This window comes from Pyricularia oryzae, chromosome 3 (assembly GCF_000002495.2).
Source record: "Pyricularia oryzae 70-15 chromosome 3, whole genome shotgun sequence".
In the NCBI taxonomy this organism is placed as follows: domain Eukaryota; kingdom Fungi; phylum Ascomycota; class Sordariomycetes; order Magnaporthales; family Pyriculariaceae; genus Pyricularia; species Pyricularia oryzae.
Window position 1 is genome coordinate 5,689,227 of NC_017849.1, and position 518,363 is coordinate 6,207,589.

Genomic DNA, 518,363 nt, shown 5'->3' on the forward strand with positions numbered 1-518,363 from the left:
CAGGGGTCATGACTAAGCGACAGCCCAGTGGCTGTCCTTCAGGTCTGTGACAGTATTCCCCCCTTCCAGGCCGAGCTCCGTCACGGCCGGGGCCCGGGCTTATGGGGGTATCGACGGTGGAAATTCTTTACCAATTGAGCAGCGTTTTCCAGGTAATCGGCAGGTTCAGTCGTGGGTTCGCTATATCCAGCCCAACGGACGATATATTTCAGCCGGCGGCCTCCTCGGCCGCGGGTTTCCCAAAAGGAGTCGAGGATCTCTTCGACTTCGTATTCTCTCTCACCTTCCACTTCCAAATGGGGTGGCGGTGCAGGTTGTTGGCCCGGCAGGGGCTCAACGTCAGCAGGTTTTAGTCGGTTTATATTGAAAACAGGGTGTACTCTCATAGACGACGGCAGGTCCAAACGGTAGGCGTACGGGCTAATCACCTCAGAAATTCGGAAGGGTCCCAAGTTCTTCCAATCCAGTTTCTTCTGCGGGCGGGCGGTCTGGATGTTCCGTGCGTCTAACCATACATATTGGCCGACGGTAAGCCGGCGGGCCGGGGTACGGTGTCGGTTCGCCTGTTCTTCGTAACGGGCTTGGGCGGCGGTCATTTCGGCGCGGGCTTGTTCCAGAATGGCTTCCATTCGGGCGGCTAGCTTTTCGGCATCCCGCTGGGCGGGCAAAGGCTGGTTCAGGGGTACCGGCTCGAATCCCATGCGGGGATGGAATCCGTAAGTCGCGTAAAACGGGGAGGTTCCGGTGGTCTCGGACTTGTGGGAGTTGGCTGTGAATTCGGCGAGGGGAAGCCAACTTTCCCAATCATCTTGCAGGTAGGCCACATAAGCTCTCAAATATTGTTCCAGGGACGCGTTAAAACGCTCGGTCTGTCCGTCAGTCTCGGGGTGGTGAGCAGTGGATAGCAGGCTGTCGATTTTCAAACGGGTTGTCAGGTGTTTCCAAAACTTCGACACGAATTGGGTGCCTCTATCCGAAACTATCGTCAGGGGCAACCCGTGTAGTTTCCATACGTGGTGTAGGTACAGGTTGGCGGTGTCCTCGGCATTGCAGGTCCCTTTACAAGGGACGAAGTGTCTCATCTTAGTCAGGCGGTCTACGACCACTAGGATGGCGTCGTGGCCGTTGCTTTGCGGCAAATGTGTGATAAAATCCATCGACAGGTGTTGCCATGAGCGTTCAGGAGTGGGCAGGGGTCGCAGGAGGCCCTGGTGGCCTTCGCGGGACGGGCTGATTCGGCGGCAGGTCTGGCATTTCTTTACCCATAATAATACGTAATGTAGCATTCCGGGCCAGTAATATTCTCGGGACATCAGGTCGTAGGTTTTTGCTTTGCCGGGGTGACCGGCGACGGGGGAGTCGTGGCAGCGGCGCAGGATCTCGGCTTTCAGATTATTCGAATCGGGTACGTACAGTCTATTGCGGTAATACAAATAACCGGATCGTTCTTCGCATTCGGCCAATTGCAGCTTGGGGTGACGGTCGGCGCCTGTCCTCAACGCTTCTAGGGCAGATTGCGTTATCGGGTCGGATTCGTATCCGGCGTCTAGTAGCTCTATCAGGTGTTTTTGGCAATAGGGGTTTGTTTTGGCGGATTATGGGTTGTAACCGGGTGGGGCGGGCAGGTAAATTGTGTTCTTTCAGTACGACTTGTGTTTGGTGCTTAAGTCGTTCATCCCCCTCCTCAGGCATATCCTCTGACCTCCTGGTTAGTGCGTCGGGCTTCGCTCCTTGTTTCCCGGGTCGGTAGGTGATACGGAAATTAAATCTTGACAGGAATTCGGCCCATCGGGCTTGTCGGCGGTTGAGCATTTTCGTCGTCGTAAAATATTCCAGGTTGCGGTGGTCCGTAATTACTTGGACCGGGGACGACGTCCCTTCGAGTTCCGGGCGCCATTCTTCAAAACAGCGGATAATGGCTAGCAATTCTTTGTTGTAAATCTCGTAATTGCATTCGGTAGCTGTGTGTTTTTTCGAAAAGAACGCGACGGGGCGGAGTATTCCGTCGTCGCCGTATTGTGACAATATTCCCGCAGAAACATAATCGGAAGCGTCGGTCTCCAGGATCACATCCTTTTCCCAATCGAAGTGCGCCAGTACGGGGGCTTCGGTAAACTTTCTCTTCAGCAGTCGGAAGGCGGTTTCGCAGGCGCTATTCCATTCGAATGCGACGTCTTTCTTGGTCAATCTCGTCAAAGGGGCTACGATCTTTGAGAAATCTCGGATAAAGCGCCGGCAAAAGTTGCCAAACCCCAAAAATGCTTGTACGTCAGTAAGCTTTTTGGGTGTTTGCCAGTCCAGGACAGCGGTGATTTTTTCAGGGTCCATTTTTACGCCTTCGACGCCGACCAGCAGGCCCAGGAACTTGGTTTCCGTCACGAAGAATTCGCACTTCGCGGCGTTGGCGTATAGCCCGGCTTTCCTCAGGGCTTCCAGTACGAGTTTCAAATGTTCTTCGTGTTCTGTTCGGGTGCGGCTATAAATCAAAATGTCGTCCAGGTAGGCTGTACAAAATACGTCTAAGTATTCGCGCAGGGAGTCGTTTATATATCTCTGGAACGTCGCGGGGGCTCCCGTTAGCCCGAAAGGCATGACTAGGCTCTTGTATAAGCCGAATCTCGTGCGGAATGCCGTCAGGTATTCTTCCCCCTTTTTAATCCGAATATTGTTAAAAGCGGAAACGATATCGATTTTCGAGAAGAATTTCATGCCGGCCAGGTTGTTCAGGGTCTCTCGGACTAGCGGCAGCGGGTAACGGTCTTTTACGGTAATGTTATTCAGCGCGCGGTAATCCACGCAAAACCTCAACCCTCCTCCCTGCTTCTTCACGAACAAAACGGGCGAGGCGACGGATGACGAACTGGGTCTGATAAACCCTTTTCTCAACTCTGCGGTCAGCCATTCCTTAAGGGCTATCAGCTCTTCGCGGGACATGGCGTACAGGGGGCCGAACGGCGGCGTTTTTCCTTCTATAAGCGGGATATGGTGGTCGGACGGTCGGTGTGGGGGCAGTTTCTCGGCTTCTTGCGGGGAAAATACGTCCGCGAATTCCCGGATTGTTTCGGGCAGGGTCGGCCCGTTCCTATTTTGGGGGTCGGCGGCTAGGACCTCATCAATCTGTTTCAAGGTTACGGCGTACAGTCGGCAGGATCGGCGGCGGGCGTACATGCTCGCGGCTTGCAGGGAGATAGGGGCGATATCCATTTCGCGGAGGGACGGCGGTCGGTCAGCCTGGTACTGGGGGCGGCTTTTTTTTGGTACGGCGTGTAAAGCTTTAACCTTCTCCGGTTTGTCGGGCATATTGCAGTGTCGGCGGCAATAGTCGCTGTCAAACGTAATAACGTGTGACGCGAATCCAATCGTTGGATCGTGCTGCTTTAGCCAAGGCATTCCTAGCACAATGGGGTAGTGGGCTAGCTGTGTGACGAAGAACAGCGCGTTTTTCTGGATGTGGTCCTTGATTCTCAATTGTCCTCGGACATAATGGGTGCACTTCCCACTTTCGGCGGTCCTTCCGTCGAATACTTCGATGTCGAATGGGTTTCGCAGCGGATATATTTGTAGTTGGCGTTCTTCGGCCCATCCTTGGTCGAGGAAGCATTTTCCTTCCGCACCGCAATCGGTGAGGGCATAGGTTGGGAGGTTTTGGCCCCCCACTGTCAGTTCGGCAGGCAGGATCATCAGGTCGGATCGTTGGTTATATTCCTCTTCAACGGGGAACCCGTGAACGGCGGCGGCAGAGATGCGGATCGCCGGCGGTCTATGCGCGGCCTTGGCGGCCTGGGGGCGACTTATCCCAGGCGGGCTCCGTTTTTCGAACTTCGGCTGCTGGAGCGGCTGGCGTCCGAGCCGCGGCGGGGGTTTTTAGGGAGTTTGGTTTGTATTTGGCGCGGGGACCTGGACCTGGACCTGGATCGTTCGATTCCGGCCTGGTGCAGCCGCGTGCGGCGGGTATCCGGTTCCGGGCATTTGGCAACGAAATGTTCTTGGGATCCACAACGGTAATATAGCATGTTTTCCTTGCGGTTGTGGCGGCGTTGGCTGCTCAGGTCCATAGGGTCGTTAAGCGGGAGCTCCGCGTTTGGTTTGGGGGCGGCCCGCGGTATGTCGGGTTGGGTTCGGGGAGCCGCGCGCGCGGGGGGCGCTGCGGCCCGAGGGGTACGTGTCTGTCTATTTTTATACTGCTGGTGCTGGCGGTAGCGGTTATCCAAGCTTTGTAGGTGTCGGGTGAATTCGTGGTATTGGCGAGATGGGGCGGGGTTGTGGAGGAGCATGTCCTGGAGCTCTTCCGATATTCCCTGGAATAAAAGAGGGGGGAGGGCATCCTCCGGCATTTCTCCTTCCAAAGACAGGCGTTGGAACTCCGACAGATACTCGGCGAAATTTACGTTCCGCTGCTTCAGGGCATATAGTTTGTTTTGTGCGTTTTGGACGTGGTCGGGGTCCCCGAATGCCTCCTCTAGGTATTGGAGGAGATCCGTATAATCTCCGAATTGGGGTGTGCCTCCGACCATTTTGGGCAGGATCAGGTTGTACGCTTTACCGGACAGTCGACCGGCTACATAAATCAGGCGTAATTCGGGGTTGGGGAAGCGGTCTTTGTTTGAGGTCATCTTCCCCCGGATTTGGGTGGCGAAGCGGCGGAGGTCGGAGCGGGCGCCCGTAAATTTATCGGGGTCTGGAAGTCGTTCAGAAAGGCGGGCGGAGGCGGGATGTTCGGAAGCAGGCGGCGGAGTCGTTCCCATAGGAGTAACCATAAGGGGTTCAACAGGCGTGTTGGTAGTTGGGGCGGGGGTGGTTATGTGTACCGTGGGTAGCGTTACGGTCCGAACTTCCTTCAGTTCGGACCGTGTTTTCTCTAATTCGGCGAAAGCGGCATCCCGGGAGGTTATGGCGGAGGCCTTTTCCATGGCCATGGCCAGAATGTCGGCCTGCGCCTTGTCGCGGACACGGTCCGTTTCGGCGCGGGCGCCTTGGGTCTCGGCGCGGGCGCGTTGGGTCTCGGCTTCCTGCATTTCTAGGCAGGAGTTCAGGCGGACGTTGCTATCGTGCAATAGTTGCAGCTTTTGGTAGGAATCGGAGATGTAAGACACCCATTGTTCAGGGTGTCCTTGTAGGTGTTCGATCAGTTCCTCGGTCGAATCGGTTAAGATCGGGGGTTGCAGTGACGCAGGCATCGCGGGCACCTAATGAAGGAGCTACGTAATGTCACGGGCAGGCAGGGCGGACAGGTAGGTGCGGGCGATCAGGTAACAGGACAGAGTATATTGGCTATCTAGTCTTCCAGGTACAGGGTAGCAGGTGGTTGTTGACGAAGACGTAGCTCGAGGAGCTACATATCGGAGACTGCAGAGATTTCGCGTAGATATACGCGCGCGAGGCGCTCGGCCCTCGCGCCTTCACGTGACAGGGGTCATGACTAAGCGACAGCCCAGTGGCTGTCCTTCAGGTCTGTGACATTATTTCCCTTACATACTCTCCGACATCGAAGTGGGGGTCCGCACGCCAGAAAAGGTTCCGGTGCCGCGAATGAATTTCCGAAAAACTAATTTGTATGGGTTTTTGAAAAAACACCCTCATTTGCATACAAACCATCTCTGGGTTTGCATTTAAACGTTAACTTGGTGAAATTTTCAACCCGGTACAGGGTAGCTGACTCGCAGGTGCAGGGTGGGTATTAAACCCGGTACAGGGTAGCTAACCCCACTCGCTGACCTTTAAATTGCATTCCTGCATTAACAAAGTAACGGAATTCCACCATTCCCCACTCCACTTCGGCACTAAATAAAATTGGCTATATACAAATAAAAGTGGGCTTATTACATGCAAAATAATGCATATAATTAACAGGGGTGGTAATCGCGCCATATATTTTAATAAATCTTTTATAAAAATTTACAAATCCGAAGAATGCCCGAACGTTTTTTACATTTTGTGGTTAAGGCCATTCCTTTACCGTTTGGATTTTCGATTTTTCCATCCTAATTTTTCCAAAAACGATAATATATTTTAGGAAATTAATTTGTTTATTATAAAAAAGATATTTTTCGGGTTTAATTAAAAATTTAACGTTTTGCAACTTTTGTAAAATTATATGAACGTATTATTTATATTTTTCCAACGTTTTGGAAAAGATAAAAATATCGTCCAGGTAAATAACGACGAAAATATCTAAATATTCCCTAAAAACGTAATTAATTATAATTTGGAAAATTGCTGGGGCGTTGGTAAAACCGGAGGGCATTATTAGGTATTTATAATATCCTTGTCGGGTGCGAAACGCTGTTTTCCACTTTTCGCCTTCCTTTATACGGATTAAATTATATGCTCCTTTAAAATTTAATATTATAAACCACTATATTTAATAAAATATATTTCGGAATTTTCCTATTAATAAGAGTGGGTAGCAATTTTTTATCATAATATCGTTTAATTGTTTGTAATCCACGCATATGTCACAGACCTGAAGGACAGCCACTGGGCTGTCGCTTAGTCATGACCCCTGTCACGTGAAGGCGCGAGGGCCGAGCGCCTCGCGCGCGTATATCTACGCGAAATCTCTGCAGTCTCCGATATGTAGCTCCTCGAGCTACGTCTTCGTCAACAACCACCTGCTACCCTGTGCCTGGAAGACTAGATAGCCAATATACTCTGTCCTGTTACCTGATCGCCCGCACCTACCTGTCCGCCCTGCCTGCCCGTGACATTACGTAGCTCCTTCATTAGGTGCCCGCGATGCCTGCGTCACTGCAACCCCCGATCTTAACCGATTCGACCGAGGAACTGATCGAACACCTACAAGGACACCCTGAACAATGGGTGTCTTACATCTCCGATTCCTACCAAAAGCTGCAACTATTGCACGATAGCAACGTCCGCCTGAACTCCTGCCTAGAAATGCAGGAAGCCGAGACCCAACGCGCCCGCGCCGAAACGGACCGTGTCCGCGACAAGGCGCAGGCCGACATTCTGGCCATGGCCATGGAAAAGGCCTCCGCCATAACCTCCCGGGATGCCGCTTTCGCCGAATTAGAGAAAACACGGTCCGAACTGAAGGAAGTTCGGACCGTAACGCTACCCACGGTACACATAACCACCCCCGCCCCAACTACCAACACGCCTGTTGAACCCCTTATGGTTACTCCTATGGGAACGACTCCGCCGCCTGCTTCCGAACATCCCGCCTCCGCCCGCCTTTCTGAACGACTTCCAGACCCCGATAAATTTACGGGCGCCCGCTCCGACCTCCGCCGCTTCGCCACCCAAATCCGGGGGAAAATGACCTCAAACAAAGACCGCTTCCCCAACCCCGAATCACGCCTAATTTATGTAGCCGGTCGACTGTCCGGTAAAGCGTACAACCTGATCCTGCCCAAAATGGTCGGAGGCACACCCCAATTCGGAGATTATACGGATCTCCTCCAATACCTAGAGGAGGCATTCGGGGACCCCGACCACGTCCAAAACGCACAAAACAAATTATACGCCCTGAAGCAGCGGAACGTAGATTTCGCCGAGTATCTGTCGGAGTTCCAACGCCTGTCTCTGGAAGGAGAAATGCCGGAGGATGCCCTCCCCCCTCTTCTATTCCAGGGAATATCGGAAGAGCTCCAGGACATGCTCCTCCACAACCCCGCCCCATCCCGCCAGTACCACGAATTTACCCGACACCTGCAAAGCTTGGATAACCGCTACCGCCAGCACCAGCAGTATAAAAACAGACAGACACGTACCCCTCGGACCGCAGCGCCCCCCGCGCGCGCGGCCCCCCGGACCCAAACCGACATACCGCGGGCCGCCCCCAAGCCAAACGCGGAATTTCCGTTTAACGACCCCATGGACCTAAGCAGCCAACGCCGCCACAACCGCAAAGAAAATATGCTATGTTACCGCTGTGGATCCCAAGAACATTTTGTTGCCAAATGCCCAGAACCGGATACCCGCCGCACGCGGCTGCACCAGGCCGGGATCGAACAATCCAGGTCTAGGTCCAGGTCCCCGCGCCAGATGCAAACCAAACTCCCTGAAAACCCCCGCCGCGGTTCGGACGCCAGCCGCTCCAGCAGCCGAAGTTCGAAAAACGGAGCCCGCCTGGGATAAGTCGCCCCCAGGCCGCCAAGGCCGCGCATAGACCGCCGGCGATCCGCATCTCTGCCGCCGCCGTTCACGGGTTCCCCGTTGAAGAGGAATATAACCAACGATCCGACCTGATGATCCTGCCTGCCGAACTGACAGTGGGGGGCCAAAACCTCCCAACCTATGCCCTCACCGATTGCGGTGCGGAAGGAAAATGCTTCCTCGACCAAGGATGGGCCGAAGAACGCCAATTACAAATGTATCCGCTGCGAAACCCATTCGACATCGAAGTATTCGACGGAAGGACCGCCGAAAGTGGGAAGTGCACCCATTATGTCCGAGGACAATTGAGAATCAAGGACCACATCCAGAAAAACGCGCTGTTTTTCGTTACACAGCTAGCCCATTACCCCATTGTGTTAGGAATGCCTTGGCTAAAGCAGCACGACCCAACGATTGGATTCGCGTCACACGTTATTACGTTTGACAGCGACTATTGCCGCCGACACTGCAATATGCCCGACAAACCGGAGAAGGTTAAAGCTTTACACGCCGTACCAAAAAAAAGCCGCCCCCAGTACCAGGCTGACCGACCGCCGTCCCTCCGCGAAATGGATATCGCCCCTATCTCCCTGCAAGCCGCGAGCATGTACGCCCGCCGCCGATCCTGCCGACTGTACGCCGTAACCTTGAAACAGATTGATGAGGTCCTAGCCGCCGACCCCCAAAATAGGAACGGGCCGACCCTGCCCGAAACAATCCGGGAATTCGCGGACGTATTTTCCCCGCAAGAAGCCGAGAAACTGCCCCCACACCGACCGTCCGACCACCATATCCCGCTTATAGAAGGAAAAACGCCGCCGTTCGGCCCCCTGTACGCCATGTCCCGCGAAGAGCTGATAGCCCTTAAGGAATGGCTGACCGCAGAGTTGAAAAAAGGGTTTATCAGACCCAGTTCGTCATCCGTCGCCTCGCCCGTTTTGTTCGTGAAGAAGCAGGGAGGAGGGTTGAGGTTTTGCGTGGATTACCGCGCGCTGAATAACATTACCGTAAAAGACCGTTACCCGCTGCCGCTAGTCCGAGAGACCCTGAACAACCTGGCCGGCATGAAATTCTTCTCGAAAATCGATATCGTTTCCGCTTTTAACAATATTCGGATTAAAAAGGGGGAAGAATACCTGACGGCATTCCGCACGAGATTCGGCTTATACGAGAGCCTAGTCATGCCTTTCGGGCTAACGGGAGCCCCCGCGACGTTCCAGAGATATATAAACGACTCCCTGCGCGAATACTTAGACGTATTTTGTACAGCCTACCTGGACGACATTTTGATTTATAGCCGCACCCGAACAGAACACGAAGAACATTTGAAACTCGTACTGGAAGCCCTGAGGAAAGCCGGGCTATACGCCAACGCCGCGAAGTGCGAATTCTTCGTGACGGAAACCAAGTTCCTGGGCCTGCTGGTCGGCGTCGAAGGCGTAAAAATGGACCCTGAAAAAATCACCGCTGTCCTGGACTGGCAAACACCCAAAAAGCTTACTGACGTACAAGCATTTTTGGGGTTTGGCAACTTTTACCGGCGCTTTATCCGAGATTTCTCAAAGATCGTAGCCCCTTTGACGAGATTGACCAAGAAAGACGTCGCATTCGAATGGAATAGCGCCTGCGAAACCGCCTTCCGACTGCTGAAGAGAAAGTTTACCGAAGCCCCCGTACTGGCGCACTTCGATTGGGAAAAGGATGTGATCCTGGAGACCGACGCTTCCGATTATGTTTCTGCGGGAATATTGTCACAATACGGCGACGACGGAATACTCCGCCCCGTCGCGTTCTTTTCGAAAAAACACACAGCTACCGAATGCAATTACGAGATTTACGACAAAGAATTGCTAGCCATTATCCGCTGTTTTGAAGAATGGCGCCCGGAACTCGAAGGGACGTCGTCCCCGGTCCAAGTAATTACGGACCACCGCAACCTGGAATATTTCACGACGACGAAAATGCTCAACCGCCGACAAGCCCGATGGGCCGAATTCCTGTCAAGATTTAATTTCCGTATCACCTACCGACCCGGGAAACAAGGAGCGAAGCCCGACGCATTAACCAGGAGGTCAGAGGATATGCCTGAGGAGGGGGATGAACGACTTAAGCACCAAACACAAGTCGTACTGAAAGAACACAATTTACCTGCCCGCCCCACCCGGTTACAACCCATAATCCGCCAAAACAAACCCCTATTGCCAAAACACCTGATAGAGCTACTAGACGCCGGATACGAATCCGACCCGATAACGCAATCTGCCCTAGAAGCGTTGAGGACAGGCGCCGACCGCCACCCCAAGCTGCAATTGGCCGAATGCGAAGAACGATCCGGCTATTTGTATTACCGCAATAGACTGTACGTACCCGATTCGAATAATCTGAAAGCCGAGATCCTGCGCCGCTGCCACGACTCCCCCGTCGCCGGTCACCCCGGCAAAGCAAAAACCTACGACCTGCTGTCCCGAGAATATTACTGGCCCGGAATGCTACATTACGTATCATTATGGGTAAAGAAATGCCAGACCTGCCGCCGAATCAACCCGTCCCGCGAAGGCCACCAGGGCCTCCTGCGACCCCTGCCCACTCCTGAACGCTCATGGCAACACCTGTCGATGGATTTTATCACACATTTGCCGCAAAGCAACGGCCACGACGCCATCCTAGTGGTCGTAGACCGCCTGACTAAGATGAGACACTTCGTCCCTTGTAAAGGGACCTGCAATGCCGAGGACACCGCCAACCTGTACCTACACCACGTATGGAAACTACACGGGTTGCCCCTGACGATAGTTTCGGATAGAGGCACCCAATTCGTGTCGAAGTTTTGGAAACACCTGACAACCCGTTTGAAAATCGACAGCCTGCTATCCACTGCTCACCACCCCGAGACTGACGGACAGACCGAGCGTTTTAACGCGTCCCTGGAACAATATTTGAGAGCTTATGTGGCCTACCTGCAAGATGATTGGGAAAGTTGGCTTCCCCTCGCCGAATTCACAGCCAACTCCCACAAGTCCGAGACCACCGGAACCTCCCCGTTTTACGCGACTTACGGATTCCATCCCCGCATGGGATTCGAGCCGGTACCCCTGAACCAGCCTTTGCCCGCCCAGCGGGATGCCGAAAAGCTAGCCGCCCGAATGGAAGCCATTCTGGAACAAGCCCGCGCCGAAATGACCGCCGCCCAAGCCCGTTACGAAGAACAGGCGAACCGACACCGTACCCCGGCCCGCCGGCTTACCGTCGGCCAATATGTATGGTTAGACGCACGGAACATCCAGACCGCCCGCCCGCAGAAGAAACTGGATTGGAAGAACTTGGGACCCTTCCGAATTTCTGAGGTGATTAGCCCGTACGCCTACCGTTTGGACCTGCCGTCGTCTATGAGAGTACACCCTGTTTTCAATATAAACCGACTAAAACCTGCTGACGTTGAGCCCCTGCCGGGCCAACAACCTGCACCGCCACCCCATTTGGAAGTGGAAGGTGAGAGAGAATACGAAGTCGAAGAGATCCTCGACTCCTTTTGGGAAACCCGCGGCCGAGGAGGCCGCCGGCTGAAATATATCGTCCGTTGGGCTGGATATAGCGAACCCACGACTGAACCTGCCGATTACCTGGAAAACGCTGCTCAATTGGTAAAGAATTTCCACCGTCGATACCCCCATAAGCCCGGGCCCCGGCCGTGACGGAGCTCGGCCTGGAAGGGGGGAATACTGTCACAGACCTGAAGGACAGCCACTGGGCTGTCGCTTAGTCATGACCCCTGTCACGTGAAGGCGCGAGGGCCGAGCGCCTCGCGCGCGTATATCTACGCGAAATCTCTGCAGTCTCCGATATGTAGCTCCTCGAGCTACGTCTTCGTCAACAACCACCTGCTACCCTGTGCCTGGAAGACTAGATAGCCAATATACTCTGTCCTGTTACCTGATCGCCCGCACCTACCTGTCCGCCCTGCCTGCCCGTGACAGCATAATTGTAATTTTCCGTTTTTTTTTGGTACGAAAATGATTAGATATTCTACTGGTAATATTAATGGCTTAATTGTCACAGACCTGAAGGACAGCCACTGGGCTGTCGCTTAGTCATGACCCCTGTCACGTGAAGGCGCGAGGGCCGAGCGCCTCGCGCGCGTATATCTACGCGAAATCTCTGCAGTCTCCGATATGTAGCTCCTCGAGCTACGTCTTCGTCAACAACCACCTGCTACCCTGTGTCACGGCCAGGCATACATTGGAGAACCTCAGTGTATTAGGCGCTATCGACGAAAATTCTAAACTGAAGAGAAGAGAGAAATTACAATCAACGACGCGCTCAAGAGACGCGCTTAAATCCGGAGTAAGTGGACCCTTGTCCGATCCCTGGCTCAGCGTGGCTGGTAGAGCCGAGTCGTGATTCTGAGGGTAGGTCTGGGGGCCTGATCCTCACATTACCCCCCTTTAAGGCCTGATCGACGTAGGCGGTCAGAGTCTTGAGTCTGTTACGTGTGTCTCCTCGGGGCCTTCCGCCGCTCTCGTGTCTCTTTCGCATCGTGTTCGGCAACATTGTCCTCGGGTCCGTCTTCCGCAAAAATATCCTCTGCTGCGCTCCTGATCCACTGTTGCAAATTTACCGGAGGTCCTGCTGCGTCCGGGTACTCCCTGTGAAAGGTATCCAGCAGTACTGGTGAATTTTTCAAGTCGCGGGCCTCATACCATGTCTCATCAGGGTCGAGTCCGACCCACGATACCTGATATTGCAACGTCTTCTTTCGTCCGAATAGTCGCGAGGCCAACACTTGCTCCACCTCCCACTCCGGTTCTCCGTTAATCTCGACCGGTGGTTCCGGCTTTTGATACTGCTGAGGTAATGGATCCGTTGCTGCTTTGCGCAGTCGGCTGGCGTGGAACAGCTTACTACCTTTATACCAGGCAGGGGTGTCGAGAATGAAGCTGTGACCCTTTTCCCCGAGAATCGTCCATGGTCCTGCATTTTGCGAGTCCAACTTGGTCGTAGGAGCTTCGGTGGAAAAACCCTTTTTGCTAACGTAAACCGCATCTCCCACCGTAAAGTCGACCGGTCGCCGTTTCTTGTTAGCCTGCCTCTGTTGCTCTATCTGCGCTCCGAGTCCATTGTTGCGGGCCAGCTCCTGAGCTTGCCGAGCTTGGCGGACCATTTCCAGCGCCTTTTGTTGCTGACCGGTCTCCAGGTCTTCTTCGGGTAAAGGTAGAGAGAGCGGGTCTCTAGGGCGAGCTCCTGTTTCTGCTTCGATCGGTGCCATGCCGATAGAGGCGTGAACGGACGAATTGTGGCCGAAGTCGAAGGCGGGAATATGCCGTCGCCAATTCGTTTGGTATTTGTCTACATAGAAGCGCATTTTCTGATCCAATTCAGCGTTGGTAATTTCGACGCTGCCCTGACTTTGAGGGTGGCGGGCGCTTCCATGTTTATGCTTTGTTCCTGTCAACTCGTTTAAAGTGTTTAGGAACTCGGATATAAACGGTCCGGCGTTGTCGGAAAGCCATAAGTCGGGGACGCCTTTCCAACGGTACACAGTCTGATAATACCGCATGGCCAAGGTCTCCGCGGTGTCTGTCTTTTTTCCCGGTAGGGTGGCCAAAAGTTTGGTCAATCGGCAGATGAAGACCCAGACGTAATTATAGCCTTCTTTATCCTTGGGCATATCTTTGCCGTCTACCATTACGTGCTGCCAACACCGTCTAGGGATCTCCAGTGGGTGCAACAGCCCAGGCGTCTTATCATGTCGTACCTTGTTGCGTTGACATTCGCGACAATTCTTAATGTAGCGTTTGACGTCTCGATTTCGGTCGGGCCACCAATAGTCCTTTTTCAGGCGGCTGAGGGTTTTATTCTGGCCTCCATGGCCGAAGATCTTGGGCTCATGAGCTTCGCGGATGAGAGCCGTTCTTAAGAAGATCTTGCCATCCTGGGTAGTCTCGGGTACCGTTAACAGACTGTCATGGCGACCTAGGTTCTGTTTTAGGTTCTCTTCCAGGATAAGGGCCACTAGGTCAGCTCCTTGAGGTGCGGAGGGTTCCAAGTTGTTAATTGTTGGAGGGGGCTCGCCGGGTTGGAAGTTAATCTTTTCCGGAGGGATTAATGCCATGGTGCGGTCTAGCACAGCTCGGGCCTTGACCGTAGGGTTGTCGACGGTTTTGCGCGAAAGGGCATCGGCTGCCACATTATCCTTGCCGGGACGGTATTTAAAGGTGATGTCGAAGTTGGCCAAGTAGTCAGCCCATCGTATCTGGCGAGCGGACAAAAGTTTTTTGGTCGACCAATAAATCAAGGCCTGGTGATCGGTAAAAACACAGAACTTGGTACCCAATAGGGCTGGTTCGAAGTCCTTTAGCGTATTAATCACAGCTAATAGCTCCTGGTCCTGAATCGGATAGTTTTGTTCAGCAGGGGACATGGTTTTGGACGAATAGCCGATTGGCTTCCAGCTGCCATCGTCCTGTTGCTGCCACACGACCCCGGCGGTGGCCCTGCCACTGGCGTCGGTGTCCATCCTGACAGGCATACCGGGTTTGAAGAAACTCATTACGGGGGCGGTGACCACCAGTTGTTTCAGCGCTTCAAAAGCGGCCTTCTGCTCGGGGCCTTTTTCGAACGGGACTCCCTTTTTCAATAATCGGGTCAGAGGTTCTGCTTGTTCGCTGGCGTGATGGCAGAACGTCCGAACGAAATTACATAGGCCTAGGAAGGATCGTACTGCGGAAACGGAGGTGACGTCGTCCCATTGCCAGCTGGTGATGGCTTCGACCTTTTTGGGGTCGATGCGGATACCTTTACCGATTTCTAGAAGTAAACCCAGGTACTCGATTTCGAAAACGCCGAAACTTGACTTTTTGATATCGCCTTGGAGTCCGGCTTTGTGCAGCCTGTAAATAACCTCCTCGGTTTGCTCAAAATGGACTTGCTCTGATTTATCCTCGGTGTAAATCAACACGTCGTCTGCGTAGGCGCTCGCGAAAGCGTCCAGCAGTTCATTAAGCTGAGCGTTAATAAAAGCTTGGAACCAGGCGGGTCCGACCTTCAGTCCAAAGGGTAAGACCTTCCACTGAAACGTCCCTTGTCGCGTTTTGAACGCCGTTAAGTACCGTGAGTTCGGATCCATTAGCAATCTGTTAAAAGCTCGGATAATGTCGATCTTGGTCATCCTCCGGGCTTTTCCACATTTGCTCAACGTCCCGGCCACGTCGGGGGCAAGTACTTGTCGTCCTTTGATAAATTTGTTTACCCATCGGTAATCCACACAAAAACGTTGCTCCTTCGATTGCGGTTTAGGAACGAATAGAGTCGAAGCTGCGGTCTCCTCCATTGTCCGTTCAATGAAATCGATCCTCAGAAGTTCGTCGATGGTTTCTTTTTCCAACTCCATCATCGCGAAAGGGGTCGAATAGCGGGCTGGCCTCCCCTCCAAAGGTTTCTCGAGTTCCAAAACCACGTCGAAGCCGGGTCGGCTAGGCGGGAGAATCGTCGACGCCTTTTTGGAAAAGAAACCTTCAAGGTGGGCAAGTGCTTTGGGTAACTTGGCTCGTACTTGCGCGATGTGCTCCGGGTCTTCGCCTGCAGGAAATGGAATGGGATGTCCATCGTGAGTCTTGTTCCATTGCAGGGCTAATACCGCATTAAGGCTGGTTGTAGGCGTATCGTTTACTGGTACCAGCGGTATAGGCTCCGTGGGTAACGGGGATCGCTTCCATCGATCTTGACGTGGGTCGTTAAGAAGGGCACAAATATTTGCTGGCAGGGCTTTGTTGGAAACGGTCTTTGGGATAGTCGGGAAGGCGCTAATTTCTGTGATCTGAGCCTGGTTTCCGTGTTGGCGTTTAGGGCCTTGAAGTATCTTGCGGACCTGGATGCGACGGTCTTCTTGTTCCATCTTGCGGTCCCGGCGGACTGCGTCAGCTTGGGCCTCGAGGTCCAGAGGCGGATTTGAACGTTGTACGACGATTGCCGGTGAGTATTGGGCCATGGCGGGCAGGTCGTTGGGCCAAACGAAGCTGCGGGTAGCTGGGAATAAGCCTACTCGATGCTTCGTCCACCATTCTTGTCCGATAAACACATCGTGTGCCGTTTCGAGGAGGATGAATTTCTGCCGTGGGAATTGTCGTCCGTCGATTTGCAAGGTGAGCCGAAGGTATTCGGTGGCTCTTGCGGTGACCTTCCTGTTAAAATCTCCAAAGTCCAAAGGTTTGGGGAGCTTTTTGATGGGTAGCTCTAAACGTTGGGCGACCTTTTTCGCGAGGCTCGGTCGGATGGATAAGTACACATCTGCTCCGGTGTCACAGAGAGCTTGGGCGTTAAGACCACGACCTTTGTCTTGCAATCGAATGGGAGCAAGAAAGGTGTTTGATTTAGGTGATCTATCGATTTTAGCTATCTGAGGCACGCAGACTGCCGAGGAGACTTCCGGCAGCCTTAGCAGTTTTCCGAATCCGACGAAGATAAGCTGTGGCCGGATTGTTCACAAGCCTCTCGATCGCCTTCGTGTTGAAGGGCGAGAACGGCGGCGATGTGAGCGGCCTTTTGGGGGCAATTGCGTGCCAGGTGCCCGGCTTCTTTGCAAAGGAAGCATCTACCCTCAGTGACCAATTTGGCGTTTTCTCTGCTGGGCGACTTCGGGGCGTCAATGGTCTGTGTGCGGGTTTGGTTCTTGGCTTCCTGGCTGTGCCGGCGATTCTCGCGTCGACGTTGTTTGCGTTCGGCGCTGGCTGAACGCTCACGGCGCTCTTCCCTCTTTTTGCGGTTCTCGCGGAGCTCCTCCCAAGCGCGTTGTTGGGCCAGCGCCGAGTTCGCAACTTCTCCGGCAAAGGTCTCGTACGAGATATTTGGGTCTTTGGATAGGCTGAGAAGCTGGGGGTTCAGGTTGGCAGGAATGTGCTCATAGAGAACCAACTTGCGTTCCGTTTTGGCAATGTTGGCTTTATCGGCTAGGCTGTTAACCTTGCCAATAAACTGGTGGATGTCTGTTGACTTGTCCGACAGACTAAACTTCAGGTGACGAAGCTCCTCACGGGCTTTGGAGGCTTGATTATCATCGTGGTAAACAGCGGCTAGGGTCGCGACCATTTCGGCTGCGCTGCTGAAAGGCATAATGGTGGATTCATAACGGCCTTGGATAAGGTCGTTGGCAAGCCCTTCAGTCAGGGAATTGATCACTGCCATGCGGCTTCTTTCTGTTTTGTAAGTTTCGTCGTCCTCTACAAATTTATCTGCGATTTTAGTGATCCATTTATCAAAACGATCCTTATCACCATCAAACATGCCGGGGTCGATGCCGGCTTTACGTGCCGTCCTGTCGTAGGCAGGGTTTTTAGCATTTTGGTTACTTCCGTAAGGCTTAAATGCTGTCCGGGCAGCGATACCATGGGGCTTAAACTCAGCCCCTCCAAAGGCGCTGTTCAAAGGCGTAATACCGCGGGTTTGACGGGTGGCATTGTTACTCCGGGTGGCGAGCTGGTCTTTAAGTTGGGCAATGGTGGCCAAAAGATCTTGCAGCTGTGATTGAGTGATTGTAGCCTGGCCGGCAGTGTTTTCGCTTTCGTCTGCCATTTCGCTTCTCATTTGGACGACAGGCGAGGGCGCTCTGCTTGGAAATTTCGGAATTTCGTTCCTGCCGTCTAACGTTTTGGCAGAAGGTTGGTGGGGAGGGTTTCGCGCCTCTCCTGGGTGCTCAGAAACTGACTCGTACTCGTACGATCCGTCAACTTCGATGCTGTCGACTGGCTGATCTTGCTCTGTGTCGGATTGGGGCTCAACGGGCTCTTCAGGCTCTGTGTTGGCGCTGGTAGGAGCGGGCTCTACTGGCTCTGGGCTCACTGGGGCAACTGTAATCTCTCCGTTTTGATCCGAGTCTTCGGTGTTGGGAGTAGCAGTGCCGGAAGCCAAATTATCTGGCTTTGCTGAGTTTGCGTTTGTCACGCGTTGGGATTGGCGAATCGGTGGGCCGTAATTTTTACGCGGCGACATTGATTTCGCGAATGGTGTCTTCTGTGGCCTAGTTTACCGTCGTGCACAGCCGACGTGGTGAACGATTAAATAAAGGGATTGAACGATATATTTTAATTGCTTCACCAGCAAATTATAGTGAGTTTAGAATTATGTCACGGCCAGGCATACATTGGAGAACCTCAGTGTATTAGGCGCTATCGACGAAAATTCTAAACTGAAGAGAAGAGAGAAATTACAATCAACGACGCGCTCAAGAGACGCGCTTAAATCCGGAGTAAGTGGACCCTTGTCCGATCCCTGGCTCAGCGTGGCTGGTAGAGCCGAGTCGTGATTCTGAGGGTAGGTCTGGGGGCCTGATCCTCACACCCTGTACCTGGAAGACTAGATAGCCAATATACTCTGTCCTGTTACCTGATCGCCCGCACCTACCTGTCCGCCCTGCCTGCCCGTAACATTACGTAGCTCCTTCATTAGGTGCCCGCGATGCCTGTGTCACTGCAACCCCCGATCCTAACCGATTCGACCGAGGAACTGATCGAACACCTACAAGGACACCCTGAACAATGGGTGTCTTACATCTCCGATTCCTACCAAAAGCTGCAACTATTGCACGATAGCAACGTCCGCCTGAACTCCTGCCTAGAAATGCAGGAAGCCGAGACCCAACGCGCCCGCGCCGAGACCCAAGGCGCCCGCGCCGAAACGGACCGTGTCCGCGACAAGGCGCAGGCCGACATTCTGGCCATGGCCATGGAAAAGGCCTCCGCCATAACCTCCCGGGATGCCGCTTTCGCCGAATTAGAGAAAACACGGTCCGAACTGAAGGAAGTTCGGACCGTAACGCTACCCACGGTACATATAACCACCCCCGCCCCAACTACCAACACGCCTGTTGAACCCCTTATGGTTACTCCTATGGGAACGACTCCGCCGCCTGCTTCCGAACATCCCGCCTCCGCCCGCCTTTCTAAACGACTTCCAGACCCCGATAAATTTACGGGCGCCCGCTCCGACCTCCGCCGCTTCGCCACCCAAATCCGGGGGAAGATGACCTCAAACAAAGACCGCTTCCCCAACCCCGAATCACGCCTGATTTATATAGCCGGTCGACTGTCCGGTAAAGCGTACAACCTAATCCTGCCCAAAATGGTCGGAGGCACACCCCAATTCGGAGATTATACGGATCTCCTCCAATACCTAGAGGAGGCATTCGGGGACCCCGACCACGTCCAAAACGCACAAAACAAACTATATGCCCTGAAGCAGCGGAACGTAAATTTCGCCGAGTATCTGTCGGAGTTCCAACGCCTGTCTTTGGAAGGAGAAATGCCGGAGGATGCCCTCCCCCCTCTTTTATTCCAGGGAATATCGGAAGAGCTCCAGGACATGCTCCTCCACAACCCCGCCCCATCTCGCCAATACCACGAATTCACCCGACACCTACAAAGCTTGGATAACCGCTACCGCCAGCACCAGCAGTATAAAAATAGACAGACACGTACCCCTCGGGCCGCAGCGCCCCCCGCGCGCGCGGCTCCCCGAACCCAACCCGACATACCGCGGGCCGCCCCCAAACCAAACGCGGAGCTCCCGCTTAACGACCCTATGGACCTGAGCAGCCAACGCCGCCACAACCGCAAGGAAAACATGCTATATTACCGTTGTGGATCCCAAGAACATTTCGTTGCCAAATGCCCGGAACCGGATACCCGCCGCACGCGGCTGCACCAGGCCGGAATCGAACGATCCAGGTCCAGGTCCAGGTCCCCGCGCCAAATACAAACCAAACTCCCTAAAAACCCCCGCCGCGGCTCGGACGCCAGCCGCTCCAGCAGCCGAAGTTCGAAAAACGGAGCCCGCCTGGGATAAGTCGCCCCCAGGCCGCCAAGGCCGCGCATAGACCGCCGGCGATCCGCATCTCTGCCGCCGCCGTTCACGGGTTCCCCGTTGAAGAGGAATATAACCAACGATCCGACCTGATGATCCTGCCTGCCGAACTGACAGTGGGGGGCCAAAACCTCCCAACCTATGCCCTCACCGATTGCGGTGCGGAAGGAAAATGCTTCCTCGACCAAGGATGGGCCGAAGAACGCCAACTACAAATATATCCGCTGCGAAACCCATTCGACATCGAAGTATTCGACGGAAGGACCGCCGAAAGTGGGAAGTGCACCCATTATGTCCGAGGACAATTGAGAATCAAGGACCACATCCAGAAAAACGCGCTGTTCTTCGTCACACAGCTAGCCCACTACCCCATTGTGCTAGGAATGCCTTGGCTAAAGCAGCACGATCCAACGATTGGATTCGCGTCACACGTTATTACGTTTGACAGCGACTATTGCCGCCGACACTGCAATATGCCCGACAAACCGGAGAAGGTTAAAGCTTTACACGCCGTACCAAAAAAAAGCCGCCCCCAGTACCAGGCTGACCGACCGCCGTCCCTCCGCGAAATGGATATCGCCCCTATCTCCCTGCAAGCCGCGAGCATGTACGCCCGCCGCCGATCCTGCCGACTGTACGCCGTAACCTTGAAACAGATTGATGAGGTCCTAGCCGCCGACCCCCAAAATAGGAACGGGCCGACCCTGCCCGAAACAATCCGGGAATTCGCGGACGTATTTTCCCCGCAAGAAGCCGAGAAACTGCCCCCACACCGACCGTCCGACCACCATATCCCGCTTATAGAAGGAAAAACGCCGCCGTTCGGCCCCCTGTACGCCATGTCCCGCGAAGAGCTGATAGCCCTTAAGGAATGGCTGACCGCAGAGTTGAGAAAAGGGTTTATCAGACCCAGTTCGTCATCCGTCGCCTCGCCCGTTTTGTTCGTGAAGAAGCAGGGAGGAGGGTTGAGGTTTTGCGTGGATTACCGCGCGCTGAATAACATTACCGTAAAAGACCGTTACCCGCTGCCGCTAGTCCGAGAGACCCTGAACAACCTGGCCGGCATGAAATTCTTCTCGAAAATCGATATCGTTTCCGCTTTTAACAATATTCGGATTAAAAAGGGGGAAGAATACCTGACGGCATTCCGCACGAGATTCGGCTTATACAAGAGCCTAGTCATGCCTTTCGGGCTAACGGGAGCCCCCGCGACGTTCCAGAGATATATAAACGACTCCCTGCGCGAATACTTAGACGTATTTTGTACAGCCTACCTGGACGACATTTTGATTTATAGCCGCACCCGAACAGAACACGAAGAACATTTGAAACTCGTACTGGAAGCCCTGAGGAAAGCCGGGCTATACGCCAACGCCGCGAAGTGCGAATTCTTCGTGACGGAAACCAAGTTCCTGGGCCTGCTGGTCGGCGTCGAAGGCGTAAAAATGGACCCTGAAAAAATCACCGCTGTCCTGGACTGGCAAACACCCAAAAAGCTTACTGACGTACAAGCATTTTTGGGGTTTGGCAACTTTTGCCGGCGCTTTATCCGAGATTTCTCAAAGATCGTAGCCCCTTTGACGAGATTGACCAAGAAAGACGTCGCATTCGAATGGAATAGCGCCTGCGAAACCGCCTTCCGACTGCTGAAGAGAAAGTTTACCGAAGCCCCCGTACTGGCGCACTTCGATTGGGAAAAGGATGTGATCCTGGAGACCGACGCTTCCGATTATGTTTCTGCGGGAATATTGTCACAATACGGCGACGACGGAATACTCCGCCCCGTCGCGTTCTTTTCGAAAAAACACACAGCTACCGAATGCAATTACGAGATTTACAACAAAGAATTGCTAGCCATTATCCGCTGTTTTGAAGAATGGCGCCCGGAACTCGAAGGGACGTCGTCCCCGGTCCAAGTAATTACGGACCACCGCAACCTGGAATATTTTACGACGACGAAAATGCTCAACCGCCGACAAGCCCGATGGGCCGAATTCCTGTCAAGATTTAATTTCCGTATCACCTACCGACCCGGGAAACAAGGAGCGAAGCCCGACGCACTAACCAGGAGGTCAGAGGATATGCCTGAGGAGGGGGATGAACGACTTAAGCACCAAACACAAGTCGTACTGAAAGAACACAATTTACCTGCCCGCCCCACCCGGTTACAACCCATAATCCGCCAAAACAAACCCCTATTGCCAAAAACACCTGATAGAGCTACTAGACGCCGGATACGAATCCGACCCGATAACGCAATCTGCCCTAGAAGCGTTGAGGACAGGCGCCGACCGTCACCCCAAGCTGCAATTGGCCGAATGCGAAGAACGATCCGGTTATTTGTATTACCGCAATAGACTGTACGTACCCGATTCGAATAATCTGAAAGCCGAGATCCTGCGCCGCTGCCACGACTCCCCCGTCGCCGGTCACCCCGGCAAAGCAAAAACCTACGACCTGATGTCCCGAGAATATTACTGGCCCGGAATGCTACATTACGTATTATTATGGGTAAAGAAATGCCAGACCTGCCGCCGAATCAGCCCGTCCCGCGAAGGCCACCAGGGCCTCCTGCGACCCCTGCCCACTCCTGAACGCTCATGGCAACACCTGTCGATGGATTTTATCACACATTTGCCGCAAAGCAACGGCCACGACGCCATCCTAGTGGTCGTAGACCGCCTGACTAAGATGAGACACTTCGTCCCTTGTAAAGGGACCTGCAATGCCGAGGACACCGCCAACCTGTACCTACACCACGTATGGAAACTACACGGGTTGCCCCTGACGATAGTTTCGGATAGAGGCACCCAATTCGTGTCGAAGTTTTGGAAACACCTGACAACCCGTTTGAAAATCGACAGCCTGCTATCCACTGCTCACCACCCCGAGACTGACGGACAGACCGAGCGTTTTAACGCGTCCCTGGAACAATATTTGAGAGCTTATGTGGCCTACCTGCAAGATGATTGGGAAAGTTGGCTTCCCCTCGCCGAATTCACAGCCAACTCCCACAAGTCCGAGACCACCGGAACCTCCCCGTTTTACGCGACTTACGGATTCCATCCCCGCATGGGATTCGAGCCGGTACCCCTGAACCAGCCTTTGCCCGCCCAGCGGGATGCCGAAAAGCTAGCCGCCCGAATGGAAGCCATTCTGGAACAAGCCCGCGCCGAAATGACCGCCGCCCAAACCCGTTACGAAGAACAGGCGAACCGACACCGTACCCCGGCCCGCCGGCTTACCGTCGGCCAATATGTATGGTTAGACGCACGGAACATCCAGACCGCCCGCCCGCAGAAGAAACTGGATTGGAAGAACTTGGGACCCTTCCGAATTTCTGAAGTGATTAGCCCGTACGCCTACCGTTTGGACCTGCCGTCGTCTATGAGAGTACACCCTGTTTTCAATATAAACCGACTAAAACCTGCTGACGTTGAGCCCCTGCCGGGCCAACAACCTGCACCGCCACCCCATTTGGAAGTGGAAGGTGAGAGAGAATACGAAGTCGAAGAGATCCTCGACTCCTTTTGGGAAACCCGCGGCCGAGGAGGCCGCCGGCTGAAATATATCGTCCGTTGGGCTGGATATAGCGAACCCACGACTGAACCTGCCGATTACCTGGAAAACGCTGCTCAATTGGTAAAGAATTTCCACCGTCGATACCCCCATAAGCCCGGGCCCCGGCCGTGACGGAGCTCGGCCTGGAAGGGGGGAATACTGTCACAGACCTGAAGGACAGCCACTGGGCTGTCGCTTAGTCATGACCCCTGTCACGTGAAGGCGCGAGGGCCGAGCGCCTCGCGCGCGTATATCTACGCGAAATCTCTGCAGTCTCCGATATGTAGCTCCTCGAGCTACGTCTTCGTCAACAACCACCTGCTACCCTGTACCTGGAAGACTAGATAGCCAATATACTCTGTCCTGTTACCTGATCGCCCGCACCTACCTGTCCGCCCTGCCTGCCCGTGACACGAATGTAATTTTTCCTAATTTGTCACAAATCGCAAAAATTATTTCCTTTAATTTGTTATAATCCCTTAATAATTATTGAAATTATTTTTTTGGCAATTACGTAAGGTCACGTAATTCCTTTTTATATAATCCTTTTTCTGCCGGTCGGTGATTTTTCTGGGCGGGTGTCGCCAGGAGGGGTGTGACCCCACCTGGCCTCCCTGGTACCGGCCCAACTGTCTGGTCGTAACATTAGGGTCGGTAAGTAATCAATTCCAAGGTGTAACTGTCAGTAGTTGTCTTTAAACTCTTTTGTTTCTTTTCTTTTTTTAAAATCTACTAAACCCACGACTTAATTTCCTCTACTATAGTTAGCACTGGGAATGACACAGGGTCTTGTAGTTGACGGCACTGCCGATTCAATGGGATATAGACAGGACATGGTCTGTTGTTATCAAGGGTAGGTATTTTGACTCTTTTACTATGCGCTCTAGAGTCTCGACCCACAAGATAGACTCGGGTACCCTGCCGACAATCCATCTCGACTTGGAATACGCCTAGTCTAAAATTAGGCCTTTGAATCTGCACCGTTCAATGCGATGCTTTTGGCCTGGTTGTAAAGATGCCAGTAGCACAAAGATACTGTATAGAGTTTGGCTGTTTTTAGGGAGCTCTCTATGAGGGATTTGCCATGGCCAGGAGCAAGGTGAATTTGACGCTTTCTTGACTGTCACTATCTCGATAAAGTGGCCATTTGCCAAGACTGAATTGACAAATAGGAATATTAAAAGATGATCAAAAACTCAAAACTAAACTCAAAACTAAACTCAAAACTAAACTCAAAAACACACCTCTCCCCTCCTCAACGGCTGACACTCTTCTCCAACCCAAAAAGCCGCATGAGCAACCAACCATCCCACCCTGATCCGACCCCTCCAAAACTCATACCTCGACATGGTCCCGTCTTGCCATATTTTCTAGATTGTCATGCTTCATCAGAAACATCGAGTGGTTGAAGGACGGAGCCGGCACCTTGTCTCTGGCGACGATGCTGGCAGAACCCGACCGGACGGACAGAATGGCAGGCGTGAAAAGAGCAACCAGGGGGATGGCCCATTGTTGATTTGTTTTTGATTGCCCCCGTTGGTCGTCAAGGAAGTCGTAGTAACGGCGGTGGCCGAATTAGATGTAAAAGTAACCGTGACGTGGCCGTTATTTGATTGAAAGCTTGTCTCGTATGTTCTGCATAAGCAAACAGCTTTATAAAAGCGATTACAAAGCCTTTCCTCCATAAAAGGGGGAGCACAGCAGGGAAAATGGAGGCTGTGTGCAGCATGTGCATGTCTATGGGTTTGCACCGTCTCCAATCACATTTCGCGCTCTTTGAGTCCCCAATCAATCTTTGGCATTGCGGCAATGTATGCACCCTGGGTAGAACAGCATCCGCGCAATCGAGTGTAATTGGCCCCAACACGGCCAAGCACTCTCCGTGCAGGTTGTGACGGAAAATGGACTTGGTTTTCATTTTATTCTTTCTTTTTCTTCTTTTCTTTTGGTAGCAATGAATCTTAGACTCCACCTCAGACCGCACGCCATTATGCTGATAGAAACTACGTCGATTCTATTTCGGCTTCACTGTAAATATTGACACGTAGTGTTTACTTGGTATGTAGAATGAACCCCTCATTAAGAAGTGTAGCTGGGGATGTTAGTAAATCAAAAGGACTGAGCGCGCACCTGATGTATCACGAAGAATGAATTACTGTGAGTTTTGCGATGAGAAAAGTAAAAAGCCCGAGTGGTAGTTTGGTCTTTTGCTCGCTCTTCATACGCATTAAGCATGTGTTGATGCTGTATTCCGCCAGCTGCAATAACGGAGACTTGTGGTCCATTTCGGGCAGTCTTTATGCACTACGGTACTGGCCCTGCCTGTTCATCAAAAGGCTATGCTAATCCTTCTATTTGTTCCGCTTCTTTTCCCATTCGGCGCAGGATTGAAATTCTTTTGTCGAGGGAATAGAGGCTGAGAGCCTGAAAGAAGAAATCTGACAATAATGACACGAGTCGCATCCATCACCAAACCAAGCCCTTGAGGTTAATATGCGACATATAAGCGAACGGATATCGGTAATGAGTATCTTGTTTCGGATTATATAATCAAAGCTTCTGTCCCAGATCCATTCATTCATTTCACTTTTTCTTTTCCGATAGGAATAGGCCAAGCTAGCATGCCAAGTCTTCTTGGCATACTATATTTCAACTTCCTTTGAATCTCCCGCAGCCTCATCACTGATCAGATGGCTATGCAGGCCATTTCCCAGAGCGACCGCGATCGACAGCTGAGGTTTCCCTCCAACACAATACCAAGCCGCCAAGTGCGGAGAGATTCGCTGGCGTAGAGATTGCGCGCTTCGGTGCAATGGCAGTCCTTCGGGAAATAAACGGTCCCCGATTTGGGATTATCGAGGCGCGCATTCTTGATCAATTGCTGGTATATGAAAACGCCTTGGCGGCTGCATTTCTCAATTGGGACTAATGTGGAATTTGTTGATAGGAATCGTATGATCGCTGCGATCGGTAAAAACAATATAACAAATTGAACGTAATCTAGTCTCTATCTTCTAGCTATCTACATGCTCGTCAGAATCGGTTGAAGATTCTTTTACGTGTCATGAGATCACGTGGTTAAACACGAGATCTCCTTACACGCATGTCTGCCCATGAATCAACAGAATTAGTTAGTTTGAAACTCTACACAAAGAGCGTCGACGCTTACAGAAAATCCCACCGGCACTTAATAATATAGATAGACTTTCTGCTAGTTTACCTCAATTAAGGTTTAGGTTAGCGGATAGTTCGGATAGTGGGCATTTCGGGACTATATAATTTACAACTCCCCGGATATGCCATTCCTCCTCATTACGTTATATTGACGACCTTTCGAAAACGCCGTGCTCGCCTTTCCCACCTCAACAATGTCCCAACCAACCAACACAGCCCTCTACATGGACGATGACTGCCGTCTATCCGTAAAACGAGAATTCCCTATCCTTACCCCAGAAAATGACGAGGTCTTGGTCAAAGTCCTCTTCTCGGGCGTCAACCCAGCCGACGTCAAGCACGGCCAGCAGCTCGGCATCCGCCCCGTCGTTCTAGGCTACGACTTTAGCGGGCACATCGTCTCCGCCCCTCCGGGCTCCACCTTCAAGGCCGGAGACGCCGTAGCCGGCACGACTCCCACCGGACTCGGCCGCCCCGCCCGCTTCGGCACCCACCAGGACTACGTAGCCTGCCCCGCGGACCGGGTCTTTCACGTCCCGCAGAACCTACCCATGCCCGACGCAGCCTGCCTCGCCGTCGTGGCCAGCACCGCCGCCGACGTCATCTTCAACCTGTTCGGCCTGCCGGCCCTCCCCGCCGCCGCACCCCCACCCGACGGCACGCTGCTGGTCTGGGGAGGCTCGACCGCGGTCGGCAGCAGCGTGGTGCAGTACGCGCGGGCGAGCGGCGTGCGGACCATCATCGCCACGGCGTCCGCGTCGCGGCACGAGATGCTGCGCGGCCTGGGCGCCACGCACTGCTTCGATTACCGCGACGGCGACGTCGAGGCGCAGATCGCGACGCTGGTGCGGGAGCGAGGGCTGGACCCGATCCGGTACGCGCTGGACGCGGCGGGGAGTCCGGGCGAGAGCGGCGGCGGGCCGTCCTCGGCCGAGAGGATGAGCCGGTGCGCGGCCCCCGACGCCGTGCGGGTCTCGGTGGTGTTTGGGGACCCGCGCGTCGCCATGGCGTTTGCGGACCGCAGCCGCGACGTCTCGCTCAGGGTGGAGGGGGCGCCGCACCCAATCACCATCCCTCGCGACGAGGCCAAGGCGGCAAGGGTGAAAGAGGCTCTGGGCTGGGCGGTGCGGAACTACGGGGATGGGTTTGTCCTCCCTTGTGTGGACGCGTGGAGTGGGAAGAGCGAGAATGCGCTCCAACAGATACGGCTGGTTGCTGATTGGGGCAAGTTTGGGAAAGTGGCCATTCAGCATCCTCTGCTGTAGAATTGTTGCTGTGATTGCTCTGTTGGTCCCACTTTTCGTACGTCACAATCGAACGAGTTCTATCACTAAATTCTAATTAGGTAGGTACTTACCTACCTGGATAGGTAGCCAAACTTGGTCCAGGCAGTCATTGATGGTCTCCCGCCCTCCTTTTCTCACCACTACTTCTTGAGCCACCTTCCTAGGTTGCTGGTGCTCTCCGTAATCCGGTCAACAGGAAACTAGAAACTTGGCCACAAACTTTACATTTCGTGGCATCATGGTCAAGAAGAAGAAAGAACCCCAGGCAAAGTAGGCCGAAGCCCTTCACAACTTGGACATGCTTTTACCTACCACGGAGGTATCGACGCAGACTGGAAGGCCCTGGTTTAGGGACGTGAGAATCGGAAGAATGGTCGACAATCCTGAGCAAGCTGTCCATATCATTGGTGAGCGCAGTGCTCAGAAAGCGAACCTGAGGAATATACCGCTCTGGTATTGCACTAGAAAGAAGAGCCTCTAGAGTACAATTATCTGACCTGGCGGGAAAACTGCCTACCTACCCACCTACTTTTCCCAGACTGGAAAACAACGGACCACCTAAAGAGGTTCCAATCTACTCCCGCTTCCTGACTTCAAACACGCCACACCCATCACGACAACGACAGTGGTTGGTCGCCTAACTTTGGCCGCCTTTTTGCGGCCGTATACCCGCCGGTGAGGAGTGAGGCAGCCGAGATACTTTTTGAGCTGGCGTTGCTAGTGGATAATGATGCAGGATGCCCTGTCCCAAAGCCATGCTTTTTATTTTCCTCACTAAACCAGCACCAACTTGTCTCGTCGACATATCGATGCCGGGAGAGTGGTAAAAGCACCATGGCCGGGCCATTTCTCACTCTTTTCTTAGCTTTGCGAGCCGCAAAATGGAACCTTGTGTGTTCGGCCAGCAGACCTCGCACTGGGCGCCATATCCATCCGCCTTTCGGCATTAATATCACCGTTTCTCCAACAAACACGACCAAGATTGAGATCATCCCAAGGGTACGTCATACATCCACCTCGAATGCCCGAAAGCAACACTAACCTGCTTTCATCTTAGCCGCCGCCAGCATACATGGTTGACTATCAGAACAATTACTACAAGACGGCCCCCGACACAGACGAGCAGAACGGCCCAACGTGGACCTACTCTGGCAGCCTGAACGGCTAAAGTTCCAAATCTCCAGAGTGGCATTGTGCTCCGCGGCGGCTACGAAGACTCCAATATATTATACGGAAAAGCTTTACATCTTCCGGCAGCACGACCGTCAAGCGACAGCAACCCTCATTCTGGCTCTCGAGCTCGGTGTTGGACATGCCCACCACGGGCAGCACAACCGCCGTCGACATCTTTACCGCGATGTCGCGTGCCAGGCTGGGTTTCGACCCGAGTCCTGGCCGTTGAGCGAACATATATAAAACAAAAAAACCTGCAAAAAGTAAGCATTCATTGTAGAAACGGTGTCAACAACCCGAGGCTACCTGGCATGACTTGAGAAACACGGTGTCGAGCATTGCCTTGGTAGTCCTGTAAGGTTGTAAACGTGACGCAAGGCGGGGGACTATAGTTTTTGGCCAACCTTAAGACTGGAATGTCGTTGAAGTTGAGTAGGTGTGTAGTGCCACGTGACGTGAATCCATTACCAGTGCTGCATAGTAAGTATTTTTCTGGTTTACGGGCGGCAGGGGGAGGGGCTTGGAAGGGAGGGGTGGAGTTTACCCGCGCGCACTTGCTACCGGCTGACCGGTAGCCTTGGCTTGTATTGGATTGCGTGGATTTCGTCCGATGCAATTTAACCAAACTGATAACTGATCTAACCGCTACGTGTCGGACAAAGTTGCCAAATGAATTATGTCGTGTCATGATTTGCTAGATGCTGTTACGGTCCCTGGCCTGATCCGATGCTTAGGTATGCATCAATGTTTCCACGTGGAGATGGGACTATTACTCTTCTACACTGTCTGCTCATGGATACTTGAACTGTCATTGGCTTGGAGCTTACAGACTCCACTTATGTATGCATAAATCCGCGTTGTTCCATGAAAGGATTAGTTTGAGGGGGGATGGAATCATGTTTCCTGTCTTCCCTACTGTACAGCTTAGGCAAGACAAGTCTAAAAAGACGACTTTGAAACGTTGGAGTAGAATATATGACGGACGGCTGCAATGTAGTATACTTGTATTTACTCCATGGCACAAAATATAAGTTTGTCATCTAGGAGACTAGGACTGCGGAGGCAGACCTTGGTGTAGCGAGGTGGTAATGTTGCACATAGCGATGCCGTGTCTAGTGGGTGTTTGTGGTCAAGACTACATATCGGAAGAACAGTTATTTTGGGTATCTGCTTGCTTCTCAGCGTGTATTTCGCAATCAAAACTCAAAGATATTGGCGGCTGAATAACCAATTTACACGCATTTATTTGTCTGACCACACGGTCCACCCAGGTACCGAGGTGTGCAACGTTGGTTCTGCCCACTGGCCATAGTGGATTACAGTGCCCAAATCTTTATGCTGAAGCACCAAGTCTCCGGGCCAGGCTGAAAACCAGTCGCCGTGCGGGTGCGCCTTCAACTGAGGCGAGACTGAGAAAGCGGCATGTACTACGCAACAACACGCCCATCTCGCACCCAATCCTGATACACTGCTATCGAAAACCTTCTTCTTGCTCCGATCCGTTTCCTGAGGACTAGCATCTCTAGACATTTCATACTTTTACAGCCAGCACAGCTGATCCTCGAAGAATGGATGAATCAGCTTCCAGACAAGAAGCAGTCTGCAAAGACCTGGCACTACTGTCCCTCGAGGCGCCTTCCACCACAAGCCTAGATCAGCCACCATCCCCCAACCCTCCCCGCTGTGCCGACCCTCAAAACCGTTACAACAAAGACCAGCAAAATATCACCAATTGCAACGCCAACATGCCTCCATTGACCAACTTGACTTTACCTATTCGTCTGGCGCCCAAAAGGCCAGCTTCACCAGACCAGCAGAACCCTTCGCCACGACAGGTGCTCTTCACGCCGGCAGAGTCCGACAAGCTCCCACCGGGCTTCATGTATCCCATCACGCCTCCGATAGCCACCGGGCTGCCGCAAAACCACAGACCGCGCAGGTTTTCTTGGGCTGCCCCCACCACCCAGTCGCTAGTCCACCCACCCAGCAGCCAGGGCGCTTGTCCCCGCAAGCGCCGCCCACGTCGGAACCATCGCAAGCAAGACCTCGGTCCAAGTTCCGAGTAGGTAAAGTGCGCAAGTTTGTTTTTTTTATCAATCCTCTCACGAGGCCTGTGCTGGTCCTGTCGAGTCTGTTTATGCACACCGAGCTAATATGTGACTACGCTGCAGGCTCTAGCTACTCATCTAGTGGCTGCAAATAAAAGTCGCAGGGATAGGGACACAAGCTGGAGGCATTTTCGTCGGCGGGAAAACAAAAAAAAAAGTGTAAAAAGGGCAAGGGGACTTATTCAAGACCACTGGCTTGAGTCGAGAAAAACCAGGGCCTTGAAAGCTTCATCATGCGCTATAGATCCCCTGACCCGGATCCTGAACAACTGGAAATACTAGGTACGGCTATGTCTCGGGATCAACCGAGTTCTTGAAATAAGCTTGACGATCAGAAAGATAGCACGACAGGTGGCATTTGCATATAAAGGCACGGTAATATGCAAGAGCATCCAAAAAATGTTGACGTGGTTAGAAACTCCAAACGTAAGACGCGTGTTTCTCAAATCATTCGAGTGGCAGGATATGTACAAAGGGGTGCCCAGCACCAATGAATGGAACACAACAGCATCTCCGGGTATCTTCAAATTCAGAGCAAAAGAAACGGGAAAAGAAATATAGAAGTAAAGAAACAAACAAACATGGAGCCGTCCTTTGTCTAGAGAATTACACATTGTTTACGATTTACCCGGCTGCTTGCAGAATTTATGCCGAACATCGTCGGTCCCCTGCGCCCCCATCCCATCAATTAGTTTCTTTAGAGCGCTGACACGCTGGGCCGTCTGCATAAACATGCCACCTATACAAGAGAGATATAGTCAGCAATCAACATCACCACAAAGCTCTAGCCTCAAAACATGCAAGACAAAGAGAACATACCCTCGGCATGCCACTGGATATGGCAATGAAGCGCCCACACGCCCGGGTTGTCGGCTTTGTAGCGGATGACGACGTGCGAGTGGCCCGGGACCGTGACCGTGTCTCGCCTGGTCGGGTTCGCGAGGTTCCACGTCGTCTTTGACCGGCCAAACTCGCCCCTGCCCCAGCCGACGATCTGGAACTGCTGCCCGTGCAGGTGCCACGGGTGGCTCATCATGTTGCCGGCGCTGATGGCGATCTCGGCGCCCTTGGTCTCGTCGGCCGAGTAGAGGACGTGCTGGCTCGGCTGGAAGACGCCGCCCAGCGGTATCGTCGAGTTTGCCGAGGATGCCGCCGCCGAGGTCTCGTCAAAGTCGGGGACTTGCCAGATTGTTGCTTCGTTGTCGAGGCGGGTGAAGATGGTCTTGTTGAGTGTTAGCATTGGAGAGTGTCGAAGAGGGGATAGCAAAGGAATGGAGGTTAAGGAAGCTTACTTCGTTGATAGAGGTGTGCTGGACACCCTTGCCATCATCCACAAACCTAAACATAAAATAATGCCTGTTCTTGTCTCCAACCTCGTACGCATCGATAGGCCTCATGGGCTTGGTCAAATCGAACGGCAAGTCTGAGCATCGATTATGCCAAGGCTCTGTCCCGACATCCTTGCTAGCGACGAACGCCCCGAGATCCCACGGCTTGCCGATAAGGGCAGCAGCGGCGTCGACGTCGTCGTACGAGAGGATGGCCGTTCCCTGAGAGTTCACGCTGGCAAAGTTGGAGTGCGGGTTCGGGTCCAGCATGGCGCACGTCGCGATGGCGCGCATCAGGTAGTTACCGGCCGTCTGGTTGGCGCGCAGGATCGCCGAGTATCGCTGGCCTGGGTTGATGAAGATTTTGGTGGTGGCCACCGGCTCGACCTCGACGCCGTCCATCTCCACTATCTCGAGCGTGTGGTTGTCGACGGTGAACCACATCGGGGTGTTGGAGCTGTGGCTGATGATACGGAGGCGGGCTGCGGTGTTGCTCTTGATGCGCGAGTTGAAGCGGGTGCCACTGGCACATTTCATCTCCTCCCCTTCGTGCCGCTTACCGACGATCTCTTCGCCTTCTTCGGGCTGGCTGCAGTTGAAGACGTTGCGGCCGTTGATGATGATGTTGTCGGGGTAGGGTTCCATGCCCGACATTCCAGGGCTCCAGCTCGACGACGGGCTCAGGTATTCCTTGACTGCCTGTCTACCATCCATGTGGTGCATATCACCAATCATAATAATCCTGTCCTCCTCAACCCGGGGAACCTTTTCGGTAGGGTCGTGGATGATCATAGGGCCGTACAACCCATCGGTATATTGCACCGAGACATGCGCGTGGTACCAGAACGTGCCCCTTTGTTGTGGGACGCCAAAAACGTAGGTGTAGCTCTCGCCTGGTGGAATTCCACACTGGGTGACACCCCAAACGCCATCCATTTGAACGCTGTCCCGCTGGTCGATTCCATGCCAATGGATGGTAGTCCTCTCGTCGCCAGGCATGGAGTTGTGCACCACCACCTTGACCAGATCCCCCGAGTTGGCCTCAATCAACGGACCCGGACTCTGCCCGTTGACCAGCACCATGGACTTTTTAACCCCATCCGGACCCTCTACCTCGACGCGCGTGATGTTGAACTCGTACTCGCGCATCTGGGCATCCTGGTCCGTGACGAAGAAGTTCGTCTTTCTCAGATCAAAAGCGTCGGCCGCGGGTAGGATCCCAGACTTGCCGCTCTCCTCTGGCGTCTTGGCCTTGGCGGGATCGTCGGCAGCCGGCGGGGACGGCGGCGCAGCGGGCTCCGTCTGCATCACCACCATGCCCGACAAGGCGGCGCCGCCGAGCAGGACGAGCGAAAAAGCGACCAGCAAGAGCATCGCTATCGAGGACCCCAGCCGGCGCCCGGGCGGGGCGGGCCGGCGCGGGAGCAGGCCCTCTTCGTCCTCCTTGGACGGCACATCGTGGTCCGGATCGTCGGCCGCCAGCAGCTCCTCGCGCTCGTCTCGAGCGCGCGATTCCGGATCCATCGTTTCAGGTGGGTGCGTGTGTTTTGTTTATATTCTTTTTTTTTGTTCTATTTTGTCTCAAAACGACCAATCAACTAGAAACGTGGCAATTGTCGCGACACGCTACGGTTAGTGCAAAAAAAGAAGCAAGCGCTAAATGAAAATGATCAATCAGGGCATGTTGCAATTAGAAAGAAAAAAAAAAGGGTGAGACAAAGAACCGTGTCACCGGGTAGAACACGTCAATTTAGGTTGCAGTCTGTCAGGTCAGACACTGAAACGTCTGCCTCAGTTTGCCTTTGGTTTGTGTCGACAGAGCGTGCAGTTCAGTGCAGCAGTTTTGCAACGAATGCGCCTGTGGCGACCGAAGATCGAGCCGTTTTGCTCAATGTGGTTTGATCCAATTTTAAACACCAGAACCCCACTTTTACCCCTCGCAGGCAATTGCTTGCAGTGTTGGGCCCACAAACTGCGATTCGATAAGCGTCGCTCGCCCCGACACCTGCAAGCAAAAGTGTGCTGATATGCCTGTATGCGGGTTTTGGATTATTTAAACTGCCAAGATGTGGCCTGATCCGATCTAGGGCTTCCACCAGTGAAGATCTCGGGAATGCCGTGTAACATCCCAACGTCGTGCGGTCTTGCAATCATTCCAGCAATAATTATCTGTTCCTTTTTAAATCTCTGCTGTTGGGATCAAGCTGAATGGCTATCTCCAAATGTCAATGGGAAAAAGTCAGTGCGCCTACAGCATGTATTCACAAATCACATGAAACAAGGGAATTCGTGGTCAAGTAAACTTTGTAGACGCTGACTGAAAACAGATGCCCATCTGCCGAAAATAAGAAATTTTGCTGGCCTTTCCTCCCATAACGTCGAGACTAAGTTTCTGTCAATTCCTCAATCCCATATCAGATCAGCCGCATGTTTGGTCTAGATTGAGTACCGAAGACTCGCATCATTTAGTTTGGTCTTCTCGCATGCCATCTTGCCTCGAGTTGAGGCCCCCCTGCTGTTGCAATCTCTCTCTCACCGTGGCTTCCAAGGTGAGTAACCCAAATAGTTCCGATGTCCACCCATACTCCAACATGTCGTCGAATGTGTCGAAATCCTCATTTTGGATATACTCCATAAACTCCTGGCTTAAAAGCCATGCATTTTCCTGGAGGAAGTTAAGTGGCGTCTGGCCCTGCGCATCTTCTGCCATCGGGTTTGCCCCTGCCTCGAGCAACATGTCAACAGTTTCCTCGTAGACAATCTCTCCTTCGCAAGCAACATGCAGTGGTGTCCGTTTGAAATAGTTGGTACGTTCCAGATCAATACCGGGGAGCCCGATGAAGAACTTCAAGAGCGACGACCTCTGAGATGTGAAGCTGCGACAAAGATTCCATCCACAGATCCAATGCAGTGGTGAAAAACTGCTGAGGCTCAAGCAAGGCCCATTAGGGTCCACACCCTTTTGATCAACCAGAATCGAAATGTAAGCCTTGGCCTCATTGACCATCGTCGGTCTCATACGGACGGCTTCCACCCAAGCCCCTAGCAGTGTCAACGATCTGTGGTGGGTACGCTGTTGTGTCGCCGGCAATAGACTCAGCTGGTTCTCACGTTGGACATTGGCCATTTTTGCAACTTCACGGTCGATAATCCTGGTGAAGAGTGTTCGTTGCTCATGATCGGTTGTGCCAAACCGGTAGACTGACCGACGCACCAGTCCGGTTTGAGGGCTCTGTTTTATCCATCCGATCAATCGATTGAAATAAACCCACTTTGGTCCATGAGCCCTCGGACGAGGGTCCTCAAGTTTGAGCAAAGTTGTCGTCACTGGCTCCGTGAGTCTTTGGTTATGATCGATGCTATCCCAGATGCAGGCGTAGAAGAGAAGCACGTTTGTATCAAATATGCGTCGTGGGGGAGGATGTGGAATGGGACTGGCACTTAGGCTGAGGAGCAGTGAAATAACCTCTGCGGGCATGCCGCTCATTATTGCTACGCTCATCGGAGAGCAAGAACATAAAGCCGCCGGCAGACCGGTTGTCGCTGCGTTTATATCAGCTCCGTGATCGACCAGGATCTGCAGAATTTCGCACAAAACACTGGCCAGCTGACGTGCTTCACGGCACCATTTATCCACCCGGCCAATACCGCGAGCCGAGATGTCATAATTTCGGCGAGGTGATCCTAGGATCCCTGCTAGTGGGTGCGTCTTCAATCTCCATGTTCCATGATTGAACAAGAGAAGCTGCAACAGTGGCGGTAGCTCCTCGGATGGACCGTCAATGCGGTAGAACCCTTGTGATGGTTTGTCAACGCCGCAGCCCAAGTCGAGCAGCGTCCGGACCATCAAGGGATTAAAATGCTCAATGGCCACGCCCAATGCAGAAAGTTTGTGTAGTTCAAATTCTGGAAGATCAGGGACTGTGTGTAGCACACTGGGACCGGCGCCGTAATTCCGGACTGCCCGCACCACCCCTTCGATGTTATTGAGCTCGACGTTCCCTAGCAAGCACCGGCATTCGCCCGTGACCTTGACGTCGTGCTCCCAAGCTTTGTGGACTATGGTGCGGTAGCAGTGTCTGTTGACTTTGGCCAGGCGGAGCATGTCCCTCGAGTTGCCGGCGAGGCGCGCGATCATCAGTATAACCTCAGCTGGCAGCGTACCGAGGCCTGCAATTGCCATGGCATTGGGGCCGATGGCCCGAATATCCGGGTCTGAGGGATCCATGGTGGATGCAGAGGCTGGCTCTCTCGGCAAGTTGGTGATGAAGTTGGGTTGTCAATGTGATAGATGAGGCTGGCTGAGGAATATATGATAGGGTTGAGATACGTTGAGAAAAAGTGACCGGAACATGCAATGCTCAATCCGGGTGGTTGCTTGTTGGTTTTGCAGCTAGGAAATGTGGAGGTCGTCTGGACTTGTAGCTGGCCTTTGCATTGGAAATTTTGCAAATTCCAGAACAGCTCACTTTGATCTCAGTTGTTCTCGAGCTTCTTTAAGCTGTAATCCAGATAGGAACGGTAGAGCATGAGCCAGCACCTGAAAAAAAAACCAAAACCTTTTTGTGAATGCGATCTGCATGGCGGTTTCCAACTTATAACTTGGTCGAACAGCTGCGCAGGCTCATATAGAGACCGGTTAGTATTTGCGGACTACTAAAATTATAACAGCACACCACTCAACCAGAAATCTTGACAACAACCTTTCCAAAATGCCCTCCACTCATCAAATACTCCAACGCAGCCCTCCCCTCCTCGAACCCAAACACCCGATCCACGACTGGCTTGATGCCATGCTTGTCGTAGAACGCCACAACGTCCTCGAACCTATCCCTCGGCCCGTTGATGAGACCCTTGACCGTGACGTTCCGCGACAGCGCCAGCAGGTTAAAGTGCGGCCTGCCCTCGACCGACTTGTCCTGCTTGCCCGAGAGGTAGCCGATGCAGCTGACGAGGCCGCCAAAGGCCACGCACTGCAGCGACCGGTGCAGGGTGTCGGCGCCGCCGCACTCAAAGATGACGTCGGCGCCGCGGCCGGCCGTCAGCTTCATGACTTCGTCCTGCCACTCTGGGGTCGTGCGGTAGTTGATCAGGTGGTCTGCGCCGAGGGCTTTGGCCTTTTGGAGTTTGTCGTCGGAAGAGGATGTCACGATTGCTGCGTGGTCGAGTTGTGTTAGAGCGGTGTGGTGTTTTGTCAAATTCTTTTTGAAGGGGATATCACTTACTAGTAGCGCCAGCAGCCTTTGCAATCTGCATGCCGGAGATGCTAACCCCGCCCGTCCCCTGCACGACCACGACCTTGCCCGACAGATCCGGAAACTCACGCAGCGGCTCCTGCCAAAACAGCGCCATCCAGGCCGTGACGGCAGCGATGGGTAGGCAGGACGCCTCCTCGTCGCTCAGAGAATCCGGCGCCTTGACGAGGCCAGTGCTGGGAAAGACGCGCTGGGTCTGCAGCACGCCGTCGAGCGGGAAGCCCATGCCCGTGGCCATGTGCTCCTCCTTGATCTGGCCAGACAGGTGGGACTGGGTAAAGGTGGACAGGACCCGGTCGCCCACCTTCCAGGGGACGGTCAGGTCGGGGCCGACGGCCGTCACGACGCCGCACATGTCGGAGCAGGGGGTTAGGGGGTCTGGTTTCTTGTCCTGGAGGCTCTTGTGGTGCTTGTACAGACCGTTGACCACTGTGATTAGATGTCAGTTATTGGATGGGCAGTCAAGCTTGTATCGAGACCAGGTTTGGCGAGGGGCCATACCTTCGGTGTCACGGTAGTTGAGTGAGACGGCACGGATCTCGACGAGAACCTCGTCCTTGCCAGGAGTGGTCACAGGTGCCTGCTCCAACCAGAGCTTGTCGACACCATCCTGCACGGTCTGCCACCTCTGAACTTGTTTCTCTTCGGGAGCCATGATTGCCTTGTCTGAGACTAAATTCTGGGCAAAATATAAGATAAAGATAAGGTAGGTAGGTCAATTGATTGGCTGTAATCACTTGGCAGCAAATAAACAACGAGGACAGGCAGGGTCAGAATGAGCTTGTATAAAAGAGTATAAGTAAGTATACAGGGTATGAGCGTTGCGAAACAATTCAAGCTTCGAGAGATAGAACCAATGCTAGATTTGTAAGAACCAGATATGCCAGTGGGGTTGCGAGGGGGTACGTTTTCCCCCATCCTATGTCATAGACACTTTTCGAAAGGTTGAATCGAAACAATTTGCGGGTCCGCCCGCTATTTTTCAGAAGCCCCCAGATCTCGCCGATAACGTAGAAAGGTGGCGATGCGTATGCCTGCCTTTTTACCTAGTTGATGAGCTCAAAAAAAAGCCATTCACTTCCAATCCCAGGCTGCACACGGGGCAAACCTTTGATAGACCCAGTACCCATCCAACACCTCGAGAAAAATCCATCATTAACAGAGGCAAAACTTAGGCAGACGCCTTCTTGCCGTTGCCCGACTCGGCCGCCTTGCTAGACTTGGCCTTTGCCGACTTTGCGGCGGTGACGGGCGGCTCTTCGGGCTTGACATCCGGGATGGGCTGGGGCTCGTTCAGGATGTACTCGTAGAACTTGCCCAGCGGGATGGCCTGCGACTCTGACGGCTCAATTGGGGCCGGAGTGGTTCCGCTCTTGCTGCCGACGGAGAGCAGACGGGTTGACGTAAAACGCGGTGCGGCGCGCCATGTGGCGGACCGGAGCTGAATTGCGGATCGGGTGGCGAAAATCATTGTGAGGAAATGTGTGACCGAGTCAGAGTGGGAATAATTGATGATGATGAGTTTGTCTTGTCTGTTGGAGCGATGATGGATGGGACTTTTTAATGGATTTGTTGATGCGCCGCAAAATTTGTTCCAGCTTCCACTCGGAATTCCATCCGCCAACGGCACACGCTCGAGCCTTCCATTGGTTTGTGATGTCACCATAGGAACGAGCTGAATCACGTGACCGTTGCAATTCTTTGAGCATCGGCGATGTCAAACGTCTGGAATGACTAGGTCAGGACCAGACCAGGACCAGATCAAATCAGTCATTTATTTCATTAGTAAAGGGGCCTCACGCAGTCCAGGGAAGACCTCGATAACAAGTAATGATAAAAAAACGACAAGTCCGAGCGGGACGAGGGCATGATGGATGAGGCGACAAAAAAATGCAAAATGAATTGTTTTGATCTCGGATACGGGGAATCGAACCCCGGGCACGACGGTAACTCGTCATTGAGAGCGTCGTATGTTAGCCACTACACCATATCCGATTTGAATTGTTGTGAACTCTAATTACTACAAGGTCTATAGTCTTGCTTCTGCCCAACTATGGCTACGTGCAAATATCCAGTCTCCGTCCACAATGATATGCAAAGTGAAAGGAATCATGTGAATGTCATTCAGGGTAATGCGCCATACCAAATCGATCTTATTCCAATCATGGAAAGTCGGTGTATTGCAGAGTTGCCTGGGGTCGAATCACGATACCCACGCGAAAACATACGAAGCGGACCAGGTCAATGATTGGGCCTGCAGAGGTTTGTCGACCTCTGTTCTCCGGGCTCCCAGTCTGGTCGGAGATTCTTTGCTTGGAAAGGGACCAACATCCATCCCTTTGCTTTGTAGTTTTCTCAGAAAAGACAAAGGATCACAATACCCAATGGATTCTCTGTAAAAAATGCCTCTCGACCGTTCCCCGGCTTTAACAAGGGGTCGACCCCCGGGCAGGCTGCAGCTGCAATTTCGGCGCTTACGGTTAATGCTAAAATGATACCCTTTGAATCCTCCCGGCCCGCATATTGAAATTGAAGCCTTGACTGTAGCCCCGTAATTATAGCCTAGACCAGACAAGCATTTTCTAGGCACGTCGATTCTACTTAACTTGGACCAAGGCCAGTCCCCAAAGTGAAGATGACCCTCTTGCTCTCAGCCCTATCGATGCCATTTGAAGCGGGACCTCTCTTTTAGCCCGTTAGTCGCTCGTTTGACGTATCACAAGAAAATACGGCAAAGAACCACAAACTATCCCACAATGAAGACCTCCATCGCCACCACCACCCTCCCGCTCCTCGCAGCAGGAGCCAACCTCCAACCTCGCCAGACGGGCCAGGCCACGACCGCATGCCCCTCGCTGTGGTCCGCAGTGGTCACCGCGGGACCGCCGTCCCCGACCGCCGTGCTAGCGTGGCGCAGCTCGCTGTCGGCCCGCGCCACCGAGGCGTGCATGCGCTTTGGCGACCCGGACATGCCAGACTCGGCCATGACCGCGCTCGCCAGCTACCAGGACGCCTTCTCCGACTACCTCTCCAAGGACCCCACGGCGTCGAGCGCCTACAGGCTCTGCTCGGTGTGGCTCAATGAGCCCATATCGCTGACTGATGCGTCGCAGATCGCGTCGTCGGAGTCGCGCCGGTCGGTGTATGAGTCGTGCAGGGAGAATGGCAAGCTGAGCTCGTGGTGGACGAGCTCGCCGGCGACCGCATCCGCCACCGCGACGCAGACGCAGACCAGCGGCACGGCAAGTGCTGCGGCCACGGGAGGCAGCACTACCAACGCCGGTCAGACTGCTGCGACGTCCGCGCCTGCAGGTGGGGCTGCTGCTCGAGGCACTCCTGTTGCAACCGTGTCTGTGGTGGTTGCTGTTGCATTTGGCAGTGTCATGGGCTGGATGTAAATATGATGATTATTGTTGAGAAGCGATGGCGTTCTGGCTGCATATACGGTTGTGTTTTGAACCCAGCAAGTCTGACTTGTTTTATTGAGAGTCCAGTGACGTCAAAGACTGTTACCGACTGGTTCAGCTACAGCAAAAGGGCTCACAAAGGGGGTCTTTCAGTCTGTTGATATATCAGAAACTAGCCTTAATGATCAGCATTTATTTGTGGCATGGATCCTCCCATCCGAGGAGGTTGCAAATCCGTTAAAATCTGTGAAAAGTCATGTCATAAATATTAGCTGAAGAACGGGCTACTGCAGAGTCTGCCTAGAACACGCAGACTCACAAGGTCCTGGTATTGCCGACGGATCAGCATCTGGAAACAAAACAAGGTAGATCTGCCTCCACTTGTCTTCAACCTCGACACCGTGCTTCCTGTTGGTCTGGATCTCGTTCCACTGCGGGTGCGAAATGAAGCCTTGGTCCGGCCGAAGGTCCACGGCGAAGCAAGGCTCCAGCGCTCGCATGTGCTCATCAAGGCGCTTGCTATCTCCAAAGTCCATTCCGCATCTGCTGCACGCAAACTGTTTAAAATGTGTGCGGTACAAGTGTTCTCTGTGAATCTCAAGTCATTAGAATCTGTGCGTATCGCTTTGGAGGTGGGGTATTATCGCAAGCAAAATCGCATACTTTAACCGGTTCATGCCATCAAATCCTGGACCCAGGCAGGTTCTCCGTGAGCAAAATACCTCAGGAAACCTCTTGAAATACGGACAAGATATTCTTCCTCCGGATGACTGCTTTCCCATCTTGGTACGCTTCGCAGGGCCTGAGGCGTCCTCCACGAAGCCATGTTTCGCAGGTCGGTGAAATTGAGGTGATGGTAACTTATGTGGCTGGGGAATGTAGGTAGGCGTTGTGAGCAGACGGTTGTCAATACCGCTCGCGTCGCTCGATTGGACGATTGGATAGGTTGAAAGCAGCCTGTTTGTGCTATTGTCATATGTTTGAGTCGGGCAAGTAAACATCTCATAGTCCCAGTCATTCCAAGGTGATGCCAATGGAAACACTGCATTAGTGGAACTTGTTCCGCTCGTTCCCAAAAACTGCTCAAAATGCTGATCGAGATTGGCTGCACTTTCTAGGTGTCCCGGTGTGTTGCCAGAGTCGAAGTCCTTTGGAACACAAAGAACAGGGCCGACGGTCAGAGCTGGAATGCAGCTCAACTAGTTCTACTGGATGTTCTGGACTTACCTGGTCCACACTCCATGGTGCGTAAAATGAGTCGAATGACTTGGAACAGACCGACATTCCAGTATCGAGCAAAGCTACTTTCCAGATATTCTGAGGACGGGAGTTCGAAGTTGCGAAAAGCATGTCGCCTACCATCCTTGACCAATCCTGCAGAGTTCCTGGAACTGTAGTGCTGGCTTCGCCGCTCATGAAATCGGATGTTCCCCGAGGTTGAGATACAAGTTCGAGCGAATGATCGTGTCTTACACAGGCATATTTTGCCATCAGTGAAAATCCTACAACAAGCCCGTCGGATGTTTACTTACTGTCGATGCCTGGCGAGCAGATCAGCCCGATAGAAGCCTCTGTCGCATCCTGGGTTTTCACAAGCATATTGTGGAAATCCATGTCCTAGCGTATGGCGCCTGGAAGGGGTCACGATTAGAAAACCCTGACAAGGCGCGGCAAAGAGTAGTCTGCACTGAATGCATCAGAAACACCATAGAGCACTAACACCAACTCCTCTTTCTTGTAAAAAACCTGTTCGCACCAATTTCGTCGCGTTAGTAAGATTACAAAGAGGCCAGCTAAGTTGGTAGAAAGCATCTCACCCTGCCAGGTCTACATAAAACGCAGATGTATAGCTCGATTGACATATTCAAGTGACAGTTTGGGCATGATTCGGCAAGCGAAACTGTCCCAAAGCCCTCCTCGTGGAAGTCGGAATGTAATCTCAAGGGCATGTTGATATTCCTGTGCAGTGAGTGCACTTGCCTACGATTTTAGTTCTGAATTTCTCAAGGCCTTTTATCACTTTAAAGTCTAGAGAGGGCATCATCACAAAAAACGCAGCAGCGCATTTTTGTGTTTGTGCATTTTCCCCAATCTCATGCGTGCAAGGAACTCGAGCTTACTGGTCGGATGGACCATATCTGGGCAATGACGTGTCTGAAGAGCTGGAAAAGCAGTGCTGCATAAATGCAGGAAGGCTTCCAATCATAGGTAGAACTTACCCTCTGCTCTTTTCCCAGTCTACCATCTTGGGTCAACATCACTTGGCACCCGCTGGGACTTTGGTCAAAGCAAACCTTCACGTAAACAACTGCGCCAACAATAAAAATTGTATTTATAATGACGGCTCTATTTTATCAAAATGAGCCAAAACCCTTTCGAAGAAATTCGTCCAAGTCATATCCCGGGGCAAAGCCCAGGTTCGTCATAAACGCAGGATCAGTTTCCAAAGTATCGTTACAATCGGCAGCTGCGAGCTCGTCCAACATGGCATCGTAATCAAGCCCCTTGTTCGAGTCGTGCTGGCGGTTTTGCATGCCAAGCGTCGTCGCGTTGTGCATTCCGTGATCCATCATCCTCTGGCCGTTGGTACCAGGCACCATACTGAGACGTGTTAGTTTCTAATGTACGTAATAGGGCGACTGAAGGGAAGAGCGTCAAGGTCAAGATTGGAAGGTGGGAGAGTAAAGTTCCACTGATGAGAGACGCAGAGTGTGACGACAAATTGAGACATTGGCATCTGTAATGACTTACTTTCTGGGTATATTACCCGGATTGCCGAGATGCATGGGGCCATGGTATGGAAGCATTGATGATGGCTGAGATTCATGCCCAATATTTGAAGTCTGTGGCATGGGGTATGGCCCAAACCGAGGATTCGTCGGCGGTATAGGGCCAGGGTGATGTGTGTTTAAAAAGGGAATTCGTGTCCGGTCATCGATCAGAGGTGGCAGAGGTTGCTGTACAATTGCTTGCCCCTGAGCAGGGGTTGGTCTAGTTTGATGATTGCGCTCTTGTATGTGTTCTTGCTGTGCGGGTTGTGGCTGTGATTGCGGTTGGGGTTGTGTGCTGGGACGATCTCCTCCGCCCGCAGAGCTCCAGATAGATCCTAGAACTCGTGATAGGGACCCCCAACGTCTCTTGTCATTTTCCTGTAGACAGTCTAGGCGACCTTCATTGGCAGCCAGCCTCATAAAAGAAACCAATAGCGGAGGGGTTCCGCAGGCACCAAATCGAGATATGAACGTTTCAATGACTTCCATGAGACCCCAAAGTAGTGAAACCCTGGAGCTCGCACCATTGGGGGAGAGTACGAGAGACGCTGAGAGAAACGCTGCTTGCACAAAGTACGCAGAGGGGATCGAGGCCGTCACCTGGCTCCCTACCAATGAGTTACAGAATGAATATTCCGGGGCTAGGCAGCGGACAAGGTCACCCGTTCCGCCTTCGGAACCATCTTTTGGAAGACGTGAGTGTAGATCGGATTGCTGGCTAAGAACACGGAAGAACTGAAAGAGCTGATCAAAGCATTTGGTGGGTTGAACAGACTGCTTGGGACACAAGTTGGAATTACCAGGCTCTGAAAATCCAAACCCGGTACAAGGCAGCCAATGTGCCCACTCGGCAGAATTATCCTGGCTTGCGGCAATGTGAGGCATGACGGTGTGCCTCGTGAGATGTGATGGCTGGACCGAGAGTTGACCAAGAAGCGTATCCAGAGAGAAGCATACTGCTAGCAGCAGCTGGTCTTGAGATGTCTGTGAATTGACTTGCTCCGTATGAGCGCCAAGTCTCATCTGAAGCGCAAGCCTAACGGCCATGCCCACAAGATGCGAGGCGGCATGTGTGTTCTGCTTTCCGAATTGCACCAATGAGAGTAGCAACAGGGCCTTGAGATGGGACTTTGTTAAATTAGTATGCTCTGATGAAGGTATCAAAGCACGAGCCACTGCATAGACATCTGACGCTGGTATTTCCTCAGGGTGCTCGATAGATGAGTGTGCGTTTTGAAACGAAGCCAGCGCAAGGGCTGCCCACAGTTCGGCATGGGCGCCAATTGATGGCAGCTGAGACTCCAATATCAGCCCGTCTGATGGATATATAGAGGCAGTTTTAAGTAATATTGCTTGATCAAGTATAGGTAACCAGCAAGTTGTGTACGAATTGTACACATCGAGAAGGCGTTGGTAGTTCTTTGGTAAGCTTACTCGCGGTAGACACTGTGCATAAATGTCAGCGGCAAGGACAGGTGTACAGTTGCAAAAATCCAAGTCAAGGCGAAGGAGTCAGAAAAAGACATACCGATTTGCCATTTGAAGCCAATGTCGTCGGACCCGGTAGATTGACCACTGCTGCCGGCGTGATCGAACCAGCTGCTCTCGGCGGCCCCGCCGGCCCCGCCGGGTGTATGTCCCGATCTTCCGTGTTACGGTCGGGCACAGAAGTTTGCATGTCGCCGTCGGAATCAGCTGGAGACTCCGTCACCCTAGGCGGAGCGCCATCTTTCTCTGACAGTAACCTATCAATTCCTCTGTGTATCCTGCTTTTTCTCCATCTCTTGTGTAGCCTGATCCCTTCCTCGTTCCCCTTGTCGAGCAACAACCCAGAGGCGCGCCTCGACTCGTTGGACAACAGCGCGGCGAGCGCATCCTCGCTGCCTGCGACATTCTCAAAGACCCAGGCGAGTGTGAGCTCCAAGGTTCGTATCAGGCCGGTTTGGACGCCTCGCTTCTTGGGCGCTATCGTGTAGGTACACGGTCTAGATAGCGACGTGCAAGAGTAGCACTGGGGCTGAACGCCGTCGCACTTCTCTCGTGCGGCCCGGCATTGATCGCATGCCCTCGATACGCGCTGTCGTTTCGGAGGAGCGGGCGTTTGGGTTGGACTGGGTTCGACGGGGGCCGTTGCGGCTGGCGGTGGCGCGTTTCCGGTAGACAGTTCACTTCGCCTCCGCTTTAGACTTGGAGACATGCTGAGTCCAGACGGAGCTCGCCGCCAAGCTTTTTGGCGATGGGTGCGGACATGCGGGAGTGATTGAACGTTTTTCCAGTTATCATCAACGATGGAGCAATCGCGGCAGAAGATTGAGCCAGATATCCAAGGTGGCAGATTAGGGTAATCTTGGCTTCCTACGCGCGCCGGATCCTTGTGGTAAATGTTCAGCTATTGCTTTTCAGTTGCGGGGGTGGGATGCTCGGCATTTGGGGAAGGGCCCCCACAAAATCGTTGAAAAATCTTGGAGTCACAGGTCGTTGATTGGATGCAGGCACACCTGTCAAAAGAACGACTTGGAATCGTGGTACTACTTGGGGGCTGTTCGTTGTGGGCCCCCTCAAAGAGGGGGTTACAAAACCTTGATTTTCGAAAAAACCGTGGGCCACCCCGCATCAGTTTTTTACCTAGAAAATCGTTAACAATTTAACTTATGCCGAGTGTAATCCCGTTCCATAACAACACAATTGCACTTACCGCAAATATACCTATATCATGACGTCCCCAGAATCTCAAGCTATCTTAGGAGCCCGCATGTATGCCCAATATGTCGAAACTCACCGCAGTAGGGCGGATACCGCGCGGGAGGGCAGATCCAAGCCAGAATCGCTACGATCGTTCTGTAAAAGGAACGGTTACCCGTATTCGAGTACTCAGCGGCATGCTCGTAATCTCCTGATCAATGGCAGTCCTAAGATATCGATAAAGCGCAGCGGGCGGCCTTCATTGTTGACTGATGCTGAAGATCAAGCTCTCGTTGCGTATATCATGCAGCTTGATAAACTTGGTGCATATCCCGACTCACAACACGTAATATCTGCGGCCAATCTGATGCGTCAGTCACGTATACCGCCCTGTGGTCCAATTCAAATGAACTGGTACGGCCGTTGGCGTAAAAAACACCCGGAACTGCGACTTACCAAACAACAACCCGTCGAGATTACTCGCCTTAGTTGGGAGCAACAGATCGATCTTGTGGAGGCCTGGTATCGCCGCACGGCGGCTCATGCGGTAGAGCTTGGGATCACGGCTTCAGCGGCCTGGAACGCTGACGAATGTGGTACTAGAATCGGTGTGAGAGATGGCCGGATACCGGTATTGGTCGTGACGAAAAAGAGGCATGAAAAGCCACGCACCGCGGATCCGGCTAACCGTGAGAGTTGTACGTTGATAGGCGGTGGCAACGCTGTTGGGCAGTCGCTACCGCCCTTCTGTATCTTCACAAAGTGGCCAACGAGCGATTGGCTTGATCTGGATCTGCCTGAGGGTATCGTTTTTACGCGGTCAGAAACGGGGTTTTCCAACGGAGATATCCAGCTCACCTGGATACAGCATTTCAACCGGTATTCGTGGCCAGAAGTTGCTGCCGTGCAATCGATCGGATCTCCCACGTTGAAAGAGTGGTTTGGTCATGACTTTGACGTCAGATTCGACTTTGTGAACCGCACTGCGGCCAAAATCGATCCAAATTCACAGCGGGCCAAAACACGTATTTGGAGGTGGCTTTTTCTCGACGGCTTTACCGGCCACTTTGGCATGGAGATACTTGATTATTGCCTCAGATTTGATATCGAGATCGTTATTTTACCGCCTCATTCAACGCATTATATGCAGCCCATGGACGTATCCGTGTTCACTCACCTGAAAAACGAGTTGCAGGCGGTCCTGCATGAGCATATGAACACCGGTATTCCGGTGTTCACCCGCTCAGATTTCGTTGCTGCGATTCGAGTAAGTCGTTTTCGATCTACAGGTTAATTTAGCGGTAAACTGATATATCTTCCCTTAACTTAGCGCTGCTGGCAAACGGCTTTCACAACTGGCCACGTAATAAGCGGTTTCCAAGATACAGGCTTGTTTCCTGTCGACGGCACCAAAGTGCTCGCCAAACTGCGTGGCCACGCCACGGCAGCGAATACACCGCGATATCCGGACTCCCTTCCTACCGCTGAACGATTTTCACGGGCCAAATATGCGGCAAGCCGTATGGCGGCCAAGGCGCACCACTTTAGTTCAGATACCGTTGATGCTATCTCGGATTTACAAGCCGTTGCCAACGAGGCGATCATCCTACAGCAACGCGTTGCCCAAGAGCAGACGAATAAGCAAAAACGCCTTCAACGCGCTTCACGTTACAAAGTCAAAATGACGTTGAAGTCAAAAGACAAGCAGTTCCAGACCGCTAATACGTTAGAAGATATGCGGGTCGCTCACGAAGCCAAACAGGCGTTGATCGAGGAAACAGCCCTATACCAACAAGAAAAGTTCGTCAGAGATGCGTGGTATAGGGATAAGAATCAGGCTATTCAACGCTGGCGAGAAACAGAGGGCATGCCCAACGGGATTAAGATACAACAGAAGAGATATCTGGAGGACCTCGGCTTCACGCCGGAGAACGTTCCGGCGGTCAGGGAACGCCCTGGAAAAAGGAAGAAGACCGATTCACAGCCCTCACAGTCATGGTTCGTCGATAAAGGGCCAATTTCAGCTGGAAATACAAGTACCCAGATCAATATTACCGTGGATACCGACTTTGCCTGTTCTATCAGCATATGCGTATCACGATCCTCGCAATCAGCCTCACCTCCCGCCCCAAACAGGCCTTCCAAACCGTTCCCACGGTATATACCATTGGCTACACCCTCTCCCCGTCAACTTCAGGATACGAGACCGCTTGAAGACCGTTCCTCGCCGCCAATACCGGGTGGTAGAAAGGATGAGTTGGAAGTACCCGGGTCGCCTTGTGACCGCTTGAGCGACCGGAAAAGGGCGATTGAGCCAAAACTCCAGAAATAGATATCTACAGCGCAATTCACGGCTTCAATTTATCTGCAAATTCTAACCTTTTTCGTGGGTGTAGTGTTTACGAACGTGAATCGAACTTTCATGAGCTACTTTGTTAGCGATCTGCTAACAAATTTGCTGGCCCACGGTTTTTTCGAAAATCAAGGTTTTGTAACCCCCTCTTTGAGGGGGCCCACAACGAACAGCCCCCAAGTATCCACTAAAAAAAGCAACAGCAGCCAGGTGGACCCATTTCAACCAGCAGAAACCAGTGACTGCGGATCCACATGTTTTTGAAGCCACCTCAGCAGCGGATGAAGACTTGCCCGGAAGCCCCGCGTACAGTAAGCCAGAACTGCGAGTGCGTGCGTGATGCACTTCCGGGTTCAGGCTGGCAAGCGACACCGTCGCAATTGAAGTTTTCGAATGCCACCAAGCAATAATCGACGCCCCCCCAGCCTTCCTGCCGAGCTGTAGCACTCTAATCAAACCCAATGCGGCCAAATGGATATGAGCTGATCAAATTGCCCATGGCTAACAACATACCCAATTGGTCGTCCCTGTGAAGATCGATCTCTGCCCGGTAGGAGAAATGTCGCTGGCCAAGCGGCCCTTTGCCGAGGTGGACGACAATGGGGATCACCGGCAGGAGACTTTACGGCAGCGCCCAACCCCGCCTCAGCCATCTCCCGATCGCCGGGGCCGGTGGTCCGCCGATTCGGACGACTTCCCAGACACTCTATCGCCATGGCAGGTCGACGAGACGCCGCCGCAAGCCTTTGAGGCTGATGCCTCGATTGTGCTAGTCGGTATCCGAGGCGCCGGCAAGTCAACTCTTGCAATTATCGCCTCCACCGCCATGAACCGACGTGTTGTCGATTGCGAAAAGGCATTTCAACAAGCGACGAACTTTTCCAGTTCCGTCTTCAAAAGACTGTATGGGCCACTTGAGTGTCGGAGGCGACAAACAGATGTGTTGCGCGACACACTAGCGAACAGCTGCAAGGGATGCATCATTGTGTGCTCGTGGATGGAGAAGAATATCCGTCGTCTACTCCAGGATTTCTGCCGCACAAATCCCGTGGTGCACATCCTCCGTGAGAGCGATGTCGTCCAGAGACATCTGAAAATCGAGGACGAAGCCAAGGCCAGCAACCTCATAGCCTTGAGCACTTCTTTGTTTCGTGGGTCCAGCAACTTTGAGTTCTTCAATTTGTCCGAGAACCTCTCTCGACATGTTGATACCCAGACGGACACCACCATCAGCAAACCACGAAGTCCTGCGCCATACCTCGCGCTGAAGAGAGCAGAAAGGCACTTTCTCAAGTTCTTGACTCTGATAATGCCTGCTGGAAGCATACCATTTATCGAATCTGCCTTTCCTCTGGCTTCCGTTCCTACGCATGAAAGAAAGTTTACATATGCGTTGTCTGTCACACTGTCAAGCCTCTTGGCTCGTGAGATAGATACCGAGGAGATGGAAATAGGAGCAGATGCCATCGAGATTGTCGTCGACGACCTGGTCTGCGGCCCAGGCGAAGTGGGTTCATTGACTCCGGAGAGAGCAGCACTCATCACCAACGTCCTTGGATCTATCCGGCGTAACACCGTCATACCATTGATTTATCACGTGTTGAGGCCGGAGAATGGTCCATCACGGCCATTTTCGAGCAATCCACAGACCATATACGTGGACTATGTTCTACACGGTTTGAGACTTGCTCCCGAGTTTGTCACGGTCGACTTGCAGCTCAACGAAAGCGTCTTTAAGCAGGTGGCATCCTTGAGGCGGAATTCCAGGGTCATTGCTCATTGCGCCCCTATGCCGGCTTTCCCATGGGACAGTCCGGACTGGCTCCGGTATTATGAGAAAGCTAGGAAATTCGACTGCGACATGGTTCGACTCGTCAAGCCTGCGTATGATATGCAGGACAACTTTGACGTGCAGCGCTGCAGAGCATCTGCTGATCTCCTTGGAGAGCCACGTATACCGATTATTGCTTACAACACGGGCCGCCTGGGCCGACACTCGGCATGCTTCAATCCTATCTTGTCTCCAATCACCACTGCGGCCGGCTCCGGGGATTTTACGAGGTTGGAGTCTTCTTATCATCCTCAGCTGACAGCCATTGACGGGATCAAGGCCTTGTATTCATCTTTTGTCTACGATCCCATGAAGCTTTATGTTTTTGGCGCAAACGTATCGTACAGTTTATCGCCAACAATGCACAATGCCGCTCTAGCAGCCTATGGAATCCAGCATGTGTACAGACCATATTCGACTCCAACCCTCGGCGGTCTCAAAGGTCTTGTGGATGACCCTTTCTTTGCGGGAGCTTCCGTTGGTCTGCCGTTCAAGGTTGAAATAATCACCATCACCGACAGCCTGAGCAGACACGCTCGCGCAATAGGGGCATGCAACACCCTCATCCCTATTCGACACTTGAACTCTGACGGCAGCGTGCCAGATGATTCAACTCTTTTGTTCAACAGTCGGAACAGAGCCGGGCCCATAAAAGCCCTTTACGGCGAGAATACAGACTGGATCGGGATCAGGGCCTGTATTCGTCGAGGCCTATCTCCCGCCAATGCAGTCCGTCCTGCAAGCTGCGGTCTCGTCATCGGAGCCGGTGGCATGGCTCGGGCAGCAGTTTATGCCATGCTTCAGCTTGGAGTCAAGAACATCGTCATATATAATCGCACAGTCGCCAATGCCGAGAAACTTGCCCGCCATTTCCGCCACCTGCTATCCAAGGGCGACCTGCCCCAGCTCGATAACAACAGCACGGTGAACATTTCACACTCTAGTCGATCAAGCGGCACATCATCACCGGCGAGCACCCCGCGATGTTCAGATGCAAGATTTCACATTGTTCGTTCGCTAGATGATGCAGCTAGCCAAGAATGGCCACCAGGCTTCACCTTACCCACCATGATTGTATCATGTATCCCAACGCACGAGGTAAACAATACACCTCCTCCCAACTACACTCTCCCACCGGCGTGGCTAGCCAGCCCTACGGGAGGGGTTTTCTTTGAGCTCGAGTACAAGACGCTCGACTCGCCGCTTCATGCGCAGTTCCGACGCGAAGCACACAGGGGATGGGTAGTCATGGATGGATTGGATTTACTTCCAGAGCAGGGCTTTGCACAGTTTGAGCTATTTACAGGTCGGAGGGCCCCGAGAAGATTAATGAGGAGGGTTGCGCTGCGGGCATGGAGCGACGAGCTCGGGAGATCGGGGCCTCTACAGCTGGAGCCCAGGCTGAGGAACATTGTAGAGCAGGAGCCTTGACGGTCTGCTCTTGTCATTAGGGCTCATAGCGATAGTATACCCATTTACGAGTGTTTGAGGATTTGTTTGTTTTTAGGCTTAGGTTTACGGAGAATTTCAGCACGACTAAGCTTCGATTGACTCAATGAATTGAGTGTAATGCCATGCAACTGTGCGCAAACGCTGTAGGTACCGATTCAACAGCCTACATTAAGTTTATTGACTGACAAATGCATCACACATTGTAGGTCAGGTGCATTGCCACCCACTCGGCATTCTATTTCTGCCATCACATCATTATTCACTATTGCTCCGCAGTCCACTTTTCTTTTTATCTCTTTTTTTATTTTTATTGCCGTACTCCGTATTATCATTTTCATTATTATTATTTCACCTGGGCACGCTAACACTCCTTGCTGTTCGCGAAAGCATTCTTCCAGCTGTACTCCGTAATACAAATGTTGAAGAAGCAAGTCCACACGGGGTTTTTGAAAATCCCTTGCTCCTTGCTCCCACACCTGCCCCAGACTTGGAGCAAATGCGCCAAGGGCTTGCCCTCTCCGCGGAATGAGACAGATTTGCGCAGCAATCCTTGCCACGTCGGACGCTAGCCCGCGCCCATGTGGGGAAAGAACGCTGCTAAACATACTTCCGCCGGGATGCCAGCTAGAAGCTGAGGGATAACTTGAATGCAACCTTGGCAGAGCTGCCTCGGGAAAGCCAATAACTATGCAGGCAATTACAACCTCCCGGGTTGGTGTTTATCCTCCCCTCCTTTTTTTCCCCGCAAGATCAGACTTGCAACAACCCACATTATTTTCAATCACGTATACCCTCCCAAGGCCAAGCTCAGGTGTCTGCGTACCAGTTAGCAATTACGTATGTAGTCTTTTCCTAGCAAGTGGGCGGCCGCGAAGCCGGCATGGGAGGGGACGCTACGTCTACCTAGTCAACTAGTGTGGGCGAGTCAAGGGCAGGGGACTGCATCGAACCAGGGGGACCTCACTGGCGGTCGACCTGCAGGTTGGTGTGGGGAAAAACTGGCCGCTTTCATCTCATGGCCCACCGCCCAAGTGGAATCTGGGGAATGAGATGCGAAATTTGTGTGTCGGAGGGTTGCAAGGCTTTTATTTTTTTCTGGTGACTCCTCACAGGCCCGTTGAAAACAAAGAGAGCGAGCGAGCGACCAACGCCTCAATATTTTCCCTGACCGCAAGCTGCAAAGGGAAAAGGGTAAAGGTGCCTACCCACCCCCTTGTTTGGTCTTTCCCCGGCTTCGGCTCTCTGCCCCAGGTCTCCAGAATCTAGGGTCCATTTGCAGCGAAACAACGGTCCGCGATCAGGTTTACCCTTTTATATCAAGGACGCAACCCAGCCACACCTCGTGGTTTTTTGGCTCTCTTTCATCTCTTCTTTGGGTTTCTTAATCATTTCTTTCCTCGCCGTTCAGACGTTTGCTCATCTGGACGCATCCCAGTCTTTTTATACCCATCCTTTGTTGCCCAAGGCGTGGCCCCAAAAAGTCGTCCTATCAATAAAACAAAAGAAAGACAGGCAAACACACCACAAAAAAGTCAAGACAAACCCCAGAGAGGGCGGCATCATCATGACGCTCCTCGCACTCAAGGAGGACCGGCCGACGCCCAAGGCCGTCTACAACTGGCGCGTGTACCTCTGCGCGTCCATCGCGTCCTTTGCGTCGTGCACCATCGGCTACGACTCTGCCTTTATCGGCACGACGTTGGCGCTGCCGTCCTTTACCGATGAGTTCCAGTTCGCCTCGTACTCGGCGTCGGACCTGGCGCTGCTCAAGGCCAACATCGTGTCGCTGTACCAGGCCGGCGCGTTCTTTGGCAGCTTGTTCGCCTACGTCTCGAGTTATTTTCTCGGCAGGAAGAAGAGCTTGATGATGTTTTCTCTCATCTTCATGGTCGGTGCCAGTCTCATGCTTGGCGCGACCAGGGAGAGGGGTCTGGGGCTGATTTTGGGGGGAAGAGTCTTGGCTGGTCTTGTGAGTTTTTTTTTTTAGAGAGAACTTGTTGGGAGCTTTAGGCATTCTTTGGAGGGCTGGTTGCTAACTTAACATTTTGTCAAACAGGGTATCGGCGGCATGAGTAACATGACACCTGTGAGTCACGACGATCAAGACCGTTATCAAGCAAAAGAAAAAGAAAAAAAAGAACAAGAGCTGACACGCATCTAGATCTACATCTCAGAGCTCTCACCTCCGGCCGTCCGCGGTCGTCTCGTCGGAATATACGAGCTCGGCTGGCAGATCGGCGGCCTGGTCGGGTTCTGGATCAACTACGGCGTCAACAGCACCCTCCCGCCGTCGCACTCGCAGTGGCTGATCCCCTTTGCGGTGCAGCTCATCCCCGGCGGCATGCTCCTCCTCGGCGCCATCTACATCCCCGAGTCGCCGCGGTGGCTGTTTGAAAAGGGCCAGCGCGAAAAGGCCATCAAGGTCCTGTCCTGGATGCGCAACCTGGAGCCGGACCACCAGTACATCGTCGAGGAGATCTCGTACATTGACGAGGGCCTCGAGCAGCAGCGCCGCGAGATCGGCGCCGGTTTCTGGAAGCCCTTTGCCGCCCTCAAGGCCAGGCGCGTGCAGTGGCGCTTCATCCTCGGCGGCCTGCTCTTCATGTGGCAGAACGGGTCCGGCATCAACGCCATCAACTACTACAGCCCGACCGTGTTCCAGAGCCTGGGCATCACCGGTACCAACACTGGCTTCCTGACCACGGGTCTCTTTGGTGTGGTCAAGACGGTCCTGACTGTCATCTGGCTCATGTGGATGATTGACCACTGGGGTCGTCGCCCGCTTTTGATCATGGGTGGTATCGGTGGTGGTGCTTGCATGTGGTAAGTTGATGCCCTGGTATATCTGAGTTTTTGGGTGTGAATGTTCCTCGACTGACTCTCTGCGTCTAAGGTTCATTGGTGCCTACATCAAGATCGCCCAGCCGGAAAAGAACCCCAACTCGGGTGGTCTGCCGCCAGGTGGTATCGCCGCCATCTTTTTCTTTTACCTGTGGACTGCCTTTTACACTCCTTCGTGGAACGGCACTCCCTGGGTCATCAACTCGGAGATGTTTGACCAGAACACTCGGTAAGATTTTATTCCTGCCTCCCCAACCCGCTTCAGTCACTGTCCAAGATAAAAAAAAAACATAAAAAGTAAAAAAACTGACACATGACTTCCCACCCCCAGCTCCCTCGGCCAGGCCAACGCCGCCGCCAACAACTGGTTCTGGAACTTTATCATCTCGCGCTTCACCCCCACCATGTTTGAGGAGTGGGGCTACGGCGTCTACTTCTTCTTCGCGTCGCTCATGTTCGTCTCGGTCGTCTTCATCTTCTTCCTGGTGCCCGAGACCAAGTCGATCCCGCTCGAGAAGATGGACCGCCTGTTCGAGATCCGGCCCGTCCACCGCGCAAACGCCACCGTCATGTCGGAGCTGGGCCACCACTCGGACGGAAGCGCGCCCGTGCTCGGAGGCGAGCCCGAGAAGGGCGAGGCGGGCATCGTGGAGGACGGCCAGGTCACGCCGCCGCCTACGTACGCCCGCAAGGATGGTGTTGCGTAAGGTGGGGAGTGCAAGAGTGTTTGCTTTGAGTGGCGAATGCGAGGGTGGCATGTGTATTTTTTTTTCTTCTTCTTTTGGTTTCGTCACTGTAATCATCGCAAGTTGTTGCGTTGCTATAGCGTGAAAAGAATATTCCCTACGGTGGAGTAGCTGGGCTGGAAGCGCTAGTCATTTTATACCCTGAAATACTGAAATAACAATAATGGTGCCAGGTACTTGAGCGGGTGCAAGCAACAGTATGCGAATGTGCTTACAGTTGATATGTTGGTATTGTCCTAATTGTAGATGCTTGAATTATCAACTGCAATCATCAACTGCAATTCTCAACACCAAAACAGCCAACACACGACTCAAGAAGTAAGGTATCTTTTTTTATTATTCTCGTCATCGCTACTGCTATTACTCCCCCCAAAAGCATATCACCCACCCACCCCACCTACAAAGACGCAGTAGCCGCCCTGTCCGGAACCCTCTCGACGCTCATCTGCAAATCGGTCACCAGCTTCTGCCACGAAGCCGCGCCCCTCGCAGCCAGCTCCTCAGCCACGTCACTCCCCTCGTCGGCCATCCTCCTGTGGAACAGCTCCAGCGAGACCCAGCCCTCCCAGCCGGCGGCCTTGAAGATGGCGTGCGCGATGGGCTTGACGGGCAGGTAGGCGCCGCGGGCCTCCTCGCCGTAGAACAGCCTGCAGTTGCGGCTCCAGCTCATGCGCGGGGGCTGGCCCTCGGCGTAGAACTCGTGGCCCGGGAGGAGCGGGCTGGACAGGCGCTCGCCGTCGGCCACCTGCACCCAAAAGACGCGCTGGGGGTCGCGGCGGATGGCCTCGGCCAGGCGCGCCACCGACGCGTCGAACGCCGCCTGGCAGCCCGGCACGGTGCCGTCGGCGCGCGTGGGGTCCGCAAACAGCCGCGCGGCGATGTGGAAGGTGTCGAGGCACACGCCCAGGTTGGGCCGGTCCGCGCGCCGCACCGCCTCCCACGACTGCTCCCACAGGTCCGAGGTCGACGACCACGCGATGCTCTCGTAGGCGAAGCGCACGGGCGGCGACGCGGCCAGGCCGAGGTCCGCGGCCTCGCGCAGGTCCGCGACGATGGCGTCCATGTCGGTGGTGGTCTGCGACGCGGGGAGCATGCTGGAGGGGATCTGGATCAGGTCGGTGCCCAGGGCGTGGGCGAGGGAGATCCAGTGCCGCAGCTCGGGGATGCGGCGCGCGTGCTGTTCCCGGTCGAGCAGGCCGTCGTAGTTTAGAAAGGGCTGCAGGGAGATTATGGCGAGGTTGCGGGCGCGGCAGAGCTCGCCGATGTGGGTGGCGGCGGCGAGCTGGCTGGACTCGACCGTGTGTGGCGTGGAGGGGGAGGCTGGGTTGGGTTGTTGGCGCAGCTCGTCGGCCACGTGCGCGAGGTCTTCAAAGAACATCTCGATGCCCTCGTAGCCGTAATTTTGCGCCAGGTCGAGCCGGTGCTCTATGGAGTGGCCGGCATAGCACCGCCCGAGGGACATTGTGCTTATTGCGAGACGGTTGGGCATTGTGGGCGGTTGTGTGGCGTGTGGCTTCAGGTGTTGTGGTGGTGTGGTGGTTGCGATATTGTGATGTCGTGATGTTGTATGCCTACTATGCACGTACACCAAAACACAAGACAAAAAAAGACAGGGAAGTGAGTTGGAGTGTAGGTCTAGAGCTATATCGCACACGAATTGGAGGCAGGAAAAGAAAGACGAGGTATCAAATGAGTATCATCACTGACTGGCAGGTTGCCTGACTGGACTAACTGACTAGGGCAGCTAAAGATCAACTCGATTAAGCAAAGTACCTGATTTAGAAGGTGACCAGACCCATTCCTGGGAGAATGTTCATCAATCGATGCTGATAGCATTGGAAGAAACGCCCACTCTGGCAGGCTCTGTTTGAGAAGTGAATCCGATTCCGCATCGGATTCCAAGCCGAAACTAAGCGATTAACCAGGAGATGGGAGTGGTAATTGGTTGGGATTCTCCAAGCAAGAAGAGGGTGGATCTGCGTACTTTGTAAAACAGTTTTGGACATTACTAAGGAATTGCAGCAAGAGTAATAGTCCAATGAGGATAAACTTAATGAAGACGCCCAGTTTTTTTTTTCTCATGTGATTAGCCATAGCAGGTGCTGTTATTGCAGTTGCTGGATCAATATTTTCCGTGTCAGGGCTTCACTGCGGGACATTTACCCCATCAAATCCTGCAGAAAAGAAATCATTACAGCGCATTTCCCCGCAAGCACCTGCATCAATTCGCCGCAAACCAGGCAGGCCAGGGTCTATAACATTCGTGCCAAGGCTTGGGACTTTGTGGGTCTGAGTGCGCTACTCGATACTAATTTCTACGCAACGCAAAAGCCGGTTGGAGAGGATAAACGCTTAACCGTTCCTCGGTACCACAAAAAGCTTGGCATGAATTGTGTAGTGGGAAGGAAGAGTTTTTGATTTGCTTCCTGTCAAGTGACTACCTATTTTCGCAATTTTTAGCTGTGGATTCCACAGCCAGGCGGCGTCATCCCCGTCGAGTCAAGCCCCCTTTGCTATCTCCCACCTTGTCCAGCCCTTGCTGTCTCTCTCTTTTTTTTTTTTCGCCACGAACAAGACAATGCCTGACAATCATTTTTTTATTTCGTGCACAAACGGGTAGCTTGGGGGCAGAATGATTTGGAGACTCGGCCCACTTTCGTTGGCACGGGGAACGGGGGATTCGGGAAGTTGGAAACGAACTTTTTAAAGCAGGACTGAGTGAAAATTAGGAGCCAAAGGGTATCGGGGAATACGCCCGGATACTCCTTCAACCCACACTCACTCACTCACTCACTCACTTACTTGTCACTATTGTTTGCTTCTGGATCTGCATCTGCAAGTCCTCCACGCACTTTTAGGTGACTTTCCACATTCGTACAAAACAATACAAACTGCGGCATATAGACCAGACACTCTATAGGCATTACATCACCTTTTTTTTTTCAGCTTACATTTAAATACCCTTCCCTCGACTGGCGATACGACAACCCTCGCCTTGTCACACTCCCCGCTCTTTGATACTTTTTACCTCGTACGAAAGTAATCCTCAAACACACTGACACCCAATAGCTCTTTTTGCTTTGATCTCAAGATCAAGTCAACTCGGGTCTCATCCTGCCATTGGCATCTCATCCCATCCCCCCCTTCTTACCTCAAACCTCGCCAGCAACCCACCTCAAAAGATGGCATCCGCAACGGCAACAACCACAGAACAACCGCTCCTGGACGCCGACCTGGCAGCGTCCGTGGCCAGCGTCGACCGCCACGGCTACCTCTTTGGGCAAAAGATCACGCATTCCCTCTCGCCGCTGTTCCACTCCACAATCTACCAGGAGCTCGGCCTGCGCTGGGAGCAGTTCCGGCTCGACTCGTCCGACGTCTCGCGCTTCCTGCAGCTGATGCGCGACCCGCGCTTCTACGGCGCGTCGGTCACCATGCCCAACAAGGTCGCCATCATGCCGCACCTCGACCACCTGACCGACGAGTGCCGCGACGTGGGCGCCTGCAACACCGTCTTTCTCCGCCCGGACCCCTCCGTCCCGGGCGGGCGCATCTACTGCGGCGCCAACACCGACGTCATCGGCGTGCGCGAGAGCTTCCTCCGCAACGTCGCCGACCCGGACGCCGTGATCCGCAACCGGCCCGCGCTGGTGCTGGGCGGAGGCGGCGCCGCCCGCAGCGCCGTCTATGCGCTGCGCCGCTGGCTGGGCGTGCGCGACATCTACATGGTCAACCGCGACGCGCGCGAGGTCGCGGACGTCGTGGCCGACTGCACGGCGCGCGGCTACGGACAGGGGCTGGTGCACGTGGCGTCGGTCGAGCAGGCCGCGGCTCTCGAGGCGCCCGGCGCCATGGTGCTGTGCGTGCCCGACTTTGCGCCAAAGACGGCCGAGGAGGTGGTGGCGCGCGACGTCATGTCCGTCTTCTTCGCAAAGGAGCGCAAGGGCGCCATCCTCGAGATGTGCTACAACCCCACGCCCTACACGCAGCTCTGGGCGCTGGCCGAGGGTCAGGGCTGGCAGGTGATTCTGGGTACCGAGGCGCTCATCTACCAGGGTTTGGAGCAGGTGAGTTTGTTTATTTTGGGTTTTTCCCCTAGCGCGTCGGGAGACGTCAAAAAGTATTACGCGCTAACCACGTTCATCTCTCCTTGCAGGACAAGTACTGGACTGGCAAGGAGGTCGATGATCTGCCGGTTCAAAAGGTGACCGAGGTGATTGCGTCTAAACTTGGGCAGAAACCAAAGCTGTAGGTCGGCCTAGGTTAACCCTTGCGACTTCATCTCTTCTTTTGTTTTTTTCTTTCACTTTGACATGACAAAAGGAAGCCACTGTTCTTGACAAACTGATTGGGGGGTCTGGGAGCGGCATCTGCGGCATTTACATCATTTCTTTATTTCTGTTGATTGTCTTTTTTTTTCGTTTTTGAGCGTATAATGATATCTGCAAAGAAATGGCCTGCCTTGTTGGTCACATACATGAAGCATACAAGAATCAAATAAAATAATAGCATTGCATTATTTTGATCTTTTTGATCTTTTTGCGCTTTTTGGGCTGCTTTTTGCTTGCGTTCCCATCTACGTATAGGTACATTTTTCTCAAAAGCGGTTGGTAAATTGAGCACAAGATACAGCCCCAAGCACAACCATCCTCGCCAAAAAAAAAAAAAAAAAAAGAAAACACGTCACAACTTGGCCGCAGCCTGCGCCTTCAACCTCTTGGCCATAAACTCGACCGCGACCGCGTACCCGTCGACGCCCATGCCGCAAATGACCGCGACGGCCTTGTCGCTCAGGTAGCTGTGGTGCCGAAAGGCCTCGCGGGCGTGGACGTTGGAGACGTGCAGCTCGACGAACGGCGCGCCGACGCCCAGCAGCGCGTCGCGGATGGCGACGCTGGTGTGCGTAAAGGCGCCCGGGTTGATGACCACGCCGGCCAGCGGCAGGTCGCGCCGCAGCGCGTGGATGGCGTCGACGAGCGCGCCCTCGTGGTTCGACTGCACGTGGCGCAGCTCGACGTCGAGGGACGACGCCAGCGCGAGGCAGCGCTCTTGCACGTCGGAGAGCGTCGTCGAGCCGTAGATTTGCGGCTCGCGCGTGCCCAGCAGGTTGAGGTTTGGGCCGTTGAGGAGGAGGATTGTTGGTTTTTGGGAAGGCATTTTTGAAGTGTGGGCTTCTTTTTTTTTCTTTTTGTTTACTTTTTAGGTTTGATATATAATTATTTTATACTTGTAACTCGTGAAAGTTGTCACCCTTGAGCTGGTAGTCGTTTGGCCTGATATCGGTGAGAAAAAAACTACAAGGGCGACGGTTGGGCAGTCAGAGTGGGGATGCCGAAATTTTTGGTGTAGCCTCAAGGGATATTTTTCTACAAAGCTACGGAACCTCTAAACATGGGACGAAACTAAATCTATTAGCAGTTAGCATGCACATTAATAGTGACACTTTACTTAGAATTGTACAGATAAAGCTACTAAGGAAACTATCTTGAATCAATTGGCATATCAAAACACTCTGCCATAGACCCGTCTGTCGCAAAGCTACAAGTTCTTCACTGCGTTATCGGCCGGAAATGGAGCGACCGCATCTAGGACGGTATCCTCTCGGCACATGTCCGGGGTAGTCTGTGTGGAGTAGAAGCGCGGGGTTTTTGGGAGAGAGCTTTTCCCCTCCATATTTTTTGGGGGCCCGTTTGGCTAATGACTCTCCCACCCTGGATCATGAGGGGGGTTTGGGGTTTTTACTGGGTCCCTGTTTCTAAACAGACTGCGGAAAACACACCGGACACATGGCTCTCGGCTTGCTTCGGGGGCCAGGACAACAGATCGACAACCAAAATTCCACCTCTTGGTTCTCCGCATTCCGCCCAAAAGAACAAACCAAACACGCAGTATCCCAACACACCCCCTTTCCCCCACCTCACTCTAGCCTCCAAGAAGAAAAAGAAAAATCAAGGAAGCGAGATAGAGACGAGACAACCCTTCTGGATGAATGTTCTTTCATCTTTTATCCCCAGGTTTATCCAATCAATCAACTCATTTTAATCTTCCCCCCCACGGTAATGAACGACATTCCAGAATTTTTTTGAGACGACAAGACCAGAAGACCAAAAAAAATGGCGGATACTACCTTGAACGACAAGGAGCTCCAGGAGGCTTACGACTTTGCCGTGCAGCTCGGCAAGGATGCCGGGGCCATGCTGATGGACGCAGCGCGGGCCCGGTTTGGGACCAGTGCTGCGCAGAAGTCGGTCGAGAAGGAAAGGTGTGTGTGTGGTTTTTTTTTGTCCTTGTCCTTGTCCTTGTCAACTTGCCCTTGCCCGATCCAATCTGCGCCGTCATCCCTATTGGCTGGCTGTCTGTCCATGGCATAGCAAACAAATACCATGGATATGGACTTGCTGTTGACACGCCGGCTGGGCCCCCGGGGTCGCTTAGTGCAGTGGATATCGTAACCGAAACGGACTTCAAGGTCGAGGAATTTATACGGACGACCATTGCCAAGAAATACCCTAGTCACGGGTGAGTTTTGGTCCCAACCCGTATCTCCGGGCCCGGGCCCCGTCCCAGTCCCGGGTCCAGTCCCGGGTTCAGTCCCGGGCCAGTACCCCCCCCCGGATCTCATTGCCCGCATCAATCACACAAACGGGGAGGGACTGACAAATGTCCCCGTCCGCCCCCGCATCAAAGCTTCATCGGCGAAGAGACATACTCGGCCGGCGCGTCACGGGACTACCTGGTAACGTCGTCGCCGACGTGGATCGTGGACCCGCTCGACGGGACCGTCAACTTCACGCACCTGTTCCCGATGTTTTGCGTGTCCATCGGCCTGGTGGTGGACCACGACCCCGTGGTGGGCGTCATCAACGCGCCGTTCGCCAACCAGTTCTTCTCGGCCTGCCGCGGGCGCGGCGCCTGGCTCAACGAGACCGTCCCCCTGCCGCTGGTCAGGGACTCGCCGCTGCCGCCGCTGGCCCCCAAGGGCTGCATATTCTCGTGCGAGTGGGGCAAGGACAGGCGGGACCGGCCGGACGGGAACCTGCACAGAAAGGTGGAGACCTTTGTCAACATGGCCACCGAGCTCGGCGGTCGCGGCGGCAGGGGAGGCATGGTCCACGGCATAAGGAGCCTGGGCAGCGCCACGCTCGATCTGGCCTATACGGCCATGGGGTCGTTTGACATATGGTGGGAGGGTGGTTGTTGGGAGTGGTAAGCGTCATTGTCATTTCGACTCTTTTTCCTTTTTTGTCACTCTACATCCTAGTCGTCATGTACATCCCATTTCATCTGCAGGGAAACAGACCAAGAAAAAAAAAGGAAGGAAAAAAGAAAAGAAAACTGACATCGTGCAGGGACGTCGCGGCAGGAATAGCAATCCTCAAAGAAGCAGGCGGGCTCGTGACGACGGCGACCCCTCCTTCGGATCCAGAAACGGCCGATATTCAGGACGCACGGCTCGGCAGCAGACTCTATTTGGGTATCCGGTGAGTCAGGCCTGTACTTTTTTTCTTCTATTTGTCAATTGTCGTCATTCATTTCATCTCGCTTTTTTCATCTCGCCCTCAGCACTCTTTTGTACGCTTTTCTTGCACGCTTCTTTTGCAACGTTATTTTTCTTCATCCCTTCTTTTTCTCTCTCACCCTGGCTGTCTCCCCCCTCCTTGTGATTTTGTTGGGATGACGAACGCACTGACATGCATCTTTTCGCTGCCATGCGCAGACCTGCAGGTCCTTCCGAGGGCGAGACGGCTAGACAGGCGCAGGAGAGGGTGGTTAGGGAGGTTTGGAAAAGGGTAAAAGGCTTGGACTACTCCCGACCTGGGGCTTGATGTCTGCAGGGGGGGATGTGGGTTTTGAGCAAATGACGCCAATCGAAAACCTACCTGTGGATGTTGTTGTCGATATCCCTCTGTCTTGGATTCCGTCTAGTTCTAGACTAGAACTAGAACTAGTCCAGATGCCTACCCCTGACCAGAAGCAGAGCCGCAATCAACGTCGGACAAGACCGTTCGGCCCATTTCTACAACTCCTTTACCCCAAAAAAAGAGAACAATCGGCGCTCTGCTCGACAGGCATTCCATTCGCCGAATCGCTAGGGCTGAAAAAAAGGCCCACGGCCAAAAACGTTCCGAGGAGAAATGGTTCAACGGGATCCGAATGACAGTGCCAAGTCATCCCATCTTCTCCTTGTCCCCTTTTCCGTCAAGTCTCATGATCACTAAACTACAATCTGATCCCATCAACAAGGTTCCCACAGACCGAGACATTTCCCCTCAGAATGAGGTCATAGGTCTGTTCGGGTTTCTGTAATTGGCAATTGTCCTGAGTCGCAAATCTGCAAGTGCAGCTTCATCTGCCTTCATCCAGTCTATTCGTGGTCGATGAGGGGTATCTCGGCAGATCCGGGAATATCATGGCTTTTGAAGGATCGCTCTGCCTTGTGGATGCTTGCTTCTAAACTTCTAAACCTGTGCCTCTTGATATCTTGAACCTGGCGCAACCATCAAGCGTCGTTTTGCTAGTCTGCTCAACCTTGGCTCTGGCTTCTTCTGTATGCGTGCGTTGTTGCCGAAAACAAGATCCCTTTTGCTTCCTTCTTCTTGTCTAGAGAGTATAAAAACTAGAGAGTTAAAAATGGTGTCGACCGTGCAGTATCACAACACAACACAGGCACCACGCCCAGCGACCGTCATCCCCGCGCACGTACAACCACTGCAAAAGAGAGCCTACATACCATACCCGACGTTCCTCCTCCACGGCGGCAGCGACTCGAGCACCAGCCACGATGACGATTTGCCATGGATCCTGATATCGACGTCGGCATCGGAGGCGCCCCGTCCGTCGGCGCACCCCAGGTCGAGGCAGCACGCACGGCCGGGCCCCCCGCCACCACAAGCACAGCGGGGCCCCCCGCCACCACAAGCACAGCGGCCACCGCAGGCCACCGGTCCCATGCGCTACTCCTCGCAGACGTTCCACGAGCACAGGAGGCTTTCGAGGAAGCCAATGTCGGCCGACCTGCACTCCCTGTACAGCCTGCACAGTGACGAGGGCAGCACGAGCGGGGCCAGCGACGTGCAGCGCGCGGATAGCCTCAGCGGCGCGAGCAGAACCAGCAGCAGCAGCAGCGGCGGCTGCTCCAGGAGCGACAGCAACAGCAGCTCCAGGACCAACAGCAGCTGCTACAGCAACGAGAGCGTCGCCGGCAGCAGCCGCAGCGGGAGCTCCATCGACTCGCTGCCGTCGCAACAGGGGCGGAGGCGGGAGTGGCGCAACTCGCTACCGCTACAGCAGGACGGCAGGCGGGAATACTCGGAGTGGCACGGTTCGCTGCCGCCGCCACGCCAGGCGCAGGTGCGGCAACACCCGGACCCGCTGCGCGACACGCTGGCCAGGACGCATTCGCTCGAGATGCGAGGCAGCTTCTACGAGAGGCGCGCGGCGAGCAGGATGCTGGACGAGTCGCCGCCGCCCACGCCGCCCGAGAGGAGCGTCGCCAGAGGCGTCACGTACATGCACACGCCGCCCGAGATGTCGCCCAGGGGAATCCTGAGGTTCTCGTCGTCGCAGAGGCCCAGCAGGAAGAGGGTGTCGTTCAAGAGGGAGCCGGAACTGGAGGAGTCGATAGGGTTGCACGAGCGGAGCTCTTCCGAGTGGGAGGTGTTGGAAGAGCCCTTGTGGGCCATGTGACGGGTTTTTGGGAAGGGTTTTGGGCGTTTTTTTTTTCTTTTTCTTTTTCTGGCTTTGATCATGGATGGCGGGCGATTGCACTTTCAGTACCTTATGTATGTTGATTCCCAGCTAATGACAGGCACTAGATGCCACACGAATGATACGATTCCACAACTTCTCGTCTCTCTGCGAGGTCATACTTTGTAGAACCAACGATCTCTATCCGTGTTGAGGGGTTGTGTAGAGGTTCGACCGCGACTTGTTGCGGCGCAGTCGCCTTGTTCTAGTCTAGGCTCTAACAACTCTGGATGAAATGAGTATCGCGGTGCGGAAATCCAGCACTCAATTTCGGCAGAAACCCACTCTGCCAACAGGCTGCTTCCCACAGACAATACAAGCCGTTTGGTGGAGACGCAAGGCGTCGCACAGCCCAAATTTGGAAAATAAATCGAGTAAAGATGCTATGCTGACCCATCCAGCCAAAGATAGTTCTGGTCACCTACAAGGCCAAAGTATGAATCAGGAGCATACATCTGTGCATAAATCAACGCTAATTCAGACAGCAACGCGTTCAGGGGCCTGCGGAATGCTCGCTTCTTCCAATTCCCCGTGCGCCCTCGATTGCTGCAAAACTGTATTTGCAACGATATTCTGCACCTCCCTCTCGTGCTGCTCAGCAGGCACGTAAAGATATCTCTTTTCGTCGCCACTCCAGCATCGGTTCGGCAAATACGCCTAAAAAATCACCATCAGCGCCTGATCAACATTAACAACCCTGCAGAAAATCATTCAAAACTCACCTCGAGCATGTAGTAGGTGTCGCGATGATACGGCCAATCGATGGTAGGCGGACCGCTCCTCTCCAGAAATGCATCCGTCTCGGACCGCGCGTCCTCGTCCGTGAGCAGGTAGCGCCTTCTCTTGTTCCCCTTGTTCGCCGTGTGCCTCCGGATGGACCGAACCGTGGTGGCCAGGTGCAGCTCGAGGATGCGGGCATACCACAGCGGGTCCCGATCCACCACCGCCCTGTTGACGACGGCGGCGTGTCGCGCCACGAGCTCCGCGTTCCACCGCGGGGCCTGCCACGACTTGAACATGGGGATGGGCTCCCCGGAGTCCAGGTGGCCTTGCCAGTGCGCAAAGTCGACAATCACGTTGAGCCCGATCCAGCGTATGGTGCACGTCACGCAGTCGCAGAGCGAGTCTGCGTCCGGCCGCCCGACGTGCGGCAGGTGCGACGGGTGGTTGGACAGCCGCCACGTCCTGCCCCAGCCGCGACTGCGCTGCTGCTGCTGCTGCTGCTGCTGCTGATCATCCTGCGCGCCCCGCGCCTGGTCCCCGCGCCCCCACTGCTCTTCCTTGCGCGCCGCGGGCTGCGTTTGCCCGCCGCCCACGTTGGCCCTGACGGCGGCGCGCTGCGTCTCGTCCAGATCGGCCAGCCTGGCCGGCAGTCGAAAGCACTTTTGCAGACACGGGTACCGCAGGCTGATGATGCGCCGGGATATGGTCGCGCTCTCGGCGCGGATAAAGTCGTGCAGGGGTCTGTTGACTCGCATGAGCGCAAACATGTCGCTCGGTCGCACGAGGGAGAAGATGTCGATCAGGAGCTCGTGTGGCAGGTCCATGATGACCTTGGGGCGGGAGGCGAGCTTCTGGAGGCGTTTTTGGTTCTTTTTCTGCTTGCGGTCCGTCCTGCGCGAGTGCAGCTCGAGTCTGGCTGTCGTGTCGACGAGTTCGTCGTCGCTGGGAGAGTCTTCGGTCGGTGTTGGGGGGCGCTTGGGTTTTGGCATTTTATCTGCCGGGGAGGGGGTAGAGTCGAGAGAACAAATAAAGCGATCAACGGCGAAAGTGTATCCTAGCTGACAGTGGTATGTTGCGGGCAGTTTTTCCATCACTACAAGATGTGCATCTCTAAATTTTTACCGTTTGGAGCCGACGGCGGCGAGTTCTGACGTATCGCATCCACTTGGCGGCCGTTTGATCCCTAGAAGGACCCCGCGAGCTGCTAAAGCTGGGGTGCCCCACATTCAGAACAAGCTTGTATCGACGCCAGACTCCAGTCAATCCTGTCATGATTGTTCTTTAACAATTTCCCACCTTCCATGTGAAATTAGCCGAAACACCACGTTCAGACTGGAACCTAGTCTTAATTTCTCATCAGCGCACTTTGATTCTTTGGTTGTGATGACTTTTGCCGAGCTTAATACTCAAAACACGGCGGCGAGATGGTTGTGTCAGGAAAACATCTTTTTTTTTAGCCTGATAAACTTTTTACAGCTGTCGAGACAATCAATCCCTACAACTCGAAGCCAGAAACCCATCGCTCAGCACCTCCTCCACTTGAACACCAACTTCTCAGACTTGACATCAAAGCTGCTCGCGCCCTGATCCAACAGAGCGACCCTAAAGTTGACGTTGAGAACATCCCCGTCAGACCTGGTAGTGCACGAGCTCCACAGGGTGCTCGGCGCCGCGCGGATCTCCTCCGGGGCGCTGCTGTCGACGCTTTTGCTGTTGCGAAAGGTCCCCTGCGCCGAGACCGTGTCCGAAGCTTGCTGCGAGAAGAAGACGGTGGTGAAGTGGTCGAGCGAGTCGCCAGCGGCGATCCTGCCCCTGCCGGTCACCAGCACCTCGGACACGGCCACCTGCCACCCGGCTCCGACCCCGGCCGTGTTGATGTGGGCCTGGCAGTTGGCCGTGCGCGAAGTGGCCGGGTATGTGGACGCCCGGAAGTCGCCAAAGGTGAAGGAGAGGCCGTCGCCGTCTGACTCGGTGACGCGGGGCGAGTTGCTTTGCGGACAGCCGTTGCCCGAGAAGGTGATGGATTTGATGGCCGGCGTTGCCTCGGACGTGTCTGTCGGTGCCGCCGTGGCGAGTGCTGCGAGTCCGGCAAGGACCGTGATGAGGTGCGTGAGGGGTGCCATGGTGAGTTGACTGATGGTCAATTGAGAGATGTCTTTGAGTTGCCAAGTGGCTGTTTGACAAGATGGTGTGTTTTGTCGATGGCCTCTGCACTTCTATGCGCCAGTCACGCTGGGAGTTGACAGTCGTTTTATAGACGACCCCATTTTTGGTGTCTATTTGGTGTTCTGTCGGTGTGGTTGTTAATATCGCCAGTCGCTCCATGGCGTGAAAACTACTCCCGCTTTTCCGCAAGTACTGTCGCCGGGAAAGGAAATCAATCCATCTTTTGGGTTTACAATATGCACTCGGATTTTTCATCAATTTGGATCTAGCCCTGGGACCTCATCCAGGGTCTTCAGCCAAGAACCAATTTCACCTGGGGTAGCCTCCCTGCAGTCCGGGTATACTGGATAGTATTCGTGGCAAAGATTTTGGCCCGCCGAACGCACAGTTCATGTCCTTGCCGTCTGCATTTATCCAGATTGCGAACCATATCAACCCCTGCAACCAGCACCAGTTACTCCAGCTCTCCGGGTTTTTTTTAATCTTTCTCAAGGGAAAACCCGATTCAAAAATAGCAAATGGAAAATTAACTGCAGCCCGCACCAAATCTCCGCTCTCTTGGGTCTAGGCCTGGCCATAACACCCCCAGCTCACCGTCGCATCGTCCTCTGGAGTCAAGGCACGATCTCCGGCGGAGTTTTGCCACACTTTCCGAAACTGATGATTTACAAGAGAAAGTAACACCGCGGAGGCAGCTGAATGTATTCACTTGGGTTGTTTTCACAGTCGGCCTGGGATGCCTAGTGGCGACCTGTGGATATAGGCGATGCATGTTTCGGCCCTCTCAATCTCAAAATGCCGGCGGCAGCTGTTGGTGAGATCTTTTGGTTGTCAACTTCATTACGTATAGGTGTGAAGTTCTCAAAGGGATCGCAGCACAAAAATAACCTCAAGGGTGGCGAGTTGATACCAGACCATCTTTTGGGCGTGCTGTTATCATAGCCCATATAGCACGGGACCGTCTTTGCAGATGCTTGTTCGTCACGGTTGTGGCGATATTTTGGTTGAGCTATACCGACTTGATGTCTCCCGCTGTCTGGCCGTCCTCGCTACCTCTCGACCATATAGTGTCAGACACCCTGGTGCACAAAACCATACCGAAACCTGATTTTACTCGCCACGTACAAATTAACAGCGGTCCAAACATATAGGTGACTGCATCGTTAAGGGACCTACCGTGCCGTCACTGCAATTAATGGAAATTGCTGGGCTGACCCGTGTAGCTTTCAACAGAGGCTGGCTGCTGATCCATTGGGGATGCAATCGTTTCCACTTTCTATCGGGATCCTTGGATCTTTCGGCCCACTTCGTCCTCAATTCATGACGAACGACCAAAGACAACGCAGCGGATTGCGAATGGCTCTCGACTAGTTGTTCTAGGTGATAACGCGGGTAACAATACGGAAGCAGAAGCAGAAACACACATGCTATGCTAGGAGCACCACTTGTTACTACCTTTGAGCGACGAAGAAAAAGTTTAACATAGCCAAAAATAAGGCTGCCGCTCTACCGAAAAAAAGCTAATGTTATACAGAGATTATCAACCATCTACCCATTTTGGGACATGCCATGACACGTTTACACGGGGTAGCTCTTCCAAGAGCCATCAGTCCCCACGCATCGAGTTACCAGACTGCATGCACCGATGATTTGCCACCGCTGCACAGCAGTCCCAGCCGCTTGGATTTGACCCTGCAGACAGATGGGGACATTCTCTCGGATCCGGCTCCTTTTGAGCGGACGTGGTTTTAAGCTCATGGCTGTTGGATTTCCAAGCAGATCTTCCCAGCAGACATTCCAAGTAGACAATGGTACCAATTTTCCTTGAACAAGGGTTGAAGGTTATCTCCCAGCAAACAGGGTTATCAACTAGCCACGGAGCCGCGCCTTTACGGTGCTTGGTGATAGCATGGATTTGACCTGGAAGTATGCAAGAAAGGTAATTACCAACGAGCTCTGATGCAGATATCCTGTTCCTGAAGATTGTTGCATTGTGGCGATGCTGACGAGTCCTCCACGGCTCACGGCTGCAAACAACAATGCTTGGCACGCCAAGCACCCAGGTTGGCTCAGCGAGCAAGCCAAAGCATCATTTCGAAATCTTGGCACCTTCCCCCCAAACTTCTCCAACCCCGCAGCAAAGGATTTCCCCAAATGCCTCCTTCCTGTTCTTCAATGGCGTGCCAAGATGCCGGGTTCCACCCGGCTTGCTGATATCTAGAGATATCTACCAATTCCAATCGGTCTTTTTCCTACCCAACCTTGCGGTACCCGCAATAAACCGCGGGCCTGCCTCTTTTGGAAATTCGCCAGGCAATTTTCGCCAACGCCGAGACCAACGAACAAAAGCTGTGCGGAGACGTCAGGGTTCGCGTAGGTGGTTTGATTCGGCAGGCAAAGCCGAGATGATTGCAGGACGAAGATGGCGGTTTGCCATTGTGCACTCGCTGCAGACCCCTGGTTCACTGGTCTACCATAAAAGGGTTCTTTAGAGGGCGGTTCCCCTTTCGTGCCACCGTGTCGGTCTTTTTCTTCCCGTCCCACCTCGACATCCATCAGCCGCGGCCGTGCAGCTTCCAGAAGCAACCTCCGAGATTGTCAGGACAAGGATTGACGAAAAGTCGCCTTGTGATTTTGGACAAACAGTGCCCTCCCTTCATTGGTAGAGTCGACACTTTTTTTATATTTCGGACCCTCACGAACGCGATGCGTTACTCATTCGTTCTCGCCGCTGCGACGGCCGTCTTTGGCGCCGAGATGGCCAAGGATGAGGCCAGGGCTGCCGAGCTGTACGACTCGGGCAAGATTCACGAGCAGCTCATGATGAAGAAGATTGTAAGTTTGCCGTTGGCTGGGCAACAGAGACGGTTCAATAGCCCATGGTCTAGATGGTTCTAATGTCTAACACGTCAATCCGCCACCTAAAAGTCTCAATGGCAAGCCGACGAGCAGGCTGGTCTCATGGACTCGACCCAGTGGCCCCGTCTCAACTACACCAAGTGCGTTGACGGCTTCGCCCAGGCCATTCCCGACAGCCCTCTGCACAAGTTCAGGTGCAAGAACATCGACCTTTACGATTTTATCAACCATGCCACCCTTGGTTCGCCCAACACTGACTACCGCGGCAAGTCGGGTGCTTCGTCGTGGGGTTGGTGGGATGTTGAGACGGGTCGGGAGTTTATTGGTGAGTTTGCAAACGGTAATTCTGCAGTTGGAGAGTTCGTGTATACTAATTCTCGACAGCCACCGGCATGTACGATGGAGTCGGCTTTATCGAGGTTCTTCCCACCGGTCGCATGCGTCACGTTGGATTCCTGTGCGTATAGTTCTTCCTCTATCTGCATTGGCAGTAACACCGTGACTAACAGATTGCAGTCCCAAGTTTGCCCCTGTCGCAGACCGTGCCTACTGGACCGAGATCCGCTCGTACCAGCACTACATGGTCATTGGTAGCGAGCTTGAGGGCAACGGCGTCCAAATCTTTGACATGAAGAAGCTCCTCACCGTCACCGATGCTGAGGCTCCCGTTCTTTTCACCAACGCCAAGGACATGACTGGCCACTTCAACGCCACCCTTCCCCTTGGAAGCACACACAACATTGTGATCAACGAGGAGGCCAAGTACGGCGTTGCCGTCGGCGTCCGCCCTAGGGGCGAGTACTGCAACGGCGGTCTCCACTTTTTCAGTCTGGAGGACCCCTCGAACCCTGTCGAGCTTGGATGTGATGTAAGTCGCCTTTTCGGAGGGTAGATGGCAAAGCGGATGCAAGCGGATGCTAATTTGACACACGATCAGGGCCAAGACGGATACGTTCACGATGCTCAGTGCCTCATCTACCGCGGTCCCGATGAGCGGTACCAGGGCCGTGACATCTGCTACGGCTACAACGAGGACTCCCTGACAATGTAAGTTGCCTTGATGTTGCATACTGTGCCAATTTCAGCCAATTTCATTGCAGAATGGTTAGCTGACTGCTATTCGCCACAAAACAGCTACGACGTTACCGACAAGCGCAACTCCAAGATCATCTCCATCACCTCGTACACCGGCGCCAGCTACACCCACCAGGGTTGGGTCAACGACGTCAACTGGCAAGAGTGGCTGTTCATGGATGACGAGTACGACGAGGAGGATCTGGTCGGACCCGCTGCCGACGGGTACCCCGTGACCTACATCTGGGACATTCGCGACCTCGAGAACCCCAAGCAGACTGGTCTCTTCAAGGCCACCAACCGCGGCATCGACCACAACCTCTACGTCAAGAAGGACCTCATCTTCCAGAGCAACTACGGTGCCGGCATGCGCGTCTACGACATCTCCTCCGTTCCCGAGGACCCCACCGGCAACGGCGTGTGCGAGATTGCCTTCTTTGACATCTACCCCGAGGACGACCACCTCGAGGGCGGTGGCATCATTGCCTTTAGCGGATCGTGGTCCTCGTACGCCATGCTGCCGTCTGGCTTCATCTTTATCAACACCATTGAGCGTGGCGGGTAAGTCTTTTGGGGCCCCTTGGGTGTAGTTTTGTAATCTGCCAAAATACTAACAACACCCTGCAAACAGATACCTCGTCAAGATGACCAAGCAGGAGAGCTGCAAGCCCAAGTCCTGCAACGCCGACAACTGCCTCCGCGCCATGCGTGCCGAGAGCGTTTCGGGCCGCCTGGAGGAGAGCCAGGAGTTCTGCGGCGAGTTCACCAAGACCTTTGTCGCCGACGTCAGCGTCGTCCCCGAGTTTGCCCAGCAGGGTTGCGCCGGAAACGTCATCTCCAGGGTCAGCTCGGCTTGCTCGTGCCTGCCTACCCCGACTCCTGCTGCTTAATTTGGCGTTGGCGGATTACAAGGGCGGAAGAGGAGAAAAAAAATGCCAGTTAAAAGGTGGCAGTCAGTAATGATTGTAAATGAACGTAGATGCATCAAAAGTTAATTTCGAATGCGATCATAGACTTTGATTGTTCGTTTCCTGATGGATTTTGCTATTGTGCGTGCTGTTGTGGATGGTAGAGGCTATTGTTATGTCTCGGTGTCGCTATTGGTTTGATTGCCAACCAAAGGTTGCCAATTGCCTTCCAGTTTGTTGCTTGATTGTGCCTATTGTGCCTACAGGTAGGTACCATTGTACTGTGCCGATTGCGGGTCGAAGCAGTTTCATTCAGATTTCCATCAGAATGCACTCAATTACTCTGAATAGAACCAACTTTATGGACCCATTTCTGCTTTAGTGTCCATGGTGCCTTCCCAGCTTCACTTCCAAGACAGCTCAACGTTCTTCCATCCCAAGCTTTTCCAAATTTCAGCAATCTTTCCACCGCTACAGCTGCATTCTGTTGTCGCCATTCAGCTCTTCTTCTTCTTCACTTTCTCATCTACCTGCAAGCCTGAAATACATTTCTCCATGCGCTTTTTCAAGAACATCATGAAGACGGCTGTCGGCTGGCTCCAACAGCAAGTCGTTCTAGAAGAACCTCCAACCGTCATCCAGAGCATCACCCCACAAGTACACCCACAGGTCCTCTCGCAGCCCAGAAACCTTGTCGAAACCCATCTCTGTCCACGTCTCCAGCTCTGGCTTAAAGTCGTCTCGGTAGACCTCAGACAAGTCCGTTCCTGGGACCCGGACCACCCCGCCAACATGGCGCTCACGATGCTTTGGGGACGTCACGCGCCGTTGGAGGCCCTCCAGAAGGCGCTCGTTGTCGAGAGATTCTTTGCCGGGATCGGCAAAAATTCCAAATGGAGGCTGTACCTGGCAATGTCTCGCTTCGGCCTCCAGGCTCATGTACGTCATTCTAGACCACCCACGTGCATCCTGACATCAAAGCCACAGCTGACACTACGTCTCACAGAAGGAAAAGAGACGCCGCCGGTGGCTGGAGAGGAGGAAGATGATGGGATCCACGGCACCCCCGCCGAGGCGGCCGCGGACAAGGCTCTACAGAGGCTGGCCCAAACTTCCCCCGCAGTCGATCTTGTGCGGTGCACCACCTGTCCCTCGAGTCGTCGCATAGAATGCGCCCTCCGTGGTGACTATCGAGCCCCCGGCCGTTACACCGAAGTTTGAGAACTCGACATCTACAGCAATGACGTCTCGTAAAAGATATCGTGACCGTCTGGCTGCCCGAAGAGAGCGAACATCTTCAAGACTTCGATACGAGATGATTTAGAACTAGAACCTCCACACCGAGTGATGGGGGATTGATATGCGAATCATGTACCGAGTTTGGATGGATGTCATGACAGGACAATTTCAATAATCTACAACTCGCATCACGCCACATGAGATTACGTGAAAAGTCCGGCAGTTGACCAACACTAGCAAGTCTGGGCATCTTAGCATCGGACAAAGGGAGTGGTGTGGCACAGCCATCGGGCATTCCGATCAGGCCGGCCCGATCAACTGCTAAGCTTCCAATGATTGATCCAACAATAAACACAACCAGCCGCCAACATTATCGTCCCAAATCAACGGATGACAGACAATCATCTCATTTCAAGAACAAGAAACCTCAAACAAGAACAAAATGAAGGTCATCGTTACCGGGTGCACTGGGCTGGTTGGTGGTGCTCTGCTGCGCGAGTGCATTGGAAACCCCCGCATCACTCACGCATTTGCCCTCACCCGCAAGGCTCTACCAACCGACGTGACCAACAACGAGAAGATCACGGTCATTCAGCATGAAGACTTTGCCTCATACCCACCCGAACTTTTACAAAAGCTGGCAGGTGCAGAAGCCTGTTTGTGGTATGTTTCTTGCCTATCAGTCTCTTGTCATGCTCAAGCAATGAGTGACATCATTCCTGACTAAAATTTAGGGCGATTGGAGGAACGGTACGCCAGCTTGGAGGCGATGCTGAATATTGCCGCAAGGTCAATGTGGACTTCACCCTCGCTGCTGCAAAGGCCTTTGTCAATGGCAAACTCGCTGGCAGTCAGAACAAGTTCCGGTTTGTCTTTTGTAGTGGAAAGTTTGCAGAGTGGGATCAGGACAAATGGTTGCTGTTTTTGGGCGACACTCGACGCATCAAGGTAAGCTTGCCTCCCCTTGATTTTGCATCTCTCGGCTTTGGAGAACATTTCTAACATGGCATCTGGAACCAGGGACTGGTAGAGAAAGGGCTGGTAGATCTGGCCAAGGAACATCCGCAAGAGCTCGAGACTTGGTGTGTGCGCCCGGGAGATATCTTTCCGCCCGATGCAAACATTCTTCGTCGGAACGCGACTGCACTGACTAGTGGGATCGAGAATCTGAAGCTGGCCGCTGCCATGTCCAAGATCGCCTTGGACGGGCACCAGAATCAGATAGTTGGAATGGATGAGCTACCCAGTCTTGCAGAGCGCTGATCCTGGCCACTCATCTACATTGTCCACTGCAAAATTTCAGCGGACAGTAACCAGATAGAGAGACTGCCTCTATAGCTGCATTTGTTTCTTATCTCCTGCTATGTATTTAATTTACGCGCGGGGATCCCAGTTTGCGTCGACATGATCGAGCAAGTTGAGCTCCTTCAGAGGCCCTCCAAAGATCTTCTCCAAACTAATCATCTTGAAACTGGCTTCAGTGCTGGTACCTCCTTCAGGCAGCTGATTGGCATCATCGTGCACGACGACTAAACCATGAGGGAAGTTGGGCCCCAGTCCAGTTGCCACCGCAGTGATGCCATCAGTGTTTGAAACGGCATCGATCTTTCCATCTGCTGATGCTACAATGGAAAAAGTAGCCACGTATTCGTGCGGCTCGGCTCGGCGGTAGACGGCATACGAGCTGACGCCCTGGTTTGACACCAAGATGTAACCCTCTTGGGGAGTTTTGCCCTCGACCAGCGTCACGCCCTCCACCTCGGCGTTGAGCTTGCCATCACCGAAGACAGCAATCTCCAGCCCCTCGGTGCCATCGTCGGGCTCGGCGCCGTACCGCCACAGAGCGCGCGGCTCCTCACCCAGGAACAACCAACTGTTACGATCGTCGACAACGCAGCCCTCGACCTGTCCGCCCGAGCCGCCGGTGAAATCACGTACCAGCGTCGTCTGCAGCGTGCCGGACTCGGTGGAAGTAAGTTCGTACTGTAGGTACCGTGCCTTTTTGGAGTTGACAAACAGATACTGCCGGTTGGATTTGGGGGACCGGTAGACGCAAGACCCGTACACCTTGTAGCCCTTGGGGAGGGGCTGGATGCCGCCTGGAATGGTGGTTATGGTGCCGTTGGAGGTTATTTCAAAGAGACTGTTGCGTGTTAGAACTGGTCATTCGGAGCCGGGGATAGATCAAACGTATGGCTAGCAACACACTCACCACAAGGTCTCATCACTCCTGCACCCGGCAAAAGCCAGATCGACAACCCTGTCGCCAGCCTTGAACCCATATATGACGTCGACATTGTTGGGCTGCCCGGCTGTAAATTGCTGCACAAGTTTACCCTCTAGGTCAAACACGTTCAACCCGGCACCTGCCTCAGACTTGACAGTCGTGATGACGCGCGAGAGCTCCTTGCTGACCGGCGAGATCCAAACCGCCGGATCGTCACCGTCGCCGCCAGCTGCATCCGTCTCGCGATCAGCCTCGACCAGTACGAACGAGCAATGCAGGCCTCCCCAGCCAGCGTCGCACGCGCACTTGTTCGGGCCGACGCATGTCCCGCGTCCGGAGCAGTCGGCCTCGCAACGTGGGGTTGAGCAGGTCGGACCCGAGAAGCCGAGCAGGCAGGATGTGCAGGTTTTGGGACAGCCGACTGTCGGGCAGAAGCCGTTGTCGGAGCAACGAGCACAGGTGCGCGGGCCAGTGGGTTCGCTGCGCGGGGTGTAGGCGGTGTTTGGTGGGATGGACAGCGCGTCGAGGATGGGCTGCAGTGATGTGGTGCCGAAGCCTTCGGTGGCGTCGGCTTCAATGGCAAAGGTGATGGCGCCGGACGGGTACGTGGACGTCTGGGCTTGGTAGATGCTCAAGCCTTGGATTTCAATGTCGTCTAGGCCTGCCAGCTGGACAGTGCCGAGGAGGGTCCAATCGGGACCATACACGGAGAGTTGAGACTCTTGTGCCACAAAGACGTATTCCTGGTCGCCCGACGAGTACAAAGCAATACCAGTGGCGTCCTTGACACCCTTGACCTTTTTTAGCGTAGGCTGGCCGGCCATATCGCCGACGTCCATGACATAGACGTCCTGATCGACGTCTTCGGTCAGGTAGAGCTTCGCATCGCGAGGCGAGACTGCGCAGCCTACAAAGACGACCGGAGCGGGCAGGGCGCGGACCTCGAGGACCTCGAAGCTGCCGCCGTCCGCCGGGCGGACGAGGTATTGAAACGCACGACCGCCCTTGCCAAACAGGAAGAAATAACTACCCCACGAGCAAACCGCGTTCCAGTCGCCCAGGGTGACTAGAGGCTCAGCAATCGGGACCACGGCCAAGTCTGGGAGCGAATACAGGCGAACGACAGAGTCGGTTGTCGCTATCGTGACGAGGAAATCGTCCCCAGCCCCGCTGGCATTATACAAAGGGGCGACTAGCTTGGTCCTGCCGGCGATGACGTGTCCAGCCTGGCTTAACGTCGGGGCGCCATCAAGACCAAAAACGCGGAACCCACCCGTGGCGGTACCTGCGTCGTTGGCAAGCAGCAGTGGCGCGGCCCCGGATTTTGGGTAATAGGCGGCGGTCCAGTCCGAATCGATGATGCCTGGGGTCAGGGCCGTAACGTTGAGCTCGAGCTCGACCGGGGCAGCAGTGACGATGGTCGACGTGCCGCCCAGCAGGACGGCTGCGAGGAGAACGCCAATGGAGGAAGCGACCATGATGGAGACGATGATGCTGCTGCTGCTGCTGCTGCTGCTGCTGCTGCTGCCACTACTCCATCCAGCTCTGTTAGGGGCCGTCGGCAACGCAGCAGCAGCGCGACCATTTATGCGGTCGTCCCGCATGAACCTGAGGGGATACTCGAGGCCGGGTATAGACGACGGTGTGCGGGGATAGCTACTGCAGATGGGCTCCCGCGACAGGGCCAGACGCTTTGTCGCGTGCCCATGTTCTACAGACACGGAATGCCATTGGGTGTCGGGGTGGCATCTACAGTGTTGTTTCTAGGGGTTGCATGAGGGGGCAGGAAATTTTTACATGGGGGGCGGGAGGGACAGAGGGCGGCATGAAAAGAAAACAAGGCAAGGCGTGCCGCGATGGAGAGGTTTTATTGGCGACGGGTGGAGGAATGGTGTGCTGCAGGGTTAGGGCCTAGACTTTTTTTGCTTTTTGCGAGGTAGCAGCCGAATGCTTGGCATTTTGTCGCCGTGGTAGAATGAGGAAGGAGATGGGAAATTTGATGGAATCCACGTATGAGTGGAGGATAATCTCTATGAGTCGAGGGGTTTTGTCGGACATGACCGGCTAGGAGGAGTTGATATTGATAATATAGAAAAAAAAATGGATTTGTCGCATTGGCAGTTGTCGTAGGTTGACAGACAACCGACAGTCGGGCTGACCGTTGACGTTTGGTCGAGTGAGATACAGGGTAGGTGAGTAATCAATTAAAGGTTCTCATGAGATCTTTCTAAAATGCAGTCCTACACGTGTCCTGCGCCAGTCTTGCATGAATACACAAAGCATCCCAAAAAGACCACAAGTAGGTAGGTAGGTAGATATTTCATCTCAGCTTCTGCCGTACAGAAGACTGAAATCATGAGCTCCTTCTTGGGTTGTGTGCAACATGACGTCAGAACCAACCCTCGGTTCGAATTGCAACCTCGGATGAGAATACATACCGAAACTGGTAGGAAGTCTCGTGTACATCCTTGCAGCTGTCATCCCCTTTCAATCGGGACCATATATCAGTCGGCGACCGACGCAGTGATATCGATTGCTCGTATCACGAGGAAGGATATTTTTATCCTTTGGTTTTCTTCTTTTACTTTAAAAAGAGTCTAAAAAGGGGGTTCTAGGTCTAGTCTAGATGGGCTAAATTCTGCACTAGACCCTTGACCTTGAGCCATTTCTGCATAAAGCATGAGAAGAAACCGCGAGTTCGCAGTGTTTGTCTGAGGCTGAATAGGGTTGGGGAACGCCGAGCATGCAAAGGTTCTTTTTCTTCCATAACGGTCTTGATTGAGGCGTCGTACAAAAACACCTGGGGAGGCAGCCCACACACACACACATCCAATCGCGACCTTGCCCAGTAGGCTGTGGACTGCTTTTGGACATGAGTCTCGAAGTGTTTGTCAGACGACACAAAAAAGTGGCTGAGATGAAAATAACCGTAAAGGAACAATATTCGGATGGCAACTCGCCGCCGAGGGGGCTTTGCACCTGTTGCAAGCCTCAATCCCAACCCCTTTTGCCGTCGGGAATCATATCACCAGACCACCAGATAGTATGGGGGTTATGGGATTGTCTTCGTGTTTCCCGGGATGATCGACCGATGCGTTGCTGTGCACTCCTACCGGTGAAGAAATGTGGTCCGTCCGTTCAGCACGGCGCTATTTCAGGTGTTTTCTGCAGCTGCAGCCTGCAATGTACCAAAGAACCTCCAAGCTCCTGCTGTGCGCAAGTCGTGAAGATCTTTTTTTTTTGTTCGGCAATTGAAACAAAGACGACAGGAAGAAGAAAGAAAAAGAAAAGAAACGAAAAAAAGAACATGCAGATCAACTTTTCAGCTGCAGCATACCCTGCATTCCTGCGAGGCGAATTGGCAAAAAGATGCGGCGGCCTGTACTCTTTTGGGGGGGGGGCTTGGGAGAGTAACCAATATTAGCAGTGCGGCTGAGAAGTTTCCCCAAAAATTGCCGCTGAAAATTCCAAATGAAGCAGACAGTTTTGAACTGCAATTCCCCATTCCCAAAAATAACTGAGAAAAAAGAAAGCAACAAGCTAAACGTCGTTGCCTGAAAGGGCTGAAAAACTACCACCTCCGAAAAACGCACGGCAACGAGGTTGGGGAAGAAGGGCCAGAGAAACGAAGAATCGCGTGGTTCACGTTGTCCGTGCCCCGCGATTAAAGTCTGGCAGGTCAGGGCAAAAAAAAACGAGTCGAACGACCTTAAACGGGGGGCTGTAGATCTCTTCACTAGCGCAGGCCGTGGAACAAGCAACAGAAGTGTGCATGGACAAAAAAATGTTAAAATCGACCTGCTCCAACCGATCTTGTGACGTATCAAGATCTGACCTGAGAGGAAACCCATTACGGGGGAAAAGTGCCAGACCAAAGCGGCGCCCGAAACGATTTTTTTGGTTTCTTCTCTGTGCAGTAGACTGCAAACGAGCCAAACTTGTCAAGCGACTTAGCGCCATGTAGTTTTACGCTTACATCTCACATCCCCGACGGGGAGGCTTGTCAGGGACTTTTTTTTCTTGGCCACAGTCGGGAGGCAAGCCCGCCGTAACAAGACTTTCCAAGACTTTTTTTTTCTGCTCGGGGGGTCAAGAAAAAGAAAGTAAGCGACTACCGGGCTTGGCAATCTGCATATAATGCTGAGTAGAGATGAGTTGATACTTCTTGGCTATCGACTATTAGATTTGAAAGATGGAGATAAGAACAGAGTAAATTTAAAGAAAATCACGCGGACAAAGATCAAATCCTGACAAAAAAAAGAATCCCATTTAATGTTTTGCTTCGCAACATGCATCCGCTAGCGAGCGAGAGGTGCATCGGGTTTCTTTGTGTCCCCACGGCGGAATGCAGGGTACCCCTGGAAGGATCGGCTGCGCTTATGGCGGTTCGGCAGTTATTGCTGTACCTGGACCAATTCTTTACGTTGTACAGTACCTGGATTGCTGGATCCAGCTGCAAGGGCTCCATGTTGTGTTTGCCAGGCACCACCGTTCTCCGAAGACGATCTCCCGCTGTACCTTTTTTTTTTTCGTCCATCTCGCCTGTTTTCGCCCATTCAATCCATGGGGGTGTAGGGTATGGTACAAGTACGTCTGTAAAGTCATTCCAAAAATCCGGCTCCTGGTCCGTCCAATTAATCCCGGTATAAATCATCCGTCGTGCTGAAAGAAAGTAGGGATGCAAAAATAAACGGATTACAGCCCGACGGACCACAAGGGTCCAACCAGGACACGAGTCGGTACCTAGCTATATGAAGTCAAATATTACGATGACAATAAAAAAGTCCGCGATTGGCGATTGCTTTTGATGCTTCTGCTGACATTCTAGGCTTCCAAAGGGTCCTACGGCACAGTCAGAACCCAGATTAGGTGAGTAGACAGAGTTCCAGACTGGTTCTCTGCATAATCAATATCAATATTAGCATGCATCCTTCTTAGCAGCCCCTCTTGATGACTGTTGAGCCCTTTGACTCTTGGAGATTACGCTGGCCGGCAACGGAGCTTTCCGTACTCGCCAGCTGTGTAAATGAGCTAGCGGGCTATCTTCCTTTACCCTGAATGCATCACCATTACACAGCAAGGTTCTTGATCGCCGAACATTTTACGGCTGCTATACGAACCAAGGGTGTCAAATCATCAGCCTCCGTAGCTATGCGCACAAGTCATTCCTCAGTAGGAAAAAAAAAGTCAATTGTTCAAAGTTGTTCTCTAGCGCGCGCCGAAAACAGTCAATTACTACGACCCAACCCCACCCCGTTCACCACCCTGCCGTGCCCGTCCACCATCTCTGCGCACCGGCGCGCACCGCAGTATGTCCTACCTGTCGGGTACCTGGAGCTAGTCATTTAAGCAAGAGGAGAGCCTCCATTTTAGCCCCAGTGGCGGGGGGGGGGGGGGGGGGGAGAAACTCGATGTAGGATTCCACGGTTTGGTTTTGGCAATCCCGACGTTCCCATTGGGGGGCGGGGCGTGTGATGGGAAATCAATGGCAAGCATGGCTGGGCTGGTGATGGACCTTTTTTTTTACTGTCGAGCTCGGACCTTTTCTATATTGAGGCCCGTTCTATCGGATTTTGCGCCCTCCTTGGCATGGTTTAAGAAGCAAGAAAGAAGGACACGAGCACACACCATCCAACTCAAAGCCAGCTGTGCCCCCCTTGTTCTGGTCCGTGCATTGCAGAACACCGCTGCCAAGCGCATACTTTCTTTTTTCTTGCTCACCTGTCGTTGCCGTTTTAGGCTTTTTTGTTTTTTTTAATTCTTTTTTTTTCAGTTTTTACTATTTTTTTCACTTTGAGTCTTTTCTTTGCAAAATGCTCCAGACGGCAGGGGGTTCTCGAGCCGCGCTACTCGCGAACCGAGCCCATGAGTAAGTAATATCTGGGGGCTTAGCCTTAAGGGGGAGAACCTTTGTGGCGTGGAAGGATATAATGCACCCTGATGCCTCCTCTCCGTGTCTCATTCTGTCTGCTCTATCATCAGCGCCTACCTCCCAGTCGCCTGTCCCTATTCCTCTGTTGACTCTTTGAGTCTGCCGGTCGCTACCTACTCCGAGCCTCATAGGAGTCCACTTACACTTCTCACTTAATTTCTATTTAATTCTTCGTCTTTGTATATATAACTTACCTTGACGACACCCCCTTTTTCTTATCTTAAAACACCGACAACATGCGTCCCACACTTCTCACCGCCGCCCTCGCGGTGGCTCCAGCCCTCGCCTACCCGGGCATGGGCACACCAGAGCAGAACAAGCAGGTCCGCGCCGCCATGGCCGCGGGCGAAAACTTCCACGACAAGCTTGTCCGCGACATCACCAAGGCGTCCTCCAACATCAAGCAGCCCCGCCAGTGCAGCAAGAGGTGCGAGGGCACTGACAACGACGATGCCGAGGACGGAGACGAGGAGGTCGACGGCGCCGATGGCGGTCGCGACCCCGACGAGAACCACCACCTCGACTCGCTCGAGCTGATCGGCGACCTGATCGGCATGCCCAACAACAAGCTCTCCAGCACCGGCTTCGCCATCAAGGAGCTGCTGACCACGACCGGAGGCGCCCCCGAGAGCGGCGAGGCGTACCGTCCCGGCGAGCTGGCCCGCAAGGGCACGGCGGCCTGCGCCAAGGACACGTGCTGCATCTGGAAGTACGTCGCCGACGACATGGTGCCCATCTTCAGGGGCAACTCGGGCCGCTGCACGAACCTGGCCCGCGCGGCCATCCGCATGGGCTTCCACGACGCAGGTGGCTGGTCCCGGACCACGGGCCCGCTCGGAGGCGCCGACGGCTCGCTGATCCTGGCACCCGAGGAGATTCTGCGCTCCGACAACCGCGGTCTCGAGGAGATCGTCGCGCAGACCAAGCAGTGGTACGCGCAGTATTCCAGGTATGGCGTGGGCATGGCCGACCTGGTCCAGTTCGCCGCCAACGTCGCCACCGTCGTCTGCCCGCTCGGCCCGCGCGTGCGCACCTTTATCGGCCGCAAGGACTCGTCCGTCCCGTCGCCCAAGGGCCTGCTCCCCCCCGTCGACGGCAGCGCCGACTTTTTGATCGAGATGTTCCGCAACAAGACCATTGAGCCGCACGGCCTGACCGCGCTCCTCGGCGCCCACACCACCTCGCAGCAGCGATTCGTCGACCCGTCCCGCGCCGGCGACCCACAGGACAGCACCCCGGGCGTGTGGGATATCCTCTACTACCAGCAGACCCTGAACCAGGTGCCGACGCCGCAGCGGGTGTTCAAGTTCCAGTCGGACGTGGTGCTGTCGCAGCACCCGCTCATCAAGCAGGAGTTCAGCCTGTTCGCGGCCAAGGACAACGGCCAGTCGCACTGGAACTTTGACTACGCCCGCGAGTACATCCGCCTGTCGCTGCTGGGCGTCAACAACATCAACACCCTGACCGAGTGCACAAAGTCGCTGCCGCCTAGGATCAGGGCCTTCAGCGCTCCCGACGAAGACCTCGTCAGCAAGTGGCTGCAGGGCGGCATCGCCGGCGAGACGGCCAGGAAGATCATGAACGGCGACAGCCTCAATGGTGGCAAGGGAATTTTGAGTCTCGTCTCGGGGCTTCTTGGTAAGCTCAAGAGCCGATTCTGATTTTCTGATTGGTGAGGGCTTTCTTGTATAAATGGCGTTTTTTTTTTCTTTCTTATCTTGTCTTATATAGAATGGTACCTTTGGTATATAATCCTAGTTTTAGTGATATAGTCAACCCAGATCTGTTTGATCCTCTTTGAAAAAGACCACTTGCCTTGAAAGTCTATCCTGTCACCGAGAACAAAAGGGTGCACGCCACATGCATAAACCAACAACTCATCATGCAGCCAATATGCAAAGCACTAATAATAGTATTAACAATTAAAAATAAAGACTACCCAAATAGGCATCATATCATTCCAGCGTCAGATCCCTCATAACATCATGAAATAACCCCCTCACAGAGCCTGCACGGCAAAGCTCCTGTCGGGGCTGACGACCTTTCCGTTGGGGATGTCGCGGTCGGCGTAGCTGGGGAAGGCGATGAGCCTCTTGCTCCAGTCGGCGACGCTCCAGGTGGTGAAGCCGTTGCCGGGGCCGAACTGGCCGCTCCAGCCGCTCGTGACCTGGTAGGGGCCGCAGGTGACGCCGTTGACGCTGGCCTGCGAGGCCAAGGACGCCGCCTTGACCTCGTAGCTGCAGCCGGTGCCGTTGAGGCCGAACTCGACCTTGCAAACCGTGTCGGCGGCGTTGCAGGTGCGCTTGAAGCCGGTGACGGTCCAGGTGGCCGCGATGGTGGAGACGGGGGCGGCGGCGGCGACGGAGGCCAGGAGGGTGATGAGGGTGGTGGTTGAGAACTGCATCTTGGCGAGTTGTTTTGTGTTCAGGAGGTTGTTCTCCGAGAATTGTTTTTTTTTTTTTTTTTTTTTTTTTTTGCTTGAGGATCTTTGAGGCTTTGAGGAGTAGACTGTGTGCTGGATGAGGATGAGTGAAAGTTACTGATACTTGCTGGACATTAACGACATTTTATACTCGACAAACCCCCAGTCAACTTTACCAAAATACCTGGAATGCCATCTCGGACCGACTCCGCCACTGACTGGCAGCAATTCTGGCGATCATGACGACCAATTCCTCCCTGGATGTCTCCCCACTAGCAGCTCGCAATACGTAGACAGCATGCATTTAGACCATGCCACACAAAAAAACCCTCATCGGCCGCAAAAGACATGATCAGAATAGCAACGCCGACCAGAAAAGTCGTATGCCGTCAGCAGAGCCAGCCCACGCTATAGAACCGAATCGGGAAAACCGTGTAGCCCCCGCTGTCATTGATTGGGTCGGGACTAGCTGCAGTAGATTGAACGCCGCCGCCGGTCTTGATCGGCTGATTTGACACGAGGTATTACAACCTCGTATTCTGCGGGGTGCAGCGGGCTAGGCGGTGGTTGGCATTTCTGCATTCCGGGGACGTTCGATTGTTATGGTGGGTAAATTTACGGAGCATACGGTGAAGATCTTTTTGGTTGGGTAACACGAGATGATGGTGGTTGCTATTTTTGTTGTCTTGAGTTTGTCATGTCTCTTGTGCAACAGCGATGGCATGAACGCTTGCAAAGTGCGGGGTTGCCGGGATCCGAGGCAGGTGGGCTGGCTTGGTTCGCAGTGAAACTTCGCAGCTCCTCAGCGTTCAGGGTTAGGGTAGGATATCACGAACTCTAGCCTAAACCAGCAAACCTCCGCTGCCCCACCTCGTCAGCAAAACCTGGCAGCCCCACACGTTCATGTCCAATTATGCTGCCGATCGCGTACCAGATAAATCGCGTCAGATTGACGGTTGCCTGGCTGTCGCCAGTTTTCAGCCCCAGAACCGACAGGCTGGAAAGTTCATTCATGTAACCTTCGGATGAGATCAACTTCCATCGTCAAGTGTCTCCTAGCCTTTGTGCGCCTTGCCCGCGTTTAGTTACACAGCATAATGGGTCCAATCACTACCTCGCCAGTCGTCCCTCTGGCCGCAGCCATGGCTGCGGCCTACTGTATCATGGGCATCCCGAAACAGAATGGCCTGTTTGACATGCTGGATGCGCTTGCAGAAGACCACCCGACGCGTTTGCCGGGCTCCAATGTCGACGGGGAGCTCCTTGATGTAGGAGACTCGGGCGCAGGAAAAATGCTATCCATCCTCATTCGATTCTTCTACCCTGCCGTGACGGGCGAAAGCCCTCGCCTGTCTCTGTTCAGCTTTTGGTTTGCTGGTCAAGTCATTTCCATGCACACGCTGCTGTTGCTCGAGGGTCTGCGCGAGGGCAACCGTGGTAGGGCGATTGCCTACACCGTCATCTGGGGAGTTCTGTACCAGATCATCCCGTTCGGCATCACCATAAGCGTCTGGGTTGCCGTGTGGATGTGGACTTCCCCCATCGCCAACCTTTCCGCAGCAACGCCCAAGCCTGTGCTCCTCAAGGCCCTTGGCGTCGGCAACGCCGACTTGTCCGTCGTCATCCACTCGATCGTCTGGGGATTCGTCATCCCGACTGTATTGCTCGGCCTGCCTTCGTCGTCGCCCCAGATTACTCAGCGCTACATTGTCATTTGGCAATTTTTCCCCGTATACGTCAGCTTGGCCCGCTTCATCTTCTCCAACGCCCTCCAACTCTTTGGTGTTGACAACTCGGTCCCGGCCCCTCCCCCCGTCGACCCCAAGAAGCCGGGACCCAGCCTCACCAAACGCCTCCGCGCCGTCTACTTTCCCGCCCTGGTCATGACGGCCGCCGTGCACACCTTGACGCTCATGTGGGTATTTTTCCCGGACATGCGGCCGGCGATGCTCGAGGGTGCATCGATCGATTTCATGGACGTTTTCATGCCCGTCTCACGCCCGGGCAACGTCGTGCCCATCACTACGGCTGCTGACGGCGTGCTCAACCTCCTCCAATATGACGTGTACTTTGGCGGAGCCGCTGTCCTTTTCTGGGCCGCTCAGATGTACTGGGCTTCGACAGCCGCGCCTAGCATGGCTAGCGTCTTGACCGTGTTGGTGGGCCCTGGCGGTGCGGCTCTAGCTTTGGTCTGGAGGCGGGACGAGCAGTTGTTGGTGGATCTGCCTGAAGCGTCCAAGAAGGACGACTGACAGAGTTCAGCCCGCAAGTAGGGCTCTCTTTACAACCTTTTAGTTTGAAGGGTTCATGGTAGGAATTTTGTATATTTTTGATAAGGGCTGAACAAAGCACGTCCATATACTTTCCATGTACATATCCCCTACCCAACGTTTTGTCGACTCTATTCTCATCCTGTCTGGCAAGATCATCTGAGAAAACATTGCCGTCAATTCTTTCCTTCTTACAGTCAAGCCCAATGATTCTCGGCGGGAGCTGCACATGCGACCTACCGAAACCGTTTATTTCATCTAAATATTCCGCATCATCCAATTGTAGCCATCTGCAAGTCTTCTTTAGTTCCGTTCTTTTCTTCTTCCTCCACGAATGAGGCAGTCCAAACCGACTCGGTTCAATTGCATCGGCTGGGAAGCTTTCTTTGTTCACCACCTGCTTGCATCACCACCGCAAATCGCTGCCCGCTCCGGCGATGATGATTTTTCATGACAAAGAATCTGCTGGGAGATAACTACCGTCAGGTTCTACCACTTTCGCTATCCATTTCTCTAGCCTTTTGCAGCACCATGCCTTTAGCGAACTTAGCCCAGGACTGAAACCGAAACATTTCGCACTACTAGTCATGCCATCGATTCTCTACTCAATTTTCCTCATACTGTTTCCAACAATCTGGACGGTGATGGCGAGGCCCGTGAAAATCGGTCCGCCACAGCACCTTGTTGCACTACCCCTCACTCGCCCAACCCAGGTCATGGCTTCAAGAGGATGGGCATCAGGCGCACTCTAGACATTCCACACGCGACCGTCTCGTTCTGCCACTTCCTACGCAACCGAGATCGCGGAGGCAAAGCCCGTGCGCAATACCGATCAAGGACGGGATCTCAGGACTTATTTCGGGGACTTTTTGCCCAAAACGCCATAGAAATCATGATGGATCTCGGATGATTCCCATGCCACGAAGCCAATGTCGACCCCGACTAAAAGCCAATTGGCAGCTGGCCTATCATGTAAATCGATGGTGTTTTTCCAAAAATAACAAAACAACAAGAGTCGTACCTAGCACGTGGAGATTAGTTTGAGACCAGTTTTTAATTCGGATACTGGGGCTTATCTGGGACTATCTTTTCTTTCCCCCTTGTAATGGTTGCGACGGTGTCCTGATCTGTTTTTGTAGCGTTTGGGATGAACTAAGTAAGGGGAAGCCTAAAGCCGGGCAATACATTCAAAATGAGGGGATAATTTTACGTGGTCTGAGATACGGCTCCTCATAAGTGTCGCTTCCCCATTCGTATTCGTTCTCGGACCCTGACCAAAAAACAAGAGGGAAAGCCCGCTGCATGTCATTGAGCTTCGTCGCGTTCGAATCCGGAAAAGGGTCCGAGGGCAATTAAAAGCCGTGCGATGCATTTCAAATTTCCACAATGTCCGTAACATGCAGCTTTTTTTTTTTGCTTTCGAAAACTTCGGTTTGTCGAGGAAGAAGAATTGAGACATTGCGACGTTGCAACATTGCGACTCTTTCCTTTTACTTCCAATCAACTCTAGCATTTCCGGCCAAAGCTATTTTCAATTCAACTTAAAACCAATCGCTCAAGTTCAAATGGCAAAAACGGAAAAGGCCTTTACAAATGCCGAAAAGATCCTCATGGCCAAGGCCTGGATCTACGGGATCCGACCCTTTTTTAAACATGGCAAAAACTTCAACCCGACGCGCGATATACCCCCTCAGACGGGCAAGACCATGCTCGTGACGGGCGGCGCCTCAGGAATCGGAGCGGCATTCGTGGCCGAGATTGCGCGCCACTCGCCCGCGCAGGTCTGGATCGCCGACCTGCGCCCCGAGGCGGCCGAAAAGGCAATCTCGGCCATCTCGGCCGAGTGCCCCGACGTCAAGATAGATTTTCTCCAGATCGACCTGGGCGACGCCGAGTCGGTGAAGCGGGCCGCGAGCGAATTCCTGTCGCGCACCGAGCGCCTCGACGTGCTCCTCAACAACGCCGGCATCCTGCCCGCCAAGGGGTGGACGACCAAGGACGGCTACGAGTCCATGTTTGGCGTCAACTTTGTCGGCCACGCGCGCCTGACGGAGCTCCTGCTGCCGCGCCTGATGGAGACGGCCGCGATCCCGGGGGCGGACGTGCGCGTCGTCTCGGTCGCGAGCGGCGGCCACGGCGTGCACCCCAAACCGGACGGCGTGCGGCTGAGCAGCGGCGGCGCGCTGCTCAAGGAGCCGACCTGCGGCGGCATGACGGCCATGCAGCGCTACGCGCAGAGCAAGCTGGCCGTGATCCTGTGGGTGCGCCGCCTCGCGAGGGAGTTTCCCGCCATCACCATCGTGTCGGCCCACCCGGGGACCGTCGCCACCAGCATCGCCAACGACCTCTCTGGCAGCACCCGGCAACCGCCAGCGTTCTTCGTCAAGCTCACGGGCACAAAGACGCCCGAGATGGGGTGCTACAACCAGCTCTGGTGCGCCACCGCCCCCAGGGATCAGCTCGTCAGCGGAAAGTACTACTGCCCCGTCGGGCTGCCGGATCAGGAGTTTGGCATCGCCAGGGATAGGAAAAAGGCGGACGAGCTGGAGGAGAGGTTGTGGGTTTGGCTGCAGAAGGAGCTCAAGGGGGACAGCTTTGTAAAGGTGGATGCTTAGGGTGGAGGGGTTTTACTGGGAGCTGGCTCTGGTTTTTCTTTTTCTTCTTTTTTCTTCTTCTTTTTCTCTGTCTGTATTTTACTGTATGTTCCTATCTCATTTCTCTGGCACATTTTCTTGCGTTTGCTCAAGATACCTAGCTCGACGCTATACTAAATTGTAATCTGCTTTGCTTTCTGCATCTTTAGAAAGTCTACATAGGAATGCAAACCTGCTTGCCAAAGTGGGCGACTCCCTTAGCTACCTTTCCTTAAAGTACCTAGGTACCTCTCTAGGCATGCTCAGCATCGGGTGCTGGTGTTGGGTCAGGTGACTTGTGGCCCCGTTAGCCAGCACCCAGCCTGGGGGAAAGAGCTTCGTTTGTGTAGGCAGGCAAATCACCGATTGATCCTTCCTACCACGCCAAAATAGAAAATCCTGCTCGTCACCTTTTTCCACAACTAGGTAGTCATCAGCTCCAGTGTGACTCTATTGTAATTATTTTTGTCGACGTTTTGGATGAATTGTCGTGTTAAGCTGAATGTGGAAAGGTACCCGGCAAATCGTCCCAATCTACCCAAGACCAAGGCTGATCGATAATTTGCTTGCTTTCTCCAGTTGGGTTGACTTTCTGCTCAACTGGGAGTAAATCTTTCCAGAAAAGAGAATCGATGAAGAGGGCTTTGAGCAAGGCAACCGACTTGTAGGTCATGTGCTCCGGATACGGAAACGCGCCTTGCGATCTTTCGCGCGCACAGTTTCAACAGCAACAACAACAAACAGCAAAACACGAAGTAGAAAAAAGGCGCCATGCCCCTCCCAGCACGCAGGTCTCGGCACCGCAAAGCTGTAGGAATACTAAATAATAACCAATGGCCCGGCCAGCTCTGGATGCTCCGCCCTGGTTTGCAAATCGGGTTTTGAGGATTTGACCAATCTTCCGATTGCATTTGGCTGCGCCCCCGCAGCACCTGGCCAAAAAGCAACCAGCGTCGCTTTGTGCAACAAATGTTGAGTAATATATATATAGACAATTGTGCGGGTTATTACCCGCTTCAAACCTATCGCGAACTCAAGCTTTAGTCTTCTTCAGATTGACAGTAATATTTCTCGAAATATCCTACTTTTTAGCAGTTCTGCTGTGTCCATAGACTGACTGACTGTTCGACGACTTGATTGAGTCATCTTAAACTGACTATCTAGAACTGATCGGTGTATAGCATTTATCCACAACCTCCTGTCGCACCAAGCAATCACAAATGTCGAGCCTTTACGAGTAGGATCCTCTCGACCTAGGCAGAGATGCCATCAGACTTTGCCGCCTCTTCCGCAGGTCTCAGGACCCGCAGTGGCCACCCATTATACGATGCGAGCTCTTCCAATCGTACCTGCACGAGGCTGAAGGGGTGCCGTACGAGGCGCTGTCATATACATGGGCCTGCGAAGATGGAACCTCCGAGACCATAAAGCACACCATCATCATGAACGGCAAAGTTCACCACGTCACGACAAATCTCTTCCACGCTTTGTCTAGCATTCGCCTGGACCACGAGGACAGAATAGTCTGGATCGATGCGCTTTGTATCAACCAGGCCGACCACCGAGAGCGCGGTCACCAGGTCGGACAAATGGCGCAGACGTACAGTTGCGCCCAGAGAGTTCTGGTCTGGCTCGGGATGGGGAATGCCCTGAAACACTCCATTATAAGGTGGATGGATGCGCTAGACAGGAGAGTCAACGCCAGGCCGAACTTCTCTAGACAATCTTCCCCCGTCGGCCTGTGGGTGAACGAGGTGCGCAATCAGGGTTACTCGGCCGTCACGTACGGCAAGGACCCGAATGATCATAGTCAGGCCCGCTGGCCGCTGACCATGAAGAGAGAGAAACTGCCACAGCTGGACGTCGGAGTAGAGTACCGATACCCTCTCCCGTCCTTGACGGAAATAGAGCAGCAGGAGGTCCCAAGCCTGTACCGCGCAGCGTGGTTCACTAGGATCTGGGTTATACAGGAAGCGGCGAAGGCGCGATCGGCTTTGGTCATGTACGATCGCTACTCGGTGCAATCGTCGACGTTTGTGCTCGTCCCGCAGCTGTTCGACTTTGAAGTTCCTGAGGGGACGCAGGCTGTACTGGATCTTTTGCCTGGCCCACTGCGGATGACATCGTGGTGGAATAATGCGCGGGACTTGCGCACCCTGATGGACAAGTTTGGCTCGAGTTGCAAGGCGTCCGACGAAAGGGATAAGGTTTACGCGCTTTTGGGTTTAGCATCTGACGCGCCATCTCTGCAGCCGGACTACGATGTTGACACACGCGTAGTGATTGAGAGGACAATCGCATATCTCATGGCGAACAGAGGGGTGACGGGCAGGGCTGGCCTGTGGACGCGTCACCTGCCCCAGTGGACGATGGATCAGTTTTTAGAAGAGTTGCCAGAGGCAGATGATTCGTTTCTTAGTTGGACCTTGCGCTACAGCAGCCTAGAGGCGGTCGCCGTCGAGGTGGTAGTGTTGGGTTTGAGCTTGGATAGCATGAACGATCCGAAGTGGCCGTCGGATTCCTTGGATGAGAGGTGAGTGATAATGCCAAACCCTGACCGCATTCCTCCCTATTAAAGCTCCTCCAGGCCACAGCTAATATTTCCAAAACGACCCTTGTCCACTTGTTTGGATGCTGGCCGCAAGTAAACCACAACTTCCACGTCTCCTCCGGGCCATCCTGGGCAGACCAGACATCAACCCACAGGTTGAACACAATGGGAAGACACCGCTAGCCAAAGCCGCCCAATCAAGGCCCTGGGCCGTTGTACACCGCCTCCTTGGGGACCCTCGAGTCGACCGATGGGCCATGCGAGGCTACAGAAACTTCCTCTGGGAAACCCCCAACCCAATAACGCAGCTAGCCCCGGCGGCCATTGCTCCACTATTTGATACTATTCAGCTATTTCTCTCCAACTTACCTCATCTCGCGCGAGAGGGCCTGCTGGGCGAAACCAGCAATATTTCCGATCACCCGCTATCCTACGCCCATGGGAAGCTGCTGAGCCTCAAAGGCGACATAAAGAGACTTGTTGAGGACCTGATGAAAGAAGACCTCCAAGAAATCATGTATGTCCTCAAGTATCTGGATCGCCCCTCTGGCCTGGATGGCCCCGATGACCTGGCTCGCCGGTGGGGGTGGCTGGCCCAGCTAAAGAGCTGCGTAATCAGCGACTACATCGCAGCGCACCTGGAACTGGGGCTTGAGCTCAAGAACATGTGGGTATATGCCCGCCCAGACTGCCTCTTGTGGTTGGCAGTCGGGCTTGGTGATATACCGGCTGTGTCGAGGCTGTTGGTCCCCGAGCTCAAGGTGGGATCCTTTAACCCCATTACCTCACTTCTCTTAGTGGCTGTGATAGCCAGAGACGTGGCCATGGCCGAGACGTTGCTCGAAAAGGGCTGGGATTCATATGAAGCAAGGGAAGAAGTCAAAATTTCGCAAGCTCTGCAAATCGCAGTCATGAATAAACAAAAGGACATGGTCGAGCTTTTGCTTCACAACGGGGCTGACCCCAAAAACAAACGATATGGGTCAACGCCGTTTTATACCGCCATCGAATTGGGAAACACTGCTATGGTCGAAATGCTTCGGTGCGCGGGGTTTGTCGTTAGAACAGATTTGGGGAAGCATGGGGAACAGCAAACTGCATCGGCGAGATTGCCCGGTAGTCCACGTCTGTCTGATGCCAAAGAAACCTCCATCTCACCGGATCTGACAACTACTGGGGTTGTAGAAGGGTAACGGGCTATCCCTCAAGAACATGGACAAGGACATCGCGTGCTCAGAGTGTTATTCAGTCTTTCGCAGTGGAAATTCCTGTAAAGGAAACAATATTATATAAAACCTATTCACCGTGCAATCGCACCGCTCTTCTCATCCGGCTGCACCAGCTCTCTCGTCTTGAACTTGGCCCAAAAGTTGTTTTGCTTGACGAACCAAGCATTGACCAGCTCCCATTCTTGCTGTGGGTCTTTAAAATCGATCTGATGTATGGAAATCATATGTTAGCATGTGATCATCGCAATGTCAGTCCACTCGCAAACAAAGGGTACTCACGTCAAATCTCCTCAACAAACTGGGCACTAGCTTGTAAATCTCCAACAAGCTGATGTTCTTGCCGATGCAAGTCCTCGACCCCATTCCAAACTGCATCATCATGCCACCCATCTCCTTGATGCGTTGCTCCTCACGAGCCCGAACCTCATGCCCAGCCGGCCCGGCAGCCTTGACCAGCTCCTCATCGACCAGCCACCTCTCGGGCCGATACACATCCACATCCTCACCAAAGATGTCCTTGTTGTTATGGATAACCCAAGCCGAAACACCGACAATCGTGCCGCCGGGCACGAAATGCCCCGCAATCTCCATCCCGCCCTCGGGGACGATCCTCTCCAGCGGCAGACCGGCGGCCGGGTGCACCCGGAAGGCCTCCTTGACGCAGGCGTCCAGGTACGGCAGGCGCTGGCTCTCGTGCCACGTCACCAGGCCCGTCTCGCCGTCTTCAAACTCGCCCCTGCGCGCCGCGTCGTCGATCTCGCGCCTCAGCCTGGCCATGGCGGACGGGTTCCGGAGAAGGTAGTAGAAGACGGCGCTGAGGCTGATGGCCGTCGTCTCGGAGCCGGCAAACGCCATCGACACCGCCATGGTCTGCACCAGCGAGTCGTCCATAAAGTCGGGCCTCGCCTCCTGCGCCGCGAGGAACTTTGACAGCAGGTCGGGCGACTTGGTCGAGGGGTGGGGCTCCGCCGCGGGCTTCTCATCCGCGCCGGCGCCGAAGCCGCCGTTCATGCTGCCGCCGGCGGGGAGACGCTCTGCCATGCGGGCGCGGGCGAACTTGGCCACGGGAAAGGTCGAGTCGAACAGCCCCCACTGCGACAGCTTGAGGTAGACCGGGTTCTTGAGGAAGAGCAGGTCGAGGAGCGGCATCTGGCCGACGGGGGCGACGTAGAGGAACAGCTTGGAGAGGTACGAGACGATGCCGTCAATGTCCTCGTTCTTCTCGACGAAGCCGTGGCGCTTGCTGTAGGTGATCTCGCCAATGACGTCAAAGGCATAAAACTGCAGCCAGCGGCCAAAGTCGCAGCCGCTGTCGTCGCCGGCGGGCTTGTCGGCAAACAGCCGCTGCGTCTGGTCGAGGAAGAGCTTGGTGGTGTTGTCGACAAACGGCTCGTACTGGACCAGGGCCGACATGGCAAAGGCGGCGTTGACGCAGCGGCGGAACTTGGCGTGGAAGGACTCGTCCACGGTGCTGAAGAGGGACGGGAGGCGGCGGCCCTTGACGACGGATTGTTGGACGATGTAAAAGTCGGACTTGGTCGTTTGTTAGTATTTTGTGGGACCCTTGGTTGTATATGATGAGACAAAAAAAAAGGGACACACCTTGACCATGTTCTTGTTCAGTCCATAAATGGCCTTGAGGGCCTTTGGGTCGGAGAAGGACAGCGCATTGGGTCCCAGCCTGACCACGTCGCCGTACCTTTCATGCAACTTTCGATGCGTGACTTCGGGGCGCTGCTTGTACACATCCCACACTCGCCAAAAGTCCGTCAGGGACGCCAAGAACGGCCCCGGGTACTTGTGCAGCCCCTTTTGGAAGCGGTTCCTGGCCAGCCATGCTGCCGTGACGGCGACGAGGACCGGGAGCCAGTTGGCGGCCAGAAAGTGCAGTATCGGTGCTGTGAGGCCCTGCATGGCGCCGTGTTGAAAGTGATGCTGCGCTGTATGGGGATGAATATTATCCGTGTTGAACGGGGGGGGGGGGTGGGACTGTGGGTGTTTTTAGGCACTAATCGTTGGAGTAAGGGTGCACTTGAGGAAAAATAATGATGTGTATTTCCTTGCGAGTATTAAGGCTTTTCTAAAGGGACCACCATGTCACCCGTAAAGAAATGTCATCGAAAAAAAAGATGAACAAAACAAATCTAGGCCCACGACGGCACGAGGGACACAACCTCCTTATGATGTCGTCCAAGCTGCGGCTGACAGTAATCCCAACACGGCGGCCAAACAATTGCCGTGGGTTGGCAAAAAGTGGGGGTGTAATTGGAAAATCGCTTACAAAAATAGCGCTTGCTAGTGGATTCCTGTAGCTCATGGTACAAAGCAGAAAAAAAAAAAAGGACAAACAAAAAATGTCGGCATTCTCCCAAGCTCGAGGCAAAAAAACCCGGGACAGACGATGGCTGTCGTGGTAGGAACGGGATAAAGATTATGAGACGTGTGGGGCGGGCGCATGGACTGTGAGATAGGGAGTGACCTTGTTTGTTCGATCGGCAGATGACGACTGTACGGAAATGACTGCTGATAAGATTTTGTCGGTATTGGGTGTGTAGTCTGCAACCCGACCAACGTTTTGACGTTACCGAAAATCGTTCTTTTGGGTTCGTCGCAATGGCGGTGATGCACAATGATCTGTTGCTTTTGATGGGCTAGAGGCAAATCGGACAGATCTGGCAGCTGGATCGAGGGTTCGATAATACCAACTGTATTATAGCAAGAAATTATGACAGTATTTTGTGTCGCATCGACACCATCTTTGGACTGAACCACCTGGCCCGCTTCCCGCTGGTCGCACAAAAGATTCCCCTGAAATGCACCACGTAATCCCAACGGCTTCGGCAGTCTCCAGAGAACCACCACGCTGTATACGGATAAGAATGGACAACCTATGGAACATCGGAATCGCTCGAGATGATTAAAAACCCGGGCCAGATTTGGGCAAACAAATGCAAAGGTTCTGTGCTTCACCTGATAATCTAATCTAGACTTGCTCTGCTCCCGACAGTATTTTTTTTTTCTCTTCAAAAAAAGGCCTTTTATTTTATCGAACCTCGTGAATTTATACTTTTTTCGAAATAATCTTTTTCCGTATCCTGAAGGGTTCATTTGGGGAGCATTCCAATTTCCCGGGAAACTTGTCCTCGATTTTGCCGCCTGGCGCTCTTGTCACGGTGCAAAGCAACAGCACAGCCAAAAAAAAACTGCCGTTGGTTTCGAGTCGACTTGGTTTTCTCCAAGGACAGGGTGGATCCCCCCGTGAGCGGGGAAATCCTGGGGGGGTTTTGTTCTGGGGCCTATGTTTCGGCAGATGCCACAGCCAGTCGTTGGGGGAGGACGGTGGGGCTGTCTGGCTGACGGCGGCTTTGACAATGACCGTCCAAGCCGTCAAGTCGTCTGAACCTTTGGGCCCCATTCTGAGGGTCGGATGAAAGCTAGACTAGAACTAGAACTGGACTAGCTTAACACTGGGGCGAAATTTGCAAATCGTTTGACGATATAAAAAACCAAACCTTGGATATTTACTTTGTGATTTGGCTGGGTGATCGTCCTTGACTGTACGTGGTCACAAACGTGCAACTTCATGGCGGGATGCACTTTGGCAGCGCTTGCTACCATACGCGTCGGGTACAGGTCATGAACCTAGTTTGCTACCTGACCATTTCCGCGGCGGCTGCGGGAAATTCTTCCTTTGCCTGCTCGGAGCTTGATCAGGCTATCCAGTGGTCAAGCAAACAGTCGGACCGAGCTGCAGATATTTCCTGGATGTTCAAGGCATAATTTAAGGAATATGAACACAATGCAAAAGCCCGGACCAACACATACGGCCACACCCACTGGAATATACGGGATCCCGTGCGCTCTCCCCTAGTCAAACCAGGAGCGAAAGCGTCCGTTTGTGGACGCCTTGGATCCCAAATCAAACATTTTCTCCTCGTACCGATTGAGTGAGGGCAAAAGTAGTACGGGGAGGATTTGGTGCCATGGTTGCCTTCGGTTTTGCGCCGCTCTCCATTTGGATCCTTTACCTCGCCGCCACCAGTCTTGCAACGTCGTCAAAAACCGTCTCCTGTTTTCCGGATGCAATCCATATCGACGGCCATAGCCATAAAGGTCTCGACGCCCCCAGAGTAAGGGTGCCTGCGCGCCGCTCTCTTTTTGAAAAGAGGGCCCGCCACCCTTTTGTCTCCTGTTTCGCCCGTGACTTAACAGGGACCTGTTTAACGGCGTCGACAATTTTTGCAATGGGAACTCCACGCGCGGCAATTTTTGCTTTAACGATACGGCCAGTGCAGGCCTTTAGGTATTTAAAATTCGAAAAAAAAACAGCGCGCGTTGTTGGAAACGAAACGTGTTACGTCTAAACGACCCGTTGCTGGACAAACCACCTGGGGATAGCGACAATTACCGCGTCGCATAGGAGCGGGTAATGCAATAATAAAGGAAGTTAAAAGCACTATTTTCTTTTTTTATTCCTGGCATGGCGTTTTTATACGCGATATACCCCTCGGCAACTCATTTGCTAATTCGGTAATTCTGGGATAATTTAAACGTGCAAATATTTCAGCGATATCGTCCGTAACGTTAGTCCTAACCACATTTGGCTTAATCTTTGTGGTAAAGGCCCCAGAACATTTGAGGCAATGAACTACTGCAACTGGTTCCTCGAAAATTATGTCGAAAATTCCGAGCGACAAACTTTATCAATTAAATCGGAAAACCACTCCGAACGATCGGTAAAGCGGGATTTAACGGTCCTACATTTGTGGAGGACTTTTGTAACGGCGGCCGACAACACCATTCTTTATCCAAAAAGCCAGATCGTTACCGATTGTAATCCTAGTTTGTGGACCCTGGTGTATATAGACGGCAAAGCGCGGCGTGGATCGGGGCCAGTTAGCGATATTGTAGACGTGAGTTTTATACCTTTTATTCTCTGGTCTGACTGCGGCAAAAGTGGACACCCTTCTTAACAACGGACAGCTCGATTCTAGCGCGAGGCACAGAGACGCGTATCAGCGCATCTCGACTCTACTTTACCCTTCGCCGTCGTTGAACAGTCCCCGACCGAGAGAATCTGGCAACCGCCGCGCCTCATCCGCTCCCACGTCACAGATTGTATGTGCCGAAACGACGAGCAAGGAGCACCAGTTGGCGCATGGTTACTCGGACTTTTTTGATCCCAAAAGTTGATGCCTTGCTGCGGTAGACGAGACAAGCCCATTTTCACAGGGAAGTCCTGGGCCTGTGGTTGAGAATAAGAAGCCATGTGAGACTGGAGCGCGGCCGAAAGAGAGAAATAGCAGTCAAACCACGCTTCCACTTTGACTTTTTTCGATCAATATCACAAGCCGAACCGGCCCACCCTACCGCCCCAGCAAGCCAGGTTGTGACGGTTTGTCTACCGTGGAATGATGACGTTTCGATCTTGTTGAGGAAAAGCCATGAGACTTCGGAGCAATGACCGAACTTTCGATAGGAAAACATTGAACGTACCGGGCCATAATACAATAGGGATGCGCTTGACGGTCAAGAGACGATGCAAACCTGGCAAAAATGAACCCTTAGCTCAACCTCTGGATGTGTTGCAAACAGCGGTTATGGCATAGTGGGACAAGCTGCGCCGAGTCTTTTTTTGGCTCCAGAACATTGACAAGCAGCTGGGGACTCGGGGAGACTAGGATGTCGATATTGATCTATGTCGATGTCATGGTCGTCCGAAATGATGCGACGCTGGCTGGTAGTGAACCAACAATACCTACACAATGACGTCGGCCAAGTTCCATCCCCTCAGGCTGACTGGTTCAAAATAAATGCCCAGAGATTTAACCTTTGACATCTGAAATGGAAGCTAGATTTCACTCAAATTCGTAATGTGTTTGGGGCAACCTCGACTACGATGCTCCTACGAGCTATGCATTTGCTACCGAACCGCTTGCAGCTATATTCACCGCATCTTCATTCCGATTGCTGCACAGGATAATCTCCAAATAGCAGTACCCCACAGCAAAAAAGTCACGCTTATCCCGAGGCTGACGCGGCTCATATAACCTATAATGACTCTGCTATATTGTGGTGCACATATGCAGCCTTTGTACGGAACGCCAAGGCAGAGGGAATAGATACTATGGGGAGGAATTACTTCTGTGCCCAAGAGCCCCCCTCGTGTTCTTCACGATGTGAGCAACCGACGAAAATGGACCGACGCTATTGAAATGGTTCACATGGAGCTCGACGGGGTGGAGCCATGGAATCAGAAGTCGATGGACTTTGTAAGGTCTCATTTGGTTTGCGGTGAAGTTAGGCACGTCCGCCATTATCCCGAAACCTCGCCAGAGGAGGACGTATTTCTTCATGGCGTGGATGCCTGGGACCTCACTCTCGTTTTTTTGCCCGCTTTGATATGCCTAACCAATACAAGACCATCGGCGTCCTCTGGCGCGGGCCCCCTTTTCCCGCCCAAAGCAGCCATGAGTGGCTGGAAGAGCGTGGAGTCGGGGGCAGTTGCCCAAGGAGTACCTTTGTCGACGGCAAGTATTACACAAACGATTCGGCCACTTTCCAAAAGCCTGATGAACCACATTATTCTGGACCTTATCGATTGAGGTCTGTGGGTGGAAAGAGAGGAATACAGCCGTCGGTGACATGATATGACCAAAGCATAGGCAGCGGATGCGTTCCTGTCGGCGACGATGGCGCACATTTGGCGTGGCGCCAGCTGGAAAAAAGCTCTGCCAATGCTAACGTACTGCTTGCGATCATCCAAGCAAGGCCTCACTACCGAACTGACTGTGTTTCATCAGGTATCGCCAGTATCTAACCAGTTACTAGACCATGTGTTGGTGAAACGCCAATGATGCTTCGACCGTATTTTATCGATATTCTTGTCAAATGCGGCGACCGTCTATCCGGAAATATAACATTAATGGCCCAACCGCCGCTTGCTGTCTTCATCGGTGTTCAACTTTGGAGCCTTGCAGAAGAAGCAAGGGTTTACCTGCAAGATTTTACCCCTGAAGCATTCAAGAAGATGCAGGACAACCTGGACATCCTGCCGCGGCTGATCGCAAACTATTCCTTGACGGATTTGATGGCAGTCGACTTTCTCAAACAAACTGCCGATTGATAGCGTAGGCCGAGGCAAGTAAAGAGCCACCAAGTTTGGGTATGGTCAACGCTTTCCCTTGGATATATTGGCTCGACTGGTATGTGCGCATTACGGTCAGCGATAGTATACCGCTGCAAGTATTTCTTTACCTTTGCAAAATGCGCCGTACTCAGGATTCAGGTGTCTGAGATACGGCGTGGAAAAGCAGCGCTAAAGAATTGGAATATCGTCGAATTTTTAAGGTCGTCATGGAGGGTTGCCGAGTTGCGCAGGTTGTGCTGATGGATGGGCGAACAAATACGATCTTGAATTGTGTTCGATCGCTATAGCGGTGTTGTGTGCCGAACCCTAGCTCGTAATATTATTAGGCGCAAATAATTACTACAACCAGAATGGTTTTACACAATAGCCAAAGGCGGATTACTAATTTTAAAGTGGCGAAATGGGAGCAGTGCCCTTCTTGTTCTTGATACTTGGCAAATGCCTTTTTGCGCCCTGTATAGCAAGTCTCAAAGATAGCAAGGATCGAAGAAGTCCACCTCAAGGCAGGATATCCCGAGCCAAACATTATCCGGTCTGAGGCGAACGCAGCCAGCACCAAGATTCGTTCCAGTATCGGCACATTGCGCATATAAATCACTGTCAAAGGGCTCAAGGGCTTGGTAGCATGGTAAGAGGAAAAGCATATTCTTGATGTTGTGCTCATCTGCAAGAACGGCATGATCTCTTTTCTATTGCATCAAATAGCATGGACTAGAATGGTTCATACTGAACCGACCAAATATCCACCTGCCACACATAATGGATAGCGATAACGCAGAAAATAGAAAGGCGGCCTTGGGTCTGTGTTCCAACCAGCTTCGGCCTCTTGTTCTGTTTGTGATGGGCAATAGTGGCAGTGCTAAAACTGCCTCTTTCCAAACGCGTGACCTGACGCATACAAACCTCGATCTGCCAGTTGAACATTTTTGCTCACAATGGTGTTTAAAACGCGATGGTTCCCCGCCAACTTTACTCAAGCCTCATCAGCCTATCACTACTATTTCTGCCAAATCTACTGCACCCGATTTAAACACAGCGAGAGCAGAGGGGGTCTGAGTTGGCTGAACCAGCAACGGCATGAAAGGCGCTTCCTACATGCAGCAAAGGCAACATGTTGGGCCATACGGTGGCATCGAAAACTGCTGAGCAACCAGTATTAAAAACCACATGCACCGAAGCCTCGCAAACAATCATTGTTCTATCTAGCATAGATATACAGCTTTGCACGCCCAGCAACTTTCGATCCAGCAGGCTCACCATTGCGACACAGCGACCGACGAGCTGTTTGTTACCAAAGTTCGGAACAGAAATGGGAATTGAAATGGGATCTGACATAAACCTTGCCAGAATAATGATTATCATTCTCCAAAAAGATCGAACGTGCTTAATGTCGGTGCCAAACTTAGGTGAAAGGTTCCCGCCCTTTCGTCAAGCATCCTCCACCATTCATGGGTCAGACCCACCTTTGTTAGCGATTCACACCCAAACACACCAATAAGCTTAACAGCTGAAGAATTTTCGCCCTCCGGGCGCTGGTCGTCATGGCCTCACCAGAGGTCTCAAACCGCCGCGCGCGCCCGCAGAGCACGCCGCAGGCTTTGCCGCAGGGCCAGGCCGAGTCGGGACACGTATCTCTCGACACGCGCACCGCTAACGCGCCTCAGCCGGCTGGCCGCGGAAGGTACTCCAGCCTCCCGGCCCTGGCCATCAAAACACTGCAGCAGGAGTTGGAAAACGTGGAAACAGTCGGCAGCTGGCTCGAAGAGGTCTTTGCAGCCAAGCTCGAAAGTTTACAGGCCCCGGAGGACGCCGCGCTTAGGAGAATTGTTCTTGAACTTGACGACGTGATCAGCGGCTGGTTCCTCAGTCGCACCCTCCCTGAAAAAGAGCGTTCACGCTCCCCGTCGCGTTCGCCGACCAGTTCCAGCGAAAGGCGCAGCATTTTAATTACGAGGACGGGCACGGCGTCGTCGGCCTCTAAAGGCAGAGGCACGCCCATTAACAAATCGGTCACATGGGCCGAGCGAGCCGCCACGCCACCAGCGGCGGCCCCAACGCAAATTTTAACCCCGGCCACGCGCTCGTACCCGATACGTACGACGCCCGGCAATGCACCTGACAGCTCCGCAACTCCCTCCCAATCGGGCCGGGACCGCTCCCAAGCCCCGAAACGTTTGACAGAACAGCCGTCCAACCGCATCCTGATCCGCGTAAATGACAAATTGCGGATGGTGACGAGGGAGCCATACGCGGTAACGACCAAACTGGCCGAATTGGTCTCGGTGCCACACAGTGAAATCCCAAACGCCAAGCGTACCCCCACGGGCTGGGGTGTTACGGTGGCCTCTGAGGAAACACGGCAAAAACTCCTCAACCCCAGCGCGGTCAAGGCCATTATGGACGCATTGGACGCGCGGGAAGTCACTGTCCCGACAACCTGGCACACATACGCCGTCTCTGGAGTGCCCCGAACGCTCAATTGCCTGGACGGAAGAAAGGACGTACATGAGGTAATCCAGGAGGAGATTACCGTGGCAGCAGGCCAGCAGCCAGTCAACTGGCATATTTCCAAACATGGTTACGACCCACATACGGCTGAGGGCACGTGGATAGTGTCCTTCCTTCAACCCGTAAAGCCCTTTCAGCTTTTTGGAGTGTCGAGACGTGCGCGGAAGGTTGAAAAATCACGCAAAATTACACACCACCACGACGGTTGCCAGGGATATTGCGAAATACGTCGCTGCGTACGGCAAGCGCGTTGCGGCATATGTGGTGAAGCAAAACATGCGACAGAGGAAGAGCCGTGCAAGGCAGCCCCCAAATGCGTTAATTGCCACGGCCATTTCCCATCCGGACATGAGAATTGCCCTGCCCGACCTTTGGTGGTAAATGGGAAGCTTGAACGACCTTCACAGCGTAAACTTAAGGGGATTCGCAGAATCGGACGTGCCAACCGTGCCGCGATTATTAACGACCGGGCCGAAACGGCCCGCCGAGAGCCAGCACCTGCAATCCCGGTCCTAAGCACCTCATCGCAGCATTCGCAAACCTCGAGCTCCCGATCGAGCATTTCAAACAAAAGAGCGCGGCCATGCGAGGCGGCAGGGGCGGACATCCGTAACTTCCTGCAGGTTGAACAGGAACGCGTGCACGACGAAATCGTTTGGGCAGCCGAAATGGAGGAGGACGCAGCGGCTGCCGAACCTTGCCCCGCTAATGGGATAGACTTGGAAGCAACCCGTCGATTAATATAACGAAATACTCGCTCGGCAATATGCAGCGGGAATGCCTCGACGTAGTTTGGGCCAACGTAGGTAAAAGGATGGGTGTGCATCTGAGCCTATTGGAGTTGTGCCACCAGAGAAAGGTGGACCTGGTTAACGTTCAAGAGCCATGGTGCGGGCTAAATACGACTACACAAACGCACCCGGGCTATGATGTTTTTGCGCCAGTGGACGAATGGCACGCCAACATTTACGAAGCCATGACTGGGCTCCGGCCCCGGGTGCTCACCTACGTCAAGAAGGGGGCAGCCCTAAGGGCCGCACAACGACGGCTACCGCAGGGCCAAAATACGCGGGACATACTCTGGCTCGAAATTAACGGAATACTGTTTGTTAACGTATATAGGGCTCCGGGCACTGAAGCCGCGCTGGAAATGGTATGCAATACCGTGCCAAATGGACCCACGGTGCTAGGCGGCGATTTTAACGTAGCGGCTGCTGCATACCAGCCGGGCCGCGCAAACGCACGCGGAGGGGACCAACTGACGGCATGGGCGCAAGCCCAGGGGATGAGTTTTACAGGAAATATCGGCGTGCCCACCCACCGCGACGGGGGTTTACTGGATATGGTCTTTTCCAACCTCCCCAGCACAATAACTGTGGTTGACAGCAGTCTTTACACAGGCTCCGACCACGAATCCCTTTATACCACGCTGCGGACGCGCGGCGCCCCCCGCCCGGAGGCGATTAACGTTTCGGTTAGGGACGACCGGTTACCAAAGTTCGCGGAGCTACTTGCTTTTGGCATGCAAGACATGCCGGACCCGGGATCCGCGGCCGATGGCTACGCATTGGACGCGTGGGTAGCTGAATTTACAACTTTATGGGAGCAAGTGACGTGGGTCGTGGGTACGCCGGCGGGAAAAAGGGACAGCTCGGCTCCCTGGTGGACCGAAAACTGCCAGCGGCTCTGGTCCGAATTCCAGCGGGTTAAACGGAGCGCTGTAAATAGGGCAGACGCCTCTGCCGAGGAAAAAGCCTATACGAAAGGGGTGCGGGCCGCGAAGCGGGAGTACTGGAGGCACCGGATCGACCAACTGCGCGACGATAAGGATTTGTGGAACATGGTGGGCTGGCTGGGAGCCGGACCACGCCTCCGGTCCCCGCCGCTGGTTATTAACGGCGAGCAAGTGAGCGAGCCTTTAGCAAAAGCGGAAGCACTGCAACGGGAGGTGCTTGGCCGATTTTCGGCGGAGGATGACCTGCAGGGAGACCCCTTGGAGGCCTGGTCGCCGGACGAGGTTAAAATCCCTTGGGACACCCAGGTTAGTGCGGAAGAGGCGGAGCGCTCCTGCATTGGGGTTACGAGCACGTCCCCGGGCATCGACGGAATGACCGTCCGGCTACTAAAAGCCGGATGGGTTTCGTTGGCCGAGCCGGTGCGCAGGCTCTACCAACGTTGCCTGGAACTCGGACATTTCCCAGCGCCTTGGAAGAAGGCCGAAGTCGCGATGCTACCGAAAACGGGGAAGAAAGACCGGAGCAGCGTTCGATCCTGGCGGCCTATAGCCCTCCTCTCCTGCATCGGAAAAGGCCTCGAGAGGCTCGTTGCACGCCGGATAGCTTGGGCCATACACGACAACGGGCTCCTTAGCTGCACCCACGGCGGTGCCCTACCCAAACGATCGGCGACGGATCTGGTTTGTGCCCTCGCCCACGATATCGAGCAGGCTCTAGTTCGCGGGGAGGAAGTCACCCTTGTCGCATGCGACGTCCAAGGCGCCTTCGACGCCCTCCTCCATAGGCGATTAATACGGAAAATGCGGAGCCTCGGGTTTAGTAAAATGCTCCTCAGGTTCGTGATTAACTTTTTAAGCGGCCGCCAGGCCCGAGTCCGGCTGGAGGGTACGACCACGGGCTTTAGGCGGCTTGGGTGCGGCACCCCGCAAGGGTCTCCCCTTTCCCCGATCCTATATATGCTATATTTGGCGTATCTCGTCAAAAACGGTACGAAGTGGCGGTTGGCATACGCAGACGACGTGCTTACATGGAAATCGTCACCCTCGTTGGAGGAAAACGTACGTTGGCTGGAAGATAAATTCCGGGATATGCACGAAATTGCGGCGGAAGAGAAGATCCATTTTGCAGCGGAAAAGACAGAGGTGATCCATATTACTAAGAAAAGGCACGGTCGCAACCCGGAAATCCGGATTAATGGTAGAACGGTTACCCCGGTCCAACTACCGGGCGGTCGACGCGGACAAAGCGCCTCCGGGGCCGAGCGCTACCCGGGCATGCGTTGGCTTGGTTTTTGGTTCAGCCGACGGCTAGACGGGCGCCGCCACGTGGCCGAAAGGGCTGCCAAAGCAATGGCGGTCGCTGCCCACCTCAAGAGCTTTGGGGCAGTAAGATACGGACCGCCTGCGGCTGCACTTCGCAAGGCAGCGGTGGCATGCGTGGGTTCCTCGGCCACCTACGCAGCCGAGGCATAGTACAACCCAGCGCACAAGCAAAGAGGACTCCTCAAAGCATTGAACAAACCGCTGGTTTTAGCGGCACGGGCAATCCTCCCGGCGTATAAAACCACCCCCTCGTCCACTGTTCTCAGGGACGCAGGACTACCCTCGGCCCGCGTCGCGCTGGCCTACACCCGCCTGAAATACGGCGCCCGACTAAGGCTCGCGGACAAGGGGCACCCCCTTGTCAGCCGCCTGCGTGAAACACCTCGTGCCCGCAACTCGGGCCATTCGGCCACGACCCTGCAAACGGCTGCACAACTTCTCCCGCGGATCCGGAGACTAGTAGTAGTAGTAGTAGTAGTATTATTTAACGCCGGGCTCGGCCCGGCTCATTAGCCGGCCGTTAGCAACCTCCCGAGGGGTATCTCGGCGCGCTTTCTATTTTCTCTATTTACACAGCGGAAAACAAGGGCATAGAAGCGAATCGAGCCTGACCGGGTTCGTGCCCGGTCCTGCTTACAGGTTTGTTCACTGACGCGACCCCGTGCCTTCAGGCGCACGGAGGATTCGTCTGACGGCAGTTGACGGCTCTTCATCGAGAGGGGCCTGTGTCCAAACAGCGGAGCTGTCGGTCGTTTGTAGCCATGGAGACGAAGTTCCCAACAAGTGTGGGCTCGACGGCACAGGCGGGTGGTTGTTGTCGATAGCCAGCCGGGTTATCCTTGCCACGGGTAAGCGGGGGAGGAGGTGGAGGGAGCAGGATTCGAACCTACGTTACTCAAGTAACAGCCATGGCGCTTAACCACTGCGCCATTCCCCCCGGATCCGGAGACTAGAGTTGCGCGCACCTCGCAATGCCCCGGATTCTCGCACTGACCCCACCGGAGGAGTCCCGAAAGAGGAAGCAGCCCGCCGCTTTATCGAATGGCTGGACATGGTATCACCTGACGATATCGTGGTATATACGGATGGTTCGGAAAAACACGAAAACAACTGCGTCCAAATAGGGTACGGATGGGCCGCTTTTAGGGCGGGCCTGGAATTTGCCGCAGGCTCCGCATCTATTACGCCGGAAAGCCACGTTTTCGACGCCGAGGCGATTGGCGCCCTAAAAGGGCTACAGGCGGCAGCCAAGGCCCAGCCAGGCGCCCGGATCTGGATTTGTGTGGACAGCACCTCGGTTATTTGGGGTCTTAGAGGCGACGCGCCGCGTTCGTCCCAATGGGCCTTTCTGGAGTTCCATGACCTTGTCGATCTACTCCGAAAACAAGGTACCGAGGTTCGGGTCCGTTGGTGCCCTGGACACCAGGGAATCCCGGGAAACGACCGGGCTGACGAGCTGGCCAAGGCCGGCTCCGCCGGACCGCCGGACCCAGACCCGAGGGCTTAGCAAACCACGTATAGCGGTGCCGGCACGGTTCTCAGAACCATTCTTTCGAATATAGAGAAGGACTGGTGGCGTAAAGAACTTTGTAAACGGTCCCCCGCATATAGGGAATGGAAATTCCAATATATACCGAGAAAGGAGCCCGAGGAACTGCGTTTGCCAAGACCCCTACTGGGCCATTATTTGGCCATAAGGACCGGCCACGGCGATTTCAAAGCCTACCATGACCGTTTCAACCACCAGGATGCAAACATCTCGTGTGCCTGGTGCTGGAAGCGGACCTCCCCTGAACACCCGGTGCATTGCCGCTTTTCGCGGGCGGTGTGGAAAAACTGGCCGTGGCCTGACAACGACCGGCCGGTCGGGCCGCCAAACCGCGCCCAACGCCGCAAATTCTTCCAGACAAGCCTCGGGCAACCGACAAGCTTTCAGGCGTTTTCGATAGCCACCAACTACTTCAGCGCCCGCCCCAGAGCGGCCCGCCAGCGCCCCGCGCGCCACGAACGCACTTTACGCCTAGGGACACCGATCGTAAACGACTCGAACTCTGACGAGGAATAGACTTACTGCCTTTTCACCCACACTTCACGGCACAAGCCGTCAGACGAACCCTCCGTGCACCTTAGGCACGGGGTCGCGTCAGTGAACTAACCCCCTAAGCAGGACCGGGCCCGAACCCGGTCAGGCACGATCCGCCTCTGCCCTCCTTGTTTTCCCCCTGTGTAAATAAAGAAGATAGAACGCGCGCCGAGATACCCCTCGGGAGGTTGCTAACGGCCGGCTAATGAGCCGGGCCGAGCCCGGCGTTAACTAATACTACTACTACTACTACTACTCCCGCCCTTTCGTTTGTTCGCCCTCTGTGGCATTAGATAATATCTTGGGATCATATGACAGCGCGAGTTTATTTAGCTTGGGAATACGATAAAAGGCTCTGCACGCTATTTATCCTAACTAGCGCTACTTACTCCAATACATGGCTCCCTTACTCTATTAATTAAAACTGTACGTGAACTTAATGTACGTCACCCTATACTACTGTCGGGATAAAACGGGAGCCGGGTTGTTTGGAAATTATCAAGCCGCTTTATTGGTTTGTTTTTCTGTTTATTCAAGCGGATCTTCTATGTCTTCCCTAATTTTACCTACCATCGTCTTTTGATTAGTCCGTTGCAAGTCGTTCGTGCGATTAGATTTAGTTAGTTTTGCTGCACCCGCAACAAAGCTGACAAAGTCCGATGTATTTGTTTCGCATTGCCATTTTGTTTGATAACAAACAACTTATTAACTGAGTGGATGGCGATGCAGTTACTCTCGGGATTAGGTTCTAGTCCTATTGAGCCTTTGATATTATCATTAGATTATTTAGTTTGTCTGGACTATTGAGTGAGAAAAGCACTGGCAAGACTTATCCTTCACTCAAGTGCCACCAATTTGCAATCACCGTTGTGTTCGGTTTTGGAAAGCATATGGAACGGGGCGGCCAGGGAGCAGTTCTTCGCGTTTGGTCGCCAATTTGCCATCGCGAGGATCCGTAAATACAACTAACGAGGCCAACCCGGACAACCTTGAAGATTTGGACATCCTTAGATGAAGGGAGTGATGACGATTACGAAAAGATCCATGTTTAAAGAGGTAGTCTTTCTGGGCATAAATTCCTTGCCCTCTACCAACTCCAAAGTTCTGACAAAGGACGGGAGGGATTCGAGGAAGTAGTCAAATTCGACATGGCTTGGGGAAGCAACCAGGATTAAAACCCTGAAGAAAAATGGGAAACGAGGGTTTGAAGATATTAAAAAATGCGAGAACGGGATCGATCGACTGTCAAAGTTGTGTGGGGGTATCGCGCTGCTCATTATAATTAAAACCTGCCAAGACCCGAAAATAAAAGTAACCCGGCCCGGCCCGCGGGCCCGTGGGCCCTGGACGTACTACAGTGGTATAGTGGCAAGGGTAAAAATCAACGCCCCTGTACAATGTCCGCTGGTGTGGACTTTGTGGGCTTTGCCGACTTTGGTAATAGTTTTGAACAAAAAATAATTTGGGTATTTGATAGTTCCCACGAACAGTCAGGTTGATAAAGGCCCACGCATATATATACGGCGACGAGGTGTGGTTTTGTTCGCCTGATACCGTGGTAGTCGCAGTGCTCAAGCTAGACCACCCTTTCTTTGCAAGGTGGACCGAGCGCTTCATGTACCTTACCAGCCACATGGTTGAATCCTGAGATTTTAAAAACGGCGGAAATAAATATATTTTCCTCAGACCTAAGCTAAAGCATTTTTAATTCATATCCACAGGTATATGCAAACCCACGATTAAGTTATAGTGTAATTGTGGAGCGAGCGGAAAAAGGATAAGCCCTGAAACTATTTTAGATTTGAACTAGTCTAGACTCTAGAGAATTTTCGCTGGGCTGGACCCACAGGTACAACGCCAGCCATAATGGAGCCACGGGCTTAATTGTGGATCTCTCGGTATCAGGGATGAGCCCTGAGCTAGAGCGATTGAAGTTAGGCGAAGGAGTGGACCCGCTTTTGGCCGTGCGTCCCTCCCTTTTGTACCTTGTCAGTTTTAATATAATCAAGGTTGCTTTTCTCTCATTCGGACCCGAGCTCTTGAACCAGCATGAGGCAAAATTCGGATTATCCGTCGCTGGGGCCTTTTTTTTTTGCGGGAAAAATAAAACTATCCATCGCAACGGAGTCATTTTCGGCAATGAAACGTAGCAGGGCCGAGAGCGCCTCGGGGCCGCAGCAACCCTCCCGACGGCAGCCACAGACCTCGTGTGATTTATGCCGCTCCAGAAAGATCAAGTGCGACAGGGGAACCCCCTGCGGGAACTGCCGCACCCGCGGCCTGGCCTGCAGTATCATGTCGCCTTCGTCCGCCCCTTCTCCGGGCGCCTCGTCGGCCGAAAGCGCGGGACACGGCAGGCTGGATACCGCCATCTTGGCACGCCTCGCAGCGCTCGAGCAGGCCGTCTTCCGGAGCACTTCCGCGGTGGGGGGCAGCGGCAATGCCGAAAACGGGGCCCACGGTGACGCCACGCCCCGGGTGCCGCTGTCCGGGCTGGAGAGGGAAGGGCGCCAGACGGCCAACTTTCTCGACAAGGCGTATGACAGGTGCTCCAGCGCCAGCACCAGGTCCGGCTACCGGCCGTTGGATATACGCGTGGCCGAGAGCTGCCGGGATTCCTTCGCCACCGGGGCTCCCGATCCGGTGTGGTTGATGCCACAAAAAGACGCCGTAGCCATGGTGCATGACTTTGTCGAAAACATCTACCACCTGATGCCCATCGTGCACATCGGCTCGACCGTATCCGTCATCGATAACGTCTATCCCGCGCTACAGGCCGGGAATATCAACCACGTCGACCCGGCCCAGGTCGCCCTCATCCTCGGCATCTGCGCCGCCTGCGCCTTTTTCTGGGACGGAGGGGTGCCCTGCCAACACCGGTTCGAGACGGAGGGGGAAGCCACCAGCGCGTCGCTCATTTGGAAGACGTCTGCCTTGTACGCGTTTGAAGAGGCCCAGAGGCGAGGCTCGCGATCGCTCGAGGGCGCCCAGGCCTGCGCCATCCTTGCCTATCTGACGTACAACATGGACGGTCCCTCGACTCGGTTTTACCGTCTGCACACGTGCTCGGTCACGGCCTGCCGCGAACTGGGGATCCACCTGGTCGACAGCCGCGGCTGCGAATCGACCGACAGCACCGCCAGGCGAGAGCTGAAGAGGAGGCTCTGGTGGCACGTCGCAGCGACAGACTGGATGCTGGTAAATACAGCCGATGTGTTTTTTTTTTTGTTCCTTTTCTTAAAAAAAGAAAAACCGATTTTGGTTCTTTATTAACTTTTCGTAAAATTTAGGGCCTCAACGGCGGACCCCTTGATGGCACCTACACAGTCCATCCGCGACAGGCCAGGGTCGCGTTACCTCGCAACCTCAATGACAGCGATCTTGCCATCGACTCGGAGATCCTGACGATGCCGCCCCACGTCCCAACGCAGGCAAGCTGCTTCCTGCAAGTGATCCGCCTTGCCGAAATCTGTCGCATGGTTGTAGATTCCCAGAGCCCCGACGACAGCATTGCCGACACGGCCTACAACGAACGTGTCCTCGCGTCCGACGAGCTCTTCAAAAAGGCCATCGAGAGCATGCCGCCTCCGCTCGTGCTGACCTCGCCGATCCCCGAGGGCGCCCCGCGGTTCCTGTGCCTGCAGCGCGCTTCCCTCCACTTGGGCTTTCACTCGCGCAGGGCTCGCCTGCTGCGGCCGTTCCTGCTCTACAAGGACTCGGATGGCCGCCAAGGCACCACGTACCGACGGTCCAGAGAGCTCTGCGTGCGCTCCGCCCAGACGGTGCTGGAAATCTCCACCTCGCTGCTCGAGCATTCGCTGCGGATACGATCCCCGGAGCCCTTCCGCCGGCAGATCCTCCACCACCCCGGTCACCACAGCTGCCCGGCTTCGCCCATACATCGCCTGGGCGTCGTGGTCAACCACCTGTTTTGCGCCTGCGCCATCCTGGCATTCGAGTGCAGCTTGCGCAAGAACTCGAGCGTGCACCCAAGGCAGCAGCATCGCGGAGCGGGAGGAGAGGACGATCTGGACGGCATGCTGGTCCACGCATACCGCCTGCTGGCGGCCGCGGGCGAGGAGTGCACCGTCGCCGCCGACCTGGTGTGCGCGATGAGGGGTGTTTTCGCAAAGTACCGCGTGGATGGTGACTTGGCGACCGTGGATGGCCGAGGGGGCCAGAATCAGATTGTCGGCAGCAGCAGGTCAGCAATGGCCAGTGTCCAGACGTCTGCGGGGGGTGCATGCAACGAGCAACAACAAATCGGACCCGCCGCATGGCCCGGGATGCGTGGTGCCATACCGGATGAAAACCAACCGATGGGTGAGGGCAGTTTGGAGACGGGCAAGGCGTGGGATGGCTTCGACAAGGACTTGGACGACTTGTTCGTCGCCAACGATACGTATTGCAGCTGGGATCAGATATTTGCCCGGCTAGGGTCATACTGTGGCCCTTGACACAAACGTCAACTATCTTTAGCGTTGCGTACCCCCTGATGGCCACCCCTAAAAATCCAACAACGAATGCCGTTAATTGTAATTTCTCTCTTTCTCTAATTTAGAATTTCGTTGATGACGTTTAATGTATTAGAATTCTCCAATATATGCCTGGCCGCGACATGGACAACGTTTTCTTAAAAATAAAAAACCACAGTTTTTGGAAAACCAATAAAGCGTTTAGCAAACGACGAAAGGTTAAAAAAACACGTATCTGTGAAGGAGGGTTATGCACCGTACATAAGGTTTAAATTCTGCTGCAATTAACAAAGGAGAAAATGGGGAGGGAAACAATGCGCAACTGGCGATTAACCGGCGCTGTGGCAATTGTGGCAATATGCGATATAATGCACGCACCTGTTGACAAGATGCAAAAAATGTCTGATATACTTATTGCCGACTGCATCAAGGTAAAATCAACAATGCAAACGTTGCAATTGGAGATAGAAATGGTGTAGTACACACCAACCCCTGAATGAATATGGACAGGGTAAGCCTGGAAATGCCAAGGAGCTTTGTGCGCAGTACTCGGGCGGTACTTTGAACTCTTTGGGATTGCAGAAACGAGCCGCGTTTATAATAGCCGTCAAAATCGCCTCTAATCTGACATAAAGAGTTGGCGTGAGGGATTTTGGTGTTTTATATTGTAAAAAATGTAGCCGAAATTAGTACGAAAATTAGCATTAGATTTGAAATACCGCTTTTGTATCTTTTCTTTTCGTTGTTTTTCGATATATTAATCTACCTTGTTTTTGCACCTAAAACCCCATGCGCTCTGTGTACCGGATAACCCCATAACAGACTAATGAAAGACATTTTATTGGCTTTATTTAACTAGGGATACCCCTAGTCCATATTCATTCAGGGGTTGGTGTGTAGGAAAAGCGGCCAGGGTACTTATAAACCACGATTGTTTATTTTTATATTACTGACTACCGTTCATGCATTTGATTTATAAATCAGTGGAGACGGGGTGGGGCGCGTGCCACTTCACCTGAGGTGAGTTATATGAACCAACACTTTTTGGAATAACTGACGTGATTTACCAAAAAGAGGATTTAAAATAAAAGCACGATTTTTAATTGCAAATATAATTTTCAAGCATGTAAAAAAGGGACTGCAAGCATACGAGACCTAGGCTCTACAGATCGGTTAATTAATTACAAGTCCTATCAGCAAAAAGGTTAAATCATAGTAAAATAAAGTTTGGGTTCTTGGCCTTGTCAAGCAGCTTTTTGACCCATGTTAGTGCAGCTACCGCAGTTTTCGAGCCTGATTATTGCAAGTTTACCCAGCCACAGTATCGAAGAGCCACCTCGGCTCGCATCTTTCTCCAGTTAGTCCTGGCTATTATTAATACATATTTCCACACCCCTTCGATCCCCGTTGGAAGAGGCAATTGGGCCCACCTCGACTCGATTAGAAAGCAGTCATGAGCTTGGGATACTTCAACAACCTCGCGACACCAATCACTCCACCTCCCGCGACCAGGGTAGCACCGGTCCAGGCGGACAAAGCCACGTACCCCGAGCGGGTGAGGATCTGTCCGCTGATGGGCGTGCCGATAAGCGCACTATTTTGTAGTTTGGGGGGTGTTAGTCGGCTCCTGTCCCGATACGGTCTTCAGGGGCCGGGAACAAAAAAAAAAAAAGAAAAACTTACGAGATGGAGAGGACACCCATCAGCACGCCGACGGCGAGGCCCTGCGCCTGTGGGGGTGCCATCTTGCTGGCGCACGCGTTCTGCAGGCTCATGACGGCGCCCGAGGTGAAGCCGTAGGCCAAGGCCCACATGATCAGCCCCGGCAAGCTGCTGGCCTGAGTCCAGGTGAAGCCGACGACGCCCGACAAGAGGGTGGAGAGGACCAGCAGGTTGAAGTGGCCAAACTTGTCGGCTATGTAGCCCGGCAGCACCCGCCCCAAAAAGGAGGAGGCGTTGACGGCCGACAAGAGGTAAAAGGCCGTCGACGTCGACTGGCCCTGGGCGATGGCGTACTTTGACACGTAGAAGAGCGGGGTGAAGAGTCCCAGGTAGGCCAAGGCGAGCCCCGAGCAGAGGAGGATGTAGGTCAGCTGCCTGAGGAACGCCGTCCTGCTCGGGACCTCCTTCTCGGGGACGGGCTCTGCCGCGTCCGAGTTGTCGGAAACAGGGACTCGGCCGTCGGCCTCGACGGCCGCGCTGGCTGCGGGGGGCGCCGACGCAGGCTTCCTGGGCGGCTCCCTGACGGCGAGGCAGGCGAACGCCAGCAGGGGCATCATGGTGAAGGCGACGGCGCGCATGGTCCAGCCGAAGCCCAGGACGTTGTTGTTGAGCAGGCGCTGCAGCATGATGGGCCACACGATGCCGCCGATGGAGGAGCCGCCGATGGTCAGGCCCATGGCCAGGCCGCGGCGGTGCGGCATGTGGCGCAGCACCACGCCCAGCGGCGGGCAAAAGACCAGCGACGCGCTGGCGCCCAGGAGCAGCGACTGCGCCAGCATCAGCTGCCAGTACTGCGTGCACAGCGAGGTCATGAACAGGGCCAGCACCAGACCCGCGCTGCCCGCGCACAGGGGCAGCGTGGGCCCGACCCGATCGACGAGCAGGCCGCCAAAGGGCGAGATGGAGTAGAGCAAAAAGATGGACAGCGACCCTATCCATGATATGTCGGAAGGACTGCGGTCGAGAAACGTAGAGTAGTATTCCTGGAAGACGCCAAACGCATTGAGAAAGCCCACGGTGCAGAAGAGCGCCACCGCCGCGCCGGCCAGCGCCAGCCAGCCGCGAGCACTGGGTTGCATGTCAGCAAAGGTGCACGAGATTAAAAGAGAGCGAAAAAAGGTGCTTGACTAACGTGGTCTTGGCTGTGTCGGCCATTTTGATGGTGTCGTGTGGTACCACCCAGTCGAGTAGGTGTACTGTACAAACACTCTTAAATGGTGATGTGATATACCAGCTTGCACGCTTGGTGTAAGCGGCGTTTCTTTTCCGCCAGAGTTGGCTGAGTTGGAACACCACAGATTGGCTGTGAAGAATAAGTGCTATGCGGTATCATGCTAGTACTGAACACAGCTAGGCGCCAGGGTGGGATGAAAAGAGAGCAAGACAACATTTGTGAGCGACTGACATTGAATCCCTTTTTCCTCTAGCCATACCGCGGATAATCCGGGTCCACGTTACCATTTTCGGATTATCCGCGGCTTGGACTCCCCACCCCAGCCGCCACGTACCATAGTAGATTTGAACCAGGGTATTTTTGTGTCGATCCACAGTTTCATCGCAAAACCATAATTGAACTACGGTTCAATTGTGGAGCTCGCGGCTCAGGGATCAAGCGCTGAGATTAACGCCATCCTTTGCTTGTGGAGCGACCGGAAAAGGGATGAGCCCTGAGATTAACGCTCGGTTGCATTCTGCAAGGGGGTTTGTTTAGTCTGAGAATTGAAACCAATGTGGAAAGCGATTCGCAAAATACCATCCCAAGCAAAGCACGAAATAGTAATTGTGGTAGGTTTCTGCCGTCTTACAACTCGGAGAAAACATCCGAGCTGATAAGCAAACCTACCCTGGTAGCTGCCTTTCTATTCGTACCCCCTTGTCAGGTCCCTCGTTCTAGCACTTGCCACAAAACTATACTATTTTCGGTAGTAAATAAAAATTATTTAGCAAAGGTACTTCTGGCTTTCGGTTATAGATAACCTTTTATCCCAAACCGCCAAACGACTCGCTCGTGCACGTATGCATATGTATTGGACCTTGAGTTAATGAGCTTCCGTTCTTTGGTTTAACGAAACGTGGGTGTACTTGGAGCGTATATAAAACGTATATATGAGAAAAAAATGAAAAACAAGCTCAGTTATTTTGGGGAAAGACTTTGGGGCGAAACCGACAGTAATATATATGGTAGTCGAATAGCTACTATTTTTTGGAGATGTTTGCATAATGCAAAATTGCAATAAAACCGTTAATATTCATAATAGAATGACGTTCCAGGTTATAAATGCAGCAGTATTCAAAGAATATATGCATATATTGGGTATTATAAAACTAATACGGCCGCCTTTTTCTCCGGACCTAAATCCCATTGCAAATGCGTCGGACTGGATAAAGGATTATACCCAAAACTATCATGGACTTTAAAATGCATTTATCTAAAATTACGGAGGCGAATTCAGGAGATTTGGGAAATATTGCCGCTTGAATGGTTGCAGGAATGACTGGCTGCTATGCAGCAAAGGCCGTCGACTGTACTTTAGACTGACGGGATGCAAGTTCCGTTGTAGGGGTTGTTTGGTGTTATTGTTGTTGTAAATAGTCTCAAGTTCATAAGCGATTCTATATTTCTATCAAGTACCGTTGTTTTTCTTTATCCTGAAATCGCTGCCGAATCTGGTTTAGATGTAAACTTTAATACCCGCCATGAACACGTCAAGGGGCACTATCCTTACCCCTACCACCGAAAGCAGTTCACCATCGATCCACACGGTACAAACCTTAGTGCTGGCAAGACTCGGGCCGTGGGGCCTTTCGCCATCGTGGTGATGTCGCAATGTACAATCGATGCTGCAGGAAGGTGTGGATTCAGGGTCGAGTGGCGTATCGGCCGGCATATATGTAAGTAGACCCTGGAAGTTACTACGGTAGCAGGCGCAAAAAAACAAAAAAAAGCCACCCCTTGTCGCCGTGTACTATGTATGCATGCGTGGGCCTTTATCAACTTGACTGTCCGCGGGAACCATCAAGTACCTAAATTGTTTTTTTTTTTGTTAAAAAATATTACCAAAGTCGGCAAAGCCCACCCCAGCAGACATTGTACAGGGGCATTGATCTTTTACCCTTTACCACCATAGTAATGGACCACCAGAGTGGGTTCCAAAACCCTTCTCCTTCGGGAGGTGAGCTCCGGTGACTGCACAAGTTATCAAATCGTCCCTCACCGAGCCTTGCCAGATGCGGGTTTCGAGGAACGCCCATTCTCCGCTTCGCCCAAACGTGATGAAAGAGGCGCATTGGTCCGGGCGCCCATGGGCATCAAACTACAATACCTTTTTTTTCCCCGCAGCTTGAACCTGTATGGGCGGGTCCGTGATTCAAAAAAAGAGAGGCATAAACTTTTGGCAATGGATCACCGTGGCATCCTAACGGGGCAGGCCCTGACTAGAGCGTCTAGGCCTCATGTTTTCCGCCAGCGCCAAGCGCTTTATCTCCCGCATCGTGGGATTCGTGGGCCGCGGCGCCGAGGTGCAGCAGAAAGCCGTGGGACTTTGTCCTTTGAAGACAGAAAGACGTCGGGCAGCGGCAGGGGGGCTGCTGCTGCCGACGGGCCTTAGGATGGGGAGAAGGTATAAAGACTATGGAGAGGCTTGACGTTATCCACGGGGGTTTGCCATTTTTTTCCATTATTCATCTATACCATTACCCTGTGTACCAGTATCATCATGTCTGTCAGGCCACTACCTTTTCTCACGGGGCCAGCCCCAAGCCCTGATACGGCGGCTGGCTTCAAGCCCAGCCCACCCACAGGCAACCTCGTTTCTGTTTCCCCGCTATCCAAGGCGCAGATGGCCCTGTGGTTCGACTACCTGCAACACCCAACCTCTACACACTACTTCTTGACCCTCAAGGTTGAGCTGGACAAGCAGCCTCTCAGCCTGGACAAGATAATACAAGGTATGGCACACTCGTCTTGCCCAGAAAATCTGCGCATGCTGACCGGCTACAGTCATCCGGGGCTTGGGCAAGCAACATGCCATGCTGCGCACAACCTTCCACGTGGACACAGATACAGATGACATGTCAAAGTCGTACATGGCCGTCCACGATGATTCGTGGGACCAGGAGATCCACGTCCTGATGAACGACGCTCAGCTCTACGAAGCGCTGCGGAAGCCGTTCCAGCTGTCCTCGGAATCCCCCGTCCGCTGGGTTGTCCAGATGAAGCTCCAGCCCGGCAGCGCTCGGAGCACCTACACCGTCTACGCGGCGGGGCATCACATCGGCGTGGACGGGGCGTCCATGAGCGTGCTGTCGAACCAGCTCCTGGAGGCCGTGGCGTCCGAGGTTGAGGACCAGCCCGACCACAGCGGCCCCCACTACGGGGACTATATCCAAAGACAGGCAAGTTTCATGTGGGGCCTTTTTTCCAGACACCTTCCTTGTTAAGTTGTTTGCTAGTATGCTGACTTTGTTTTCCAGGAAGGATATCTGCGCAGTTCAGCAGGTGCGGCGGCTGGCAGGTTCTGGCTCTCGCAACTGCGACACACCCAGCCGTTCCGGTGGCGGATGGAGCCGCCAGAAGAGATCAACACCCCAAACTACCGTCAGCTGGACACGTGGAACTTTTTCCCGACCGCTGAAATCCAGGAATGGGGCAACCTATACAAGACGTCCTGGTTTCGCGTGGCCACGTCCATAGTGGGGCTCGTCACTGCGGCCATGGCTGAGCCCCAAGCCCACCACGACCATGCTCTGATGGTGGCGTTTGGAGCCAGGCCCAGGGGCTTTGAAAACAACGTTTCGCACATGGCCAACACCATGCCCGTCAAGTTTCCCCTGTCGTCGCTGCTGCGGGACGACGCCACCTTTTCGGACGCGGTCAAAGCCATGGGCCGCAACGTTTCCACGGCCAAAAAGCACGAAAACTTTCCATTCATGTCGCTCATGGAGCAGGCAAATCGGCACATGGACCCCACGCTGCTGGACTTCAAAGTGGCCATAACATACTCGCCCAAACTTGCCAACAAGAGCTGCGAGCTGTTTCCCGTGGAGGGCATATGGGACCTGTTCTTTTGCTTCCTCGAGCAGGAGGACGGCGTGGCCCTGGGAGTCATCAGCAACCCGCGTGTTTTCGGCGCGGAAGCTCTCGGCCAGCTGCAAAGCTTGTTCAACGAGGTTTTTGCGCTGTCAAAGGCCCGCCCGAGCTTTAAGCTGTCCGACTTGGCGTTTCTGCAAAACAGGACGCCCGCTCGGTTCATCTCGGGCCCGGCCCTGGACGACGTCGAGAGCATCAGCAAGTCGAGGGTTTACCGGCTGATCAAGGCCAGAGCGGCGAGCCAGCCCGACCTCGTCGCTCTCATGTCGGCAGAAAAAGGTGTGCAAATGACGTACCGCGAACTCGCAGCTCAGAGCAGCCAAGTAGCCCACTTTCTCCAAAAACAGCGTCTTTGCAAGGGCGATGCAGTCCTCGTCCACCTGGAACGCGGCTTCGCCCAGATCGTATGGATCCTCGGCGTCATGGAGGCGGGTGCCTGCTATGTAGCACTCGACAAGACCTGGCCCGCAGCCAGGAAGGAAGCCATCCTGAGGACGGCCAACGGAAAGCTGTTGGTCACGGACGACGAGCAAATGGACTTTGAGAAGCAAGACACGACCGTCGTGTTCCTTGCCCCGTCCGCGGCCGAGATAGCCAGCATGCCCCAGAGCACGTGCGAATGCGAGGTTGCGGATGACGATCTGGCCTATGTCGTCTTCACATCGGGGTCCACAGGCCAGCCCAAGGGCGTCATGGTCGAGCACTCCAACCTGAGCCACTACGTCAGCGCGACGCGCAGCCTTGTCAAGACCGGACCCCATTCCCGCATGCTGCAGCTCGCGTCCTTTGCCTTTGACGCCATAGTGCTCGAGTACGCCGTCACCCTCGCCCACGGCGGTACCTTGTGCTTTGCCAACCACCCAGAGGTGCTGGTGGGCGAGTACCTGGCCGACGTTATCGACAGCAACCAGGTCAACTTCTTCCACTGCACACCTTCGGTCTTGTCGACCCTTCCGGCAGGGAGGCGGCTGCCCTCGCTGCGAATCGTCTCCGTGGGAGGCGAGGCCTCGCCACCTGGCCTGCTCGACCACTGGAGGAAGAGGGTGGAACTGCTGCACGCGTACGGCCCGACCGAATGCACTGTCATCTGCACACTGGAAAGCCTGACCCAAGACGAATCGACCCAGACCGCCATCGACGCCACCGTCATCGGCAAGGCGCTGCCCAACTTGGACATTCGCATATGCGAGGAAGGCAAGCTGGAGCCTCTTGCACCCAACCAAGTCGGCGAGATTTGCGTCGTCGGACCGCAGGTCTCCCGCGGGTACATGGGCCAGGAAGAGCTCACGGCCAGCAAGTTCCACAACATCACTCTTGCCGACGGCCACCCGAGCCGGCTATATCGCACTGGCGACAAGGGTTTCATTGACGACGACGGCAAGCTGCACATTCAGGGCCGGATCGGAAACCGCGAGATCAAGGTCCGGGGATACCGACTGGACCTGTACGAGGTGGAGAAGAACGTCATGGCTTTCGACCCCGAAGTCACCCAAGTGTCGATCCAGCAAGTTGGAGAGTCCCTGGTGGCACTCGTGGTGCCGGCCTCGATCGACTGTGACCGCATCCGCAGCAAACTGCTCAAGGACATGCCCCGTTATGCAGTGCCCACTCGCTTCATCCGAGTCGCGAGCCTGCCGCTGAACACGAACGGAAAAATCGATCACACCCAGGCCAGCAGTCTTGCGGCAGAGCTGGTGATGCATGATACGGTCTTGCCCACGGTCGATGCCACTCCTACCCCTACTGCTGCTGTACGAGCTGTCGGCGTGACGGAAGAGAATCTGCGTCTCAAGACAAAAGAAAATGGCATGGAAAGACAGGAGATGCTTCGCAGGCACCTCACAGCCGAGGTCACAGCCTTGTGGGCCAAACTTCTGGGTTCTTCTCGGCAGTTCGACCCCGAAGTCGGATTCTTCGATGCTGGCGGCCACAGCCTCTTGTTGACCCAGCTCCACAAGCTGATCAAGGAGCGTTTCGGCACGGGGTCGCGACCCAGCCTCCTGGACATCTTTAGCATGAGCTCGATCCGGAAACAGGTCGACTGCCTCATGGGGATTGTGGACCAGGATGCCATGCTCGGATCCGAGCCCACTGGTGGCAGCAGCTCTCGGTCGCAATCCAGACGGTCGGCAGAAACCAGCTCTTCTTCCACCAGCGCTCCAAGCAGCGTTCCTGTCGACGCCGAAAGGAACCTGTACGCCATCGTGGGCATCTCGTGCCGGTTCCCCGGCGCCAATACCGCCGAGCAGCTGTGGAACGTGCTCATGGAGCAGCGCGATGCCATCACCACTTTTTGCCCCGCCGAAAACCTCGGCTTCGCCCTCGAGGAGAACAGCGTGTTCGTGCCGCGCTACGGCATGATCGACGCGCTCAAGGACTTCGAGCCGTCGGCGTACTCCATGTCCGACGCCGAGGCCCAGACCATCGACCCCCAGAAGCGCGTCTTCCTGGACGTGGCCGCCGACGCCCTGGCCGACGCGGGCACCTCGGCCAGCCCCGGAAACCCGCTGGACCCCGTGGGCGTGTTCGTCGGCGCGGCGACCAACACCTTCCTCTCCTCGCGGGACAACCCGGGGAGCAAGCCGCCCGGCGACGAGGAGCCGCAGTCCTTTGCCAACCACTACCAGCAGCTGCTCGACTGCCCCATCGGCACCTTTGCCTCGTTCAAGCTCAACCTGACCGGGCCGGTGGTGACGCTCAACACGGCGTGCTCCTCGGCGCTCGCCGCGCTGCACCTGGCCTGCGCCTCGCTCTCGCACGGCGACTGCAACGCCGCCGTGGTGGGCGGCGTGTCCATGGCCTACCCGCAGGAGGGCGGCTACGTGACCGCCCGGCCGGGCGGCGACTCGTCGGCCGTCTTTTCCCCCTCGGGCGTCTGCCACCCGCTCGACTCGCGCGCCGACGGCTGCGTGCCGGCCGACGGCGCGGCCGCGCTGGTGATCAAGCGGCTGGCCGACGCCCGCGCCGATGGCTGCCGGGTGTACGCGGTGATCGAGGGCGTGGCAGTCAGTGCCGACGGGTCCGACGACAAGGCCGGGCTGGGCGTGCCCAGCTCCTCGGGCCAGAGCCGCACCGTCGAGGCGGCGCTACGCAGGGCGGGGCCCCAGGCGCTCAGCCGCCTGCGCTACGTCGAGATGCACGGCTCCGGCACCCCCTGGGGCGACGCGCTCGAGGTGCAAGGGCTCAAGATGGCATTCGACCGCCTCAGCAAGACCGGTGCCGCAGAGCAGTCCGGCACGGGCCGGGCCCAGCCGGAAGCGGACAGGATCTACCTGGGCTCCAACAAGGGCAACTGCGGCAACACCGAGGCCGCCTCGGGACTGCTGAGCCTGATCAAGGCGTCCATGGCCCTCAACCTGGGCGTCGTGCCTCCGCTGCCGAACCTGGCCGAGCCCAACCCCAAGTGCGAGTTCGAAGAGACCAAGTTCGAGCCGCTCGGGAAGCAGCTGGCCCTCGCGCCGGGGGACCGAGTAGGTGTCACCAGTCTGGGTTATGGCGGCAGCAATGCGCACGTGGTCTTGGCCTCGGCGCAGCTTTTCGGGGTGGAACAGAAGGCTTTCTTTTGAGCAGGGCGGACTCGGAGCAATATTTTATTCTAGTCTTTTTTTTATTCTGTAGATTCCGTGTTGAGATAATTCATTGTTTAAACTTGGTTTAGCAGCACTGATATGGTATTACCGTAGGTGATGAACAAAAGGTGAATCAAAAGTTCAAAACATGATTTTTAAAAAAATCTACGTCCGCGAGTGGGCGGTGCCCCGCGCGATTTAACGTACAAATTGGACATGTTTCGCTTTGTCGCTAACAGACAAAGGATTGTTAGGTCGCCAAACTGGATAAGCGACGCTACTTGGTTTGTAATTAGCACTGTTGACAACTTATTGCCCAAGCTCACACCTGCAGCTGTGGCGTAGATGGAGTTCCTGCCATACTTGAAAATAGCAGGGTTCTAATGGGCAGATGCACCTTCCCGTCTTGTCGAGTGGCGACTTGGCTACCACCATAAATGCAAGACTTGGTGGCCCACAACTTCCTCGCCTTGTTGTTCCGTTAAGGGGGGACCTTTGATGTGCAGGCGACTGAGTGACAGGGAACTCCAGAGTTGTTGTTCCCCTCACGACTCCCTTCTCCAGCGCTTTAATGGGCCCTCTCGCTTCCGACTTGGGATTCATCATCCCTGCATCTCCCACGCATTAAAATAATCTCCATCAGCTGGAACCCGTCCCCTGGCCGAAAAAGAGCCCATCATTCGAGACGGCAAAGTTGAGCCCAATCTTTGCTGCAAGATTCTTTTTGGTGGTGTACGCAGCAGTGCAGGCAAAGGTCATATCGGAATCAGGTCAACGCGTAAATATATCTACAATAACGTTATCTTGAAGCCGTGAAAAAGGCGTAATGCTTCCAAAACTTGTAATATCGCTTATTAGAGGCCGTAGTTTTGCTACAAGGGGACTTCCCTAGGCACAGGCCGCCAAGATCTGGTCAGTACCGCGAACCACGTAAAATGACGTGTTCAAAGCAAGATAACCGGGCAACAAACCCATGAGCAATATTAGACTTTACTTCTAGAGCAAGAGTCGTTTCTCTATGGCTGGATCAAAATGAGGTACAAAAAGGTGCAACGCTTTAAAAGCAGTGGTTTCCGGTTTATTTTCCAACTCAAAAGTTCGATCCAACCCCAACAGGTTGGAACTTACCTGAAAGTGCCTTGAGACGGCCGAGCGAGGTTTTTCGCTAGTGTAGATAATATCGCACCAGTGCAAAAGACAAGGTTTATCCAGGCATACGAACAAGCTTCCATCGCAGGGGTATCTGACCGGAATGTAACAGCCGGCTTTAGAAAAGCCGGGATCTGGCCGCCCTCCTCAAAAGAGGAGCTACGCCCGAAAGAATGGTCGATGTCGATTGCTCACCTGTTTTCCCATCTGCGGGCTCCTCTACCTTGGAAAACGCCGGTTATTCCCTCCGTTTTCAACACCCCAGAAACGCCGCAAGGCGTTTGCATAAGGGCCAAAAGCATCCAGGAGCATTTCATAGAGGATATCTACAAGGCTTGGAACGAAGTAGAGAGCAGTCGGCCGTCTTTGGAGGTTACGGTACTGCGAGAACGCCCAAAATCAGGATCACAACGTAGATTTTCAGGCTTCATTTTCTGCTCAAAATCATCAGGAGCAGCACTGCAACTAATAGTTTCAATCTAATACATTTCTACTGCAAAATGGCTAGGGTTCTGGGTGAGTTCACTGAGTTGATTGTTTTGTTGCTCGATTCATAATGGGCCCACGCTGACCACTTCAGGGTCGCCCGCACTGGGGGGTGCGCTCCTGTTATACATAATGTGGCTATCACATGCGCGTGGCTAACCTTGGGACAGATCAAAGACAGATCAGGATGGCTGCACGCCCTGAGGACTAGATAGCAATATACCTTGTTCGTCACCCGATCGACCGCAACTACCTGCAGTGCTTGCCCGCTATTTTGGGCAAATATTTCACAGTTCCTACTATAGCAACAGCGCTGTAATCAAGAATAGAACATCCTGTTAGTATGCATAACGCAAATTAATATTTAATGGGGCCGTTGGTCGATCTTCTCGTCGTATTTAATTGCCCGGGGTTGGCCGTTTATGCCCTAACTTAGGCCAGATTTACTAGTTTTGACTAAAGACAAATCCCGTTTGGTATACTATTCCCATCGCATGGTTAAACTTGAACGATTACAAACTTATTATTACAGCCAAAATATATATATTGGAAAATGTTTACATATCAGGCAGTATTAACAAAATTTTAGATTGAAGACAAGGAGAGAAATTACGACAGTAAAACGCTGGAAACACGCGTTAGAATTTAATCTTGGTGGGTGATTCTATGAATTTCTATCTAATATTAGTTTTAGCGGGTCTGTGCCGCCGGCATGGCCGACGGGTTTACTGACTAATTTTAATATCAAATAAGCTTGGTTTCACATTAAAACTTCTAGTAATAATCATCTTAAAATATTAGCGAGGTAAGGAGATTATTGATGTCTTATATAAAGCTCAAAATGCTTCCCCAGAATGAGAATATCTTCCCTCTGGTTGCATTACCAACGGTCCAACCCATCTTAACACTTTCTATATCCTTTGAAACGTATCTAATTATATACTTTTTACAATGCTGCCTCAAACCTTTTTTCTATTCATTGCAGGCATTATGGCCGCACCTTTACCTGCCGGCGAGGAAGATAAACCAAAGAATCCTCAAGATAACGGGCTTTTCATCGGAAGACCCGCGGAGCTTTCCGGAAAAACTTGAGAGGAGGTTTTCGGAACCAAAGACCCCGAGCCCAAAACCAGAGCGGATCCGACTCCGTACCATACGATGGGAGCTTTATATATTCCCAATGATAAACAGGCGGAAGTCGCTTATCAGGCCGGAGTCCCTCGCAAGACGATGCAGGAGCGGGTTCCCAAGTCACATCGCGGATAAAAGCCTGCCCCTCGCCCCTCGAAATTCAAACTCTGCCAGACGGCAGGTTGCGATGCCGAGGGATGGATTGTCCCGGTCCCGGGATGATTTAGGTTGATCAACGGGTTGGAACATAGGTCGACTGTTACTGCACGTAATTGGTTTCGTGCCGCACTTTTATATAGGGAGCGTTTGCCCCACGGAGTTTTATCTCCTTGTCCAACTAGAAGCTAGTCAGATTTATCAAAATGCAGCCGAGGACAACGTGGTTTATCAGCACTGAGACCAACGTTTCCGGAGGCCTTTAAACTCCCAATTGCCGATCCCATGATTGAGATGAAGTCCCCTCGCAAAGCCGAGCGACACTCGTACCAGACACCGCCCACGGCAAAGAAGATGGTACGGGGAGCGAGTATAATCTCCGGGCGAACCCAGCCTCTCTTCTTGAGGTGTGATCCCGACGGCGCCAAGACTCCAGCTCTGACCAGTTTAACAATGCCGTGAAAGTCATTCCGTCAGCATTGATAACCGAGTGGCGGGCATCCAAGGGCGGCTGGCTAAAGTGACCAAGCAAAGTGTCCTTGCCCCAGGCTGCTGCCAAACAGAGATGGGAGCATCAGTAGACTGATGCCATCCGGCCCAGTTTGGTACCGAAACCGCCGTCTGGTCCTTGGATCATGCACAGCGCATCAATCCATAGATGCCGAATTGTCAGGGCATGGCAGACACGGACGGCATCTTGAAAGGTCATGGGTAGTTTCTTGGTAGCCACACCGGGTAGTATGGTTGAGTAGTTTGCAGTTGTCAACTGGAGAAATTCGGCGCGACCTCAACGGTAAGTAGCTCATGGCCGCCCAGTGGCCCTCGGTATTGGCAGCACCGACCAGATAGACGGTGCGCTCTTTTCGAATCCGACGTCAATAAGACAAGCTGGGCGCTTGATGAAGTTGGCAAAGTAGTTGCAGTCCGAGTGGTGTCTTGACTTGTAAGTAACTACTTTCGCCCGTGGAATATTGATCCCGAGATGTCGTGCACTCTGCAGTGCACAGATGCCCCTTTTACCACATGCATCTCGAACTGGTACTTTGCATGATCTGTCTGCCTTGAGACATGAAGGGGTGGGTCACCATATACCCCACATCATACAGGCAATAGGTCATACGAGATCGCCGCGCATGCAGGCTGCGGGATTTACAGCTCTTTTGACTAAATTGGCTCAGTGCCATTCGTGCGCAGTTTACGACAGACAGGCATGGTCTGCTGTAGACTCTCACGTCTTGTTTTGGAGCTCGACCTTGAACGTGATGCCGTCGACCGGTTGTGGTTCAACTAGGTGGATGAGCCGGATAGGAAACAAGCACAGGCACTACGTTGGTTCATCAAACTGCCTTTGACTGTGTGACTTGCAGGAGACAGCGCCGACTGGGTCGTAGCATCCCTTTCCTTCGAGCTGGCGCTGACACTTCCTGTCCGGATCCGGCTGCCCTGGCCGACCTTTGACACGCTCGAAATGCCGCACCACTAGGATGCTGGGTTGCCAATGTAAATAACTGGCGCTGTTTTCATTGCAGTTAAACCTATACTGCTCGCGAATATCAAAGTCCAGGTCTTTAGCTATGCTATAGCCTATAGTCGGAGGTGGGTTCCCGCCATGTTAAAGCATCATAGATAACTGCTGATTTTGTCTCTTTTTTATTTTCTTTTTTCGTTAATGGTAGTAAAAATCTGTTTATAGTATCAGATTTTCTAGCATTGAGCTATCAAAGAAACAAAAATGGAAGTTCACTGGAATAATGTACGGTGTTATTAGAATTGCGCGATAATACTAATACTAGTATACTACTAAACCTTGTTCGGAAGGCCCGCTGGGCGCATGATGCACGATTAATACCCCGAAATAGGCATTAGGTAAATGACGAGCCTGCTATATTTGGAGGGCACTTGTTTGTCTACTCTAGTTAAATGACCAATTTGCATTCGATATAAAAGGAGAATCATCATTCGACCTGGAATTCTTCCGCATATTTGCGCCACATCCCAAAGCCTAATACTAAAAGTTCGGACCGTCGGAGACACTCCCCCATCATCCCTTGGAAAACCCTACTTGAAAAAAAGATATAACCGCCATAATGCACTTCACCACCCTACTCGGCACGACGATTGCTCTCTTGGCGGGACAGTGCGCCGCCGCCTCCCCCTCCACACCAGCCTCCTACTCCGCCGAGGCCGCCGCCGCCGCCGCGCTTGGCCCCCTGACCAGGATCGACAAGCCGTTTACGCAGTGCCGAATCACATATACGGCGCCGAACAAGAAGCCGGTGGTCAACAAGCTCGGGCACGGAGGCACGGCTAAGCTGTCGGTGGACGGAGTGACGTACACGGCCGTCGCCGACGCAAAGTGCAAGCTCGTCGTCGTCGGCAGCCCGTGGCCCGCGGGACATTTTACGGTGGGTCAGGTCGTCAAGGGAAAGGTTGGCGTCCCGCCGCGTATGGAGATTTGGGTCGACGAGGAAGACATTGTGCCCAAGATGTCGAGGCTCGGATTGGGGCGACGCCCTGGCCGGGCGCGTCATGGTCAATAAAATACCATGGCAAGCCTTCATATGTGCCGGGTCCTTGGTCCTGGCGTAGTGGAAGCGGGAGAGTGGTGGGGGAAGTTGTGCTCTTTTTGCAATTTGGTGTCAGGCAAGTTGCTGGCCTTTTTTTAGGTGGCAATTATACTTTAATAGCAGCGTTTCATTTATTACCTTAAGAATTGCGTCGCATTTCTATATATATACAACTGGCATGTCTGGACACTTGGGGAAGTTGAGGGTGGAATAGCGAGGATCGCTTGGTCTCTGGGTCTCTGGGTCGTGGACGGCCTGGCTTATCTTGCCTTCTTGCAGCAAGCAGATTTGGGGGGGGGGGGGGGGGGTGGTCAAGGCTGGATTATTTCTTGGTCGCTGTTGTGCCGATTGGACTGTACTTGGGATGCAAGTACAAACTGTCATGAAATCTCAACACCCATTTCCACGTGCCCCTATCTCCACATGTTTTGCAGACTTGCCAATTGGACAGCTCCCCTCGGCTGCTTCGCGGTAGAGCTTTTGATTGGCCGAGTATCCGCTGTGACTGTTGATGTGATGAGCCAGGCTGGAGTGGCTACTATCTATGATTTACTATCAATGCATATTCATGATCAACTATTACATACAATCCGATAAGCTTATGGGGCTCGTCGACTTTGTAGATCTCGCAGTTATTCCGAGCCCATAACAAGAGCCCATCTGCCGATTTTGCCCTCAAAGCTGTGAGATGCCATAGAGTAGCCGCTGATCAAATACAACCTCATCAAGGTTAATAAAACCCTACTTGCCATTTACAGCAAGGCCAACGCGACTACCGAGCACGCAATGGATCTCCGATCTCCGGCTTCCCTGAGGCCGGCTAAGCTTCGGGGGAGGCCGGGGCTGCCAGACCCGTCAAATTTGGTCCTTGACTGTTGCCAAGCCTGGACGCTTGAGAAACTCCCTACCAGAATGGATGAGAGCAGCGCCCATTGCGTTTGTATTGACAGTTGCCAAGAGTCAAGTTCATGGACATCCTTCCCAGACTGGACCAGGTGGCCGCCACTCTAATTGATGACGGCCCCATGGAGAAGGTGACGGGTAAAAATGCATGTTGCATCCAGGGTCCGTGTGCTTGCAGCTCGCTGCTACGCTCGTCTGATTTCGGCCCTGCTCCATGCAGGATGGGGACCAAAAAAAAATCCAGCACCGTTCGGTCCCGTGGCCGGAACAGCTCCATCACGTAGGCCCTACGTGGTAGAGTCTACTATGTAGAGGGCTAAATCTAGTTCTAGACTCTAAGCATCCTCCACCATTCATGGGTCAGACCCACCTTTGTTAGCGATTCACACCCAAACACACCAATAAGCTTAACAGCTGAAGAATTTTCGCCCTCCGGGCGCCGGTCGTCATGGCCTCACCAGAGGTCTCAAACCGCCGCGCGCGCCCGCAGAGCACGCCGCAGGCTTTGCCGCAGGGCCAGGCCGAGTCAGGACACGTATCTCTCGACACGCGCACCGCTAACGCGCCTCAGCCGGCTGGCCGCGGAAGGTACTCCAGCCTCCCGGCCCTGGCCATCAAAACACTGCAGCAGGAGTTGGAAAACGTGGAAACAGTCGGCAGCTGGCTCGAAGAGGTCTTTGCAGCCAAGCTCGAAAGTTTACAGGCCCCGGAGGACGCCGCGCTTAGGAGAATTGTTCTTGAACTTGACGACGTGATCAGCGGCTGGTTCCTCAGTCGCACCCTCCCTGAAAAAGAGCGTTCGCGCTCCCCGTCGCGTTCGCCGACCAGTTCCAGCGAAAGGCGCAGCATTTTAATTACGAGGACGGGCACGGCGTCGTCGGCCTCTAAAGGCAGAGGCACGCCCACTAACAAATCGGTCACATGGGCCGAGCGAGCCGCCACGCCACCAGCGGCGGCCCCAACGCGAATTTTAACCCCGGCCACGCGCTCGTACCCGATACGTACGACGCCCGGCAATGCACCTGACAGCTCCGCAACTCCCTCCCAATCGGGCCGGGACCGCTCCCAAGCCCCGAAACGTTTGACAGAACAGCCGTCCAACCGCATCCTGATCCGCGTAAATGACAAATTGCGGATGGTGACGAGGGAGCCATACGCGGTAACGACCAAACTGGCCGAATTGGTCTCGGTGCCACACAGTGAAATCCCAAACGCCAAGCGTACCCCCACGGGCTGGGGTGTTACGGTGGCCTCTGAGGAAACACGGCAAAAACTCCTCAACCCCAGCGCGGTCAAGGCCATTATGGACGCATTGGACGCGCGGGAAGTCACTGTCCCGACAACCTGGCACACATACGCCGTCTCTGGAGTGCCCCGAACGCTCAATTGCCTGGACGGAAGAAAGGACGTACATGAGGTAATCCAGGAGGAGATTACCGTGGCAGCAGGCCAGCAGCCAGTCAACTGGCATATTTCCAAACATGGTTACGACCCACATACGGCTGAGGGCACGTGGATAGTGTCCTTCCTTCAACCCGTAAAGCCCTTTCAGCTTTTTGGAGTGTCGAGACGTGCGCGGAAGGTTGAAAAATCACGCAAAATTACACACCACCACGACGGTTGCCAGGGATATTGCGAAATACGTCGCTGCGTACGGCAAGCGCGTTGCGGCATATGTGGTGAAGCAAAACATGCGACAGAGGAAGAGCCGTGCAAGGCAGCCCCCAAATGCGTTAATTGCCACGGCCATTTCCCATCCGGACATGAGAATTGCCCTGCCCGACCTTTGGTGGTAAATGGGAAGCTTGAACGACCTTCACAGCGTAAACTTAAGGGGATTCGCAGAATCGGACGTGCCAACCGTGCCGCGATTATTAACGACCGGGCCGAAACGGCCCGCCGAGAGCCAGCACCTGCAATCCCGGTCCTAAGCACCTCATCGCAGCATTCGCAAACCTCGAGCTCCCGATCGAGCATTTCAAACAAAAGAGCGCGGCCATGCGAGGCGGCAGGGGCGGACATCCGTAACTTCCTGCAGGTTGAACAGGAACGCGTGCACGACGAAATCGTTTGGGCAGCCGAAATGGAGGAGGACGCAGCGGCTGCCGAACCTTGCCCCGCTAATGGGATAGACTTGGAAGCAACCCGTCGATTAATATAACGAAATACTCGCTCGGCAATATGCAGCGGGAATGCCTCGACGTAGTTTGGGCCAACGTAGGTAAAAGGATGGGTGTGCATCTGAGCCTATTGGAGTTGTGCCACCAGAGAAAGGTGGACCTGGTTAACGTTCAAGAGCCATGGTGCGGGCTAAATACGACTACACAAACGCACCCGGGCTATGATGTTTTTGCGCCAGTGGACGAATGGCACGCCAACATTTACGAAGCCATGACTGGGCTCCGGCCCCGGGTGCTCACCTACGTCAAGAAGGGGGCAGCCCTAAGGGCCGCACAACGACGGCTACCGCAGGGCCAAAATACGCGGGACATACTCTGGCTCGAAATTAACGGAATACTGTTTGTTAACGTATATAGGGCTCCGGGCACTGAAGCCGCGCTGGAAATGGTATGCAATACCGTGCCAAATGGACCCACGGTGCTAGGCGGCGATTTTAACGTAGCGGCTGCTGCATACCAGCCGGGCCGCGCAAACGCACGCGGAGGGGACCAACTGACGGCATGGGCGCAAGCCCAGGGGATGAGTTTTACAGGAAATATCGGCGTGCCCACCCACCGCGACGGGGGTTTACTGGATATGGTCTTTTCCAACCTCCCCAGCACAATAACTGTGGTTGACAGCAGTCTTTACACAGGCTCCGACCACGAATCCCTTTATACCACGCTGCGGACGCGCGGCGCCCCCCGCCCGGAGGCGATTAACGTTTCGGTTAGGGACGACCGGTTACCAAAGTTCGCGGAGCTACTTGCTTTTGGCATGCAAGACATGCCGGACCCGGGATCCGCGGCCGATGGCTACGCATTGGACGCGTGGGTAGCTGAATTTACAACTTTATGGGAGCAAGTGACGTGGGTCGTGGGTACGCCGGCGGGAAAAAGGGACAGCTCGGCTCCCTGGTGGACCGAAAACTGCCAGCGGCTCTGGTCCGAATTCCAGCGGGTTAAACGGAGCGCTGTAAATAGGGCAGACGCCTCTGCCGAGGAAAAAGCCTATACGAAAGGGGTGCGGGCCGCGAAGCGGGAGTACTGGAGGCACCGGATCGACCAACTGCGCGACGATAAGGATTTGTGGAACATGGTGGGCTGGCTGGGAGCCGGACCACGCCTCCGGTCCCCGCCGCTGGTTATTAACGGCGAGCAAGTGAGCGAGCCTTTAGCAAAAGCGGAAGCACTGCAACGGGAGGTGCTTGGCCGATTTTCGGCGGAGGATGACCTGCAGGGAGACCCCTTGGAGGCCTGGTCGCCGGACGAGGTTAAAATCCCTTGGGACACCCAGGTTAGTGCGGAAGAGGCGGAGCGCTCCTGCATTGGGGTTACGAGCACGTCCCCGGGCATCGACGGAATGACCGTCCGGCTACTAAAAGCCGGATGGGTTTCGTTGGCCGAGCCGGTGCGCAGGCTCTACCAACGTTGCCTGGAACTCGGACATTTCCCAGCGCCTTGGAAGAAGGCCGAAGTCGCGATGCTACCGAAAACGGGGAAGAAAGACCGGAGCAGCGTTCGATCCTGGCGGCCTATAGCCCTCCTCTCCTGCATCGGAAAAGGCCTCGAGAGGCTCGTTGCACGCCGGATAGCTTGGGCCATACACGACAACGGGCTCCTTAGCTGCACCCACGGCGGTGCCCTACCCAAACGATCGGCGACGGATCTGGTTTGTGCCCTCGCCCACGATATCGAGCAGGCTCTAGTTCGCGGGGAGGAAGTCACCCTTGTCGCATGCGACGTCCAAGGCGCCTTCGACGCCCTCCTCCATAGGCGATTAATACGGAAAATGCGGAGCCTCGGGTTTAGTAAAATGCTCCTCAGGTTCGTGATTAACTTTTTAAGCGGCCGCCAGGCCCGAGTCCGGCTGGAGGGTACGACCACGGGCTTTAGGCGGCTTGGGTGCGGCACCCCGCAAGGGTCTCCCCTTTCCCCGATCCTATATATGCTATATTTGGCGTATCTCGTCAAAAACGGTACGAAGTGGCGGTTGGCATACGCAGACGACGTGCTTACATGGAAATCGTCACCCTCGTTGGAGGAAAACGTACGTTGGCTGGAAGATAAACTCCGGGATATGCACGAAATTGCGGCGGAAGAGAAGATCCATTTTGCAGCGGAAAAGACAGAGGTGATCCATATTACTAAGAAAAGGCACGGTCGCAACCCGGAAATCCGGATTAATGGTAGAACGGTTACCCCGGTCCAACTACCGGGCGGTCGACGCGGACAAAGCGCCTCCGGGGCCGAGCGCTACCCGGGCATGCGTTGGCTTGGTTTTTGGTTCAGCCGACGGCTAGACGGGCGCCGCCACGTGGCCGAAAGGGCTGCCAAAGCAATGGCGGTCGCTGCCCACCTCAAGAGCTTTGGGGCAGTAAGATACGGACCGCCTGCGGCTGCACTTCGCAAGGCAGCGGTGGCATGCGTGGGTTCCTCGGCCACCTACGCAGCCGAGGCATGGTACAACCCAGCGCACAAGCAAAGAGGACTCCTCAAAGCATTGAACAAACCGCTGGTTTTAGCGGCACGGGCAATCCTCCCGGCGTATAAAACCACCCCCTCGTCCACTGTTCTCAGGGACGCAGGACTACCCTCGGCCCGCGTCGCGCTGGCCTACACCCGCCTGAAATACGGCGCCCGACTAAGGCTCGCGGACAAGGGGCACCCCCTTGTCAGCCGCCTGCGTGAAACACCTCGTGCCCGCAACTCGGGCCATTCGGCCACGACCCTGCAAACGGCTGCACAACTTCTCCCGCGGATCCGGAGACTAGTAGTAGTAGTAGTAGTAGTATTATTTAACGCCGGGCTCGGCCCGGCTCATTAGCCGGCCGTTAGCAACCTCCCGAGGGGTATCTCGGCGCGCTTTCTATTTTCTCTATTTACACAGCGGAAAACAAGGGCATAGAAGCGAATCGAGCCTGACCGGGTTCGTGCCCGGTCCTGCTTACAGGTTTGTTCACTGACGCGACCCCGTGCCTTCAGGCGCACGGAGGATTCGTCTGACGGCAGTTGACGGCTCTTCATCGAGAGGGGCCTGTGTCCAAACAGCGGAGCTGTCGGTCGTTTGTAGCCATGGAGACGAAGTTCCCAACAAGTGTGGGCTCGACGGCACAGGCGGGTGGTTGTTGTCGATAGCCAGCCGGGTTATCCTTGCCACGGGTAAGCGGGGGAGGAGGTGGAGGGAGCAGGATTCGAACCTACGTTACTCAAGTAACAGCCATGGCGCTTAACCACTGCGCCATTCCCCCCGGATCCGGAGACTAGAGTTGCGCGCACCTCGCAATGCCCCGGATTCTCGCACTGACCCCACCGGAGGAGTCCCGAAAGAGGAAGCAGCCCGCCGCTTTATCGAATGGCTGGACATGGTATCACCTGACGATATCGTGGTATATACGGATGGTTCGGAAAAACACGAAAACAACTGCGTCCAAATAGGGTACGGATGGGCCGCTTTTAGGGCGGGCCTGGAATTTGCCGCAGGCTCCGCATCTATTACGCCGGAAAGCCACGTTTTCGACGCCGAGGCGATTGGCGCCCTAAAAGGGCTACAGGCGGCAGCCAAGGCCCAGCCAGGCGCCCGGATCTGGATTTGTGTGGACAGCACCTCGGTTATTTGGGGTCTTAGAGGCGACGCGCCGCGTTCGTCCCAATGGGCCTTTCTGGAGTTCCATGACCTTGTCGATCTACTCCGAAAACAAGGTACCGAGGTTCGGGTCCGTTGGTGCCCTGGACACCAGGGAATCCCGGGAAACGACCGGGCTGACGAGCTGGCCAAGGCCGGCTCCGCCGGACCGCCGGACCCAGACCCGAGGGCTTAGCAAACCACGTATAGCGGTGCCGGCACGGTTCTCAGAACCATTCTTTCGAATATAGAGAAGGACTGGTGGCGTAAAGAACTTTGTAAACGGTCCCCCGCATATAGGGAATGGAAATTCCAATATATACCGAGAAAGGAGCCCGAGGAACTGCGTTTGCCAAGACCCCTACTGGGCCATTATTTGGCCATAAGGACCGGCCACGGCGATTTCAAAGCCTACCATGACCGTTTCAACCACCAGGATGCAAACATCTCGTGTGCCTGGTGCTGGAAGCGGACCTCCCCTGAACACCCGGTGCATTGCCGCTTTTCGCGGGCGGTGTGGAAAAACTGGCCGTGGCCTGACAACGACCGGCCGGTCGGGCCGCCAAACCGCGCCCAACGCCGCAAATTCTTCCAGACAAGCCTCGGGCAACCGACAAGCTTTCAGGCGTTTTCGATAGCCACCAACTACTTCAGCGCCCGCCCCAGAGCGGCCCGCCAGCGCCCCGCGCGCCACGAACGCACTTTACGCCTAGGGACACCGATCGTAAACGACTCGAACTCTGACGAGGAATAGACTTACTGCCTTTTCACCCACACTTCACGGCACAAGCCGTCAGACGAACCCTCCGTGCACCTTAGGCACGGGGTCGCGTCAGTGAACTAACCCCCTAAGCAGGACCGGGCCCGAACCCGGTCAGGCACGATCCGCCTCTGCCCTCCTTGTTTTCCCCCTGTGTAAATAAAGAAGATAGAACGCGCGCCGAGATACCCCTCGGGAGGTTGCTAACGGCCGGCTAACAAGCCGGGCCGAGCCCGGCGTTAACTAATACTACTACTACTACTACTACTAGTTCTAGACTCTCAATCATCTATTAAACTCGAGACCCTGAAGAAAAAAAAAAGCCTTTTGGAGCAGAGGCGCGAGGTGCAGGCCAAGCTCAATTTTAATTCTTGGCATTCCAGCCGGGTAGACCTGCCTCTTTTTTTTCATTCGGGAACCACGAGTGGTGAATATGCTGGTCGTGGAGGAGCGAGTCTTTTGCTCTGGCGTCGACTGCAACAGCAAAACAAGCCACACGGCAATTGATTTTGCTTGGCTACAACCAATATTTTGAGCCATAAGGCTTCAGATAGGCAGGTCAAAGGGGGGGCGCTTGACTTGGTAAACCAGGAAAACAGAGACCCGCCACCCGTGGCACAGAGACAAAACGGGTCAGTCGCCGAGGTTTGCCCGCCACTTTCAATTTGCTGTCTGCTATATCGACCTTTTGGGATCCGTGGAGACAAAAGACAGAGATTCCAACGGATCTTGCCGCAATGATGGGCTGACGCGCTGGTTGGGGTCGCCCGCTTCGGACGGCACTTTTCGCCCGGGGGGGAGGTTGCCAAGGGTGGGAAATCCTGCACAAGGGGAGAGTCGTGATACACTGTCCCCACGTCTCTCCCTTTTGATCCAATGCTTTTCCTGTTGCACTACGAGAGACACCTTTTTCATGTCCAAAATGGAAGCAGCCAGCCGATCATTTGTTCTGGAAATCGAGTCGTCTTCTCTTTTTTTGTATCGTAAATGTCGAAAACCACTGCCCATGACCAAAGCTTATCCCCTCAATGGCCTGGAGTGATTGACTTTGATTATAGTTTCAGATCTGACCACCGATCCTTTTTGTGTCTTTGTAGTCCCAGAGCTTGCTTCCTAGGTAGTGAGCAGTCAAGGACTTGGGTAGTGAAATCCATGCAATCGATTGGGTGACGAAAGGGGGCAGGGCTCACCCCTTGTCGAACCATCTCGTTGACAAACTCTATTTCCTGCCCACGTTGAGCCCGCATCTTTTTGTCCTTGTGGACTTGCCAGCCTTTTCTACGACGCACAACAAAGCCCGCAGAAGGTGTTTGTGGTCCTGTGGGAACGCATTGACTGTATTCCGAATTATTTGCCAAAAAAACAAACAACAACAATTCGTCGCTCCCATGGTAATTACCCAACATCCACTCCCCAGGTGAAATCTTGATGTTTCTTGCCCCCCGGGATTGCTCACCCTGTTTCCGTCACGTCCGAGCGGCGGCCGCGTGTCCACGAGGATCAAGGTGAAGGAACCCCAGCCGGAACTTATGCTTGCCCCCCACCCCGATGCTCCCGCCAGGGCTGAGCAGTTGCCGTTTGGATTGCGTGCAGGCCCGTTTTGGGTAGTAAAATGGTGCCGCAGGGCGTTTAATTTCGTCTGAACGTCGCGTCAGATATTTTTTTCTCTTTTTTTCTTTTTCGTTGCTTTTCTGTTACCCGTGATGAAAAAAAGCCGATCCCAGAGTCTGGTCGCAAAAGTGCAATATCCCAAGTTTGGTAGGTTTTGTTATCACGCAGGTAGATACAAAAAGGGCTCATTTCTGGTTCCCGTTGCGTTCAGGTTTCGTCGCTGCTGCAAACAGGAAGGTGACTTGTAGCAGAGCTTGGTAGCTTGCAACGCTGACCGGGGGGGCTTATATGGATTGCAGGGTCCGAATATACAGTGGTGCGTACTATATTAGAAAAAAACTCCCACCGAGGCATATCGCATGCAGGAACTGGAACACTGGTCATGACTCGCAAAAAAAAAAGAGATCGAACACCTGCGAACATGACATGCAACCAGAAAAGAACAAAGTGGTGTGGGTACCTACTGTGTTCACCTGGCTTTTAAAGTAGAGTGGGACACATACGAGATCTGGTCTGTCGGCTGCATAAAAACATTACTGGGTGCACGTTGATGCATGCAAACATTGTTCCGATTTTTGATTTACAGTAGTTTAAAAAACGGGATTGCAAATTTGCAAGATTCCTCGGGTCTGTCAATCGAGGAATGAGACGTGCAAACATGAGCAAAAGATCTGCAAACTTTTGGTTGCGTCGACGCTTTTCGCAAACTAGGTTACACCCTCAAAAGGGTTTATGCTCTGTTTATATTTACTACAAAAGTATGTGAACCCCAAATCCAACTCAATTATCGATCGCGCCGCCGCACGAGCTCTCATGCCAAGAACATCCACATCGGTACCGACATCCCCCGCGGACGCAAACCGTAATTAGTCCGGAGGTTCCGAGAGGGTGATCGGACCTCTTTGATCGATTTTCCCATCGGTTCCGTGGTTGAGTTTTTCGATATCGCGGCTCAAAGTCTCCGAACCCTTGCGCAATCCATTCCCTTCGACTGCGAGATTTTGATCAAAAAAAAGTCCATGCTTTTTTTTTCTCTCTTTTTTTGTTTCTTCTTTTTTCCTTTTTTGCAGTTTTCTCTACAACATACAGTGGTGCCACGTCCCTTTTACATGCGATTGGCTTAAGCTTAATTTTCTGACTTGGTGAGCGCATGAACAACGTCGAGCACAGTAAAGTCTCAAGGGATGAAGCCTATCCTCCTAGTGTTTGGCCAACCTAGTGTGTGTATACTAGTTGTTCAGACAAAGGCCCCGATAAAGAAAATCTACAGCATAACCAAAATTGACGTTTGTGTGGTTCCGGGGGGAGTTTGAACAAGAGAGGAATTCAACCGCATAGCCGTTTTCCCGCCTGGGTAGATCTGTCTGACAAGTTTCACAAATTGGGGTAAACTGCCTGCCCTTGGTCCTTTGTTTTCATGTACTGTATCTGGTTCAGGGATCAGGATGGTATGCATTTTCCAAGGAAAAAAGAAACGGCACGAGCACATCCCGGGGGTCCCAGGTACCGGGTTCATTACTCGCAACAAATCATGATCGGGATTGGAGGACGAGGACCCTTAACTAAAAGTAGAGCCGCGGACAGCAGTCTTGGGGGTGCGACATGGGCGACGGATGCGCGCTACAGAACCAAGCTTTGCCTGGGAAAGTTCATCTCATTAGCAGCAAGCTTCCTTTTTTTTCTTTTTTCTTTTTTTGTCTTTTTTTTTCTTCTGATCTATCTTCTATTCGCCGGGCTGGGATCCTGGGGAAGGAGATCAGAAACGACAAAAGGAAAAGATCATGTCGAGAGGGACGAGACCGGCGACGATGGATTTCGACCCCGTCACTCAACCCGAGCTCTTCGGCACGGACAACAAGAAGAGCACAATCTACACGGTCAACTTTGTGCTGCTGACCTTTGCCACCATCCTGGTCGCGCTGCGGTTCTACACGCGCTTCTACATCCTCAACCTCGTGGGCGCGGACGACTGGCTGGTTCTGTTGTCGCTGGTTTTCTTTGCGGCCCTGGTCGCCTGTGAGCTTTTGCGTACGTCGCGACGGTGGCTGCGAAGCCGTTCTGGAGACTGGAGGGCTGATGGACAAAGATTGCTGACTGGGTCGACTGTTGACGAATAGTGGAAAGTCGAGGCCTCGGGCATCACATCGGGACGCTACCAAAGCCAGATGGATTCAAGATATATTTGCAGGTACGTCCGTCTGGCCGATGAACAATTTGTTGCTTTTTTTTCCTCCCTCCGCTGACCACCTTCCAGACCTTTTGGGTCTCGATCCAAATCTACAACTTTGCCGTCGCCATCATCAAGATGGCCTTTTTAGCACAATACTACCGCATCATGACGCTCAAAAAGATGCGGCAGTGGGTTCTAATCGTCACCGGCATCGTGGGAGCCTGGAGCATGTAAGAACGGCGACTCCAGAAGCACGACGGTCGGGCTTTGCTGACCAAGACTTGACAAATTTCAGCTCACAGATCTTCATGGGCATATTCATCTGCGTGCCTGTTTCGGGATTCTGGGACCCGAGACCCGACATGAGATGCCTCCCCGAGCTGACGACCTGTACGTGCTGCGCCACCACAAAACGACTGACCATCGCCCGAAGCTAACACTCGTATGTCCAGGGTACGCAAACGCCATTGGCAACATAATCGCCGACCTCATGATCATCGTGCTACCACTGCCAATGATCAAGGGGCTGAACCTCCCAGGCACGCAAAAGCTGGTCCTGGTTGGAATCTTTTGCTTGGGTTTCTTGTAAGCCCCCCCAATGCCATCAACCCATCATCCTGCTCTCGCAAACTAACACCCATCCAAAGCACAACCTCCATCAGCGCCAGCCGGATCCGCTTCCTCGGCACGCCGGTCGACGTGACGTTCGAAAACCCCGAAGCCGAGTACTGGTCGCTCGCGGAGATCTGCAGCGGCATCGTGTGCGCGGTGCTGCCGACGCTGCGGCCGCTGGCGGGCAAGTACCTCCCGACGCTGTTTGGCAGCCGCTTCAGCAGCAGCGGGTCGTACTTCATCTCGGCGCGGCGGCAGACGTGGCAGCCCAAGGGCACGACGAGCGGGCTGCACACGTCGTCGCTGGCCCACTCGACGCAGCAGCGCCGCCACAAGGGCCACGGCGGCAACAGCGCCGCCGGCGCGACGACCACGACGAGCAGCCGCGCGCCGCCGGCCGAGGACGAGGAGCAGCTGACCCCCGGCGGCTACAGCGATATCGGCAAGCCGCTGTCCACCATCGACAGCAACGAGGAGGGCGCGGCGGAGGAGGGGCGCGCGGGCATCGCCAGGGGGGACGTGATGGAGATGCAGGGCATGGCGGGAGGGGGAGGAGGGGCGAGGAGGACGCCGGAGCCCGTGTATCCGGATAGAGTCTACGCGGGCAACACCGGGCAGCCGCCCACGTCGGTGTCGGCTAACAGGCGGTGGGATGGGGTTCATGCGCCGCCGAGGGGCCCTCCCATGGCGGGAATAATGGTGCAGCGGGAAGTTGTGATACAAGAAGAGCCCCGACCTATTTGAGCGTGGGAGGGTATTTTTTGGTTTTATTTTACTTTTTTCTCAAAAAAACTAGATGGTCTAGTTATTTATGCAATCATTAATCTTGTCTCTTTTGGGTTGAAGCCTGTCCACACACAATCACTGAATCTTTTCCGACGTGGCATGTTAGAGGCTTTTCCTCTTTGCGAGTCTGGACGGTTTGACTTGATTAAAGATCATCCTACTTGACTCCAAATAAGTATCGATAAAGATCAAACTTATATATATCATGTTCTCTATATGGCGTAGCGTCTCGACGGGTGATCCCGGTCTTCAAAGTTTCGCAGGTTGCCACATTATGCCCAAAAGGGAATATGGGTAGGATCGTCGGTACTAAGTTTAACTCGCACGTTTCAAGCTACACAAAACGTATTAGTCAATCTTTGGTTAGAGGAAATGACGCACATGTCAATGCAACAGAACTGCAAAAAGGGAAGGTTGTTTTGCCTTGAATTGTTCGAGTACAGACCACTGACTTTGAACCACAACTTATTTTTCAGAAAATCGCAACTGTTCTTTGTGGTGAGTGGCTTGCGACTTGGATGAAAGATTTCGAGTCTATTAGCTGCTTGCATACGGATAAATTGCCGTTGTTATAGGCTAGGCCAACGCCAGTGCACCTGTTAGGTACCCAAAAGATGCTATTACAGACGGTAAAAGAAAGGAAAAGGGAAACAGAGGAAAGAGATCTTGGCCCTCCCTCCTCTTATAGTCAAGGTACAGATCATTCCCGCTTATAGTAAGTATCTAGAGATACGTGCAACCAGACCATAGGACACGCCATGCGGCCCAGCAGAAAAAAGGCACCCGTTGGGAGTCGTGGTGGGCAAAACTTGCGGCAACGGTAGCTTTCCCTTTGCTGGAGCTCTCACAAAGCCATAGATACCAATATAGGTTTCAGTAGCAGAAGGATCCTGGATCATACGTCTATGTGCGCAGCTAAGCAATATATGAATTTTTCTGGCGCACGAGTTGATCTAGTTTGCTCGCGATCCAGGGACTAGCGCAAACAAAGTTACCAGACACAAAAAACAACGTACTCTTGAAGTAATGGTTGACAACACACAAGCGGCAAGCCGCAACTTGTAGGAATATTCCGAATTTGTGGTCAAGATAACAACAATATTCCCAAAGGAGATTGAGCGAGTAATGAGCTCCTATCAACCCGTCAAATTCTCGTCTGCCTCTTTTCGCTCACGCCGGGCAGGCTGGGGCTGCTTTTGGCAAGACCATACTGGTAAATAACGATACAGAAACATATAACCTGCCGCAAAACTACTTTGCAAGTGTCCAACATCACACAATTCTCAGTCCTTACGCCAAGACTTTGGCACAGGCAAACATGTTTGCGTGTTTTGCTCGGTTGTATAGCCGAAAGGTCGAGGTCTCTAATTCATAACGACCTCCACGCCGTGGTAAACAAGGCCCCGGTTCCCGCTTGGTCTCACTACTTATCGGGTGATAGCTCAGTTGTCCACTGCAACTTGGACGCATGCCTAATCCTCTGTGGGTGAACGTCTCGACTTTGAGAGCGGCATGGATCACATAATCGATTCCAGGATGCATGCACAATGATTCAAACCAAATACACCAAAAAATCACACAACACACCTACAGCAGCAACCCCGCAACCACCAAAGGCCCCACCCACCATCCCCCAGGCCCAACCGCCCCAGCCGCGTTCCCCATATCGACCCCCTCCCTCGGCCTCTGCACCATCTCCGTGAAGGAACCCACAATGTTGCCCCGGGGCCAGTACTGGCAGACGAGGAACCACCTCGCGCCGCCGTCGTCCCCGCCGCCGCACAGCTTCCTCCCGCAGCCCACGTCGCTCGTGTCCCTCCACACCATCTGCGTAAAGTGGCCGGTGCGGTCGTCGAACTCGCCGCTGCCAAAGTCGTAGCGGCGCCGCTCGTCGCCCCACGCCACCACGCCCACCGCCGCGTCGGCGTACCCCAGGGCCAGGTTCTCGCCGTAGGGCCCGCCCGAGTGCGCAAGCTCGCAGCGGGACGGGGTGGCGACCTCGTCGAGGTGCGAGGCGGACGAGTCGGCCAGCGTGTCGTTCCACTCGAGGTCCGGGGCGGAATGCTGCGATCGGAAGCGGTTGTGGGTCGTCAGCATGGCGGCTTGGAAGTCGTCGCTGCGCGTGTAGGATGGTTCGTCGGTTGGGCTGGCGGGGTTGGCGGTTATGGTGCGGGTTTCTTGCGGGATGGCGGATGTGGTGCCGATGGATGCGAGGAGGAGGATTGCGGGCAGCATTTTGGCTGTTGTCGCACAGGAATATTATACAGTATTAGAGTTTAATTTATTTATTACGTGGGTAAAGTTTGTAACTTTGATTGTTCTCATAGATCGCCAGATATGCACAGATCGTACCCAAAACGAGCACAAATGTGGTGCGAATGCAATCAAGGTTGAGTTGACATGTTGCATCCAAAGAGCGGGCCGCTACCCCAGGTTAAACCCCCAGGAAACCCCAGGAAACCCCCAGGAAACGGCATCTTTGCAAAGCTTGGCCAACGCAAACGGCCCAAAAACCGGGTATCTTGGGTTTTGTTGCCATGCTTCTTTTGCGAGGCGATTGGTTGTCAATAAAAGTCCGTGGGCTTATTGCCAGGATTTTGACATGACGTAGTGGCCGACTGGCAAGCCTTGCTTGGCTTCATCATCAGATGTGTCTAGGGTTAGGGTATAGATCGTTTCCGCTAAGCAAAGGTGCGATATCCGAACCACGGCTAGACGGCAAGACGGGTATCTCTGATAGAGAATCTCTGCGGGTTAGCGTCTACTAGATCTGGTATAGCGCCATGCGGCCAATCTCTTACTGCCCGGACCTTAGCCTCCGTCACTAGACTAGCCTCCCGACCCCCAGCCACCCCAGCTTCTAGCAGGTGTTGTAGATGCTTTACCCGGTGATAGCTACCGCGGGTGGATTGACGTGTGGGTCAACTGTCGACCTCGCATGTGATGAAGCCTTGGGACGACAACAAATAGATTCCTCCTCGTAGCAAACCCATGATACGCACGATAAATAATCTGAAAATATTCAATCCGCGCAGTCGGCGCTAGACATAAAGTTGCTTGCACATTAACAGCTCAATCTGTAGCACCAAAGATGCACAACCAAAATCGGAGACTCCCGCCATGATTAAATTGCTAGCGATTGGGTAAGCAAGTCCGCCACACCTTCCATGCCCCCCCAAGACCCCTTTTCGAAAAAGTGTGGTAGCTTATCTTTTTTCCCCTCCAAAAGTCATTGACGTAGTTGAGTGGTGCAAAGCAATCGGTTGGTCGGACCTTACCCTACCCACGTGGCCAGAAAATATTAGATTAGACTAGACGAACTTGACACAAAAGAAACGCGCCGCTAGAGAAGAAGAAGAAAGAGCGATTAAAGTTTTTTCCCGACCGTTCGGCATGGGATCTGGGACGCTGCTTCCTAGGTCTAGAGTCTAGGCAACCATTAGAACCCCGCGTTTTGTGCTACAAAAGAGGGTAGATGAACCTGGGCGTCTCTCCTTGCTCCCATCTACCTGGTACCAGTGCGCTCGATTCATTCCAGTAGTCAAACATTTCTTTGCTCATCCCTTTTGAACCATGGAGAGCAGCAAGGTTGCAGATGTCGGAGAGGCCGGGAGCAGCTCGTCCATCAATGAGGCCCCGGCCAGCCTTCATGACATCGCCGACGGATATGATTCCGAGATGGAAGGACTGACCATCTACGAGAAAAAGGCTCTGCTGGTCAATCGCGAGCTAGCAGCCCAGGGTATGGGACGATACCAGTGGATGGTCTTTTTGCTCTGTGGGTTCGGGTACTTTCTAGACCTGTTGTACGTTCAAGTCCACGCTCCCCTTGCCACAAAAGGTACCCTGTCCCTACACAGCCCGTTAATGGAAAAACCAAACACCACAGGTGGGCCCAAGCCTTTGGCCTCATCCTCCCGTCGATCAAGCAGGAATTCGGCTTCAGCGCCGTGGACTCGGGCAACCTCAGCACGGCCTTCAACGCAGGGCTGACGGCGGGGGCGCTCTTCTGGGGCGTGGTCACGGACATCATCGGGCGGTACTGGGCCTTCAACTTCACGGTGCTGATCGCCAGCGTCTTTGGCATCTGCCTGGGGGCGCCCGACTCGTACAACGGCGTGCTGGTGCTGGCCGCCTTTGTCGGCATCGGCGTCGGCGGCAACGTCCCCATCGACACCACCATCTGCCTCGAGCTGCTGCCGCGCGGCAAGCGTTGGCTCCTCCCCACGCTGTCCGTCTTTCAGCCCCTCGGCGTCATCGTCTGCTCCGCCATCGCCTACGGCTTCATCCCAAACTACTCGTGCGCCACCGACCTCGAGTCGTGCAGCAACGTCGCCGCCGGGCAGCCCTGCTGCGGCAAGCGCGACAATTGGGGCTGGCGCTACACCATGTTTACGATTGGGTCCATCACCATCGCGGCGTGGATCGCGCGCTTCTTCCTCTTCAAGTTCAAGGAGTCGCCCAAGTTTCTGCTGTTTCGCGGCCGGGACGCCGACGCCGTCGAGGTGCTGCAGTACATTGCAGACTTCAACAAGGTCCCCTGCACCATCTCGGTCGAGAGCTTTGAGAATCTCGGTGAGGATGAGGGCCCGACTTCGGCTGGTGTCGAGGGGAGGGAGGGTCGCATCGTGTTGGGCTCTGGCGAGAGGCAGAAGAATCTGTCCTTGTTTCAAAAGTTCAAGTTTGAAATGTCGCGACTCCAGGTGCTCTTTAGCAGTCCTGTTATGACCTGGCTGACTGTTTGCGTCTTTCTCGTCTACTGCTTCGACTACGTATGTTCTTGCAGCTCTTGCCATGTTTATTCCTCACCCTTCATCCCATCAACTTAACTTTATCAAGCTAACTTTTGTCTCTTCCAGTTCGCCTTCTCCATCTCGGGCGCGTTCCTCCCCACCATCCTCCGCAACCGCGGCACCGAGCTCGGCCTCGGCCTGCAGTGGACCTACCTATCCTACATCTACATCAAGCTCTTTGGCATCCCCGGCGTGCTGGCCGGCACGACCATCTACAAGTGGCGGCGGCTGTCAATGGTGGTGTCGTCTGCGCTCTTTGGCGGCATGCTCTTTGCCTTTACCGCCGTCCACGACGCAAACAGCTACATTGGCATCAGCGGGCTCGTCTACTGCTTCCAGAGCATGTTCAACGCCATCCTCTACGGCATGACGCCAGAGTTCTTCCCGGCTCCCGTCAGGGGCACGGCGTGCGGCGCCGCGTCGTTTTTCGGTCGCGTCTTTGGCATCATTGCGCCGCTGGTGGGCGCGAGGGTGTTGGCCGTCAGTCAGAATGGGGTTCTGTACCTGGCTGGGAGCAGTGCTTTCGTCAGTACGATATTTGTTTGCCTGATTCCTGGGAGGTTTATTGGTGGCCAGAGCTATTGATGGTGGTTTGATCGGGTGGTGAGAAGCTCGGGTATTATTTACAGTTATTATAGACAGTGCGCGCTTTATTAGTTCTAGAATTAGAAGGTATTATTTGTCGGGACCGAATCGATGATACATGACTGCGAAGCTAGGGCTTTTTTTCCCGATGTGCGTTGCCGGCCATGCAGCAGTGCGCAGCCTAGCCAGATTCGGCAGCGGGAACAGCAAATTCCAGCGTCAGCTCTAGCCGTAGTCTACAGATTTAGCAGCTTGTTGCATATAGCCAGAAAAATATTTTTCGGGTACCATGTATCTTTAAGAGACACTAGACTAGGCGAAGCTCTCAAGCCTGCAGAATACTATAGATTTGGGTCGTCTACCAAACAGGCGGACGCACGCGGCTAGCTCTGGTCTCGTCAATGTTGTGGCAGAAAAACACCACTCACTCTGGATTTTTTGACTGCTAGTGCATCAACCGAAAGCTAAATTTGGATGCCAGCATCGCCAACATGCCATGGGCAACTGCCAAGGGAAATTCTTGCTGCCCCCGCACGATGTAGGTTTCTTCCCTATCGTCTTATCCAATGACAGCGCATACCATTCCGGTATTTGCACCGGTCGAGTGAACCAATTCCACTCAATGCTTGTCACCTGCAGCAAAACATGTCGTACAACATCCAAATCGGGCGACAAGGTCCGGGGTACGGAACCTTTTGAAATAGGCTATTTCAGAAAGAGGTGCTCAACTGGCAATTTATATTGTAACTAGGCGGTTGTCGTGATTTATTTTCGACTGCCAAAAGAAATTGGAATATGGATCCGCCAAGCCTGGGGTGATGAGGCCGTTCCTACCCTTGATAGCTGACGATTGAGCCATTGACGGATACTGGGACGCGCCACCCGCATACTAATTGGGTTTTACAATAATATTAGGACTGCATGTGGGCTGAGGACTAGACGGACGAGGTTGGCTGTGAGGAGGCGAGAGTCAGACCTTGAAGCAGACGGTATACCGACAGATTCACAGAGTTATGCAAACAGAAATGAGCTACCATTCTCCAAATCTTTGATAGCTTCTTGTCAGAGTCAAGCAAGCAAGGCTTGGTGCACAAGGACAAGTGCAAACAAGCTTCCGCCCAGCATTGTGACAGCGAACAAGCAACGCTAAGCATTCCACACCTGCTCCCGCGAGCAGCAATGTCCCTACCCGCGTGTTTTTGTTTCCGGCAATGATTATCGCCCGAGCCCAAACATCGATGCGGTCCTTTGCCTCTTTCCCCCAGCCCGTCCCCGCGTTCTGTCAAATCTGGGGTGTAGCCGAGGTGGTGTGATTGGCTGGGGAAAACAGGACCAGAACCAAAAGTGTCCGACTGCAGCTGCAGCTCTACCGAGGATGGATGCACGGGGATCGTTTAGTACATGAAAAGTCGGCCTCTGTACATTGGTTTTGCAATGTAACTCCTTGGTTTGATTGGTCCTCGGGTTCTTTGCCACCTTGTCGCCCTCGCGCGTTTCGGCAGTCGACGTCGGACGGGGTTGGCATACAAGAGCGCAAACGCAGGGACTAGAAGCCGGATTAGGGGTTAGTAGCTACTGTAGATGGGTACAATCTTTTCCAAAGTGATGGCTGCTGTGGCTGTCCAATGATGACCCAAGAAAACGCACAGAGGTTGGATGATCGTAAATCAGGGCCGTTTATCCTGATGACGGACCTTTGAGATCCTTATTAACTTGGCTCCTTTGGGTCATGATGCCAATATGGAAGAAGGATCTGTTGCGTCGGGACTGCTCGTCGGTGGCTTGGTTGATGTCTCCTCAGAGCTGTGCTCAAATACATATACCCCACGCTCTCCAGCCCGGATAGACGCATCCCTACTCCCTCTCCCCCAGCCTCAAGGTCCCCAGCACCGGCCCACATACCCCCACCACACAGACTCGTCCATCTCACCAGTCTCAAAAGTCAAAAACATGCAGCTCACCAAAGCAGGCGTCTTCCTGGGGGCGCTGATGGGCGGGGCGGCGGCGCAGCAGGTGGGCACGCAGACGGCCGAGAACCACCCCAAGATGACGTGGAAAAAGTGCACGGGCAAGGCGTCGTGCACGACGGTCAACGGCGAGGTGGTCATCGACGCCAACTGGCGCTGGCTGCACGACGCCAGCAGCAAGAACTGCTACGACGGCAACAGGTGGACCGACTCGTGCCGGACGGCGTCCGACTGCGCCGCAAAGTGCTCGCTCGAGGGCGCGGACTACGCCAAGACGTACGGCGCCTCCACCAGCGGCGACGCGCTGTCGCTCAAGTTCGTCACCAGGCACGACTACGGCACAAACATTGGCAGTCGCTTCTACCTCATGAACGGAGCTTCCAAGTATCAAATGTTCAGCCTGCTCGGCAACGAGTTTGCCTTTGACGTGGATCTTTCCACCATCGAGTGCGGGCTCAACTCGGCGCTGTACTTTGTTGTAAGTGTTTGTGGCTGGTGCATTGCGTAGAAGATTGTAAGCTGACATTCTTTGTTATAGGCCATGGAGGAAGATGGTGGCATGAAGAGCTACTCGAGCAACAAGGCTGGTGCCAAGTACGGAACGGGCTACTGCGATGCTCAGTGTGCTCGTGATCTCAAGTTTGTTGGAGGCAAGGTGTGTGACGACTAACGACAGGCTCATATATTGTCACTTTTCTTCCATGACGCTGACCATTTCTTTCTTCATCTGTGACTTGTCTAGGCAAACATTGAAGGATGGAAGCCGTCGTCCAACGATGCCAACGCCGGAGTCGGTCCGTATGGTGCCTGCTGCGCCGAGATTGACGTTTGGTGAGTTTCTTTTCTGCTAGTCTGTAGAAACAATGTACACTAGTAACACCACAAACCCCTTTGCTGACATTCCTCTTCAGGGAGTCCAACGCCCACGCCTTTGCATTCACTCCTCACCCTTGCACCGACAACAAGTACCACGTCTGCCAGGACAGCAACTGCGGTGGCACATACTCTGACGACCGGTTCGCTGGCAAGTGCGATGTAAGTGTTTACTGTGAAGCCAGTCCACCCACTCACAATGACCACTGACCAGCAACGCTTACCATTGACCATGTCAGGCCAACGGATGCGACATCAACCCCTACCGTCTGGGCAACACCGACTTTTACGGCAAGGGCAAGACGGTCGACACCTCCAAAAAGTTCACGTAAGCACCCCCCCTTCCCCTCGTCGTCCTCCAGCCCCAAGCTAACAAACCCTCTGACCCAGCGTCGTGACCCGCTTCGAGCGCGACGCCCTGACGCAGTTCTTTGTGCAAAACAACAAGCGCATCGACATGCCCAGCCCGGCGCTCGAGGGCCTCCCCGCGACGGGCGCCATCACGGCCGAGTACTGCACCAACGTCTTCAACGTCTTTGGCGACCGCAACCGCTTCGACGAGGTCGGCGGCTGGTCGCAGCTGCAGCAGGCCCTGTCGCTGCCCATGGTCCTCGTCATGAGCATCTGGGACGACCACTACTCCAACATGCTCTGGCTCGACTCGGTCTACCCGCCCGACAAGGAGGGCTCCCCGGGCGCCGCCAGGGGTGACTGTCCCCAGGACAGCGGCGTGCCGTCCGAGGTGGAGTCGCAGATTCCTGGCGCGTAAGTTTTTTTTTTTTTTTTTTTTTTTTTTTGACGTTGAAGCGTCCTCTATATATACCAAGGTGCCTTGCGCCAACTGACAACATCTTTACAGTACCGTCGTATGGAGCAACATCCGCTTCGGACCCGTCGGCTCTACCGTTAGTAAGTAAAACCCCTGGTGGTCTAGGCGCTTAGCAAAGACTGGTATTGACTATAACATGACATCATCACAGACGTCTAAGCAACGATGTTTCTCGAAGGAAACCCCATCATTGCCAACAACCCATGACCATTTGATACTTCCATGGTCTCTCAGATTGTACATGTCCCCGGATTCGAGCTTGCAAAGTTACTTGAATGTCTTGCTCCACGCACTGAGCGTTGATCATTGATTCCAACAGTCAAGCACGAAACTGTCATTTTCAAAAATAAATAAAACAATCATTTTAAGCTATTATTGACAAGGGCGCGCGACTTGGAGCTGTCAGTTAACGTTGCGTACCCCCTGTTCGGCACCCCCCCTGTTCGGCACCCTGAAAATCTAACAACGAAATGCCTACTTTTATAAACTGATTTAAATATAAAATTATCAACGGACAAAAATACAATCGTTTTCACGCTTCTCCGGTTCATTAACCTCTTCTTCATCAGCTAAAGGTTCCAAATTTTCTATATCATTTTCCTGCAATCCAATAATGTTCTGTTTGTTAACCAAAAGCTCGTTTGGATCCGGAACCACCCTCCTCCTTTTAACCGGCCGTATTGCCTCCAGTTGTGCTTCCAATAAGCTGATTTTTTGCTGGGCGCTAGCCAAAAGGGTATCTTTGGCTTCGAAGCTTTTTTGGACTTTTGCAAATAAAAGACGTGAAGTAGCGTTGGTTTTGTTGGATTGGGAAAGTTTTTGCAGTTGAAGTCGGATATCTCGGGTCGTTTTAGGGGTTTTCCAAATAAGTAAAGACGGGTCGTTAATTTTTTGGGCTGGGCTTTCCGGTGTTTTATCCCTTTGCAAACCGTTGTTTTTATCTTTTATAACGTTGGCGTTGCTATTTTCTAACAAAAAAGGGCTTAAAAGTGGTTTAACCAAGTTTACCGGCCATAACCCCGTTGTACGCCAACCAGATTGAATGGTTTTTGCTATAAATGCTTTTAATCTGGCTTTTCGATAACAAAGTAGGAAATTTCGTTTTCCAATAACTGTTAAACAGCAAAATTGGCTAACAAATCCAAGTTGACGTCGATAAGCTTCTTTTAACGGCCCAAAAACCGATAGATCCAATGGTTGAAGAACGTGTGACGAATGAGGGGGTAAATATAGGAGTTGAATATTATTTTGCAAGCAAAGAAGCATAAATTCGTCCGTTATATGTGATCCATGGCCATCCAAAACTAATAACCGCTTTTCAGGGGTTAAAGGTTGGGTATACGGAATAAACACCTTTTTTAACCATTCGATAGCCGTTTGGTTATTTGTCCACCCGTTTTCGGTTGCATGAAATTGCCAATTATCGAAAGGGCTTAAATCCGTGGGAAACCATTGTTGTTGTACGTTTTTTCCCTTAAATATAACGAGGGGAGGGAGGGCAACGCCCGTAGCCGATATACATTCGATTATAGTCGTCCAACCACGCGTTCCGGGCTCTTTTCGTTGCAACGGCCGGATCCCGTTAAGCCCTAATACTAGGCCATTAGATCCTTTGCCTTCCATTATACCGGTTTCGTCCATATTCCAACGGTTTTCCGGTTTAATAGCGTTAATAACCGGGTTCGTAATATAAAGCCACCAAGATTTAATTACCTCCGTAGTAGCGCCATTAACCCGGGCGTTATCTATTCGACGGGGCCTTTGGGTTTTAAGGATTGGATAACGAGCCAAAAAACGAGTTATCCAACGTTTTCCAAGGCCTTTTGTCTCTCCGGCGGCTTGAAGAATTCGTTCGGCAAAAAAGCGTAATTCTTGATGCGTTGGCGGAAGCCCTAAAGCTGTTTGGGTAAGTACCCAATCAGCCAAATGCTTTTCCTGTTCCGTGGAAAGCCTTTGAAAAGGGCTTTGTGCTTTTTTATAAGGTTGAGAACCTTTAAGTCGACTTTGAAGTGTAGACCTAGGTATTCCCCATTTTCGGGAGGTTTTTGCAATTGGATTGCCATTATTGACGTCGTTAATTGCAGATATAAGCTGTTTTTCAGTATATTGCTTCATTGGAAAATGGAGAATTAAAATCAGAAAAAAGTAAATCCAAAAGTGACAGATTCATCGAGATATTTATAATAGAAGTTGGAGGATAAAAATAAAAGTGTTGTTATTTTTGGGTGCCGAACAGGGGGGGTGCCGAACAGGGGGTACGCAACGTTACTGTTCGTGACGGCGAGTGTAAGAGTCAGTTTGTGTTTCACATAACGTCTGGAAAGACTGCTTCCCCTCATCTTGACAGGGATAAGTGGGCGTTCAAACTAAACAAAGTTCCGGGGGTTTAGCAAGTTGATCAGGACCAAAATGTTAAATTGAGCTGAAACCAAGAAAACCCGTACACCGCTCTACCCAACTGCCCAAGTATCGCATAACCACAGGAATGCTTAGGATTTTGTGGACTTTTGGCATTGTCCTCCCTGAGCAGATTGAACACCGCCGGGCTTTGTTGTACGACAACAAGAGTCGAATCCTTCTATGGCAGTGACAATCTGGCAAATTAAAAGTTAGCTTGATTTTTTTTCTTTTTCTTTTTCTTTTTTTTGGCTTGGGGTTGAGCGCAGAACTTTGTCCACCCAGCCCGGTAGCTTGGCGTCCCTTCTTCTTCTGTGGAACATGCAACGTACATCGAAATTCTTAAAAGCGGCCACTCCGGTATAGTCGCATACATCGCCGGTGAACTTTCCCGCCGCCTTAACACCTCCGCCAAAGACTGCATTTGCGCAGCATTGCTCTGTGGTTGATTTGACTCCACTCGCTGCCTTGTCGTCACCCGTGCAGTGGCAAGTGTCCTGTGGTGCAGCCTAGAAAAAAGAAAAAAAGTTTTATCAGAAAATGTACTTTTTCTTCTTCTTCCTTTTTTGTTCATTGATAAAAGATTAACATACCGAGGCGGCGTAGATGGCTGGAATAAAGGCAGAAGCCGCCAAAAGAGTAAGGGTTGAGAACTGCATTTTCTTCTTTTTTTCTTTTTGTTCAAAGTAAAAAACTCAAAAGATGGATAAAAAGGCGTCACTGACTGAAGAAATAGGTTTATCAAAAACCTGGTACAAGAGGGGGAGGCGATAAAAAGATGTGTTGGTCAAAGTCAAGTAAAATTCCGCTCATAAGCTGCGATACTACCAACGTTTTATACAAAAGATCTCACTACTAGAAATAAAAATAGTAAAAGGACGGTGGGGCTGACGTCAGTTTCAGATGCAAAATATAAATTATTGGGGTTTTACTTCTGTTAATAATAACCTCAAACGTATCAGTACTGTTACGATCAAGGTATCGGGGTAACCTGTTCTTAGGGTAAAATACAGTGGGTTGAAGCAACTGAGCGTCTGACTGGGTAACTGGGGTTCTCAATGACTGGGGGTGAAGTTATGATCGTTCTCAAGTAAGTCTTGAGGTTAACTAGAGTTTGATTGCTGCTAAGCAATCCTAGAATCGAATCTATCTACATGGTAATAAGCGTGCCTTATATAAACTATGTTCCGAATATGATCTCTCTTGATCTGTTTGATCTGTGATTCTCAACTGAGATTTTACAGATTATAGAGATCCATTCCCTTGGACGTCACGTGAGGTCACGTGAGATCTCGTGGCCTTGCCCTTAGGTAATCGTTGTTCTGCCGGTCGGTATTCCTTCTGGGCGAGTGTCGTCGAGAGGGGTGTGACCCCACCTGGCCTCTCTGGTACCGGCCCAACTGCCTGGTCGTAACAAGTACGTTGCCTAACAAGAGATTCATTAGTATTTTCGTAGCAACGCCACCTCTGGACCCCTCAGTCTGTATCAGCAAAATCACAGGACTTAAGGCGGCTGTATTATTTGCTAAAAAAAGATTTCCTGATGTCCCGACCTGGCTGGTAGAATATTGAATGGCAAGGTGACAAAACGTGATCGGCCCCCAGCAGGCATCCTAAGGTAGCTCCACTGGGCACGGTATCCTCAAAGGGATCTGTTTCAAAGTCATGTCACGAATTAAATATTGACTTTACAGTATAAGAGGGCCAGCGCAAGGTTTTGGCATTGCTTTCCATATAGGGTTACGAGATGATACGGACCAGTTTTAGGACTTCTCATTTTTGGCAAAGACTTCTTGGCTTCGTAGCCCGTGACTCCACGGCTTCGGCAAACCTGCGCGGGTCCGAATCACTTCAACGAGAATCTGTGGTTCGATACCTTGTGGATTGACCTGGTCATCATTAGTCCACCGCCATTCACCCGCAGCTGTCCTCATTCGCCGCAACGATGACTTGCACCGAGGGCAGGAGATACGAGCGGCATATCACCCATATATTGCTCGGCCTATATACTGCTTAAATGGGCCTGACCACAGCGAAACAACACATCAGAGCGTGAGAGTCTTGATCCAAAGTTTTATCTTCCATGCATCAAGTAGCTATATATAAAGCAGGTAGACGAAAGTCTTGTATCCCCTTATTCGCTGACGTCGTCGATGTGGGATTATGCCGTCGTGGTTGGCTGCATCGTCGCAATCATAAGCCTCTATGGTCTCCTTGGTCCATGCTTGGTAGCCGCAGTCTCCGCGTTCGTATTTGGTTTCTTCGTCCGGATGTACTGCGCGGAACCAGATGCAGAATACCCACATCGAGAGAGCTTACAGAAGCAGAAACGCTCCCTGCCGCCAATATTCGGGGTGGGAGCGCTGTAGTGCAAATGGAAAAAGAGCAATGATTTGGACAAGGTTGAAAAGACGCATGTTGGGCGGTTGGTTGGCTGCCCAATAAAGCGAAAGAAAGGGGGGCTTTAGCTTGAGCATGGTTGAGAAAAGAGAGGAGATGGAGGAACGAAAGGGAAAAATCAAAAATTCTGTTGCTAAACCTGGAATTCCATATATTTTTTAAAGCAAATACTTTTTATTCTATGGCGCTGTCAATTCCCTGTACTGATAAATTACTTGTAAAAAAAATGTTAATTTATCTCAGCATCTGTCAACTTTAAATTAAGACAATTCAGCTCATCGATATATCCTTTGTCATTTCTTATTCTTTTGTTTGTATTATACAAGCAAAAGTACCAATATAAAATTTGGCTTCGGGATTCTAATCCAAATTACGTAGTTATAACTTATAATTAAATGCATTTCCATGCAATTTAGTGTAATTCAAATACAGTTTACTGCCGCTTTGGGTAGAAAAATAAACAGACTAGGACTCGTCCACAAACGGTAATTTGGCGTGCCTACATGGTAGGTTCGTCACAGAATTTGTCCTGCATTGGTTTGTTTACTACCCACATGTACTTGCGTTTACCAATCCCTTAAATAAACACTATCCCCAGTCTCACATGGCCCATCTCCAAGATGACAAACTGTAAGCTGCTTCTTCAGTGCTTGCAGGATATCGGACACAACTACGTCTTCCAAATTACGAAAATGGCGTAACTGGGCCAAGCCTTGGCGTCTTGCCCGCGTAGCTGCGCGCCCGACACAAGGGGACAGCTCATGCTCCTCGAGTGAACAGCTGTCACATACTCACATTCAACATCTCATTCCTCCCATGCACCTGCTGCGTCGTGAGCAAAGAGAAAACCCCGGTCGTCTGCTCAGCCATTGATTCTTCCAGCTGCAGCTAGAAACATGATATCTTTACCGTCTAACCCATCTTCAGCCTGAACTCACGCGCAACGCATAATGCAGCCTCAGCAGGGCAGCGACCCCGAAGACCCACGGGTTCAATATTCAGCCACGCGCATTTGGGCGTTATGCCAATTTATTCCAGAAATAGGTCCAAAGGCCACATCCAAAGTTAATTACAATATACAGGCGGAATATTTCTACCAACACGTCACACCCAAGCCTTGCTATGTGCCACGATTCTGCCCCTACGTGGTATGGATACATCTATATAAACTTTTGCGCAGTTTTTGCCAATATAAAGCACGGTGGAAAAGGCCTAGGCCACCTTATAATATTACGGTGATCTGCGTGTTTTATTTCCTAATTTATTTTATAGTGGAACAGCAAAAAGGTTTTTCGGCCGTAAGAAATTGACCCTTTTTTAATTTTTATTTCAATGGTTTAAGTTTACAAAAGAAAACCACAATTTATTAATATCCCGTTTATATAGAAGCTATAAAGTTTGTTTCAAAATAAAATAATTATTGAAGAAAATCCAAAATTCGAATATCTTAACAAAATTTGGAAAACTACCACTATACTTTTTTGGTCTTTATTCCAAAATCAGCCAATTTATATATAAGAAATAAGAATCAAATCGTTTTTAATAATTCAATTAAATTTTATATCGAATATATAAACCGTATATTTTTCCGATTTGTCTTTAATTTCTTATCGCGGAATAAATCTTTTATTTCGTAATAAAAAAAATACAGTTCCACAATTAACGGCGGAAAACGATAAGCTGGCCTTAGATCTGAACCGAAGCCACTCTTATATGGAGCTACGGGTTTCAGGGATAAGCCCTGACACTAGGTGATTCCTGCTCTCTCTGTATTGGCAGATGCGGCCCCATGCACTCGGCCCTTTTCGGCCTTAGCCGTCCACAGTAGGGCCATTGATCTGCGCTGGCGGTGGCATACGGGCAGAAGGACCCGCGGCTCCAAGATATATACGGAGTTGGAAAGTTCATTTTTATTGGATAAAATCGAAATAATTTATTCTATATTATATGAATCGCCGTTTATCGCCAGGGTGATATACAAGTTTACATGCAAAAAAAAAAAAAGAATCTTCAACCACCTCGAGGCCTCGAGGAGGTGCCTGACGCCTGGGCTGTTCGAGGTTAATATTGGGCCGTTCCAGGTGCAGACGTACAGGTTGGTATTGGCTTAGACGAATTCCCGCAAAGCAGCAAGCGGGCTTGGCTTTTGGACGGTGGTGCGTCATTGCGCAGAGCGGCTTGCAAAGTTGCAGGGTCTGGACATTAAAAAGGTGTCAAGAACAAGTAGGGACGCAACAGGTATGGTAGAAGGGTAGACCCGCAACCTGGGGTGTTTGCCGGTTCGCATATAAGTTTCCCTGTCCACCCTTTCCCCTCCGATAAGGAAGGAACGTATGAGGGGTGTAGGTGCTCGCGGCGATCGAAGATGATCGGAGGTGGAAGATGAGGAAACGGCGCCGACGTCGATGTACGTCTAGGGCCGCAGGGACGATCCCAACTTAATGGCTTTGCAAATAAGCATTGGCTTGGGAATCATAACTCGAGGGTATATGCAAGGCTGGCGTGAATCCGGTGACAATAAGCATCCGTATCTGTTATAACTCGGGTGCCGATTTGGTACGCGGTTCCGCCGAGAATAATAATAGCCAGGTGGAAGGGAGTAGTGTGGAGCTGATTGACTTTGGGGCGGCCGAATGATGCAAACATTTGTTGTCCCGCAATAAATTTGTAAACAATACGGCAGGGATAAAACTGGTAAAAAACTGGCAAACACATTCTTACAGTCGCTAAATTTAGGCAAGGCTAGCCCTACTAGGAATGCTGTTCGGTTTCCGATTAGTTTATAAGCATCTAATCTTAGCTAAAAAAAATAGGTCCCTCTTTTTATGCATTTACAAATTTGGCAACGATTTATCTAACCATCTTCACCATTTTACATGAGATTTGTTTAAATGCATCCTATCGGGCTGTTAATAACACAAATTTAAGGCTTACTCTCCTGCGCTAATTTTAGTTAATATTCTGGCCGTTATTAAACGGAGACGTATAATTTTACATTTAAAATGCGGTTGTTTACCCTTTTCAATTCCCTCACCTTGGTGACTCTAAGCGTCAGAGGAACGATCGCTATCCCAAGTAGTAGTAGTAGTAGTAGTAGTATTATTTAACGCCGGGCTCGGCCCGGCTTATTAGCCGGCCGTTAGCAACCTCCCGAGGGGTATCTCGGCGCGCTTTCTATTTTCTCTATTTACACAGCGGAAAACAAGGGCATAGAAGCGAATCGAGCCTGACCGGGTTCGTGCCCGGTCCTGCTTACAGGTTTGTTCACTGACGCGACCCCGTGCCTTCAGGCGCACGGAGGATTCGTCTGACGGCAGTTGACGGCTCTTCATCGAGAGGGGCCTGTGTCCAAACAGCGGAGCTGTCGGTCGTTTGTAGCCATGGAGACGAAGTTCCCAACAAGTGTGGGCTCGACGGCACAGGCGGGTGGTTGTTGTCGATAGCCAGCCGGGTTATCCTTGCCACGGGTAAGCGGGGAGGAGGTGGAGGGAGCAGGATTCGAACCTACGTTACTCAAGTAACAGCCATGGCGCTTAACCACTGCGCCATTCCCCCCGATCGCTATCCCAATTGGTCCCTCGAACGGCGATGTAGCCCACAATGCCGCCAATAAGGGGTCTGATATTGCTGCTCAGATCGCCAGAAGGGCAGAGATCAAGGTCGGCCGTCCAGGTCGCGTCGAGGCGCGGAGCAAAACAACGGCCAAGAAGCCACCCCGAGCCCAGAACTGGAGCAAGATAAACGCCAATTCAAATGTCCGAGGCACCCACCTGGGCTGTTCCGAATGCACCTCCACGGCCGACTGCGCCAGGTGCACAGAGACCCTCCAGGAAAAGTCGACAAACTACAGGGAGCTGTACAAACAACAGAGCGAGCTCCGCGCCCAGGCCGACGCGCTCAAGGCCCAGCACGACGCCGCACTGAAGGAAAGGTTCTCGGTTCTGTCGAGGCGCGATTGGCCCAAGCCAGCACGAGGCCCCGCTCAAGTGTTGGAAACGTTGTAGAGATTATAAAGTTCAGAGCCGCTGCGCTAACTTACCCAGCGGCCCTGCGCTGCGCCGTGGGGTTGGGCAAAGTCTCTAAATTTCATGCTTTTTAACAACGAACGCAAACGCTATAATAATCTGTATCTGTATGCGATGGGCTGCAAATACTCTTACCGTGGCGATTAAAGCGATTGCTGTTTTGTTGCAATAAAAGCTTTAATAGTTTTGGAAGGCGTTAGCGGATAAGGAATGGCGTGGCAAATACATTCGTATACGCAGGCGCGATTTGTACGCATTTCCGAATTAATTTCACTTTTCCACGATAAAATCGACGCCAAAACTCTCGACCAATTGCGCTTCGAATTTGCCGAATGTTCTAATGAAAAATAGCAAATTAAATTAATAAAAGCCCGGAAAACTATCTCTGCACAACGAGGCAAAGTAAAAGCTTTACGTCCGGAACACGTAGCTCGCTTTGCTCACCAAACATTCCTTATTCCGTTGAACGAGAGGACTGACACTGTACTGAATATTGCCGTCGGTACCGAACGGAAGTAACTAGGGTTGATAAATGTACTAAATATTGGACTTGGTGCTCGAGGGAGGAAGTATGCTCTGTGCACCAGAGTGCACAATGGGGTGTTATAAACTTCTGGCTCGAAGCACCCGTCAACCTTAATTAAAACGAATGACCACTCGCAGGAGACTGATGATTTGGATCCCTAACCTGGCAATATCGCAAGGTAGCACTATGCCACCTCCCTAAGAACAAATAAACGCAAAGTGTTACTTTATAAACTCCTTATATTAATTTTTACTTAGGTAATCTACTTGCAGGGCACTAGGTAAAATATAATGCCAAGGCATCGATACTTGGTAAGAGCACACTTTTTGCAAATCATTTTGTTATTATTGTCTCTTTGGCTCTAAAAGGAAATAAAAAGTGCTATTTTTAATTGTTTACTTTAATAAAATGTGTATAACCTGAATAGCGAAAAGCGAGCCGCGCTACGGATTATTTATTTCTACCCTGTAACCCGGCAACAATATCTGGGGGCTCCTATAATAAGAGCTATTTTCTCGGTGAGAAAAAAGTTAAATATGACTGTTGGTGCTATTAATATAAAGTCCCCTGCATCAGTACTAAATATATCTTTGAAAGTTTCCACTTTGACAAAAGAAGCCATTTAACCTTTTCACCCGTATATATATCTTGCGACATTCCTCTGCTCGTTTCAAGTAGCGAGTCCTTTTACAACCAAAAATTCCTCCTCGGCCAAATTTGCAAAATCATTTTCCTGTCCTGAAAATACAAAAAAGCTTATCTTTACTTGCCAATAAACGTTTTCCCTACTTATTTAAACATTATGTATATCAAGGACATTGTTGCTATTATGGCTGTTGCCACGGCTTTTTTCTCAACAGCGGCTGCCAAATCAGACTGCATTATAAGGCAGATTCTGGCTGACGGCACGCTCAAGTACCACGAGGTCAACGCAAATACCCGTATCGAAGCACTCAATGTTATGGTTGATAAACACTGCAGACCAGCTGTTCTGAGCCTTCAAGACGGTTCGGTGCTTGCTTATAAGCATTGGGGACGGAACACGTTCCAGACGCAGTAGACTGGCCAATTTATCGGCGGCAGCTGATTATTTTTGGGGTTTGGCGTGGGGAATTAGGGTTTGCTTTCTGAGTTCTCTCTCTCTCTCTCTCTCTCTCTCTCTCTCTCTCTCTCTCTCTCTCTCTCTCTCTCTCTGCCTTTTTTTTCTTTCTTTTGTCGCTGTTCTTTAGAAAATAGCCTTTTGACTCGTTAGATGGAAAACAAGTCCCTTTTCCCTCATTCCCCAAAAACCGACCCAGTATATATAAAATTTGTCGATGTCCCGCCTGCATGCGAAACATTTGTAAATGCGCAACGATACCAGGCATATCTGTGTTTCTTGGCTCCGTCCATGCCTCCGTCGGCACACAAAAGGGGAAAAAAAGAAGGAAAACCCTTTAATTGCGTTCTCCTGTGCAAAAAGAGCATCATCTCCCAACGGACTCGTGTCACATCCCTGCGCGGTAAGCACGTGGAGAGTCCCTAGAAATACCAGGGACTGGGCCCCATCAGCTTTTACAGCTCTTCTTGTACAATTAGGTGAGCCGGAGTTCGGCGCCCTCCGGTTAAGACTCTTTTTTTGGAAGGTGAGATGAGTAATGTGATGTTGCGAGGTGCTTGCCAGGGAGCAGCTGGCTGGTGGTAGAAGAAGAGAGTGAACAAGGTCCGGGGCCGCGTAGGGACGACCGTGTTGTACTATGCAAATGTGGTCCGGCAGTTTGCTCCGCCTCTATTCACCGATTGCTTTATTTTAATTGGCGTAGATATTATGCTACGAATGGTTCCTTGCAAGTCTGAGTCAGGTCTTGATAAAATCTTTATCAACTTATTTTCCGTTGACAGAGGGTTGCCACTACAGGCCGGAGGCTGGCACATCGGTAAAAACTCCCAATTTACACGAGTTATTCTCCCAATGGTCACCGAATCAGCGCTCAAAGGATCGGAATAAAATCCCAGAAGTTGCTGAGGCGGAGCAGGCACAAGGCAAGGGAATCCCTGGGGGCCGAAGCTAGGTTCCTAATGTATAATAATATTACCGGAGCTTTGTAGGCATGAAGCCATAACCCTGATATAATGCGATAGTTGCCTGGTTGACCTGGTTTGGCCTCCTCTTAACAACGAAGTTGCTTCTATTAATAGTTTCCAATTAAAGTTATGCAAGTACTTAATAGCTAGCTCGCATTCAATTAGTAAACGTACGGAAAGGCTGTTTGAAACACAGTAAACTACTTGTTTATCTAATAAAATTGCCATGTCTCTATTGCCATGTCTCTTCTCTAAACTCTCATCATTCTTCAGACTTTAATATTAAGGCTCCTAAAGTATTTTGTTAAAGGGTGCTCCTTCGCCATTTGCGTTATTAGGTCTCAAACAGCGACCAACAAACTTGGTACGAATCTTTTAGAAGCACCGCATGCCACTCCAGCCCTCTCTGCATTTCGCCCTAGCTGCTCTTTAAATGCTAGGCTCCGTGGCGGCGACCGTGGTAACAGATAATTCTATTGGAAAATATGAGGTGACGCCGCTGGTGATACTTGTGAAAATCCATCCGGGAATATATAACCGAACGCAAACAGGCTCCTGGAACAGCTTCCTCTCTTTAATTATAATGGGCACCACAAAGCGCAACTCGAGGCAAGAGGCCATAAAATTGAGGCTTGAGTGTTCAGACTGGTGACCAAGCCAGCGCCACAGTCCCCCGCAAATATACAAAACCTTGAGGATCACGATTGGAGATTTTATCCGCAGCCAGTCCTCCAAAACAAACAAGCCGGGCAGGTTTGCAAGCGAGATTGCCTTGTGGGTGGGAGTTTGGTACCAGTTCAATGGCTCCGGCGACCGAAGGAAGTTTTGACAGGTAAGAAAAAAGAAGAAAGAAATACTGTCAGCTTTCCCCGGAGCCTTACTCTTGCTGCTTCGTGAGGGTGGTGCATCCAACCCAAGCTTATGTTGTAAAAACGGAAAATTGTGGGTTCTGCGCACACTGTGCTTAGTGGGCGAGGGTGTCCACAATCAGCCGAGTTGAAACTTGACCATGTCCGGGCTGTGCAATCCGGGAGCTCAGCTTACATGTGTAGGGCAAAGTAACGAGCAAGGATTGTTATAAATAATAAAGTGCTGACAGTCAGCATGATAAGCAGTGGAGGGCATAGCACCCTCACAGTTGGGCCTTTTTCCCTGGGCCTTCGTGTAGCCTGTAGTAGAGTAAGGCAGTTTGGCAAGTGAGAATAAGGCGGTTCAATATTTGAAAAATAAATAAATGTAGCCATTATAAGCTCACGCCGAAGTCCTGAGGTAGGTTCGTATATTCCCAAACAAAGCTCTCCACAAAAACATCTTCTGCGTGCCTTGATTAGCCCGACGATAGCCATGCGACGCCAATACCTCGACCTGGGCATATTTGCCCTTCTTTGCATTCCATTCTCAGCAGCTCTCCCCGTCAATGACGACAAGGCCCTGGTAAGACGCCCGAAATTCGAAGTCGCCGCTGTTCCGGCTCGAGAATATGCTCCCCCGGCTCAGGAATATGCCGGCCCACCCCCGCCGCAGGTGCCGTCGCCACCCCCTGCGCCAGATCTGCGGGCGGCACAGGGCCGAAGTAGTAGAACATAGCGGAACGGCAGGCGGCCGTCTGTACCACAGCCTCAGCGGTACGATGACGACCCGGGATATGACGCTCCCAGACCCTCCAGGCGTACGGGTGAACGCATACACCTTCGTCCTTAACGGCCGGCAAACCCGCCTGGTGCGTTCGGTCCCGGCCCGTACGCAGACCCGTACGCAGACCCGTACGCCGCAAACAATGCATTCCATGCTCCCCCTATATTCTATCCAGGTGTCCCTCGCCAGCCTCCGCTCTATCCGCCCGGCCCGGGCCCGATGCCCTTTGCAGCTCCGGTCAACATGTACCCTCCTACTCCTTCCCGGCAGGGCAATACATATGCGAGCCGTCCGGCCGCTGCCAAAGCCCCAGAGAATATACAAACCATCCGACTCTTTTGGAAGACGGAAGAGGACAAGGTGCAGCAGAGCCTGAGGCCACAGGACAATATTGAGGATTTCCCAACCGGCAGCCTCTACGATTGGGTTAAGAAGTCGGCGAGGGCTGCCGAGATAATGTATACAAAGGACTTTGGGACGGATTTTGAACTCTGGACGCACGTCGGGATTAGAATGGATCCAGTAGATGGGACGACAGTAAAGCTGCTCAAAGACTATTATATTGCTTCTGGGCAAAAGGTTACCGCACTGCCGAAAGGAAGTACCTATGAGGATTGGAAACTGTACAAGAGTTATTAACGAGCCTAGATATAAACCGCTTGGACCACCACAATTAGTAAATTTATGGATTATATTACCTGATGGAATGGGGACCTATGCGAGACTTGGGCCTGCTAAAACCCGAAAATGAGCATAGCCCGGCCCAACCCGCGAGCCCGCAACAACCCATGGGCCACGGGTTGGTGGGCTCAACCCCAAACGGGCAGCCCGCGGATTTCCAGGTTTACGACCGAAGAACTTTTTAATCTTTTTTTGATAAAGATTAAAACGCTTAGAATAAATAGTCTGATAATACAGGTACTGCTTGCCATGCCGTAGACAGAGAACGTGTCTCAAGGGATGCCTGTCCTCGAACCACTTTACCCAGCCCTCTTTATCCGGGGCACTCTGCCGCGCCAGACTTGCTCTCGATCATGAAGCTCCAATCATTGAGCGACGGATCGTGACAGGCCAAAGCAGGCCATGTGAGCTCCATGCCCCAGTAGACGCCGAACTTGGTTCATATCCACTCGCGCGGCACATGACCCGACGTCACCCAGTCGATAAGACCGAGTCGTCTACTTGACCAGACCTTATGGACGCTCACATAGGACAGTAGCGACCGAGATTGGAGCCCTCCTAGGATTCAGACTGACTGGCGACACCGAGAAGGGACTGAGCTAAGACCGATACCAGCATAGCGGAAAGGCGAAAAGATGGTTAAATGTAAATCATGGGGGAGCACATGTTAATTCAGACAAGAGTGATGCGAATAAACTATCCAGGTAAAGCCGAGTATAATCGGACTGGTTCAGGGGATATAAACGAGAAGAGTAAAGGGAAAAGATAGGAAAACAGAAAGCCATTGCGACATCCAAAGAGCGTAGGTCGCACAGAGCTCGACTAATTGGTTGGATCTCGCCCTTTGGCATCAAGTGTATATATATCTACAAACAGAGCCGGTGTGGGCGGCTTTGGCTGGTTTAGTACTGGTGATATTCCCGGTTCCCAAGGTACCCGTAAATCCGTGATCATTGGACCACGCATGCCGCCACCCTCATTCACAAAAGAATCAACCACAGATAACCTCACACCTATATATGGCAGAAACAGCACGCGTCACAGGACTTACAGCGGGTAAGAAGAAAGCAGTGTGATAAGCAGACTGAATTGGCTGGGTACTGGCCCACCTGTCCTAATTGCCAGTCCACTAGGTACGGTACCTATACACGGCGCTGGCTACATATGGTGTGTAATTACTGTTGCCAGTCCATTTTGCTGATTAGCAATATTTGGTCCACGGAAACAGCAGTCTTCCTCACGCAAGTCTAGATACGTGCTGGTTCGAATCCCGTTTATTCGTCTTGCATATAAGGAATGCCTATATTTGAATCTTGAAAATGGGCGTGCCACATTGCGATGCCTGCCTAGAAATTACCACAGACATGAGATACTCATTCCCCGAGGAAAGGTAGAGGTGGTTTCAACATCAAAATGTAATTGGTACTTTTGCTCCCGTGACGTGCACTACTTTTGGGCGCGATTTGGTTGTTACACTGGCATGGTCGGTCATACACACCATTTACTGTTTTTTGTTTCATTTTATTTCTTTTTATATTCTTATGACGCTTCCTCGTCCTGCCGTGCGCCTTTGCCACTACCACTCAATTATTCTCCCTTTATGCATCCAGCCGACACGGAAACCTGTACGTTACTTAGCATAAGCTGTAGCTTGACCTCCAAATATAAATCAAGGGCTCGAGGCCCCCTAATGTTCTAAGAAACCCTTACAGCCCACCACCTTGTTCCAAACCCTTCTGCATACTACCAGCCAAAGCATACCGCGTGAGCTACTTTCAACATCAATCTGTGCCATCGCATTTTACCTCTTCGAAGTCAAACCGCAACCAGAACAAGTGGCTCATCGCGTTTCAAGCTTCGTCGCGGCTATTATGGCTGCCGGCAAAAAACAATCCCCCGTCAACTCCTGGACCTGCTCATGCGGGTACAATAACATTACAGGAACGCTGACTTGCGTCGGGACTACCAACTGTCAGCCATGCGGAAGGCCCAGAGACAGCGTCTAGGCTGGCAAACAGCTCCAGAAGATGTGAGATTGTCTGCTTGATTCGGGCACGCGCCCTTCTCGGGCACCAAGGCTAACTTTGCAGTCTCGGCACATCCAGTCCGCTCGCTCCACACGTGAACGTACAAGCAGCTGGCAATGGGGGGGAGATAATTAAGATCGGGCCAGGAGGAGGAACAAAAGAGAAGAATAAAGAAAGATGTAAAATATTGGAAATATAAAAATAAAAACCCCAGGGATGGAGTCAACTCCTGGACTTTGGAGTATAGATAATTAAACACTTCATTTCGGGGATTTTGTGGTTGTTAGAGGAGTTTTATTTTTTCCATGATATGTGCGACCTCGCGTGCCCCTTTGTAAACTTCCACCACGTAGACCTTCTAAGCCTCTTTAGCAGTCTAAACTGTCCACAACAACGAAAATTCCATTAGGATCGCGTGGTAAATGCCTAATCTAGCTACGCGTCCGCCAGGCCTATTTGCAAATCAACTGTCCACAGATACCCGCTGCGGGTTGCATCCAAGATCAGACAGCTGCCCGTTCCTGAGGATGGACTTTGCCACGCAAAACAAGACAAGTTACACAGAAAAGAGCAAAGACTAATCCCGTAGGTGGAGGCCGCCGATCCTGTCAATCGCCGTGTGTAATGCTTGAACCGGCATGTGGTTTTCCTTTTGGCCAAAACTGTACCGTAAAGCAACTTATTCTCGGGCTCTACTACGTGGCAAGAACTTATTTGCCGATATATAAGTGCGTTACAATTGTGTCCAATCGCCACCGCCACCATTGCTGCGTGTTTAGACGGTAGTGCACACCATTGGGCATTTTTCTCGCACCCAGAAACGGGTAAATCCAGCTATCGCCGGCGGCCTCATTTCGGTGGCGTTTCCCCTTTCTTTATCGCAGTTTCCTAGCAGACCTCTTCCCCCCTCCCAAGGTGAAGAAGAGAAACACTCGGCGATTGCACCGCAGATTTGGGCGGCGCGTAGCCTTCGTTGGGGGTCAAATCTTAACAATAGCGGACGAGGGTCGCAAGTGTAATCCATGCGTGTGTATGATCGAATTTACAAGCTGTTTCCTAGTTGGCTAGAAACGCCAAGTTCAAGTAGACCATTATCTCACATGGTCTGGCACTGGCTGTAGTGAACCGGACTTGATTTTCCTAGACAAAAGAACAAAGGTCATAACTAGATACAGAATAAAAACAACAAGCTCATCGAAACGACAATCGCTCGGTAAGTAACCTCGCAAATTTCCAAAAACTCACTGGCCAAACACCACTGGTCCAGCCATGGGTTCTTCATCTTGCATTTCCATCGACTATACGGTAAACCCCGCAGCCCACCGCTCACATCAGCTTGGCCTGCGTGCCGCCTCCAAACCTGTTCGTGGCGAGGTGTCGCCCGCACCGGAGGCAGTGGTGCTCGACATCCTTCATGGCAGGCGTGACATAGGGGACGAAGGTGAAGATGCCGGTCGTGAAAAAGAACATGGTAGCCATCCAGCTGCAGCAGAGTTAGTTTTCAACAAGCTCAACTGACACGGCACGAGCAAAAATCATCAAAACAAAAAGTCAAAAAAACAAAAAAGCCTACTGTGACCCCTTTCCAGCAACATGTTTTGTGCTCGTCGGCGCCACCCCCCTGCACCCGGGACACTTAACCAGCGCCGGCCACCTGCCGAGCAGCGCGAGCGGGACCACGTTGGCGTGGCTGTGCTGGCTGTGGACGGGGTGGCCGAAGACGTGCTGTGCGCCGGTCTGACAATTCGACTCTGCGACGTTTGCGCGGCGGGTGCTGCAGCACTCTGGGTGGTGGTGGCTGCTGTTGTTGCCAAACTGCTCCTGGCACCGCGGGAGGCCGACCATGTTGCAGTTGTGGTTGCCGCCGCCGGCGCTGCTCGGGGGTATGCTGGCGTCGGCGACGGGGAACGGTGGGCCGGCGTATTTGGTCGCGTAGGCGTAGTCGGGGGATGGGGTGTTAACGGCGGAGGAGTCGGGGGTCGCGTGGATGGTCGCGTTGGGGAGGGGGGTGCTCAAGGGGGCCATTTGGGAGGTTTGGTTTGGGTTTGGTTGTCGGGTATTGTGGGAGTGCGAGAATGGCAGACTTGTTTGGATATGGAACAATAGACTGGGCTTTATTTACTTTAAAGGACAATGTGTTTATAGCAAATATATATAAAGTAGAGCAATACCATGGTAGTTTTTGTTGTGCCCAAAGCCTCCACTCGCCCCAGCCCGCCAGGCACCAGTATTCTTGCAACTTGTTTGGCAACTCAAGCTTTTCTTCTTTGGGCCGAGCTGCGATCCGATCCCTCACCACCCCACACGATGTTCTCAAATAGGTATACGTAGCACCCCGATTCGACAAGTGATTGTTTTGTTGGCATTCGGATCCGGGTGGCAGCAGACGCGCGTCAATCGGCGAACTCTTAGTTGTTTTACTTGACCGCCCCGCGATCCTTCCAGCGGATTGTCCAATCAAACGCCCCGTAAATCTCACACTCGCTCCTCACGGGTGGAACGGTCTTAGTCAATTTATCTATCGCGAGAAATGCTGCTGCCTGTTGCTGCGACCCGAAAACACGAAACGCAACCCAAAATGGGTGCAAAGGTGCTTGGCTGCGATTCGTTCGCTTGGCTCTAGCGTCCGGCGTCTGGCTGCCACTGGAAGCGTTCCATTAGAAATATTCCCCGATGGGGGCCCCCGTTAGCGCACTGTTTAATCCACACTAAGCCTAGCTTTAAATTTAAAGCACGGGAACCTCCCCGCCATGCCTCCGAGACAATTTTTGAAAGTGTTTTTGTACTTTTGTTCAACCCTTGTCCGAATGTTTTGGTTCGTTGAGACAAATAAACATAAATTTCGTAGCTATGAGGCTGCTCCTAGGTATGTTTGTGCCCTATCCCGTCGCCCCAAACTCCTGCTATATACGTATATTATTAAATAAGGTTTCCAAGAAACGGCGCCGATCGTGAGAAAAAAAGAAAAAGAAAAAAGAAAAGAAAAGAGAAGTCCTAAATATGGGAATCGGTCGTTGACAATCAACCGACTTGCTCGGAGTGGATTGCATTATAAGAAATGAAGAAAAAACAAAAAAAGAGGACGAGAAAGTCCGCTGCATGCATTCCGTCTAGACAACGCGACAAACTTCTGCTAGGCTCGTGGGGTAGCCAGGCTGGCGCGTTTCCCTGGAACGATTGGATAGCTGGCAGTTCACAAACGCGACCAGTCCGGCCGGGCCTCCCAACCCAATAGACGACACGCACCCCCGCCCAGAAGCGAGACGTTCGCCCCCGGCATCCACGCTCAGTACCGACTGTGGCTCCGCCTTCGCTTCTCGTAATACACCCTCGTCGGCTCGGCCGGCTCGGCATGACCGCCGGGATGCGCGCTCGTGTGGCTGTGGACGACCCTGACGTCCGGCCCGCGGCTCCTGCTCCTGGAGTGGCGATGGTGGTGGTGGTGGCGGTGGCCGTGACTGCGGCTCCGGTGCCTCCCCGGCGACACCTCCTGGTGGTAGTAGCTCGGCTTCTCGTCCGGCACCCTCTGCTGCGTGCACGACCAGCGGATCAGCCAGATGATCAGCAGGAAGCCTGCGATGGACCCGATCACGATGCCCGCGATCTCCCCGCCCGACAGCTGCTGGTTCGCGTTCCCGCCCTGCGTGCTGATGACCGTGACCGTCGCGGGCGCCTGCCGCCGCACGACGGGCGAGGGGACGTCGTTGCCCATGGTGCGGGTCGCGAGGACCAGGGTGTCCAGGAGGTGGGTGAGTGGTTGTGAGGGTGCCATTTTTCTACGTGGTTGGTGTTGCTGAGCGTCGTTGAGGCTCTTGATAGTTGATGGTGACTTTTGTCTCTCGCCTCCTTGTCCCTGTTGTTGCAGTGCTTCGTATCTGCTGATCGGCGTGATACGGGTGGGTTGTGGGTTTCCTAACAGGCGTATTCTGGGTCGTTTCGGAGATTTATAACTACGCAATTCAGCTGAATTGGGTGGTGGGAGGTTGGGATAGGGTGCCTCGGCTGCCAAACTTGCAAACACTCAGCCCACAGAGAGAACGATTGTGCCAAAAAAAACCTTCCAGGAAATTGGGGACTTTCGACCAAGGCGAGTGCTTCCGTCGCATCCTTTTGTAGTTCCATTGTGTCTCTCTTTGGGACAGCCCAGCGAACCATGGAAAGAGAAAAGTGCCAAATTGATTTTTCTTGTATGACTCTGGGATGACGTTTTCGAACCGGTAGCTTTGGCTCGGGTCCATGACTCGCAAATGATGAATGTTGCGCCCTTGGTGCGGGGATCCACAGCAATGCGACTCCAGCCTCTCACAATGCGCCAATTAAGTGAGGAGGGGTTTTTTTTCGTGCAGGGGTGGTGGCTACTTGTAGGAGACAAGGAGAGTGTATTCAAGGATCGGTAGGTTTTTCTGTGCTATAGGTAAGGTTGGGTTTTGGCTTTGCATTCTTGGATTTTGTTTTGGACATGTTCACCTTTTTTCGTGCCGAGTTGTCTCGTCCCCGCATATCCAAGACATGCATGCCTTGGGGCCAAAGGAAATTTCAACACAGTCCCGGATTTACCTTAAGGGTTCCGCCTCCGGCACCTACGCACGGTGACGGTGTATGTCCCGTATGCAAACCGAAAAGCAAATGCGAACCGGCGCAATCCGCTAAAGCAAGGCCGGTTTGGCGAGAGAGGTGTACTTTATCGGGGTTAGGGTTACGAGAGGGGCTCGAGGGGCTCGAGGGGCTGGATTGCAGCTTGGCGGCCCTGTTAATATTGTCTTTTCTTGTCCAACAACAAGTTGGCAAGATATTACAATCGTGCATAAGTACTGTTCTAGGAGCATGTCTAACATGATTCATCTCTTTTGGCTTATGCCATTTGCGACGTTGAGTTTCATGCCACTTTTCCACAGTGACTGCTGACTGTTGAGCTCGTAAACCTAGACTAGGGGCAGCCCGGGACATAACAATGCACACAAATAATAATAAATCCAACCAAAAAATAAGAAGAGTTAGCCCGAGTCACATTGCCTGGGTGATTAATACTGTGCGCCTGTCTCGCCATGTTGTAGTTCTTTGGTGTAACAAGCTCAACGACAGACAGTGTCTTGTCCTCTAGAAGAGCATATGCCTAAATCATCGAAATGGTCTGTTAACAAACAGACTTAAAGATGTAAGCCATGAATCTGCGTAGAGGTTCCGAAAAAAGGGTTAAAAGCATATGCAAAGAAAACCAGGTCGATATTTGAGGCATTAATCGCGTCTGCATCGCTGTCTACCCTTAATTATAATCGAACCGACCGAATCCAAACTCGAGTTTGCACGTAATGAACTGCCTCAAAAAGGCACAAGCGATTTTCTACATGTTCTAGAACTATCTCCACGTTTTCGTAGTCCGGTTTGTTCAGCTGAACATGAACGACATTACTTACTCTTTCGAGACTTTTAATTCGAGACCGGAATGAGCTGGACAACCCTCGGATCAGTCCCCCTCCTCTGTTGGCTCAGTCAAGTGGGGCAAAGTTTCTGCAGCAATCTTTTTTTCCCATCCGCCATTTCCTTGACTTGCCTCAATCAGAGTTTTGAACTTGGCCAAATCCCAATCAACAACCAGCAAAAACTCATCACGTCTGCGAACAAATCAACTCTTGATGCGGACGAGAACAAAAAGCGACGTGTACTTGTTATTTTCATGCAAATCTTGTCCGAAACACGCCTCGTCTCCTGTCGCGTTTGAATCTTGAAGAAACAGCCGGTGGCTGATTGGCTCTCTGTCACATCCTACGGTCTACCATCAGCCACCAAGCGCACAAAATCGGTGTGGATAAAATCACTTTTTTTGACAAGGGAAAACTGAATTCTCTCTGAGCGGATGGTCAAACCGGCCATTTTTGTCGGTCAAAACCTCGATTTTGATCTCAACCTCGTCGATGTTTGAATTCCCAAGCATCCTGACGAGGATTTGTCAGATCTGAAGCAAAGATCACTTCCCGACCGGCCATATCCACATCAGATTGGCCGAGGCTGTTTTCCCTCAACAGTTAGCCACCCCACGTGGCGAAAGCAGTCGTTTCCATCAGACAGATATCGCCATCAGCCTTTTTCATCCCGAATCTCATTTAATCAGAACACTTCCATGGGTTAGAGCCCGCCATGGCGCCTCACGGGTACGCGTTGCGTAGCCGCGCGACACCACAAACTCAGGATCTGCAGAACGAAGCAACATGCAAAGATCACAAACCTGCAGCAGCAGCTCCCAAGCTGGTCGCGGGACCAAGCACCGCCAAGCTACCAAGCCCATCCGTAAGCCTGCCCGAGTCTTCTTGACCTTGGAAAAAAAAAATTCCCTCACAGAACAGCTGACCGATTTTTGTTCTCAAAATCACAACCCGCAGCCTGAAAACGACTGCAACTATGAGCCCAAGCGGGTGGTCCATCTGACCGACAAAGGAGCGGCCTACTTCATCGACAAGGCGTTCAAGCTCCTTCGTCCCAGGCTGGTGCCGTATGATTATAAGGACGGCCACGAGGAGGTGCTCATTCCCTTGCGTGAGGGGATAGGTGCACCCGTCGTCCCCATGCAAAGGAAGCTGGTACGGAGGGGCATGGACAGGAGTGGGCTGCCGCTGGATGGCGACCCGCCTGAGGTTTTGGATGAGATTGTCGTGGGCGGCACCAAGGTCAACCAGGGAGCTGATAGCAATGCCGACCGGGACAACCGTAGCAAGACCGGCCAAGAGGACGATGAGAACGACAACCAGGCGATGGTTCAGGCTGCGGAATCCGCTGCAAACACAGATGCGCCAGAGGTGGATAAGATTATGGTTGCAGGCAACAAGGCCGATGAGGGCGACGGCGACGACGATTCGCATACAGAGGTCGAGTCTCAGACATCTGCCGCAGAGGTACAGTCGCCATTTGAAGATGTAACAATGGCAAGCCTACCGGGCGCGGAGTCAGAATCACGTGTTCCGAATGAACCTTTGTCAGAGAAAGATGACACTATTGCAACTAGCATGGCGGACCAGAATATGAGCAGCGACGACGACCAACTAACGGAGGTTGAGCTTGGAACACCTGTCCAAAAGGTGCATGTTACACACGTCAAGTCGCATATCGAAAATGTAACTATGGCGGACGCACAGGAGATCGACGTTGAGGGCACGATGCTTGATCAGAAAACCGAGGCCAACTTGCAGACAGTGGCCGATGACGAGGACGAAGACTCCCTTGCTGATACCGTTATTGGAACGACATCTGTTGCGGAGGGACCTATCCCAGAAGCCACGGTTGCAACGACGCCTATTGTGGATAAAACTCTGGGACATACAGCTGCTGCAGACACAGATACTACAGAGGGATATGAAGTTGTTATGGAAGACAGCACAGTCGAGTCGGATATTGCAAGTTTGCATGCGATGGCCGACCTGGAAGGATTTATTACCAAGGCATTTATTTCAGAGATGCCTGCTGCAGGGACAGCCACGGAGAAGGCATATGTTGCAGAGACTCCCATGGCAGATTTACGGAATGATTTTGCTACCAGCCAGGCAGTTTCAGTGGTCGCCACACCTCCTTTTCCAGCTCCGGCTCTTCCGTCGGTTATAAACCCGGCCCCGCAACCAACCATGCCTGCAGCTTTCCCTCTCCGCAACTACCAATCACCATTGCCACAGTCCAGACATCCTCGATCTACTCTGCCTACTCGGCCTACTCGGTCTTTTCGACACTCTCTACCTTCTTTACCTTATCAGCTTCCTCGCCCTCCTCGACCACCCCCTCCTCTCTTTTATGAGACTGCTCCTCGTCTTCCTTTACCTCCTCCACCTCCGGCATCTCCACCACATCCAGCACCAACTGCCACTACTGAAGCCTCACTAACTCCGCCCCGAGAATATGACGATATAACCGGGTACGAGCACGGCGACACGCCCGAGACTTACTACCTCCCATTCGCCGGAGACCCTGACCGCACAAGGGTTTATCTTTTGAGACGAGCTGAGAACATTAAGAGGGCGAACCGAGAGGCACGGCCGGCGTGGAGGGATTAAGGACTTTTTAGTTTGTGGTTTTTTTTCCCTTTGTTTAGCATGATAATACCTAGACTAGGACCTACTTCCTATTATTCGAGATTACCTGCGGCCTTTTTCTCTATCAGGTCGTGTTTTAAATAAATACCCCTTAACTGTCGGTTTATGTTGGTAACCCCTATTATTCCTGGTGAACTTTTGGAGCTATTAACTGCGTCCAGCAACAGCCAGAATTGACCAAAAGCCGACGAAACAGCGCAAACTCGACGACGCCCGTCAACGGACAAATTACGGCGAACAGCCTAACCATGCAAGTGATCACACCGCTAGAATGACTTTTTAACAACAATACGAGAATAAAAAGGAGGTCGCTTCGGTATTATATTTATCGCCGACTGTCGATTGAGCGTATCAGCCCCCAACTGGTTGGGCAGGCTGCCAAGTTGCCCCGCCTCAATCTCACTTATTTTATTCAAACCCCATCTTTCTGCGTCTTTTTTAGCATTTCGTTTGTCCCCTGCAAAATCCGACAAAAGGGTGTTGCAACAAACTAGAATCCGTCGACAATGTCTGGGCTGGAGCCGATCGCAGCCTTGGGTCTCGCCTGTAACATTCTGCAGGTCGTCGGAATTGGGCGCGAGACGGTCCGGCTAGCCAGAAAGGTGTACCAGGACGGCGAACTCGACCCCGCACTTGGGGAGAACGCCGAGCTGCTGCGCAAAATCTCTGATGCGATCCGCACGACAGCGACTGCGACTGCCGCTCGCGACAAGCAGCTGCTGAACCTGGCCGACAAATGTCATGGCGCTGCGCGAAACCTGGACGAGGAGGTCAAGTTTCTCCATGGCGTACCAGGGGGCAAGGCCAAGCTCATGGTGGCGTTAAGGGTTGCGGCCAAAACTACCTGGAGAAAGAGGAGACTGGATAACCTGGATCGCAAACTTAAAGAGACAGAGGCTCACCTACAGACAGGCCTACTGGCTAGAATCTTGTACGTCTTCCGTGCTCTCTCTTCTCCTACTTCCACCAAATGGAGCGACTTTGTTCTGCCCGGTGCTTACATATTCTCAGCGAGAGAATTGAAAAAACAGGAATCGATCTCTCAACCCTTGACGCAGGCCTGCGGTCATTTGTTGAAGAGTATCGAAAGGGTTACACCGATATTGCCAAACTAGTGTCGACTGAGAGCACACGGACGAGGAAACATGTGTCGGTCGAGGTTAAGCAGACCGAGGTTGCAATCAGATCACATATCACCCAGCATGCCATTGCGTCCGAAAGATCGCTCCGTACGCAAATCGGGGCTATCTTGGTGGGGGCCACCCGGCGGAATAACGACATTCAGCTACAGGCGCGGAGGGAGAAACTTCTGCGGAGCTTGAAGTTCGAGCGCATTAACGAACGACGCAACAACGTTAAAACCTCTCATATCGGAACCTGCAACTGGGTGCTGAAGGATGGGAGCGATAAATCTGGGTCTCGAACAAACTCAAGCACGCCTGACAGCGATTCCTCCAGCAAAATGGAAGGTGGTGCAGACCCTGACACCGCGTACGAGGGAGACTCGGCCACAGGCCCCAGCTTTGAGTGGGACAGTTTCTCGGACTGGTTGAGATCGAATGAGACAGTATATTGGATCAGTGGGAAACCCGGGTCTGGCAAATTAACGCTGATGAAGTATATCCTTCGAGACGACAGGACCAGCGACTTTTTGCATCTCTGGAGGTCAAACCCGATCCTCATATTATATTTCTTCTGGAGGCCTGGCACTGAAATGCAACAGAGCATTAAAGGGTTTTTATGCTCTCTTTTGTATTAGCTGCTCAGCCAAAATACTCCGTCTCTCGACCATTTCCTGGGTACCGGCAGCGATATGGCTTCCAAGGATTCTAACACGGACTGGTTAGTTGAGGAACTGCAAGCAACTTTGCACAGCGTTATATGCACTTACCCTCAGCCCATTGCGATAATTTTGGACGGACTTGACGAAGTTCTCCCCAGCGACGGTACTATATTGTTATTAAACGTAATTAATCAGCTGCGAGAATTAAATGCGAAAGCTGGTATTAAATTATATCTTGGATCACGTCGTGAACCCATATTACGAACGCGGTTGGGCATTTACCCGCAGTTTCGACTCGAGAATCTTAACGCTGCGGACCTTGGAAAATATACTATGGAAAATATCACAATTCCATCAGATTACCACATTGACTTTTCTGAATGGTTTTGGATAAGACACAACGGCAAGAAGTACAGCCGAGATAACATGCCAAACAGAGCCGAAATCAAGGAATGGCTCGTTGCTCAGCTCACAAAGAAAGCCGAGGGCGTCTTTTTGTGGTTTTGCCTGACCACCACGACTGTCACCAAAGCCATTGCGTCTGGCGAGACAATCGAGGACCTCGAGCATCGACTGGATCGCCTCCCCGGAGACCTCTCGGAACTCTACGCGGAAATGTGGGCCAGGAACAACGCCGATAATACCGATCACCTGAAGAGTCGCGCGGCCGTTTACTTTCGCATGGCGCTCGCCGCTATCAATCTTCAGGGCCATGATTTTCTCAACGCCATCTGGCTGACCCCATTTACCATGGCGATAGCAACAAGACCAGAACTGGCAAGCTTGTGCTTCGACACAAGCAAATCCAAGGAGGGTCTGGCCGCACGCTTATTCGAGGCCTGTGTGGTAATAAAGCGAGACGTTGAGACCAGGTGCTTCGGACTCCTCGAGTGCCGCCAGTTCGGCGAACGTACTTCTGAGTTGATATTGCCATGGCAAGGGGGTGAGTTCGAAAAGCTCGCCCCCTACGTCTCGCCTGAAACCGGACAATTTCTTTTTGTTTATCGCACCGCGCGAGACTTTCTCGTCGACACCGAGACCGGACGTGCTCTCCTGGGGTTCACTTACGGGGACCTGTATACTAAGCCAGACCTTGGACTTTTAACCGGTCACTTGGCTTCTTGCACGCTTTTCAAAATACAGTCACCACCTCGGTTTGCCTCGAATTCCATGTGTAACGTTTTTTTCAACATGAGGAGCATTTTGGAAACTGCTTTGGAAGAAGAAGAAAAGACACGACTGAAAAGGGATTTTCAGGGAGTTTTACATCTCTGCGAACGGCTTTTTGGCCATGGTTATCTTTTTGACCATACAAGAGGCGTGGAGGCACACGGCCCGGACAATACCCGTATCCATCTATTTTATAAGACTGTTTTGCGCCAGCACGAGTTCTTTAAATACAGCGTGTTTTACGCCACAGGGACCCTGTGGTCTTTAAAGCCACTATCTGAATCGCTGTTCGCCATGGCCAGAACCCGGGACCTCGACAATAAAATGAAGGCGGAGTTTCTGTATTGCGCCTTGTATCATCGGCTCGAAGAATACGAGCAACTAGGGCCGGTCGAAAGCCTTCTGGAGTGGGGTTGCTCTCCAACACTCAAGAAAAGATACAGGCAATCGAGGGTGGTCACTAACGGAGAGGTGCTTGAAACACCGCTCAAGTTCTTTTTGGAGTCCAAATGCTGGACTTTGACCGGAATGCGGGATGCTGACCCAGTTGAATTACACACCTCGGCGGACATCTTGAAGCGGTTTCTCGGCTTCGGAGCCGACTTGGAAGAGGAAATACACATTGCATTCCAGTTCTCGGAAGGGCTGATAAAAGCAGCATCATGGCGGGATTGGCCTAGATATAAATTCCTAATTATAGGTTACCCAGCATTAGTCGTAATTGGCACTTTGATCCGGCAATGGGGATTCGAAAGCCACGCAGACTTTGTCTCACTCTGCGGAGGGCAGGATCTTTCCAAAGGGATGGTGGGACAAGGACGCCTTATTGCCATCCTGAATCCTCCGCTTAATCGGCCTGGGCCCTATTCGGATTTGAACTACTTTGATGCATACCCGCTGGAACCAAACACAAATCCGGATCAGGATCTCCTGCAACTGGTGCGACTTGCGGAGCTGGGCCTCGTCGAGGCAAATGGTTCTCCCGTTCCTACTGGTCCAGATATGCAGGCCTGTTTGGATCGAGGCCTTGAGCGCGTGAGTTGTGATTACGTTTCGTCGTTTGTAAGGCAGGCATTGTTGCATAGGAGGTTGAATGTTTTTCCAACCGAATACGGGTGGCTCTAGAAGCCATCTGCGGTCGTCCCTGGACTTTACGAGGGATCTGAGGCAGAAATTTCCAGAACCTGCTGCGACGGGCGAATTTGGGTGGTCGCCAACTGTGTTTGAGTTTGTGAATATATCGATCGTTATTTGTTTGCTCTGTACTGGTTCTTAATCTGGGCCATTTGTTCTATTTGCATACTTGCTGTGGCTGCTGTGTGTCGCCAACGATTATTTTTTTAGCGGGATTTGTATTGTGTTATAGTGTCATCTCTGCCCGGCGACGGATGAACGCATGAGGACTATTTGTTGGGGAACTGCAACAGAGTCTCCCAAATGGAACATTGTTGACATCCAATGAGAGAAAAACTGTGTTATAGTTAAAATGATGAGATTCCGAGAATTGTCGTAAAATCCAAACCCAGGTTTTGCTTCTTTCGCCGCTGAATATGCCCTCTCTGCTGTGCAACTGCAAAGTCAACGCCAAACGATTGCTACGCATTCCATGAAAATAATAGAACAGAAAAAAAAGCGCAGACAAAGAAAATATCCGACAACACCCATGAACCGTCTCTCATGCAACCCCAACCCCTAAACCGCCACACGAGCAGCCCTCGGCTCGGCCACAACCTCATCCCCATCCCCCCTCTCCCCCCACGTAAACTTTCTCCTCCAGTCCTTGGAAGCCACGTCGGGACCATTCTCGGGTCCGGACATGGGGCTGATCATGTCGTCTGTGGACACGGAGTCGCTCTCGTCGACCTGCTTGCGGCGGCGCTGTCGACACCACCAACCCCGCCTGGCGCCGATAACCGCCAGCGTGATGGCGGCGAGGGCCGTGATGCCGATGACGATGCCGACGATTGCGCCGGTCGAGACCTTGTTCCCGCCGCCGCGGTTGCCGCCGGCGACGCCTAGCCCCCAACCCCCGCCGGAACGGTACGAGGCGCGGTTGAGGAGGTGGGGGGTTGGTGGATCGGGGAGAAGCATTTGTTTTTGGATGGGGGCCTGCGATTGAGTGGTTTTGGTTTTTTGAGCAGTGTTCGATGGGAATGCAAATTTGGACTGTTTTGGCGACTTTGGGCAAATCTCAACTACGGGCAATAAAAGGAAAAAAAGCAGAAATAAAACACCAAAACAACCCTCACGTCCGCCATGTGCTCCCTCACCTTTTGACCTACTCGCTTCAATCAGCCTTACCGTTGCCCATCAAGCCATGACATTATTTGAGCCGCGATCGTCGTTGGATAAGGTCGGTGTTGGGGGCAAAAAAGTTGCAGTGGTTAGCTTCTATACCACCCTAACCCAACGTTCTATAGGCTAATGGCGACGCGGATGAAAATCCCCACCCAATTCGAGGTAGACACCAATTCTGGAGCAGACCGATCGCCGCACCCGACTCTTGGCTTTGTCTTTTAGCGTCGTACCACGATACGACAACCGGAATCTCGAACTATTTCTTTTCGCCCGTCGAATATTCCTCGCGGGATTTCACCGTCGTGGCATCATGTAGGAATTAGGTATCTCGGCGGTGCAGATATTTACCTGCATTGGTAGCCCGCCTTAGCTGCCTCATACAGCAACGACTCCCGAATTGATCACTGTCGGCGTACTAGAATCCCAGCCTGGTGGTGAATTTTAGGCGTACGAATAAGTAAATTATTCAATAGGTTTAATATTACTACCAACGCAAAGCCTTGGCTCACATTTTGGGAGTCGTTATCAGGAAAAGTCTAGACTTATACGCAAGGGCTAACATCGCTCTGCAAACTTCAGCTTTGGACTGGCTTTAACTCAATTCGAACATATTTCAAACCCGGTAAGGCGATTTACGAACATTTGAACCCTATTATTTTTCATATGTGTTATGAAGCGGCTACGTTTGTTATACATCTCCGCCGGGACGCTCCCGCAATAAAGCTAGCTTCCCGGCCCCGTCCCTGGCACTTTGACGGGTTGATTTTGCCGTAGTGAGCAGTGTCATGTAGGAATACAAGGCGAGAGTCTGGAATTGTTTTGCGCTAAAGCTGTGTGTGGGATAACAACAATACGTACAAATTAGTACAGCTTGGATCCCAAGGTACAAGCGTCGTTGATAACAGTTAAGGCTAGTTAAGACGTGCCAGTTTTAAGATTAACATGTACACTTTCGAGCTGCAATAACCCCTAAGCCCCCGACCTCCAGCATGGTTTTAACCTTGCGTATACCCTTTGAACCTAGCTGAAGTCCTAATTAGAATCGAATCTTTACGCGGCTAATAACAATTGGGTAGGCAAGGTTTTTTCCACGGATAAAAATGTAAACGCGCAGGAGCTAATATAGACGATCAAGCGCAAACTTTGATGGTTTGTAAAGAGGTTGAAAATTCATGGGAGATTTAGAATTAACCCCTGAATCTTCGACTTCCAGTATAATTTTAAACCTTATATTTTTCTAACCCTGTTGCTGGTATGGGAACCAACTTATAACGCGGTCAAATAAACTTTTGCCAGCTTTGTTAGATTCGGAAAATATATACGCTGTTGAATTACACAAAAATTGCCCTCTCTGGCCCCCAAGGGCCCACACTGCTATTGACCCACACATTCAGGCTGCGATCAGGTTGGGTTCAGTTGTGATCAGTCTCGTTCAGTTACAATTAGTCAATTGACCCAAAAGGGCCTGAAACTGTGGCGGTGCGATGAGGATTTCTTTAGTGATGCAACTTTTCGCGAAAGAACACTTTTGGTCCAACAGGGCCCGAAATGGGACTTTTAGGTCCACAAACTTACCCAACCAAGGCCCAAATCAATTCCCGCGCCATTTGAAATAAAACCCAGTTTCTGTCCTGAGCCCAGTTTTGTTCCTTCTCTTTTCCGAGTGTCTTCCCAGTTTTACATCTCTCACACAAAGAAACAACCAAATTTTTCGCCACTTGTATCTTACACCCGTCTCTTTTCTACATCCTGCCCAAGGCAGATGCCTCACTTTACGTGTATTTGAGATAACATCCATTAAAATGGGTAAAAAGAGGACGGCGGAGGACAGAAGAAAACAAGCTGAGGAAAGCGGCTTCAACTTCGACGACGAGGACGTTGACGATAAACCTGTCCCACGATTTGTTCTGGGATATACCGAAAGAGTGTGCAATGTACAGGTAGAGCTCTGGCAGGAGTAAGTCACATTTTCGTCGCCTATGAGCAGCAATCACTGACATCTTGAAGGTACCAACAAAAGTGCCCGGATGCCAATCATAGCGATTTGAGAACTCTGAAGAGATTCGCCGAATTTATAGCCAGCTGTACTTCGGGGATTCTTGACCCGGAAGGCAAAGCTACTGTTCAGACTGTGCGCAATCACTTCCGTCGCTTTGTGTCAGGCTGGAATCGCAACAACCCTAAATCATTGATCACGAGAGATTATACGGATTCCATCACCAATGTAAGTCTCCGAATCTTTTGTCACTGGGTAAAACACTTATACTTACTAAACACAGTATATTAAAGGGCCACTAAAGAAGAAGATCGGGTTGTCAGACCTTAAAAGACCGAAAACGTACATGACAATCGAAAATTTCATGTACATGGAAAGACAGCTTTGGCAGAGTGATGGGCATGAATACCTTCACGATGGATATCGTGTCTTGATTAGTGCCAAACTGAAATGTCATGTGTTCACCTCAGCTAGAGTGGGTGAGATAAGTGAGAGCTCTAGTCGAGCGGGCACTGGGAATGGGCTGCTTTACAAGGTGCGTAAATGCCATGCCCACCCGCTCCAAATGCAAGCTAACATTTATGCGCCCAACAGCATACGGAGATGTTAGTCGCATGGAAGAATGGAGAGCCAAAGCTGCGCTACAGTCTTAAACGGGAGTTTGCGAAAGGGATGCACGACAAGGAAGATCAGCGGTAAGTGAACTATACTCCATGAGAACAGTACGGCGATTTGTTTCTCCTTAAAATTACTGGGGTATACCACAGCTACTCTTCTAATTATGAAATTATTGAAAAACAAACCAACGCACATTTTATATAAGCATTTACCCGGCCAGCCTCTCATTCTGAGCCCGATCGTCTTTCTGCTGGCCATATTCCTCGCACGAGGAGCTTTCAAAAGCTACAGTGACATTCAGCAGATTTTGGACGTGAAACCACCATCTGATCAAGGATACTGGGTTTTGGACTGGGCAGATCATGTTAAGGATCTCCCAGTGTTTCCAACAATGACTGCAAAGGGTATGACCCAGAAGATTCAAACGGCTGGTGCGTTTGCCAATCAGATCAGGGGTCTATCAATACGTGCAGGAATGGAACGACCCGTGACACCATATGGAATCCGCCGAGAATGCCTGATCCAAGCTACAAGTAAGAATTTTGGCTTTTAGTTTCACAGTGCTTTGCTAACAAAACCCTAGGTAACGGTTACTCCAAGGATGAGTTGATGAAGTTTGCTGCTCATACAAACCAAATGACACTAACCAGGGACTATTTGAGCTCCATTACGCATGTGGATGGTCAAGGAAGTTTTCTCAAAATGCCCCTGCGGAGCGATCAAGCCGAGGACTTCCGTTCAATAACTGTCAAAAGAAATCCAGATCTTTTTCTCTCTTTGCCTGCAAAGGCACAGGATGAACTAAGACAGCAACCTGATTATGTTGTCATTTCCGAGCAGCTCAAGGATCTAGCTTCCAAGACGGATGCTCAAAGCAGAAAAGACAAAAGCCGACTTATCTCACGCAGACGCAAGCTTGAGAAAGCGGAGCTAGACAAAGCTCGCAGTTCCCAGTCCCGGGTGCACCCAAAAGATCGCGAAGAGCTAGAGAGGCATTATGTAGACCAGGACCGTTCCCGGTTTGGGCGCCTGAAACACATGATGCTGGAGCGCAGACGTCTCTCCAACGCACTATTTCAGGTGGCTGATCTAAGGAGCGAGATTGGAATTTCGGCCATAAAAGATCTTTATGGTCTTTTAAAGAACGATTGCCAAGTTGCGTATTAGCCATCTCTGCGGCCAATTGATGGCAGATGCCCCAGGAAGGAATGCAACGTCGAAATCGACTCGTAAGTAAAATTAAAATTCGATTCGATTGAAGTGCTACTTACGTATCTATTTATTAGGATTGATGCCGATGATAGATGGGATCATGTTTTCAAATGCGTCAAGGCACAGCAACAAGGAGAGCACAAGTTCGTTGAATTTTGCTTTATATGCAATCAAGCAGTCGGAGGATCCGAACGATGGGAAATTCATTGTCAGGAACACGTTAGGAAATGTGAAATCCGTACACGATGTGACTTCGTGAAGTTCCGCCGAGCCATCGCCTACGCTGGCAACTGCATAACATGCTTACATAACGAATAACTGCCTGCTGCAAGACGGCTTTACGGGTTCATGAAGCAGTCGAGCTGGAAGAAACACATTCACGAATGTTTCTTTTCTTACATAAACAAATCTGGTTCCCAAACGGAGCTCCATTGTCCAGATCCTCTTTGCTCAACAGAGTACGACTTAACAGAGGACTTATGGTACCACCTACAGGACGCCCACAGCTATCCCTCTCCAAAGGCTGGTTGCCGGTTGAAAACTGAAAAGGATCCATTTATGAGGGATTATGCGGCGCCAAATCCTCACCAGCCAAAGCGTCGTCGAATTCGTGAAATCAGCACCGATGTGATTAAGGAAGACCCTTTTGAAACTCAGTCTGAAACGATTTGCACCACGCCGTCTACTCTTAGCATTCTTTCAACAAGTTGCGATTCTTTTGATGCGAGCACCCCTGTGCCCCCAATTTCCGAAGATGGTTCACACTACGCGGTAAGTGTATCGAATTAAACCCCAATCACTCCCTCGATATAAACTAATTTGCATCCAACAAAAAGGCAAAACAAAAATTTCTGCAACTGGAAACAAGCGCCCTTACTGCTCTCGCAGAGTCTAACAGTATTTCTGGGAACTTCAAAGTTGTCAACACCGGATTGAACATTAACTCCATCACTTCTATGGAGGAAACAGGGTGCTCGTCAAGCAACAATAATACATCGCACCTCGATCCTTCTTCAAACTCTAAGATCTGCGAGCCTGTCAAGATTCTCGGATTCGCTGTAGAATTGGCGGATCCAGATCTTCTTGGGGTGACGACGAGCCATAACCTATTTCCAGATAAGGTACCTTTGCAAACAAAGAGCCAGCCAATTGCAATCGATGAAGAACAAGACATATGGGAGGCCGAGAAACTGCTTGCAAAACGTCGTCGTGGCCGGGAGATTTAATATCTTGTCAAGTGGAAAGGTTTCCCAGATGATGACAATACTTGGGAACCAACGAAGAACATTTTTGACAAGCATCTCATCAAGAGCTTCAATTCTAGCAGCAGATGACATTGGAGGCCGATAGCTTAAAATCAGACCACAGAAGTCGATCTTTGCATCAGATTAAGCAATAGCTTGATGCAAAAAAACGGCAATCCTTTGGGGGTACGGCATTTATGTAGCCGGCTAAACAGCACGGCTCTGCAGGATTAGGTCTCTTTCGATGGCTCTAGGACATGGGAAAACACCGTCTGCCTTGTTATATGCTCGGAGTGTATTAGGAATTTAAAGATCGTTTTACGTAGTATGACTGCTGTCGGATCTGCCATGGTGAATGTCGCTTTAATCGGTGCTAGGCTCTACGGACATTGCTAGTTGCTGCTGGTGACTTAGCGGTACACCGATTTTCTCTGTTACTGTCTCGACAGGCGCTGTTTGATATCAAAACACAAGTGTTACGGCCAGGGCAAGCACAAAACGGGAGCTAACTTTTAACATCCATCGACCTAGACGGCAGGCAGCTCGGGAGCTGCGTGACGCCTCATCTCAGCCACCAGCCAACACCTACATATACCTGGCTAATTCGGCCATGGTCTTGCCCGCTTACTGCAGCCCAGCTACGTTGCAATTTCAGAGTTGGCTTCGTCCGAGGCCAGGGGACTGTGCGGTGAATAATTCTACTTCTATTTGGAAATAAAAAGGTGTGAGAAGAGAAAGGTGGGAGAAGATAAAGTGGGGTATAGAAGGTCTCTTTTAAGACAGGGGGAATTTATCATCAGTTGGGGGCTAGTCCATGGGCTGGGCCAAGAGTGATCCTTCTACGCCTGCGATTCTTATTTGCTCGTTTGAAGAACCCTTGTGTACGTTATTAATAGCTTAAGCGGAGATTGGTCACTAATAATCCAGTTTTCGAACAAGTTATGCACGCAGCATACCATTTTATTTATGTTCAGCTCTTTTACTTGGTACCACAGGCTTAAACGGTGGGTCAGGGGCTGAAAATGCATTTTTGTGGTGGATGACTTTGATAAACAATTGAAAGGGGTTGCTTTTGGTGCCACTCAAAACATCCATCCCACCACTATTTTCCTTTTGCACTATTTTCCGTTCACACCTATTTGCTCAAAATTTTAATTTCCATTGGCATTCAAACTTCGTTATGGTAATTAAACCCCTTTTATCCATTATTATAACTGACGCCGAATACACTGCCGCGATTATATTGTCGGTTGGATATCCATTATCGCGACGGAGGTCGCCGTTTCGAAAAGTTTTTTTTTGACAAACAGCATCAGCAAATCACCACCGAGGAAAATGATAATAACGCATATGTGCTGGGCTCGATGGGCGCGCATAATGTGGTAATGGCGGCTCCGGGTGAAGGTCGCATGGACATTGCAACTGCAGCGAGTGTTATCGGCAATATGGTGCGCAGTTTTTCGAATTTGCGCTTTATTTTGCTTGTGGGTATCGCGGGTGGAGTTCCGACTGTGAGGGACGTCCGGTTAGGTGATGTTATGGTCGGCGTCCCCGCGGAGTCGGAGGGCGGTGTTAGTTAGTCAGTATGATTTTGGCGTATCGGCGCAAGACGCCAAGTTTAAACAGAAAGGTTATCTGAATGCACCGCATAAAAAAATACTCGCAGCTGTGAGGCGCCTCAAAGCAACGCATATCACGGCCGGGAACGGTCTCGAGGATCGCATTGCCACGGCCATTGCAGGATTTCGGCGAGGCAAGAAGATCTTCTCTCGCCCGACTACTGACATGCTGTACAAGGCGAGCTACACGCATCCTCGAGGACACGGAGCAGTAGGACCGATTGTATCTCTTGTTCGGAGGATCAAATTGTGCCAAGAAAGCCTCGTGACGAAGACGAAGAGGATCTGGTCACTAACGTTGGGCTCCACATCTCCGACCCCCCTAAAGTCCGGCCCCCTTGAAAAATGTAACGACGAAATACCCCTTTTATAAACCGATTTAAATGTAAACCTATCAACGCACAATAATACAATCATTGTCAGGCTCTCCCGGTTCGCTAACCTCTTCTCCATCGTTCAAAGCTTCTAAACAGTCCCTATTATTTTCCTGTGCTTCATAAACGTTTTTTTTGCTGACCAAAAGCTCGTTGGGATCCGGAATCACCCTTTTCCTTTTGACCGGCCGTACCGCCTCCAATTTTGCTTTTAACAAACTGATTTTTTGCTGAGCTTCAGCCAATAAGATATCCTTGGTTTCGAAGCTTTTTTGGACTTTTGCAAACAAAAGCCGTGAAGTGGCGTTACTTTTTTCGGACCGGGAAATTTCCTGTAGTTGAAGTCGAATATCTCGGGTCGTTTTAGGGGTTTTCCAAATAAGTAAAGACTGGTCGTTAATTTTTTGGGTTGGATTTTCCGGTGTTTTATCCCTTTGGAAGCCGTTATTTTTACCTTTTTCGACGTTGGCGTTGCTATTTTCTAATAAAAAAGGGTTTAAAAGTGGTTTTGCCAAGTTCACCGGCCATAACCCCGTCGTACGCCCACCAGATTGAATGGTTTTTGCTATAAATGCTTTTGATCTGGCTTTTCGATAGCAAAGTAGAAAGTTTCGTTTCCCAACAACCGTTGAACAGCAAAACTGGTTTACAAATCCCAGGTGACGTCGATAAGCTTCCTTTAACGGCCCAAAAACCGATAAATCCAACGGTTGAAGAACGTGTGACGAATGAGGGGGTAAATATAGTAGTAGTAGTAGTAGTAGTAGTAGTAGTAGTAGTAGTAGTAGTAGTATTAGTTAACGCCGGGCTCGGCCCGGCTTGTTAGCCGGCCGTTAGCAACCTCCCGAGGGGTATCTCGGCGCGCGTTCTATCTTCTTTATTTACACAGGGGGAAAACAAGGAGGGCAGAGGCGGATCGTGCCTGACCGGGTTCGGGCCCGGTCCTGCTTAGGGGGTTAGTTCACTGACGCGACCCCGTGCCTAAGGTGCACGGAGGGTTCGTCTGACGGCTTGTGCCGTGAAGTGTGGGTGAAAAGGCAGTAAGTCTATTCCTCGTCAGAGTTCGAGTCGTTTACGATCAGTGTCCCTAGGCGTAAAGTGCGTTCGTGGCGCGCGGGGCGCTGGCGGGCCGCTCTGGGGCGGGCGCTGAAGTAGTTGGTCCTTGCATTTCCTACAGTAAACTATAGTCACAGGGTTGGACCAGACCCTCTAACGGACAGGCCAGCTAGAGCCCTCCTAGTCGCTGGATACCCAGCCTGCCACGTAAATACAAGGTTTGCACCTTAAACCTACCGCATCCACAAAAAGGCCTCTTGGTAGACCGACGCGCGCATCCGTCCTCTCCGGCTAAAATAGCGTCTCTTCCGCCTAACATGCCGACGACATCATCTGCCCCGGTGTACGTCCCTAGTGCGAGTAGAAAGCTTCGAAAAGCCGGCGACATCCCGTACATGTCCATCCACAGCTTAGTCCCCCGTTGGTTCCTGGGCTAGCCCAGCGCCACAATGTGGACATGAATGCAATCGAGTTCTTCCCGTCCTCCAGACCCGGCGCAGATTCCCAGTGCGAGTGAGAAGCATGGGGCGCCTCAGTCACACTATTCCACCACGGCCCACCGTCCACGGGGTGTACCAAGGGTGCGAACCAAGGCCGTGCCCACGTTTCTTGCTTCCCGTTACCCAAAGCCGTCTCCAGCAATGGGCCGACCACGTCTTGCTGTCGGGACCCTTTGGAGACTGCCGCGCCGGCACAGTGCTTCCGGTCCACGTACAACTAACCAACCCCCGTAACGGCACTACCTCCTCGCTGCAGGCAATCCCAGAAGGTGTGAGGGGGTGAGAGGGTGCCCTGTCGATTCGAAGAACCGTCGGGTGGTTCTCAGCCTAATTTCCCTTTCTTTTAAACCGTATTGTCTAGCCTTCCGGGGAAGGACGCCTGCCTTTCCGGCTGGCAAAGTTTTTTGTGCCACGCTGGCTCGCATCGCGAGATTGGGCCTTGTCTTGTGCGCCTCTATGCGGGTGGCGCGCCGAACCGCCGATCGGACTCTTCCTTCACCGCGATCAGTGGAAAACTCGTCAAAGGGGAAATCTGTCGATTATACATGGGTGTTGCGAGGAAAGGCGTTCCGTGTAGTGACGGTGCTTAGGGCGACAGGTTGAAGAGTTTTTCGTGTGTGCGCGCCTGTTAGGGCTACAGGCGGAAGTCCCGCGCAAACGTTAACAGCATGGTCCGTGCGCCCATACTGAAAATTTTGTGTACGGGAGAGAGTTGAGGGGGTAAATATAGGAGTTGAATATTGTTTTGCAAGCAAAGAAGCATAAATTCGTCCGTTATATGTGATCCATGGCCATCCAGAACTAATAACCGCTTTTCAGGGGTTAAAGGTTGGGTATACGGAATAAACACCTTTTTTAACCATTCGATACCTGTTTCATTATTTGTCCACCCGTTTTCGGTTGCATGAAATTGCCAGGTATCGAAAGGACTTAAATCAGCTGGAAACCATTGTTGCTGTACGTTTTTCCCCTTAAATATAACGAGGGGAGGTATAACAGCCCCCGTAGCTGATACACATTCGATTATGCTCGTCCAACCCCGCGTTCCAGGCTCTTTTCGCTGTAATGGCCGGATTTTATTACGCCCTAACACCAGGCCATTAAATCCTTTGCCTTCCATTATACCTGTTTCGTCCATATTCCAACGGTTGGCCGGTTTTATAGTATCGACAACGGGATTTTTCAAATAGGACCACCAAGATTTAATTACCTCGGTTGTAGCCCCATTAACCCGGGCATTTTCTATTCGCCGGGGTCTTTGGGTTTTCAAAATTGGATATCGGGCTATAAAACGGCTAACCCAATGTTTCCCAAGGCTTTTTCTTTCTCCGGCGGCCTGAAGAATTCGTTCCGCAAAATAGCGTAGTTCTTGATGCGTTGGCGGAAGGCCTAACGCGGCCTGCGCAAGTACCCAATCTGCCAAATAGGTTTCCTGCTCCTGTGAAAGCCTTTGACAAAATCTTTTCGCTTGTTGAATTGACTGGGCCCCCTTTAAACGATCGTGAAGGGTACTCCGAGGAATACCCCATTTTTGCGAGGTTTTGTGAACTGATTTGCCATTTCTTATGTCAGAAATGGCAGCAAGAAGCTGATTTTCAGTGTACTGTTTCATTGGAAGGTTTGGAGCAAGAATCTTCAAAAATCAAGTTCTAAAGTGAAAAATTCGTCTAGATATTTATAAAATAAAACAAAGGGTTGACGTGGCTGAGTAGATATTTTTAGGGGCCGGACTTTAGGGGGGTCGGAGATGTGGAGCCCAACGTTATTTCCAGCGCAGCCTTTTTAGCTGCTTCTCCAATGACGACAACCAAGGACGGCTTCTGGACATCCGGACTGGGTATGGTCTCAAAAACCTCTTGCAGCTTATCTGACACCAGGAATTCAGCCTCGTCCTGCTGCGTGTCCAAGGCCAGCCAGAAATTATGATTGCACCGAGGCATGCTGTAGTTTAGACGGTAAATGGCAGACGGTGCCGGCTGCTTTCTTGTTACTTATGTATCTTGCAAATCCGAGCAAGGGACGAAATGCGGGCCTTGTCTGGTGCGCTCCTTAAAGTGGGATTGCCTGCTTTTGCTTAGGACAATTTCGGGACCTTAGGTGTGAGTGCGGAATTCTGCACTAAAAATATCAGAACCCAGTTGGTACAGTAAAGTCAGTGCGATAGAACGACCTATGCCGCTCACAGCGCCCATTATCATGGCTGCAAAGTCAAAGGCGGACAGATCTATGCGATTGGCCTCCATTTTTAACAAAGTTACACAAATCATTCAACATTAACTATTACACTATATGATACGTTCGGTGCAAACCCGTCGTTTGATTTAAATTTCTACTACGAATCACAAGGCCTAGATCTGTTCCTGGAATATTCCCAAAATGGGATTCCTTGCCCACCTTTTGGACAATTTTAGAAAGGTACAACAGTCGGCTAAGAAAAGCCTTTGCCTTTTCCCTTTTTTCCCTTTTTTCCCTTTTTTCCCTTTTTCCTTTTTTCGCTTTTCCCCCCTTTCTTTGCGCATTGTGGCACAACCATTCGAAATATCACACTTCCAAGATCTGGGAGTGGCAGCGAATAATACAGCGGCAGTTACGGCAGTGGTTTCAAACTAATTGGCCCAAAGTTGTGGTGGCGGCTATGTCTAACAAATCGCATCACACGCGCAAGACATGAAGAACATATGTAGGTAAGTGAATTGATGCTGTACATATCCAATCTAGTCTAGCTATTAAAAGGAACTTTTGCCGTTTTCGAGCAATTCGCTTCGGCTGCGGCAATACCGGTTTCTCGTTGCAAAAACACTTTGCCATGTTTTATATAAATTCATACCTACAGAGTAGCCCTTTGAGATGCCTCACATACCCACATCGAATCACATCGATTTCTTCTCAATACCGCACCTTTCCAGGCAGCTTTCGACCCCAAAAGCAATGCTACTGGGAATCGCCTTGCGCACAGCCTCGAGGTTTTCGCCAGAAATCGACTGCCCGAACGCGGCGGCGATCAGGTCGTCCGTGAACGCGATCGTCTGCTCGACCACCTGGCCGGCGCCGGGATCCTCGCTGGAAAAAGCAGCTACGAAGACGGCATCGGAACAATCAGGGTTGAACTGCGTGTGAACCGAACCTTGATAAAAGGGCGTCATTTGGTAAGTTCCAATCTCGTTCTTAATGACGCGGGGCTTTCCTTCGCCGTCCACGATTCCGTTTTCGGGCATCATTTCAGTAACCAGACGTCCTTGCACGACCAGTTGCAGCTCTGCCGATCGGGGGTGGGTGTGGAAGGTGTTAAGGCCACAAGCTGTTTCCGGGTTAGAAAGTGGGTCGGACCGGGTCGTTCCATTGGTGGGGGAACGAGGTTAGAGAACAGACTTACGTCCCACACGACCAACGGCCATCCCAGAACCCGTCCCGACCAAGGCGGGAAAGGTTTTGCGGTTTGCGACTACAAGCATGCCGCCATCGCCGGCGCCTTCCTGGGTTTGGTTGAAGTTGAACACAAACTGAGAATCGTCCGGGAGAAGAGTAAACCGGTCGGCGGCGCTTTGGAATTTGTTAGCAAACACGAGTAAATAAAGGCAAACGCGAGTCCCAAATCCCCTATAAGGCAAAACACTTGCCTTGATGCGAGAAAAAGTTGTTGCGTCAAGCTGAGGTCCTGCTTTGCTTTTTCTTCGCGATTGTCGGGGCTCTGGGAAGACGTGGCCAAAGGCGGAACCGACTGAGGCGTGCAGCGGGCTGCTAGAGTCGAGGTTGCGTCTCCGCTAAGCGCCGAACATTCCGTCGGTTTTGGGGACGCTTGAGCCGAAGCTAGTATCGCAAAGATAGAAAGAAAGCTGGGGACTGTAAAAGCCGAGATGTGACGCATAGCGAATGATGAACCAAGATAAATGAAGAAGCTAGAAAATTAGGAATAACAGATTAATGCAGAAGCCGGTAGTGAACAGCGCGTAAAAGAATGGAATGCGTTGGTGCATGAAAGAAAAGACGCATATCTCCTCTGCTGTTCCACCTGCCTGGAAATTGCTTCTTTTATATTCGAGTCTCACTGTGCAGCTTTTGGATCTCGACATGCGAGTTTATTGAAAGGTAATCGCGGTCCATTACCGGTCCGCGGGCCAATTTCGGGACCGGATCTCTTTCGGGGCTGGTCTTTCTTTTTGGGTTATCTTCAAGTCGACTTAGCCTTGAAATTGCGGTGCAAATCTTGCCCCGTTATACTTAACACGATCACTACGTGTCAACTCGTTTTGTTTATTTTTAAAGCGTGCCGTGGCTAGCTTTGGCCTTTTGTTCTAGAAATTCCAAAGCCCGAAATCACTTTAGGCTGTTTTATTAGATAAACGTTCGTAAATCTCTGATTATGTTGATCGGGCTGTCGTCCTTACAGTTGATACTTTACAAGCGGGGTTTGCATTGGCGCAGTTTCAGCTAACGTTGCGTACCCCCTGTTCGGCACCCCCCCTGTTCGGCACCCAAAAATAACAACACTTTTATTTTTATCCTCCAACTTCTATTATAAATATCTCGATGAATCTGTCACTTTTGGATTTACTTTTTTCTGATTTTAATTCTCCATTTTCCAATGAAGCAATATACTGAAAAACAGCTTATATCTGCAATTAACGACGTCAATAATGGCAATCCAATTGCAAAAACCTCCCGAAAATGGGGAATACCTAGGTCTACACTTCAAAGTCGACTTAAAGGTTCTCAACCTTATAAAAAAGCACAAAGCCCTTTTCAAAGGCTTTCCACGGAACAGGAAAAGCATTTGGCTGATTGGGTACTTACCCAAACAGCTTTAGGGCTTCCGCCAACGCATCAAGAATTACGCTTTTTTGCCGAACGAATTCTTCAAGCCGCCGGAGAGACAAAAGGCCTTGGAAAACGTTGGATAACTCGTTTTTTGGCTCGTTATCCAATCCTTAAAACCCAAAGGCCCCGTCGAATAGATAACGCCCGGGTTAATGGCGCTACTACGGAGGTAATTAAATCTTGGTGGCTTTATATTACGAACCCGGTTATTAACGCTATTAAACCGGAAAACCGTTGGAATATGGACGAAACCGGTATAATGGAAGGCAAAGGATCTAATGGCCTAGTATTAGGGCTTAACGGGATCCGGCCGTTGCAACGAAAAGAGCCCGGAACGCGTGGTTGGACGACTATAATCGAATGTATATCGGCTACGGGCGTTGCCCTCCCTCCCCTCGTTATATTTAAGGGAAAAAACGTACAACAACAATGGTTTCCCACGGATTTAAGCCCTTTCGATAATTGGCAATTTCATGCAACCGAAAACGGGTGGACAAATAACCAAACGGCTATCGAATGGTTAAAAAAGGTGTTTATTCCGTATACCCAACCTTTAACCCCTGAAAAGCGGTTATTAGTTTTGGATGGCCATGGATCACATATAACGGACGAATTTATGCTTCTTTGCTTGCAAAATAATATTCAACTCCTATATTTACCCCCTCATTCGTCACACGTTCTTCAACCATTGGATCTATCGGTTTTTGGGCCGTTAAAAGAAGCTTATCGACGTCAACTTGGATTTGTTAGCCAATTTTGCTGTTTAACAGTTATTGGAAAACGAAATTTCCTACTTTGTTATCGAAAAGCCAGATTAAAAGCATTTATAGCAAAAACCATTCAATCTGGTTGGCGTACAACGGGGTTATGGCCGGTAAACTTGGTTAAACCACTTTTAAGCCCTTTTTTGTTAGAAAATAGCAACGCCAACGTTATAAAAGATAAAAACAACGGTTTGCAAAGGGATAAAACACCGGAAAGCCCAGCCCAAAAAATTAACGACCCGTCTTTACTTATTTGGAAAACCCCTAAAACGACCCGAGATATCCGACTTCAACTGCAAAAACTTTCCCAATCCAACAAAACCAACGCTACTTCACGTCTTTTATTTGCAAAAGTCCAAAAAAGCTTCGAAGCCAAAGATACCCTTTTGGCTAGCGCCCAGCAAAAAATCAGCTTATTGGAAGCACAACTGGAGGCAATACGGCCGGTTAAAAGGAGGAGGGTGGTTCCGGATCCAAACGAGCTTTTGGTTAACAAACAGAACATTATTGGATTGCAGGAAAATGATATAGAAAATTTGGAACCTTTAGCTGATGAAGAAGAGGTTAATGAACCGGAGAAGCGTGAAAACGATTGTATTTTTGTCCGTTGATAATTTTATATTTAAATCAGTTTATAAAAGTAGGCATTTCGTTGTTAGATTTTCAGGGTGCCGAACAGGGGGGGGGGTGCCGAACAGGGGGTACGCAACGTTAAGTCAATGATCGGCTGAGCCTTGGTCTTGTGGTCCTGGATTGGCACGTTGGATGAGGCGCGGGCGGTCGTGAGCGAAGTCAGTGGTCAAAGCCTCGCATAAGCGTGGCCCTGAGAAACAATATGCGTGAAAAGTGTCTGAAATCTGTAGACTGGCCTGAAGGCGCCTTGCACAAGAACTTACGGGCCGGTCATGTGTGCGATGTTGGTCCCGACAGCGTAGTTTGAGGTGATTGTCGTTGTCTTGTTCGCACATTTTGAAAATTGGTGCCGGCACGTCCCCGAGCCGTCGCGCTTACACTTCGTATGGTGGGTTTGGTTTACCCACGGATTATTGCACTATGTGTAATATTGACGATGGCCTTCCCCAGTATGCCCTTTCCATTGTCCTCTAATTCTTTGCGGGCCTTTGCCGAACGGGCCATGTGGTACGGCTGGAGGAAGAGGGAAAAGGCGGCGGCCGTCTTACTGACAAAATACGTACTAAATACGTTTGATGCCTACCTTAGCCGGGCTAATAGCTTTCAAAGGTACAGACAGGATGGATTATGAGAGGCAATTCAAGCGATTCCACTAGAAAACGTGGCGGGCCACCATGGAGGGCAAGTAGGGAGCTGTAACAAAGGGTTGGAGCTTCTGACGATGCCGTCAGGCACCGGCTAATTGTGTATTGGTTTGCTGGAGGCATCCTGATCAGCGAGTTTGGCGGACGAAAAGTTCACCGTGTAACCGGCCCGGGCTAAACGTCCTATAACTCCGATGTTTAAACCGTTGAAAAAAATGCAACCATTGATTTGGAACACGTCTTCTCTACTCTTAAATCTTGCGGAAAATAAATGAACATTGTTCCGGAGCAAATCAACCAACCGGCTGCTCCTTTTCCCATTATGTCCATGGAGAAATCGGGCCTCGTCCTTTTGTTGCTGCTGCTGGTGACAACCTTGGGTCGTCTATAAATTGGATAAGCTTTCACCGAGCCGAACTGGCCGGATTTGGAAGGGAGTTAGAAGGAACAAAGAAAAAAAATAATAGGTCAAGCCTGCCTATCTGCCAGGCGTCTCATGCCCTTTTCGAAAGATAGACCCCCGCATGCTGCCAGGATCGGAGGTGATCACTACAAGTGGGTGGCTCGCATCTTGCCGTGTACATATAAATATCTGAAAAATAAGCCCCTCAGTAAGAAGCCAAGGAGGTAAAAAAGGGAGGCTTTCAAGTTTGAATGATTGCGTACTGGGGGGGGGGGGGGGCTGTGTTTGTGATTTTGGTAGTGGAAAACCTGCCTTGAAACCAGGCGGACCAACTTGTGGTAATGTTGACAAAACCGCAAAAAAAAAAGAAAATTGCCAAGATTACTCACGATCGCACACTACCAAGCCAAGAGTACCAATGTTGATGCAACAATGACGGCCGTCGTACTACTGCTGCAAATGCGATGGGCAATTAAGTACCTGTCAAATGCATGTTGTTACCCGGCAAGAGACAGGTAGCCGTCCCATGAGGTCATCGCCCACCATTTGGCCCTCAGCTGTATGACCAAAAATGAAGGGAACAACATTAAACATGATGAGTAAATAAACTCTTGAGGACGAGACGAGTTGCTGATGCTAACTTCCAGAAAGCGACCAACTCAAAATTCGGATGAAAGGCCCCTGCGACGCTCCATTGACCCGCTGTCATAGCCGTTCTTCTGGCTCCGGCGTATCCCAAGGACGAGACAGGCAACGGTAAAATATAGAATCTCAATACATAAAAGGTTTCTGATTACGCACGTAGGAGCAATCCTTCAAACCATTCCCTTAAATCTTCGTCTACCCAGCGCACAAGGAGACGTAACACCCCCAGCACTTTGTAGGCTCCCGTCAAAGTGGTGGTATCCCCCATCGGAATTTCACCTACACATGTGATAGAGTCGCCTCGGTGGCAAAAAAACAGCAGACGCCATTGGTGTCCATTCACCAAAATCGCCGGCACTGCTTCGAGCATTTGAAACTCGGTTTGTCGGTATGTTGATAGTTCTAATAATTGTTCCATCCGTCGAAACCATGCCGCCGTCCATAGAGCTAATTGAACGAGCCCATTATCTGCTGCACCGGGGCTTTTCGTTTCGATACTAACGCCCAAAGGTAGGGAACGGAGAGGGCTATAACTGCTGTGGTTGACGGAACGTTGTTCTGACTGTAGGACTAGAGCCGATATCGCTTTTTCGAGCGGTGTCGACTTGGTCTCCATAAACAAACCAAAGTCCACCATTCTCCCGGCCGCAACATGATTATCCTTCTTGCGGGACGCAGCAGTTGAGCTGGTGCTTCTAGACGATACCGAGGACGGAGGGGCAACGTAAGATTCTGGGAACTCGCAGGTGGCGCCGTCGCCGAATGGGGGCAAGCACAGATTTGACACGCGAGCAGAGATGATTTCGTATCGGCTCACACCAGGGGTCTTTCGAGTCGCGAGTTTGAGCAGAGGTGCATGTACTTCAATGTTCCAAGAAAACTCCGACAAACCCTCTGTAGAGCATTTGTTGGCATCCGCTACGATTTCGAGTAGAGATTCAAGCTCCCTTTCTGCTTCTGCCACTGCGTGTGCATCTTGACCATCCTTTTGGCCCTTGAAAATCGTGGGCGGGAGCTCCGCCATGCGTACATGTTCCCCGAACGCCCGTTCCGCCTCGATTGGCACGATTGCGATGGCGAAATCGACCATTCGAAGTACGCTACTGTATAGCTCCCGCGCTTTTGTCGGCAGCAACTCAAGGGAAGGCTTCTTGATTCGGATAGGTTTCTCTAGCATTGCGAGCTCGTCTGTAAACTTGATTGGGCTGACGGAGCGCTTGGAAGGCCTGGACCGCGACGGAGTTTGTTGGAGCGAAAGACCTATATCGAAAGCGAGGTGGCGCGAAGGTCGTGGGGTTATGTCGAAATCGAGATTTATCGGAACCTCATCGTCGGGACGCCGGCGCTTCGACGGGGAAGAAGCTCGTTCTGACGAAGCCGGAGGCGAGGGAGGCATTTCGAAGTCGTGGGGATTTGAGCAGCATTTGCTTTTGTCGGGGGTATTTGACGTTCTTCCAATCCAGTCCTCAACCCGGCAATGTAAACAATCATGGAAAGGAGTCCGGTGGCATTTTATAAAAGTCATGTTTGCGAGATGAGGAGCGAATAAGGGTACCTAGGCTTGCAAGGCTGGCTGTCTGTCGCAAATACTGCGTACGCCGCGCTGATGCAGCTTCAATTTGAACCAACCATCCTGGTCCGTGCTTGCGTTTGGGCTGGCCAGGCAACCAGCGGGCCCGCCGAGATCTCAGCAGTGCTCACACCCATACGCACTGTGGCTAATGCAGTTTTGCTCTAGACCTAGTCTAGTTAAAAAGTACCGTACGCTACCAGGTTCCTTCCCCTCATGCAACCTCCGCAACACGTGCATCTCCTCCATTGGGCAGCCGATTAATTAATAGTCGGGGAGAGGAAATCGCGACTCCGCTGTACCGCAGAGCTAGGTAGGTACCTAGGTAAGTACTTAGTTACCTACCTTACCAAGCTACCTACCTACCTAGGTAGGTACCTACGGAGTATCTTGGCAGTGGAGGACAGAAGAAAACCACGGGTTGAAGTATAACATTCGCGGTTTTGGGTGGTGCGTCCAATTTTGGTGTCCGGGTTATTTTTTCCACAACCTTGGCACCCACAGGTGATTGGTTAAGTTATCGCCAGCATCCTTCAGCCAGCTGCGCGCCCCCGCCGTCAAGATCCACGGGCACTGGCTTGACTGCTATGTGGAACATTACTAATAGCTGAATATTCCGATCAGCAATGGCGTCCGTAAAAATGTTCCTCGTTGGTCCCCAAAGCGAACTGGAGATTTGGTTAAAATATCCCTCGCATCCTTTTTTTTTTTTTTTTTTAACATCACCAATTCACTCTACGTAATGTAATGTGGGCAATCCAATTGTGCGGGAAAAAAAAAGCTCTAGCTCACTTGGACGGATGGCATAGTTTGCTTGATCGATGCAATGTCTTGCTTCACAATCGCCTGGTCTGCATTCGCGCGCTCCACTCAAAAATCAACAACTTCTTGCGACAGACGTGTTCTGAACATTTTTATAAACAGTTGGCTGATTTCTTCCAACTTCTTTTGCTGGGTCGCTTGGTTTGTCGATTGTTGATTAACAACACTGCTGGGATTGTCAAGCTTCGCCTCGAGTTCTTTGTAAAAAAAAAAAAAAAAACCAGAAAAAAAAAAAACCGAATGTTTCAAGTTCATCCCATGCTCTCACTAACACCGGCACAGCCGAATTGACCATCGGTCGCTTCACGGCCCTTTCGTCGACAAAGGAGCTGGATTCGCGCCTTTGCATTCCTCACACCTGTTCTGACTGTGATCTGACGCACACCTACGTACAAGTGCAGGCAGATTGATTGGGTAGGAGAGCCATGTATTGTTATAGGTGGTGCTATCTAGCCTAACGAGCATGACAGCGCTGTTATTGTGCTCCTAGCGCTGACTAAGCTCGTGTCGTCATGTGATACCAAGATTCTACTGATTATCTAATGCAACATGATCCACTCTAATATTACTGTGCATTAGCCACACCAGTCACTGTAATCCGCAACTAGCCACAGGTTCATCGCCAACACGTGGTAAAGGCCGCACGTCCACCCACATGTAATTGGCAACCCATTGCAATGACCAATGGTTTTCCGGTTGTCGCTGTTCCTCAGGCTGGAAAGCTTGATGGCTAGCGCCGTGGCCGGCGAATGTCGCCCCGGCGCTTTGAACCAACCCGTCTTTTGGAGGCAGGCTCTGTGCGCTTCGCGTGCCCCTTCCCGACTTTGACCAGCAGCGTTCCACCTCTTCAAATCCTTGAAAGCGTACCTGGAATACACGCCCATTTCGTAACGTGGAGATGCAGTTTGGTTGGGCTAACACATAAAACAGTTCAAAACATCGTGTCTTTAATATATTATTATATGCCCGTAGGTACTAGCAAAATCCTCCTTGAAATGATTAAATCGGGAGCAAAAAGGTTTGGTCATCTGACTGATTGGTGCTGAATCGTTTCCGCCGTCATTATATTCTCGGCGGCACATATTTGGTGGGGTTAGTGAACAGTCGAACTGCCAATGGCACCCGTTGAATCCATCTTCGTGTCTTGAGTTCAGAAGAGGTGTTTTTGCAAAGTGTAAACAGGATCACAAACGACATTGTATTTGACCAGGTTATGCATTCGTTAATGCTGCGTAATAGTTCTAGTGATTATAAATCTAGCGAGCTTTTCGTAGCTCTATATAAATATGAGAACGCAAATTACGGTATGCAGTTGAACTGCACACGTCGGAACTCACCGAGGCGATTAAGAAGCCAACAGACAGACCTTCACCTACTATAGTACTATCCGTTCCAGTTTGGCTCGTGCGCACGAGCAGCTTTGGATGGCGACTGCTTCACCTTGTTCCCAACTCTTAAATGCATTACGCATAAAGTATTATGGTCAAATCATACCCTTTATTTTGTATGCGACTTTGGGGAGGCTAACAAATCTTTCCATGCACCCTTGTTTGTCATCACAGTCTGACTTGGCTGAAAACTCCACCAAAAAAGGTGCCCGGTGCAGGCATTCGCTGTGTTGATATGCAAGTGGAGAGAGTTGCTGTTGGATAGCCGCTCGATAGTTCAGCCTTGACCATCGCGAAAGATCACTATTAGATCTATTTCCTACTTCCATGGACCAAAAAGCGTCGTATGACTAGGGTTGGTTGTAAAGACGGCCCTGCGCCCAATCGCGTTTGCTTGTGACGAGACTCTTCCATTTACGGAAAGCGCCTATAAAGCGACTGTTGCGACTGTTTGTGGAGCTGAGTCCTGGGTTGGTGTGTTAATGAGCAGAGGAGTACCAATGTGGTTGTTTCTCTCTGCCACATATGTGCCGTAGCAGATTTGAGCCGGTGGGCAACATCGCAAACCTTTGAACCGCTCTCGCTCCGCCTCGGCAAGCTAGTCGTCAGCACTCCTAGCTCCTCCACTGCTCCAGGCCCAGGCTTTACCATCCCGTGCTCTTACTGGAAAGCCCATGCTGCGTGATTCTACTGTCTTTAGGCGGCAATATTCCCCAAAAGTTTAGTAGGCAAATGCGCGCCCTGGAGTAGCACGACGCTTGAAATCTAGGATTTACCTTGTTTCCACCCTTTCACCAAATGCCTTAACACAGTCGACCGTGTCACTGCCCCAAGAGATAATTGTCGGCGAGGGGTGTTGGGTGACGCCAATGGCAGAATACACTAAGCGATAAGCAGCATAAACCCATTTCTTTTTTTTTTTTTTTTTTTTTTGGCGCGAATGGCGCTACTTTTCATCGAGATTCCCGCTGCTTGATTTTCGACGACGGCAATTGCCTGGCCCAGGGGTTTAACTCGTAAGATACCCCGGGACAGGCCGCAAAAACTCCTGCTTGCATGATGAGTTTTCGCGTAAAGGACAGAGAGAACGGTGTAGAAGGGGACAAATGCCATATTAAAGTTTCTTTCGAAGATTCAGTTGTTGACCAGATCATAAGGACACCGTTCCTCAAACGATCCAGCACAAGCAACGATAACCCAACACAAACCCACGATTTTGTAAACCATTTTCAAGATTCTCTCCTCATCGAGTGGGACAATACGCTCGTGTTTTCGGAAGAGCTCTCTTTCGAGGCTGCGCGAGCCTGTTTTCACCATCACGAATACGCCCAACAAGGCGGTAAAACGGGCACTGAAGCTCAACCCTCAGCCTGAGCTTGAACATGAATCTGGAGGCGAGACTACATCTCGGTAAATGATTGAATCACTGCGTCTACAACTTCCTAGACGTCGGGACCCGGGCTGACGATGGCAAATCCCCTGTTTAACAGGGACCACGCGATTTGCAAAAGCCCCGGCATCCGCGACTCCAATTACCACAGTTGTTGCACTAAAAACATCGCCAAAAACGGAGGCCTCCGTCAATGACTAATGCCAGTGACTTCGGTAAATATAGCCTGCAACAACAGTCCTCCCAGCTGAGCTCGTGCGATGGGGCTGTTGAGGTCTGGTTGCTAGTGGCAGACCCGACTTTGTCAAAATTATACCAAACCCTCCGTGCCCGCTGCCATGATCGACAAGAAGTTCGCCTGTCATCTAACAATTACAAGACACAGCTTGCTCCGGCTTACGGCACACCGCCATCGCAACCAGCCTGGGCGGCGGGCGGGACACAAAACCGTGCCCGCCGTCTTCATCAACAAAAAGCTCGTCTGTCAGTTATATAAATAACCCAAAAAATGGCCGACTTCAACAAGGAAAACGTCGATGCCACCAGCCCCTGACGTCGCTCACAACCCATCACAAGTCCTCTCTCCCACATCCTCCAACACGTGCATCGTGCCGCGGAAGCGCGTACCGCCAGGCTCATCAAAAACAACACAGCTTGCTCCGGCTCACGGCAATATCGCCAATGGAAGCAAAAGTCCTTGGCGGGGCCCAAAATTACATTTGCAGCTGCGGCTAAAGCTGTAAGGACGATAACGTCCTGGTGAAGAAGCTTCCACACCCGCAAAGGAGGCTGAGATAATACCGCATTGGAATCCTGAGGGAGGAAACCACTGCTGAAAGATGGATGTTGGCGTCTCATGATTTAAAGCGCAGAGTTAGCGATCAAGAGACAATAAGAACTCTGCAGCCTTTGACTCACTATAACAAAGATTCCTGTAGCGATATTCCTCAAAATTATTATAACCTATTTTTGCAAATAGGTAGGTATATAGATTTTAATTAGGGAGGTTCCTGCTGATAAGCCACGTGTGTTGAAACGAGTTAACTTTGTTTCCCTCCCAGGAAAGGCTCGCGAATACTCAACTGTGAAACTTCCAACTCGGCCAACCTTATATCCTTATTTGTAACTGTCACAACGTCAACCGGCATTTCAGACAACCGCAACCCTTCGCGGCCCCACGCAGGAAGCAAAGCTCAGCTAGCACCAACTGCTCCAAACTGCCATATTTGCACGCGTAATCATCCTTGACCCGCCTTTGCACGGTAGGAGGACTGTCATCATATGCCCAATAAGCTGTTCCCTCAGTTCAAATACAGTTAGAGGTTGCGGATTGGCATCCTGACTTCAAATACGTTTCACAAGTTGATATTACGTTGACTGGTAGAACAAGCGCATCTTCTTCGTCATACCCTCTCTCCTCCAGATAATGCAGCTCAAACACGTCCTGTGCTGTCCGGAAATATCGAAAAAGCAGAGGCAAAAATTGACTAATAAACAAACACTCTGATCCGGACTATAGGTAGTGTTTTTCACCCAAACGCAAGTGCTGCGGGACTAGTCGTAAATGCTGTGGGTGTTGGTCATTTTCGCAAATTCTTCCTCCAAATAGCCTGCTCAGGGGAAAACGTAACAAAAGTGTGCAAGCGATGGCTGCCCGTATAAGGTCACGCTGTTCCATGTATTTCTATCGCAGGCGAAGTGGATAGTGTGTAAAGTACTTAGGTACTTTGATAGGCAGGAACAATCCTAGCCGCTTTAAAACAGGGGAATCTTCTTGTTTGCATCCTTAATTATCCTAAGCAAAATGCCGCAGATGTAGCACTGATGGAAGACTTCTGGCTGGGCGTTTCCTATCTTGTCTGACGTGGTTGGCCCTTCAAAGATGCCCAGCGTTATCCTCCCATATCGCTGGTCTCTGGTGGGGCACAAGGCAGTTTTCGAATGCTTGGTAAATGAATGTAGCAGCCCGACGCAGCAACTAATCCCAAGCTTCGGCCTTCATAAATCCCTGTAACAAACTATAGGGATAAAGGTTGCAGATGTCGAGCTAAAAAGAACATGGCAGCAATAACGATCCAAAAGATGTCACCAACCCTGCGAGAGAGTTAAAACACAACAAAAACATTCAAGTCCGGTCTGGAGGATGCTTCGACTAAACAATGATACTATCTTGTTTCGGCTCGTGCTCAGTTCCAAAAAGTCCCCTGCAATGCTGCATGGTCTCATAACGGGGTACTGAGCGGCATGCGCTTTGGAGATAATTACTAATTTCCTTGTCATTGCGGACCTGGGTAACGTTGCGTACCCCCTGTTCGGCACCCCCCCTGTTCGGCACCCAAAAATAACAACACTTTTATTTTTATCCTCCAACTTCTATTATAAATATCTCGATGAATCTGTCACTTTTGGATTTACTTTTTTCTGATTTTAATTCTCCATTTTCCAATGAAGCAATATACTGAAAAACAGCTTATATCTGCAATTAACGACGTCAATAATGGCAATCCAATTGCAAAAACCTCCCGAAAATGGGGAATACCTAGGTCTACACTTCAAAGTCGACTTAAAGGTTCTCAACCTTATAAAAAAGCACAAAGCCCTTTTCAAAGGCTTTCCACGGAACAGGAAAAGCATTTGGCTGATTGGGTACTTACCCAAACAGCTTTAGGGCTTCCGCCAACGCATCAAGAATTACGCTTTTTTGCCGAACGAATTCTTCAAGCCGCCGGAGAGACAAAAGGCCTTGGAAAACGTTGGATAACTCGTTTTTTGGCTCGTTATCCAATCCTTAAAACCCAAAGGCCCCGTCGAATAGATAACGCCCGGGTTAATGGCGCTACTACGGAGGTAATTAAATCTTGGTGGCTTTATATTACGAACCCGGTTATTAACGCTATTAAACCGGAAAACCGTTGGAATATGGACGAAACCGGTATAATGGAAGGCAAAGGATCTAATGGCCTAGTATTAGGGCTTAACGGGATCCGGCCGTTGCAACGAAAAGAGCCCGGAACGCGTGGTTGGACGACTATAATCGAATGTATATCGGCTACGGGCGTTGCCCTCCCTCCCCTCGTTATATTTAAGGGAAAAAACGTACAACAACAATGGTTTCCCACGGATTTAAGCCCTTTCGATAATTGGCAATTTCATGCAACCGAAAACGGGTGGACAAATAACCAAACGGCTATCGAATGGTTAAAAAAGGTGTTTATTCCGTATACCCAACCTTTAACCCCTGAAAAGCGGTTATTAGTTTTGGATGGCCATGGATCACATATAACGGACGAATTTATGCTTCTTTGCTTGCAAAATAATATTCAACTCCTATATTTACCCCCTCATTCGTCACACGTTCTTCAACCATTGGATCTATCGGTTTTTGGGCCGTTAAAAGAAGCTTATCGACGTCAACTTGGATTTGTTAGCCAATTTTGCTGTTTAACAGTTATTGGAAAACGAAATTTCCTACTTTGTTATCGAAAAGCCAGATTAAAAGCATTTATAGCAAAAACCATTCAATCTGGTTGGCGTACAACGGGGTTATGGCCGGTAAACTTGGTTAAACCACTTTTAAGCCCTTTTTTGTTAGAAAATAGCAACGCCAACGTTATAAAAGATAAAAACAACGGTTTGCAAAGGGATAAAACACCGGAAAGCCCAGCCCAAAAAATTAACGACCCGTCTTTACTTATTTGGAAAACCCCTAAAACGACCCGAGATATCCGACTTCAACTGCAAAAACTTTCCCAATCCAACAAAACCAACGCTACTTCACGTCTTTTATTTGCAAAAGTCCAAAAAAGCTTCGAAGCCAAAGATACCCTTTTGGCTAGCGCCCAGCAAAAAATCAGCTTATTGGAAGCACAACTGGAGGCAATACGGCCGGTTAAAAGGAGGAGGGTGGTTCCGGATCCAAACGAGCTTTTGGTTAACAAACAGAACATTATTGGATTGCAGGAAAATGATATAGAAAATTTGGAACCTTTAGCTGATGAAGAAGAGGTTAATGAACCGGAGAAGCGTGAAAACGATTGTATTTTTGTCCGTTGATAATTTTATATTTAAATCAGTTTATAAAAGTAGGCATTTCGTTGTTAGATTTTCAGGGTGCCGAACAGGGGGGGTGCCGAACAGGGGGTACGCAACGTTAGTCTTGCTGCCCTTGAGGCGCCTTTTTGCTTGTATATCAGGTTTTTGGGCGGTCCTCCTGCGCGGTAATAGCCTATTCGCAGTTTATGCAAAAGCAGCTACTGTGTGTGAACAGCGGAGGAGCGCCACCAGTGCACCACCAGTTCACCACCAGTTCACCACCAACAACACCCCACCAGCAAGGAGGAACTCGGTGAGGAGCCGCAGGCCCAATGACCACGGTTAACCCACAGATCCAACCTCAATTGTCAAATAAGAAAAGAAAAGAAAAGAAAAGAAAAAAAGCACTTGTGTTGCGCCAATTGCATATTCTGGAAAGCGCGTGCCCGTTACGGCGACACGGCCTACTGCTTGTTGGCTGACAATACAAGCCGATAGCCAAAGCGCCCCTTTCCGCTACTTGTTTTTCGCGGTCGACATACACAAGCGAGTGGAGGCAGATGGCGGAATGTTATTGAGCGGTTGTAATGGCAAGCCAAGATGCATTATCGACTGGTTAGTGGTTACACGCGGCGTTCTGAAATTGCCAGCGTCAATCAGCAATAAAAGTCCCGTGTTACAAAGTGTGAATTTTTAAGCGTCCTTTGCAAGCTTAGAAGAAACGTCATTGCACACAGTGCATAGCAGAAACAAGAATACGAGTTAATATGCCACGTCTGGCTAGGTGGTACGTTATTTGGCAACGTTTCCCATCAAAAGCTCCATGGTAATCCCGATCAAGGTTCCCGCCTCGTGATATCGCAACTACACCCATGAAGTAACACTATCAATACAACCATTCCACTTTTGGGTTCATCCTCCCACTTCGTTCTCTCCTTTCCGCCATCGGGGGAATGGCGCAGTGGTTAAGCGCCATGGCTGTTACTTGAGTAACGTAGGTTCGAATCCTGCTCCCTCCACCTCCTCCCCGCTTACCCGTGGCAAGGATAACCCGGCTGGCTATCGACAACAACCACCCGCCTGTGCCGTCGAGCCCACACTTGTTGGGAACTTCGTCTCCATGGCTACAAACGACCGACAGCTCCGCTGTTTGGACACAGGCCCCTCTCGATGAAGAGCCGTCAACTGCCGTCAGACGAATCCTCCGTGCGCCTGAAGGCACGGGGTCGCGTCAGTGAACAAACCTGTAAGCAGGACCGGGCACGAACCCGGTCAGGCTCGATTCGCTTCTATGCCCTTGTTTTCCGCTGTGTAAATAGAGAAAATAGAAAGCGCGCCGAGATACCCCTCGGGAGGTTGCTAACGGCCGGCTAATGAGCCGGGCCGAGCCCGGCGTTAAATAATACTACTAACGTTGGGCTCCACATCTCCGACCCCCCTAAAGTCCGGCCCCCTTGAAAAATGTAACGACGAAATACCCCTTTTATAAACCGATTTAAATGTAAACCTATCAACGCACAATAATACAATCATTGTCAGGCTCTCCCGGTTCGCTAACCTCTTCTCCATCGTTCAAAGCTTCTAAACAGTCCCTATTATTTTCCTGTGCTTCATAAACGTTTTTTTTGCTGACCAAAAGCTCGTTGGGATCCGGAATCACCCTTTTCCTTTTGACCGGCCGTACCGCCTCCAATTTTGCTTTTAACAAACTGATTTTTTGCTGAGCTTCAGCCAATAAGATATCCTTGGTTTCGAAGCTTTTTTGGACTTTTGCAAACAAAAGCCGTGAAGTGGCGTTACTTTTTTCGGACCGGGAAATTTCCTGTAGTTGAAGTCGAATATCTCGGGTCGTTTTAGGGGTTTTCCAAATAAGTAAAGACTGGTCGTTAATTTTTTGGGTTGGATTTTCCGGTGTTTTATCCCTTTGGAAGCCGTTATTTTTACCTTTTTCGACGTTGGCGTTGCTATTTTCTAATAAAAAAGGGTTTAAAAGTGGTTTTGCCAAGTTCACCGGCCATAACCCCGTCGTACGCCCACCAGATTGAATGGTTTTTGCTATAAATGCTTTTGATCTGGCTTTTCGATAGCAAAGTAGAAAGTTTCGTTTCCCAACAACCGTTGAACAGCAAAACTGGTTTACAAATCCCAGGTGACGTCGATAAGCTTCCTTTAACGGCCCAAAAACCGATAAATCCAACGGTTGAAGAACGTGTGACGAATGAGGGGGTAAATATAGTAGTAGTAGTAGTAGTAGTAGTAGTAGTAGTAGTATTAGTTAACGCCGGGCTCGGCCCGGCTTGTTAGCCGGCCGTTAGCAACCTCCCGAGGGGTATCTCGGCGCGCGTTCTATCTTCTTTATTTACACAGGGGGAAAACAAGGAGGGCAGAGGCGGATCGTGCCTGACCGGGTTCGGGCCCGGTCCTGCTTAGGGGGTTAGTTCACTGACGCGACCCCGTGCCTAAGGTGCACGGAGGGTTCGTCTGACGGCTTGTGCCGTGAAGTGTGGGTGAAAAGGCAGTAAGTCTATTCCTCGTCAGAGTTCGAGTCGTTTACGATCAGTGTCCCTAGGCGTAAAGTGCGTTCGTGGCGCGCGGGGCGCTGGCGGGCCGCTCTGGGGCGGGCGCTGAAGTAGTTGGTCCTTGCATTTCCTACAGTAAACTATAGTCACAGGGTTGGACCAGACCCTCTAACGGACAGGCCAGCTAGAGCCCTCCTAGTCGCTGGATACCCAGCCTGCCACGTAAATACAAGGTTTGCACCTTAAACCTACCGCATCCACAAAAAGGCCTCTTGGTAGACCGACGCGCGCATCCGTCCTCTCCGGCTAAAATAGCGTCTCTTCCGCCTAACATGCCGACGACATCATCTGCCCCGGTGTACGTCCCTAGTGCGAGTAGAAAGCTTCGAAAAGCCGGCGACACCCCGTACATGTCCATCCACAGCTTAGTCCCCCGTTGGTTCCTGGGCTAGCCCAGCGCCACAATGTGGACATGAATGCAATCGAGTTCTTCCCGTCCTCCAGACCCGGCGCAGATTCCCAGTGCGAGTGAGAAGCATGGGGCGCCTCAGTCACACTATTCCACCACGGCCCACCGTCCACGGGGTGTACCAAGGGTGCGAACCAAGGCCGTGCCCACGTTTCTTGCTTCCCGTTACCCAAAGCCGTCTCCAGCAATGGGCCGACCACGTCTTGCTGTCGGGACCCTTTGGAGACTGCCGCGCCGGCACAGTGCTTCCGGTCCACGTACAACTAACCAACCCCCGTAACGGCACTACCTCCTCGCTGCAGGCAATCCCAGAAGGTGTGAGGGGGTGAGAGGGTGCCCTGTCGATTCGAAGAACCGTCGGGTGGTTCTCAGCCTAATTTCCCTTTCTTTTAAACCGTATTGTCTAGCCTTCCGGGGAAGGACGCCTGCCTTTCCGGCTGGCAAAGTTTTTTGTGCCACGCTGGCTCGCATCGCGAGATTGGGCCTTGTCTTGTGCGCCTCTATGCGGGTGGCGCGCCGAACCGCCGATCGGACTCTTCCTTCACCGCGATCAGTGGAAAACTCGTCAAAGGGGAAATCTGTCGATTATACATGGGTGTTGCGAGGAAAGGCGTTCCGTGTAGTGACGGTGCTTAGGGCGACAGGTTGAAGAGTTTTTCGTGTGTGCGCGCCTGTTAGGGCTACAGGCGGAAGTCCCGCGCAAACGTTAACAGCATGGTCCGTGCGCCCATACTGAAAATTTTGTGTACGGGAGAGAGTTGAGGGGGTAAATATAGGAGTTGAATATTGTTTTGCAAGCAAAGAAGCATAAATTCGTCCGTTATATGTGATCCATGGCCATCCATAACTAATAACCGCTTTTCAGGGGTTAAAAGTTGGGTATACGGAATAAACACCTTTTTTAACCATTCGATACCTGTTTCATTATTTGTCCACCCGTTTTCGGTTGCATGAAATTGCCAGGTATCGAAAGGACTTAAATCAGCTGGAAACCATTGTTGCTGTACGTTTTTCCCCTTAAATATAACGAGGGGAGGTATAACAGCCCCCGTAGCTGATACACATTCGATTATGCTCGTCCAACCCCGCGTTCCAGGCTCTTTTCGCTGTAATGGCCGGATTTTATTACGCCCTAACACCAGGCCATTAAATCCTTTGCCTTCCATTATACCTGTTTCGTCCATATTCCAACGGTTGGCCGGTTTTATAGTATCGACAACGGGATTTTTCAAATAGGACCACCAAGATTTAATTACCTCGGTTGTAGCCCCATTAACCCGGGCATTTTCTATTCGCCGGGGTCTTTGGGTTTTCAAAATTGGATATCGGGCTATAAAACGGCTAACCCAATGTTTCCCAAGGCTTTTTCTTTCTCCGGCGGCCTGAAGAATTCGTTCCGCAAAATAGCGTAGTTCTTGATGCGTTGGCGGAAGGCCTAACGCGGCCTGCGCAAGTACCCAATCTGCCAAATAGGTTTCCTGCTCCTGTGAAAGCCTTTGACAAAATCTTTTCGCTTGTTGAATTGACTGGGCCCCCTTTAAACGATCGTGAAGGGTACTCCGAGGAATACCCCATTTTTGCGAGGTTTTGTGAACTGATTTGCCATTTCTTATGTCAGAAATGGCAGCAAGAAGCTGATTTTCAGTGTACTGTTTCATTGGAAGGTTTGGAGCAAGAATCTTCAAAAATCAAGTTCTAAAGTGAAAAATTCGTCTAGATATTTATAAAATAAAACAAAGGGTTGACGTGGCTGAGTAGATATTTTTAGGGGCCGGACTTTAGGGGGGTCGGAGATGTGGAGCTCAACGTTACTACTACTACTACTACTCCTTTCCGCCATCTATAGCCTAAATGGCCCAAGACGGTGGCACTCCAGGCTCAAAGTGACAGCTGATCAGCAACTGGCCACGGGATATGGAAAAGGGGTCGTAGCCTTTTTGCCTCAGCAGGCAGCCTGCAAGCCTGCAACAGAGCCTTTTGTGCCACCGCCGATGATCACCTGGGGTTTATTTTAGGTAGCAAATATTGTTGCAGCCAAAGAAACCGATACCACAAGTTGCCGCTTTGGTACAGAAGGAGCGAAGCTTGCACCATAGTACATAATAGGAACACCGATGAACCACCTTCTGCCAGTTTTCCTGGGAAGGAGATGTATGCCCTAAGCACCTTTTGCTCGAGTGGGCAGACCGCGACTTTTGCTACTTTGCGAACATCTTTTGGCCCTGTAACGTTGGCCGGGAGGTTTGTTGCAACAGCAGAGTGTTGTGGGTAGTTGATGGGGTCCTGGATATGGGCAACAAGGTGTTACTAAGGATGAATTGTCGGGAGGAGGAGCGAGGAATGTATCAAATCGAATGGCGACGAGGCGTGAAACAACCGTCATGGCTGTTGAAATCTAAAAAAAAAGAACAGAAAAAAAAACTATACCAAGTTTTATAGCAGACGCATAGTTGCTCAATGGGCCTACCTCCAGGCGCTTGGTTTGTGCCGCATATCGAATCAAAAGAAGGAATAACAACGCTGCTTATTATGTGTACAGCCCAAGAAAATTTACGCGTGTGTGGGCAGATTCACAACTAAACGCCCCCCGAGGCCAATAACCCAAACCGCCTCGAGGACGACACGGGTGTGCAGAGCGCCTGTGCCACCGATCTGAGCGCAGAGGTCTGGTGGACCAATCCGTGTGTTAGGGTGTGGGCGTTTGGGCACACGCATTTCAACTGCGACTTTGTGCTCCAGTGTTGCGAGGGAAGAGAAAAGGGTGGTGGCTAATCAGACAGGGTACGGCAGGATGTTGTTATTGTTGAGGGCTCATATTTTTCATCGAGGATGCTCCCGAAGGACAAAAATTGTTTTCAACGGAGAGGCGGACTCTCCTAAGTCCTGAAACACGAGACCAGTATTTATAAACTCGCATTCGATCAGGAGAATATTTTCAGAAGAGCCCGCCTGAGATTCGATACCTTGACGTTTGACAGATTTGTTGTTTTAGAGGGTATGTTTTGAAAGGACAGAGGGCATTGATGCCGAAATTCTCCCTGTGAGCGCTGTCGGTGCAGCGGCGGAGTCACGGTGGCGCTGGACCTGGTCTACGTCGTCCACGCCCTCGCTCACCAACTTTATCTGCTCCTATGACGATTTTCTTTCAAGATTTACCAAAGTCTTCTTTTCTTTTAGAGCGAATTCGCCGCTCGCTATGGCAAGGCATTTCTCACTTCATTCCAGGCATCGCGATCCGCAGCTTATCGCGTTTAGGCTTTCGGGATCGGCCAAACGCCTTGGGGGCAGGGAAACATGCTGTACCGGAAAATTGTCACTGGAACTGTCGGTGGGAGTATCTAAAGACACGAGCCGTAACTCGACATCCGGCGAGGTTACGGAAGGCTTCGCCCACCCACTTGATGCCTGCCATGGTGTTGGCCACAAAGACGAGATCGAAGTGCTTGGGGTCCGCGCCCAGGAACCGCAGCTGCCCTCGTTGATGTCGCATCGTCTCCTTGGCTGACAGGAAGCGCGGCTCCAGCAATTCGGTCCAATTGTCGGCACCAACTAGATACAGTTTGTTGAATCCGAGGTTGAAAGTCGTAGAAAAGTAGGTTTCGGCCACGGACAGTATTAAAGTGCGCCAAACATATGTCCGAATACGACGATATTTGTTCCGGTGGGTATGAGGATTGGATTAAGCATTGTTTGGACCGCGATGGAAAACATTTGAAATCCTGTCGACCCCAGCGTCCTGGCCGCTCTCATGCCCTCAAACGGTCGATTCGAGGCCCGCCAGGACTGTAAAATCCTGGCAGCACTGCGTTGACACGCGACGAGCCGCCGACGCCCTCGGCAGCGAATCCCAGGGGTGGCCTGATCCCTTTCAGGGCGGCCCTGGCTTCTAGGGCAGCATTGAAGACCGCTAAATATACCGCCAAAGCTGTTTGGCTTGCTTGCTTACTTGCCTGCTTGCTGCAATGTAACCACCAAACTGGTAAATGCAGGCCAGCTTGGCCGAATATCGATATAGTACCAAGCTGTTTCTGAGAGGTTCTCCATTTTGTTATTTATTACGCGAACACATTCGGAGCGAGTCGTCGCCTCGGCGTGTTTTGCCACTCGCAAATGAATTCGAGGCTCCGGGCCGTCGGGAGGTTTTGACCTGTCAGTAAGATGATCGCATGGGAGCCTGATATTATTCAAACGTCCATGGAAAAGAAACATGCCAAAGGAATATAAACCGTTTATAAACGCACCAACGTAACGTTTATCACTTTTTTTACGACTGGCGTGGTGGCATCTGCATTCCGCGGATCTGGCATCATTCGGATACTTGAAAATGTGCCACACGTGAAGATGGTGCAGAAAAACTGGGAGGGTACTGGTAACGCTTGAAGAAGCGCAAAATCGCAAACACTCACCCACCCTATCCAACCGCTTGACATTGCATAGCCAGCAGCTCAGTATACGGCATGCCTTTGCTAGCTTTCATGAAGCTAGATATTTCTGGTAGCATACTGGTAGTCCATGGGCGGAAGGCCAGGAGAAAACGGTCCAATTCCACTTTGACTGTCACCTCGGCCTGCAGTCTTCCGACTTCTGCCTCCAGGTAAACACGGTCCTTGGGGTACTGATGGAAGGAGCCAGCCGCGACGCGGCTAGACCGTCAGCCTTTTGGGGAATTGCATAAGCCGCTCAGCCTACGCCTTCTGGCTGTTAACTGGACGACTTGGAGATCGACTCTGCGCTTGGGGCGGTAAAGGAGTTTGAATACGGTGCGGCACGGGCTGTCGGCGAGACACGAAATCAACTTCTTCGTCCTGGTCTGACTGGCCTCTTCCTTGTCTTTGGTGGATCTTCAAGGGGTTAGACGATTCTAGCTGTAGAAGCCACCCGAAGCCCACTGCTTGCCAGTCTTGTCTCACGGCACCCACCGTTACGATGTTGAGGTTTGACTGCCCACGGATCGACAGGACGTCGATCCTGTCGAGGCTTGACAAAAGTGCTTTGGGATTTTCGAGTGCACCCAGTGACGAGCGCCATTTCTCTCGCCCGGGCGAAAGCGACATTCGTCATCAAACTTCTGGCGAGGCAGTGGTGAGGAATCCCCTCCGTTGCGTGACTAGAGCTGGGCGACTTGGTCCGAACTCGAGTCGTTGGACACAGGGTCGCGCGACCAGGACGAGCTCTGGCATTATCGACCGCAAGGGAGGAGGAACTCGAGAATCGAGATTTGCGCCAAGGAAAAAGGTAACCTTTTGAGAATTTCGTTTAGCTACTTTGATATACGCAAATTTCTCGTCCTTTACAAACGACCATACCCCACTGGAATATGCCTAAATTGGAAGGATTGCAACGCCCTTTCTCGCCCATGAACAATCGCAGGGGGAATAACCTTTCGAATCAAAATCCAATTTGCCCCCGTCGCCGTTCTCACCTACCTGTACTCTCGATTTATCTTGATGCCTTCAAGAGCGTGTGTACAAATCCCATCCAACGAGTTTGCAAGGGTTATTGTCCTTGACCACTTCTTCCAAAATCAAGGCACTGCAGAGCTCCGGGACTTTACCTCTTTTGATGGAGTTAGCGGGCTTCTTTGAGGAGCCGACACAGGTGATGGGGACTTTCTGTTTGACGACATGTACGAGTGGTCCAAGGACGCGGCGGAGGCCACTGTCGATATTGACCTCGGGAGAAAATGGATCCCCAGGACAGTCACTGCCAGCTGTCTTGGATGAATTTGCCCACCCAAGTAATCCAGCCTTTCCCGCGCTTCCACTCGCCCCAGGCGGCCCAGCCGGCGTACGCAGACAGACTGACCACCTTGCTGGCCCGCACCAATGTCAAAGACCGGGCCACGCAATCCAGGAGCGAGAACAAGTGACGCTACGGTCTGGCGCGTCAGCTGGTTGCTGAGCGGCAACGTTTTCGCCGGTAGCAGGTTTTTAGGCTGGAAGATGGGGGGGGGAATATATTTCCCAATATGTTGCCATCATACTCGTGCGCCTGGGGGACCCGTTGGCGGTTGTTAATACATAGCTCGCCGAGCTGCGTTCCGGCGTCTTGGGGCTGCAAGGGCTGTACCGGGCAACGCGACGCGCGGTGACGGGGTCCGCACTTCTGGCTTGATAGTTGATAGTTAGAGCCGAGTGCAGCTGCTCAGTGCTTTCGAGGTTTACAGATAGAGGCCAGAGAATTGACATCCTCCCCCCCCCCCCCCCCCCCGCCCGACTTCTTTGCCCCTCTCTCTGAACAAGACGGACACCCCAGATCAGGCTATGATCATGACGCAAAACTTCTGAACGCCGGCCGAATGTCAAGAAGCAAGCGCGGCAAAAACAAAGCAACCACTGCACGCCATCAGACAAGCTCGTCGACGGCTTCGGAAACAAAAGGAACTTGGAGAATTTGGCCTCCTTTTGGGGGTTTTCATGCGGCTGCAGCGGCGACACACGCTCCGCCCAGCGCTGGTAAACCGACGCGCACATCCGTTTTTTTCCGGTCAAAATACCGTTCTTTTTTCGTCCAATATGCCAACGATTCTGTTTACCCCGGAATACATCCCTAGTGCAACTGGACAGGTTCGAAAAATATGCTTTTATCTAGCCAAGAACTTCAAGTCGAACTGATATAATAATTGTCATTCCTGCACTACCCAATATCCTAATTTCAACGTGTAAGAAAAGCTTAATAGTTTTTATTATAAGCGGCGAGGGCGAACCAGCCAAAGGTATCCGCGTAATAGAGGCTTAGTTCTTTAAAAAGGCTGAAATAGTAAAATGGTTAGCATTTGCAAATATAAAACAAGGTATTTGGAAATAATATTTACCCTAGTAAATTATATAATCCATACGTATCATAATCCATAATATTTCGAACTATAATACAAAAATCTCAGGTTAATAGAATTTTGGGTCCAAAAAAATGCCAATAAAATTAGTTTGTAAGATTTATTTACTGGATGGAATATGCGAGGTCTTATGAACGAGGATACGACCTCTGTCAAGATCGTGAAATTCGTATTTATTAAAGAATAACGGGTATAAAAATATTTGGTTGTTGGATGCGTCAGCGGGATACAAAGGGATATAACCAGCTGACGTATCACATTTGTGACTTGGAGGATCGCAGCGGAAAACAATATTGTCAGAGTCGAGGTCGCATGTTTTTTCAATCCTAAAATACGCTTTTTGAAGGGCGTCGATATCGTTTTGGGAATAAGTTTTGAAATATCTAAATCTGAGGTCAAACTGCTTTTTAACATCCCAGTATGCGGCGTCGGCCAATATTTGCACCTAAATTAATTAAATTAAAATAATATAATTTAAAATATTGACAATAGTTTGAATATTTTTCCATAGCAGTCTTTATCATATCTTGCTCGTATCTATTGCAGCCGTTGCTAATGTGACCTCGTTTAACTTTATCCAAATGGTTTATTTCAGGATGTCGAGTGGTGCCAGCCTTTTTTTTAATTATATTAAATATAATTTTGAAATTATATTGATAAATCTCAAACTTACGGCGGTTTTAATAGTGGAAGGGCTGGCGTCCACGTCAAATTTACGTTGGTGCAAAGCCGGTAAAATAGTAGCACTGGTGGAAATTGCGATTAAAAAGTTTATAATCGCGGAGGAAAATGTGTAATGCATCTTGCAAATTTTAATTTATATAAGCTTTGAGTGAAATCTTAATGTTAAACGAGTATATAAAATGGATAATTTGCACGAGATTTGAACGTGTAGTAATATGTTGACGCACCTTTTATACTAAAATATTTCCGCTTCAATTTTGTTCAAATATACGGGTGCAATTCAATAAGTTACTAAGTATTTCTCTAAAGAATTAAAGAATACTTTTAAAACTTTGCATGATTTTAAAAAAAGAACTTTGCATTAATAAATGCGGTAAAGCCAAACCAATCGCGGGTGTTTAATAAAGTTATAATGCGGGTATATACCTAATATTATTATTCAAAGGCATGTTCCTTATAGAATCTGCAGCGAGTAAATTAATACTGAATATATATCTTATCTAATGGGACACTAACCCTTAACACTGCGTAGTCGCCCATAAAGAGCCGCAGCAAAAGCATACAGGATGATATGACATGACAAGAGCTGAAGTTTGTAACTGTCGATTTTCAAGATACTAAGGATGGGTGTCGTCCGTCTCATGTGCGCTTTTTCTATAAATAAAAATCTTATGTTACTGGGGATGCTTAAGATCGAAGGGAAGTGCATGGGCTGGCTGGATTGCATAGTTCCTCATCTTTCCATGTGTCCAGGCTTTGACAAGTAAGTAAATGCCAGTATATGTTATAACACGATGCAGACGACGAAGGCCAGAAACAGACACATTGTAGTTCATGTTGCTGCTTTCATAAATCAACTGTCAATTACGGATTGATAGGACAGCTACGCATTGGATGCCATATGTTAACAGCTTCCATAAGCCGAGAGCTGCCCTGTTGTAGAATCTATCTGTCTCGCTACCTTAAATTCGCACCCTTGGCGTCTTGACCGCACTGCCTTAGCGGCGGCAGCCATGAGGAACTTGGCGAGATAATCGCCGTTACCGTTAAGGCCGACTTTTGTGTTGCATACCCGAAACCATTAAAAACATCAGAAGCGCAAAATGCGGTCGCCATTGGGTTTGCCTTGCTGTTCCCCGTGGTCGGATTAAGGATACACTCTCGAAAAAGACCTGGAGGAAGGCTCTGGCGAGATGATTATGCAGCACTCGCGAGCATGCTATTTCTTTTACTAATTGCGCAAAGTTACAAAACGAGGCTGATTGAACACCTAGGCTTTTTTGGTAGTATGAGCAGGTAGTGACCTTGATATCGCCCGATTAGGGTTTGGAATGCACTATTGGGCAATTCCAGTCGGGAACGGACATTCGATCCTCAAGGGAAATTTCCCTCTCGGCTTCTAAATCTCAATGCAGCTATTCCTCCCACATTCGTCTCAGGGCACGCTTCAGCCAATGCATCAGAGCTCACAGCAACAATAGAATTGGATTACGAAACCACCGATGATAGGCTTGATGAGGTTCGAAGTGTCTTCTGATCTCATCTATCCTAATGGCTACTTTAGTTACCAAAAGTCTTTGCAGAGCCTGAAATTTGCAGATGACGAAGCAAGATGCAGCACCTAAGCCACAAAAGCTTGTATTACGGGGTCTCAATATACGTCAAATCCCGACCTATTTCAACAAGCTGAGTTTTGATGCTCGTAATATCGTTATCAGACGGATAAGTAATAATTCAGTCATTCTTATATTCGATTCCGGGACAAGCGCACTCAGCGGGCTTCAAAGCCTGGCTGGGCGCGACATTTAGGAAGCAACCCAACAAGAACCCTAAGTGTTCTTCACAGCGGAACCTTGCTCCGAAGTGCAAGTGAGGTTTGCCGGTACGCAGGATCGAAGGTTTGAGGCCCATGGGCGATTTTGGGCTCCGCGGCAATATGCTCCTCATTTCGCTGAAAGCTGCAAGCAAAACTACGTCTGAAGGAACGTGATACAGTAATGAGCAAAACACAGGTTGCTGACCTGCCACTATAGTTTATCCTTGCTTGAGCAGCAAAGTGGAGCACTGGCAGCGGCTACTTTGAGGTACTTCAAAAAATGGTTGCGCAGAGCCAAAGTCGATGTTTGTAGCGACGAGACAGCCGAATCTGGATCTTTTTTCGTTATATTTGCCCCAACCGTTTTAAAGGATTGAAATAGGTTGTCTGCTTGCTCTTCATTCTACATATCTTGCATATCCATTGCGTAATGGGCCTTACTTTATGTCCTAACCTTCCTGATCAGTAGTTGCTTGAAGCATGGCTTAATACAGTGGCAGCCTCTCCAAACTCTAGCTTTGCTCCCGTAGTGCCCATGTGAGCTTTGTCGAGGGTAGACCCGTATCGCTTGCGCAGTATTTTGTGGAGCGCCTTGTCATGCCAGAGGTCGAATGTGACTTTGGCAGCGACCCGAGCTAGGATATTAAAGCCAACCAAATAAGACTTCGCGAACTTGATACATGACGCTGATCGAACAAAGCTTGTTAATAATACCATGTACGCCGTGGATAACATGTTCGTAACTAACCACAGTTACAATTCTCCAAATGTCGTTGAGCCAGCCAGCGGCCACATGGTTGACGATACTCTGTTGATGGCATAAAATGCCTCAGAAATCGCCATGGCGCTCTGGCTGTACAAAATGTTTCGGAAATCCATCCAGACTGTTCCTTGTCCTGCTCCAGTCAAGACGCTCCAGAAAGTCGATCTAGCTACCGCAGGTCGCGCCGACCGGCTCAAACTTTGGACTACAGAAGAATGATTCTGAGAAACATTAGCAAAGCCGTGCAGTGTTATCGATCCCCACATGTAAGCCTTAATATGAGCGTCCCACTCCTGTAATTTAGATTGGAAGGGATCCGCTTTAATTCTATTTCCTTCAAGGGTATACTTACATATTGTTTTACTATGTATGAAGATGAATTAATTTGACGATGCTGACGTTAAGAGGGAGCTGGCAAAACCTGGGAATAGGAAGTTTGCATTAGGAATAACAATTTTATACGCAATGAAAAAAAACAAGAAAAAAGAAGGGAAAGCATGGTCTGATTTATGCGACTTAAAGAGTCGCTGGGGTTGATGAAAATATACATTATAATAAAAAAATTGGATTTACAAGTATAAACAAAATTGCAAATTAAATTACGGCGACGCGGCTTTACTCTCAAGTTTCAAAATCTAAAAATAAGTCCTGAGATTAGTTGTTTCTCGAATATTCATCTAATCATTTAATTTTAAGTTGACCGGGTCGATGTGGGAAAAACAGAAATAATAAAAGGGAGGTTGTACTATTTAAAAACTTTTAATAAGACTAGCGTAATGCGAGTATTTTAAATTATGCCGATAATTATTTTTAGCTTTTATATGACTTGACGCCCTTTTGTACCTAAGTATTATCTTTTCCATAATTTATATTAGTAAGTAAGGTCGAAAATCTAACATAAATTATCAAATTACACTCTCAAAACTGCTTTTCTTCTTCCAGTTTAATATTTAAGTTTTCACTTCTTAACAACCTTTTTTCCACAAGGAAAACAATCCTCCCCCACTATATTAAGAATTTCCTTTGCTTTTTGCATATTATACCGAAGTTCAAATTGAAATATAGCACCATGTATTTCGCCACTGCCTTTGCTATCGCTGCTGTCTTAGCCTTCGGGCCGGACAATGTTATCGCTAGCAGGCGAATGTGTATACTCACACTTGCCGAAAAAACCCAAAATCCCGAGAAACCGAATTTTTTAGAGGACACCTATCAAGAGGTTGAAGCCCCAGCAGCAGCTATGTTATCATATGGTGGTCATGAAATTCATTTTGAACTTGACAAGAATTGCTGGCCAAGGTTGAGGCACGGCAGCGCTGTACCACCGGGGTATAGTGCGCATATTTACTCAGAGGGAAGCGATAAATACCCCCCTACATCGGCGGTTATCGAGGGTACTCATGTTCAGAAACTGCCGGGTTTTAACCCCAAAGGAAACGTTCGCTTTTATGAAAAACTCATAGGATTAAGTTGAAACTCGTTTAGAAGAAGAAACACCATTAAGCTATAGACCAAAAACTTTGCCTAATTACCTCTTTTTGCGTCGTTCAACACTAGCTCGATATTTTTTGGGTCTGTCGGAGCCGCTGGGACCTCCTCCTACTGGTTGGAGTGAGTGTTCAGCTTGAAATTCCTAATTAATCGCCCTCTGAAAGTTTATTCTTGCGATTGTAATGAGAAAACCCTCTGGTAGCGGCGAGGGGCCGAAAGTACATCTCGCCACGGACATGCTCTTCTTGCATTGTTTATATTCTTGCAATCCGGGGCTACGTAGTGCTGGGGAACCCGTCTCGAACGTCCTTTGAGGGTTCGATATCTTGGCGTCCTAGACTTGCGGGGAGAGTCCCCAGCTAAATTGTAATATTATACGCAATTTGATGATTTTATGCTGCTGTGAACCGTCGTCTGCGTTCCAGTTTGGACCCTCATTTGCTGCTTCAATTACAAACGCCGTATACGATCCCGCCCCCCGACCGACGGCTTTGCTTACTACGGCGCGTCTATTGGTCAAAGGCCGAATCCAGTTCGTTATATCTAGACACGCTGACATTCTCCAACATCGTATCTCTTTTTGGCTTCCGTGGAACTTGGGCTGATTTACATTCACAACCATATTCGGTAATTATTAATCTAATGTCTTTGGATGACAATGGGCGTTGCGCTTAAAATTATCACGGGGCTGGCTGAGCCATTCCGCAACCCGTAAGCGAGCTGAAACACCAAACTATACACACCTCCAAAGGGACAATAATTAAGACTAACGTTGAGTACCCCCTTCACCACGCCCTTTGTAACTTGGATTCAAAATTACGTCGAACAGATGCTGACAAAGTCCTTGTTTTGAGCTGGCACCTTTCAAATTAATTTGTAACAATCTGTGATGCAGCAATGGGTGTGGTTGCAGGTTATTCAGACTCATCAAGACGACTGGGAAAAGTCACACTGGGGTGAAGGGGGAAAGAGACTCATGTGGTGTATGTTATAACACATAGCCCCCGAATCGTTTTACTGAAGTTTGCTAACTAATGTTCTTTTTACTTCTCCAGTCATTCTTAATGGGTTTTTAATCTAGCAATCAAAAAATATTCGGATTATCTAGGGGAAGAAAACTTTAGCTCATGGAGTCCATACAATCTCAAACACGGCCAACATGGAGCCCGGAGACTGAGACACTTTTGTCAAGAGGAACCTGGGATCCGCTTCTTTGATCATGGCCTTCCACTCGTTGAGGGTCCTTTCCCGGCCATTCATGGTGGCTATGAGACCCATATCCATGGTTCTGGTTGGCAAGTTGGAATTATTAGTCCATGCAAAATCAAGTATCGCTGGGGTGTGTGCAATGCAAAATTATTTCAGAATGCTTGCCTTAGGTCTCTTTCCTTCCAAAGGGGCAGCGACGAGCCCGGCTTCTCGGGTAAAAGGCTCTCGTTTAGCAGGATCCTGGAGCCTGGCTTGAGCTTCGGAATCTGCGCCCTGAGGACTTTGATGTTGTACTTGTCGGGCCAGTCGTGGAGGACCTGGCGGATGAAGTACACGTCGGCGGCGACGGTCTGCTCGTCAAACATGTCGTGCGTCATGAACTTGACGCGACTCTTGAGCTCGGCGGGCACCGCCGCGTGCGCCTCCTCCTCGTTCATGCCCATGTCCTGGACGAGCATGCTCAGGTTGGGAAATCGTTGAGCGAGCGCCAGCGAGATGCGGCCCCTGAAGCCTCCCAGGTCGATTACCTGCACATGGCCGAGGCTGGACCAGTCGTAGTTCTCAAACAGGTAGTCGAGCTTGTAGCCGGGAAACTCCCATTTGATTTTCATGCCGGCGCTGAACCGAGCCGCTCTTTCCTGGTCCTTGGCTACGTTGCTGAAGTAGGAGCCCTCTGTCTTGTGGACTAAATTGAATGCCTAGTGTCGAGACATGTCAGCCCGATGATTCCATACCCATTTTTGACAATGGTTCGACTTGGGCCGGAAGTCTTACCGTCTGTTCCGGCTCTTGGCAGTCGGGCCACTTCTGCAAAGCATCTACAACCTTGACAGGCAGCAAACATCAGCATTGCCCCACGAATTCCTGAAGCTCGACCTCGTACTCAAGCGCCATCTCACCTTTGACATTGTTCCCCATCCCTCCTCGGCTCCAGCCTTCAAAAAGCCGAGAAACCACGGCTCGCGGAGGGCTTTCGAGGTCTTGGTGTGCCGAATGAAACCAGTCTCCGTTTCGCAGAATATGTGTCTGCACACAGCGTCCCGCATAAAGCGAGCAACGATACCTTCGGCAAAACCTGTCTTTTTGGCGATCTCGGCAAACGACATTTGGCCGCCCAGGGGCACCATCCCTGGAATATTGAAGCGGGCAATGAAGCCGAGGCTGCCAACGTTGTTGTTCTACAAGACGGCGGGAAATTGTTATTAGCCGTTTCGGAACTTGGTTGGAAGCCGTATTCCAGGCTTTCCAGACTTACCGCGCTATTTTTCAGAATCAGCGTCGTTGGTTCCAGCAAGAGGTCATAAAGCTCTGCGGCTGCGTCTAAAATGGCATCTTGGGCTTCGCTGGCCTCGTCGGGCAGCCGAGTAGGAGAATCTTCATCGAAAGAGGGCGTCGGGAACCCTTTCGCATCGAGGACTTTTTGCAGTTCCGCTGCTCGTTGGTGAATCTCAGCGGCAAGATGAATAATGCGAGGTGTAGATTCCATAGCGGGCATGGTAGTGTAAAAATGATAAGAGGGGGGGAGTTGGGTCAAAAATAAAACCAGCAGGTTAGAGAACGCGAACAGGTATTCGATCAATGTTTAGGAATATTTTATATTTAGGGGATTCTGTGTGCGAATGTCCGCTCTTGCGAAAAAAAAGGAATTCTGGTATCTTATATTTCGACGTCTGCCAATATGTGGATTCCCAAAAGATGTACTATCATCGGTCATCACATGAATCTTTTAGGACTTGATTTCCTGATCAATCCAGTTTCCTGAGCCTGATCAGACGCTTGAGTGGGAAGGAAGATGCTGTCGGCGCGAGAAATGCGGTATGATCGGTTGCAATTGCAGCATTATTTTGCAGCAGTAAAAATGAGGCTCAGCTAGTTTTCCGAGACTTGCTGTCAGAGTAACTCTAGTCAGTAAAGTTAGCCAGCGTATCGGCTCATCTTTTTTCTTCCGAAAATTAGCCCCTGAAGGAAAAAAAAGCATGTTTGAACGAGGAGCGAAGGGAAGAATCGAAAGAATGAGGTCATTATTAACCTCGAAATTTGTTCTTTGAGTTTGGTTCTGCGCACCGGCAAGGCAACTCAAACTCAGCCCAACCAAAACTTGTCAAGTTATGGTGCTTGACGGCGAGGCTGTAAATGCGCCGGCAGTTTGGTGTCAAGTCGCGACCGTTCTAACAGAGCTGACTCTGATTAACTTTAACCAAGGTTAAAAATTGCGGGCCAATTTAAATGTACGTGTTCACAACCCTGGATGTTGACGTGAGGACAGGGGCTAATTACCTAAATTATTTGCTTATTCTACTGGTATTATGTATTTAGCCTGGTGGTTGCCCTAATATTCGTTTCCCTGGTTAGGTACCCTGTTCTAGCACTTTCTATAAATTATACTGTTTTGAGGAATGAGAAATCATTCAAACAACAATACTTCCGTTCCATCCAACATGTTTACTGGAAAAATCATGAAAAACAAAACTGGCTGTTTTGGGGTTTATGGTTGATTTTCTTTTCTTTTTTTTTTCGGGTGTGGGGGGGGGGGGGGGATAAACGGGTAAAAGGCCGATGTTGGAACGGCATTTGTAGTCGCACTTGGGCCCGGATATTTGGTCAAATAAACCCGGCTCCCGGCGATTCTAATCGTCGGGACGGAGGCTCTGTAGTTTAATTAACTAAACTAATGGTGAAAGGGGTTAGCGCGATGCAGATGTCGAGTTAATCGAGCACCGGATCCATTTTCGATTCCAACAATAAGGGGATCGAATCGTCAACGCCAATCCCCTAACCGTTACTTGGAAAATATAAACAATTAAATATAGCGAATAACATTATTATCTTTCACCTTATTTGGTTAGTTCCTACTACCCTGTTCACACGGTAGACGCTAGGTCTACAAACAGCCGGGTGTATTTTGTGAAAGAACCTGGGGCAAAATCGATAGTAATACGTATTGCAATCGAATAGTCCCTATTATTTGGTACTATTTGCAAAATGCAAAATTGAAACAAATACCGTTAATTTTAATGCAGGATAGCGCCTCAGGTTATTAATACGTAAATATATAAGAACATATGGATTTACTATATAACGTTGGGCTCCACATCTCCGACCCCCCTAAAGTCCGGCCCCCTTGAAAAATGTAACGACGAAATACCCCTTTTATAAACCGATTTAAATGTAAACCTATCAACGCACAATAATACAATCATTGTCAGGCTCTCCCGGTTCGCTAACCTCTTCTCCATCGTTCAAAGCTTCTAAACAGTCCCTATTATTTTCCTGTGCTTCATAAACGTTTTTTTTGCTGACCAAAAGCTCGTTGGGATCCGGAATCACCCTTTTCCTTTTGACCGGCCGTACCGCCTCCAATTTTGCTTTTAACAAACTGATTTGTTGCTGAGCTTCAGCCAATAAGATATCCTTGGTTTCGAAGCTTTTTTGGACTTTTGCAAATAAAAGACGTGAAGTAGCGTTGGTTTTGTTGGATTGGGAAAGTTTTTGCAGTTGAAGTCGGATATCTCGGGTCGTTTTAGGGGTTTTCCAAATAAGTAAAGACGGGTCGTTAATTTTTTGGGCTGGGCTTTCCGGTGTTTTATCCCTTTGCAAACCGTTGTTTTTATCTTTTATAACGTTGGCGTTGCTATTTTCTAACAAAAAAGGGCTTAAAAGTGGTTTAACCAAGTTTATCGGCCATAACCCCGTTGTACGCCAACCAGATTGAATGGTTTTTGCTATAAATGCTTTTAATCTGGCCTTTCGATAACAAAGTAGGAAATTTCGTTTTCCAATAACTGTTGAACAGCAAAATTGGCTAACAAATCCAAGTTGGCGTCGATAAGCTTCTTTTAACGGCCCAAAAACCGATAGATCCAATGGTTGAAGAACGTGTGACGAATGAGGGGGTAAATATAGGAGTTGAATATTATTTTGCAAGCAAAGAAGCATAAATTCGTCCGTTATATGTGATCCATGGCCATCCAAAACTAATAACCGCTTTTCAGGGGTTAAAGGTTGGGTATACGGAATAAACACCTTTTTTAACCATTCGATAGCCGTTTGGTTATTTGTCCACCCGTTTTCGGCTGCATGAAATTGCCAATTATCGAAAGGGCTTAAATCCGTGGGAAACCATTGTTGTTGTACGTTTTTTCCCTTAAATATAACGAGGGGAGGGAGGGCAACGCCCGTAGCCGATATACATTCGATTATAGTCGTCCAACCACGCGTTCCGGGCTCTTTTCGTTGCAACGGCCGGATCCCGTTAAGCCCTAATACTAGGCCATTAGATCCTTTGCCTTCCATTATACCGGTTTCGTCCATATTCCAACGGTTTTCCGGTTTAATAGCGTTAATAACCGGGTTCGTAATATAAAGCCACCAAGATTTAATTACCTCCGTAGTAGCGCCATTAACCCGGGCGTTATCTATTCGACGGGGCCTTTGGGTTTTAAGGATTGGATAACGAGCCAAAAAACGAGTTATCCAACGTTTTCCAAGGCCTTTTGTCTCTCCGGCGGCTTGAAGAATTCGTTCGGCAAAAAAGCGTAATTCTTGATGCGTTGGCGGAAGCCCTAAAGCTGTTTGGGTAAGTACCCAATCAGCCAAATGCTTTTCCTGTTCCGTGGAAAGCCTTTGAAAAGGGCTTTGTGCTTTTTTATAAGGTTGAGAACCTTTAAGTCGACTTTGAAGTGTAGACCTAGGTATTCCCCATTTTCGGGAGGTTTTTGCAATTGGATTGCCATTATTGACGTCGTTAATTGCAGATATAAGCTGTTTTTCAGTATATTGCTTCATTGGAAAATGGAGAATTAAAATCAGAAAAAAGTAAATCCAAAAGTGACAGATTCATCGAGATATTTATAATAGAAGTTGGAGGATAAAAATAAAAGTGTTGTTATTTTTGGGTGCCGAACAGGGGGGGTGCCGAACAGGGGGGGTGCCGAACAGGGGGTACGCAACGTTAGTAAAGTTGATTATCCTCCGTTTCACTAATGCCGGCGGTCCCATTCGGCGTGGAGCAAAACGGAATTCTGGGTGGCTGAAAAAACCGCATTATCAATCGCTCACAATTCAGTCTACTGCACTCTTTCTCGGCCATGTAGTTATTAGTGTACAAGTGCACAGGCTACCATGCCCGCCGACGCCACTACCACCACTACCACGTCTTGGAGAATGTGCGCATGGCTTCTTGAGGGTGGCCTGGTCGATTGCATAATCTCTTGTCGTTCGATGATTAACCTCTAGTTAATTAATTTCGCCATGCATCACCATGTGACACTGAACCCCGCATTTTGCCGCCCCAAAGATAGTGTGCCACGGTAATGGAGGGCCTCCTGCATCGTGATGGACGCCCTGACGGACTATCAAATCATGGTGGCAGTTCTGCGAAAGTGCAAGGTTCTTTGGCAGGCAGTAACCACCGCCGTAGAACATTCCAAATGCAAGAGCCCTCCATCAGCGAGGCGGAGGGCAAGCGCGCAACCCGGTTGGCTGGCCTTGCAGAATCAAACGGAGTAGTTATATCACTCAGTCCTAACTGCCGTACGGCCATGACTTCCCAGTCACCATTAGCTAATTGCTCGCCATAATTTCTTTTAAAGGCGGGGAAGACGTCTGTGTGTTATTATCAGCGAGGAGAAAAGAAATTTAGGAAGAACGAAGAAAAGCTGGCAATGATTCAATTGTGCATTTCTCACAAAAGTCGTCAATCAAAGCCACTTCTTATCCTTCCTGCAGTTGTTTTCCAGTCAGTTAATTAGTGGAACGGGAAGGAATTCCAGTGAACCATCCTCTAGTTATATATTTTCGGGTTTAAGAGTCTGAACCAAAGCAACGTTGAGATATTGAAGACATTGGTTAATTGTAGCTGTAGTTGCACCATTTACACGTACTTGATCATGGGCTTAGCTTTTTGTAATTATAATACAGGGTTCCGGGCCAAAATCAATCAGTCCAATGTTCTCCAACAGTTGAAATATTTCCAGAAGCAAGCAGAATCCGGTTCCCGATTTCTCCAATCTCTTTATGAGTTGAGGGTAGCCCAATGTCTCTTGACGTAAACACCATTTAGATGGCATCGATTCTTGGGTTTGATTGAAGTTTTGGGGTAAAGCGTTATATTGGGAACTGGATGGGTGGATTTGGAGTTTTCTCCGAAATATAATGGTTAGGATATTTTTCTGTTGGGCGGCTGTTGCAATTGAGCCCTTGTCGAGGACGACCCGAACGGTTTGGAGTAAATTTGATTCCGAATATTGCTCCATCCTGTGAATGGTTTTAAAATAAGCCTAACGGCGACGTTGTAGGGTTAAAATTGATTGAAACATTTAGCAACGTGTTCGTAATTTCGAAACGAGGGTGTGGGTGGACAGGGTATCCGAGAAGGGGGGTGACCATTAAAGGGCGGGTCGACTTGATAATAAATGAAATTCTTATAACGTTATATAATTTAAGCCCCGTTTAAATCTCATTTGTATTTGTCCCTTGTCAAAACAAAAACAACAAATATCAGAATTCGCAACGGCAGCATTTCCACATATCAACTACATAAAAATCGGCAGTTATAATCAACCACCATGTTGAGCAGCATTAGCCATTCAAAATGCATTTGCTGTCATGGCCAGGCATACATTGGAGAACCTCTGTGCATTAGGCACTATTAACGAAGAGTTTAAAGTGAAGAGAAGAGAAGAATTGCAATCAACGACGTGCTGAAGAGACGCGTTTAAATCAGGGGTTAGTGGACCCCTGGCTCAGCGTGGTTGTGCTTACCAGCGGCGTGGCTGGTAGGTCGAGTGGTGATTCCGAGGTTAGATTCGGGGGCTTGATCCTCACAGTAAACTACCACTCCAAGGTAAATACAAGGTGAATCAATTTATTAATTGGATTTAAAAAGTTTTTGAGTAAGTTATTTATTATTTGTTATTTGCTTTATTTATTTTTTACTCTATCTGCTGTATGGTTTTCATTGCATTTCAAGACTGGTTTATTATTTTTCCTTTTCTCTCTTTAGAATTTTGGTCTTATGTTTTGTTTCGGTTATTTGTTTATTGGGTTTAACTGTTTCGTATATTACACCTCTCCACTCCGTTTCCAGTAAAACAACCGAGTAAAATAGCTTAAAGTAAGAATAAAGTGAAACAAAGCCCTGTCTTTATTCGGGTTGAAACAAAGAAGTAATGTGAGTCGCCATATTCAATTATTCCTGTCTACCTCCCAGAAATAACGAAGGAAACTATTTGCAGTCTGTTTTGGAACAAAAAGGGATTCGCGCGGCCCCTGAATGCCTTGCTTTTAAGGCATCCATGGGCACGCACGCGTTACTCCATGTCGGGATATCCCTTCAAGTGTAAAAGTCATTATTATTCCAACAATTTGCGAAAGTCCAAACAAGCTTCGAGGCCAGAGATATCCTTTTGGCTGAAACTCAGCAACAGTTTAGCTTATCAGAAGCCAAATTAGAAGCAATACGGCCAGCGAAAAGGAAAAGGTGGTTCCTGTCACGGCCAGGCATACGTTGGAGAACCTTCTAAGGGTGGGTCTGGGGGCGTGATCCCTCACACTTAAGTTAACACTAATTCGACTAACACTAATTCGACTAACAATAACTCGTTACATAATATTGCAGCCCTCTTCTCGCTGTTCACGGTGCTCATGTGTAAACTCGCCTGGCGGTCCATAATATCCGTCGCCCCATTGCCCGCCTCCGTGATTTCCGTATTCGGCGGGTCCATCACCAACATGATATCCGTGCCTGTTATAATATTGACGATCGCTTTTATCTTCCTGATGATCAGGGCCTAGAGAATATCCCGGGGGCATCCCGCGGATGTTGCCGTTGTTTTCATGAACCCGTACCATCCTATCGGGCCCTCCAGGATAACTGGGGCCATAGTTAAAATCGCCTTCCGAGCCCTTCCTAATTGAAATTGAGCCCTCTCTTTCGCCTTTGTCGTTGTAAAATTGTTTGTTAGTCCACCCGCCACCGGCGGTTACAGTGGTCGAAAAAAAGACCAAAGCAAAAGGGAGGATGATGTTGTTGCATTTCATTTTGAAAGTTTTTAATTTTAAAAAGAGATTTTCCGAGCTTAATTGTAATTCTGAACATAAAAAATGAAAGAACGAAACAAAAACCCTTAAAGTAATTGGGAGCTGTGAAGATTTTATCACCCGGGACCATAATAAGAACCTTTCCTATGTATGCTTATAAATTAGCCAACCCCTTATTGTATATGTTTTTTATTCGTCCCATCCGCGAGTAAGCTTGCATATATAAATATATTATGTTTTTTTATTCGTCCTGTCCACGAGTAAGCTTGCATAAATAAAAAGGTATGTTTTTTACTCGTCCCGTCCGCGAGTAAGCTTGCATAAATAAAAAAATATATAATTATATATATTAGTACGTAATTCATTCACTTACCTCGATTTTAAATTAGTAACGGAGTGCCCGAACTGGTTCAAAGTTTTTTATTATTATAATGCGATGAAGCAAATTATTTTAAACTATATCATTAACCACGCGGGAGTTGATCGTTAAGGGAATGAGAAAAGTGGCGGAGTAAGGGATGTAATTTAAGGATTTAAAATTAACACCCCCGCATTCTGGCTACCCGAATCTTTACACCGCGTTGTTAACGCGATAGACGTATTCGCATCTTTCAATCCCAATTTTGTACTTGAAGCCATGCTTTTTTCTTTAATTAATATATTTGCATCCATAGTAGTAGTAGTAGTAGTAGTAGTATTATTTAACGCCGGGCTCGGCCCGGCTCATTAGCCGGCCGTTAGCAACCTCCCGAGGGGTATCTCGGCGCGCTTTCTATTTTCTCTATTTACACAGCGGAAAACAAGGGCATAGAAGCGAATCGAGCCTGACCGGGTTCGTGCCCGGTCCTGCTTACAGGTTTGTTCACTGACGCGACCCCGTGCCTTCAGGCGCACGGAGGATTCGTCTGACGGCAGTTGACGGCTCTTCATCGAGAGGGGCCTGTGTCCAAACAGCGGAGCTGTCGGTCGTTTGTAACCATGGAGACGAAGTTCCCAACAAGTGTGGGCTCGACGGCACAGGCGGGTGGTTGTTGTCGATAGCCAGCCGGGTTATCCTTGCCACGGGTAAGCGGGGAGGAGGTGGAGGGAGCAGGATTCGAACCTACATTACTCAAGTAACAGCCATGGCGCTTAACCACTGCGCCATTCCCCCCAAGGCCCCGAACTTGACATCATGCGCGCGGCGGTTCACGCAGAGCTCTTCCCAACAATCATCGAGACACATATAATTTTTGCTATTACTGCATTATTAATAGTCCTAGCGGTTATATGCATATTGGTCTCGTGTATCGCACGTCTTTGTTCGTGATCTTTCGGGTTAAGCCCCGAGATGTCGTGAATTGTGGCCAATACATCTTTTGAGGCCACATTGAGGGACTCTTCAACTCGTGTATATACTTTCCTACAGCAATTGATGCAGAATCTAAAGCAGCATGTTGTAGAGCCGGTACGGGTAAGTAAGATGTTAATTGGGCTATGGACATATTATAGTTTATGAGATTTCTACCGCCCTTTACATATGAAACGGGCATATTTGCCCCAAGTCGTCCGCTTTGTCAAGGATCCTGTTGTCACTTTGTAAATCCATCCAAAAGCTGGGCTCTATTTCTGCCAAGTCCTACCGCTTCAAGGTGATGCCACTAGACAAGTACGTAGCCCGACGGCTGGACAACGGTTTCACTGCCACAGCCGAAAAACAGGCACTTGCCGAGGCAAATGAGGAAAAAGACAGGTACATCTTTTCGGACGCGCTGGCCGAAAACTTCCCCGACACTGTCGAGCTTCGGTACCAAATTCTGGGCGTGCTGTTCGCCGGCCGCGACACCACGGCCTCGCTTATTAGTTGGGTGTTTTACAACCTCGCGCGCGACCCGGCCCGGTACCTAAAGCTGAGGGCAAAAGGCACGGGTGGGAGTTTATACCGGTAGGTTTGCTTTTTATTCTTGTGTTTTTCTTTCGTCCTTGTTTCGCGTTTGTAAATGATGATTTAACACGTTTCTGCCTCGCTTGTTTAGTTTGGTGGAGGACCTCGAATTTGCCCCGGCCAACAGTCGGCACTGACCAAACCTGCGTACGTGGTCGTGAGGCTGTTGCAACGATTCGACCGGATAGAAAGCTGGGATTCAGAGCAGAATGCGAAGCACAATGTGACGGCCACAATGTGCTCTGGAACGGGAGTCAAGGTCAAATTGCACGCGAGGGGTGCCTGGGAATAGGTTTTTGAGGTTCAGCGCCACTACTCCGTTTGTCAATCTTGAAGCTTTATCTACAAACCAAAGAAAAAGGTTTTAATGCCACAAAGTCGGGTTTTGAGACTCTTGGAGTTAGTTATCCAAAAACCCTATTGCAGCGATACAGCTCCTGTTATTTGGGTGTGCCAGACCATGTTGCTTAAGCGTTTGAAGTTCAAAGGCTCCTGGCAGGTTGTAAACAATTGGAATTTTCGACTGCTCGACAGAGCTGACGGTCTTTTGAGGCGGACATGTCTGTCTGAGATCTAAGGCGTGGTACCAGCGGCTGATATGAAAAACCGTTTTACCAAAGCATCGTGCCGAGTTTGCTGGATCGCCTCAAGCTGCGAATCTCCTTACAACTGTTCTCTCTCTCAACGTCCACCTTTGAATTTAGCAGACGAGTGGCCATAGCGGTTGCTATTACTGCGGTTTGTCTGGGAGGACGAAAAGGACGAGGTGCCTTCCTTAGGCTGTCCAAAACAGTGTGTCAGACGGGTATCTGGACTGTGGTCATCTTGTGAGTTTGAAACTTGAAATATTGGGCAGCATAAAGCTCTTACCGGAGAGTTTTGATAGACTATGCCGATAGCGGAGGCCTGAGACAGGATTTGGTCCCATCCAGATAAGCTCCCGCCAGATCCGCCGTGGTCCCGGCCATTTGATCCGCTCGAAGACATCTTTTGTCGTGTGTGGTTTGTGGTAGCTATTTGGTATAATTTGAATGGTGAGTGAACTTGGGTTCGATGGTAATTAAAAGACTGGGCAGGACGTGGAATAATATAGGAAGCCTCGCGTGATGTAGCAGAAAATGTAGTTTCGGGGACCAGATATGCGAGCGGGCTCTTTGACTGCAATTGTCGCCTCGCTCATATTTATAGAAAACGGGTAGACTTTGGAGCTAAGCCGCAACACCCGTCACACGCCACATTCTGCAGAACTAGTAATAGAGGTAAACGTTATGACGTTATCCACCGTAGCTTGCTAAGGCACTAAAATGCGGCTACTGCCCTCTGTTCAAATGCCTGCAAATTGCAGTTAGGCGAGCTCCATTTAACCTCTTTCCGACTGGAGGTCATCCGCACGTTAGCCGGCGGGATGTTTCTTCATCTTCATTAACATCCATTATTACAGCGCAAATAACGTATTCCATATCAACAATGCCTATATAAAAATTAAAGCCCACAATTAGATTTGACCAAAAAAGTATCAGTCGTATGAAAACCAAGGTTGAGATACTAACAGAGCTTATCTGCCCTCCGTCCATGTTTCGGATACATCCTCCCAACTTATTTGAATGACATGTTATTAGGTTTGGTAGCTCATTTCCTATTTTCGTTCCTTTATAACCCGTACCAATAGCACTACGAAACACGAAAGACCTTATCACGAACGAGAACAATATCTTAACGGGGCTTCGGCGGCGGCGGTTTGGGCACCCCGGTCGTGTCGTACGCGTCGCGCATCAAACTCGGTTGGATGATTTGCATGATCATTTTGGAGAAATAGCACGTGTATGCTGGTGTGACTTATAAAAGAGTTAGGCTCTATCCTTAAATCCTAAAGGGAGGTCCAGGTTGAAACTTACCGTTTCTTTTGGCAGCTTTCCCTAATTCGAGGGGTTCAAGATGTCCGGCTTTCGTGTAAAGGTGTTGAGCGAAGGCAGAGGATAAAATGGGAGGGTAGAGGTTCAGGACGAGATTTTGGGACAGACAGTCCCGACAAGTGGGAGACGTATGAAATTTATACAATTAAGAAGTGCGATGTGTAGAAAAAAGGGGGACGATTCCGGATCTTACCGTAATGAGATCTCGCTGGGCATCTTGGCGTACTGCAAGGTTTGTTTTGAGGGTTTTGAGGGTCTAATACGCAACTGCTGTGCTTATTTCGTGACAAAGGGAAGTCTCAATTGGGAATCTAAAGTCAAGTCAAAATGGTAGCAAGGTCGTTTCTGGTTACATATTGTACCTACTAGCGAATAACATCTCTATTATAGACGCCTTCCGGGCCCAGGCTACGACTTCAAAAACCAAGCGAGAGAAATCACTCGGGAGCAGATGCTGCGCGACCCTGTTAGGTTAAAATATGCAGGGACTAGGGAGGATCTTGGCAATGTCGAACGATGTGGCAAAACCACTCCAACGCAGGCATTTAAATTTTTCAAGAATTTCTGTCATTCTCGAACCCTTTCTATGTATCCATGATCTAGGTTTGAAACCGGGTTGGTAAACCGTAAGCTTCTTAGGGAAAACTTCTTCAGCAGGCATTGTAGGTAGTACCTTCGTCTTTTTTATAATCGTTGTTAGTGTGCAAAAAGGTGGGAAAATGGGCATGTAGCTGGCTTGGCTATTTCTGTGTATTTTGCTCGAGCTTATTGTCGAGTCCTTTTCACTCGACGAGCAATTGTCTCACGAGATGGCACATCTGAAGAGGATCTGAGATGGACCGACGAAGGGTGACTATGGGTTTAAAATGAGTAGTTCGATTTGTCGTTAAAGGGTCGTTATTATACATCGCACCGGGCTGGACCATTTTCTACCTCAATGCTACAGTATCGGAAATGATTGCACACCACCATTGGATGAGATGAATTTCCCAGGATTTCGGTCAACAACAATATCATTATATTGTTAGTGTGTGTATGTTTAATCTCAGGGGAGCTGACATCCGGATCGTATTTTCTATTTTTATCTGATTAGTCAGGGCGTGCATTGATACTAGGCTCCAAAGCACATTTTCCATTGTCCACAGGTGGCAACATGTCAGTCTCAGCGAACGGGTACTCGCAGTTTTATCGCTCCGGCTGAATTTGATACGTATCGCGTTGCCATGCAAGTTGCCGTCGGCTCTGCCTAACCTGTGACGCCCGACAGACAAAAGCCTTTGGTAACTGCTGCTTTGTTTGCCGCTGACGTAGTTGATAATTCCGGTTGCACAATGAGATGACGGTGAGCTTTCTAGTACCGAAACGTACAAATTTCGGTCTTCCCGCAAAATCAGCAAGGTGGCTGGAAGGGGTCTTTGAGTTGGCCTAAACAGGTCTTAAAACCACAAGAACAAAAACGAAATGTTCAGTTCTATCGGGGATCTTCTGAGAGAGGATTTGCCCAGCGCTTCCTTTTTTAAAATGCCTGGAAAGGACCTGAAGATTTCCAAGAAAGACTGGGTACAAGAGTTCCCTGAAGTAAAAGCAGGACTTCGAGACGCAACCTTGAGCTGCATCGAAGAACGGCCCGGTCAAAAATATGGTCATTTTCAAAATCTAGCAGAAGATCGTATAAAGCGACTTACATTTAGCACGAACGTATTTCATAAACTCATCGAACAAAAAGCAGACGTTACCCGAGACTTTCAAAGACACTTGTCTCTTCCATGTCGTTAGGCTTGGAACGGGCTCAACGTATTCGAGCGCTCGCAATCAGGACCACCAGGGGCTACCACTGATTCCAAAACCATCGACCATTATTTTTCGTTGATGGTCGAGAGTCATGAGTACTGCTTGTGCGCTGGCGAGCTGAAGCCATGGGGTGTCATTCAGAAGGACGAATGGTCCGGGGCCAAGACTATGGGAACAGTCACCAAAAGGCTAGGGCAAGAGATGAGAGGGTTAGTAAACATACATCACGATTGCGGAGCGTTCTCGGTCACTAACAGATTTGGTACTCTTAAGATACGCCTACAAGTACGACTGCCCGCAGGTTTTTGTCTATAACTCCCGACACCTCTTGATTTTTCAGTTTCACGCGACCACTCGAGAAGACATTAGAAGTCAAGACTGTTTGATTGACACATGGGTTATTCCGCGCTCAAGTCAGTCTCACGGGGTCAACATTACGATGCGGGAAGCGCTGGATATATTAATTCGGTGTGGATGGATGCGTGTCGTTGGCCAATTAACTAAGTCGTCGTTCAAACATTCAAATCGGGGAATGGATGCAAGAGTTTGAGTATTGGTCTGGGAGGCCCCGATGGAGGTATTGCAGTTTAAACAATATCAGGCTGTCGCATCCAGACGGATACCGGCGTAAATATAATGCTGGGGCAGGGAGGTGGTATTGGCATGCCAATGGTCAATTTGTCAGCTGGTCCAGTCCTTAGCTTAGGAGCAGCACGTGATATGGAGCGCAAGAAACGTTTACCGACCTGATATTTAGAGTTTTAGAGCTGGAAACAACCATAGCTGGCGTCAATACAAACAACAGAGAAATAAAACTTCACACTGCCTCGGGTCCGAAAGCAGGAGAAAAAGTCTCAGGTTCCTGAGACTGAATTGAAAATGTGGGCCCGCGAAATCTCAAGTGCCAAATCTCAGCTGTGAAATTTGTATTGACTGTGAAAACTCGGTGCTGAGTTTGTCTTCAGCTAACTTACAAGCAAATAAGTGGAGGGTGACCATTGTCTCAGCCTATCGCGGAGTCGCCACGGCCTATCTTTGGGCCTTTGGTTAAAATTGCCCCAACCAAAATCGGCATGTCCAGAACTGGGCAAGCCCTGGCCTAATTTCAGTCTCTCCATATTCCAGGTTACTTTCGTCGGAATCCTAACTTCTTTTGGGCATCCCAGAACTTGACCACTTTATCAATGCAAGTCCAAATTAACGGTGAATTGTTTTTGGAATTACAGTATGGAGTTTAATAACGAGCTTTTCGTTTTAATTGCCTAGCCATCTTTTCGGCTTTGTACCGTTTTAAAATCTGTAGACTTTACCTGAAAGATGCGACAATTGTGTTCAATTTTTCCCGCACTCTCAAAATAGCTAAGCGACATTAGAGACTCAAAAGGCTGATTGAAAAGGCATGTTCTCTCACTAGATTTGGATTCTAAGACTTATCTCTTGAATGTGCCGGTGTACTGTAACGGATTGTTGGTATATATAGTCCTTTTCCTTACCTGGCTGCCGTCCTTGGAAGATCGGCTCATGGTGCTTTTCTGAGCTATCCTACACATTCCGAGATAGTCGTGCCCCTCCATAGTTCTTCAGGGTGTTTTATATTCTATTATTCATCTAGGGAAAAACACCTTTGAGCACAATCTCTTCATATACGCAATCACCCTCCACTGCAACAAAGATAGAAGCAATGTCTTCCACAACCCGATTCGGTACAGGAGCTCTACGGGCAACTAGCCCCATATTCGCACCTGCAGGCCCAGTCCCTTTGGTTAGAACAACCTGGTCTGTGTACAAATGGCCGGTGGTGCAGCTGCTCAGTTTCATCAGTGCCATGCTGCTCGGCTACAATGTCAGCAACGTTGCCAACATCCAGGTGCCCATCGTGACCGACTTTGGTAAAGTCGAACTGCTCACCTGGGTCGCCATCGGCTATACAGTCGTCAACTCCTGCGTCGTGCCGCTTTGCCGCAGGCTGTACATGTTTGGTGATGCGAGGTGGCATGTTTACATTTACGCTTGCATTTGGATGGCGGGTGCTGCCGTCGCGGGAGCTGCGACAAGTATGGATCTCGTCGTGCTCGGGAGGGCGATTATTGGAATTGGGGGTGCTGGGTTATACCAAGGGTATTTCTGTTCTCTACAGGCTATTTCATTTACAGAAAAGAACACTATTGCTAACCTCAATCCTGAACTCTAGCATTATGTTCTACAACTACACTTTCTCCACACCCGTCGAAGCCCCCCGTGGCCAGGCCCTAATCGGTGTCGGCTTTGCTATCGGTCTACTGCTTGGCCCCGTCGTCGGCGGCGTCTTTGCTGAGAATCACTCGACAACCTGGCGCTGGGCCATGTACATCAACATTCCCGTCCTGGTGTTCCTCGTCGTCGGCTGGATTGTCTCCTTACCCGCTCTGTATCTGGGTCAGACCACGGGCCACCCAGCCGCTCGGCTTCGTGACATCGACCTCCTGGGCTGGCTGCTACACAGCGCCTTTTTTATTATGCTGTGCTCCAGCCTTGTTTCCTCGGGCACGCGATGGGAATGGGGCTCGGAGTTGTGCACCGCCGCGTGGGTCTCTACGGGCATCCTGGGCACGGTGTACGTGGCGCAGCAAGCCTTTTGCATCTTCACCACGCCCGAAAACAGGATCTTTCCCGTCAGGGTATTACGCGAGCGCATCTCGGCGCTATTGGTGCTGTCGGTGGCCATGGCGGCGGCCGCGTACGGCATTTCGCTGTACTACACGCCGCTCTTCTTTGCGTTCACGCAGGACGCAACCCCGCTCGAGGCTGGGTTGGACCTCATGCCGTTTATCGGGAGCTTTGTCGGCACCACGATCGTCGCCAACATCTTGCTGTCGCGGCTTAGGCTATACGCGCCGCTGTACGTGCTGGGAGGTGGTATTATTGTCATCGGCTCGGCGCTGCAGAGCCTCGTGACGGTGGATGATCCAAAGTCGCTCATTCTGGGAAAGCTGGCGGTCGTCGGTGCTGGCTTGGGCCTGGTGTTCCAGACGGGAGGGAGCGTGCTTAAGGCGGTGGCCGCGGGGGATGCAGTCAGGGAAGGCGATTACATCACGGCGTTTGTGACGCTGCAAATTTCAGGCGTTGCGCTGTTCACTTCTGTGGGTGGCTGCATCTTCCAGAACCTTGGGGTGAAGTACGTGCGCGAGGCGATCGAGCAGTACACACATGGGATGTTGGTACCGAACGACGGGACTGTACGAAAGGTGCTGGCTGGTCTGGGGTCGGAGCTAATAGGCGGCCAGCAACTGACTGTGGAGCTGCGGAGGAAGGTGGCCGAGGGTGTCACGGAGGTTATTCGTAAACTGTACCTTATTGTGGTTGCTGCTGGTGCGACAATTTTACTGTGCGGGTGCTTCATGCCGTGGGGAAGGTTGAATTTCATGTCGGCCGATGAGGCCAAGATGGATAAAGCATGAGAAGTGCGTGGAAAATCAGCCTATTTCACACGTCTATTCAAAAATCCCATAATTAACCGAAGGGCAGTCCGCAAAGCCAGTTTGCACAAATAGTCCAATAAGATCGCTAACTAATCAGAGCTCTTCTTGAAATGATGTGGTATGGATTCGAGATAGGTGGTTTGTTGTCAAAGAGCGATTGTCTTCGATGCAGGCAAGGAATACATAATGGCCGAAATACTTCTTGTGTTTGGTTGCTTACGTGTAATCCCAAAAGCATTGTCATATCCTCATTTGGACTAGAACACTAACGATAGCACACAATGTTTGGACAGAGCATGGACTGGTGGCTTGTATTTACCGACACTGTATGGAGATAGTAGTCAAGGACTGTCAGTACAAACCGGCCTGGTAGAGTTTACCACTGCCTTCATCTCATGGTTCCCAACATGACCATTTGTCGACGCTGGCTTTTCTAGAGCGGCTTCGTGGCGGTACGGACAAGGATTTTCCACGGTGAGCGGTACAAGGCATCGTCTACAGCCAGTGCTGGATGAGGACAGGGCGTCTTCAGTAGGCGTAACGAACCCTCTTCATCTTTTTCCTGCATTTAGTCGGTACCTTCGCGCAGGGCTTTCCGCGATACCTCCGGCTCTTTTGCTTCATTGCCTCTACCCAGTCAGTTACGCCAGACAGGGCTTGGCGCGGCTGGTCTTTGTGCATTATGAGATAGTTTGGAACTTCAGCCGGTGAAAATATCTTTTCACTTATCTTGCAGCCGAATTCTGCGGCCAACTTAACCAGCTCATTAGTTTCGGCAGATGTATCAGGGGTGTACATGCGCCAAAACAGATCTCGGGCGTGATTTTTGGTTATGTTGTCGAAGCAGAGTTTCAAATCGACGCGGCCCGGGCGGATGAGGGCCTCATCGAGACTTGCGGGCTTGTTGGTAGCCAGGATAAGGACGCGACCCTCTTGGGATGCCGCTCCATCAAACGCGTTGAGTACACCACCGATTGTAACGCCATTCCTTTTGGCAAGCCTCCCGCTGCTTTCTCTAATTTGCTTCAATTTCTTGACCTCAAAGCGCTTTAAGCCGACTGTATTAATATTTTCCAGCAAAACAATGCACCTTTCAGGCACATCGTTGGCGAGCTCCAATAAACTGTTGTCGGTCAAAGCCGGCTCAGCGAGATTGATGACGTAGATATCAAGTCCAAAGAAGTCTGCCAGAGCCAACGATAGCGATGTTTTTCCGGTTCCTGGGGGTCCGTGAAACAGGTAGCCCCTGCGTAGGGGTATCCCGTGATTCGCGTACCATTCCTCGCTCTTCGGATCGAGATAAACTTTTAGCAACTGTCCACATTTTTCAATGGGTGTAAGGGACCTGTGGGTTATTACTTGTCGAAATAGCCGGAAAGTACTACAAATAGCAGCTCGTGATCTTCCGGCAACATGTCATAAGGCCTTCCTCGTTTTTGTTATAAATCTCTGTATGCATCGTTGTTGAAATTATACTACTCAGTCCCTGCAAACTAATTATGGGGCTTGGGGATTTTTGCCATGACTCGTAAATCTGGGAACAACTGGTTGTGGATTTTCAGAAGCTCATAACTCTTATAATCCCGCGCACGAATCTGGTATTTTTACTTTTATTTGGATCATGGACCTGAGCTGGCCCACATATATTCCATGCTACTAGTAACGTTGCGTACCCCCTGTTCGGCACCCCCCCTGTTCGGCACCCTGAAAATCTAACAACGAAATGCCTACTTTTATAAACTGATTTAAATATAAAATTATCAACGGACAAAAATACAATCGTTTTCACGCTTCTCCGGTTCATTAACCTCTTCTTCATCAGCTAAAGGTTCCAAATTTTCTATATCATTTTCCTGCAATCCAATAATGTTCTGTTTGTTAACCAAAAGCTCGTTTGGATCCGGAACCACCCTCCTCCTTTTAACCGGCCGTATTGCCTCCAGTTGTGCTTCCAATAAGCTGATTTTTTGCTGGGCGCTAGCCAAAAGGGTGTCACGGCCAGGTATACATTGGAGAACCTCAGTGTATTAGGCGCTATCGACGAAAATTCTAAACTGAAGAGAAGAGAGAAATTACAATCGTCGACGCGCTCAAGAGACGCGCTTAAATCCGGAGGTAGTGGATCCTTGTCCGATCCCTGGCTCGGTGTGGAGCCGAGTCGTGATTCTGAGGGTAGGTCTAGGGGCCTGATCCTCACAATAACCGGGTTCGTAATATAAAGCCACCAAGATTTAATTACCTCCGTAGTAGCGCCATTAACCCGGGCGTTATCTATTCGACGGGGCCTTTGGGTTTTAAGGATTGGATAACGAGCCAAAAAACGAGTTATCCAACGTTTTCCAAGGCCTTTTGTCTCTCCGGCGGCTTGAAGAATTCGTTCGGCAAAAAAGCGTAATTCTTGATGCGTTGGCGGAAGCCCTAAAGCTGTTTGGGTAAGTACCCAATCAGCCAAATGCTTTTCCTGTTCCGTGGAAAGCCTTTGAAAAGGGCTTTGTGCTTTTTTATAAGGTTGAGAACCTTTAAGTCGACTTTGAAGTGTAGACCTAGGTATTCCCCATTTTCGGGAGGTTTTTGCAATTGGATTGCCATTATTGACGTCGTTAATTGCAGATATAAGCTGTTTTTCAGTATATTGCTTCATTGGAAAATGGAGAATTAAAATCAGAAAAAAGTAAATCCAAAAGTGACAGATTCATCGAGATATTTATAATAGAAGTTGGAGGATAAAAATAAAAGTGTTGTTATTTTTGGGTGCCGAACAGGGGGGGTGCCGAACAGGGGGTACGCAACGTTACTGTTCGTGACGGCGAGTGTAAGAGTCAGTTTGTGTTTCACATAACGTCTGGAAAGACTGCTTCCCCTCATCTTGACAGGGATAAGTGGGCGTTCAAACTAAACAAAGTTCCGGGGGTTTAGCAAGTTGATCAGGACCAAAATGTTAAATTGAGCTGAAACCAAGAAAACCCGTACACCGCTCTACCCAACTGCCCAAGTATCGCATAACCACAGGAATGCTTAGGATTTTGTGGACTTTTGGCATTGTCCTCCCTGAGCAGATTGAACACCGCCGGGCTTTGTTGTACGACAACAAGAGTCGAATCCTTCTATGGCAGTGACAATCTGGCAAATTAAAAGTTAGCTTGATTTTTTTTCTTTTTCTTTTTCTTTTTTTTGGCTTGGGGTTGAGCGCAGAACTTTGTCCACCCAGCCCGGTAGCTTGGCGTCCCTTCTTCTTCTGTGGAACATGCAACGTACATCGAAATTCTTAAAAGCGGCCACTCCGGTATAGTCGCATATATCGCCGGTGAACTTTCCCGCCGCCTTAACACCTCCGCCAAAGACTGCATTTGCGCAGCATTGCTCTGTGGTTGATTTGACTCCACTCGCTGCCTTGTCGTCACCCGTGCAGTGGCAAGTGTCCTGTGGTGCAGCCTAGAAAAAAGAAAAAAAGTTTTATCAGAAAATGTACTTTTTCTTCTTCTTCCTTTTTTGTTCATTGATAAAAGATTGACATACCGAGGCGGCGTAAATGGCTGGAATAAAGGCAGAAGCCGCCAAAAGAGTAAGGGTTGAGAACTGCATTTTCTTCTTTTTTTCTTTTTGTTCAAAGTAAAAAACTCAAAAGATGGATAAAAAGGCGTCACTGACTGAAGAAATAGGTTTATCAAAAACCTGGTACAAGAGGGGGAGGCGATAAAAAGATGTGTTGGTCAAAGTCAAGTAAAATTCCGCTCATAAGCTGCGATGCTACCAACGTTTTATACAAAAGATCTCACTACTAGAAATAAAAATAGTAAAAGGACGGTGGGGCTGACGTCAGTTTCAGATGCAAAATATAAATTATTGGGGTTTTACTTCTGTTAATAATAACCTCAAACGTATTAGTACTGTTACGATCAAGGTATCGGGGTAACCTGTTCTTAGGGTAAAATACAGTGGGTTGAAGCAACTGAGCGTCTGACTGGGTAACTGGGGTTCTCAATGACTGGGGGTGAAGTTATGATCGTTCTCAAGTAAGTCTTGAGGTTAACTAGAGTTTGATTGCTGCTAAGCAATCCTAGAATCGAATCTATCTACATGGTAATAAGCGTGCCTTATATAAATTATGTTCCGAATATGATCTCTCTTAATCTGTTTGATCTGTGATTCTCAACTGAGATTTTACAGATTATAGAGATCCATTCCCTTGGACGTCACGTGAGGTCACGTGAGATCTCGTGGCCTTGCCCTTAGGTAATCGTTGTTCTGCCGGTCGGTATTCCTTCTGGGCGAGTGTCGTCGAGAGGGGTGTAACCCCACCTGGCCTCTCTGGTACCGGCCCAACTGCCTGGTCGTAACAAGTACGTTGCCTAACAAGAGATTCATTAGTATTTTCGTAGCAACGCCACCTCTGGACCCCTCAGTCTGTATCAGCAAAATCACAGGACTTAAGGCGGCTGTATTATTTGCTAAAAAAAGATTTCCTAATGTCCCGACCTGGCTGGTAGAATATTGAATGGCAAGGTGACAAAACGTGATCGGCCCCCAGCAGGCATCCTAAGGTAGCTCCACTGGGCACGGTATCCTCAAAGGGATCTGTTTCAAAGTTATGTCACGAATTAAATATTGACTTTACAGTACAAGAGGGCCAGCGCAAGGTTTTGGCATTGCTTTCCATATAGGGTTACGAGATAATACGGACCAGTTTTAGGACTTCTTATTTTTGGCAAAGACTTCTTGGCTTCGTAGCCCGTGACTCCACGGCTTCGGCAAACCTGCGCGGGTCCGAATCACTTCAACGAGAATCTGTGGTTCGATACCTTGTGGATTGACCTGGTCATCATTAGTCCACCGCCATTTACCCGCAGCTGTCCTCATTCGCCGCAACGATGACTTGCACCGAGGGCAGGAGATACGAGCGGCATATCACCCATATATTGCTCGGCCTATATACTGCTTAAATGGGCCTGACCACAGCGAAACAACACATTAGAGCGTGAGAGTCTTAATCCAAAGTTTTATTTTCCATGCATCAAGTAGCTATATATAAAGCAGGTAGACGAAAGTCTTGTATCCCCTTATTCGCTGACGTCGTCGGTGTGGGATTATGCCGTCGTGGTTGGCTGCATCGTCGCAATTATAAGCCTCTATGGTCTCCTTGGTCCATGCTTGGTAGCCGCAGTCTCCGCGTTCGTATTTGGTTTCTTCGTCCGGATGTACTGCGCGGAACCAGATGCAGAATACCCACATCGAGAGAGCTTACAGAAGCAGAAACGCTCCCTGCCGCCAATATTCGGGGTGGGAGCGCTGTAGTGCAAATGGAAAAAGAGCAATGATTTGGACAAGGTTGAAAAGACGCATGTTGGGCGGTTGGTTGGCTGCCCAATAAAGCGAAAGAAAGGGGGGCTTTAGCTTGAGCATGGTTGAGAAAAGAGAGGAGATGGAGGAACGAAAGGGAAAAATCAAAAATTCTGTTGCTAAACCTGGAATTCCATATATTTTTTAAAGCAAATACTTTTTATTCTATGGCGCTGTCAATTCCCTGTACTGATAAATTACTTGTAAAAAAAATGTTAATTTATCTCAGCATCTGTCAACTTTAAATTAAGACAATTCAGCTCATCGATATATCCTTTGTCATTTCTTATTCTTTTGTTTGTGTTATACAAGCAAAAGTACCAATATAAAATTTGGCTTCGGGATTCTAATCCAAATTACGTAGTTATAACTTATAATTAAATGCATTTCCATGCAATTTAGTGTAATTTAAATACAGTTTACTGCCGCTTTGGGTAGAAAAATAAACAGACTAGGACTCGTCCACAAACGGTAATTTGGCGTGCCTACATGGTAGGTTCGTCACAGAATTTGTCCTGCATTGGTTTGTTTACTACCCACATGTACTTGCGTTTACCAATCCTTTAAATAAACACTATCCCCAGTCTCACATGGCCCATCTCCAAGATGACAAACTGTAAGCTGCTTCTTCAGTGCTTGCAGGATATCGGACACAACTACGTCTTCCAAATTACGAAAATGGCGTAACTGGGCCAAGCCTTGGCGTCTTGCCCGCGTAGCTGCGCGCCCGACACAAGGGGACAGCTCATGCTCCTCGAGTGAACAGCTGTCACATACTCACATTCAACATCTCATTCCTCCCATGCACCTGCTGCGTCGTGAGCAAAGAGAAAACCCCGGTCGTCTGCTCAGCCATTGATTCTTCCAGCTGCAGCTAGAAACATGATATCTTTACCGTCTAACCCATCTTCAGCCTGAACTCACGCGCAACGCATAATGCAGCCTCAGCAGGGCAGCGACCCCGAAGACCCACGGGTTCAATATTCAGCCACGCGCATTTGGGCGTTATGCCAATTTATTCCAGAAATAGGTCCAAAGGCCACATCCAAAGTTAATTACAATATACAGGCGGAATATTTCTACCAACACGTCACACCCAAGCCTTGCTATGTGCCACGATTCTGCCCCTACGTGGTATGGATACATCTATATAAACTTTTGCGCAGTTTTTGCCAATATAAAGCACGGTGGAAAAGGCCTAGGCCACCTTATAATATTACGGTGATCTGCGTGTTTTATTTCCTAATTTATTTTATAGTGGAACAGCAAAAAGGTTTTTCGGCCGTAAGAAATTGACCCTTTTTTAATTTTTATTTCAATGGTTTAAATTTACAAAAGAAAACCACAATTTATTAATATCCCGTTTATATAGAAGCTATAAAGTTTGTTTCAAAATAAAATAATTATTGAAGAAAATCCAAAATTCGAATATCTTAACAAAATTTGGAAAACTACCACTATACTTTTTTGGTCTTTATTCCAAAATCAGCCAATTTATATATAAGAAATAAGAATCAAATCGTTTTTAATAATTTAATTAAATTTTATATCGAATATATAAACCGTATATTTTTCCGATTTGTCTTTAATTTCTTATCGCGGAATAAATCTTTTATTTCGTAATAAAAAAAATACAGTTCCACAATTAACGGCGGAAAACGATAAGCTGGCCTTAGATCTGAACCGAAGCCACTCTTATATGGAGCTACGGGTTTCAGGGATAAGCCCTGACACTAGGTGATTCCTGCTCTCTCTGTATTGGCAGATGCGGCCCCATGCACTCGGCCCTTTTCGGCCTTAGCCGTCCACAGTAGGGCCATTGATCTGCGCTGGCGGTGGCATACGGGCAGAAGGACCCGCGGCTCCAAGATACATACGGAGTTGGAAAGTTTATTTTTATTGGATAAAATCGAAATAATTTATTCTATATTATATGAATCGCCGTTTATCGCCAGGGTGATATACAAGTTTACATGCAAAAAAAAAAGAATCTTCAACCACCTCGAGGCCTCGAGGAGGTGCCTGACGCCTGGGCTGTTCGAGGTTGATATTGGGCCGTTCCAGGTGCAGACGTACAGGTTGGTATTGGCTTAGACGAATTCCCGCAAAGCAGCAAGCGGGCTTGGCTTTTGGACGGTGGTGCGTCATTGCGCAGAGCGGCTTGCAAAGTTGCAGGGTCTGGACATTAAAAAGGTGTCAAGAACAAGTAGGGACGCAACAGGTATGGTAGAAGGGTAGACCCGCAACCTGGGGTGTTTGCCGGTTCGCATATAAGTTTCCCTGTCCACCCTTTCCCCTCCGATAAGGAAGGAACGTATAAGGGGTGTAGGTGCTCGCGGCGATCGAAGATGATCGGAGGTGGAAGATGAGGAAACGGCGCCGACGTCGATGTACGTCTAGGGCCGCAGGGACGATCCCAACTTAATGGCTTTGCAAATAAGCATTGGCTTGGGAATTATAACTCGAGGGTATATGCAAGGCTGGCGTGAATCCGGTGACAATAAGCATCCGTATCTGTTATGACTCGGGTGCCGATTTGGTACGCGGTTCCGCCGAGAATAATAATAGCCAGGTGGAAGGGAGCAGTGTGGAGCTGATTGACTTTGGGGCGGCCGAATGATGCAAACATTTGTTGTCCCGCAATAAACTTGTAAATAATACGGCAGGGATAAAACTGGTAAAAAACTGGCAAACACATTCTTACAGTCGCTAAATTTAGGCAAGGCTAGCCCTACTAGGAATGCTGTTCGGTTTCCGATTAGTTTATAAGTATTTAATCTTAGCTAAAAAAAATAGGTCCCTCTTTTTATGCATTTACAAATTTGGCAACAATCTATCTAACCATCTTCACTATTTTACATGAGATTTGTTTAAATGCATCCTATCGGGCTGTTAATAACACAAATTTAAGGTTTACTCTCCTGCGCTAATTTTAGTCAATATTCTGGCCGTTATTAAACGGAGACGTATAATTTTACATTTAAAATGCGGTTGTTTACCCTTTTCAATTCCCTCACCTTGGTGACTCTAAGCGTCAGAGGAACGATCGCTATCCCAATTGGTCCCTCGAACGGCGATATAACCCACAATGCCGCCAATAAGGGGTCTGATATTGCTGCTCAAATCGCCAGAAGGGCAGAGATCAAGGTCGGCCGTCCAGGTCGCGTCGAGGCGCGGAGCAAAACAACGGCCAAGAAGCCACCCCGAGCCCAGAACTGGAGCAAGATGAACGCCAATTCAAATGTCCGAGGCACCCACCTGGGCTGTTCCGAATGCACCTCCACGGCCGACTGCGCCAGGTGCACAGAGACCCTCCAGGAAAAGTCGACAGACTACAGGGAGCTGTACAAACAACAGAGCGAGCTCCGCGCCCAGGCCGACGCGCTCAAGGCCCAGCACGACGCCGCACTGAAGGAAAGGTTCTCGGTTCTGTCGAGGCGCGATTGGCCCAAGCCAGCACGAGGCCCCGCTCAAGTGTTGGAAACGTTGTAGAGATTATAAAGTTCAGAGCCGCTGCGCTAACTTACCCAGCGGCCCTGCGCTGCGCCGTGGGGTTGGGCAAAGTCTCTAAATTTCATGCTTTTTAACAACGAACGCAAACGCTATAATAATTTGTATCTGTATACGATGGGCTGCAAATACTCTTACCGTGGCGATTAAAGCGATTGCTGTTTTGTTGCAATAAAAGCTTTAATAGTTTTGGAAGGCGTTAGCGGATAAGGAATGGCGTGGCAAATATATTCGTATACGCAGGCGCGATTTGTACGCATTTCCGAATTAACTTCACTTTTCCACGATAAAATCGACGCCAAAACTCTCGACCAATTGCGCTTCGAATTTGCCGAATGTTCTAATGAAAAATAGCAAATTAAATTAATAAAAGCCCGGAAAACTATCTCTGCACAACGAGGCAAAGTAAAAGCTTTACGTCCGGAACACGTAGCTCGCTTTGCTCACCAAACATTCCTTATTCCGTTAAACGAGAGGACTGACACTGTACTGAACATTGCCGTCGGTACCGAACGGAAGTAACTAGGGTTGATAAATGTACTAAACATTGGACTTGGTGCTCGAGGGAGGAAGTATGCTCTGTGCACCAGAGTGCACAATGGGGTGTTATAAACTTCTGGCTCGAAGCACCCGTCAACCTTAATTAAAACGAATGACCACTCGCAGGAGACTGATGATTTGGATCCCTAACCTGGCAATATCGCAAGGTAGCACTATGCCACCTCCCTAAGAACAAATAAACGCAAAGTGTTACTTTATAAACTCCTTACATTAACTTTTACTTAGGTAATCTACTTGCAGGGCACTAGGTAAAATATAATGCCAAGGCATCGATATTTGGTAAGAGTACACTTTTTGCAAATCATTTTGTTATTATTGTCTCTTTAGCTTTAAAAGGAAATAAAAAATGCTATTTTTAATTGTTTACTTTAATAAAATGTGTATAACCTGAATAGCGAAAAGCGAGCCGCGCTACGGATTATTTATTTCTACCCTGTAACCCGGCAACAATATCTGGGGGCTCCTATAATAAGAGCTATTTTCTCGGTGAGAAAAAAGTTAAATATAACTGTTGGTGCCATTAATATAAAGTCCCCTGCATCAGTACTAAATATATCTTTGAAAGTTTCCACTTTGACAAAAGAAGCCATTTAACCTTTTCACCCGTATGTATATCTTGCGACATTCCTCTGCTCGTTTCAAGTAGCGAGTCCTTTTACAACCAAAAATTCCTCCTCGGCCAAATTTGCAAAATCATTTTCCTGTCCTGAAAATACAAAAAAGCTTATCTTTACTTGCCAATAAACGTTTTCCCTACTTATTTAAACATTATGTATATCAAGGACATTGTTGCTATTATGGCTGTTGCCACGGCTTTTTTCTCAACAGCGGCTGCCAAATCAGACTGCATTATAAGGCAGATTCTGGCTGACGGCACGCTCAAGTACCACGAGGTCAACGCAAATACCCGTATCGAAGCACTCAATGTTATGGTTGATAAACACTGCAGACCAGCTGTTCTGAGCCTTCAAGACGGTTCGGTGCTTGCTTATAAGCATTGGGGACGGAACACGTTCCAGACGCAGTAGACTGGCCAATTTATCGGCGGCAGCTGATTATTTTTGGGGTTTGGCGTGGGGAATTAGGGTTTGCTTTCTGAGTTCTCTCTCTCTCTCTCTCTCTCTCTCTCTCTCTCTCTCTCTCTCTCTCTCTCTCTCTCTGCCTTTTTTTCTTTCTTTTGTCGCTGTTCTTTAGAAAATAGCCTTTTGACTCGTTAGATGGAAAACAAGTCCCTTTTCCCTCATTCCCCAAAAACCGACCCAGTATACATAAAATTTGTCGATGTCCCGCCTGCATGCGAAACATTTGTAAATGCGCAACGATACCAGGCATATCTGTGTTTCTTGGCTCCGTCCATGCCTCCGTCGGCACACAAAAGGGGAAAAAAAGAAGGAAAACCCTTTAATTGCGTTCTCCTGTGCAAAAAGAGCATCATCTCCCAACGGACTCGTGTCACATCCCTGCGCGGTAAGCACGTGGAGAGTCCCTAGAAATACCAGGGACTGGGCCCCATCAGCTTTTACAGCTCTTCTTGTACGATTAGGTGAGCCGGAGTTCGGCGCCCTCCGGTTAAGACTCTTTTTTTGGAAGGTGAGATGAGTAATGTGATGTTGCGAGGTGCTTGCCAGGGAGCAGCTGGCTGGTGGTAGAAGAAGAGAGTGAACAAGGTCCGGGGCCGCGTAGGGACGACCGTGTTGTACTATGCAAATGTGGTCCGGCAGTTTGCTCCGCCTCTATTCACCGATTGCTTTATTTTAATTGGCGTAGATATTATGCTACGAATGGTTCCTTGCAAGTCTGAGTCAGGTCTTGATAAAATCTTTATCAACTTATTTTCCGTTGACAGAGGGTTGCCACTACAGGCCGGAGGTTGGCACATCGGTAAAAACTCCCAATTTACACGAGTTATTCTCCCAATGGTCACCGAATCAGCGCTCAAAGGATCGGAATAAAATCCCAGAAGTTGCTGAGGCGGAGCAGGCACAAGGCAAGGGAATCCCTGGGGGCCGAAGCTAGGTTCCTAATGTATAATAATATTACCGGAGCTCTGTAGGCATGAAGCCATAACCCTGATATAATGCGATAGCTGCCTGGTTGACCTGGTTTGGCCTCCTCTTAACAACGAAGTTGCTTCTATTAATAGTTTCCAATTAAAGTTATGCAAGTACTTAATAGCTAGCTCGCATTCAATTAGTAAACGTACGGAAAGGCTGTTTGAAACACAGTAAACTACTTGTTTATCTAATAAAATTGCCATGTCTCTATTGCCATGTCTCTTCTCTAAACTCTCATCATTCTTCAGACTTTAATATTAAGGCTCCTAAAGTATTTTGTTAAAGGGTGCTCCTTCGCCATTTGCGTTATTAGGTCTCAAACAGCGACCAACAAACTTGGTACGAATCTTTTAGAAGCACCGCATGCCACTCCAGCCCTCTCTGCATTTCGCCCTAGCTGCTCTTTAAATGCTAGGCTCCGTGGCGGCGACCGTGGTAACAGATAACTCTATTGGAAAATATGAGGTGACGCCGCTGGTGATACTTGTGAAAATCCATCCGGGAATATATGACCGAACGCAAACAGGCTCCTGGAACAGCTTCCTCTCTTTGATTATAATGGGCACCACAAAGCGCAACTCGAGGCAAGAGGCCATAAAATTGAGGCTTGAGTGTTCAGATTGGTGACCAAGCCAGCGCCACAGTCCCCCGCAAATATACAAAACCTTGAGGATCACGATTGGAGATTTTATCCGCAGCCAGTCCTCCAAAACAAACAAGCCGGGCAGGTTTGCAAGCGAGATTGCCTTGTGGGTGGGAGTTTGGTACCAGTTTAATGGCTCCGGCGACCGAAGGAAGTTTTGACAGGTAAGAAAAAAGAAGAAAGAAATACTGTCAGCTTTCCCCGGAGCCTTACTCTTGCTGCTTCGTGAGGGTGGTGCATCCAACCCAAGCTTATATTGTAAAAACGGAAAATTGTGGGTTCTGCGCACACTGTGTTTAATGGGCGAGGGTGTCCACAATCAGCCGAGTTGAAACTTGACCATGTCCGGGCTGTGCAATCCGGGAGCTCAGCTTACATGTGTAGGGCAAAGTAACGAGCAAGGATTGTCATAAATAATAAAGTGCTGACAGTCAGCATGATAAGCAGTGGAGGGCATAGCACCCTCACAGTTGGGCCTTTTTCCCTGGGCCTTCGTGTAGCCTGTAGTAAAGTAAGGCAGCTTGGCAAGTGAGAATGAGGCGGTTCAATATCTGAAAAATAAATAAATGTAGCCATTATAAGCTCACGCCGAAGTCCTGAGGTAGGTTCGTATATTCCCAAACAAAGCTCTCCACAAAAACATCTTCTGCGTGCCTTAATTAGCCCGACGATAGCCATGCGACGCCAATACCTCGACCTGGGCATATTTGCCCTTCTTTGCATTCCATTCTCAGCAGCTCTCCCCGTCAATGACGACAAGGCCCTGGTAAGACGCCCGAAATTCGAAGTCGCCGCTGTTCCGGCTCGAGAATATGCTCCCCCGGCTCAGGAATATGCCGGCCCACCCCCGCCGCAGGTGCCGTCGCCACCCCCTGCGCCAGATCTGCGGGCGGCACAGGGCCGAAGTAGTAGAACACAGCGGAACGGCAGGCGGCCGTCTGTACCACAGCCTCAGCGGTACGATGACGACCCGGGATATGACGCTCCCAGACCCTCCAGGCGTACGGGTGAACGCATACACCTTCGTCCTTAACGGCCGGCAGACCCGCCTGGTGCGTTCGGTCCCGGCCCGTACGCAGACCCGTACGCAGACCCGTACGCCGCAAACAATGCATTCCATGCTCCCCCTGTATTCTATCCAGGTGTCCCTCGCCAGCCTCCGCTCTATCCGCCCGGCCCGGGCCCGATGCCCTTTGCAGCTCCGGTCAACATGTACCCTCCTACTCCTTCCCGGCAGGACAATACACATGCGAGCCGTCCGGCCGCTGCCAAAGCCCCAGAGAATATACAAACCATCCGACTCTTTTGGAAGACGGAAGAGGACAAGGTGCAGCAGAGCCTGAGGCCACAGGACAATATTGAGGATTTCCCAACCGGCAGCCTCTACGATTGGGTCAAGAAGTCGGCGAGGGCTGCCGAGATGATGTATACAAAGGACTTTGGGACGGATTTTGAACTCTGGACGCACGTCGGGATTAGAATGGATCCAGTAGATGGGACGACAGTAAAGCTGCTCAAAGACTATTATATTGTTTCTGGGCAAAAGGTTACCGCACTGCCGAAAGGAAGTACCTATGAGGATTGGAAACTGTACAAGAGTTATTAACGAGCCTAGATATAAACCGCTTGGACCACCACAATTAGTAAATTTATGGATTATATTACCTGATGGAATGGGGACCTATGCGAGACTTGGGCCTGCTAAAACCCGAAAATGAGCATAGCCCGGCCCAACCCGCGAGCCCGCAACAACCCATGGGCCACGGGTTGGTGGGCTCAACCCCAAACGGGCAGCCCGCGGATTTCCAGGTTTACGACCGAAGAACTTTTTAATCTTTTTTTAATAAAGATTAAAACGCTTAGAATAAATAGTCTGATAATACAGGTACTGCTTGCCATGCCGTAGACAGAGAACGTGTCTCAAGGGATGCCTGTCCTCGAACCACTTTACCCAGCCCTCTTCATCCGGGGCACTCTGCCGCGCCAGACTTGCTCTCGATTATGAAGCTCCAATCATTGAGCGACGGATCGTGACAGGCCAAAGCAGGCCATGTGAGCTCCATGCCCCAGTAGACGCCGAACTTGGTTCATATCCACTCGCGCGGCACATGACCCGACGTCACCCAGTCGATAAGACCGAGTCGTCTATTTGACCAGACCTTATGGACGCTTACATAGGACAGTAGCGACCGAGATTGGAGCCCTCCTAGGATTCAGACTGACTGGCGACACCGAGAAGGGACTGAGCTAAGACCGATACCAGCATAGCGGAAAGGCGAAAAGATGGTTAAATGTAGATCATGGGGGAGCACATGTCAATTTAGACAAGAGTGATGCGAATAAGTTATCCAGGTAAAGCCGAGTATAATCGGACTGGTTCAGGGGACATGAACGAGAAGAGTAAAGGGAAAAGATAGGAAAACAGAAAGCCATTGCGACATCCAAAGAGCGTAGGTCGCACAGAGCTCGACTAATTGGTTGGATCTCGCCCTTTGGCATCAAGTGTGTACATATCTACAAACAGAGCCGGTGTGGGCGGCTTTGGCTGGTTTAGTACTGGTAACATTCCCGGTTCCCAAGGTACCCGTGAATCCGTGATTATTGGACCACGCATGCCGCCACCCTCATTCACAAAAGAATCAACCACAGATAACCTCACACCTATGTATGGCAGAAACAGCACGCGTCACAGGACTTACAGCGGGTAAGAAGAAAGCAGTGTAATAAGCAGATTAAATTGGCTGGGTACTGGCCCACCTGTCCTAATTGCCAGTCCACTAGGTACGGTACCTATACACGGCGCTGGCTACATATGGTGTGTAATTACTGTTGCCAGTCCATTTTGCTGATTAGCAATATTTGGTCCACGGAAACAGCAGTCTTCCTCACGCAAGTTTAAATACGTGCTGGTTCGAATCCCGTTTATTCGTCTTGCATGTAAGGAATGCCTATATTTGAATCTTGAAAATGGGCGTGCCACATTGCGATGCCTGCCTAGAAATTACCACAGACATAAAATACTCATTCCCCGAGGAAAGGTAAAGGTGGTTTCAACATCAAGATGTAATTGGTACTTTTGCTCCCGTGACGTGCACTACTTTTGGGCGCGATTTGGTTATTACACTGGCATGGTCGGTTATACACACCATTTACTGTTTTTTGTTTCATTTTATTTCTTTTTATATTCTCATGACGCTTCCTCGTCCTGCCGTGCGCCTTTGCCACTACCACTCAGTTATTCTCCCTTTATGCATCCAGCCGACACGGAAGCCTGTACGTTACTCAGCATAAGTTGTAGCTTGACCTCCAAATATAAATCAAGGGCTCGAGGCCCCCTAATGTTTTAAGAAACCCTTACAGCCCACCACCTTGTTCCAAACCCTTCTGCATACTACCAGCCAAAGCATACCGCGTGAGCTACTTTCAACATCAATTTGTGCCATCGCATTTTACCTCTTCGAAGTCAAACCGCAACCAGAACAAGTGGCTTATCGCGTTTCAAACTTCGTCGCGGTTATTATGGCTGCCGGCAAAGAACAATCCCCCGTCAACTCCTGGACCTGCTCATGCGGGTATAACAACACTACAGGAACGCTAACTTGCGTCGGGACTACCAACTGTCAGCTATGCGGAAGGCCCAGAGACAGCGTCTAGGCTGGCAAACAGCTCCAGAAGATGTGAGATTGTCTGCTTGATTCGGGCACGCGCCCTTCTCGGGCACCAAGGCTAACTTTGCAGTCTCGGCACATCCAGTCCGCTCGCTCCACACGTGAACGTACAAGCAGCTGGCAATGGGGGGGAGACAATCAAGATCGGGCCAGGAGGAGGAACAAAAGAGAAGAATAAAGAAAAATGTAAAATATTGGAAATATAAAAATAAAAACCCCAGGGATGGAGTCAACTCCTGGACTTTGGAGTATAAATAATCAAACACTTCATTTCGGGGATCTTGTGGTTGTTAGAGGAGTTTCATTTTTTCCATAATATGTGCGGCCTCGCGTGCCCCTTTGTAAACTTCCACCACGTAGACCTTCTAAGCCTCTTTAGCAGTCTAAACTGTCCACAACAACGAAAATTCCATTAGGATCGCGTGGTAAATGCCTAACCTAGCTACGCGTCCGCCAGGCCTATTTGCAAATCAACTGTCCACAGATACCCGCTGCGGGTTGCATCCAAGATCAGACAGCTGCCCGTTCCTGAGGATGGACTTTGCCACGCAAAACAAGACAAGCTACACAGAAAAGAGCAAAGACTGATCCCGTAGGTGGAGGCCGCCGATCCTGTCAATCGCCGTGTGTGATGTTTGAACCGGCATGTGGTTTTCCTTTTGGCCAAAACTGTGCCGTAAAACAACTCATTCTCGGGCTTTACTACGTGGCAAGAATTTATTTACCGATATACAAGTGTGTTACAATTGTGTCCAATCGCCACCGCCACCATTGCTGCGTGCTTAGACGGTAGTGCACACCATTGGGCATTTTTCTCGCACCCAGAAACGGGTAAATCCAGCTATCGCCGGCGGCCTCATTTCGGTGGCGTTTCCCCTTTCTTTATCGCAGTTTCCTAGCAAACCTCTTCCCCCCTCCCAAGGTGAAGAAGAGAAACACTCGGCGATTGCACCGCAGATTTGGGCGGCGCGTAGCCTTCGTTGGGGGTCAAATCTTAACAATAGCGGACGAGGGTCGCAAGTGTAATCCATGCGTGTGTATAATCGAATTCACGAGCTGTTTCCTAATTGGTTAGAAACGCCAAATTTAAGTAGACCATTATCTCACATGGTCTGGCACTGGCTGTAGTGAACCGGACTTGATTTTCCTAGATAAAAGAACAAAGGTTATAACTAAATACAGAATAAAAACAACAAGCTCATCGAAACGACAATCGCTCGGTGAGTAACCTCGCAAATTTCCAAAAACTCACTGGCCAAACACCACTGGTCCAGCCATGGGTTCTTCATCTTGCATCTCCATCGACTATACGGTAAACCCCGCAGCCCACCGCTCACATCAGCTTGGCCTGCGTGCCGCCTCCAAACCTGTTCGTGGCGAGGTGTCGCCCGCACCGGAGGCAGTGGTGCTCGACATCCTTCATGGCAGGCGTGACATAGGGGACGAAGGTGAAGATGCCGGTCGTGAAGAAGAACATGGTAGCCATCCAGCTGCAGCAGAGTTAGTTTTCAACAAGTTTAACTGACACGGCACGAGCAAAAATCATCAAAACAAAAAGTCAAAAAAACAAAAAAGCCTACTGTGACCCCTTTCCAGCAATATGTTTTGTGCTCGTCGGCGCCACCCCCCTGCACCCGGGACACTTAACCAGCGCCGGCCACCTGCCGAGCAGCGCGAGCGGGACCACGTTGGCGTGGCTGTGCTGGCTGTGGACGGGGTGGCCGAAGACGTGCTGTGCGCCGGTTTAACAATTCGACTCTGCGACGTTTGCGCGGCGGGTGCTGCAGCACTCTGGGTGGTGGTGGCTGCTGTTGTTGCCAAACTGCTCCTGGCACCGCGGGAGGCCGACCATGTTGCAGTTGTGGTTGCCGCCGCCGGCGCTGCTCGGGGGTATGCTGGCGTCGGCGACGGGGAACGGTGGGCCGGCGTACTTGGTCGCGTAAGCGTAGTCGGGGGATGGGGTGTTAACGGCGGAGGAGTTGGGGGTCGCGTGGATGGTCGCGTTGGGGAGGGGGGTGCTTAAGGGGGCCATTTGGGAGGTTTGGTTTGGGTTTGGTTGTCGGGTATTGTGGGAGTGCGAGAATGGCAGACTTGTTTGGATATGGAACAATAGACTGGGCTTTATTTACTTCAAGGGATAATGTGCTTATAGCAGATATATATAAAGTAGAGCAACACTATGGTAGTTTTTGTTATGCCCAAAGCCTCCACTCGCCCCAGCCCGCCAGGCACCAGCATTCTTGCAACTTGTTTGGCAACTTAAACTTTTCTTCTTTGGGCCGAGCTGCGATCCGATCCCTTACCACCCCACACGATGTTCTCAGATAGGTATACGTAGCACCCCGATTCGACAAGTGATTGTTTTGTTGGCATTCGGATCCGGGTGGCAGTAGACGCGCGTCAATCGGCGAACTCTTAGTTGTTTTACTTGACCGCCCCGCGATCCTTCCAGCGGATTGTCCAATCAAACGCCCCGTAAATCTCACACTCGCTCCTCACGGGTGGAACGGTCTTGGTCAATTCATCTATCGCGAGAAATGCTGCTGCCTGTTGCTGCGACCCGAAAACACGAAACGCAACCCAAAATGGGTGCAAAGGTGCTTGGCTGCGATTCGTTCGCTTGGCTCTAGCGTCCGGCGTCTGGCTGCCACTGGAAGCGTTCCATTAGAAATATTCCCCGATGGGGGCCCCCGTTAGCGCACTGTTTAATCCACACTAAACCTAGCTTTAAATTTAAAGCACGGGAACCTCCCCGCCATGCCTCCGAGACAATTTTTGAAAGTGTTTTTATACTTTTGTTCAACCCTTGTCCGAATGTTTTGGTTCGTTGAGACAAATGAACATAAATTTCGTAGCTATAAGGCTGCTCCTAGGTATGTTTGTGCCCTATCCCGTCGCCCCAAACTCCTGCTATATACGTATATTATTAAACAAGGTTTCCAAGAAACGGCGCCGATCGTGAGAAAAAAAGAAAAAGAAAAAAAAAAGAAAAGAGAAGTCCTAAATATGGGAATCGGTCGTTGACAATCAACCGACTTGCTCGGAGTGGATTGCATTATAAGAAATAAAGAAAAAACAAAAAAAAAGGACGAGAAAGTCCGCTGCATGCATTCCGTCTAGACAACGCGACAAGCTTCTGCTAGGCTCGTGGGGTAGCCAGGCTGGCGCGTTTCCCTGGAACAATTGGATAGCTGGCAGTTTACAAACGCGACCAGTCCGGCCGGGCCTCCCAACCCAATAGACGACACGCACCCCCGCCCAGAAGCGAGACGTTCGCCCCCGGCATCCACGCTCAGTACCGACTGTGGCTCCGCCTTCGCTTCTCGTAATACACCCTCGTCGGCTCGGCCGGCTCGGCATGACCGCCGGGATGCGCGCTCGTGTGGCTGTGGACGACCCTGACGTCCGGCCCGCGGCTCCTGCTCCTGGAGTGGCGATGGTGGTGGTGGTGGCGGTGGCCGTAACTGCGGCTCCGGTGCCTCCCCGGCGACACCTCCTGGTGGTAGTAGCTCGGCTTCTCGTCCGGCACCCTCTGCTGCGTGCACGACCAGCGGATCAGCCAGATAATTAGCAGGAAGCCTGCGATGGACCCGATCACGATGCCCGCGATCTCCCCGCCCGACAGCTGCTGGTTCGCGTTCCCGCCCTGCGTGCTGATGACCGTGACCGTCGCGGGCGCCTGCCGCCGCACGACGGGCGAGGGGACGTCGTTGCCCATGGTGCGGGTCGCGAGGACCAGGGTGTCCAGGAGGTGGGTGAGTGGTTGTGAGGGTGCCATTTTTCTACGTGGTTGGTGTTGCTGAGCGTCGTTGAGGCTCTTGATAGTTGATGGTGACTTTTGTCTCTCGCCTCCTTATCCCTGTTATTGCAGTGCTTCGTATCTGCTAATCGGCGTAATACGGGTGGGTTGTGGGTTTCCTAACAGGCGTATTCTGGGTCGTTTCGGAGATTTATAATTAACGTTGAGCTCCACATCTCCGACCCCCCTAAAGTCCGGCCCCTAAAAATATCTACTCAGCCACGTCAACCCTTTGTTTTATTTTATAAATATCTAGACGAATTTTTCACTTTAGAACTTGATTTTTGAAGATTCTTGCTCCAAACCTTCCAATGAAACAGTACACTGAAAATCAGCTTCTTGCTGCCATTTCTGACATAAGAAATGGCAAATCAGTTCACAAAACCTCGCAAAAATGGGGTATTCCTCGGAGTACCCTTCACGATCGTTTAAAGGGGGCCCAGTCAATTCAACAAGCGAAAAGATTTTGTCAAAGGCTTTCACAGGAGCAGGAAACCTATTTGGCAGATTGGGTACTTGCGCAGGCCGCGTTAGGCCTTCCGCCAACGCATCAAGAACTACGCTATTTTGCGGAACGAATTCTTCAGGCCGCCGGAGAAAGAAAAAGCCTTGGGAAACATTGGGTTAGCCGTTTTATAGCCCGATATCCAATTTTGAAAACCCAAAGACCCCGGCGAATAGAAAATGCCCGGGTTAATGGGGCTACAACCGAGGTAATTAAATCTTGGTGGTCCTATTTGAAAAATCCCGTTGTCGATACTATAAAACCGGCCAACCGTTGGAATATGGACGAAACAGGTATAATGGAAGGCAAAGGATTTAATGGCCTGGTGTTAGGGCGTAATAAAATCCGGCCATTACAGCGAAAAGAGCCTGGAACGCGGGGTTGGACGAGCATAATCGAATGTGTATCAGCTACGGGGGCTGTTATACCTCCCCTCGTTATATTTAAGGGGAAAAACGTACAGCAACAATGGTTTCCAGCTGATTTAAGTCCTTTCGATACCTGGCAATTTCATGCAACCGAAAACGGGTGGACAAATAATGAAACAGGTATCGAATGGTTAAAAAAGGTGTTTATTCCGTATACCCAACTTTTAACCCCTGAAAAGCGGTTATTAGTTATGGATGGCCATGGATCACATATAACGGACGAATTTATGCTTCTTTGCTTGCAAAACAATATTCAACTCCTATATTTACCCCCTCAACTCTCTCCCGTACACAAAATTTTCAGTATGGGCGCACGGACCATGCTGTTAACGTTTGCGCGGGACTTCCGCCTGTAGCCCTAACAGGCGCGCACACACGAAAAACTCTTCAACCTGTCGCCCTAAGCACCGTCACTACACGGAACGCCTTTCCTCGCAACACCCATGTATAATCGACAGATTTCCCCTTTGACGAGTTTTCCACTGATCGCGGTGAAGGAAGAGTCCGATCGGCGGTTCGGCGCGCCACCCGCATAGAGGCGCACAAGACAAGGCCCAATCTCGCGATGCGAGCCAGCGTGGCACAAAAAACTTTGCCAGCCGGAAAGGCAGGCGTCCTTCCCCGGAAGGCTAGACAATACGGTTTAAAAGAAAGGGAAATTAGGCTGAGAACCACCCGACGGTTCTTCGAATCGACAGGGCACCCTCTCACCCCCTCACACCTTCTGGGATTGCCTGCAGCGAGGAGGTAGTGCCGTTACGGGGGTTGGTTAGTTGTACGTGGACCGGAAGCACTGTGCCGGCGCGGCAGTCTCCAAAGGGTCCCGACAGCAAGACGTGGTCGGCCCATTGCTGGAGACGGCTTTGGGTAACGGGAAGCAAGAAACGTGGGCACGGCCTTGGTTCGCACCCTTGGTACACCCCGTGGACGGTGGGCCGTGGTGGAATAGTGTGACTGAGGCGCCCCATGCTTCTCACTCGCACTGGGAATCTGCGCCGGGTCTGGAGGACGGGAAGAACTCGATTGCATTCATGTCCACATTGTGGCGCTGGGCTAGCCCAGGAACCAACGGGGGACTAAGCTGTGGATGGACATGTACGGGGTGTCGCCGGCTTTTCGAAGCTTTCTACTCGCACTAGGGACGTACACCGGGGCAGATGATGTCGTCGGCATGTTAGGCGGAAGAGACGCTATTTTAGCCGGAGAGGACGGATGCGCGCGTCGGTCTACCAAGAGGCCTTTTTGTGGATGCGGTAGGTTTAAGGTGCAAACTTTGTATTTACGTGGCAGGCTGGGTATCCAGCGACTAGGAGGGCTCTAGCTGGCCTGTCCGTTAGAGGGTCTGGTCCAACCCTGTGACTATAGTTTACTGTAGGAAATGCAAGGACCAACTACTTCAGCGCCCGCCCCAGAGCGGCCCGCCAGCGCCCCGCGCGCCACGAACGCACTTTACGCCTAGGGACACTGATCGTAAACGACTCGAACTCTGACGAGGAATAGACTTACTGCCTTTTCACCCACACTTCACGGCACAAGCCGTCAGACGAACCCTCCGTGCACCTTAGGCACGGGGTCGCGTCAGTGAACTAACCCCCTAAGCAGGACCGGGCCCGAACCCGGTCAGGCACGATCCGCCTCTGCCCTCCTTGTTTTCCCCCTGTGTAAATAAAGAAGATAGAACGCGCGCCGAGATACCCCTCGGGAGGTTGCTAACGGCCGGCTAACAAGCCGGGCCGAGCCCGGCGTTAACTAATACTACTACTACTACTACTACTACTACTACTACTACTATATTTACCCCCTCATTCGTCACACGTTCTTCAACCGTTGGATTTATCGGTTTTTGGGCCGTTAAAGGAAGCTTATCGACGTCACCTGGGATTTGTAAACCAGTTTTGCTGTTCAACGGTTGTTGGGAAACGAAACTTTCTACTTTGCTATCGAAAAGCCAGATCAAAAGCATTTATAGCAAAAACCATTCAATCTGGTGGGCGTACGACGGGGTTATGGCCGGTGAACTTGGCAAAACCACTTTTAAACCCTTTTTTATTAGAAAATAGCAACGCCAACGTCGAAAAAGGTAAAAATAACGGCTTCCAAAGGGATAAAACACCGGAAAATCCAACCCAAAAAATTAACGACCAGTCTTTACTTATTTGGAAAACCCCTAAAACGACCCGAGATATTCGACTTCAACTACAGGAAATTTCCCGGTCCGAAAAAAGTAACGCCACTTCACGGCTTTTGTTTGCAAAAGTCCAAAAAAGCTTCGAAACCAAGGATATCTTATTGGCTGAAGCTCAGCAAAAAATCAGTTTGTTAAAAGCAAAATTGGAGGCGGTACGGCCGGTCAAAAGGAAAAGGGTGATTCCGGATCCCAACGAGCTTTTGGTCAGCAAAAAAAACGTTTATGAAGCACAGGAAAATAATAGGGACTGTTTAGAAGCTTTGAACGATGGAGAAGAGGTTAGCGAACCGGGAGAGCCTGACAATGATTGTATTATTGTGCGTTGATAGGTTTACATTTAAATCGGTTTATAAAAGGGGTATTTCGTCGTTACATTTTTCAAGGGGGCCGGACTTTAGGGGGGTCGGAGATGTGGAGCCCAACGTTACGCAATTTAGCTGAATTGGGTGGTGGGAGGTTGGGATAGGGTGCCTCGGCTGCCAAACTTGCAAACATTCAGCCCACAGAGAGAACGATTGTGCTAAAAAAAACCTTCCAGGAAATTGGGGACTTTCGACCAAGGCGAGTGCTTCCGTCGCATCCTTTTGTAGTTCCATTGTATCTCTCTTTGGGACAGCCCAGCGAACCATGGAAAGAGAAAAGTGCCAAATTGATTTTTCTTGTATGACTCTGGGATGACGTTTTCGAACCGGTAGCTTTGGCTCGGGTCCATGACTCGCAAATGATGAATGTTGCGCCCTTGGTGCGGGGATCCACAGCAATGCGACTCCAGCCTCTCACAATGCGCCAATTGAGTGAGGAGGGGTTTTTTTTCGTGCAGGGGTGGTGGCTACTTGTAGGAGACAAGGAGAGTGTATTCAAGGATCGGCAGGTTTTTCTGTGCTATAAGTAAGGTTGGGTTTTGGCTTTACATTCTTGGATTTTGTTTTGGACATGTTCACCTTTTTTCGTGCCGAGTTGTCTCGTCCCCGCATATCCAAGACATGTATGCCTTGGGGCCAAAGGAAATTTCAACACAGTCCCGGATTTACCTTAAGGGTTCCGCCTCCGGCACCTACGCACGGTGACGGTGTATATCCCGTATGCAAACCGAAAAGCAAATGCGAACCGGCGCAATCCGCTAAAGCAAGGCCGGCTTGGCGAGAGAGGTGTACTTTATCGGGGTTAGGGTTACGAGAGGGGCTCGAGGGGCTCGAGGGGCTGGATTGCAGCTTGGCGGCCCTGTTAATATTGTCTTTTCTTGTCCAACAACAAGTTGGCAAGATATTACAATCGTGCATAAGTACTGTTCTAGGAGCATATCTAACATAATTCATCTCTTTTGGCTTATGCCATTTGCGACGTTGAGTTTCATGCCACTTTTCCACAGTGACTGCTGACTGTTGAGCTCGTAAACCTAGACTAGGGGCAGCCCGGGACATAACAATGCACACAAATGATAATAAATCCAACCAAAAAATAAGAAGAGTTAGCCCGAGTTACATTGCCTGGGTGATTAATACTGTGCGCCTGTCTCGCCATGTTGTAGTTCTTTGGTGTAACAAGCTCAACGACAGACAGTGTCTTGTCCTCTAGAAGAGCATATGCCTAAATCATCGAAATGGTCTGTTAACAAACAGACTTAAAGATGTAAGCTATGAATCTGCGTAGAGGTTCCGAAAAAAGGGTTAAAAGCATATGCAAAGAAAACCAGGTCGATATTTGAGGCATTAATCGCGTCTGCATCGCTGTCTACCCTCAATTATAATCGAACCGACCGAATCCAAACTCGAGTTTGCACGTAATGAACTGCCTCAAAAAGGCACAAGCGATTTTCTACATGTTCTAGAACTATCTCCACGTTTTCGTAGTCCGGTTTGTTCAGCTGAACATGAACGACATTACTTACTCTTTCGAGACTTTTAATTCGAGACCGGAATGAGCTGGACAACCCTCGGATCAGTCCCCCTCCTCTGTTGGCTCAGTCAAATGGGGCAAAGTTTCTGCAGCAATTTTTTTTTCCCATCCGCCATTTCCTTGACTTGCCTCAATCAGAGTTTTGAACTTGGCCAAATCCCAATTAACAACCAGCAAAAACTCATCACGTCTGCGAACAAATCAACTCTTGATGCGGACGAGAACAAAAAGCGACGTGTACTTGTTATTTTCATGCAAATCTTGTCCGAAACACGCCTCGTCTCCTGTCGCGTTTGAATCTTGAAGAAACAGCCGGTGGCTGATTGGCTCTCTGTCACATCCTACGGTCTACCATCAGCCACCAAGCGCACAAAATCGGTGTGGACAAAATCACTTTTTTTGACAAGGGAAAACTGAATTCTCTCTGAGCGGATGGTCAAACCGGCCATTTTTGTCGGTCAAAACCTCGATTTTGATCTCAACCTCGTCGATGTTTGAATTCCCAAGCATCCTGACGAGGATTTGTCAAATCTGAAGCAAAGATCACTTCCCGACCGGCCATATCCACATTAGATTGGCCGAGGCTGTTTTCCCTCAACAGTCAGCCACCCCACGTGGCGAAAGCAGTCGTTTCCATCAGACAGATATCGCCATCAGCCTTTTTCATCCCGAATTTCATTCAATCAGAACACTTCCATGGGTTAGAGCCCGCCATGGCGCCTTACGGGTACGCGTTGCGTAACCGCGCGACACCACAGACTTAGGATCTGCAGAACGAAGCAACATGCAAAGATCACAAACCTGCAGCAGCAGCTCCCAAGCTGGTCGCGGGACCAAGCACCGCCAAACTACCAAGCCCATCCGTAAGCCTGCCCGAGTCTTCTTGACCTTGGAAAAAAAAAATTCCCTCACAGAACAGCTGACCGATTTTTGTTTTCAAAATCACAACCCGCAGCCTGAAAACGACTGCAACTATAAGCCCAAGCGGGTGGTCCATCTGACCGACAAAGGAGCGGCCTACTTTATCGACAAGGCGTTCAAGCTCCTTCGTCCCAGGCTGGTGCCGTATAATTATAAGGACGGCCACGAGGAGGTGCTTATTCCCTTGCGTAAGGGGATAGGTGCACCCGTCGTCCCTATGCAAAGAAAGCTGGTACGGAGGGGTATGGACAGGAGTGGGCTGCCGCTGGATGGCGACCCGCCTGAGGTTTTGGATGAGATTGTCGTGGGCGGCACCAAGGTTAACCAGGGAGCTGATAGCAATGCCGACCGGGACAACCGTAGTAAGACCGGCCAAAAGGACGATGAGAACGACAACCAGGCGATGGTTCAGGCTGCGGAATCCGCTGCAAACACAGATGCGCCAGAGGTGGATAAGATTATGGTTGCAGGTAATAAGACCGATAAGGGCGACGGCGACGACGATTCGCATACAGAGGTCGAGTCTCAGACATCTGCCGCAGAGGTACAGTCGCCATTTGAAGATGTAACAATGGCAGGCCTACCGGGCGCGGAGTTAGAATCACGTGTTCCGAATGAACCTTTGTTAGAGAAAAATAACACTATTGCAACTAGCATGGCGGACCAGAATATGAGCAGCGACGACGACCAACTAACGGAGGTTAAGCCTGGAACACCTGTCCAAAAAGTGCATGTTACACACGTCAAGTCGCATATCGAAGATGTAATTATGGCGGACGCACAGGAGATCGACGTTGAGGGCACGATGCTTAATTAGAAAACCGAGGCCAACTTGCAGACAGTGGCCGATGACGAGGACGAAGACTCCCTTGCTGATACCGTTATTGGAACGACATTTGTTGCGGAGGGACCTATCCCAGAAGCCACGGTTGCAACGACGCCTATCGTAGATAAAACTCTGGGACATACAGCTGCTGCAGACACAGATATTACAAAGGGATATGAAGTTGTTATGGAAGACAGCACAGTCGAGTCGGATATTGCAAGTTTGCATGCGATGGCCGACCTGGAAGGATCTATTACCAAGGCATTTATTTTAGAGATGCCTGCTGCAGGGACAGCCACGGAGAAGGCATATGTTGCAGAGACTCCCATGGCAGATTTACGGAATGATTTTGCTACCAGCCAGGCAGCTTCAGTGGTCGCCACACCTCCTTTTCCAGCTCCGGCTCTTCCGTCGGTTATAAACCCGGCCCCGCAACCAACCATGCCTGCAGCTTTCCCTCTCCGCAACTACCAATCACCATTGCCACAGTCCAGACATCCTCGATCTACTCTGCCTACTCGGCCTACTCGGTCTTTTCGACACTCTCTACCTTCTTTACCTTATCAGCTTCCTCGCCCTCCTCGACCACCCCCTCCTCTCTTTTATGAGACTGCTCCTCGTCTTCCTTTACCTCCTCCACCTCCGGCATCTCCACCACATCCAGCACCAACTGCCACTACTGAAGCCTCACTAACTCCGCCCCGAGAATATGACGATATAACCGGGTACGAGCACGGCGACACGCCCGAGACTTACTACCTCCCATTCGCCGGAGACCCTGACCGCACAAGGGTTTATCTTTTGAGACGAGCTGAGAACATTAAGAGGGCGAACCGAGAGGCACGGCCGGCGTGGAGGGATTAAGGACTTTTTAGTTTGTGGTTTTTTTTTCCCTTTGTTTAGCATGATAATACCTAGACTAGGACCTACTTCCTATTATTCGAGATTACCTGCGGCCTTTTTCTCTATCAGGTCGTGTTTTAAATAAATACCCCTTAACTGTCGGTTTATGTTGGTAACCCCTATTATTCCTGGTGAACTTTTGGAGCTATTAACTGCGTCCAGCAACAGCCAGAATTGACCAAAAGCCGACGAAACAGCGCAAACTCGACGACGCCCGTCAACGGACAAATTACGGCGAACAGCCTAACCATGCAAGTGATCACACCGCTAGAATGACTTTTTAACAACAATACGAGAATAAAAAGGAGGTCGCTTCGGTATTATATTTATCGCCGACTGTCGATTAAGCGTATCAGCCCCCAACTGGTTGGGCAGGCTGCCAAGTTGCCCCGCCTCAATCTCACTTATTTTATTCAAACCCCATCTTTCTGCGTCTTTTTTAGCATTTCGTTTGTCCCCTGCAAAATCCGACAAAAGGGTGTTGCAACAAACTAGAATCCGTCGACAATGTCTGGGCTGGAGCCGATCGCAGCCTTGGGTCTCGCCTGTAACATTCTGCAGGTCGTCGGAATTGGGCGCGAGACGGTCCGGCTAGCCAGAAAGGTGTACCAGGACGGCGAACTCGACCCCGCACTTGGGGAGAACGCCGAGCTGCTGCGCAAAATCTCTGATGCGATCCGCACGACAGCGACTGCGACTGCCGCTCGCGACAAGCAGCTGCTGAACCTGGCCGACAAATGTCATGGCGCTGCGCGAAACCTGGACGAGGAGGTCAAGTTTCTCCATGGCGTACCAGGGGGCAAGGCCAAGCTCATGGTGGCGTTAAGGGTTGCGGCCAAAACTACCTGGAGAAAGAGGAGACTGGATAACCTGGATCGCAAACTTAAAGAGACAGAGGCTCACCTACAGACAGGCCTACTGGCTAGAATCTTGTACGTCTTCCGTGCTCTCTCTTCTCCTACTTCCACCAAATGGAGCGACTTTGTTCTGCCCGGTGCTTATATATTCTCAGCGAGAGAATTGAAAAAACAGGAATCGATCTCTCAACCCTTGACGCAGGCCTGCGGTCATTTGTTGAAGAGTATCGAAAGGGTTACACCGATATTGCCAAACTAGTGTCGACTGAGAGCACACGGACGAGGAAACATGTGTCGGTCGAGGTTAAGCAGACCGAGGTTGCAATCAGATCACATATCACCCAGCATGCCATTGCGTCCGAAAGATCGCTCCGTACGCAAATCGGGGCTATCTTGGTGGGGGCCACCCGGCGGAATAACGATATTCAGCTACAGGCGCGGAGGGAGAAACTTCTGCGGAGCTTGAAGTTCGAGCGCATTAACGAACGACGCAACAACGTTAAAACCTCTCATATCGGAACCTGCAACTGGGTGCTGAAGGATGGGAGCGATAAATCTGGGTCTCGAACAAACTCAAGCACGCCTGACAGCGATTCCTCCAGCAAAATGGAAGGTGGTGCAGACCCTGACACCGCGTACGAGGGAGACTCGGCCACAGGCCCCAGCTTTGAGTGGGACAGTTTCTCGGACTGGTTGAGATCGAATGAGACAGTATATTGGATCAGTGGGAAACCCGGGTCTGGCAAATTAACGCTGATGAAGTATATCCTTCGAGACGACAGGACCAGCGACTTTTTGCATCTCTGGAGGTCAAACCCGATCCTCATATTATATTTCTTCTGGAGGCCTGGCACTGAAATGCAACAGAGCATTAAAGGGTTTTTATGCTCTCTTTTGTATTAGCTGCTCAGCCAAAATACTCCGTCTCTCGACCATTTCCTGGGTACCGGCAGCGATATGGCTTCCAAGGATTCTAACACGGACTGGTTAGTTGAGGAACTGCAAGCAACTTTGCACAGCGTTATATGCACTTACCCTCAGCCCATTGCGATAATTTTGGACGGACTTGACGAAGTTCTCCCCAGCGACGGTACTATATTGTTATTAAACGTAATTAATCAGCTGCGAGAATTAAATGCGAAAGCTGGTATTAAATTATATCTTGGATCACGTCGTGAACCCATATTACGAACGCGGTTGGGCATTTACCCGCAGTTTCGACTCGAGAATCTTAACGCTGCGGACCTTGGAAAATATACTATGGAAAATATCACAATTCCATCAGATTACCACATTGACTTTTCTGAATGGTTTTGGATAAGACACAACGGCAAGAAGTACAGCCGAGATAACATGCCAAACAGAGCCGAAATCAAGGAATGGCTCGTTGCTCAGCTCACAAAGAAAGCCGAGGGCGTCTTTTTGTGGTTTTGCCTGACCACCACGACTGTCACCAAAGCCATTGCGTCTGGCGAGACAATCGAGGACCTCGAGCATCGACTGGATCGCCTCCCCGGAGACCTCTCGGAACTCTACGCGGAAATGTGGGCCAGGAACAACGCCGATAATACCGATCACCTGAAGAGTCGCGCGGCCGTTTACTTTCGCATGGCGCTCGCCGCTATCAATCTTCAGGGCCATGATTTTCTCAACGCCATCTGGCTGACCCCATTTACCATGGCGATAGCAACAAGACCAGAACTGGCAAGCTTGTGCTTCGACACAAGCAAATCCAAGGAGGGTCTGGCCGCACGCTTATTCGAGGCCTGTGTGGTAATAAAGCGAGACGTTGAGACCAGGTGCTTCGGACTCCTCGAGTGCCGCCAGTTCGGCGAACGTACTTCTGAGTTGATATTGCCATGGCAAGGGGGTGAGTTCGAAAAGCTCGCCCCCTACGTCTCGCCTGAAACCGGACAATTTCTTTTTGTTTATCGCACCGCGCGAGACTTTCTCGTCGACACCGAGACCGGACGTGCTCTCCTGGGGTTCACTTACGGGGACCTGTATACTAAGCCAGACCTTGGACTTTTAACCGGTCACTTGGCTTCTTGCACGCTTTTCAAAATACAGTCACCACCTCGGTTTGCCTCGAATTCCATGTGTAACGTTTTTTTCAACATGAGGAGCATTTTGGAAACTGCTTTGGAAGAAGAAGAAAAGACACGACTGAAAAGGGATTTTCAGGGAGTTTTACATCTCTGCGAACGGCTTTTTGGCCATGGTTATCTTTTTGACCATACAAGAGGCGTGGAGGCACACGGCCCGGACAATACCCGTATCCATCTATTTTATAAGACTGTTTTGCGCCAGCACGAGTTCTTTAAATACAGCGTGTTTTACGCCACAGGGACCCTGTGGTCTTTAAAGCCACTATCTGAATCGCTGTTCGCCATGGCCAGAACCCGGGACCTCGACAATAAAATGAAGGCGGAGTTTCTGTATTGCGCCTTGTATCATCGGCTCGAAGAATACGAGCAACTAGGGCCGGTCGAAAGCCTTCTGGAGTGGGGTTGCTCTCCAACACTCAAGAAAAGATACAGGCAATCGAGGGTGGTCACTAACGGAGAGGTGCTTGAAACACCGCTCAAGTTCTTTTTGGAGTCCAAATGCTGGACTTTGACCGGAATGCGGGATGCTGACCCAGTTGAATTACACACCTCGGCGGACATCTTGAAGCGGTTTCTCGGCTTCGGAGCCGACTTGGAAGAGGAAATACACATTGCATTCCAGTTCTCGGAAGGGCTGATAAAAGCAGCATCATGGCGGGATTGGCCTAGATATAAATTCCTAATTATAGGTTACCCAGCATCAGTCGTAATTGGCACTTTGATCCGGCAATGGGGATTCGAAAGCCACGCAGACTTTGTCTCACTCTGCGGAGGGCAGGATCTTTCCAAAGGGATGGTGGGACAAGGACGCCTTATTGCCATCCTGAATCCTCCGCTTAATCGGCCTGGGCCCTATTCGGATTTGAACTACTTTGATGCATACCCGCTGGAACCAAACACAAATCCGGATCAGGATCTCCTGCAACTGGTGCGACTTGCGGAGCTGGGCCTCGTCGAGGCAAATGGTTCTCCCGTTCCTACTGGTCCAGATATGCAGGCCTGTTTGGATCGAGGCCTTGAGCGCGTGAGTTGTGATTACGTTTCGTCGTTTGTAAGGCAGGCATTGTTGCATAGGAGGTTGAATGTTTTTCCAACCGAATACGGGTGGCTCTAGAAGCCATCTGCGGTCGTCCCTGGACTTTACGAGGGATCTGAGGCAGAAATTTCCAGAACCTGCTGCGACGGGCGAATTTGGGTGGTCGCCAACTGTGTTTGAGTTTGTGAATATATCGATCGTTATTTGTTTGCTCTGTACTGGTTCTTAATCTGGGCCATTTGTTCTATTTGCATACTTGCTGTGGCTGCTGTGTGTCGCCAACGATTATTTTTTTAGCGGGATTTGTATTGTGTTATAGTGTCATCTCTGCCCGGCGACGGATGAACGCATGAGGACTATTTGTTGGGGAACTGCAACAGAGTCTCCCAAATGGAACATTGTTGACATCCAATGAGAGAAAAACTGTGTTATAGTTAAAATGATGAGATTCCGAGAATTGTCGTAAAATCCAAACCCAGGTTTTGCTTCTTTCGCCGCTGAATATGCCCTCTCTGCTGTGCAACTGCAAAGTCAACGCCAAACGATTGCTACGCATTCCATGAAAATAATAGAACAGAAAAAAAAGCGCAGACAAAGAAAATATCCGACAACACCCATGAACCGTCTCTCATGCAACCCCAACCCCTAAACCGCCACACGAGCAGCCCTCGGCTCGGCCACAACCTCATCCCCATCCCCCCTCTCCCCCCACGTAAACTTTCTCCTCCAGTCCTTGGAAGCCACGTCGGGACCATTCTCGGGTCCGGACATGGGGCTGATCATGTCGTCTGTGGACACGGAGTCGCTCTCGTCGACCTGCTTGCGGCGGCGCTGTCGACACCACCAACCCCGCCTGGCGCCGATAACCGCCAGCGTGATGGCGGCGAGGGCCGTGATGCCGATGACGATGCCGACGATTGCGCCGGTCGAGACCTTGTTCCCGCCGCCGCGGTTGCCGCCGGCGACGCCTAGCCCCCAACCCCCGCCGGAACGGTACGAGGCGCGGTTGAGGAGGTGGGGGGTTGGTGGATCGGGGAGAAGCATTTGTTTTTGGATGGGGGCCTGCGATTGAGTGGTTTTGGTTTTTTGAGCAGTGTTCGATGGGAATGCAAATTTGGACTGTTTTGGCGACTTTGGGCAAATCTCAACTACGGGCAATAAAAGGAAAAAAAGCAGAAATAAAACACCAAAACAACCCTCACGTCCGCCATGTGCTCCCTCACCTTTTGACCTACTCGCTTCAATCAGCCTTACCGTTGCCCATCAAGCCATGACATCATTTGAGCCGCGATCGTCGTTGGATAAGGTCGGTGTTGGGGGCAAAAAAGTTGCAGTGGTTAGCTTCTATACCACCCTAACCCAACGTTCTATAGGCTAATGGCGACGCGGATGAAAATCCCCACCCAATTCGAGGTAGACACCAATTCTGGAGCAGACCGATCGCCGCACCCGACTCTTGGCTTTGTCTTTTAGCGTCGTACCACGATACGACAACCGGAATCTCGAACTATTTCTTTTCGCCCGTCGAATATTCCTCGCGGGATTTCACCGTCGTGGCATCATGTAGGAATTAGGTATCTCGGCGGTGCAGATATTTACCTGCATTGGTAGCCCGCCTTAGCTGCCTCATACAGCAACGACTCCCGAATTAATCACTGTCGGCGTACTAGAATCCCAGCCTGGTGGTGAATTTTAGGCGTACGAATAAGTAAATTATTCAATAGGTTTAATATTACTACCAACGCAAAGCCTTGGCTCACATTTTGGGAGTCGTTATCAGGAAAAGTCTAGACTTATACGCAAGGGCTAACATCGCTCTGCAAACTTCAGCTTTGGACTGGTTTTAACTCAATTCGAACATATTTCAAACCCGGTAAGGCGATTTACGAACATTTGAACCCTATTATTTTTCATATGTGTTATGAAGCGGCTACGTTTGTTATACATCTCCGCCGGGACGCTCCCGCAATAAAGCTAGCTTCCCGGCCCCGTCCCTGGCACTTTGACGGGTTGATTTTGCCGTAGTGAGCAGTGTCATGTAGGAATACAAGGCGAGAGTCTGGAATTGTTTTGCGCTAAAGCTGTGTGTGGGATAACAACAATACGTACAAATTAGTACAGCTTGGATCCCAAGGTACAAGCGTCGTTGATAACAGTCAAGGCTAGTTAAGACGTGCCAGTTTTAAGATTAACATGTACACTTTCGAGCTGCAATAACCCCTAAGCCCCCGACCTCCAGCATGGTTTTAACCTTGCGTATACCCTTTGAACCTAGCTGAAGTCCTAATTAGAATCGAATTTTTACGCGGCTAATAACAATTGGGTAGGCAAGGTTTTTTCCACGGATAAAAATGTAAACGCGCAGGAGCTAATATAGACGATCAAGCGCAAACTTTGATGGTTTGTAAAGAGGTTGAAAATTCATGGGAGATTTAGAATTAACCCCTGAATCTTCGACTTCCAGTATAATTTTAAACCTTATATTTTTCTAACCCTGTTGCTGGTATGGGAACCAACTTATAACGCGGTCAAATAAACTTTTGCCAGCTTTGTTAGATTCGGAAAATATATACGCTGTTGATTGAACTGATGAGGCCAGGGCCAAAGGGTGAAACAACGGGATGCGTAGGTACAGGAATAAGTGCGTTACATGTCCAAAATGTCTATATACACAGGCTTTTTACCCCATAATTGACTTAGTCAGAATTGCGTATAAATAATATTCCGACATACAGCGACAAATACGGTTTGGTATCTCTATCGCGTGCAATATGAATACCTGTGCCTGTACCGTAGCAAGCGTGACGCTTGAACCTCTTTCGGGGTTTAGAGTATCGACTCATCTAGCAACTCCGACTGCTCGGGTGACAAGAACAAAAAGCAAGCAGCATGCAAGATTCACCAATTCACAATGCGAGGTGCAGAAAAGGTGGTGGTAGCACGCCGGGTGGTGGTAACAGAAGGGGGGAAACTGAACAAGGGAAAGGAAGGATTGTGATTTGAAAAGGTTGTTACCAAAAGTTAAACTTTGCAAGGTGATTTTAGCTCTAGTGCGATTTTATATACTATGGTAGTGGTACCTTGGGTCCTTGGCGTCCAACGTATTTGACTTCCCAGTATCGGGCCGGAAGCGGGGTTTAACGGCAACGGACCCGGCAAGCCAGCCCAATCACCGTCTAGAGCGCATGTATTATAAAGTCAAAAAAGAGGATTCAGGGATGAAGCTTCGTTCAAAGTACAGGTGCAAATGGTGTGCATCACTTTGCTTCCCCCTCCCGTTGCCCAGCTTGGCGGATCGGAGTGTGTCAGCATCACTGTACCTTTTACCACGTGTTGTGCTGATGAAAAGCGCCCCTGTACGTGGTGAGAAAGCTACCAACCACTTCTCGGTAGTTTTTTTTTCTTCGGAAAACTTCTGAAAACGTTATTTGCCCTGCTTCAGTCCGAACTACTTGCTTGCGAGGTCGGGTGGAATGTGGAACCTCAGTAAACCCCACACGCTTCGGGCCAACCGCCCTTGCAGAACCAAGCCGCGCACCATTTCTTGAGCGGGTTTCCGGTTCTTTCGTCATCCCGTGTAGGTAGAAGAAGCTAGGCGCTCCCGGCGTTGGATTCGCTGGGATTTGCGCTCCAGCTTCGGATTTCTTTATTGTTGCTCACCCCTCACCTGCATTTGCCCTGTGAATAAGCGACGACCAAAATCACTTTTTGAGCCTCGAAAAAGCACATAGCAATTAATTCTCCCAAATCAAGCGGGATACATATTTGATTTCTTTTTTTTTCAGATCAAAACAGAAAGAAGAGTAAGAAACCGCAAACATGGAAACATTTACCAAGAAAACCCTCAAAACGGCGCGGGGGTTCGACTACGCCTACTACACGACGCCCAACATTAACCCTTCATCCCCGACCCTCCTCTTCGTCCACGGCTTCCCAGACCACGCCTTCATGTGGGACGAGGTGGTGGCGCACGTGCTCTCCAACCCCTCCCTGGCGTCGTACAACGTCGTGGTCCCCGACAAGCTCGGCTACGGCGGCAGCTCCAAGCCGACCGACCCGGCGGCCTACGCCTTCCCCGCCATGGCGGACGAGCTGGCCGAGATCCTCGACGCCGAGGGCGTGACGCAGCAGGTGGTGGTCGTCGGCCACGACTGGGGCTCGTTCCTGGCGCAAAACTTGTTCTGGTTCCACCGCGCCCGCGTCGTCGGCCTGGCCATGGTGTCGGTCGCCTACATGCCGCCCGACCCCACGGGCAAGCGCGACATGGCCGCCTCGGCCGCCCTCTTCGAACGGACCTTTGGCTACTCGCAGTTTGCCTACTGGGACCTGCTGACCGCCCCCGACGCCCCCGCGCTCATGCGCGCCAACCTCGAGCGCGTCTACGTCGCCCTCCACGGCGACCGGCCCGACTGGATGCGCGACATCTTTTGCACCCCGGGGGCGTTTCGCGCCTTTGTCGAGGGCACCCACCCCGAGAGCGGCAAGGTGGCGCTCAAGCCGTTTGCGCAGACCGAGAAGCGCCGGCGCCAGTTCATCGACCGCTTCCGCAGCGATGGGTTCGACGCCCCCGTGCAGTACTACGTCGCGGGCAAGATCGGCACGCTGGCGGAGAACGCGAGGCGCGTCGGCCCGGAGGCGCTGCGTGCGGACTTGCCGGTGCTGTTTGTCGGGTCGACGGGCGATGCGGTCTGCCGGCCTGAGCTGATTGAGGGTTCGGCCAAGGCGGGGTTGCTGCCGGATTTGGAAAAGCACGTCATACAGGATTGCGGGCACTGGATCCCCATGGAGAGGCCCACGGAGCTTGGGGGTTATTTGGCGGCGTGGTTGGAAAAGAAGTTTGCTGCGGCGGACAAGGCTTGAGTTTGCTGGGTCGGGTTGTCTTTTTGCGCAAGAAATTTGTATAGACTCGATGAATTCTAGAGCAAGCTTTTAGAGGTTATCTTTAGCATCGCAACGGCCAAAGAGAATATGTTAATCTTGTCAATTTCTTCTATGATCATTCTCACCCGCACAGGGGTAGTTCCAAAACCCCCCACTAACCCCCACCTTAAACGACCACCTCCCGTCCCGCGTCCCCCTTGACACCCCTCGCCAACTCGACCACGTCCTCCCAGATCGGCGGCCGAGCCTTCAACCCCTCGCCCACCTCCTCCGCATCGACCGCAAACCTCAGCAGCCCATCCTCGTTCGCCCACTCGCCCATGGCCATCAGCCCAACCGGCACTTTGCCCTCGACGTCCTCCCCGTCCGCGACGGGCCTGCCGGCCCCGACCGCCCCCTCGGGCACCACAAACCCAGCCGGCACGCTCACAGCCGGCAGGCCGCAGAAATTCGCCATCCAGACGTACTCCATGCTGGCGAGCGTCGTGTCCCCATCGTTGAGCCCGTAGCGCAGCTCGGCGGCCGGGTCCCTGACCGGCCAGCCGGCGCACGCCGTGGTGGGCGTCAGGATCAGCGCGTCGGGGCCCAGGGTGTCGCGCCACAGGCGCGCGAGGTGCGCCACCAGCATGCGGCGGAGCTTGTGCGCCAGCAGCACGTCGACGGCGGTGGTGGTGCGGCCGAGCGCGAGCAGGATGCGGTTCGCGGGCGTCAGGCCCTTGGTGTCGGGGAGGAGGGTCGACGCGTCCGTCAGCACCACGATGGCGTGCGCGATCTGCCCCTCGGTCAGCATGGGGAGGTCGACCGGCACGACGCGGTAGCCGCGCTGGTCGACGAGGCGCTGCATCAGGCTGCGGCAGAGCGTCTGGACCGACGGGCTGGCGCGCGAGAACCACGTCGTCGGCACGGCGAGCGTCTTGGCCGACGGGGAGGCCGGCGACGGAGAGCGCAGCAGGGTCGGGGCCGGCGGGAGCGGCGGGAAGAGCGAGGTGGGGTGGGGTTGGCCGACGACGGAATACGCCGTCGCCAGGGTGCGGACGTCGGCGGCCAGCGGGCCGAGCACGGCGCACGTGTTGCAGTGGTTCTGGGTCGGGAGGCATGACAGGCGGCCGTGCGTGGGCTTGAGGCCGACGATGCCGCACAGCGACGACGGGATGCGGATGCTGCCCCCGCCGTCGCTGCCCATGGCGAACGGCACCAGTCCGGCCGCCACAGCATAGCCACATCCAGACGAGCTGCCGCCCGTGTAGTACCCCTGGTTGTGTGGGTTCAGAGGCGTGCCAAAGACGGGGTTGTTGCCCGTGGTGTCGAGACCAAACTCGTGCATCGACAGCTTGCCCAGGACCACGCACCCCGCCTCCTCCAGCTTGCGCACGCACCAGTTGGTGTTGAGCCCCGTCTCTGGATCCACGTCCTTGCCCGTGTAGTCGTTGCGCGAGCCGTGCGTGGTCATGTAGCCATCCATCTCGTACTCGTCCTTGATGGCCGTGGGGACGCCGTCCAGCGGGCCGAGCGACTGCTTGTTTTGGTAGCGCCGCGTCGACTCCTCGGCGGCCCGCAGCACGAAATCCACCCTGACGTTGAACCAAGCCACCGAGTGCCGGCCCGGGGGCGTGGTATCGCGCCTAATCAGAGGCAGGATGGCGTTTGCGACATCGGTTGGTGTCAGCTCGCCCGACAGGAACAGGGCGCGGTAGTCTGCGGCGGAATAATATCGGCCGGCTTTTTGTTTTGGTGAAGTGGGTGGCTCCTGTGGTGCAAATTCGACTGGTACGTCGCTGCCATTGGTCATTTCCTCCTCCTCCTTGTCTGGCAGTGGCACGACCGTGGGTTCAAACAGCGGCTCGTAGTCCTCAAAGATGCGGCGCACATTGCGGAGTGAGCCGAAACCGGCGTTGTGCCAGGCCATCTCGCGCAGGAAGCGCAGGTTCTCCATGCTATAATTTTGTCAGCAAGGCAATTCTTGACTCTGGATCTTCGTCCGCAATCGTGGACTCTCATGCATGATGATTGGTCTCCAAACACCTACAAGAATGCGCAGACCGCTAGTATCCATCCCTTGAGGACTGGATTGTTCCCCTTGCGCACCCAGGCCTTTTTTGGAACAGCCTCCCATCGTGTCCTGTCCAAGGTGTGCTCGGTCAGCTACAGCGTTCAAAATGTCGGTCTGCACCCATTTCTGCGCATCGGTTTGTGCCTCTTTCCCTCACCTGTCAATTGCGTCGGGGTAGTTGAGATACCGGCGACGCCGGACATGCTTTGTTGCCTCCATCGGAAAAGAATGAAAATATCCCAGTTGGGTCCAGATAAGAAAGAACAGGGGGAAACAAGAAAAAAGTCAAAGATCGGATTGTTTCGCCCGTTGCAAAAAAAAAGATGTACAACACAAAATATAATAGTGTATCACCGCGATGCAGAAGAGCAAACAGAAGCAAAATGCCTAGGGTTTAATGGGAAACCCGATCGTCACAGAAAACCGAGATCAGAAAAAAGGTGTTGCTCGCAGACGGGCGAAGAGGCACTGCAAGAAACAAAAAAGAAAATACATGTCCACTGAGATGCTCCGTTTCAGAAGCTTGGCTCCACGCTGACGTGACGCGCGACCAGGGCTATTCCTATTCATTCACTCACTGATTGATTGAGTCGAGTCGGGGTTGGAATGCCCTGGGCAAAGGCCTCGGGACCTGACACGCGGCACCAGCTAAAAGGGCTGTTGGTTTGAATGCTGACATAATGTTTGGCTGATTTTTTCCCGCCCAAGTCGCTCCAAACTAACCGGATAGGAACAGGATTGCGTTCTGCACCTGGCAAATTGCAAAAAATGGAGACTTGCTGAGGAAATACGAGCTATAGACTTCGCCTCTATAGCAACAAAAAAAAAAAGGCCAACAATAACATCCGAGGTGATGCAAGTTGGCAACAGCAAGTCATGCTCGGTACACCTCGCAGCGTATCGCGTATTCTCCTCTCCTGCCCCTCCGCGGACACCAGAAGCCCCGGAGCAAACACGGCAGATTCGGATCTACGAAACTCGAGTAAACAAGTTTAACAAGCTAAGGTAGCTACAATATGCATGCCAGAAAAATACCACAAATCAAAGAAAAAAAACTCAAAACCCCCAATTATAGCGCTAGTCTAGTCAAACCCCCCCACACAAATCTACTCTTATCAATTCTCCGTTTGGTTACTGTACTGATTCGCGCAGCCCAAATGAGCCCATTCGCACGTGAACTGCAACCATGCCCTCCCCCTCCCGCCCTGCTCTCTCCCACCAACGCACAGGGGTTATCGGCGGAACCTCATATCAGCATCTACCGCGACCGGCTCGATCGGCGTCCGAGGGGCCTTTTCCAACGGATCCAGCCTCTCAATGGCGTCGCCCACCTCGTCCGGCACCGACGTCTTGAACACCGCCTGGACGTTGTCGTAGGGCGAAAAGCCGGTGAAATGCCAGTTCAGAAAGGGGTTCTTGCCGCGGCGACGGCGGCCCAGCACCCCTCCGCTCCATGAACGCCGGCGCTCGTACAGGCTGATGAGCAGCAGCGCGGGCGCGTTGAGGGCGCGGACGAGGGAGACGTTGACGGTGTGGAACGTGGCCGGGGACACGAGCAGCTTAAGCGGCAGCAGCAGCACGAGGGCAATGATGTTGGTCGGCGGCGGGTAGGCAAAGATGGCGTCGCTTTTGACGCCCTCGAACGTCAGCACCGTCCGGCGGAAGGCGACCTCGCCGGCCGCGTCGGCGATGATGCGCGAAAAGGTGTTGGTCAGCACTGCGATGGTGAGGGTCAGAAAGAGCGTGTTGCCCAAAAAGGCAAAGCCGACCATGAGCGCGGGGCCAAAGACCGAGTGGAAATTGCCGGCCTCGTCGAATCCGGTTCCGTCCAGACCGAACCAGATCCAGAGCATCCATTTGGCAATCGTGGACCAGCGCGGCGTCAGGATCGTCGTGTTGGAGTTGTCGTCGCTGTCAATCAGCCACTGCAGCGCCAACAAGAAGCCGACGAAGCACCACGTGGCCAGGAAGGTGAGCATCATAAAGTCGCTCATGGCGGCGCGTACGCTGATGAAGACGATGTTGTTTGGCAGCAGCGTAAAGGCCAGTCTGGTCAGGAGCACCGGCGCGGCGACGCAGAGGATATGCAGGCCCTGGCCAAGAGGAAAACGGCCCGCGAATATGTCAAAGATGCGGGCGACCACGTAGGCGCCATAGATGAAGATAAAGGTCAGATCCAGAAAAGACCACAGCGATTGTGAGTGGACCTCCCATCCGTGCTCAGCAATGGCCGCCAACTCGGACAACACCCAGCCGGCTGTATAAATGCTGAACATGAGCTCAAACAATTCAGTGCCCTCGTCGTTTCGATACACCATGGTGAGGACATATAGGCCCAGCAGTATCAGAAACTGACACATCTCGACAGCGTTGCGCCAGCGAGGGACGATGAGGCGGTAGTGGTTTAATATCGGAGCCTTGCGCGGGTCGTACAGCGAGATTGGGTGGTGACGGTAATGATCTGGCAAGATGTCCATGACCGACAGCGGCGTATATATGACCTGGCCCTCGTACACGGCATTAACGACACGCTGACAGGCGGGCGAGCTGATAAAAGTTTTGCTTTCCGAGATGATGGCCAACTCCAGGGCCGTCAGCTTCCGTTCGTGACCCTCACGCTCCTGCAGTCGCCACTGACGAGCAGCCGTGTCGTGCTGGATGGAGTCTGGGGCCCCTTGGAAGGGATCGAAGCCCTCGACGAGGACATGAGAGAGGAGTAGCAAGCCATCCTCGCTGGTGTGCTCCTCGTGCAGACGGCGGAGGATGAGGGTGGCGGCAAGCTCGCAGAGGGTGGCACGAGCTATGGTGACGGTCTGGTGAACTGTGCTGGACTGTTCACGAAGAAACTGGACACGGTTGGCCAGCAGGCAGTAGACTACGGAGATGTCGCTTGGTGTATAAAGACGATCGACAAGAGGGCGGACAATTTCCTTGTTTACCCTATGGTCTTTGAGTTGTTCAAGCGAATACGGTTCATCTGCAACGACATTAGCAACAAGATCTACATGACACCTAAACATGTCCAGAACCAATTGACACAGTGGTCCGTAGAATTCTTTTACAGTTACATACCAACAGCGGCGGCTACTAATCTCCTCACTCTAGCTTGGGGTCACGAGACAGCCGAAGCAAGCAAATGAATCAATCAGCCCTGGCCTGTTCTAGATTCGGCGAGGATGCGGCCGTCGACAAACGAGAGAGAGAAAAAAAAAACGGGTCCCCGACGTCGAGACAAGCAATGTACCTACCGGTGAATGGTCATGTACACGGGCAAGGATGAAGGTGCCAGGGCTGGAATCGGGTGCCGATTTCTCCGATCGATGCAAGCCTCCGTCTCGGACATGTCATCGTCGTCGTGCGCATGTGCGTCCGGCGCCAAAAGCCCTTTGCTGCTGGACTCCATCCTTTTCGAGCCAACGGCGACGGGCGCGACAGGGAACGCGATTCTCGCCGGGGTAGGGCTGTAGATTCCTGTCGTGCAGCTGTTGCGGGTTGGATGCTTTGGGAAGGTGTCTTGGTTGCGTTGGCGTCGGCGAATGACTGTCATTATGTGGAAAAGGGAAAGGGGGGGAATTAAAAAAAAAATGCAAGAACCCAGCACCTGCTTTAGCGCAACACAGAGCACGGGGTGGCGGACACGACACGATTGCCGCAATCTAAGGCGCGGGAAGCATAATGGCTGAGGGGCCTGGACCTAGCTAGTGCCGGGGAAAGGAGTGCCTGGTCTCAGGGGAAGCTCAAATTGCTCGCTGCGACAGGGCGCTCTTTTTACAGAATTACTGGACTACGCCGTTTCAGCTCTGCCTCAGTGTACAGACGGACAATGATTGGTCGGGTTCGGGCTTTGCGGGGCTCCCAGGGTTCCAACAGGACCGCTAGCGGAAACTTACGTAAAATAGGGGTCTGGGAAATTGGACAAAAAAAAGGTGTGCCGACTTGGCTTTGGCGGACTTTCCGTTTCTTTTTGCTCCCATGCTCAATGCCGTGCAGCGCATGGAGAAAACAGCCGACATCGGCACAAACCCGGAGGCATAAGATATTGGTCCAACGAAAGGCTTACGGACGCCAGACGCCCGCCCTCCGGCCGAACTGATCCAACAAGCCGGCCTCTCCGTGATGAATATGCCGCCTTGGTGCACATTGTTTGTCGCTTAATCGAACAGCATCGCTCTTAGACTTTAAACAGATGCCTCGCATCTTCAACCAAGCAGCATGGTGCGGTAATCTGACGTCATAGTTAATAACAAAATACTAATAACCGTCGCAGCAACACATGCCGTGTCCGCAAGATCAAATGTTTGTGAGCGTTTGTTGTTGTAGTTCTCCTTTAGCTGTCCAGAGATTGTCATCTCACATTTTTGTTCCCAGGTGATGAATCGCTCCCCATCTGCCAGCGCTGCTCCAAAGCAAGCCGCTATTGTGACCGCAGTGCGGCGCCTCCCCTCCCAGTCCTTGTGCAGCCAACAAACACACAAGACGTCTTTCCATCGCCGTCGGATCCCCGCCGGGCTCTCACCAACCCCGCGATAGCCCGCTACTTCCACCACTACATCACCTCCATCGCCCCCTGGTACGACCTCAGCGATGGGTCCCAGCACTTTGCCACCCGCCTGCCAGAACTGGCCCTCGCCAGCGCGCTCCCGTTCGCTGCTGTCGTCGCCTTGGCCGCCATCCAGATCAGCCAGACGACGGCGCCGTCGGCCCGGGCGGCGGCCGAGTACTACCATGACCACTGCGTCCGGCTGTTGTTGGCTAGGCTAAAGGACGACAATGCGGCCCGTGGCGACGGCGACGGCGACGGCGATGGCAATGGCAATGGCAATAGCAATAGCAATGGAATAACGTTGGCTTCCATCTGTCTCCTGCGCTCATACGAGATCCTAAGCGAGGAGGTCGATCCAAACCGGCATCTCCGGGGCGCGTACTCGCTTGCCGTCTCCCGCCGCCCGCTCCTCCGGGAGGGTGACCTCGGCGGACGTGGAGGGCTGCGCGGTGCCGGGTTCTGGAACTATCTGAGGGAAGACATCACCTTTAGTCTGTTCCAGCGATGCCCACTCAAAATGGGACTGGATCAGGTCGAGCTGTTTGTCTGGCGTGGCGACGATGCAGACGGCGACCACGCCTACTTGAATGCGGTGTCGCTGATCCTGGGAAGGATCATCAATGAATGCTTTGGGCGCGAGACGCTGTCACCTGAAGCCTGGGACTTTTTGTTCAGGTTGCTTCGCGATTGGTGCTCGGCTCTTCTCGGCCGGTTTGCGCCGTTTGCACGTGAAGAGCGCCGTCTGGGGCTAGCTCTGCCTTCTGTTTGGATGTTGCACGATTGCCATGGTAGGAACATTTTCCCTTGTTTTTCTTTCCCCAAGCATCGCAGCTGGACAAAGCTCGACGGATACCAGCAGTGACAGAGTGTACATGCTGATGATTCCGTGATGCCGCCAGCGTCGGCACGCCACTACCGGCTTGTGTGCATTGCCATCCTCTGCAACCACGCATCCACCTCGGAACAAATTTCGGACCTTATTTCGCTCCTAGAGGACCTTATTTCGCTCCTAGAGGCTTCTCAAGACGTTGATCAGTGCACCACAAGGGAAGAAATTTTAGAAAGATGTGCAGTTGAAATCTGCGGGATCGCATTCACTGCCAACTCGCCTCCTGTAGTGGTGAATTGTTTTGGTCCTATTGCATTTTGTCAGTCTTGCCCTGTTTGTCTGTCCTTGTGCTTGTCCTTGTGCATTTCGATCACAAGCATTCCTAACGCGCCAAATCGTATAGGTGGGCCATTTATCCGCGACGAAGCTGCCCAGCAGGAGCTTGTCCGTCGGCTGATGGCCTGCAAACGAACCATCGGATGGCCTGTCCAGCGGCTCGTGGCGGACTTGCAGCTTGCATGGGGAGAGGCTGCTGGACAACAGATTGCTGTGTGATGCAGCTAGACTTGGTCGGGCCCGGTGGTGCAGTTGCAGTTGAGTGCTGCGAGTCAAGGATTTCCGAGCTCGGGTTTGGCTTTGCCTAATGCGGTATCCCCGCTCCCGCCTCCTTCACGTTCAAAGCCGAGCTCGGGTTTGGAGATGAGGTCACCACGCGATGCCTCATACTCGCAAAAAAAACTATTTAGATTGCCTCGCAACGACACTTGAGATTGTGGTCCTCGTTTGACCGGCGGACACCTCGTCAAGATTTTCTACAACCAAAAAACACCTGTCATGGCATTCGCACACCAACTTGGAGCTGCGCGACTTCTGCTCCGCCAACACCGCTTCGGCCTCGCCCAATCCAGCTGCCGCCGCACCATGGCGACACTTTCTCAGAAACTCAGCAACGAGCCCGCCGTGATCAAGCCATCGGCGGCAGAGATCAAGAACAAGACCCTCTCATCACGCAACCTCGAAATGGCCGTCCGTCACCTGCACGCCGACGGCCTCGTCGTGGTCGAGGACGCCGTGCCGCATGCAGACCTCGATGCTCTGAACGCAAAGATGGTCCCCGACGCCCGGTATCTGCAGTCGCTCGGCGAAGACGGGCCCTTCAACTACAACCAAGGCAATCTGCAACAGGACCCGCCGCCGGTGGCCGAGTATTTTTTTCCCAGCATCTTTACCAGTACGTTGTGACACTGTTGCCATGGCATCACCACTCCAGACAGGACAGCATTTCAAAGGTAGAGTTGAAATTACTAGCACGAACAACAGACAAGATCGCGACGCAGATAACCTCGTCCATCCTCGGCCCCCGCCCGAAATGGACCTTTTGCTCCGCCAACTCCGCCATGCCGCCTTCGTCCCCCGACTCTCCCCCGCAGCGCCAGCCCGTGCACTCGGACGCCGACTTTGACCACCCGCACCACCCCTTTGCGCTGGTCGTCAACGTGCCGCTCGTCACCATGACGCCGCACAACGGCTCGACGGAGCTGTGGCTCGGCACGCACCACCTCTCGGACCTGTCGGCGCAGGAGGGCGCGCACGGCGAGCGGGCCAGCGGCCGCATCAGGCAGCGCCTCCTGGACGCACGCCGGAGCACAAGAGGCCCCTGCCAGCCCGTCGTCAAGAAGGGCAGCGTCGTGGTCAGGGACCTGAGGCTCTGGCACGCGGGCATGCCGAACCTGAGCCGGGACGAGGTCCGGGTCATGCTGGCGTTTATACACTTTGCGCCGTGGTATCGCAACCCCATGAGGTTGAGGCTCGGGGAGGACGTCAAGGCCAGGATCGAGGACGTCGCGGCCGAGCTGGATGTTCCGGTGGACTGGGTGGGGAGGGAGGAGGTGCTGGGTGAGTATCTGCGGCGCGGGTTTGGGAATAGCTATGATTTTGGGCAGGAGGCGTGATCTGATGGGTTGAACTTTGTGGTGGCGTGAGGGCGCAAATTTGGTGACCTTTTTGGTCGGCAGAATTCCAGGCTTGATGTTTTTCTTTTGCCGATTGTGTATCCAAAATCTCGCTTTCTTCCCATGGCGCCGCTGACCCTGTACGTTCAATAGTTGGCCAACGCCAATCTTTGCCTCCTCTTGACTCTCCGCATGCGCCTGCGCCGTCTTAGCCTCAATTACCACCCTCAGAAAATAGACCCAGGAGCCAAGTCGTTTGCCAAACCCCTGTCGCAAAGTGCCGTTCTCCAAACTCGTCCGGCGGCCCGTCGTCCGTCTTGACTACTTTAATCCAGATGAAATGTCTCGTCGTTCCACCCAGGTTGCGACAGCGCGGAGAACGGCACTCCGACTTTCTCGACTTGGCGCAGGGCGCCGAGCACAACAGTGGACCTGTGGTTAGATTGATCAAGCGGGGGAGAAGAAGAAAACAGAGCCGGACAAAGCAAGGAATAAGATATTATTATTTACTACCCCAAACACCCAAGTACTCTCGCTCAAAACAAACAAACCAATCCCCCGATCAAACATCACCCGCAGCAGACGCTCGGCTCTTCAACGCCCTTGACGTTGGCGCCTTCCTTGGCGGCGCCAGGCGCACTGGTCTCGACGCCCGGGACGCCATCGACGAGGAGGGTCCTGGTCATCCAGTCGCAAAAGAACTTGCCGATGCCGGCGCCGAGGACGATCATGACCAGCAGGATGACGTTGTAGTACATGGCGATCAGCATGACGATGTAGGCGAGGCCAAAGGTCAGGGCGTGCAGCACGGCGCGGACGAGCTGCTGCAGCGCCGTGGCGCGGAACGTCACGTACTCGCTCGGGATCGGCGGCGGCGGCGGCGCGCAGGGGTTCGGCACGCGGCCCTCGGGGTCCCGGTCGCGGGCCATCTGGCGCGCCGAGCCCACGGCCGCCGCTTGCCGCTGGAACTGCCGCGCCAGGAACTCGTCGTACTCCTTGCCCAGCCGCCGCGTGAACTCGAGCAGCACCACCAGCAGCATGACCCCGATGCACGTCGCCGCGAACATGCCGTTGTTGGTGATGTGCCACTCCGGGGTGAGGAAGCAGGCGTCGATGGTGTGGGTGTTGAACATCATCTAGGCGTCGGCGTTAGTTGAGAGGGGCACTGGGGTGAGTTTTGGCTTTTTTTTTTTTTTTTTTTTTTTTGATCAGAGGAACAAAAAACCTTACCGTGATCTTGCATGTCGACATGTCACCCCCGCCGCCGCTGCTATGGTGCGACATTTTGACTGTTTGTTTTTGGGTTGACTTTGTTGGTGTGCCAGAACAGACGAACTGAAAACTTCAAAGTTGGCGCAATAAGCCTGGCTGCGTTTGATCCCGTCGGGTGTAGCTAGGGAAGCAATTCTGCAAAAACTTTGGCCTTTTTGAAGAATCGGCGATGAGTCGACGATTTCGTCTCCGGCCTCTTTTCTGTCTCCCGACTGTTTCAACCTGGGGTTTGTTGCCAAAGAAAAAAATGACGAAACAGATAACAGTTCAGATCGCCAGATTGGAAAAACTGAACCGCAAAAAGGTAAGCAGCAGATATTCCGACCCTAAAGGCTTTTCAATAATTGACTTTGCGCAAGGCGACCAAACGAAACATTCGCATTAGTCCGTCATCCCAGCGGCGGTGGCCGGGGTGCTCCATTTCTGCTCCATTATGAGGGGCTTCCGGGGGTTGTCGGTGGGACCCATCATTCATTCGCATGCAATCGCACCAAGAAAATTGAGCAAGTTTATCAGCAATTATAGAGTCGTAAGGGTGCTGCCAAGCCTTATAGCTCGCCCCAGATGGCCTGTCTGACCTCAAATTCGCTCACCTTGTGGGTTTGACGGAAGGCACCGTGGCAATTGAACTAAAGATAAGAAACGCTGAATACAGTATAATGTTTAGAACAGTAGCAGATGAAGGATTAAGCGCTTTGGTAGTAGGAGATAATTACCACGTAGACGAAAATCTTGGGTGTGTATTGGCCAACACAAGAACAATTTCCCACGAAAAAAAACTTTGTTCATCCCACTTGTCTTTTACATGACACGGTCCCTCCAACTGGATCCGCGACGAATTTGGCGATTTCTTGTTTTCTTTGAGGCTGCAGCAGTACAGTTGTTCTCAATTCAGCCTCCGAAACAAAACCAGACTAGGACAAACCCGGCCGGTAAGCTCCTTCACCTCATAGGGATTTCTGCGCGAGCGGCGGGCCGAGATCATCGCCACACCCATCCGCGAACCGTCGGAGGTATACATGGCACGGGTAAGCTAAGCCGCTAAACACAGATACTCCCCGCCAAACCCTTGGGATCTCGGGTACCACGTTGCACGCTCCCCGCCCCGCTCCCCACCCATGCCACCCTCCTAAAAATTCAAAAATGGAGAGAAAAAAACATGCTCATATGTGCTCAACCTGTCAATGGTGGATCGATCTTACGCTTTTAGTCTCTTGCCCAGACAAAAAAGAGGCAATTTAGGTGATTCTGGACCCTTTTTCCTTGTAGGGACAAAAGTCCAACTTCCATAGTTGGGAAAGTACAATATCGATTCCTCTTATCTTAAACGCATGTCCCCGAGTCCCAAGCTCTTGGTAAATCACCAACTGCATCCGCTATACTGCTCATTCGCGAGCAAATTCCCTTTTTCTCCAGCTGGACGTGGGGAACGGTGAGCATATTAGCAATTATACCCAGTCCCAAGGTCTCGGCGCCTCTTGATTCCTGTCCACGCTGCAACCAAGAAAACGAAAAAAGGCAAGAAACAGGCAACTTTAAAGAGAAGAAAAAGACCACGACCCGACTCGAGAGCCCCCTTTTCGCCAGAACCCAAAGAAAGGACGACCAAGAAATTGCATCCCATTTGTGGTGACGTTTATGTTTTCCGAGCTTCCAGATTTGGGCCAAACTGGTCAACGGAAGCAAACCTTAATCGACAAGACATTTCATTTCCCCAAGACTTTTTGATCGATTTATCCAAAAAGGCCATCAAATCAACCGCACCCCATCTCTCCGTCTCGAAAGGAACGGCAGTCACCGGTATTTGCAACCCGACCCGATCGGAAGCAAGGCATCCTACCTAATCCGCCACGTGCGTGCGCCGCGCATTGAACCTCCTGCAGGTTGTCATATAAGAGGGGGGGACTGGCCACAGGCCGTCCGATCAACGTCGACCCTTGCGCGCGTCACTTGCCGCGGGAGGATTTAGTCTTTTTTTTTTGTCCTTTTCGTCTTTCTTCCCATCCCCTCCCTCACACACCACGCACAGCAACCATGACTTCCCAAAAGTCGTCGGCGCTGTCGGCGCGACACATTCAGGATTTCACCAACGCCACCAATGTCGTCAGCTACTGGGGCTACGCAGACCGCATCGTGCCCTGCGCCAACGACCCGGGCAGCTGCGCGTACCTCGACCTCGTCTACGAGAGCCACTCCACCGGCATGCTGTACACGGGCATCATGTGGGCTCTGATCCTCGGCATCCTGTTGGTATGGGCCTTTATGCGCAAGGTGTTTCCCTCGGCGCCGGCCCCGGTCGACGTTGCTTCTTCGAGGGTCGAGGACGGGCAAGCGCCGGCGAAATCTGCCGTCACCAGGCTGCGCAACGCGATCGCTTCTTCGTCGAGGCGCTGGCTCCTGCCAGAGTCGATGAGGTGGTTGTTTGGCCACGTCACCCGCCTGCAGCTGGCCGTCCTGGGCATTGTCATCATCTACCTGACCATCTTCAGCTTTGCCGGCATCTACTACGCCTCGTGGGTCACGCCCGTCAAGAACATGCCGGGCGTCTACAACTTCCGATCCAGTCTCGGCCCCTGGTCCAACCGCGTGGGTGTCTTCGCCTATGCCCTGACGCCCATGTCCGTCATGCTGGCCAGCCGCGAATCTATCCTCTCCATCTTGACCGGCGTGCCGTACCAATCCTTCATGTTTATGCACCGCTGGCTGGGCTACATCATGTTTGCCCAGTCCGTCCTGCACACCATCGGCTGGTGTATCATCGAGATCCGCCTCTACCAGCCCCAACCCAAGGTCGGCATCGAGTGGATCACCCAGACCTACATGATCTGGGGCCTGGTCGCCATGATCCTCCTGACCATCCTGGTCCTCCTGAGCACCAAGTGGGCCATCCGCGCCTTTGGCTACGAGTTCTTCCGCAAGGCCCACTACGTCCTCGCCATGGTCTACATCGGCGGCGCCATCGCCCACTGGGAGGGGCTCATGTGCTTCCTGGTCCCCGGCATCCTGCTCTGGTTCGTCGACCGGGCCGCGCGTCTCGTGCGCACCGGCCTGCTGCACTACAACTACCTCGAGGACGGCACGCTCGGCTTCGGTTCCGCCAAGGCCTCTGTGCAAATGTTTGAGGACGCCGAGGGCGACGGCGACGTCGTCCGCCTCGACTTTGACCACCCGCACCAGGCCTGGGCCATCGGCCAGCACTTCTTCCTCACCTTCCCCGAGCTCAGCATCTGGCAGAGCCACCCCATGACCCCGCTCGCACCCCCCGTCATGCCGGGCGCCGCCGGCGGCAAGACCGGATCCAGGCACTCGTACGTCATGCGCGCCAAGGCCGGCGAGACCAAGAAGCTGGCCCTCCTAGCGGCACAGAAGCTCGCCGCCGGTGGTGCAGGAGCAGAGTCGACAACCGCCGAAAAGACTGCCGCCAGCAGCGGCAGCAGCCAAAACAACAACGAGAGCAGTAAAACCCCAACGCCGACCGTCTCGGTCATCCTGACCGGCCCCTACGGCCAATCCATCATGCACAGCCTGCGGTCCGACGCCAACGTCCTCTGCGTGGCCGGCGGCACGGGCATCACGTTTGTGCTGCCGCCGCTGCTGGAGATTGTGCGCAGCGCCCCCGTCCCCGGGCGCAAGATGGAGCTGGTCTGGGCGGTCCGGCACGCGCGCGACATGGCGTGGGTGGCGCCCGAGCTGGCCGAGCTGCGCGCCGCCAGCGCGACGCACAACCTGCACATCGACGTCTACGTGACGCGCGACGCCAAGACGCGGTCCGGCAAGGTCGCGGGCGGCAAGGACGAGTCGGCGGCGAGGAACGACGTCGCGACCGTGTCGGGCTCGTCGGCGGGCTCCATCTCCTCGGGCGAGGAGGTCGAGGAGGAGGCCAACGTGGCGGTGCACCGGTCCGGCCACGTCGAGAACCCCCAGGTGCGTAGGCCAAAGATGGACGCCATCGTCGCTGGGTTCGTCGGCGGCGTCGCGGCCGGCTCGACGACCGTGTACGCCAGCGGACCGCTCGAGATGGTGGGTGATTTGCGCGTTGCGGTCGCCAGGCAAAACGACAGCGGCAAGGTGTGGCGGGGCGAGGAGAGGTTTGACGTGCGGCTGGTGAGCGATGACCGTATTGAATGGTAAACGTTTGCGTGTTTACGTGTTTGCGCTTTTTCCTAGCTGTTTTCAAATCTAGAGATACCATATAAATCATAATATCAAGCTTCGACTTAGACTCTACCTGCGGTTTGCAATTTCTCGTTTGATGTGATGCATTTCTACTGTCATCTATCTATACCGAGAGTTGAGCTCTGAGCCAGACCATTGGTCAACTGAAACAAAATTAAATAGCATAGATACCCTCGCCCTCCTTTATCAGTTGCACTTATCTTGACCTGAACTAGCGCAGTGGACCAATACCATAATTTGACAACCACGCTCCATTCCATCGCTTGCTGGCCATGATTAACAACCCTTTCTCTGAGCAGCACGTATAATCATGGCTCCTAGAATGGAGGAGATCCCGCCCGCTCTCCCTCTGTCAAACAAACGAGGCACGCCAGTTCGTACGGACCGATAATGTGGGGCCTGGGGAGAGAATCAGTTGACTCGACACACCGAGAAACGGAATACACAATTTGCACTTCCAGCCTCAAAAGGACCGTGATACAACGATATTATTATCCTCAGCATGTACCATTATTGGATTTCTCTTTGTGGGTCCGCCGAATGTTCTCACCGTCGGCCATGCCCGAATTTATATCCTGGTGAACAAGGATAGGATTACAAGCTATTTATAACCGTTTTCAATAAAACCAGACCACTAGTAGTAAAGTCTGTAATGCCCCTTGCTATTTATGTGCACTTTCTTTAAGTAGGGATGGTTAGTTAAAATTCAATTTCGTTTTTACTTTTTTTTCTTGGCCCGTTGGACATGTTGTACTAATACACATGTTAAATCCTAAAATGTTTCCGTGGATGAATTTTATCCTCTCTCTCTCTCTCTCTCTCTTTAGGCCTTGGTTTAAGCATTTATCTCTCCTCTTCTCATAGGAGACATCTTGAACCAGTATCGCTTCTTTTTTATCTATTTATATATTTACTATTTTACTTTTTGCAAGATAAAAACATCAATCCCAACTCCATCGCCACAATGCAGCTCCACAACGTCTGTTCAATCCTCGCATTGCTCGCCGCTGGTGTTTTCGCCCTACCAGCACCAGTAAATCCCTCGGAAATTCAAGCTCGCAGTGCTGCCGACAAGGCAAAACCCAAGCCGCAGACTGAAAGGGTGTGGATGGACGAGCCGGAGGCGGCGCAGTATCTTAGCGATCCGAGGTGGAAGCTGGTGAAGAAGAAATACTCGTGCGGCTACTGTGACTCCTCAAGCAGTAAGGTGGATAAAATAAACAAGCATAGGGATGAGGTTCATGGAACCCGTCAAGCACAGGTGGATCACACCATTTATCCCGGTGAAACTAGATTGACCTTCGAAAGGGTATCAGGATATCCATAGATCTGTCACGAATGCGTGCTGTTGAGCATGTTTCTCTGCGGCCTTTGGATTTACGATTTAGTTATTAAAGCAAATAAGAAAAAAAGTACGCTGCTTTATATAAAGTATCTAAATGAAGGAACAATTTATTTGGCCTCCACGGTCTGTTAGATAGCTTCCAAAGTGACCCTCTAAAATACTTTTCGTTTAATAATAAAAAAACGCCTACTCAAGTGAAAATCAAGCCATGACAACTTATAGGAGTAACGGTTAGGGTAATTGCGTGCTTTCGGGTGCACACAGTAACTTTTTATTCCCAAAGATTAGAAAAACACCAAATTCATTTACAGTTGAATTTCAGTTATAATTTTATTAAGTATATACAACATATACGGTTTTGCCGATTAACCGCCAAATTGGCAATAATATCAGTTCATTGGATACATACGTAATTAATTTAACCGTTACCCCTATAAACCCTTGTGGTTTGATTTTTATTTTGGTGTGCGCTTTTTATTGTTAAACGAAACTTATCGTAGAAGGTCCATTCTGGAGGTTATTTGGTAGACCTTGGAGGTTAAGTAAAACGCTCCTAAATAAACCGATAAAGGTTATTTGGCGAAACGAATACGAAGAAAGGTTGCCCATACTTGGTTCGAACAAGTTTGAGATAGTAAAATAAATTATTTTTTGTGGGTTATATATATAGTAAAGAATAGGCAAACAATTCAATAAAGTATTTGATTGTTAATATACTGTTCCGTGAATTGAAATGATTGTTTACTAAAACGTCCAACTTATAATATGAAGAAGCACTTATTGTAAGATAAACATTAGCTTTGACCCTTAAACTATTTATTGAATCATATTTATTTATATATTTTCCACGCAGAATACGAACATTTATTCATATACCGTAATTCACAGTATTGCAGCTTAGTGTGTTATTCTTTATTGTCAAAGTCTCTATATATATATATATATATATATAACGTGGTTCATCAGGACCCCGGACATATCAGGACCCCGGACATTTTTCAACCCAGTTTCATCCTTTATTTTCCACACGTGTTCTTTCCCCCAACAGTAATGGAATCATCAAATTGCGAAGCGCGAATCATTCTTGCTCTAAATGAGCTCCGATCAAGCAAAAAGAAAAGCATACGAAAGGTTGCATTAATATATAATGTCCCAAAATCGACACTACACGACAGAATAAACGGCATCGCTTCTTTGGCCAATCGTCGGCCAGGCAACCAAAAGCTAACGGAAAGGGAAGAGGAAGTAATTGTCCAGTATATACTGGACCTGGATTCCCGAGGGTTTCCAGCCCAGATCGCTGATGTGGCCGCAATGGCCGATCATCTTCTCGCTGCGCGGGACGCGCGACCGGTCGGCAAGCAATGGGCTTATCGCTTCGTACAACGACGCACAGAATTAAAAACGCGTTTTTCTCGCGCTTACGATTTCCAAAGAGCTCTTTGCGAAGATCCTGACGCGTTAAACGCGTGGTTTCAATTGGTGGCCAATATGAGGGCCAAATATGGCATCCAAGACTGCGACATGTACAACTTCGACGAAACCGGCTTTATGATGGGCCAGATTTGCGCTGGAATGGTCGTAACTGGGTCCGAAAGACGCGGAAGAAGGAAAAAAGTACAGCCTGGCAATCGAGAATGGGCGACTGCAATTTGTTGCATCAGTGGCGACGGTTACGATATACCCCCGTATATCATCGTCAAAGGCTTTTACCATTTGTCCAATTGGTATACAGAAGGCGGTCTTCCGGACACGTGGCGCCTCAAACCCACCGTTAATGGATGGACCGACAACGAGACTGGCCTCGACTGGGTTCAGCATTTCGACAACCATACAAAATCGCGGACAAAAGGCGTATATCGGATGTTAGTGCTCGATGGGCACGGCAGTCATCGATCCCCTGAATTCGAGGGCTATTGCAAAGATCACAATATTATTCCACTTTACCTGCCTGCTCATTCATCTCATTTAACCCAGCCACTTGATGTCGGAGTGTTTAACGTCCTTAAGCGGGCGTACGGTCAAAAAATTAACGACTTTATCCGGGCCCACATCACTAACATCAGCAAAGTCGACTTCTTTTTGGCTTTTGCAGCGGCTTACAAAAAGTCAATGACAAAAGAAAATATGGCCGGGGGTTTTCGAGGGGCGGGAATTATCCCCCATAGCCCGGAAATGGTCATATCTAAGCTGGATGTTAGGCTACGGACGCCGTCACCTAAAGAGCTTGATTTTTCCAGCACCGAAACCTGGGTCTCTCAAACACCGCACAACCCGACAGAAGCCGTTAATCAATCTACCCTTGTTAAAAGTCGAATCAACTGTCATCAGGGAAGCTCGCCAACGCCTATTTTTAATGCTGTAAAGCAGCTAGCAAAAGGGTTGGAGTCGATTGCTCATCGAACCACACTTTTGGAAGCGGAGAACCACAGCCTTCGGAAGGCCAACGAAGCGCTTAGCAAGCGGCGCAGGGCTCAAAAAACACGTATCCGCGAAGGAGGGTCATTTACCATACAAGAGGGTCAGAATTTGCTTCAATCAAATGGTGCCGATGGTCTAATATACGAAAAGAAAGATGAAAATGGGGAGGGGAGTAGTGCGCAGCCGGCGACTAAACGACGTTGCGGCAACTGCGGTAAACCTGGACATAATGCACGCACCTGTCAGGAGGATGCAGAAATGTCTGATGTACATATATCCGATTGCATTGAGGTAAATTGAACAACGCTGGCGTTGCAATTGAAATTGGAAGTAGTATTGTGCAGGAAAAGTGTCCGGGGTCCTGATATGTCCGGGGTCCTGATGAACCACGTTATATATATATATTCAAACTTTCTGACATTACTTGAGACGGCAGGGATATCGCGGCAGGATTAGACTTTTCTTATATTATATGCTTCCCGACTTTTGTAAGTTTGTCGCTCTACTCCACATACGTCATTCCATATTTTCACTGCTTCTTCGCTTATGCTACTTTGATAAATCAAAGGGACCAAGACCTTCAAGCAATATTTTTTCTTATCGCAGTTACTGTCTATTCCATTTTTACAAGTACATATTAATCTTGCCACAGGCGTCGCTGCTACCGGCACTGCGACTGGCACCAACGAGCCCGCCCCAAAGGAGGACTTTGACTTTGGGCTAACAAAATGCTTAGTTGAAATCTTCGCACCAGGCCACTATTTCTACATTACCCGTTCCGCGCCTAAGGCATTGGTCGGCTCTTATACTTGTCGCTACGATAGGGGCTGCACAGAGGTTAGTTGCGATGGTTTGCCTGAAGGTTGGAAGGTTACGATTGGCACTGTGGCAAGAACTATATCTTACGCTTGAGAAAATGCCGCTTCTTTACGCACCAGACTATTGGCAACAGCAGATCTCCAGGATTTAAAAACTCACATTTATAAGGACCAGGCCCTCACACTCACCTTTGAAAGGGATGGAGTATCGAGCGGCCGTTTTTCACTATTCAGCGGCCACTTTTCGTCACTTGACATTTCAAACAGCTAGTGTTTGCACTGTGCTGCTTCTACTGATGCAAATTCGGCCAAGTTAAACACAAAATGTGGTCGTAAATGATGATGTCATGCCAAACGGTCATCTGGCGGTAAAGAAAGTAATATAATCTGATTCGATCGAAAAAGTTCACACTTCCGGCCCCACGATCGCCTGCGTTGCGTGCTATATATTATGCCTTATTCGTCGTGCCTCGTGCCTTGTGCTTTTGGGAATTGGAAACACATCTGATCATATGACACATATTTGGATGTGGTTTAGCTGGGGATAACTCCCGGAAAGCATTTGCGCGATTTTGTCACCCACAAGTGGCATGGGCGCCATCGCCCTACGAATGCCGATAGAGCATTCTGCAGTGCGAGCCCACGGCAAGGGAGAAGAAGATGCCCTTCCCACCGGCCCTAAAGGTGCGTCTGGATAAAGCTACAGTGAGGAGGGTTTCTCGATAATTCTGCTTTGAAGTTTGTAGACGAGAAAACTAGATACCTCTGCTTCGAATGTACATACCGGGAGCCTGCCAAGGAGGGAATGAAGGCCTATAGGAGTAGAGCGTATGAAGGGTTCAAAAAGCAGCGGACATGCCCATAGACGGTGATGAGGTCGAGGTGGCCTATAACGGGGTGTAATCGAATCAATAGATCTGTTGCGAACCCTTGCTTTCAGCTCATAATCTTCAGCAGTTTTTGAAATTATCCATCCTTGAGAGACAGTTCTTGTACTCGCCTGGCTTATATTTAGTTTTATGGGAGTGGAAGCGACCTCTAAAGTCTCCCAAAGAAGCATTGATTGTTTATAGTAAGGGTTTTAAAAATAGCGAAGCCAGTGTTTGGCGACAGAAATTAACGCGCTGCGCAAGTTTGGCTTGATTCCTTTCGACATGATGCATGTTTACTTGCCTTACTGGTTCTGCGCTTCGCTCTACGTGGAACTTGCCTGACATATTGGACTACCCCCTAGACGCTGTTGACCAGCATGCAACTGGTTGTATCATATATCTGCCAACGAAAACTTCTCTTGGCTTTTGGTCACTACCTACAAGTAATCGAGGTTGTAGCCTGCCTGTGAGCGAATTTCCACAACTGCGTGAGGCTTCTCAACTTCATCAAAGAGTGCGACCGTCCCCCGGTGCTATTGACCAGTGAACAGGCTTTTTACACATCCTGCGCCCCAATGCTATGCTGTGTTAGCGTGGATGCAGCCTAACCAGACTGGGATGAGCGACGCACATACCGTCAGCAGGTATGCAACCTGCATTGAGGTCTGATTACTCCTTCCGATCCAATCACTCTTCCTGCCACCTCATTTTGTATGGCTGTGCGTTTATTGGTACTTGGGTATTCCGGTTCCGTCGTCATTCTTCTGCTTCTTTCCCTCCTTTCATCATCCTCGCATTTTCCATGCACCTACGTTGCCTACCGAGTTCGCGGTTCTTTTCTCTTCGTCTGAAAACGGCAGCGACGATATGGACCCGATAACCATCTCCACGGCCGTAATCACCTTTGCAGGGGCTGTTGTGTCAATTGGCAAGGGCATACGGAAGCTCAAGTCGCTGGCGCGAACCGATGCCGACTTCTGCGACCTGCTCAACGAGCTCGAAATGCTCCACGTCTTTGCGCAGCAGGCGTCCCATACGGTCGATGGCCTCGGCCGGTCCAGCGACGTGCTCGCTTCTTCGGCGCAGGCTTTGGAGCGCATCCGGTGGGACCTCTGCAAGACTGCAGCCGAGCTGGACGTCTTGGCCACCGACTTGGCCCTCGCGAGCAGTGGGCGCGTCGACAAGCAGGGGCAAGCCAGGATACCCAAGCTGAAGTGGCAGCAGAACAAGAAAACTGTCGCGGAGCTGCGGGTACAGTGCCGCCGGTCTCGCGATAACATGGCGTTGCTCCTCAACATGCTGCAGCCGTCACTCCTCACGTAAAGTACCCCACTGTCGCTTTGTTTGGTTTTCGCATTTGCAGTCTAGGCAGGGCTGACACACATGAAGCGCAAACAACTCCCGAATGATGTTTGTGATTGAGGCTGTCAGCGCTTCGAGCGATGAGGTTGCCAGCAAAGCCGCAAACCAAGCAGTCGAGCATGTATCCGGGCAAATAAAAACCCTCGAAGCAGCTATGATGAGATTGACGGCCGGCTCAACAGCCACCGGCAGCCCACCCAAGATCCAGAAAAAGAGCAGCCGCGACAAGGGCGGAAAACGCAATGGCCCTACCCCCAAAAACTACGCAGAGGCGCTGGAAGCAGTGTTCCTACGCGCATCTGTCTGGCAATCCTGCGAGGGCCATTGCGGATGCCAGTGCCACACCGTTTCGCCAAGGCAAACGCCGGCCTGGCTCCGCTCTGCTTTGGGCAGCTGCATGGTCCGGTACAATAGCATCCCGCTTTTTGACAAACGACCTTGCAACTTTGCCGGGTGTCGCGCAAGCTCCAGAAAATCCTTCTCTCTTCGCCTGGAGTGTCCTTGTTGGCTGCTGAAACGCACAATCCAAGTGGCAACGTCGTGGAACGCCTGCAGTGGTACCGATGTGGCCTTGTTTGTTGGGGTGCCTAGAGCGGCCGATTTTTGTTTCTTTGTAACCGCTCTTCATAACAGGACAATATCTGCGCCGAATCTCAACATGCAAAATTTCCTTTTCTGGATGCGCCCCTAAATCTGCCCTGAACTGCACTGAACTGTAGTCTCAGGGCTCATCTCTGAAGCCCGTAGCTCCGCAATTGAGCGTGGCTCAATTGCGGCTGTGGATTGTACCTGTGGGTCCAAACCCAGATCGCTTCGGTTCTTTTCCGCCAATGTAATTGGTGGAAAAGCCATGTGGCTGGTAAGGTACATGGAGCGCTCGGTCCACCTTGCGCAGCAAGGGGGTCTAGTCTGAGCACTGAGACTACCTTAAATCAGAACGCGCGCGATCTTTTTAACCAATTAATTGGTCGAAAAACCATGTGGTTAAAGGCACCTGGAGCGCTCGGTGCACCCTGCAACGCAGGGGGATTTAGTTGAAGCACTGAAACTGTTAATAATTTAAGGTAATGACTGTAACTATGTATAAACTCGCATGAATTTTGTTGAAAAACTCTGCATCGTGTCCTTAGATCACATCGTTGAACACGTGATCTACTTACTCGCATGTCTGCCTATGAACTAACAAGTTCTATTATTCCTTTTCAACGCTCAATACCCAAATCCACTTTCGAGGTATATCCCACTCAGGGAAACAATATCCCTACCAACCGGCCCACCAGGTATAATTTCCCGTTTGCTCGGCAGTATCCCAACGCAACTTTGAGCTCGAGTCTTCCGGCCTCTTTGGCCAGGCCTTGTCCAAACCCTTCCAAACTTTCACATCCTTCCATTCGACTGCGCTTGGGTTGACGGCTTTGGACATCCCGTTTTTCATTGTTGGATTAGGTTCCCCAGCAAAAAAACTCAGTCCCGTACTGTCCTTGCGCATCGGGTAAACGCGGCTGGTTAGTGCAAAGCGGTCGTTTACGAACACCTCTAAGAGAGATTTGTCATAAACAATGGTAAATGTAATCTTTTCTGCTTTGCCGTCGGTTGCGGTTATGTAAGGGCAAAATGGCCTTCGTGCGTTGTGGTTGCAAAGATGCCCTTTACCGAACTGCTATGGTCACGCCGAACTCCGATTGTCTTGGCTTGCGTATCGAAGACAATACTGGTATATTCGGAGTTATCCGGGCTTTGAGCGATGATGATTCCACCAGTGCCTTTGATGGATGAGATTGTCGCCGTTAAAATAAACGAATCGCCTACGTCGCTAGAAACCTTTTGGGGACCCCCTTTTGTCGACACAAGGCCAACGTTTAGGGCTTGTTGGGTTGCCCCCTTCTTAATCGTTTCCACAACCTCTGTCAAAGGTCGAATTCCCAACGTTTGAGCAGTGTAGGCGCCGCCCTTGCCCGCGATCCATTCGTTCCCGTCCACGTAATGGTTTTTGCGCACCCCTTGCGTCTCTTTAACAAAAAGCTCTGTCGGTAGTGTCATAGACCCAGCGTAACCAAAAGCTTTAAGGACGTGATATCTCATGTCAAGTTCGGGGTCTTCGTTTGCCCACCCCCACATCACCCTCCTATTGTTTCCTTTGCGAGTGTCTGCCCAGGTTGAGTGTGCATATGCCAAACCCCAGTCGACGGCACCACCTGAAGTGGGCTTGAATTGGACGCCACCATTAGTGCCGCTGGAAACGGCGCCACGGTTCCAAAGTGCCCACTGCTCGCGGGTATGACGAAGGGTATTCCCACCTTCGGAACCCATAACGGTAAACCAAGCACCGTCGTTGGTTTTGGCACCGATAGGAATGTTGAAAAGGCCGCTCGCTTCAAAGTTATATCCGTAGGAGCCAGTAACATCTGGGGCACCAAGGCTAGAGTTGGCAGTCGGTTCCCACAGGGCACCGAGGAAGGACCAATCCGTCAAGTTCGAAGCTGGTGCGGCGTAAAGAGGCATGCGCGGACCGAGAAACCCAGGGCGGGCAGTTCCATGGAGCTTCGCAGGAACATTAGGACCTTTTAAACCAGACCCGAAGGTGGCGTAATAATGAGGCTCTTTAACGTTTCAACGACGTCAAGTGCCGGGCTGGGAAACAGAAATGGGTCCCGGAACCCGGTAACATTCCAGCCAGTCGGCGGGCTGTTAATAACAGGTCCGATTTCCTTCCATGTACTGCCGCCGTCACTGCTGGTGAAAAGCGCCTGGATTTCGGTGCCTGGTGTATAAGGAAGCTTCCAATTGGTTGGCAAATGATGGACACCTGTTACAAAACTTAACAAAATTTTGTTTGGTTTTCCCTGTAGCTTGACAGGCTGCGTAGTCCCTGTAAAGAACGAAAGTGGGGCTGTTTTATAACGTCCAGCAGCCAAAGAGACAGATGAATCATCTTTCCAATCTTTCGCATCGGTCCAATGGACTAGATTTTTAGAAATAGCATGGCCCCAGGAAATATTGCCCCAGTTGACGTAATTTGGATGAAATTGATAACTCAAATGGTATAAGTCGGTGGCCGGGTCGTAGACGGCGCCGCATGGATCATTCATCCAGCCGTGAGGTGCAATAAAATGGGAGCGTGGCCTCCATCGCGTGAAAAGGCTGTTGTTACCAGCTTGAGTGCGCAGCCAATCCTGAGTTATCAACCCGGTATTCGGAGCCTCGGAACTCCCACCTCCAATCTTGGGCTTTGGAGCAGGGACCGGTGCGGGCCTGGGGGCAGAATTTTGTCTAAGCCTCGGCTCGTTTCCGCTATAGGTGGAAGCAGCCGGAACGCCGGCAATAGAAAAGGCGACGGCCAAAATGAAATTGAGTTGCATCGTGATAATGTGTGTGGTTCGCAATTGTTCAGACTCAAAAGGATTTTATTGGCTGAAATGAGGCTTGAAACCTGGAAAATGAAAACAAGAAGAACAAAGGAAAATAGACAAAAGAACAAAGGGAAAAAAAGAGAGACAAAAGGAAAGAAGTCTTAAAGAAAGTGACAGTGCTGGTGACTTGGACGGCGAAAACAACATGTTCGAGAGAACGATCCGTCGTTCCTTTTATACAACCTCATATTCTACAAGCTCTTGATCAAAAGCAAGACTGAGTGACTAGAAATGAAGAGCATCCCTGAGTACTATCCTCTTTCACCGTTTCAATGTTCCCCTTTCAAAGAAACCTGAATATTACGCTGTCACGATAGCACCTAACGTGGGCATTGATTCGGTTGACCCCTGAAAAAAGTAAAAGACTGCCCGGAGATTCTGCCCTCCTATCACATCAAACTCACTGATCAGGAAATGAACGCAAGCCTAGATAGCGAGCATGGTCTGTCGCATGGAGTCTGTCCCATATCAAAACGCGCTAGCTTACCACCTTTGTAGCATAGCCTTGCCTTTGTAACATAGCCTTGCTAGGCTAATAATGTGCGACGGGTTTCGGGGTTAAATCAAAGCTTGATGTGTATTTGGCACCGGGATTAGGAGCTTTATTTACTGATTTGCCACAGTAATTAACTACTAAAACTACAAGAATAAGTTCCAGGAGGCCTACAAGGTACACCTTTAGCGCTGCAATTATGGAGAGAGGCAAATACAGTAGTATTTGAGCAACCCCTAGCTAAATGTTACAGGCCAGGTCACCGACCCAGTTAAACGGGAGCTGCTGAGGCTTTACTTATTTATACGAGTAAACTTACTTTGTGGATGCGAAAATGCGAAAATGCGAGATGCGGGTTGTGTGGTGTGCAAACTTGATTCGGTTAGCGGGCAACAAAATAAACAATGAGCCAAAAAAGGGGTAGGGAAGTTGACGAACAGGTTTATTAGTTGCATTGAGGGTTGAAAGTGGATTTGTTTCTGATTGGAATATGATTTTAGGCACGGTAAATACTTGGTAATAGCTGCCAAGACTAAAAATACAAAAATAAGTTCCAGGAGGCCTACAAGGTACACCTTTAGCGCTGCAACTATGGAGAGAGGCAAATACAGTAATATTTGAGCAACCCCTAGCTAAATGCTACAGGCCAGATTACCGACCCAGTTAAACGGGAGCTGCTGAGGGTTTATTTATTTATACGAGTAACCTTCGCATATATATGTAATGTAAACCGCAAGACTATAGTTCGTTTTATGGAATTGAGTAGGTTTATTAATATCACCTCCTCTCGGGTTACGTGCCTTAATATCCCGTTTCGGCATGGCGATCGTGAGAAAGTAGAAGTGTGACTTGTGAATAGGGATAACGGATAAAACGGAGGGAATACTCCCCATAAGGCTAGCCTCCTCTGCAACAGTAGGTCCACATGTAGCCTGGAATTAATCAGGATCTCCACCAGACAAGGCTGGTAATCGAATTTACCCTGCACTTACACTTTTTTTTGAAACCCCATAAGGTACCTCCCTTGTTTTTTACTCCATTTATCTTCAAAATCCTGAGTACTTATTGGCCCTTGCTTTCTCAGGGACACCCCAGGAACTGATTCATTCCGGGCTACATGTGTACCTCCAAACTGGGGGCTCCCCCCTTTCAGCGCGTCACCCAGGCCATGACCACAGCCACAGCCACAGCCTAGCGGGTTGGCCATACCGCTCTTGGGCATACTTTTACACCGAAAAAAACTCCGAATCGAGCGGTCCCACAGCCAAATCTCGGTAGACTACTGGTGGTGGATCGGACAGGGTTATGGCAAGATTGGGCACCGATCGTTGGGATCCTCAAACTCCGGGTGATCCGGAGGGTGGTACTGTAGCTAAGACGCGCGTTTCTCTGCGCGCAACTTGCTTTGTTTATGGTGCCAAGGTATAGCGAGAGAGATGACGTAGGTGCCAAATGCCCGGCAAATCTACTACAAAGATGATCAACACACACGCAGAGGCCTCTGACCTTCACTCACAATCGCATCCGGCGTGAGCAGAGTAGTTGGCGTTGCACGGGGTGGATGGATCATGGAGATCTGCGGCAGAACATTTTCCCCGCAACAACCTCGATCACTTTTAATTTTCCTATTTTGGTGATTTCAACTCGTGGCAACAATGCGTGGTCCGACAGGGTAAATATGTCCTGGATGACTGCCTTGCAAACCGAAAGTTGCAACCACTGGTTGAAGTCATTGACCATGCCTCGTCCAGCAGCCTGGCCGGCAATACCACACAAAGGATCGATTGGAGACTCGAGCTTCCAGGATCTGGAACAGGTGGGTTCAAGTCAGCGTTGGCACCCCGAGCAGCTCTACAGACAGGCGGGATTACCATCTCTTGTTGGCAATCCAATGACAACTGAGGCACAAGAAGTGCCAACTGCGAACCCGGGGAAATTCTCTTTAGGGGATTCTTACAACTCTCTCCCGTACACAAAATTTTCAGTATGGGCGCACGGACCATGCTGTTAACGTTTGCGCGGGACTTCCGCCTGTAGCCCTAACAGGCGCGCACACACGAAAAACTCTTCAACCTGTCGCCCTAAGCACCGTCACTACACGGAACGCCTTTCCTCGCAACACCCATGTATAATCGACAGACCTCCCCTTTGACGAGTTTTCCACTGATCGCGGTGAAGGAAGAGTCCGATCGGCGGTTCGGCGCGCCACCCGCATAGAGGCGCACAAGACAAGGCCCAATCTCGCGATGCGAGCCAGCGTGGCACAAAAAAACTTTGCCAGCCGGAAAGGCAGGCGTCCTTCCCCGGAAGGCTAGACAATACGGTTTAAAAGAAAGGGAAATTAGGCTGAGAACCACCCGACGGTTCTTCGAATCGACAGGGCACCCTCTCACCCCCTCACACCTTCTGGGATTGCCTGCAGCGAGGAGGTAGTGCCGTTACGGGGGTTGGTTAGTTGTACGTGGACCGGAAGCACTGTGCCGGCGCGGCAGTCTCCAAAGGGTCCCGACAGCAAGACGTGGTCGGCCCATTGCTGGAGACGGCTTTGGGTAACGGGAAGCAAGAAACGTGGGCACGGCCTTGGTTCGCACCCTTGGTACACCCCGTGGACGGTGGGCCGTGGTGGAATAGTGTGACTGAGGCGCCCCATGCTTCTCACTCGCACTGGGAATCTGCGCCGGGTCTGGAGGACGGGAAGAACTCGATTGCATTCATGTCCACATTGTGGCGCTGGGCTAGCCCAGGAACCAACGGGGGACTAAGCTGTGGATGGACATGTACGGGGTGTCGCCGGCTTTTCGAAGCTTTCTACTCGCACTAGGGACGTACACCGGGGCAGATGATGTCGTCGGCATGTTAGGCGGAAGAGACGCTATTTTAGCCGGAGAGGACGGATGCGCGCGTCGGTCTACCAAGAGGCCTTTTTGTGGATGCGGTAGGTTTAAGGTGCAAACCTTGTATTTACGTGGCAGGCTGGGTATCCAGCGACTAGGAGGGCTCTAGCTGGCCTGTCCGTTAGAGGGTCTGGTCCAACCCTGTGACTATAGTTTACTGTAGGAAATGCAAGGAGCAGCCAGTCAACTGGCATATTTCCAAACATGGTTACGACCCACATACGGCTGAGGGCACGTGGATAGTGTCCTTCCTTCAACCCGTAAAGCCCTTTCAGCTTTTTGGAGTGTCGAGACGTGCGCGGAAGGTTGAAAAATCACGCAAAATTACACACCACCACGACGGTTGCCAGGGATATTGCGAAATACGTCGCTGCGTACGGCAAGCGCGTTGCGGCATATGTGGTGAAGCAAAACATGCGACAGAGGAAGAGCCGTGCAAGGCAGCCCCCAAATGCGTTAATTGCCACGGCCATTTCCCATCCGGACATGAGAATTGCCCTGCCCGACCTTTGGTGGTAAATGGGAAGTTTGAACGACCTTCACAGCGTAAACTTAAGGGGATTCGCAGAATCGGACGTGCCAACCGTGCCGCGATTATCAACGACCGGGCCGAAACGGCCCGCCGAGAGCCAGCACCTGCAATCCCGGTCCTAAGCACCTTATCGCAGCATTCGCAAACCTCGAGCTCCCGATCGAGCATTTCAAACAAAAGAGCGCGGCCATGCGAGGCGGCAGGGGCGGACATCCGTAACTTCCTGCAGGTTGAACAGGAACGCGTGCACGACGAAATCGTTTGGGCAGCCGAAATGGAGGAGGACGCAGCGGCTGCCGAACCTTGCCCCGCTGATGGGATAGACTTGGAAGCAACCCGTCGATTAATATGACGAAATACTCGCTCGGCAATATGCAGCGGGAATGCCTCGACGTAGTTTGGGCCAACGTAGGTAAAAGGATGGGTGTGCATCTGAGCCTATTGGAGTTGTGCCACCAGAGAAAGGTGGACCTGGTTAACGTTTAAGAGCCATGGTGCGGGCTAAATACGACTACACAAACGCACCCGGGCTATGATGTTTTTGCGCCAGTGGACGAATGGCACGCCAACACTTACGAAGCCATGACTGGGCTCCGGCCCCGGGTGCTCACCTACGTCAAAAAGGGGGCAGCCCTAAGGGCCGCACAACGACGGCTACCGCAGGGCCAAAATACGCGGGACATACTCTGGCTCGAAATTAACGGAATACTGTTTGTTAACGTATATAGGGCTCCGGGCACTGAAGCCGCGCTGGAAATGGTATGCAATACCGTGCCAAATGGACCCACGGTGCTAGGCGGCGATTTTAACGTAGCGGCTGCTGCATACCAGCCGGGCCGCGCAAACGCACGCGGAGGGGACCAACTGACGGCATGGGCGCAAACCCAGGGGATGAGTTTTACAGGAAATATCGGCGTGCCCACCCACCGCGACGGGGGTTTACTGGATATGGTCTTTTCCAACCTCCCCAGCACAATAACTGTGGTTGACAGCAGTCTTTACACAGGCTCCGACCACGAATCCCTTTATACCACGCTGCGGACGCGCGGCGCCCCCCGCCCGGAGGCGATCAACGTTTCGGTTAGGGACGACCGGTTACCAAAGTTCGCGGAGCTACTTGCTTTTGGCATGCAAGACATGCCGGACCCGGGATCCGCGGCCGATGGCTACGCATTGGACGCGTGGGTAGCTGAATTTACAACTTTATGGGAGCAAGTGACGTGGGTCGTGGGTACGCCGGCGGGAAAAAGGGACAGCTCGGCTCCCTGGTGGACCGAAAACTGCCAGCGGCTCTGGTCCGAATTCCAGCGGGTTAAACGGAGCGCTGTAAATAGGGCAGACGCCTCTGCCGAGGAAAAAGCCTATACGAAAGGGGTGCGGGCCGCGAAGCGGGAGTACTGGAGGCACCGGATCGACCAACTGCGCGACGATAAGGATTTGTGGAACATGGTGGGCTGGCTGGGAGCCGGACCACGCCTCCGGTCCCCGCCGCTGGTTATTAACGGCGAGCAAGTGAGCGAGCCTTTAGCAAAAGCGGAAGCACTGCAACGGGAGGTGCTTGGCCGATTTTCGGCGGAGGATGACCTGCAGGGAGACCCCTTGGAGGCCTGGTCGCCGGACGAGGCTAAAATCCCTTGGGACACCCAGGTTAGTGCGGAAGAGGCGGAGCGCTCCTGCATTGGGGTTACGAGCACGTCCCCGGGCATCGACGGAATGACCGTCCGGCTACTAAAAGCCGGATGGGCTTCGTTGGCCGAGCCGGTGCGCAGGCTCTACCAACGTTGCCTGGAACTCGGACATTTCCCAGCGCCTTGGAAGAAGGCCGAAGTCGCGATGCTACCGAAAACGGGGAAGAAAGACCGGAGCAGCGTTCGATCCTGGCGGCCTATAGCCCTCCTCTCCTGCATCGGAAAAGGCCTCGAGAGGCTCGTTGCACGCCGGATAGCTTGGGCCATACACGACAACGGGCTCCTTAGCTGCACCCACGGCGGTGCCCTACCCAAACGATCGGCGACGGATCTGGTTTGTGCCCTCGCCCACGATATCGAGCAGGCTCTAGCTCGCGGGGAGGAAGTCACCCTTGTCGCATGCGACGTCCAAGGCGCCTTCGACGCCCTCCTCCATAGGCGATTAATACGGAAAATGCGGAGCCTCGGGTTTAGTAAAATGCTCCTCAGGCTCGTGATTAACTTTTTAAGCGGCCGCCAGGCCCGAGTCCGGCTGGAGGGTACGACCACGGGCTTTAGGCGGCTTGGGTGCGGCACCCCGCAAGGGTCTCCCCTTTCCCCGATCCTATATATGCTATATTTGGCGTATCTCGTCAAAAACGGTACGAAGTGGCGGTTGGCATACGCAGACGACGTGCTTACATGGAAATCGTCACCCTCGTTGGAGGAAAACGTACGTTGGCTGGAAGATAAACTCCGGGATATGCACGAAATTGCGGCGGAAGAGAAGATCCATTTTGCAGCGGAAAAGACAGAGGTGATCCATATCACTAAGAAAAGGCACGGTCGCAACCCGGAAATCCGGATTAATGGTAGAACGGTTACCCCGGTCCAACTACCGGGCGGTCGACGCGGACAAAGCGCCTCCGGGGCCGAGCGCTACCCGGGCATGCGTTGGCTTGGTTTTTGGTTCAGCCGACGGCTAGACGGGCGCCGCCACGTGGCCGAAAGGGCTGCCAAAGCAATGGCGGTCGCTGCCCACCTCAAGAGCTTTGGGGCAGTAAGATACGGACCGCCTGCGGCTGCACTTCGCAAGGCAGCGGTGGCATGCGTGGGTTCCTCGGCCACCTACGCAGCCGAGGCATGGTACAACCCAGCGCACAAGCAAAGAGGACTCCTCAAAGCATTGAACAAACCGCTGGTTTTAGCGGCACGGGCAATCCTCCCGGCGTATAAAACCACCCCCTCGTCCACTGTTCTCAGGGACGCAGGACTACCCTCGGCCCGCGTCGCGCTGGCCTACACCCGCCTGAAATACGGCGCCCGACTAAGGCTCGCGGACAAGGGGCACCCCCTTGTCAGCCGCCTGCGTGAAACACCTCGTGCCCGCAACTCGGGCCATTCGGCCACGACCCTGCAAACGGCTGCACAACTTCTCCCGCGGATCCGGAGACTAGAGTTGCGCGCACCTCGCAATGCCCCGGATTCTCGCACTGACCCCACCGGAGGAGTCCCGAAAGAGGAAGCGGCCCGCCGCTTTATCGAATGGCTGGACATGGTATCACCTGACGATATCGTGGTATATACGGATGGTTCGGAAAAACACGAAAACAACTGCGTCCAAATAGGGTACGGATGGGCCGCTTTTAGGGCGGGCCTGGAATTTGCCGCAGGCTCCGCATCTATTACGCCGGAAAGCCACGTTTTCGACGCCGAGGCGATTGGCGCCCTAAAAGGGCTACAGGCGGCAGCCAAGGCCCAGCCAGGCGCCCGGATCTGGATTTGTGTGGACAGCACCTCGGTTATTTGGGGTCTTAGAGGCGACGCGCCGCGTTCGTCCCAATGGGCCTTTCTGGAGTTCCATGACCTTGTCGATCTACTCCGAAAACAAGGTACCGAGGTTCGGGTCCGTTGGTGCCCTGGGCACCAGGGAATCCCGGGAAACGACCGGGCTGACGAGCTGGCCAAGGCCGGCTCCGCCGGACCGCCGGACCCAGACCCGAGGGCTCAGCAAACCACGTATAGCGGTGCCGGCACGGTCCTCAGAGCCATTCTTTCGAATATAGAGAAGGACTGGTGGCGTAAAGAACTCTGTGAACGGTCCCCCGCATATAGGGAATGGAAATTCCAATACACACCGAGAAAGGAGCCCGAGGAACTGCGTTTGCCAAGACCCCTACTGGGCCATTATTTGGCCATGAGGACCGGCCACGGCGATTTCAAGGCCTACCATGACCGTTTCAACCACCAGGATGCAAACACCTCGTGTGCCTGGTGCTGGAAGCGGACCTCCCCTGAGCACCCGGTGCACTGCCGCTATTCGCGGGCGGTGTGGAGAAACTGGCCGTGGCCTAATAACGACCGGCCGGCCGGGCCGCCAAATCGCGCCCAACGCTGGAAATTCTTCCAGACAAGCTTCGGGCAACCGAAAAGCTTTGAGGCGTTTTCGATAGCCACCAACTACTTCAGCGCCCGCCCCAGAGCGGCCCGCCAGCGCCCCGCGCGCCACGAACGCACTTTACGCCTAGGGACACCGATCGTAAACGACTCGAACTCTGACGAGGAATAGACTTACTGCCTTTTCACCCACACTTCACGGCACAAGCCGTCAGACGAACCCTCCGTGCACCTTAGGCACGGGGTCGCGTCAGTGAACTAACCCCCTAAGCAGGACCGGGCCCGAACCCGGTCAGGCACGATCCGCCTCTGCCCTCCTTGTTTTCCCCCTGTGTAAATAAAGAAGATAGAACGCGCGCCGAGATACCCCTCGGGAGGTTGCTAACGGCCGGCTAACAAGCCGGGCCGAGCCCGGCGTTAACTAATACTACTACTACTACTAATTAGGGGATTCTTAAGGGGCATTGACAATCTTTGTATCCGGAGAGGCCAAGGAAAAGAGTATACATGATCGAGGCTTTCAGGTCTCTTGTTAAATCGGAACTCTGCCGGCAAAGCTTCAAATGATTTTCATAGGGGCTACACTAACGAGCACTCACCTCCCACTATTTAACACTTGCACTTACGAGTATCCATTCTATACAACTTCATTTATCCCAGACGATACGATTTGATACGCACCGCACTTTTGGAGCGAAAATACCTCCCTACGGACATTTGCGACAAGTATGGCACCCCGTTTTTGATAGTAAGTGATGTTTTGATTCTCGAGGAAGCGTTTACCACATGTCGTATTGCTTTGATTACGGCAACCCTTTCACCAAGAACACTGATTTGACGTGCAATCAAAGATATGCATTTCAGAGGATCCAAGTAGATATTTTTTTCTATTAGATCTGGTCATGCAACTAAGCGAAGAATCCGGGAAAAGCATCTTGGATGCAAATGGCCTGTAGGTGTTATTAATCAGCAACGAAAAGTCTACTTGACAAACTCGGCACACGAACTAACCTCTACATCCAAACTAAGATCGCTCGCCGACTATGGTCAATCGTGCATTTGGAAATCAGCTAGAATGCAACTAGATTCTACCTGCGTCAATCGGCTTCAACGAATTGTGGAGCAAGGGTCTGACTTTCTGTCACACTCGCCATCACTCATACACGACGCAATCCGCAGCATCAACACAGTGTCATTGGAAGACGCCATCATTAGCGAGCACGGCAAAAATAAACGACCTGAACATTTATGGGAATTCACCACTCCACTGGGCTGCTGTTCTAGGCGATACAGCTGCAGCCAGGACGCTACTTAGGCACGGCTCCAAGCAAGATATCCGATCCAGGAATGGAAACTCTCCGCTACTCGAGGCTTGCTCTTGGTGTGATCTGAAAATGGCTACTGTGCTGATCGACGCAGGTGCCGACGTCAAAATAACGAACTCAATTGGCCAGACTGCTCTGCACCATGCTGCGCGCTCAGAAAATCCACATCTGGTGCGCCTTCTCCTCGGAAAAGGGGCACTCCCGAATGCGGCCGACAAATGGGGCCAAATGCCGTTGCATTACGTAAGTATGAACGCAGAAACAACAGAAGCACAGGCTTACCAGATAGTGACTGCGATCGTGGAAGCGGGCGGGAATGTCCACCTCGTCAATGACTATGGCGAAACACCTCTGCTAAGAGCGTCTTTGCATAATAGACGGCCTGCAATGCGGGCCCTTGTCCGACACGGCGCGCGCATGGACCACCTTGATAACTATGGAAGGGGAATTATCCATTACACACTCACGAGAGGGAGTCAGAAATATCTTGACCTGTTGAGGTGGGAGTCAGACCTTGAGGGCTTGGATCCCGATATCAAGAATATGCACGGAGGATCTCCTATTCAAAGTCTGTGTTATATATTGACACATGCGGCCAACTGTCCCGTTGCACAATGGCCAAGAACGCACTCGCTCGTTTCCTCCGCCAGTGCGTTGGTTGTAGAGCTGAGGGAGCAGAACTGGGCGGCTGGCAGGTTTCTCGAATCAAGAGGAGAGCTGCAGGACAGCGGGTGGCACAACGCCCTGAAGCGGTGGCTTGGGGCGGAGTTTCTGGCTATGCAATATGACCCCGATCTGCAGCACGAGGTATGGGATCCGACGATTGATTGGTATTTTCTCGAGGAGCATGTCGATGAGAGGCAAGATCCATGGGACAGAGAGCCTTGGGTCGAGGATGATGGCGGTGGAGGCTGTTTTCTAGGGCTTCTAGCCCTGTTTGGAGAAGACTGTGATGACATGGAGGATCTTGAAGCTGCAACAAGTCACGCTTCGGACGAGGACGATGAGGCGTTCTTTGACGCTGTGAATTTCTAAAGAGGCGAGGTTACCAGCAGTTTCACCATGGATCCCTCCGAGAAATTCGTCGTGGTCTTCAGCGATCAACCAGCGCCGGGACCTATCCAGTACTTGGTCAGTCCACCTGGATTGGTGGCGGATCAAGCCGTGCGTGCTGCGCAGGTTGGCCTCAATTGGGCTATGGAACTGGCCAGGACGGACCCAGCACGCGACTCGATCTCTACTTGCGGGTAAACCAAAGCAAACCAAACCCACATCGGGCACAGAGCGGCGGGCCGAAGTCACGAGGGCGAACATTCTCTCCCGGGTTGAGAGGAGGAATCAGAAGCTGGCGACCCGGGTCCAGGCCCTAGACAAGCCGAGAGCACTGGGCCCGCAGGGCCAGTGGGAGAAGGACTCGGAGACGGAGACGCGGACCAAACTCGTGCAGATGTGTGAGTTTGGGATTCATTCACTCCTTGTCAAAGCGGTCAAGTTGCTCTCCAGCAGCAAGTTGACGAGCCGATGCGGACATGAGGTGCGACTTGACCAGAGTGCCCGTTTGGACTGGGCTGAATCATGGCTCATCCTACTTTGTCGAGCAACGTGTTGTCAAGAACTCGGAGTGGAACCATCACATAACCCAAAAAGACAAAAACAAAGAAGAGTCATCGCGAACTATTCAAAGTCAATTAAGGCGTGGCATCCCTATTTTAACGGTCCCAATATGCTCAACTTGCTCAGTTTCGCAAATCTTTTACCAAATTCAGTCGAATTCCCCGCGCGGGTGAGCGTCCCCTACCGTGCAAATCGCCGACCCACCACGGATCAATCGGCTAGGCCGTTCACGTTCCATCGGGGCCACATGATGGAGTGTGGTCAGGGGTAACCCGGTGGGCGTGAGCAGGTAAAAGCATCTAATGCGACAGCGCAGTGTCCATTATTGAAAGCAAAATACACATCATCGGAGAATATACGGGAGTTGATCTACAGAGCGCGCGCATCATGCCGGGGGTATATTGCAAATTAAATTAAACAAAAGAGCTAGGACGGGTTACATGTATATGTTAAAGGTGGTAGTGTGCACGAGCATTTTACTGCTTGTTGAAGTTGTAGCACTGGTTGACGATGGGGACCTGGACCCCATACAGATCATGCGACCAGTACTTGGTGATGAAACCCTTGAGCTTGAACAAAAAGTCAGACTTGATGCCGACTCCCTGCTCGCAGGCGGCCTGGCCGGTGACAGGCTGCAGGACGCTGCCGACGGGCTTGGTGGTGGCGGATCCACCAACGCTCAGCTGTTGGTTCCCATCGAGGGTGAAACGGTTGTTCACGCGCGGCTGGGCCGTCAATCCCGAGGAGAGATCCACCAGTCCACCGAGGACCTTGATGGCCAGCTGAACCGTCACAGAGGCGTAGACGTCAGCGCCGACCTCGGCCTTTTGGGAGATGTTGGCGGCCGCGGTGTACTTGGGATCCCAGCCGGTAGCGGAGGTCCCCCGGTCCTTGTTGACCAGGTCAAGGTGGACGTTTCCGTTGGGCATGGCTACACCGAGCGCCGTGTGGACATCGACGGCTCCAGATGCGGAAAGATCGACACCGATCCCAAAGGCGACGCCGGGGCCGAGCGCGACGACGCCAGGGACGGTGATCAGCGTGTACTCCAGCTCGTCTGTAGAGTACTCAAAGTTTTGCGCGTAGGCGGCCTGGATGCTAGCCGACAGTGCGACGTCGGCCTTGAAGCTGGCGTCGAGATCAAAGTAGAGCTCCTTGAGCTTGAACGCCCAAAAGTCGTAGTTGAGCTTCCCCGAGAAGGTGACGGTCGACTCGAAGGAGGCGTGGTCAGCAGTGATCTCGAGGTATGGCTCGAGGTCCAGCAGGGTCTTCTTATCGGCAAGGGCGGCGCCGAACGAGAGCGATGTGCTGGGGTTGAGGTTGATGCGCTTGCGGAGGGTGGCGGCGGGCAGCGACGAGAAGGTCATCTCGCAGGTCTCGGCGACCTGCTCGATCTTCTTGGACGATGCCGTGCAGGCGATGGACAGGTCATCCTTGTTGGGCTTGACATCCTTGACCTTGAAGAAACCACGCTCGAACTCGTCGTTGCAGTTGCCCTGGCCGTTGGTGACAATGATCAAGCCGTCCTCGAGCGACTCCCAGTTCTTGGCGGCGATATCAAAGGCCTCCGTGTCGGAGAAATTGACCGTCAGGAGGTTCTTGGAGCACTTGACATTGGTGATGGAGTCAATGTACTCGAGGGCAACAAAGGAGTGGTCGGTGGTCAGGGTCATGTTGATCGACCCCTGAGGCGCAGGCACCGTGGTGTTGTGGCCGGCGGTGCTGTTGGCAAAGGGGGGAGGGGTGGGCGTGCTGCCGTCATCGCCGTAAAAGAGGGAGACATGGGGCGCCGGGATGATGTTCTTCTTGTCCGAGGTGTCGACGTCGGGCGCCTTGCAAGGCTGGAGGGTCGTGGTGGTGTTGACGGGAGTGTCGACGCCGCCGCGAACAACCTCTTCGGGCAGCTCCTCCACGGGGGCGTCCTGGTCGGGCATGTCGACGACAATGTAGCGCACCACCTGTTTCTCAGGTGGGCACTCACACTGCTCCTCGCCGCCGATGGCACGTCCAAGGGCGGCCGAGGCGAGGAGGGATAGAGAGAATAGCGAGCGTGTGTTCACCATTGTGTCGGCGATGACTTGAAGAGCAGGGCAACAGACGAGTAAGGGGGGCGGGCGTGTGACTGGAGCTGAAGGCGAGGACCGGCGCTGAGGGAGAGGACAAACCCCGACAATGAACGCCGGGAGACAATCCATTTTGTACGCCTCTCCCGCGCCGCCCGGATGCTCACCTCACATCGCTTGCACAACTCAACTTCGCTTTGGCAAAGAGATTAAAGGGCATGGGATTCAGCGCGACCGCAACCAATCTACCACCCAAGCAGATACCAAGACCCCCGTCCCAATTCGGCAGCTACCGAGAGCGACAACGGTGGTGGGGCGGGCCTGCCCAATGCAGCGATTCGACCATCCCATTGGTCCTTGGACGCCAAATTCGTCCACGTTGGCCATCGAATGACTCGCCCTTATTGAATTTCAGGCGGGGACCAATTAATAGCTTAGGCAGGTACGCTACGCTAGAACTGGCGAGCTGGAAATCCGGCACACTCGTCTGACTGTGGTCGGCTCCTATCGCCCACCTGTCTCGCACAGACACCCAAAGGGTCGAGTGCCACATTCGCCGGGGCTTTTTTTTCGCCAACCGGGGTGACATCGCGCCTGCTTCAAGGTTAATACCACACAGTTGTTGCGTGTGGTACGGCTTGCCGGGTACACAACTCGGTGCTTGCTTGTACCCACGCGCACTCGCCGTCACATGGTCGGCACTGACCGTTGCAACATCAAGCAATGGTTGACGCGTCGCCAAGTCGGTTGCGTGCCCTCGCGTGGGCTTGCCGAAATGTGAGCCAGCAACCAGAAATCATGGGCGGGGTTGGTCACTTTGGCGGCTTGGCGAGGATGGTGCACACAGTTGAGCTTATCGACAGCCTTGTCTTATCTGCAACTAATCGTACGTATGGGACCAGGCCAACATGAATGCCGAAATGCGGAAATCGTACCATATACAAAAGAACCATTCGATATCCAACAACTGTGGTACCCAACCAAGAGATATATAACCCCGCCGAAAACTTCCTCAAGGACGCCACCTAAAGCTGGGGTGCTTCCAGTCGAGATCCTCAATCTCCTGCTGGCTCAGTCCCGACAGCTCCTTGTCAACGTCGAGTTTTTCGCGTCGCTTGTTGTCCCAGTTCATCCAGAACAAGGCACCCGTGGAGACAATCAGGATCATTGACGAAGTGGCCAGGTTCAACCCGTTGCCAATCTTGTAGTCGGGCCCGTCCCAAGGGAGGAAGCTCCAGGTGGAGATGAGGCCGCCGACGTTGCCAAACATGACCTACGGTGGGATTAGCCATTTGTCAAGGGGTTACAAGGTATGTGACGAATGCATTTTGGTAGACTTACGTTGAGACCGATGGCACTGCTCCTTGCAGTATCACTGACGACGTTGGCACTGATGTGTGCATTCGACATGGGACCCAAAACCATGGCCGAGCTGGCGATCAAGAAGGTCGCCGCATACCGGACCGTCGCAACCTTGCTCGCCAGGAACATGATGTAGCCAGTCATGACCATGGGGGCGCTCAGGGCAATCAGGAACTGCCGGCGATCGAGATACCAACTCAAGCTGGGGAATGCCACAGTGAAGAATGCACCGACGACATAGGGCGGCACGCTGTAGAGCTGCTTCTGCACGGTCGAAAAGGTCGGGTAGATTGTCGACACGATGGTGGGCAAGAAGAAGGCGAGACCCTGGACGGTGACATTGTTGCACAGGAAGACAAAGGCAATCTGGAGCGTCACCGGGTTGGTCATGCCGCGCTTCAACTTCTTCATGTCCATCTTGTCGAGAACTTCAGTCTGGCCGACGCGCTCCGACTTGACTCGTGCCTCGCACAAAATCTTCTCTTCTTCGGTCATCCAGCGCGCCGTCTCGGGCCGGTCGGTGAGGGTGAAGAAAGCAATGATGGAGATGATGATGGTGACGATGCCCTCGATGGCAAAGATCATGCGCCAGCTGTGGATGCTGCCGAAGTGGTCGAGGGTCAGGATGGCGCTGGCCAAAAGCCCACCGAATGCGCCCGCCAGAGGGGCCATGACCATGTATAGCGACAATCGGAACGCGAGCTCCGCGCGCTGGTACCAACGCGACAGGTAGTACGCGATGCCGGGAAGCATGCCAGCCTCAAAGATGCCGAGAAGGAAGCGAACGCCGCAGATGGCCGCTCTGTCGTGCACAAAAGCAGTGGCGATGGAAACGATTCCGAAGAGGAGCGATGTAGCGGGCAGGAACCAGCCTGGTCCCATCCACTTGCACAGCACCGTGGCTGGAATCTCAAAGATGATGTACGAGATGTAAAAGACGGAGAGGATGATGTTGTAGTCGTTTCCGGTGAGGCCTAGGTCTTTCTCCAAGCCCGCAATGCGCGCGTTACCTGAGCAGGTTAGCATCTCCTTCCTTGTCAGGTCTGACACCGGCGGGGGGCCCGCACTTACCAATGTTTGCCCGATCAATGAAGCAAAACAGGTACAGCAGCGCAACAGTCGGCACCAGGTAGAGATCCATCTTCATCCGCAGCTTCCTGACGGCTTTGGGGTCAAACTGCAGGACCGGGTTGCCGTACGCGTCGGTCGCAAGCTGCCCCCGGGCGGCGGCCTGGCGCAGCGTGTCGTCGTTCATGATTGCCGCCGTCTGGATGCGGTCCTCGGAGCTGCTGCCGTGCTCGACCCCGACATCTTTGCTAACCTTTTCGTCCATGTTGGAAGCCATTGTGAAAGGCAGAATGTCGCAAGGGGGATGGCAAAGGAACGATTTACCCCAGATGTGCGAAAAGCAAGCGACCTTTATTTCTCTGCCCTGGCAGCTCGGCCCGACAATGGATCCCACCGGCTCCAGTCCATGACTCCTCCTCCACCTGGCAGTTCTGAAGAGAAAAAAAAAAAAAAAACACACTGAGTTTGATTGCTTGGCCGGGGATCTAGCGGGGCTTTCCCCAGCGCTTCCCCACAAACGGGATTGCAGTCTCTGGGCATACTCGCGGCCCTGATTGCCTCGTCAATGCCGCGGCAAATCTTTGAGCCAGGTCGGGAGTTGCATTTTGGCCGCATTTGGCCAGGTGATCAACTGAATTCAGCATAGCCGTTGGGGAACGGTTTTGTTTCGTGCTGTCGGAGCAGGAGTCGGGGTGCTGCTTCGCTGCGCTAAGCTAACCCTATTTGTTAGGTTCGAGGCCTGTCCCCAGTTGTTCTGCGGAAAATAGGATCCTCCCCCTCCCCCGCAGCATTCACTGTCCAATGAGCTTGCCGCTCTAAATGTCCCTCCTTAATATGGACCTGCGGCTCCGACTCTCGGCATTTACCATGGCACCTAGTTGCTGTGGTGCCAGGCACGTGATTTTTTTTCCCACACGATACTTGTTTTGGCTTGAGTATGAGAGCAGTGCCTTGGCTATTTGCCGATTTCCTGATGTGTGTCGTAGTCATATTAACCGTGTCATCTAGTCAAAGTTTATTAGAGCTAGGCACAGCCAGGAGTCGTTTATATTGCCGTTATTTTTGGTAATGCGTTTCTGATCAACGTGTCTTACTAATCTCACTGTCTGATTCTCAGGGTCCCCTCTCCTCGTTCCTTTTCTCTACTTGATCCCTTCCCACTCGGCACTCATTCACTTGTATAATACAACATCTATATACTTCTGCTGTAAGCCGGATTGGTTTGTATTTATGGCAACCTCCAGCGCGAATATCCAGCCACTATTTGGTGAATAAAACGAGATTGATGAACTACACGAGTTTGAGAATAATCAACGCATCTACTTCTTTGGTGTACAAGAATGATTTTCTGAGTATTATTGGTATACTTACTTCAAAAAAAAAAATGTAAAGGCTGACCCGGGCAGACACGGTCGCGTCAACCTAAACACCCGGACAATTTACTAGCTCTGGCAAGTGTTTGTCCCAAATCCTAACTTGGGTGCCAATGCTCCACGTGTAGCATTCATTACCTGCTGCGCGACTCCCACCTTTCGGGTCATTCTTTGTGGGTACCTATCTCGGGTACCTATTTATAGTCCCTACAGCAATGAGACTCTACACGGGACGTTAATGAATAATTAACTGTGAAGGGAGCTCCCTACCCTTGTCGAACCCTCTCGTAAGGGAAGTTGGAAAAGCCGTGAACGAGGCACTTGACAGCCAATTCAATGCGTCCAGTTCATCGAAAAGGTACACTGAATTCGCTAGTAGTATTTTTGAGGATACATTTGGCTTGAAATGTGGTAAGAGGGAGCGTAGGAAAATTGGATCTCACAGCCTGGTGGATATCCACGTAATGGGAACCCTTATCTAGCACTCAGCTCTGTTACTCACCAGTCATACTTTGCCCAGACTTTTGTACCTTACAGTCTCAAGGCATGGATTTGTAATATTCAATATAAAAGGTAGGTGCCAAAAGTTGTAGGTCCCTATCTACCGAGGCAAGTGATAAATTTCTGCCGGCGTGATGATGGGTTTTCTTTCCGAGAGTGGCTGGTTGCCACTTGAGCTCACTGTCTAATGAGTATCAAATACATAATCAATCACTCAACCTGTGGCGTACGCTTGTCTGCTATGGATGATCAGCGAAAGGCGCCCAAGGCCACTTGCTTCCGAATACTTCTTGTGGCTGACTGGGCTGTTGAAAAATCCTTATTCTCATCCGCTGTCGGAGCCCAATGACTTCTTTTATTTCCAGTTGAAAGGCTATAGAGCCTACAGAAAGCACCCGTTTGCTTACTTGAAAGCGTGCAAAGTAGCTACTGGCCCCACTGGTATCTCCTGCAATCGGAGGAAAAAAGCCACCATACACCGTACCATAATCATTTCCTTTGAAAAGATTTTCCACCTCGCTTCACTTTTCTCGCTTGAAACGACCGGTTTTCGGGGTAAAAAATCAAGAACCGAGCCAAACAACCCTCCCAGAAAGCCTATGAGTAATGGGATGGCGTTCAACAACAACAGCACCAACGCTGTGGCCGGTAACGGTCAGATCAGCAGGCAGCCAATTTTAGGCCTTCACCAGACCAGACTGGCGCAATACCGGTTGATTATACAGATGCAACAGGACCTACATGATATCCACCGCTTGCAGAGGAGTACTTGGCTACATCCGTGAGGTACATTGTTCAACAGATGGAGAATGAGGAATAACCTTGTCCCGACTAAAGAGGAGCAAGAGACACGAGAGTCAAGGTCAAGGAGGGGGTTAGTCACGCTGGGACGAGGGACACCATGAAGGACACTGGAATAGAAGGGAAAAATCGATGAGATATACCCAAGGACTACGTCAATAACAACTGGGAAAACAGAAAATTCACCCAACAATATCATGTTCCAACGTGCATTAGTAACCATCCCCAATCGTACCACTAACATCACCAGCATACGCCTACAACGACTTGCCCATCTTCCTAGGAGGCACCTTGGCGGCAAACAACCTATCAATCTCATCAAAAGTCTTGCCCTTGAGCTCAGGAACCCACACCCAACTTCCAACTGTGCCAATCAAAGCCAGACCACCAAAGACGAAACCCACCTTGCCCTTCATGTTGCCCTGATCCGGGTTTACCATGTAGGGGATGGCAAAATTGAACACGATGCCACAGATGGCCTGGGTAGCCGTGGCCAGCGAGATGGTCTTGGCTCGGAGGCTGGTGCTGGAAGCCTCGCCCAGGATGGCAAAGGCCATGGCGCCAATGGTCATGAAATACACAAACGCGTAGACCACCGTCGAAGAGGCCATGACCCAGCCTGCGGCGGCGGTGGGCACCACGTCCATGATTCCGATGAGGAAGAGCAGCCCGGTGAGGCTGGCCATGCCGCCGACGAAGACGGGGCGGCGACCGAAGCGCTCGACCACGAACCAGGAGCAGATGTTGCCCAAGACGCCGCAGGCTGTGACGCCAACACCCAGATCAAAGGACTGCTGGACGCCGACCAGCCTGAAGAAGTAGGTGGAGTATCCGAGGACGAAAATGATGCCGACGAGGTGTTGGCAAAGAAACACGCCGGTGGAGATGCCAGTCCGCAGCAGGTTGGTGCCGCGGAAGCAGTCGACCAGACGTTGTTCGCTGAGTATGGCAGATTCCTCGGCGATGGTCGCCTCCATGGCGAGTATCTGCGTCTCGGCATCGTAGTCCTTTCCGTAGAGCTTCTTGATGGTCTTGATGGCCTGCTCCTTCTTGCCAGCCCGGACGAGATACCATGGGGACTCGGGCAGGAAATGCAGGAAGACGACCAGAAACAAGACAAAGAAGAGCTGCGTAGAGAAGCCGCCTTTGTATGCCCAGGCGTCAGTCCTCTCCCCAAAAGCCTTGACGACGGCGTTGGAGAGCAGCTGGCCGACGGCGATGCCCAGGTTGACTCCGGCCGTGGCGAAGCCTCTAAAGGCAACTGGCGCGATCTCGCTGCACGCCAGCGGGGCCAGCGTGAGGTAGAAGCCGAGGCCGAAGCCCAGTACGAGCTTCGAGGCGAGGAAGGCGGGTCGGTTGTCCGAGGCGATCTCGCCGGCGATTCCGCCGGTGCAGATGATCAGGCCGCAGATGAGAGAGTAGCGGCGGCCGATGCGGTCGGCGGCCCAGCTGCAGAGGAAGCCACCAAAGATCTGACCGACGGAGGCGATGGTGTTGAAGGCGGCCTGCCATTCGGCGGGGAGGATGGCTTCACCCTGGAGGTCGAGGTAGCCAAAGTCTCGGCGGAAGGAGTCGACGGCGATCATGGCGCCGTTTATCTGTGCATCGAAGCCCCTGGGATGGGGTTAGTGTTTTGGACGAAACAAGCGCACTCGATCGACAAGGCAGACAGACGTACCAACCGACGGCACACATGGCCCAGTAGAAGCACCACCACACGATGATCTTGTGGTTTTTAAAGACCTCCCGCAGGGTGAGCTCCTGCTCCCGACTGACAGGCGCCTTGTCATGGTGGCTGATGGTGCCCTCGATGGGGTGAGTTTCGATGTCTTTGGACTTTTCCATGATGGGCTGCACGGGATTACTGCAATAGACACCGGTGTCAACTCATCAAATCGGCGAGAGGCTGATATTTAACTTTTCGGTATCCGCCTCCGCATCACCCCCGGCTGTAAACGGGCATGACATTGTGGAGTTGAAGCTGGGGTTGATCTTGTGGGGAGCTGGGAGTTTGTGGTTAGGTCTAGTCTAGTTCTAGGTCTAGAGGTAGGGTAACGGGGTCGCTCATTGGTCGAGTCATTCTGGCCCACAGCGTATTTGACAAAGAGCGACATTCCGCGAACGCAGTTTTTCGGTTTTCTTTCCTTTCTCTCGCCCAACAATGGAACCCACCGAAAGAGCCAGACCTGCCCCACGGGGAACTGCAGCCTACCAACGGAGACGCGCCGTCAAAGCCTGTCAGGTCTGTCGGGCTCGCCGTACCAAGTGCGACAATCTCAAGCCGTCGTGCTCTTTTTGCCTCAAGACGGGCGCCAAGTGCATCCAGTCGCCTGTCGACTTTTCCAGTTTCGACCCCGCCAGTCTCAAGATCTTGGAGAGACTGGATGACCTCGAGCAGCTGGTCCGCGGTCAAAACGCCCAAGATGCCATAGCCGAAGACTTCAACTCTCTCGACCCGCTTCAGGTCGGCATGGTCTTGCCAATGTCAGTCGACGAGCTGCTCGCCAAACTAGTGTCACAAGGAAGATTACCCCCAGCAGAGATGGCCTCTCCCCGATTGACCGCCTATGCATCTCCCGGGTCCTTTGATCTGGAAGAGCCCAGCCGGGTCCGGCCCCTGCTCGACAGGTTTTTCGAATACGTGCACGTCAAAAACCCAATCCTCGACGAGACGCACACACGCCATGTCGTTCAGACGACCGTGGTGAACGGAATCGATTGGTCGGCAGAGTCGTGCCTGTCGCTTCTCATCTTGGCGCTGGGCTCCATCGCCACCCCTTTTGGAGCCAGCCTCGACGCAAGGCCCGGATCCACGGAATACGCACAGGCAAGGTCGTACTTCTGCGCTGCCGAGAAGAGGCTTGGCATGCTCCTGACGAATGATCAAGTCATTGCTCCCCAGTGCCTGTTCCTTGCCGGCGTCTTCCTCATGTGCACGTTTCAACCCCACAAGGCGTGGCGCTGTTTTGTGCAATCTCTGGCCTGTTGCCAACAGTTTCCCTTCCTGACGCCTGAATCTCAGAGGCAATACCGCGATGAGGTAACACGCGACCACGATCCTGCTGTCGACCTGCAGCAAGCCATTTACTGGTCTGCTTGGAAGTCGGAACGGGAAGTCCGGGGTTATCTCCACCTGCAAGACTTTTCAGAGCACCACAGCATGACGAACCTATACCCATCATTCTTTCCCACGCCACCCTCGGCCCGGGCGATATCGGCAGACACTACACATCAGCGAGAAGAGATGTCTTGGTATTTCTACCTGTCGGAAATTTCTCTAAGACGTCTCAGCTCCCGAATCGCCGCCGAGATGATTGAACTGCAACAAAAACACAAGTCTCGGGGGTCATTTCTCACGGCCATGGCAGATCTAGTCCCGTCGTTTGAGGAGCAGACGATTGACTGGATACGATCTCTGCCTGCCAGCCTTTCGTTCGACGCACCCATCGGCCAAGACGACGTCTGTAGGTTCGTGTTGCGCGGACACGTAGTCAACGTATACGAGATGATTTACTGGCCATTTGTCACTGCGCTGCTGGACTCTAGCTCGCACGAGAGCCCGCGCAACGAGAGCTTTGCGCTGTTGGCGAACAAGGGAATTGAAAATCACGCGTTCCGCCTGCGGGTCAACAAGCAGGGATTCTACCACCGGCACCATGGCACCTATTACATGATGGCTTCATGTGCCAGAAGTGCGCTGGTGCTGGCTGCATACAGGTCCACCCCCGGGTCGAGTCCGCTCGGGTCAGGCGTGGAGGAGGCGGTTGGTTTGTTGGAGTACTGGAGCGACGAGACGCATGACTTTGAACGAGTGCGTGTGCATCTGCAGCAGCATCTGGAATACCTGCAAGAATGATTGTACATGCCAAGATTCTGCACTAGAAAAAAAAGTAACAAGCAACAAGCTGGATCGTCTTTGCAAAATGTGAACTACCGGTGACAATAATATCAGCATGTGGGTCCTCTTGACCCTGGTGTCCCCTGCTTCCCCGCGCGGGGGTCGCGGAATATCGCAGTTGAGGAATGTGTGGAGACAAGTTGCAGTGGTATTTCTCGGGTATATTTCAGACACCATACTGACATTTGCATATCACGAGCAGTTCACACGTATTGACATTCGATATTCGACATTTGACCTTTTCATTGCTCTCAGTTGCTCTTAGCTGCTCTCAGTAACTGCTCCCTTGCCACACACTCTCTCACAGGCACATACGCAATGTCTTGCAAAATGCTGCGCGTCAGCGGCACGCAGATTGTCGACCCTGACGGGAAGCAGGTCCTTCTCAAAGGCGCCGGCCTGGGTGGCATGCTCAACATGGAAAACTTCATCACCGGCTACTCGGGGCACGAATTCGAACACCGAGCCGCCCTGGCCGAGGTGCTTGGCCAGGAAAAGGCCGACTATTTCTTCTCTCGTCTCATCCACCACTTCTTCACAGAGGCAGACGCCGCTCTGTTTGCGTCGCTAGGACTGAACTGCCTGCGGGTGCCGTTCAACTACCGCCACTTCATGGACGACGACAACCCGTCCGTCATCAAGAAGCAAGGGTTCGAGCTGCTGGACAGGATCGTCGACATCTGCGCCAAATACAACATCTACGTCGTCCTGGACCTGCATGCCGTTCAAGGAGGGCAGAACCAGGACTGGCACAGCGACAGTGGCCTGAACCGCGCCATATTCTGGGAGTTCAAGGACTTTCAAGACCGCGCCGTCCAGCTCTGGGAGGCGCTGGCCGCTCACTACAGGGGCAACCCGGTCATTGCAGGCTACAACCCGCTCAACGAGCCGGCAGACCCCAAACACACCCGCCTGCTGGCGTGGTACGAGCGCTGCGAAAAGGCCATCCGGGCCGTCGACCCCGACCACATGCTCTTTGTGGACGGCAACACGTACGCCATGGACTTTTCCGCGTTCCCCGTCGACCGGCCGCTGCCCAACACGGTGTACAGCTGCCACGACTACAGCTTCCTCGGCTTCCCGGTGGCGGAGCAGTACGAGGGCAGCGAGGAGCAAAAGAAGAAGCTGAGGGAGAGCTTCAGGCGCAAGGTCGGCTTCATGCAGCAGGCCAGGGTGCCGATATGGAACGGCGAGTTCGGCCCGGTGTACCAAGACCCGCGCAAGGACGGCGACGCCGAGGCCACGAACCGCAAGCGGTTTGCGCTGCTCAAGGAGCAGCTGCAGATCTACCGGGAGTTTGACCAGGACGTCTCGTGGAGCATCTGGCTGTACAAGGACATTGGGTACCAGGGGATGGTGTACGTGTCTCCCGACAGCGCCTACATGCGGCTGATTCGGGGGTTCGTGGAGAAGAAGCAGCGGCTGGGGCTGGACTTTTGGGGCGTGGCCAACAAGGACGCCATCAACGGCGACGTGTACGCGCCGTTTCTGGAAAAGGTCAAGAAGGAGATCCCAGACCACCTCTTGAAGAAAAAGTACCCCAACGTTTGGACCTTTGACAGGCAGGTCGAGAGGTCCGTCAGAGAGATGCTGCTGAGCGAGTATCACGGATGGGAAATGGCAGAACTCTTCAGGGGCAAGACGGAGGCTGAGCTGGAGGAGCTGGCAAGCAGTTTCAGCTTGGAAAAGTGCGTCTTGAGAGACGAGCTGAACCAGATTCTAAAGGAGGACGTCTAGCTGTTTTTTCTTGTTACATGGAGACATTGAGTACCAGTCTCGTCTTGTCTAGCCCATCTATCCACTGTCTCAATCCTGACCCAGGTAGCAACCGTAGAGGTTGACGCTGTCAATCCCCACAGAACCCGTATAGTCGTCATTGTCGCACGAAAATGTGATGGTGAGATCCGCGCCGCTGACATACGAGAAGGTGGTCGTCACTGAACCTCGACCGCCAGCTCCACCTCGTCTCCAAGACCACACCGGAACGCCGCCAAACGAGGTGGTCAGGGTGCAGTCCAGATCGGACACACCTTCGCTGCCGCCGATGACCTCGTAGGACCAGTCATAGGTGAGGGTCACAGAGGGTTCGTTGAATCCTCGGATCGACTGGGAGATGCTGCTCTCCGAGTGAGACGAGGTCATGAATCTAGAAAATGTCAGTGGTGCTTATATATAGCTAGATGGGAGGTTGACCTACAGATAGCGCTCTCCATCCTCAAGTCTGAAGCGAAGAGAGGAGGTGTTCCACTCGTCATACTCCCGGACCCTGACGTCGTCGCCTTCGCCAGGAGTCCAGTCTTTGAGACCGTCCTCGAACGAGGGGTTTGAGATGTATTGCTCACTGTCGTCGTTGCAGTGGCGCTGATTCCAGTCGGAAATGGTGTGGTTGGGGGCCTTGGGGCTCGGAGGTGAGAGAAAAATGGGAGGCACAGCGAGGGCTGTCGATGCCAGGGCCAGAAGAAGAGTGAGCTGCATTTTGATTAGACCTAGGTTGTAGAGTTGACTTGATTGGTGTTTGAGTGTACTTACTCGTACGGGAGCACTGGAGACTCATTTTTATATCCGATTCCTCATCGTCCACAATGATCGAGATGTTATTACAATAGTGAATGATACTGAGTTTGGGACGGTGCGTAGCCAAAGTATGTTAGTGGAAGCAGCGCCGGCTTTAAAGGTGAGTTCTGGAAATGGCTCAAGCCACAAGCTAGCTTGGCTTATGCTTAACTCGTCGGGCATAATTAGGCGCAGTCATGCTATATGCTGTCATAATTCTATAAGATTCCGCGAGTAATAGCCCCTGTCTGTGCTTATTGCTTTTGACGGATCGAATTGTCATTCAGGGGAACCACGCCAACAAGGTCAACTACCGGTACATAGTATCATGGAGCTGTCAAGACCGGCGAGCTAACTATAAGTCTATAAGCCCCTGAAGATGTGAGGCTCGGGCTGGAGATGGCTGTCGCATACGTCACTGATGTGAGCCAAAGTGGCAGTGACGACGGAGTTAGCGTCGGGTTGAGCAGAGATTGAATTCGAGTAGATTGCAAGGAGGTTGGCTGGGAAGATAAATGAGAATGACAAATGACAGGGCCCGCTTATCCAGCGGCATGGTTCGCATCGTCGATCAACCGTAAAAAGGCCTATTTTGGATAGCATAATATTGACAATCTCGACAATAGAATTGGGTCAAACTCTGGTGGAAAAAAAATCACAATCCTAGACATAACCTATCAGGCAATCGGACGAGATCCTGCTCGGGAGGACGGGAAGCAAGAAAGCAGTGGACTGCTGTGGATTAGTGGATTGGATGAATTATTCTGATCACGAACCGAAGATGCCGGCGTCAAATACTCAAAGTGACAAATCTGCGCTACATGAAATCTGTCCAGGAATCTCGGGAAGACGAAGGACCCTGAGTGTGACAAATATCCGGACGGACTGTGGAGATGGAAGCCGAGAAAAAGGGTCTAGAAAAGGGTGTTGTTGCGGGGTTGTGGGAACTGAAAGTCTCGGAAACTGGGACAACGGGAGCGACAAATAACAACAGCTGCATGTTGGCCGGCCTCCGGCTGATAAATCGGAAAATTAGCTTCTCAACGAAATTGTTGGAGCGCAGGTATGTTGGTATCAAGTCGGACTTTGATTGAACCCTGTTTGGAACTCGTGTACAGTGCGGTGGATCAATCTTTACGACCCCGCCTGCACTATGCGATCTGGCAGGGCGGCTCGTCCGGACAGTGCGAATTCGGACTCCTTCAGGGCCCCGACGGGGATGCGAATGCTCTTACCTTTCCGGGTTGGCTATCTCGCCGAAATACGTATTGGCTGCATTAGGGAATTTTTTTCTGAGTCAAGGCAAATCCCAGCAGGGCGTTTTCCAAGATGACGCAAACTCTCATCGGGTTACAAGCAGCATGCACGGGGTTGTTTGTTCCCCGTTGAAGCCTTATAAAGAAGACCTGCGGAGACGATGCAACCAGGAAAATCAGATCTAGATCAATGAGCCGCATTCACTGATATCACAATTGTGCCTGCAGGCAATCATGACCGCCTATAATCAAGGAGGTGAGGCTCCAAGCCTTTCCTCAAACGAAAACATTCAAGAAAACGTTCCATCCCAGTCCGAAGTCACCATCGTCAACTACGACCGCCCCGTCGAAGAAGATGCTAGGATGGAGGAAGAGCTCCACGAATTGGCACGCCGCTACACTACCGCGTCAAACTTTCAAGGAAGCCTTTTTCCTCACCAGCCAGACAGCCCTCTCGATCCCAGCAGCAAAAAGTTCAATGCTCGCAAGTGGGCCAAGGCCTTTTACGACCTGAGGGTCGACACCGCCGAGGGTAGTCCGCCCCGGACTACGGGCATCGCGTTCAAGAACCTCAACGTGCACGGCTTTGGAACGAGCACCGACTTCCAAAAGGATGTGGGAAATGCCGTGCTCGAAGTCGGGTCTATGCTGGGCAAGGTGACGGGCAAGAAACAGCATCGAATCGACATTCTACACAACCTCGAGGGTTTGGTACAGGCCGGAGAGCTGCTGGCAGTGCTCGGGCCTCCCGGCTCGGGTTGTTCAACTTTTCTCAAGACGGTGGCTGGAGATACGCATGGCTTCCACGTCGACCCCGAATCGACCATCAACTACCAGGGAATCCATCCCAAACAGATGAGGACGTCGTTCCGAGGAGAGGCCATCTACACCGCCGAAGTCGACAACCACTTTGCCCACCTTACCGTGGGTGACACGCTCTACTTTGCCGCCCGGACTCGAATGCCCAAGAACATACCGCCAGGTGTGTCCAAGAAAGAGTACGCGGAGCACCTGAGGGATGTGACCATGGCCATGTTTGGCATTTCGCACACCATAAACACCAAGGTTGGAGACGACTTCGTTCGAGGTGTCAGCGGTGGTGAGAGAAAGAGAGTCACCATCGCCGAGGCGGCTCTGAGCTACTCGCCTCTTCAGTGCTGGGACAACAGCACCAGGGGTCTCGACAGTGCAAACGCCATTGAGTTTGTCCGCACTTTGCGAACGCAGTCCGACATCATGTCCTCCACCTCTGCTGTGGCCATCTATCAAGCGCCTCAGGATGCATATGATCTCTTCCACAAAGTCATCGTCCTCTACGAAGGCCGCCAGATCTACTTTGGCCCTACCGGCGAGGCTCGAGCCTATTTTGAAGAGTTGGGCTTCGTCTGCCCCGACCAGCAAACCACGGCCGACTTTCTCACTTCCATGACCAGCCACCAAGAACGAATCGTCCGCCCTGGCTGGGAGGGCAAGACGCCCAGAAGTCCCGACGAGTTTGCGCAAGCTTGGAAGAACAGCCGGCAGCGTGCCGCCCTGATGGTCGAGATTGACAACTACATCGAGCAACACCCTTTCCACGGGCAGGACCTGCAGAAGTTTGCCGAGTCGCGACGAAAGGACCAGTCCAAGATCCAGAGGGCAAAGTCGCCGTTTACGCTGTCCTTTATCGAGCAGATGAGCATCACGCTGTGGCGCAGCTTGGTCATGCTCAAAAACGACCCAAGCACCATGTTGACCTCGCTCTCCACCAACACCTTTCAAGCGCTCATTATTGGAAGCATTTTCTACAACCTGTCCGAAGACACGTCCTCCTTTTTCAAACGTGGTACTCTACTATTCTTTTTGATTCTCATGAACGCATTCGGCAGCATCCTGGAGATCTTGTCGCTGTACTCCAAGCGAAAGATAGTAGAAAAGCACGCCCGCTACGCTCTTTACCGTCCGTCGGCCGAGGCTCTCTCTGCCATGATTGCCGACTTGCCTTATAAGATTGTCAACGCCATCATCATGAACTCGATTCTCTACTTTATGGGCAACTTACGGAGAGAAGCCGGGGCTTACTTTTTCTTTTTGCTCATCTCCTTCGCCATGACCATGTCAATGTCCATGTTGTTCCGCCTGATTGGTTCCGTCACAAAAACAATCTCGGCCGCCATGGCACCTGCCTCCATCATCCTGCTCGCCATTGTTCTCTACACCGGCTACGCCATCCCCGTGCAGTATATGCAGGTCTGGCTTGGGTGGCTGAGGTGGATCAACCCCGTCTACTACGGACTCGAGAGCGTCATGCTGAACGAATTTTTCGGCCGCCAATTCATGTGCAATCAATTCATCCCAGCTGGTGGTCCGTACGGTGACGTTCCCTCGGCCAGCCGAGTTTGCACGGCAGTCGGTTCCATTCCGGGCCAACCTTTTGTCACGGGTGCCGCCTATCTCGAGTCTTCGTACAACTACCTTGCCGAGCACAAGTGGCGCAACCTGGGAGTCATCATCGCCTTCACAATCCTCTTCATGGCGATGCATCTCGTAGCCACCGAGTACGTCGCCTCGGAGCGTTCAAAGGGCGAGGTCTTGGTGTTTACCCGCAAGGCGTTGAAGGCCCGCAAGCATCAGGAGAAGTCGGGCAGCGACATCGAAATGTCGAACCCGGGCAGGCAGTACATTGAAGAGAGCGAAGGATCGCCGGCTGATATGGAGAAGCAGACCTCGGTCTTTCATTGGAAGGATGTTTGCTACGACATCAAGATCAAGGGAGAGCCGCGACGGATTCTCGACCACGTCGACGGTTGGGTCAAGCCTGGAACCCTCACGGCCCTCATGGGAGTTTCGGGCGCCGGAAAGACCACGCTGCTGGACGTCTTGGCCAGCCGGGTCACCATGGGCGTCATCAGCGGCTCCATGCTCGTCGACGGACAGGCCCGTGACTCGTCGTTCCAGCGCAAGACGGGCTACGTGCAACAACAAGACCTCCACCTTCACACCTCGACCGCCCGGGAAGCCTTGAGCTTTTCGGCCCTCCTCCGCCAGCCTGCACACTACACCAAAAAGGAAAAGCTCGACTACGTCGAGACGGTCATCAACATGCTCGGCATGGAAGAGTATGCCGATGCAGTCATTGGTTTCCCAGGCGAGGGTCTCAACGTCGAACAGCGAAAGCGTCTGACCATTGGTGTCGAATTGGCCGCCCGTCCGCAGCTCCTCCTCTTCCTCGACGAGCCAACGTCCGGTCTTGACAGTCAAACATCATGGTCGATCTGCAACTTGATGGAAAAGCTTACCCGCAATGGCCAGGCCATCCTTTGCACCATCCACCAGCCATCTGCGATTTTGTTCCAGCGTTTTGACAGACTCTTGTTGCTTGCCAAGGGCGGTCGTACGGTCTACTTTGGCGAGATTGGTAAAAACTCAAAGACTTTGATGGACTATTTTGCCCGCAACGGAGGTCCCAAGTGCCCAGAAGGAGCAAATCCCGCCGAGCACATGCTCGAGGTCATTGGAGCGGCCCCCGGAGCACACACCGACATCGATTGGCCGGCCGTCTGGCGCGAGAGCCCAGAGTACCAGGGCGTGCAAGCCGAGCTGGCCCGCCTCTCTGGAACCCCAGCGGCCCCAGCATCGAGCGACAAGACACAGCAGTACGAATTCGCGGCCGGCATGGGCGCTCAAATGATCCAGGTCACCAAGCGCATGTTCCAGCAGTACTGGAGGAGTCCTTCTCTCATCATGTCCAAGGGGATCTTGTCCTTTGGAACCGCACTCTTCATCGGACTTTCGTTCCTCAATGCCGAAAACTCGATGCGTGGCCTTCAAAACCAAATGTTTGGCGTCTTCCTCTTCCTCAGCATCTTTGGTCAGATTCTCAACCAGATCATGCCCAACTTTGTCAACCAGAGAACAATGTACGAAGCTCGCGAACGACCATCAAAAACATATTCCTGGCAATCCTTCATGTTTGCCAACGTTGCCGTCGAGATGGCTTGGAACTCGGTAAGTCGGTCGCCTCCCACCCGTCAACTAATAGAACACTGCTAACTTTTTAAACAGCTCATGGGCGTTCTATGCTTCATCTGTTGGTACTTTCCCATGGGCCTTTACCGCAACGCTTATGCCACCGACACAGTTGACAGCCGGGGAGCCACCATGTTTCTCCAGGTCTGGATCTTTTTCATCTTTGTCACCTCTTTTGCCTTTATGGGCATTGCAGCGCTCCCGAATGCCGAAGTGGCCGGCAATATTGTCAACCTGTTCGTCATCATGATGTTCTCATTCTGCGGCGTCCTGGCCGGTCCCACAGACCTCCCTGGCTTCTGGATCTTCATGTACCGCGTCAACCCCTTCACCTACGTGGTCGAAAGCTTCTTGGGGACGGGCCTCGCAGACACCAACGTCATATGTGCCTCCAACGAGTTTGTCAACTTCAACCCGACCAACGGAACCTGCGGCGAGTACATGGCACCGTACATTTCGGCCGCAGGCGGCTACCTGCAAAACCCCAGTGCGACAAGCGACTGCAGCTACTGCGCCATGGACAAGACCAACACCTTCCTTGCTAGCCTCAACATCGATCCCGCCAACACGTGGCGAAACTTTGGGCTCATGTGGGCGTACATTGTTTTCAACCTGGCGGCGGCTGTGGCGCTGTACTGGCTTGTCAGGGTGCCCAAGCGCAAGGTCAGGGAGTAAATGGAAATGTTGGACCAAATTGGGCTGTATCTAGTTCTAGAATTATAGATTTCATATTGTCTTGGAAATTTGCTCATATAATAGCTGAATGGCTGAGCTGTACTTAATTATGCTAGCAACGAATTCATGTCTTTGACCACTTTCACATAAACACCTTTGCAAAAGCATCCCCCACCCCTTTGCCTACCAGCCATGTTTCCAAAGCCTTCATATCCAGCCGATTGGCGCGCTCGCCCCTCCTCTCCCCACCCATGTCGCCACAATCTACCTCGCGCATGTCGTCAAACACCCTCTGCACCCCGGCCTCCCTCAACCGCTCGCTGACCTTTTTGTGGGCGGCAGGAATGTCGCGCCACGATTCGGTGCGGACGAATCGCATGTAGGCGTCAATGTCGTCCGCGCACCCCTCGACGCAGAGCATCCCCGGCTTGCCGGAGATCAAGAATCCCGTCAGCCCGTGGCGGGGCGCGTGCTCCACCAGATCGTCGCGCTTGGACCGGGTGCTGATTGAAGGAAAGTAAAACCAGACGCGGACGAGGTCTCTGGGCTGATCTTGGCTCTCGGCGGAGGGTTTGGGGGCCAGCAGCGCCGCCAGGGTCTGGGTCACGTGCGCCTCCAGCGCCTCCTTGTCGAGATCCGCCAGCAGCTCCGGAGGGAGGCTTGCGTTCAGGCTGGACGTGTCGGCTTTGCTGAGCCAGGTCGGCTGCAGGACGCGGCCGCGGGGTGGTGGAGGCTCGACCGGGCCGTCTGGTTGCGCAAAGGAAAAGGAAATTTCCAGGTCGAGCTTCGAGCCACAGTCGCGCACCGTCCGGTCGAGGTCCAGGCTCAGGACTAGCGACAGGGAAGCGGGGGGGTCACTAGCCAAGCTCCCGTCGACGATTGATCGCAGAGCCTCAGCTCGGCGATGGTTGTCGGCGTCAATCGTCGTGCTCTCCGGGTACATGGCTAGCAAAAGATCGATCTGACCGAGCTGCAGCTCGATTAAATCCGTCGACAGCCATGATTGGGTCATTTTGTGATGAGGGGGTGGTGAAGATGAGTTGCAGCCATCACGAAAATTTGTGTGAAGCGCCCCCGCAGCTCCACATAATCAAGCACATGCAGGTGCACATTTATTTGCATGCAGCACGCACCAGGGCCACACAACCATGGCTTGCATGGTCTTGACTCTTTGCCTGACAGGGTCACAACAATTCACAGACAACAAACAATCTTCAACAAGACAATGTAGAACAGTTCTGATTCCTGATTAACTAGAGTACAAATTACTGGAACCATCCAGTCAGGATCTCAGTGACATTCTTGGGCCTACTGAGGTGAGCACAGTGACCGCTGGGCTCCGTGGCGCTCTTCAAGTCGGCAATCTGGGCAGCCATGCCTTGCTGTGTGGGGAAGGGCAGGGCGTTGTCCTCGGTGGCAAACAGGTACCTGCAGTCGATACCGTTTGACCAGGGCTCGTACGAGGACGGGGTGACGAAAGCACCGATGGCTGTGTAGGTCATCTTGGTGGCCCAGAAGGCGGCATCGGCCGGGGAAAGGTCGTTGAACCCGACCTCGGGAAGCATGGTGGCGTTACCCGTGACGCGGTCACCCTGTTATTGTCAGTACCAAGACGGACAAATGAGCTGTGTTGGGATAAGAAGCAAAAAAGGCAAAAGAAGCAAAAGAAACACAAGAAACAAAAGAAACAAAAAACGGGGTTCGAGAAAACTAACCTCGATAATCATCCAAGGAAGGGGCTCGCCACCGAGCATGTCAATCAGGCTCTTGCCCTTGGGGAGCAAAAAGGCGCTGGCGTAGACGACGCTGATGACACCACCAGTCTTGCCGGCGGCGGTGCGCGACTTGGCATCATAACCCTCGACGGCGTTGCTGGCAACTACACCACCGTAAGAGTGGCTGTAGACGACAACGTCTGACCCCTTGGAGACGAGGCGGTCCAGCTCGGAGCGGACGGCGGCAACATCGTCGCTGAGGCCAGGGAGTGGTGTAGAGGTCCCGCCGACAGTGGGCAGAGGGACCACGGACACCTCGGGGAAGGTAGCCGACAAATCCGCCTTGAGGGTGTCAAAGGCGACAGGCAGCTGCCAAGCGCCAGGGACGATGAGCACGGAAGGACGCATTGTGACCGGGGGAAATATGTTTGCGCGCGTGATGAATATGCAGTGCAACGACAGAGCAGCAAGGTTTGTGCAAAATAAAAGAATGACTAAGGGTTGGCAAGCTCGGACGAGAGAATACACATTTGCCACGTGTGCAAGGGGACAGAGAGGGACCTATCTATACTCGGTACCGCCGAGCCCTGACAGATTGTGGCCGGCAGGGCCTCATCGGGCGACAGGTCTTATTGGGGATAGTATTATTGGCGGACCAACTGCCGCGGCACTGGCCGTTCTCGGAATATTTCCCTATCGACGACTGAACCGTTAATGCGCCTTCACCCATGGAGATCATTCGGGTCGCTCAACTCTGCTCTCTCCACACTGCTTCTCCTGAAGCCCACTTGGAATATCAAACCCACGTGCAGGGTCTCTGGTGCCAGATTGAAAAAGGGGGCGGTTTTGAAAGGGAGGATTTCCCCTCAGTGCAAATGAGGTCTCCACCGAGAGTGGCGATAATGGGGACGTTTATTACTGGGGAGAGCCGCCGCCCTGGTCCCTATGAGGAATGTGGTAGATCTCGGTACCTTTGATGCCAAGTCGATTTGCAGTCTGTGTTGGTTTCGCGTGCATGAGTGCATTTACTGCTGGTACTAAAGCTTCTTTTTTCGCTGAAAGGCTGCAAGGCAGGTTCTGCCAAGTACCAGTTGGGGTGGGAATATTACGAATACTATGCAAGTCTTCGCCTCCACAACCACCGGATGGTGCATGTATGTGGTTTTGTGGTTGTGTAGAGATTTTATGAATCCAGACTAGTCGAACGAATCAATAAATGCGATGCAATTTTACAATTTTTCGGTTACCAATACTACGTGAGACGAGCTGACCCAATTTTGTTCTGCGTGCGACAAATGACAAAAAATATGCGGAAGGGATCGGCATCCTTGCCCGTCTCCCCCAGGCAGTCTCGCTTCCTTATCGCGCTTGCCGGAAATAGCCGTCGGGACATGTTGTCACTGTCAGAAGAAGTAAGGCTCAAAATTCCGGACTGGGTTTTCCGGGCTAACAGGCAAGCTTGGCTACTGCCGAGAGGCTCCTGGATGGACCTTTATGGATATTGCCGATCGCACTACTGGAAAGCCCATAGGGATGCAACGGACGAAAACTTTTTTCTCGGTACCATAGCCATCAAGTCATGTAGCATCTGCCCGCGTAACGTGAGGTTGGGTAGGCAGGGTAGGGTATAGCTAAGTTATAGGTATGGTTGTCGCGGTGGCTGTCCAATTGTGGTTTCAGGGTTGCAGCGGACCTTGCTGCCAATGGGAAGCTGCAGATACCGCACATTTTGTGGATTGTCTATGTTTTTGGTTGTCTTGGCCTTTTTTTCTTCTTCTTGTTGTTTTGATCGTTTTTAATCAGCATGCAGCCCGAACGGATGTGGCCGTGGTCCCATCGCCCTTTGGCTTGAACTTTATCTCGGTCCGGCTGTCTGAGTTGCCAAAAGGGCTGAGCTGAGATCAACATCTGGCAAAGTTCCCAAGCCAAGGCTGAAATACCGAAACCCCCCAAGATGGCGACTGCTTCAGGCCCAGCGACTTATTTCTTCAACGACAGCAGCCTACCCGAGCCGCAGCGTCAATACCTCAAGGGGCTAGCCGATGCCGCCGCCACTCAGAACCTAGACGAGGACATACGCGACTATGTCCGGGCCATCACCATCGCTTTCACCGTCCTGGCCACTGTCGTGGTCGGGATGCGGTTATGGGCAAGACGACTTCAGGGCGCAAAGATTATGATTGATGATTATGCCATGTTGGCAGCTCTTGCTTTGCTGTTTGGCAACATGATCATCAATCTCATTCGTATGTTGTGTCATTTGGTCTTTTCCGACTGGGTCTTTTTCGACTGGGTCTTTTTTGACTAGACTTTTGCTGACCTTTACTTAGTTGTGGATCATGGTATCGGACTGCACTCGGGCCGTCTCCCGTATGAATCGATCGAGTTTGTCAATAGGGTGAGTTTATTACTGTCCCCGCGATGGCCAACTCAGCACTGACACTGCACAGACCATGATAGGCGCGGAGCTCCTCTACGTTACTACCGTCAATCAGGTATGGAGACATTCAATTTCAACATCAAAATCGGACTCAGCACTGACTAGTACAGTACAAAATTGCTCTCCTCCTCCTGTACCTCCGCATCTTTCCCATGGCCCAGGTCCGAAAGGGCGCCATGTGGTGCGGCGCGTTGACCCTTGGCTGGATGCTCGCCTGTTGGATCGCCGCCTGCCTGCAGTGCGTACCTCTGGTGAAGACCTGGAATCCTTGGGTCGAGGGTCAATGCATCAACCTCTTCCTGACCCAGCTGTGCATTTCGGTACCGAGCATCATTGTCGACATTGCCATCCTCGCCTTGCCGATTCCTCATGTGCTCAAGCTCCAGTTGAGTGCCTGGCAGAAATACCTGGTCATCGGCACGTTCATGCTTGGTAGCTACGTCGTCTTCACCAGCTGCTATCGGTTCAGGATCTTTCTGGAGTATACGACAAACGATGTGCCATGTACGTTGTCCCACTCGGAAACAACAAAGTTTGTCGCTAACAAAAAATCAAACAGACTCAATCGCCGATGGACTCGCCTGGAACATCATCGAGCTCAGCAGCGGCATTGTCTCGGCCTGCTTGCCCACTTTGGTAAGTCAACTCATCCTGGCAGCCTCAACATTCATCGGCACCTTCTAACAAATCCACAGGGTCCCATCGTCCGTCTCGGAATCAAGGCATTTGGCAGCGTGGCCGACGCGACCGGCTTGTCCGGTTACGCCAAGTCATCCTCCCGAACCGGCAACGGAATGTCCACCGACCCTCACGCGAGCGGGAGATCCCGTGGCAAGAGCTGGTCCAAGCTCGGCGAGGCGGGTGGTTCTCGCAACAACGAGGCCAAGGGACCTGTCCACACCATCGGGTCCCAGCCGGTCAGGCCAGGCCAGCCTCGAGACAGCGACTCGGACATGGAGTTGCACATCATGAGAGACGTCGCTGCACCTTCGCAGGTTGCTTACCGGTAAACGGGTAGCATAAAGCATGATGTGTGTAATTGAATAATTATTTTTTTGATGGCGAGACGTGTCACGTGCTACGTTGTGTAAGACTTCCCTTCCCATGTATCGTTCCTGCTGTTTCTGGAGAGCAAAGTTTTTTGTATTACGCCAGCAGGCATCAATGAATGTACAACATGTTCACAGTTCTGTCAATCTCTATCGTCAATCGAAACTCAATCGTCATCGTCGTCGTCGTCGTCGTCAAAAAAAAAAAAAAAAAAAAAAAAAACAAGCTCCAAAATCATCTTTTGTAATCGATGCCATATCGTACATCCTCCTAAACAGCCCTTCAACTTCCCACAGCTCCCTCAGTGCACCCAACTCGACCACCCGGCGAGAATCCACCACACAGACGCGCTCATACGCCAGCACGGTGCGTAGCCGGTGGGCAATGGCAACCATCGTCTTTCCGCTCAATCCCATCAAGACTCCTTGCACCCGACGGTCTGTCGCCCCGTCGACAGCGCTAGTGGCCTCGTCGACGAGCACAACGCGTGCCTCGGTGCGGAGGAGAGCACGTGCCAGAGTGAGCAGCTGCCGCTGCCCGACCGACAAGCTTGCACCATCCACTGCGACGGCTGTGTCGAGCGTGAGGGCAGGAGCCAGTAGGGCTCGGTAGAGTGCCGAGTTCAGTTCGTCGTCTGTTTGTGTTTCCGATTGGTCGAGGTTCGAGCGGACCGTTCCGCGGAGAAGGTTCGGGTCCTGTGGGATGATTGCCAAGTGGGAGCGGAGTTCATGAAGGCCAAGTCAATATGTCAACACCGTCGAGGAGGATGCGGCCGGCGGTGGGCTCGGTTAAGCGGGAGAGGGTTGGCAGAATGGTGCTCTTGCCTGCTCCAGTACGACCGACAATGGTCAAGCGTTGGCCGCCAGGTAAAGTGCAAAGAAAAGTCTTGCAGTGCTAACGGGAGGTCAGCTCGATAACGAACAGACAAACTCTCAAATGACTGTTCGCCAGTTTCAGGCCAGTTCGGACGGGTAAGGGCATGAGATTCGAGTGATGCTTCGCTCGGGAGTGCAGTAGCATACTGGTGCAGACGCTCCATGCTGGGCATGGCCGAATCGACGTCGGCGAGATATCTCACCATGATTTGGATAATACCAACCAGACTTGGACTGTAGCTAAGGACAAGACCAGTAATGGCGGGATCAACAGAAAATGCACTCGTGACGACAAGGACGTCAGTGGTGAGTGAAAACGCGCTCCCCAGGTTGTCAAGCCTGGGAGGTAACCAACGGTGGGCGGTCAAGCTGAGGATATACGCAGCATTTGTTGCGTCAAGGGTGCTTTTCAGTCTGTCGGTATAGTGCTGCTCACGACCAAACGCACGGATCCTTGCAGCACCGCCAAGAGACTCACTGAAGCTGGCGAGGACGGCACCATCAAGAACTCCGTTATGTCTCTTGAGCTCACGAGCACTGCGGCGGTAATATGCGGCCGCGGAGATGAGAACAACTGATACAATGACCAAGGCACTGGCGAATTACGTATGTCAGTATTTTTCATGCCAATACAGAGGTCTCAGAAGGTTTATATAGTGAAAATAGGCTATGATCAAGCCAAAAGCCCCGAGCAAGCTACTCAAGACAATAAGTACTGCCGCAGCGAGTCGGTCAGGTTGTTGTCCATGACTCCATGGTGTCAACATCTTTGGTGAAAGGATAAGATCCGACCTAGTGGTGTCGTCTCGAAAGAGAACATCGATGCTCGGAGGACTTGCTAAATTGCGGCGTTGGACAAGCTGTGACTAGCTCGGATACCGACGACACAGGCAGCTACCGAAAATGCAAAAAGAGACAAGCTTTTGAAGCTCCCAGCCCAGCATATAAACCAATCTGATGAAGGTTAGCACGGTACGGTTGTCACGAACGAGGGTTATGCGTACATATTGCTGGGTGGTCAGGTCCTGCATATCCGACACCCGCCATGCCAACGAGAGTGATGTGAGGTAATTGGCTGCTCGAAAGGCACATAGCAGGCAATCACAAAAACCATGTTGAGCATACTGCCTGATCTTCGCATCCACGCCATATAACCGGGTCATGGGACACTGTTGATTGCCTTGATGTCGTTCTGCATGAGCTTGGGTGCTGTTTTGTCTTTTGGAGCCGCGGGAGCGGATTCTTGAACGTCCTGGCTTTCTTTGGCGACAACAGGCATGCTTCCCTTTTCTCCAGCCTGGGCTAGGAACTCGGCGGATGCAACATTCCCTCGAATCAAATCATGAAGCCTTCCACACGCCGCAATTCGCCCGTCGACCATCCAGACAATTCTGTCGCATCTTGGCAATATATGCAGCTGATGCGTAGCCAAAACACGGCACCTCCCTTGACCCCACCCGCAGATGGCCTGAAAAAAATGTGCTCGCCGACGTGTGCATCGACGGCCGATAATGGATGATCCAGAAGCAACAAACCAGCGTCAGAATACAGAGCTCTCGCAAGACCGATGCGTGCTTTTTGCCCTCCAGACAATGTGGCACCGCGTTCACCAACCTCGGTGCTATCACCAGCCGGTGGGTGACAAAATCAGGCTCTAGCGCACATGAAGCCACCACTTGACAAGTTGACGGTATCGTTGCTTGTCTCCTATTCCAAACGAGGTGATGTTTTCTATGACACTCGCATGCTGTAGTCAGGTAGTTTGCGGACTGTATGCCGTTTTGACCGAGGACAAGAGTACCGCTGATTTGACGCATCTCTCCCGCAAGAGCACTCAACAGAGATGACTTGCCGCTGCCGACGGCACCGATACGGCGACAAGCTCGGTGCGGCGAAGAGAGAGTGAAAGCGAAGAGAAAGTAAACGGATCGTCCATGTCTTTTCACCTTTCTAAAGTGAACGAGGCGTCAACCTGAGCTGGATCCTCCAGATGTGGTAGAGATTCAGGTCTAGGCGGGGCATCTTCGGCTAGCAAAAACAGCTGCATCCGTCTCCGAGCTGCATGAGCATCCACAAGATGGCCGATACGTGAGTGGCGTACCAAGGCTGTTGAATAAGGCAAGCGATGAAAACACAGCGGGAGGCTGAAGATCAGATCCGACCTCGAAAACAACACAAAAGCAGCCATGCTGGAAAATATCGGCAATGCCATAAACTTAGCTCGGATGGCACTCTTGGTAATGTGTAGCAACTTCAAGGAACGCATCTCGTCGGCACGGATGGACTCAGTCGCAACAAAAATACAGGCTCCCAGATAAAACATTTGTCAAGTCGGATACCACCCAGGATCTCGGACGTCAGCCCGGTTCGATGGTCAGTCAAGGGGGTCATTTTGGCGCTTCCTCTTGCCGTCAAACCGACAACCCTCGTGGATGCGACCAGACCCAGGACCAAAACAGCCACGCCAGCCAGAGCGCCATAGCCCAGGTTGACCAGAAGGAGAGCAACGGTCAGCAGTATGGCGATAGGAGACGCCCAGACGAGATGCAGAGTGCCGCATGACTGTTCGATACGCAAGACGTCTGTGGAGACAAGACTGGTGATCAGGCCGTTGGGCCACCCCATTCGGGCCCGTGAGGACATCCTCAATGACTTTTCCAGAGACATGGCGCAGAGGACACTACGGGCTTGAGCACCCATTAATCGACTGCGGTAGTGAAAGTGACTTGAAGGCACGCTTTGAGCAATCTGCATGTCGTTATTGCCACCCCAACACCGTCAGCACGACTGGCTGACGGGGCAAACCTGGTCTCTGCCGAAAGGCATGTACGTCTCTGGCATAGGAGATCAGTAAACGCAGAGTAAAGGGAGCCAGAGGTTGCAGGATAGACTCGAGCAGTTGATAGCCAGCACCGATCTAAAAGTCTGCTTTGGAAGAGGCGTACAGCGCCCTAGCCAGGGGATATTTTTGCCGCACACCATTCCTGAACTCGTGGACGACCTTCTGCACCGTCTTGTCTGCGCTACGACTTTCCGGTATGAGAGAAATGTCGTTGCATTCCAGAGGCCGACAAAAGCCGACAGCAAGCAAGGGGATCGGCCAGGCAAACACAAGCCGGCTCCAAAAAGATGCATTCTCTTCAGGTGACGGAGCCTGGGTATCGGAGATCTCGGGGGCGGGCCGACCTTTTCGGAGGTACCCTTTGAAGCCGGGCCGGACTGCACGAGCCATTGCCCAGCATGCGAGTGAATGACTGGGAAGAGCTGGATGCCGGAAGTCGCTGGGTAGCTTTCTGCCACTGACTGAGTGTTAGATCCATCGATCTGATGGTGTGAGCAAATTTGCAGCTTTTCAGGGGTATAAAATGTGCCAAGATAGCCAATTAGGTTGATCTGCATGGCAGCGATGACGCCAAGATGTGGAGGCGGCACGGCGACGGCGGACTCAGTGGCAGATATTGGCAAACTCGTTAGAAGATATTTTGCGTCAGAGGTCGTCGATGAGTGTCAAAAGGCTCGTCAATAGGTAGTAGTAGTAGTAGTAGTAGTATTATTTAACGCCGGGCTCGGCCCGGCTAATTAGCCGGCCGTTAGCAACCTCCCGAGGGGTATCTCGGCGCGCTTTCTATTTTCTCTATTTACACAGCGGAAAACAAGGGCATAGAAGCGAATCGAGCCTGACCGGGTTCGTGCCCGGTCCTGCTTACAGGTTTGTTCACTGACGCGACCCCGTGCCTTCAGGCGCACGGAGGATTCGTCTGACGGCAGTTGACGGCTCTTCATCGAGAGGGGCCTGTGTCCAAACAGCGGAGCTGTCGGTCGTTTGTAGCCATGGAGACGAAGTTCCCAACAAGTGTGGGCTCGACGGCACAGGCGGGTGGTTGTTGTCGATAGCCAGCCGGGTTATCCTTGCCACGGGTAAGCGGGGAGGAGGTGGAGGGAGCAGGATTCGAACCTACGTTACTCAAGTAACAGCCATGGCGCTTAACCACTGCGCCATTCCCCCCGCTCGTCAATAGGTACCAGCAACCATGACACCAAAATCGCCAGCCATCGAGCATTACATCGCCAAACTCCAAAGTTCAAACTCGACATTGCCACAACCCAGCTTGCGGCTTTCTACCCTCTACACACTGCAGACAAACTCTCACAAGCCATCGCACCATGGAATGAGCTGTATGAGCTCATCGGGTTCATCACCCTTGATTCTCATAGAAAAAAGCTTCTACAAGCACACTGCCGCATTGGAGTAGCACGCCTTGACAGCCGTCCTGGGCCAATGCCGGACAAACGTGGCCATCCTAGGGGCAGGGGCACTTTCCGAGACGTGCGTCTAGATTCAGGATTGGGCAAGAGAGAACAAAATACGAGCTGGGGTGTATAATTTGAGCTTCTAAAAGATAGATGTGAGCTTGGACGACTGGCAGTCTCTGCGCTGGGTGTCTACAGCGATGACACCACATTTGAAGCGGGCAATGCATGTTCTGTTCCCGTCAACCTAAAACCGTTTGATACATTCTATTTCAACGCAACAGCTGGAGCGACTGTCGAGAAAAGAAAGAGCGCTCTCGTGAAGTTGCTAGACGAATGCGGAGTGGTGCAGTGGTGTTGGTCAGAGGGTCTTATTCAGTCAGGACTCTTTATTCTGTGAGTATCGTCATGACCTCTTTTGCGACTAAACTAGCAGAACAGCCTACAACAATGAACTCCCCACTTTATTGGAGGTTCTTAGGCTCCTATTGACGTACCACATGAACGGCGAGGTCGGCAAGAGTATCAATACGTCCACCATTGTCTCGAGGATTGTATAGTCGCATAGCCTAAGAGCAGCAAACAGTGGTCTCCTGGACACCAATCGCTCCCCTGCAATCCGAGTTCCCATCCTCACCCACAACCACTTGAACCACAAGCCAATCTGTCAAGAATTTGCCCAATCCCGCACCAAGAAAAATCGAAACCAAGATGTAGCCGTTGAAGTACATGGCAAGTAACATGACGATGTAGGCAATCGCAAAAGTGATGGCGTGCAGCAGCGCTCGGAGAAATTGCTGTAGGAGACTAGCACGCATCGTCTCCACTCGACGACTAGACGTGTCCAGCGCCGTCGACAAGACGCTTTGTCGGATTTGTGAGGCGAGCAAGTTGTCAAACTCGCGTCCACCACGTCGGCACAGTTCCAGAGTGGCAGTAAGTAGCATTGCGCCGACGCACGAAACTACCATCTTCCCCTCGGTACGGACGAACCATGTCTCGGAGAGGAAGCCTGTGCGGTCAGTGACGAGTGACAAAACTGAAAATAGGGCGAGAACTGACAGGCGCCGACCGTGTTCCAATTCCATAGCATCTATTTTGTCAGCTGAATCCTGCAGTAGAGTCAACGGTCAAGATCTTACAGATATTTGGCAGTCCTCGGCCCCCGGGCCAGCAGCATGTCCGTGGCTCATTTTGATTTGTTGTGCAGTGTTTGCTGAGCTGATTGAATCGTAGTCCTACTTCGTGTTGCAAGACTACAGGGTGGTGAGCATGAGATATAAAACATCTGTTGGCCTTCTTAACTTTTGATCTAATTACCAAAGTCAGAGTAAACCTCAAATTTGCTCGAATCGCAGCACAGTGCAACGCCTATCCAATACAAAGTCTTGTCAACCTTGGCATACATGGCCAAGCGACAACCATCCTTGTGGCTGTTGGAGGCATTTCGGTAAGCTTGGCGGATGAGATGGACTGGCAGATGTTGGTCGCAGACAAAAATACAACTTTCGTCCATCTCATCTCCGTCACCACCGTTTGTCAGAGTTCATTATCAAAATCATCAAATCATCACCATGAGCCACGGGTCCAGCAACTCCACTCAGCAGTGGTACTATGGCTACGCACCTAGGACACTACCCTGCGCCTCCGACGGGCCCACGTGTGCCTATTTTGAAGCCCTCTGGTCCAGCAATGACCGTGGTATTTTCTATTCGGGAATCCTTTGGATTCTCGCCGGCGTCGCCGTTCTCGCGGCAGCCGTCCTGCGTTGTGACTTGCCGTCCCGGCACACGAGACCATTTCGGACTGCACCTGAAGGAGAATCGCTCATCGGGATCAAGCGCCCGTCTCGTCTCCGGGCGGCAGCTGCTTCAGCTCGTCGATACCTCCTCCCCGACACGGTTCACTTCTTGTTTGGCCGCACCACACGTCTTCAAGTTCCTGTGCTGGCCATTCTCATGGCTTACCTGACCATCTTCTCCTTTGTCGGCATCACCTATGCAACGTGCGACGCCTGTTGCCGGCAGCCCAGGAGTGTGGAAGTACCAAAACTCTCTGGGCCTATGGTCCAACCGGATCGGCATTCTGGCCTACGCAATCACGCCGTTTTCGGTACTTTTGGCAAGCAGAGAATCGATCCTGTCGGCGCTCACCGGCATTCCCTACCAGAGTTTCAATTTTTTACACCGCTGGACTGGCTACGTTATCCTGGTGCAAAGCATCCTCCACGCGATATCATGGTGCATTATTTGCATTGGCTTGTATGGGCCGCAGCCAACCTACGCCGTCAACTGGGTGACCAAAGAATACATGATCTACGGCATCTGCGCACAGTTTCTCCTCATCATCATACCCTACTCCTCCACCATCAGTTGGTTGATGGCGACTGGGGCTTTCATCCTGCTCAAGCACGGCTGACGTCCTTTCCTGACGCGGCCGGGTATGGGGACGTGGTCAGACTGGATTTCGATTTTGTTCAGTCTCCTTGGAAGGTTGGGCAGCACTTTTACCTATGCTTCCCCCGACGCAGCGTCTGGCAGTCTCACCCATTTACTCCGCTCTCCCTACCTGTCGTCGAGCGTGGAGTAGCGCGCCATTCGTACATCTTTCGAGCCAAGAGTGGTGAGACAGCAAAGATCGCTGCCATGGCAGAAGAGACAACTCCGGTTGTCCTCCAAGGCCCCTACGGCGAGCACTCATCAGAAGTTCTTGGTCCTCATGTCAACGTCTTGGCAATCGCAGGCGGTACGGGCATCACCTATGTGCTTCCCGTGCTGCTGGAGCTTGCCGCAGAGGCAAACTTGAACGCTCAAACGATCTCGGAACGCCAAGTCCACCTACTTTGGGCGGTACGACACTCTTCTAATGCCCAGTGGGTCGAACCCGGGTTGGCCGCCCTGCGGGCCAGCGCCAAAATCCGCGTAACCATCTTTGTGACGCGCGAAGCAGCCTCGCCAAGCAGTGACAAGCAATCAGGTGATCAAGAAGCCACGACTGATGTTCGCAAACTGGGCGAGGGACAACAGGCCCGGCACCCTGACGTGGGCGACTTGGTGAGGACTTTTGTGGGCGACACGGTGAGCGGGCGCACAATGGTGTTTGCCAGCGGGCCTGGGAGCATGGTCGCCGACCTGAGGTCATCGGTGGCGGCGCTGAACGATGGTGGGAAGGTGGGGCGTGGGAACGAGCGGTTTGATGTCGAGTTGAGAGAGGATAACAGACTAGAGTGGCGATGCACGTTTATTTTATTTGGTCGTGTAAGTTACAAATCTGGGCTCTTCCGCCTTGGTATCCGCGAGAAATTCAGAAGCTTTTATTTTGCAAAACAAGGTGAAAGATAGAAAAACGATTGACAAGTGACGAAGAGGATAAACCCGAAAGAAAAAAACATGCATCCAAGCTCCTTGCCCCTTCTATCCAAACAAACAAGACGAAAAAAAGAGCGAAAAGAAAAACATGAAATTCTGGTGATTTTCCGAAAAGAGTACACGTAATTGAGCCATCCAGATCCCAAAGTTCCAAACACACCAAAACATGGAATGAACAATAAAGCTTGCTTGGCCATCCTTGCAAGCCAAGGCGAAGATACCGTCTCAACATCTAACAGCATGCGAGACATTTACTGATGACGACTGCATATACCTGCCCCTTGTTGGCATCAGGGTAGCGTGGCTGCATGGTCCAGAGCATAGTCCACGTCTTGCAACTGGCTGCAAGGCGCCTGTCTTAGTTTGCGGGTCCTCACTGGTGTTGGCCCTTCGGGCTGCCGTGGTTGGCGTGATTGCCCGTGGCATAACCCTTCAGGTACCTTGGCTTGTCGCCAGGGCGGCGGGTGGACTTTGGGGAGGACGGCGGGACGGCGTCATCGTCGTTGTCGTCGCCACCTCGGGCCACGAGGCGGTTGGCATTCCTCTGCGAGGCTCGGCCCCTGGCGAAGCCGCCCTTTGGCTTGCGGTTGTGAGGGGGGGACCCCGGGATGGGACCATCGTCATCGTCGTCGTCGTTGTCGCTGTCATACCTGGTGCGCCGGGCCACAAGGCGATTGGGCTTTTTCTGCGAGGGTCCGCCCCTTGCGACTCCGCCCTTTGGCCTGCGGTTGTGAGGCGGAGATCCGGGGATGGGACCATCGTCGTCGTCGTCGTCGTTGTCGCTGTCATACCTGGTGCGCCGAGCCACAAGGCGATTGGGCTTGTCCTCAGTGCCGAGGTCAGGGCGAGCGGCGGGATGCTTCATCACCACCCTGCCGTTGACCAGCTTCCAGTTCTCCTGGGCGGGGCTGGAAACCTTGGGAGAGCCAGCAACATCAGCCTGGGCGCCGGGGTCAGGCGATTGGGCCACCATGGGGTTGTCGCCCTTGGGGGTAAAGGCCAACACGGGGGCGCCGATGACCAGGAGGGCCATGAGCTGGGAGGCTTTGGAAATGTGCATGTTGGACAGACGGAAAGAAAATACTACAAATGACAAAGGAAAAGTGTGATAACGAGTGTGGGTAGTTCGAGATCGGGTGACGACAGAAGAAGCGATTTAAATACTTTTTGGATGCAGGGTGGTTCATTTTATACTGTCAAAAGATAGTTGTTGTTAATCCATCCCCGTGTGATTCCGCATAAACAACAAACTTGGCGCATCGCTTGCGATGACAAATGAGTTGCTCGCTTATAGTGATTTTTAAAAAATGGGAGCATAGTTGCATAGCCTCATTTCCTTGGCGAGGTATAGAAAAGTTTCGTGCCAATGGATAAGAAACAGTGACTAGCGGCAGTGAGTATGAGCAGAAGATGGATGGTCGAAAATCAAAATGGATCAGGTGGACACTGCAGCTTTGTCAAGGTTGCCTACATCTAAAAATGGAAGTTGCAGGAAAGATCGTGTCAAACTCTGGATCAACCGAGTCTAGGCGACCGCCGACAGGCGACAAGCGCGCAATGGACTGAACGAATTGCATAGTAACACTGTCCGGCCACTAGTGTAAGTGGGTATCCATCCAAGTGGTTGGGGACTTTAGAACTAGACTAGAACCTAGACTTAGAACTAGAACCAACCACGGAAGTGGTTAGATTGCCTTGACAAGTCTCGCAACCAGAATTCATGCACAGGAAATTAGGTTGATTGATCGAGTCGTGCGGTTTTCCTCAAATAGTAAATACGTGGAAGTCATGACCGATGTCAGGACGATCATTGATCATCAGAGAATTTGATTGCATTAACATGGCAAGCCACGGGAACCATACCACGTGCCACCTTTGCCATCGGGAACTGGTAGGTGTTTGTCTCCTTATGCCAGGCCGTTTTACTGACTGCTTTAGAGCTACTCCAATGTGACCTGGGACTACGGACCGTCAGAGAAACGGATTTGTGTCGTGTCTACATCACTCTCAGGGAGATCACAACTGCAGAAACACATGATGATGATGGCTATTGCAGCACAGGGCAGGGAAGACCCAGCTCGCAACTGTGTCGATCACTCGTTGAGTCCGGTGTGCCGGACCATGATCGCCGGGGTATGCAGGCCACCCTAACTGTGTCCTTCAGACTTCTCATCCCGACTGCAGATACCTGGGGCCTTGGGTGTAGAGCTTGTAATCCTGGGCTCACAGGACTGGTGTGATGCCAACAGATCTGCCGGCAGTTTGAAGTCACGTCTGATCGATTGGCAGCAGTCGTCAAAAGTACTCAGCAAGTTGATGGCATATGTACGTGCACGGACGACTACCTCGTGGCTGTCGCTCAGGCCGCGCAGCATCTCGGCCTACTTACACCTGGCGTGAAGCCCTACACCATCTCGACGAACAAGTTCCTCACCCGAATGTTTAGCGGCCGCAATGCTGGTACGACATTCTCGGTGCGATCGCTAGCAGTACTGTATGACGAGCTGGCGGGGCATGTGATCAAAGAACCCCTGACTCACCCGATGGTGTGCAAGCCTTGGACCAGGCGCGGCAGTGCAGGCGTATTTCGTGCCGACGACGCAAATGAGCTGCGAGATGCCGTGGCTCGGATTCTTGCCTCGGCCGCGGTTGTTCCAGCGGCGTGGTGGTCGAGCCGTACGTCGATGGACCCGAGCTGGATGTGAATCTAGACTAGAACTAGTCATGTTGGACGGTTAGGTTTTGTCTCAGAGGTGGTTGATGACTTTCCCTTGCCTGCCGATTACACGTCCTCGGCCACCTTCAACGAGAGGTACGAGGCGCTGATCCATGCGCCCTCTGGCCTTCCGAGAGACGAGCAAAAGTTTGCTGTGGAAGCCATGGTCGAGGCCGTACCGCTTCAGGGGTTTCGTTCTGGAATATTTCACTGGGAAGCGAGAGTGCGCAACTCTCTGTCGACTACCGCGACGATCCCAACGTCCCCTTCCCGGTGATGTACTACAAACAGCCACCACCCTCCCAGCAGCCGTCAATCTTTCCACACGAGATTAATGCACGCAGCCCAGGCATCGGCAGCTCCACGGCAAGCCTGCACTCGACGGGCGTCGACTATTTCCCCCTCCAGCTGCTGGCACCAGCAGGGGACTGGACGCGGTTTGCTGTACTGTCCTCACCCTTCCAGCACGCGCCCGCAAACTTCACCTCCCTGACCAACGTGGCGGTCGACGTTCCGGCGACGCTGCTTGCGGAGATGGTCAAAGTCCCCAAGCTCGATCCGGGTGTCCGGACTCCGCATCGCCATACCCGACGATGCTCTTCCAAACCCCCAGCCGCGAGCCAATCACTCGTCCCGGATGCGACACGTCGTCTTCCACACGGCCGTCGTCAGACCCAGCCACCGGTACGGCGGCAAGGTGGGGGTCGTGGATGTGGTTCATGACCGGGGTGGTAGTCTCGGGCCGCGGTAGGGCAGAAGCGTTGAGGACGGTGGCGGCTTTTGCGGGGATGTACCAGGGGCTGTCGGGGGTTGGGTGAGATTAAGCTGATTGTTTTGCTTGGCTCTGATTGCTGATGTTCTTGGTATCCCTTGGCTTTGAGTTGAGTAGAGTGATGTTGAGCGAGTTTTTTTCTTATCACTTGCAGTCGATCATCTCGTACGGAAAATTGGAGTCTCAGATTGTTCTCGTTATAATTACCTGGTTTGTAGCAGTACGTGGTCGATCATTGAGCAAAGGGTTTGATTGGGAGGCAGGGAAGCTAAGTATGCAAGCCAAGGTCGGGAGTGCTTTAGTGCTGCTGGCTCTCGTGTTGCCTGGCTCATTTCCTGCTAGTCTCTTATTGCCTGGCATCTTCCATATGATTTCGACAGCTGCCAATGCGTCTGTCTGTGTTTTGCTGTGCTGCCTGTGCCGTAAAACGCTTCACATGGATTGAAAGGGCAAAGGGATCGTGATGGATTGAGAACCTTGCGCCAGAACCGTGGGGGCGGGGAATTATTCGTTTGCAATCCACATGCGCCAGGGCCGTCCACTCTGCCCATTGGCTCAACCACTATCTAGGTACAGTACCGCGGTTCAGTGACCATTCGCCTTCCCGTTACAGCCATCCGCCCCTCCCATTCGCAGGGGCAGTCCTTTCAAACGCCCGCTCGAAATCCCTCTTGATGTCGTCAATGTGCTTGACCCCACCGACAGCCTGAGGAAACCCGCATACACGCCCATGTTCTCCATCTCGGCCTCGCCCCCGCGCAGCCCAAACGTCAGCATGGTATTGAGCCCGCGCGCGAGGGTCTCGAGGCCGACGCAGAGCTGCTGCACCGACGCCGGGGCCAGGCAGGCTCCCGTGTCGCGCATGAAATCCCACTTGAGCATCTGCATGTAGGCGCGGCTCCCCAGGATTTTGTAGAGGTTCCGGAGCTGCGGGAAGCAATCCCCGTTGGCCTGCCTGCCGTGGGCTATAGCGGCCAGGGTTCCAGGTCTGCGATGGAGAATTTGGGGTTGCCGATGGTCTCGGTGAAGATGAACTTTGTCCGTTGGTCGACTAGGCTGCGGACTTTGGGTAGATCGTTGGAGTCGCAGAACCTGGTCTCGATGCCCATGCGTTGTGGGATGATTTTGAACTGGTGAAAGGTGCCGCCGTGGGCGAAGGTGGACACGATGACGCTGTCGCCGGCCCCAGCAAGTGACATGGCAACTTTCAAAGCGGTTGCGGCGCCTGAAGCTAGAGACGCGGCGTTGTTTCCATCCTCCAGGGCTGCCATGCGCTTTTCAAAAGCGTCATTGGTTGGCTGAGGTTAGCTGGCAGGTTAGTGGTAAAGCTGGTAAGAGTCTGCGAGCTGCTGATATTCTGCCGTAAACACGCGTTACCAAACTGGCTGTAAAACCACCGCTGCTCATCTGGAACTGCCTTGAATGCATGGACGGCCATGGTCCCGTACTGCCATTGCTGGTCAATGTGATTTGTCCGGGTGCTTTTGATCTGCATTCTGGCGATGCTATGCTGTCCAAATGTCCGTCTACATGATGAACACGACCGTCGCCAATTATATAAATGCACGCATGTCCAGTACATCGAGTACTGTGCCTCATCATCTCATGCCAAGTCTGTCAGATGAAGCAGTATCCCGCTGCTGAATCAGTTTATGCTACGCTATGAGCAAACCATGATATATACATCGACTTGGCGCAGGTTGCTGCACGCGAGGCCTCTAGTGTGAGCGGATTAGTTCGAATGCCGACAGCATCTGTAGAGGCAATGATAGGTGGCCACTCACCTATGCTCTCTCATGCCCGACTAATCCCTCCGTCTCATACTCACCTTGAGCTCTCCTTGCCTCATGAAAAACGCAGACCGCACCCACCACTCCTTTTCCGGCTCCAGCATCTCCAGGTCATAAGAGACGGCCAAGGTCGCCACCACCTTGTACGCCTGCAGCAGCCCGAGGTGCTTACCCAGACACACTCTGGATCCGGCGCCAAAGGTCAGATCGGCAGCGTTCATAGCCGCCAACCTCACCGCAAACGCCTCCTCCGTCTCGCCGTCCGCCCGCAGCCACCGCTCGGGTCTAAAGTCATCCGCATCCGGGCCCCAGACCGTCCTGTTCCGTCCCAGCACGAACGGATTCATTCCGACGCTGGTCCCAGGCGGCACCACGTTTCCATCGGGCAACTCCAGCCCGCCGTCCGGCACGCATCGCGGCAGCACCATGGCCACGCCGGGATGCAGGCGCATGGCCTCGCGCACCACGGCCTCGAGATAGGGAACAGCACGGGCCTGAGCAAAAGAAGCAATCTCACCTGCTGCCAACCCGGCATCCTCGCAGGCGGTGACCAACCTGCCCCAAACCCCATCCGTCCGGAGCGCATAGTACAGGACGGCCTTGATGGTGATGGCGGTGGTGTCTGCACCGGCGAGCATGTTGATGGACAGGTAGCTGAGGACGCGCTGGCGGTCGACGACGTCCGGCTGCGCACGCTGCACCTCCAGGAACCTGTCCAGAAAGTCCGGCTGGGCGGCCGCCTGGACCGGATCGCGGTCGTCGCGGCCCGCATACCTGTCGTCGAGCCGCTTCATGGTCGGACCGAGCAGCGCGGTCGCGCCGCCGACGGGGAAGATTGGGTTCTTGTCGACGATGCGGTCGAGCCAGGGGATCTGGCTGACGCTAGACAGGTAGTCGGCACCCCTGTCCGACATCCACAGGTGGCCATCAAAGTCCCTGCCCGACGAGAGATAGCCAAAGTGCTTGCTAAAGGTGACCTGACCAATGACGTCCCAGGCGTCTGGGGGGGGGGCGGTGTTGGGGTCAACAGGGTTTTAGTCTTGGGCCGCATTTTAATCTGACAAGAAGCAATGATCAAACAATAAGAAGAAGACAAGAAGAAAGAAAATAAAAACACGAGCTGCTTACACATTTTTACCCATTCGCCAAGGTCAAACCCCTCACCGAACCCATCAGCCCCCACGTAACGCTCGTCCAGGCTGCGGCGCAGCAGACGAATGGTATCGTCGACGTGGGGCTGCAGCGCGAGCGTGCCGGCCAGGGAGTAGTGCTTCGCGACGGGCCGCTTCTGGCGCGCGTGCTCGGCCGGGTCGCGCAGGCTGAAGAGGTTGTAGGCGACGCGGCCGTCGACGACCGTGGAGGCCGGCGGGTAGAAGTCGGTCTTGCGGAAGCGGCCGTCGGACGAGTAGATGGTCTTGACGAGGGCGGGGAGGTCCAGGTCCAGCTGGTTGGGTCCCGTCCTGACCACGGGGCCGTACCTTTGGTGCGCGCGCAGGTTGACGAGGTGTATGTCACCTCGCAGGGTGTGGTAGAAGCGCCATAGGTTGGTCCATCCTGCAGGCGGGAGATTTGGTCAGATTTGTTCAGCCCCCTGGAAAAGCGACCGGGGTTTCTCAGTTTCTGTTCCGAGTAGTCAGTGCGGAAGGGGGGGAAGCGAAGAGAATGACGATACAAAGACGCAACGCAGGGCGCGAAACGCAGACGCAATGCGGCGCGACGACGCAACGTAACGCAAGGAAAATGCAGGTAAATGCAGGAAAGCCCAAGGAAACAAAACGCACTGGCTAGGAATGGTCCCGGGTATCGGCGCAGTGGGGATCGCCAACAAGACAAAACATTCCAGGCGGCACACGTAGCCAAGAGCACAAAGGCCCAGGTAGCGACTGCAGCTGCAGACATTTGGTGGGTGTGGCAAGCAGGGCAAGGTATGGTAGCAAGTGATGCAGGAATCAGATTTCCCCCCCTTCGCTGCGAGCCTGATTCGATAATCGATATACGAAGTATGCAAGCGCAGATGCGCGGCCCAGTATCAAGATTGGGAGGGGAGGGTTTTGTTTCCGAGCCAAGAATGCAGGCCCTCCTTTAATCCCCAGTCTCCAGTTGCTTATCCAAGGGCTGTGCGACCCTCATATCTAGCGACGCGGGCCGGTCTAGATCGATGACCCGACGAATCGAGAACCCCTGAGTGGTTGGAATTCGTCAAGGAGGGGCAGACCCGACATTCCAGGCGGGGCCGATCGTTTGTTGTGATAGGCCCATCGACGATTGCCCAGAGATGTGATCAGTTTTTTTGTCGTTTTGATCATATCCGGGAGGAACCATCCTGTTCCCGGTGGCTCGGGGGGGTGTCTCTGGGTGGTATTTGGGGGGTAACATTGTATGCCGCGAACTTGTTTGAGCGTTCAATAAGCAACCTAACGATCGTCGATGTGCAGAGAAAAAAGGTGAAAAATGTCGGTTTTGATTAGGTACTTGAATAAAAGCATGTGCTCCCGTAGCAATGAGGAAAAATGATTCCTGCCGGTCTGATTGATTTTTTTCAATCCAGCCTGCCGCCCTCACAATGGACGTCACCCCAATAGGAACCATAGGTGGCGAGGGCCATTGGCTGCTTGCAGTCTCGTGGGCCACTACGGGGGCTGCCGCTTTCTTCTTTCTGCTGCGATTATACACCCGCCTCGTGGTGATCAAGGCGTACGGGTGGGACGACACCATTTACAATGCATCATTTGTAAGTCGACTTCTAAGTTCTGGTCTCGTTTGTGTCTGAGACTGCAACCAAAACTGATCCTCCCTCTCACTCTCAGATCCTCCTCCTCGCCTGCACCATCATGGTCCACGTCTCGGTCCTCTACGGCCTCGGCCAGAGCCAAGACGCAATATGGGACGACAGCCACGACCGGCTTACAAAATGCCTCCTGTACCTCATCATCGCGCAAATCTTTGGCGTCTCCACCATGGGCGTGGCCAAGGTCTCGCTGGGCCTGTTCCTGCTCCGGCTCGTGGCCAAGCCGTGGCACCGCTGGGCCATCTGGGCCGCCATCGCCGCGCTGCTCGTCGACACGGCCGTGTGCGCCTTTGCCTTTGCCTTTCAATGCACCCCGCCCGCCTTTTTGTGGGACAAGACCATCCCGGGCGGCAGCTGCCCGCTGCCCATAACGCCCTTCGCCGTGGCGCTGGGCACCGGCTGCGTCCTGGCCGACCTCTTCTTCGCCGTCTTCCCCTGGGTCTTTGTCTGGCAGCTCAACAAGCCCTTTCAGGAGCGGCTGCTGATCGCCGGCTCCATGAGCCTGGGCCTCGCCGCCGCCGCCTGCGGCGTCAAGCGCACCATCGGCCTCGGCGGCCTGCAGAGCGCAAACTACACCATCGACGCCATCCCCACCTGCGCCTGGTCCATCGCCGAGCTGGCCATCACGCTGGTCTGCATCGCCATCCCCGTCTGCCTCCCGCTGTTCCGGCAGGTGCTCAAGAGCGTCGGGCTCACGGGCGGCGAGGCGTCGGCGCCGTCGGGGAAGAAGGAGGGCGGCGGCAGCGGCAAGAGCGGCCCCGTCTTTGCGCTGCGCACCTTTGGAGGCGGCGACATGGCCGGGTCAAAGGGCTCCAAGAGCTGGCAGCGGAGCAGTCAGGTTCGGGACGACGCCGAGAGTGAGTTTTCTCTCAGGAGGACCCCGACCGAGGATGTGAGGGACGGGATGAACCGGCCACCGCCCGATGTTGCGGACGGTGACGTCGAGAGAGGGTTGGCCATGAGAGACGAGAAGTAAGCACAAGTGACGACTGATGAAAACTCTTGTTGATTGGCCAGAAGATACGGTCTATTTGAAGAGTACTACTGGGCGTTGGATACGACTAATAAATATGAACACGGATTATATAACATGACATACAACGCGGAATATAACATGACATACCACACAGTCCACACTAGACGGAAATGTCTGACTTGAAGAACAGAGGACCAAGAGATGAATTTCACCTATTATATACATCATGACATTAACATGGCATATCAGACCAAAGACTTGTCTCACTTGTGTTCGTGGATGAGAGGGGTCGACGAGTATCATCTAAATTAAGCAAAACACATATGCTCGTGACCAGTACTTTCTTGTTGCCCAGTCAACAAGGAGTGTCAGTCAGTCTAGTGCACGTATCACAAGCAACATTTCCCGGTATCCGTAATTTCTTTCAAGTCATACTAAACTTGGACCAGACAAATCAACCTGCGACACCCGTTACGTGTTTCCGGTGTTTTGAATCGAGTCAAATCCAATAACTATCTGATACTATTAGACAGCCACTCGGACCACTTCCAAGGTATATAATCGACAAAAGAAAACCTAAACGTTGGAGCTCTGGCGCGACCTCTGCCGCGAGAGTGAGCGCATGCGCCTCTGCTCCCTGGACAGAGACTCCCTCCTCCCCACGCTGGGCACGACCCCCCACTCCCCGCTGCCGCTCCTCACATACGGCGAGCCCGCCGAGGCCAGCTCCTTGAGGCAAGCCTCAAACTCCCTCCACCAGGCCCTGACCTGGCCCTGCCCGCGCACGCGGCGGTTCCACTCGAGGTCCACCTCGAGGCAGCCGGCGCGCACCTCGGCCGTGACGCCAAACAGGCTCATGCACTTGACGTCCTGGCCGCCGGCGCCCAGGCCGCCGTCGACCATGCGCGAGAGGTCAAACACGGCCGAGTCGGCGCCGCGGACCTGCCGGTCCCGGACGCCGAGGTAGTTGACTGCCACCTCCATGCGCTCGTGCCCGCCAAAGACGGCGCCGCCGTCCGCGTGGTGGTAGCGCGCCGCAAAGTACGCCCAGCCGTTGTGCGGCGTGCGCCGCCGCAGCTCCACCGTCCTGCCCAGCACGCCCGCCGCGCTGCAGTCGCCGCCCAGCCCCACCGGCACGTGCAGCGGCGACAGCGTCGAGAACCACCCCACCGTCGACGAGACGTCCGGCAGGCCCTCGATGTCCTCGCGGCCGTGCCCGAAGCGGAAGATGGCGGGCGGCGACTCGCGCGTCTGCCCGTAGACGAGGAAGAATGAGCGCGTAAGCGCCGACACGAGAACGTCCATCGGCTCGGCCTCGTGCTTGGCGTGGCTCTCCCTCAGGAGCATGGCCGTTGCCGCCTCGGGGATGCAAATCGTGTGGTGGATGGCGTCTCGGGCGAGGTTGGGGACGAGATTGCCGTCGGCGTCTGCCATGCCCCAGAATGCAAAGTCCGCGGCAGGGATGGGCGCAGGGAGTGTGGTTTTGGGATCGAGGTGGAGACGGGCATACTCGGCCTGCTTTTGCGCCCAGAGTGGAAACGGACCAGGCTCTTCGTGGCTAAAGGCGCCCTTGGAGAGCAGATCGTCAAAGTCTCGCAGGATTGAATTCCAAGACACGAGGTCGACGACGAGATGGTGCGCAACAATGTAAAGGAATGAATCGCCGGCAGTGGTGCTGACGAGATCAAGCGAGCTGATGGGGCCGTTTTCGAGGTCTAGCGTAATGCGGGCGTCCTCCAGCCGGTCCTTGACGTCGTCAACCGAGGCGACGTTGCTCCACTCGCGCAGACGGAAAGACCTCTTGATGTCAGGCGAAACAAACTGGCGGAACCCGCAGGCTGCTTGTTCCTTGCCACATCGCTGCAGACGCACACGAAGCATCATGTGGCGGCTGATAAGTTGCGAGTAGGCAGAAGACAAAATAGCGGGGTTAATGGGACGTTTGAGCTTAATACAGAAACTGTGGTTGAACCTAGCGTCCGTTTGGCGGGACAGCTCGTCGTTTCCAAGTGCGAGGTTGGCATAGTATTGCTGCATCGGCGTGAGATCAAACAGCTCAGTCGGCTGCTGGCTCAAGGCCGGGTGAGCCGCCTTTGCACGGCCCCGGCTTGCAACCGAGATGGAAGTGGCTGCCGTGGTGGCGTCGCTGTTGTCCGACTCGTAGCCCGTGTCGTTTTCGTTGTCCAGGTCCGACTCTGTGGCAGGGCTGACGAGACGCAGGCCGAGGGGGCGCATACTCTTGTCCCTTGGACTCTTGGCCGTGTGGCCAATGCGAGCGGCGAGCTTGGCGATGGTGCGCGTTATAAGGAGGTCGGTTATCGAGACCTGGAAACCTGCCTTTCTCAGCTTGGAAGCCATGGCCATTGCGAGGATCGAGTCGCCACCCAGTGTGACAAAGTCTTGCGTAATTCCCACCTCTTTGGCCTGCAGGTTGAGAACGTCGCACCAAACCTGATGGATGGTTTTTTCTGCATCCGTAAATGGCTCAGCCACTTGGGCGAGTGGAGAAACGGAACTGCCGTCGGGGTTTGCAGTCGAGATACCGCATACGCGCTTGTGCAGTTCATCCGACATGCCGTTGAGCCACTGGGCAAGGCATTTCCGGTTGAGCTTTTCTGAAGGTAGCAGTGGGAAGCTCTTAACCGGGATCCAAAGGTTGGGAATCATATAGCCTGGGACAAGGGAAGATAGTTGAATGGTGGCGTCCGAGGTGATTGCTGCCGCGATGGAGGTCTCTTGGCCGTCGACCAGCTCGACAATGCCATCTCGGTTGGTCTCCGCACCAACCTTTTTGAGGGAAACCAGACCAACCAGCTGACCCTTGCAAGGGCCAGAGGCAGGATAAAAGACGGCAGCATGTTGGATCTCGGGGTTCTGGCTAAGGTGGGATTCGATCTCGCCTTTTGTGGGTTAGTACATGTTAATGTTGGATTGTTAATAGCCGGGCGGTGTTGCAATTGTGCAGTAATTGTTATAAAAGACTTACCCAGCTCCATCCTCTGCCCGCGCACCTTGACCTGCGCGTCCTTTCTTCCGCAGAAAATAATGCATCCATCAGCATCATAGTAGGCCAAATCACCAGACTTGTACAGACGCCGGTGTTTGCCATCAAGCTTGAGTGACCAGGCAGGGTCGTTGATAAAAGCCTCCGCCGTCTTTTCCGGGTTCTTGAGATAACCACGGCCCAGAGTCGGGCCCTCGATTATGAGCTAAAATGTGTTAGCGCAGGTCAGCAAAAGGAGGCTAGCTAGCTTACCTCTCCCACAGTCCCAACAGGAGCCAGTCTGTCGTGATTTTCTGCCTCCACAATCCAGCACATGCCCCCAACCGCCTTACCGATATTGGCAGGGTCCGTCTCGAGCGTGATGTTGTTGTTGACAGCCGCCGAGATGGCACACTCGGTCGGGCCGTACCCGTTGATCAGCCGCACCTTGCCGGCCCAGATGTCGATGCTTTGCCGGGTCATGGCCTCGCCGCCGAGAATCAGCGTCTCGAGGGTCGGTACCTCGGCCGGGTCGATGAATTTAACGACCGAGGGGGTGAGGAAGGTCCAGTTAATGTGAAAGTCGTTGATTACCTCGACCATGCTGCGGTTCTTGGCCCGCTCGTTGGGCACGCAAACGCACGCGCCGTGCAGCAGCGTGGTCAGAATCTCCATAACGCTCACGTCAAAGCTATAAGGACAACCCTGCAAGACCCGATGGTCCGGACGCATCCCAAAAATACGAGCCTGCGCTTGACAAGAGTACAAAAAGGCCCGGTGCTCAATTAGGCAGCCTTTGGGAACTCCGGTGGAACCAGAGGTGAAAATAACGTAGAGGGAGCTTGACATGGTGGCGTTGGTGATTGGGAGCTCGGGGCCTGCGTCTGGCAAGGCTGCAATGGAAACGTTATCCACAACCTGAACTGACAGACCCGATGACCGCCAAAGAGAAACCTGCGCAAGAGAGCAGAGAATTACCTTGGCTTCAATCTGGCTGAGAATCTCGTTCAAACGAGCCATTGGATACGACGGGTCGAGGAACACCACCGCACCGCCAGCTTTGATAACCGATAGCAGGGCGACTATAGCCCAGCCCGATTTTTCAAAGCATAGAGGCACAATAACCTCCGGCCCAATGTTAAAGGTATTCCGCAAATGGTGGGCCAGCTTAGTGGTAATGCGGTCGAGGTCACCATAGCGAAAATCAACATCCCAAGCATTAACGGCCATGCTCTTTTCCCTCGCTTCGTTGACCGTGGCTGTGCGGTGGAACAGCTCGTGTGTAAGTCCGCCCGCAAGATGGCCCTCAAGATCCACGGGCGTAAGTTCAGTCGGCTGGTTCCAAGCAATAACCTGGTCCCTGTCGTATGGGCTAAAAAGATCAACATCCGACACGGGCATTGTGCTTTCTCCCGCGTGTTCCATAATTTGCTCAACCACATGCTTGAACTGGTATAGGATCCGACGCATGACCGCCTCGGGTGTAATTCTGTGGTCAAAATTTCCCAAAACGTCTAGTTGATTATCCCTGCGGATGCGGATCTGGATACCCATACCGAAGCGCAGCGTCTCCTTTTCCTCGTCAGACAGCTTTTGAGCTCCCAGGAACGAGGCTTCGTCGTGCACGTCTGGCGGCTGGATGACCATGACGCAGGCAAAGCCGCAGGCGTCGCGGCATTCCCTGCCCATGCGCTGGATATTTTGCAGGCCGGCGTGCTCAAACTTGATCATATCAGTGGTTTGGTCCTGTATCATTTGCAGAAATTGCGGCACGGTTGTCGAGGTCCTGTCCAGGGCGATGCGGAGCGGTACTGTCGTAATGCAAGGTCCAACCATTTCCGTAATGCCTTGGACTGGCGTGTCGCGGCCGCTTTGGATTACACCAAATAGAACATCGTCGGGGGATCCGCTGTGGCAACCTTGCACGAGGGCCCATGCGGCTTTGATAATGGTGGAGGTGGTAAAGCGTGACCCGGCAGGACGCTCAAACGGCAAAGTAATAGCTACCTCACCGTCGAGTAGGGGGTTAAATTGCTGGTTGGGGAGGGGAGGCCATGCCGGAGCCGAAATGCCCTTGAACTGATTCTGCCAAAAGGCCTTGCATTCTTCAGGGTCGGTTTGCTGGAGGTGGGCAATAAAGCGACTAAAAGGTGGTGTCGGCTCTATAACGGGCTGTGGCGACGAGGACTCGTACGCCGCCTGCACGCGACGAAGGATAAGATTCTTGGACCACCCGTCATATATAGAGTGGTGGATGGACCAGATGAAATAGCTGCCGGTGAAAGGCGTGTCGACGATGGCCAAACGGGAAAATGGCGTGCCAAGTTGGAAAGGCAGGCGCTTGTCTTCATCGAGGTACCCCTTGACGCTTTTTCCAGTCCGCCACTCGATAACCTTATTATTAACGCCCCTAATTACCTGGTAAAAGCTGTTAAGCTCGTCAATATTAACAATAGTGGTACGGAGAATACCGGCATCGCGAGCAACAGCCTCCCAAGACTGCTTGAATCTGGCGACATCCAATTTGGCGGGCAAACGGTAGACCTCGCGAAGAACATAGGCCTGCGAGTCTTTAGCCGTCAAGGCGATAAGGCCGGGTTGGAGAGGTGCACAGGGCAGAACGTCGGCGATTGTGCTGCGGGGGATGCGGTATGTTGTCTCAAGCGCCGAGAATAACGTTTCCCTCTTATCCTCGGGGATTAGAGAAAAAGGCCTGTCAGTGACATCGTGGGCATTCGCGGCGGACGCATCGGTGAATGTGGCCACCATAGCCATGTCGGCGAGACATGGATGACGAAAAACGTCCTCGTGTGTAAGCAGGATGCCGGCAGCTCGTGCAGCCGCGGTGAGCTGAATAGCTGTAATGGAGTCGCCTCCAAGTGCCAGAAAATTGTCGTCCACACCGATAGACGTTGCATCACGGCCAAGACTTTGCGCTACCAGGTTAAGGATGGAGATTTCCATGTTTGTCGAAGGAGCCCGAGAGGATACGTTGGCGTGGGTGGAGAGAGAGTATGCCGTAAGTTGCTCAGGGGTCAGATTGGCTATTTTGAAGGCCAGCGTCTTTCTGTCCGTTTTGCTGCTAGTTGCTAGGGAGGGCATTTTGGAGACGGGAATCCAAAGGGTCGGGACCTGTAAATATATCTGTTAGCTGGTTTCCAGTCTCTCATATAATGCAGCAAATTACTCACCATATATTTTGGTAGGCTGGCCCGCGCCAGGGTTTCCAGTTCCTTCATTTTCAGTCTCGACTCGTCGTCAAGCTCAAGTAGCATGTCGTTATTGCTGCTTTTGGAAACAAATTCGACAAAAGCAACAAGAACTTGCTTATTCTTGTCAATGGTAGTCTTGCCCGCAACGACGACAACCTGCTCTATTGCTGCGTCCTTGCCATTGAGCACAGCCTCGATTTCACCTACCAATCCTCGTTAGTGGTGTCGCAGCAGCCAGGTCAGAGATTAAAATTACTCACCTATTTCCAGCCTTTGACCATTAATCTTGGTCTGGTTATCCTTGCGGCCCAGGTACAACAAAGACCCATCGGTGAGGTCCTGGCGTACTAGATCGCCCGTCTTATACAAGACCTGGTCGGTAGAGTAGCCAAAGTCCCTCAGCCACGCCGGAGCAGGCACAAAAACCTCCCTGGTTTTGTCGGGCTGGCCCAAATAGCCTCGAGACAGTCCAGGTCCTTGCACCAATAATTCACCCGTACAGCCGATCGGCACCAGACGGTTGTGGTCCTGCGGGTCGACAACCCAGCCGACGGAGCTAACCATGTGTCCAATCTTCTCGGCCCTATCTCCTTTGGAAATATCGCGGGTGGTGCAAAACACACACGTTTCAGTGGGCCCGTAACCATTCATTAGCCTCAATTTGTCCGCCCAAGTGTCGACGCTCTCGGCAGTCACGGCCTCTCCTCCAAGAACCAGGGTTTTTATGGACGGGATGCTTTCGGGTTTGAGCAGACGTGCAAAGGTCGGTGTAAAAAAGGCCCAGTCGCACCTAAAATCGCGAATAAAACCAGAAAGGTCGTCCATGCGCTCTTGTTCGGTGGGCACACAAATGGTCCCGCCATGGCTAAGCGTGGTAAAGATTTCACCGATGCAAGCATCAAAAGTGTAGGTGGCAAATTGCAAAACCCGACGAGGGAAATCGCCAAAGCCCATGGCGGCGCCGTGGCCAGCTGTGCTTGCGCACACGGAGCGATGCTCGGTCATAACGCCCTTGGGGCGACCAGTGCTGCCAGATGTAAACAAGACGTATGCGAGATTCGAAGGCTTGACTTTGTTTAAAGGGGAAGGCAGTGGTGATGTGTTAAGGGGACCCCATTCGGCAACATTTAAAGGAGGAAGAACCACCACCTTGAGTTTGTTAAAGGGTGCGTAGCGGTCTTTGGTGTTAGGCGAGACCAAGATGATTTCCGCCTGGACTTGCGCCAAAAGATCTGCTCGGCGGTCTTGAGGATCTTCTGGATTAATGGGGACAAAGGCAGCGCCGGCCTTGAGCACAGCAAGCATTGCAACAATGGCGTTGACAGACTTTTCCATGCTGATGGGAATAATCCGTTCTGGCGCAGCTCCTAGCTCACAAAGTTGGTGAGCCATATGCGTGGCGAGGTCATCCAGCTGCTGGTAAGACAAAGTAACCTGCCGAGATTCAATGGCGGGAAATTCTGGTTTGGAAAGAGTGTGACGCTTTATAAGCTGGTGCATGCAGGCATCCATCCAGGCCGGACAGTTTTTATTCCACTCTCGGAGGTCCTGTCGTTCCTTGCTGGACAAGACATCAATCTCGCCAACGGTAATACCAGCTGCGCTGCGAGGGAGGCGAATTAGCTGTTCGATAATGCGGGCGAATTGCCTTAGCAGCCTCTCGGCACGCAAAGCCGATAAGACGGACGAATCGTGGTGGGCAGTTAAAGCGATTGTTTCCTCGCCCAACCCGCATTCGACCACCAGGCCAAAACCGGAGATAATATTTGCGGTGGTGTGGGTTGCGCGGTCGCAGAAAAGCGAATCCTCGTCGGCGTTATTATTTGCAGGTTGGATGACGAGGAGGTTCTGGAATTCGCAGGCGCTCCGGCACGAATTATTTAGCTTTTTGATATTATGGATGCCGGCGTGGGAAAAGGGCCCGGCTTCGATTGACTGCAAATTAACCTGCCCGAGGAACAATTCGACAGTTGCGTCGAGGTCCACCTGCACACGAACCGGCGTTGTGGTTAAGAGTGGACCATTAATAATATCCACGTCGTCGATAGGAACATCTCGGCCAAAGGAAGTTAAACCATAAACGACGTCGGTGGATTCCGATACGCGCGCCATAAGGATAGACCATGCGGCCTTGAGAACAGTTGCAGCGGTGAATTTGGAGCGCGGCGGGCGGCGGAATTTGACCGAGTGTTTGACGGTATTGTCGGCGATACAAATCTGACCTGGAGCAACTGGGGGGAATGGAATAGCTTGGCAGGCTTCGAGGTTTCCGGTCCAAAAATCAGCCACGCCGTCCTGGGGCAACTGGCCGAGATAGCGGACCAAGTCCAGGATGGGGCGCGTCGGCGGTAGGCCCATTCCTTGGTAGGCCTGGTCGACGGCCTCGAGAGTGAGGCCATACGAGAATCCATCGTACAAGGCGTGGTGGATGGTCCAGACAAATTGAGGGCTGCCATGGTTGCTTACAAGTCCAAAGCGGACCAAACGCGTACCATAGTTCATGTGTTTCTCTTTTGCCGTATCCAGGGCGAGGTACTCATCCAAAGTCTCGACCTCGGTCCATTCCAGGGGCGTGTCCAGAACCACTGAAAATGAACCGTGGCCGGCGACGTGGAAGATGCGAGTGCGAAAGATGTCGTTGGCGGCCACCACATCTTCCCAGGCCTGCTTGAAGCGGTTGATATCTGTATGCTCGGGAAGATCAAAAACCTCGCGCAGCACATAGGCGGTGCTGTCCTTTGCAGTCAAGGCCATCAGGCTATCCTGGAGCGGGGTGCAAGGATAGACATCATTGACGAGCCGTCTCTCCTCGCCCAGCACCGAATCAAGCACCTCATTAAGCAGCGTGGTCCTGCTCAAGGTCTCGGGGACGAGTGAAAAGGCACTATAGGGCTCATCCTTTGCAAGCGAAGGCGTCGGCAGGCTTCTGGAAATTGCCGACGTGGGCGTTGGGATGGAAAGAGACAGGCCAAACTTGGACACCTTTGCAGTGGAGATGCGCTTGGGCCGCAACTCGACACCAGGTATAACCTTGGCTGACAGTACCATATTTGCAAAGGTAGGCGTCTTCATAATGCCGCGGACAGACAACTCTAGACCTGCCATCTTTGCCCTGCTGACGAGTTGCATAGCCGCAATCGAATCGCCTCCCATTTCCAAAAAGCTATCGTCACTGCCAATGGCGTGTGACAGGAGATCAATTTGGAGAACTTCGGCCCAGAGCTCCATGAGAACCTCGGCGATTGCAGATTCAGCGACGGGGCCATCCACGACGGCGGCGTCAGCTCGGAGGGCATAGGTGACGGTCTGTTGTTGCGAGAAGCCAGAAGCTAACTCTCGCAGGACCTTGCGTTCAATCTTTCCAGAGGCGTTTATAGGCAGGCTATATACGGGAATGAAGAGCGAAGGGACCATGTATTCGGGAAGGTGATTTGCAGCGTTCTGCTTAATGCTGACAAGCTTTTCGCGTGTAGAGGATGTCATGTCAACAAACTCCAAAGCCGAGCTGGCCTCTGCTTTTTCATTACTGGGCCGGCGCTCCAGCTGGATAAAAGCGGCCAGCAATTTTCTGCGTGGAGAAGATTGCGGGCTAAAGGCTTCGACGCAAACCTGAGCCAGGTTCGAGGTTTTGAGCAATACAGCCTCAATTTCACCCAGCTCCACCCGTTGACCATTAAGTTTGATCTGGGTATCTTTGCGCGAAATAAAACTTAGGCTGCCGTCGTCGTTAAGTACGCCGAGGTCACCGGTGCGGTAAAAACGACGGGCTGGGTCCTTGGCCCAAACGAGACCTCGAACGAACGCCTCGCGGGTTTTGTCCTCATTTTTGAGGTAGCCGCGCCCAACAATGGGTCCTTCAATGAGCATTTCTCCTGTCTCCCCTCCAGGTAAAAGCACATTGGGGTTATCCGAATCGACGACGAAAATGTTGCAATTCATCGGATATCCAATATTACCTCCACGGGCGTCGCGTCCCAAAGGTTCCAGGCAGCAGGTAGATTGCACCGAACACTCTGATGGCCCATAGGTATTGTACAGCTTAAAGCCGTCCACAGGGGTCCACGTGTCGATTATATCCTGGGTTAAAGCCTCGCCGCCTAGAACCATGGTGCGGAGGGTGGGTACGGTGCTGGGGGAGAGCATGCGGGCGACGGTTGGTGTAAGATCGGCCCAATTGACAGACATGCGGGTCATAACGCCAGCCAGGTCGTTGAAGCGATCCTCGTCGGATGGGATGCAAATACAACCTCCAAACATGGGGATAATAATATTATCCTCGATAGCCACGTCAAAAGAGTGCGAGGCAAACGACAAGGCACGCGTGTCGGGGCCGCACCCCAGGACCTCCGAATTGGTGCGCGCCGTGGTGGCGAGTGACCGATGCTCCAGCACCGCGCCCTTGGGCGTTCCCGTAGAGCCAGAAGAGTAGACAACCCATGCGGCATTTGTCGGCTTCACGTCGCTGCGGAAAGCCTCGCTAGGCAAGCAGTCGATCGAGTTTCGGTCGACCACGATACTGTGAAGACCCTTGTACGTCTTGAGGGCCTGCTCGTTTCTCCTGCTGCAAAGGACCGTTTTGGCCTCGACATCCTGCATTATGCGCTCGAGTCTCGAACGCGGGTAGCTCATGTCCAGAGCCACGCAGGCACCGCCCGCTTTGAGGATGGCAAGGATGGCCACCGTCGTCCAGGCGCTCTTTTCAAACGCAAAAGGCACAATCACCTCGGGCCCGACGCCGAGACCTGCAATAAAACTGGCAAGGCGGGTGGCGTATTCGTCGGTCTCGCGGTAGGTCAGCTTTGCGTCCCAGGCGTCAATCATAATGGCATTCGGCCGAGAGCGAGCTTGCTCCTCCACTAAAGAATGGAGACATTGCTCTACCGCATCCATTCCAATATTTAGCTTTGGGATTTTGGTGCGCTGAACAAAATGCAAACCCTCCATTTCGGTAAGTAGTTTGCCCTGGTTCGAAGCAGGAGTTAAAAAGTCGATTGCGGTAGAAAGCATGTCCAAGATTTCCCTCGCCTTGGTTTCAAACACCATTATCTCGTCAAAGCCGCACAATACCGTCATTTTGCTCTCAGAGTCCAAAATGCACTCAAGCGTAAATCCAAAATTTAGCTCTTCGTCGGTGCTCAGGTCGTCTTCTTGGGTCCAAAGTCCTTGGTCAACTCGGTAGCCAGGTTGAATGACAAGAAGATTCGAAATGTCACAAGCCTCGGACGACACACTCAGCGCCCTGCGGATGTTTTTTATACCAATGTGCTGGTGAGGAATAATATCGGCGTAAAGCTGCTGGACGGCACGGAGCATCTCTGCACAAGTCTCGTTTTTGACGAGAACACGGAAGGGCACCGTGTTTAAGCAGGGCCCTGCACAATTATCGATGCCAGGTAGCTCGATATCGCGCCCGGCGAGAGTGAGACCCATTATAACGTCGGGAGACTGGACGAGACCGCTCAGGACGAGAGCCCAGGCAGCTCTAATAACAGTCGAAATAGTGCAACCGCTTTCGTTGGCGGGTAAGGAGAAAGTTTTGGTAATGGTGCGCGTTACAATGGGTTCGTGTGCTTTATCGCTGCAGCTGGGCCATTGAGGAGAGGATCCACCATCGAGCATCTGCCGCCAGATTTGGGCATTCCTTTCCGGGTCCTGGTCCTGCAAATGTTTAACGAAATGAGCAAAAGGTGTGGGTGTGATCGTGGAGGGTTCCGTCCCGTTGTACATCTCTTGCAGCTTTTCGAGGATAAGGTTGTACGTGTACCCGTCCGTCACTGCGTGGTGGATGGTCCAGACCAGGTATTTACCCCCCTCTGCAATAAACAAGGCGAAGCGACTCAGCTCGCTGCCATACCCAACCTTGACAGCCTTTTTCTCGGCAGAAAGAGCACTCTTTACCTTGTCAACCGTTTTGACTTGCACAGGAGAATATTCCTCAAGTCCCTTAACGACGACTTGATAAGAGCTGCTGCCGGTAACCCCTTTAATCCGCGGCATTAATATTATCCTGGTTCTGAGGATCGCAAACGACTGAACCAGCCGGTCGAGCGCGCCTTGCAAACGAGGAAGATCAATTAAAGGATCAAGCCTGAGTACATGCTGAAGCTTGTACGTGTTGGGCGATAGCATGGTTTCCGCCATCATACCTTCCTGCATCGGGGTGCAAGGAAATACGTCTTGGACAGTGGATGGATCGATACCGGCCTGGTTTAATGCCTGGGTATACTGGTCCAGACAGGAAGGTCCACCAATAAGCTCAAATGGTGCAATAGTCGTTTCGGAAATTGCAACAGCAGTTGATATATTGGCCGCCAAATCAGACAATTTTGGGTGGCGGAATATGTCGGCAACCGAGATAATGAGACCATTTTGACGGTTATTGCAGGCTGCAGCCACCTTCATGGCAGCCACTGAATCTCCACCGAGGCGGAAAAAAGTATCTTGGCGACCGATCAGTGAAGCAGGCAAATGGAGAACCTCTGCCCACAGTCCGGCAATGGCCTTCTCCATAGCGCCGATAGGAACCTCTTTGTTACCTGCCGGGCAAGACACAGTAAAGCGGTTCAGGGATTCCTCTGACCAATCTGCAACCATGTCCCGCAAGACCTTTCTGTTGACCTTGCCGGATTGGCCATGCGGGAATTTGTCGAGTGGTAAAATGTAATTCGGACACATCCAGGCAGGAAGGTTGGCAAGCATCGTCTCTTGCACACCTGCAAGCAAGTCACAGAGATCTTGTCTAGGCTCCAGGAACGAAGGCGTGTCGTCATTCGTGGGAGGGCCAGGCAGCGTGACAAAAGCGGCGAGTTTTTCCCTTTTGGACTCTTGTCCCCCTTTGGACTCTTGTCCCCCTTTGGGATCTTGTCCAACAGTAATCTTCTCCACAACCGCCTGAGACCCGCTGGGGAGCGCTGCAGAGAGTTTGAACTCAATGTGTGCCGCCTCGAGCCGCACGCCGTGGATCTTCATTTGCGTGTCCCGACGGCCGAGCAGGCGTAATTTCCCGTTTGGCAACCACTGTGCCAAATCGCCGGTGCGGTAAAGTCTCGAAGATGCCCGGTCTGGAAACATCCTAACGAGCCAATCCGGAGCAGCGATAAACGCCTCGGCGGTTTTGTCCTCCTCCTTCAAATAGCCGTTCGAAACGAGGTGTCCCTCTATGAGAAGCTCGCCAGGTGCACCCAGCGGCACCAGCGCGTTGGGATCGTTGCTTTTAGTAATCCAGACGACGCAGCCGCTGGGACGACCAATACAACTACCGCTATCGCCGACTTTGAAACTGTGATGGGTGATTCTCGAGTTGCACTCTGCCGGGCCGTAAATATTGATGTAATTCCTCCCGGCCGACACCCACTTCTTAATAATTTCCGGACTGGCAAACTCTCCACCCGTAATGAAGGTTTTAACCGTGGGGACGTCTCCAGGGTTAATAAACTGGGACACGGTCGGCGTGGCGGTAATATGGGTTACCCTCATGCGTGCTGCCGTCGCAGCAAGCGCGTTCATCTTTTCCTCGTCGGACGGGATGCAAATGCAAGCCCCAAAGGCCAGCGTGGTGAAGATGTCGGTGACGCTAACGTCGAAATTGTAGGCCGAAAAGGCAAAACACCGCGACTCTGGACCGTAAAATTCGGCCTTGCCGTGGGCCAATATGCTGGTGCAAAACGAAGAATGGTTCGATACAATGCCCTTGGACCGCCCCGTGGTCCCAGACGTAAAGATAATGTAGCTAATGTCGGCGGGCTGAGAGATATCCTCGACAGATCCGCACGAGGGCAGGCGAGAAAGCAGCGCCTCGTCGATAATAACAGATTCGACGTCGTGGGTGCTCAGCAGGCCCTCGTATTTTGCCGAGCAAAGTACAAAGGTCGACTCGCACGCGCCCAAAAGCCTCGACACGTCCTCCCATGGCTGGTTGGGCTCGATATACCCAAAGGCACCTCCCGCCTTAAGCACAGCAATGGCTGCAACAACCGTCCAAACGCTTTTTTCGAACATTAAAGGGACGATTTTGCCGGGGCTAACCCGTTTGGATACCAAAAGGTGGGCAAGTTTGTCGGTGAGGGTATCCAATTGTTTATAAGTCCACGAAACCTTTTCCGCTATCGAAAAAACGGCCTCGGCACAAGGCGTTTCGCGAGCCTTTTCCTGGAATAGCCAGTGAACGCATTTTTCGACGGCCGGTGGAAAATGCTCGCCCCATTTCTGGAGCTGGCCTTTATCTTGTGGGCTAATAATTTCAACCTGGCTAATTATCCTGCCCAAATTGGAGACATCGTCGAATTGCTGAATTAAAAATTCAAACGTGGCCAGGATTTGGCGGACCTCGACCCCTTCCAGGATTTCCGGGTCGTAAAACGCCTGAACCAATACCCCTGACGGGTTTAGGAAACATTCGACGTTAAGGGGGCGATCCAGCAGGACATCCGTGTTGGCCATTATAGCCGGGTAGACGACGAGCTGGTTTCTGAACTGCGTGGCACCGCGCAATTCCGGTCCCAGCCCGGCAATTGCCTCGAGGTCAATACCGCTGGACGACAACAGGGGGAGCTCCTGCGCCTCAACCGCCTCGAGGCAGTCGGCAATGGTCTGGTCTGGGTGCAGTGTAAAGCGGAAAGGCAGGGCCGTGCGAGGCTCGCCGTCATCCGTGTCCTCGTCGACGAGGGCCATGCCAAAGACGACATCTTCGGTGTCGGAGTATGACGCGTTGAGAAAAGCCCATGCGGCCTGCAAAACGGCATCGAGGGGGAAGCCGGAGCGGCCGCTGTTGGGGAGGAAAATCTGACGGCGCAGCACGGATCCAGATTGGACGGTGCTGGCCGAGGGTGTGCTGGCCGAGGGTGCGCCGGCGCGAGGCTGGGGGAACACGCATGGGGGAGCTTCTTGGAAAACCCTGCGCCAATCATCGGCCTCGGCCTCTGACAGGCGGGGCTTGGCCGAGTCTGTGTGGTTGATAATAGACATTGTGAATTATATCTCGGCCTGCGATGTGATAAAGTGGCTCCAGCACTGTGACAAAGTCAATCTGGTTGACTAGGAGTTGAAGATGAATGAAGATGATGTTGGTCTGGACAAATATCGATGTCAAGGAGGCTGATGATGATAAAATAAGAAAGCGTGCCCTGGTTCCTGTGAATGGACTTTGTAAACTGCCAAGTGATAAACATGTAACCAGGTGCCCACGAAATGGAGTCGATACCGATTCCGAGACTACAAAAAACGTCGTCTGACCAGACCATGGATCGTTATGCAAACAATGTGGATGACTTCTTTTAAAAGATGAAGCCGTTTATGTCTGCCTGTCGCAGGCCTCAAGACGTCGCGCAAGGGTCCCAGGCACCCAGGGGCGTGGTACATTTCTTGAGCCGACGTGGGTCTGGCCGGGAGGGGGTGAAAAAAAAAGAGCATGAAACAAAGGGGGTGTAAAACGCTTTTCATGGCACCCCTGAGCTGTGATGTTTGTATTTGGTGGCATGCTTTGTGGGTCTGAGAATATTCCTAATCCTTGCAGTATCAGAGAATCGTCTCGACAGGTCCACATATCAAAGTCCCTTACACCGCATCAAGAGTAAAGGTATCAAATCGATGAACGGGCACGTAAGATCCACATTGGCTAGTCCGGTACATCGGAGTCACTCATGGCGTGGGCGGTAGCTGGTAGGGACGACGTAGGAAGTGCCAATGCAGCATGTCTTATGCGGGATGTACCTATGCAGGACGTACCTCTGCAGGACGTACCTCTGCGAGCCTGCCGAGTCTGCGCGATGCCGCACCTTGTAGGCTGATACAGAAGGGCACCGAGAAGCCGCAAAGGCGTTAATCTACACGTGAGCCCCGTGGCTAGGATTAGCACGCTGAGCCCCTTGGCGACGCCCAGCAGTTTCTATGGTGTCCCATGCTGCTCGTTTGGGATTCTGGATGATATGAAAATAATTCCAAACAGTTCCAAAAGAGTGGGCGAGATCTGCCTGAGCGTGGTCTTGAGGTCAGATCAGATGTTCAAGATTCCTCTGTGAAAGTTTGAAGAACAGAACGGCATGGGAAACTGGGTGGGGTCGTGGGGAAGCGATGGCCATATGATCGATCTGGCAAATAGACGCAAAAGGCTGGCAGAGCCCTCTGCTTTCTGCTCAGATCACTTCTCCTTTTACGACGCCTGGAGCGCTTGCTCACTCAACCTTGATTCCCACCATGTCGGATTCGACCTATATCTGCTAATCTCCCACATCACGTCAGCAAATCATTTCCCCTAATACCTTTGACCCCGTCGTCTTCACCAACCAACACCATGGCCGGTCCAGTCCAACCACCTCCCCCAGCGCGGGGGAATGACGACCAGGTGGACTACGCCGTCTCCAAAAGCAACATACGTCGACCGCCGAGTGTTGCCTCCACCGCCTACACCTCGACGACGCTCAACGGCAGTCTGGCAGACAGCTACGTGGACGACGGGAAATACTGGAAAGACATCGGCGAGGTGCCGGCACCTGATCGACGAAAGAGGCAGCAGTCCATCGACTTTGACGCACAGAGCAACCTGACAAATCTCAACTTTGAGCAGCAGATGGCTCGCCTGACCAAGGAGTTCATCCCGCCCTATCTGGGCTTCGTCCGCATGCGACGCATCTCGAGCATGCCCGACAGTCCTACTTCGCCACAAGACCCCGCAAGTAGACAAGACATTGCAACCAAAAAAGACGCCGAGTCCGAACGGGATCCAGACGCCGGGCTCACTTACCCGTCTATCGGCCGCGCCGCCATCATTTCAGTGGCGCTCGCCTTGGCTGTATTCCTCGTCGCACTCGACATCAACATCGTCGCCACGGCCGCTCCCAGCATAGCCGCAGAGCTCAAATCACTTAACGATCTTGGATGGTACGGGTCGGCGTATCTGGCCTCGACGGCCGCCTTTAGTTTCGTCTATGGCCGCCTATATACCCTTGCCCGACCCAAAATTATATTTTCGGTCGCGGTGGGTATATTTGGTGTCGGGTCGCTTATTGCAGGCATCGCACCAAGTTCCCCCGTCCTTATCCTGGGAAGGGCGGTTCAGGGCCTCGGGACTTCGGGCATCTTGTCCGGGGCTCTTATTATCGCAGCCAAGATTTTGCCCCTGAAGCAACGCTCGGTCTTGACCGGTGTTATCGGGGCCATGGAGGGTACTGCCATGGTCCTGGGTCCGCTTTTGGGCGGTATATTTGCCGACAGGCTCAGCTGGCGGTGGTGCTTCTACATCAACGTCCCAAGCAGCGCGGCTGTCTCCCTTGCAGTCATGTTCCTGCTAAAGCTGCCTGATGATAACCCTGGTGGCGACAATCCCGGTGGCGGTAATCCTGACAGCCTCAAATTCGACCTGCAAAAGAAGCTCCAGGACGAAAAGAGAAAAAGTAATGCTTCGCTAAACGTACTTGCTGAGCCCAACAAGCCCCTGGACCATTCCAATACGCTCCGTGCAAGGTTCGCCCTGTTATCAACATCCACCAGGGACAAGATTTTATTATTGGATCCATTAGGCACAACGATCCTTTTAGGTGCTGTCGTAAGCATTTTGCTTGGGCTTCAAGACATTGGTAAGACGATTGACTCTTCTGCGTCTGCACCAATGCTAACCTCGCAAAGGCCATACTGTATCACAGGGCGGAAGCAACACTAGTATCGTCTTTGTTCTAGGCGCCGTGCTGTTTGTGAATTTTGGCGTTTTGCAATACCTTCGCAAAGAAGGCGCCATGATCCCTCCGAGGTTGATCAAAATTCGTACAGTTTGGGCTGGCTTTTGGTTTTTCAGCTGCACGGCCGCTGGCCTTGAGGCCATTACATATTTTGTAAGACTTTGCCCGACCAGAAGGTGGTCTTGACTCGGCTAACGTCAAACAGCTTCCACTTTGGTACCAAAAGGTCCAAAGCAATACTGCCGAACAGTCGGGCGTCAAAATGCTGGCTATGCTTTTATCCATGATTATTATGCTCCTGCTGGGTGGCGTAATCCTCAATTTAATCGGATATTACACGCCCATGATGGTAATATCGTCCATCCTGATGACAATAGGCGCCGCTTTGTTGGCATCGCTTGAAAGAGACACCGACGTGGTTAACGTCGCTCTCGCATCCGGGGTGTTTGGCGCCGGGGTAGGGACGGGATTCCAAATGCCGTTAATAGCGGTCCAAACGGTCCTTGACCCAGTCGATATGCCTATCGGAACAAGTATCGTCGTTTTCGGCCAAATGCTTGGCGGTGCTCTAATGTTATCCGTGGCTGAAGCCTCCTTTTCCGCGACTCTCAAGCTCGGATTTAACAAATTGGGTCCGGTCGGTGCCGAGGTGATGGAGAGCCTCGATGAGGTGCGATTTATTAAGGACATCCATGTTCCCGAAGGCTCCAACTTGACGGTCCAGCAAATACTCGACATCTATAACAAAGCCATCCGGTCGGCCCTCAACGTCGGCATTGTATTTGCCCTCCTATCCCTGGTTGGAGCCTTGTGCATGCCGCTGAGATCGGTCAAGAAGTCAAGAGAGGACTATGAAAGAGGGCAGGAGGAGAAAGAACTGAAGAAGCTCAGCAAGAAACAGAGAAAGGAGGCCAAGAAGGCGCAAAAGGCGCAAAAAGGAACGTGGTGGGGAAAGTGACCGTAGCAGCAAACTACGAGCACCAAGAGAAGGAACGGACATTATTATCGAGCTGAAATGTTTGAAGGACACTTGACCATAAGCCATAATACTAAACTAAGCATCACTACCACGAATTGATACATGATCACTCATACTTTGACGACTGAAATGGGCCAAGTGAATGTCGCCATCATTTTCCATTGATCCAGCGCAGTCTCTTCTTGGCACTTTGACGTCGACCAGCTGACTGACTCATAGCTGACAAGCAGCAGCCCTACCTTGACTGGGCAGGTGAGAACCACCTAGGACGCCAGCACAAATATAGAACATCAAAACCGACCCAAAATTATGCCTTAGTAATGCTGTAGAGGCCTTTCTCTCCTCGTCCACTCGTCTCAGTTTTATGCCAAGCTTGGTGTTCTAGAACAAATATCTACCCAGAATTGTTGGAACTTTTCCGTAACTCAAACTTTATTTTTGTAATGGTGAAAATAGTATTCGCACCTGCTATCAAATTATCCACGATAAACTTGAGAAAGTTTTAGTGAGAGTTTGTACGTACTGAGGTTTGAATCGCCACGCCTGCCTTTTGATGTGAACAAACCCCATCATTTTCCTGCATTGCACTACTGCGATTGTCCTGGGATTGAAAGGTGCAGCCCGTATCGGTTGCCTGATGGAGATCAGGTCACCAGCCTAATCCGCACTCTCCATTCACAAGGCCACTGCATCGCTTTGTTCGGGAGAGTTTATTGTTGGCGCTGAAAGAGGCACGTCGCTACTTCAGTGGGGGTTGTCTTTTGTGTCTAGGTAAAAAAGGCGGAAGGACCTGCCGCGCATTGCCTACACATGTCATTTGGCGCACAAGAGTAATCATCGTCCATAGTTATTTTGTATGCAATGGATCAGCCTTTGTTTCTGGTCTTGACTCCAAGTGTGAGCGCTTTCCATATCAGTCACTCTGCAGCTTTGAATTCAAAAGGCTGTACCAGTTTTAACGTGTAGCTACGTGAGCATAGAAATCAGCTTGCAACGACAAGCAACAACGACTTGTGAAATTTTGCATACATGTGAACGAGGCTGAACTTCCCTTGCAGCATCTCGAAAAGCATATTTGAATTACGATGGGTCTATACATCATGTGCTTCGTCTGGTCAAATGCTTCAGATCAACTGCCTACCGAACTAAATACAACATCAAGGCAGCGATGATAATGGGATGCCATCTCAGGGGTGGAGCTATCCGCACGTGTGTTGTTGATGTTGGCGATAAAAGCTTGTTTGCATCCTTCGGTTATGGTTAACTACCTCGGCCCGCTTAGAGAGTGTGGACCTGAATGCAACGTCGGCCTTGTCTTGGCGCAACGCTTATATTTGTAGCCCAGCGGGCAGTTGTATAAATAAACCTTGATATGGAGAATTCAATCCGCAGTCCGCATTGACCAAGGCTCTACTGCGTATAAAGAGGGAGAACTATAGCATCCAGCATAATGTTTCGGCATGTTGACTGACACCAGGCAATCCCCAGACAATCCACCCTTGTTACCGATTTTACTGGAATTTATGCACGCGCACGACTTGATTCTGCCTGGGAGAATTCGAGCAGATTATCCTTTGGGTAAACTGCTACCGACTCAAATGCTTCGAAACGTATCGCCAATTTTCCGAACAATGTACACACTAATGTATAATTCGGATCAATATATCGCGCCGACAAATACCAACCAAAATCGGTTCTCGAAGCACCAATCTTGCCTCAATCTAGCCAAGCCCTAGAAAATGTTGTTGAAGAAGTCCATTATAAGTTGAAAATTATTAATGACACGCCCCAGTATTATGTCGAGAGTGGTGGTCCAACATACGTAATGTCAAGCCTTGTGGTTGACATGCGATTTAACTGATTTGCATTTCGCACTGGATGACACCCGCCTTCTCTTGGGTGCGGTGAGAGCCAAGCAACTCCATGCGTCTCAGCTGGGTAGCATTCCCACAAGCTTGAGGTGCGGGTGTTCGATTTACATTTTGGATCCTGCTAAGCGAGATCCCTAACTTTCTTTGGAAGGAGATGCTCAACTATCAAACGCTTACAGCCAACAACCTTAAAGCCACCACCACTGCAGTACCGTGGATGCATGGGTTGCCCCGGTTGTTTGTTTTTGGTTGCATCGACACCAAAGTTTACCAGTACTTACGTCCGTCCCACCAAAGCCCATGACGAGCAAGGCCAGATGTCTAGACCTATTACTGGAATATACCCTGTTCAGATCCATCTCTCTCAAACATCGGACAGTATTACTATAGTGGCAAGGGTAAAAATCAATGCCCCCTGTACAGTGTCCGCTGGTGTGGACTTTGTGGGCTTTGCCGACTTTGGTAATAGTTTTGAACAAAAAAATAATCTGGGTACTTGACGGTTCCCACGAACAGTCAAGTTAATAAAGGCCCACGCATATATACACGGCGACAAGGGGTGTTTTTTTTTCGCCTAATACCGTGGTAGCTAGCACCTATCCCCAGTCAGCCTAGTCACACGGTCAATTGATCGACACCGAGATTCCACCTACACTTGTGTCGCATCCTTGCAACGATGTACCTGATTTTTAGTCTAGACAAATCCCGATGCTGACCAGACAGCTAGTGCTCGAGGTTTAACTGTACATGGACTTGAATTTTAAAGGCCCCTCCGAGATGCCGTGTATTTTGACCGATCTCCTTCTCAAACACAAATGGTAATTGGCTCACACCTTATGACAGGCATCCTGAATCCTGATTATTTCGGGCGCGCCACGTCAAGCCTCACTACCTTGAACGCGAGACTCCCAAGAGGAGCGTCCTTTTTTTTTTTTTTTTTTAAGAAAATATGCTCCTGAACCCTTTACGCTGGAGCACCGAGAGAGTAGCTGGTGAGCCGGAGTTAGGATCTGCTAATTATCCGACCGGGCCACGGCATGATTATGCTCACATCTCTTGCATGATTGCGACCGCAGTCTGTGGCCAGCTGGAACAGCAACAGCATGATGTGCTCAAAACACTCCGTTGCACCAAGCAAAGCCTAAATTTCCACAGCTTAAAATGAGGCTTCTTTCCACTCTGGCTCACGATCTTGGCTTGCATTCCATCCAACAATCAATCCATCTCACATTCTCATATCCGCTACAGGTCTAGCGTCGTGATTTATCACTCAAACTTTTTGACACTCAAACCTCATTTTACCTTTGATCCACACAAAACAAAATGTCTGTCACTCGCATCTCCTGGGTTCCCATCAAGGCTGGCGTTGACGATGCCGCCCTGGCCCCGCTTACAGCCGCCGGAGCGGCGCTGGCCAAGCAGCCCGGAATCGAAAGCATCTACCACGGCCGTGTGCTCGACGGCGCCACGCCATCGCTCTATGCCCTCACCTGCAAGTACCCCCGCCCCCCCCCCCCCCCCCCAATCTGTAACCACAGCCCAAAAGCAACAAAACTAACCAACTCCTGTAAACAGCGTGGGACTCGGTGGACGCAGCCAAGGCGGCCGAATCGTCGTCGGCCTTTAGCGAGATCGAAGGCATCCTGGCCGGCGTCATCGACACGAGCGGCGCCCAGCCGTACACGAACCTGGTCAGCCTCAACAAGCCCTTCAGCTCGATCGTCAGCCCGGTGACGCGCATCATCGCCATTATCCTGCCGGCCACGGTCGACAAGGCCGCCTTCGCCGCCGAGCTGGAGGCCAGCATCGCCACGGCCGAGACGCCGGGCTTCAAGGGCGCCGTGTACGGCTGGGCGGCCGACCGCATGGAGCACCCGTCGGTGCCGGGCGGGCCGGCAAACATCTTTGTAGCCCTCGCCGGGTGGGACTCGGTCGAGTCCAGCAAGGCCAGCGAGTCGGCGCCGGGCATGGCCGATCACCAGGCCGCTCTGGCCAAGTTTGGAGGCGTCTTCGAGGTCCATTATGTGCCGCTCGAAAAGGCTTGATTGGGTCAATGTTCAAAGGCATAAACGGTCGTTTCATAAATAGTAACAGTCTATTGATAATGAAATGATGTTTATGCTTTAATTTTGCTCCCATTTTGGGTCCGGCAATCGTGCATTTGAAGCTGCGCTGGCGGTTTGTGTAAACACTGCTATTGTCCGCGGGTTCGTGATAATTTTTGGCATGACACGATCCGGGTTTTGCTTTTGCTTTAACGTTGCGTACCCCCTGTTCGGCACCCCCCCTGTTCGGCACCCAAAAATAACAACACTTTTATTTTTATCCTCCAACTTCTATTATAAATATCTCGATGAATCTGTCACTTTTGGATTTACTTTTTTCTGATTTTAATTCTCCATTTTCCAATGAAGCAATATACTGAAAAACAGCTTATATTTGCAATTAACGACGTCAATAATGGCAATCCAATTGCAAAAACCTCCCGAAAATGGGGAATACCTAGGTCTACACTTCAAAGTCGACTTAAAGGTTCTCAACCTTATAAAAAAGCACAAAGCCCTTTTCAAAGGCTTTCCACGGAACAGGAAAAGCATTTGGCTGATTGGGTACTTACCCAAACAGCTTTAGGGCTTCCGCCAACGCATCAAGAATTACGCTTTTTTGCCGAACGAATTCTTCAAGCCGCCGGAGAGACAAAAGGCCTTGGAAAACGTTGGATAACTCGTTTTTTGGCTCGTTATCCAATCCTTAAAACCCAAAGGCCCCGTCGAATAGATAACGCCCGGGTTAATGGCGCTACTACGGAGGTAATTAAATCTTGGTGGCTTTATATTACGAACCCGGTTATTAACGCTATTAAACCGGAAAACCGTTGGAATATGGACGAAACCGGTATAATGGAAGGCAAAGGATCTAATGGCCTAGTATTAGGGCTTAACGGGATCCGGCCGTTGCAACGAAAAGAGCCCGGAACGCGTGGTTGGACGACTATAATCGAATGTATATCGGCTACGGGCGTTGCCCTCCCTCCCCTCGTTATATTTAAGGGAAAAAACGTACAACAACAATGGTTTCCCACGGATTTAAGCCCTTTCGATAATTGGCAATTTCATGCAACCGAAAACGGGTGGACAAATAACCAAACGGCTATCGAATGGTTAAAAAAGGTGTTTATTCCGTATACCCAACCTTTAACCCCTGAAAAGCGGTTATTAGTTTTGGATGGCCATGGATCACATATAACGGACGAATTTATGCTTCTTTGCTTGCAAAATAATATTCAACTCCTATATTTACCCCCTCATTCGTCACACGTTCTTCAACCATTGGATCTATCGGTTTTTGGGCCGTTAAAAGAAGCTTATCGACGTCAACTTGGATTTGTTAGCCAATTTTGCTGTTCAACAGTTATTGGAAAACGAAATTTCCTACTTTGTTATCGAAAGGCCAGATTAAAAGCATTTATAGCAAAAACCATTCAATCTGGTTGGCGTACAACGGGGTTATGGCCGGTAAACTTGGTTAAACCACTTTTAAGCCCTTTTTTGTTAGAAAATAGCAACGCCAACGTTATAAAAGATAAAAACAACGGTTTGCAAAGGGATAAAACACCGGAAAGCCCAGCCCAAAAAATTAACGACCCGTCTTTACTTATTTGGAAAACCCCTAAAACGACCCGAGATATCCGACTTCAACTGCAAAAACTTTCCCAATCCAACAAAACCAACGCTACTTCACGTCTTTTATTTGCAAAAGTCCAAAAAAGCTTCGAAGCCAAAGATACCCTTTTGGCTAGCGCCCAGCAAAAAATCAGCTTATTGGAAGCACAACTGGAGGCAATACGGCCGGTTAAAAGGAGGAGGGTGGTTCCGGATCCAAACGAGCTTTTGGTTAACAAACAGAACATTATTGGATTGCAGGAAAATGATATAGAAAATTTGGAACCTTTAGCTGATGAAGAAGAGGTTAATGAACCGGAGAAGCGTGAAAACGATTGTATTTTTGTCCGTTGATAATTTTATATTTAAATCAGTTTATAAAAGTAGGCATTTCGTTGTTAGATTTTCAGGGTGCCGAACAGGGGGGGTGCCGAACAGGGGGTACGCAACGTTATAGTTTGCGTAATCCCCGCCCAAAGTTAGAACTCTATTAACATGATCTTGCTGGTAACGTTGGGCTCCACATCTCCGACCCCCCTAAAGTCCGGCCCCCTTGAAAAATGTAACGACGAAATACCCCTTTTATAAACCGATTTAAATGTAAACCTATCAACGCACAATAATACAATCATTGTCAGGCTCTCCCGGTTCGCTAACCTCTTCTCCATCGTTCAAAGCTTCTAAACAGTCCCTATTATTTTCCTGTGCTTCATAAACGTTTTTTTTTGCTGACCAAAAGCTCGTTGGGATCCGGAATCACCCTTTTCCTTTTGACCGGCCGTACCGCCTCCAATTTTGCGTTTAACAAACTGATTTTTTGCTGAGCTTCAGCCAATAAGATATCCTTGGTTTCGAAGCTTTTTTGGACTTTTGCAAACAAAAGCCGTGAAGTGGCGTTACTTTTTTCGGACCGGGAAATTTCCTGTAGTTGAAGTCGAATATCTCGGGTCGTTTTAGGGGTTTTCCAAATAAGTAAAGACTGGTCGTTAATTTGTTGGGTTGGATTTTCCGGTGTTTTATCCCTTTGGAAGCCGTTATTTTTACCTTTTTCGACGTTGGCGTTGCTATTTTCTAACAAAAAAGGGTTTAAAAGTGGTTTTGCCAAGTTCACCGGCCATAACCCCGTCGTACGCCAACCAGATTGAATGGTTTTTGCTATAAATGCTTTTGATCTGGCTTTTCGATAGCAAAGTAGAAAGTTTCGTTTCCCAACAACCGTTGAACAGCAAAACTGGTTTACAAATCCCAGGTGACGTCGATAAGCTTCCTTTAACGGCCCAAAAACCGATAAATCCAACGGTTGAAGAACGTGTGACGAATGAGGGGGTAAATATAGGAGTTGAATATTGTTTTGCAAGCAAAGAAGCATAAATTCGTCCGTTATATGTGATCCATGGCCATCCAGAACTAATAACCGCTTTTCAGGGGTTAAAGGTTGGGTATACGGAATAAACACCTTTTTTAACCATTCGATACCTGTTTCATTATTTGTCCACCCGTTTTCGGTTGCATGAAATTGCCAGGTATCGAAAGGACTTAAATCAGCTGGAAACCATTGTTGCTGTACGTTTTTCCCCTTAAATATAACGAGGGGAGGTATAACAGCCCCCGTAGCTGATACACATTCGATTATGCTCGTCCAACCCCGCGTTCCAGGCTCTTTTCGCTGTAATGGCCGGATTTTATTACGCCCTAACACCAGGCAATTAGATCCTTTGCCTTCCATTATACCTGTTTCGTCCATATTCCAACGGTTGGCCGGTTTTATAGTATCGACAACGGGATTTTTCAAATAGGACCACCAAGATTTAATTACCTCGGTTGTAGCCCCATTAACCCGGGCATTTTCTATTCGCCGGGGTCTTTGGGTTTTCAAAATTGGATATCGGGCTATAAAACGGCTAACCCAATGTTTCCCAAGGCTTTTTCTTTCTCCGGCGGCCTGAAGAATTCGTTCCGCAAAATAGCGTAGTTCTTGATGCGTTGGCGGAAGGCCTAACGCGGCCTGCGCAAGTACCCAATCTGCCAAATAGGTCTCCTGCTCCTGTGAAAGCCTTTGACAAGATCTTTTCGCTTGTTGAATTGACTGGGCCCCCTTTAAACGATCGTGAAGGGTACTCCGAGGAATACCCCATTTTTGCGAGGTTTTGTGAACTGATTTGCCATTTCTTATGTCAGAAATGGCAGCAAGAAGCTGATTTTCAGTGTACTGTTTCATTGGAAAGTTTGGAGCAAGAATCTTCAAAAATCAAGTTCTAAAGTGAAAAATTCGTCTAGATATTTATAAAATAAAACAAAGGGTTGACGTGGCTGAGTAGATATTTTTAGGGGCCGGACTTTAGGGGGGTCGGAGATGTGGAGCCAAACGTTACTGTGAAACAACTCTTGAATCTGTTGAAAGAACCACGAACTCTATATTCACGACCCTGAATGCCTTTCTGCCAAAGCACACGGCCTGCCCTCGAAGTTCAACTGGTCTAGTCTAGTTTTTGTGCAACAAGTGGTAGCAAATCTCAATTCATCGCCTTCGTACTCATGATGGCTGCTAATCTCATAATCGTCAACAAGTGTCCCTCGTGACTGGAACACGTATGACTTTGACCCGCAAGTCTACAAACCCAAGTTTCCTTGACGAAAAACTCAAGCAGCTGGCGAAACCACGACGCGATTCGCAACGACCGCCGTGCCATTAGTCAAGGCCGCAACCTGCTCCTTGGTGCAGCGCGTCCCCAATGGCGAAAAATCAATATAGCATTCGTTCGGCGGCTGCTGGGGAGGCGGCTGCTGCACGTCAAAAACCGACAGAGGCCCCTGCGTGACGAAGCCGGCGTCCTTGACAACATCCACAGTCCCCGTCGCCACGTCCCTGCCCGTGATGGTCCGCATGAAAATCTGATAGGCCGTCTCGGGCTGATACATTGGAACCTCGTGACCGGCCTGGAAGACTCGGGTGAAAGAGAAGAGGCCCTGCTGTCGGACCTTGCCGCCGATGTAGGTGTTGTTGGTTTTGAGGTCGGTGTACCCCGCTGCGGCGAACTGCTCCTTTTTGGAGTGATTGAGGGCGAGACTGACCGCCTCACCGCCAACCCCTGTAGTGTGTCAGTCTAATTTTAGAATGAAACCCGGTAGTGTTCGGCACGGAAAAGGAGAGGAGAAACAAAAAGAAACACCTACAGTTGCAACGAAAGTCGCGATCTCCAAAAATCAACGCCACCTTGACCCCCGCATCAATCAAACCGACCAGCTCATCGGTAGAGCTCCTCATAAAGTCGCCCGTCATTGCAAACGCGGTCTCCGTCGGGCCGCTGGTCTCGGTGTAGTTGACCCTGGCCCCGAGCTTCCGCCTCACCTTGCCATTGTTGAGCCATCCGACGACGTACTCCGGCGGGAAGGGGTCCAGCGACTGGTGGGCAATGTCGAAAACCCCCCGATCCGCCCGGGAGTCGTAGAGCGCCGCCATTCCCCAGCAGGTGGCAAAGGCGGCCGCGCAGGCGGACTCGACCTCCCCCCTGCTCCTGGCCTTGGAGCGCTGCAGCGCCTGGCAGTCGCCGCCCTGGGAGATGCAGGTCGGCAGGATGGCTCTGGCCTGGGCGGCCACCTCTTCCGAGTACGCCTTGATGCCGAACGTGTTGTTGACGGGAAACGTCGTCAACGACGGCGCCTGCAGCAGCATGTCCACGAAGCCGTTGATGATGCCGACGGACGCGACCGACATCAGCTCCGGCCTGTCGCGGCGGCGGGCCATGAGGGCGCTGGCCAGCGCGGGTGCGTAGTGGCCCCCGTACGACTGGGCCCAGATGTTGATCTCGTCGTGGCGGTAGCGGGCAAAGTCGTCGGTCCAGATGTCCAGGAAGCGGACCAGCTGAGCGACGGACGCGTCTGTCGTGTTGGGGGCGTTGTTGCCGTCCTGGCTGGGGAAGACGCCCCTGCGGATGGTGGCATTGTCGCCGGGGATCTGCGCAAAGACGTCGTCGCCCAGGGTGACGTGCCCGCTGGTCACGTCGCGGAAGCCCCGCGAGATCGCGTCGTAGCTGTAGCCGGTGAGCACGGGCTGGTCGACGTACAGCATGTTGGCCTCGTTGTTCCAGCTCCAGGGGTTCAGCTCGGTCGCCGTGCCGTCGGGACCGGCGACGCGGCACGGACCGCTGTGGCCCGACACGGCTTGGCCGATTGAGCCCGAGCCTGGTCCACCCTGGAGCCAAAGAGTCAGTGGGGCCTTTCGTGGGGACTTTCTGGCCTCGAAGAACATGAAGAACATGTTGCTCTCGACGGGAGAATCCTCATTTGGGGGTATGGTGATGTAGCCGCTAAAAGATCGCACCCCAGGAGTGGTCTCGCAGATGCGAACCTGTTTGCTTAGTGGTTAATGACTTTTCTTTTCGTCTCATCATCGCGGCAATCAGATCATGTACGGAGTGGTACCCTTTGGAATCTTCTAAAGTGTCCATACTGGGCTGGAACGGATCTGTAGGCATCGTCGTTGAACAGGACAAAAGAAAAGGACAAAACGATGGCTAATCCTATGGTCATCGCGAGGACCTTGTTGCCTCGCGCTGGCATTGTGCAACACGGCAGAATCAGAATTGAAGTAACGGCAATCAATGACAATCAATGACAATCAATGCCACTGTTCAGAGACCAAAACCCCAAGTAGAGTCGCCCGTCCAGACAGTCAAAATAGAAGGGCGAGAACAAAAGTCAATCGCAGCATTCCAGCCAAGCTTTTCGGGCTTCGGCTAGCTCAGTTTGCTACACGTATGCCAGAGACAAAAGTCCCATATGGATGATGATCGTGTCAGCGCAATCAGGCCATAGACCAAAGTCCAGAACTTCAGATGGTAGAAAACACCATTACAAATCATGTACGAAGCATGACTCGTCAACCCGTTTCCTGCCCGGTACTTTCTGTTCATGGTTAAAACATGGTGCGGGCAAAGCGGGCCTAGAATCCTGCCGGGCTTGGTAACCTCCGGCGCCGCTTATCCACAGAAAACGAACTGCCGAGAGATACAACACATTCGAGATCCACTGCTTGTAGTAACAGGAATGACAACAGAAATACACGAGAAACATTGGCAATACAAAGTAGTGGAAATACCAAAGCTGTTTTGAAGGCGAAATCGTTGCAATTGAAGCTGGTATTTCAAATGTTTTGGGTTGAAATCAGGTGCTGCAGGAATATTAATTACTGATAACCGTTATTAGCCACGGGGACAATATACGGTACCTTGCGTTGTAGCCGGTATAGCACGGCGAGTACAAGGTCCGTACCACAGGTAGTGACCAAAGTACCTATGATGTGCTAAGGCGTTCTACTTTGCAGACAACATACGTTTCGCATACTTACACAGCTGGAGAATGCCAAATTTGCATATTTTATATCCGACACCCCAGACCCTGAGTTGTTTATTGATGTGCAATAGTACCACGTATCTCAGCCCATTGATCTTCTGCTCTCAGGTTCTGACTCTAGCGAGCTGGGACTGCATGCCGCACCCCGCAATACAAGGGCAAGCTTTAGGTTTAGGTTTTACTAGGCGAATCCCCACAACCCCACACACTTCAGGCCCTAGCGTTTCTCCAGCTGGAACGACCCCCTGGCCCTAATCCCTATAGGGCTTGGCGACTTGAGCTTGACCGTACTCCCTTTATCCCCGCCGTACATCTCCTGGCACGTCTAAAGCATTCATCCCACCGGACCGCGCTACCGGCACTGAATCATGGTCTACTTGCGTGATGGACAGCACCTCTGCTCGCCATCGGAGAATGTGAATAGCGGATTCGCCCGGATTATTGAAGCGCCTTGAGGCACCCCCGAAGCTCGTTACGGTAACAGTCTTGACCGGGGTTCATCGACGCTATGCGATATTCCCTAAAATAGAGGCTAAGATTCTGGAATTTCAGTCACTTTGTGACTTTGGGTAGGTTTCCAACCGGTTTCAAGTCAGGTGGCGATATGGGCGAGGGGTCAAAACCAAACCAGTCCTCGCGCTCAACGTACGTTTCCCGGAGACGTGAGAGATGCCCATCGACAGGGTGTCGAGGTACGTGAGTGGTTTCGACACTACTTCCTTCGAAACTACTTCCTAGTCCCTTGAGCATGCATTTAGTCCCCTGAACAGGCACTGAGAATGCCAAGGGCCAGCTTGCTGCAGGACAGCTTGCTGCAGGACAGCTTGCTGCAGGACAGCTTGCTGCAGGACAGCGATGATTCTCGTCGACGTGAACAAGTTCATATGATGTCCTGAGGGCTCCAGAGTCCAGACGTCGTAAGTTACCTAGGGTAGCTTACTCTACTTTTGTAGTGGATAACCATGTCTTTGAGTGGTCAAGTGGTCGCAGCTGTTGTCTGACACACCTACTGCGCTTGGTTTACAGGTCCCTAATGAAGATGAACTTTGTCGTAGACTGCAATCTTTCAAGCTTGGAGACTTCCCTTCAACGACAGCCATAGGAGCAAGGAGCTGAACCTCGAGCCTTGGCCATACGGGAGTGTCTCGCCAGCCCCAAGCTACACAGCGTCCTCCTCAAGGAAATCTCCACCGACAAGGCATACTTCGAGACGATCCTGCGTCATGTCGGTACAATTGACCGTCTTACCAAGCTGATCACTGCGCTAGCGGAAACTTTTATTGAATGATCCCACTGCCGATTGACAGCCAGTTCGACGGCCTTTTGGAGCATTGATGCCAAGGGCTCACTTGGTGAAATATGGACCGTTGTTCGCTTACCGACACGCTGGTTTGAGGGTTCCATCGGTCTCGAAATGTGTTGCAAGAATAGATATGGGATGGATCCTCTGCATGGCAGGGTACTGCAAAAATAACAAAAAGCAAATATGCCGAATTCTACTTGTTAAGTTATTAAACACCTGACGTTCCCTGATGCCATCCCGATCGATTGATTCGACCTTTGGTTTAGAAAGCCAAGCTTTCAGGGTTCACAGGATCCCCTGCATCAAAGCTTCGCTGCAAGCCACACACCGGTGTGCCAAAAGATTGAAACAAGCACCCATGTCTCTTGATCGCATGGAGACGCCCCACGCTAATGGGACTTGTAGAACACACGCCCCTATCCACTCACAACGACACCCTTTTTTTTATAGAAATGGGCAACCTTGTTTCATTTCGACAGCCGAGAACCGGACCGCTGTCGAGACTCTCCGAGGTGTATTACACATTTAGCTCTGTATGCATATGAATATTCCGATCCATGCATGGATCCACCCCATACCTTAATTTGACAGGCTGGGTAGACGTGGTACAGGATTAGCGAGAGCTCGGTCAGGCATGCCTGGACATGTGGGATGCTGGGAGAGGGCGTGCATACAAGATTATGCCCGAGGCGATCAAAAGTTTGGGCAAAACAGCCTTGCTGGGCTCGACTCAAGTCAGGCAGTCAGAGGTAGCAATTTTTCCGATTTTTGACGTTATCAATCTTGGAGCCGGGCCCCGGTGTCGTTTTAGTTTTTTTGGTGGGCCAGGATTTTTACTTTTTTTTTTTCAGTTTGGCTATTCCGCCAGTCGGCACTATGCCCCTCCCAGATTTGTCATTCTAGGCATTTCTGTCTTTGTAATTTGGTTCATCTGGATCGCAAGTATGTCAAAATTCTCGTCTTTGACACACTATTTATTTGATGTCCTACAAGTCACATGAGGCCTCTACTCTTGAAAAGCCGTCGATCCTTCTGGTCGGAGCTACAGACTTGTACGAGGCTAACCATGGCTGACGGAGCCTCCACTTGTATCTGGAATGTGCCAACTGAAGTTCCAGAAGCTAGGCCGATCCGCAGCATCACCGTGTCAAAATGAGAAACATTAGACGCACAAGGCAGCCATGTCTTTACCACCCCAAATTTTTGCTACTTGGTCCAAGTTGTGAATGAGATTTGCCAATCTTGGTCGTCCCCCACCCCAGTAATGCGGGTTAAGATACAGCCACACCGCCATATGATCATTCCGCACAATTACCCAAAGTGGGCATTTTGGCAAGATCCGCGCATCACGAGCTCACTTTTTGATCCGCAGTCTCCTGATGACCGTCTTGAATAAATGCGATGCGCTTCACCTGCTACAAGGCAGACAACAACGCAGACAACAACGCAGAAAAGTACTTGCTGCGTGTCGCTGTATGCTTGCTGAAACTGTTGCTGAAGTCCTTGGGACTCATGCTCGGGCTGAGGATTAAGGCTTTGGAACATTTTGACCACAACTGGTAGACGAGAGCAGCCACTTGATGAACGCGATGAATGCATTTCAAAGCCTGTATTTACAACGTCATGCAAAGATCACCCCGGGAGCTCTGATATGATGTGGCTCACCGCAATGGTGTTGAGTCACCACTTACGTGATATAGAACCAGGACAACGAGGCTCATCATGTGAGCCTTCAATTTACGGTCACCAGTTAGCTACAGGGAGCGACCCAAAGAGTCGAAAGGGCACGGTTGGTGTTTGCAGTTATCAGACGAAGAAAGGTCTGGGCAACGGCTGGTGCCAGCGACGAAAATGCTCAACCTGGTCGACATTTGGATCTACCCAAGGCAGGTTCGGGTGAAGGTGGCGTGTGAAATAGACCCCGTGTCTGACACCCCACGGCCCAACCTCCAATCACGATTTTGTTGCAAAGCAGTCGGGGCGAAGGGCCGTCTCCTGGACCACATAATGCATTGGAACACGTCTCACCTGAGCTCTGAGATCTTGCATCCCTCCATTTGACTTTTTATCATCGACATTCTCTTCCAGTCTCAAAGAGTCCGCAGATCCCTTGGCATCCTCGCGTGTATACATTGTACGACTCAACACATCAATCGCTCCCACCTCACACGGCGAGCTCAAGTCCCAAAAATAAATGCCGTGTATATCAGCCATCGTAAGATCTGGCTCGTCCGACGTCTTCCAGAAACTTGCCTAGATGCCATCCTAAATTGTGACCCTGCTCTGGTCCAAAATATGCCATCCCTCGCTGGTGATTCCCGGTAGGCCATGATTTGACATTTTTCCTGGATTCCCTAGTCAACGAGTCACCCCGGGGTATATGTGCCCTGGGGACGAGTGGTGGGCTGTCAGCTATTGTTCTGAAACACTTTGTGGGATGGAAATGCCTATCTATCCCGGTGCCTATTCTACCTGAATGCCTTGCAAATACCGTTCCAAGGTTTGCCCACGCCGTGGTTTTGGCCCATTGGCAGCATCGAGTTGAGTCAAAATCACCCCTGTGGCACTCTCACTAGATACGGGGCATCGAGCGTCCTATTTCCGCTCCATACGCTGCGCAAATCATATATTTATAACATAACTTGCTCGGCACTATATTGGTCAACGAATATTGTTGTGGTCTAATATATTTCCCCCTTTCCTCCAAACCGTTTCCTTAAATCATTCCACAATGCAACTTTACAAAAACACAACATTTATCGCCCTTTCGGCTACTGTTGGCATGATGCCCGTGGATTTAGGGAGAGAGACATTCTGTTAATGTGCCGAGCAGTGGTCATGGTAACCATACTTGGTTGAATCGCTGGAAGATTCTTGCGAACCGACGCCCCCGCGAGCTGACGTGCAGACGCAAAAGACGGTTCTAAAGAATCACGGGTATAATATTTGTAGGGTGGCGGACGTCGCGTGTTGCACATGCCACATGGTTCCACGGCCTGTTTGTATTTCTCTAGATAGCGAGCGTCAGCATACAATTATTGGCGCCGTAGAGTCCTCGACCCATCCTAGTTCACCGCTTCCCGACAGTAACTGGTGTTTTAAAACCTACACTTTCGGAGTAGGAGTAAAAGTGCAAGATAGACATTTTATGTACCACCGTACTAGTACTCACTTGTTTTCTTTTTCTTTCTCCACAGCCTTTTGTGACATTCTTCACGCGACCGATCCGCCATTAAGAAATCTTGATCAAGACACGACTGCTCCCGACGAGGCGGCGGGAGGCCGGAAAGGCCCTTGTCACATTCACCGTCCAGGGAACGCAATATGCCACCATGGCTGCTGCGTTTGTACAGCGGTAGCTATTAGCTGAGCGGATTATCTGGCCGCTGGACATAAGCGCAGCCAAGTTCATCGATAGGGACGTTCGTCATAGTCAGTCTTTCGGAACCTTTCGCCAGCGACTTTGTATTTCGCGTCGGCGGGGCCGCCATTGCAGTCTCTCTATACCGCCATCCGAATATTGCAGCCGACGCGTTGTACTCTGACGGGATTGACATTGGCGATATTAGCACTTAGACCTTTCCGCCTAGTGCTGACAGTTATAATTTGTTGTTGTAGCAAAACCACTAGCTGTATTTGGAATGACGCATCTTTCGCAATCCTGAAACATTGTCAACAAATGTCTTTTACATCGGAATAATAACACTTGTCGCACTGAGAATGGGATGCCCACTTAGGTAGATAAGCCTGACATCCGTTTCCCTTGTTGGTAAATCACCTATGGAACCACGCAACCTCTTTCTCGTTTTGGGAAGCTTCCATATAGCTTCTTTCTTATCATTGATAAAAGGACAGAGATATATGGATATAGAAAGACGTATTGTATATTTATCTAAAACCTCACATCCTGCGCGTAGACGAGGCTTATAAATAGCAAGAGCTCTCATATCCTAGCCCGATTAAAACCACAAGAGTCCGGCTGACTTGTTCTTAATCCAATTTCCTTTAAGTGTAATCCAGAGTTGTTAAACAGATTGGTTTGGTTCTCGATCCCAGCGGGTCTTTGACGTTTATCGATGAAGAAATAAAAAGGCAACAAAGCCTTTTAAGTCTGTTGCGAAAAAGGAAAATCCCGACGCCCACAGCCAGCTTAATCTCGTAATCAAATATCATACTTTCGGTTCGTAAGAAGCGCCTTAATCGCTGTCGGAGCTGCTGCGAGTCCTGGGAGGTCGACCGAGGCGAGATTTGGGCAGAGGTTTGCGACCCTGGGCGCGAGAATTTTCTTTACTTGCAAGCTGGTCGGGGCCCACGAGGGCTTGGAGGGCGGTTGCGACATGACCTGATCCAGGGATGTCGGAATTGATTACAGCCACGGGGGTGGTGACGCGATCTCCTGGCGTCGGGAGGGCCGAGGTGAAGCCGATCGTGGAGGCTGCCACGGCGATAAAAAAGGCTGACAGCTGCATATCGACGGCTGAGTGGTGTTTTCTTTTGCGGTTTCAAAAAAGAAAATTAAAAAAAGTCTTGATCGATTTGAGCAAAGAAAGTAAAGTTGATAAAGTAAACGAATGTTATACCAACGAGAGAAGAGAAGGAATTGAGGAAAATTGATAGGAAAAGACTGTATCAAGGAAGTGAGTAAGTGTGTGACTGGGGAAGGAAGAGTTGTGGAAAATCTGAAGAGCTGGAGAGAAGTCCAACTGTTTATAAATGGTGACCTTCTTATTGCGTGAAGGCGAGTATTAACATTCCAGAAATATACTTTTCAATAGTGGATATCATTACAGGGATCTCCCTGCTCTACGTACTAACGTAATTGGGTTCGGACGACAGATCGCATAGTGGTGATGGATCTGATAGGAATGGCCACTTTACTGGCGTGGAGCGCCAGTGTTCTCCATTACGAATTGCCCAACATTGCTCCGGACGCGGAATTCAAAGCAATTTCCTATCAATATATCGCCTTGATAGATGGGTTTGGGCCCCTTTCGAGCCGATCATACGCTTCATCGTCCTATACGCGCAAACTTGCAGCTACTTTTCTAGGGGTTTCATACTTAGTGTGGCAACATAACAAGGATGATGCTAGAGTAAAAGGCTTGTGAGAGAAATGTAGTACCGGACAGCAGCATATTGACAACATTTGTAAAGTGACGGGGATTTTAGTTTCGTCAATTGTAATACGACCTAGACTTCCAACGAAAGATTAATCAAGGAACTTGCATAGCACACATCTGCGTAAATGCGAACCAAGGCTGCCTAACAATAGTAGGTCTGCAGGTACTTACCTATCTACCTAGTTGATTGCCTTCTTTTGCTTTTATTATCAGTGTGGCCATCAAAACAGCTTTAATTTAGCATTAGCTATACCAAAAAGCTGTTTGGAGCCTCGCATTATTAAATAATCTTGTGCATTTCTATTCTTGTTCGGGTTCATTTTCCGTGGTTGTAAGCCTTGTATTGATGATCCAATCACAATCGATGCGATTCTCAAGATTGCAACTAAAATACTACGCGGGAATAAAAATAAACTTTCGAAACGGTGTTTGTTTCAGGTGAACGCTGTGGGAATTTTGGTCCTGAATTTGCCTACGCGGCCTTTTGGCAGTATCGAATCGAGGTAAGACTAGCAGTTTGATCAACTGCGGAATATCGGCTTTCTTCCCTTCCGCTCAATACGGTCAATTCTTTTGCAGACCAACATTTCCCACTCAGCCACTATTACTGTGCGCCGTTTGCGGGCAATACCAACTTGAGTCGTCCGTTCAGCTTTTCAAGTTTCCAACGTTTTTATTGGAAGATGAGCTTCGATTAATATCTGCTGCTTACCAGATGAAATATGGCAAATTGGCTAGGAAAGTTTCGCTAAAGCCTATGAATGGCGACTGCGGTTCACATTGCCAGTTATTTATGATTTTTTTTAACCGAAAAGCCTAACGATTTTGAATTTCCATTACAAGGATATGTGAACAAGTTAATTTAACATTACTGCTTTCAACATATGCAGCTAAACCTTTAGTTAGCTGCTCTATGTTCTTGTAACTCGGCAGTTTACAACCATCCCTAATAATCAATAAACTTATCCATATTTAGATACTAATTACATACCAACTTTAAGCTACTTTATATGCGTAAAGCTACGCATGTTCAGGTGTCTTGCTAAATCGCCCAAACTGCCTTACTTTGGCCCTCTCCAGTAGTAGTAGTAGTAGTAGTATTAGTTAACGCCGGGCTCGGCCCGGCTTGTTAGCCGGCCGTTAGCAACCTCCCGAGGGGTATCTCGGCGCGCGTTCTATCTTCTTTATTTCCACAGGGGGAAAACAAGGAGGGCAGAGGCGGATCGTGCCTGACCGGGTTCGGGCCCGGTCCTGCTTAGGGGGTTAGTTCACTGACGCGACCCCGTGCCTAAGGTGCACGGAGGGTTCGTCTGACGGCTTGTGCCGTAAAGTGTGGGTGAAAAGGCAGTAAGTCTATTCCTCGTCAGAGTTCGAGTCGTTTACGATCGGTGTCCCTAGGCGTAAAGTGCGTTCGTGGCGCGCGGGGCGCTGGCGGGCCGCTCTGGGGCGGGCGCTGAAGTAGTTGGTGGCTATCGAAAACGCCTCAAAGCTTTTCGGTTGCCCGAGGCTTGTCTGGAAGAATTTGCGGCGTTGGGCGCGGTCTGGCGGCCCGACCGGCCGCTCGTTATCAAGCCACGGCCAGTTTCTCCACACCGCCCGCGAATAGCGGCAGTGCACCGGGTGCTCAGGGGAGGTCCGCTTCCAGCACCAGGCACACGAGGTGTTTGCATCCTGGTGGTTGAAACGGTCATGGTAGGCTTTGAAATCGCCGTGGCCGGTCCTCATGGCCAAATAATGGCCCAGTAGGGGTCTTGGCAAACGCAGTTCCTCGGGCTCCTTTCTCGGTGTGTATTGGAATTTCCATTCCCTATATGCGGGGGACCGTTCACAGAGTTCTTTACGCCACCAGTCCTTCTCTATATTCGAAAGAATGGCTCTGAGGACCGTGCCGGCACCGCTATACGTGGTTTGCTGAGCCCTCGGGTCTGGGTCCGGCGGTCCGGCGGAGCCGGCCTTGGCCAGCTCGTCAGCCCGGTCGTTTCCCGGGATTCCCTGGTGCCCAGGGCACCAACGGACCCGAACCTCGGTACCTTGTTTTCGGAGTAGATCGACAAGGTCATGGAACTCCAGAAAGGCCCATTGGGACGAACGCGGCGCGTCGCCTCTAAGACCCCAAATAACCGAGGTGCTGTCCACACAAATCCAAATCCGGGCGCCTGGCTGGGCCTTGGCTGCCGCCTGTAGCCCTTTTAGGGCGCCAATCGCCTCGGCGTCGAAAACGTGGCTTTCCGGCGTAATAGATGCGGAGCCTGCGGCAAATTCCAGGCCCGCCCTAAAAGCGGCCCATCCGTACCCTATTTGGACGCAGTTGTTTTCGTGTTTTTCCGAACCATCCGTATATACCACGATATCGTCAGGTGATACCATGTCCAGCCATTCGATAAAGCGGCGGGCCGCTTCCTCTTTCGGGACTCCTCCGGTGGGGTCAGTGCGAGAATCCGGGGCATTGCGAGGTGCGCGCAACTCTAGTCTCCGGATCCGCGGGAGAAATTGTGCAGCCGTTTGCAGGGTCGTGGCCGAATGGCCCGAGTTGCGGGCACGAGGTATTTCACGCAGGCGGCTGACAAGGGGGTGCCCCTTGTCCGCGAGCCTTAGTCGGGCGCCGTATTTCAGGCGGGTGTAGGCCAGCGCGACGCGGGCCGAGGGTAGTCCTGCGTCCCTGAGAACAGTGGACGAGGGGGTGGTTTTATACGCCGGGAGGATTGCCCGTGCCGCTAAAACCAGCGGTTTGTTCAATGCTTTAAGGAGTCCTCTTTGCTTGTGCGCTGGGTTATACCATGCCTCGGCTGCGTAGGTGGCCGAGGAACCCACGCATACCACCGCTGCCTTGCGAAGTGCAGCCGCAGGCGGTCCGTATCTTACTGCCCCAAAGCCTTTGAGGTGAGCAGCGACCGCCATTGCTTTGGCAGCCCTTTCGGCCACGTGGCGGCGCCCGTCTAGCCGTCGGCTGAACCAAAAACCAAGCCAACGCATGCCCGGGTAGCGCTCGGCCCCGGAGGCGCTTTGTCCGCGTCGACCGCCCGGTAGTTGGACCGGGGTAACCGTTCTACCATTAATCCGGATTTCCGGGTTGCGACCGTGCCTTTTCTTAGTAATATGGATCACCTCTGTCTTTTCCGCTGCAAAATGGATCTTCTCTTCCGCCGCAATTTCGTGCATATCCCGGAGTTTATCTTCCAGCCAACGTACGTTTTCCTCCAACGAGGGTGACGATTTCCATGTAAGCACGTCGTCTGCGTATGCCAACCGCCACTTCGTACCGTTTTTGACGAGATACGCCAAATATAGCATATATAGGATCGGGGAAAGGGGAGACCCTTGCGGGGTGCCGCACCCAAGCCGCCTAAAGCCCGTGGTCGTACCCTCCAGCCGGACTCGGGCCTGGCGGTCGTTTAAAAAGTTAATCACGAACCTGAGGAGCATTTTACTAAACCCAAGGCTCCGCATTTTCCGTATTAATCGCCCATGGAGGAGGGCGTCGAAGGCGCCTTGGACGTCGCATGCGACAAGGGTAACTTCCTCCCCGCGAGCTAAAGCCTGCTCGATATCGTGGGCGAGGGCACAAACCAGATCCGTCGCCGATCGCTTGGGTAGGGCACCGCCGTGGGTGCAGCTAAGGAGCCCGTTGTCGTGTATGGCCCAAGCTATCCGGCGTGCAACGAGCCTCTCGAGGCCTTTTCCGATGCAGGAGAGGAGGGCTATAGGCCGCCAGGATCGAACGCTGCTCCGGTCTTTCTTCCCCGTTTTCGGTAGCATCGCGACTTCGGCCTTCTTCCAAGGCGCTGGGAAATGTCCGAGTTCCAGGCAACGTTGGTAGAGCCTGCGCACCGGCTCGGCCAACGAAACCCATCCGGCTTTTAGTAGCCGGACGGTCATTCCGTCGATGCCCGGGGACGTGCTCGTAACCCCAATGCAGGAGCGCTCCGCCTCTTCCGCACTAACCTGGGTGTCCCAAGGGATTTTAGCCTCGTCCGCCGACCAGGCCTCCAAGGGGTCTCCCTGCAGGTCATCCTCCGCCGAAAATCGGCCAAGCACCTCCCGTTGCAGTGCTTCCGCTTTTGCTAAAGGCTCGCTCACTTGCTCGCCGTTAATAACCAGCGGCGGGGACCGGAGGCGTGGTCCGGCTCCCAGCCAGCCCACCATGTTCCACAAATCCTTATCGTCGCGCAGTTGGTCGATCCGGTGCCTCCAGTACTCCCGCTTCGCGGCCCGCACCCCTTTCGTATAGGCTTTTTCCTCGGCAGAGGCGTCTGCCCTATTTACAGCGCTCCGTTTAACCCGCTGGAATTCGGACCAGAGCCGCTGGCAGTTTTCGGTCCACCAGGGAGCCGAGCTGCCCCTTTTTCCCGCCGGCGTACCCACGACCCACGTCACTTGCTCCCATAAAGTTGTAAATTCAGCTACCCACGCGTCCAATGCGTAGCCATCGGCCGCGGATCCCGGGTCCGGTATGTCTTGCATGCCAAAAGCAAGTAGCTCCGCGAACTTTGGTAGCCGGTCGTCCCTAACCGAAACGTTGACCGCCTCCGGGCGGGGGGCGCCGCGCGTCCGCAGTGTGGTATAAAGAGATTCGTGGTCGGAGCCTGTGTAAAGACTGCTGTCAACCACAGTAACTGTGCTGGGGAGGTTGGAAAAAACCATATCCAATAAACCCCCATCGCGGTGGGTGGGCACGCCGATATTTCCTGTAAAACGCATGCCCTGGGCTTGCGCCCATGCCGTCAGTTGATCCCCTCCGCGTGCGTCTGTGCGGCCTGGCTGGTATACAGCAGCCGCTACGTTAAAATCGCCGCCTAGCACCGTGGGTCCATTTAGCACGGTATTGCATACCATTTCCAGCGCGGCCTCAGTGCCCGGAGCCCTATATACGTTAATAAACAATATTCCGTTAATTTCGAGCCAGAGTACGTCCCGCGTATTTTGGCCCTGCGGTAACCGTCGTTGTGCGGCCCCTAGGGCTGCCCCCTTCTTCACGTAGGTGAGCACCCGAGACCGGAGCCCAGTCATGGCTTCGTAAGTGTTTGCGTACCATTCGTCCACTGGCGCAAAAACATTATAGCCCGGGTGCGTTTGTGTATTCGTATTTAGCCCGCACCATAGCTCTTGAACGTTAACCAGGTCCACTTTTCTCTGGTGGCACAACTCCAATAGGCTCAAATGCACACCCATCCTTTTACCTACGTTGGCCCAAACTACGTCGAGGCATTCCCGCTGCATATTACCGAGCGAGTATTTCGTCATATTAATCGACGGGTTGCTTCCAAGTTTATCCCATCAGCGGGGCAAGGTTCGGCAGCCGCTGCGTCCTCCTCCATTTCGGCTGCCCAAACGATTTCGTCGTGCACGCGTTCCTGTTCAACCTGCAGGAAGTTGCGGATGTCCGCCCCTGCCGCCTCGCATGGCCGCGCTCTTTTGTTTGAAATGCTCGATCGGGAGCTCGAGGTTTGCGAATGCTGCGATGAGGTGCTTAGGACCGGGATTGCAGGTGCTGGCTCTCGGCGGGCCGTTTCGGCCCGGTCGTTGATAATCGCGGCACGGTTGGCACGTCCGATTCTGCGAATCCCCTTAAGTTTACGCTGTGAAGGTCGTTCAAGTTTCCCATTTACCACCAAAGGTCGGGCAGGGCAATTCTCATGTCCGGATGGGAAATGGCCGTGGCAATTAACGCATTTGGGGGCTGCCTTGCACGGCTCTTCCTCTGTCGCATGTTTTGCTTCACCACATATACCGCAACGCGTTTGCCGTACGCAGCGACGTATTTCGCAATATCCCTGGCAACCGTCGTGGTGGTGTATAATTTTGCGTGATTTTTCAACCTTCCGCGCACGTTTCGACACTCCAAAAAGCTGAAAGGGCTTTACGGGTTGAAGGAAGGACACTATCCACGTGCCCTCAGCCGTATATGGGTCGTAACCATGTTTGGAAATATGCCAGTTGACTGGCTGCTGGCCTGCTGCCACGGTAATCTCCTCCTGGATTACCTCATGTACGTCCTTTCTTCCGTCCAGGCAATTGAGCGTTCGGGGCACTCCAGAAACGGCGTATGTGTGCCAGGTTGTCGGGACAGTGACTTCCCGCGCGTCCAATGCGTCCATAATGGCCTTGACCGCGCTGGGGTTAAGGAGTTTTTGCCGTGTTTCCTCAGAGGCCACCGTAACACCCCAGCCCGTGGGGGTACGCTTGGCGTTTGGGATTTCACTGTGTGGCACCGAGACCAATTCGGCCAGTTTGGTCGTTACCGCGTATGGCTCCCTCGTCACCATCCGCAATTTGTCATTTACGCGGATCAGGATGCGGTTGGACGGCTGTTCTGTCAAACGTTTCGGGGCTTGGGAGCGGTCCCGGCCCGATTGGGAGGGAGTTGCGGAGCTGTCAGGTGCATTGCCGGGCGTCGTACGTATCGGGTACGAGCGCGTGGCCGGGGTTAAAATTTGCGTTGGGGCCGCCGCTGGTGGCGTGGCGGCTCGCTCGGCCCATGTGACCGATTTGTTAGTGGGCGTGCCTCTGCCTTTAGAGGCCGACGACGCCGTACCCGTCCTCGTAATTAAAATGCTGCGCCTTTCGCTGGAACTGGTCGGCGAACGCGACGGGGAGCGCGAACGCTCTTTTTCAGGGAGGGTGCGACTGAGGAACCAGCCGCTGATCACGTCGTCAAGTTCAAGAACAATTCTCCTAAGCGCGGCGTCCTCCGGGGCCTGTAAACTTTCGAGCTTGGCTGCAAAGACCTCTTCGAGCCAGCTGCCGACTGTTTCCACGTTTTCCAACTCCTGCTGCAGTGTTTTGATGGCCAGGGCCGGGAGGCTGGAGTACCTTCCGCGGCCAGCCGGCTCAGGCGCGTTAGCGGTGCGCGTGTCGAGAGATACGTGTCCCGACTCGGCCTGGCCCTGCGGCAAAGCCTGCGGCGTGCTCTGCGGGCGCGCGCGGCGGTTTGAGACCTCTGGTGAGGCCATGACGACCGGCGCCCGGAGGGCGAAAATTCTTCAGCTGTTAAGCTTATTAGTGTGTTTGGGTGTGAATCGCTAACAAAGGTGGGTCTGACCCATGAATGGTGGAGGATGCTTGTTTGGCCCTCTCCAATGACCCACCACTAATTCCATCTATGGCATAAAGTGAAAGTCAGTTTCATCCGGGATAAAAGCTCGCCGAGGCATTGCGATGCGTCGCCTTTGATAACATGCCGTGCTGGAATAGGCATCAGATTCTGAGGTGTTGCGGTCGAGCCAAGACCCTATAGGAAAGTATGTGTTGTGGCAGACATTGCCACGCGGAATGTCCCGCCTGTACAATCGCAGTTGTCCAAGGCCATGTCAAATGTGAAGGGCGGCCAGCTCTGGGCTTTGTGAGGAGTTCATATGGGCCATACTATCTATTGCCTGTGAGGTTGGGATCATATGTGTAGGTTTGCTAGCCATCTAGTCAGCCCAAGTCCGAGTTTTGTCAAATTTGAATAGTGCATCTTGCTAATTACCGTCCAAAATACCCTTTAGTACCTGCTTCAGGCCTTGTCCCTTGGTCAATTTTGTCTAGAACGCTCGAACCCCAATAATAGACCAACTTTGAGGAAGTAGCATAGCCCGGGCTCGCTCTTGCAAGTTGCAACAGGGACACCAAGATCTGAAAGCAAAACCCCAAACAATTGTCTGCTGGCATTATTATAGTCTGCATTATCAAGTTGTTGATATGCAGCCCAGCACCGGGGCCAGAAGTTGACACCCTAGGAATCGATCGTATCCCACACAGCACATTACACGCGTGATTCGTGAAAAGCCTCCACTACTTTCCACACTGCGACCCAACGCTCTGGGGCAGTCTATCGCCGGATCCTGGATATAGGTAGACGAGTAGACGAAGCTGGAGAGGCCTATGAGCGACATCCGGCGGCCGTAGACGTTTATCGGGGGTGAGGCGTGTGTGCGCATGCAGCCCCTTTATTCCTGTAATTCTTTCAATATGCATCCCAGACTTGGAAAGTTGAACTGTTTGTATGTTCGAGGCGGTATGCAATTCACTCTGGCGGCCCTCCTCAAATTTCGCTTTCTTGTTTCAAACGTATGGAGGCAAAGAAGAGACATACCCCAAAAGCACAATTGTGACACATTGGAGTAGAGTTCAGGTATGGGATAATGCCCTTGAGCCTCAAGTATAGTTAACGGTCGCTTCAAGAGAAGCTTTTGCCTATATACAGTTTAAGCTCATCTATTATATGCGCGTCTATTCAGGAGCAATGTTTGACTTCCTGGGAAAACAAAGCAATCCGGAAAAAAATCCACCAAGTAAAACCAAACAAAAAGGTCGAATTTCAAAGATACAAGCAGGAAGTGAACTCTTCCTGGCCAGGCTTCGGAAAAACAATACTTGCGGCCGGCACCAAGCGAGACCAGCCAGACCAGCCCCGGGAGTAAGTAACAAAAAGACAGTGGGCTCCCGCTGAGCCGTTTATGCCAGAAGTACGCAAGGGTCAGGTAGGTAGGTGCCTACCCAACTAGTTTATATTGATCGAATGTCGTTTGCCTGTTGAATAAAGCCGAGCGCCAAAAACTTCGCTTGACGGGTTAAAAAGTATTGTTTTAATTGTTTTTTCTATTTCTTTTATAGAAATTACCGTCCCAAGGCCCCATATCCCCTCCAACAAAAGTATGCTATATTGAACAAAAGCCTCAACCCTCGAGGTGTGTGCCTACGTGAGGGAGCTTGGAAGAATGGGTTAACGTGGTTCATCAGGACCCCGGACATATCAGGACCCCGGACACTTTTCCTGCACAATACTACTTCCAATTTCAATTGCAACGCCAGCGTTGTTCAATTTACCTCAATGCAATCGGATATATGTACATCAGACATTTCTGCATCCTCCTGACAGGTGCGTGCATTATGTCCAGGTTTACCGCAGTTGCCGCAACGTCGTTTAGTCGCCGGCTGCGCACTACTCCCCTCCCCATTTTCATCTTTCTTTTCGTATATTAGACCATCGGCACCATTTGATTGAAGCAAATTCTGACCCTCTTGTATGGTAAATGACCCTCCTTCGCGGATACGTGTTTTTTGAGCCCTGCGCCGCTTGCTAAGCGCTTCGTTGGCCTTCCGAAGGCTGTGGTTCTCCGCTTCCAAAAGTGTGGTTCGATGAGCAATCGACTCCAACCCTTTTGCTAGCTGCTTTACAGCATTAAAAATAGGCGTTGGCGAGCTTCCCTGATGACAGTTGATTCGACTTTTAACAAGGGTAGATTGATTAACGGCTTCTGTCGGGTTGTGCGGTGTTTGAGAGACCCAGGTTTCGGTGCTGGAAAAATCAAGCTCTTTAGGTGGCGGCGTCCGTAGCCTAACATCCAGCTTAGATATGACCATTTCCGGGCTATGGGGGATAATTCCCGCCCCTCGAAAACCCCCGGCCATATTTTCTTTTGTCATTGACTTTTTGTAAGCCGCTGCAAAAGCCAAAAAGAAGTCGACTTTGCTGATGTTAGTGATGTGGGCCCGGATAAAGTCGTTAATTTTTTGACCGTACGCCCGCTTAAGGACGTTAAACACTCCGACATCAAGTGGCTGGGTTAAATGAGATGAATGAGCAGGCAGGTAAAGTGGAATAATATTGTGATCTTTGCAATAGCCCTCGAATTCAGGGGATCGATGACTGCCGTGCCCATCGAGCACTAACATCCGATATACGCCTTTTGTCCGCGATTTTGTATGGTTGTCGAAATGCTGAACCCAGTCGAGGCCAGTCTCGTTGTCGGTCCATCCATTAACGGTGGGTTTGAGGCGCCACGTGTCCGGAAGACCGCCTTCTGTATACCAATTGGACAAATGGTAAAAGCCTTTGACGATGATATACGGGGGTATATTGTAACCGTCGCCACTGATGCAACAAATTGCAGTCGCCCATTCTCGATTGCCAGGCTGTACTTTTTTCCTTCTTCCGCGTCTTTCGGACCCAGTTACGACCATTCCAGCGCAAATCTGGCCCATCATAAAGCCGGTTTCGTCGAAGTTGTACATGTCGCAGTCTTGGATGCCATATTTGGCCCTCATATTGGCCACCAATTGAAACCACGCGTTTAACGCGTCAGGATCTTCGCAAAGAGCTCTTTGGAAATCGTAAGCGCGAGAAAAACGCGTTTTTAATTCTGTGCGTCGTTGTACGAAGCGATAAGCCCATTGCTTGCCGACCGGTCGCGCGTCCCGCGCAGCGAGAAGATGATCGGCCATTGCGGCCACATCAGCGATCTGGGCTGGAAACCCTCGGGAATCCAGGTCCAGTATATACTGGACAATTACTTCCTCTTCCCTTTCCGTTAGCTTTTGGTTGCCTGGCCGACGATTGGCCAAAGAAGCGATGCCGTTTATTCTGTCGTGTAGTGTCGATTTTGGGACATTATATATTAATGCAACCTTTCGTATGCTTTTCTTTTTGCTTGATCGGAGCTCATTTAGAGCAAGAATGATTCGCGCTTCGCAATTTGATGATTCCATTACTGTTGGGGGAAAGAACACGTGTGGAAAATAAAGGATGAAACTGGGTTGAAAAATGTCCGGGGTCCTGATATGTCCGGGGTCCTGATGAACCACGTTATTATTAATTCGGTGTTTGCCAAACCAATAATTACCATGGTTCGATTCTTAATCGAAACATAATTGCATAACTTGTCACAAAGTACTTGCAGCAGGGCGGTAATGTGTGTAGAATAGTACATAGTAAGGTGGTAGCTAGCAGTAATAACCCCCCACTTGCCAGCTGGTAGCGTGGTTGGGGGGGGGGGGGGGGTAGCTTGCATTGGAAGGCGCGGCTTTAATGCACACTCAACATGGGTATGTCGTTGATCTCTTCTTTAGCCAATATGGTGATTGAATTCGATACAAATACTATTTTATTGTTTTTTCTTCTTAATTTACTTTTGTCGAAGAAATTTACTATATTAAAGCAAATGTTTCCAAACTTTATTTATTTTTCTCCCTCGGCGCGCGAGGGGATGAGTTTTAAAGCACATCGCCTGGCCAGTTATTTAGCATGGCGTCGGCGTTCTGTTTTGATCGGACGCCCATCAGAGTATGGTAACTAATACCACCACACCAGTGCTGATAACTGATGCCGCCTTATACCGTCAACCTTGTACCATCAATTACTTCCAGGACATAAAAATTTTTGATGGATTCTTTCGGGGATTTTTCTTTTTTTTCATTCCAGGCTACTTTGAACAGATCGAAACTTTTTCGTATCGGCTGATTGACAGATCCTTGACCCAAGCAAAACCGGCAAAACCTGCGCCCTACCCTGCAGGCTGCGTCACGGCCGACTCATACACTTGATCAAGTCAGCCCAAAATTAGAACTACCGGCACAGCCTACTGCTGATCTTTGATTTTCCAAGGCTACACCGAGATGCATGCGAGCGTGAATACGACCTTTCAGCCGGCTTCTTGATTCCGAAGACGTCTAATCCTGACCCATGACTACCATGTAGTTAGGATGCAAACCCGAAATCAATAGTGCTCTTTTCTCGAGTAAAAAACAAAAATACTACAGACGAACAAATATCATCTCCCAGCATTGATGGTACACCGCGGCTTACAACTTTTACGGAGTGATTTATCGATTTAGTCTTTGGACTTGCAGCAACAACAATACTTGACGTATTATGTTGATAGAAGCACCAGGGTATAGTGGTACATGTCGGCAAAGCTGTGTGTTAAGACATGATAACAAAGGTGAACATTTACGTATTGAAGGGGAATGCTAAACCGCCATCTGGGAAAGTTGACAATTAATTTGTGCGCTGCAGGGAGCACCCCGTGAATATATTGAGATCCTGTATATACCAAGAAAGCATTGCGCACCGGATTCACCGAGCTGCGGAATTAATAAACATCAGTTGTTAAATTTAGAAATCGTGACTCGTACACCTTTCAGTTCGTGGGGAACCGTTCAACCCAAGGAAAGACTTGAAGATATAAAGTCACAATTCGTCAACTTCAGTGCTAATCTTTCTTTCTACCATTCAACACATTCACTTTATACCCTCTTTTCGATTCATCCGTTCACACTCTTTTCGATTGACCGTTCACGCTCTTTTACTTTTTTTTTCAATTCAAAATCTCCATCTTCAAAATGCTTGCTAAATTCTTGTTGCCTCTCCTTGTCGCTGGCGTTCTAGCCACACCTATCCCTGCCGGAAGAGTAGTAGTAGTAGTAGTAGTATTAGTTAACGCCGGGCTCGGCCCGGCTTGTTAGCCGGCCGTTAGCAACCTCCCGAGGGGTATCTCGGCGCGCGTTCTATCTTCTTTATTTCCACAGGGGGAAAACAAGGAGGGCAGAGGCGGATCGTGCCTGACCGGGTTCGGGCCCGGTCCTGCTTAGGGGGTTAGTTCACTGACGCGACCCCGTGCCTAAGGTGCACGGAGGGTTCGTCTGACGGCTTGTGCCGTAAAGTGTGGGTGAAAAGGCAGTAAGTCTATTCCTCGTCAGAGTTCGAGTCGTTTACGATCGGTGTCCCTAGGCGTAAAGTGCGTTCGTGGCGCGCGGGGCGCTGGCGGGCCGCTCTGGGGCGGGCGCTGAAGTAGTTGGTGGCTATCGAAAACGCCTCAAAGCTTTTCGGTTGCCCGAGGCTTGTCTGGAAGAATTTGCGGCGTTGGGCGCGGTCTGGCGGCCCGACCGGCCGCTCGTTATCAAGCCACGGCCAGTTTCTCCACACCGCCCGCGAATAGCGGCAGTGCACCGGGTGCTCAGGGGAGGTCCGCTTCCAGCACCAGGCACACGAGGTGTTTGCATCCTGGTGGTTGAAACGGTCATAGTAGGCTTTGAAATCGCCGTCCTTGCATTTCCTACAGTAAACTATAGTCACAGGGTTGGACCAGACCCTCTAACGGACAGGCCAGCTAGAGCCCTCCTAGTCGCTGGATACCCAGCCTGCCACGTAAATACAAGGTTTGCACCTTAAACCTACCGCATCCACAAAAAGGCCTCTTGGTAGACCGACGCGCGCATCCGTCCTCTCCGGCTAAAATAGCGTCTCTTCCGCCTAACATGCCGACGACATCATCTGCCCCGGTGTACGTCCCTAGTGCGAGTAGAAAGCTTCGAAAAGCCGGCGACACCCCGTACATGTCCATCCACAGCTTAGTCCCCCGTTGGTTCCTGGGCTAGCCCAGCGCCACAATGTGGACATGAATGCAATCGAGTTCTTCCCGTCCTCCAGACCCGGCGCAGATTCCCAGTGCGAGTGAGAAGCATGGGGCGCCTCAGTCACACTATTCCACCACGGCCCACCGTCCACGGGGTGTACCAAGGGTGCGAACCAAGGCCGTGCCCACGTTTCTTGCTTCCCGTTACCCAAAGCCGTCTCCAGCAATGGGCCGACCACGTCTTGCTGTCGGGACCCTTTGGAGACTGCCGCGCCGGCACAGTGCTTCCGGTCCACGTACAACTAACCAACCCCCGTAACGGCACTACCTCCTCGCTGCAGGCAATCCCAGAAGGTGTGAGGGGGTGAGAGGGTGCCCTGTCGATTCGAAGAACCGTCGGGTGGTTCTCAGCCTAATTTCCCTTTCTTTTAAACCGTATTGTCTAGCCTTCCGGGGAAGGACGCCTGCCTTTCCGGCTGGCAAAGTTTTTTGTGCCACGCTGGCTCGCATCGCGAGATTGGGCCTTGTCTTGTGCGCCTCTATGCGGGTGGCGCGCCGAACCGCCGATCGGACTCTTCCTTCACCGCGATCAGTGGAAAACTCGTCAAAGGGGAGATCTGTCGATTATACATGGGTGTTGCGAGGAAAGGCGTTCCGTGTAGTGACGGTGCTTAGGGCGACAGGTTGAAGAGTTTTTCGTGTGTGCGCGCCTGTTAGGGCTACAGGCGGAAGTCCCGCGCAAACGTTAACAGCATGGTCCGTGCGCCCATACTGAAAATTTTGTGTACGGGAGAGAGTTGTCCCTGCCGGAAGAGAAGGGTCAGGGACAGCACGCAAGCCAGAGCTCTCAACAGGCGAGCTCAATGCACTCTCCCGCCAGGAGCGCGCTCAATACACTGGTTACTATGCGGGACCGCCCCAGCCACCGAAAGAGAAGCTCCCGCAGACCCATGGAAATATTCCCGCGGGCTCACGGTCACCGAGACCTCAGAATTCCGACACCAAGCCCGTCGAAAAGAGGGCTTCCGAAGACAGGTTCCCCGGCTACTATGTGGGGCCGCCCCTGGCGCATCCGCAAGGTAGCGGGTCTGCCAGCCAGACCCCTCCGAGTAGCGGCAAGAAATGGCCCTCAAGTCTTTCTGGTTTCCCAGGGCCTGAGAAGGTTGACAACGTCTACCAGTCACCCGCGGGCCATTTGACCACGACGCCTCCTAACGCCGGATACGATTCGGGATCATATGCCACTCTCAAGCCGGAGAGCATTACTACTTCCAGGGAGACTACTGGAGCACCGCAGCCCAAGCGCAAGCGTCCTGGCAACTAGAGGCGCAGTTCAGCAGAGGATTCAAACTGACCCCGAGGTCTTGCCGATCGCCCAGAGCCTCAAAATGGCAAGCTTTATAAAACAGTTGGAGGCTCAACGCCACGCCTCCTCTCGACCTTTGGCAAGGGTAGGAATTCAGCCTACTTTGCCCAGCCACTCCTGACAGATCCTGTCAGGTTCGCTTATAGACCAGGGCCCTGAGGAATAAGGGCCAGCTCGTGATAGAAAATATACCATACTAGACTAGTATAGATTATGAGACTATAGATTGTTTATGAAAAAGACTTTTAGTTTGGACGAGAGTCTTTAAATCTAAGCCAGTAAATCTTTCCCGAGCGAAAAGGTGCACTTTAATTGCAATCTCGACCAGGTAAAGTGCCAAAGCACTAATCTTGAATTTCCATACAAAACGCGCCATCACACTCCTCTTTCCCCCCCAACCTGCCTCCACAGCTCCTCGATCCCCTCGACATTCTCATGCTCCTCACCCTGAAACCGCACCCACGCCTCCTCCGCCAGTCTCACAAAATCCCTGGCCCTGGCCCTGTCTCCAGCCGCGAGGAAAGCCCGGGCTGCTAGGGTGTAGTAGACGACCACCTGCGGGTGCAGCTGCTCCAGCTCGATCAGCGCCCCCATCTGGTCCACCAGCACGGCGACCTCTTCCGGGCTCAGGTCTTTCGCCTCCCTCAGCCTGATGCCGAGATCGTTGAGCATCTCGCGTCGCCTGTCGGAGAGCCCGACCTCTTGGGGAGATGCGGAGCAGAGGGCGCATTTGCATTCGAAGCCCCACGCCTCGAGCTCCTCGCGTCTTTGGCTCCTGGAGCCACCCAGGGTGACGTCTTGGATGATGTTAGACTGTTAGTGTGTGAGTTGTTTTTGCAGCAGAGGTTGGCAACTTGTACTGCTTACAGCTGTGCGTGAGCTCTTCTCCCTGTTCTATATCTCGGAGCGCCACCACCTCTTGGGCCATTGTTTTGGTGTCGTATTCCCAGTAGACGCTGGGTTATTAGTCATGTAACGAACGAAATGGGGAGAATGTCTGCACTTGCATGAAGCAACTTACTTTGGCCGGCAGTTGTGATTCACCCTCTACCGATCCCACGTCAGCGGTGCATTCAACATGTCTGCCAGAAAGAGAGAAAAAAGGGACCAACTCACCGACCCCTCGACAAACAAGCCCATGTGGAAAGCACCACCCACATCCACCCCAAAGATGTTTGTCCGCAAAACATCCTCAACCTGGCTCTCGAACCCCCCAGTCCTCGCCAGAGCCAGGATGCGCCAAGCATCCTCCACCATTCATGGGTCAGACCCACCTTTGTTAGCGATTCACACCCAAACACACCAATAAGCTTAACAGCTGAAGAATTTTCGCCCTCCGGGCGCTGGTCGTCATGGCCTCACCAGAGGTCTCAAACCGCCGCGCGCGCCCGCAGAGCACGCCGCAGGCTTTGCCGCAGGGCCAGGCCGAGTCGGGACACGTATCTCTCGACACGCGCACCGCTAACGCGCCTCAGCCGGCTGGCCGCGGAAGGTACTCCAGCCTCCCGGCCCTGGCCATCAAAACATTGCAGCAGGAGTTGGAAAACGTGGAAATAGTCGGCAGCTGGCTCGAAGAGGTCTTTGCAGCCAAGCTCGAAAGTTTACAGGCCCCGGAGGACGCCGCGCTTAGGAGAATTGTTCTTGAACTTGACGACGTGATCAGCGGCTGGTTCCTCAGTCGCACCCTCCCTGAAAAAGAGCGTTCACGCTCCCCGTCGCGTTCGCCGACCAGTTCCAGCGAAAGGCGCAGCATTTTAATTACGAGGACGGGCACGGCGTCGTCGGCCTCTAAAGGCAGAGGCACGCCCACTAACAAATCGGTCACATGGGCCGAGCGAGCCGCCACGCCACCAGCGGCGGCCCCAACGCAAATTTTAACCCCGGCCACGCGCTCGTACCCGATACGTACGACGCCCGGCAATGCACCTGACAGCTCCGCAACTCCCTCCCAATCGGGCCGGGACCGCTCCCAAGCCCCGAAACGTTTGACAGAACAGCCGTCCAACCGCATCCTGATCCGCGTAAATGACAAATTGCGGATGGTGACGAGGGAGCCATACGCGGTAACGACCAAACTGGCCGAATTGGTCTCGGTGCCACACAGTGAAATCCCAAACGCCAAGCGTACCCCCACGGGCTGGGGTGTTACGGTGGCCTCTGAGGAAACACGGCAAAAACTCCTCAACCCCAGCGCGGTCAAGGCCATTATGGACGCATTGGACGCGCGGGAAGTCACTGTCCCGACAACCTGGCACACATACGCCGTCTCTGGAGTGCCCCGAACGCTCAATTGCCTGGACGGAAGAAAGGACGTACATGAGGTAATCCAGGAGGAGATTACCGTGGCAGCAGGCCAGCAGCCAGTCAACTGGCATATTTCCAAACATGGTTACGACCCACATACGGCTGAGGGCACGTGGATAGTGTCCTTCCTTCAACCCGTAAAGCCCTTTCAGCTTTTTGGAGTGTCGAGACGTGCGCGGAAGGTTGAAAAATCACGCAAAATTACACACCACCACGACGGTTGCCAGGGATATTGCGAAATACGTCGCTGCGTACGGCAAGCGCGTTGCGGCATATGTGGTGAAGCAAAACATGCGACAGAGGAAGAGCCGTGCAAGGCAGCCCCCAAATGCGTTAATTGCCACGGCCATTTCCCATCCGGACATGAGAATTGCCCTGCCCGACCTTTGGTGGTAAATGGGAAGTTTGAACGACCTTCACAGCGTAAACTTAAGGGGATTCGCAGAATCGGACGTGCCAACCGTGCCGCGATTATCAACGACCGGGCCGAAACGGCCCGCCGAGAGCCAGCACCTGCAATCCCGGTCCTAAGCACCTCATCGCAGCATTCGCAAACCTCGAGCTCCCGATCGAGCATTTCAAACAAAAGAGCGCGGCCATGCGAGGCGGCAGGGGCGGACATCCGTAACTTCCTGCAGGTTGAACAGGAACGCGTGCACGACGAAATCGTTTGGGCAGCCGAAATGGAGGAGGACGCAGCGGCTGCCGAACCTTGCCCCGCTAATGGGATAGACTTGGAAGCAACCCGTCGATTAATATGACGAAATACTCGCTCGGCAATATGCAGCGGGAATGCCTCGACGTAGTTTGGGCCAACGTAGGTAAAAGGATGGGTGTGCATCTGAGCCTATTGGAGTTGTGCCACCAGAGAAAGGTGGACCTGGTTAACGTTCAAGAGCCATGGTGCGGGCTAAATACGACTACACAAACGCACCCGGGCTATAATGTTTTTGCGCCAGTGGACGAATGGCACGCCAACACTTACGAAGCCATGACTGGGCTCCGGCCCCGGGTGCTCACCTACGTCAAGAAGGGGGCAGCCCTAAGGGCCGCACAACGACGGCTACCGCAGGGCCAAAATACACGGGACATACTCTGGCTCGAAATTAACGGAATACTGTTTGTTAACGTATATAGGGCTCCGGGCACTGAAGCCGCGCTGGAAATGGTATGCAATACCGTGCCAAATGGACCCACGGTGCTAGGCGGCGATTTTAACGTAGCGGCTGCTGCATACCAGCCGGGCCGCGCAAACGCACGCGGAGGGGACCAACTGACGGCATGGGCGCAAGCCCAGGGGATGAGTTTTACAGGAAATATCGGCGTGCCCACCCACCGCGACGGGGGTTTACTGGATATGGTCTTTTCCAACCTCCCCAGCACAATAACTGTGGTTGACAGCAGTCTTTACACAGGCTCCGACCACGAATCCCTTTATACCACGCTGCGGACGCGCGGCGCCCCCCGCCCGGAGGCGATCAACGTTTCGGTTAGGGACGACCGGTTACCAAAGTTCGCGGAGCTACTTGCTTTTGGCATGCAAGACATGCCGGACCCGGGATCCGCGGCCGATGGCTACGCATTGGACGCGTGGGTAGCTGAATTTACAACTTTATGGGAGCAAGTGACGTGGGTCGTGGGTACGCCGGCGGGAAAAAGGGACAGCTCGGCTCCCTGGTGGACCGAAAACTGCCAGCGGCTCTGGTCCGAATTCCAGCGGGTTAAACGGAGCGCTGTAAATAGGGCAGACGCCTCTGCCGAGGAAAAAGCCTATACGAAAGGGGTGCGGGCCGCGAAGCGGGAGTACTGGAGGCACCGGATCGACCAACTGCGCGACGATAAGGATTTGTGGAACATGGTGGGCTGGCTGGGAGCCGGACCACGCCTCCGGTCCCCGCCGCTGGTTATTAACGGCGAGCAAGTGAGCGAGCCTTTAGCAAAAGCGGAAGCACTGCAACGGGAGGTGCTTGGCCGATTTTCGGCGGAGGATGACCTGCAGGGAGACCCCTTGGAGGCCTGGTCGGCGGACGAGGCTAAAATCCCTTGGGACACCCAGGTTAGTGCGGAAGAGGCGGAGCGCTCCTGCATTGGGGTTACGAGCACGTCCCCGGGCATCGACGGAATAACCGTCCGGCTACTAAAAGCCGGATGGGCTTCGTTGGCCGAGCCGGTGCGCAGGCTCTACCAACGGTGCCTGGAACTCGGACATTTCCCAGCGCCTTGGAAGAAGGCCGAAGTCGCGATGCTACCGAAAACGGGGAAGAAAGACCGGAGCAGCGTTCGATCCTGGCGGCCTATAGCCCTCCTCTCCTGCATCGGAAAAGGCCTCGAGAGGCTCGTTGCACGCCGGATAGCTTGGGCCATACACGACAACGGGCTCCTTAGCTGCACCCACGGCGGTGCCCTACCCAAACGATCGGCGACGGATCTGGTTTGTGCCCTCGCCCACGATATCGAGCAGGCTCTAGCTCGCGGGGAGGAAGTCACCCTTGTCGCATGCGACGTCCAAGGCGCCTTCGACGCCCTCCTCCATAGGCGATTAATACGGAAAATGCGGAGCCTCGGGTTTAGTAAAATGCTCCTCAGGTTCGTGATTAACTTTTTAAGCGGCCGCCAGGCCCGAGTCCGGCTGGAGGGTACGACCACGGGCTTTAGGCGGCTTGGGTGCGGCACCCCGCAAGGGTCTCCCCTTTCCCCGATCCTATATATGCTATATTTGGCGTATCTCGTCAAAAACGGTACGAAGTGGCGGTTGGCATACGCAGACGACGTGCTTACATGGAAATCGTCACCCTCGTTGGAGGAAAACGTACGTTGGCTGGAAGATAAACTCCGGGATATGCACGAAATTGCGGCGGAAGAGAAGATCCATTTTGCAGCGGAAAAGACAGAGGTAATCCATATCACTAAGAAAAGGCACGGTCGCAACCCGGAAATCCGGATTAATGGTAGAACGGTTACCCCGGTCCAACTACCGGGCGGTCGACGCGGACAAAGCGCCTCCGGGGCCGAGCGCTACCCGGGCATGCGTTGGCTTGGTTTTTGGTTCAGCCGACGGCTAGACGGGCGCCGCCACGTGGCCGAAAGGGCTGCCAAAGCAATGGCGGTCGCTGCCCACCTCAAGAGCTTTGGGGCAGTAAGATACGGACCGCCTGCGGCTGCACTTCGCAAGGCAGCGGTGGCATGCGTGGGTTCCTCGGCCACCTACGCAGCCGAGGCATGGTACAACCCAGCGCACAAGCAAAGAGGACTCCTCAAAGCATTGAACAAACCGCTGGTTTTAGCGGCACGGGCAATCCTCCCGGCGTATAAAACCACCCCCTCGTCCACTGTTCTCAGGGACGCAGGACTACCCTCGGCCCGCGTCGCGCTGGCCTACACCCGCCTGAAATACGGCGCCCGACTAAGGCTCGCGGACAAGGGGCACCCCCTTGTCAGCCGCCTGCGTGAAACACCTCGTGCCCGCAACTCGGGCCATTCGGCCACGACCCTGCAAACGGCTGCACAACTTCTCCCGCGGATCCGGAGACTAGAGTTGCGCGCACCTCGCAATGCCCCGGATTCTCGCACTGACCCCACCGGAGGAGTCCCGAAAGAGGAAGCGGCCCGCCGCTTTATCGAATGGCTGGACATGGTATCACCTGACGATATCGTGGTATATACGGATGGTTCGGAAAAACACGAAAACAACTGCGTCCAAATAGGGTACGGATGGGCCGCTTTTAGGGCGGGCCTGGAATTTGCCGCAGGCTCCGCATCTATTACGCCGGAAAGCCACGTTTTCGACGCCGAGGCGATTGGCGCCCTAAAAGGGCTACAGGCGGCAGCCAAGGCCCAGCCAGGCGCCCGGATCTGGATTTGTGTGGACAGCACCTCGGTTATTTGGGGTCTTAGAGGCGACGCGCCGCGTTCGTCCCAATGGGCCTTTCTGGAGTTCCATGACCTTGTCGATCTACTCCGAAAACAAGGTACCGAGGTTCGGGTCCGTTGGTGCCCTGGGCACCAGGGAATCCCGGGAAACGACCGGGCTGACGAGCTGGCCAAGGCCGGCTCCGCCGGACCGCCGGACCCAGACCCGAGGGCTCAGCAAACCACGTATAGCGGTGCCGGCACGGTCCTCAGAGCCATTCTTTCGAATATAGAGAAGGACTGGTGGCGTAAAGAACTCTGTGAACGGTCCCCCGCATATAGGGAATGGAAATTCCAATACACACCGAGAAAGGAGCCCGAGGAACTGCGTTTGCCAAGACCCCTACTGGGCCATTATTTGGCCATGAGGACCGGCCACGGCGATTTCAAAGCCTACCATGACCGTTTCAACCACCAGGATGCAAACACCTCGTGTGCCTGGTGCTGGAAGCGGACCTCCCCTGAGCACCCGGTGCACTGCCGCTATTCGCGGGCGGTGTGGAGAAACTGGCCGTGGTTTGATAACGAGCGGCCGGTCGGGCCGCCAGACCGCGCCCAACGCCGCAAATTCTTCCAGACAAGCCTCGGGCAACCGACAAGCTTTCAGGCGTTTTCGATAGCCACCAACTACTTCAGCGCCCGCCCCAGAGCGGCCCGCCAGCGCCCCGCGCGCCACGAACGCACTTTACGCCTAGGGACACCGATCGTAAACGACTCGAACTCAGACGAGGAATAGACTTGCTGCCTTTTCACCCACAATTCACGGCACAAGCCGTCAGACGAACCCTCCGTGCACCTTAGGCACGGGGTCGCGTCAGTGAACTAACCCCCTAAGCAGGACCGGGCCCGAACCCGGTCAGGCACGATCCGCCTCTGCCCTCCTTGTTTTCCCCCTGTGTAAATAAAGAAGATAGAACGCGCGCCGAGATACCCCTCGGGAGGTTGCTAACGGCCGGCTAACAAGCCGGGCCGAGCCCGGCGTTAAATAATACTACTACTACTACTACTACTACTAGAGCCAGGATGCGCCCCTTTTCCCCCGCGGGGAGCTGCTTCAACGCCCTGTTCAGCAGCCTCCTCGACTGCTTGGGGCTCTCCACCGCCTCCCAAAAGTCCATCAGCACCACCAGCGACGGGAACTGCACCACGACCGTCTCCCACCGCCTGATGGGCCTCGTCGCCACCAGCCCTTTTCCCCGACCCGGCAGGTCGCGGATCTCGTAGGCCAGGGCGCCGCTGCTTCTCTGCTGTGCAGACATTGGGCTCGATGGATGGTCGCGCTGGTGCCGTGGCACGACGCCGTCGTCCAGAGAGCTCGTCAGTGCGGCGGCCAGGCCGGGAGTCGTGATGACGCTGATGCCATGGCTGCGAAAGGTCGGGTGCGTGTAGAGGCAGTAGGGGTCGGTGGTGTTTGGTTTGTGGACTGGTTGGAAGCAGACGGGTTGCTTGGACCAAGGAGCCCAGTCAGCTTCTGTTTTTGCGGCTGTGTGGTTAATGGGAAGGGGGCAGTCGGCTGGGATTAGTGACGGTCCGGTCCGGTGGGAGCAGGTTTGGTGGTTTAATGCTGCCTGAGCATGACACCAGCCAAATAGGCAGGTTATTATGGTTTCCTTTTTCATTGTTGGCCAAAGGGGCTAGTATATTCCCATCAAGTTGTTTGATTTTGGCCCTCGTTGAACAAACACTACCCGCGTATCTCTTATTCTAATCATTGCTATTGGCGACTTCTTCCAGTAATCTGTCCTCTTCGACCTGCCGGCTGTCCATGGATTAGTGGATCAGTCTTGGGACTTCTGGGCGGTCCATCGGGATTTCTTTAGGCTAAATGCTTGCAATGTGACGAAACCCCAGCATTATAGGAACACATATAGCCCGTGGAAAACAAACAACCAGCTAGAGTTGCCATTTGAAAATTTGCGACGAAAGCTCAAACGGAAATGTGAAAAGGAAAAGGTAAAAAAGAGACCAAAACTAATTCAAAATCCAATAGGCGCTACAGTAAAAAATGCAAAATGACACCAACCAAGCAATGCTAAACAATACCCCCTGACCTCTATAACACCCTTCTGAACGCCCAACGCCGGATACCCAATACAGGAAAATGAAAACTAAAAAGTAAACAACACACACACACACACACACACACACACACAAAAGCCTCCGTCCCTTAATTGACTGATCGGATGCCCGTGTCGACGTTAATAGCACCTGCTGCAGTGATCTGCATATCACCGTCCTTCAGCGTACGCTCCACCTCGATGACGGTGAAGCCGTACTGCTGGAGCAGGAGCTTGATGTCAATGACCATGCCGGCGACCTTGGCGCAGGCGGTGGCGGTGAGGTCGTTCTTGAAGTCGGCGGCGACGGGCTTCCGCATGGTGACCTTGTCGTCGACGAGCGCGGCGTGGCTGGCAAACGCAATAGTCTGCGCCTTGTAGTCCTGCTGCTGCTCGTTGATGCCGTTGATGTGCGCCATGATCTTGTTGCCCGTCGTGCAGTCGGCCGCCGCGAGCCCGATGCAGTTCTTGAGGCTCCACGTCCGGAGCTCGTCGGCTGCTTGGCCCTGTGCCAGCGTGCCGGCCTCCACGGGCGTGGTGGCCCGCTTGCCGAGCATGTTGCGGCGAGTCGGGCAGACAGGGTTGGACTTGGGCCGCGGCACCACGGGCGTCTTGGCCGGGCTGACGGGCGCCGCGTTGGCCGCCGGCCTTATGCCGCCGCCGGATGGGGGTCTCTGGCTGGTGCCGAGGGGCAGAGGCGCAGCGTTTGCGGGTGGCTTCAGAGCCGCATTGGCAGGTGGCTTCAGAGCGGCATTGGTGGGTGGTTTCAAAGCGGCATTGGTTGGCGGTTTGAGGGCAGCATTGGTAGGCGGCTTCACGACGGCATTGGTTGGCGGTCTCAGGGCAGCATTGTTGGCTGGGCTCAGGGCAGCGTTGGCGGGCGGCCTCGCGGCAGCATTGGCAGGCGGTCTTGCGGCGGCGTTGGACTGCGGCCTGGTCGCCCCTCCACTCGTGCTCGTCACACGCTTCTTCAGGGGGTTGCTGTCAACCACTGGGATGGCATCGACCACCAAGCTTGGGGTGACATTGCCCAAAGTGCGTGCAGCAAGTCTGTCATTGTTGGGATTAGCGTTTTGCACTTTATTTGCGGTCTTGGCAAGATCTGTACATACCTCCGGTCACTCCTCGCGGCAGCCACGGGGGCGGTGGCGAGCCAGGCAAGCAAAAGAGAGCTGAATGCGTGCTTCATCTGCATCTTGAAGAGTCTTGGTGGCTAGTAAAACTGGTGGAAGGATCACTGTTCTCGGTTGTTTTGTTGAGCTATGTCGACGTTTTCGGTTGTGTATGATACTTGATGTGGCGTGGACGGTAAAAGCCTTCAAGGATGGCGTTGTAAATGGTATGTTTTGATGAATGAAGAAAGAAGAGTAAAGATACAGCCTGGAAAAGCACAACAAGTCAATCATGTTTGCAGCTCTTTATATCCAACTCATTCAACTGTTCTTGTGTCCAGGAGACTGATTCTACGCCATACAAAGGCTACCTAGAAGCTTACTACTGGACATCGTTTACATGCTTAGTGACCAGCACACCATCACAGTGCTATTAACTTGTCAACTCAGGCCAAGCCAGGCCGTTGAAGCTGCCCTGCTGGGAGCCTCAACGAGACAGAGCCCCCTGACCCCCTGAAAGATTAAGTGGCTTGACAGACTCGGAGTAATAGAGAGCGTAAGATTCTTCAGCCTCTGAAGCAAGTATGTCTAAAATTGGCTCAGATTGATCATCTCCTTACCACCCTCTGGCACATCCAAGAGGCAGTGTTATCGTTGCTGCTTATTGTCGCACGACATTAGTGCCGTTGTATGAAAACTCGTAGAGGTGATGGGGCGGAAGGTGCGGAAGTTGTGTCACGTGTTGGGAAACGAATATATCCCTACCTTGGTACTGGCCTCTCTTTCAAGTCACTTGGCTAGCCTTTCCTGGACAAAGTCTGACAATACGTGCAGATTTCGTGCTACGTCGGTTGAAAAACAAATCAGAAAAGGAGGCGGTGTCAAAATTGCTGGCAGTTGATACCTTGATGATTTGAATTACCCCGCGCCAGGCAGTTCTAATTTTGATCGATCAACTAACTGTGCCTTCACTTGATCAACAGACCAAGCCATTTCAGTTCCTAGACTGCCTTCCCGTCGCCAGCGTGCCGGGTCAAAAGTAGCCTATTCGAAAATGTCGCCAACTCTTCTCAACAATCGCCCGTGTGCATCATCCCTCACAAGCTTCCCTCGATTCGGCCAGCTCCCCGTCGAGGTGCGGCTGAGCGTTTGGAGACACATCATTCCGGCCCAACGCATAATCTCGATAGTGATCGAGGCGACGCGCCCCGACAAGACGGGCCCGGGCACCACGTCGCCCTCGGCCGAGACCTACAGCGTACGCAACGAGCTTGGCAACCTGGTGAGCGGCGCGCCGTACCGCATCCGAGTCGACCCAGACTCTCGAGACCTCGTCAGCCCCCTTCTCGGCGTGAACTGCGAAACCCGCGAGTTGGTCCTGCGCCACTACCACGTTCATATCCCCACCAATGGCCCTTTCTCTCCCCGTCTCGCCATCAGGCCCGAGACTGATCTGGTTCACTTTGCTCTGGCGTGTTGGGACCGCGGGAGAGACATCTTGGGTGATGAGAGTGTAGGAATCGAGGTCGACTTACTTCCAGATTTTCTTTCCGACGCCAGGGCGTACGATGGGAAGGGGAACGGCATCTTGCATATTGCCTTTGGCAAGGATATAGGCTTCTATTCCATCTCGCTCCCCATGGGTAAGGGCCAAACAGGGTTATGACCTGCCTCATTCGTTCGTGTTGCGCTTTGCTAACACGACTCTCGACAACCACAAAAACAGATCCCGCTCGACTTTCCACCCAAGCCGCCGAGGCCATGCGCAAATCCCTGCTGAGCTTCGTCTCAGTGACCGTCGTCGCCCTTTCGAGAGGCGACACGCGCATAATGTTCACCTCGCTGGACATGTTCGAGGCGCGATACAACCGCGCCCTGCCGCTGTGGGCCTCGACCGCCAACCTGCAACAGCCCCTGGCGCCCGACCCCCGCGGCGGCTTCACAGACGAGGGAGAAGACCCGCTGGCCTATCACCTAGAAAAGGTGCCGGTCGGGCACGATCCCGTGGGCATGTTCGCCCACTGGCAGGCCATGGAGAGGGCCTTTGGCGTGGCGCACGTCGTCACCTCGGCGAAGCAGGTGGCCGTGGCGTCGCGCCCTGTCGACTCCATCGCGGCGAGCCGCGGCGTCGACGTCCGTCTGCGCTCCCGGCTCGCCGTGGAACAGTACGTGGCCGCTGAGGAGGAGGAGTGGTACCGGCGGTTCGCGCCCGACTGGAGCAGCAGGGTCACGTCCGAGGGCATCCACACCCAGTTTGGCGCCGAGAACCCGGACCTGACGGCACCCGAGGCGAGGCTCTCCATCCCGCAGGCCGCGGGGTTCTGGGTCGTGCCGGCGGCCACGCTGGGCTCGCCTCCCGAGGGTGGCGTTTCCCACGTCCCGATGGGGAGCAACTATGCGCGGGACCTGAGGTGTGAAGAGCCGCGGCTGGCGTTGTTTGACTTGAACAGTCGGCGTCGGTCTAGGTTTCTTTGACGGTGGCCCGGAGTGAAGATGGACCGAATAAGGACTATCCCATTGCAGACTTGCAGTTGCGGGATCAGCGAGCATGTACATTATCACCACTGCCTCTCAACGGAAACTCTGGATACAGCTTTGTCCTCTCATTTTTCTTGACCCAATCAGAGCGCCACTGCCAGGACTAGTCACGCCTTTTGATACGAACAGCAGTTGGATGTAAGCAACGAGATATCCAATCGTCATAGAATTTCCCCCGTAAGCACAAGATGACGCCAAAGCCACAATATACTCGTCCCCCTACCCTCGCGTACCTGAATCATTTCTCCATCTAGCCAAGCCCATCTCGGGTAAATGTCAACCGGCTGCGTCTTGATACCCGATCTCGCCCCAGCTTTCTCCTCCCCCAAGCCGGGAAAATGCAACACCCAAGATCTCTTTTCAGCTTTTTTTTTCACGCCAAGATTGTGTTTGCTTCCCCCAAGAAACCTCTCCACACTTGCGGGGTTTGCAAGGCGGGGGTTGCAGGCACGACCAGAGTCGTATTCCGCGCACATTAACCGCTCCGTTCCCCATTGGCCAATTCGACCCCCTTTGGTGCGCTTGGTTGTTGAAGCCGACGAGGTACGATTTCCAGCGGTGAGTCGTCCCGTCATTGAGTTTTTCCGCTGCTAGTCACGTCGGGGCGAGAAACAGCCCCGGGGGGGTTCCAAAGAGAAATGGTCACCACGTGTCGTGGCCAACCACGGGTTTGCATTATTCAACCGGGCGGTCCTTCGCGTCGCCTTTTGCGCATGGCACGGTCATGTAATTACAGCTGGGCATCATTTCGGGTCAGTCATAACCCCCCCAGCACTCAAGCCGGAAGAATTGGGGTAATTAACCAACAGAACTTGCAGGAGCCTGCAGACGTCCCAAAAGTTTATCAACTCGGTCCTTCCCCCCTCTCGTCCCTGGGCAGCGGGATTTTTGACCTTTACGACCACCGCACAGACAGCTTCACTGCCCAGTCTTTTGATCAGTCTGCCCACGATCAATCATGCGCTTCACCTTGGTCATCCCGCTCCTGGTGGCTTCTGCCGCCGCCACTCTCCACGAGCTCGCTCTCGAGGCGGGTCTCGAGTACTTTGGCGCCGCCACCGATGCGCCCGGCCAGAGAGAGCGGGCAGGTCTGAACGCAGCCTACCCTCAGTACGAAGCCGTCCTGCGTGAGGAGTTTGGACAGACGACCCCCACCAACGGTCAAAAGGTAGGTCGACCAGGATCTCGAACTCGCTCCTCCAACTGACTCAAAACAGAAAACCCCATCTGCCCCCCATCTGCCCCCAAGCCCCGCTAACTTCTTCCACAGTGGCTGTTCGTCGAGCCCTACCCCGGCGTCTTCAACTTCACCGAGGGCGAGATCATCTCGGCGGTGGCCGCCAACAACTCGCAGATCCTGCGCTGCCACGCGCTGGTCTGGCACTCGCAGCTCGCGCCCTGGGTGGAGGCCAAGACGGACTGGACGCCCGACAGCCTCCGAGCCGCCATCGTGCGGCACGTCAGCACCGTGGCGGCGCACTGGCGCGGCCGCTGCACGCACTGGGACGTGGTCAACGAGGCGCTCAACGAGGACGGCACCTACCGCGAGTCCGTCTTCTACCGCGTCCTGGGCGAGGAGTACATCAAGCTGGCTTTTGTCGAGGCCGCCAAGGCCGACCCCGAGGCCAAGCTCTACTACAACGACTACAACCTCGAGTCGGTCGGGCCCAAGAGCGAGGGCGCCAGGAGGATCGTCAGGATGCTCAAGGACGAGGGCATCAAGATTGACGGCGTCGGCATGCAGGCCCACCTCATCGCCCACAACGCCCCCAGCCTGGACCAGCAGATTGCCGTCATCGAGTCCTACGCCGAGGAGGGGGTCGAGGTTGCCATCACGGAGCTTGATGTGCGTCTGCAGCTCCCTGCCAACGCGACCAACCTGGAGCAGCAGAAGCAGGTGTACAAGAATGTGAGTTTTTTTTTCTTTTATCTGGCTGTCTTGGTTGTCGAATCCTTGAGCCTCGGCTAACTTCATCAAGGCCGTCGGTGCTTGCGTCCAGGTCAAGGCCTGCGTCGGCATCACCATCTGGGATCTGTACGACCCCTTCAGCTGGGTGCCCTACGTGTTCCCGGGAGAGGGCGCCGCTCTCTTGTGGTTTGAGGACTTTTCCAAGCACCCTGCCTACGACGGTGTGGTTGAGGCTTTGACCAACGGCACCAAGTGTGAGAAGAGCAAGAGGAAGCGATCTCGCATTGAGCGCAGCGCAAAGCTGTACTGAGAGGTTGGCTTGGCCAATGATGCGGCATCGTAGCAGCCTATGATGACACAGTATTAGGACAGTACTGTGTGATTGGTCGCACGTCTGGCATTGCGGTGTCTGAAATCTAGTGGTGTCCATGATCAAGTGGGCGTAATGTATAGGTGCCTAGACTAGACACAGTTTCTAATAAAGCAAAATGCATGCTGTGATTTTTTCAATTCGACCTAATTGAGGGAAATGAATTGCCGCTGCATGTGATCCAAGGCTATCGATACATGAATTAAGAATAGGACGACGGAGCTGACACCGAACGATCCGCGCAGGCACCGGGTGTCTAAGCATGATTGGGCTTGGCGAAGCAACCCCTGAATACGTGCCTCATATCTGCGAGACTGCGAGCTACCTATCCGTGCAGCCTCTTTAGGTGACTGGTGATCGCCTCTTGAATAACCTTGTCGCGCCTCACTTGCTCTTGCCGGCCTATATAGCCTCCTTCGCAGCCCTTGCCTGTTGATCCTTTTCCTCGTAGTATTCCTTATGGGCGTCACGGTGTCTTTTTCCATTGTAGTCGATCCAGTCCCTATAGCTCTGGCTGTGTTTGGGGCTTTTAGGCTCTTTAGATTTGGAAAGGTGCTTGCGAACTGGGTCCAGGCAATAGAGCTTGGCATAGTAGTAACACTTTTTCAACTTGCGGGGTTCTTGGAATTCTGGACTGGCGAACCGGTCGAACTTATCGGCCTTTTCCTCACCAGGCTCGTAAGGACGTGTGGGCTTGGTCAGGCCGCCGGTCCGACCTGGCGTTGGAGCGCTGAGCACGGAAGCGCTCAAGGCGAAAATCGCAATGATTTGGAGAATGTTGGAAGAATGCATCACGACAAATTTGACATTGACGGAGTAGATAATATGAATATAGTTTCAATTGTGAAAATATCGGGTAGACGGTCCAAGATGCACAAGATGCAGTGTGAAAATCGACATTAAAGCAGACAATGTTAAATTGTCAATGAAATAACAGGCCCCTTTTGTACTACTGGGAGCTGGTAAAACCTATTTTTCATCTTGATGCTGTAAAAATATACGTCGACACTAAAGTATTATTAGGGCACACAAGTTTATTTACGGCAAGGCCAAGCCTTAAGGCCGACTACTCGCATTAATACAATCCTGGCTTGCCGCTTGAATACCGCTTGATATTGGTAATACAAACCCCATTAAACTCTGCTGCAAAGTATTTCTATGTTGGAAAGGCGCAATTGTTTACACCGACCAGGGTGTTTGCCGAAATATAAACAGTAAATCCTGGTTTGAGTTGGAGTATAAACGGCCATCCCCTGGTCTTTATATAGACAAGTTCGGCGATCCCGGTACCCCGATCCATGGAGGAGAATGCAAACGAAGCCGCTTAGATGATATTGGATGGTATCTGCAACACACTGTCGTACAATTTAGAATTGAAAGTGAAAAGTCAATGAATGGTACGACTAATTACCTTGGCTATTTTGTACAATGAAGTTCCACCAGCAGTGTAGCAGGATAACAATCATGTTTGCCATTTCCTCTGGTACTCAAACATAAATCGGGTTTGCATTTACGGAGTTTATTCTTGTCCACTCTGTCAAGCCAAGAAAATTAATACGCTTACGCTTTGGTAGCAAAAGATGGCCCGGCGATACGCGACGCTAGCCATTGACGTCATCATCTAGATCACGCTGCCAATGCCGAGACAATTCTCGGCATCAGTACAAGAAGATGAGCAAGCCATCAATCGATGGCCCAAGTGTTCTGTAGCGCTTGATTAATTCTCCTACCGGTGCTAACCCGCTATAGACAGCAATGCCACAAGCTAACAAACAGACCAAGATGGCGCCACCCAAACTCCCGACAGTCAAGCTCGACACCACCCTTGCCGACCTCTACCGCCGCGCCTCCCCTTCCCTGTCCAACAAGCGCGTCGCCCAGGTTCTGTGCGGCACCAACTCTGGCATCGCCCTGACCTCGAAATTCCCCCGCAACAGAAAATACCTGTACCAGGACAGCCCCTTCAACGCCGCCGACGATGAGCGCGACACCTCCCCCGCCGCCCGCCGCACCCTCGCGGTCAAGTACCTGTCCCTGATCCCTCAGCGCGACGCCTTCATCGCCGGCAGCGGGCCCGTGGTCATGTTCAACCTCGCCGAGACCGACGCCCAAAAGAAGCAGGACAGAACCGAGGCGGAGAGGACGATTGCCGTGCTGGACGAGGCGCAGAGGCCAGAGGTCATCTTTTGCCCGGGGCCCGGGGAGATACCGGTCAAGGAGCTCGGCATCGACGTGGTCGCCTGCAAGCTGATGCTGGACGGGCTCGAGGGCCTCCCCCTGGTGGTGCCCGCAGACGTGCACTGGTTCCTCAACTCCAAGGCGGCGCTGGCGCAGTCCGGGCTGCCGACTCCCGTGTGCGAGGCGGTCGAGCTGGAGGGCCACGGCGGAGAGGCGGGCCTGTGCTGCCGAGAATGCCAGCAGGCTACGGCGGGGTTCGAAGTGCCGGCGCTGTGCGAGGGGGAGAGGGCCAGGTGGGTCGAGGAGCAGAGCCGGCGGGTCTACGATGCCGTGCGGGACAGGAGGCTGCCGTTTGTGCTCAAGAACCAGCAGACGTTTGGGGGTGCGGGCACGTGGATGATCAACACGGAGGCGGAGCGCGAGGAGCTGCTCGACGAGTTCAAGGGGGGAGTGCTGCGCAGGCTGCTGTCTTCAGTCACCAGCTCGAACCACCACCTCAAGCCCGGGACCATTCTGCTGTCGGACATGGTGGCGGAGCCCGTGGGCGACTACGGAGTCACGTTTTTCGTGACCGAGGACCCGGAGACGAACCCCATCTTCCTGGCCACGTCGGAACAGGTGGTCGAGGGCACGGCGTGGATCGGCAGCACCATCAGGTACGACCGCCAGGACGAGCTGAAAGCAAAGTTCACGCCGTTGGTCCGGGTGATTGCCCGATGGCTGAGGCAGCACGGGTACGTGGGACCGGCCGGTGCAGACGTGCTGGAGACGGCACCGCATTCGCACAAGTGCCCCGAGTCCGGCGGGGAGGGGTCCGACTTTCCCCACTTTCACATTGTGGACCTCAACGTCCGCACGTCGGGATCCTTGTGTCTGCCGTTGCTGCGAAGTCATTTCCAGCAGAGGGGGATGCAGAGCGCGTCGTCGTTCTCCATCAGCACCAACAAGACGAGAGATGAGTTTATGGATCTGTTTAGGGAGGATTTCGAGGCCGGAAACATGTTGATAGTTAGTTGGTTTGAGGATCGTGATGCCAAGGGCAAGGTTTCCAGCGTTGCCGATGTTGCAGTTGGAGCCAGGGACGGGCGAGAATTGAACGAGGCCATTCAAAAGGTTAGGGATGCGACGGATGAGGTAACCTTTTGACGAGGTAGGTGAAGTATTTATATAGGTATTTAGCTGGTGAAAATTGACGTCATGTTTACTCTGCAATGAGTGTAGAGACTTGGACCGTCGTACGTAATGTTTTTGAATAGCTGCTGTTGAATCATAACATCGCAGTCGGACCTAAAATGGTAACTTGAAAAGAAAATAATATCCAAAACTTGTAACATATTCCCACTCCTGTTATAACCACTTTGTTCTTGAGAAGCTCTTTAAACCAATATTATCGCATTGTCGAGCAAAAAGCTACAATCAATATAGTGATTGACAACTTGCTTCGTTCTAGCTTGGTTTGAAATTCTTAGATTAGCAAGTTGGTAAGCAGCCTTCGCCCTTTTATGGCCGACTCGACCGTAAGCATAATCAATGTGGTTATTTCAGATGATAAGCAGACAATTAGTATTTTATTACTAGGTAGCTCAACTAGCTTTGAGTCTTGACGACTGCGCCACAGGTTTGACTAATATTTTCCTTTGAGTCTGCTCTTGCAATACCAGTCTAGGGTTGGAAACAACAAGACAAGTTGCAACGACAATGGATCCGTGTGAATAATTCGTCGTTGGTTGCAGAGAATCCTTGAATACTAACTACCAAAGACTTAATGCTGGGCATGCTACCGCCGTAGGTAACGAGCCTTGCTGATCACACCGCCTCTTGTAAGGCGGCAGATTGTTGGACCTCGGCGGTCAATCAGCCATCTTGGGCAGATTGTTTTTACCGGCAAGGCTGACGTGGAAAAGAAAAGAAAACACAAACCAGCTCGGTTATTTTGCTGAGAAACAATTCCCTCTGGGGTAAGATCTACGCGACGCCGAGCACCAAAGGATTCGCTACCCTGAATCGAGACCTGATGTTATGCATGCGCCCAAAGGCGACGCGGCCTCTCGGATCTCCTTCCAGCAAATCAGCACCTTGCTCACCTTGCTGCGATTTCAGTAATCCATAATTCGTGATTCGCAGAACACGTCCGCCAAGACGGGAACAATCTCGAACCACCCCGACATCTTTACGAACCGACCTTCCCGATGCGGGCAAGTGTGTAAATGTTGGTGTGCGTGAAAACAAAAAAGAAGACCTGAAAAGGAACCTGAACCCTGGAGCTGACTTCTTGCCACTTGGAGGCGTTGATGTTGCAGTATTGGATCGGGTGAGACTTTTGTGCTACCCGGTCTTGGCACTTGGGCTGCCGTTGCTTCTTTGAAGATTGAGGGTGAGGGGCTTGAGGATATATTATACTGATTCCCAGCTTTGGTAGATGCGGTACCCTGGGTCTTTAGCCCGTGGACAGACATCCCCGCCTTTTGTCAAACTGCCAAACATGCTCGTCCGAACCTTTGTCGCTGTTCTGCTGCCTGTGCAAGCACTTGGATTGGTAGTCCCTAGAGACGACCACCAGTGGCAAGCACCCGGGCCAAACGATCGTGCGTTGATTGCATCCGCCCTGCATTGACTTGCTTACTTGCTGACCCTTCAACAGGCCGCAGCCCCTGCCCCTTTCTCAACACGGCATCCAACCACGGCTTCCTCCCCCGCGACGGCTTCAACGTTTCGCACCAGCAAATCTTTGACGGCTTCAAGGAAGCCCTCAACTTTGACTCGTCGGCGCTGCTCGCGGCCGTCACCCTGGGGCAGACGACGTCGACGACGGGGCACCCCAGCACCATGCACATGGACGACCTCAACGTGCACAACGGTAGGTCGACACCAAAACACATGTAGAAAGAAAAGACAAGAACAACAAAAAAACAAGGCTAACCCCGCATCAGTCTTTGAGCACGACGCCAGCCTGAGCCGCAACGATACATACTTTGGCCCCGCCATCAAGTTCGAAAAGTCCATCTGGGCCCAGACCCTCACGCACTTCCCGGACCCCTACATCTCGCTGTCGCAGGCCAAGGCCGCCCTGGAGGCCCGCATCGCCGAGTCCAAGGCCACCAACCCGCAGCACGTCTTTGGCGTGCTGGCGCAGTCCATCGTGGACATCGAGACGGCGACCTATACGTTTGGCACCGGCGGGGGTGTCAATGGCGGCGCGAACCGGGAGTGGTTGAAGGTTATTTTTCGTGAGTGTTTGTCCGGGGACTCCGAGGGTGACGGTGGGGACATGATACCTTGCTTTATTTTTCGCAGTGTTGCTAACGGAAACTCGTCTCGACAGAGGAGGAGCGGTTCCCATACGAGCTTGGTTTCCACAAGTTTGAGCAGGTGGCCACGGGAGAAATGGTGGACCAGTTTATCGCAAACCTCAAGGCTGCGCCGCCGGTGTAAAACTAGTTCTGGTCGCATGCGGACGTTTCCAGGCAGCCAAAGGTCGCTTCTATAAATTAATACAGCGATAACAGTATACTGAAACAATTGCATCTGTGCATGTACAAGTCATCAACATCGTCACATCGTCCACCCGACATCTAGTCAATCCTCTTCCACCACAGCCTCCCCTCGTTTCCACCATCTCTCCTCGACGAGATGAGCAACAGAGTTCCGTTCTCGTACGTCGTAAAGTTGCGCTCCTGTTGCCTTCCCACCCAGGACGGCACGTGTGCGACTGTGAGGGGGCCGTGAAAGACACCACCCGATGTTTCGGTCAGGGGCACGGCGGGGTTGATGGAGAAAGGTCCGGCGTAGCAGAGCGCATGCTTGGCGACGTTGGCCCAGTCGGCGTCCGATTGGCCCTCCGCGGGAGGGAACGTCAGGTTTTCTGGCCGGTCCTCGGGGTCGGTGGATGTGATGGTTGCCGACATGAAGCCCGATGCCGTGTAGATGAGCTGGCCAGAGGGGTTGGAGCCGTATGCCTCGTCGGGAACAGGGACGCCATTCAGAGTGCTAGGTTGGGTTAGCGTTGTTCGTAGTGTCCTAGTCGCGCGACGGTGTGGTGGACTCACGTGCTCGTGTTCAGGAGCATGTAGGTGCCCGCAAGCGCCTGTATAATGTTGTCGGCCCTCATCTTGACGTCTTGTTGTACCGAAATGTTTATCCTACAAGGGCGAATAATATCGGGCGGGCTGAGGTGAAAGCTGACAACAAATGAACGAAACCACGAAACCGGCACGACGTCACTTTTATACCTGCATGGTGCTGACCTGGCAGCGCAGCCGATCCACGTCATCCCATTTTAAGCAGCTGCCTCGAAAACAAGATGGTCATGGGACGGGTCGGACGGAAGCGCCATTCACCGTTGTCCTCGGTGCAATCACACTCTGTAGGGGATCCGCCAAGCTGGGAACGAGTCGTGATGGTTGGCTTGCTCTCCCTGCAAGGCGTGGAAAAAAAAAGGTTTAAAGCTGTACCATCTTACGGGTACATTACCAATCCCACAATACCCCTGAGGCTTTACCTAATTCTCTTTTTCTCTCCGGTCGACCCCGCATGTTCGCCTCTTGGCCCCTATATTGGCGATGGGCGTAAGTGCGGAGAATATCGACGACTGCTCAAGTGCCAAGGGTCATCGGTGTCTAAAGAGAGCAGAAGGGCCGATTGACTTGGATGCCGATATCGCCGAGGCGACCTAGAAAAAATCCAGAAGAGATATCGTCCAGTCTGGACCGGTCTGATATACGAGTTGACTGCATGTTATCAGAGGAACTGGAAACAAGGACGAAATTTCAACGGATAAAGAAGCCGTTGAATCAAGATTAAAGTTTCATGCATCTGAACCCCAGGCGGAAGCATTCATTGGGTGCGAAATTGCAGTGGGCCGGGGAATACGCATTCAGGGGCTGCTGATAGCGAATCGATATCCACACGGAACAAAACACACCAATACGACTGCAACAAAAAGAGAACATCACCAAAAATGACAAGAGTGGGACTTGAACCCACGCGGATTTCTCCATAGGAAAGAGGACTAAAGGTCGGAACCGCCTTAATCCTACGGCATAACCAACTCGGCCATCTTGCCAATGAGACAAAATTGGTTGACAATCAGATTATGACGTTTGCAAAAGCATCGATGCATGAGCAGTTCACGACAAACAGGCGTATATGACAGCGCAAGTTGGCCGCCGACTTATCTGGTTCTAGTTTACAACGATTTCAAATGTAACTCTAGATACGTTGCAGTAATAACAGTCCGTGGATTGCTATCAAATATTTGCCGCACTTTTAAGCTGGCTGTTTCAGTGTTGCTATTCATGCCGATGTAGGGCTATTCGCAGTGGTGCATTATCCTAGGAGCAACTCTTGATACTAGAATCCTCAGCCTTGGGTAAGCTATATCCTGTCGAGTTGATATACGTTCGAGGGCTAGTTTGCACGTATCAAGTCCAGTGTAAACGCTGCCATGCTACGTCGTTGCACTGCAAGCTTTCTGCATTGATATTGCAAGTTCGAGGGCTCCTTCTATTTACGCACCGAGCGTCCGGACCTTTTCCACAAATTCACACTCGTGTTTTCTGCTATAGGAAGTTGACTCATGGGAATCTTGAATGCTTTTCTCGACGGAAAATCAACAACAATACAGAACAGCAACAACAATTTGAGCAGTCTGGTTCATGTATCTTCCCAAGGTCTATGCTATCAATATAGCTGGCACCAAAAGGAGCATATCGCCGTGGCGAGGTGTTGGGCAAATTCAAATAGACATAAAGCTACCTAGGTCGGTTGGGTAGCCACCAAGGCCACCTGCAACAGTGACCAGTCTGTCGAACGAGGAAAAAAAAAGGAAAAAAAAGGTATCCCCGCAGGATCGATTCGTTTCCACGCGGCTAGACCTTTTTTCCTCAGTCTACCCTCACCTTGACAGTCCTTCAACTTTCACCCACACAAATTCATTCCTTGAATATCAACGATCTGCCCTCCAACTCTATCCTTTCACACTTTTCTTTTTCAAAGTCCATCCCCATCACTTGAACAATCCAAGAGAACCCGTAATCTTCACTCTTTCTTTGACTAGAACTTTAATCAGTCCACTCGTTCTTCAGCAGATTCATCATGAATCGAATTCAAGAATCAAACGCTCTTCGCTTCCTGCTCAATGAGGCAAAGAACGAGATCACCGAGCCGGCCAATTTCCCACCCAGCAAGGAACTGACCAAGTCCATCTACCGAGTCGTGGGCAAGTTCTTCACCACCGAGGCCGAATACGTCCAGCATGGCAGCAGCATCCGCGACATCGTCAGCATGGTCCGCCGCAGCACCCCCGGCGGCTGGAACATGCACCCCGAGTACGTCGCCCTGACCAAGCTCACCCACGACATGCGGCAGTGGTGGCAGGTCGACGACAAGAAGAAGGGTGGTCGGGTGGTGCGCACGGCATCGCTGGCAGAGACGGACCCGGCCAAGGTCGCGGCCTTTCCCCTCCCCAAGTCCTCGGAGCTGGTGCAGATGCGCAAGTCCGCCATCGCGTGCCTCATCATCACGGACTACTGCGACAGGCCCGAGGTCGACGACGTCTCCTCGCTTCGCAACTGCTGGCTCAGTGGTTTCGCCAAGCCTCGTCCCGACAGGGAGGACTTTGACAAGTACCCCGACTCCTTGGCCGTGTGGTTTCTGAAGGCGTGTCGGTTTGAGGAGGGTGAGCGTCCCTCCCTGACTATGGGTGAGGCTGCTGCACAGACAGGTATCTTATAACTTTCTTTTTTTCTCATAAATTTCTTTCCCAAATAATACCTTTTGTGTACTGATACTAATAACTAACAAAACCTTTTTATATCCAGCACCTGCCCTTGCACCCAACCAGGCAGCCGCCGGCGCACCCGCCGTATCTGACGCGGATCTGCTCAAACAGCTTTTCCCCGCCCAGATCTCCAGTGGCGAGGACGACGGTGACTCGGAGGACGGCGACTCGGGCAATGACGCCGCCATGGGCCTCGACCACCCGCGCCCTCTTGGCGTCGGCCAGAGGGCCGCAGCCAAGCACGCCAGCAAGCGTATCCGCATCCAGTACAGCGACTTGCCGCAGGCTGAAGCCAACAGGAAGAGAAAAGCGAGACAGACCTCGCTGCCTGCCCCTGCCCCTGGCCCTGCCTCTGCCCCCGCCGTCCAGCCCCAGCCGGCCGTTGTGGGAGCCGTCACCGTGGACCAGGTTGAGCGCAGGCTGGACGACCAGGATTCCAAGATGGAGGCTCAGAACACCAAGCTACTGGCTCAGATCAGCAACCAGAACTCCAAGCTCAAAGACCAGGACCTGAAGCTCAAGACCCAGGACCAGCGGATCCGCTCTCTGGAGCTCACCCTCAAGGACTTTGAGAACAGAACCCGCGGCGTCGAGCTGGCTCTGCGGGAGACCAAGATGGACATCAAGGAGGAGGCCGGCAAGATCCTGACCGAGGAGGTCAAACGGATGAGGACCGAGATGATGAATCAGATGCGGCAAGATGTCTTGGCCGAGATGCGAGCCGAGATCAGGGCGCTCGCTTCGGCCGTGCGTGGCGACAACGTCCCGGATGCAGAGTAGTTGGCCGAGTGGGCTGGGCTGTGTTGATTGGTCTGCTCATAGCAGGAGGAAGGTTCATCGATGCTCAAAGCTCATCTCATCGTACACTTGTAATGTAGCAACTTTGACCCAGGTGCCAGCATTCATAAGTCTGGTCGAAATATGGAATCGACATCAAGAAATGTCACATCGAGAAATGTCACTATTCGCGTCGTTTGATCTCTCGTCACCTTTCCGTCACCTTACATTATGGCTACACAAGTCCATACATCTCCTTGTATTGCTACTAACAAATAACCACACAAGCCAGCAAACTCCGCCCAGATATGCACCTTTTGCATTATCGTATACTGTGCAAACCCCGTTGATCCCCCAAACACCTTGCTAATATGAAAGATGAAAAGCACAGAAAATACCAGACGCGCCAAAGAACTCCTCAGCCCCTTGCCCCTCCCAGCAACAAAGCACCAATCTTGTCAAACAACGTCGGCACCCGGAACGGCTTGCTCAAGACGTCATCCATGCCGCTCCTCCGCGCCTCGGTGACCTGCTCGTCGCGCACGTTGGCCGTGACTGCGATGACGGGGACGTGCGTCTCGATCCTGCCGTCCACCTCCATTCGCCGAATCTCGGATACGCAGGTGAGGCCGTCCATGTTTGGCATTTCCAGGTCCATGAGGATTACCGACAGCCGCACGTTGCCTACCCGGAAAGCTGTGGTTTCGAGGAACTCCAGTGCCTCCAGCCCGTCGTTGGCCGTGTGTACCGTGCATCCGGCTTTGCGAAGTTGGCTAGCCAATACCTTTTGGTTGATCAGGTTATCTTCAACCACCAAGACGTGCAGCTCCCGTGGGTCGAGAATTTTCGGCTGCGTCTCGGCGGCGGCGGCAAGATCATTGAGGACAGCAGGGCTGGACTTGCTCCTGACCACCATATTGTTATCCGGTCCGGCCAAACCACCGGCGTAATCCTGCCGTTGCGGTGTCACGTTCAAGGTGGCGAGGGTGGAAGAGTCTGCACCAAAATGCTGCTCCATTCTCAAGCCCTGCGCATCACTGACTGCGGCGTCTTCCTCTGCCAAGGGCGCTGCCCTGCGAGCCTGGACGTAGAAGCCAAACAAACTGCCCTTGCCTTCTGTCGACGCGACGCCGATCTGGCCACCATGAAGCTCGGCCAGGCGCTTTGAGATAAAAAGGCCCAGACCGGAGCCTCCGTATTGCGCGTGAGTGCGCGGGCTAGCTTGTCGGAACCGCTGGAAAAGCATCTGCTTCTCGGGGATGCTGAGACCACACCCAGTGTCCTGGACCTGGAATCGGACATAGACCGTTTCTTCGGCTGGCCAGTCCTCGGCAAAATTGTGCGAGGTCGGCGTATGCTTGGGCTCGACGTATTCGAAATCTGAACAAGTCAAGGTCGGGTCGGGAGGATCTCTCGAGGCGGCCACCTTGACGGTGATGATGCGTTCCTCGGCGGGGGCTGTGAATTTGATGGCGTTGGTGATGAGGTTGATGAGTATTTGGCGGGTACGGTTCTGATCAACCATGACCCAGTCGACGGCCAAGTCAGAGTACGAAGGGTCCGTCTCGACGCGGCACTTGATCTTTTTGGCCTGCAACTCTGGATCGAACATTTTCACGGCACGGCGGACGACCGCCTGAGGGCGGGCAGGGAGCGGTGTGATGTGCAACAAACTTGAATCGAGCTTGGAGATGGTAAGGATATCGTCGACGATGGACTTTTGATGCTGGACGCACAAGGCGATGGTCTGGGCGGCATCGACGCAAGACTCGACAACCTCATGCCTTGGGGGCGTCTGGGTGCTGGAAGACTCGGCCAGCGCCGTTGAAATATCGTCGGCACACTGCAGGATGGCGCTGAGCGGGTTGCGCATCTCGTGAGAGGTGATGTCGATGAACTCGTTTTGCTGTCTGCGTGTCTCTTCGGCTTCCTGAAGCTGACGTTGCTGCAGCCCTTGAGCCCACTTGAGATGGGAGATGTCGGTAATGGAGCCCATGATGGAACGGAGGGACCCGTCGCTGGCGAATTCCGAATGAGCGTTGATCAAGACCCAAAAGTCGATGGCATCGCCCTGCAGGTTGACAGGGCTGGTTGTTATGCCGCGTTGCCTAATTTGCAACTCGGTGGACCACGAAAATTTGTCCGCGGACGAGGGCTAAAAAGGTCAGCTCAGACACTCAGACACTCAGACGCCAGACGCCAGACGCCAGACGCCAGACGCCAGACGCCAGACGCCAGACGCCAGACGCCAGACGCCAGACGCCAGACGCCATACGCCATACGCCATACGCTCAGTCGCTGTCGGAGTAACAAGACGTGGTCACATACATTCTTGTCCGTCGCCCCCTTTACAAGCCTTGCCCACCCCTCCTCGGCCAGGGCCCTGCTGTTGTCATGGACAAAATCAAGCCACGCAAATTCCGTCTCGGTCCTGTCGCGCGGGACGCCCGTCATTTCATAAAATCTCTCGTTGGCCTCTCGGAGGACCCCATCCGGATCGATCAGGAACATGCCCAGCGGAGACATCTCCGTCATGCGCCTCAGGCGGTTGGCCTGCAAAGTAAGTTGTTCCGTCAACTGCTCTTTTTCGAGGGCCGCTCTTTCGGCTGCGTTTTTGCCGCGACGGACCTCGTCCTCGAACAGAATCGCCGATGCTAGAGACGTCGCCAGCTGTCGGTTGAGCATGCTGATAAACGCCCGATGAGCGTCATCGAGTGGACGCCTTGGGTTGACACCCAAAACGAGAAAGGCCATGACGACGTCGCCATTGGTTGGGCGAACGGGAAAGATGATGGCCTCGCGGCAAGGGTCGCCAAATCCTCGCCAGGTAATCCCCTCCAAGAGCGACTCTGGCAGGGTGCCGTCTCGTGTATGCAAGAGGGTCGGTTCTCTGGTCCGCATTGCCTCTCGGAAAGTCGGGACGAAACCTTCCCAAGACCGCTTCAAATCTAGCTGTTTGGGCGCAGCAACGTGGCCTTCGGGGACCGCAATCGTGCCCTCAAGGTAGCACGACTTGAGAGACAGTGTGCTCCCCGACGAGGTTGATGTGTTCTCTTCATCCTCGCCCGAGTCACCGACCGAATACAAGAGCGCAAACGGCACGTCAAAGATGTTTTCCGCGAGAGATTCCAACACACGTTTCCAGAACTGCTTGACCGTCTTGGCGTGAGCCGCATGAGCGCCTAGGTTGTTGATGGTCGTCAAATAACGTTGGTTCAGCACCTGGGTTGTGGTCTCGAACGGTGCGTTGTAAAATCCAAGGATGCGGCTGGTGCCGCCATACAGCGGAACGAAACCCCAGGAATAAAACGTCTCCTCCAACAAGCTATGCCTGTCGATCGGTAGGTAGTCATTCTCCTTGCGCACGGCGACGCCGGTCCTCGCACATTCGGCAAACACGGGCCCGGCATAATCCCACAGCTCAGCAAAGGGGCCCGAAAACCCCGTGCCCATGAGCGAAGGGTGTTTGTTGCCAGCGACCTCGCGTGCATAGGCCTCGTTGTAAAGCATCGTCAGCTCGCTACCCCAAAACAGGGCTGCCGGGAACGGATTCGTCATGATCAGGTTCGCAACCTGGCGAAACTCGGCGGACCAAGACTCCATAGGGCCCAAAGGCGTATTGGCCCAGTCGACCGATCTGGCGAACTTGAGGTGCTCCGTGAGCACGCCTTGTAGTTTGTTCTCGGGGACTGTCCAGTCTGCCACTGCCTTTTCCGGTACTGACGCCTTTAAAGGTATTGTTGGTTGATACGACGAGCTGCCGGTGCCGGTGCCCGTGTCGTTGGAGCTGCCATCGGGTGGAAAGTAGGACGTCAACGAGTTGGGAGGTCGTGAGGACGAGACGAGAGTCGCACCCGGAGATGTGTCTGAAGGTAAAGCGATAGTCAAAACCGGCTTATCGACAACATCTAGAGCAATGGATTTCTTTCTCTCTCGCGCGACCAATCGTAGACTTTTGGCCTTCTCGTCCTGCTTTTGAGCCCTGACCGTCGCATCGTTGCTGGCCTGTCTCTTCAATCGGTCTTCTGGGGAACGACCGCCACGCTGTGAACTAAACGGCGACGTGGCCTTTCCATCCGGGTTCAGCTCGGCCAGTGTAGAATCTGCATCGGTATCGGCGAACCGCCATAATCTGTTGCCACTAACGATGCGCCAGCGCTTGTGGACGGTGGAGCCGGTCCAGAGCAGATCGGCGTAGAGGATCGAGAGGGGGAAGACGTCTTTGCTGTCGTCGTGAGGCGTGACGCCCGTGGCCCAGCGACGAAAGTCGTGGTAGGCATAGCTTCTCGCCTCGACGGATTGAATCTCGGGGGCTCCATCCACCGAGGGTTCGGCAACTCCGGACGCGTCGAGGCCGACGATGCCGTCGTACAAACGCTCATGCTGGCGGAGGGCGGCGTTGCAAAACACGGGCACGATCGCCTCCAGTCGCTCGGGGCTTGTGTCGGGATCGAGGTCGAGAACAAAGGTCGGACGGGAGTCGGAATCTAAAACGTCGAGCACAGTAAGAGAGTTTAATTCGTCGACGGGATCGGTGGCCGGCGGAGTTGGTAACCCAAAGTCAACCACCACGCCGGAATTGGAGGGGTTCACTGGGTCCGTGACAGCGGCCATGCTGACTCAACTTTATCCCGCAAAATCGGGAAAACTAAGCTGCCTTGGCCTGGGGGACAAAAAAAAGAGACGAAAACGCAAAAACAAAGTTACGCATATGCTTAAACACAACAGGCCTGCTGCAGACGCAACAAGGCTTCGAGGTCAGCCTTGGGCGTCGCGCATCCGATGGCCTGGGGTGTTTGGTGGGTGTGGATTTTGCCCCTTGTAGACAGTGGCAGGGGAAAAGGAGCAAAAAGATTGCAAACCGCGAAGCAAAAATTTCCATAATACCGTAGACCTTTCTAGACCTCTGCATTAGATCGCCGATCGCGTCTTTAGCTTGGCGGAGCTTCTGACATCATTCTTGTCGCACCTGAGAAGCTATTGGTTATCTTGTTCCTTGTTCTCTTTGGCAGGTACCCCACCAATCAGGAGCTTTATCTCCTGAACTTCGCCTAGTCCATTGGGCTGCTTTTAGCCTAGTCTACTTCTGGACGAATACGCAGGGAGGATAAATACGGAATTTGTGATGGTCGTTGCGGCAGTTTTATCACCAAGATCAATTTCCACTACATGAGGCCAATTGGATATGATGATTCTTGTCTGCGCTTGGGAGTTTTCTGCGTGTTCTCTTAGTCATCATCTCACAAGTATACGAACGGTCAATCAGACTCGGGAGTGAACTTTGCCCTCTGTTGCAGCGCCAATATTGTCCCATTCTAACCTCCTAGCCCTAGGTGGATCACTGTGAAATAACCATAGGCTCCTCATGTGATCTCTCGCAAAATTTTGTTGTCCCGTAGGCATCGACTTGTACCAATCATCAAATCGCTTTGATGTCTTTGACTTGTTGTACAGTTTTCTCGGCCTGAGCAGGAATCAGTCAAAAGTCTTTGACTGGCTTATTTTCTTTGGCAGGAGGTCGAAGGGGAGGAGAACCTTTGAAGAACCATAATGAAAGTCAGTGAATTTGGAAGCAAGTGGTGACTGGTATTGGGTAGCAGAAAGCACCAAAGTGCATATAAGGACCAACTTACTGCCACACTTGGCCTCTCCCCGAGCAAGAACGTAGTTACCGCTGGAATAATCAGACGAGCTCTGTTCCTGGAGAATCATCTTCGTGTGGCCGACTTTGTCACCTTGCTCAGGGTCCTGGTTGGTAAGCTGAAAGTCTTCATGGTAGAAAGAGTTTTGGGCTTGTGCGCCAGACGCGTTGGGCTGTTCGATGATGACCTGCACTTTGGGCCGCACATCTTTAGGTTTGTCCTCCATTTTGTAAAACAATGAAGTCAGCGGGATAAAGATGGAATGTGGACTTTGTTATGAGGAGGCAAGACGTCGTGGCTTCAAGTAGTTATTGGAAGGGTTAGTTACTTGTGGAAGTGGTTTGAGGTGCGGTAGTCTGTAGAATCAGTCAAAGCTCCGCTACGAAATGATCTGCCAGGCAACCAAAAGGTAGAGAAAACAGCAAGTGGTTTGGATGACTCCTCTGTACTTTGCAACCCTTTCCCCGGCGGAATCGCTTGCGAGTTCCCCTGAGACTCGCCCTCACTGGCTTTTCAGCCATCTTTACCTAACGATCTCACTTTTCCTTCCCCTCAACAGCAAACCAGCTGCGTTTGTCTTGTGAAAAGTGAGAACTACCGACAAGACTTTTCCCCTTTCAGCCACGACTTCTCTCGCATGATCTCCCTTTTCTCCAAACTTTGACCAAAGGTTTCGGCTCTCGAGTCCTCAAGGCAGGCTCCGCGCGCAGTAACTTTCTTTGTCGCCCTTTTTTCGTCTAGCACCGCCTCCACTTTCTTACCTTTTATCAGGCAGATGTGATATCTGCTTCCAAGACTTTGAAAGTTAGAGCATTACCACATTCCTCGCTACTTCGTCGTGATCCTAGATCAATATGGACACGGATATTTCCCCTGGCCTCGCAAGCAAGCGAGCAGAGGAAGAATCTATCCGATATAAACCTCGTCGTGTAATCAACAAGGTTGGCAACAATATCGACTCTTGGGGTCCTTTCACCCTGTGGAGTGACAGCGATGATGAGAATGATTATGAGAACAACCAGAACAATGACTTGGCTCGTACAACATCAGAGCCCGCTACAATCCGGTCAGAACTACCCCTTCCTCTCTAGCACATCAAATGGTCAACCTTTCCCTTTTCACTTGTACACCCACCTCTTTCGTCGAAAATGATAGTACTAACACATCATTGTCTACTCAAGGGATGTATCAAGCAATAATATGAGCAGAACTAGGGTTCCATCTGCAAGCAATCAGATAGAGTCGGACTTGTGAGTGCTTTCTTCTTCTAGGTAAATCTACCCACCATCCACAGTGTTTCCGTTAACAATCCCTCTCTATAGGCAGTCTTCACGTCAAGGCCTAGCCACCCTACCACTCCCCAAGGCTTCAGCCCAGCTGATTTACCTCCCTCGTTCCACGTACAAGCCTGAGAGCACCCTAACCGGCGAGCAAAAGGCACCGACCATTGCGCTGGCCAAGAACTGGAACCACCGGACGAGAGGCGCCAACTTTTCTGGAGCAAGCAGCAGCACCAGCCAAGGCACTCAGCTTGCAGATACCAAGCCACACAATGTTAATTATCTGTTCAACATGATCAGCAACCATGTAAAGCCCGACTCCCACAATGACCCCGATTTCCCAACCCACATCAGGAACCTGGAGGACGCCACCACTCGCCTGCACATGAAGAAAGAAACCTTGAAGGGAGTATATCTACGCACATTCGACATTGACGAGCGCGCCAGCATCAAGCCACGGCTCGACAGCTCCGTCAAGGAACTCCAACGCAAGGAGATGGAGCTGGCCAGCGTGCGCAAGGCCTACCGAGCCGCCGAGGACGTTGCCTACTCGCTCCAAAAGGCAGTGGCCAAGGCCGTCAACGAGGCACTGGCAGCCGCCATGGCAGACAAGGAGCAGCCGGGCGCCCTGTTGAAGCAACGACCGTCGGGAGCCTACAGCAGAGACCACGGCTGGGTCGCTAGCGCCGCAGACGTCGGGCTGAAGACGCCAAAGCCCACCCCAGTGCCGAAACCCAAGGCGATGTGGCTCGCAGCGATTCCGGAGGGTGATAAGTCGGAGAGACGAAATGCACGACACTCGCTTGGTGAGCATGAGCCCAAGCAAGAGCCAGAGCAGGCGCCAGAGCAGGCGCCAGAGCCAGTGGTATGTAGTTAATTGGTTACCATCACTCCCTACTTGGAAGCCAAACACTGACCAGCTTATTATTATACAGGCTCCGAGGGAGCCTGGTAGACGTCCTTCGCTTCATTGGGCTCGCGGCAAGGTCACACACGTCTTCCATCGGTATTTTGGTGGTCGCCATGGCGATGATGGCGCTCAGTCTTAAAACTCAGGGCAACTCTTGGCCTCGCATTAGACAGAAATCCATCCCCGGACTGCTCTGCATTTGATCTTGCCGACTTGCCAGGCGATAATCGCCTGCAGCCACGGTCTATATTTCCATCTGGTGGTTCAGCTTCCCCTGGCGGCCCATACCAGGACAAGATGCAGCACAAGTCGCACTAGCAACCAAAACCCCATGCTGGCCAGGAAAAAAGGCGGTAATTTTAAAACGAACTAATACCATCCAAACTTTTGCATTTTCCGGCGCCGTGCCCAACGCCGACAATACGGGCGTTACATTTTCCTGTTTGCAAACAAATGGTGGTCTATACTATGCATTGTATCGATTCTCAAGGGCCGCGGTGTTTGCACAAAGCCAAACGTTTGTGCGGTTGGACTCTTTGTTCCCACCCACTTCACAGACCAACGCATTCTGGGTCAAGCAGTATAGCTATACATGACCCTATGTACTGGACGCAATTGCGGTGCTTTTGCTCCTGGGAAACAAGAAAAAAATTCACAAATTTGTAGCCACAAGACAATAATCGTCTCTACGGGTCTCACACAAGTAAATGCAAAAATTCTCATCTTGCAAGCAAATCACACACGCGAGACATTTATGTCGTTATTATCTGGTATGGCGCATTACAGGTAGCTAGTCATATCACATGTACATTAATCCAAGACCTGGGATCTCGTTATATCCTTCCTAAACCTCAACCTAGTTTTCAGCTTCAAAACGGACTAGTCGAGTTATCGACACCGCTGTAGTAGTTGATAAAGTTAAAGATCTCCGTGTGCCAGACCAGGCTGTTCTCAGGCTTGGTGACCCAGTGGTTCTCGTCTGGGAAGTTCAGGAACTTGCTGGGAACTCCCTTGACCTGGAGCAGGTTGAACAGCATGACGCCCTCGGACACGGGAAGACGGTAGTCGAGGTCGTTGTGGATGACAAAGTGCGGCGTGGCCCAGTTGTCAATGTAGCGAAGCGGGTTCCAGTCGTAGTACGGCGAGCCAGGTTCGTTGGATGACTGGTTGAAAGGGCCGTTGAAGTCGTGGTTCATGAACCAAAGCTCATCTGTAGCGTACTGGTTGAGAGTCGAGGTAACACCATCGTGGGTTACGAGTGCCTTGAACTCGCGGCCCAACGGCTGACCTTGGATCTGTAGTGGGATAAGGTGTGAGTATTTGCAGGAGACAAGGTTGACGTTAAGGTAGCCAGAAAAGACAAAAACTTACGTAGTTGGTCATGTAACCACCAAAGCTCGCTCCGGCCTCGATTCCATTCTCGGTGTCGACATAGTCAAGGTTATCCCTCACATACTCCCAAGCGTGCACCTAGAAGAGTGTTAGATCATCATCAACACAGGCATATAAACAAGGAATAGTACTCACAATATCCCAGTACACAGTTCTCCACCGTCCCGACACGGCATCGGTCAAGTTCTGTCCGAAACCAGTCGATGCGGTCGGGTTGGGCGCAACGACAACGTAGCCCTGGTCGGCCCACACCTTAAAGTTCCAGCGGGTGCTCCACGTGTTGCTGTGCGCTCCTTGCGGTCCTCCGTGGGTGATGAAAGCCAAGGGATACTTCTTTGTGCTGTCAAATCCGGCCGGACGAATCACCCAAGCCTGCTGCTTGTTCTCGGTGGTGTTGCTGCTGTAGTAAAACTCGGACACGTCGGCCGAGCTGAGGCCAGCAAGCTCCGAATCGGCGAGGTTGGCCTGGAAGTAAACCTTGGTAGACCCCTTGCCCTCGCCCGACACTGTGTGAATGTCCCGGCTCGACCATATCTTGGAGTCGGAGACGAGCACAGAGCCATCCGGAAGTGGGTAGAATCCAGCAACGGAACCCTGGTCGGTGATGTTCTTGGGCACATACGAATCGCCAGCTGTCAGGGGTACTGCAAACACCCTCGAATGACCCAGGTCCGCGGCGTCGGCATATATGGTCTCGCCGTCGTGCGACCACTTGGCCGAGCCTGGTGCGCGGTCCCAGTCACCAGCCAGCCTGGTGATGTTGAAGCCCTTCTCCTTGTCACCGTTGGCGTCGGCGACGTACAGGATGGAGCGGTCGGACTCGTAGTTGATGCCATTCATCTGCACGTATGCAATCTTGCTGCTGTCGGGAGAGAAAAAGGGGCTCGCCGAAGCGCCCTGGGCCTCGGGGTACTTGGCGCTGCTGCTACGGGGGTTGATGGGGACAGCATCCTTGGCGGTACCGGTGAAGGGGACAAGGTAGATCTGGGTGCTCGTCGTGTTGGCGAGGGGAAGTCCAATATCCTTGGTCATGAAAGCAACCTTGCTGCCGTCGGGGGAAAGCTCGTAGTCGCTAGCACCGTTGAGGTCGTACGGGCTCTCGGCGCAAATAACGTCGCATATTCCAGTGACGTAGTTGGTGAGGTTGCCAGAGAGGGAGTAGCCGCTGCTACCAGACTTGAGGACACCTCCGAAAACGGCATTTTTCTGGGGGGTCAGCCAGTAGTCCTGGATGATGGCAGTAATGTTAGCAAGTCACATGCATGTATATTTCGCAAGGATAGTATTTACCCAGTGACGAGGATACAGCGACGTGTAAATGTTGGCTGAGCTCCTCGCCTTGGTGGCAAGCTGCTCGTTGTACACAGTTCCGTTAGGGTACGCCTTGGCGGTGAGCAGGAAGTTGATGTCGCCAGAAGATGTGCGCGCCGCTTTGAGTCCGGAGTAGGGGGCCGGAAGGGAGGCCACTAGGGTGGCGTTTGTCGGCGAGTGGAGATCCGCGGCGTACAAGCTGACACCTCCATCCTCTTCAGCATTGGTGCCGTTGAGGTAGATGATGCTGGTCGGAGTCGGACCGGCAAACACAACCTCGGAAATGTCGGATCCGTTGAACCAAACAGAGATGTCGCCGGTCTTGAGGTCCAAGATGTTCCACCAGTTCTGTCGAGAACCCGACTCGAAAGAGTACTTGTTGGCTGTGAAGAGAGCAAATTCCTGCAATGCAATGATTAGTCACTAACCGGACACGCGGATATCACATCAATTGACCAGTTTCAACTCACTCCTGACGGATTGGGCACGGCATCAGAATACCGGTTTGCTGACAGCATAGCCTCTGGGGTTATGGCCCAGGCGACGGGCAGGGCGACCGCCGCCAACAAGCTCCTGGTAACATGCATGATTGATAGTTCGACAAGGATCGTCGGAACAAGCAATACTCAAGGCAGCCAAGGCGTGAGAAGCTGTAGGTTGCGACTGGGCAAAGCTGGGCAGGCTGCAAGCTTATATCGTCCAACCTTTTGCTCGCATCGTCATCGGTGCAGAGATTCCCCTGGTTGGCACCTATACCAGAATGGGAATTTATTCATTCCGCAATTGACCCGGGCGGGGTTGTCAGCATGTGGCGCAAGCGAGTTCAGGAAAGACGTAAGAATGCTGATAGCTGTTGGTTCGTTCCGATGGTGCTTCGTCATGGAACAATATCGACCTTCCTTTTCAGGGTTGCGTGGGCCGATTGATATTGGATGGATGAGCGTTATTATTTGTTGCGGATCGGACCAGCGAAAGTACCTTGCTTTTGTGGATAATATAGCATGGGTGCCTACTGGTGCCACCATGGTACAAATGAGGGGTATCGGAGATCAAGGCTCGCAAGGTTCTCTCTGGGTCTAAAGTGGCCTCGTATTGTGAACATAGGGAGAGGTTGGGAAGCTGCCGATCATCCGGCGCCGGCAACAGTACCCGTTGTCCGGCGTTCGTCCTATCTTTGGTTGATAATTTCTGGTTGCTGGGTGGATTGAACCACAAGGTCGGTACATGTACAATGGTGTGCAAACATACTAAGCTTTAGGTTGGACGAAGTAGTCGCGACGGACTTTTGTCAGTTGGATTTAGGCCCCCTAGAGTAGTTCTAGACTAGATAGTTTGAATCTGTGCGCGCCAAGGCTGGCATAAACTTGCTAGTCTCGGGGCTCAGGAACGCAATTGAGTTGAGATCTGATGCTAAAGAACTCGCATTGGAGAGCGGCATCCGAAAAGAAACCCTAGTTCTAATCTAGTGTAGAATGAGTTTTAGAATCGCCCTATGTGGCTGGATGATTTACTTCTGGTAGTCGATAAGCAACGTTTAATGATGAATTTATTAAACTCTTGAGCCTCTGACTATTTCTTGGATTGACTTTTTTTTTTTCCGCCCCGCTTTCGTTGACGCCAGGAACGACCCCATCACGCCCCTCATCCATTCGGAGTCCGTTCGTGCCTGTCCAAGTTGAGATGGCATTGACATGGCGATTATCTTATCTTATCCATCTCATCACGTGCCTTGGTGTGTGCCTCCCCACAGGCTGCCACACGGCGTTTTCGTCGGTGGATCTCAGACCGACGAGATTTTAATGTACCGAATGGAAAGATAGGATTTGGGCATAGTCGAGAGCTTGTTTGCAGACTGTTGTCCCTATAAGGCTGCTTCTTGTATATCGAACTCATCAGTCTTGGCCGCCAAGTCCCAGCCCTATCCCTAAAGCCAGCCAAGCTTTAGAACGGCTCCTATCTCGCGGCATGCTATCTGCTTCTGTTTCCCCGCACTCGGCACATCCAATCTCTGGGCATTCAGAACCGCTCATCCAACCATGGAGGACTCTTCGTCGTCGGCCGCTGAGCGGCAGCCCCTCCTCGGCCCTCTTCAGCCCTCATTCTCGGCCTCGTCGTCCGGCAGCACAATAGCCAGCTTTCATCCAGGGCCGCCCAGCATGTTCACCAGCCTCAAGCGCCGCCTTGCCGTCTCGGACGACTCCGAGGTCAACCATGGCTTCCGCACCACCCACCTCATCAACCCGGACATAGCTCCGATGCCCCCCTCCCGCCGGATCTGGGGTCGGCCCCAGTACCTTGCCTTTTTTGCCATTGCCCAGTTTACCATCACAGCCTGGGCGGCCAGCGCCGCTATCCTTGGGCTGGGTCTCGCAGTGTGGGAGGCCGTCGTGGCGCTTTTCGTCTCGCAGGTATTTGTCGTCACCGTCGCCTCCGCCACCGGCTGGGTCGGTGGTGAGTGGCATGTGGGATTCACTGTCGTCCAGAGGATCATTTTTGGCCAGCTCGGTAGCTACATTGGCATCGCCATCCGGGTCACCCTTTCCGTCGTCTGGTACGCCAGCCAGGCCTGGCTCGGCGGCTTGTGTGTGACCGCCATGATAAGCTCATGGAGCAGGGCCTTTCTCGAGATGCCAAACACCTTTCCCGAGGATGCTCACGTCGCCACTCGCGACTTTGTCGGCTTCGCAGTCTTTCAGCTCATCAGCGTCCCGCTCATGTGGTTCCGCCCAGAAGTCGCGATCCGGCCCGTTGCCATTGCAAACTGCGTCACCTTTTGCGTCATGCTGTCCATCACCGCGTGGACCTGCCACACCGCCGGCGGCGTGGGCCCGTTGATCCGCGCTCCCGGTCCGCCCTCCCCTGACCGAGCCTGGACCTGGTTCTACGCCATAACCAGCGGCATCGGAGCCATCAGCGCCGGCATCCTGAACCAGGCAGACTTTACCCGCTTCGCCAAGCGACAGGGCGATCAGGTTCCGGGGCTGGCCTTTGCGACTTTTGTTCCGGGCACCATGGTCCCGTTGATGGGGATTCTGACGGCTAGCGCCAGCCTGGTGGTCTGGGACGGCCAGCCGCCGTTTTGGAACCCCCTGTACATTGTTATACAGTGGATGGTGGACGACTATACTGCGGGCAGGCGTGCGGCTGCCTTTTTCTGCTCGCTCGGACTGGTGTGTAGCCAATTGGCCGAGAACATCATGGGCAATGGATATGCCGCCGGGATGGACCTCGCCGGCCTCTTCCCTCGCTACATCAACATCCGCAGGGGTTGCATGATTTGCGCCGCGCTTTCGTGGGTCGTACAACCGTGGTTGTTTTACAACACTTCTTCCGTGTTTGTCGCGACCATGGCGTCTTTCTCGGTCTTTCTGGCCCCTTTGACCGGGATCATGGTGGTAAGTCGGCTGTGCTCTTTATGAGGCTTTGATCGTCAGGCTGACCATTCTGTATAGACCGATTACTTTCTCTTGCGCAAACAAAAGATCGAACTCTCTCAGCTGTACACCCTCGACAAAGACGGTAGCTATTTCTTCACCCACGGCTTCAACCTGCGAGCCATACTGGTCTGGATTCTCTGCTTTGTTCCAGCTGTGCCTGGCATGGTAGGTCGATTGAACCCAAACATCAGCGTCCCTGATGGCTTGGTCAAGTATAACACGGGGAACTACTTTTTTGGTAAGTCAGGCCCCAGAAGTTTACTTTGTTTGCAAGCCAAAATTCTCACCGACGTGGACAGGTTTCTTCTCCGCTTCCCTGATATACTACGTCGTCGTGCGAATATTCCCACCCAAGAATCTGGGTTGTGCCGACCCTGTCGACATGTATGGCACCTTTACCGAGGAGGAGGCCCGGAGGAAGACCATTGCACCGTTTGAGCCGGCAGACCCCAACGCCGAGCCGGCGAAGCTCGACGAGGCTGCGGACGTGCCGGAAAGTAGCAATCGGGCGGCTGCTCGGGATGTATAGCGCGAATGGTAGGCAATTCAGCTGGATTTGTGAGACTAGTGTAGAAACAGTCTCCTGCGCAATTTATCGTCATCTGTGCTTTTGCCAAGAACCCCATACGCTCGCTGCCCAACAAATTTCAGATGCCAAACAAAAACAGTGCCCACTACATGCCAGTAGCCTTAAAAAGTAAGCCAAAGCGAATGCAAAAGCAAGCACAACCCATTCAGGCAACTCTTGAAACGACAAAACAAAAAGCTCGCTAGCCACCAAAACTCACACTCAATCCTTGGTGACGTACAGATAAACAACCGGACTCTCCCCCGGCAGCCCGCTCCTCGTCTTGTCCCACCCGACCTCCTTGAGCGTCTTCTTGCAGCTGTCGCTGTCGTCCCCGTTGAACTGCATGCCCTTGTACCACTTGCCGTTGCCCGCCGGCAGCACCTCCCAGATGTTGTTGAGTCGGGGGTTGGAGTTGGAAGCCCCAAAGCCCTTCATCAGTTGGGCGATGGTGATATTCGTGGGGACGTGCGCCGCAGTGAATTCGATGTGCGTCCCGGGAGGCAACTGCCACGGCGCATCTGGGCCCGTTCGTAGAAAGTGTATCTTGGTGTGCTCGGGTGGGAAAAAGTAGCTGTATCCTGGCTCGCAGCCTACTCCTCCTGTGCTGTTGGTCATGTTGGCCGAGGGCGCGCTCCCGTCCAGGATGGGATAGGGGTATGGAGGTCGTCCGCCTGGTGTCATGACCGGTCTTGGATAGCCTTGCCCGCCATAGGGATTGAAGGCTTGCTGGGCCATGCCGTAGGGCATCATGACGGGTGTGTTTGGGGCACAGTAGCCGAAACCAGCAGGCTGCTGGAATTGCATTGGCATGTTGGCGTAGGGGCCTGGGTGGCCGTACATTCCGCGTCCTGAGCCGTACATGTAGTTCGGCGGACCACCACCGTCCGGACCCCAGCGCGCATTGAAGCCAGTGCCAGAGTAGGCCATGGTCGCCTGGTGGAATTGAGGCAGGACCGGCGGGGGAGGCGGGCCGTTGACGGGAGGTAAAGGAGTGTTGGCTGATGCTGTCGCGGAGCGGGTGGCAGCGGGTGTAGCAACACTGGGTGTTGGTGCTGGCTGAGCTGGCGAGGCTGCCTGCTGCGATGGTGTGGGCGGGTGGCTGGCTGCTCGAGACTGCGAGCGTGAAGTATGACTTCTAGCCGAGTGGTCCGACATGGTATCAGGTCAAGATCTGGGTATGGTAGGCGAAGTGTTAAAAATAGCTGGGAATAAGAGAGTACTTTGGCTTACCTGAGGCTGGTTCTAGTTGGCAGGAATCCAGACAGGAACCCACTGTGCGGTGTAAGGGTTGAAGACGGTACTCCAGCGGCCTTGTCTCTGGCTTACGACTCCTGGGTGACGTCCGTGAAAGGATGAGTTGAAGGCTTGTTGAGCAGAAATGTAGGTTGGCTCAGGGGCTCGATGATTTGTGCGTCTTGCGGGTGCAGGTTGTGCACGGTGAGTCTGGACAGGGACAGCTGTGGTAGCCGAGGTAGGACGAACGACAACAGGGCGGTCTGGACGAGTAACGTCTACAACTTGGCTGTTGACAATGTCGTAGGTTCGCTGACCGACTTTGTAGCCGCGGATGCGGATGTTTGAGAGGTCGTCACTGGGGTGAGGAAGTTGGCCTGTATTCAGGTTAGTTGGAGTAAGGACGAATCGAGCGAATGCCCTTAAATGTTGAATGAACAAGGGCCGAGTCACTTGACTTCTCAAGTCAGTGTTGTCAACAGGTCAACGGTGTCACTCGGGTACAGTGACTTGACCATAGACAGTCACGGCAGGATGTGTAGCCAAGGCAATTAGTAACAAAATGTGCGACAGTAACCTACCCAAAGCAGCCCACCGAGGAGGTAGTGGTCCGTTGTCGTACTGTCTTGTAGAATGGCTATAGCCTCGCTCACAGTCTTGCGAGATAAAAATCTCCTTGTGCCAAATCTCGTTGTTGTCGGCGTCGAAAAACCCACAGACAATAAGCCAGGCCCAGTAGCGGCGAGGAGTAGCGATGGACAGAAAGTACTGGCCGATGATGCACTTGACTGCTGGGTAAGGAAACCTGAGGTCTGGCGTGAAAGGAGGCGATGATGGCGACTGAGCGGTAGGCCGTTGGCCGCGAGGTTGGCGATCCAGTTTGTTGACACGAGACACGGCAGTGCCTCGCAGTTGTTTCTTGAGACTCGGGTAGATTGAAGCAATGTGTGGGATTGACAAAGTATTGGTGGCTGTGGTGGATGAGAGAAAATGTGCAGCAGACTTTGGGAGGAATTCGTAGTTAATATGCCCTGCGGACAGGAAGTGACTAGACTAGACAACATGAAGAAGACAATGACTAAGAGCTGGACAGCAGCGAGGATGGAGCAATTTTCCCTTCCAATTTGGGATCAAATTCTCTAGTCACTCTATGGAATTGACCAATCCACCCGTCGTTTGTTGTAGTGGGATGATTGGAATTGCAGCCCCTGAATCCCGCCCAACTCAATATTCAATGGTCTGTGATCTCTGATCTGGTGTCCATGGTCCAGTGACAGTCCAATTTTTACTTGCACCTCAGGGTAGTTGATGAGTCACCCTGTTATTGTCCTAAGTTGCTCTAAATGACCTCGTGCACATCCAGGCAGAGATTTGACGTGGATGGCATATGGACCCGACAGCCGGCGCGACTTGCTTATAGATGCAATAATCCCGTAGGCCTCGTTGCTCCGAATCTTCGACTGGCGTTTGAGGATCGAGTGAGCTATTGAGTAAACCGGTTCGAGACCAACTGTTTGAGCGACATCGCATCTGCTAGTTCAACTCAATGTTTGAGGTGGAAGTGGCCGGATGTTGATTGTCTAACTCGGATCCAAGCCTCGGCCATGGTCTTGAGGCTGTGAATCTAAAGGCTGAACAACCAGAGTACTTTTTACGTGTGATCGTTCGGGGTCGATCTTGATGTTGCTGTTGCGAAACGCTCGTCTGCGATTTGCATCACAAGCAAAAGTGTTGCATCAGCGCGCCGCTATGCCTCACCCGCTGGTGCCCACCCTCTCGTCTCTCACAGCCTCCCGTTTGGAAGCGCGCCTCTTCTCCATGTCGGCAATGAGATTCTTCAGATACACCTCGGACTGCACGCTCTGGCTGTACTCGACAGCCGTCCACAACCAGACGTTTCTCCTGTCGGCATCAGCCCCCGCCGCAAGCAGCGTCCGAAGCACCAACATGTTCCCTTTACTGCTGGCGTAATGCAGCGCAGTGTTGCCCTCGAGATCAGCCTGACGCACCGCCTCGTACGCACCACCGGGAACATACGTCAGCAGGATCTGCAGACAGGTATCGTGACCACCCAGGGCGGCCTCCATTACGGCGTCTCGCCCGCGACTGTCGCGTCGGTGGATGACGGACGGATCAGCCTCGGCGATCGCATGCACGACCTCTGTGTGACCGGCCGCCGCGGCCAGCATCAACGCGGTCTGGTGTTGTTCGTTGAGGGCCGGTCCGACGGTGGGCGACTCGTGACCGAGCGATAGCAGCAGGCGCACAATCTCGACGTGGCCTAGCTTGGCAGCCAGGTGCAAATTCGAGTTGCCGGCTTCTTCGCGGGATCCGGTCAGGTCGGGGTTGTGCAGGAGGTTCGGGTGAGATCGGAGGATACGGCGGACCAGGAGGGCGTCGTCGGCGCGGATGGCTCGGCGGATGCGAAGATGAGGGTCGATCCTAGACGATGAGATTAGCCTTGCTGCTTGGGGTCTGGAGGGGTCATGACTTGAAGCTCGTCGCTCACATTTTTTCCTGGTTGATTCCAGCAGGCTTCAATGAACCATTGGAAGATGAGAGCCGGACACGGCCTTTTCCAGAGGTAAGACCTCGTGTGGTCTGGGCTGTGCCGCCGTCATTGGGTTAGCGCGATGTCTGGCGTCTCGTGAGGGGTTGCTTGTATTGGTATTGTTGTAGTGAGCGGGCTGGAATCCCAAGATTACATCATCGCGACAGTCGCTAAGCGTCGCTCAGTAACGGTTCCATCACGTGATGATATCGGACCAATGACTTACAGTCTCTGGAAAATTACTAGCAGTTCGGCGCTGATGCAGGCCTGTACTTTGTGGGATTGATTGGAATTAGTAGAAGGGTTCTAAGCATCAATCTAAAGGTCGGTTATTCAATGCAAACCATTCAATGGCGTCGTTCATTTTCCTGTTCAAGAATACAGTTCTAGAACTCTTCTCTTACTGGCAAGACCCTAACCCTGAATAACATCAAGATTTGCTATTGTATGCTTGTCCGTTTTACCAACCGATTACATTTCTGGCTTTCACTTTTTTTGTAATGATATTTTCAAGTGTGCACAGCTCTGTTAAGCCTACCGCTAACCATGGGCGCATAGGTTGTAGCTGGGCTATTTTGGTGCTGAATATAACCCAGTTGCAAGGAACACCTTCACTGAAGGGTTATTTTTCTCGGTTATGAACCAAGGGCATAAGAGAGCCATTATCTTGTCAACTCTAATAGAAATTAGGGAGCAGGACCCTGATTACCTTGTATAGCATCGCAAAAAGTGAATTAAAAAAATTGCAGGGAAATATTCACCCCTTGCCGTTGACATATGCCCAGCCAAACTCTATTGCAGTGCAATTCAAGCCCTATTAATAGTTCCTTGGTAGTAACTGAATCAGTCAGTGGGTGAACAAGTCAGCAAAGATCAAAGCAGAGATCCATAAGATTTGGACAGGGTGCAATGCATGCAGCTGCAATTTGACAGAATTAGAGCCGCTGTCGGTCGGCATGACCGATAGTTTTGTTGATCTTATCGAGGTATCTACCTACTTGGGGGCTGTATGATATTGGCCCCCTCAAAGAGGGGGTTACAAAACCATGATTTTGTAAAAAACCGTGGGCCAGTTAGTGCACAATATGGAATGGCGCGCCAGCCCACTAACAAAAGCGGAGCATTTTTTTTTTCCAGTAACTACCGCAATAATTTTTTTTTTGTTAGTGGGCTGGTGCGCCATTCCATATTGTGCACTAACTGGCCCACGGTTTTTTACAAAATCATGGTTTTGTAACCCCCTCTTTGAGGGGGCCCATATCATACAGCCCCCAAGTATCTATGTTGGGCGCCCCCTCATGGTCAATCCCCGCACACGAACCATTGAAACAACACATGGATTTACGCGGACAAAAGATTCGGTTCTTGCCGTCTAAGCAAGCAAAATATCAGGCCAGTGGCTTGTAGCCACCAATAGGGATCTGGAAGCTCTCCATTCCAGCGTGTATTGCGAAAATTTACTGGCGATTACCAAACATCATTCCCCTTTGCGTCAGCTTTGATTTGTGCTACAAACAACTAGCTAGAAATTGCATGGATCTAGATGGAAGAGAATCCTTTTTTTTCATATTAACAGTTATAACCTAGAGAAATTCTCATATTGAGGACCAGCGTAGTCATTTGTAGGCCTTTACAAAATACGTATTTAGAAACTTTACTGGCAGCCAGGGCGATCTACCACGATTTGTCATGGTTATCCTTGATCGGACAGGCCGTTGCAAAGACACATTCTGCATACAAATACTTTGCTATATTCCGTCCAAATACGCCAATTAAACACATTACTTTCTTCATTGTTCGGGCAATTCAGACTGTTACACTCGTTTGAAAATCTAGTCTACATAATAATTCGTTGACTAACTCTTACATTCGTTTCGCCACCATATTCCACTTCTACATCACCACTTTCTGGGCCTTCGCCGATTCACTAAACAAGCCTTCAATATGCGTCCCATTTCATTCGCCCTGATGGCCTCGTTGCTACACACCGTCGTCCCTGCTCCCACGCCGGAGCCAATGCCCGAGCCCATGTGGGTGGGACCCGTTGAGCTTACGCCCTCTATTTGTATTAGCCTGGTAGCACTCGGGGTGACTTGCACCAACATGATTCACAACTTGGGCAAAACTCAGGTAAGTTTACCACCAAAGGGGACATTCTCGACCGGAGAAAACTTTGTATTCTGTTGCTTACGACGCCCTATTACCTCCAGGTCGACAATGTCAAAGAAGCTCACAGGATCTCAATGTTAAATGTCGAGCAAAACATCGGCTGTATAAAGAACCTAGATCCCGGAAATCACGTGGCTACAGAGTTACAGAGAAAGGTTAGAGATATAAGAGACTCCACAGCTCAAGCCGGACGCTACTCTTCTGGGCCGCCACTTCTCCCGTATAAGGGCAAGTTGGTCGCTGCCTACGAGCAGCATTGTGATGAGTTGATGCGTCTCAACGAGCAAGCAAAGAGCGAACTGAACAGGCTGCAGGGCCACTCCAGCCCCCGCGGGTCCCATGACGCCGAGCTCGGAAGGCCATCGTCTTCCGATTACTTGACCCCGCAAACAAGTCTCTCGTCAAACCCTGGATCTGGCCGCAATGGCGGCTCCAAAGAGGGTGGATGGATTAATGCGGTCAAGAATGGTGGTTCCTTTACATGGCCAGGCACAGGTTCTCGGAAGCATTCGGATGGTTTGTTGCCGCAGCGAAAGTGAGCCTTCCTTGAGCGGTGATTATCAGTCTATACTCGGATGAGCTCGGGCTGCCTAATGGTGAAAAGTGCATGATTTGCAGGAAAAATAGTTAGATATCAGGGTCAAGTTACTAGGTGTTGGAGTTTACAGTTTTTAATTTATTTTATCTATTTGGTACGGTCTAACCCGGTCACCCAATCGACTCATCTTGTACTCAGTGGAAAGGATACCTATATTCCTGTGGCCGAAGCCAGAGCTTGTACTGCCTTAGCTATGACCAAGGACTTTGAACCAAACGTACGAAGTTAAGTGAGCTCGAAACTTGAACACATGGCCAAGCAGATCGAGCGAGTGATCTTTACCGGGCCCGGATCATATATACACCGCAGAGACACATAGCTCTGATCCCAATCATGTCGTCACCTCGATTGTATCATGTGATCTGGGTTCATTTCAGATCGAGCCCTGGGTCGATCCTGCCTCTTGAGTGCCTTCCTAATCGGTTAACAGTCTGGCACGGATAGCGCCTTCCCAAGAATCAAGCAGTCGAGACCCTAAGACATCTGCGCACCATAAGGTTAATTTCGATTCACCGCTGTCTTTATCACAGTCCTTCTAGTTTTAATATTGTCACATTCATCCATACCCCTCACAGTTCGGATCAACCTCAACTGCTACAACAGAACAGATCTTGATCTGCCTTCTCATCATACTTCATTTTCGAATCACTTTTATCAACCGCTAGAAACCACAAGATCCTGGTACTCTCTCCCTGTCATACTTGAACTATCGTATTATCATCGGCGACTGCTGCGATCAAACACATCTTGATGTTAGCAATCTTCTCCTCCAGCTTGTGTTTATTCTGTCTGCAACTCTTTTCATTCACCTTGCCGCTTGTGGCAGAAGAATCACATTGATCACTGAATATTCCAACTGGCATCATCACTCGTGCCGCATCTAAGATGCGCCCCCCCAGTCAAAAGTCGTCGGACTTTGATATGCGAACCACAGAGGTTCCGATCAACAAGCCTTCGAGGCCTGCGCTGCCTACATCGCGTGAGAACGTAAACAATGTGTTACGACCAAACAAGTTGGGCCAGCACCAAGGAGGCCAGGTGGGGTCACACCCCTCCTGACGACATTCGCCAAAAAGAGAATCACCGACCGGCGGGAAAGGATTACATAAGGGGAAAAGACACGTGACATCACGTGATTGCCAAGAGAGGGATATGATTGATATGTCGCATATCAATCATAGCAGAACAAGTGATATGTCGGCTATGGAACATATCAAGCATATCACGTCGAGGGACATAGTCTATATAAGGCACGCTCATTACCATGTAGATAGATTCGATTCTAGGATTGCTTAGCAGCAATCAAACTCTAGTTAACCTCAATACTTACTTGAGAACAATCATAACTTCACCCCCAGTCATTGAGAACCCCAGTTACCCAGTCAGACGCTCAGTTGCTTCAACCCACTGTACTTTACCCTAAGAACAGGTTACCCCGATACCTTGATCGTAACACAATGCACCTCTGTTCACGTCTCCTCGACACTCGATTGATGATCGTCTGCGAAAGCATGAGAATCAACCCAAGAGAGCCGGTGTGGGAGCTCTCGCAGGTGAGTTGGTCAAAGAAACAAGATTTCTTCGGAAACACTTCCCCACTAACAAGGCATGGAAAAATCAACAGGATCTCGAGCTGGCTCAAGAACTCACTCACTTGAAACAATGCGGTCATCTTCCCAGCATAGACCACGGTGCACACCCCAAAATCCGTCACAGAGTCGTTCATCGTCCCAAGCCCCTCTGCAAACAAGAACGAACCAGACTCCAAAATCGCAACTCCCCAGGACTGCTACATCAAAGCCTCGTGCCGGGTCCAAGGCAACCCCTATCGATACGAGTTCTTCAATGAGCCAGTCGAAAACGCCAAGAAACAGGGTCAGAACTGCCCAACCCTCCGAGCAGGGTAGCTCTCGTATCCCTAGGCCTTCTGTGTCTGCCCCTCAGACACCTCACTCGGATGACCTGGAGCACCTAGATGTGCGCGCGAGCGATCACGCTCCCGACTCAATGCAGCCCAACAACTCTACAGCCGCTCCTGTCCGTCAAGTCCAGCCGTCAAATGCTGCAAAGGACATCATAGTCAAGGCCATTGCTGTGGCCGAGAGTGACATCTCACGCTACAAGGGATTGCATGGCAGATTCAGCGATGACATTGAGCAACTAACGAGTCAAATCATCAGGGATTTGGAGCGCGCTGGCCTAGCTACTATCCAGGTCGCAGCGACTGATGCCTCAGTGACCAGTCCGAGCAGCCACGACATTTCCGAGTTTATCCATAGACTTCAAGGTGCGCTCTCGCATCACGAGGATCGCGTGCTCAAAAGGCTCGAGTCACATCACACAGGCATGAGGCACCACGGAAGCAGGGTGGGCAACGAAATCAAGTCATTGATCAATAGCCAGACTACCAAGGTTACGTCCGAGGTTCAGCAACTCGGTCGTGCGTTTCGAACGCGCACGTTAGCTCGACAGTCGGAATTTACGCCACCAAATTCACGAGCCGCAGGATCCTCTGGAAGAAAGAGACCCCGGACTTCGAGCCCCTCCATCATGGTGGAGGATACCAACAACTGAGAGCAGACGGACCGGTCTCACGCTTGCTGTCTTGATGAGGATCTTCATTTTGTCTCGTTAAACCTTTTTGATGTTGGACCATGATTCGTTCGATTCTTTATCCCATGTTTATGATTGTTTTTTTTTTTTCTCTTGCCCTTCTTACAGTCCTTCCATGGGTTTGTTTCACCAAATTCCTGCTCATTATCAAGCCATTTGTTGTTTTTTTGAGAACCCTTTCTACAAATCATCCATACGGCTTCATTTGACTCTCCACTCCATTCTTACGTACGCCCAAGGCATCTATGCAGATGCAATCATGGTATTTGTTCACTTCGTTTCTCCATGGCCATTTTTCATTCAGCATCACTTAGCTCTGTTTGGACTACCCCAGTCTCAGGATATTACCTGATTGTAATTTTTTCACCTTGGCTTGGCCTAATCAAGTATTGGCAAGACATCCCTTGATTCGGTGATTGGCAAAGGATGAGCAGGCGATATGGTCGCCAACAATCAATGTTTGTTCAAATAGTTACTGTAGAAACACCTCACTGTATTTTCGTCCCATGCCATCGTGCAAGGTATGCAAGCACATGGAAAAAACCTCATCCACAAAAACTTATCCTGTCCTAGACCAAAATATTGGCCAATCATTAGTCTTGCAGTGCCTATACAGGCTTGTAATCGAGATTAGATATGCCACCCTGACGTATTCCCGGCACCAAGCTCGTATTCCCGATAGCGTTAATCTTTTCTCCAACGGAGGTCAGTAGTGGATCAATTGACATTGATTAGGCATGATCTCCCCGCCCGATCTTGTCGCCGAGAGCCGGAGCGGGGAGGTGGCTGCGAACACACAGGGGAGATTTTGACAAGAAATCCGGACTAGATCAGGGATTGCCGAGTCACCGAGGCGAATTGGTTTCTGTGACTCAATTTGGATCTTTTCTGGCCGCAACTTTACTTGCAAGTCTAGTGCTGGATCGTTAGGTTTGAACTCTGCAACGCACTATACACTAGGCTAGGCGCTTGTCCATTTACGGAGCTAATTGAAAAAAGTCACCAGATACCAGTCACCGCCAGATTTTGAATGATCCTGCCAGGGGGCAAGGCATCACGACTGCGTTTACAGGGAGGGACCTGGAAACCACCAATTGACCATCACCGGCACAATGAACAATCATCCACCAGAAACTACGGGACCAACCTCCCAAACAGCTGGGGATCGGCGTCCCTCGGTGCAATCCATAGAAACGGACATCATCTCACCGGCCTCGCCCGCGTTACACGATCTGGAAAAGGCCACAACCGGCCCGAAAAAGTCCAGCGAGCTGCACAAATCCCTATCAAACGTCTTGTCCAGGGCGGCGACGCACCTGACCACCCGCTCGCTCCCGGAACCCCCACCGCCGCCAGACGGCGGCCTCCGGGCCTGGTCGCAGGTGGCCTGCGCGTGGCTCGTCATCTTTGTGACCTGGGGCCAGGTCAACGCCTTTGGTGCCTTTCAGACATACTACACCGAGGCGCTGGCGCCGCTGTCGCCCTCGGTCGTGTCGTGGATCGGCGCCGTGCAGGTCTGGCTGACCTTTTTCGTCGGGGCCTTCTCGGGCCGCCTGCTGGACGCGGGCTTCTTCCGCCCCACGGTGGTCGTGGGCGCGGTCGTGCAGCTGCTGGGCCTGTTTCTGATCAGCGCCTCCACGCGCTTCTGGCAGCTGATGCTCACGCAGGGCGTGCTGGTCGGGGTGGGCAGCGGCATCGTCTTCACCCCGAGCATGGGCCTCCTGTCGACGTACTTTGTCAAGCGCCGCGCCGTGGCCATCGGCCTGGCCACGTCGGGGAACGCGGTCGGCGGGCTGGTGTACCCGCTCATTGTGCGCCAGCTGCTGCCCGCTGTGGGCTTCGCTTGGACGGTCAGGGTGGTGGCTTTTGTGAATCTGGTGTGTCTGGGCATCGCGGTGGTGTTTATGCGGCCGAGGTTGCCGCCGCGCAAGAGCGGGCCGTTGATTGACTTTGATGCGTTCCGGGAGCCGGTCTACGTCGGGATCGTGACTGGGTTGTTTTTTGTCATGTGGGGGACCTACTATACTATCTACTATGTGAGCTGCCATTCCCTCCTTTTTCCGCGCTGAGGAGAGGTCTTTCCAGACACTAACGCCAGAGACAGATCGGATCCTATGGAACACAAGCTCTCGGCCTCCCCTACTCGACCGCCGCGATAACCGTCATCGTCGTCAACGCAGCGGGCCTACTTCCCCGCATCATCGTCCCCTTTGTGGCGGCCAGGTACGGCGCAATAAACACGGCGGTCCCCACGACTGCCATCTTTGCCATCGTGGCCTTCACGTGGCTGGCTGTGCGGTCCGAGCCCGGATACTATGCGTTCGCGACGGTTTACGGCATGTCCAACGGCGCCTTCCACTGCATCATGCCGACCGTCATCGCCAGCATCACCCCGCGGCTCGATATGGTCGGCACCAGGCTGGGGATGGCTTTTAGTATTATCGGGTTCGCGGCGCTGACGGGCCCGCCGATCGGAGGCGCGCTGCAGGGCGCCATGGGTGGGAACTTTATGGGTGCGAGCGTCTGGGCGGCCATGTCGATGGTCGTGTGCCTGGGGTTTATTTCATTTGCGAGATGGAGACTGGCGGGGTTTGATTTGGGGGCCAAGATATAGGTGCTGGAAGGGCTGTAGATGTCTTTGGATATGATTTGGGATATAGATACGTCGCTTATGTCAAAGTTGCAGGGACGCAGCCCAGGCCGTTTTGAGGTCACTAAGGTAATTTAACATCCATTTAGTGCACCGTGTTTCTAAATGATTAGTCAATGCGCCATGTTCAAGACTCGATTACTCTTGTAAATCTGTCGCAATCTGTCGCAATCTGTCGCGCCGGAGGAAAGGAATGTACGAGCGTTTCCATTGGTCATGAAGCAATGCTCTTAGTACACACCACGGAACTTTTTCCCTTCAAAGGCGGTATCGCTTTGGCGCATATGTCTTGGCTTTCAGGAATAAGAAGAACGAAAGTCTAATGCCTTTCAGAAGCCATCATCTCATTTTATAGATGCGATCGAACAGAACTAGTCATAACAATAGAACAGCTGACGCACCCCCTTCGGAAAGCAGGGATAGTGAAGCCCAAGATTTTACCGATTTGGGAAAAGACTAAAGGATTGCACGTGTTGTGAAAAGGTAAACGAACGGCAAGCGGCGAAACGGCAAAGACGGCCGACAAAACAGCAACTCGACTAGCCGCTCTTGTGCTCATCCGAGGAAATTGTCAATCGGCAAAGCAGGGGCAGATGGGATCAGCAGCTACGGACTATCCAAATCGGGAGTCCCCGCGGGGTTACCCGTGCCTGGCTGTTCGTTACCCATGTGGGGGCGGCCTCGTCTCGAGGAACCCTGCCGGGGGTTTGAGATGCGAGATTGAATTCACCGAACCTTTTTCCTTTTCGTAGCCAGGTTTACCATGGTTTAAGTGGTAAAGGATGCAGAAAAGGTGAGTGAGTAATTGTGTCAAACCCACGTGTTGTGCATCAAAAGGCTTTTTTCGGCGCGTGCGTCTCGGGGCTCCAATCCCAACTTTGGTCTTCCCTGCACAGCACACCGTCTCACACAGTTCAATATGCTCGAGCCGCGACAATTCATTCTTGCCTCAGCTTACTCCCACGCGCGCCTCGCTTACCGGCGAGGAGATTTTTCAAACCCCGAATTGTAGTCCTGTTGGGGCCTCACCCACACTTTTTTTGCTTTGATTAAGTTTGCCAGTCAGCAGATATGGAACCCACAAATGATGGGAAACAAGTCACACAGTCGGAAGCGACACAAAGGAAGAGGATCCGGAAGCCTAGAGGCCGCGGCTTGAGGACAAGAACGGGCTGGTACGTGCAAGCTGGCGCCAGAAGCGACAGAAGTGTTTCGGTGAGGAGTAGCGCACTGGCTGGCTACCCAGGATGGTTCTAGCAAACACAAAACACAAACACAAACATACACGCAACTTACACTGGCTGACTAACTACAGCCTGAACTGCCGAAAGAGACACAAAAAGTGCGACGAGAGGTTACCCATCTGTGGGCCATGCACCACCGCGGCTAGGGATTGCGTATTTCCCCCAGACGCACCAGGCGCCTGTGCAACACCCACAACCGTCACCAAGGAGACAAGGACATCAACCCCACTACACCTGCCAGATCACCATGAGACATTGCCGCCAATCGAGGATGCGTTACGAGCACATCTGCCCCCGGGTCCCACACATCAACGAGCCGTATCCAAACATACAGTCTTCGGTCTTCCACCTCCAGCAGACGGTCGACCAGGGTCTTTCTCCACACGCCGGCCGCAGAGTCTTGGCATGAGCCTCGGTGACACCTACGCGGGCACTTCAAATGGGTACTCGCCCGAGACGGTATCTTCGGAGCCGTGGACGACGGATCTGGCCTCGGCGCGCTGGCTATCTCTCGTCGCGACGGACGCGGCCAATGCCGACAGCAGCTTTTCCCTAGCTCCCAGCACGGCCCCGCAGACGCCGCCCGCTCCTGCCGCGCCACAGCCCACATTTTACACGGAGCCCGGTGACCCAGAGCGCAGGGCTTGGCAGCTGGATCGGGACTTTATGCTCTCGGGTCGCGAAGCATTCCTGTTCCGCCATTTCACGGACACGATGGCGGGCTGGCTGGACCTGCTGGATCCAACGGCACCTTTCTCATCGCGGGCGGTCAGGTTGGCGTTGCGCAACACGGGAGTAATGAAGAGCATACTGGCTCTAGCAGCCAAACACCTCTCAACATCAGCAACGGCTACATCATCTCCACCAGCAAATGGCGAGACGACCGGGTCGGTGCAGTACTACTACGAGACTCTGCATTATGTACAAGAGGCGCTGGCCTACAAGAGCTACACGCACTCGGAGGAGCTGCTGGTGACGGTGCTGGCCATATCGTCGTACGAGATGCTGGACGAGGCCGACGGGCGCGGCAACTGGCAGCGCCACCTCAAGGGCGTCTTTTGGATACAGCGGTCGCAGAACACGGACGGGGAGTGCGGCGGTCTCCGCGAGGCGGTGTGGTGGTCGTGGCTGCGGCAGGACATTTGGGCCGCGTTTCGCGAGCAAAGGCGCTGTCTCACAATCTGGAAGCCGAGGCTGGCCGTGTCCGAGCTGGACCAGGACCAGCTGGCCCGCAGGACGGTGTTTCTGCTCGCCCAGGCCGTCAACTGCTGCGCCGAGCCGGCGGGCAGCGGCAGGGGGACGGAGGTGGAGGCGCTGGCCAGGGAGATGGATGCGCTGCGGGGACACTGGGGGGAGCACTTTCGGCCGCTGCCGACGGCGAGGGGAGGAGGGCGGGACGCGGTGTTTGCGCCGCTGTGGGTCCACCCGCCGCGGTTCGGGGTCGCGGTGCAGGCGTTTGCGTTTGCGCAGATCCTCTTGACGCTGCACGCGCCGATGCCGCCGGGCTTTGATGGGTACCTCAAGGTGCAGAGGGTGCTGTCGGACGCGGTTGAGATCATCTGCGGCGTCGCCATGGAGATGACGGAGCCGAGCTGCCAGATCTTTTCCGCGCAGTGCCTGTACGGGGCGGGGCTGTGCGTGCAGGAACAGAGGAGGAGGGATAAGATCCTGGAGCTGATGGAGATATGCGAGGCAAGGTTCGGGTGGGCGCCCATGGCGACTTGGAGGGAGGATCTGAGGAAGGAGTGGGCTAAAGCGGATGGGAATGTGAGAGGGGTTGGGCTACCGTCGTTGAGGTAGCAGATGGTAGTATTTAGGCAAGGGTATGTTGCATGATAATACGATAATATGAAGACATGATATGATTCATGGGCTGATCACCATGGTCTTTACTTTTTGTTTGGCTGTATAGCCTGTATTTCTATAATCTACACAACCTTTCCTGTCGATCCAACAACATCCATCTGCCATTCCATCAACTTCCTGGCTTCTCTTACCCCCTCCTCCATCAACGTAGTCAATGTGAGCTTTGATGCATTTTCCTTGAGATGCGCAAGGTAGTCGTCCAAGACCAGCTTGTTGACGTTGACCTTGGTGACCCCTCCAGCGATGCACTTCTTCATTATATCCTCGGAGAAGCCGTTGGTGCCGTGCAGCACGATCCGCACCCTACCTGCTGCCGTACTGCGGATGGCTTTGAGACTGTTTGGAATTTGTCAGTATACAGTGGCGATAGCACCAAGTCAACACATGATGATCTTACCGGTCAAATTCCAACACGGGCCCCCTCTTGCCATACTCCCCGTGGACGTTGCCAAACGCAGGTGCCAAGAAATCGATCCCGGTAGCGATAAAATCCTCCACCTGCTCTGCAGTCGTCAACGCACCCTCCAGGTCCGCCGTGTCGGCGATACCATCCTCCCCGCCCTCGATCCTCCCCGGCTCGGCCTCGGTCGCGATCCCCCTGTCGTGGCAGTACTGGACCAAAACCTTGGTTTTTGCCAGGTTCTCGTCCATCTCGTAGTGGCTCATGTCGACCATGATGCTGTCGAACGGGAGATTGTCGGCGCAGTGCCGGATCATGGCCTCGTCCTGCGCATGGTCAAGGTGGATGGCCACAGGAACCGTTGCTGCCTTGGCCGCGTGCGCCGCCGCGTGGATCAACAAGCCGCCCGAGAACGTCACGGCCCAGGGAAAGACCTGAACGATAAGCGGCGAGCGCTTTGCCTCGGCGGCGGCGATAAAGGCAAGGACGTGCTCGAGGTTGTAGGCAATGGGCGCCTGCACCCCGTAGCCACCCTCCTCTGCGGCCTTGAGGATCTGGTAGGTTTTGTTTTTGGTAGGGTCCCAAGGCGACATTGTCCTGGTGAGTGGGGTTGAGCCAGCACCAAGTAGGAACAAATCAGCGAGACAATTTGGTATGATGTGATTGATACTTTTGAGTCGTTGACGAATGGGTCGTAAGTAGACAGTTAATTGATCATACTTTGGACGAGTGCTACCGAGACTAGGACCCTCCACCTCAAATCTAGCTGTCGACTTGCGTCATCCTCGAAAGACTGGCTTCCATCGTCTGTCAAAGCTTCCAAAACCCGTCGCATCTACCTTGGCCTCGGAAACCGTCCAAAATGTCTGGTCGCATCTCCGGGCTGCGTTGACACGGAGCGTCGTCCCATCCCCGCAGTGGAGTACAAGCTTTTCGGGCTTTTGCTGCAGTAGGTTTTAAGGCGGTCTTGAACCCCCCAGGGCCCTGAACCCCTTTCCCGCCTCACCGTAACCGAGGCCCCTGCCTTTTTTTACCCACTGGCCCCCGACGCGCGCACCACGAAACCTTGTTCCTGGACATATCTGACGATTTCCCCATGTACAGTATTGGAGTCTGCAACTTTCCACCCCCGCACAAAGATGCTGATCTAAAGGACTCGATTCCACTTTACAGCAAACCCCGTTTCGATTGTCTTTTTTCTTTCTCTTTTCCGCCGACAACTTGTTTTTTCCACGTCGCGGGCGAGTCGGAGGGGTATCATCTCTACCTGGTAGTGCCCAGTGCCGGTCTTGAGTAGCTCGGTGTCCATGTCGGGATTTTTTGCTCCTTTTTTTTTTTATTTCGCCTAAAAATAACCCGGTAATAAAATATCCATCTGCTTGCTTTTAGCTTAACTTAATACTCGTCTCTTCCCACCTGTTGTTGCCTACCTGCTAAGCTTTTTGGTCAGTCACTCGCTGCCCTTTGTAATTCTGGCTATTTTTGGCCATACTGATTTCGTTGTCCTAACAAAATTGCATCACACATTACAATGACATCCACTAACGGAGATCCCTCAGAGGGTCCCAAAACCATCTCGACACTGCCCGGACCTGACCATGACTATAAGATCACGCTCAAGGACAAGGTCATCGCCAGTGAGTAGCGCATTCTTCTCACCACGTCAAAGCACAACTAACACTCCCAGTCTCTGGCGCAAACCAAGGTATCGGCCTAGGCATCGCCGAGGTCTGCCTAGCGAATGATGCCGCTTGCATATACTCCCTCGACATTTCAGAACCTGGCCCTGCCTTTGCCGAGTTATCCAAAAAGTACCCCGGCCGTTTCGCCTTTCACCACTGCGACGTGACGGCGTACGAATCCGTCGACAAGGCCCTGGACGCCATCATCGAGGCCAGGGGCCGGCTCGACGGCATGGTGGCAAACGCGGGCGCCACCAAACACAAAGCAGCGCTCGATTTTACCCCCGAGGAGTTTGACTTTTTGTTCAAGCTCAACGTAGTCGGCGGCTGGAACTGCGCGACGGCGGCGGCTAGAAAGTTTATCAAGCTGGGCTGCAAGGGCAGCATCGTCTTTACCGCCAGCATGACGTCGTACAGGCCGAACCGCGCCGCCCCCAGCGCGCCGTACGGTGCCACCAAGGCCGCCATCCGCAATTATACCCACACGTTGGCCATGGAGTGGTCGCAGTACGGCATCCGCGTCAACAGCATCAGCCCTGGGTTTGTCAAGACGGCGCTGACGTACTATGTCGAGACGAGCCCGGATTGGGACACCAAGATGAAGTACTATGGGGGCATGCCGAGGTTGGCGCTGCCGCAAGAGCTGGGTGGCGCATATGTGTACCTGTTGAGTGAGCAGGCGACGTACACGACAGGTATTGATATCCCTATTGCGGGTATTGTTGGTGCTTGGTAGGGTGCTGTTTATAGAGAATAGAATAGAGTGTTATGAATTGAATGTCCACAAGCGGTGCGATGCCTAATCATGCCTGCCCCCAACGAGATGGTCATGTGCAGTTGAAATTAGGTATTTAGTACGGCAACTAAGGGAGGTAAGTACATTAGGTATCCAAGCTAGCAGCAGCCACAGAGCGCTAATCAATTATCCAACTTTACTTTGACTTGTCGGCGTTGTAATCGTTGATGATTTTGACCTTGGCCGCTGATGCAGAGTTCTATACCCGAAATGTCAGCAAACACACAACCACCACAAACCCCACCACACCCCCTCACCAGAACTTACCGGATCAAACGTGTACCCCAACCACTCCTTGACCAACCTCCTGGCCAACTCGATGCCGATAACCCTCTGCCCGATGCACAGCACCTGCGCATCGTTGCTCAGCACGCTCCTCTCGACGCTGAAGCTGTCGTGCGCCGTCACGGCCCGGACCCCGGGGACCTTGTTCGCGGCGATTGCGACGCCCAGTCCGGTCCCGCAGATGAGGAGCGCGCGGTCCGCCTCGCCCGACGCCACCTTTTCCGCGGCCCGGATGGCAAAAGTCGAGTAGGCCGTCTTGTCCGAGTCGGCGAGGGGGCCTACATCGTCGACGGAGGCCACGCGCGGGTCGGCGTCCAGGTCGGCGGCGAGGGTCGACTTGTAGGCGAAGCCGGCGTCGTCGCCGCCGAGGACGATGCGGAGGCCTGGCATTGCGCGTGTGTAGGTTGTGGGCTGTTTCTTTTTTTGTCCCTAGTGCGTTGTCGCGCGGCCTCTGACAAGCTTTTTTTTTTTGCTTTTTTTTCCAGAATAGATTATCCTTTCATCTGATTTTCGGATGCTGCATGGAGGCCACGATGCTTTGAGGGAAAAAACAAAAAAGAGACGGCGACGAAAAAAGTAATGACGGAGTGCGGGGTGTTTTGCCCCCAAAGTCCCTTGGCGCCGGCAGAATACATTGCTTGCCGATTTCTGGCGACACAGACAGATGAAGTGTGGTCGCATCGCATAGGAAAGCGAGCAGGTCTACTGGTCAGACCCGACCCGAGCCGAGCCCCAAAAACCACATCCCTATTTAAAAAAAACTCCGACATCGCGGCTGCCGGCAGCTTTATGGGTTGTACGAGTTTTAGCGCGTCGCAACCAGAACAAAACAAAAAAACAAAAACACCAGCCTTTCAAGCTGAGCCATCGTCAACCCATGTTCCCTGAAACGAGCCCTCGACACGATGCCACGGCCCCGCATTCCCTACACAAGGTTTACAAGGTGGAAAAATATCGTCCGTTTCGTGAATTCCGACTCCTCTTCCCCGCAAAGTACCCCAGGCCCCTGTGGAGATGCGGTCCTTGATTTTTCTCTCCATCTCGGCAGACGAACGAATCGTGGAGATGGATGCCCAATGCACCTGAAAAAAATTCTCCATCCCATTCGCGATCTTATTTTTTTTTTTGCAGCTCTGTGGTGCCGGCCACGAGTGATCTACAAAGCAGAAAGCCCGTTCCCTGTCCTTTGTGAGGGGATATCACACGAGCCCGGTAAAATATTCGTGTTGGTACCACGATACTAGGACTATTGGTAGGGGCAACAGGCTCGCAGCCAGCTTGGTTGTCTTTTGGTTTTGTGCCTGGCTTTATTAGAAGTCTCTACGACCACTCTTGTCTTTTTTGTTGGATTTCTGGACGTTGTACCATATCCCGAGCTCCTGTTTGCATATCATGCACTGTTAGACGCAGTTTTACTGCTTGGTTTGTTGCTTGTATGATAGTCTGTACTCTACTTTTTTTGCCCCTGAACGGACCCAACACACATAAGCACAGTTCAACAAACGAAAACAGGCGTCTCCCAGCATGGAGGCTAAACCGGACAAGATGAGCCACGATGAAGCCACACCATCTTCTGAGGCGGAACCGCAATACACGGGCGGCTATGTGCCCGACACCGAGGAGGAGAAGAAACTCGTTCACAAGATCGACATGTACATCCTGCCCTGCGTCTGGATAATGTACCTTTTGTCTTATATGGACCGGACCAAGTAAGCTGTTCATCCCATCCTGCTTCCCAGCAGCAAACAAACACTAACGTACACAGTATCGGCAACGCCCTCATCGCCGGCATGGACAAGGACCTAGACCTAGACTCGTCCCGCTACAGCGTTGCCCTGGTGGTCTTCTTTGTCACCTACGTCGTCTTCGAGGTCCCCTCCAACATGGTCCTCAGCCGCACCCGCCCGTCCCTCTACCTCCCGGGGATCATGATCGTGTGGGGCGCCATCACTTGCGGCATGGCGTTTACGCCCACCTACGAGGCCCTCATCGCCTTCCGCGTGTTGATGGGCGTGTTCGAAGCAGGCTTCGCCCCGGGGATCCTGTTGCTGCTGTCGTCGTGGTACAAGAAGGAGGAGCAGAGCAAGAGGTTTGCCGTCTACATCAGCGCCGCCATCCTGTCTGGCGCCTTTGGGGGGCTGTTGGCCGGCAGCATCACCAGCGGGCTGGATGGTGCCCACGGGGTCCGCGGCTGGAGGTGGTTGTTCCTGGTCGAGGGCTCTGCCACCATCGGCTTTGCCGTCATCGCCCTGTGGATTCTCCCAGACTTTCCCGCCACCACGTCGGTTAGGAAGTTTAGCGAGGCCGAAAAGGCCCTCGCCATGCTGAGGCTGCAGAACGATAACCAGCAGATTCGCAATGACGACGCGCCGAGGATGGGCCATCTCAAGGCGCTGAAGCAGAGCGTCACGTCGAAGAGGACCTGGCTGTTTGTTGTGGGATACATGGTGAGTTTTACCGTCGCTCCCCCGCGTCCATGTTCAGGATCCGCAGAATATACCAAGCTAACAGCGCAGGCCATCGTCGGCTCCTCGACGCTCTCCTACTTCTACCCGACCCTCAACACCGGCCTCGGCTACGACGCCAACACGTCGCAGTACATGACCATCCCCATCTTCGCCGTGGCGTTTGTGGCCACCGCCACCACGGGCTTCTTCGCGGACCGCAACACAAAGTGGCGCGGCCTGATCCTGGGCGGCTGGATGGGCGTGGCCATGCTCTGCGCCGTCGTGGTCTGCGTCGTCTACGACTTCAAGGCCCGCTACGCCATGCTCGTCGTCATGGCCTCGGGCCTCTGGGCGTCCAACGGCCTCGCCCTGAGCTACGCCTCCGTCAGCTTCGTCAGCATGCCCGACGAGGTCCGGGGCATCAGCCTGGCCCTCGTCAACGCCATGGGCAACCTCGCGCAGATCTACGGTGCCTATCTGTTCCCCAGCAACGACAAGCCAAAGTACATTATGGGGTTTTCCGTCATCAGCGTCATGTGTTTTACGGGCGTGGTTGCATATGTTTCGTTGTTTTTCTTGATGAGGAGGTATCCCATGGGTGTGGGTAACAAGGCTTGATGTATGTTGTTTTTGTTTTGGTTCTTGCTTGGGCGCATGGTGTTGTTTGGGTGTAGATGTGCATGGCTTGATTGGACTTTGGATGTGCTTGCATTTTCTGGATCATTGTTCTTTTTCTACGTCAGAAGGAATACTAAATAGAGGTGCATTATCACGCTGGCAAGTTGACGAGTGCAAGGAACTATTTTTTGGGGTATTTATAGCATTATGCTGGTTCTATCCGTTAATGCAATACCCTATGGGATTTTCTCAACCCTTTAGTTCCTTGTTAGCCCTCCTACGGGCAAATGTTCCCGGCCGTGCTCTCGGCGGGGGTACTCTGCGGCGTTACTGCTTGGACGAATTGTCTGGTGAGGTAAGGTTAGACACCGGTATTGCTCGAGTCGGAGTAGCAGAAATAAAGAAATAAAGAATAGAGAAACTTCAGTTCAGGCACAAGCTCAGGTCCAACAAGGGCAGACGGCGGTGTGGTTGATAGCCGTTAAGATGAACTGCTGCTAGGGAAAGATGTGCCAAAGTGGACGAATAAACGAACATGACTACTTACTGGCTTGCTCGTGATTGTGCTCCATCACAATCTTCAACGCCTCAAGCTTCTTGATCATCTTGAGGGCCTCGGCAAGTTTCTTCTCGAGCTCCGCCGACTTTTTCTTCTCGTTGTGCAGGTAGATTTGGTAGCACTCGTCGATCTTGGCTTGGCACTGCTCGAGGTTCTCCAGCAGGTCGTCGGTCGACGGCGGGTCGCCGCGGAAGGGCTCGGGCTGCGACTCTTGGTTGGACATTTTTGCTAAGTTCGGATGTTGATTCTGACGTTGGTTCTTTAGTAAGCAGGAATCATGGAATTATGTCACTTGAATTAAAGTCCCCGCGGGAGAGTCGACATACCTTTTGGTTCGTGATTCGTGTTGAGGACCTTTGGTGTTGTTGTGTTGTGGTGCGAGTTTGAAATCAAAAATCTCTGAGCAGAGTAAATACAGGAGGAAGGGCGAACGTGTCATCGATTTGTCAGCTGATGGCAGCGTAGAGGGAGCTGGAAACACTCGGGCCAGTCAAGTTTGCTTCAGTCTGCTTTCACTTTTCCAAAGGGCAGAGTGATTGGCAGGTCACTGCGTTTTGCCGGTCAAACAAGAGTCCTGAACTCCTGAGACCTGAATCTCCTTTGCCCCAGCTAAAGCTTCAACATTTGTTCTTTTGTCCTATTCTATTGTGTGTTTATGATATTGTTTCTCTTCTATTCTCCCTTGATGTATTGTCTTTGAATCCGTGGACAAGCATATTCTTTCATTCTATCTTGATGTCTGGGTGTCTATACATGTCGAAGCTCAACATCTCAGGCCTCAGCCTGATTCATGGTGGCGAGGTGCTACAATCAAGTTTTCTGATCTGAATCGAATTGCCTTCAAATAAGTCCAGCTTTGAGCTTTATATGTTCACTGGCTACGTATTATATCTAGAGGATAAGTATCTCATAGACTGAGCGGGCAAGAGGAGAGTCAAGAGATAAACTGAGATGAATTTCGAGAGTACATCACGTTATCGAATGGGCTCAAGGCAAGTAATGCAGGTATGTACAACGTTGATAAAGGGCCCTGGAAGCCATGTATGTGACGCTTCCGCACAACCGCGTACGCCGGACAGCGACAAATCAGGCGGAGACATTATCTTTGTTCACTACTGCAGACAAACAGAATGTTTGTGGGCTTGTTGCAAAAAGAATGTTCGACGGCGTCGTGCTAGGTTCTAGGTAACACGTCCGGTCAGTTTTCCCAATCTTGCTATCTTAAGCCAAAGATACGGACATATCAACCTGGGGAAAGGTCAGAGGCTCGAGTGATACAAGACAGGAAAATGTGTTCCAGACCCGATTTCTTCGACAATCTCGATAGCTTCCAAATCGGCAAAAGTTTAAACATGAGCCCTGGTAAAGACCAGTCATGCCAGCTTTGAAATCGCCATGGTAAGCCTCAAACTCATGAACAAATTTCGGGAATAATTTGCCTAATTATAATCTTCAGCGGGTTGCTGTGGCATACATCGCCTCCAAGGACCTGCACGGTCAGAAAGGCGCAGTGATCGTTGATTTTGTCAGGACTCAGAAGCAAAGGATTGGACTCAACCAACCTCTGCGAATTTCCATGCTTAATATTTCCGACAAGCTCAAGAGAAAGCCCGCGTCGCCTAGATCGGCAAATTGCTATTCCACTGCGAGTTTGAAATGTTGTCCTTGAGCTGTGGTATTACAACATAAGCTTGATCGATATTTTTGCCAGGCGTTTGGGGTATCAAGTTGCTTTCACCGAATATCTTCAGATATTGCAACTTCGGACTAGTAGTATTGGAAACAGTTGAGATATCTTTGGACGACTTGTTGTGATTTCACACAGCCACGACACATCAGGAAGAAAACAATCAGGTATCTCTCATCCATTTTCTTTGTTCAATAGAGGTGTCTTGGCCCATCAGAGGAGGGGGCTCTTCATAAACTTCATCTCAACATCCTCCAGTTCCTCGCGATGAAATACTGCCGTTCTGGAAGCCGACATTGCTAGGCGTATTCCGGTGCATCTCTGCCCAATCTTACAATGCTAGTTATGGCGAAGGATTAAAGGCAAGACGGTATTTCTTGATTATATTGCAAGCGGCGTTGTACGTTCGTACCCTATAACGTCCCTCTGTCAAAGTCAATCTGTGTTGTCTGGGCCAGTGAGCGGATTTCAAAAGGGTTCTCTTATTGCAATCATCTGGGGCGCGATCGCTCAAAATAATCTCAACCAGCAGCTTTGCGAATACAATGTGCAAACTTTCCTGGCGGTGGCCTAGTTTCAGTGCTTTGACTAGCCCCCCTTGCTGCGCAAGGTGGACCGAGCGCTCCATGTACCTTACCAGCCACATGAGTTTTCGACCAATAGAATTGATGGAAAAGATAGCGCGCTGAACCCAAGCGTTCGTTGTGGGACTCATAGGTAATACCTATCGCAAAGCCACAATTGAGCCACAGCGACGCGGCTCAATTGCGGAGCTACGGGCTTTAGGGATGAGCCCTGCGACTACAAATGAACGGAATTACGGAAAGTTTTAAAGAAGCCGCCAAGAGGTGGGGATGAACCAGACAAGTCTGTAATGCATGGCTAGAGGGGTAACCCCACTGTGTAATCATCATACCTGGTGGTTACCCTTTTTCCAAGAATCATTCGGCTTGGTAGAACTCTCCGTACACCCAAACGGTGTAGCACTGATTTTGACCACCACCAGGTGACCGCTATATGTGGCACCAGGTGATCCGCTCCCTTTCTATAACGAGCTTTCCAGTTCCTTCATTGGGACATGCTAGAGAATATTCGTCTTGGAAATATTGTTTCAACATCATTTACAGAAAAGGAAATCTAGAAAACGTTGATTTGCAGACTGAGGTTTTCATCACTGAAATCCATCTATTTGCTTTGACTAGTCAGCGCAACATCCATTCGAGTTCTTGAATATATCGCTCAGAATTACCATATAGCAATTAGCCCGCTTTTGCCTCGCCTGACAAACCTTTGACCCAAGTCGCGTGGGGTCGGCCTAATGCAAACACCACGTCATAAAAACAAAACTGGACGATTACGAGAGGCTGCATGAATTCCGCAGAGTTAAATTCACAGACCAGAGTAGAATAGGTGTATCGAGCCTGGTCCGGGTTTAGACAATCCCAAAACCCGATCGATCTGATCTATAAATGAGCGTTTTCTCCGTTTTGGACAAATGACTCGGGATGATTTTCAAGACCTCCTTGATACGACCTTCTATAGCTGATACACCAATATCCTTAAGACTAGACTAGCTGTCAACATAATGTCTTCGACAGATCAGCAAGCAGGTCCCTCAAAAGCGCACGGACATGCGCACCTGCAGCCCATCTTTACTCCCAGGCGTACTCTCTCAGTAATAGTCATCGGAGCTGGCGCCTCTGGCTTGTTGACTGCCTACAAACTACAGAGAAACTTTGATGACTTTTCCCTTCAGGTGTTCGAAAAGAACCCTGAAATATCGGGGACATGGTATGAGAACAGATACCCGGGGTAAGCAGCACCATGACAAAGATTCCGTACATCTTTCTACTAGTATCACTGACATTCTGTGATTAGCTGTGCTTGTGATGTCCCCTCCCACAACTACACCTGGAGTTTCGAGCCCAAAACCGACTGGAGTGCGAACTATGCAAGCTCAAAAGAAATACTCAAGTACTTTAAGGATTTCAGCACCAAATACGGCTTGCAGAAGTACATTCAACTCAGGCATCAGGTCGTGGGAGCACAATGGGACCAAACCAAAGCTCTTTGGACTGTTTCAGTCAAGAATCTGGAAACCGGAGACACTTTCCAGAGCCAAGCACGAGTGCTCATCAACGCAGGAGGCATTCTCAACGCTTGGCGATATCCCGCAATCCCCGGCATCGAATCATTTCAAGGCCAACTCATGCACTCAGCTGCGTGGCCCGAACAGGAGCCAGATATGACCGGCAAAACCGTCGGACTCATCGGCAATGGGTCGTCCGGTATCCAGATCCTGCCGGCAATCAAGACCAAGGTCGGCAAGGTCACCAACTTTGTCCGCCAGCCGACCTGGATATCCCAAACCTTTAGTGGCGACTTCCGAGAGTACACCGATGAAGAAAGGAAGAAGTTTGCCGAGGACAAGGAGCATCACCTAGCCATGCGCAAAGAAGACGAGAGGAAAATGAGTGCCGCGTTTGCCATGTTCCATTCCGGATCCCAGGAGCAGATTACCTTGAGGGCATACGTCGAGGACTTGATGCGCAAAAAACTGGGAAACCCTGAGCTGGAAAAGCTCATCATCCCGGAGTGGTCTCTTGGCTGCCGGAGACTTACGCCAGGAACCAACTACCTCGAATCTCTTTCCGACGACAACGTGGAAGTGGTGTTTGGTAATATTGCAAAGATCACGCCTGCGGGGGTGGTCGTCGAAAATGGCAAGGAATACCCGTTGGACATTCTCATCTGCGCCACTGGTTTCGATACAAGTTTCAAGCCCCGATTTCCCGTGGAAGGGGCCGGGGGTGCCAAGTTGGAGGATATGTGGAAAGGTAAGAGACTAACATGATGCAATCTTGCCGTCCATTTGTCGAGTATCACTAATTTTTTTTTCATCCAATGTAGACGAGCCGCAAGCCTATTTTGGTATAGCTGTGGACAAACTCCCAAATTACTTCATGACCCTGGGCCCGAATTGCCCCATAGGCAATGGACCAATCCTTGCCAGTATTGAAGCAGAAGTCGATTACATGATCAAAATGATGTCCAAAATGCAAAAGGAAAACCTCAAGTCCTTTGAGGTCAACAGCGATGCAGTGCGCGACTTTAACCAGTGGAAGGACGAATGGATGAAAGAATCTAGTAGGTCTCCGTCTTTATTCGCGCATGGCAGCGTTGGCCGTCGCAGTGCTGACATGACTTTTTTACTCAGTTTGGGTTGAACCTTGTCGATCCTGGTACACGGCAGGATCACCGTCGGGCAAAGTGCTAGCTTTGTGGCCCGGCTCGGCATTGCATTACCTAGAGGCCATACGCGACCCGCGCTGGGAGGATTGGACTTTCAAGACAGAGGATGGAGCAAACCGGTTTTCTTACCTGGGCAATGGTCACAGCTTTGTCGAGGCAAACCAGGGGGATTTGAGCTACTACATCCGAGACCATGACGACTCTCCGATTGATCCGGTGCTGAAGAAGCCTACAAAAGAGTAGCGGATGTTTTGCGGCGAGTGGGATTGAAGAAGCGGCGATAAACTATGAAAACAAGACAAGCGAGGCACGACCAAGGACCTCCGGAATCACCGGAAGATTGAGTGGAGCATAGCCTGCCACGTTTTACGCTTGCTAGCCGGGCTAGCCTGGGACTGGATTTTTTTTGCTTGGTGAAGACAACCTCAACCAGGTTGGTAGGAACAAAGTAAACAGAGCTAATTGATGGATAGTAGAGCCAATCCCCCTCGAACAAATGCTTGTCCAATCTAAACAATAACTGTCAATCTGAATAAAAAAAATCTATCTACTATTCGCTGGGATTCAAAGCCGTACAAGGAACCCATATCAGTGGACCACCTGCAGTGCAACGCAGTGATTAGAGCCGGCATTGATCCTTACATGGCCACTAATTTTAGGCGGGGCCGGAACGGGAGAACGGCAATGACCGGACACCGAGTCTCGTGAAACAGGGAAAGAGCGCCAACGTCTGCAATTACTCGAATGCTCTTTCCCCCTGCTTGCTAAAGATGCCAATGATGCGACATCAAATCGCAAAGTTTTCAACCCAGACAAAGTGACCCCGCCAACAACATCATGCCTCCATCAAAAGCAACACAAGCCGCCGATTGCGCCAGGGCTTCTCGCGCCCGTGCAAAAGGGGGCGGGGGACGACCGGACGCAGCAAAAGTCAGCAAGAGGACTCCGGGCGGCGACAGGAAACGGGTCCAGAACCGCATTTCTCAGCAATGCCTCCGGGAGAAGCGCGCCGCCAGCAGTCGCCACACGGACCACATGATGGAGGCCATGAGCTTCGCTGCCCAGACCGACCGGTCGCGGCAGTACACCCTCTTGCTGGACGCCCACCTGAAGCTGATCAAGGAGAACCAGGCGATGGAGGACGCGCTGTTCAGGATGCGAAAAAAGCTGCTCAGTCTGAGCAGTGCTGCCGCTATGGCCGCGGATGACCCAGTTTTTGAGGAGATGATGGGCAGAAAGCAACGGGAGCCGGAAGAACCTCCGGAACCCACAGCCGAATCGCTCAGGAGCGGGTCGAGACGCGGACGCCATCAGCCCCCACAGAACGACCTGAACCAAGCTGTCACACAGACTGCCATGTCGCTTGATGCCGATCCCATCATGTTTGCGCATGACGGATCGAGGCCAACTGATCAAAACTCCGACAGCCATAGTGACCTCGGCCTCCATGTACCAGCCCGGGAGAGTGTGATAATGGACGAGTTCATTGGCATGTTGTCACCATCGGACACACCAGCCACCCAATCAGCCTGGTTCGAGCCACTGAGATACTCCCCTCAATCGGCCTCGAGTGCGCTGGTGGCAACAAATCCCGAGCACGAGCCTCGGCATGGAGACGAGCATCAGACACTCTCTGCAGACTCAAGCAGTCTTCTCGATACCGGCAACTTATTCTTTAGCGATATTTCCAGTGCATCCCACCAAGCACTCACTGCGCTCCCATCACCCTGGGATATTTCCTCATTCCCAAATCGGCAGAAGCTATCCGTCAGGTCCAGCAGTGCTTGGTGCCAAAAGGTTGTTCGGGCTTCAATCGAGTGCATCTCAAGGTCCCAGCGCATGGGCATCCTGAAGCACTTGACAAACGAGCAGATCAGCCAGCAAGTCGCGGTCGCGGCGTTCAACCTTTTGTCCACGGGCTCGGGCGTGCAGCAATATGTCTACGGCTGTGTAAGTGTACCCTGATATGGAGAGTCGAAAGACTCGAAACGCACCTGCTTGATATGCTGACATTTCGTATTAGAATGGCGCACCGTATGCAGAGAGTGTCCTTTACTGGCGCCTCGGCGCCGCTGCTCGCTCAACAGTTCTTGAACCCTTCCGACCTACTCCTCTACAACAAGGTATCGGAGATGTTCCATTCGTGGACTTTTTGAACTGGCCCGAGATTCGTGACCAGGTCATCCTGGCTGGTGATAGCATCGACTTGGACACCCTTGCCCGCGATGTAGTTTTGCACACGGTGGTCGAAATCCCCGAGCAACACATCGCAGTCAGCGTTTTTCGACAATACCAAAGTCGCAACTCTTCCGGAGGCAGGGTGATGGCGTGCTATCTTTTCGATCCCGATTGGGTGTTCTTTGAAGTTGGTCGCGGAGACCCCGACTTTGTCCCATCAGCACCAGACCCTGTAGAGGAAGCCATCGCCAGGGAGCTATGTCGACGCCTGAAGAGCTTCGCCAAGTGTTACGCCCCTAGTATATCCCCTCGGGTACTCGAGTCCAGTAAAGTCGCAGTCACGCAGCCAATGTCGCCGCTGAGACTCTTTGATCCCAAGTTCTCGATTGACAGCATTGCTGTCCAGGATGGACTTACAAACGCAAAGGAGTGGAAGCTGAGCAGGGAATTCAGCGAGAAATACCCATTTTTGGATTGTTCTTCTGGTATGAACCCAGATTTTGCTTGATCCTTTCGGGGTCGATGCTAACCAAGACTTAGCTACGGCGAGATACGAAACCAAGGTGCTCCCTTTGGCTGTGTGATTCAAGAGAACCTCGAATGGAGCGCTCCACAAGGCCTCCGGCCATCTTCTGCGCCTGGCTAGCTCAATCGGTAGAGCGTGAGACTCTTACGAATCTCCCGGTCCCGAAACGTTGCCATTAATCTGGTGGTCTTTTTCCACATTTGAGCGATCCAAAGAGTACCACAGGACTCTTAATTAGAAAGTTACCTACAGCACTTCGTGGTAATTATGAACCAACCAAATCGGGTCGTGGGTTATCAATCATGTCAGCTCAGGCTCATCCTTGCATGCCACCCCCGGGGACAGGCGTTGTGTCAGCTTTGTCGATCGAATGCGACTCGCCTGTCTGTGCGGCCTGCAGACGAGGATTACCAAGGCTTCAAACCCGCGTTGCCGTGATTCCAGGCGACTCGTGTGACGCCGGCCCTCGTGGTGTAGTCTCTCCGCGTACTATGGGATACGTCCGGGCCGAGATGCTATCGCTAGATAGTCCCGGGTGTTTGAACGAAGAGGGCGCGAGCCGATGATCGTCGTGGACGATTTGGATGACGCGCTGGCGTTTTTTGAGTTAACGTTGGGCTCCACATCTCCGACCCCCCTAAAGTCCGGCCCCCTTGAAAAATGTAACGACGAAATACCCCTTTTATAAACCGATTTAAATGTAAACCTATCAACGCACAATAATACAATCATTGTCAGGCTCTCCCGGTTCGCTAACCTCTTCTCCATCGTTCAAAGCTTCTAAACAGTCCCTATTATTTTCCTGTGCTTCATAAACGTTTTTTTTGCTGACCAAAAGCTCGTTGGGATCCGGAATCACCCTTTTCCTTTTGACCGGCCGTACCGCCTCCAATTTTGCTTTTAACAAACTGATTTTTTGCTGAGCTTCAGCCAATAAGATATCCTTGGTTTCGAAGCTTTTTTGGACTTTTGCAAACAAAAGCCGTGAAGTGGCGTTACTTTTTTCGGACCGGGAAATTTCCTGTAGTTGAAGTCGAATATCTCGGGTCGTTTTAGGGGTTTTCCAAATAAGTAAAGACTGGTCGTTAATTTTTTGGGTTGGATTTTCCGGTGTTTTATCCCTTTGGAAGCCGTTATTTTTACCTTTTTCGACGTTGGCGTTGCTATTTTCTAATAAAAAAGGGTTTAAAAGTGGTTTTGCCAAGTTCACCGGCCATAACCCCGTCGTACGCCAACCAGATTGAATGGTTTTTGCTATAAATGCTTTTGATCTGGCTTTTCGATAGCAAAGTAGAAAGTTTCGTTTCCCAACAACCGTTGAACAGCAAAACTGGTTTACAAATCCCAGGTGACGTCGATAAGCTTCCTTTAACGGCCCAAAAACCGATAAATCCAACGGTTGAAGAACGTGTGACGAATGAGGGGGTAAATATAGGAGTTGAATATTGTTTTGCAAGCAAAGAAGCATAAATTCGTCCGTTATATGTGATCCATGGCCATCCAGAACTAATAACCGCTTTTCAGGGGTTAAAGGTTGGGTATACGGAATAAACACCTTTTTTAACCATTCGATACCTGTTTCATTATTTGTCCACCCGTTTTCGGTTGCATGAAATTGCCAGGTATCGAAAGGACTTAAATCAGCTGGAAACCATTGTTGCTGTACGTTTTTCCCCTTAAATATAACGAGGGGAGGTATAACAGCCCCCGTAGCTGATACACATTCGATTATGCTCGTCCAACCCCGCGTTCCAGGCTCTTTTCGCTGTAATGGCCGGATTTTATTACGCCCTAACACCAGGCCATTAGATCCTTTGCCTTCCATTATACCTGTTTCGTCCATATTCCAACGGTTGGCCGGTTTTATAGTATCGACAACGGGATTTTTCAAATAGGACCACCAAGATTTAATTACCTCGGTTGTAGCCCCATTAACCCGGGCATTTTCTATTCGCCGGGGTCTTTGGGTTTTCAAAATTGGATATCGGGCTATAAAACGGCTAACCCAATGTTTCCCAAGGCTTTTTCTTTCTCCGGCGGCCTGAAGAATTCGTTCCGCAAAATAGCGTAGTTCTTGATGCGTTGGCGGAAGGCCTAACGCGGCCTGCGCAAGTACCCAATCTGCCAAATAGGTTTCCTGCTCCTGTGAAAGCCTTTGACAAAATCTTTTCGCTTGTTGAATTGACTGGGCCCCCTTTAAACGATCGTGAAGGGTACTCCGAGGAATACCCCATTTTTGCGAGGTTTTGTGAACTGATTTGCCATTTCTTATGTCAGAAATGGCAGCAAGAAGCTGATTTTCAGTGTACTGTTTCATTGGAAGGTTTGGAGCAAGAATCTTCAAAAATCAAGTTCTAAAGTGAAAAATTCGTCTAGATATTTATAAAATAAAACAAAGGGTTGACGTGGCTGAGTAGATATTTTTAGGGGCCGGACTTTAGGGGGGTCGGAGATGTGGAGCTCAACGTTATTCGGCGTTCATGTCGGGACCCGTACAGACTGTACCAATGGCCAATGCGGCTCTGCTACCAAAGACGGGACGGGCATTGGGCATTGATGTCAGATCCTGAGCTGGAACGACACTTCAGAGCGGGATACCAATGTCAGAGGCAGGGCAGCGGGAGCCCAGTGACCCAGTCGAGGATGCCGAAAAGAGCTATGCATACGGTCTCGGGGCTTTGACTCCACGTTTGGTTCTCACACCTAAAGTCTCACTCCATATCTAACACCAAGATTAGTGATATGGTCGGCCAACCTGGACGCTCTTTCGCACCATGGCGAGCCTGGATATGTTCTGAACAGTGCCTTGGCTTTCTGTAACGGCTGTTAAGTGGTTTATACGTGACTGGGTGATCTCGAGCGAGGATGGTCGATGTAGATTAGGGATAGAAGATTTGTGTGTTCTCAGTCAACCAGATAGGTCAACTCACTCTACTTCTATTGTGTGTCAGTCCCTCCTTGTCACACCTCGTAGTTGGTCAAATCACATTTGTAGTGGTAAATTTTCTCGGCTGGAAGCACAGCTCAGTCAGAGAACAGATTTGCAGACAGAAAGGGGAGAGAAAAGAAACGGCCTTTTGGGTATCTAAGCGGCCGCACATCCAAGACCGAAATCTCTGCCCCGATGGCCCCGAGCCTCAGGTAACGACAACCACTTCCTTGTTCCAGTCAAACGACGAAGAAGCGCCGTTGTCGAGGGCTCGGTCGGTCATGCAGCCATTGATAAGCCGTCCCAACAGGATTTCGCCGCCTATGAAACCTCCCGTGGGCACTTTGCTTGACAAGATTTTGATCTTGTCGAATGATTGTATTGCGTACTTGGTGACTGCATCTAGGGCTTCTCGCCGAATTTTGGCAGACATGCAAAATAAGCGCATCTTGATACTTGAGGGTGTGATCTCCTCGCTGTTGCTTAGTTGTTTTCCCAATTAGGCGGTACTTTATCCTTGTAATAAAAAGTGGAAATAATTTTGGAAATACCTTTTACGCAGGGGTAAGATTTAAAAAGTCGATTTGTGAATCACGTTTGTCCATTTTGCCGCATTTTGCTAACCGTTTACTCCTCCATTTTGCCGCATTTTGCTGACCGCCTACTCTTTTTAAAATTTTAACGACGAAGAATGCAATTCAGTTTTGCGTTTTATACAAATTAACAATTCGCCCAAAAGAGGTATTTAAACGAAGGTTTGGCACTTTGTTAATCCATTTTTAAAAAAATATATCTGCTTTAACCCATTTTTGCCAAAGGTACCCGGCTAGCATAGCTTTGGTTACCAAAAACGGCTAAAGCTGTCGATATTTACCCTTTTCGGCGCTCTGAATAACTAAGCAACAGCGAGGAGATCACGCCCTCAGACAACAATTTCCGACACAGCATTTCTCTGCAACCCCGTAAAGTGTAACCAACCCCGTGGAACTGCCAAGAAGGACGACAGCTGCGGGCCCGGGGCAAGCAATCTCGGAATTTGGAACCCATCGGGAAACCCCGAAACCCCGTCACCCCTGTCAATTGCCCTTCGTTGGTTGCGCAGATTTTTGCACACTCAAATACTCTGACTGCATGGCACTTTTTCACTCGAGCAAACAATCATATTGGAAAAGGCCTTTTTATCGCATATATACAATCAGTTGGCAACCAAAATGGATACACACAGCTACACCTCCCCCGAAACCTTTTCAGAGATACACAAGACCCTGAACGCGACCTTTGCATCGGGAAAGACAAAGTCGATAGAATGGCGCAAGTGGCAGCTCAAACAGCTCTGGTGGCTCGTCCACGACAACGAGCAGCTCATCATCGAAGCCCTGGCGCAGGATCTCGGCCGGCACGAGATGGAGTCGCGCGCGGCGGATCTGTCCGGCCTCAAGAGCGACATCCTCGAGCACATTAAGCACGTCGAGGAGTGGGCAGCCACCGAGCCCGTCAAGGGAGCCGGCGTGCTCTTTGGCACCCTGGGCGGTGCGCACATCCGCAAGGAGCCCCTCGGCGTGGCCTTGATCATTGGCGCCTGGAACTTTCCGGTCATCTTGGCGCTGCAGCCCGTCATTGCCGCGATCGCTGCCGGGTGCTGCGCTATCATCAAGCCGTCGGAGCTGGCCGGCGCGTCCGAAAGGGTCATCGTCGAGCTGGCGAATCGCTACCTCGACGGCTCGGCCATCAGGGTCGTCAAGGGCGGGCCCAAGGAGACGGCGGAGTTTTTGGAGTATCGCTTCGACCAGATCTTCTTCACCGGCTCGACAAAGATTGCAAAGTTTGTCGCCGCCGCCGCCGCCAAGCACCTCACCCCGACCGTCTTGGAGCTCGGTGGGCAGTGCCCGGCCGTCGTCACCAAAACGGCAGACGTCGACCTGGCGGCCAAGAGGATTGCGTATGTCAAGTTTCTCAACGCCGGACAGATTTGCCTGTCGGTCAATCACGTATTTGTTGACCCTGCCGTCCACGACCAGTTTGTCGACAGCTTGAAGCGATGGACCGTCGAGTTTGGGGCGTCGGGCCAAATGTGCAACATCATCAACGAGAGAAACTACGATCGATTGAGTGGAATGTTGGAAAAGACCCAGGGCAAGGTTCTTTGTGGAGAAAAGGGGTCCAGAGAGACCAAGAAGCTTCCGGGCACCGTGGTCGACCAGGTCACCATGTCGGGTATGTATTTTCTTGCGGTTTTTTTTCTTTCCTTTGTACCGTCCCGGGTTAGATTCCAGCCAGCTAAAATATCCCGCCAGACTCCCTCTTGAGTGAGGAACTATTCGGACCCATCTGTCCTGTCATCACAGCTACCCCGAACGAAGCAATCGCTGCCATCAACTCGTACGTAACAACTCTTTCAGACGAAGCTGATGATCGCTGACATTAAATCTTCTCTAGCCTCCCCCGCCCACTAGCCCTGTACGTGTTTAGCAACGACCAAAAGGAGATAGACCACGGTAAGTTGACGCGTCAAAAAAAAAAGAAGCTACACACACAAAGTCCTCAAGCTGACACCTAAACCCAGTCCTGAGCAACACAATCTCGGGCGGCGTGACGATAAACGACGCCCTCATGCACGCCGCCGTGCCCAACGCACCTTTTGGCGGCGTGGGCGACTCCGGCATGGGCTACTACCACGGCCGGCACGGCTTCGAAGTCTTTACGCACAAGCGGACCGTGTTGGCGCTGCCCAGGTGGCTCGAGGGCGTCATGTCGTTCCGCTACCCGACCTACGACGTCAAGCACGCCGGCAAGATGGCCGTCAAGAACAAGCTGGGCTTCCAAAGGGGCGAGACCATGGCGGACCAGAGGGTTGGCGGGTTCAAGGCCGGCGCGGCTCTGCGTAGAGCGTTTGTCTGGGCGGCGGTGATCGGCGCTGGGCTGTACTGGATTGACGATATTCGGTCGGCCAAGTTGGCGGTGTTGGGCTTCGTGAGGCGTCTTGTGGGCGGGGAGCTGTAGGAGCTTTTCTTTTGTTGTTGCGGGTCCACTGTATTGATGTATACTATTATATCGTAGCGGAACTTGGCATTTTTGATGTAGACTTCTCACGATCTCATTTTTCAATTCTGCTGTTATGTATGGATCATGTCTGGGGACTTCATAATGAGATGATACTCAGTATCGGATTGCACTCGGACTGTAACTGACTTTTTATTTTTTATTAGGCCATGAATTGATATACATCCCCCTGAATTACTTGTTCTTCCTCTATCTTGCGACTACATTGGTTGATGGCATGCAAACCGAAAGGTCGACTGTGAGCGTGACCCCAGTCCCGTCGAATTACTGAATGCTATGAGGGAGAATCTTGACGTTATCCATACATATCAATTCATTTTTGCCCAAGTTGCCGAAATGGTAAGAAATAGACACGGTCACTGAGACTGACCAGAGCTTCCTAGCGAACTCTAACAAAGACGCATTTCAATGTAATTCAGCACTCATCCTTATTGCAGGCCCAGTCACCAGTGATCAGGCAGGCGTGATCCACGCAAACAGGCCAACTATCAGTCTGTAAGCCATTTCTTGATCTACATTTGATGTATTGTTAGATAAGGTAGTCTTTGCACCCAAATTCAAGCTGAAACGCTCCCCAGCGCACGTTGGTAACAGAAGTCATCGTCAATTCATTCAATTCAAAACCTTGATGGTCTGCTTGGACTGGCAGCTTTTGGCGAGGTTCTGTTCTACAACCCGGCTGTAGACACCGGCTCCGGTTCAAGAACTGCTGCCTTCAGTCTTTCCTTTTCCCTGATGCTGGTTACATTGCAAGTCCCACCATAACCGGCGGGATCCTTGTTGTCTTTACCAGACTCTAAACCCTGGCTCTATTGTAATTGTCGGGTTGTGGCTTTCCCGAAGCTCACTTGGAGACAGCTATCCAGTTTCAAAAGAAGAAGTTTCTATGTCAATAACGAAAGAGTCAAGACTATACAGTTTCAAACACAAACTATGGTGAAACAGATGGTTATTTCAAATTAAGGGTTTTGTTTGGCCAGACAGGGAGTGTTTATATCGCCATGAGATCTATATAGAGATGCTTTTTCAAACTTTCAATTACAAGAAAGGGCTAGGTGCCCACTCAACCGTCACAAACGGGCGGCAGGCTTTGCCAGCTTCTGTCAAAACGTCGAAAGTGACTTTTTGAATGCATGTTGCAGAACGAGGTCATAATTTATACCGGGCGAAAATGGCTACACAACACTAAAAAGTACGGCATAATACAGAGAATTATATCAAGCCATGGATTTAACTCACGGAGGAGTTTTAGCCTTCAGATTTGAATACGTCACATTGGTCATAACCCTCTTAGATGATTAGATCTGTATTGGTTGCAGATCCAATACTAGATTTAATCAAGAGCCTTTGGCACTCACGGACAGACGCTACTTTCTTATGCAACGTTGGAGGGCAAAGTGAAATTAGTATGTTAATAGCCTATGATTGCGTCACGTGCGGTGGCAAGCAGATCAAGCCTGCGCAAGCTGCGCTGAGGGTTTGGGGGTGTCACTGAAGCTTCTCATCAAGGATAACAGAAACTGAAATATGCGTACTAGGTGCCGGCTTGAGCATTGTATGTCTTTGAAAAGACACACTCGTGCAATGTTAGTACATTGAAAAAATAATATTGATCATACACTATAAGCCACTTTAGGCACAAACTCCGAGTTGTGATATCGTTTTCAATTACAACCAAAGTTGCATATTCTCTGAACTTTCAAGCATGAAAAATGTTGAGGGGTCATATTTCTATGCTTGTATACTTCAAGGTCCGGAGACCTCTACCACTTGAACAGTATTCAAATGCTAGGCTTTGATTTCACTTGCCCACTTCTCTTTGAATCTTCTCCCTCATCCGTCAGGCTTGCGTTTGTTGGACTGTGATTGACTATTCTGACTTGGACGATCTAATAATCAGATCAGCTCAAGCAGGCCATTCGGCATCATATTTGCCCAAAAAGCAACTCCCAACATCATACCCCAACCTTGTCACGCCGTACCTGGCCGCCGGCAAAAGATACGTCAGATCCTCCATCTCACCATCCGGAGCGTCAAAATCACTCTTGATCCGCCCAAAGTACTCTGGCCTGGCAAAAAGCCCCGGGACCTGCGGCACCAAGCTCTGCATCAGCTTGGTCGTGAGGTTGAGCATGTCGTCGTGATGCCGCAGCGCAAGCCGCGGGTGCAGCTCGCGCAGGGCCCTCTGCACCCGCGGCGCCAGCTGACCCAGCGAAAGGAGCCACTGGTTGTACTGGTTGAGCGAGACGTCGACCACGTAGCTCCCGCCGTCGGTGGCGCGGCGATCCACCGCCGCCAGGATCCCCACCAGGCCCGCCAGGCCGGTCTGGTAGTTCGAGTTGGGCAGCGGCGGCACGACGGGCTCGTTGAGGCCCAGGAACCGGCCCATGCCCCACGCCACGCCCGTGAAGCAGTCGGATATCTGCTGCCAGCCCGACCGGGGCGCGAGGGGCCCGCTCCAGCCGTAGCAGTTCTCGCGCACCACCACCACGCCCCTGCCTCGGCGGCGGGCCAGCGTGCGGCAGTAGTCGGCGCCCAGGCCGAGGCGGTCCAGCGCGCCCGGCCGGTAGCCGTCGAGGACCACGTCGGCGTCCGATATGAGGCGGCGGAGCGTCGCGCGGCCGCTTTCGCTCTTGAGGTCCAGGCTGACGTCGCGTTTGCCGAGGTTGCCGTCGATGAGCAGCGGCCCAATGTCTGGCTGGGTGGTGCACGAAACCCGGATCACGGTGGCCCCAAAGGCGGCGGCTAGTTTGGCGATGGTGGGTGCTCGCTATGACTCTGGATATGTCGATCATTTTTAGGCCCTCCAGCGGGCGGAGCTTGTCGCGCGAGACGGTGGGGTATGGGGTTGGTGGCAGCGAAGGGGTATCGAATTGGTTGATAACGTATATGCCGTCGTCTTTGATGGCCTTTCCTTGCTCAGATGTGTGGAACTCGTCCTCGGTCAGACAAATCGTGCCAGCTTGCCGCCAGTATTGGTTGGCTTCTGTATCCAACCAATCCGCGTCGTATTCTTCAACTTTGGAAGAGATCTCCGCAATGATCTTTTCAGATGTGTCCAGGTCAGGGTTCGTTGGAGGCAATCCGATCATGGCCAGCGATTTTGTGGCGTTCATGCTACCATATAGATGAAAAAACGGCCGTCCTTGGTTTTGTAAACGTTGGTACACAGCCTCCGGTATGGATCCATCACGGGCCCCATATCATACTTGGCAACCCTCGCCCCGATTTCCGAATCCTGAAAGCTCTTGCCGTTGACCCTAACCAGGAGGCTTGAGCACAGAAACAGGCTGGCCACGTCGGTATTGACCACGACGTCTTGGTCGACGCCGAAGCGCTCCTTGGCTATGGCGTTACCGTAGGTCGCAGCGAGGGCCCACAAGGCAGCGCTGCTTTCGAAAAACTTCCATGGGACGGGTAGATAGGCGGTATCAATGGCGGTGGTGTCGAACGTCGTCCTCTCTGATGCGGAAGCTACCTTTTGGGGGAGACCTAGGCGTTGGTCTCGCAGGAGGGTGTCCCGGAAGATATGCTCGGCTTCTTGCCGGATCGAGTATGGGACAGCAGTCATGACTGGGCGCAGGCGATATTTCTAGTCTGAAGTTGCTTTGGCTGTGTTTTTGTAATTTTGGTGGCTTGATTTTGAGCAGATGAACCTGATGGTTGATTTTTGAAATATTGAGCAATAGTTAACAAATGAGTCGGAATTCTCGGGAATGGGAAACCATTGTTGTAGTGTCACGCACTTGATTTGCGGGGAAGGAGTCAACTTTGAGCTTTCGAATGTCAGATAATCATGACTGGCGCTATGTTACATCGGAATTGACGGCCGTCGGGGCAAGCATCCTCCACCATTCATGGGTCAGACCCACCTTTGTTAGCGATTCACACCCAAACACACCAATAAGCTTAACAGCTGAAGAATTTTCGCCCTCCGGGCGCTGGTCGTCATGGCCTCACCAGAGGTCTCAAACCGCCGCGCGCGCCCGCAGAGCACGCCGCAGGCTTTGCCGCAGGGCCAGGCCGAGTCGGGACACGTATCTCTCGACACGCGCACCGCTAACGCGCCTCAGCCGGCTGGCCGCGGAAGGTACTCCAGCCTCCCGGCCCTGGCCATCAAAACATTGCAGCAGGAGTTGGAAAACGTGGAAATAGTCGGCAGCTGGCTCGAAGAGGTCTTTGCAGCCAAGCTCGAAAGTTTACAGGCCCCGGAGGACGCCGCGCTTAGGAGAATTGTTCTTGAACTTGACGACGTGATCAGCGGCTGGTTCCTCAGTCGCACCCTCCCTGAAAAAGAGCGTTCACGCTCCCCGTCGCGTTCGCCGACCAGTTCCAGCGAAAGGCGCAGCATTTTAATTACGAGGACGGGCACGGCGTCGTCGGCCTCTAAAGGCAGAGGCACGCCCACTAACAAATCGGTCACATGGGCCGAGCGAGCCGCCACGCCACCAGCGGCGGCCCCAACGCAAATTTTAACCCCGGCCACGCGCTCGTACCCGATACGTACGACGCCCGGCAATGCACCTGACAGCTCCGCAACTCCCTCCCAATCGGGCCGGGACCGCTCCCAAGCCCCGAAACGTTTGACAGAACAGCCGTCCAACCGCATCCTGATCCGCGTAAATGACAAATTGCGGATGGTGACGAGGGAGCCATACGCGGTAACGACCAAACTGGCCGAATTGGTCTCGGTGCCACACAGTGAAATCCCAAACGCCAAGCGTACCCCCACGGGCTGGGGTGTTACGGTGGCCTCTGAGGAAACACGGCAAAAACTCCTCAACCCCAGCGCGGTCAAGGCCATTATGGACGCATTGGACGCGCGGGAAGTCACTGTCCCGACAACCTGGCACACATACGCCGTCTCTGGAGTGCCCCGAACGCTCAATTGCCTGGACGGAAGAAAGGACGTACATGAGGTAATCCAGGAGGAGATTACCGTGGCAGCAGGCCAGCAGCCAGTCAACTGGCATATTTCCAAACATGGTTACGACCCACATACGGCTGAGGGCACGTGGATAGTGTCCTTCCTTCAACCCGTAAAGCCCTTTCAGCTTTTTGGAGTGTCGAGACGTGCGCGGAAGGTTGAAAAATCACGCAAAATTACACACCACCACGACGGTTGCCAGGGATATTGCGAAATACGTCGCTGCGTACGGCAAGCGCGTTGCGGCATATGTGGTGAAGCAAAACATGCGACAGAGGAAGAGCCGTGCAAGGCAGCCCCCAAATGCGTTAATTGCCACGGCCATTTCCCATCCGGACATGAGAATTGCCCTGCCCGACCTTTGGTGGTAAATGGGAAGCTTGAACGACCTTCACAGCGTAAACTTAAGGGGATTCGCAGAATCGGACGTGCCAACCGTGCCGCGATTATCAACGACCGGGCCGAAACGGCCCGCCGAGAGCCAGCACCTGCAATCCCGGTCCTAAGCACCTCATCGCAGCATTCGCAAACCTCGAGCTCCCGATCGAGCATTTCAAACAAAAGAGCGCGGCCATGCGAGGCGGCAGGGGCGGACATCCGTAACTTCCTGCAGGTTGAACAGGAACGCGTGCACGACGAAATCGTTTGGGCAGCCGAAATGGAGGAGGACGCAGCGGCTGCCGAACCTTGCCCCGCTGATGGGATAGACTTGGAAGCAACCCGTCGATTAATATGACGAAATACTCGCTCGGCAATATGCAGCGGGAATGCCTCGACGTAGTTTGGGCCAACGTAGGTAAAAGGATGGGTGTGCATCTGAGCCTATTGGAGTTGTGCCACCAGAGAAAGGTGGACCTGGTTAACGTTCAAGAGCCATGGTGCGGGCTAAATACGACTACACAAACGCACCCGGGCTATGATGTTTTTGCGCCAGTGGACGAATGGCACGCCAACACTTACAAAGCCATGACTGGGCTCCGGCCCCGGGTGCTCACCTACGTCAAGAAGGGGGCAGCCCTAAGGGCCGCACAACGACGGCTACCGCAGGGCCAAAATACACGGGACATACTTTGGCTCGAAATTAACGGAATACTGTTTGTTAACGTATATAGGGCTCCGGGCACTGAAGCCGCGCTGGAAATGGTATGCAATACCGTGCCAAATGGACCCACGGTGCTAGGCGGCGATTTTAACGTAGCGGCTGCTGCATACCAGCCGGGCCGCGCAAACGCACGCGGAGGGGACCAACTGACGGCATGGGCGCAAGCCCAGGGGATGAGTTTTACAGGAAATATCGGCGTGCCCACCCACCGCGACGGGGGTTTACTGGATATGGTCTTTTCCAACCTCCCCAGCACAATAACTGTGGTTGACAGCAGTCTTTACACAGGCTCCGACCACGAATCCCTTTATACCACGCTGCGGACGCGCGGCGCCCCCCGCCCGGAGGCGATCAACGTTTCGGTTAGGGACGACCGGTTACCAAAGTTCGCGGAGCTACTTGCTTTTGGCATGCAAGACATGCCGGACCCGGGATCCGCGGCCGATGGCTACGCATTGGACGCGTGGGTAGCTGAATTTACAACTTTATGGGAGCAAGTGACGTGGGTCGTGGGTACGCCGGCGGGAAAAAGGGACAGCTCGGCTCCCTGGTGGACCGAAAACTGCCAGCGGCTCTGGTCCGAATTCCAGCGGGTTAAACGGAGCGCTGTAAATAGGGCAGACGCCTCTGCCGAGGAAAAAGCCTATACGAAAGGGGTGCGGGCCGCGAAGCGGGAGTACTGGAGGCACCGGATCGACCAACTGCGCGACGATAAGGATTTGTGGAACATGGTGGGCTGGCTGGGAGCCGGACCACGCCTCCGGTCCCCGCCGCTGGTTATTAACGGCGAGCAAGTGAGCGAGCCTTTAGCAAAAGCGGAAGCACTGCAACGGGAGGTGCTTGGCCGATTTTCGGCGGAGGATGACCTGCAGGGAGACCCCTTGGAGGCCTGGTCGCCGGACGAGGCTAAAATCCCTTGGGACACCCAGGTTAGTGCGGAAGAGGCGGAGCGCTCCTGCATTGGGGTTACGAGCACGTCCCCGGGCATCGACGGAATAACCGTCCGGCTACTAAAAGCCGGATGGGCTTCGTTGGCCGAGCCGGTGCGCAGGCTCTACCAACGTTGCCTGGAACTCGGACATTTCCCAGCGCCTTGGAAGAAGGCCGAAGTCGCGATGCTACCGAAAACGGGGAAGAAAGACCGGAGCAGCGTTCGATCCTGGCGGCCTATAGCCCTCCTCTCCTGCATCGGAAAAGGCCTCGAGAGGCTCGTTGCACGCCGGATAGCTTGGGCCATACACGACAACGGGCTCCTTAGCTGCACCCACGGCGGTGCCCTACCCAAACGATCGGCGACGGATCTGGTTTGTGCCCTCGCCCACGATATCGAGCAGGCTCTAGCTCGCGGGGAGGAAGTCACCCTTGTCGCATGCGACGTCCAAGGCGCCTTCGACGCCCTCCTCCATAGGCGATTAATACGGAAAATGCGGAGCCTCGGGTTTAGTAAAATGCTCCTCAGGTTCGTGATTAACTTTTTAAGCGGCCGCCAGGCCCGAGTCCGGCTGGAGGGTACGACCACGGGCTTTAGGCGGCTTGGGTGCGGCACCCCGCAAGGGTCTCCCCTTTCCCCGATCCTATATATGCTATATTTGGCGTATCTCGTCAAAAACGGTACGAAGTGGCGGTTGGCATACGCAGACGACGTGCTTACATGGAAATCGTCACCCTCGTTGGAGGAAAACGTACGTTGGCTGGAAGATAAACTCCGGGATATGCACGAAATTGCGGCGGAAGAGAAGATCCATTTTGCAGCGGAAAAGACAGAGGTGATCCATATCACTAAGAAAAGGCACGGTCGCAACCCGGAAATCCGGATTAATGGTAGAACGGTTACCCCGGTCCAACTACCGGGCGGTCGACGCGGACAAAGCGCCTCCGGGGCCGAGCGCTACCCGGGCATGCGTTGGCTTGGTTTTTGGTTCAGCCGACGGCTAGACGGGCGCCGCCACGTGGCCGAAAGGGCTGCCAAAGCAATGGCGGTCGCTGCTCACCTCAAAGGCTTTGGGGCAGTAAGATACGGACCGCCTGCGGCTGCACTTCGCAAGGCAGCGGTGGTATGCGTGGGTTCCTCGGCCACCTACGCAGCCGAGGCATGGTATAACCCAGCGCACAAGCAAAGAGGACTCCTTAAAGCATTGAACAAACCGCTGGTTTTAGCGGCACGGGCAATCCTCCCGGCGTATAAAACCACCCCCTCGTCCACTGTTCTCAGGGACGCAGGACTACCCTCGGCCCGCGTCGCGCTGGCCTACACCCGCCTGAAATACGGCGCCCGACTAAGGCTCGCGGACAAGGGGCACCCCCTTGTCAGCCGCCTGCGTGAAATACCTCGTGCCCGCAACTCGGGCCATTCGGCCACGACCCTGCAAACGGCTGCACAATTTCTCCCGCGGATCCGGAGACTAGAGTTGCGCGCACCTCGCAATGCCCCGGATTCTCGCACTGACCCCACCGGAGGAGTCCCGAAAGAGGAAGCGGCCCGCCGCTTTATCGAATGGCTGGACATGGTATCACCTGACGATATCGTGGTATATACGGATGGTTCGGAAAAATACGAAAACAACTGCGTCCAAATAGGGTACGGATGGGCCGCTTTTAGGGCGGGCCTGGAATTTGCCGCAGGCTCCGCATCTATTACGCCGGAAAGCCACGTTTTCGACGCCGAGGCGATTGGCGCCCTAAAAGGGCTACAGGCGGCAGCCAAGGCCCAGCCAGGCGCCCGGATTTGGATTTGTGTGGACAGCACCTCGGTTATTTGGGGTCTTAGAGGCGACGCGCCGCGTTCGTCCCAATGGGCCTTTCTGGAGTTCCATGACCTTGTCGATCTACTCCGAAAACAAGGTACCGAGGTTCGGGTCCGTTGGTGCCCTGGGCACCAGGGAATCCCGGGAAACGACCGGGCTGACGAGCTGGCCAAGGCCGGCTCCGCCGGACCGCCGGACCCAGACCCGAGGGCTCAGCAAACCACGTATAGCGGTGCCGGCACGGTCCTCAGAGCCATTCTTTCGAATATAGAGAAGGACTGGTGGCGTAAAGAACTCTGTGAACGGTCCCCCGCATATAGGGAATGGAAATTCCAATACACACCGAGAAAGGAGCCCGAGGAACTGCGTTTGCCAAGACCCCTACTGGGCCATTATTTGGCCATGAGGACCGGCCACGGCGATTTCAAAGCCTACCATGACCGTTTCAACCACCAGGATGCAAACACCTCGTGTGCCTGGTGCTGGAAGCGGACCTCCCCTGAGCACCCGGTGCACTGCCGCTATTCGCGGGCGGTGTGGAGAAACTGGCCGTGGTTTGATAACGAGCGGCCGGTCGGGCCGCCAGACCGCGCCCAACGCCGCAAATTCTTCCAGACAAGCCTCGGGCAACCGAAAAGCTTTGAGGCGTTTTCGATAGCCACCAACTACTTCAGCGCCCGCCCCAGAGCGGCCCGCCAGCGCCCCGCGCGCCACGAACGCACTTTACGCCTAGGGACACCGATCGTAAACGACTCGAACTCAGACGAGGAATAGACTTGCTGCCTTTTCACCCACAATTCACGGCACAAGCCGTCAGACGAACCCTCCGTGCACCTTAGGCACGGGGTCGCGTCAGTGAACTAACCCCCTAAGCAGGACCGGGCCCGAACCCGGTCAGGCACGATCCGCCTCTGCCCTCCTTGTTTTCCCCCTGTGTAAATAAAGAAGATAGAACGCGCGCCGAGATACCCCTCGGGAGGTTGCTAACGGCCGGCTAACAAGCCGGGCCGAGCCCGGCGTTAAATAATACTACTACTACTACTACTACTACTACTGACGGCCGTCGGGGTATATGGGCCTGAGACGCAACCGAGGTGTTGGCTATGACCTGGCATGAGGTCTCTCGGGATTCCCGCATGTATTTCTTTCTCTCACGTCGATTGGTAGAAAGTACATTAGATCCAGATCGAGACATTCAACTTGATTTTCACTTGTTGGACGGGCTTTTTTTTTCTTTTTTTTTTTTTTTTTTTTTTTTTTTTTTTTACATCGCCAAAGGAATTTGCAAATCGAAGTTGGATCCCGAGTTTCCTGGCAAAGCTTCCTTGACGTCTCCGCACGCGAACCACAGACAGCACTGACTCCGACATCTCGACCCCAGATAGACCCATTATTGTCGCCAGTTTTAGTGGTTGCACGAGCGATGGGCCACTGGCCCTGCCCCTTTTCGTGCGAAAAGGTCACGTCGTAACAGCCAATTACCTGGCAGAAATGAACATTGGTAACAAACACTCTGCATGGTTCTTATTTTCTTATTCGTCATGGCGAATGCAGAGCCTGCAGGTAAAGCTTGTTTGAACGGCTTTTGATTCTAATAGCCAAATTCCTAGCTTTGTCGGCCTTGGACATGAAACGTGATCCCACCAAGAGCTACGAAGGTTGATTCCTCCGGCAACTCGACAAAGACACAGCCTGCATCAAGATTATTCACAACGGTAGAGCGCTGAATGCAATAGGTCTGACCGATGCGATCAAGAAGCAGCTAAAATTTTACGGTATCACGGATTCCAAGGTCGCCGTTGTGGAGGTTGACGGACCACGATTTCAGGGGCTTGGTGAAAGACAAGCAGCCTGGCCGTTCAATGGGTGGCATTGCGACTGCTTTGAAAAGGGGGCGGATGTAGTCATCTCTGGTAGATGCGGTGATTCCAGCGCAGTAATGGGTTAATTTGCGTTGGAGCCTGAGTTTAGGCATGAGTATGGCAACTACAGAACTTTACAGTTCTAAGATTGGCTTTCTTTGAGCGACTATAGGGGCTGCTGCCTGGTGGCATGGAGAGATTCTACCGACTATGACCGCCTGGCGGGCTAGCTAATTCCAGGACGTGAGTGACATTTGCCCTCCTTCCTTTGTCGATCATGGCGGATTTCTAGCCGAACTGTAATGGGCACTGACAAAACCTCCGCAGACTGTATCAGTGCGGTTGTTACGCTACAGGTGGCAATCTTTCCGGCTTCAAAGCCATTCAAACAACTGGAACCAAGGATTCCCAATCGCCGAAATCAATAAAGACGGCAGCTTTGAAAGCTTTCAGCAGGGTGGTGCTCGTGGCTTGGTCAGCAAAGATACAATCACAGCGTAGCTAGCTTACGAAATCCAGGTAGTTTATTGCAGCCTTGGATGAGCAAAAACTGTCTAACCATTCTGACACACACTACAACCTGAATTCAGGGCCCCTTTTAACTCAACTCAGACGTCGTGGCCGATATGCGAGAGGTCAAGATAGAAGAAAATCGCAAAACAGGCAAGTTCATGAAGCATCTGCGTCTCAAAGGCTACAAAAACCTCCACCACTCATTCTCCAACTAATGCGACCGCTCAACCTATCAGTTACCGTCTCCGGCCTCCGAGGTCCCCTCCACTTTTCACCACCAAGCTAGCCATCTGCATAGAAGCAGGTTACCTGTCCGACTCTACTTCTTCGCCACGGCGCTGGACATTGAGAAAAAGCTCGCCGACTACAGCGTCTTTGGGATCGACAGTACGGCAACCCCAGGGAAAACACACCATCGCAGGCCCTCAGCAGTCAGCACCCGCATGTGCGCGTCTTTGCGCAGGCGGACAAGGTCGAGACGCTGTACACGCTCCCCCAGCCAACCGGAGGTTCTGGGCCGGGGGATACTGCAGCTTGCACTCCTGCGTGTACTAGAGGCAGGTAAGTCGTGAGAGTGGGGATGAAACGCGAGATACTTCAAAGGAATCAAAAATACGAGAACTGACAAACATAACAAGTATCCAGTGAGCACCGCATCCTGTAAGCTATGAGCCGTTCTTGATCCCCTACGCCGACGTCAACCTCAAAGCCACGCTGGACGGTCAAGAGATCTCCGTGTCCGTCCCCGATAAGACGAAGCCTTTCAAGGCTAGATGTTCTACGACTCACAGGTATAGCCCAACCCCAAAGGTGCCACTGAGTTTCAGGGTCCACGCCAGATTCGGGACAAGGGATCCAGCGCCAACTTCGGTCTATAGGTTGTCGAGGACATCGAATACGAGTGGCTGCGGGCTATCTCCATTGACCGCTTCCAGGCCCTCTCCGGGGATGATTACAAGGACACGACGGCACGTACAGGAGGCACGCAGATATCCCCAACACACTCCTGGACAGGGGAGGATTTGAGACTGGTTACAGCCTACAGGGCGACAAAATATAGATTCTGGTTTCAAAGACATGGAACTTGGTAAATGTCCAATTACAAATCATCAGCAATGTAGCTCTTTTGTACCGTTCCGCTATCTACTCGCGGTCTTTCTGGCTGGACGCATAGCTTCTCCCCTTCGTGCGTCTATCAATCGTATACCACTACGAGGCAGACCAGATATCTTCTGGAACTTGCTGATCTGTTCTGCTCTCTATAATCGGCAATGTCTGGCCAGACTCGCCATAACACAATCAAACCCTGGCAAAGGAATTGTATGACTGGTTACCAGATTCCACAGACCTTATAGATAAATGGAGCTAATCCGGATTCCGGACCATCTTGGAAGGTATAGCTTTACACACGTTGCATGCACACATTCTGTCAAGCTATCGAGGAGAAAGCACGGATCAATTAGGGTTTCTAGACTAAATTAGAGCTCAAGACAAGGCCAGGAGTGAAAAGGTCCACAAGTCCCAGCCCATCAAACAGTCCAAACAATCAAACGTGCCGTCATCCCCCATTGTTTTTGATTTTCAGGTTCTCCTCAGAGGTCGAGGACGCCGGTAGTAAACTCAGGTTGAAGGTCTGTTCCTATTCAGATACAGCACTTGGCATCAGTACGGGAACAACAAGTTCTACTGGAAAGAACTTGAGAGGTTTGTATACTTACAGCAGGAAGAGCTCCAGATCCTGCACAAGTTCACATACCAGAGCGCTCACGCTTCAGGAGCTCGAGCTCATCGAGGAGTTGATCGCGTTCAGTGAGCAAATGCTTGACCTCGTCCTTGAGTAGAGCTGAGCACAGTGATGGGCACATTGAACATGTTAGTCCCTTTGTTGATTTTGATGACTACTGGAGGCCTCAAGCTTACCATTCTTTTTCTGCAGACGCGCAGCTTCCTTCTCGACCTCCGCGAGCTTGGCATCTTTCTGCTTGACATCAATGGCTTGGGCTCGGAAAGCCACGAGCGTGGCCAGGATGGCCTCGCACCGGTCAAGCTCTCCCCGAGCATTGTCCATCTGGCGCAAAAGCGACCCGCGGATACCCGCAATGGCAGCGCCCAGCATGGTGATGGTGTTGTTGTCGGGAATGGAGTTGGACGGAGTGGCCGAGCCAGGAGGTAGGTTGGTGCTCATGGTGACGGCTGCGTTGTGATTTGGAAATTGTTTGGGTGGGCTGCTGGAAGAGGAGTTTGGGGTGATGTTTTTTTTGTTGTTGAAAGGAAGCGATCAGGCCGACGAAGGGAAAAAATCTTTTCTTTTTATACACTTTCTCAGACGGCCCTGGCAGCCCCGCCTTGCCGTTTGCCCTCCTTCCATGACGTATATACAGTCAAAATTTGATTAAAGTCTCAGGGGCAAAGGTGGTCACTCTGTGTCTTCCAGTTTTGGCTGAGAGGACAGTAACTGACTGTGCAGCAGAGCTGTATGTTTCACGGATAAATATAAGGGAAAGTAGTGTCACAACTCATGGATTAATCAACCAAACGAGCGAGTGAGCAGAATAATTTATCGGCTCTTATTCTGTAAAATATGTGTGGTCCCCGTCACAATAAAATCATTTTCGGCCCCTTTTTTGCGAACCTCATCGCTGGGTACATACACCCTGGTTCTAAACCAGCCATATGGCATGCCTCGCCGGTGAAGCCTAACGCTGCTGGCCGCTTTCCGTCGTTTCACTGCTCATGCGTTGAAAAATGTTAACAGCAAGTCCCTAGTTCCGCATTGGAGAGAGGGTCTTACTCATCATAGAACTGGGCGCCAATGTGCGCAAAGTCCTGTTCACTGTAGAAGACCTTGACTGGGACTTTGGCGCCGGAGTGGTCCTGGCTTGAGGAACCTCCGGTCTCCTGAGTCTGCCCGTGCTGAGAACCCGAGGCCGAGCCCCGCTGGGCCTTGGTGCTGGAATTGCTGGACTTTGAACCTCGTTGGGCAGAGGTCCGGCTGTGAGCTGTCAACTAGGCTGTGCTAGAGAAGAAGGGCTTGTCCATGCACCGGACAGAACAGACTTACGAGTCTTTCTGGGAAGAGGATTCGGATGGCATGGTGGTGGTGGTGTAGGGAGCTATGGGATGTGTGGGAGAGGGATTTGGCGGAACTCAGTGGAAAAGAAACAAGGCGAGTGATGATAAGATATAAAGGCCTGATGACTGTGGTTTCCAAAGCATTTTGTCAAAGGAACGAGGATAGAGCGGCAGCCGAGCTTTATATACCTCAACGAGGTGCCTCAGCAAATCCCTGCTGCCTGCATCCTGGCTGGGCGACGAGACTAAGAGAGGAGAGCGTGCCGGTTGTGACGGTCTGGATGTTTACCTGCACACATGGCCACTCCATAATCAACGTCTCCCTGTTTGTACATAGTCTTTTTTCCTCTGACTTCGGCGACCCACATATCCCTCCAGCCGGGGCGATATCTTTATCCTGATTTGCTAGTCCCCTTTTGTCGGCCACAGATCATTGGCTGCAATGATATGTGGCGGAATTTGCAGGCTCCTGGGGTTTGGATTTCCTGCCACAGATGCACCCTGCCATAGTGTAGATCTCCTGTCGGTCAGGTATCAGGTATCCGGATCAAGATTTGGCCAGGGCAAGATCATGGAGTGGTGGCTCGTGCGCGGTGTGCTCAACCCCGGATTGGCCATTGTCTTTTTGCGCTGCTCGTCGGGCAGACTCGTGAGGTAAGCCAGAGTCTCTTATTGGCGTTTCCCCTTTTGCACTGGTTTGGCTGTCATCATAATTCTCCGAACAGGGATCATTCCCATTGGTTTCTGTCTTTTTGTTCGAGCAGGGACCACAGGTCTTCTGTCAAGCCACACAGGGGGGGGGGGGGGGGGGGGGGGGGGCGTGCCTTGCTCATTTCCTGCGTGCATAGCATGTGCAGTATCCCGGCACTCTTCTTTTTTTTCCACCAGGTGGAGAGCCCATGATTGGGTATTCTTCTTTTGGCAGTCCTTCTGGGGGGAGGGGTGCGGGGCTTTCAGACTTTGGTGCATGCCACGTCTCAGCGCATGTCCCTGAAAAATAAGAGACTCTGGTTGGCTATTCTTCTTTTGTCAAGAGGCCAAGGCCTGGTTGGACGCCTCTTTGCTTTAGTACTGCTGCCTCGTTTTTTTTTTAAAAAAAAATGACGAACTAAGGTACACACCCAGGTACTTGGTACCATCATCAGGTATACGGAGTACGCAATGAACGGCCCCAAGTAACAAAGTGATGCAATTCAAAGCTGAACAAAGGCTGCAGCCCGATAAGGCGGCCTGTTTTGGTTCCTGTCGATTGGCACCACTAATATCCACAAGGTACAAAACAGTCCCCTCCCCAAGTCGCTCCTTCTGAACTTTCTCTGTTTCTTTTATCACCCAAAAGTTTCAATAGTTTGTGGTTTGCAACCCCACATTTCTTATCGCTATCACGTCCAATTACAGAAATCTCTCTGTTGGATCCGACAAACTCCTTTTCACAAAGTACCTTCTCATCCAGTCCCAACCATGGCTGACCCAGGTCATCCTGGAATGGATCGTTCGATCCCACACGATGACCGATGGCCCCTTCTCAAGGAAGTCATCATCGACTTGTACATCAACAAAGGGATGACCATTCCCGAGATGGCGAATCACATGAAGCTTGTGTATGACTTTGATGCACAGTCAGTCGATTTTATCAATTCTCATCCCCTCCTCCTCCCAACCCCCTCAACTCACACTTCTTCGTTGTAGATTGCCAACGTGCCCAGCTCATACAGTAGCTTCTGACCCGCTGACCATGAATCTCTTTTATAACCCAGACAGCCACACTATCGCTACCGCCTCAAGTTGTGGAAGGTGCGCAAACGGATCAAGACCAAGGAGAAAGAACAGATGATAGTGCAACACGCCCGTCGTCAAAACCCCAGCGCAACCACATCCGACATCACAGTCCATAAGGGAGGCATCCACAAGAAGCTGTCGGACGCGCAGAAGAAGCAGTTGAGGAGATACCTCAAGCGCAAACTGGAGTCAGAGTCCTTGCCAAACATCTCGCCTGGGTTGTGAGTGCTCATCCCCTGGTCGTGTTTGCGTGCGAAGCAGGGCTTCGCGGACCAGACAGGTTCTGACAGATGAGAAAAGCATTCTGAAATGGAATCTTCCGTGCGCCGCCCTTTTTGTCAGCCATCAATATCCTCTTGATCACCGGTCGCCGTCTGCGAGCGCAGCCTCCCCCTTCTTCACCATCAATAGCCCCGCTGATACGGCTGCATCCCCTCGGGGCCCAATTGATGCTCCATCGCCAACCACATGTCTGGTACGACAGAAAACAAACCTGAGTCATGTCGGGCTTTTTCTCCAAGGGAAGCAAGACGAGCTTATGAAGAGCTTGAATGCCCCTGAACAAAGGTATCCTAGGCATCCTGGTCTCTGCTCCATGCAAACATGCAAACGAGGCTTCTTGCAGAACGACACTAACGTCGAAACCCCATAGAGACACCGCAATTTGGTTCCACGACCTATTTATCTTCTCCTTCATGTCGGCCAAGTACTATGGCAGAGGTCCGACGCGGTGGGATGCTGAGCTCATCGCGGCACGAAGCCTTGGTGGGCTCACTACCGATGGAGCAAGCCACCAGGCTCGCGCCCTGCCCGACATTTCAAACTCGGCCCAGGCAGATATATGGGATGATTCCCTGCATCCGACAATGCTTTGTCGGTGGTCAATTCATCACGAGGATGACGTCGAATGCGACTATGCAGTGTATGCACCTTCACCACCGCATGCTCCACAAGCCCAGGACATCGAAGACGAGACAACATGGATGCCTTGGGAGGGGAATAAGTCATCAAGCCTCGGTGAAATTCTACAGGAGGGGATGACTTCAGGTTCTTTCACAAAAGCAACGACCGACCTGCCAGTCACATCATCGACCTTTTCAGCCGCCTTGGAGCGTTCAAAGGACCAGTTGGAAGCGGAAGCCTTTGCTCTCGCAATCGCTTCAGGCAATCATGACTGCCTAACAGAGCTTGACCTAGAATGCCTGTCAGGGAACCTGGGAGACTTGTTTCCCTTTCATCTGGCTGCTACACACCTGCGTGGTGCCACCAGTTGCTGTCTTATCGCCGATCATTTGGTGGAAAACATGCATGATGAATATTCCGTCCTACCGCTGAACCGAAACGACCTGTCCCACACCATCCTCGACTCCCTCATGATCACCACCCTGCGCTCACATACCTCAGTCAGTCCAGCCATAGTTTGCGAGGCGCTGGGCAAGGCCGGAAGGTTTCCCGGAGAAGGCATTGACGTTTGTGGGAGGTGGGATCTAGACTCGCCTTGCGTACGCCGGCTGTTTGCCTCCGGTCGGACGTCGATCCCCATGTCCTGGAAACATCCCTTTTGCCACACTTCTGTCCAGGCGGTATGCCATTTCATCACAGCATTGTTCTCCAAGCCTTACAGCCCAGATATCAACTTGGAGTCTGGAATCTTCTTCCGGAGGTGTTGCTGCGGAGAGGCGCTCAGACCGCGGCCATTGCACACGCTGGTCATGGTGGCGTATTGTCTGGCGAGTCACGGTGCGCCGGGCGAGACTCTTTTTGGAGCCATTGCGGTCCTCACCTGCATGCTCGTGCACAACGCCAACCCCTTGGACGAAGCCGATCTCGCAGTTCCACTCCTGTTTTTCCCGGGCGGGACCCCAGACACAGGAAACTGTCAACATACCCCCATGACTCCCATAGCCCTTGCGCATGCGCTCCAGGGGCTACCCCACCACCAGTGGACGTCTGAGGTTCGACTCGGGTGGGATGTCTTCGTCATGACGATGAAGTTGGCGGCAGCTCAACGTTCAAATGACGAGGGAATGGGCGCATCTGAAAGCTTCGCTTGTGAGCATTATTATGATTCCTATACTTACTATGACACAAACAACAATACATACTGTGCCAGTCCGGGGCTGGGGCGAATTTGGGCAACGATTCAGGCGGAGCTTGTCACTTACAGACGCTTGGGTGAAGAAGATGCATGGATATCCACCAACTTCGACCTCAGGCATCTCCGCCAAGGTCTTGAGCTTGGTTCCGATGTCTCTTTCATGCCCTTTGTGTTGAGTTCCATGATCAAAGGCTTCTCGCACTGCGGTTGGTTTGTCTTTGAGGGTGAAGATGAAGATGAAGATGAAGATGAAGATGAAGATGAAGATGAAGATGAAGATGAAGATGAAGATGAAGATGAAGATGAAGATGAAGATGAAGATGAAGATGAAGATGAAGATGAAGATGAAGATGAAGATGAAGATGAAGATAAAGATAAAGATGAAGATGAAGATGAAGATGAAGATGGCTATTGTTTCACCCGGATACAGCCCGTTCCCCGAGCACAAGACGTTTGCTCGTTTTACTTTATGAACATGGAGGACTGGTCAAGGAGCACCTTTATTCCCTTAACTAATTTGGAGATCTTAATTAAATTTTAAAAAATGTGGTGAAGGTAGAAAGGAGGACGTGGGAGGGAGTGGCTTTGTGGTACAGTGGGGTGAGTGGGTACAGGGTTTCGAGGAAATCTGAGGAAGTAGGTCACGGCGGCTATAGAGAGAGCAGAATCAAGCAGGTACATTTGTGCTGGGTTGAGGCGGCCTGAGACGGTGACCGCTTCCTTCATGCGTCATACTCTCACTAAATAACGTCGTTTATATGGCAGCTTTTGAAATGGAAAGTAGAGGAGAAATACATTTCAAGCTAAGGTCCGAGCGACTTTCTTTCTAGGTTGAAGGTAAAGTGATTACTTAATAGTAGCGAAAGTATCACTGTACTGGCAAAATGACGAGACTGGTAAGCACAAAAACAGATCAAGTGGCTTGCTTTCTGGCGGGGCTGGGTGTGTGTAAACTGTAAAGTAAGGGGATGGAATCTTTCATGTAGATGGTATCGTAGTCCCCTGGTTGTTGATCAGAGCGGGTCTGTACAACAATGCTAAGCCAAGGCGAAATGGCCTAAAATAAGCATGCCGCTAAACCTGGGGCGTAGTTCCCCGGATCTAGTGCTGCCTAGCAAGCTACAGCCGCTATCCGCAGTCTATGTTGCCTTTCCATCCGAGTTCTAAAAAGGTTCGACTTTTCAGCGCTTGTCAATTCAGGTTCATATATGGGCTGCATATATCATTATCATCAGCCATGTTTTGCGGTTTTGCGTTCCGCACGTCCTACTTTGTTGCCTTGATTGACAGCGTTCTATGGAGCTGGAAGCTTTTTCTGGTCATGGTTACGCTAAATAACATCCTGGCCAGCGATTTCTGTAGTGTTTAGGATTGCCAATACTCCACTGATGTCTGCATGTACTGCTTGCGGTCTCTAGTTCCGCTAGGATGGACAAGCTAAATAGATTAAACGGTTCACGTGCCCATTAAGAAGGATTTGTCTTTGTAGGGTACGATGAGCAAAATCATTCTTCCCGTTCTTTGCCATTGTCTTGTCGTGAGGTGGATTCACAATAGCTGCCAAACACTGCCTGATCCTTTTAGCCGCAACCTAGCCTAACCAAGGGGAACCTTTGCGACCAGACAGTCCAACCTGCTTCCTCGACACCACATCGATAGTCCTTTGGAGCATCTTCTCTGGATATTCTCCTCCCTTCCAGAGACTCTTCATGTGCTTTGCCGGACTATGGCTTTTACAAGCCGCCACCGCAGCACTTGCAAGTTCCTTGAGCAGCCTCTCGTCCTCCGGGAGGCTTGTCGTGCAGAAAAACTTTGCATCCTGGACAGGCCACCACCGACCCATGCCAGACACAGGCCTGTCAAGACACTCGGTAGGGACATTAGCAGGAGTCCTGCCCATCTTCTTGATCCAAGCCGCCTTCTCCTGGACCCTATACTTCTCTGTGCCCTCCTTGATCCTCGCTTCGGTGTCTTTTTTGGCCCCAGCCGCGCTCCCGCCGAGTCTCAGACTGGGAGATTCGATCCCGTCTGGAAGGTGGTTGGGCCCCTTGAGAAGGAACGCGATCAGCTTGGCCTTGGGCGGGTTGCACAGCGGCTTCTCCAGCAGATACTCGGTGATCTGCCCGTGCGTAAATATGAGATAGCGATCATCCTTCTCTCCGACAGCCTGCGTGGCAAGGAACCTCCTCGCATCTGCCGCGCGAGCCTCGATCTGCTCCGCAGACTCGTTCACCAGCTGGCAAGTCCTCGACCCACCAGCCGACGCGACCTCCTCGTCCATAGCAGTCCAATCAAGACTGATGCAGACGCGCTTCAGCAGCTGCGCATCCCCCTCCCTCCCCTCCGCCTTCAAGATCTCCACATATAACCTCCGCGTTTTCTCGACATGCTTCTCGAGAAGCGCCCGGCTCGAAAAGACATCACACTGATACTTGACCGCCTCCTGCAGCTGCGGGACAAGCCTGAGCGTCCAGCCGCACTTTTTCAGCGCCGCAAACGGCGTCGCTAGGACGGCCGTCTCGACGGCGCGCTCCAGCGGTGACGAGAACACACCCCTGACCTTGTCGGCCGGGTATCCGGTGACAGGAGCCTCGAGCCGGCGGCGCTCGGCGACGCACTGCGAGACACCGTACGGGGTCAGAACGGTGGCGAAGAAGTGGTCTCCGCTGACGCAGGTGGTGCCGGCTGGGAGGTTGGCGGGGTGGGGGTCGTCGTAGGGTCCGGAGGTGAATTTGCCGGTGGCTAGGTCCTGGGCGAAGAAGACGTTGGAGCAGGACTCGCCGTGGCGGATGAGATCGAACTTGACCATTTGGCGGTGTGGTACGGGGTTGGCTTGGTGTTTTGATGAGAGTGTATATTCTGAAAACTGGCTGTTGATGAAACCGGTTGTATGTGCTGGTGGGTAAATCTTACTGTTGATGCTTGCGACCAAATCAACAATGTTCACCGGTCAAGTCCGAGACTGTGTCTTATATTATCCAGCAGCTTCATTGACTTTCAGAGTGTCTTTCTCTTCATTCCTGAAACAAGACTTGCGAGTGACGCTGACGCAGCCCAACCTTTGTGGTCAACCGCTCTCAACAATGATTGCAAATTCACTAGTACACCTTGTGAAAGAGTTACATTGCTAGCCTGGCGACCATAGAACGTGTCACAAAAGACGGGGCAGTGTAATATTTCACGACCGCTTTCGTTCGAGCCTGGCAGTGTCCTTGCCCGCGGTGTCTTTTCCGTCACACTGGTCAAAGACAAGTGATAGGGGTCGGATCAAGTTGCCGCGCAAAATAGCTTCACACGTGACACCTGTAAGGAAATCTGCAAGAAGCAAGTACATATCGCTGTATCATGTTTTCTATCCCTTATTTTCCACCTAATACAAAAAATGTGTCATCAAACAAAGAAACATGTCGTTACCCTTGCACAAAAACAACGCTGATCAGGTTGTACCATGGTAACCATCATCATAACTATCATTTGACCAAACTTCCTTGAGACCCTCAGACCCCCAGACTTTTGCTCCAAAGTCTGGCCCCAATTGTTCGTTCCACCTGTCGTCACTGTCAGGTCCCTTTTCCACGGCCTCGTCCATGACCTCGTCCTCCGCCACGTCTCTGGCCTCCCCCAGACCCAACTTCAGGACGACTAAAGCCTGTCGATAGAGGATGGGCGTGGGTGTGGCCTAGATGAGCTACGACTGTCGGCTGAGGCGGTCGAATGTTTTCCTGGTTTTGCTGCGGGTTTTGACCTTGCAGATGCATCTGACCAATGCCTTGCGCAGCTTCTATCATACCCTGGCCGCCTGGACTCGGCGCTTGAAACCAGTTTAATCCTTGGCTGGGCGGTTGCTGCTGAAAATATAACCCTTGTCCATAGGGCAGGTCTGTATACGGAGTAGCTGTTGTCGGCAGGGATGAGAATGGTGTCGCTCTCTCAGGGAGACTTACGGGCAGGAAGGATCCTAGCGGCAGAAACAATGGTTGCCGAGGATTCATAGGATTCGTAAAAAAATGCCCTGAGAGGGGGTAGTTTGTGTTTGCCGGTGCTGTCAAATCAAACTGGCGACTGTCAAGCATATGTCGCAGTCTCCAGTCTGTCGAGTGAACCTCAGGTCCAGGTATTGTAGGATACATCCCTGGCATCTCAGTAGGCACCATTTGACCGGGCTGCATGGGAGGCACCGTCTGTTGACGCTGCACGTGAGAGTCCGTATGCAACTCAAAGATCATCTCAGAGGAACCAACGCTTGACCGATTGCGGGTCTTGGGGGGCCTCCGATCAGGTACAAAAGATGAGTTGCCATCGCTCAGCTCCCTTGCAGGTCGTTTGCGGGAGTCTTGGCTGTAGTTGTTCGTTCCTTGTCCGCCAATAGATCCCTGGAGATCATGGTGAAAGAAGGGCGCCGGATGCGCAATCCCTTCGTAGACCGAGTGGGTCTGAAATCCCTCTTGAGACTGTAAGGTTCCGCTCAGTCGTTGTGTTTGCACTTGCGATTGAACTCCAAAACCTCCAACCAAGCCCAGACTGTGAGGTCTTTGATTGTTGAGTGGGTTGGGATACCATGATCCAGTCGACCCAGACTGCCTTGCTCCATCGAAAGTACGTGTGAGCCCAAGGCCATCTCTTGTGGTGACCTCAGAGTTGGGTTGTTCTGGTGTTGCTTGATCCATGCGCGGTTGATAAGGTGTAGGCCTTTTCTGTGCAGCATCTCTGCCCAAGGCAGGGCCGTCTTGAGACATATTCGCCTTCACCTGATATGGGGGCGGCCCTCTGACGGGGAAGCGAGTGGGATCAGAAGCAGTTGTCTCTTGAGATCTCGGGGGTACATCAACTCGATTCCCTGGCTGATTATTCCTAGGGCTGATCCTGTCCTGGAACAAAAGCCTCCGGGTAGATGAGCTGGGCTTAGACTCATCGGAACTCTCATCATCATCGGGAGAAGTGGCGAACGCTTCGTCGACTTTCTGTATGGCCCTGCGGAGATGTCTTGGACTTGTGCTTGGGGTTCCGGATTGTGCATGGTGGATGAGGTCCAGAGCCTCGCTGACCTCAAGTGCTGAAACGATATCCTTTTGGCTGCATGCGCACTTGCCCTAGATGTCGCCACAAGTCCAACAAAACTCGGTTTTGCAACGGGGGCAAGCTACTTGTGTCAGTTCGGTATCTAATCATGAGTTGGTGGTTATAACCGGTACTCACTCATGTGTCTACATCCCTGTTCTCGTTTGTAGGCAAATTTACAGCCTGGGCACTGCTTCAAATTTGCCGTTTTGATGTATTTCTTCATTTTGGTATCTTGCTCCCAACTGGGTGGTTGGCATTTGGAGCCAGGATGTGGAAAGCGACTGCATCCCGAACAGCTGAAGAACAAGCATTTGTAGCACCACGCCAGGACGTCAGGGCCATCCCCAATCAACCGATCACGGATAAAGCTGCCGCAATCTTTGTTGTGACAAAAGACGGGATCTTTTGCCTCCCTTTCCATGAGTCTCTCTTTGGCTTGTTGAAGCTGCGGTTCCGTAACCAAGTCTGAGTACTGGTGTTCGCGAAAGGGCTTTCCGCAGCATTCTGGAGGAAATTGGCCACCAGGGCGAAGAGAATGCCGGATTGCATCTCCTCTGCAACCGTGACAGGCATAGTGACCGCAGGGGAGGTGAACGAGTTCGGTTTTGGCGTCTAATATATTCAAGCAAATGACGCAGGATTCGTGACCAATCGGGCGGCCGTCAGTGGGAAAACGTCCTGGGTCTGACATGGTCTCTGGAGCGATAGGAGTGTCTGGGGCGATAGGAGGTAGAGTTTAATGACTGAGATGGCTAAAGGATATACGATATCCATAAACGTGGCGTATTCTTAGGTGATTGAAATGCCGCGGGCATGCTGGCTGGTGGAGAATCTCGACAAAAGAATGTAGGTAGGTAGAATTGTCCATGGCGGTAGTCGAGGTGAAACTGTTTAAAGACCTGATTTGATTTCTGTCTTGCTGCTTCCCTATTCTTTTTAAAGGTGCGGCACAAAATGCATGTGGTAGGCCCTTCCGAATTCATCCATTGTGGCACAACTGCTAAGACACGAGTCGATTCCGTAAAAGGCATGTACATAGTACGGCTGGGCAAGTGCGGTGTTCCATAGCAATCTATGGTCTTCTATTGATCTTTGATCTTCAGTCATCAAGTTACCTACCACCTAGGTAAGGTACCTACCTACCTACCTAGGTAGGTATCTGAATAAGACAATGTTTTCTAGTCCTTCCGCAAGGCCGCAACCATTGAAACCCCCGAGTTCTATCTCAAGGCTTGGCAGGTACTGTTGCTGCTGCCCACAGACTCAAAGCTCTGCAGCTGTCAATCCTCCAACTCCGAAGGAATACCGAGAGCAAAGTGGCCGATCATCCAATAGACCGCACATCATTTTTCTCAACTTTTCATGAGGTTGGTCGACATATTCGTGGTATGATACCCGGCAGCGTGTCGTCATTGTGGTCGAGGTAGGAGCGGCTATTTAATTGACAAGTCTCGTCACCTCTACGGCCAACAAAGACAGATGATAGAAGCGGAAACCAAAAGCTGTTAAAATTTTTGACCAGCAGGAGTGAGTTTGACGCAAAATGAAAGTTTTAATCTTAGTCGGGTGACTATCAATCCTCCCTCCTCGATATCGAACCTCGGGTCCATAACCTCGTCCTGACTCGGTGCGCAGATCCATATACTAGACTGCCGTTACCGATCACTTGCTCCGTCTGTCCCGTATAAAACTAGGTTACTCCATATAATCTTCCCCTGGCAGGCAATGGTGGCGCGCATGGTTCCCCGACTCAGTGAATACGGATGCTGCCCGAGAGGGAAATACGCGCGACATACTCGGACAGTATCTTGCGTCACACCGAGATTATGAGGTTCGCAACTCCACGATGTACAATACACGCAGACCCAGCGTTGCAATATACAAGCATTGGGTTCTAGAATTGCTCTTGCTCCCCTGCACCTCAAAAGGAGGCACTATTTTTAGTTGGAATCATTGTAATACGTCGCAGTTGCTACGCACAAATGTGCCGTCTAGAGTTTGATTACGCCTACGTCCCCAATGCCGTCCCGGCCTGTATTCCGAATCGGGCAGTTTGTTAAGCAATCCCGTTCGCCCCCGCGATTTCTTCCCCATGGTAGCATCGGCCAAGCCGCCAACCACCAATCGTGTTGCGGCAACATATTCGACGGAGAATTTTCCACGGTAAAGTTGGAATGCGAGATTGCCAAACCAGGATATGCGACTTTGTGGAATGGGTCATTTTCGAACCTATGATCTGGTCCAGGTCGAAATCACATATAAAATGAGGGAAGGGGTCGTCTTCCACCAAGATCTTCCGATTGCTTTGCCAGACACCAACCTGTCTTCAATCAGCCACTCACTACAATCATTACTCTACCACATTCGCTTTCCACCGCTGTCAACTGCATCTAGATTCTACCACAACTTGCTCCCACACAAAATGTACGCCTTCAACTTCTTCGCCCTCCTCGCCGCTGCCACCATCGGCTCCGCCTCACCAGTCGCAATCGAGGAACCACTTCAAGCTCGCCAGACCACCTGGACCTGCCCCGACTTTGGCAAAGTCTACAGCTCTGGCGCCGACGTCATCGCTTCCCAGGACCCCCAGAATGGACTCTGCTGCCTATGGGGACTGCCTTATTTGCAGGACAAGAGCCGCCAATCCTGCTGCCGCAACGACCCGGCCCTGCTCAACGACGACACCTACAAATGGTCGCTCGAATGCTCCAGCCCATACTGGAAGAACATTACCAGTGTGCTAGATGTGCGCCACTGCAACCTCGACCCCAACTACATTTGCAAGGACGAGTGCAAGAACGTTCCGTACCTGTACCCCACCCCCAGGGACTGCCCTCCAAAGGCCTAATCAACTTGCGGCTTGGAGAACGGCACATGGAGGACGATGGACATGGTGGACAGGGTCTTTGTTATTTGTCATGGTCTTGTCATTTTCTACTGTACATAATTATCTTGTCAAATTACGGCACGGAACATATCCCGTCCGGTAAATACAATCTAGTGCATGAGAATTTCTGCCTGCATCTTCTTTTGGATCTTGGCTGTTCGCTTCAGGAGCATGACGTTCCGAAACCGCAAGTCCCTGCCTCCAAAAATGGCACCCCGCTGCTGTGCAACCGTGACACAGCAAGGACCCCCCTCTACGCGGCCTGGAATGCGATACAGCCAGCGCGTATACGACAGCCAGCCCACACGGTCTGCAGTGTTACCATTGCAGATAAATAAAGAGGCTGACGAGTAAAGGTGAAGCGGTCAAGTCCGAAAATATTCCTCTGTCATTGTCTTGGAAATTTGAGCAGCCGATTGAACCCTGGCCGCGCAGAAATGCTGTGTTTGTCGGCCCGTGTTCTTTCAGCTGCGCTCGTCCACAAGGCATCTTACCACTCCGGTCATTTACTGCGTATACAATTAATTCATGGACCTTCTACCGCTCTCGCAGCAATTTAGACAAGAATACGAGGTCTTGGCGAGCTGGAGTCGACGATGCGATTGCGCTTGCTCCAAGTAGAACTTGCCTGATTGGGCCACTTGTATAGCTTTTTGCTGACTGATCTAGCTGCTGAAAAAGGGAAACTTGTCTCTGAGACACGAGACCTTTTCGGTCAATTGACATTTGCATCTTGCATATTACGAGCTTGCTTTGGGTGAGGGAGGCATCACGCGGCGTGCAGCCGTTCAGCTTCTGGTCCCTGGATGCATCACACCACATTCTCACCGTTATTTTTCGTTTGATCGCATCCGGTGAGGAATAGGATATAAGGCAAAGGCCACCGCTACTGAATATTTCTTGATAGCTCGAATTGATACTCATACAAGCATACAAACTAACCCTAATTTGGCCATAATCTTCCATAGACCACCATCACTGTTAATCCTAATCCTTCATCCACAATCAAGATGCCGTCCACGCTCACCCTCCTCCTGACAATCCTCCCCCTCCTAGCAACCAGCAACCCCCTCCCCGGCCGCCCGACAGGCCGCGACCCGCAGCCTCGCATCCTCAACGACAGCACGTCCGTCGGCTGCCTGGCCTCGTCGTGGACGCCGCCCAAGTGGACCATCAGCGACTTTGTCTACCGCGGGAGCTGGACGTACAGTACCCCGGCGCACCAGAACGCGTGGGGATCGGTCGACTTCAACCTGGCGACCGAGGCGCTCGCCCCGTCCGTTTCAAAGTGCTCCGCCACCAGCTCGCGCCTCACCGACTTTTTCTACGGCGACCAGACGTACCGGTGCGACCTGCCCACGGGGGCAATTGCGGGCGGCGGCACAGGTGGGGAGGCCACGTTTGAGTTCAACCGGGCTGCGAATTGGTTGAGGGTCAATCAGACTTGGACTTGCCATGAGGCCGAGGATGGATGGCCGTAAGTAGTCGCATTTCCCTTGTCTTTAAGGCTGTGTAGCCTCCATGCAGAGCAGTCTGCTGACCTTGGCCTCGTGATGAATAGTGTAACCTTTTCTGTTTTTGGCTTCATCAACCTTACGCTCGACTGCACCCAGGACTTTTACCAGAACCCGAACTGGACCATGGGCAGCGGCCTCCCCTATTCGGATCGCAAGGTCGAGTGCAAGTCAGCCAACATTGTGCACTCTCCTGATGAGATGACTGCGATTGCATGAGGTCGCTGTCGTCGGATGTTTGAATGCTTTTCTTAATGCGGTGGGATGTTTCTTGGTGTATAGCGTGGTGTTTATTTTGCTGCATCTGGTCGTGATGATGGTGGCATTGAGTCTTTATGTATCCGTTCTTTCGTCGCCTTGGCGTCAGGAGTCGACGGCGCAGCTCAGCCAGATTAACTAGAGGAATGTTTTTTTGTCGTAATAAAACGACGATGCGCAACGGGTATAACAGTGGCGAAGCTGGGCAGCTCGGATATCTGAGAGACTGGCGTGGATCTAATGAGATGCTGTTGATGAAGCGGGATCTCAGTCTGTGAATCTGTGAAGCTCAGAATGCTGTCATCAAGCCTGTAAGGCCTGGCACGTTTAGCAGGGTGTGACGAGACACTGGGAGCAGGACCACCTCTCAGAATACCCGGGTTGTTCTGAACTGGAATGCCAACAGGTATCTCTTTGTGATCAGAGTAGTTGAAATCAAACGGCCGGAGGTCTCGTTTCAGTCTATAGTCGCGGGCCTCCTTGACAATCCTTTTGCGGACGTCTCCCTGATGCTCGGCCCACCCAGGTTCACCCCATCCATCTCGCCCTTTTAGTTCTTTGTGCATCTCGAGCTGATGCTTTGCCTCGGGTCTTGTGAATTTGGTGTCGTTCTCGACGTGAACGAAGAGAGCTCTGAGGTTGGCGAAGTGGTATTCGTCCTCATCCACGCCGATCTCCTTGCAATAGCTGCACTCAAATCTTCCATCCCCTCTCAGAGAAGCCAGTTCCTCAGCCTGTCTCTCCCAAAGACCCTTTGGGGTGTGAAGTGGTGTCTGCATATGGGCTGCAAGTTTTGATGGGTTGTTCCATTTCTTGTCCTACATTCAGCACGCCCAGTCAGAAACGAAAGATCCAGCTAATTATGAAAGTAATTCTGGGTTGCGTCTATTTACCTTGAACTTCCGAGGGATGGTTTCGTCTTGCTCACATAACGGGCAGTGGACTGGGTTGTTTTTGTAGTCATTGTGCTGAGAGAGCGACCCTTGCAAGAGAATTTCCATAAAGGTTTTTGCAGCATCAGCGTACGGGACTTCCGACTCAGCATCTGGGCTTCTGAGATATTCTTCCTCGTCAACTTGCACCTGGACTGAATCTTGACCCAAGGTGTCATCTTGGTCCTCAAGGTCTTCTTCGGCCAGCTCATCGGGGACATCTTCCACAAACATGCCCGTTTCTTGATCAACTGCGTCATCGTCAATATCAATGTCGTCGGGAGCCTCCTCCAACGCTTTGCGAGTTAGTTTCAGAATCTCTTCCATAAATGATGATTTACCAATAGCCTGAACGCGTTCTTGGTATTCTTGCAACTTCAGTGTCTCTCGTTGTTTTTGTACTTGCTCGCTCAGAAGGATCTTCTTGGCAGCGTATTGAACACGTCTTCTGAACAACGTCTGCTCATGTTGGCGACGGGGCTGGTCTGGCATTGGCGCTGAAGCCATAATCTTTGACACCAGGGCATTAAGCGCGGGCCCATGCAGTTTTGCCAAAGCTGCTGGATCATGTGAAATGGCTCCAATAGCCAGAGGGTTTGCTCTCTTCAGAAGATCCATAGATTCCTGGCCAAGATCATTGGTGTTCCCCAAGGCCAAATTCATCAAATCGGTTGTTGGAGTAAAGTCCAAATACCACTTTTCGAGAATCCGAGAATCTGGGTCGTGGTTCATTAAAGTTCGTGTCGCATCTCTGCCAATCAATCGTGTCAAGTCCGTTGCTGAACGTCGGCGTATCGACATGAAGTTAATGGTCTCGGGATACCCGAGTCTCTCTCCTCTGGTGCGAAGGTATCCGGTCAGTGCGAGTGCACTGATGGGCTTTTCGACCACTCCCAGCCCTCGGGGGGCCGCTGATAAAACCACGGGGAGGGGTCTAGCTTCTGGTTTAATCTGTACAAGTTATAAATGTTAGAACAACTTTCGTGAAGTGGCTTTCGGCAAAGAAACCAAATAATTAAAGTGTGAAATTTCGGCGTCAGGGTTTCAGAAAGGAGAATCAATATTCAGAATATCAAATAGAGAATGCTGAAGAAATTCACAGATAAAATATAAAAAACAAAGCGTACCAGAATCTCATAATTGGTGCCGTTGAAAAGCTCATCAATGGTATTAATGCCGACGAGTAGTCCTCGTCGAATCGCCATGGTCAGAAGGCGATGTGGGATCGAGAACACCAATGCGTCCAACGAACTCGGGCTGACGATCGTTGTTTTCAGCTCCTGCAGCGGGTTCGGTTTGTTGCGCCCACGCTCAGGATCGTCGAAATTGGTTTTCAGAGTGCGGAAGCATATTTCAGCAACAAATCGCCCCTTTTCCTCAGTCCGAGTGATGCGGACGTCACCCCAAGTTAGGTATTGTCCAGTCTTCTCATATTCTCTGTGAGACCACCCTATGCTTCCTGGTCGAACGCAGCAGACCCTTCCCAGAAGCCAGGCTAGATGATGACCCTCTGCGTTGTCCATACTGGGTGTTGTTGTCATATCCAAATCTATGAGTTGGCGAAGCTCATTGAGACCGATTCCAGAACGGGTGCGAATGCCGCCAGCGCTCAGCTGATATTTCTTGGATGCAAAACGCATAGCTTCAGTGATTTGATTGTACAGCATGCTCTTCGACGGGCGCTCTAAGCCGTACTTGTCATGAATGCGGTTCGTCCAGAATATGAAGTCGAGGCGATACCTCGCGAGTCGGGAATATGTCATTCTGCCTCGGAGACCAGGTGCAAATCTGGCAACGAAAATGACGAAATAACGAGCATTTGTATGCAGTGTCCTTTTCTCAGTCGGGAACATGATAAGATCTTGATCCTTCTCAGAAAGTGTTTCGTCGTTTTCGTTTGGTAGGATCTTCTGAAGCCTCAGAAACTTTTTATCTGCAAAAAGAAGTATAACAGTTAGCTTGGGCGGATAGGGAGGTGGATTCTGAAAGAATACATAAGTAGGTAGGTAGGCAGTTAGATTGTTGCTGAAAGAACGCATGCGTAGGTAGTTAATTAACTCACAGAGCTCCAAAGTCCGATCTTGGTCCTTCTGAGTGCTGTAGGCATGCCATCTGAAACCAGCAGCCTCGACTTCATCTGCTTTCAGCTCCTCCATAAGATTGAAGATGGCCTCATCTCCGTCGAGTTCGATGCGATTGATCTGCTCAAACAGGGTAAGGCGGCGCTGGCCAACCTGTGCAAGGGATTCTGACATCTTGGGCAGGACTTCTCGAGAGATGCGAAAGGCAGTAAGTGGTCCAGAACGCAAGACGGTATGCGACAAGGGGATTCAGAACGCGAAGAACAAACTGTATGCGAAGAGGGGCTTCGAAGCGCGGGGAACAATTCGACACAACAAGTGCGAGACGCAAGAAGGTGGCGGCTTGGATTCTTTTTTTTTGAAGAAAAAGGAAAAAAGAAAGAAAGAAGAAAAAAAAAACAGTTACACGCCCACATCTCAAGTACGATCGAAAATGGAAGGCAGTCCGTCGACAAGTGGGTCTGACACCGGCCTATGGACTGTCAGGCCACAATGTACCAGAAAAAAAAAACATTTTGAGCTACCGCCTTTCGCATCCTCCTTCCCTCTTGTTCTGACCCACAGCCTCTCGGATCTGGGTTCTCACGTTCTGAACTACCTACCGCCTTTCGCATCTGGTTTTTCATGCTCTGAACTACCGTCTCTTATTTTCCGTCACAATGTCGGACTCGGATGATATTGAGGTCATTGCACCGCCTCGCCCGTGAGTTTATAACCCCAAATTGCAGGCGTCCAACCAGCTCCAACTAACGGAATCGTTCAGCAATGTCAATCCGACGGCGACTATGATGTGGCTTCATCCTGCGGACATTAACATGCTATCCCCAGTCGAGCAGATTCTGATCAACAATCAGAACGTGCTGGCCGCTCAGTTGCAGAGTGTTATGGCCAGCTGTGAGATCCTAATAGCTCATACCAGGGGAAGACGCGGATCGAGCGTCAGCTCAGCCGTATCAAGCGCAGGTGAAGGCAGCGTCGGACGACGGAGCACAGCTAGCCAAGCAGCTCAGGCCAAGTAGGTTCTGATACATCATTTCAGCACTGGCAAACTACATACTAGTTCTAATATATGATACAATTAGTGAAATGACGGCCACCATTGATGCTCTGTATGACAAGCATATCGATTCCATCTATGCTGTGTTTCTAGAGTTTACACAACACAAGGGAAACAAGCGCTACATCACTCATCATACCAACGCCGTACCTGTGGCAGAGAAGTTTGTTTTAAAGGCGATTCAGAGTATGTCCGGCTCTAGCTCAGAGGGCGACCAAGAGAACTCTGCCAGGGACCATTTGAAAACCCTTACCCAGTCCGTCAATGCTCAAGTCGAGCTTTATAACAAGTTGTGCAAGAAATACAAGGAGGACCAGCATGAGGCCAAGAGCCGCAACAAATCTGCGAAACTCGCGAGGCGGGAGGAGACTAGTCGAGCCAAGGATCTGGAAGCCATTCGTCGTGAGCATTCGGTTACCTCAACTTCAGCATCAGAGGCTCCAAACTCATCACAGCCTCGCGCTACACGTTCTCAGACTCGGCAGCAGTCTGAGCGGTCGGACGAGCTCGATTCGGATCAGGGTCGGTCCGACAGGGGCAGGAAGCGGGTCAGAATCTCGGACGAGCACACATACCATGATGATGAGCAAGATCACGAGTAGTATTTGCTGGCAAATGTGTTTCTGAACAGAGGAGAAGCTCTCGGCGGAATGTTTAGTATTGCGCATTGTGCATTCGTTGGTCTCTGGTGATAAAAGAAAATAAGGGGGTCACAGAGTTAGTTTTGCAGTAACTTCTGGAGAAACTCCAATGTTTTGTTGGACTACATAGTCCTTGCTAGTTTGGTAAGGGGAGAGCCGGAGTTCGGAAACAGGTACATGGGTAGCTAAATTACCGAGCCGTACGAGTTCCCTGAGCTTACTAGTATCCCAAATCCATTCAGTACCAATGTGGAAATTGACGCAACCCGCGTCCCAAAATGATGCTTCCTTCGCGAATTCCCCTGGGCTGCCATAGTTCTGAGGTAGCCCGTCAAAGCTGTGGCCAAATAAAGGTCGACGCATGATTAGTTGCTCAAAACCTAAGTAGCCTTCTGGGAACGCGCAGCGACACGTGTATCCTCCACCTGCTAACAATACTTAGGGAATGCCCCCAAGCCCGAGTGCCAAACGGTGGATATGCCAGGCTCAAGACCCCCAAATCAGCCTCAAACTCGGTTGCGGAGTATCCAGCCTGATCTTGTGGCGCTGGATAACTTCCTGAGCAAAGTTGATAATATCCTCGCCGAAATTCACCCCTCTCACCACCAGCAGGGCCTTGAAATCTGTTGTTGACAAGACCCGCATCAAAAGCTTCAGATGCTCGGCCTTGATATCACCAAGGTTGATCCACCAAGTGCAAAGGCCATAGGTCAACTTCATGCAAGCGTTGTCCCTGGTCATCTTCAACATCTTCTGGGAGCTGGGGCTTTCGGATGGGAAACCTTCGTTTTTTCGAAGTGTCGTGTTTTGACGATCCTTGATTGTCTTGATAAGTAGTCGATGGTTTGCCCGTACCACCCTCTGAAACGACATTTAGAGTCGTAGCAGAAGAGCTGAAGATTGGGATGGCACCTCGTATGCCTCTGCTCAGTACCTTGTCCACCCTGCCCAGCAGACTGGTGTGAGGGTGGGCCTCCCATGTCGACGTGTCCAGGGTTCAACTGGCGCCTCGTAGCATCGGGTCGACGAATGTGCGTATTTACAGAGGATAGGGCTTCCGCTCACGGCTTGATGGATTAATGGCTGTACTTTTCGGCAGGTGACTTGTCCTTGTGGGTTCCGATTTGATGATGCCGCTAGCTACAACCGATGCCGGGTGCTTGCGCTTAATCCAACACAGATGTAGCTTACGGCGTATGTTCGAGAGTGAGGCAAACGTTACTTTGGCAAGACAGGCAGGCAGATATCTCGTTGCAAACGCGCCGTTCTCTCGCAAAAACAAAAGGATAGCAGCACCAGACTAATCGTGTCGTGAGCGAAAGTGAAGCTGGGTACCTTCAAGGGCTGGGAGTGGTGCTCAGTAACAGAACTTGCCTGCCAGAAATGTAAGTAATAATTAGAAACAAAAAACATGGATTGATGAAAATCAAGGCCCAGCACCGGTGGCGCAATGGATGGAACTACAGCGTTTAAAGTCATCCAATACTGTGTTTCCGTTTGGCAGTCGACAAACCCGAGAGATGTAGAGGCAAAGGTGAGGGGCCCTTTCCTGTTGCGGGTATGAAACGGTGGAAAAGCAAACCACAAAGAAAATGAAATATCGTGCTCTGATTCGCCACTAGAAATCTATGTCGGAAAAGCTGGGAAAATCACCGAACCTCTACCGAGTTCTAGATCTGTTTCTCGGATCAGAAAGTTGCGTGAAAACAAACGTGATCAGCTCCCAAAGTAAATCTGCCCCACGGAGTCCCTCGCCGTTATTTGGAAGACGACCCCTTCAGAACCATGGGGCCGTCAGTTTTTCTCAAGAATAAAAACCAGAAAATTAGTCCTCCCTTGAGTGAAACCTTGAAGCCAGTTTGCGAGCATACCAAGCTCGCCCTCCCCATATTAGTGAACGACCCTCCATTTCATTCCCCGCGATCAGATCTGCCACTTCCCTGGCCACAGCCAAAACCCCCTTGTCATTATAAACGTCCCGGACCACCAGCAGGGGCGGAAAAGTTGCCAATCTCAAAACTTCGAGCAACTGATTCTGAGCACTGTGGTCAGTTTCTCTCAAAGTTACCGACCATTCGTATCCTCCGTACGTCAGATTAACTGTCACGCCTTTGTCGTCAGTGTCCTCATCGCAGGTCGCATCGTCCAAAAATTGTCTAACGTATTCTTCATCCTCAAGATATCCGGGATTTTGGGATTCCCAAGAGATCTTCAGCTCATTGATGATCAAGTCAGGTGATGAGCTTGGGTGTGCTTTCAAAATAGTGCGAAAATCCGCTCTTGAGGCAATGGTCTGCACCTCTGTATTCGTCATGTACTCGTCAACGAACTGGGTGTTGAAAACCCATTCCTTCACTCCGTCGGAGATCTTGCACAATTGCTTCCCTGAATTTAGTGCCATGAAACCGTGGGTGGGAGGAAGATTTCCGAACATAAGCCGGGTTTTCAGAATGTTGGCTATTTTGGAAGCGGCAAGTCCCGGTTTGTCAACAGACCAACGTGAACTAGTCAGCGAGGGGCCATACTGTCGGATGAGGGTTCTGAGAGTGGAAAGAAATGCTTCTGTGGTGAGAGCCTCCCGCTGCACCAGGTATCGTTTGAAATCAATCTTCTCTCCCAATTTCGCCAGGATCTCGAGTTCGTCTGCCGCGAGCTTAGTCAAGGGGATTGTCCAGACGAGCGGCCCGTATGTGAGAACAACAGCATCCTCATTATCTCCCGTGAGTCCCGTCTGTCTCCAACAAGATTGTCTCTTCTCCGCTCTTCTCAGAATCGTCATATGGGCATCGTATGTGGGGTATTTCTGTGCCCACATATTCACAACATGTTCAGCTGCCGCTTTTTTTCGTTCGTCGTAGGACATATGCAAGCCATTCAAGGTTCTGAGGTGCCGTCTGAAGTCTACCGACTGCAGAATGTCTGCTACCTCAAGGCTACCGATATGTGCGTCGATATCCTCCCGGAACAGGGTCCAGCCTTGGATTCCGTCCGAAACTGTCCAGCTGGATTCTTCAAAGATGGGAGTCTCATCGCTCTTGGTAGTGGAGGGTGTGCCTTTGCCCAGGTATTTCTGTAGCAGTTTCACAGCTGCCCATGGGTCGGGGATTGTCATTTTGTCAAGTTCGTTCAGAAACTGCCGGTCTCGGCTAACTTTGAAGACTTCCCCATGGAAGTCATCATCACCCAGCAGGATCAGTGGCACCCTCCATTTCATCTTGGTGGTCTTGATTGTCAGTGTCTCGTTAGAGGAGATCGCGGGTTCATCCACGCGAGAACCGTTGTAAATGTTGTCGAAACTCAACATGGGCATTCGCGCTGTCCGGAAGGCGTCCGCTAGATATTTCATCACAAACCCGGTGGGTATGAAGGGGACAATGCCATCGGGACTGTCGCCCGTTCCCGCGCCTGTTTGCACACAGACTTCGTGCAAGGCCCTCTGGACGTCTTTTTCATGCTGTGCGCCCCTCAGAATCAAGTAACATTTGCATCCAATTGCCTGTTGGAGGACACGTATTACTCCGAAACCCAATTGCGTTTGGTGGTGCATATTCATTTTCCATTGAAACGTGCCCGCAGTTGCAATTATTTCAGAATCAGTGAATTGGGTATGATGCGTGTCCACAGCCCGCAGCACCAGTTCGAGGTCCGCGGAGTAGGTAGGGTAGGCTTCACTCCAACTTTTGCTGATCAGCCCTTCAATTTTGCAAGGGCGTTGATTCTTCACTTTGTCCAGCGACCGCCTAAAGCTGGGGCTGCTCAGGATACGGGCGACATCCTCGGCAGTCATTCTGGGTCCCAACTTTCTTTGGTCCACTGTCCACTCTTTCTCTCCGTCGAAGAAAGCAAAGTGGGGATGCCAGCCGGTGTCTTCGAGTATCATCATGTGTTCCAGACTTTTCCATTTCTGGAGATTGTTCTCAGCGGGCTGATCCCCGCCCACAGAGAGTCTCACCATACTTGTCCCTCCAGATGCTGGTTTTTCAAGGGTCGTTTCCCGATTGCCGGTGGTTGACGATTGAGAGATGGGTGGTCGTCCATATGTCCTCTCGTTTTCCTGGATCACAATTTGATGGGGATCTTGGGGTATTACGCCAAGAGCTTCACAGAGCCTAGCAGCATGCTTCTGAATGACCCTCGTGTCAAGCTTGCCACTGAAATCTCCAACCCATTCCCGGAAAGCTGGAGACTCCATCATAATTTTGAGGTTGCTAAAAGGAATCTGTCCCACAGATTCGTTGGGTATCTCCCACTGTCCCTGGGGGATTGAAAAAATGAAAGCCTCCTTCTCGGTCTCATCTTCTTTGCGCGTCTCTTCGACATTGTCCTGCGTCTCTAGGTTCTCCCCATCCGGGTCCATGTCCTCGGCATCGATGGAGTTATCATCACGCTCAGCAACCTGTTCCGCTGAATTCTGGGTTAGTAGGCTTTCAATCTGGGACCCCATTGTGTTCATTTGTTTCACCAGCGCCAACATCTCCCTTGCAGCCGCCGGTTTGTTCTTCTCTTCTGCCAGCTTCTCCATCAGGCGTTCCACTTCACCCCTCAGTTGCGTGATCTCAGTTTCATGATTGGCCACGGCTGTTCTCAGTGTATGTGTTTCGGTCAGTACGTTGGAGAAAGCCATCTCCCTTGCTTCCGCTGCGGCCCGCATCTCAGAATACCAGCTGTATACCTCGCGAGGCATGAAACTTGCCACAGATGGGTCAAAGCTGGAGGACACCGAGAGTTTGAAGTCGTCAAAGCTTTTGTGAGGAGGCATGACTGGAAAAGTGCTCTGCTGGGTTTTGGGAGCAACGGTGGAATCGGATGAGAGACCAGCCAGATTCGGCGCCTTCGCTGGCAGAACTGAAGCCTCTGTCTCCGGTGCTCCGTTTCTTCTTTTCTTCCGGGCTGGAGTTTCCTTTTCCAGGTCGCTGTCGACATCTTTTCGCTTCTGGGTGGAATCATCTACAGTATTCGCGCTTTTGGGCTTTTCAGGAGTGGACGTTGTCGCATCCTTCCCTTTGGCTGAACCCGCGGTCTTGTGGTTGTCTGTCGCCTTTTTAATTTCTGCTGCTTTCACAGGCGAAAAGATGCGATCCCGGCCAAGTTGTACACCCACTCTCACCTGGTCGTTCCAAGGTTTCCTCTGGTGCAAATCGGTCAAATAGTTTTTGGGTCTGAGAGGGAAAACTAGGGCGCGAGAGGCTTCTTCAGCTGCAGTCAAAGTCCGGATGGGAGTTGGCTCGGGTGGCCGCCTCCGGTCACCGAATGCGAAGGCCGCGATGTGCTCTCTGATCTTTCTGGCGTATTCCATGTCAAATTCGCGCAGCATGAGATCTCCCACCCATTTCTTGTTTCTAAACTTCGGATCGGTGAGCCACACGTCCTCAAGTCTCAGAATGTAAATTTGTCGGGGTGGTGGTTTCTCTCGGTACAGGCACTTGGTTGCCATGATCCTGATGAAGACTCCGATAATTTCGGGAGTGGACCTTGATAGCGTAAGCTCATCAACCTTTTCCTCAAGCAGAGGGCAATGCACGCCATTGACCTTCAGTTGTTTCTCGTATGGCGCCAGCAGTTCTCCGTCGTATTCCTTATCTGATGTGGGGTTTGGGTCTCCCTTTTTCTTGGCCTTCTTGTCCGCTGCTTTCTTGTCGACCTTCTGGAACCACTTCGCCGTTCGCCCCCAATGTGCACCCGTGTAACTCAGCTGCTGCGGGTAGGTGTGCCTGGAAATTGAGGGCCTGGATTTGGGATCCTTGTTGTCCCAGTTCTTGACTGCCCGAAGTCCCTTCAGAATGCATCTCACCGCTTGAAGACTGGTGATCCCGCCCAAGGTGTGGACCACATTGTCGACAATAATGTCGGGATCTTCGTGCCACTCGACCGAGTAAACCTGGGGTTTACGTGCAATCCGGTTAACCTTGTCGTGACGAATGTCGAGCTCCGAACCAAGTAGTCGCCTGAAGAAGACTTTGGTCTCATCGAAAGTGAGGACTTCGAACGCATATTGCTCAGCGGGGGTGATGTTTGAACATTCTGCAAGCCAAGAGGGGGATGTAGGTTCTTTCTGGATATGGCTGAGGTAGATCATGGGAGAATTCCAATCCCGCTTGGGGACCGAGCCCGATATATCTGCGTCTGGTTCTTTAATTTTTCGGAGGAAATTATTCACCAACGATACCCAGTCGGTCTCTGGTCCGGGCTCTTTCTGCAGAACCGCGTATTCTGGGTCGCCTCTGCCAGCTAGTGCGGTCATCCCCTTGGAGGCTTTCCCTGTCGCCACAGCCATTCGAATCTTCTTCAGATAGTCCTCCCACTTCGTCTCTCTGGAGAATCCCTGCTCAAAAACAAAAAGCGTCGGCGTCTTATTTGCCCCTGGGCTAAGGAAACTTGACCCCCACGGGGGAGCGTTGGCCATCATCAGTATCTCGTTCTTGGCTGCCTGAACTTCGGAGATGGTGGCTGGCTGATCGCCCATCACCGGGTAGAAATCAAAAGATGGTCTGGCATATGCTCTCCTGCAAGGGGTCACCAGTGGCACCACTCTCCCATTCTCATCGTCGATGATCAGTTTCATGTTCCTTGCGTCAGCCAAGCGTTTAAGGTATGCATCTGCTCGCCTGCCCTGGCGGGATACTTTGACGAAATGGTCATTCATGAACTTCCCATCACGCAGACCAGAGTAGGGAAGGAGGTCGGTCCTGACAAGAAGTTCGTAGTGATTGATGCCTCGGAGTCGAATTTCGGACTCATCAACTCGGATCCAGGTCCACACTGGTGGATTCGCAGGGTCTCTGATCCAGTCCATCTCGTCCATCACCCAGGGATTGTTCTTATTCACCCAGTGCCCCGTCATTTCCCTCAGGTAGGATTTCACTGATCGTTGTTGCTTTATCGTCAGCATCTCCGGACCTCCTGCTGATTCGCACTGGCCGTATCTTCGCCATCGAGCGAGTCTTTGGGTGTACTCTGGGCTCCGTCTGGGGGTCGGTAGTGATAGGTCTCGGGGGTCATGCTCGCTTGAGAGGGAGGTAACAATGGCCCCTTTGTGTCGAACCAGGTATTTGGGGTCCAGTCCACGCTCCTTCATCTCCTCAAAGTTCAGTCGAACTCTTTCCCACAGGTTACTGGACTGGACGTCGGTGCGGTCGTTCAGGTCCCAAAAGAACCAGTCTGAAGTCCTCATGATGAACGACCTGGCATCCTCGAGAGATGCAACCCGGGGCCAGAGTCCGACCCACAAAGTTACATTCATGTAGATCTCCACGGCTAGAGTTCCGTCTGCCAGGTTCAGTTTTGAAGTTTGCGAGGCGTTCGCAAACCTGAGTCGTTGGATGTATCGCTCAGGTCGCAGATACAGATTCTGGTCAAAGAATTCTGGGGGTATAGTTCGGTCATCTCGACCGGTCTCCTTCACTGCGTGGTTCCTGAAGGTGAACCCTTTCGCGGCGCTCGCGTTGAAGGTATGAGCTTCATCCTCAGTTCCGGGGATCCCTCTGAAATAGCGTTCCGTTCTGGACAGGACGATGGCGCTGATATTGGGTGCCAAGTTGGGTGCGATGTTGGAGATGTTCCCGTTCCCTCCGAGATGCTGAGAGGGTCTCCAATCATTCAGGTCCCACACCAGGATGGGATTGTCCGCATCCCGATCCTCCGGCTTCTGAACTTGTGTAGCTGGATCATAATTTTTGAGGTTGGATGTGGTGTCGCCTTGATTCTGAGTTGGCAAGCCGCCAGTCAGTGGGTTCTTGTCTGGTTGATTACTCGGCATGTTGATTCATTCCCAGATTGTTTTGACTTCTGTGGCCACTCATCCAACCTGTCAAGTCAACATTGATGATGAGTCGGATGGGGTGATTGCCCTCGGTGGTGGGCTGTCCTCGTGGTCAAAACACAATGAGGTTTCGATGCCGCGCTGTCGCAGTCTCATACAATCTCGATGATCGGAATATGAGAGAATGGTGCGGGGGAATGGTTTTGTCGGGTGAGCAGTCAAAGGATATGTTGATTGTACGAGCCAAATGCTCGGGTCGACTCGACGAGCCGGATTTTGTCGAGATGTTGTTCACCAGCCAATAATGTAGAATCGGGGAGAGAAAGATCGGTTTTGCCAGATTGAATTGGGAGTGAAGAGAAACTCAATGGAACAGGTGAGAGTTCGAAAAAAAAAAAAAAAAAAAAAAAGAATCGGGACTCGTCGGTGCTCTCCAGAAGCGAGATAAGAAGCAGTCAAGTGATGTGAAAGTAAATCAAATGTCAATGCCACGGCAGTGGGTGCCAGCTCGTCCAAGCATTTGCACACGTTAACGAACTGCGAGTGTCTAAGCACGAAAAAAAGAAGGAATTTGAAGCTGAAAGTAATTCACGGTTCTGTGATCAAACCTCGGTGAGAGGAAAAGAGAAAATTACTGTCCCAATGGCCTAAGATAACGGGACCGTGTTTGGGTGGTAGATAATTCAAGTGAAAGATGTTCTTCCAAAGGCAGAGGGAGAGATCCGTTTGCAAGTGGGTCCGCTGCCACCTCAGGTTCCCTCCAGATCCGCAAGTGGTAAATATGTAC

General features: G+C 52.1%; 164 protein-coding genes, 2 non-coding genes and 6 pseudogenes across 173 annotated transcripts; 85 read left to right on the forward strand and 87 right to left on the reverse strand.

Moving 5' to 3' along the window:
* The first annotated feature begins 26,684 nt into the window (after positions 1–26,684).
* MGG_16924 (uncharacterized protein) lies at positions 26,685–28,125 on the forward strand. Its single transcript, XM_003712935.1, has one exon. It carries the CDS (start codon positions 26,898–26,900, stop codon positions 27,966–27,968), a length of 1,071 nt encoding a protein of 356 aa, XP_003712983.1. The 5' UTR covers positions 26,685–26,897; the 3' UTR covers positions 27,969–28,125.
* MGG_16925 lies at positions 28,105–29,916 on the forward strand. 2 transcript variants are annotated; one of them, XM_003712936.1, is made up of 3 exons: positions 28,105–28,988; positions 29,047–29,642; positions 29,825–29,916. In XM_003712936.1, exons 1-2 carry the CDS (start codon positions 28,824–28,826, stop codon positions 29,155–29,157), a joined length of 276 nt encoding a protein of 91 aa, XP_003712984.1. In that variant the 5' UTR covers positions 28,105–28,823; the 3' UTR covers positions 29,158–29,642; positions 29,825–29,916. The 2 variants fall into 2 exon arrangements, with proteins under 2 accessions (XP_003712984.1, XP_003712985.1); XM_003712937.1 differs by lacking the exon at positions 29,825–29,916 and having other exon boundaries at positions 29,047–29,799.
* A 638-nt stretch (positions 29,917–30,554) lies between these two features.
* Positions 30,555–31,880, forward strand: MGG_15249 (uncharacterized protein). Its single transcript, XM_003712938.1, has 2 exons — positions 30,555–31,233; positions 31,334–31,880. The coding sequence occupies exon 1, from the start codon at positions 30,731–30,733 to the stop codon at positions 31,226–31,228; it is 498 nt and encodes a 165-aa protein (XP_003712986.1). The 5' UTR covers positions 30,555–30,730; the 3' UTR covers positions 31,229–31,233; positions 31,334–31,880.
* On the reverse strand, positions 31,624–34,498 carry MGG_07771 (diphenol oxidase). Its single transcript, XM_003712939.1, has 3 exons — positions 32,563–34,498; positions 32,090–32,492; positions 31,624–32,009 (listed from the first exon to the last, which is right to left on the reverse strand). The coding sequence occupies exons 1-3, from the start codon at positions 34,120–34,122 to the stop codon at positions 31,888–31,890; spliced, it is 2,085 nt and encodes a 694-aa protein (XP_003712987.1). The 5' UTR covers positions 34,123–34,498; the 3' UTR covers positions 31,624–31,887.
* Positions 34,499–34,991: 493 nt separating this feature from the next.
* Positions 34,992–36,826, reverse strand: MGG_07772 (uncharacterized protein; the record flags this gene model as incomplete). Its single annotated transcript, XM_003712940.1, has 1 exon — positions 34,992–36,826. The coding sequence occupies one exon, from the start codon at positions 36,824–36,826 to the stop codon at positions 35,060–35,062; it is 1,767 nt and encodes a 588-aa protein (XP_003712988.1). The 3' UTR covers positions 34,992–35,059.
* A 354-nt stretch (positions 36,827–37,180) lies between these two features.
* Positions 37,181–38,770, reverse strand: MGG_16926 (uncharacterized protein). Its single transcript, XM_003712941.1, has 3 exons — positions 38,355–38,770; positions 37,824–38,282; positions 37,181–37,753 (listed from the first exon to the last, which is right to left on the reverse strand). The coding sequence occupies exons 1-3, from the start codon at positions 38,506–38,508 to the stop codon at positions 37,278–37,280; spliced, it is 1,089 nt and encodes a 362-aa protein (XP_003712989.1). The 5' UTR covers positions 38,509–38,770; the 3' UTR covers positions 37,181–37,277.
* Positions 38,662–39,452, reverse strand: MGG_16927 (uncharacterized protein). Its single transcript, XM_003712942.1, has one exon. The coding sequence runs from the start codon at positions 39,322–39,324 to the stop codon at positions 39,025–39,027; it is 300 nt and encodes a 99-aa protein (XP_003712990.1). The 5' UTR covers positions 39,325–39,452; the 3' UTR covers positions 38,662–39,024.
* Positions 39,453–39,765: 313 nt separating this feature from the next.
* Positions 39,766–39,848, reverse strand: MGG_20158. The gene has a single exon. It is a non-coding gene; the product is annotated as a tRNA-Glu (tRNA).
* Positions 39,849–40,609: 761 nt separating this feature from the next.
* On the forward strand, positions 40,610–41,251 carry MGG_07775 (uncharacterized protein; the record flags this gene model as incomplete). Its single annotated transcript, XM_003712943.1, has 1 exon — positions 40,610–41,251. The coding sequence occupies one exon, from the start codon at positions 40,610–40,612 to the stop codon at positions 41,249–41,251; it is 642 nt and encodes a 213-aa protein (XP_003712991.1).
* Positions 41,252–41,401: 150 nt separating this feature from the next.
* On the reverse strand, positions 41,402–42,010 carry MGG_07776 (uncharacterized protein). Its single transcript, XM_003712944.1, has 3 exons — positions 41,924–42,010; positions 41,580–41,848; positions 41,402–41,504 (listed from the first exon to the last, which is right to left on the reverse strand). The coding sequence occupies exons 1-3, from the start codon at positions 41,935–41,937 to the stop codon at positions 41,446–41,448; spliced, it is 342 nt and encodes a 113-aa protein (XP_003712992.1). The 5' UTR covers positions 41,938–42,010; the 3' UTR covers positions 41,402–41,445.
* A 600-nt stretch (positions 42,011–42,610) lies between these two features.
* Positions 42,611–43,095, reverse strand: MGG_16928 (uncharacterized protein; the record flags this gene model as incomplete). Its single annotated transcript, XM_003712945.1, has 4 exons — positions 42,611–42,728; positions 42,793–42,891; positions 42,981–43,006; positions 43,078–43,095. Coding segments are annotated over 4 exons (261 nt in total), but the record flags the coding sequence as incomplete, so codon positions are not given.
* A 474-nt stretch (positions 43,096–43,569) lies between these two features.
* On the reverse strand, positions 43,570–46,415 carry MGG_07777 (quinic acid utilization activator). The gene is made up of 3 exons (XM_003712946.1): positions 45,560–46,415; positions 44,012–45,477; positions 43,570–43,861 (listed from the first exon to the last, which is right to left on the reverse strand). The coding sequence occupies exons 1-3, from the start codon at positions 46,226–46,228 to the stop codon at positions 43,615–43,617; spliced, it is 2,382 nt and encodes a 793-aa protein (XP_003712994.1). The 5' UTR covers positions 46,229–46,415; the 3' UTR covers positions 43,570–43,614.
* A 2,870-nt stretch (positions 46,416–49,285) lies between these two features.
* MGG_13842 (quinate repressor) lies at positions 49,286–52,472 on the forward strand. Its single transcript, XM_003712947.1, has one exon. It carries the CDS (start codon positions 49,626–49,628, stop codon positions 52,326–52,328), a length of 2,703 nt encoding a protein of 900 aa, XP_003712995.1. The 5' UTR covers positions 49,286–49,625; the 3' UTR covers positions 52,329–52,472.
* Positions 52,473–53,605: 1,133 nt separating this feature from the next.
* Positions 53,606–56,110, forward strand: MGG_07779 (quinate permease). Its single transcript, XM_003712948.1, has 5 exons — positions 53,606–54,318; positions 54,406–54,435; positions 54,511–55,172; positions 55,243–55,419; positions 55,522–56,110. The coding sequence occupies exons 1-5, from the start codon at positions 53,914–53,916 to the stop codon at positions 55,895–55,897; spliced, it is 1,650 nt and encodes a 549-aa protein (XP_003712996.1). The 5' UTR covers positions 53,606–53,913; the 3' UTR covers positions 55,898–56,110.
* A 223-nt stretch (positions 56,111–56,333) lies between these two features.
* Positions 56,334–57,792, reverse strand: MGG_07780 (3-dehydroshikimate dehydratase; the record flags this gene model as incomplete). The annotated part of the gene is made up of 1 exon (XM_003712949.1): positions 56,334–57,792. Exon 1 carries the CDS (start codon positions 57,423–57,425, stop codon positions 56,334–56,336), a length of 1,092 nt encoding a protein of 363 aa, XP_003712997.1. The 5' UTR covers positions 57,426–57,792.
* A 715-nt stretch (positions 57,793–58,507) lies between these two features.
* On the forward strand, positions 58,508–60,452 carry MGG_07781 (quinate dehydrogenase). The gene is made up of 2 exons (XM_003712950.1): positions 58,508–60,003; positions 60,093–60,452. Exons 1-2 carry the CDS (start codon positions 59,119–59,121, stop codon positions 60,186–60,188), a joined length of 981 nt encoding a protein of 326 aa, XP_003712998.1. The 5' UTR covers positions 58,508–59,118; the 3' UTR covers positions 60,189–60,452.
* Positions 60,444–61,231, reverse strand: MGG_07782 (dehydroquinase class II). Its single transcript, XM_003712951.1, has one exon. The coding sequence runs from the start codon at positions 61,091–61,093 to the stop codon at positions 60,620–60,622; it is 474 nt and encodes a 157-aa protein (XP_003712999.1). The 5' UTR covers positions 61,094–61,231; the 3' UTR covers positions 60,444–60,619.
* A 462-nt stretch (positions 61,232–61,693) lies between these two features.
* On the forward strand, positions 61,694–64,204 carry MGG_15250 (QA-X). Its single transcript, XM_003712952.1, has 5 exons — positions 61,694–62,198; positions 62,372–62,455; positions 62,624–63,142; positions 63,286–63,417; positions 63,654–64,204. Exons 1-5 carry the CDS (start codon positions 62,050–62,052, stop codon positions 63,760–63,762), a joined length of 993 nt encoding a protein of 330 aa, XP_003713000.1. The 5' UTR covers positions 61,694–62,049; the 3' UTR covers positions 63,763–64,204.
* Positions 64,205–64,280: 76 nt separating this feature from the next.
* On the forward strand, positions 64,281–65,623 carry MGG_07784 (uncharacterized protein; the record flags this gene model as incomplete). The annotated part of the gene is made up of 1 exon (XM_003712953.1): positions 64,281–65,623. The coding sequence occupies exon 1, from the start codon at positions 64,487–64,489 to the stop codon at positions 65,621–65,623; it is 1,137 nt and encodes a 378-aa protein (XP_003713001.1). The 5' UTR covers positions 64,281–64,486.
* MGG_07785 (uncharacterized protein) lies at positions 65,438–67,678 on the reverse strand (the record flags this gene model as incomplete). Its single annotated transcript, XM_003712954.1, has 3 exons — positions 65,438–66,340; positions 66,406–67,464; positions 67,529–67,678. 3 exons carry the CDS (start codon positions 67,676–67,678, stop codon positions 66,161–66,163), a joined length of 1,389 nt encoding a protein of 462 aa, XP_003713002.1. The 3' UTR covers positions 65,438–66,160.
* Positions 67,679–67,929: 251 nt separating this feature from the next.
* On the reverse strand, positions 67,930–68,529 carry MGG_07786 (uncharacterized protein; the record flags this gene model as incomplete). The annotated part of the gene is made up of 1 exon (XM_003712955.1): positions 67,930–68,529. The coding sequence occupies one exon, from the start codon at positions 68,527–68,529 to the stop codon at positions 67,930–67,932; it is 600 nt and encodes a 199-aa protein (XP_003713003.1).
* A 1,981-nt stretch (positions 68,530–70,510) lies between these two features.
* MGG_07787 (uncharacterized protein) lies at positions 70,511–73,395 on the forward strand (the record flags this gene model as incomplete). The annotated part of the gene is made up of 7 exons (XM_003712956.1): positions 70,511–71,407; positions 71,501–71,756; positions 71,816–71,888; positions 71,948–72,299; positions 72,369–72,478; positions 72,566–73,066; positions 73,137–73,395. Exons 1-7 carry the CDS (start codon positions 71,279–71,281, stop codon positions 73,393–73,395), a joined length of 1,680 nt encoding a protein of 559 aa, XP_003713004.1. The 5' UTR covers positions 70,511–71,278.
* Positions 73,396–73,705: 310 nt separating this feature from the next.
* On the forward strand, positions 73,706–74,935 carry MGG_07788 (uncharacterized protein). Its single transcript, XM_003712957.1, has 2 exons — positions 73,706–74,352; positions 74,401–74,935. The coding sequence occupies exons 1-2, from the start codon at positions 73,801–73,803 to the stop codon at positions 74,632–74,634; spliced, it is 786 nt and encodes a 261-aa protein (XP_003713005.1). The 5' UTR covers positions 73,706–73,800; the 3' UTR covers positions 74,635–74,935.
* A 29-nt stretch (positions 74,936–74,964) lies between these two features.
* Positions 74,965–76,153, forward strand: MGG_15251 (uncharacterized protein). The gene is made up of 3 exons (XM_003712958.1): positions 74,965–75,315; positions 75,387–75,600; positions 75,673–76,153. The coding sequence occupies exons 1-3, from the start codon at positions 75,095–75,097 to the stop codon at positions 75,913–75,915; spliced, it is 678 nt and encodes a 225-aa protein (XP_003713006.1). The 5' UTR covers positions 74,965–75,094; the 3' UTR covers positions 75,916–76,153.
* Positions 76,027–78,357, reverse strand: MGG_07789 (3-phytase; the record flags this gene model as incomplete). The annotated part of the gene is made up of 2 exons (XM_003712959.1): positions 76,027–76,795; positions 76,865–78,357. 2 exons carry the CDS (start codon positions 78,355–78,357, stop codon positions 76,027–76,029), a joined length of 2,262 nt encoding a protein of 753 aa, XP_003713007.1.
* A 4,608-nt stretch (positions 78,358–82,965) lies between these two features.
* On the forward strand, positions 82,966–84,586 carry MGG_07790 (ligninase H2). Its single transcript, XM_003712960.1, has one exon. The coding sequence runs from the start codon at positions 83,048–83,050 to the stop codon at positions 84,470–84,472; it is 1,425 nt and encodes a 474-aa protein (XP_003713008.1). The 5' UTR covers positions 82,966–83,047; the 3' UTR covers positions 84,473–84,586.
* Positions 84,587–84,761: 175 nt separating this feature from the next.
* On the reverse strand, positions 84,762–85,427 carry MGG_07791 (surface protein 1). The gene has a single exon (XM_003712961.1). The coding sequence runs from the start codon at positions 85,213–85,215 to the stop codon at positions 84,811–84,813; it is 405 nt and encodes a 134-aa protein (XP_003713009.1). The 5' UTR covers positions 85,216–85,427; the 3' UTR covers positions 84,762–84,810.
* A 903-nt stretch (positions 85,428–86,330) lies between these two features.
* On the forward strand, positions 86,331–87,485 carry MGG_07792 (uncharacterized protein; the record flags this gene model as incomplete). Its single annotated transcript, XM_003712962.1, has 1 exon — positions 86,331–87,485. The coding sequence occupies one exon, from the start codon at positions 86,331–86,333 to the stop codon at positions 87,483–87,485; it is 1,155 nt and encodes a 384-aa protein (XP_003713010.1).
* Positions 87,486–88,889: 1,404 nt separating this feature from the next.
* On the forward strand, positions 88,890–90,118 carry MGG_07793 (dehydrogenase/reductase SDR family member 13; the record flags this gene model as incomplete). The annotated part of the gene is made up of 2 exons (XM_003712963.1): positions 88,890–88,895; positions 89,087–90,118. The coding sequence occupies 2 exons, from the start codon at positions 88,890–88,892 to the stop codon at positions 90,116–90,118; spliced, it is 1,038 nt and encodes a 345-aa protein (XP_003713011.1).
* Positions 90,119–91,087: 969 nt separating this feature from the next.
* Positions 91,088–94,056, forward strand: MGG_07794 (uncharacterized protein). Its single transcript, XM_003712964.1, has 2 exons — positions 91,088–92,669; positions 92,782–94,056. Exons 1-2 carry the CDS (start codon positions 91,579–91,581, stop codon positions 93,878–93,880), a joined length of 2,190 nt encoding a protein of 729 aa, XP_003713012.1. The 5' UTR covers positions 91,088–91,578; the 3' UTR covers positions 93,881–94,056.
* Positions 93,988–95,830, reverse strand: MGG_07795 (pisatin demethylase; the record flags this gene model as incomplete). The annotated part of the gene is made up of 3 exons (XM_003712965.1): positions 93,988–94,122; positions 94,196–95,449; positions 95,519–95,830. 3 exons carry the CDS (start codon positions 95,828–95,830, stop codon positions 93,988–93,990), a joined length of 1,701 nt encoding a protein of 566 aa, XP_003713013.1.
* Positions 95,831–97,899: 2,069 nt separating this feature from the next.
* MGG_16929 (uncharacterized protein) lies at positions 97,900–99,171 on the forward strand (the record flags this gene model as incomplete). The annotated part of the gene is made up of 4 exons (XM_003712966.1): positions 97,900–98,219; positions 98,484–98,829; positions 98,977–99,034; positions 99,149–99,171. The coding sequence occupies 4 exons, from the start codon at positions 97,900–97,902 to the stop codon at positions 99,169–99,171; spliced, it is 747 nt and encodes a 248-aa protein (XP_003713014.1).
* A 960-nt stretch (positions 99,172–100,131) lies between these two features.
* MGG_16930 (uncharacterized protein) lies at positions 100,132–101,042 on the forward strand (the record flags this gene model as incomplete). Its single annotated transcript, XM_003712967.1, has 3 exons — positions 100,132–100,260; positions 100,338–100,522; positions 100,748–101,042. 3 exons carry the CDS (start codon positions 100,132–100,134, stop codon positions 101,040–101,042), a joined length of 609 nt encoding a protein of 202 aa, XP_003713015.1.
* Positions 101,043–101,533: 491 nt separating this feature from the next.
* Positions 101,534–101,990, reverse strand: MGG_16931 (uncharacterized protein; the record flags this gene model as incomplete). The annotated part of the gene is made up of 2 exons (XM_003712968.1): positions 101,534–101,755; positions 101,970–101,990. The coding sequence occupies 2 exons, from the start codon at positions 101,988–101,990 to the stop codon at positions 101,534–101,536; spliced, it is 243 nt and encodes an 80-aa protein (XP_003713016.1).
* A 5,507-nt stretch (positions 101,991–107,497) lies between these two features.
* MGG_20159 lies at positions 107,498–107,569 on the reverse strand (annotated as a pseudogene). The gene has a single exon. The product of its transcript is annotated as a tRNA-OTHER (tRNA).
* Positions 107,570–110,749: 3,180 nt separating this feature from the next.
* Positions 110,750–113,330, forward strand: MGG_07800 (uncharacterized protein). The gene is made up of 2 exons (XM_003712969.1): positions 110,750–111,913; positions 112,006–113,330. The coding sequence occupies exons 1-2, from the start codon at positions 110,765–110,767 to the stop codon at positions 113,170–113,172; spliced, it is 2,316 nt and encodes a 771-aa protein (XP_003713017.1). The 5' UTR covers positions 110,750–110,764; the 3' UTR covers positions 113,173–113,330.
* A 258-nt stretch (positions 113,331–113,588) lies between these two features.
* On the forward strand, positions 113,589–113,823 carry MGG_16932 (uncharacterized protein; the record flags this gene model as incomplete). The annotated part of the gene is made up of 2 exons (XM_003712970.1): positions 113,589–113,621; positions 113,701–113,823. The coding sequence occupies 2 exons, from the start codon at positions 113,589–113,591 to the stop codon at positions 113,821–113,823; spliced, it is 156 nt and encodes a 51-aa protein (XP_003713018.1).
* Positions 113,824–114,348: 525 nt separating this feature from the next.
* MGG_07802 (uncharacterized protein) lies at positions 114,349–116,264 on the reverse strand. The gene is made up of 3 exons (XM_003712971.1): positions 116,045–116,264; positions 114,874–115,980; positions 114,349–114,784 (listed from the first exon to the last, which is right to left on the reverse strand). The coding sequence occupies exons 1-3, from the start codon at positions 116,065–116,067 to the stop codon at positions 114,631–114,633; spliced, it is 1,284 nt and encodes a 427-aa protein (XP_003713019.1). The 5' UTR covers positions 116,068–116,264; the 3' UTR covers positions 114,349–114,630.
* Positions 116,265–117,739: 1,475 nt separating this feature from the next.
* On the forward strand, positions 117,740–123,915 carry MGG_07803 (D-alanine-poly(phosphoribitol) ligase subunit 1; the record flags this gene model as incomplete). Its single annotated transcript, XM_003712972.1, has 8 exons — positions 117,740–117,804; positions 117,976–118,085; positions 118,361–118,532; positions 118,622–118,860; positions 118,913–119,311; positions 119,390–123,471; positions 123,685–123,698; positions 123,810–123,915. 8 exons carry the CDS (start codon positions 117,740–117,742, stop codon positions 123,913–123,915), a joined length of 5,187 nt encoding a protein of 1,728 aa, XP_003713020.1.
* Positions 123,916–126,786: 2,871 nt separating this feature from the next.
* On the forward strand, positions 126,787–127,783 carry MGG_16933 (uncharacterized protein; the record flags this gene model as incomplete). The annotated part of the gene is made up of 3 exons (XM_003712973.1): positions 126,787–126,849; positions 127,416–127,435; positions 127,717–127,783. 3 exons carry the CDS (start codon positions 126,787–126,789, stop codon positions 127,781–127,783), a joined length of 150 nt encoding a protein of 49 aa, XP_003713021.1.
* Positions 127,784–128,579: 796 nt separating this feature from the next.
* MGG_07804 (uncharacterized protein) lies at positions 128,580–129,032 on the forward strand (the record flags this gene model as incomplete). Its single annotated transcript, XM_003712974.1, has 1 exon — positions 128,580–129,032. One exon carries the CDS (start codon positions 128,580–128,582, stop codon positions 129,030–129,032), a length of 453 nt encoding a protein of 150 aa, XP_003713022.1.
* Positions 129,033–135,300: 6,268 nt separating this feature from the next.
* On the reverse strand, positions 135,301–135,372 carry MGG_20160 (annotated as a pseudogene). The gene has a single exon. The product of its transcript is annotated as a tRNA-OTHER (tRNA).
* Positions 135,373–139,898: 4,526 nt separating this feature from the next.
* Positions 139,899–141,643, forward strand: MGG_07806 (uncharacterized protein; the record flags this gene model as incomplete). Its single annotated transcript, XM_003712975.1, has 6 exons — positions 139,899–140,145; positions 140,235–140,305; positions 140,372–140,517; positions 140,583–140,677; positions 140,740–140,872; positions 140,935–141,643. 6 exons carry the CDS (start codon positions 139,899–139,901, stop codon positions 141,641–141,643), a joined length of 1,401 nt encoding a protein of 466 aa, XP_003713023.1.
* A 1,629-nt stretch (positions 141,644–143,272) lies between these two features.
* Positions 143,273–143,926, reverse strand: MGG_07807 (uncharacterized protein; the record flags this gene model as incomplete). Its single annotated transcript, XM_003712976.1, has 1 exon — positions 143,273–143,926. Exon 1 carries the CDS (start codon positions 143,918–143,920, stop codon positions 143,273–143,275), a length of 648 nt encoding a protein of 215 aa, XP_003713024.1. The 5' UTR covers positions 143,921–143,926.
* A 1,317-nt stretch (positions 143,927–145,243) lies between these two features.
* MGG_07808 (membrane transporter) lies at positions 145,244–147,063 on the forward strand (the record flags this gene model as incomplete). The annotated part of the gene is made up of 3 exons (XM_003712977.1): positions 145,244–145,491; positions 145,575–146,457; positions 146,545–147,063. The coding sequence occupies exons 1-3, from the start codon at positions 145,259–145,261 to the stop codon at positions 147,061–147,063; spliced, it is 1,635 nt and encodes a 544-aa protein (XP_003713025.1). The 5' UTR covers positions 145,244–145,258.
* Positions 147,064–149,013: 1,950 nt separating this feature from the next.
* Positions 149,014–150,820, forward strand: MGG_07809 (exoglucanase 1; the record flags this gene model as incomplete). Its single annotated transcript, XM_003712978.1, has 7 exons — positions 149,014–149,508; positions 149,569–149,685; positions 149,773–149,861; positions 149,942–150,065; positions 150,143–150,231; positions 150,294–150,668; positions 150,763–150,820. The coding sequence occupies 7 exons, from the start codon at positions 149,014–149,016 to the stop codon at positions 150,818–150,820; spliced, it is 1,347 nt and encodes a 448-aa protein (XP_003713026.1).
* A 2,401-nt stretch (positions 150,821–153,221) lies between these two features.
* MGG_07810 (uncharacterized protein) lies at positions 153,222–153,788 on the reverse strand (the record flags this gene model as incomplete). The annotated part of the gene is made up of 3 exons (XM_003712979.1): positions 153,222–153,326; positions 153,462–153,638; positions 153,723–153,788. 3 exons carry the CDS (start codon positions 153,786–153,788, stop codon positions 153,222–153,224), a joined length of 348 nt encoding a protein of 115 aa, XP_003713027.1.
* Positions 153,789–155,418: 1,630 nt separating this feature from the next.
* Positions 155,419–156,402, forward strand: MGG_16934 (uncharacterized protein; the record flags this gene model as incomplete). The annotated part of the gene is made up of 3 exons (XM_003712980.1): positions 155,419–155,554; positions 156,051–156,066; positions 156,186–156,402. The coding sequence occupies 3 exons, from the start codon at positions 155,419–155,421 to the stop codon at positions 156,400–156,402; spliced, it is 369 nt and encodes a 122-aa protein (XP_003713028.1).
* Positions 156,403–158,909: 2,507 nt separating this feature from the next.
* On the forward strand, positions 158,910–159,533 carry MGG_13852 (uncharacterized protein; the record flags this gene model as incomplete). The annotated part of the gene is made up of 2 exons (XM_003712981.1): positions 158,910–158,933; positions 159,054–159,533. 2 exons carry the CDS (start codon positions 158,910–158,912, stop codon positions 159,531–159,533), a joined length of 504 nt encoding a protein of 167 aa, XP_003713029.1.
* MGG_20161 lies at positions 159,013–159,084 on the reverse strand (annotated as a pseudogene). The gene has a single exon. The product of its transcript is annotated as a tRNA-OTHER (tRNA).
* Positions 159,534–163,248: 3,715 nt separating the features above from the next.
* MGG_07814 (uncharacterized protein) lies at positions 163,249–164,817 on the forward strand (the record flags this gene model as incomplete). Its single annotated transcript, XM_003712982.1, has 5 exons — positions 163,249–163,340; positions 163,476–163,717; positions 163,812–163,864; positions 163,969–164,316; positions 164,719–164,817. 5 exons carry the CDS (start codon positions 163,249–163,251, stop codon positions 164,815–164,817), a joined length of 834 nt encoding a protein of 277 aa, XP_003713030.1.
* A 2,785-nt stretch (positions 164,818–167,602) lies between these two features.
* Positions 167,603–168,610, reverse strand: MGG_07815 (uncharacterized protein). The gene is made up of 2 exons (XM_003712983.1): positions 168,061–168,610; positions 167,603–167,970 (listed from the first exon to the last, which is right to left on the reverse strand). The coding sequence occupies exons 1-2, from the start codon at positions 168,510–168,512 to the stop codon at positions 167,814–167,816; spliced, it is 609 nt and encodes a 202-aa protein (XP_003713031.1). The 5' UTR covers positions 168,513–168,610; the 3' UTR covers positions 167,603–167,813.
* A 674-nt stretch (positions 168,611–169,284) lies between these two features.
* On the reverse strand, positions 169,285–170,673 carry MGG_07816 (uncharacterized protein). Its single transcript, XM_003712984.1, has one exon. It carries the CDS (start codon positions 170,257–170,259, stop codon positions 169,774–169,776), a length of 486 nt encoding a protein of 161 aa, XP_003713032.1. The 5' UTR covers positions 170,260–170,673; the 3' UTR covers positions 169,285–169,773.
* Positions 170,674–172,263: 1,590 nt separating this feature from the next.
* MGG_07817 (uncharacterized protein) lies at positions 172,264–174,520 on the forward strand (the record flags this gene model as incomplete). Its single annotated transcript, XM_003712985.1, has 2 exons — positions 172,264–172,772; positions 172,865–174,520. Exons 1-2 carry the CDS (start codon positions 172,623–172,625, stop codon positions 174,518–174,520), a joined length of 1,806 nt encoding a protein of 601 aa, XP_003713033.1. The 5' UTR covers positions 172,264–172,622.
* A 545-nt stretch (positions 174,521–175,065) lies between these two features.
* On the forward strand, positions 175,066–178,739 carry MGG_07818 (uncharacterized protein; the record flags this gene model as incomplete). The annotated part of the gene is made up of 5 exons (XM_003712986.1): positions 175,066–175,490; positions 175,571–176,126; positions 176,319–176,505; positions 176,701–178,547; positions 178,638–178,739. 5 exons carry the CDS (start codon positions 175,066–175,068, stop codon positions 178,737–178,739), a joined length of 3,117 nt encoding a protein of 1,038 aa, XP_003713034.1.
* Positions 178,740–179,204: 465 nt separating this feature from the next.
* MGG_15252 (uncharacterized protein) lies at positions 179,205–179,603 on the reverse strand (the record flags this gene model as incomplete). Its single annotated transcript, XM_003712987.1, has 1 exon — positions 179,205–179,603. One exon carries the CDS (start codon positions 179,601–179,603, stop codon positions 179,205–179,207), a length of 399 nt encoding a protein of 132 aa, XP_003713035.1.
* A 1,998-nt stretch (positions 179,604–181,601) lies between these two features.
* Positions 181,602–183,591, forward strand: MGG_16935 (uncharacterized protein; the record flags this gene model as incomplete). Its single annotated transcript, XM_003712988.1, has 6 exons — positions 181,602–181,767; positions 181,893–182,034; positions 182,090–182,341; positions 182,401–182,501; positions 182,716–182,957; positions 183,008–183,591. Exons 1-6 carry the CDS (start codon positions 181,613–181,615, stop codon positions 183,589–183,591), a joined length of 1,476 nt encoding a protein of 491 aa, XP_003713036.1. The 5' UTR covers positions 181,602–181,612.
* A 7,708-nt stretch (positions 183,592–191,299) lies between these two features.
* MGG_07824 (spherulin-1B) lies at positions 191,300–192,294 on the reverse strand (the record flags this gene model as incomplete). The annotated part of the gene is made up of 3 exons (XM_003712989.1): positions 191,300–191,727; positions 191,803–191,969; positions 192,149–192,294. 3 exons carry the CDS (start codon positions 192,292–192,294, stop codon positions 191,300–191,302), a joined length of 741 nt encoding a protein of 246 aa, XP_003713037.1.
* Positions 192,295–196,101: 3,807 nt separating this feature from the next.
* MGG_15253 (uncharacterized protein) lies at positions 196,102–197,917 on the reverse strand. Its single transcript, XM_003712990.1, has one exon. The coding sequence runs from the start codon at positions 197,856–197,858 to the stop codon at positions 196,482–196,484; it is 1,377 nt and encodes a 458-aa protein (XP_003713038.1). The 5' UTR covers positions 197,859–197,917; the 3' UTR covers positions 196,102–196,481.
* Positions 197,918–199,300: 1,383 nt separating this feature from the next.
* On the reverse strand, positions 199,301–199,609 carry MGG_13857 (uncharacterized protein; the record flags this gene model as incomplete). Its single annotated transcript, XM_003712991.1, has 1 exon — positions 199,301–199,609. The coding sequence occupies one exon, from the start codon at positions 199,607–199,609 to the stop codon at positions 199,301–199,303; it is 309 nt and encodes a 102-aa protein (XP_003713039.1).
* Positions 199,610–201,172: 1,563 nt separating this feature from the next.
* On the forward strand, positions 201,173–202,266 carry MGG_16936 (uncharacterized protein; the record flags this gene model as incomplete). The annotated part of the gene is made up of 4 exons (XM_003712992.1): positions 201,173–201,331; positions 201,393–201,523; positions 201,729–201,986; positions 202,080–202,266. 4 exons carry the CDS (start codon positions 201,173–201,175, stop codon positions 202,264–202,266), a joined length of 735 nt encoding a protein of 244 aa, XP_003713040.1.
* A 4,216-nt stretch (positions 202,267–206,482) lies between these two features.
* On the forward strand, positions 206,483–206,554 carry MGG_20162 (annotated as a pseudogene). The gene has a single exon. The product of its transcript is annotated as a tRNA-OTHER (tRNA).
* A 5,715-nt stretch (positions 206,555–212,269) lies between these two features.
* MGG_15254 (uncharacterized protein) lies at positions 212,270–212,567 on the reverse strand (the record flags this gene model as incomplete). Its single annotated transcript, XM_003712993.1, has 2 exons — positions 212,270–212,381; positions 212,470–212,567. The coding sequence occupies 2 exons, from the start codon at positions 212,565–212,567 to the stop codon at positions 212,270–212,272; spliced, it is 210 nt and encodes a 69-aa protein (XP_003713041.1).
* Positions 212,568–213,976: 1,409 nt separating this feature from the next.
* On the reverse strand, positions 213,977–214,711 carry MGG_16937 (uncharacterized protein; the record flags this gene model as incomplete). The annotated part of the gene is made up of 3 exons (XM_003712994.1): positions 213,977–214,071; positions 214,329–214,394; positions 214,507–214,711. 3 exons carry the CDS (start codon positions 214,709–214,711, stop codon positions 213,977–213,979), a joined length of 366 nt encoding a protein of 121 aa, XP_003713042.1.
* A 484-nt stretch (positions 214,712–215,195) lies between these two features.
* On the reverse strand, positions 215,196–216,160 carry MGG_16938 (uncharacterized protein; the record flags this gene model as incomplete). Its single annotated transcript, XM_003712995.1, has 4 exons — positions 215,196–215,274; positions 215,338–215,386; positions 215,467–215,803; positions 216,032–216,160. The coding sequence occupies 4 exons, from the start codon at positions 216,158–216,160 to the stop codon at positions 215,196–215,198; spliced, it is 594 nt and encodes a 197-aa protein (XP_003713043.1).
* Positions 216,161–219,690: 3,530 nt separating this feature from the next.
* MGG_16939 (uncharacterized protein) lies at positions 219,691–220,095 on the forward strand (the record flags this gene model as incomplete). Its single annotated transcript, XM_003712996.1, has 1 exon — positions 219,691–220,095. The coding sequence occupies one exon, from the start codon at positions 219,691–219,693 to the stop codon at positions 220,093–220,095; it is 405 nt and encodes a 134-aa protein (XP_003713044.1).
* Positions 220,096–221,237: 1,142 nt separating this feature from the next.
* Positions 221,238–222,816, reverse strand: MGG_13861 (uncharacterized protein; the record flags this gene model as incomplete). Its single annotated transcript, XM_003712997.1, has 5 exons — positions 221,238–221,400; positions 221,520–222,019; positions 222,096–222,146; positions 222,221–222,499; positions 222,577–222,816. The coding sequence occupies 5 exons, from the start codon at positions 222,814–222,816 to the stop codon at positions 221,238–221,240; spliced, it is 1,233 nt and encodes a 410-aa protein (XP_003713045.1).
* A 6,107-nt stretch (positions 222,817–228,923) lies between these two features.
* MGG_13863 (uncharacterized protein) lies at positions 228,924–229,361 on the reverse strand (the record flags this gene model as incomplete). Its single annotated transcript, XM_003712998.1, has 1 exon — positions 228,924–229,361. The coding sequence occupies one exon, from the start codon at positions 229,359–229,361 to the stop codon at positions 228,924–228,926; it is 438 nt and encodes a 145-aa protein (XP_003713046.1).
* Positions 229,362–230,223: 862 nt separating this feature from the next.
* MGG_16940 (uncharacterized protein) lies at positions 230,224–230,893 on the reverse strand (the record flags this gene model as incomplete). The annotated part of the gene is made up of 2 exons (XM_003712999.1): positions 230,224–230,463; positions 230,768–230,893. The coding sequence occupies 2 exons, from the start codon at positions 230,891–230,893 to the stop codon at positions 230,224–230,226; spliced, it is 366 nt and encodes a 121-aa protein (XP_003713047.1).
* On the reverse strand, positions 230,443–230,514 carry MGG_20163 (annotated as a pseudogene). The gene has a single exon. The product of its transcript is annotated as a tRNA-OTHER (tRNA).
* A 102-nt stretch (positions 230,894–230,995) lies between the features above and the next one.
* MGG_16941 (uncharacterized protein) lies at positions 230,996–231,577 on the forward strand (the record flags this gene model as incomplete). Its single annotated transcript, XM_003713000.1, has 2 exons — positions 230,996–231,269; positions 231,474–231,577. 2 exons carry the CDS (start codon positions 230,996–230,998, stop codon positions 231,575–231,577), a joined length of 378 nt encoding a protein of 125 aa, XP_003713048.1.
* Positions 231,578–231,966: 389 nt separating this feature from the next.
* MGG_16942 (uncharacterized protein) lies at positions 231,967–232,272 on the reverse strand (the record flags this gene model as incomplete). Its single annotated transcript, XM_003713001.1, has 2 exons — positions 231,967–232,065; positions 232,156–232,272. The coding sequence occupies 2 exons, from the start codon at positions 232,270–232,272 to the stop codon at positions 231,967–231,969; spliced, it is 216 nt and encodes a 71-aa protein (XP_003713049.1).
* Positions 232,273–234,719: 2,447 nt separating this feature from the next.
* Positions 234,720–235,375, forward strand: MGG_16943 (uncharacterized protein; the record flags this gene model as incomplete). The annotated part of the gene is made up of 3 exons (XM_003713002.1): positions 234,720–234,896; positions 234,975–235,198; positions 235,330–235,375. The coding sequence occupies 3 exons, from the start codon at positions 234,720–234,722 to the stop codon at positions 235,373–235,375; spliced, it is 447 nt and encodes a 148-aa protein (XP_003713050.1).
* A 1,439-nt stretch (positions 235,376–236,814) lies between these two features.
* Positions 236,815–238,426, forward strand: MGG_13866 (uncharacterized protein; the record flags this gene model as incomplete). Its single annotated transcript, XM_003713003.1, has 2 exons — positions 236,815–237,107; positions 237,181–238,426. 2 exons carry the CDS (start codon positions 236,815–236,817, stop codon positions 238,424–238,426), a joined length of 1,539 nt encoding a protein of 512 aa, XP_003713051.1.
* A 516-nt stretch (positions 238,427–238,942) lies between these two features.
* On the reverse strand, positions 238,943–239,862 carry MGG_13867 (mitochondrial chaperone BCS1; the record flags this gene model as incomplete). Its single annotated transcript, XM_003713004.1, has 3 exons — positions 238,943–238,954; positions 238,994–239,761; positions 239,830–239,862. 3 exons carry the CDS (start codon positions 239,860–239,862, stop codon positions 238,943–238,945), a joined length of 813 nt encoding a protein of 270 aa, XP_003713052.1.
* Positions 239,863–241,462: 1,600 nt separating this feature from the next.
* Positions 241,463–242,029, reverse strand: MGG_13868 (uncharacterized protein; the record flags this gene model as incomplete). Its single annotated transcript, XM_003713005.1, has 3 exons — positions 241,463–241,567; positions 241,703–241,879; positions 241,964–242,029. The coding sequence occupies 3 exons, from the start codon at positions 242,027–242,029 to the stop codon at positions 241,463–241,465; spliced, it is 348 nt and encodes a 115-aa protein (XP_003713053.1).
* Positions 242,030–243,659: 1,630 nt separating this feature from the next.
* Positions 243,660–244,643, forward strand: MGG_16944 (uncharacterized protein; the record flags this gene model as incomplete). Its single annotated transcript, XM_003713006.1, has 3 exons — positions 243,660–243,795; positions 244,292–244,307; positions 244,427–244,643. The coding sequence occupies 3 exons, from the start codon at positions 243,660–243,662 to the stop codon at positions 244,641–244,643; spliced, it is 369 nt and encodes a 122-aa protein (XP_003713054.1).
* Positions 244,644–246,769: 2,126 nt separating this feature from the next.
* MGG_07811 (uncharacterized protein) lies at positions 246,770–247,276 on the forward strand (the record flags this gene model as incomplete). Its single annotated transcript, XM_003713007.1, has 1 exon — positions 246,770–247,276. The coding sequence occupies one exon, from the start codon at positions 246,770–246,772 to the stop codon at positions 247,274–247,276; it is 507 nt and encodes a 168-aa protein (XP_003713055.1).
* Positions 247,277–251,228: 3,952 nt separating this feature from the next.
* On the forward strand, positions 251,229–252,385 carry MGG_07812 (uncharacterized protein; the record flags this gene model as incomplete). Its single annotated transcript, XM_003713008.1, has 3 exons — positions 251,229–251,553; positions 251,644–251,977; positions 252,277–252,385. 3 exons carry the CDS (start codon positions 251,229–251,231, stop codon positions 252,383–252,385), a joined length of 768 nt encoding a protein of 255 aa, XP_003713056.1.
* Positions 252,386–255,553: 3,168 nt separating this feature from the next.
* On the reverse strand, positions 255,554–256,252 carry MGG_13871 (uncharacterized protein; the record flags this gene model as incomplete). Its single annotated transcript, XM_003713009.1, has 3 exons — positions 255,554–255,710; positions 255,801–255,926; positions 256,011–256,252. 3 exons carry the CDS (start codon positions 256,250–256,252, stop codon positions 255,554–255,556), a joined length of 525 nt encoding a protein of 174 aa, XP_003713057.1.
* Positions 256,253–257,512: 1,260 nt separating this feature from the next.
* MGG_13872 (uncharacterized protein) lies at positions 257,513–257,998 on the reverse strand (the record flags this gene model as incomplete). Its single annotated transcript, XM_003713010.1, has 1 exon — positions 257,513–257,998. One exon carries the CDS (start codon positions 257,996–257,998, stop codon positions 257,513–257,515), a length of 486 nt encoding a protein of 161 aa, XP_003713058.1.
* A 1,301-nt stretch (positions 257,999–259,299) lies between these two features.
* On the reverse strand, positions 259,300–260,125 carry MGG_16945 (uncharacterized protein; the record flags this gene model as incomplete). The annotated part of the gene is made up of 3 exons (XM_003713011.1): positions 259,300–259,581; positions 259,674–259,953; positions 260,030–260,125. 3 exons carry the CDS (start codon positions 260,123–260,125, stop codon positions 259,340–259,342), a joined length of 618 nt encoding a protein of 205 aa, XP_003713059.1. The 3' UTR covers positions 259,300–259,339.
* A 3,695-nt stretch (positions 260,126–263,820) lies between these two features.
* Positions 263,821–265,647, forward strand: MGG_13874 (uncharacterized protein; the record flags this gene model as incomplete). Its single annotated transcript, XM_003713012.1, has 3 exons — positions 263,821–263,899; positions 263,951–264,720; positions 264,775–265,647. 3 exons carry the CDS (start codon positions 263,821–263,823, stop codon positions 265,645–265,647), a joined length of 1,722 nt encoding a protein of 573 aa, XP_003713060.1.
* Positions 265,648–266,193: 546 nt separating this feature from the next.
* Positions 266,194–269,867, forward strand: MGG_07819 (uncharacterized protein; the record flags this gene model as incomplete). The annotated part of the gene is made up of 5 exons (XM_003713013.1): positions 266,194–266,618; positions 266,699–267,254; positions 267,447–267,633; positions 267,829–269,675; positions 269,766–269,867. 5 exons carry the CDS (start codon positions 266,194–266,196, stop codon positions 269,865–269,867), a joined length of 3,117 nt encoding a protein of 1,038 aa, XP_003713061.1.
* A 236-nt stretch (positions 269,868–270,103) lies between these two features.
* Positions 270,104–270,846, reverse strand: MGG_15255 (uncharacterized protein). Its single transcript, XM_003713014.1, has one exon. It carries the CDS (start codon positions 270,729–270,731, stop codon positions 270,333–270,335), a length of 399 nt encoding a protein of 132 aa, XP_003713062.1. The 5' UTR covers positions 270,732–270,846; the 3' UTR covers positions 270,104–270,332.
* A 2,427-nt stretch (positions 270,847–273,273) lies between these two features.
* On the forward strand, positions 273,274–274,704 carry MGG_13875 (uncharacterized protein). The gene has a single exon (XM_003713015.1). The coding sequence runs from the start codon at positions 273,507–273,509 to the stop codon at positions 274,545–274,547; it is 1,041 nt and encodes a 346-aa protein (XP_003713063.1). The 5' UTR covers positions 273,274–273,506; the 3' UTR covers positions 274,548–274,704.
* On the reverse strand, positions 274,468–277,313 carry MGG_11078 (glutamyl-tRNA(Gln) amidotransferase subunit A). Its single transcript, XM_003713016.1, has 3 exons — positions 276,776–277,313; positions 276,595–276,687; positions 274,468–276,502 (listed from the first exon to the last, which is right to left on the reverse strand). Exons 1-3 carry the CDS (start codon positions 276,835–276,837, stop codon positions 274,735–274,737), a joined length of 1,923 nt encoding a protein of 640 aa, XP_003713064.1. The 5' UTR covers positions 276,838–277,313; the 3' UTR covers positions 274,468–274,734.
* Positions 277,314–277,596: 283 nt separating this feature from the next.
* Positions 277,597–280,307, reverse strand: MGG_11079 (nonselective cation channel). The gene is made up of 3 exons (XM_003713017.1): positions 279,867–280,307; positions 279,691–279,719; positions 277,597–279,595 (listed from the first exon to the last, which is right to left on the reverse strand). Exons 1-3 carry the CDS (start codon positions 280,163–280,165, stop codon positions 277,851–277,853), a joined length of 2,073 nt encoding a protein of 690 aa, XP_003713065.1. The 5' UTR covers positions 280,166–280,307; the 3' UTR covers positions 277,597–277,850.
* Positions 280,308–280,709: 402 nt separating this feature from the next.
* Positions 280,710–282,545, forward strand: MGG_07830 (uncharacterized protein; the record flags this gene model as incomplete). The annotated part of the gene is made up of 5 exons (XM_003713018.1): positions 280,710–280,833; positions 280,886–280,914; positions 280,987–281,949; positions 282,061–282,309; positions 282,394–282,545. The coding sequence occupies exons 1-5, from the start codon at positions 280,805–280,807 to the stop codon at positions 282,543–282,545; spliced, it is 1,422 nt and encodes a 473-aa protein (XP_003713066.1). The 5' UTR covers positions 280,710–280,804.
* Positions 282,546–282,824: 279 nt separating this feature from the next.
* Positions 282,825–283,942, forward strand: MGG_07831 (phytanoyl-CoA dioxygenase; the record flags this gene model as incomplete). The annotated part of the gene is made up of 2 exons (XM_003713019.1): positions 282,825–283,221; positions 283,311–283,942. The coding sequence occupies 2 exons, from the start codon at positions 282,825–282,827 to the stop codon at positions 283,940–283,942; spliced, it is 1,029 nt and encodes a 342-aa protein (XP_003713067.1).
* A 427-nt stretch (positions 283,943–284,369) lies between these two features.
* Positions 284,370–285,687, reverse strand: MGG_07832 (high affinity copper transporter). Its single transcript, XM_003713020.1, has 2 exons — positions 285,173–285,687; positions 284,370–285,078 (listed from the first exon to the last, which is right to left on the reverse strand). Exons 1-2 carry the CDS (start codon positions 285,224–285,226, stop codon positions 284,512–284,514), a joined length of 621 nt encoding a protein of 206 aa, XP_003713068.1. The 5' UTR covers positions 285,227–285,687; the 3' UTR covers positions 284,370–284,511.
* Positions 285,688–286,602: 915 nt separating this feature from the next.
* On the forward strand, positions 286,603–289,439 carry MGG_07833 (ferric reductase). The gene has a single exon (XM_003713021.1). The coding sequence runs from the start codon at positions 287,249–287,251 to the stop codon at positions 289,343–289,345; it is 2,097 nt and encodes a 698-aa protein (XP_003713069.1). The 5' UTR covers positions 286,603–287,248; the 3' UTR covers positions 289,346–289,439.
* Positions 289,440–290,354: 915 nt separating this feature from the next.
* Positions 290,355–290,717, forward strand: MGG_07834 (uncharacterized protein; the record flags this gene model as incomplete). Its single annotated transcript, XM_003713022.1, has 1 exon — positions 290,355–290,717. The coding sequence occupies one exon, from the start codon at positions 290,355–290,357 to the stop codon at positions 290,715–290,717; it is 363 nt and encodes a 120-aa protein (XP_003713070.1).
* A 2,911-nt stretch (positions 290,718–293,628) lies between these two features.
* MGG_16946 (uncharacterized protein) lies at positions 293,629–294,126 on the forward strand (the record flags this gene model as incomplete). The annotated part of the gene is made up of 3 exons (XM_003713023.1): positions 293,629–293,644; positions 293,809–293,993; positions 294,109–294,126. The coding sequence occupies 3 exons, from the start codon at positions 293,629–293,631 to the stop codon at positions 294,124–294,126; spliced, it is 219 nt and encodes a 72-aa protein (XP_003713071.1).
* Positions 294,127–295,713: 1,587 nt separating this feature from the next.
* Positions 295,714–296,169, forward strand: MGG_07836 (uncharacterized protein; the record flags this gene model as incomplete). The annotated part of the gene is made up of 1 exon (XM_003713024.1): positions 295,714–296,169. The coding sequence occupies one exon, from the start codon at positions 295,714–295,716 to the stop codon at positions 296,167–296,169; it is 456 nt and encodes a 151-aa protein (XP_003713072.1).
* A 1,069-nt stretch (positions 296,170–297,238) lies between these two features.
* On the reverse strand, positions 297,239–299,567 carry MGG_07837 (beta-fructofuranosidase; the record flags this gene model as incomplete). The annotated part of the gene is made up of 6 exons (XM_003713025.1): positions 297,239–297,256; positions 297,369–297,376; positions 297,478–297,742; positions 297,862–298,806; positions 298,875–299,014; positions 299,111–299,567. The coding sequence occupies 6 exons, from the start codon at positions 299,565–299,567 to the stop codon at positions 297,239–297,241; spliced, it is 1,833 nt and encodes a 610-aa protein (XP_003713073.1).
* Positions 299,568–301,620: 2,053 nt separating this feature from the next.
* Positions 301,621–302,966, reverse strand: MGG_16947 (uncharacterized protein; the record flags this gene model as incomplete). The annotated part of the gene is made up of 6 exons (XM_003713026.1): positions 301,621–301,918; positions 302,069–302,115; positions 302,253–302,422; positions 302,515–302,644; positions 302,703–302,794; positions 302,864–302,966. 6 exons carry the CDS (start codon positions 302,964–302,966, stop codon positions 301,678–301,680), a joined length of 783 nt encoding a protein of 260 aa, XP_003713074.1. The 3' UTR covers positions 301,621–301,677.
* Positions 302,967–308,995: 6,029 nt separating this feature from the next.
* On the forward strand, positions 308,996–310,112 carry MGG_15256 (ankyrin domain-containing protein; the record flags this gene model as incomplete). Its single annotated transcript, XM_003713027.1, has 1 exon — positions 308,996–310,112. The coding sequence occupies one exon, from the start codon at positions 308,996–308,998 to the stop codon at positions 309,959–309,961; it is 966 nt and encodes a 321-aa protein (XP_003713075.1). The 3' UTR covers positions 309,962–310,112.
* Positions 310,113–310,916: 804 nt separating this feature from the next.
* MGG_07842 (uncharacterized protein) lies at positions 310,917–312,838 on the reverse strand. Its single transcript, XM_003713028.1, has one exon. The coding sequence runs from the start codon at positions 312,733–312,735 to the stop codon at positions 311,017–311,019; it is 1,719 nt and encodes a 572-aa protein (XP_003713076.1). The 5' UTR covers positions 312,736–312,838; the 3' UTR covers positions 310,917–311,016.
* A 575-nt stretch (positions 312,839–313,413) lies between these two features.
* On the reverse strand, positions 313,414–315,470 carry MGG_07843 (uncharacterized protein). The gene is made up of 3 exons (XM_003713029.1): positions 315,037–315,470; positions 313,945–314,975; positions 313,414–313,876 (listed from the first exon to the last, which is right to left on the reverse strand). The coding sequence occupies exons 1-3, from the start codon at positions 315,308–315,310 to the stop codon at positions 313,616–313,618; spliced, it is 1,566 nt and encodes a 521-aa protein (XP_003713077.1). The 5' UTR covers positions 315,311–315,470; the 3' UTR covers positions 313,414–313,615.
* Positions 315,471–317,965: 2,495 nt separating this feature from the next.
* On the reverse strand, positions 317,966–319,553 carry MGG_07844 (maltose permease; the record flags this gene model as incomplete). Its single annotated transcript, XM_003713030.1, has 2 exons — positions 317,966–319,322; positions 319,387–319,553. The coding sequence occupies 2 exons, from the start codon at positions 319,551–319,553 to the stop codon at positions 317,966–317,968; spliced, it is 1,524 nt and encodes a 507-aa protein (XP_003713078.1).
* Positions 319,554–319,869: 316 nt separating this feature from the next.
* On the forward strand, positions 319,870–321,616 carry MGG_07845 (C6 zinc finger domain-containing protein; the record flags this gene model as incomplete). The annotated part of the gene is made up of 1 exon (XM_003713031.1): positions 319,870–321,616. One exon carries the CDS (start codon positions 319,870–319,872, stop codon positions 321,562–321,564), a length of 1,695 nt encoding a protein of 564 aa, XP_003713079.1. The 3' UTR covers positions 321,565–321,616.
* Positions 321,617–321,731: 115 nt separating this feature from the next.
* Positions 321,732–323,422, forward strand: MGG_07846 (endoglucanase family 5 glycoside hydrolase; the record flags this gene model as incomplete). Its single annotated transcript, XM_003713032.1, has 2 exons — positions 321,732–321,765; positions 321,914–323,422. 2 exons carry the CDS (start codon positions 321,732–321,734, stop codon positions 323,341–323,343), a joined length of 1,464 nt encoding a protein of 487 aa, XP_003713080.1. The 3' UTR covers positions 323,344–323,422.
* Positions 323,413–324,081, reverse strand: MGG_07847 (uncharacterized protein; the record flags this gene model as incomplete). Its single annotated transcript, XM_003713033.1, has 2 exons — positions 323,413–323,752; positions 323,804–324,081. The coding sequence occupies 2 exons, from the start codon at positions 324,079–324,081 to the stop codon at positions 323,413–323,415; spliced, it is 618 nt and encodes a 205-aa protein (XP_003713081.1).
* A 1,568-nt stretch (positions 324,082–325,649) lies between these two features.
* On the forward strand, positions 325,650–330,098 carry MGG_07848 (multidrug resistance protein CDR1; the record flags this gene model as incomplete). Its single annotated transcript, XM_003713034.1, has 2 exons — positions 325,650–329,402; positions 329,460–330,098. 2 exons carry the CDS (start codon positions 325,650–325,652, stop codon positions 330,096–330,098), a joined length of 4,392 nt encoding a protein of 1,463 aa, XP_003713082.1.
* Positions 330,099–330,105: 7 nt separating this feature from the next.
* On the reverse strand, positions 330,106–331,149 carry MGG_07849 (uncharacterized protein). The gene has a single exon (XM_003713035.1). It carries the CDS (start codon positions 331,108–331,110, stop codon positions 330,241–330,243), a length of 870 nt encoding a protein of 289 aa, XP_003713083.1. The 5' UTR covers positions 331,111–331,149; the 3' UTR covers positions 330,106–330,240.
* A 179-nt stretch (positions 331,150–331,328) lies between these two features.
* Positions 331,329–332,392, reverse strand: MGG_07850 (uncharacterized protein). Its single transcript, XM_003713036.1, has 2 exons — positions 331,814–332,392; positions 331,329–331,690 (listed from the first exon to the last, which is right to left on the reverse strand). The coding sequence occupies exons 1-2, from the start codon at positions 332,219–332,221 to the stop codon at positions 331,364–331,366; spliced, it is 735 nt and encodes a 244-aa protein (XP_003713084.1). The 5' UTR covers positions 332,222–332,392; the 3' UTR covers positions 331,329–331,363.
* A 1,136-nt stretch (positions 332,393–333,528) lies between these two features.
* On the forward strand, positions 333,529–335,505 carry MGG_07851 (uncharacterized protein). Its single transcript, XM_003713037.1, has 6 exons — positions 333,529–334,059; positions 334,144–334,211; positions 334,264–334,308; positions 334,364–334,757; positions 334,813–334,889; positions 334,949–335,505. The coding sequence occupies exons 1-6, from the start codon at positions 333,768–333,770 to the stop codon at positions 335,261–335,263; spliced, it is 1,191 nt and encodes a 396-aa protein (XP_003713085.1). The 5' UTR covers positions 333,529–333,767; the 3' UTR covers positions 335,264–335,505.
* Positions 335,332–336,926, reverse strand: MGG_13880 (ATP-binding cassette; the record flags this gene model as incomplete). Its single annotated transcript, XM_003713038.1, has 5 exons — positions 335,332–335,377; positions 335,568–335,998; positions 336,057–336,197; positions 336,226–336,772; positions 336,895–336,926. 5 exons carry the CDS (start codon positions 336,924–336,926, stop codon positions 335,332–335,334), a joined length of 1,197 nt encoding a protein of 398 aa, XP_003713086.1.
* A 1,329-nt stretch (positions 336,927–338,255) lies between these two features.
* On the forward strand, positions 338,256–338,740 carry MGG_16948 (uncharacterized protein; the record flags this gene model as incomplete). The annotated part of the gene is made up of 2 exons (XM_003713039.1): positions 338,256–338,266; positions 338,485–338,740. The coding sequence occupies 2 exons, from the start codon at positions 338,256–338,258 to the stop codon at positions 338,738–338,740; spliced, it is 267 nt and encodes an 88-aa protein (XP_003713087.1).
* Positions 338,741–340,112: 1,372 nt separating this feature from the next.
* MGG_20164 lies at positions 340,113–340,184 on the reverse strand (annotated as a pseudogene). The gene has a single exon. The product of its transcript is annotated as a tRNA-OTHER (tRNA).
* An 814-nt stretch (positions 340,185–340,998) lies between these two features.
* MGG_07852 (high affinity copper transporter) lies at positions 340,999–341,622 on the reverse strand (the record flags this gene model as incomplete). The annotated part of the gene is made up of 3 exons (XM_003713040.1): positions 340,999–341,441; positions 341,492–341,522; positions 341,572–341,622. 3 exons carry the CDS (start codon positions 341,620–341,622, stop codon positions 340,999–341,001), a joined length of 525 nt encoding a protein of 174 aa, XP_003713088.1.
* Positions 341,623–342,003: 381 nt separating this feature from the next.
* Positions 342,004–343,789, forward strand: MGG_07853 (uncharacterized protein; the record flags this gene model as incomplete). Its single annotated transcript, XM_003713041.1, has 2 exons — positions 342,004–343,686; positions 343,760–343,789. 2 exons carry the CDS (start codon positions 342,004–342,006, stop codon positions 343,787–343,789), a joined length of 1,713 nt encoding a protein of 570 aa, XP_003713089.1.
* A 341-nt stretch (positions 343,790–344,130) lies between these two features.
* Positions 344,131–344,918, reverse strand: MGG_07854 (uncharacterized protein). The gene has a single exon (XM_003713042.1). It carries the CDS (start codon positions 344,855–344,857, stop codon positions 344,171–344,173), a length of 687 nt encoding a protein of 228 aa, XP_003713090.1. The 5' UTR covers positions 344,858–344,918; the 3' UTR covers positions 344,131–344,170.
* A 922-nt stretch (positions 344,919–345,840) lies between these two features.
* MGG_07855 (uncharacterized protein) lies at positions 345,841–348,422 on the forward strand (the record flags this gene model as incomplete). The annotated part of the gene is made up of 6 exons (XM_003713043.1): positions 345,841–345,930; positions 346,047–346,473; positions 346,549–346,660; positions 346,732–347,210; positions 347,507–347,679; positions 347,991–348,422. The coding sequence occupies 6 exons, from the start codon at positions 345,841–345,843 to the stop codon at positions 348,420–348,422; spliced, it is 1,713 nt and encodes a 570-aa protein (XP_003713091.1).
* Positions 348,423–348,899: 477 nt separating this feature from the next.
* Positions 348,900–351,094, reverse strand: MGG_07856 (pisatin demethylase). The gene is made up of 4 exons (XM_003713044.1): positions 350,857–351,094; positions 350,204–350,629; positions 349,070–350,075; positions 348,900–349,003 (listed from the first exon to the last, which is right to left on the reverse strand). The coding sequence occupies exons 1-3, from the start codon at positions 350,972–350,974 to the stop codon at positions 349,090–349,092; spliced, it is 1,530 nt and encodes a 509-aa protein (XP_003713092.1). The 5' UTR covers positions 350,975–351,094; the 3' UTR covers positions 348,900–349,003; positions 349,070–349,089.
* Positions 351,095–351,638: 544 nt separating this feature from the next.
* Positions 351,639–352,839, forward strand: MGG_07857 (uncharacterized protein; the record flags this gene model as incomplete). The annotated part of the gene is made up of 2 exons (XM_003713045.1): positions 351,639–351,806; positions 351,883–352,839. The coding sequence occupies 2 exons, from the start codon at positions 351,639–351,641 to the stop codon at positions 352,837–352,839; spliced, it is 1,125 nt and encodes a 374-aa protein (XP_003713093.1).
* Positions 352,840–353,415: 576 nt separating this feature from the next.
* On the reverse strand, positions 353,416–367,998 carry MGG_07858 (cyclic peptide synthetase; the record flags this gene model as incomplete). Its single annotated transcript, XM_003713046.1, has 5 exons — positions 353,416–355,739; positions 355,826–356,048; positions 356,096–358,954; positions 359,014–359,237; positions 359,295–367,998. The coding sequence occupies 5 exons, from the start codon at positions 367,996–367,998 to the stop codon at positions 353,416–353,418; spliced, it is 14,334 nt and encodes a 4,777-aa protein (XP_003713094.1).
* Positions 367,999–369,322: 1,324 nt separating this feature from the next.
* Positions 369,323–371,661, forward strand: MGG_07859 (uncharacterized protein; the record flags this gene model as incomplete). Its single annotated transcript, XM_003713047.1, has 3 exons — positions 369,323–370,604; positions 370,654–370,856; positions 370,909–371,661. The coding sequence occupies 3 exons, from the start codon at positions 369,323–369,325 to the stop codon at positions 371,659–371,661; spliced, it is 2,238 nt and encodes a 745-aa protein (XP_003713095.1).
* A 1,874-nt stretch (positions 371,662–373,535) lies between these two features.
* Positions 373,536–373,855, reverse strand: MGG_16949 (uncharacterized protein; the record flags this gene model as incomplete). Its single annotated transcript, XM_003713048.1, has 2 exons — positions 373,536–373,715; positions 373,835–373,855. The coding sequence occupies 2 exons, from the start codon at positions 373,853–373,855 to the stop codon at positions 373,536–373,538; spliced, it is 201 nt and encodes a 66-aa protein (XP_003713096.1).
* A 1,021-nt stretch (positions 373,856–374,876) lies between these two features.
* Positions 374,877–375,598, forward strand: MGG_13884 (uncharacterized protein; the record flags this gene model as incomplete). The annotated part of the gene is made up of 2 exons (XM_003713049.1): positions 374,877–375,003; positions 375,129–375,598. 2 exons carry the CDS (start codon positions 374,877–374,879, stop codon positions 375,596–375,598), a joined length of 597 nt encoding a protein of 198 aa, XP_003713097.1.
* A 4,257-nt stretch (positions 375,599–379,855) lies between these two features.
* Positions 379,856–381,775, reverse strand: MGG_07861 (carboxypeptidase S1; the record flags this gene model as incomplete). Its single annotated transcript, XM_003713050.1, has 3 exons — positions 379,856–380,304; positions 380,390–381,563; positions 381,638–381,775. The coding sequence occupies 3 exons, from the start codon at positions 381,773–381,775 to the stop codon at positions 379,856–379,858; spliced, it is 1,761 nt and encodes a 586-aa protein (XP_003713098.1).
* A 3,510-nt stretch (positions 381,776–385,285) lies between these two features.
* On the reverse strand, positions 385,286–386,084 carry MGG_16950 (uncharacterized protein; the record flags this gene model as incomplete). The annotated part of the gene is made up of 3 exons (XM_003713051.1): positions 385,286–385,477; positions 385,562–385,600; positions 385,899–386,084. The coding sequence occupies 3 exons, from the start codon at positions 386,082–386,084 to the stop codon at positions 385,286–385,288; spliced, it is 417 nt and encodes a 138-aa protein (XP_003713099.1).
* Positions 386,085–402,858: 16,774 nt separating this feature from the next.
* Positions 402,859–403,429, forward strand: MGG_16951 (uncharacterized protein; the record flags this gene model as incomplete). Its single annotated transcript, XM_003713052.1, has 2 exons — positions 402,859–402,889; positions 402,960–403,429. 2 exons carry the CDS (start codon positions 402,859–402,861, stop codon positions 403,427–403,429), a joined length of 501 nt encoding a protein of 166 aa, XP_003713100.1.
* Positions 403,430–403,699: 270 nt separating this feature from the next.
* MGG_16952 (uncharacterized protein) lies at positions 403,700–404,908 on the reverse strand. Its single transcript, XM_003713053.1, has 4 exons — positions 404,588–404,908; positions 404,493–404,518; positions 404,339–404,427; positions 403,700–404,268 (listed from the first exon to the last, which is right to left on the reverse strand). The coding sequence occupies exons 1-4, from the start codon at positions 404,726–404,728 to the stop codon at positions 403,847–403,849; spliced, it is 678 nt and encodes a 225-aa protein (XP_003713101.1). The 5' UTR covers positions 404,729–404,908; the 3' UTR covers positions 403,700–403,846.
* A 5,606-nt stretch (positions 404,909–410,514) lies between these two features.
* On the reverse strand, positions 410,515–411,303 carry MGG_16953 (uncharacterized protein; the record flags this gene model as incomplete). Its single annotated transcript, XM_003713054.1, has 2 exons — positions 410,515–410,577; positions 410,698–411,303. 2 exons carry the CDS (start codon positions 411,301–411,303, stop codon positions 410,515–410,517), a joined length of 669 nt encoding a protein of 222 aa, XP_003713102.1.
* A 548-nt stretch (positions 411,304–411,851) lies between these two features.
* On the reverse strand, positions 411,852–412,936 carry MGG_07866 (uncharacterized protein; the record flags this gene model as incomplete). The annotated part of the gene is made up of 2 exons (XM_003713055.1): positions 411,852–412,791; positions 412,854–412,936. The coding sequence occupies 2 exons, from the start codon at positions 412,934–412,936 to the stop codon at positions 411,852–411,854; spliced, it is 1,023 nt and encodes a 340-aa protein (XP_003713103.1).
* Positions 412,937–413,907: 971 nt separating this feature from the next.
* Positions 413,908–415,328, forward strand: MGG_07867 (uncharacterized protein; the record flags this gene model as incomplete). Its single annotated transcript, XM_003713056.1, has 2 exons — positions 413,908–414,496; positions 414,580–415,328. The coding sequence occupies 2 exons, from the start codon at positions 413,908–413,910 to the stop codon at positions 415,326–415,328; spliced, it is 1,338 nt and encodes a 445-aa protein (XP_003713104.1).
* Positions 415,329–415,935: 607 nt separating this feature from the next.
* On the forward strand, positions 415,936–417,801 carry MGG_07868 (glycosyl hydrolase family 10). Its single transcript, XM_003713057.1, has 4 exons — positions 415,936–416,143; positions 416,210–416,559; positions 416,662–417,300; positions 417,371–417,801. Exons 2-4 carry the CDS (start codon positions 416,350–416,352, stop codon positions 417,608–417,610), a joined length of 1,089 nt encoding a protein of 362 aa, XP_003713105.1. The 5' UTR covers positions 415,936–416,143; positions 416,210–416,349; the 3' UTR covers positions 417,611–417,801.
* A 271-nt stretch (positions 417,802–418,072) lies between these two features.
* MGG_07869 (uncharacterized protein) lies at positions 418,073–418,462 on the reverse strand (the record flags this gene model as incomplete). Its single annotated transcript, XM_003713058.1, has 1 exon — positions 418,073–418,462. The coding sequence occupies one exon, from the start codon at positions 418,460–418,462 to the stop codon at positions 418,073–418,075; it is 390 nt and encodes a 129-aa protein (XP_003713106.1).
* An 856-nt stretch (positions 418,463–419,318) lies between these two features.
* On the forward strand, positions 419,319–421,060 carry MGG_07870 (uncharacterized protein). Its single transcript, XM_003713059.1, has one exon. The coding sequence runs from the start codon at positions 419,426–419,428 to the stop codon at positions 420,992–420,994; it is 1,569 nt and encodes a 522-aa protein (XP_003713107.1). The 5' UTR covers positions 419,319–419,425; the 3' UTR covers positions 420,995–421,060.
* A 1,270-nt stretch (positions 421,061–422,330) lies between these two features.
* MGG_07871 (uncharacterized protein) lies at positions 422,331–423,280 on the forward strand (the record flags this gene model as incomplete). Its single annotated transcript, XM_003713060.1, has 4 exons — positions 422,331–422,433; positions 422,490–422,705; positions 422,779–423,075; positions 423,171–423,280. The coding sequence occupies 4 exons, from the start codon at positions 422,331–422,333 to the stop codon at positions 423,278–423,280; spliced, it is 726 nt and encodes a 241-aa protein (XP_003713108.1).
* Positions 423,281–423,420: 140 nt separating this feature from the next.
* Positions 423,421–423,956, reverse strand: MGG_07872 (uncharacterized protein; the record flags this gene model as incomplete). The annotated part of the gene is made up of 2 exons (XM_003713061.1): positions 423,421–423,835; positions 423,895–423,956. The coding sequence occupies 2 exons, from the start codon at positions 423,954–423,956 to the stop codon at positions 423,421–423,423; spliced, it is 477 nt and encodes a 158-aa protein (XP_003713109.1).
* A 158-nt stretch (positions 423,957–424,114) lies between these two features.
* Positions 424,115–424,315, reverse strand: MGG_16954 (uncharacterized protein; the record flags this gene model as incomplete). Its single annotated transcript, XM_003713062.1, has 2 exons — positions 424,115–424,262; positions 424,308–424,315. The coding sequence occupies 2 exons, from the start codon at positions 424,313–424,315 to the stop codon at positions 424,115–424,117; spliced, it is 156 nt and encodes a 51-aa protein (XP_003713110.1).
* Positions 424,316–424,806: 491 nt separating this feature from the next.
* MGG_20165 lies at positions 424,807–424,910 on the reverse strand. The gene has a single exon. It is a non-coding gene; the product is annotated as a tRNA-Leu (tRNA).
* A 1,031-nt stretch (positions 424,911–425,941) lies between these two features.
* Positions 425,942–427,406, forward strand: MGG_07873 (uncharacterized protein; the record flags this gene model as incomplete). Its single annotated transcript, XM_003713063.1, has 2 exons — positions 425,942–426,569; positions 426,667–427,406. 2 exons carry the CDS (start codon positions 425,942–425,944, stop codon positions 427,404–427,406), a joined length of 1,368 nt encoding a protein of 455 aa, XP_003713111.1.
* A 198-nt stretch (positions 427,407–427,604) lies between these two features.
* Positions 427,605–432,238, reverse strand: MGG_13891 (autoinducer 2 sensor kinase/phosphatase luxQ). Its single transcript, XM_003713064.1, has 2 exons — positions 429,732–432,238; positions 427,605–429,558 (listed from the first exon to the last, which is right to left on the reverse strand). Exons 1-2 carry the CDS (start codon positions 432,015–432,017, stop codon positions 427,822–427,824), a joined length of 4,023 nt encoding a protein of 1,340 aa, XP_003713112.1. The 5' UTR covers positions 432,018–432,238; the 3' UTR covers positions 427,605–427,821.
* Positions 432,239–432,960: 722 nt separating this feature from the next.
* Positions 432,961–433,271, reverse strand: MGG_16955 (uncharacterized protein; the record flags this gene model as incomplete). The annotated part of the gene is made up of 2 exons (XM_003713065.1): positions 432,961–432,986; positions 433,037–433,271. The coding sequence occupies 2 exons, from the start codon at positions 433,269–433,271 to the stop codon at positions 432,961–432,963; spliced, it is 261 nt and encodes an 86-aa protein (XP_003713113.1).
* Positions 433,272–434,245: 974 nt separating this feature from the next.
* On the forward strand, positions 434,246–435,374 carry MGG_07876 (uncharacterized protein; the record flags this gene model as incomplete). The annotated part of the gene is made up of 3 exons (XM_003713066.1): positions 434,246–434,295; positions 434,368–435,190; positions 435,261–435,374. The coding sequence occupies 3 exons, from the start codon at positions 434,246–434,248 to the stop codon at positions 435,372–435,374; spliced, it is 987 nt and encodes a 328-aa protein (XP_003713114.1).
* Positions 435,375–435,977: 603 nt separating this feature from the next.
* MGG_07877 (dipeptidyl-peptidase V) lies at positions 435,978–438,705 on the reverse strand. The gene is made up of 5 exons (XM_003713067.1): positions 438,409–438,705; positions 437,918–438,340; positions 436,763–437,854; positions 436,607–436,705; positions 435,978–436,530 (listed from the first exon to the last, which is right to left on the reverse strand). Exons 1-5 carry the CDS (start codon positions 438,523–438,525, stop codon positions 436,105–436,107), a joined length of 2,157 nt encoding a protein of 718 aa, XP_003713115.1. The 5' UTR covers positions 438,526–438,705; the 3' UTR covers positions 435,978–436,104.
* Positions 438,706–439,640: 935 nt separating this feature from the next.
* On the forward strand, positions 439,641–442,261 carry MGG_07878 (thiamine transporter). Its single transcript, XM_003713068.1, has 3 exons — positions 439,641–441,333; positions 441,391–441,613; positions 441,675–442,261. The coding sequence occupies exons 1-3, from the start codon at positions 439,975–439,977 to the stop codon at positions 441,902–441,904; spliced, it is 1,812 nt and encodes a 603-aa protein (XP_003713116.1). The 5' UTR covers positions 439,641–439,974; the 3' UTR covers positions 441,905–442,261.
* Positions 442,166–443,101, reverse strand: MGG_15257 (uncharacterized protein; the record flags this gene model as incomplete). The annotated part of the gene is made up of 1 exon (XM_003713069.1): positions 442,166–443,101. One exon carries the CDS (start codon positions 443,099–443,101, stop codon positions 442,166–442,168), a length of 936 nt encoding a protein of 311 aa, XP_003713117.1.
* A 167-nt stretch (positions 443,102–443,268) lies between these two features.
* Positions 443,269–444,566, reverse strand: MGG_15258 (uncharacterized protein; the record flags this gene model as incomplete). Its single annotated transcript, XM_003713070.1, has 4 exons — positions 443,269–443,403; positions 443,462–443,556; positions 443,761–444,232; positions 444,528–444,566. The coding sequence occupies 4 exons, from the start codon at positions 444,564–444,566 to the stop codon at positions 443,269–443,271; spliced, it is 741 nt and encodes a 246-aa protein (XP_003713118.1).
* Positions 444,567–444,933: 367 nt separating this feature from the next.
* On the reverse strand, positions 444,934–446,278 carry MGG_15259 (uncharacterized protein; the record flags this gene model as incomplete). Its single annotated transcript, XM_003713071.1, has 3 exons — positions 444,934–445,621; positions 445,689–445,780; positions 446,276–446,278. 3 exons carry the CDS (start codon positions 446,276–446,278, stop codon positions 444,934–444,936), a joined length of 783 nt encoding a protein of 260 aa, XP_003713119.1.
* Positions 446,279–447,674: 1,396 nt separating this feature from the next.
* On the forward strand, positions 447,675–448,438 carry MGG_07880 (uncharacterized protein; the record flags this gene model as incomplete). The annotated part of the gene is made up of 2 exons (XM_003713072.1): positions 447,675–447,860; positions 447,941–448,438. The coding sequence occupies 2 exons, from the start codon at positions 447,675–447,677 to the stop codon at positions 448,436–448,438; spliced, it is 684 nt and encodes a 227-aa protein (XP_003713120.1).
* Positions 448,439–448,920: 482 nt separating this feature from the next.
* Positions 448,921–449,859, reverse strand: MGG_16956 (uncharacterized protein; the record flags this gene model as incomplete). The annotated part of the gene is made up of 4 exons (XM_003713073.1): positions 448,921–448,971; positions 449,199–449,227; positions 449,427–449,467; positions 449,828–449,859. The coding sequence occupies 4 exons, from the start codon at positions 449,857–449,859 to the stop codon at positions 448,921–448,923; spliced, it is 153 nt and encodes a 50-aa protein (XP_003713121.1).
* Positions 449,860–449,954: 95 nt separating this feature from the next.
* MGG_07881 (uncharacterized protein) lies at positions 449,955–451,201 on the forward strand (the record flags this gene model as incomplete). Its single annotated transcript, XM_003713074.1, has 3 exons — positions 449,955–450,050; positions 450,183–450,350; positions 450,442–451,201. 3 exons carry the CDS (start codon positions 449,955–449,957, stop codon positions 451,069–451,071), a joined length of 894 nt encoding a protein of 297 aa, XP_003713122.1. The 3' UTR covers positions 451,072–451,201.
* A 729-nt stretch (positions 451,202–451,930) lies between these two features.
* Positions 451,931–453,882, forward strand: MGG_07882 (uncharacterized protein). Its single transcript, XM_003713075.1, has 2 exons — positions 451,931–453,146; positions 453,215–453,882. Exons 1-2 carry the CDS (start codon positions 452,223–452,225, stop codon positions 453,722–453,724), a joined length of 1,434 nt encoding a protein of 477 aa, XP_003713123.1. The 5' UTR covers positions 451,931–452,222; the 3' UTR covers positions 453,725–453,882.
* A 949-nt stretch (positions 453,883–454,831) lies between these two features.
* On the forward strand, positions 454,832–456,804 carry MGG_13894 (uncharacterized protein; the record flags this gene model as incomplete). The annotated part of the gene is made up of 2 exons (XM_003713076.1): positions 454,832–454,935; positions 455,076–456,804. The coding sequence occupies 2 exons, from the start codon at positions 454,832–454,834 to the stop codon at positions 456,802–456,804; spliced, it is 1,833 nt and encodes a 610-aa protein (XP_003713124.1).
* Positions 456,805–456,859: 55 nt separating this feature from the next.
* MGG_13895 (fructose-bisphosphate aldolase) lies at positions 456,860–458,126 on the reverse strand. Its single transcript, XM_003713077.1, has 2 exons — positions 457,268–458,126; positions 456,860–457,206 (listed from the first exon to the last, which is right to left on the reverse strand). The coding sequence occupies exons 1-2, from the start codon at positions 457,861–457,863 to the stop codon at positions 456,933–456,935; spliced, it is 870 nt and encodes a 289-aa protein (XP_003713125.1). The 5' UTR covers positions 457,864–458,126; the 3' UTR covers positions 456,860–456,932.
* A 675-nt stretch (positions 458,127–458,801) lies between these two features.
* Positions 458,802–459,752, forward strand: MGG_07883 (sorbose reductase sou1; the record flags this gene model as incomplete). The annotated part of the gene is made up of 2 exons (XM_003713078.1): positions 458,802–458,907; positions 458,958–459,752. 2 exons carry the CDS (start codon positions 458,802–458,804, stop codon positions 459,686–459,688), a joined length of 837 nt encoding a protein of 278 aa, XP_003713126.1. The 3' UTR covers positions 459,689–459,752.
* Positions 459,681–460,774, reverse strand: MGG_07884 (ribose 5-phosphate isomerase). Its single transcript, XM_003713079.1, has 2 exons — positions 460,016–460,774; positions 459,681–459,947 (listed from the first exon to the last, which is right to left on the reverse strand). The coding sequence occupies exons 1-2, from the start codon at positions 460,421–460,423 to the stop codon at positions 459,885–459,887; spliced, it is 471 nt and encodes a 156-aa protein (XP_003713127.1). The 5' UTR covers positions 460,424–460,774; the 3' UTR covers positions 459,681–459,884.
* Positions 460,531–463,198, forward strand: MGG_07885 (nicotinamide mononucleotide permease). The gene is made up of 3 exons (XM_003713080.1): positions 460,531–461,742; positions 461,799–462,480; positions 462,550–463,198. Exons 1-3 carry the CDS (start codon positions 461,558–461,560, stop codon positions 463,096–463,098), a joined length of 1,416 nt encoding a protein of 471 aa, XP_003713128.1. The 5' UTR covers positions 460,531–461,557; the 3' UTR covers positions 463,099–463,198.
* Positions 463,199–463,375: 177 nt separating this feature from the next.
* Positions 463,376–463,880, reverse strand: MGG_07886 (uncharacterized protein; the record flags this gene model as incomplete). The annotated part of the gene is made up of 2 exons (XM_003713081.1): positions 463,376–463,428; positions 463,646–463,880. The coding sequence occupies 2 exons, from the start codon at positions 463,878–463,880 to the stop codon at positions 463,376–463,378; spliced, it is 288 nt and encodes a 95-aa protein (XP_003713129.1).
* A 1,172-nt stretch (positions 463,881–465,052) lies between these two features.
* Positions 465,053–465,326, forward strand: MGG_16957 (uncharacterized protein; the record flags this gene model as incomplete). Its single annotated transcript, XM_003713082.1, has 2 exons — positions 465,053–465,055; positions 465,114–465,326. 2 exons carry the CDS (start codon positions 465,053–465,055, stop codon positions 465,324–465,326), a joined length of 216 nt encoding a protein of 71 aa, XP_003713130.1.
* Positions 465,327–466,753: 1,427 nt separating this feature from the next.
* Positions 466,754–469,145, forward strand: MGG_07887 (uncharacterized protein). Its single transcript, XM_003713083.1, has 4 exons — positions 466,754–467,156; positions 467,223–468,181; positions 468,255–468,491; positions 468,562–469,145. The coding sequence occupies exons 1-4, from the start codon at positions 466,930–466,932 to the stop codon at positions 468,837–468,839; spliced, it is 1,701 nt and encodes a 566-aa protein (XP_003713131.1). The 5' UTR covers positions 466,754–466,929; the 3' UTR covers positions 468,840–469,145.
* Positions 469,146–469,317: 172 nt separating this feature from the next.
* Positions 469,318–471,438, forward strand: MGG_07888 (uncharacterized protein). Its single transcript, XM_003713084.1, has 3 exons — positions 469,318–470,546; positions 470,620–471,259; positions 471,315–471,438. Exons 1-3 carry the CDS (start codon positions 469,434–469,436, stop codon positions 471,356–471,358), a joined length of 1,797 nt encoding a protein of 598 aa, XP_003713132.1. The 5' UTR covers positions 469,318–469,433; the 3' UTR covers positions 471,359–471,438.
* A 3,643-nt stretch (positions 471,439–475,081) lies between these two features.
* Positions 475,082–477,319, forward strand: MGG_07890 (aldehyde dehydrogenase 3I1). Its single transcript, XM_003713085.1, has 4 exons — positions 475,082–476,443; positions 476,524–476,608; positions 476,666–476,724; positions 476,793–477,319. The coding sequence occupies exons 1-4, from the start codon at positions 475,441–475,443 to the stop codon at positions 477,227–477,229; spliced, it is 1,584 nt and encodes a 527-aa protein (XP_003713133.1). The 5' UTR covers positions 475,082–475,440; the 3' UTR covers positions 477,230–477,319.
* Positions 477,320–479,106: 1,787 nt separating this feature from the next.
* MGG_07891 (CAIB/BAIF family enzyme) lies at positions 479,107–481,027 on the reverse strand. Its single transcript, XM_003713086.1, has 3 exons — positions 480,499–481,027; positions 480,067–480,406; positions 479,107–479,987 (listed from the first exon to the last, which is right to left on the reverse strand). Exons 1-3 carry the CDS (start codon positions 480,858–480,860, stop codon positions 479,196–479,198), a joined length of 1,494 nt encoding a protein of 497 aa, XP_003713134.1. The 5' UTR covers positions 480,861–481,027; the 3' UTR covers positions 479,107–479,195.
* A 6,576-nt stretch (positions 481,028–487,603) lies between these two features.
* Positions 487,604–489,101, forward strand: MGG_16958 (uncharacterized protein; the record flags this gene model as incomplete). The annotated part of the gene is made up of 4 exons (XM_003713087.1): positions 487,604–487,625; positions 487,754–487,869; positions 488,808–488,998; positions 489,083–489,101. The coding sequence occupies 4 exons, from the start codon at positions 487,604–487,606 to the stop codon at positions 489,099–489,101; spliced, it is 348 nt and encodes a 115-aa protein (XP_003713135.1).
* Positions 489,102–490,029: 928 nt separating this feature from the next.
* On the reverse strand, positions 490,030–490,622 carry MGG_07897 (uncharacterized protein; the record flags this gene model as incomplete). Its single annotated transcript, XM_003713088.1, has 3 exons — positions 490,030–490,076; positions 490,194–490,280; positions 490,358–490,622. The coding sequence occupies 3 exons, from the start codon at positions 490,620–490,622 to the stop codon at positions 490,030–490,032; spliced, it is 399 nt and encodes a 132-aa protein (XP_003713136.1).
* Positions 490,623–491,224: 602 nt separating this feature from the next.
* On the reverse strand, positions 491,225–491,530 carry MGG_16959 (uncharacterized protein; the record flags this gene model as incomplete). The annotated part of the gene is made up of 2 exons (XM_003713089.1): positions 491,225–491,429; positions 491,499–491,530. 2 exons carry the CDS (start codon positions 491,528–491,530, stop codon positions 491,225–491,227), a joined length of 237 nt encoding a protein of 78 aa, XP_003713137.1.
* A 1,440-nt stretch (positions 491,531–492,970) lies between these two features.
* On the forward strand, positions 492,971–496,553 carry MGG_13902 (uncharacterized protein; the record flags this gene model as incomplete). The annotated part of the gene is made up of 4 exons (XM_003713090.1): positions 492,971–493,128; positions 493,267–493,509; positions 493,941–495,872; positions 496,478–496,553. 4 exons carry the CDS (start codon positions 492,971–492,973, stop codon positions 496,551–496,553), a joined length of 2,409 nt encoding a protein of 802 aa, XP_003713138.1.
* Positions 496,554–496,977: 424 nt separating this feature from the next.
* On the reverse strand, positions 496,978–498,195 carry MGG_07898 (uncharacterized protein; the record flags this gene model as incomplete). Its single annotated transcript, XM_003713091.1, has 1 exon — positions 496,978–498,195. The coding sequence occupies one exon, from the start codon at positions 498,193–498,195 to the stop codon at positions 496,978–496,980; it is 1,218 nt and encodes a 405-aa protein (XP_003713139.1).
* Positions 498,196–498,822: 627 nt separating this feature from the next.
* Positions 498,823–498,975, reverse strand: MGG_07899 (uncharacterized protein; the record flags this gene model as incomplete). The annotated part of the gene is made up of 1 exon (XM_003713092.1): positions 498,823–498,975. One exon carries the CDS (start codon positions 498,973–498,975, stop codon positions 498,823–498,825), a length of 153 nt encoding a protein of 50 aa, XP_003713140.1.
* Positions 498,976–501,401: 2,426 nt separating this feature from the next.
* MGG_16960 (uncharacterized protein) lies at positions 501,402–501,782 on the forward strand (the record flags this gene model as incomplete). The annotated part of the gene is made up of 2 exons (XM_003713093.1): positions 501,402–501,410; positions 501,630–501,782. The coding sequence occupies 2 exons, from the start codon at positions 501,402–501,404 to the stop codon at positions 501,780–501,782; spliced, it is 162 nt and encodes a 53-aa protein (XP_003713141.1).
* Positions 501,783–502,869: 1,087 nt separating this feature from the next.
* On the forward strand, positions 502,870–503,295 carry MGG_07900 (uncharacterized protein; the record flags this gene model as incomplete). The annotated part of the gene is made up of 1 exon (XM_003713094.1): positions 502,870–503,295. The coding sequence occupies one exon, from the start codon at positions 502,870–502,872 to the stop codon at positions 503,293–503,295; it is 426 nt and encodes a 141-aa protein (XP_003713142.1).
* Positions 503,296–504,217: 922 nt separating this feature from the next.
* MGG_16961 (uncharacterized protein) lies at positions 504,218–508,365 on the reverse strand. Its single transcript, XM_003713095.1, has 4 exons — positions 508,101–508,365; positions 507,166–507,971; positions 506,000–506,989; positions 504,218–505,924 (listed from the first exon to the last, which is right to left on the reverse strand). The coding sequence occupies exons 1-4, from the start codon at positions 508,291–508,293 to the stop codon at positions 505,241–505,243; spliced, it is 2,673 nt and encodes an 890-aa protein (XP_003713143.1). The 5' UTR covers positions 508,294–508,365; the 3' UTR covers positions 504,218–505,240.
* Positions 504,345–505,067, forward strand: MGG_07901 (uncharacterized protein; the record flags this gene model as incomplete). The annotated part of the gene is made up of 2 exons (XM_003713096.1): positions 504,345–504,811; positions 504,896–505,067. 2 exons carry the CDS (start codon positions 504,345–504,347, stop codon positions 505,065–505,067), a joined length of 639 nt encoding a protein of 212 aa, XP_003713144.1.
* A 304-nt stretch (positions 508,366–508,669) lies between the features above and the next one.
* On the forward strand, positions 508,670–510,095 carry MGG_07903 (uncharacterized protein). Its single transcript, XM_003713097.1, has 3 exons — positions 508,670–508,822; positions 508,883–509,134; positions 509,202–510,095. The coding sequence occupies exons 1-3, from the start codon at positions 508,779–508,781 to the stop codon at positions 509,776–509,778; spliced, it is 873 nt and encodes a 290-aa protein (XP_003713145.1). The 5' UTR covers positions 508,670–508,778; the 3' UTR covers positions 509,779–510,095.
* Positions 510,096–510,303: 208 nt separating this feature from the next.
* Positions 510,304–510,690, reverse strand: MGG_07904 (uncharacterized protein; the record flags this gene model as incomplete). Its single annotated transcript, XM_003713098.1, has 1 exon — positions 510,304–510,690. The coding sequence occupies one exon, from the start codon at positions 510,688–510,690 to the stop codon at positions 510,304–510,306; it is 387 nt and encodes a 128-aa protein (XP_003713146.1).
* A 464-nt stretch (positions 510,691–511,154) lies between these two features.
* MGG_07905 (uncharacterized protein) lies at positions 511,155–517,573 on the reverse strand (the record flags this gene model as incomplete). The annotated part of the gene is made up of 2 exons (XM_003713099.1): positions 511,155–511,191; positions 511,689–517,573. 2 exons carry the CDS (start codon positions 517,571–517,573, stop codon positions 511,155–511,157), a joined length of 5,922 nt encoding a protein of 1,973 aa, XP_003713147.1.
* Positions 517,574–518,363: the final 790 nt, after the last annotated feature.

Excerpts from the sequence above, each read along its gene's own strand:
- MGG_16924 (XM_003712935.1), top strand. The coding sequence starts at position 26,898 with ATGTCCCAACCAACCAACACAGCCCTCTACATGGACGATGACTGCCGT.
- MGG_16925 (XM_003712936.1), top strand. The coding sequence starts at position 28,824 with ATGGCCGGGCCATTTCTCACTCTTTTCTTAGCTTTGCGAGCCGCAAAA. Across the intron at positions 28,989-29,046 it reads AGATTGAGATCATCCCAAGG|CCGCCGCCAGCATACATGGT; the intron begins GTACGTCATACA and ends CTTTCATCTTAG.
- MGG_15249 (XM_003712938.1), top strand. The coding sequence starts at position 30,731 with ATGGATGAATCAGCTTCCAGACAAGAAGCAGTCTGCAAAGACCTGGCA.
- MGG_07771 (XM_003712939.1), bottom strand. The coding sequence starts at position 34,122 with ATGGATCCGGAATCGCGCGCTCGAGACGAGCGCGAGGAGCTGCTGGCG. Across the intron at positions 32,493-32,562 it reads AGCACACCTCTATCAACGAA|ACCATCTTCACCCGCCTCGA; the intron begins GTAAGCTTCCTT and ends ACACTCAACAAG. Across the intron at positions 32,010-32,089 it reads TATCCAGTGGCATGCCGAGG|GTGGCATGTTTATGCAGACG; the intron begins GTATGTTCTCTT and ends TCTCTTGTATAG.
- MGG_16926 (XM_003712941.1), bottom strand. The coding sequence starts at position 38,508 with ATGGCTCCCGAAGAGAAACAAGTTCAGAGGTGGCAGACCGTGCAGGAT. Across the intron at positions 38,283-38,354 it reads CAACTACCGTGACACCGAAG|TGGTCAACGGTCTGTACAAG; the intron begins GTATGGCCCCTC and ends ATCTAATCACAG. Across the intron at positions 37,754-37,823 it reads AAAGGCTGCTGGCGCTACTA|CAATCGTGACATCCTCTTCC; the intron begins GTAAGTGATATC and ends TCGACCACGCAG.
- MGG_16927 (XM_003712942.1), bottom strand. The coding sequence starts at position 39,324 with ATGATTTTCGCCACCCGATCCGCAATTCAGCTCCGGTCCGCCACATGG.
- MGG_07776 (XM_003712944.1), bottom strand. Across the intron at positions 41,505-41,579 it reads GTCGGCAATACCAGGACCTT|ATTTTAACGGATTTGCAACC; the intron begins GTGAGTCTGCGT and ends GACTTTTCACAG.
- MGG_07777 (XM_003712946.1), bottom strand. The coding sequence starts at position 46,228 with ATGTCTCCAAGTCTAAAGCGGAGGCGAAGTGAACTGTCTACCGGAAAC. Across the intron at positions 45,478-45,559 it reads TGGCTTCAAATGGCAAATCG|TGTCTACCGCGAGTAAGCTT; the intron begins GTATGTCTTTTT and ends ATTTATGCACAG. Across the intron at positions 43,862-44,011 it reads CCGGGTAATATACCCAGAAA|TATGGTGCCTGGTACCAACG; the intron begins GTAAGTCATTAC and ends AACACGTCTCAG.
- MGG_13842 (XM_003712947.1), top strand. The coding sequence starts at position 49,626 with ATGTCGCTGGCCAAGCGGCCCTTTGCCGAGGTGGACGACAATGGGGAT.
- MGG_07779 (XM_003712948.1), top strand. The coding sequence starts at position 53,914 with ATGACGCTCCTCGCACTCAAGGAGGACCGGCCGACGCCCAAGGCCGTC. Across the intron at positions 54,436-54,510 it reads GCATGAGTAACATGACACCT|ATCTACATCTCAGAGCTCTC; the intron begins GTGAGTCACGAC and ends ACACGCATCTAG. Across the intron at positions 55,173-55,242 it reads GGTGGTGGTGCTTGCATGTG|GTTCATTGGTGCCTACATCA; the intron begins GTAAGTTGATGC and ends TCTGCGTCTAAG.
- MGG_07781 (XM_003712950.1), top strand. The coding sequence starts at position 59,119 with ATGGCATCCGCAACGGCAACAACCACAGAACAACCGCTCCTGGACGCC. Across the intron at positions 60,004-60,092 it reads TCTACCAGGGTTTGGAGCAG|GACAAGTACTGGACTGGCAA; the intron begins GTGAGTTTGTTT and ends CTCTCCTTGCAG.
- MGG_07782 (XM_003712951.1), bottom strand. The coding sequence starts at position 61,093 with ATGCCTTCCCAAAAACCAACAATCCTCCTCCTCAACGGCCCAAACCTC.
- MGG_15250 (XM_003712952.1), top strand. The coding sequence starts at position 62,050 with ATGGCGGATACTACCTTGAACGACAAGGAGCTCCAGGAGGCTTACGAC. Across the intron at positions 62,199-62,371 it reads AAGTCGGTCGAGAAGGAAAG|TGCAGTGGATATCGTAACCG; the intron begins GTGTGTGTGTGG and ends GGGGTCGCTTAG. Across the intron at positions 63,143-63,285 it reads GAGGGTGGTTGTTGGGAGTG|GGACGTCGCGGCAGGAATAG; the intron begins GTAAGCGTCATT and ends GACATCGTGCAG.
- MGG_07788 (XM_003712957.1), top strand. The coding sequence starts at position 73,801 with ATGGTGCCTTCCCAGCTTCACTTCCAAGACAGCTCAACGTTCTTCCAT. Across the intron at positions 74,353-74,400 it reads GCTTCGGCCTCCAGGCTCAT|CTGACACTACGTCTCACAGA; the intron begins GTACGTCATTCT and ends TCAAAGCCACAG.
- MGG_15251 (XM_003712958.1), top strand. The coding sequence starts at position 75,095 with ATGAAGGTCATCGTTACCGGGTGCACTGGGCTGGTTGGTGGTGCTCTG. Across the intron at positions 75,316-75,386 it reads GGTGCAGAAGCCTGTTTGTG|GGCGATTGGAGGAACGGTAC; the intron begins GTATGTTTCTTG and ends ACTAAAATTTAG. Across the intron at positions 75,601-75,672 it reads GCGACACTCGACGCATCAAG|GGACTGGTAGAGAAAGGGCT; the intron begins GTAAGCTTGCCT and ends ATCTGGAACCAG.
- MGG_07790 (XM_003712960.1), top strand. The coding sequence starts at position 83,048 with ATGCGTCCCACACTTCTCACCGCCGCCCTCGCGGTGGCTCCAGCCCTC.
- MGG_07791 (XM_003712961.1), bottom strand. The coding sequence starts at position 85,215 with ATGCAGTTCTCAACCACCACCCTCATCACCCTCCTGGCCTCCGTCGCC.
- MGG_07794 (XM_003712964.1), top strand. The coding sequence starts at position 91,579 with ATGAACGGCAAAGTTCACCACGTCACGACAAATCTCTTCCACGCTTTG. Across the intron at positions 92,670-92,781 it reads TCGGATTCCTTGGATGAGAG|TAAACCACAACTTCCACGTC; the intron begins GTGAGTGATAAT and ends GCTGGCCGCAAG.
- MGG_07800 (XM_003712969.1), top strand. The coding sequence starts at position 110,765 with ATGAGGCAAAATTCGGATTATCCGTCGCTGGGGCCTTTTTTTTTTGCG. Across the intron at positions 111,914-112,005 it reads CAGCGACAGACTGGATGCTG|GGCCTCAACGGCGGACCCCT; the intron begins GTAAATACAGCC and ends CGTAAAATTTAG.
- MGG_07802 (XM_003712971.1), bottom strand. The coding sequence starts at position 116,067 with ATGGCCGACACAGCCAAGACCAC. Across the intron at positions 115,981-116,044 it reads GCCGACACAGCCAAGACCAC|TGCTCGCGGCTGGCTGGCGC; the intron begins GTTAGTCAAGCA and ends CATGCAACCCAG. Across the intron at positions 114,785-114,873 it reads ATGGGTGTCCTCTCCATCTC|TGCGCTTATCGGCACGCCCA; the intron begins GTAAGTTTTTCT and ends ACTACAAAATAG.
- MGG_07815 (XM_003712983.1), bottom strand. The coding sequence starts at position 168,512 with ATGGCCCCCTTGAGCACCCCCCTCCCCAACGCGACCATCCACGCGACC. Across the intron at positions 167,971-168,060 it reads GTTGCTGGAAAGGGGTCACA|CTGGATGGCTACCATGTTCT; the intron begins GTAGGCTTTTTT and ends ACTCTGCTGCAG.
- MGG_07816 (XM_003712984.1), bottom strand. The coding sequence starts at position 170,259 with ATGGCACCCTCACAACCACTCACCCACCTCCTGGACACCCTGGTCCTC.
- MGG_15253 (XM_003712990.1), bottom strand. The coding sequence starts at position 197,858 with ATGACTTTTATAAAATGCCACCGGACTCCTTTCCATGATTGTTTACAT.
- MGG_15255 (XM_003713014.1), bottom strand. The coding sequence starts at position 270,731 with ATGCTTCTCCCCGATCCACCAACCCCCCACCTCCTCAACCGCGCCTCG.
- MGG_13875 (XM_003713015.1), top strand. The coding sequence starts at position 273,507 with ATGGAAACATTTACCAAGAAAACCCTCAAAACGGCGCGGGGGTTCGAC.
- MGG_11078 (XM_003713016.1), bottom strand. The coding sequence starts at position 276,837 with ATGGAGGCAACAAAGCATGTCCGGCGTCGCCGGTATCTCAACTACCCC. Across the intron at positions 276,688-276,775 it reads TACCCCGACGCAATTGACAG|GACACGATGGGAGGCTGTTC; the intron begins GTGAGGGAAAGA and ends CACCTTGGACAG. Across the intron at positions 276,503-276,594 it reads CTAGCGGTCTGCGCATTCTT|CATGGAGAACCTGCGCTTCC; the intron begins GTAGGTGTTTGG and ends ACAAAATTATAG.
- MGG_11079 (XM_003713017.1), bottom strand. The coding sequence starts at position 280,165 with ATGACAGTCATTCGCCGACGCCAACGCAACCAAGACACCTTCCCAAAG. Across the intron at positions 279,720-279,866 it reads GTGTACATGACCATTCACCG|AGTGAGGAGATTAGTAGCCG; the intron begins GTAGGTACATTG and ends ACCCCAAGCTAG. Across the intron at positions 279,596-279,690 it reads ATTAGTAGCCGCCGCTGTTG|ATGAACCGTATTCGCTTGAA; the intron begins GTATGTAACTGT and ends ATGTCGTTGCAG.
- MGG_07832 (XM_003713020.1), bottom strand. The coding sequence starts at position 285,226 with ATGTCGCACCATAGCAGCGGCGGCGGGGGTGACATGTCGACATGCAAG. Across the intron at positions 285,079-285,172 it reads TGTCGACATGCAAGATCACG|ATGATGTTCAACACCCACAC; the intron begins GTAAGGTTTTTT and ends GCCGACGCCTAG.
- MGG_07833 (XM_003713021.1), top strand. The coding sequence starts at position 287,249 with ATGACTTCCCAAAAGTCGTCGGCGCTGTCGGCGCGACACATTCAGGAT.
- MGG_07842 (XM_003713028.1), bottom strand. The coding sequence starts at position 312,735 with ATGGATTGTCTCCCGGCGTTCATTGTCGGGGTTTGTCCTCTCCCTCAG.
- MGG_07843 (XM_003713029.1), bottom strand. The coding sequence starts at position 315,310 with ATGGCTTCCAACATGGACGAAAAGGTTAGCAAAGATGTCGGGGTCGAG. Across the intron at positions 314,976-315,036 it reads CATTGATCGGGCAAACATTG|GTAACGCGCGCATTGCGGGC; the intron begins GTAAGTGCGGGC and ends TAACCTGCTCAG. Across the intron at positions 313,877-313,944 it reads GCAGTGCCATCGGTCTCAAC|GTCATGTTTGGCAACGTCGG; the intron begins GTAAGTCTACCA and ends ATCCCACCGTAG.
- MGG_07849 (XM_003713035.1), bottom strand. The coding sequence starts at position 331,110 with ATGACCCAATCATGGCTGTCGACGGATTTAATCGAGCTGCAGCTCGGT.
- MGG_07850 (XM_003713036.1), bottom strand. The coding sequence starts at position 332,221 with ATGCGTCCTTCCGTGCTCATCGTCCCTGGCGCTTGGCAGCTGCCTGTC. Across the intron at positions 331,691-331,813 it reads TTCCTTGGATGATTATCGAG|GGTGACCGCGTCACGGGTAA; the intron begins GTTAGTTTTCTC and ends TGACAATAACAG.
- MGG_07851 (XM_003713037.1), top strand. The coding sequence starts at position 333,768 with ATGGCGACTGCTTCAGGCCCAGCGACTTATTTCTTCAACGACAGCAGC. Across the intron at positions 334,212-334,263 it reads CGATCGAGTTTGTCAATAGG|ACCATGATAGGCGCGGAGCT; the intron begins GTGAGTTTATTA and ends GACACTGCACAG. Across the intron at positions 334,309-334,363 it reads ACGTTACTACCGTCAATCAG|TACAAAATTGCTCTCCTCCT; the intron begins GTATGGAGACAT and ends TGACTAGTACAG.
- MGG_07854 (XM_003713042.1), bottom strand. The coding sequence starts at position 344,857 with ATGCACATTTCCAAAGCCTCCCAGCTCATGGCCCTCCTGGTCATCGGC.
- MGG_07856 (XM_003713044.1), bottom strand. The coding sequence starts at position 350,974 with ATGTCTGCAGCTGCAGTCGCTACCTGGGCCTTTGTGCTCTTGGCTACG. Across the intron at positions 350,630-350,856 it reads CCCGGGACCATTCCTAGCCA|GATGGACCAACCTATGGCGC; the intron begins GTGCGTTTTGTT and ends TCCCGCCTGCAG. Across the intron at positions 350,076-350,203 it reads TGGCGAATGGGTAAAAATGT|ACGCCTGGGACGTCATTGGT; the intron begins GTAAGCAGCTCG and ends CCCCCCCCCCAG.
- MGG_16952 (XM_003713053.1), bottom strand. The coding sequence starts at position 404,728 with ATGGTGGAGGATGCTTGGCGCATCCTGGCTCTGGCGAGGACTGGGGGG. Across the intron at positions 404,428-404,492 it reads AATCACAACTGCCGGCCAAA|CGTCTACTGGGAATACGACA; the intron begins GTAAGTTGCTTC and ends CTAATAACCCAG. Across the intron at positions 404,269-404,338 it reads AGAAGAGCTCACGCACAGCT|ACGTCACCCTGGGTGGCTCC; the intron begins GTAAGCAGTACA and ends ACATCATCCAAG.
- MGG_07868 (XM_003713057.1), top strand. The coding sequence starts at position 416,350 with ATGCGCTTCACCTTGGTCATCCCGCTCCTGGTGGCTTCTGCCGCCGCC. Across the intron at positions 416,560-416,661 it reads CCCCCACCAACGGTCAAAAG|TGGCTGTTCGTCGAGCCCTA; the intron begins GTAGGTCGACCA and ends CTTCTTCCACAG. Across the intron at positions 417,301-417,370 it reads AGAAGCAGGTGTACAAGAAT|GCCGTCGGTGCTTGCGTCCA; the intron begins GTGAGTTTTTTT and ends AACTTCATCAAG.
- MGG_07870 (XM_003713059.1), top strand. The coding sequence starts at position 419,426 with ATGCCACAAGCTAACAAACAGACCAAGATGGCGCCACCCAAACTCCCG.
- MGG_13891 (XM_003713064.1), bottom strand. The coding sequence starts at position 432,017 with ATGGCCGCTGTCACGGACCCAGTGAACCCCTCCAATTCCGGCGTGGTG. Across the intron at positions 429,559-429,731 it reads AGGGGGCGACGGACAAGAAT|CCCTCGTCCGCGGACAAATT; the intron begins GTATGTGACCAC and ends TGACCTTTTTAG.
- MGG_07877 (XM_003713067.1), bottom strand. The coding sequence starts at position 438,525 with ATGCATGTTACCAGGAGCTTGTTGGCGGCGGTCGCCCTGCCCGTCGCC. Across the intron at positions 437,855-437,917 it reads CGCTGTATCCTCGTCACTGG|GACTACTGGCTGACCCCCCA; the intron begins GTAAATACTATC and ends GCCATCATCCAG. Across the intron at positions 436,531-436,606 it reads GTGGTTACATGACCAACTAC|ATCCAAGGTCAGCCGTTGGG; the intron begins GTAAGTTTTTGT and ends ATCCCACTACAG.
- MGG_07878 (XM_003713068.1), top strand. The coding sequence starts at position 439,975 with ATGGAGGACTCTTCGTCGTCGGCCGCTGAGCGGCAGCCCCTCCTCGGC. Across the intron at positions 441,334-441,390 it reads CTTTGACCGGGATCATGGTG|ACCGATTACTTTCTCTTGCG; the intron begins GTAAGTCGGCTG and ends CATTCTGTATAG. Across the intron at positions 441,614-441,674 it reads CACGGGGAACTACTTTTTTG|GTTTCTTCTCCGCTTCCCTG; the intron begins GTAAGTCAGGCC and ends CGACGTGGACAG.
- MGG_07882 (XM_003713075.1), top strand. The coding sequence starts at position 452,223 with ATGAACAATCATCCACCAGAAACTACGGGACCAACCTCCCAAACAGCT. Across the intron at positions 453,147-453,214 it reads CCTACTATACTATCTACTAT|ATCGGATCCTATGGAACACA; the intron begins GTGAGCTGCCAT and ends CGCCAGAGACAG.
- MGG_13895 (XM_003713077.1), bottom strand. The coding sequence starts at position 457,863 with ATGTCGCCTTGGGACCCTACCAAAAACAAAACCTACCAGATCCTCAAG. Across the intron at positions 457,207-457,267 it reads CCCGTGTTGGAATTTGACCG|TCTCAAAGCCATCCGCAGTA; the intron begins GTAAGATCATCA and ends AATTCCAAACAG.
- MGG_07884 (XM_003713079.1), bottom strand. The coding sequence starts at position 460,423 with ATGCCAGGCCTCCGCATCGTCCTCGGCGGCGACGACGCCGGCTTCGCC. Across the intron at positions 459,948-460,015 it reads TGGGGTACACGTTTGATCCG|AACTCTGCATCAGCGGCCAA; the intron begins GTAAGTTCTGGT and ends TTTCGGGTATAG.
- MGG_07885 (XM_003713080.1), top strand. The coding sequence starts at position 461,558 with ATGGAGGCTAAACCGGACAAGATGAGCCACGATGAAGCCACACCATCT. Across the intron at positions 461,743-461,798 it reads TCTTATATGGACCGGACCAA|TATCGGCAACGCCCTCATCG; the intron begins GTAAGCTGTTCA and ends TAACGTACACAG. Across the intron at positions 462,481-462,549 it reads TGTTTGTTGTGGGATACATG|GCCATCGTCGGCTCCTCGAC; the intron begins GTGAGTTTTACC and ends CTAACAGCGCAG.
- MGG_07887 (XM_003713083.1), top strand. The coding sequence starts at position 466,930 with ATGTCTTCGACAGATCAGCAAGCAGGTCCCTCAAAAGCGCACGGACAT. Across the intron at positions 467,157-467,222 it reads TATGAGAACAGATACCCGGG|CTGTGCTTGTGATGTCCCCT; the intron begins GTAAGCAGCACC and ends TTCTGTGATTAG. Across the intron at positions 468,492-468,561 it reads CGAATGGATGAAAGAATCTA|TTTGGGTTGAACCTTGTCGA; the intron begins GTAGGTCTCCGT and ends TTTTTTACTCAG.
- MGG_07888 (XM_003713084.1), top strand. The coding sequence starts at position 469,434 with ATGCCTCCATCAAAAGCAACACAAGCCGCCGATTGCGCCAGGGCTTCT. Across the intron at positions 470,547-470,619 it reads AGCAATATGTCTACGGCTGT|AATGGCGCACCGTATGCAGA; the intron begins GTAAGTGTACCC and ends ATTTCGTATTAG. Across the intron at positions 471,260-471,314 it reads ATTTTTGGATTGTTCTTCTG|CTACGGCGAGATACGAAACC; the intron begins GTATGAACCCAG and ends ACCAAGACTTAG.
- MGG_07890 (XM_003713085.1), top strand. The coding sequence starts at position 475,441 with ATGGATACACACAGCTACACCTCCCCCGAAACCTTTTCAGAGATACAC. Across the intron at positions 476,444-476,523 it reads CGACCAGGTCACCATGTCGG|ACTCCCTCTTGAGTGAGGAA; the intron begins GTATGTATTTTC and ends ATATCCCGCCAG. Across the intron at positions 476,609-476,665 it reads GCAATCGCTGCCATCAACTC|CCTCCCCCGCCCACTAGCCC; the intron begins GTACGTAACAAC and ends AATCTTCTCTAG.
- MGG_07891 (XM_003713086.1), bottom strand. The coding sequence starts at position 480,860 with ATGACTGCTGTCCCATACTCGATCCGGCAAGAAGCCGAGCATATCTTC. Across the intron at positions 480,407-480,498 it reads ATCGGGGCGAGGGTTGCCAA|CATGAACGCCACAAAATCGC; the intron begins GTATGATATGGG and ends TCTATATGGTAG. Across the intron at positions 479,988-480,066 it reads AAATGATCGACATATCCAGA|CCAGACATTGGGCCGCTGCT; the intron begins GTCATAGCGAGC and ends TGCACCACCCAG.
- MGG_16961 (XM_003713095.1), bottom strand. The coding sequence starts at position 508,293 with ATGTCAGAATCCCTTGCACAGGTTGGCCAGCGCCGCCTTACCCTGTTT. Across the intron at positions 507,972-508,100 it reads AGATCGGACTTTGGAGCTCT|ATAAAAAGTTTCTGAGGCTT; the intron begins GTGAGTTAATTA and ends TTCTTTTTGCAG. Across the intron at positions 505,925-505,999 it reads CCATCCCTCGGAAGTTCAAG|GACAAGAAATGGAACAACCC; the intron begins GTAAATAGACGC and ends TGCTGAATGTAG.
- MGG_07903 (XM_003713097.1), top strand. The coding sequence starts at position 508,779 with ATGTCGGACTCGGATGATATTGAGGTCATTGCACCGCCTCGCCC. Across the intron at positions 508,823-508,882 it reads GTCATTGCACCGCCTCGCCC|CAATGTCAATCCGACGGCGA; the intron begins GTGAGTTTATAA and ends GGAATCGTTCAG. Across the intron at positions 509,135-509,201 it reads AGCCAAGCAGCTCAGGCCAA|TGAAATGACGGCCACCATTG; the intron begins GTAGGTTCTGAT and ends TGATACAATTAG.